The sequence below is a fragment of the Dendrobates tinctorius genome, unplaced genomic scaffold (genome assembly GCF_039654945.1).
Source record: "Dendrobates tinctorius isolate UK_male_01 unplaced genomic scaffold, ASM3965494v1 ptg000162l, whole genome shotgun sequence".
Lineage (NCBI taxonomy): Eukaryota > Metazoa > Chordata > Amphibia > Anura > Dendrobatidae > Dendrobates > Dendrobates tinctorius.
In genome coordinates, this window is record NW_027361829.1 from 29330189 (window position 1) to 29906904 (window position 576716).

Genomic DNA, 576716 nt, shown 5'->3' on the forward strand with positions numbered 1-576716 from the left:
GGAGATTTTGAATTTCTGCAGACACTTGTGGACAGTTTTGGATTGTGTGAGGCCCACTGATATCTGAGCGCTATGTGACAGGCTCAATGGCACAGCTGTGACAAAAGTGACGAGAGGATAAGGGAGATTTTGAATTTCTGCAGACACTTGTGGACAGTTTTGGATTGTGTGAGGCCCACTGATATCTGAGCGCTCTGTCACAGGCTCGATGGCACAGCTGTGACAAAAGTGAGGAGAGGATAAGGGAGATTTTGAATTTCTGCAGACACTTGTGGACAGTTTTGGATTGTGTGAGGCCCACTGATATCTGAGCGCTATGTGACAGGCTCGATGGCACAGCTGTGACAAAAGTGACGAGAGGATAAGGCAGATTTTGAATTTCTGCAGACACTTGTGGACAGTTTTGGATTGTGTGAGGCCCACTGATATCTGAGCGCTATGTCACAGGCTCGATGGCACAGCTGTGACAAAAGGGTCTAGAGGATAAGGGAGATTGGATTGCTTTTAAAAAAGCAGTTTGCGGAGCAGTGGGTAAACAGCAATGCCAGCCTGTCAGGAAGCCTTAAAAGGCAGCCCAACAACCAACACCACTGATACACCACAATATAGCCTCCCCTTGCACTGCACACACAGTGACTGTTGTGTTGTGCAGGACAAATTGCTAGCAGCAGAAGCAGTTTTTTTTCTTCTCAGGACAAAAAAAAAAAATTGGGATTGCTTTTAAAAAAGCAGTTTGCGGAGCAGTGGGTAAACAGCAATGCAGGAATGTCAGGAAGCCTTAGAAGGCAGCCCAACAACCAACACCACTGATACACCACTATATAGCCTCCCCTTGCACTGCACACACAGTGACTGGTGTGTTGTGCAGGCCAAATCGCTAGCAGCAGGATCAGTTTTTTTGTCTTCTTCCCTGCCTAACGCTCTCCCTACAGAATCAGCAGCAACCTCTCCCTATACTGAGATCGGCAGAAGTAAGATGGCGGTCGACGTGCACGCCCTTTTATACCCCCTGTGACGCCCACCAAAGCAAGCCAATCACTTGCATGCCCTTCTGAAAGATGGTGGTGACCCCTGCCTATGTCATCACGTTGCCCACAGTGTCCGTGGATCCTGATTGGCTGAAAAAGAGCGCAAAACAAACTTTTGAAACGCGACTTTGGCGCGTATGTCGCCGACCTCGTGGCCGACCTCATCCTAGGGTCGGGTTTCGTTTCATGAAACCCGACTTTGCCAAAAGTCGGCGACTTTTGAAATTTTTCGACCCGTTTCGCTCAACTCTAGTCGTCATCGTTCATCATTTTGGCAATGCGTGGGTCCCTTTTTAGGATCTGCAAGGCATAATCTGACATGTGGGCCAATGTTCCCGGTGTCAATGATGCACTGCGAGTGCTGGTTGGAGGAGCACTTTCTGGCAAATCCACATCCCTCCAGTCACGCACAAACGCTGTACCAGACCTTGCCACGCCAACATTTTCACTTGCCCCACGAGATGCATCCTCCTCCCCTAAGTAATCATCCCCATCATCCTCCTCCTCCTCCTCTTCTTCCTCCACCTCGTCCAGGAGAGGTCCCTGAGCAGACAATGGCTGAATGTCATCAAGGATTCCCTCCTCCTCTTCCTCCTCATCAACATTGGCTGCAGACGCCTGCTCCTTAAGGTGCGTCAAAGTTTGCATGAGCAGACGCATAAGTGGGATGCTCATGCTTAGGATGGCGTCTTCTGCGCTTACCAGCCGTGTGCATTCCTCAAAACACTGAAGGACTTTACAGAGGTCTTTCAGCTTCGACCACTGCACGCCTGTTAACTCCATGTCTGCTCTCAAAGTGCCTGGCCGTGTATCCTCCCACAAATGCATTATGGCCTGCCTCTGCTCGCACAGCCGCTCCACCATGTGCAGGGCGGAGTTCCACCTTGTTGCAATGTCGATAATGAGGCGGTGGTTGGGAAGGTGGAGCAATCGCTGCAGCTTCTGCATATGAACGGAGTGTACAGGCGACCGGCGGATGTGCGCGCACAGTCTTCGCACCTTCTGGAGCAGGGCTGTTAACTCTGGATAATTTTTGAGGAAGCACTGCACCACCAGGTTCAAGGTGTGAGCCAAGCAAGGTATATGGCTGAGTTTTGAAAGGGCTATGGCTGCCACAAAATTACGGCCGTTATCACTAACTACCTTGCCTGCCTCAAGATGTACACTGCCCAGCCATGACTCAGTTTGTCGCTTCAAGTACTCGGCCAGCACCTCGGCGGTGTGTCTGTCGCCCAAACACATCATCTGCAACACAGCCTGCTGACGCTTTCCACTAGCTGCTCGATAGGGGGACACATCGTGTGCAACAGTGGCAGCTGCAGATGGAGTGCTCGTACGACTGCGCTCTGTGGACGAGCTTTCGCTTCTGGAGGAGGAGGAGGGTCGAACGCCTACAGCCAACTGTTTCCTATACCGTGGGCTAGGCAGCACTGTCCCACCACCGCTGTCCCCTGTGGACCCTGCATCCACCACATTAACCCAGTGCGCAGTGATGGACACGTAACGGCCCTGGCCATGCCGACTGGACCATGCATCAGTTGTGAGGTGCACCTTTCCGCTTACTGACTGCTTGAGTGCATGGACAATGCGGTCTTTCACATGATGGTGGAGGGCTGGGATGGCTTTGCGAGAGAAGAAGTGGGGACTGGGTAGGTCATAGCGTGGTACTGCATAGGACATGAGTTCGCGGAAAGCTGTGCTTTCCACCAACCGAAAGGGCATCATCTCAAACGAGATTAGTTTGGCAATGTGGGCGTTCAAACCCAGTGTACGCGGATGAGAGACTGAGTACTTTCTTGACCTACTCATAGTGTCTGGGAGGGTGAGCTGGACTTGAGAGCTGCATATTGTGGAATTAGCGGTGGACAGGGCGGACTGAGAGAGGGTTGATGATGGTGATGGAGTTGGTGTTCTTTCTGATGGCCTAGAATCAGTCTTTCGTTGATATAACAGTGGGATTCCCTGACTGCTGTGGCCTTGCAACGACACCTCAACATTTGCTGCTGTGCTAACCGGTGGGCTTACAGTGGGGGAAACAATGTAGCGTTGCTGACTACCTTCGTTGTGATCAGTTGCACATGTGGCACTTGAGGTTTGGTGTTGTGTCCACGCTTGCAAGTGCATGCTGGTTAAATGTCTAAGCATGCAACTGGTATTCAAATTTTTCAGATTTTTCCCTCGGCTAAAGGTCTTTGCGCACTTCTTACAGATAACCTTGGCCTGATCATGAGGATTTTGGTCAAAAAAGTGCCACACTGCACTCTTCCTACTTTGGCAGACATTTTGCGGCCTAGCACGCTGTGATCTTTTGACCCTCTGGACAAGCTGTCCAGCAACTCTTTTGATGTTTGGAACCTGTCTTTGGAGTGCTCCGGGCCTGCCAGATAACAGCTGTTGCGATGTCGATGTCTGCTGTGGATGCTGCTCATCTGAGCTATTGGAAGCAGCACCCTCTTCCCCCAATGGATGCCAATCTGGGTCAACAACTGGGTCATCCATCACCTCCTCTTCTATGTCATGTGCACCTTCCTCTGTGTCACCGTGTGTGGTGGTATAGTGTGCGGGAAGGGGCACCTGAGTCTCATCAGGGTCAGAATCTGGCTCTGTACACTGCGAGGACAATGTAGTGCTCTGAGTGAATGTACCAGCAGAATCATCCATCAGCGGCTGTGCATCAGTGCACTCCATGTCAGATTCATCTTGGCCTGGGTAATTCACCATTTCACTTGATAATCAAGGCATGGTATGTGAAAACAGCTCCATGGAGTAATCAGTAGTATGGCCTGCGTCATCCTTCAATCTTGGTTGGGGTGAAGGACACAAGGAAAGGTGTGGTTCATGAACATGAGCCTCCAATGACGACTCAGTGCTTTTACTTTTTACAGCTGAAGAAGAGGAGGCAATAGAGCTGGAGGCTGAGTCAGCAATGTAAGACAAAACTTTTTCCTGATGCTCTGGCTTTAAAAGCGGTTTGCCAACTCCTAGAAAACTAAGCGTTCGAGGCCTTATGCAGCCAGACGATGACGCAGGCTCAACACCTCCTGCATTCGGTCCTATTTTGCTTTTGCCACTACCATCAGATCCACCACCAACACCATCATTACCAGCTGCCAACCCCCGCCCAGTTCCACGGCCTCTTCCACCAGCCTTCCTCATTTTTGGTAGAAATGTAGACAAAATCCAACAAACTATATAGTAATGTAAAACAAGGTACAAGGTGTCTATAGGACAGGGGAGATTTTGAATTTCTGCAGACACTTGTGGACACTGGACACTTTTGGATTGTGTGAGGCCCACTGATATCTGAGCGCTATGTCACAGGCTCGATGGCACAGCTGTGACAAAAGTGACGAGAGGATAAGGGAGATTTTGAATTTCTGCAGACACTTGTGGACACTGGACACTTTTGGATTGTGTGAGGGCCACTGATATCTGAGCGCTATGTCACAGGCTCGATGGCACAGCTGTGACAAAAGTGACGAGAGGATAAGGGAGATTTTTTTAATTTCTGCAGACACTTGTGGACACTGGACACTTTTGGATTGTGTGAGGCCCACTGATATCTGAGCGCTATGTCACAGGCTCGATGGCACAGCTGTGACCAAAGTGACTAGAGGATAAGGGAGATTTTGAATTTCTGCAGACACTTGTGGACACTGGACACTTTTGGATTGTGTGAGGCCCACTGATATCTGAGCGCTATGTGACAGGCTCGATGGCACAGCTGTGACCAAAGTGACTAGAGGATAAGGGAGATTTTCAATTTCTGCACACACTTGTGGACACTGGACACTTTTGGATTGTGTGAGGCCCAATGAATATCTGAGCGCTATGTGACAGGCTCGATGGCACAGCTGTGACCAAAGTGACTAGAGGATAAGGGAGATTTTGAATTTCTGCACACACTTGTGGACACTGGACACTTTTGGATTGTGTGAGGCCCAATGAATATCTGAGCGCTATGTGACAGGCTCGATGGCACAGCTGTGACCAAAGTGACTAGAGGATAAGGGAGATTTTGAATTTCTGCAGACACTTGTGGACAGTTTTGGATTGTGTGAGGCCCACTGATATCTGAGCGCTATGTCACAGGCTCGATGGCACAGCTGTGACAAAAGTGACGAGAGGATAAGGGAGATTTTGAATTTCTGCAGACACTTGTGGACAGTTTTGGATTGTGTGAGGCCCACTGATATCTGAGCGCTATGTGACAGGCTCGATGGCACAGCTGTGACAAAAGTGACGAGAGGATAAGGGAGATTTTGAATTTCTGCAGACACTTGTGGACAGTTTTGGATTGTGTGAGGCCCACTGATATCTGAGCGCTATGTCACAGGCTCGATGGCACAGCTGTGACAAAAGTGACGAGAGGATAAGGGAGATTTTGAATTTCTGCAGACACTTGTGGACAGTTTTGGATTGTGTGAGGCCCACTGATATCTGAGCGCTATGTGACAGGCTCGATGGCACAGCTGTGACAAAAGTGACGAGAGGATAAGGGAGATTTTGAATTTCTGCAGACACTTGTGGACAGTTTTGGATTGTGTGAGGCCCACTGATATCTGAGCGCTATGTGACAGGCTCGATGGCACAGCTGTGACAAAAGTGACGAGAGGATAAGGGAGATTTTGAATTTCTGCAGACACTTGTGGACAGTTTTGGATTGTGTGAGGCCCACTGATATCTGAGCGCTATGTCACAGGCTCGATGGCACAGCTGTGACAAAAGTGACGAGAGGATAAGGGAGATTTTGAATTTCTGCAGACACTTGTGGACAGTTTTGGATTGTGTGAGGCCCACTGATATCTGAGCGCTATGTGACAGGCTCGATGGCACAGCTGTGACAAAAGTGACGAGAGGATAAGGGAGATTTTGAATTTCTGCAGACACTTGTGGACAGTTTTGGATTGTGTGAGGCCCACTGATATCTGAGCGCTATGTCACAGGCTCGATGGCACAGCTGTGACAAAAGTGACGAGAGGATAAGGGAGATTTTGAATTTCTGCAGACACTTGTGGACAGTTTTGGATTGTGTGAGGCCCACTGATATCTGAGCGCTATGTGACAGGCTCGATGGCACAGCTGTGACAAAAGTGACGAGAGGATAAGGGAGATTTTGAATTTCTGCAGACACTAGTGGACAGTTTTGGATTGTGTGAGGCCCACTGATATCTGAGCGCTATGTCACAGGCTCGATGTCACAGCTGTGACAAAAGTGACGAGAGGATAAAGGAGATTTTGAATTTCTGCAGACACTTGTGGACAGTTTTTTATTGTGTGAGGCCCACTGATATCTGAGTGCTATGTGACAGGCTCGATGGCACAGCTGTGACAAAAGTGACGAGAGGATAAGGGAGATTTTGAATTTCTGCAGACACTTGTGGACAGTTTTGGATTGTGTGAGGCCCACTGATATCTGAGCGCTAAGTCACAGGCTCGATGGCACAGCTGTGGCAAAAGTGACGAGAGGATAAGGGAGATTTTGAATTTCTGCAGACACTAGTGGACAGTTTTGTATTGTGTGAGGCCCACTGATATCTGAGCGCTATGTCACAGGCTCGATGGCACAGCTGTGACAAAAGTGACGAGAGGATAAGGGAGATTTTGAATTTCTGCAGACACTTGTGGACAGTTTTGGATTGTGTGAGGCCCACTGATATCTGAGCGCTATGTGACAGGCTCGATGGCACAACTCTGACAAAAGTGACGAGAGGATAAGGGAGATTTTGAATTTCTGCAGACACTTGTGGACAGTTTTGGATTGTGTGAGGCCCACTGATATCTGAGCGCTATGTGACAGGCTCGATGGCACAGCTGTGACAAAAGTGACGAGAGGATAAGGGAGATTTTGAATTTCTGCAGACACTTGTGGACAGTTTTGGATTGTGTGAGGCCACTGATATCTGAGCGCTATGTCACAGGCTCGATGGCACAGCTGTGACAAAAGTGACGAGAGGATAAGGGAGATTTTGAATTTCTGCAGACACTTGTGGACAGTTTTGGATTGTGTGAGGCCCACTGATATCTGAGCGCTATGTGACAGGCTCGATGGCACAGCTGTGACAAAAGTGACGAGAGGATAAGGGAGATTTTGAATTTCTGCAGACACTTGTGGACAGTTTTGGATTGTGTGAGGCCCACTGATATCTGAGCGCTATGTGACAGGCTCAATGGCACAGCTGTGACAAAAGTGACGAGAGGATAAGGGAGATTTTGAATTTCTGCAGACACTTGTGGACAGTTTTGGATTGTGTGAGGCCCACTGATATCTGAGCGCTCTGTCACAGGCTCGATGGCACAGCTGTGACAAAAGTGACGAGAGGATAAGGGAGATTTTGAATTTCTGCAGACACTTGTGGACAGTTTTGGATTGTGTGAGGCCCACTGATATCTGAGCGCTATGTGACAGGCTCGATGGCACAGCTGTGACAAAAGTGATGAGAGGATAAGGGAGATTTTGAATTTCTGCAGACACTTGTGGACAGTTTTGGATTGTGTGAGGCCCACTGATATCTGAGCGCTATGTCACAGGCTCGATGGCACAGCTGTGACAAAAGGGACTAGAGGATAAGGGAGATTGGATTGCTTTTAAAAAAGCAGTTTGCGGAGCAGTGGGTAAACAGCAATGCCAGCCTGTCAGGAAGCCTTAAAAGGCAGCCCAACAACCAACACCACTGATGCACCACAATATAGCCTCCCCTTGCACTGCACACACAGTGACTGTTGTGTTGTGCAGGACAAATTGCTAGCAGCAGAAGCAGTTTTTTTTCTTCTCAGGACAAAAAAAAAAATTGGGATTGCTTTTAAAAAAGCAGTTTGCGGAGCAGTGGGTAAACAGCAATGCAGGAATGTCAGGAAGCCTTAGAAGGCAGCCCAACAACCAACACCACTGATACACCACTATATAGCCTCCCCTTGCACTGCACACACAGTGACTGGTGTGTTGTGCAGGCCAAATCGCTAGCAGCAGGATCAGTTTTTTTGTCTTCTTCCCTGCCTAACGCTCTCCCTACAGAATCAGCAGCAACCTCTCCCTATACTGAGATCGGCAGAAGTAAGATGGCGGTCGACGTGCACGCCCTTTTATACCCCCTGTGACGCCCACCAAAGCAAGCCAATCACTTGCATGCCCTTCTGAAAGATGGTGGTGACCCCTGCCTATGTCATCACGTTGCCCACAGTGTCCGTGGATCCTGATTGGCTGAAAAAGAGCGCAAAACAAACTTTTGAAACGCGACTTTGGCTCGTATGTCGCCGACCTCGTGGCCGACCTCATCCTAGGGTCGGGTTTCGTTTCATGAAACCTGACTTTGCCAAAAGTCGGCGACTTTTGAAATTTTTCGACCCGTTTCGCTCAACTCTAGTCGTCATCGTTCATCATTTTGGCAATGCGTGGGTCCCTTTTTAGGATCTGCAAGGCATAATCTGACATGTGGGCCAATGTTCCCGGTGTCAATGATGCACTGCGAGTGCTGGTTGGAGGAGCACTTTCTGGCAAATCCACATCCCTCCAGTCACGCACAAACGCTGTACCAGAGCTTGCCACGCCAACATTTTCACTTGCCCCACGAGATGCATCCTCCTCCCCTAAGTAATCATCCCCATCATCCTCCTCCTCCTCCTCTTCTTCCTCCACCTCGTCCAGGAGAGGTCCCTGAGCAGACAATGGCTGAATGTCATTAAGGATTCCCTCCTCCTCTTCCTCCTCATCAACATTGGCTGCAGACGCCTGCTCCTTAAGGTGCGTCAAAGTTTGCATGAGCAGACGCATAAGTGGGATGCTCATGCTTAGGATGGCGTCTTCTGCGCTTACCAGCCGTGTGCATTCCTCAAAACACTGAAGGACTTTACAGAGGTCTTTCAGCTTCGACCACTGCACGCCTGTTAACTCCATGTCTGCTCTCAAAGTGCCTGGCCGTGTATCCTCCCACAAATGCATTATGGCCTGCCTCTGCTCGCACAGCCGCTCCACCATGTGCAGGGCGGAGTTCCACCTTGTTGCAATGTCGATAATGAGGCGGTGGTTGGGAAGGTGGAGCAATCGCTGCAGCTTCTGCATACGAACGGAGTGTACAGGCGACCGGCGGATGTGCGCGCACAGTCTTCGCACCTTCTGGAGCAGGGCTGTTAACTCCGGATAATTTTTGAGGAAGCACTGCACCACCAGGTTCAAGGTGTGAGCCAAGCAAGGTATATGGCTGAGTTTTGAAAGGGCTATGGCTGCCACAAAATTACGGCCGTTATCACTAACTACCTTGCCTGCCTCAAGATGTACACTGCCCAGCCATGACTCAGTTTGTCGCTTCAAGTACTCGGCCAGCACCTCGGCGGTGTGTCTGTCGCCCAAACACATCATCTGCAACACAGCCTGCTGACGCTTTCCACTAGCTGCTCGATAGGGGGACACATCGTGTGCAACAGTGGCAGCTGCAGATGGAGTGCTCGTACGACTGCGCTCTGTGGACGAGCTTTCGCTTCTGGAGGAGGAGGAGGGTCGAACGCCTACAGCCAACTGTTTCCTATACCGTGGGCTAGGCAGCACTGTCCCACCACCGCTGTCCCCTGTGGACCCTGCATCCACCACATTAACCCAGTGCGCAGTGATGGACACGTAACGGCCCTGGCCATGCCGACTGGACCATGCATCAGTTGTGAGGTGCACCTTTCCGCTCACTGACTGCTTGAGTGCATGGACAATGCGGTCTTTCACATGATGGTGGAGGGCTGGGATGGCTTTGCGAGAGAAGAAGTGGGGACTGGGTAGGTCATAGCGTGGTACTGCATAGGCCATGAGTTCGCGGAAAGCTGTGCTTTCCACCAACCGAAAGGGCATCATCTCAAACGAGATTAGTTTGGCAATGTGGGCGTTCAAACCCAGTGTACGCGGATGAGAGACTGAGTACTTTCTTGACCTACTCATAGTGTCTGGGAGGGTGAGCTGGACTTGAGAGCTGCATATTGTGGAATTAGCGGTGGACAGGGCGGACTGAGAGAGGGTTGATGATGGTGATGGAGTTGGTGTTCTTTCTGATGGCCTAGAATCAGTCTTTCGTTGATATAACAGTGGGATTCCCTGAGTGCTGTGGCCTTGCAACGACACCTCAACATTTGCTGCTGTGCTAACCGGTGGGCTTACAGTGGGGGAAACAATGTAGCGTTGCTGACTACCTTCGTTGTGATCAGTTGCACATGTGGCACTTGAGGTTTGGTGTTGTGTCCACGCTTGCAAGTGCATGCTGGTTAAATGTCTAAGCATGCAACTGGTATTCAAATTTTTCAGATTTTTCCCTCGGCTAAAGGTCTTTGCACACTTCTTACAGATAACCTTGGCCTGATCATGAGGATTTTGGTCAAAAAAGTGCCACACTGCACTCTTCCTACTTTGGCAGACATTTTGCGGCCTAGCACGCTGTGATCTTTTGACCCTCTGGACAAGCTGTCAGCAACTCTTTTGATGTTTGGAACCTGTCTTTGGAGTGCTCCGGGCCTGCCAGATAACAGCTGTTGCGATGTCGATGTCTGCTGTGGATGCTCCTCATCTGAGCTATTGGAAGCAGCACCCTCTTCCCCCAATGGATGCCAATCTGGGTCAACAACTGGGTCATCCATCACCTCCTCTTCTATGTCATGTGCACCTTCCTCTGTGTCACCGTGTGTGGTGGTATAGTGTGCGGGAAGGGGCACCTGAGTCTCATCAGGGTCAGAATCTGGCTCTGTACACTGCGAGGACAATGTAGTGCTCTGAGTGAATGTACCAGCAGAATCATCCATCAGCGGCTGTGCATCAGTGCACTCCATGTCAGATTCATCTTGGCCTGGGTAATTCACCATTTCACTTGATAATCCAGGCATGGTATGTGAAAACAGCTCCATGGAGTAATCAGTAGTATGGCCTGCGTCATCCTTCAATCTTGGTTGGGGTGAAGGACACAAGGAAAGGTGTGGTTCATGAACATGAGCCTCCAATGACGACTCAGTGCTTTTACTTTTTACAGCTGAAGAAGAGGAGGCAATAGAGCTGGAGGCTGAGTCAGCAATGTAAGACAAAACTTTTTCCTGATGCTCTGGCTTTAAAAGCGGTTTGCCAACTCCTAGAAAACTAAGTGTTCGAGGCCTTATGCAGCCAGACGATGACGCAGGCTCAACACCTCCTGCATTCGGTCCTATTTTGCTTTTGCCACTACCATCAGATCCACCACCAACACCATCATTACCAGCTGCCAACCCCCGCCCAGTTCCACGGCCTCTTCCACCAGCCTTCCTCATTTTTGGTAGAAATGTAGACAAAATCCAACAAACTATATAGTAATGTAAAACAAGGTACAAGGTGTCTATAGGACAGGGGAGATTTTGAATTTCTGCAGACACTTGTGGACACTGGACACTTTTGGATTGTGTGATGCCCACTGATATCTGAGCGCTATGTCACAGGCTCGATGGCACAGCTGTGACAAAAGTGACGAGAGGATAAGGGAGATTTTGAATTTCTGCAGACACTTGTGGACACTGGACACTTTTGGATTGTGTGAGGCCCACTGATATCTGAGCGCTATGTCACAGGCTCGATGGCACAGCTGTGACAAAAGTGACGAGAGGATAAGGGAGATTTTGAATTTCTGCAGACACTTGTGGACACTGGACACTTTTGGATTGTGTGAGGCCCACTGATATCTGAGCGCTATGTCACAGGCTCGATGGCACAGCTGTGACCAAAGTGACTAGAGGATAAGGGAGATTTTGAATTTCTGCAGACACTTGTGGACACTGGACACTTTTGGATTGTGTGAGGCCCACTGATATCTGAGCGCTATGTGACAGGCTCGATGGCACAGCTGTGACCAAAGTGACTAGAGGATAAGGGAGATTTTGAATTTCTGCACACACTTGTGGACACTGGACACTTTTGGATTGTGTGAGGCCCAATGAATATCTGAGCGCTATGTGACAGGCTCGATGGCACAGCTGTGACCAAAGTGACTAGAGGATAAGGGAGATTTTGAATTTCTGCACACACTTGTGGACACTGGACACTTTTGGATTGTGTGAGGCCCAATGAATATCTGAGCGCTATGTGACAGGCTCGATGGCACAGCTGTGACCAAAGTGACTAGAGGATAAGGGAGATTTTGAATTTCTGCAGACACTTGTGGACACTGGACACTTTTGGATTGCGTGAGGCCCACTGATATCTGAGCGCTATGTCACAGGCTCGATGGCACAGCTGTGACAAAAGTGACGAGAGGATAAGGGAGATTTTGAATTTCTGCACACACTTGTGGACACTGGACACTTTTGGATTGTGTGAGACCCAATGAATATCTGAGCGCTATGTGACAGGCTCGATGGCACAGCTGTGACCAAAGTGACTAAAGGATAAGGGAGATTTTGAATTTCTGCACACACTTGTGGACACTGGACACTTTTGGATTGTGTGAGGCCGAATGAATATCTGAGCGCTATGTGACAGGCTCGATGGCACAGCTGTGACCAAAGTGACTAGAGTATAAGGGAGATTTTGAATTTCTGCACACACTTGTGGACACTGGACACTTTTGGATTGTGTGAGGCCCAATGAATATCTGAGCGCCATGTGACAGGCTCGATGGCACAGCTGTGACCAAAGTGACTAGAGGATAAGGGAGATTTTGAATTTCTGCAGACACTTGTGGACACTGGACACTTTTGGATTGTGTGAGGGCCACTGATATCTGAGCGCTATGTCACAGGCTCGATGGCACAGCTGTGACAAAAGTGACGAGAGGATAAGGGAGATTTTGAATTTCTGCAGACACTTGTGGACACTGGACACTTTTGGATTGTGTGAGGCCCACTGATATCTGAGCACTATGTCACAGGCTCGATGGCACAGCTGTGACAAAAGTGACTAGAGGATAAGGGAGATTGGATTGCTTTTAAAAAAGCAGTTTGCAGAGCAGTGGGTAAACAGCAATGCCAGCCTGTCAGGAAGCCTTAAAAGGCAGCCCAACAACCAACACCACTGATGCACCACAATATAGCCTCCCCTTGCACTGCACACACAGTGACTGGTGTGTTGTGCAGGCCAAATCGCTAGCAGCAGAAGCAGTTTTTTTTTCTTCTCAGCAGGACAAAAAAAAAAATTGGGATTGCTTTTAAAAAAGCAGTTTGCGGAGCAGTGGGTAAACAGCAATGCAGGAATGTCAGGAAGCCTTAGAAGGCAGCCCAACAACCAACACCACTGATACACCACTATATAGCCTCCCCTTGCACTGCACACACAGTGACTGGTGTGTTGTACAGGCCAAATCGCTAGCAGCAGAAGCAGTTTTTTTTTCTTCTCAGCAGGACAAAAAAAAAAATTGGGATTGCTTTTAAAAAAGCAGTTTGCGGAGCAGTGGGTAAACAGCAATGCAGGAATGTCAGGAAGCCTTAGAAGGCAGCCCATCAACCAACACCACTGATACACCACTATATAGCCTCCCCTTGCACTGCACACACAGTGACTGGTGTGTTGTGCAGGCCAAATCGCTAGCAGCAGAAGCAGTTTTTTTGTCTTCTTCCCTGCCTAACGCTCTCCCTACAGAATCAGCAGCAACCTCTCCCTATACTGAGATCAGCAGAAGTAAGATGGCGGTCGGCGTGCACGCCCTTTTATACCCCCTGTGACGCCCACCAAAGCAAGCCAATCACTTGCATGCCCTTCTGAAAGATGGTGGTGACCCCTGCCTATGTCATCACGTTGCCCACAGTGTCCGTGGATCCTGATTGGCTGAAAAAGAATGCAAAACAAACTTTTGAAACGCGACTTTGGCGCGTAAGTCGCCGACCTCGTGGCCGACCTCAACCTAGGGTCGGGTTTCGTTTCATGAAACCCGACTTTGCCAAAAGTCGGCGACTTTTGAAATTTTTCGACCCGTTTCGCTCAACTCTAGTTAGTGATAATGTAGTGAAACCTCCACCAGGGGGAGCTGGTGAGGGAAGATAGGTTACACACTAAGAGCAGCAATCCTGAGCAACAGTACAGGTGCCACAAGTAACGAGAGAGAATAGTCAGACGAACCGAGTTAGAAACTAGCAGGAGCAGACGTACCAGAAGGAGCAGCAATACACGTAGTCAAAATACCAAGCCGAGAGTCAGAAAGCCAGAACATGAGCACGGGGTCCAAAACGTGAGACGAAATACGTGGTCGGGGTACATGCCGGGGAGTCAGATGCCAGAGAGGGAATGTAACAGCAGAGATGAATACCAAGATACGGGGTCAGAAATCAGTCCGGGTCATACACGTGAATATCAGTCAAAGGCAGGAGGAACACCAAGGTACAAGGGTCAGAGGCTCTAAACTGGAAGCTTGAGCTATCACTAACACTGGTCAGCAGGCTGTGAGAGACTGAAATAGCCCAGCTAGCTCCAGAACGAGGCTGAGGAGATTAACTCCCGCATGACCAGTCCGGAGTGAAGACAGCAGAAAATAAACTTCGGACTGGACCATGACATGACTGACACACGCTGTCTCTCTCTAGTTTTGAATGTAATCAAACAGCAAATTTACTAAACTGTTTGAAAAACGGACAAAACTATAAGGTGTAGATCTGTAAGAACGGACAAACTCCACGACTTTTCCTTACAGAGTCACACACGTAGATAGCTTCAATTTGGCTGTGATAACAGCCGTTACACGGTACTGAGAGAAGAGCGTGCACGTACACCGCTGTACGGTGTATTTAAAATTGTCAAGCTCCGTGTTTTTGCATACGGACTGACACACGCTGTCTCTCTCTAGTTTTGAATGTAATCAAACAGCAAATATACTAAACTGTTTGAAAAATGGACAAAACTAGAAGGTGTAGGTCTGTAAGAACGGACAAACTCCTCGACTTTTCCTTACAGAGTTACACACGTAGATAGCTTCAATTTGGCCGTGATAACAGCTGTTACACGGTACTGTGTGAGGAGCGTACACCGCTGTACGGTGTGTGAAAAAATGAATGCTCGCTACCTCACCAGGACAAAACAGTACAATTTGGATTGCTTTTAAAAAAGCAGTTTGAACACCAGTGTGCACACAGCAATGCAGCTAGCCTTAAAAGGCAGGCTAATCACCACCAAAGCAAAAAATCAAAAATCTTCACCTTTCACTGCACAGTAACTACAGTGAAAAGCGCTAGCAGCAGAAGCAGTTTTTTTTCTTTTTGCCTTCCTAACGCTCTCCCTACAGAATCAGCAGCTGCAGCAGCTTTCCCTATTCTGAGATCAGCATGAGTAACATGGCGGTCGGCATCCCCGCCCTGTTATACCCCCTGTGACGCCACACAAAGCAAGCCAATCATTTGCATGCCCTTCTCCAAGATGGTGGTGACCGCTGCCTATGTCATCACGTTGCCCACAGTGTCCATTCTTCCTGATTGGCTGAAAAAGGGCGCTAAAGCATCTTTTGAAACGCGACTTTGGCGCTAAAGTTGCCAACCTCGTGGACGACCTCACGCTAAGGTCGGGTTTCGTTTCATGAAACCCGACTTTGGCGAAAGTCGGCGAATTTTGAATTTTTTCAACCCGTTTCAATCAACTCTACTTATCAGGTTATAGGCCCCCCAGAGATCTAACTTGGAGAACCATTGGGCCCCAGCTAACGGGTTACATAAGTCTGGGATGAGGGGAAGCGGGTAAGTGTTCCTAAACGTTATCTTGCTCAGTTCCCGAAAGTCGAGGCACGGCCGCAAACCACCATCTTTCTTCTTCACAAAGAAGAATCCTGCTGCCACAGGTGACACAGAAGGCCTGATATGCTCTTTGCTGAGACTCTGAGCTATGTACTCCTTCATGGCTTGGTGCTCAGGCCCAGGCAAATTGAACAATCGAGCCTTAGGTAACTTGGCTCCGGGTACTATATCAATGGCATGATCGTAGGGTCTATGTGGTGGCAGTGCCTCAGCCTCACTTTCGGAAAAAAAGTCTTCGAAATCCTTCAGGTACTCCGGAATACCTTCCAGACCGACAGACGACACAGATACGGATTTAACAGCGCTAACAAGGTGTCCAGGTTACCACATTTATCCTTTCATCCTCATTGAGTGATCTCCCTGTAACCAAATCAATGGTAGGATTATGGCATTGAAGTCAAGGCATCCCCAGTACCAGTCCTGCAGGCAGGTTATCTAGCACAAGACAACTTAGTTTTTCCACATGAGTGGAACCCACTTTTAGAGAAAAAAGTTCAGACCTGCAACAGATACCGTCCTGGGTAAGAGGGGACGAGTAAATTGCCACAAGTCTAACAGGATCCTGAAGCCTGACTGCCCCTATCTTATTGAGAGTCATAATTTTGGTATCAATCAGGTTCACAGCAGAACCACAGTCAACAAAAGCAGTAGTCTGAACCGGACCATTACCAAGTTCCAGTTCCACCTGCAGCACCATTTTTGCATGTGAGGAAAATTGTACCTGAAGGTCTGGGTAGCCTCCTCGACTACTACCCAGACCTAGTCATTTCCCGCCATCTTGGAGGATGACGGACAGGAGGGGCAGTCCTTCTTCCAGTGTCCAGATTCCCCACAATAGAAGCACATCTGCTTCTCCCGGCAGCGTCTTCTTTCCTTTTCTTCACAGGTGACAACGCTCACCTCCATAGCCACAGGAAGAGTCCAGGTCTCATCTCCACTGAAGAATAATGGTGTTACCCGTTGCATAACGCCTCTAGCCTGTAGTCTGCGATCCATGCGAACCGCTTGGCTCATGGCATCCTTCAGGGAGTCTGGTGGAGGATGGAGTGCCAAGGCATTCTTCAGACATTCACAAAGGCCTCTACGGAACAGCTCCAGAAGGGCAGCATCACTCCAAGAAATCTCGGCTGCCCAACGTCTGAATTCTGTACAGAACCATTCGGCCGAGTGCTCCCCCTGACAGACACTCATCACCTTGTCCTCAGCCAAACACACTCTATCAGGCTCATCATAAAAAAGCCCTAAGGCTTCAAAAAATGCATCCACAGACATTCTCTCCGGGGCAGAAGAGGAAAGCGAAAATGCCCAGGCTTGTGGGGACCCCCTAAGCAAGGACATAACCACCCCCACCCTCTGTCTCTCATCCCCAGAGGAGCGGGGTCTCAAAGAGAAAAAGAGCTTACAGCCCTCCTTAAATGCTCGGAATTCATCTTTGTTACCTGCAAACGTATCAGGCAATTTAACTGGGGATTCGGGTGGGACTAAAATGACATCTCTATTCCCCACCTGCTGAAAGCCTGCGGAAAGCACCCCATGAACTGAGTCCTCAACCCGCCGTTGGGACTGAGCCAGAGCTTGGTGTTCCAAACTAAGCTTCTGCAGCTACTGAGTCAAGCATTTCACCTGCTCAGATAAAGCACACATTGGTTCCATGCTGCAGAAGTGAGGAGAGAAAAAAAATTCAAGGTCAGTTATAATGTCAGGAACACCACACTAAGCTTGCTCACTGAGCCAGTGTGCGTGTCCTGAGTAAAGCAAACTGTGTTCAAAGATACCTGTGGAGCGGGCAGCAGCCGAATAGGTGCATACCTCAGAACAGCAGGACCTGAAGCACGTGACTGCTGGGGCGTGGCCTAAACGCCAGAGAGATATGAGCTGCAAGAGAACTCCTAGCAGGGTAACTGCGAGACAAAGTTACCAAGGGGCATAGACAGGGAGGATAGACAGGACGTAGCCAATGAGTCATACACAGAGATAGCTGCAAGGTACAAGAGGGGCGAGCAGAGAGTAGTCAGATCACAGGCGATGAGTCATACACAGAGAGGGTAGCGCAGTACGGAATCAACAGGCAAACTCACAATGGGGAACAAAACCAGGTCAGAACCATATAAGCAAGCTATAACAACGAACAGGCACAGGCACACAGAGGTCACCACACTCGGTCAAAGGCAAAAGTATAACTGACAGGGATTGGAGCTTCCCAGGGGTTTAAGAAGCTCTCCCAGAACCAAAGAGATGCCACAATCATTAACCCCAGGTGTGCAGGTCAAAACCTGCACTGAGCTCCAGACATTAACCCCTGACGTGCAGCTCAAAAACCTGCACTGGGATCATGACAGTTACATCTGTAATGGCCAGAAATAGTGTCATCTTCATGTACATATATGACTGCTAATTCTGAAATGTCATTTGAAAAGACAATTATATCATGTGAGGTTAGGGGATTTTTCCAATTGTATGACAAACCTGGTCCACTCTGGGCAATGTCAAGGTGATTCACGGTGCATAGTTATAGTGGAGATGACGTTGTAATCTTACAGCCATGGACGTTAAATTAAGCCTTTAATAGCAGTTAAAGATCCTCAGCTTCTGTTTTTTATTCCACGCGCTGACAACTGGACACATTGGAAAATATGCAAAGTTGCCAGCTGACAGTCCGTTCTTTATTTACCTGTTCTGGTTACAATCAGTTTGTCAGCCTATTTTAAACTAAACTCATTTTTCTTTCTACACCTCTAGCATTTTCTGAATTGCGTTCCTGGCTCTGTTGCTTTTGTCTGTCTCATAAATGTAATACCTAATGTTTACCTAGAGAAACTGGTTTGTCTTATGTCCAGTGGGTGGGAATATGAAAATACGCTGTAAGGTTAAGCAAATGGGTTTTATTCTTCTCCCTGTTTCGAGCAAGTCACCAGTGCTGTAGTATGACCTAGGAATATACTATAGCCCTGTGGTCTAAGATAAGAGCTGAATTCAATGAAATGGCTTCTATCAACAGTAAAGATTTGTCACAATGTGCTGCATTTCAACAAGACAGAGTATAACATCATACAGACCAAGGTAAGACAAACTTGTTCTTTTTTCAGAGTGTAGAGTGCAAAAAGATAATTTGTGATGATCAAATTGCAATGATCAATAGTAATCATTAGAAACTATGATATACCTCATAATGTATGATTGTTACTAGTGCGATGCTATACAGACTACTAATTGCTGCCTAACATCTGTTCTGTCACTAGGCACATACTTTAAGTAGTAGCCTATGCCTTAGCGGAAATCCTACATCTTTGCCTTAATTATGATAGACAGCTACTTAGAGGAACATTTAAAGAAACCTATTACTAGTGTTGATTCTGTAATATATGATCAGTACTTATGTGAGAACCTAAATGTTTACACAGCATAATTGTTTGGGATTGCTAGTAGAGATGGGAGAATCAGTTCGCTGAACTCTGGTCCATCATTCAGGTCCGTAATCTGTGACTACTGGACAGAAGGCTTGTGAGTCTTCTTACCTCCCTGCCTTCCTGGATCCTGTTTTGATTAACCAGGTTGGTGCGACATTATGTATGCATGATGCAGCCATGATGACATTGTGACGGCCCTGGTTGGATTGGAGTATTACAAAGCAATTCCTCCATCTCACATTGTTAGGATATCGCAACTGCCCTTGGAGATAATTCTTATTGATTGACATACCTAGGTGATGGAAATACTCATCTTTTTGAAAGATATGGACAATTTTTAGGATCAAATTAACAACATGCACAGTGCAAATACCAGTTAAAGGATTCAAGTTCTATGCGATCTGCTAAGCATCATGTGAGCAAAACCTTTGTGTTTCCCAAAGTAAGACTCCCCAAAGAAGCCATTGTAAATGTAATAGTATGGAATTGCATAATAAGCAACTACTTAAGAATCTTGTGGTGTAGCTATGAGAGAATTTTAATATTATTGTAATGTCGCCTTGTAAAATTAAATCACCCTTAGCTTCCTTGCTAACCTCTCCAAAACTGGCTTGTTGCAGAGCAATTGAGTCTATAGTCTGGCGGAATACAACCTGGTGCTTCGGCTAGAGCACAGTATTTCACATTTATCAATGCTGTATAAAAGTTTCCTAAATAGCACATATGCTATCAATTCATTGGGGAATTTTGTGCAATTTCATAATATATATTTCATGTCTTGTAAACACAGTTCAGTATGATGCCATGTAAAAGGCTTAGAAATTGAACTAATGCGCCCGGCCATATAACGGATCAGTGTTAACTGCTCTAGGCCCTGGCTGTGCCGCTGTAACTCGAATTACAAATCTTTCATGTTCCTTTATTTAGGACTTTACAGGCTCTCTGTGTGCTGATAACAGTGTTGACGGCTTAAGCTTTAACGCTGGGGCTTCACTTTATGATGTTACTCCACCTGAAGAGGAAGTTCAACTTCACTGCTTTCAAAGCAACATTTGGAAGCTGCTAACAAAGAGTAAAACATGGATACAACATGGAACATAAACTTATGTAAATGGATTGTGTTGTGATATCAATGACTTGATAGATCAACATTTGTATTCATTTACAATTTATTGCATGTGTTATTAGCTGTTTCTCTAGATTCTGTCTGTGAATTGTTGAAGTGCTTAAAGAAGCACTCTCACTAACTTCTCATTCATTAAATGTGTGTGGACATGCATGTAATTAAGTGTGGGTGTATTATTATACTCAGTTACCGCTGCTTTCTCCAGTGTTCAGCGCTGTTCTTCACAGCTTCTCTGTGACGTTAATGCTCTGCAGACTGGCCGGTGCGCAATGCGCTCTTTGTGACCCAGAGTTGATTTTACAACAAAAGCCTATATAGCATCAGAACAAGGCTCCATAGGCTTTCATTATAATGGCAACTTCCGGCTTATACAAAGCACATAGAATGAACCAGCTAGTTGAAATATTGCAGTGACATCACAGAGAAGCAGAAAAGAGAAAAGAACAGCGCTGGATGCCGAAGAAAGTAGCAGTAGGTGAGAATATAAAAATACAAACACTACATTACATGCATGTACATACACATTTAAATAGTAAAAATGTTAGTGAGATTGCTTATTTAAAGAGAACTATAAGAAGGACAATAACTTACATTTAGTAAAATCACCAGTCTTGGGCTGCCAATGTATATTTAACAAGAGTGAGCAGTCTCTGACTGGTGATTTTACTAAATGTAAGTTATTCCTCCTCTCTGACCGCTCCTTTACTGTATCTTTTGCTGGTTCCTCCTCCTCTCATCTTCCCCTTACTGTTGGGGTTCCTCAAGGATCAGTCCTAGGCCCCCTCATCTTCTCTCTGTACACTGCCCCTATTGGTCAAACAGTCAGTAGATTTGGTTTCCAGTACCATCTCTATGTTGATGACACCCAATTATACACTTCTTCTCCTGATATCACGCCTGCCTTTTTTGAAAACACCAGCGATTGTCTAAACGCTGTGTCTAACATCATGTCCTCACTATATCTGAAACTGAACCTGTCAAAGACTGAACTCCTTGTGTTTCCTCCTGCTACTAATGTACCTATACCCGACATTGCCATTTCTGTGTGTGGTTCCACTATTACTCCCCAGCAACATGCCCGCTCTCTTGGGGTCATACTTGACTCCGAACTTTCATTGGCCCCGCACATCTGATCACTGGCTCGCTCTTGTTATCTGCACCTCAAAAACATTTCTAGAATTCGACCTTTCTTACTTTTGATTCTGCAAAAACTCTTACTGTTTCTCTTATTCATTCTTGTCTAGACTATTGTAACTCTCTTCTAAGGCTGTGTTCACACACAGCGGTTTTTTTCCGCGTTTTTCCTACGGATTTACGAAAAAATCCACTCAAAAAATGCTTAAAAGAAGCTTCCCATTCATTTTAATGCATTTTGCACTTCTTGTGCATATTGATGCGTTTTTTTCCGCGAAAAAAACGTTTTGCGGTAAAAAAAACGCTCATTAATTTTGTGGAAAATTCTGCATTTCTAGATATTTTCTACGTGTGTGGGGACGCACGGAAAAAATTGCGGCAAAAACGCGCAAAAACCGTGGCAAAAACGCGCGTTTTCTGGGAGGGAGTCCGGTTTTTATGCAGAAATTTTCTGCATACGTGTGCACATAGCCTAATCGGTCTCCCTCTTGCCAAACTCTCCCCCTCCAATCTGTCTTGAATGCTGCAGCCAGGATCATATTCCTCGCCAATCGTTACACTGTTGCCTCTACCTTGTGCCAGTCATTACACTGGCTACCCATCCACTCCAGAATCCAGTCCAGTACAAACTTATTACCCTCACCCACTAAGCTCTCCATGGCTCAGCACCATCCTACATCTCCTCCCTCGTTTCAGTCTACCACCCTACCTGTGCCCTCTATTCTGCTGATGACCTGAGGTTAGTATCCTGAATAATCAGAACCTCCCACTCCCGTCTCCAAGACTATACATGTGCTGCGCCAATTCTTTGGAATGCACTTCCCAGGTCAATACGATTAGTCCCCAATCCCTACAATTTTAAGCGTGCCCTGAAAAAGCATTTATTCAGACTGGCCTACTATCTCAACACATTAACCTAACTATCCCTGTGTTGCACAGTCAAAAGTTTTACCATAACCAGGTTCCCCGCATCATGTTCCTACATGCTTTATGCATCTATTAGCCCTCTCTGTCTGTACTGTTACACACTTAACATTATGGCTGGTCCATACAATCAGAGCAATTGTTACCACCCATCTTTCGTGTCTACCTTTTCTCCTCATAGATTGTAAGCTTGCGAGCAGGGCCCTCATTCCTCTTGGTATCTGTTATGATCTATGTGACTACTGTTATGCTGTAATGTCTATCGTCTGTATAAATCCGCTCTGAAATGTAAAGTGTTGAGGAATATGTCGGCGCTATAGAAATAAAAATTATTATTATTATTATTGTCACTAAGCTGACATATGTGAAAAAGGACCATGGCGCATCTCCCACTCTGCACTCTAGGATCCCACAACTTGAGAGTTTGGGGCCAACTTTTCCTAGAAAGTAGAACCCTTTGTGGGGACACAGAATTGTAGCTAGGGTTTTGATTCTGAAGTAGCGAAATTTCTGAGTTGGGCCCTTAACCAGGTATCCTTCATTACATCTATGGTGTTGCATCCTAATAGTGGATGTAGGAGATCCTCAGTAGATGACCGGGCTGTTACTTAAAATCATCTCTATACACAGTCTAACATTAATATTACTACCATATTGTGCGCATATAGTGGTAAATATCAGTGCTGCAAAATATGTACGAGATTACAGTACAGTTACAGATAGTGACTTACAACTAACGTTCTCTCTGATGGAATTGTTCACTTTTCCATCTGGCCCAGACCGACTCAACAACTTTTCCAGCCAGGATTCAGCTGCAGAGATTACGGCAAAGACACATTTTACTTTTCACATTTCCTGCACAATCTCCTTATCCTGCTGACATACCAATGCTGAACCTCTGCTGCCGTAGGTGTGCCTGTTACTGCACCTGCTGTGTGGTTCTGTGCACCCTATAAATGATAAATCAAACCTCTAGCCCCTATAATAACAAGTGCCCTCTTAACATATAATAATGTCCAGATTCTCCCCAGTGTATAGCTCCCCTCTACACAGTATCATGCTCTCTTATACAGAGTATATTGCACCTCTCATTGTATAGTATCCCCCCACACAGTATACTGACCCCTTAGTAGCCCCCAAACTGTTTGATGGCTCCAACACTTTATGATGGCCCCTAGACCGTTCAAAGGCTCCACATTTGCTCCCACACTGTATGATGACCCCATCATTGTACTCTCCACACTGTATGATGGCCCCCTCATTGTATGGTGGCTCCCTAAATAGCCTCCATATAGTATAATGCACCAGATAGTCCTACAATGCACTCCCCATAGGCAGACTCTATAACTATACAAAACCTACAAGAGATAAAAAATGAGCCAAAACCCTGCTGTAACTAAATAAGTAAAAAAGCAAATGTGCATTTGAATAACACAGGGTTCTTAGTAATACTGTTTTTGATCAAAAATAGCATAAAAGCCATCCCACCGTCGACAAGGTGACCCTGATCGGGATGGCCCTACGTTGTCTAATATTTAAAACCTTACCATGCGTCAGAGTTGACCTCAGTGTGTGAATAAGGGCAGAGAAGAGGACCGGGTCCCGACCTGATGGGACCAGTCAGAGGAAGCCTTTAAATGTAATTACCAGCTCAGTAGAGGGAGGCCACACCCCAGCTTGCACAGAATGCAAAAGTACAAAGAAAAAACACAAAAATTGAGCTTGTTTTAAGTTGGTATACATGCAGCATATAAACACATGTTCACAGTGAACTTTTGCTTTTTACTTAATTAGTTACAGCAGGGATTTTGCTCATTTTTGTCTCTTGTAGGTTTTTATGCATTATAGCCAATGTAATGTGAACATGCATTTATGTGCTGCATATATACCAGCTTAAAACAAGCTCAATTTTTGTGTTTAGACTCTATGTACTGTAGTATAATGCACTAACCATAGGCAGACTCTGTATAGTATAATGCACTTCCCATAAGCAGATTCTATATAGTACAATGCACTCTCCATAGGCCTCTATATTACAATGCACTCCCCATAGGCAGACTCTATACAGTATAGTGCCCTCCCTATAAGCAGACTCTATACAGTTTAGTGCACTCCCCATAGGCAGACTCTATACAGTATAGTGCCCTCCCAATATACAGTATATGTATATATATATATTATATAGTATAATGCACTTCCCATAGGCAGACTCTATATACTATAATGCATCCCCATAGGGCATCCACACAATCTAATGCATCCCCATAAAAAATAAATACAATACTCACTTCTCCTCCTTGTTCCTTGCTGCTCCAATCACCCACACACCTCAGGACGCAGACACTGACAGCAGGAGTGATTATGTCATTACTTGGCACCCGCTGATACAGAAAGGGAATGATGGAAGAGGGAGCGTGTCGCTCCCTTTCTCACCAGTGCTTTCAAGTGTATCAGCATCCAGTGATAACAGATGGGGCCTAGTGCTGGCATCGGGTCCCCTTGGCTCACGGGCCCATAGATGCCTGGTGGCAGTGCATGGATATTGAGTCTCCCTGCTCTGCCCCAGAGTTTAACTGTTTGAGCACGCTGCGAATGCCCATACAGTTAACAGCATTGTAGCGCTCCATGTAGGCCCCTCAGAGTGCGCTATGCTACTATGGGGACATTATGGTTACTCATGAGCACTTTTAACAATAACTTATTTTTGCAAAAATCACCAGTCTGGGGCTATGCATTCTTTTATTAATCAACAAAGTAAGTTCCAGATTAGTGATAGCTCCTCTTTTAAGGACCACTTCAAAAAATTTTTATTTCAACTCTAGAGTGGTGCCACTAACAATGTCCCAGACCCTAGTATCACACAGCACTTACCAGCCACAGTCTTCAGTTGTTCCCGATGCTGTTCCAATCTTGATCAGCCATCTTGTGACCACAGTTTCAGACCAACCAGAAGTTAGAGTTAATGGTCACAAGTTCTCAGTATAAGTCTAAGTGAGCCTTGTTCAAGTCTCATTCTGGCTCTCATAGACTTACATTAAGTTGTGACTTTTGCAAACACTGGAGATATGTGTCAGGTCACAAACTGCTGGAGACCAACCAGAGAGACCCAGATAACAAAAGAAGACAGTGACTGGTCAGTATGAGTCTAAGTGCAGGGATCTGAGATTAGTAGCACCACTCCAGTGCTGCTATTAAAAAAAAGCCTGGAGTGATGTTTTGAGAAAGTCTTTATGTTTTTTTAATACAATACAATACAACCATATTGAATGGTTTGTCCTAATTTAGAACCCTGTCAATGACAGGAGTAAAGGAATGTGCATGTGAACTAATATCACAGTAGTATGTATCTCAGACAATTTCTTTTAAAATAAAAAACCTCTGTTAAAAATTCTCATGAATTGAGCAGGCCGATCTACTGAACCATGTCCAGAAGGTTATATTGATGTACATTACTTCTACTTTGGTGTGGTACTACATAGTGTTTATCATCAAGCTTTTTACTTTTCATTTTTTTCTCATTTCCTTCTGTACAGTATTTGAATCATTTTCATTACCAGTGGCATTACACAGTAGTTTTAGTACGAACTGTGACTGTACCATTCTGTAAATTCTACACGCATGACCGCTAGCACCAAATCTATGGAGTATGTGTTTGGAAGTCCTATGAAAAAAAACACACTTTCAAAATTGGGAACCACAGTACCTATAGAGTCAACCATGGTGTCAACATTCAGTCATAGTGCCTTTTGTCAGTGACAGTCCTCTCAATACCAGCCCTTGAGGCCAAGAGGCAACAAGATATCATATAAAGTTTAACAAGGTGTCTTCAAAGTAAACACTGAAGGTTAAAACATAAATGTTTGAATGGTAGATTTAGTTTAAAACAGCATGAAATCGAAGGACATTAATGGCTGTATTGAGTTAAGGTATGCTTAACACTAAGTAAAAAAGCTCCTATACACATAAAAGTTGGTCAATCTCACCTCTGTCTGCCAGATCGGGCAACCAACAAATGGGTATGGGGGCCTCCCTGGGCATTTATAATTGAACCCCTTCACCTCCGAGCCTGTTTTCACTTTCTTGACCAAGCCAAATTTTACAATTTTGACCAATGCCATTTTATGAGATAATAATTTCTCTAATGTTTCAACATATCCCATTCAACATATCACATCTGAGAATGTTTGTGTCTATGACACATTGTACTTCATGTTTGGGGCAAATTTTGGTTTATATGACTTGCGTTTATTTATGAAATTATTGAAAATTTGAAAAAAAAAGTAAAAATGTTGCAATTTTCATACTTTGAATTTTTATTTTTATAGACACCGGTAATAAGTAACTTTAAACACATATCTACTTTACATCTGTAGACCGCTCCCGAACTTTAACTCCCAACACATTGCGGTCAAGCATGATCGCAGCGTTCCTGGAGCAGGCAGAGGGGCTGTCAGTCGTGACAGCCCCTCTGCCTTTGGATTGTCGTGACGCAGGGTCCCGATCACTGCCATGGAGATCCTATGTCATCATGGCGACAAAAATATTGATTTTGCCGCAATTTTTTTCATTTTCGCAAAGATAACATGATAAAATGAATGATACAATTTGTTGTGTAATTTCTAATGAGTACACCAATACCCAATATTTGGTGAAAAACTACTGTTTGAGAGTTCGGCAGGGCTCGAAAGGGAAGGGCTACCATTTGGCTTTTTGAGTGCAAAATTGGTTGGAATAGATAGCGGATGCCATATTACGTTTGTAGAGCACCTGATGTGCCTAAATAGTGGAGTCCTCCCACAATTGATTACATTTTAAAAACTAAACCTCTCAAGAAATGTATTTAGAGATATGGTGAGCACATTGAACCCACAGTTGCTTCAGAGAATTTTATAACACTGAGCTGTGAAAATCAAAAAATAAGTTTTTCCCACAAAAAATGTTTATTTTGCCCTAAATTATTCACTTTTACAAGGGTAGCAGGAGAAAATTGACAATATATTTATTGTGCAATTCTTCCTGAGTATGCCGATACCCCATATGTGGTGGAAAACTACTTCTTGGGTGCACAGCAGTGCTCAGAAGGGAAGGAGTGTAATTTGAATTTTGCAGCATCATTTTGGCTGAAATACAGTTAGGTCCATATATATTTGGACAGAGACAACATTTTTATAATTTTGGTTCTAGACATTACCACAATGAATTTTAAACAAAACAATTCAGATGTCCATCTGTAGTATGAAACAACAACCAATCAGTTTGGCTGCATTTGGCTGGATCTGAGCATGCAGTATGGCTCTGAATACCTCAGAATTCATTTGGCTGCTTCTGTCCTGTGTCATATCATCAATAAACACTAGTGACCCAGTGCCACTGGCAGCCATTCATACCCAAGCCATCACACTGCCTCTGCCGTGTTTTACAGATGATGTGGTATGCTTTGGATCATGAGCTGTACCACGCCTTCGCCATACTTTTCTCTTTCTATCATTCTGGTAGAGGTTGATCTTGGTTTCAACTGTCCAAAGAAGGTCTTTCCAGAACTGTGCTGGCTTTTATAGATGTTTTTTAGCAAAGTCCAGTCTAGCCTTTTGATTCTTGATGCTTATGAGTGGCTTGCACCATGCAGTGAACCCTCTGTATTTACTTTCATGCAGTCTTCTCTTGATGGTAGATTTGGATATTGATACAACTACCTCCTGGAGAGTGTTGTTCACTTGGTTGGCTGTTGTGAAGGGGTTTCTCTTCACCATGGAGATTATTCTGCGATCATCCACCACTGTTGTCTTCCGTGGGCGCCCAGGTCTTTTTGCATTGATGAGTTCACCAGTGCTTTCTTTCTTTCTCAGGATGTACCAAACTGTAGCTTTTGCCACTCCTAATGTTGTAGCAATTTCTCGGATGGGTTTTTTCTGTTTTTGCAGCTTCACCTGCATGGAGAGCTCCTTTGACTGCAAGTTTCCTTCACAGCAAAACCTTCCAAATGCAAGCACCACACCTCAAATCAACTCCAGGCCTTTTATCTGCTTAATTGAGAATGACATAATGAAGGGATTGCCCACACCTGTCCATGAAGTAGCCTTGGAGTCAATTGTCCAATTACTTTTGGTCCCTTTAAAAACAGGGTGGCACATGTTAAGTAGCTGAAACTCCTAAACCCTTCATCCAATTTTAATGTGGATACCCTCAAATGAAAGCTGAAAGTCTGAACTTCAACTGCATCTGAATTGTTTTGTTTAAAATTCATTGTGGTAATGTCTAGAACAAAATTAGAAAAATGTTGTCTCTGTCCAAATAAATATGGACCTAACTGTAGATAGCAGATGCCATGTCACATTTGAAGAGCCTCTGACATGCCAAAATAGCAGAAACTCCCACTAGTGACCCCATTTTGGAAGCTACACCTGCTGAGGAATTTATTTTGGTGTGTAGGGAGCATTTTTAACCCTCAGGCGATTCACAGACTTGTATAACATTGGGCTGAGTAAATGGAAAATTACCATTTTTTTCCAATAAAATGTTTCTTTGGTCTCAAGGTTTTAATTTTCAAAAAGGGTAATAGGATTGTTCTGTTATTTGTTTCCTATCATGGATCAAACTCCTTTGATATCTCCAGGCTTTTTATTACATGAGACTTGAAACATTCCTCCATTACAAGATGTCTGCTAACAACAACTAACCAACAAGTTCTTAAACTCTATAGTACACACATCAACGTAGTGAGACCCCTGGAGGCCACATCACATATAACATATTGCTACATCCTTTCTCTTTTAACTGGAAGAACAATAAAATTAATAAAACAATGGATACCCTGACCAAATTAGAACTGTAACATAATAAGTTCAGTTACATATAATCATTGAAGTGCGCCGGCTTTCTGATAATTCTGCCAGCTCTAGTAACATAAGATGTGTCACTGTCTACATCTGGTAGTTCTTCTGATCCTGGTAATATGCCTTCTGATATTGCCTGTCTCTGGCCAGAATGCTCACACTGATGGTCAGCTGCCACTGTTGGTACTTGACTTGTACTTGCTGCCTCATTGTCTTGGGTGTCAGGATACTGCTCAAAAGGCCATGAATCATCTCTTTCTTGCGATTTCCTCAGATATCTCGGATTTGTCTTTAGTCTTCTTCCTTCCTCTGTTTCTGGACAACTTTTGCCTTCTGCCAGTGTTTGTCAAACGTGCTGCTTGGCTGCAGCCGAATGTTGTCATTTCTCTGGAGCTCAGGCAGATCCTTTGCAGATTTATTGTAATAGAAAGCTTACCTATCTTGATTCTTCTGTAATTTTTTTTTTTTATCAAATAGATTTTTATTAATCAGAATTCAAAATACAGAATATACAGTAAATCTTCCACAAGCAATAGATTTACAAATTGAACATCCCTGTTCCCCCCCTCCCACCCACCCCATGTAGACAGCATATATAACTCTTTTCTCCATAAGATTTCTCTTACACCGTAATATACCATTAGTCATCCTTTTTACCCATATTGTCAATCAAACCATACAAAACAGAAATGTTCCTATGTCCGGGTATTAATGGTCTATCCACAACACCAGCATTGTAAAATGTAGCATATTCCCATCAGTTAACTGTACCGTATTGTAATCAGGGATTCCACAACCTCTCATAGGTTTTAGAATTGCCTCTTTTAGCATATATCCTTTCTTCCAGCTGGATGATACAAGACACCTGTTTCACAAACTCTCCCAGAAGGTGGTTCTTTCCTGATCCAGTTCCTCGCAATCAGCTTCCTTGCTACATATAGTAGTCTGGCTATAGCAAGCTTTGCACTATTTACTATTTCAATTTCCTCCACATATCCCAGTATGCAGACCAGTGGGTTTTTGGGTATAACACTTCCGTAAGCCCCTTCTATTCTGTTAATGACATTAAACCAGAACGCAGATAGCCTGGGACAAGTCCACATCATATGAAGGATTCCGGCATCAGACCCCCCACATCTTGGACAGTCAGAGTTGTCCCTCAGCCCCATTTTAAACATCAGAAGGGTGGTACGGTACACACGATGCATCACATAAAGATGGGACAACCTAGCTGGTTCACTCATAGTGAGTTTGGGGACATATTCTAGGACGCTGTCCCATACCTCATCAGTCATCACCCCAATCTCTCCCTCCCATTTGGATCTTGCTTTAAGTGGGAACCCCATTAAATGTGTATGCAATATATCTTTGTAGGTGTTAGAAATTACGCCTTTTGTAAGTCCATCACCACCACATATATAGTCCAACACTATGTCAGATTGTATCTGCAGGTTTCTGGAAAGTTTTTGAGCTGTAATGGCATGCCGTACCTAACAGTAGTGGTACCATTCAGAATCCGGCAACTGAAACTCACTCTGTAATTGCACAAATGGTCTCAGCTCCCCGTTATTCATAATTCTTCTGTAATTTAGCTTTGATGTTTCCCAGCAACTTTGGCTTTAACAGATGACTAGCATTTGGTAAGAGTGTCTTTGTACGCCTACTCATGAGCCTCTGTGCTGGGCTGCTGTCTAAGCCTTGGGTGGGTGTGTTTCTATGATCCAGTATAGACAGATATACATCAGTACCTGCTTGGTTTGCTTTCTGCATGAGTCTTTTGGCTGTTTTTACTGCTGACTCTGCTTTCCCATTACTCTGAGGATATCTGGGAGAAGACGTCTGGTGTTCAAATTCCCATTTCTTGCTGAAGGTTTTGAACTCTTCCGAAGTAAACTGCACCGCATTGTCCAAGAAAACGATATCTGGAATGCCATACCTGGCAAAATGAGCCTTGAGTTTTTTAATCACTCTTCCCGCCCTTGTGTCCTGCAACAAATCAACCTCCCAGAAGTTAGAGAAATAGTCCACTGTAATCAAGTAGTCTTTGTCATTCCATGTGAACAAGTCCGCTCCTATTTTTGACCATGGCCTAAGTGGAATTTCATGTGGTTGCACTGTCTCCTTTGGTTGCTTATCACATATTTCACATTGTGCGATATAATTTTTAATGTGATCATTCATACCTGGCCAATAAACAGATTCTCACGCTCGACGTAGACATCCTTGCATGCCTAAGTGAGAAGAGTGCAATGTTTTCAGTATGTCTCTTCTGAGAACTTCTGGTATAACCGCCCTGTCTCCTTTAAAGATGATTCCTTGCTGCACTGACAATTCATCTCTTATGTGGAAGAATGGTGAAACTTCCCTTGGAGCATGTTGCTTGTATTTTGGCCAGCCCTGCAAGATGACAGTCTTTAAACTCTGGAGACTTATATCCTTCTCTGTGAAAGTCTGGATTTGCTTCAGCCTTCCTTTTGACACTGCAAGATAGTTACACATATTGATGGTTTCAATGTCTTTCTCCTCATCATTTGTGATAGGACGGTAAGCTCTGCTTAGCGTATCTGCAATCAGTAAGTCTCTTCCTGGACAGTACCCAATGTCAAAATCATATTCCTGAAGTAGTAACAGCATGTGCTGTAGTCTCTTTGGGGCATTTAGTAGTGGTTTCTTTGTAATGCTCTCCAACGGTTTATTGTCCGACTGTACTCTTACCCGTCGACCATTGGTGTATTGGTGAAACTTCTCCAACCCAAATACCACAGCCAGTAGTTCCTTCTCAATCTGAGCATATCCCTGCTGTGTTGTTGAATGGGCTCTGCTCGCAAATGTGAGTGGCTGTTTGTTCTGCATTAAAGACGGGGGCTGGGGAGGGCACAGACTGAGAGGATCCCCCCCGTGACTGCAATGGGCGGGCAGGTTTTCAAAATTGTTTGGGCTTCGGGTGTCCTGAATGGCTGGGTCTGGGTCAAGGGAGGAGTTCTGGGCGTGGACGCCCTGGGGGTAGTGGGAGAAAGTGCGGGAACAACTGCATTCGGGTCAGAGAAGCAGAGAACTGAAGAACCCACCTGATCACAGAAGAAGTATGGAGACCGTGGATGAGCTTATGTCCAGGCTCCAGAACGTGGCCTGGTCCAGGAGGGGAGGATGGCTCCAGTCTCAGCTGTCCTCTCTCCTCCGGTCTGTGGATACAACCGGAATTAGCCAGCGAGGCAGGAGGACGAGGCCCCCTGAGAGGTTGTCACCAGAGGTGACAGAACACAGCAGCGGAGCCCCTCCAGGGACCCTGCGGGCAGCACGATCTCTGGGGCAGCTTCCCCCCTCAGCGCCCGTCCCGGCAGGAATCTGCCCAGCCAACCTGCGGGTGCAGGAAGAAGGAGAGCGGGAGCCGCGCCGGAACAGCAGGCCGGCCAGGAAGTGAGGATGTCGTCGGCGGGAGCCGAAGTATCGTGGGACGGAGCGGCGCCAGGCAGGTCTCCAGGCACAGGAGCGGTCCGCGTCAGGCCTGCGTTGCAGTGGTGAGCAGGCCAGCGGGCAGAGGCTACGTCAGCGAGGACGGCGTTGGTAGGCCAGGCAGCAGGCACTACAGGGGAGGTCCGCACCGGGGGGCCTGCCGAACAGAGCACCAGACAGAGCGGCCAACGGGCAGGCGGGGGCATTATGAGGACGTCCTGCTGGGCCCCAGCACTGAATACAGGTCGGGGAGAGCGGCGGGCAGCAACGGGCAGCTGTCTGGCAGTCGGCTGGAGTCTGATACGGACCGGACAGGCCGGTCCGGGTCCGTGGATCAACACAGGTCCCGCTCGGGCCGGAGATCCGCGGAGCGCCAGGAGTCATGTGCCCAGGTTTCCCCTGGTGATGAGGAGGCCAGGGGCGCGGGCCGGGAGCAGCACAGAGGGTCCGACGGTACTGGCTCTGGCAGTGAACGGCAGGATCGGGGAGGACGGTGGGATTCTGGACAGTCGGCTGGCGGGGACACAGCGCACGCGCAGCTATGTAAGTATGGCTCTATGTCGTGTCTGTTGCCCGCAGGGGCAGTATTGCAGGACGTTGGGGGTATTTTAGGGGGTAGTAGGGAGCAGAGGGGGTGTAGCGGGCATAGCGGGGCTGAAGTGCCTGGGCTGAGAGATATTTTGAATAATATGTCAAACATTTTAAGGAGACTCGAGGGGGGGTGATTGGGGAGGCAGCCCCATCTCCGGTGGGGGCATGGTTAGTGGGTCGAGGATCCGGCACTCTGACAGAAGGAGAGGCGTTACGCCTGGTCAAGTGCGACGGAAGGGCATCAGCGGGGGTATCGGTTTCGGTGCAAACGGAGATGGACAAGGGTGACAAGATAAAGCTGGACGATAGGGCTAAGGGAGAGGTTTATGTGTGTTTTGAGGGGCCTTTGGGTGCCCATTTAAAGAAGGAAGTGAAGGAAAAGATCTGGCGGGACGAGTATGTCGAGATATTCTCCCTCCTTCCGTTGGAGAAATTTAACTTGGATAAGGGGAAAAAAGATGATAGTAAAAAAGAGGAGGAAGAAAAGAGGAGGTGGCGGTTGATTCCACGACATTTGTAAATTGGATGCAGGCATTCGCTATTTTGGCGAGTGTCATAGGTGAAAAGTTTCCGAAAAATTGCTCTGGCCTATTTTGCTATTTAGATGCTATTGGGGAGGAGCATCGTATTTATGAGGATAGGCGTGGTTATGATACGATGAGCAGTTTAGATAGAGGAAGGTGGTGCGGCCAAAGATAAAATGGGATCAGAAGGATATCGGGTTGTGGCTGAACGTGATGGCTCCAGTAAGGTATGGGCAGTCCTTTCACGTGAGCCGGGGCAGTGGCATCCAGCAGGCAGGACATGGAGGTGGTGGTCAGGCAACCCAGGGAGGAAAGAAGAAGTCTGGAACGTGTTGGCAATTTAATGACGGCCAGTGTAAGTACGGGAACAGCTGTAAGTTCAAGCATGTGTGCTCCCACTGCAATGGTACCTCTCACGGGGTGGTAAAATGTTTCAAAAAGGGGAAGGGTAAGCCAAACGTTGGTACTGGTCAAGGGGGAGAGCCCGGTGAGAATTCAAGCGATGGCCCCCTTTCTAAATAGGTACCCGGCTCGGGTGGAGGCCGATGTTATTTGGAAAGGTTTTGTTGAGGGCTTCAGGATTCCCCCTCCAGGCCATGTGGTTCCTTTCTCGGTTAAAAGTTTGCAGTCGACAACGATGCATGGGGAGGTAGTGGATGCGAAGTTAAAAAAGGAAGTGGAACTGGGCAGGATGGCTGGTCCTTTCCCCACTGCGCCAGTAGCTGGCTTGATTGTTTCCCCTCTGGGGGTAGTGCCAAAAAAGGAACCGAACAAGTTTCGTTTGATCCAGCATTTATCATACCCGAAGGGTTTGTCAGTTAACGATGGGATTGATAAAGAGTTGTGTTCGGTGGAGTATACCTCGTTTGATACGGCTGTGCATTGGGTGCGGCATTATGGTTTTGGGGCTCTATTAGCAAAGACCGACATTGAATCGGCCTTTCATTTATTGCCGGTTCACGAGGAGAGTATCCCGCTGTTGGGTTGCTTTTGGAACGGGGATTTTTACCTTGATAGGTGTTTGCCGATGGGTTGTTCAATTTCTTGTTCACTTTTCGAGATGTTTAGCACTTTTCTGGAGTGGGTGGTAAGGGATGTTGCAGGCGTGCAATCTATCATTCAATATCTGGATGATTTCATTTTTATCGGTCCCCAGGATTCATCGCTGTGTAGGAATGCGTTAGCAGCCATTTTTTGGGTGGCGGAGCGTTTTGGGGTGCCTTTGGCGACGGAAAAGACGGAAGGCCCTAAAACCGTTATAAGTTTTTTGGGCATAGTAATTGATTCGAAAAAGATGGAGTGTCGCTTACCAGCGGACAAATTGTCATTGTTGAAGCATGAGGTAGAGAGGATCGCGAGGTTGCGGAAGGTGACGTTAAAGGAGTTGCAATCTTTATTGGGGAAATTGAACTTCGCTTGTAGGATTATGCCCATGGGTCGCCTTTTTTTCCGTCGTCTGGTTTGCGCAACAGCTGGAACATAGGGAGGATTTGATGGTTTGGCAGCGTTTTTTATGGAATTACAACGGTCGGTCGTTGATGCAGGAGGAGACTTTGAGCAATTTTGACTTTGAGATCTATACGGATGCAGCGGGCAGCTCTGGTTATGGCGCCTACTGTAAGGGGAAGTGGAGTGTGGGGCAGTGGCCGCAGGAATGGAAGTCGTTGGGCCTTACCAAAAACTTGGCGCTGTTGGAAATGTTTCCTATTGTCGTAGCTGTCTCGATTTGGGGTTCTATGTTCGCGAATCGGAGAGTACGATTTCATTGTGACAACGTGAGCGTAGTGGCGGTGATTAACAGTTTGTCGGCCTCATCGCCATCGGTGATTAGGTTGGTTAGGGTTTTGGTTCTACGGTGTCTGGAGTTGAATGCGGGGATTTCTGCAGTACACGTGCCCGGGGTTACAAACTCAATAGTGGATTCTTTGTCTCTTTTTCAGTGGGGGCGTTTTCGAGAGTTGGCGCCAGAAGCGGATGCCTCGGGCGTTGAATGCCCTTCTTATCTGTGGCAAGTGATTAAGGAAGAGCGAGAAGATTGATCCAGGAATCGGTATCGCACCAGACCTGGTCGGCCTATGAATCCTCGTGGTGAATATGGCAGAGTTGGGTGTCCGAATGGGGCGGAGTTAGCGGTGAGGAGGAGAGAATGTTAGCAGTATTGTTTTTAATTGGAAAAGCGGCTGATAGTGGTTGGTCTGCGGCCAAGGTAAACAAATTTGTAGCGGGTCTTGCTTTTGGTTTTAAATTACAGGGTGTGACGGACGTGAAGAAACAATTTTTGGTTAGACAGGCGTTGCGAGGTTTTCGCAGTGGTAATAAAACTCGTGACAAACGGAGGTCTATTTCGTTCAGTACATTGGAAGCCCTGGGCAGGGTCTTGGAGGGTATTTGTACTTCGGGGTTTGAGCTGGCATTGTTTAGGTTAGCTTTTTCTTTGGCCTTTTTCGGGGCAATGCGCATCGGTGAGGTAGTGTCAAGTAGCAGGGTCACAGCCGGAGGTTTGTTGGCAGAAGATGTGGAATTTTGGGCGGGAGGCATTGTTTTTTGGATTAGGCGCTCCAAAACCGATCAACTGGGTAGAGGCAGGAGGGTAGTGTTGGGGCGACTTGACGGGCAGTAATGTGCCCTCAGAAGTGTTTGGAGTTGTATTGGGAAGGGTGGTCAGGTAGGGGGGCCCTTTGCTGTGCCATGCAGATGTTACGTATTTGTCTCATTTTCAGTTTATTGCGGTCTTGAAGAAAGGATTGTTGGAGCTTGGCCTTCCCCTGGATATGTATGGATCCCATTCCTTTAGGATAGGGGCAGCATCCGAGGCTGACAGTCTTGGTCTGGGGGCTGTGGCGATCAGGAGAATTGGCAGGTGGAGGTCGGAACGTTATTTATTGTATGCTCGGCGTTAATTGTTGTTATTGAATGCTGAGGTATTTGTTTTCCATACTTTGTTATATTTTTTCAGGTGGCAACCCCTTTCTGGCCTGGAAATTTGGACACTCGTACGTGTACTGGGGTGCGCTACGAGCTGATGCAAGGCCGGATGGTAGGCAATTGGGCTTTAGGAGGGAGCAAGTGGTGATCCATTGGTTGGGCTTTCGAGGCATGGTGTGGAGCAGGGTGCTCTCTGAAGTAGCCAAGTCCATTCGCCTTGATAGACCTCCCGACGTTCTGGTCATACATGTGGGTGGTAACGATTTAGGGGTTAAGCTGGTGAGGGAATTGATTAGGGACATACGTTCCGATTTTTTGAGATTGTGGATGTCTTTCCCGGATGTCTTGACTGTGTGGTCAGATGTGGTACCAAGGCAGAAGTGGAGGCACGCGAGGTCTTTAAAAGGGATTAATAGGGCTAGGGTAAAATTGAATCGGGCAGTGTCGGGATTTGTATCTAGGAATGGGGGTATTAGTGTTAGGCATTTTGAATTGGAATCGGGTGTCGGTAATTATTGGTTGGCCGACGGGGTTAATTTGAATTCTATTGGGATTGATTTGTGGGCATTGGCAATACGGGAGGGGATAGAGAGAGCCTTGGTGGCTTTGGGGCACTCTCGAGCCTGAGGTGGTAAGGGCTGTTCGTGGTTGGGGGGGGTAGGGTTCTTGGAGTTGACGATGATTGGTCGGGGAAGGATTTGGAAGAAAAATTCCCGGCAGTTTTCAAATGGTATGGGGGATCTGGCTTTTTGGTTATGGGCTCAGGACGGGGTTTTTGCCTCAGGAGCTCTGGTGGTTAGTCTCCCGGAATGGGAGTTACGGTCCCCTCCAGCTGGGGATGGACGGCTGAGGGTAACATGGAGGTTTTAGCCAGATCTTTTAGCTGCAAGAACCCTCCCCTCATATTTTGCATTATGATTGCATATTAATGCTTATTGTTAAATGTTATTGTTTGATAATAAACTTGGCCGCTGTGGCCAAATTATCCAAAGAATTCAAGTATTGGTGTGTGTTATTGTGGGAATGGGGATCTCGGAGGGGGGGCCGGGTAGGTATTGGATAATGGTAAAAGGGGAAAAACTGGACTCGCCATATACTCTCAAGACGGGGGCTGGGGAGGGCACAGCCTGAGAGGAAGCCCCTCCATGACTGCAATGGGCGGGCAGGTTTTCAAAATTGTTTGGGCTTCGGGTGTCCTGAATGGCTGGGTCTGGGTCAAGGGAGGAGTTCTGGGCATGGATGCCCTGGGGTAGTGGGAGAAAGTGCGGGAAAAACTGCATTCGGGTCAGAGAAGCAGAGAGCCGAAGACCCACCCTCCCTCCCAGTTATGCAGTAATACAAGGCAGGAGGTGATAAGGGTTATAAAAAAAAATAAAAAAAAGTGCTGAAGAGATTTATGTGGATCGTTTGTTGTTTTCTGTCGTCACAGTGGCTAGTGGGGGCGGGGGGTAGGGTTCTTGGAGTTGGCGATGATTGGTCGGGGAAGGATTTGGAAGAAAAATTCCCGGCAGTTTTTAAATGGTATGGGGGATCTGGCTTTTTGGTTATGGGCTCTGGACGGGGTTTTTACCTTGGGAGCTCTGGTGGTTAGTCACCCGGAACTGAGGGTAACATGGAGGTTTTAGCCAGATCTTTTAGCTCCAAGAACCCTCCCCTCATATTTTGCATTATGATTGCATATTAATGCTCATTGTTAAATGTTATTGTTTGTTAATAAACTTGGCCGCTGTGGCCAAATTATCCAAAGAATTCAAGTATTGGCATGTGTTATTGTGGGAATGGGGATCTCGGAGGGGGGGCCGGTAGGTATTGGATAATGGTAAAAGGGAAAAACTGGACTCGCCATATGTGGTCATGTAGCTCCAAGGCCTTTTTCTGAAGCATCTCATTGTACCACTACTTATTTATCTGGATCAAAATACTTTAGGGTTGCTGCATCTGCAATAGCTTTCTTTACTGATTGGAAAGCAGTCTCCTGGCTTTCCGTCCATTCCCAGAGCACATCTTTGTGGGTTAGCTGTCTCAGTGGCTCACACATGTCTGACAGATGACTGCAAAATTTGGAGAGATAATTTACCATGCCCAAAAATCATTGTACTCCACAAACATCAGTAGGGGTAGGCAAATCTTGTATTGCTCTCACCTTTTCAGGATCCACTTTTTCACCGTTTGAAGTCAGACGATGTCCAATATAGGCCACTTCTGTCATTTTCAGTTTGAAATTGTCCAAGTTCAACTTTATGTGTTTTGCTCTGCATCTGTCCAAAAATTGTATCATCTTCTGATCGTGATCCTTGATTGCAGATTCCATATCTTCACCTTCTCCCACTACTAGTATATCATCTGCTATTGTCTTCACTCCAGGAAGTCCTTCCAAAGCCTGCATTAATGTCTGCTGGAACACCTCTGGAGCAGGTTTTAGTCCCATAGGCAATTTCAGCCATTTAAAGCGTCCAAATGGTGAAGAAAATGTTGTCAATAAACTTGATTCTTCAGGCAGTGCCACATGCCAAAATCCATTTTTCACATCACATACAGACAATATTTTAGCTTTTGATAGATCTGGTAGAACATCATCTAATGTCGGCATGGGGTAATGATTTCTTTTCAGCGCCTTGTTGAGTGGCTTAGGATCAATGCATATTCTTAACTTGACAGATGGTTTCTGCACTATGACCAAACTGCTGATCCAATCTGTACTCTTATGGACTGGTGCTATCATGCCTCCTCTCTGTAAATCTTGCAGTTCTACTTTCAGTTGTTGCATTAAAGCTACAGGCACTCTCCTTGTAGGTAATCTGGTAGGCTGCACGGTGTTGTCAATTTCTAGCCTATATTTACCTTCAAAGCACCCATGGCCTTCAAATAAATCAGCATACTTCGTTTTTATTTTCTGAATATCCAAGTTGTGCTCTACGTTTAGTTTGGGATTTGGTATATCCCGGGAAAGGTCAACAAACATAATATTCTGAGACTGTACTTTTATTAAGTCCATTGCCTGAACAGCTTTTACTCCCAATAATGGTACATGGTTACCACCACGCAACACGGTAAATTCAAGTCTATAACTCTTTCTGTTACATGGGTTCCGTATTTTGAGCTTACATGTCCCCATCGGTTTCAGAACACTTTTGTTGTACATCACCAGTACCTTGTCAGTTGGCTCAATAGAAACCAGTTTGTTCAGCAGAGCAGATGGAATTACAATGCTGCTTGCTCCACAATCCAGCTGAAATCTAATGGGCTTCTCATCCAACAAGAATGTTGCATAAAGCTGCTTGGCATCCTTGCCTACTGACTGCCTGACTACATTAACTTTCTCTGCTGCAGGCTGCAGTTGTAGCCATGTAATGTCCTCTGCACTGTCAGTGTCTGGTGTCACAGTGTGGAGCTGTCTGTACTGTTTGCCTGTTCCTTGCCTGCAGATAGCTGAGAAATGATTCTTCTTTCCACATGATCTGCAGGTTTCACCATATGCTGAACACTTGGTTTTGTCTCTCTCACGTCTTTTCCCACAATACTTGCAGTGGACAGTGCTTATAGGGGAGCTTGGTCTTGTCTTTCCTTTCTTAGATACTGCATGTACCTTATCATCATCATTATCACTGGTGCCTGCCATCATCTTCAGGCTGTGATTTGTCAGTTCAGCAGCCCTGCGGATTTGCATGCATTTCTCTAAAGTCATGTCTTTCTCTCTCAGTAATCTTTCTTTGAGATGACTGTCTCTTATGCCACACACCATTCTGTCTTTGATTAGACTGTCCCTGATCTCTCCAAAACCACATGTTGTTGCCAGCCTCCTCAGCTCGGTCAGATATCTGTCCACATTTTCACCATCCTCCTGATGTATTGTGAAAACGTTATATCTTTCCACTGTCTTATTCTTCTTTGGGTCACAGTGTTTATCAAATGCCTGCACAATATCTGCTAGAAGGAGGTTGTCTGTGTGTGGGAGTAAGGTGTGGGCAAATTCTCTGCCATTTTCCCCACTAAGGTAATAAAACAGCTTTACTTTTCGTTTGCCATCACTGGGGGCCACTGTGAGATCCACATACAGTCTAAACTCTTCCTTCCAATGTCTCCAAGTCTGGGACAGATTACATGACGTCACATCCAGTCCCTGAGGGGGCTTCAGACCAGTCTCCATTTTGCAGCAATGTCAGAGAATCTGCACTTACAAGTGATGTGATCCTCTGTCCAGTCCCAGCCTCACACAAGCTCTGAGGATTTGCAGGTTCTGTGTCCAGCTGCCACCATGTTCTGTTATTTGTTTCCTGTCATGGATCAAACTACTTTGATATCTCCAGGCTTTTTATTACATGAGACTTGAAGCATTCCTCCATTACAAGATGTCTGCTAACAACAACTAACTAACAAGTTCTTAAACTCTATAGTACACACATCAACTTAGTGAGACATTTAGAGGCCACATCACACATAACATATTGTTACAAGGATAAAATGAATAGTAGAATTTGTCACACAACTTCTCCTGAACACGTCAATACCCCATATGTGTTGAAAAACTACTTTTGAGGCAAAGTGCAAGGCTTAGAACGGAATGAGCGCGATATTGGAAAGAAGATTTTGCTGTTATGGTTTGAGGGTGTCATGTCATATTGTCAGAGTCCCTGACATGCCCGCAAAACAGACCAACCAAAATTGACCGCACTTAACAAATTACATACCTCAATGAACTCATCTAGGAGTGAAGCTAGCATATTGACACAACAAGTGTCTTACAGAAGTTTATACTATTGGGTGGTGAAAAAAAGAATAATTACATTTTTACCACTAATATGTTGCTACAGCCTCATGTTTTTAATTTTTATCCTCAGTGTGCTAATACCTGACATGTAATTGGGAAATACTTCTGAGGCACAGTTTAAGGCTCAGTAGAGAAGGAATGCCATATTGGAGTGCAGATTTTGCTGTTATGGTTTGCAGGTGCTATGTCATATTAGCAGAGCCCCGGATGTGCCAGGTCAGCAGAACCGTGCACAATGGCACATAATTTGCGGCACAATGGCACATACCATATATACTCGTGTATAAGATGAGATTTTCAGCCCATTTTTTTGGGCTTAAAGTCCCCTTCTCGGCTTATAGGCGAGCCATATACCAGGGGGGTGGGCGGGGGTGTCAGAGACCATACTCACCTCTCCTGGCACTTCTCTGCAGCCCCTGCGTCTCCCTCTGTCGTCTGCTTCCTGCATTCAGCGGTCACGTGGTACCACTCATTAAATTCATGAATATGCGCATAGTTAATGAGCGGTACCACGTGACCAGCTGAATGCAGGAAGCAGGCGGCAGAGGGAGAAGCAGGGGCTGCCACTGCAGAGAGGAACCTTGCACTAGGAGGGGTGATTATGACGGGGGCAGAGTGATATTCACCTGTCCCCGTTCCAAGCCGTGCACCGCTGCATCTCCGGGTCCTCCTGCTGTGACGGCAGGGGGCGCGATTATGTAGTCAGTGCGCGCCCTCTGCTGTCAATGCAGAGATCCAGGAGACACAGCAGTGCACGGCTTGGAACGGGGACATGTGAATATCGCCACTGCCAGGGGCTCAGGACACCGGCACCTGGCCCCCAGCGACGGAGAGGTGAGTATGTCATTTTTTTATTGCAGCAGCAGCAAATAAGGGGTATTTATGGAGCATCTTATGGGGCAGCATTAACCCTTGTGGAGCAGCATATGGGGGGTATTTATGGGGCAGCATTAACCCTTGTGCAGCAGCATATAAGGGGTATTTATGGGGCAGTATTAACCCTTGTGCAGCACCATATGAGGGGTATTTATGGGGCAGCATTAACCCTTGTGCAGCAGCATATGGGGGTATTTATGGGGCAGCATTAACCCTTGTGCAGCAGCATATGGGGGGTATTTATGGGGCAGCATTAACCCTTGTGCAGTCGCATATTATGGGGGGGTATTTATGGAGCATCTTATGGGGCAGCATTAACCCTTGTGCAGCATCATATGGGGGTATTTATGGAGCATCTTCTTGGGCCAGCATTAACCCTTATGCAGCAGCATATGGGGGGTTTATCTATGGAGTATCTTCTTGGACCACCATTAACCCTCAGCTTAAAAGCGAGTCAATAAGTTTTCCCAGTTTTCTGTGGCTAAATTAGGGGGGGTCGGCTTATACACGGGTTGGCTTATACACGAGTATATACGGTAATTTGCTGCACAATTTCTGTTGATTGTGGCAATATCCCATATGTGGCTGTACAGTACAACTTAGCCACATGGTGAGACTCGGTAGGGAGGGCGTTAAGGATATTTCGTGTACTCCATACACAGTGCCCCTAAGTGCCAGAAAAGTAGAATCCACCCTCAAGTGACCACATTTTGAAAACTATACCTCTCCAGGAATTTATTCACACGTGTAGTGACAGTTTTGACTCCATGGGTGTTTTCCAGAAACAAGCAGTGGTGGAAGTTGCATAGCGAAAATTGCAAATCTGCCATTGTAGTGCCTGTACATTATAGCTCCCAGTTCATTGTTGTGCCCAGTAGATTGTAGGGCCCATACATTGTACCCAGATAATGCTTCTGTTCGTAAATTAAGCAGGCTCTCATTGCTACAGAAATGCCAAAAATGTGATTTAGGCACATAGTAAAAATCAGAAGGCAGGGGCCATTTTGATTTGGGAGGGCAGATTTTGCTAGATTTATTTTTGGGGGGAGTCATAGCCCTTTTCCAGCCTTTGTTTGATCAGCAATGTGGACTTCCAGATTTCCAGACTGAGTTGAGTTGTGGCTTGTAACATTGTACATAAAATTTTGGATCACATTCAACCTGTCTTCTAAGCTGACCATTTACAGGGGGTTTTCCATCTAAATCTCCAAATGATGTGATTCAGGTGAAATCCTCGTTCGATTCATTCACTCTAATGAGGGAGCAGCTTGGCAGTTTGGCAGCTTACTAGCGACCATGTAGCGACGCACCAGCGATCCTTACCGGGTCGTATCGTTGTCAGGATCTCTGGTGCGTCGCTATGTGAAACGGGACCCTAACAGGCCACTGTAGGTGGCAGACCCAGAGGTCATCATTTGACCTCCGATTGCCATGACTAGCAGTGGCAGCTCGTAATTACCTCATGGAGGTGCCGATCAGGTGGGAGTGAGCCCTCTCTGTCATAGTCTTTTAATTGCTGTGATTTCTTCTTATCACAGCATTTAGAGGGTTAAGCAACCGGAGACGGAGTGGGCACCGCCCCTGCCCTAGCTTTGACAAACCAGGTTCGGATATCACTTAAGCCAGTGATGGGAACCTCAGGCCCCAGGGCCATTTACGGCCTTCGATGACCTTTTATCAGGCCCCCGAGCAGATTCTCAGGGACCACATTCTTGGGCAGGGAGCTGTATTTTGATTGCCACAAGCTCATTAATTTCTTCTTGCTCTGTTAGCACACACACACAGTGTTCACTACTGAACATTTTTCCTCAGATTGTAAGCTTGCGAGCAGGATCCTCATTCCTCTTGGTATCTGTTATGATCTATGTGATTATTGTTATGCTGTAATGTCTATAGTCTGTTCAAGTCCCCTCTGAAATGTAAAGTGCTGCGGAATATGTCGGCACTATAGAAATAAAATTTATTATTATTTTTATTATTATTGAAGGGCATGCAATGAAAGATTAAGTCATGAAACCAGTGCCAGAGTCAGGATGCACTTAGTGGGCGGAGTTTGTACGGCCCCCGAAGGATGGTATAAATATTCAAATGGCCCTTGGCAGAAAAAAGATTCCCCACCCCTGACTTAAGCCATGCTCCCAGCAGCAATCGTGCGGGCACAGCTCTTGTGCCTGAATGATCTCCAGGGCATACTTGTGCATCCATTAGCAGGAATGCATTGCAAAATAGGATGTACCGGTACATCCAATGTCGGGAAGGGGCAAACGTACAATCCATAGATTCCCCTGGAAATATCCTCAGCCAGAAGTATCTCACAGCAGCTTATTTCTAATGTAGGACATGTAAAAACATGGCCAATATGATAAGTTTGTTAGATATAGAGTAACTAGAGATGAACGAACCTGAACGTACAGTTCAGTGTAAGGTGCTAAATGCCGAACACAGATTTCTCCTGGCAGTTCGTTGCAATGTTCGACATTCCAGGGAAAGTCCATGGCAGAGAGAGAGATTTTCCAGTTCAAAAGTTTGGGTCCCCATTGTTTTTAATGTTCAGTTTCTGGTTAAAGTTTGGGTACTGTTCTGGTACTTGAACTGAACTTTGGAATAAAGTTCAGGTCAAGTACCAGAAACCGAACTTCCACGGGTCGGCTCATGCTTAAGTATAACTCTTACAGTTACCTTATATAGACAAATTTCAACTTAACTAGATATTTCTTTTACATTTAAGCTTCTTTTTGTTGATACAATTTTCCTTTTTCACACAAGTCACCCGATTAAACACTTATTTACTGGAACAGTTAACAGTTAAGCAATTACACCATGTTAATTGTAAATTACCTTAAGTGTTTTATCACATTTCATGATATTTCAGATGCACGTATGTGTAGCATTAAATACTGACTTAAGGGGACGTGCTCAAACAAATGTATTCAAACATTTACTTATGTCACTTTTGCCTAATGTGTAATATTTTCTATAGTTTGACTATACAGCAAGTTTTTCTGCTCTGACAAAGATAGAAACAATATTTTCTTATGTTACATTCTTTACATTTTATTTCTTGTTCAGATTGTTTCACGGTTTTAAAAGCAATAAAGTGTTGTAGTCTCAACCATTAAAAAGAAAATTACAGTTGGCAAAAATGAAAACAGTCAAGTGATCTATTGCGATAAATATCTGGCTGAATGCGCAAGTGCTCATTTATAGTAACACTTTTCATTGTACTTTTTAAAAAGAACAAAATGGCAGGACAAAAGGTTGTCAGTGATCTAGCAAGAGTCCCAGCTTTAACTTTTGTTAAAGGGTTCATAGGATTCAAGCTAAAACTCTAAGCATTGATGCAGAAAACGGCAAAAAAATTCTTTTAGGGGAATTTCCAACTCCACATATAGAAATCAGAAAAGTTCTGAAGAGTTCACTGAATCAGTGCCCCATCTCTAAACGGTGGGAGATGGGTACAGTTGGAAAGGTCTATCAGGGCTCAAAATTTTACCCCAAACATACACTCCTAACCCCACTGTCAAATAAATGAAGAAAGTAAGTGCCACTTCCTCTTAGAGTGGGGCAGTGGGTGCCGGCACTGACTGTGCAAAGCCCTGCAGTATAAATTAGTTTTTCATCGGTTGCTGCACTTTGCATAGTCCACGACTGAGATAACAATGCTGTCTGTCAGTAAAATGATTTGAGCTTTATCATCTTGGACACTACCTATGCAAAGAGCAGCAGCAAATGACAAACTCATGTCGACTGCTATGCTCTGCATATGCAGTAACCAAGATGAATGAGGCTAAGCAGATAAAGAATAAACATTACTGAACTAAGTGCACTGCACAAGGGGTACCCCTTTTGAGAAAGCACCTAATGCAAAATGCGCATCAGGGGGTCTGCAGGGAGGCACACAGACACACCACTGACCATGGGTAAGCAGCACTTTCATTGTTACAATTGGGCACGCTAATTTGGATATTGTTATGCATTTGCATATTATTTACTTGCCCCCCTTTGTTGCACATATGTATTGTCCAGCGCTTACCCTCCATTTTCTATGTATGAGATATGTATATTTATTAATCTTGGTCGCAGTGTTTTACTGTGTACTCCTGTATATATCTGCAGTATTTTTATGCCCTTTTCCCTCTACAGGCCTACATTGTTGGCATGTAATTTTTGTGATTATGTGGATTAATAAACTTTATATTGCTTTTTACATTTGATGGTTTTTATCTTGCTCCAATTTTTCATGTTTTGCATATGTTCTATTAGTGGGAGCTTTTCCATCTTTTATTCTATTTGACTGGCATTTGTGCTCTAGTCCTTGGATTGAAGCAACAACTTCGTTACTTATCTTAGACATTCAGTGCTTATTTTGACTTTTGTCTTTACTACCCATAATATCCCACATCATCCCATCGGCCAGAGCCACTGGACAACTACCACTAATATCCCACATCATCCCATCAGCCAGAGCTACCGGACTACTACCCATAATATCCCACATCATCCCGTCAGCCAGAGCTACTGGACTACTACCCATAATATCCCACATCATCCCGTCAGCCAGAGCCACTGGACTACTACTCCTAATATCCCACATCATCCCGTCAGCCTGGAGTCAGAACCAGAGCGCTGAGTGGAATGGTCCTAACTTCCATACTGAGGATCCCTTTAAGAGAGGCCTGGTGTCAGAACCAGAGCGCTGAGTGGATTTGCCCTGACTTCCATACCAATGATCCCTTTAATAGAAGTATGGGGTGAGAATCAGAGCGCTGAGGGATTTACCCTAACTTCCGTACCGGAAATCCCTTTAAGAGAGCCCTGGGGTCAGTACCAAAGCGCACAGTGGATTTTCCCTCACTTCCGTACTGAGGATCCCTTTAAGAGGGGACTTGGGTCAGAACCAGAGCGCTGAGTGGATTTGCCCTAACTTCCATACTGGGGATCTCTTTAAGAGAGCCTGGGATCAGAACCAGAGCGCTGAGTGGATTTGCCCTGACTTGCACACCAATGATCCCTTTAATAGAACCCTGCGGTCAAAATCAGTGTGCCGAGGGATTTGTCCTAACTTCCATAAAGGAGATCCCTTTAAGAGAACCTGGGGTCAGTACCAGAGCATTTGAAGGCAAATGCCCTGACTTCCATACTGGTGATCCCTTTAAGAGAGCCCTGGGGTCAGAATTAAAGCACTGGATGGATTTGCCCTGACTTCCATACCGGAGATCCCTTTAAGAAGGGCCTGGGGTCAGTATCAAAGCACAGAGTGGATTTTCCCTAAATTCCATACCAATGATCGCTTTAAGAGACCCTGGGGTCAGAACCACAGAGCTGAGTGGAACTGTCCTAACTTTCTTATTGGGGATCCCTTTAAGAGAGACCTGGGGTCAAAACCAAAGCGCTGGATGGATTTGCTCTGACTTCCATACCAATGATCCCTTTAAGAGGGAAGATAAGCCAATTGGATGGCGGATGTGTGATGTGTATATAGGCACGAGAGGGGGGATTCATTTCTGTCATGTACTCACTGCTCTTTTCTGGGGGTCAAACAATGGCTGGGAGCTTATGTTCCCAGGGATACTATATTTCTCCCACCATGTCAGTGTCTGCTGAGGTGTTGTCAAGTGGGAAAACTGTTGGTCATAGCAACCAATTACAGCTCAGCTTCTTTTAACCAGCTTTGGTGAAATGAGAGATGCTTAGTGATTGTTTGCAAGGAAAACTGTTGCTCATAGCAACCAATTACAGCTCAGCTTCTTTTGAACAGCTCTGGTGAAATGAAAGATGCTTCGTGATTAGTTGGTGATGCACACACACATTCATTTTTATATATAGAGATGGTGTTACCGTCCTTGTGTAAAGCTGGAAATAACACAATTTATTACCGTGCCGACACAGACTACCCTCTGACACAGACTGCAGGGGGAGCCCAGTATCACACAGCACAGGATTAGATACACATCTAAGCAGACAGTATCACACAAAACAGAATTAGATACACAGCTCAGCAGTTGGTATCACTCAGGATAGGATTAGATACACGGCTCAGCAGACAGTAACACACAGGATAGGATAAGGCTAGTTTCACATTAGCGTTAGCACAGGGCTGCCGCTAAGCTCCGCCCCGGCCACGCCTCCTCTGGTCAGCTCCTCCTCTGGGTGCATGACGCTGCATGCGATCATCGTACCCTATATTTAGCGTTGGGTATGCTGGCCGTGTGCTGATATGTTTTTGCCGGTGCATGTGCCCTGTTTGCGCTGCACTGAGCACACAAAAATGCAACAGAGTGCGTTTGGCGCACGTCGGCGCAGCGCAAAAAGAGCGCATGCCCCGGCAAAACCATACCAGCGCACGGCCAGCATACCCAATGCTAAATATAGGGTACATATGCAGCGTCATGCGCCCAGAGGAGGAACTGACCGGAGGGGGCGCGGCCGGGGCAGAGCTTAGTGGCGGCCCTGCACTGCGCTTGGTAATGCTAGTGTGAAATTATCCTTAGATACATGACTTAGCAGACAGTATCACACAGGATAGGATTAGACACACGGCTCAACACACAGTATCACACAGGATAGGATTAGATACACAGATCAGCAGGCAGTATCACACAGGATAGGATTAGATACACGGCTCAGCAGGCAGTATCACACAGGATAGGATTAGACACACGGCTCAACACACAGTATCACACAGGATAGGATTAGATACACAGATCAGCAGGCAGTATCACACAGGATAGGATTAGATACACAGCTCAGCACACAGTATCACACAGGATAGGATTAGAGACACAGCTCAGCACACAGTATCACACAGGATAGGATTAGATACACAGCTCAGCAGACAGCATCACACAGGATAGGATTAGATACATGATTCAGCAGTCATTATAACAAGGATAGGATTAGATGCATGGCTCAGTAGACTGTATCACACAGGAGAAGATTAGATACACAGCAAGCAGACAGTATCACACATGAGAGGATTAGATACATGGCTCAGCAGACAGTATCACACAGAAGAGGATTAGATACATGGCTCAGCAGACTATCACACAGGATAGGATTAAATACACGGCTCAGCAGACAGTAACACACAGGATAGGCTTAGACACACGGTTCAGCAGATGGTATCACACAGGATAGGATTAAATACACAGCTCAGCAGACAGTATCACACAGGAGAGGAATAGACACATGGCTAAGCAGACAGTATCACACAGAAGAGGATTAGATACATGGCTCAGCAGACTGTATCACACAGGAGAGGATTAGATACATGGCTCAGCAGACTGTATGACACAGGAGAGGATTAGATACACGGTTCAGCAGACAGTATCACACAGGAGAGGATTAGATACACGGCTCATCAGACTGTATCACACAGGATAGTATTAGCTACACGGCTCAGCAGACAGTAACACACAGGATAGGCTTACATACACAGCTCAGCAGATGGTATCACACAAGATAGGATTAGATACACAGCTCAGCAACAGGATGTGCCAAAAGGCAGGACATATTCATACCAAGAATTCCACTCATTCCATCTGATTTGCCTTTTGATTTTAAACACCTCCAGTTTCCACTTTGACTAGCATTTGCAATGTCCATTAACAATGCTAAGGGACAGTCCATAAAAGTAATAGGGAATGATTTGCAATCTCCATGCTTTTCTCATGGTCAACTTTACATGATCTGTTCAAGAGTTGGAACTGCCAAAAATCTGTTCATCTTTGCACCGAAAGGAAAAAACAAAAATGTTGTTTATCAAAAGGCTCTTGAATGAGTTGAAAATAAAATACTATCAATACTTAGGTAATCATTTAGGCAATTTGTGTTGCAAATCTGTAGTGTTGAATATATGATGTGAAATGTTTTTATGTGCAATATAATCATTATAATTTGATATAACTAACCACAGTTAGTTACTATGCCCAGGCAACGCCGGACTCTTCAGTTAGTTTTTAATATAAATAAAGTAGGATTCTTGACTACTGTCCCTTATAAATTATTAGTCAAGTTAATAGTTCTATTATGTATGCATTGAGTCATACACCGCAGAACCACGTAGGAAACTAACCAGCCTATCTCCAGTTTACTGTAGTGTGAGAATCTATAGATCTCTCTATATAGATATTGAAAATATTATGCTGGCCAGTATAGTTATTGGGTGCGTGATGGCTGCTAGGCTTATTAATTGTGTATAGATAATTATAGCTCCACCATCACCACAGTTATTTGGGTACCTTTATAGCCTATATGCATCCAGATTTAAATATGTGCATTATAGAGCTATATAATTGTATCATTTCTCTAGTATCAGGCACACTGCTGTTAATTTACTAGTAAACCTCACCTGAAATGCATATCCAACATTTACCTAGATTCCATTTGTTAGGCTCACCTGGTACTATGGATGCACAAAGCATCTGGTTTAGGTGGACACACAGACCCCGGGAGTTGGTGCATCTGGCTTGAGGACAAGTAGAGCAGTGACAAATTAGTCAATTAGTAATCAGAAAGCCAAAAGTACAGATGAAGTAAAACCCAGTAAGGATGAATACAATATGAAGAAGTTCATCAATAGTTTGTATATTTATTGCAACCATTGGGTTAATTCAAGAGATAGCAGAGTGAGGATTAATTAGCAGAACTGAAGGTATGCAAAATTACAGAGGGTTTGCAACTTGAAGCACAATATGCACATATGATGGAGCAAATGTAACCCAGGACACTAGAGCCTTAATCCTAAAACACATGTGTGTGTCTTGGTGGGCCTTAAGAGACCTAAGGAGATGATGTCATAGAGCTACCCTGGGCAATTTGCAAAACCTGATATTTTGAATAATCTACAATTTAGTTTTCGGGAATTTCATCATATGATGGCCAAGTGGGCTTCCTCAAAATGCCTTCCAGCTATCACATCACATGGATGCAGAATACAGTCAATAAGGATACAGTATCACAGCCTCTATAAAAAACAGAAGCATGGAATGCAAAAGCCACTTTTTCGTGAGTGTTGATAGTGAGAGTACGTCATAGATCATAAGCTGTACAGATGGTGCATGTATATGTGACAGTACAGAAGTGAAGAAAATTAATTTGTCTGGGACAGATTGTTTCCACCGGTTACCATCAGGTTACTCATAGCAAATTATTACCATTGGGGTGATATATGCAAGTATTAGAAGGTTAACAATGGAATGTTCTACAACAAAATATAGCAATGACTATAACAATAACATAATAAAATCAACTAGATATTAAACTTTATGAAAATATTTTTATGCCCAAAATGACAAAAGTATTCAAAGTGATACTTTATTGGCTAACCAGAAAAATTCCTCACTGCTTATTGTGTCTTTCAGTCCGCTGTTGCTGGCCTTGCTCTGCCAGATGTCTCCTTGCTTGCATGGTTCTAATTTTTAATTGTGCAGCTTCTGACGCTGCTACTGCTATGCCAGTCAAGACTCCTGGCTGCACATTGTGTTTTATATTGATAGGCTGCATTGCTGATGCAAAAAAGGGTACACTAAGATCAAGCAGCACACAAAATAGTACGAATATTTTGAAAACCTTGTTGACAACAAATCATTGCTTCTTCACTTTGAAAACAGCCTTCTCCAGCTCCCTGAAAAAGGGGTAATTTTTAAAAGGCTTGATAAAAAAAATCTTTGTAGATGTTCACTTAGGCCTCATACCCATTGGTGATTAAAAAAACAGTCCATTTCGGTATGGAAAAATGGGACGATTGTCTTGTGAGTGTCATGCGATTTCAGTGAGATTTTTCAACACATCATCCGTTTTCCATCAATTTTCCATCAGATTTCCACCAGTTTTCCATCAGTTTCCCATCAGTTTTCCATCATTTTTAAACAGAGCTAGAAGGCAGAATCAAATAGAAATTATTAGGCCCAGCCCTATATAAAGGCATTTAGCAACATATCTGATTGCTTGATGTGATTTTACACATGTTTATTTGTGTATTGCAACCAAGCAAGCATGGCAGCTAATAATCTAAGTCTTGATCCTACTGAGGAGCTCCTCTTTAACTGGGTGTTATCCTGGGAGTATGGTGTAGGATATTCCCCTGTAATAGCTCCGAGGAGGCGGCACCAATTTTGGGTGCATCCGCTAATCACCCAACGCCCCAAAAAAGGACATTTTGCGCGTATCTATGGCGAGCTACGGAGGCATTGTGACAAATTTTTTGCATACACGAGGATGTCACTTGAGACCTTTGTTATTCTCCTTGCCGCTCTTCACCCAGCCATCACTTTCCAAAACACACGTTTGCGCAGGTGCATTCCAGCGGAAGAACGGCTTCTGTTAACATTGAGGTACCTTTTGAGGCAAAATAACAACTTGTACATATCTCTTTATGTAGATGTAGTGTTAATTTGTTAATTCTTGCCCTCTTCAAAAATAGGATGTGATAATTTTTTTCAAAAATGTTTTTGTAAGGTTTGTCATTCCATGACATCATGTGAGGTCATACTAATTTAACTATGGCCCACACAAGACACCAAGACTGTTGTGTATTTGAAAATCATTATTATGAGTGTAAAGTTAAAACACCTTTTCTTTCCAAGATTGTACACACAACAGATTAACGTTAAATAGTGGCATCTGGGTCTCATGCTGATTGTTGTTGGAAGTGGCTCCAGGGGCCTCCTCATCCAACATAGTCAGGGCCCATGTACCCAGAGAGTGTGTTTCCTTTTGCCAGCTAGCGGAACTTTAGTCTACGTACCCATGTTAGCATGTCTGGCAATGTTAACCTATCCTTATATGTTACTTTATTTCTCCTTTTTTTTAGGTTTTTGGCAACGGGACAATCGTTTGCGTCCCTCCATTTAGAGTTTCTTCTTGGTGTAACTACAATCTCAAATATAGTCAAGCACACATGCTCCCAAATATGGATTAGCCTCAAGGCCAAAGTGATGCCGGAGCCCACACCCGAACATTGGGAACGCATCGCCAAAGGGATCTATGAGACTTGCCAGTTTCCCGATTGTGTGGGTGCTCTAGATGGGAAGCACATCCGGGTCATGAAGCCGCCAAACTCAGGGTCCTTATACTACAATTATAAAGGATATTTTTTGCTTGTCTTCTTGGCCTAAGTAGACAGCAAGTACAATTTTATAATTGTAGATATAGGGGCCTATGGAAGAACAGGAGATTCATGAATATTCAATTCTTCCATTATGGGTCGGCGGCTGAAGGCCAATGAATTGGGTGTCCCACCACCAAGGAGTCTTCCTTCTTCTGTTGGCCAACCAATGCCTTATGTAGTATTTGCTGATGAGGCATTTCAACTTACACATTTTGTAATGAGGCCTTATCCTAGACGTGGTCTGGACAGACGTGGCTGCATATTTAATTACCCACTAACTTGAGCCTGTCGGCTTGTTGAATGCGCATTTGGCATTTTGAGTGCTAAATGGAGGGTCTTGCTCAGTGTCCTCCAGTTAAGCAAACAAAATGTAACTTTTGTAATCAAGGCCTGTGTAATTTTGCATAATTTGACCCGCCAACATGATTGCTCTGTGTCTCAGGATGTTGTTGGACAATTACCTAGCAATCCTTCACACATTTCCCATGATTTGCCCAGAGTGATACAGATTTCAGGCCTCAGAGTCCGCAATCTATTGGCAAATTATTTTGTGTCACCTGAGGGAGCAATACCGTTTCAAGAAAATGTGCACACATGATTTTTAAATTTTCACCTGTATTGTTTATTTTTGTGACAACCTTAATAACATTTGTTTAACGTTTCAGCCAAAATAAGGTATTTGTGTGGTCTTGACCAGACAAACATATTTTGATGTAACCCAAAAAATACTTGACAATTAAAATAACATATACAAATTTAAAGAAGCTTCGTTTTGCATTAACAAATAGCTTGCCTACGTTGGCGAGGCTTTTTTGCTTGTAAAAAATGGATAACATTGCAAGGGCAAAAAAAGACGGCTGGGATCCTGAGGGTGAGGATGTGGTTGTGAGGTTTGTCTTTGCGATGGATTGTGGGAAGTTGTAGCCAACGATACATTGTGTGCCTGTGTTGTGATATGATGTGGGTTGTTTGTTTCCTCACTGTGGCTATATGCCTCATGTGGGCCATGTGCCCAACCAGGAGCATTTTCAGACTGGTATGATCCTCTTGTTCTGCGTTGGCCAAAGCGACCTTGCAGCTGTTGTCCTTGCTGAAAATATTCAGCATGTCCATATGCATCATAAAAGCTGCTTTGCGGACCATGGTGGTACCGGTCAATATAATAATGAGATGGACCAGATGCTGGAGGCATTTGTGTGTAGCTATGAGTAGGCCTCAAAGTTTGTTGGCCATGGAGATGCTGCTGGTCCTGGGAATGTTGTGGTTGGACTTTTGTGTTATGACCTGTCTCTATCTGTTGCCCAGTGTTTGCAGTGTGATGTGTATGAGTCTGTTGTTGACTGGCTGGTTGCGGATGGTTTGATGGTGGTGGTAATGGAAGTGTGGAAGAATCAGTGGTGTGGGGAATTTGTGCAAGAATTTGGGTTTGATACATTCTATGAATACATTCAAAGATGGCTTGTGGGTTATTTGGAGGGATTGCGGCAGTTAGAAGCTGGAAGATTGCAGTTTTAGTTGGTAGGCGGAAATGTGTAGGAATTTGGCGTAGGTGCTGGGCCAAACTTCGACCAAAGGTTTCCTCCCCATCATCAGTGATTGTGCGTTGAATATAGTCCAGCACGCGACTATCAACCTGTCTGCGGATAGACTGTGTTGGCTGCTCTCTCCTTCTTCGCAATCTCCGTGGAATAGCAGTTGCTTGGGGTGAGGTATCAAGGGCCAGAGTTGGGCTGATGCTTCGTGCCTGCTCCTCTTGTTCAGTTCCAGTTTGTGCTGGCAAATCAGCTACTTGTTCTTCCTCCGCAGAAGGTCCAGGAGCACACTCCCCTGCGGTTCCTGTTTCTTCATTTTGGGAGTCTGCTTGCTCTGCCTCAGATGGTGGCTCCGGATCTGCTAAGTTTGATTCCGTTCTAGAAAACAGACCCCGAATTATTGAATATTTTGTAAGTCAAATTTATAGAACACAATTAAAAATGAAAAAATTACTTACGGTCTTAAATCTATGATTGGTGCCAAAAAATTAAGGCGGCTACTATACAAATATGGTCTTTTTCTCGATGCTGCCGAGCCACTTTTCTTACGATTCTGCCGTTCCCTCCTGTAGGTATCTCTACAGCTGTGCCATCTACGTTGCACATCTTGCACTTTGAAATTAAAAAGCAAAATCAAAACTTAGGCCAAAAATGTGCAGCACAATTGACCAAAACAAAACCAGGGCTCAAAAATTTTAAAAGAATTATAGTTAATTTTTTTAACCATACCAAAAAAATTTAATGGCCAAATATCAAACGATTTAGAAGGGTATTGTTAAAAAATAGTCCAAACAGCTTTCCTTCAGATGTAATAGTTCTATTTAAAAAAAAAAAAAAAAGGTTAACAAGTACAGACTGATTTAAATCAGACATACTTTTGGACAAGGCAAGGGGCTAATGTTCGTAATTAATGTTTGTGGTTAAACAAGGTTCAAAAAGGGACATTTCCCAAATCAAATGTAAAAAAAAATGAAAATGGCCCTTTAACATATATTTTGGATAACCCCACCACAAACTTATTTTGAAAAAAAAAAAAAACACACTTACTAATTCCCAACTGCACTTCCGGATCACTTGCGGCATAATTTGTAAACAATTGGCGACAGATATATGTCCACGATGCGTCCTTCAAACTACGGTTTTGATAGTTGGTGTCTCTGGGATCCCACAGCTCAGGCCATTCTTGGACAAGTACCAACATAAGCTCCACATTTATGCTTCGGGGCATTGCAAATTTTGCACACAAGCTAAATCCGTGGAGGTGTGTCTCATGCAAGGCTTGCACAAACTCCTTTTACAACCAGCCCTCTCCGCACTTCCCTGTTTGCCACTTCCTGTTATGGGTTTATTTTTTTTTTACAAATCTTTTGTTTTTAATTTGGCACCAAAAACGGACAGAAAGCGTATGGTCCGTTTTTTGTCCGTTTTTTAATCGCACCCATTGACTTCTATTGACCAAAATCGCTGCAAATCGCAGCATGCTGCGATTTTTTTCTCAGACCGATTTTGGCAGAGAAAAAAATCGCAAGTGAGATGTGACCCTTTCACTAACATGGGTCAGATTGCAATCCGATATTCGGATTGCAATCGTCCGATTTAATCGCCAGTGAGTATGAGGCCTTATTGTGAGAATAGCAAATATGTTATGAATCCATAAAAAGGATACTTTTTTCACTGTTAGGGCTCATCCCCATTTGTGAGAAAAAAAAGGTCCGCTTTCTGGATGGAAAAAAAGGACCGACTCTATGCAATTGTCATGCGATTTCAGTGTGATTTTTCCATATGACGTGCGTATGACATCCGTATGCAATGTGATTTTAACATGAGGTTTTACATAGAGCAGTTCTGTAAACTAACACTGTACACATAGTTTTAAAACAAAAGAATCTTTAAAACATATATATATTAGAGATGAGCGACTTTGCCTTTTTTCGGGTCGAGTCGGGTTTCATGAAACCCGACTTTCTCAAAAGTCGGGTCGAACGAAATCGGCCGATTATTGTGAAAAGTCGAAGGCCGACTGAAACACGAAACCCAATGCAAGTCAATGGGGAAGCAAAGTCGGCAGAGAGTGGAGGACATTAAACACACCTACAGTGCCCATTTGAATGGCAAAAACATCAATTTTTGTTACTGAAGCTTGTCAACCTTAATTTACTTCATAATAATAGTTACGCACTGAAAACTGGGGGTTATTTGGCGAAAGTTGTGGAGGGGTAGGGCTGGCTCCAGGTTTTCATATGCCCTGGGCCAAAGAGCGCCCTTTTAACACATACCACAACTCATGATGCTCCGATACGGTAGAAAATAGCGGTATAGTACAATGAAAAATACTTCACTTTTTACATCTCATGACTGATATCGATTTTAAATTCTCCAATAGCTCCAAAAACAGACAGTATATTACTCCATACAGTATTATGGCCACCGCTATACAGAGTAATGAGGCCCATATATTTCTCAATACAGAATCAATGGTCCCATATAATGTTTGAAATAGTATATGATGAGCTCCACATAATGCTACAGTATATGTTGGTCCCCATGGATGAAGCTCCACTGTCTTATGGGCCCAAATAATGCTCCATATATAATGGGCCCCATTTCTAATGCTCCAGTGTATAATGGGCCCTGTAAATGCTGCTCCAGTGTCTGATGTCCACCTTTGGAATGCCCCAGTGTATTGTGGGCCCCATATATCATTCTCCAGAGTATAGTGCTCCCCAAAAATTAGTGTCCCAACATTGAAAACAATTAAATAAGTCTCCTCGCTAGGGAATCCCTGTACAAGTCTGGACTCCTCGTCGTCCCCATCTTCCATCTCACTGCACTTGGCTGTTTAGGTAGAGGGCGTACAGACGTGATGTCATTGTGCTCTCTGATCGGAATATCACTGTCAGGACACTCGGAAGACGTCATGGCGGTGGAGCAGGGAGAGGTAAGTATTTCAACGTTGCAAGTGCTGTGATCCGGAGCAAGCGGGGGAGGCCCACTCGTTGGCGACGGCACTGGCACAGGGCCCCTCATAGTACGGCGGTGTGTCTGACGGCGGGTGTGCACCCCCACCGTCACAGAAACTTGATTGCACTATGAGGGACCCTGTGCTAGTGCCCGCGCCCAAGAGTCAGCCCACCCACCTGTCCAGGGCAACGGCACTCACTCGGTTGGGTGCGCTAGGTGGTGACCCCGGCCATGGGGGGGCAGCCCAGTTAGGGAGGTTTACAAAATGGCATATGTTAATGTTGGACATTCAGCTGCTGCAAAACGCAAAATTGGGCAAGTGCGAGGAAGAGGAGGACCAAAGCAAGTCATTTTTCTGGCAACCTAGGTGTCATCAGGGGAAGGTGGGACAAAATCTTTGGAAACCCATGCATGGTTCATTTTAATGAAGGTTAGATCATCCACATTTTGGGTCGACAGACGGGTCCTTTTTTCTGTCAGGATTGATCCAGCTGCACTGAAGACTCTTTTCAATAGCACACTAGCAGCTGGGCAAGTGAGCTCCTGTAAGGTATATTGTGCCAATTCAGGCCAGGTGTCCAGTTTAGCGGCCCAATAGTCAAATGGGAATGACCTGTGCAGGAGAACATCGATATGGGACGAGAAGTAGTTTGTAACCATAGTTGACAACTGCTGTCTCCTGTCACGTTCAATCGATGCAGTATTGCCAGTCGTGTGAGCGGGACTTCAAAAATCAGTCCACAACATGGTCATGAAACCCCTGTCTCCAACGCCACTTCTGATGTGTGCACCACGAACACCTCTTCCAAGCTACTCCCGGCGCCTACGGCTCGTGTGAGAACCATCACCGCTACTGTGTGCTGGGAATGCCTCAACCAACTGGTTTACCAGAGTTGCTTGTTTGTTAGCCAATATTAGGTCATGGGTCTCCTGTGGCATTATGTTTTGTAATTTGCCTTTATAGCGTGGATCCAGGATGCTGGCCAACCAGTAGTCATCATCGTTCATCATTTTGGCAATGCGGGGGTCCCTTTTTAGGATCTGCAAGGCATAATCTGACATGTGGGCCAATGTTCCCGGTGTCAATGATGCACTGCGAGTGCTGGGTGGAGGAGCACTTTCTGGCAAATCCACATCCCTCCAGTCACGCACAAACCCTGTACCAGACCTTGCCACGCCAACATTTTCTCTTGCCCCACGAGAAGCATCCTCCTCCCCTAAATAATCATCCCCATCATCATCCTCCTCCTCCTCCTCTTCCTCTTCTTCCTCCACCTCGTCCAGGAGAGGTCCCGGAGCAGACAATGGCTGACTGTCATCAAGGCTTCCCTCCTCCTCTTCCTCCTCATCTACCTCGGCTGCAGACGCCTGCTCCTTAATGTGAGTCAAAGTTTGCATGAGCAGACGCATAAGTGGGATGCTCATGCTTATGATGGCATCGTCTGTGCTTACCTGCCGTGTGCATTCCTCAAAACACTGAAGGACTTTACAGAGGTCTTTCAGCTTCGACCACTGCACACCTGTCAACTCCATGTCTGCCCTCAAAGTGCCTGCCCATGTATCCTCCCACAAATGCATTACGGCCTGCCTCTGTTTGCACAGCCGCTCAAACATGTGCAGGGTGGAGTTCCACCTTGTTGCAACGTCGATAATTAGGCGGTGCTTGGGAAGGTGGAGCAATCGCTGCAGCTTCTGCATACGACTGGAGTGTACCGGCGACCGGCGGATGTGCGAGCACAGTCTTCGATCCTTATGGAGCAGGCCTGTTAACTCCAGAAAATTATTGAGGAAGCACTGCACCACCAGGTTCAAGGTGTGAGCCAAGCAAGGTAAGTGTCTGAGTTTTGAAAGGGCTATGGCTGCCACAAAATTCCGGCCGTTATCACTAACTACCTTGCCTGCCTCTAGATGTAGACTGCCCAGCCATGACTCAGTTTGTCGCTGAAAGTAGTCGGCCAGTACCTCCGCGGTGTGTCTGTCGCCCAAACACATCATCTGCAACACAGCCTGCTGACGCTTTCCACCAGCTGATCGATAAGGGGACACCTCGTGTGCAACACTGGCAGCTGCGGATGGAGTGCTCGTGCGACTGCGCTCTGTGGATGAGCTTTCGCTTCTGGAGGAGGAGGAGGAGGGTCGAACACCTGCAGCCAACTGTTTCCTATACCATGGGCTAGGCAGCTCTGTCCCACCACCACTGTCCCCTGTGGACCCTGCATCCACCACATTAACCCAGTGCGCAGTGATGGACACGTAACAGCCCTGGCCATGCCTACTGGACCATGCATCAGTTGTGAGGTGCACCTTTCCACTCACAGATTGCTTGAGTGCATGGACAATGCGGTCTTTCACATGAAGGTGGAGGGCTGGGATGGCTTTGCGAGAAAAGAAGTGGTGACTGGGTAGGTCATAGCGTGGTACTGCATAGGCCATGAGTTCGCGGAAAGCTGCGCTTTCAACCAACCAGTAGGGCATCATCTCTAACGAGATTAGTTTGGCAATGTGGGCGTTCAAACCCAGTGTACGCGGATGAGAGGATGAGTACTTTCTTGTCCTACTCATAGTCTCTGGTAAGGTGAGATGGACTTGAGAGCTGCATATGGTGGAACTAGCGGTGGACATGGTGGACTGAGAGAGGGTTGATGATAGTGATGGAGGTGGTGTTCTTTCTGATGGCCTAGATTCAGTCTTTCGTTGATATACAGTAACATTGTGATTCCCTGACTGCTTGGGCCTTGCGACAACACCTCAACATTTGCTGGTGGTCGTGTGCTAAACGGTGGTGTTGTGAGTTCATTTTCCCCTTCATTACTGAGGCCCGAGGAACTCCCTCTTCTGGTAAAGAAAGGTAGTGAGCCTGATTGTCAAACACCTGAGGCTGATGATTGTGACTGGCTGAGTGGAGTTACGGACTGGATATAATGCTGCCGACGCCCTTCTGCCCTGCGGGTGATTTCTCTGTGGGATCCTTGGAGACCAGTCTGAATTCCTGCTCCTCCAAAGCTAAGTTTGCTGCTCGGCCTTTTGCTTTTGTGCTTTGACTTTGTTTTTGCTTTGTTTTTCTGGATTTCTGCCATTCCCTGCTGGGGTGTGCTGAATTCATTTAGCTCTGTCTTCTGAAAATACCTGAGTGCTGATTCAGTTTTTGAAGCCTAGCTGCTTCAGGGCCTTTTTCATATCAGCTGGTTGGCTTATGTCTTTGATAGGGTTTTGGCAGATTGCAGACAGCAGCCTTCCTGTCCTTTCCTATCTAGGTAGTTTTGGGGCCCCGTCTTTGCTCAGTCTATCTTTCTGTCTGTGTTAGTATTTTCATCTTGCTTCACCGTCATTATATGTTGGGGGCTGCCTATTGCTTTGGGGTCTGCTCTGGGGCAGTTTAGATTTCCCCTTTCTTTCTTTAGGCCTATGTATTTCTCCGGCTGTGATCGAGGGGTCTAGGGCATCGTAGGAACCCCCCACGGCTACTGCTAGTTGTGTTGATAGGTTCAGGGGTCTGCAATCTGATAGTTGCCAACTTCTCTGGTTTTCTGGACTTAGCTTGTATTTCTGCTTTTGCCTCCTACGGTGATTCATTCATAACACGGTGGGCTTACAGTGGGGGAAACAATGTAGTGTTGCTGACTACCTTCTTTGGGAGCAGTTGCACATGTGGTACGTGAGGTTTGGTAGTCCGTCCACGCTTGCAAGTGCATGGTGGTTAAATGTCTAAGCATGCAACTGGTATTCAAATTTCTCTGATTTTTCCCTCGGCTAAAGGTCTCTGCGTACTTCTTACAGATAACCTTTGCCCGATCATTAGGATTTTGTTCAAAAAAGTGCCACACTGCACTCTTCCTACAATGGAAGACATTTTGAGGCCTTGCACGCTGTGCTATTTTGACCGTCTGGCCAAGCTGTCCTGCAACTCTTTTGGTTTTTGTAACCCGTTTTTGGACTGCTCCGGGTCTGCCAGATAACAGCTGTTGCGATGTCGATGCCTGCAGCGGATGCTCCTCCTCCTCTTCTGAACTATTGGCAGCGGCACCCTCTTCCCCCATTGGATGCCAATCTGGGTCAACAACTGGGTCATCCATCACCTCCTCTTCAATGTCATGTGCACCTTCCTCTGTGTCACCGTGTATGGTGGTATAGTATGCGGGAAGGGGCACCTGAGTTTCATCAGGGTCAGATTCTGGCTCAGTACACTGCGAGGACAATGTAGTGTTCTAAGTGAATGTACCAGCATATAAATCTAGCAGTGGCTGTGCATCAGTACACTCCATGTCAAATTCATCTTGGACTGGGGAATTCACGATTTGACTTGATAAACCAGGCATGGTATGAGAAAAGAGCTCCATAGAGTAATCTGTTGTGGGGTCTGCCGCACCCTTCACTTTTGGTAGGGGTGAAGGACACAAGGAAAGGTGTTGTTCCTGACCAGGAGCCTCCACTGACGACGTAGTGCTTTTATTTTTTGAAACTTCAGAAGAGGAGGCGATAGAGCTGGAAGCTCTGTCAGCAATGTAAGCCAAAACTTGTTCCTGAAACTCCGGCTTTAAAAGCGGTGTACCTACTCCCAGAAAAGGGAGCCTATGAGGCCTTGTGGAGCCAGACAATGACGCCGGCTCACCACCTCCTGCCTTAGGTGCTATTGTGCTTTTGACACAACCAACAGAAGCACCACCACCAACACCACCATCAGGGCCAGCTGGCAACCCCCGCCCACTTCCACGGCCTCTTCCACCATACTTCTTCATTTTTTTTAAAAGGTACCCAAAATAACAACAGCTATATGGTACTGTAAAACAAGGTATAGGGTCTATAGAGTATTGGTGAGAATTTGAATCTCACTGTAGATTGGAGGACGCTGAACTATTGTCTCAGGCCCAGTATAGATTACACCGCTATGTGACAGGCAGAAATTGGCTGGTGTATGAGAAGGCCAAAGCTGTGTAGAGTATTGGTGAGAATTTTAATCTCAATGTAGATTGGAGGATGCTGAACTATTGTCTCAGGCCCAGTATAGATTACACCGCTATGTGACAGGCAGAAATTGGCTGGTGTATGAGAAGTCAGAAGCTGTATAGAGTATTGATGAGAATTTTAATCTCACTGTAGAGTGGAGGATGCTGAACTATTGTCTCAGGCCCAGTACAGATTACACCACTGTGTGACAGGCAGAAATTGGCTGTTGTATGAGAAGGCAGAAGCTGTATAAAGTATTGATGATAATTTGAATCTCAATGTAGATTGGAGGATGCTGAACTATTGTCTCAAGCCCAGTATAGATTACACCGCTATGTGACAGGCAGAAATTGTCAGGTGTATGAGAAGGCAAAAGCTGTATAGAGTATTGGTGAGAATTTGAATCTCAATGTAGATTGGAGGACGCTGAACTATTGTCTCAGGCCCAGTATAGATTACACCGCTATGTGACAGGCAGAAATTGGCTGGTGTATGAGAAGTCAGAAGCTGTATAGAGTATTGATGAGAATTTTAATCTCACTGTAGAGTGGAGGCCGCTGAACTATTGTCTCAGGCCCAGTATAGAATACACCGCAATGTGACAGGCAGAAATTGGCTGGTGTAAGAGAAGGCAAAAGCTGTATAGAGTATTGGTGAGAATTTTAATCTCAATGTAGATTGGAGGACGCTGAACTATTGTCTCAGGGCCAGTATAGATTACACCGCAATGTGACAGGCAGAAATTGGCTGGTGTATGAGAAGGGAAAAGCTGTATAGAGTATTGGTGAGAATTTGAATCTCACTGTAGATTGGAGGATGCTAAACTATCGTCTCAGGCCCAGTATAGATTACACCGCTATGTGACAGGCAGAAATTGTCTGGTGTATGAGAAGGCAGAAGCTGTATAGAGTATTGGTGAGAATTTTAATCTCACTGTAGATTGGAGGACGCTGAACTATTGTCTCAGGCCCAGTACAGATTTCACCGCAATGTGACAGGCAGAAATTGGCTGGTGTATGAGAAGGCAGAAGCTGTATAGAGTATTGGTGAGAATTTGAATCTCAATGTAGATTGGAGGACTCTGAACTATTGTCTCAGGCCCAGTATAGATTACACCGCAATGTGACAGGCAGAAATTGGCTGGTGATTGAGAAGGCAAAAGCTGTATAGAGTATTGGTGAGAATTTGAATCTCAATGTAGATTGGAAGACGCTGAACTGTTGTCTCTGGCCCAGGACAGATTACACCGCAATGTGACAGGCAGAAATTGACTAACTACAAGGTGTATATACAATTGGGCAGAATTGGAATCTCCCTAGAGTGTAGGTCTGTAAGAACGGACAAACTCCTCGACTTTTCCTTACAGAGTCACACACATAGATAGCTTCAATTTGGCCGTGATAACAGCCGTTACATGGTACTGAGAGAGGAGCGTGCACGTACACCGCTGTACGATGTATGTAAAATTGTCAAGCTCTGTGTTTTTGTATAGGGACTGACACACGCTGTCTCTCTATAGTTTTGAATGTAATCAAACAGCAAATATACTAAACTGTTTGAAAAACGGACAAAACTATAAGGTGTAGGTCTGTAAAAATGGACATATTAAAGGCGTTTTGGAACAACTTCAAAATGGTGGTGCACAAGTAGGATCCCAATCCATATACTAGTATAGAAGAACTTGGCACACACATGTGAATGATTGCAAGTGAAAAGGGAGTGTTTTAATAAGATACAGTACTGTATGTACTGTATCTTATTAAAACACTCCCTTTTCACTTGCAATCATTCACGTGTGTAAGAATGGACAAACTCCTCGACTTTTCCTTACAGAGTCACACACGTAGATAGTTTCAATTTGGCTGTGATAACAGCCGGTACACGGTACTGTGTGAGGAGCATACACCGCTGTACGGTGTGTGAAAAAATGAACGCTCAGTAACTCACCAGGACAAAACAATAAAATTTGGATTGCTTTGAAAAAAGCAGTTTGCTCAGCAGTGTGAAAACAGCAATGCAGCTATCAGGGAGCCTTAAAAGGCAGCCTAATAACCAACAGAGCTGATGCACCGAAATATAGCCTCCCCTTGCACTGCACAGTAACTGGTGTGTTGTACAGGCTAAATCGCTAGCAGCAGAAGTAGTTTTTGGTATCTTCTTCCCTGCCTAATGCTCTTCCTACAGAATCAGCAGCAGCAGCTCTCCCTATTCTGAGATCAGCATAAGTAACATGGCGGTCGGCGTGTGTGCCCTTTTATACCCCCTGTGACGCCACACAAAGCAAGCCAATCACTTGCATGCCCTTCACAAACATGGTGGTAACTGCTGCCTATGTCATCACATTGCCCACAGTGTCCGTTCTTCCTGATTGGCTGAAAAAGGGCGCTAAAGCATCTTTTGAAACGCGACTTTGGCGCGATGGTCGCCAACCTCGTGGCAGACCTCACGCTAAGGTTGGGTTTCGTTTCATGAAACCTGACTTTGGCGAAAGTCGGCGAATTTTGATTTTTTTCGACCCGTTTCGCTCAATTCTATATATATATATATATATATATATATATATATGTGTAGATAGCTAGATCTATAGATAGATATAGTAAAAGCCGGCATACAGTAGTGAAGAGAAAAGGATAGAATAGGTAGAATAGATATATACACATAGAATAGGTGTATGTATATATATATATATATATATATATATATGTCACACACATATTTATATATATGAGAGTTCTACATAGCAGAATAGCCGGTAATTCATTTGCTGGCTTCTGTAAAATCATTCCAAAACCCGACATGAAATGACACATGGTTTACATACAGTAAACCATTTCATTTCATGTATTTTTTATATATCCCTGACTATTAATTAGATTAGGGTTTGTGTGTAAAATTTTGGTCATCTAGGTGTTAAATTTTACACAAAAACCCGAATCTAATTATTAGTCAAACACATATAAAAAAATACATGATATGAAATGGTTTACTGTATGTAAACCATGTGTCATTTTGTGTCGGGTTTTGGAATGATTTTACAGAAGCCGGCAAATGAATTAACGGCTATTCTGCCATCTATCTCTCTCAAATACATTTTTTTATATGTACATATATACACACAGAGTACATAAATATGTGTGTATATATATATATATATATATATATATACACACATGTCAATGACACACACACACAGATATATATATATATATATATATATAAATATATATATCTTATATAATATATAAATACATAATATATATTATATATGTAACATATAATATATATAAATAGTTACAAACAATATATATATATATTATATATTTAATATATGAATATATTATATATACATATCATACATATAATATAAATATAATAAAAATGCTATATATATATATATATATATATATATATATGTCTCGCTGACATATATATATATATATATATTCACCTATTCTATGTGTATACATGTAGCATATCTTTTGTCCTAGAACATGTCAGTGTGATTTTACTGTCTAGCCGCATATGAATTGCTGGCCTATCTATCTATCTATCTATCTATCTATCTATCTATCTATCTATCTATCTATCTATCTATCTAATATAAATGCATATACACATGTCAGTGACACACACACATACATATATATGTAATTATATTAGATAGATAGATAGATAGATAGATAGATAGATAGATAGATAGATAGATAGATAGATTGATAAACCGGCAATTCATATGCGGCTAGACAGTAAAAATCACACTGACAGCTCAAAAAAGAATAGATAGTATAAATATATACACATAGAATACATATATATAGCCACCTTTTGGTTTGATTACTGCTTTGCACACTCTTGGCATTCTCTTGATGAGCTTCAAGAGGTAGTCACCGGAAATGGTTTTCACTTCATAGGTGTGCCCTGTCAGGTTTAATTAGTGGGATTTCTTGCCTTATAAAAGGGGTTGGGACCAACAGATGTGTTGTGCAGAAGTCTGGTGGATACACAGCTGATAGTCCTACTGAATAGACTGTTAGAATTTGTATTATGGCTAGAAAAAAGCAGCTAAGCAAAGAAAAACGAGCGGCCATCATTACTTTACGAAATGAATGTCAGTCAGTCTGAAAAGCTGGGAAAACTTTGGAAGTGTCCCCAAGTGCAGTGGCAAAAACCATCAAGCGCTACAAAGAAACTGTCTCACATGAGGACCGCCCCAGGAAAGGAAGACCAAGAGTCACCTCTGCTGCGGAGGATAAGTTCATCCTAGTCACCAGCCTCAGATGTCGCAGGTTAACAGCAGCTCAGATTAGAGACCAGGTCAATGCCACACAGAGTTCTAGCAGCAGACACATCTCTACAACAACTGTTAAGAGGAGACTTTGTGCAGCAGGCCTCCATGGTAAAATAGCTGCTAGGAAACCACTGCTAAGGACAGGCCACAAGCAGAAGAGACTTGTTTGGGCTAAAGAACACAAGGAATGGACATTAGACCAGTGGAAATCTGTGCTTTGGTCTGATGAGTCCAAATTTGAGATCTTTGGTTCCAGCAACAGTGTCTTTGTGAGATGCAGAAAAGGTGAACGGATGGACTCTAATTGCCTGGTTCCCACCGTGAAGCATGGAGGAGGAGGTGTGACGGTGCGGGGGTGCTTTGCTGGTGACACTATTGGGGATTTATTCAAAATTGAAAGCATACTGAACCAGCATGGCTACCACAGCATCTTGCAGCGGCATGCTATTCCATCCGGTTTGCGTTTAGTTGGACCATCTTTTAGTTTTCAACAGGAGAATGACCCCAAACACACCTCCAGGCTGTGTAAGGGCTATTTGACCAAGAAGGACAGTGATGGGGTGCTACGCCAGATGACCTGGCCTTCACAGTCACCAGACCTGAACCCAATCGAGATGGTTTGGGGTGAGCTAGACAGCAGAGTGAAGGCAAAAGGGCCAACAAGTGCTAAGCATCTCCTTCAAGACTGTTGGAAGACCATTTCCAGTGACTACCTCTTGAAGCTCATCAAGAGAATGCCAAGAGTGTGCAAAGCAGTAATCAAAGCAAAAGGTGGCTACTTTGAAGAACCTAGAATATAAGACATATTTTCAGTTGTTTCACACTTTTTTGTTAATTATATAATTCCACATGTGTTAATTCGTAGTTTTGATGCCTTCAGAGTGAATCTACAATTTTCATAGTCATGAAAATAAAGAAAACTCTGAATGAGAAAGTGTGTCCAAACTTTTGGTCTGTACTGTATATACATGTCAGTGACACACGCATATATCTGTGTATTCTATGTGTTTATATCTATACTATCTATTCTATTCTAACATGTCAGTGTGATTATGAGATGAATTGTCGGCTTTTTTCAAAGGACAGCGGTGCGTATCAATGGGACAGCATTGCATGGTGAGAGTGCTGTCAGATTTTTTATCGCACCCGTTGACTCCCATTGGCAATTTTCACCTGAAAATCGCAGCAAATCGCAGCATGCTGCAATCTTTTTCTCAGTCCGATTTCAGCTGAGAAAAAATCGCAAATGAGATGTCACACATTGCCTAACATTGGTCAGAGTGCAATCCGATGTTTAATCGGATTGCACTCATCCAATTTTCGCACCAGTGAGTATGAGCCCTTAGTAATAAGAAGCAATTACATCTACACTTTCAGGGTGTGTGCAGACACTGCGGAATCCGCTGCGGATTAATCCGCACGGATTTTGCAAAAACCGCAGATAAAACCGCAGGTCAAAAGACCTGCAGATTATCTGCGGTTTGGCCTGCGGTTTGGTCCTGCGGTTTCACCATCTCCACAATGGTGGAGATAGGAAACCGCTGCGGATTCCGCAGAAAGAATTGACATGTCAATTCTTTCTGCGGTTTCAATACCGCAGGAAAACCGCGCGGATTTATCCGCACCGTCTACACAGCGGTTTTTGGTTACCATTCATTTGAATGGTACTGTACACCGCAGCTAAAACTGCTGCGGGTCCGCAGCGGCCAAAACCGCAGTGTGTGCACATACCCTCAAAAGTGCTTTTCACACCTGTTTTTGCTCTCCAAATTAAAAGACAATTTTTGGACACTTTGTGAAAAAACTATCACTTCTTAATTTAGCAAATTAAAAAAGCTGTTGAAACTCCCCAAACAGGGATAATGTTTGCACCATGCCATATGAATAAGTCATGTCTTCTTTCATTTGTGCTGATTATGTCTAAGCATCAAGAAAAGCAGCCATCTGTCATCAAAAACTGGTGCAGGAAAATTTGAAAGAAAGACATGATGGATAATGCACATTTTGCACTGGATGAACAAGGACCAGTAGAAGCGCAATCCAGCGCGAAACGTGCATTGTCCGTCATGTCTCTTTTGAATTTTCCTGCGCCTGCTGTTACGATGTCAACACTTTTTTGCACGGTTGTTACTCGTACAGCCTTTTTCATGTGACAGGTTCCCGCTAAACAGGTATATGATCCTTTATCAGCTTTGTGTATTGCTTTCCTCAAATTCATGTGGCTTTCCCTGTCTTTAGCAACTTGTATTTTACACCCCACTCAAAAGGCATACTATGGGTATGAGCACGCATTAAGTATTTGATGCATTTTTATTGCATTTTTTATTCACAGTTTTGTCGCAAAAAACATTTGTCACATTACATAGTACCAGGAAAGTGAGTGAGTTTCCTAAAGTACTGTATTATGTACGGGTTCCTTATTTTTTCTTGGAACATCTTAAGTTGTTTCATGGTTGCAGCATGTCAAATCTTTCAGCATTTTTAAGCATTTTTCACCTATTCGAATGTCTGGAAAAAAGCGTATAAAAAATGCATCAAAAACGCACATCGAAACATGTGTTTTTTAATGCAGCACTTTTTTTATACATTTTTGATGCAGAAATGTTGGAAACAAATAGTTAATGTGTGCATATTTCATTCTAAGGCTTTCTTTTATCTGCAGTGGTTTGTAAAAGTATTCACCCCCTTGGTATTATTTGCGTTTTTCTACCTCACAACCTGGAATTTCACTGTTTTTTTTGAGGGCTTGCATCAATTTATGTAAATACATACCTACAACAAAAAAATATTTGATTTTCTTTTTATTTTGAAGCAAACAACAAATAAGAAAAAAATACTGAAAACTTCAGTGTGCATAACTATTCACCCGCCTAACGTCAGTACTACAAGACACTTTGGATAAGTCTTTGCGAGCTTTCTACATCCTGCCCACTGGGATTTTTGCCCATTCCTCAAGGCAAAACTACTCTAGCTCCTTTAAGTTATATAGTTTCTAGTGATGAGCGACCACTAAAATACTCGTGCGCTTGTTACTTGAGTCGAGCACATGAAAATGCTAGGGTGCTCGAGCCAAGAAACGAGTATAATGAAAGTTATTGGGAAACTCGAGAATTTTCCTGTGCCCGTCCTCGAAGGTTTGGAGGGGGTCTAAAAATTGCTGAAAACGATGAAAACAGAGCTGAAATGGCATGGGAACAGCATGGGGAAGACCCCCTTGAAGCATTTCTGATTCCCAGGTCACTACTGGGAACAATGATGTCAGAGTATTACGCCACTTTACGGACTGACAATAAAACATATAAAACTGCAATTAAAAGAAATTTGACTGGAAAAAATGTTAAGAAACATTCATTCCAGGATAAAGCTCCTCCACACCTTGGGCTACATTTTTGCATTGCTTTCAATGGTGAAAAAAACAGTCTACAGGAAATGTAATTTTAGCATCTTAATTAGTGTTGAGCATTCCGATACCGCAAGTATCGGGTATCGGCCGATACTTGCTGTATCGGAATTCCGATACAGACTTCCGATATTTTTTCAATATCGGAAGTCGGCATCGGAATCGGAAGTTCAAAGTTGATTGACAGCCTGACGTTATCATGATGCGCGGTGTGTGCGCATCATGATGCGCCGTCATTTCGGGCCTTCCGGGGGTCTCTGCCGGCCTGCCGGGGGGCTGTGTGGACTGCCCGGGGTCTGTACCGGCCTGCCGGGGGGCTGTGCCGGCCTGCCGGGGGGCTGTGTGGACTGCCCGGGGTCTGTACCGGCCTGCCGGGGGGCTGTGCCGGCCTGCCGGTGGTCTGTGCACCCTGTGGGGGTCTGTACCGGCCTGCCGGGGGGCTGTGCCGGCCTGCCGGGGGGCTGTGCTGATGTCCGGGGGTCTGTGCAAGCATCGTCCGATGGGACTATAAGTCCCATCTGGCGATGCCTGCTACCATGACAGTGATTGACACATTAGCCAATGATGGGACAGTAGTAGTCCCATCATCCGGCTAATGTGTTAAATGTTAAAAAAAAAAAAAAATACTACATACATACTACATACATACTACATGCTACATACATACTACATATATACTACATACATACTGCATGCTACATACATACTACATACATACCACATATATACTACATACATACTACATGCATAATACATGCATGCTACATACATAACATATATACTACATGCATGCTACATACATACTACATGCTACATACATACTACATACATGCTACATACATACTACATATATACTACATACATACTGCATGCTACATACATACTACATACATACCACATATATACTACATACATACTACATACATACTACATGCATGCTACATACATAACATATATACTACATGCATGCTACATACATACTACATGCTACATACATGCTACATACATACTACATACATACTACATATATACTACATGCTACATACATACTACATACATACTACATGCTACATACATACTACATATATACTACATACATACTACATACATACTACATGCATGCTACATACATACTAAATGCATGCTACATACATACTACATACATACTACATATATACTACATGCATGCTACATACATACTGCATGCTACATACATACTACATACATACCACATATATACTACATACATACTACATGCATACTACATACATACTACATGCATGCTACATACATAACACATATACTACATGCATGCTACATACATACTACATGCTACATACATACCACATACATACTACATACATACTACATACATACTACATGCTACATACATACTACATATATACTACATGCATGCTACATACATACTGCATGCTACATGCATGCTACATACATACTACATACATACTACATGCTACATACATACCACATATATACTACATACATACTACATACAATACATTCATACAATACATACATAGACATACAGTACATATAACATAGAGTAACATACTTACCAATACTTGTCACATTGTTCCCCGAAGCCATTGTCTTTTAAAGGAATAAATATTAATATAACAAACCACAAAAATACTCACCCATGATCCGAAGCAGTCCACGAGTGTGTCCCACGACGATCTTGGGTAGAGAACTGCAGCATCAGCTGATGCCGCTGTTCTCTACGGGCTGCAGGAATCCTATGACGGAAGGTAGGTATCCTACCAATGGCATAAAGTGAGACTAGGGACTTTTTTTTTTTTAAGTGGCGGAGGAATACAGTGCGGAAGGATACCTACCTTCCGTCATTGGATTCCTGCAGCCCGTAGAGAACGGCGGCATCAGCTGATGCGGCAGTTCTCTACCCAAGATCGTCGTGGGACACACTCGTGGACTGCTTCGGATCGTGGGTGAGTATTCTTGTGGTTTGTTATGTTAATATTTATTCCTTTAAAAGACAATGGCTTCGGGGAACAATGTGACAAGTATTGGTAAGTATGTTACTCTATGTTATATGTACTGTATGTCTATGTATGTATTGTATGAATGTATTGTATGTAGTATGTATGTAGTATATATGTGGTATGTATGTAGCATGCATGTAGCATGCAGTATGTATGTAGCATGCATGTAGTATATATGTAGTATGTATGTGGTATGTATGTAGCATGTAGTATGTATGTAGCATGCATGTAGTATGTATGTAGTATGTATGTAGCATGCATGTAGTATGTATGTAGCATGTAGTATATATGTAGCATGTAGTATGTATGTAGCATGCATGTAGTATATATGTAGTATGTATGTAGCATGTAGTATGTATGTAGCATGCATGTAGTATGTATGTAGTATGTATGTAGCATGCATGTAGTATGTATGTAGCATGTAGTATATATGTAGCATGTAGTATGTATGTAGCATGCATGTAGTATATATGTAGTATGTATGTAGCATGTAGTATGTATGTAGTATGTATGTAGTATGTATGTGGTATGTATGTAGCATGTAGTATGTATGTAGTATATATGTAGTATGTATGTAGCATGCATGTAGTATATATGTAGTATGTATGTAGCATGCAGTATGTATGTAGCATGCATGTAGTATATATGTAGCATATATGTAGTATGTATGTAGCATGTAGTATATATGTAGTATGCATGTTGCATGCATGTAGTATATATGTAGTATGCATGTTGCATGCATGTAGTATATATGTAGTATGTATGTTGCATGTAGTATATATGTAGTATGAATGTAGCATGTATGTAGTATGAATGTAGCATGTATGTAGCATGTAATTTTTTATTTTTTTTTTACATTCAACACATTAGCCGGATGATGGGACTACTACTGTCCCATCATTGGCTAATGTGTCAATCACTGTCATGGTAGCAGGCATCGCCCGATGGGACTTGTAGTCCCATCGGACGATGCCTGCACAGACCCCCGAAGCCTGCACAGCCCCCCGGCAGGCCGGCACAGCCCCCCGGCAGGCCGGCACAGCCCACCGGAGCCTGCACAGACCACCGGCAGGCCGGCACAGCCCCCCGGCAGGCCGGCACAGCCCACCGGAGCCTGCACAGCCCCCCGGCAGGCCGGCACAGCCCACCGGAGCCTGCACAGCCCCCCCGGCAGGCCGGCACAGCCCCCCGGCAGGCCGGCACAGACCACCGGAGCCTACACAGACCCCCTGGCAGGCCGGCACAGCCCCCCGAAAGGCCCGTACAGACCCCAGAGAGGCTGTACAAGGGAAAAACAGGGTTTTTCTTATTCCGATACCGGAAGTCCCATAGACTTGAATGGGACTTCCGGTATCGGAATCGGCGATACCGATACTTTTTTTTAAGATCGGCCGATCCATTCCGATCCGATACTTTGAAGTATCGGATGGTATCGCTCAACTCTAATCTTAATACCTTATCTGTCCATGTGGTGCATGAGACATGATTAGACACATCCTGTTTAAATTATGAAGGAGGTACTCTGAAAGTCACAATTTTTTTTCAGGGCCATTTGGTGGCCAACATTACTTGTAGAGAGCTATGATGACCAGAGAAGAGTGGCCCTGACTATTGTCAGAGGGCTATCTGGCGGCCCACACTCTTATTTTAAATGGACAGCAGACAGCCCTCAATAAGCATTTTTAGAGGGCCATCAGACGGCTATGCTTTTCATAGCTGTACAGTATACTGCTACTGCAATTTAATTTATCCATCTGAAGTGGGGAAATTTTATTTTTCGTATCAATACTGTAAAGTTTGAAACTTAGAGGGCCAGTAGGCGGCCCTCACAATTTATAGAGGGATATCAGGCGATTCCCCACTATTTTTTGAGGGCCAGCAGGTGTCTTATGGACAGATGAGACCAAGATAGAGTTTTTTTTGTAAAACACAACATTCTACTGCTTACTGTACATAGAATGAAGCCTACAAGTAAAAGAACACCGTAGTTACAGCCAAATACGGTGGATGTTCAAAGAAATTTTAGGGGTTGCTCTGCTGCCTCTGGCTCTGGCTGCCTTGACTGTGTGCAAGGCATAATGATATGTGAAGATTTCCAAGGGATTTTGGATTGCAATATACATCGTCATAAAGCCTATGATCCCATCCACATTACAGAGGATAATAAATTGAAAAAGTTTTCAATATCTGTGATGGTTACTATGATTACCTTGTCCTGACATATGGGCCGGCAGTACTGTTAATGGTTAATCAATTTTACGTGCTGTCCTTGTATATTGTACATATATAGTCAGGGCCGCTATCAGGGCATTACTGCTCTGACTGGCATATGGGGCCCGGTCAGCAGAGGGAGCCCGCATCAGGCAAGGTAACTTTTGCCCATCGGGCCCCACTGCCCAAGCGGCAGGATTCTGCCTATCAAGTAACTGAACCTGCATCCGAGACGCAGGTTCAGCTACTCTATTACCATACAGGCCCGCACAGCCATAGTTAAAGCCAATCGGAGGCCAATAATTAAAGCAAATTGAGGTTGGCAGCTGACATCAGCGTGCACGTCATCAGTGTCTGACATCATTGTCATTCACCGGTGAGTGCGCACTTTCAGCCTGGAGGGAAGATTGCTCACCACAGGAGTGCGGCAAGGTAAGGAGAAAGCTTTTTTATTTTTATTGAATGCAGCAAGCCAACAGGATGGAGACATGGGGGCAGGATTGGAGACACAGGATTGGAGACACAGGGGGCAGGATTGGAGACACAGGGGGCAAGATGGAGACAGAGGGGGCAGGAATATGGGGCATGATGAAGACAGATAGTGCAAGATCATCGGGCAGGATGGAGACAGATCGCACAGGATCATAGGGCAGGATGGAGACAGATGGTGCAGCATCATGGGCCAGGATGGAGACAGATGGTGCAGGATCATGGAGCAGGATGGAGACAGATGGTGCAGGATCATGGGGTAGGATGGAGACAGATGGGGCAGGATTGTGGGACAGATGGGGCATGATGAGGAGATCATATGGGACAGAATGAATACTCATGAGGGCAGGATGGGAGAACATATGGTTGGAGCCAGGTATCAGACACACAGGGGCCAGAATGTCATGAACTCATTTTCTGCTCCACAAGTTGAGAGTTCCCCTTCCGTTCTCCCTCTGGTGGTGACAGGAGGTAGTGCGGTTGGTTTAAGTGGTAGTGATCTGCCACCTGATGAGGAAGATAACGATTGGATCTCTGGAGTAACAGACTGGATATAAGACAGCCGATGCCCTATCTGGGTGCTGGTGATTCAGTCTGCTTCTCAGGTCCTGGACTTCAGCTCTCTTCCAGTCTTCTCAAGTTAAGTTTGTTTTTTGCTAATGTTCACACTTGCGCTTGTTGGTCAATTCAGTTTTTTGTGTAATCAGCCTGCCCCTGCTGGGGCTATGCTGAAATTCCACTCCTATTGATCAGTATTTGCCAATTTGCTTTTTGTCCCTTATTAGATTGGCCTCTTTTTTGCTCTGTCTCAGAATATTTCAGAGTGCTGATATAGGTATAGAAGTCTAGTGACTTCAGGGTTAATTTTGCTATCAGAAGTGTTGGACAATATTTTTGTAGGTTTTTTTTTGGCAGATTGCAGACAGTGTCTTTCCTTTTCTGTCCTTTTTAGTTAGCCGGGCCCCATCGTTTGCTCAGCCTATTTTCCTTCCTTTTTTGTATTTTCATCTCGTTTCACCGTCAATACATGTGGGGGGCTGTCTTTCCTTTGGGGTCTGCTCTGGGGCAGTTAGTTTTCCTCTTTTCCTACTTTAGGCTTATGTAGTTCTCCGGTTGTGTCGAGGCGTCTAGGACCAACGTAGGAACGCTCCACGACTGCTGCTAGTTGTGCGGTTAAGATCAGGGATCTGAAATCTGCATAGTTACCAACTTCTCTGGTTTTCTGAGACTTAGCTTGTTGTCTTTTTTTCCTCCTCGGTTTCCTATTCATAACAGAATCACCAGCCATAACGCAGATTCTACGGTACTCAAAAGCAGGAGAGAATTGTTAGAGAAAGAAAAAAAAAGAAAAAAAAAAGTGTCAGAATTTTTTTTTTATTTTTTATTATGTATTTTTTCCTCTTTTTCTCTGGGGCCGTAGGAGGATTTTTTTCCTAATGGAGATAAAGCAACTGTCTGATCGTGTGGAGCAGCTTGCTGCTGAAGTACAGGGAATTTCCACCTACCTTATTCAGTCACATGCTGCTGAACCAAAGATTCCTACTCCTAATGTGTTTTCTGGGGATCGGTCTAAATTTCTGAATTTTAAGAATAATTGTAAATTATTTCTTGGTTTGAAGCCTAACTCATCGGGAAGCTCTGTGCAGCAGGTTAAAATTGTCATCTCCTTGCTGTGCGGCGATCCCCAAGATTGGGCTTTTTCTCTGACACCTGAAAATCCTATTCTGAATATTGTGGATGCTTTTTTTCAGGCCTTGGGGTTGTTGTATGATGAACCTAATGCGCTTGATCAAGCTGAGAGAACCCTGTTGGCATTAAACCAGGGTCATGATCCTGCAGAGTTGTACTGTCAAAAATTCCGAAGGTGGGCGGTCCTTACTGCATGGTATGATAGTGCATTGGCAGCTCTCTTTCGGAAAGGTTTGTCAGAGACCGTAAAAGATGTCATGGTGGGATTTCCTGTTCCCTCTGGTCTGGATGGCTCTATGTCATTAGCCATTCAAGTTGATCGGCGTTTACGTGAACATAAAACTACACAGGAGGCGCTGCCACCTTTTGAACAAATGTCTGAACCTATGCAATGTGATGGGGTTTTGTCTAGGGCGCAACGTCAGGAGTTTAGAAGGCGTAATAAGCTGTGTTTTTTCTGTGGAGACGCCTCTCATACTATTTCTGTCTGCCCTAAATGAGAGAAACATTTTGCACACACATTTGCCATGGGCAGTGTACAACCTAAGTTCCTTTGGGCAATTACTCTGATCTGCTCCTTGTCCACATTTTCCACTAAGGCTTTTGTGGATTCAGGAGCAGCTCTGAATCTGATGGATTTGGACTTTGCTAAACGTTGTGGTTTGTCCATGACGCCTCTGCAGATGCCCATTCCTTTGAGGGGTATTGATGCCACTCCTTTGGCGGAGAATAAACCTCAGTTTTGGACCCAGGTGATAATGCGAGTTGCCCCAGACCACCAAGAAAATTGTAAATTTTTGGTGCTGCATAATTTGCATGATACTATTGTTCTGGGGTTCCCTTGGTTGCAAACTCATAACCCAGTTTTGGATTGGAAATCTGTGTCTGTGGTGAGATGGGGTTGTCAGTGTGTTCTTAGGGACGCTCCTGTTTTCTCCACCTCTCCTCAGTCTCATCATATTCCTGATTATCTGGCTGATTTCTGTGATGTTTTTAGTGAGAGTAAGTCTGCATCTTTGCCTCCTCATAGGAGTTATGACTGTGCAATTGAGTTGATGCCTGGGTGTAAATTTCCCAAGGGTCGGCTTTTCAACTTATCTGTACCCGAACATGAATGATGCTATGCGATCCTATATTAAGGAGTCGCTGGAGAAGGGTCATATTAGACCATCCGTTAGGCGCTGTTTTTTTTGTGGCCAAGAAAGATGGTTCATTAAGACCGTGTATTGATTATCGTTCCCTTAACAAGATGACGGTTAAATATCAGTACCCGTTACCTCTGATATCTGATTTATTCTCCAGAGTTAAGAGTGCCTGCTGGTTTACTAAGCTTGACCTCAGGGGGGCGTATAATTTTATTCGCATCAAGCACGGGGATGAATGGAAGATGGCATTTAATACTCCGGAGGGACATTTTGAGTACCTGGTGATGCCTTTTGGGCTCTCTAATGCCCCTTCTGTCTTCCAATCCTTTATGAATGATATTTTCCGAGACTTTGTGGATAAGTTTTTGATCATCTATCTGGATGATAATTTGATCTTTTCTAGTGATTGGGATTCCCATGTGGAACATGTCCGGACTGTGTTCCGGATTTTGAGGGAGAATTCCCTGTTTGTTAAGGGATCGAAGTGCCTCTTTGATGTACAGAGGATTTCATTTTTGGGATTTATCTTGTCTCCATCGACTATTGAAATGGACCCGGCCAAGGTACAGGCCATTTATGATTGGGTTCAGCCTACTTCTTTGAAGGCTCTCCAGAAGTTTTTGGGTTTTTCTAATTTCTATTGTAAATTTATAGGTAATTTTTCTAGTATTGTCAAACCACTGACTGATCTGACCAAGAAGGGAGCTGATGTGCTGAATTGGTCTCCTGAGGCTGTCTCAGCATTTCAGGAGCTTAAGCGGAGATTTACTTCAGCTCCAGTTTTATGGCAACCTGATGTCTCACTTCCATTGCAAGTGGAGGTGGACGTTTCTGAGATTGGTGCAGGAGCTGTGTTGTCCCAAAAAGACCCTGTGACTTCTAAGATGAATCCCTGTGCCTTCTTTTCTCAAAAGTTTTCCCCATCTGAATGCAACTATGACTTGGGGAATTGGGAATTGTTGGCCATGAAATGGGTATTTGAGGAGTGGAGACATTGGTTGGAGGGAGTTAGACATCAATTTGTGGTCCTCACCGATCACAAGAATCTGATTTATCTGGAGTCGGCCAAACGCTTGAATCTAGACAGGCTAGATGGGCCTTGTTTTTCACGCGTTTTAATTTTGTGGTCTCTTTTCTTCCGGGCACTAAGAATGTTAAGGCAGACGCCCTTTCTAGGAGTTTCTTTGCTGATTCTCTTAATGTGACCGAGCATACTACTATCCTAGGTGGGGGGTAGTTCTTTCTGCCATTTCGCCCGATTTGAGACGCGCCCTGAAGAAATTTCAGGAGGATAAACCTGAGCGTTGCCCTATGGGAAAATTGTATGTTCCTGACCAGTGGAGTGATGTCTGAAGTCCATTGCTCCGCATTGGCTTGTCATCCGGGTATTTTTGGTACCAGAGATTTGGTGAGTCGGTCGTTTTGGTGGCCTGCCTTATCTCGTGATGTCAGGAATTTTATACAGTCCTGTGGGACTTGTTCTCGGTCTAAACTCTGTTCTCGTTCTAGTGGGTTGCTGATGCCCCTGCCAGTGCCCAAGAGGCCATGGACCCATATGTCAATGGATTTTATTTCTGATCTTCCTGTCTCTCAGAGAATGACTGTTATCTGGGTGATTTGTGATAGATTTTCGAAGATGGTCCATCTTGTACCACTCCCAAAGTTGCCATCTTCCGCTGAGTTGGTGCCCTTTTTTTAACAACAGGTGGTTCGGTTACAAGGGGTTCCGGAGTACATTGTGTCCGATAGAGGGGTCCAGTTTGTTTACAGATTCTGGAAAGTCTTTTGTTCCAATCTGGGAATTCAGTTATCCTTCTCCTCCGCGTTTCATCCCCAGACCAATGGGCAGACTGAGAGAACAAACCAGACCCTTGAGTCTTATTTAAGATGTTTTATATCTGCTGATCAAGATGATTGGGTCTCATTTTTGCCCTTGGCCGAATTTGCGCTGAACAATAGAGCTAGTTCTGCCACTCTGATGTCACCCTTTTTCTGTAATTTTGGGTTTCATCCTCGATTCTCTTCAGGGCAAGTGGAATTTTCGTCCTGCCCAGGTGTGGACACTGTGGTTGTGAGAATGCAGCAGATATGGGACCAAGTGATGGATAAGTTGTCACTCTCTCAGGAAAAGGCCCAGCGTTTTTGCAACCGGCGTAGGACCATTGGTCCCCGGTTTAAAGTGGGTGATATGGTTTGGCTGTCGTCTAAGAATATTCCTATGAAGGTTGCATCTCCAAAATTTAAGCCAAGATTTATTGGACCTTATAAGATTTTGGAGATTCTTAATCCTGTTTCTTTTTGATTGGCTCTTCCAGTTACGTTCAAAATCCATAACGCATTTCACAAGTCACTGTTGAAGAGGTTTGTTGAGCCAGTAGTTCCTGTGGCGGCACCTCCTGATCCTGTATTGTTTAAAGGCAATGTGGAATATGAGGTAGAGAAAATATTGGATTCTCGTTTGGTTAGACGGAGACTCCAGTATTTGGTCAAATGGAAGGGTTATGGCCAGGAGGATAATTCTTGGGTCTCTGCCTCTGATATTCATGCCAATTAACTGGTTTGTGCTTTTCACCGGGCCCATCCTGATCGGCCTGGTGGCATGGATGAGGGTTCAGTGACCCCTCCTCAAGGGGGGGGTACTGTCATGAACTCATTTTCTGCTCCACCAGTTGAGAGTTCCCCTTCCGTTCTCCTTCTGGTGGTGACAGGAGGTAGTGCGGTTGGTTAAAGTGGTAGTGATCTGCCACCTGATGAGGAAGATAACAATTGGATCTCTGGAGTATCAGACTGAATATAAGACAGCCGACGCCCTATCCGGGTGCTGGTGATTCAGTCTGCTTCTCAGGTCCTGGACTTCAGTGCTCTTCCAGTCTTTTCACGTTAAGTTTGTTTTTTGCTAATGTTCACACTTGTGCTTGTTGGTCAATTCAGTTTTTTGTGTAATCAGCCTGCCCCTGCTGGGGCTATGCTGAAATTCCACTCCTACTGATCAGTATTTGCCAATTTGCTTTTTGTCCCTTATTAGATTGGCCTCTTTTTTGCTCTGTCTCAGAATATTTCAGAGTGCTGATATAGGTTTAGAAGTCTAGTGACTTCAGGGTTAATTTTGCTATCAGAAGTGTTGGACAATATTTTTGTAGGTTTTTTTTGGCAGATTGCAGACAGTGTCCTTACTTTTCTGTCCTTTTTAGTTAGCCGGACCCCATCGTTTGCTCAGCCTATTTTCCTTCCTTTTTTGTATTTTCATCTCGTTTTACCGTCAATACATGTGGGAGGCTGTCTTTCCTTTGGGGTCTGCTCTGGGGCAGTTAGTTTTCCTCTTTTCCTGCTTTAGGCTTATGTAGTTCTCCGGTTGTGTCGAGGCGTCTAGGATCAACGTAGGAATGCTCCACGACTGCTGCTAGTTGTGCGGTTAAGATCAGGGATCTGCAAGCTGCATAGTTACCAACTTCTCTGGTTTTCTGAGACTTAGCTTGTTGTCTTTTTTCCTCCTCGGTTTCCCATTCATAATACCAGGATGTGGGATATTATTACCATAGGGGCTAATTGAGGGATATTATTACTGCAGTGATGTATTTATTTTATTTTTTGAGGATACTGTTTTAAATGGGGGCGGTCCTGTTACTGTGCAGAGTTACCTATGTCACACTTTTTCCTTCATGTGGTATAGTGTAGACGTTGGGAAAAAAATAAGTAATGTGTTCTGCAAGTGGTGCTCTAGATAACTGTGTTATTTCCTGCAGAGAGGAGCTTTAGCTGGAAGAAGTTATGGCGGTCTGAGCTGGATGAAGATGAAAGACTTCACCTAGAGACGTCACTGGTGAGTCAGTGTGTTACCTATACACTGACACTATACACTGTATATTATATACAGTGTACAATGTCACCAGTGATTTCTGTATTACCTGTACACAGACACTGCATACTAAATACAGATGTCCTGTGTATAATGGCACTTATGGTGATATTAGTATTGCGTTTCTTTATTATTGATCAGTATTGTAATAATAAGTCACTATGTGGTGGTAATATGTTGTCTGGCCATGGTGTGTCAGTATTTGTTCCTTGTATATGCTATTATTTGGTCACTATGTGGTGTTAATATGTGGTCTGGTCATGGTGTGGTGGTATTATTTCCTTGTATGTGGTTTTGTATTATTGGCCATCATGTGGTGGTAATATGTGATTTGGACATAGTGCAGTGGTATTTGTTCCTTGTATGTGATATTATTTGATCACTGTGGTGGTAATATGTGGTCTGGACATGGTGTGGCTGTATTTGCTCCTTGTATGTGATATTATTTGGTCATTATGTGGTGGTAATATGTGGTCTGGACATGGTGCAGTGGTATTTGTCCTCTGTATGTGATATTATTGGTCATTTTAAAAATTGAAAAATAAATAAAAATATACCTAAATTGTATTGAATATTTTAACCAATGATTAATAGGATAGAGTAGAGTAGGGCCCGGCCAAAAGTGTGTACCTTGTCTTGGTGGCAGCTTAAAAAATCTTTTGGCAAAAACAAAAGCTGTTGGCTGTATGTGCAATCTGGTGATGGAAACTGTTACTGTGTGATTAGTGAGAAGTGTTTTTTCCAAGAGAGCGGTGGGTGTTGTGAACTCCCTTGCTCGGATTTCTGAGCCGAAGCTCCCTCTGCTCCCTCTGGTGGTTACTGAAAGTAGTGGAGCTGGCCAGGTGGATGGAGGTTCTCCACCTGACGAAGATAATTTGGAATCTGGGATTGCTGTCTGGGAGCATATAATGGAGCTGGCTGCTCTTGAAGGTTGCTGGTGATTTTTTCCTCTGTGTGCATTCGGAGCTCTTTTGTCCCCTGCCTGATCTGCATGTTCAGCGAAGTGATTCTTTTGCTAATCCTTTGCATCTTTTCTGGTTGTGTCTTTTTTTTTTGCTTTGCTGCTAGGGTTCAACATGCTCCCTGCTGGGGGCAGCGCTGGGCCCTGCTTCATATGTTGCAGCTTGTTCAGTCCCCTGTTATGTTAGTATCTTTTTTGCTTGCTGCCAGTTTATACCAGAGTGCTGACCTAGCGGGAGGTGAGATCGTGTGATCTCAGGTTTTTTTGTATATCAGAAGTGTTGGACTTTTTCATGGTTTTGTGCGTGATTGCAGGCAGTATCTTTTTCTGTCCTGTCCTGTCTAGACAGCTTGGGCCCCACCGTTTGCTCAGTCTGTTCTCTGCCTGTGTTTGTGTCTCATCTTGTCTCACCGACAATATATGTTTGGGGGCTGTCTATTCCTTTGGGCATCTGCTCCGGGGCAGTTTAGATTTCATCTTTCTGTCTTTAGGCTTAGTTAGTCCTCCGGCTGTGATGAAGCATCCAGGGCATCGTAGGAACGCTCCACGCCTACTGCTAGTTATGCGGATAGGATCAGGGGTCTGCAATCCGCTTAGTTAACAATCTCTCTGGTCTTCTGGTGGCTTACCCTGTTCCTGCCATCCTTCTCGGTGACCCATTCATAACAGAATCACCAGCCTAACCGCAGACACTAGGGTACTCAAAAGAAGGAAAGAATAAAAAAAGTGTCAGAATTTTTTATATATATTTTCTTTGATGGAGACTAAGCAATTATCTGATCATGTTGAGCATCTTGCTGCTGAAGTGCGAGGAATTTCTGCCTATCTCTCTCAATCATCTGCTGTTGAACCAAAAATTCCTACTCATGATGTGTTTTCTGGGGATCGGTCTAAATTTTTGAATTTCAAGAATAACTGTAAACTACTTCTTGCCTTGAAGCCTAATTCATCGGGGAGCTTGGTGCAGCAGGTTAAAATTATCATCTCACTGCTGCGCGGCGATCCCCAGGATTGGGCTTTTTCTCTGACACCTGGAGATCCTATTCTGGCTAATGTGGATGCTTTTTTCAGGCCCTTGGGTTGTTGTATGTTGAATCTAATACTATTGATCAAGCTGAGAAGACCTTATTGGCATTTAACCAGGGTCAGGATGCTGCGGAGTTATACTGCCAGAAGTTCCAAAAGTGGGCGGTCCTTACTAAATGGAATGATGATGCCCTAGCAGCTCTCTTTCGGAAAAGTCTGGTAGAAACCGTAAAAGATGTTATGGTGGGATTTCCTGTCCCCTCTCGTCTTAACGACTCCATGTCATTAGCCATTCAAATTGATCGACATTTACGTGAACGTAAAAGTACGCGAGAGGCAGTGCTGCCTTTTGAACAAACTTCTGAACCCATGCAATGTGATAGGTTTCTGTCTAGGACGCAACGTCAAGACTTTAGAAGGCATAATAAATTATGCTTCTTTTGTGGGGACGCCTCTCATGTTATTTCTGTCTGCCATAAACGAGAAAAACGTTTTGCTCACGCATTTGCGGTGGGCAGTGTACAGTCTAAGTTCCATTTGGTGGTTGCCTTGATATGCTCCTTGTCTACTTTTTCTGCTAAGGCCTTTGAGGATTCAGGAGCAGCTTTGAATCTGATGGATCTTGACTTTGCCAAGCGTTGTGGTTTCCCCATGGTGCCCCGGAGAACCCCTATTCCTTTGAGGGGGATTGATGCTACCCCTTTGGTGGAGAATAAACCCGTTTTGGACCCAGGTGGTAATGCAGGTCACCCCGGACCATCAAGAGAAATGTAAATTTTTGGTGTTGCACAATTTACATGATACTATTTTACTGGGTTTTCCTTGGTTGCAAACCCATAATCCTGTTTTAGATTGGAAATCTCTGTCTGTGGTGAGTTGGGGTTGTCAATGTGTTCTTAGTGATACTCCTGTATTCTCCACCTCTCCCCAGTCTCAAGACGTTCCTGACTATTTGGCTGATTTTTCTGATGTATTTAGTGAGAGTAAGTCCACGTCATAGGAGTTATGACTTCGCAATTGAGTTAATGCCCGGTTGTAAATTTCCCAAGGGTCGGCTTTTCAACTTATCTGTACCTGAACATAATGCTCTGCAATCTTATATCAAGGAATCATTGAAGAAGGGTTATATCAGACCATCCTCTTCGCCTTTGTGTGCTGGTTTTTTCTTTGTGGCCAAAAAAGATGGCTCATTTAGGCCATGTATTGACTATCGTTCCCTTAACAAGATCACAGTTAAATATCAATACTCGTTACCCCTGATTTCTGATTTATTTTCCAGAGTTAAAAGTGCTTGTTGGTTTACCAAACTTTACCTCAGGGGGCGTATAATCTTAGGCTACTTTCACACTTGTGTTTTTTTGCGCTGCGCACCGTGCGCAGTGCAAACGCTCATAAAAAACGAATCATGCGTTTGTGTGCGTTTTTTGCGGGTTTGGGTGCGTTTTTGTAAAAAATGCATGCTTTTTTTGCGCATACGTGCGCATTACCAAGTGCACGTATGCGCACCCATAGACTATAATGGGTGTTTGGCTGTAAAAAAAAATGCATTGCGTGCACATGCGTTTTTGGGGGCAAGTCGGACGCACAAAAAATGCAACAGGATGCATTTTGTGCGCCCAAGCGCACACTACAAAAAAATGCATGCTCATACAAACACGTACAAACGCATGTGTATGCGCACCTATGCGCACCCATGTAAAAGATAGGGAAAAAAACGCATGATTTTTTTGCACTAAAAAACAGCACAAAAAAACGCAAGTGTGAAACCAGCCTTATTCGCATCAAGCACGGGGATGAATGGAAGACAGCGTTTAATACTCCGGAGGGACATTTTGGGTACCTGGTGATGACTTTTGGGATCACTAATGCCCCTTCCGTCTTCCAATCTTTTATGAACGATATTTTCCGGGACCTTGTGGATAAGTTTTTGATCATTTATCTGGATGACATTTTGATTTTTTCCAGTGATTGGGATTCTCATGTGGAACATGTCCGGACTGTGTTCCGGATTTTGAGGGAAAATACTCTGTATGTTAAGAGATTGAAATATCTTTTTGGTGTACAGAGGATTTCGTTTTTGGGATTCATTTTGTCCCTGTCTGCTATTGAAATGGACCCGGCCAAGGTACAGGCCATTTATAATTGGGTTCAGCTCTTCAGAAGTTTTGGGGTTTTGCTAATTTCTATTGTAAATTTATAAGTAATTTTTCTGGCATTGTTAAACTTTTGATGGATTTGACCAAAAAGGGCGCTGATGTGGTAAATTGGTCTCCAGAGGCAGTCTCGGCATTTCAGGAGCTTAAGCAGAGATTCACTTCTGCTCCGGTTCTACGGCAACCTGATGTTTCTCTCCCTTTTCAGGTGGAGATAGATGCTTCTGAGATTGGTGCAGGAGCTGTTTTGTCTCAAAGAAATCCGGTAACCTCTAAGATGAATCCCAGTGCCTTCTTTTCTCGAATATTTTCTCCATCTGAACGTAACTATGACGTGGGGAATCGGAAATTATTGTCCATGAAGTGGGCATTTGACAAGTGATGACATTGGTTGGAGGGAGCTAAACATCAAGCCGTGGTCCTCACCGATCACAATAATTTGATTTATCTTGAATCAGCCAAGCGCTTGAATCCTAGACACGCTAGGTGGGCCTTATTTTTCACATGTTTTAATTTTGTGGTCTCATTTCTTCCGGGCACTAATGTTAAAGCAGATGCCCTTTCTAGGAGTTTTTTTGCGGATTCTCTTGAAGTGACCGAGCCTATGACCATTCTAAATGATGGTGTAGTTCCTTCTGCCATCTCTCCTGATTTGAGACAAGCCCTGGAGGAATTTCAGGAGGATAAACCTGAACGATGCCCTATGGGAAAATTGTATGTCCCTGACCAGTGGAGGAAAAGAGTAATGTCTGAAATTCATTGCTCCATGTTGGCTGGTCATCTAGGTATCTTTGGCACCAGAGATTTGGTGAGCCGGTCTTTTTGGTGGCCTGCCTTATCTCGTGATGTCAGAAATTTTGTGCAGTCCTGTGGGACTTGTTCTCGGTCTAAGCCCTGTTCTCGTGGTAGTGGTTTGTTGATGCCACGGCCGGTGCCCATGAGGCCATGGACCCATATCTAAATGGATTTTAGCTCTGATCTCCCTGTCTCTCAGAGAATGACTGTTATTTTGGTGATCTGTGATAGATTCTCTAAGATGGTCCATCTTGTACCACTCCCAAAGTTGCCATCTTCTTTTGAGTTGGTGCTCTTGTTTTTACAATAAGTGGTTCGTTTGCACGGGATTCCTGAGAACATTGTGTCGGATAGAGGGGTCCAGTTTGTTTCCAGATTTTGGAGGGCTTTTTGTTCCAAATTGGGAATTCAGTTGTTTTTCTCCTCTGCATTTCATCCTCAGTCCAATGGGCAGACCGAGAGAACAAAATAGACGATGGAGTCCTATTTGAGATGTTTCATATCTGCTGATCAGGATGATTGGGTCTCATTTTTGCCCTTGGCCGAATTTGTGCTAAACAATAGGGCTAGCTCTGCCAATTTGATGTCTCCTTTCTTTTGTAACTTTGGGTTTCATCCTCGATTTTCTTCGGGGCAGGTAGAAGCTTCTGCCTGCCCAGGTGTGCATTCTACGGTAGAGAGAATGCAGCAGATTTGGGACCAAGTAGTGGATAAGTTGTCCCACTCTCAGGAAAAGGCCCAACGGTTTTCCAACCAGCATAGGACCATTGGTCCCCGGTTTAAAGTGGGTGATATGGCTTGGTTGTCCTCAAAAAATATTCCCATGAAGGTTGCATCTCCAAAATTCAAGCCAAGGTTTATTGGACCTTATAAGATTTTGGAAATCCTTAACCCCGTGTCTTTTCTTTTGGTTCTTCCAGTTACGTTTAAGATTCATAGCGTCTTTCATAAATCTTTACCCCAATATATGGGACATCAGCATACTCAGGACAAATTGCACACTAACTTTTGGGGTCTACTTTCTCCTGCTAATCTTGGGAAAATAAAAAAAATTTTGGCTAAAAAAATCACTTTTGTGGGAAAAAAAGATTTTTTATTTTCACAGCTCTGTATTGCAAACTTCTGTGAAGCACTTGGGGGTTCAAAGTGCTCACCACTCATCTAGATAAGCTCTTTGGGGGGTCTAGTTTCCAAAATGGGGTCACTTGTTGGGGGTTTCTACTGTTTAGGCACATCAGGGGCTCTGCAAACGCAACATGTTGCCCGCAGAACATTCCATCAAAGTCTGCATTCCAAAGTGGTGCTCTTTCCCTTCCGAGCTCTCCCATGTGCCCAAACAGTGGTTTCCCCCCACATATGGGGTATCAGCGTACTCAGGACAAATTGAACAACAACTTTTTTGGTCCAATTTCTCCTATTACCCTTGTGAAAATAAAAAATAATGGGCTAAAAAATCATTTTTGAGGAAAAAAATGATTTTTTTATTTTCATGGCTCTGTGTGTATAAACTTCTGTGAAGCACTTGGGGGTTCAAAGTGCTCACCACACTTCTAGATAAGCTCCTAGGGGGGTCTAGTTTCCAAAATTGGGTCACTTGTGAGAGGTTTCTACTGTTTAGGCACATCAGGAGCTCTCCAAACACAACATGGCGTAGAATCTCAATTCCAGCAAATTCTGCATTGAAAAAGTCAAACGGTGCTCCTTCCCTTCTGAGCATTGCCGTGCGCCCGAACAGTGGTTTACCCCCTCATATGGGGTATGGGCATACTCAAGACAAATTGCACAACAATTCTGGGGGTCTAATTTCTCCTGTTACCCTTGTAGAAATAAAAATTTGGGGGTGAAAATATCATTTTTGTGGAAAAAACGGATTACTTACCGGTAATACTCTTTTGTAGAGCCATGACAGCACCCACTGAGAGAAAGGATCCGCCCCTAGGAACAGGAAACCTACAGAGAGATAAAAGGGGCAGTCCCCCTCGCTCCCTCAGTTGGATTACAGAGAACAAGAGGAACCGACACACATGCTTTAGTCAATTTGCTCAGTAAGCGATTCTAGCATATATATATATATATATATATATATATATATATATATATATACTTATATTTTTTGCTACATTTCACATATTTATATACAGCTGCTATCCTTCACCCACCAGAGTGAACCACATGTAGATATATCAAGGGAGTGAAGTGAGCGGGTGCTGTCGTGGCTCTACAAAAGAGTATTACAGGTAAGTAATCTGGATTTTTCTCGTCGCCATGACAGCACCCACTGAGAGATTTTCAGAGATAATCACCTGGGAGGGCCCACCATGTTAAGGAGAGATCTACCAAAGGCCAAGTCATAGGAAGAAGACAAATCTAGCCTGTAGTGATTATAAAAGGCAGAAGGAGAAGACCAGGTTGCGGCCTTACATATTAGCTCAATTGGGACATCCGTCCTTTCGGCCAAGGAAAAAGATATGGCTCCTGCAGAATGTGTCCTCACGCCCTGTGGCGGGCCTTCTCCTTTTTTGTCGACTATGCTAATGCGTTTCTGATCCACACTTCTTGTTACCCTGAAAAGAGACAAAAAGAGCCCTGCTCTGCCTCCAGGGCCTAGAGTTATCTATGTAGACTAAGATGGCCCCCTTTACGTCTAGGCCATGCTATCTTTCCTTCTCTGGTGTTGCCGGGCTATCATAAAAAAGAGGGAAGGTAGATTTTTTGGATCTATGGAATTTAGCAGCCTTTCTAGGGAGGTAGGACGGGTCCGTCTTTGACACTATTCTGCCCTGAAATATTGTCAGGAAGGAGGATCTATTGACAGGGCCTGGAGATCATGCATCCTCCTTGCCGATAATAGAGCTACCAATAAGGCGGCTTTCAATGAAACGCACTTTATTGAGGTCAAGTGTATGGGCCCGAATGGTCCCTGTGTGAAAGCATCTAGGACTAAGCTAAGGTCCCCAAGGCGGTCTTTGAAGAATGTGAACCGGGTTTGCTTGCTGGCAAGCAGAGAAAGATCGAGCTACCCCTTCATTGCCCGCACATTATAAATATACTTGGCTTCCAGAGCCGAAACTTGGAATTTTAGGGTGTTACCTGCAAGTCCGAACTCACGCCCTTCCTGCCGGAACTCTAATATGGCAAGGATAAAGACCCTCCCCGGAAAGGTCTGCTGAATGGAAAGTTTAAAGTTTTTCCTGCAAGAGGGTGCCAAATAAGTCATCTGCTTAGCTTCAGTAACTGTCCCTCAAATTACATGCCGTGAGGCGTAGACCTTTGACCTGAGGGTGTAACAGGGTCTTTGTGAGCGCAGGTCCCGATCCAGAGGGAGAACCCATGACATGGCTCTCAGCCATGAAACCTATGGCTTTTTGGCCCCACCGGCTATTAAGATGACTCTCGCTCCTTACTACCTCATCATCCTGGTAACAGCTGGCGACCATAACATCGGAGGGTCTGGTGAACCGTCCAAGGGTTTAGAAGGGCGTCGAGTACATCCGAAGTGTCTTGCCCTGTACAGTGGAGCAAACCTTTCGACCCGTCTATTGTAGAGAACAGATCTATCTCCGGCATGCCACATATAGCCGCTATCATCCTGAAGATGCCCCGGCTGAGCACCCATTCCTCTTGATGCCGGGTAGGGTGGCTGAGGAGGTGTGCACCGGAATTGTCCACTCCTCTGACATGGAGAGCAACCAGGAACAGGCTCTGAAGTTGTTTATTACCCTGGCAAAAACGGGTCAATAGGAACAACAGGTGTGTTTTGGCTCTCTGCATGATTCTCTCTGCGGTAGATATCAGAGTTCTTGACTGTATTCCTCCTCATACTATGAAGGTACCATATCATACCATGAAGCATCCTGAAGTGATATGAGGCCCTATGAAGTACCATGAAGCAATAAGTACCATGAGGTATCATGAAGCACCATGAAGTACCATGAAGTACTCTGAAGCAATATGAAGTACTATGAGGTACCATTTAGTACTCTGAAGCACTTTGAAGTACCATTAAGTACCATGAAGTACTATGAAGTACCATGAAGTACTATGAAGCACTATGAAGTACCATGAAGTACTATGAAGTACCATGAAGTACCATGAAGTACTATGAAGCACTATGAAGTACCCTGAAGTACCAAGAAGTACCATGAAGCACTATGAAGTACCATGAAGTACCATGAAGTACTATTAAGCACTATGAAGTACTATGAAGCACTATGAAGTACCATGAAGTAATATGAAGTACCATGAAGTACCATGAAGCACCATGAAGCACCATGAAGTACCATGAAGCACTATGAAGTACCATGAAGTACCATGAAGTACCATGAAGCACTATGAAGTACCATGATGTACTATGAAGCACTATGAAGTACTGTGATGCAATATGAAGCACTAAGAAGTACTGTGAAGGTACTATAAAATACCATGAAGTAATATGAAGCACTATGAAGTACTATGATGCAATCTGAAGTACTATGGAGCAATACTAAGTATGACGTAGTACTATGAAGTACCCTGAAGCAATATGTATTATGAAACAAAAAAGATGCACGATGCAGCACTATTCAGTACTATTATGCCATCTGAAGTTCTATGATGCAATACTAAATATGATGAAGTACTATGAAGTACCCTGAAGCAATATGAAGTACTATGACTTACTATGATGCAACAAGAAGCACAATGAAGTCCTATGACATACGATGGCGTACTAAAACATATCATGAAGTACTATGGAGTACCATGGTGAACCATGCAGCAATATTATGCGCTATGACATACTATGATGTACTATGGTGCAAAAAGAAGTACCACAAGGTACTATGACATACAATGATGTACTATGACCTCTCATGAAGTACCATGAAGCAATCTGATGAGCTATGGCACACTATGATGCATTATGATGCAACCAGAAGTACTATGATGTACTATAACATATCATGAAGTACCACGAAGCAAATATGATGTACCATGAATTATATCATTGGCTGCATGTGCATCACTATTTGCGCTTTTTCACTCATTTTTTTCTTTTTCGGATTCATCTTTGGCGCATGTTTGCACCGGGCCTTGGTATTTGGTAATTTATACAGTGGTGTCCTTTCACTGCATATCTTTCGTACTATGAAGCACCACAAAGTACCCTGAAGTACTATGAATTACCATGAAGTATTCTATGATGCAGTACGATTCATAGAGGCGCTATGACGTAATACGATACATCCAGACTCTATTAGACCATATGATATACATAGGCCCCATGGGGTACAGATAGACTTATGGCCCCGCTTCAAGGTGCTAAACAAGAGACCAGGCCCACAGTTACACTCAAGGGGGCACGTCTCAGAGTTCCAGATAACCTCCACTCTGAATGGTACATCTCAATTGTCAGAGTGACCTCACCCGAAGGAGCCAATTAACGAGCTGCAGCTGGCAATCTTCACGTAGACAATGCACTGCTGAAGTCCCCCATAAGGCTCTCAGCACATGAAATTGTGTGTGCCTCTAGGACTGCTACCCGTATGCTGTTGTTTACCAGGATCTATGACTGATATTCCATTCTGGTACTTGCCTGGCTTCCAGCTACTTAGCTGCTGCCATCTAACGAGAGCAGTCACACTCGGACAGGAATGGCTGCCGACCCTCGGAGAGCAGGAGGAAGAGTGAGTGAACTCCTGCACACTGCTTCACTGACCCCTGCCGGGTGCTGTAGCCCCCAATTGCAAGCCGAGGGTCTAGCTATACTGAGCTTCCCCTCCAGGGAGCAGGGTGAGGTTAGTGCACTTTTTTTTTTCATCTCCTTGATGATTAACACATGGTACCGGCTGTGGAAACTCAGCCTAAGATGTGGTCTGCTTCACTGTGTACCACCTCTTTCCATGGAACCATTCTGTCTAGAGCGTCCACTCTTCTTTATTGAAAAAATGACTAAGTATGGAATGGACAAGGCAACTGTTAGGTGGATTCATAACTGGCTTAGTGATCGGACCCAAAGAGTGGTCGTAAATGGCTGCACATCCAGTTGGAAGAATGTCTCAAGTGGGGTACCACAGGGCTCTGTCCTGGGCCCTGTATTGTTCAACATCTTTATCAATGATTTAGATGAAGGAATTGAGGGTAAACTGATTAAATTTGCTGATGACACAAAGCTAGGAGGGATAGCTAATACTAGAGAAGAGAGAGAGGATTCAAAAAGATATAAATAAACTGGAGAAGTGGGCAGCAACGAACAGAATGGTTTTTAACAGGGAGAAATGCAAAGTACTACATCTGGGCAATAAAAATGAAAAAAACATATACAGAATGGGAGGAATAGGGCTAAGTGACAGCACATGTGAAAAAGACTTGGGTATACTAATAGATCACAGACTGAATATGAGTCAACAGTGTGATGCAGCAGCAAAAAAGGCAAATGCAATTCTAGGATGTATTAACAGAAGCATACAGTCTAGATCACGTGAAGTCATTATTTCCCTCTACTCCTCTTTGGTCAGACCTCATCTGGAATATTGTGTCCAGTTTTGGGCACCACATTTTAAAAAAGACATCAACAAACTGGAGCAAGTTCAGAAAAGAGCGACCAGAATGGTGACCGGTCTGCAAACCCTGTCTTATGAAGAAAGGTTGCAGGATTTGGAAATGTTTAGTTTGCAAAAGAGAAGACTGAGAGGAGACTTAATAGCTGTCTACAAATATCTAAAGGGCTGTCACATTGTAGAAGGATCAACTTTATTCTCATTTGCACAAGGAAAGACTAGAAGCAATGGGATGAAACTGAATGGGAGGAGACACAGATTAGATATTAGAAAAAACTTTTTGACAGTTAGAGTGATCAATGAGTGGAACAGGCTGCCACGAGAAGTGGTGAGTTCTCCTTCAATGGAAGTCTTCAAACAGAGGCTGGACAGACATCTGACTGGGATGATTTAGCGAATCCTGCTTTGAGCAGGGGGTTGGACCAGATGGCCCAGGAGGTCCCTTCGAACTCTACGATTCTATGATTCTATGATTCTATGATTCCTGCTGCTCTATGGTAGCACCTCCACCACTTCATGTGGGTGTACCTTGCACCGCCATACGAGGCGTTCTGAGACGTGTTTCGCTTTCCTGTCTACCACTTTTATCCGTGGCCATACAAGGCCTTCAACTGCAGATCCTCTGCACAAATGCGCGCCTGCTACATTCCAGCCATATCGTGCTGCATCCGTGAGCGAGAATGGCCTCATCTGGCCCCTGCCTCACGCCGTCATTATCAGCCGAGGGGGGAGTCAATCTGACTCGGCTCTCCTCTGAGACTCAGGCCCATCATGCCAAGCCCCCGGCTGCTGGCCTTCTGCCCCTCTCATGCGCGCCAGGACGGCGTCTCCCGGTCTACGCTGTCGGACCAGAGCCAGTTCTACTCCAGCCATATGCTGCATCAACCATGCCAAGCCCTTGGCTGCTGGCCTTCTGCACCGTGCTGCGCCTCTCATACGTGCCAGGTCGGCCTCTCCCGGTCTACGCTGTCGGGCCAGAGCCAGTTCTACTCCAGCCATATTCTGCATCAACCATGCCAAGCCCCCGGCTGCTGGCCTTCTGCGCCGTGCTGTGCCTCTCATATGCACCAGGTTGGTCTCTCCTCGCCAGGAGTCAGGTATGGAATCAGCGTTCAGCATCTTACCACATTCCGCATCATACCTGGGGATGCCGGTAGCCTTGACGCTGAGTCGTGCTCTTACCTTGAGCTAGGACGCTCTGGTCCGTAATGCTGCGTCCCCCAAGGGGAGTCTCCATAGGTGCCGGCTCCTGCCGCTCTATGCACCGTACGTGAGCCAGTCACATCATTACCAGGCTTCACGCTGCATTAACAGCTGAGCGGGGAGTTGAGTATCAGATCTCCCCCGAACGCTGCTTCCAGCTCTGGGGCCCCTGTAGCTCATATGGATGCTGTACAGGCAGCAACTTCTTTCTCTCTATGGGTTCCTTCTAGGAACAGGAAACCAACTGAGGGAGCAGGGGGACTGCCCCTTTTATCTCTCTGTAGGTTTCCTGTTCCTAGGGGCGGATCCCCTCTCTCAGTGGGTGCTGTCGTGGTGAAGAGAAAAATATGATTTTTTATTTTCTCAGCTCTACGTTATAAATTTCTGTGAAGCACTTGGAGGTTTAAAGTGCTCACCACAGATCTAGATAAGTTCCTTAAGGGGTCTAGTTAACAAAATGGGGTCATTTGTTGGGGGTTTCAACTGTTTAGGCACACCAGGGGCTCTCCAAGCGTAACATGGCTTCCGATCTCAATTCTAGCCAATTCTGCGCTGAAAAAGTCCTTCCCTCGCGTGCTCTGCCGTGCACCCAAAAAGTGGTTTACCCCCACAAATGGTGTACCAGCGTATTCATGAGAAATTGCACACCAAATTTTGAGGTTCATTTTCTCTATTAACACTTGTGAAAATAAGAAAAATTGGTTCTGAAGTATACTTTTTGCAAAAAAAGTTAAATGTTAATTTTTTCCTTCCACATTACTTTTCCTGTGAAGCAGGTAAAGAGTTAATAAACTTCTTGAATGTTGTTTTGAGCACCTTGAGGGGCCAAGTTTTTAGAATGTTGTCAATTTTGGGTATTTTCTGTCATGTACACCCCTCAAAATGACTTTAAATAAGATGTGGTCCCTAAAAAAAAATGGTTTTGTAAATTTTGTTGTAAAAATGAGAAATCGCTGGCCAAATTTTAACTCTTATAACTTCCTAGCAAAAAAATTTTGTTTCCAAAATTGTGGTGATGTAAATTAGACATGTGGGAAATGTTGTTTATTAAGAAATTTATTAAGAAATTTGTGTGAAATATTTCTCTGATTTAAGGGCATATAAATGTAAAATTTGAAAACTGCAAAATTTTCAAAATTTTTGCCATATTTCCGTTTTTTTCATAAATAAACACAAGTCATATAGAAGAAATTTTACCACTAACATGAATTAAATATGTCACGAAAAAAAAAATCTCAGAATCAGCAGGATCCGTTAAAACGTTCCAGAGTTATAACCATAAAGTGACAGTGGTGAGAATTGTAAAAATTGGCCTGGTCTTTAAGCTGCAAAATGGCTCTGTCACTAAGGGGTTAAGCTAACACACAATGAATAGTTAGGTGTTGAGTTACACTTTGCTTAATGGTGATACGTTTGTCATTTTAAGAAAGGCTCCGTCTGCATACTCACTTCATTAGACATATGTTAAGGTTTTAATACTAGAGGTTAGGATCATCTCGAATAGGGTCACCTTGATGTGGTGTGATGTTTTTACATTTTTTATCAAAATTATGTTAACCAAGTGTTAGGGTTGGTGGATTGCGCTATATAAAATCAAATAATAAAGTGCAATCACAACCCAGGGTTCACCATGCAGAGATGTATAACTTCGTTAAAACCACATAGAGCGAACGGGGCGCAGAGTACCAAGCTCAGCTAACCACTGAGCGGCACAGAAAATATAAGTACCAAACTCAGCTAACCACCGAGCAGCACTGAAAAATATATGTACCAAGCTCAGTTAACCACTGAGCGGCAATAGAAATATAAGTACCGAGCTCAGCTAATCCCCGACCGGCACTGAAAAATAAGAAATGTGCAATAACTTGTTAAACCTGCAGGGAATAAGCACATGGGTTGAGCTTGCCCCACAACTGACCCGTGCTAACCGCACACGTGGCCGAGACAGGTGCTAAGTCATGCAGAAAGGCAAAACCTACACTATCTATCTGAAGCTAATCAGTGCTAACCACATAATAGCATACAGACAGAGGAGTAAAGTATCCACCCACACACACCAAAACACAAATTATGCTATCCTACCCATGTGCGGTGCTTGAAGCCTTTTATGCTCTAGGCGCCACCCCCAAACACTCACGCCCAGTCAGATAGGGCATCGCGTGTGGGCCAATATGGAGGTGCTACATCACCAAAGCAGTCAGCGTCCGAGCACCAATGAGAAGACGCCACATCACGGACATGCTCAGTAAGATGATTTCTGGACTTAGACTCCAGAGTGTAGGGCTACTTCTGTATACCACTGGTTAGCATAGACTTAGCTGGAGAGACAGCAGTAACCACATGGATACTGTAAAGCAGTGCAAGATGCTGGGAACTGACATCTGTGCTGAGCAGCACCTGCAGCAGCCGGGGCCGAATGGGAGACCACAGCACCTGACAAGGCTTGCTATCTATCCTGTGCAGCGGAAGAATCCGGGTGCCTAAAGGCCCCTTTACATTTAGCGATGCACCAGCGATCCCGACCATGATACGACCCGGTCAGGATCGCTGGTGCATCGCTAAATGGTCGCTAGTGAGCTGCCACACAGGCAGATCTCACAGCGATGCAGCAGCGATACAGCGGTCGTTACTTACCTTTCAGACGAGGCGATCTTGACGTCCTCCTGTTCGCGTCCACGCGTCGCTCGTCGGCACCAGCAGGACGTGCCCGACGAGAAATGGAGCTGCGCGATCTCGCGCGTTCAGCGACAGACAGCGGGGGAGCCGGTCGGAGGTAAGTATCACACATAGCGATATCGCTAGCGATATCGCTACTGCATCACCAAATCGGTGATGCTTTAGCAATATTGCTAGTGATATCGCTATGTGTAAAACACCCTTAACACCAAGTACCCTACTGTATGTTATTTTCATACACTATTGTCATTTATTTATTGCAAGATATTTACTCACTTTATTTTTATCTTGGGTTTTGTCTGTTGCCAGTGTGAACATGTGTCTACACGCTGTATGCATACCAACTTACTGTATATTCCAGTTATTTTATTTTGGTATCTATATATTTACTGTATGTCTTTCAATTCACAAAACTCATTCAGACTGATCAAATTTAAACACGTACTGTTTCTTTGGTAAAGGAAGTATTGTTCAGAAAGACATCTCATGAATTTTAAGTTTCCTCTGCCAATTCTTTGGTGTAATTGTTTTGCAATGCAAATAGCAGAGTGAAAAGTACCATAACCATGGAAACACTAAAAAAAGAAGTTTCCCTACTTCCTTGGGCAAGTGCAATCCTTTTTCTTTTTCTTTATGGCCATGCCAATTTGTGAAAAAAAACAGTACATAGCTAGTGAGAGTGAATGAAGTATCTGACCCTAGTAATCAGGTCTTCCTCCCTATTTTGCCTCTGTTTATATAGCGTAGAAGTGCTGTGCGCTATTTGACTCTTTTTTTGCTCCTTGTCTTATGACACTCTGCTTGTGCGAATTTCTCATACTGTAATATAAATGACTGCACTAGGATGTGTTAGGTTGCAAGGAGAGCGAAGAGTCACATCCAGTAAGTGAGATCCTCAATCCACGTAAAGAGAAGGACCTTTCTCAAAAGACTTTGTTAAGAGTTCCTGTCCTGCCGTGGATCACTTGCAGATAAGTATGTGTGAAGTGTTTATGATGCCACAATTGTTTTCATGAATTGTGTAATGTGATTTGACTTTCCTGCAAAATAGCTGCAAATAAGATTGGGTTTTCCCAAAAGATCATTTGTGATCGCATTTCAGGAAGTGGTTTTGTGAGCTAAATAGTGCACTGAGTGTGTTGACTTGTTTCCTGTGTAAAGAATAATCTCTCACCATGAGATTGCAAAATACATTGCATTTAGTGTATTTAGTCATTTCTTATTTTTATTCCTTTCTGGGAATTGTGGAAGATAGACAGTAAGGCCACCAATACAGACTGCACTTGCGACTTTTATACAGGCCTACCTGAAATCACTTTCTTGAGCAGTGACGTGTCATTTTACTTTTTTTTCCATGCCAATGATAATATTTATTATGTTTTTAGATAAAAATGGTGCAAATTAGATATCTCGCCTTGCATAGCAGTCAATTCACAATAAATATGGGTGAATCTGAATAAAGAACATAAGTAATTTTTACAATAAATGACTTTCTTACAGAACAATAAAAGATAATAATTTAATAGACAGTCAAATAGAAAAATCACGTTTTATCTCTTTCATGCAGCACTTCACAAAATTCCACAATGCTCTTAAATGTGGTCTTATTTAGAAAGTGTCGAACAACATATATACATACCTACCACTATTATTTGGCCCGGATCCAGTATTGCGGTTGCATTATATGGCACTGCATTATTTTATGTTTACCTTTCTATAAAAAAGAATGTGACCCCCTCCCATATTTTTTGACAAGGACCTCATCTACAATTCGAACCTTCCATCTATAATTCAGATCTCTTCTTATAATTCATCCATGTTTAAATAATATCTAATTGAGTATTTGCATTCTTTGTAAATCTACACCTCTTTTGGAATTACAACTTCTTCACAGAAGAGTTGGTCAAGAAAACTTACTTTTGGCAGCTATGCAATTGGCTTCTACAGGAGCAGAACTTCACATAAAGGCTAAACATGTTTTTACCATTAATAGACTCATTCTTTAAGGGTTTGTGTGATGTTTTGAAGTTATTTGTCATCCACAACTATATGATTGCTTGAGGACTGATTCCTGCTAACCCTCCCGATTCTGAGAATGGGCTCTGAATATTGCTTGACTATCTCCAGAAGTGCAGTAGAGATGAGATTGAGCACAGATTTGCCTGCTTGATCTCAGCTCTATTCAGATGGGGCAATCACCAGTGTCAATGGGGTTGGACCCACAACGATCAAGAAGTTAAACTTCTATACTTGAGACAACCTCTTTAACTAGTAATTCATTTTTATATATTGAGACATATATTGAGTTTGCACAGTAGAAATAATCTAGATTAAAATGTTACTGATCTTATTCTGCATGCCTCTGCAATAAGTGGAGGTCTTGAAACTTTCACCCTCACCAGTAAAAACTTAGGACATTTAACTGACTATTATAAACCAGTAGATGAATTGATGGATACTTTTTGGTAAACAAAGTCATACACATTTTCATGTCTTTGTGTTTTTACCAAAAAACATTTCTAGAAAAATTGTAATGCATAACAAAGTAAATATGACTTCTAGAAACTCTTACTTATAGGAGAGAATATAGATAGGGGCATATTGCATGTAGCGGCATGACACATGGCTGTTATGGGGCCCATGAGCTGGGAGGGCCCAGTACCACACAGCGCCATGTCCCTTCCCCCACCCCGTCATCACCAGAAATTGTCATCATAATTTCAAAAGTATGTACATTCTCAGGACATGGATACTGCTGAATAGAATGGTGGATCAGGGAGCCTGTAAGAATGATGGATCAGCCTGTGCTTTTAAGTCTGAGACTCCGTGCACTGCGAGCCCGATGAAGTCACTACAACGTGCCTGCAGTGCGGAGCATCAATACTACTTACTTTGCACAGACCAGAGAAGCACGCTGGGGGAATGAGGTGAGGTTAGAAGTGTTTATTTTTTAATGCGAATGAATGTGACTATCATTAAATTGAGTGGATTGATGTGGACACCATCATACTGATTGGGGAGCTGACATTCGGAGCCATCATACTGAGAGGCAATCCTATTATGTAGAAGACTGTGGGGACCATAATACTGTGTATGGCTGGGGTAGCCATCATTATGAGCTGGGGCTGTGGAAGCATCATATTGATGGGCCACCATACTGTGTGGGGAAATGTTGGGGCAATGATACTGTGTAGGGGCATCATACTGAGCGGGGGAGGCATCATAAAAAGTGATGGCTGTAGGGGCATCATGCTGATGGGGGAGATCATAGTGAGTGGTGACAGGGGTCTTAAACTCTGTGTTGTTGTGAGTATTTTTGGGAGATCATATTCTCTAATGGCCATGAAAGGGATTTCATGGGTGGTAACACTAAGGGACTTACTTATTAGTTGCATAAATACTATGTATGTGATACACTACATGTTTATCTTCCTTACTATAAAAATTGAGAGATATTACCTCTCCTACGCCACCAAAAATTTAAGTCTTTTTTAAGAGTTGGCACAATTAAAGTTTTTGCTTTGGGGCCCTATGATTTTCTTTTTGTACACCCCAGAATATAGAAGCTTAGGGAAGTGCATGTAGTTATGTGCCATGGCAATGTTGAGCAGTAGAAAACCATAAAAGCCCTTAAATGGAGACAATCAGCTCAAAAGGACTTTTCAAACCAAACATAAGCAATCATGCACTCTTGACATTGCCAAACAGGTCAGCACACCTTCCCACCTACTTATTTTTCATCTACCTCCTCATCTCCTCTGGCTCCTGTTTGTGAATCAAGGAAGATGTAGGTAGGAATGGATGCAAAATAAGAAGGTGGGAACCCCAAAAGTGCACCAAGTACCTGGGCTTGTGTCACGATCCCGCCGCTGACACAGGTATTTCACAGACAGAGCGATGTCACGCACTGCCGACACACGGCTATCACATGCACAGGGGGGCTTATCTTAGTTATCCCACCGCTGTCACAATGTAATAAAAAACGCAAGCTAGTCTTGCCCTAACAATTTATCGCAGAGGAGTTATTTTGGGTGTCCCACCACTGCTAAAAATATTTCACGAACTGCGGGGATTTATGTGTATCCCATTTTTCAGTTCCACTTTGGAACTTGCAGCTCTCCGGCACACCCCCTTACCCTCAGGTCAGTCAGGGAACTTCACCTGGGATAATTGGTCACCGGCCGGCTGCTTCAATGAAGACTGGCCACCTGGCATGCTGCAGTGAGGGAATTATAAAATAATCTGGCCACAGCCACCCAATTAGCTTATAAAATCCCTTCCATCACTCTCAGCAGTGCCCAGGACCCAGAACACACTTTGCTGCCACCAGCTCCAGAGTTTCTCTTTTTTATTTATACTTAATAGAGGAATTTGAAGCCAAGTCAATTCAGTAGCGTAATTATCTTAAAGGCATGTAAATTCGTTTCTAGAGCATGAAGACAGACTAATAATGTTATAATTTATTCCCAAAGGCAGGCAGTGATTACACAGATAAAAGATTTTACAAAGTTGAGACATTAGATATGTACAAAGCAAATATAAAATAAACGGGTTTAAAATAGAGATTAACACTTACATTTGCTTAGATGGACTTAGGCTAACCATGTGGGGAGGCGGGGCCAGACGTCTCCCTGCACCTGGGATCCTAGCAGCATGGGATGTCCAGCAAGAATGACCTCCCAACTGAGTGAGTGTACTCTATAGTACTGGGTCCTGACATCATAAAAGGGGCGGTCGGGTGATGGTCCTCCCCCTGCTCCTGGAGTTAGAATCTGACTACTAAACTTATTATAACTATATTTCGTAGAGGGTACCTTGTATAAACAAGCAAATAGTATCATTTTCTTTAGCCTGTCGAAGCGCATAATTCAAAACCGAACATGCAGTAATTATGTCACACCATAGTAACATAGTAACATAGTTAGTAAGGCCGAAAAAAGACATTAGTCCATCCAGTTCAGCCTGTAAAATTCTGTCAGAATAAATCCCCAGATCTACGTCCTTCTAAAGAGCCTAACAATAACTGTAAGATACAATATTGTTACGCTCCAGGAAGACATCCAGGCCCCTCTTGAACCCTTTGACTGAGTTTGCCATCACCATCTCCTCAGGCAGGGAATTCCAGATTCTCACTGCCCTAACAGTAAAGAATCCTCTTCTATGTTGGTGGAAAAACCTTTTCTCCTCCAGACGCAGAGAATGCCCCCTTGTGACCGTCACCTTCCTTGGTATAAACAGATCCTCGGAGAGATATTTGTATTGTCCCCTTATATACTTATACATGGTTATTAGATCGCCCCTCAGTCGTCTTTTTTCTAGACTAAATAATCCTAATTTTGCTAATCTCTCTGGGTATTGTAGTTCCCCCATCCCCTTTATTAATTTTGTTGCCCTCTTTTGTACCCGCTCTAGTTCCATTATATCCTTCCTGAGCTCTGGTGTCCAAAACTGTATACAGTACTCCATGCGCAGTCTAATCAGAGATTTGTACAGAGGCAGTATAATGCTCTCATCATGTGAATCCAGACCTCTTTTAATGCAGCCAATGATCCTGTTTGCCTTGGCAGCCACTGCCTGACACTGGCTGCTCCAGGTAAGTTTATCATTAACTAGGATCCCCAAGTCCTTCTCCATGTCATATTTACCCAGTGGTTTACCGTTCAGTGTGTAATGGTGATATTGATACCTTCTTCCCATGTGCATAACCTTACATTTATCATTGTTAAACTGCATCTGCCACCTTTCGGCCCAAGTTCCCAACTTATCCAGATCCATCTGTAGGAGAATACTATCTTCTCTTGTATTGACTGCTTTACATAGTTTTGTATCATCTGCAAATATCGATATTTTACTGTGCAAACCTTCTACCAGATTGTTAATAAATACAGTGCCTACAAGTAGTATTCAACCCCCTGCAGATTTAGCAGGTTTACCCATTCGGAATTAACTTGGCATTGTGACATTTGGACTGTAGATCAGCCTGGAAGTGTGAAATGCACTGCAGCAAAAAAGAATGTTATTTCTTTGTTTAATTTTTTTTTAAATTGTGAAAAGTTTATTCAGAGGGTCATTTATTATTCAACCCCTCAAACCACCAGAATTCTGTTTGGTTCCCCTAAAGTATTAAGAAGTATTTCAGGCACAAAGAACAATGAGCTTCACATGTTTGGATTAATTATCTCTTTTTCCAGCCTTTTCTGACTATTTAAGACCCTCCCCAAACTTGTGAACAGCACTCATACATGGTCAACATGGGAAAGACAAAGGAGCATTCCAAGGCCATCAGAGACAAGATCGTGGAGGGTCACAAGGCTGGCAAGGGGTACAAAACCCTTTCCAAGGAGTTGGGCCTACCTGTCTCCACTGTTGGGAGCATCATCCGGAAGTGGAAGGCTTATGGAACTACTGTTAGCCTTCCACGGCCTGGACAGCCTTTGAAAGTTTCCTCACGTGCCGAGGCCAGGCTTGTCCGAAGAGTCAAGGCTAACCCAAGGATAACAAGGAAGGAGCTCCGGGAAGATCTCATGGCAGTGGGGACATTGGTTTCAGTCAATACCATAAGTAACGTACTCCACCGCAATGGTCTCCGTTCCAGACGAGCCCATAAGGTACCTTTACTTTCAAAGCGTCATGTCAAGGCTCGTCTACAGTTTGCTCATGATCACTTGGAGGACTCTGAGACAGACTGGTTCAAGGTTCTCTGGTCTGTTGAGACCAAGATCGAGATCTTTGGTGCCAACCACACACGTGACGTTTGGAGACTGGATGGCACTGCATACGACCCCAAGAATACCATCCCTACAGTCAAGCATGGTGGTGGCAGCATCATGCTGTGGGGCTGTTTCTCAGCCAAGGGGCCTGGCCATCTGGTCCGCATCCATGGGAAGATGGATAGCACGGCCTACCTGGAGATTTTGGCCAAGAACCTCCGCTCCTCCATCAAGGATCTTAAGATGGGTCGTCATTTCATCTTCCAACAAGACAACGACCCAAAGCACACAGCCAACAAAACCAAGGCCTGGTTCAAGAGGCAAAAAATCAAGGTGTTGGAGTGGCCTAGTCAGTCTCCTGACCTTAACCCAATTGAAAACTTGTGGAAGGAGCTCAAGATTAAAGTCCACATGAGACACCCAAAGAACCTAGATAACTTGGAGAAGATCTGCATGGAGGAGTGGGCCAAGATAACTCCAGAGACCTGTGCCGGCCTGATCAGGTCTTATAAAAGACGATTATTAGCTGTAATTGCAAACAAGGGTTATTCCACAAAATATTAAACCTAGGGGTTGAATAATATTTGAACCACACTTGTATGTTTAAAATTTATTAAAATTTAACTGAGCAACATAACTTTTTGGTTTGTAAGATTTATGCATCTGTTAATAAATCCTGCTCTTGTGTGAAGTTTGAAGGCTCTAACTTATTTGCATCTTATCAAACCTGCTAAATCTGCAGGGGGTTGAATACTACTTGTAGGCACTGTATGTTGAAGAGAATAGGTCCCAACTAGAGTTGAGCGACTTTTGGTTTTTTAGGGTCGCGTTTCGTTTCGTGAAACCCGACTTTTCCAAAAGTCGGGTCGAGCAAGATCGTCCGATTATAGGGAAAAGTCGGGGTCGTCCCGAAACACGAAACCCAATGTAAGTCAATGGGGAATAAAAGTCGGCAGTGAGAGGAGGACAGGAAACACACCAACAGTGCCCATTTGAATGCCAAAAGCATCAATTCTTCTTACTTAAGCTTGTCAACCTTAATTAACTTCATAATACAAGTTACGCACTGAAAAATGGGGGTTATTTGGCTACAGACTGTGGGGGGGGAGGGCTGGCTCCAGGTTTTCATGTGCCCTGGGCGAAAGAGCGCCCCTTTAACACATACCACAACTCATCATGCTCTGATACGGCAGAGAAATAGCGGTATAGTACAATGAAAAATACCTCACTTTTTACATCTCATGACGAGGCCCATCTATTTCTCCATACAGAATCATTGGTCCCATATAATGTTTGAAACAGTATATGATGAGCTCCACATAATGCTACAGTATATGTTGGTCCCCATGGATGAAGCTCTACTGTCTTATGGGCCCAAATAATGCTCCAAACATAATGGGCCCCATTTCTAATGCTCTAGTGTATAATGGGCCCTGTAAATGCTGCTCCAGTGTCTGATGTCCACCTTTGGAATGTTCCAGTGTATGGTGGGCCCCATCTATCATTCTCAGACGGTGTTAGGCCCAGTATGGATTGCACGTGATTGCACAAAGGTGAGAAAGGGTACCGTATCCCCAGATAACATGTATGGATAGTGTACACATTCAAAATATATGTCTATACATCAGGAGGCAGGCTCAGACGGTGTTAGGCCCAGTATGGATTGCACGTGATTGCACAAAGGTTAGAAAGGGTACCGTATCCCCAGATAACATGTATGGATAGCGTACACATTCAAAATATATGTCTCAGGAGGCAGGCTCAGACGGTGTTAGGCCCAGTATGGATTGCACGTGATTGCACAAAGGTTAGGAAGGGTACCGTATCCCCAGATAACATGTATGGATAGCGTACACATTCAAAATATATGTCTCAGGAGGCAGGCTCAGACGGTGTTAGGCCCAGTATGGATTGCACGTGATTGCACAAAGGTTTGAAAGGGTACCGTATCCCCGGATAACATGTATGGATAGCGTACACATTCAAAATATATGTCTCAGGAGGCAGGCTCAGACGGTGTTAGGCCCAGTATGGATTGCACGTGATTGCACAAAGGTTAGAAAGGGTACCGTATCCCCGGATAACATGTATGGATAGCGTACACATTCAAAATATATGTCTCAGGAGGCAGGCTCAGACGGTGTTAGGCCCAGTATGGATTGCACGTGATTGCACAAAGGTTAGAAAGGGTACCGTATCCCCAGATAACATGTATGGATAGCGTACACATTCAAAATATATGTCTCAGGAGGCAGGCTCAGACGATGTTAGGCCCAGTATGGATTGCACGTGATTGCACAAAGGTTAGAAAGGGTACCGTATCCCCGGATAACATGTATGGATAGCGTACACATTCAAAATATATGTCTCAGGAGGCAGGCTCAGACGGTGTTAGGCCCAGTATGGATTGCACGTGATTGCACAAAGGTTAGAAAGGGTACCGCATCCCCAGATAACATGTATGGATAGCGTACACATTCAAAATATATGTCTCAGGAGGCAGGCTCAGACGGTGTTAGGCCCAGTATGGATTGCACGTGATTGCACAAAGGTTAGAAAGGGTACCGTATCCCCAGATAACATGTATGGATAGCGTACACATTCAAAATATATGTCTCAGGAGGCAGGCTCAGACGGTGTTAGGCCCAGTATGGATTGCACGTGATTGCACAAAGGTTAGAAAGGGTACCGTATCCCCGGATAACATGTATGGATAGCGTACACATTCAAAATATATGTCTATACATCAGGAGGCAGGCTCAGACGGTGTCAGGCACAGTATGGATTTGACGGCCCAGATTACACAGCGGAGGAGCAGGGAGAGGTAAAGATTGCAAATGCTGAGGCCCTGCCCAAGCAAGGGGGGCCCACTCATGGGTGTCGGTACTGGCACTGGGCCCCTCATAGTACAGCGGTGTGTCTGACGGCGGGTGTGCACCACCACCGTCAGAGACACTTGATTGCACTATGAGGGACCCTGTGCCAGTGCCCGCGCCCAAGAGTCGACCTACCCACCTGTCCAGGGCAACGGCACTCGCACGGTGTCGTGCGCTAGGTGGTGACCCCGGCCATGGGGGGGGAGGCAGCACAGTTAGGGAGTTTTAGAAAGTGGCATATGTTGATGTTGGACATTCAGCTGATGCAAAAGGCGAAATAGGTGAAGTACCAGGAAGAGGTGGACCAAAGCAAGCCATTTTTCTGTCACCCTATGTGTCATCAGGGGAAGGTGGGACAAAATCCTTGGAAACCCATGCGTGGTTCATTTTAATGAAGGTTAGATCATCCACATTTTGGGTTGACAGACGGGTCCTTTTTTCTGTCAGGATTGATCCAGCTGCACTGAAGACTCTTTCCGATAGCACACTTGCAGCTGGGCAAGCGAGCTCCTGTAAGGCATATTGGGCCAATTCAGGCCAGGTGTCCAGTTTAGCGGCCCAATAGTCAAAGGGGAATGACCTGTGTGGGAGAACATCGATATGGGAGGAAAAGTAGTTTGTAACCATAGTTGACAACTGCTGTCTCCTGTCACTTTCCATCGATGCAGTATTACCAGTTGTGTGAGCGGTATTTGAAACATCAGTCCACAACATTGTCATGAAACCCCTGTCTCCAACGCCACTTCTGCTGTGTGCACCACGAACAACTCTGCCAAGCTGCCCCCGGCCCTTACGGCTCGTGTGAGAACCATCACCGCTGCTGTGTGCTGGGAATGCCTCAAGCAACCGATTTACCAGAGTTGCTTGTTTATTAGCCAATAATAGGTCAAGGTTCTCCTGTGGCATGATGTTTTGTAATTTGCCTATATAGCGTGGATCCAGGATGCTGGCCAACCAGTAGTCATCATCGTTCATCATTTTGGCAATGCGGGGGTCCCTTTTTAGGATCCGCAAGGCATAATCTGACATGTGGGCCAATGTTCCCGGTGTCAATGATGCACTGCGAGTGCTGGTTGGAGGAGCACTTTCTGGCAAATCCACATCCCTCCAGTCACGCACAAACCCTGTACCAGACCTTGCCACGCCAGCATTTTCACTTGCCCCACGAGATGCATCCTCCTCCCCTAAGTAATCATCCCCGTCATCCTCCTCCTCCTCCTCTTCTTCCTCCACCTCGTCCAGGAGAGGTCCCTGAGCAGACAATGGCTGAATGTCATCAAGGATTCCCTCCTCCTCTTCCTCCTCATCAACATTGGCTGCAGACGCCTGCTCCTTAAGGTGCGTCAAAGTTTGCATGAGCAGACGCATAAGTGGGATGCTCATGCTTAGGATGGCGTCGTCTGCGCTTACCAGCCGTGTGCATTCCTCAAAACACTGAAGGACTTTACAAAGGTCTTTCAGCTTCGACCACTGCACACCTGTCAACTCCATGTCTGCTCTCAAAGTGCCTGGCCGTGTATCCTCCCACAAATGCATTATGGCCTGCCTCTACTCGCACAGCCGCTCCACCATGTGCAGGGTGGAGTTCCACCTTGTTGCAATGTCGATAATGAGGCGGTGGTTGGGAAGGTGGAGCAATCGCTTCAGCTTCTGCATACGAACGGAGTGTACAGGCGACCGGCGGATGTGCGTGCACAGTCTTCGCACCTTCTGGAGCAGGGCTGTTAACTCCGGATAATTTTTGAGGAAGCACTGCACCACCAGGTTCAAGGTGTGAGCCAAGCAAGGTATGTGGCTGAGTTTTGAAAGGGCTATGGCTGCCACAAAATTACGGCCGTTATCACTAACTACCTTGCCTGCCTCAAGATGTACACTGCCCAGCCATGACTCAGTTTGTCGCTTCAAGTACTCGGCCAGCACCTCGGCGGTGTGTCTGTCGCCCAAACACATCATCTGCAACACAGCCTGCTGACGCTTTCCACTAGCTGCTCGATAGGGGGACACATCGTGTGCAACAGTGGCAGCTGCAGATGGAGTGCTCGTACAACTGCGCTCTGTGGACGAGCTTTCGCTTCTGGAGGAGGAGGAGGAGGAGGGTCGAACACCTACAGCCAACTGTTTCCTATACCGTGGGCTAGGCAGCAATGTCCCACCACCGCTGTCCCCTGTGGACCCTGCATCCACCACATTAACCCAGTGCGCAGTGATGGACACGTAACGGCCCTGGCCATGCCGACTGGACCATGCATCAGTTGTGAGGTGCACCTTTCCGCTCACTGACTGCTTGAGTGCATGGACAATGCGGTCTTTCACATGATGGTGGAGGGCTGGGATGGGTTTGCGAGAGAAGAAGTGGCGACTGGGTAGGTCATAGTGTGGTACTGCATAGGCCATGAGTTCGCGGAAAGCTGTGCTTTCCACCAACCGAAAGGGCATCATCTCAAACGAGATTAGTTTGGCAATGTGGGCGTTCAAACCCAGTGTACGCGGATGAGAGACTGAGTACTTTCTTGACCTACTCATAGTGTCTGGGAGGGTGAGCTGGACTTGAGAGCTGCATATGGTGGAAGTAGCGGTGGACAGGGCGGACTGAGAGAGGGTTGATGATGGTGATGGAGTTGGTGTTCTTTCTGATGGCCTAGAATCAGTCTTTCGTTGATATAACAGTGGGATTCCCTGACTGCTGTGGTCTTGCAACGACACCTCAACATTTGCTGCTGTGCTAACCGGTGGGCTTACAGTGGGGGAAACAATGTAGCGTTGATGACTACCTTCGTTGTGATCAGTTGCACATGTGGCACTTGAGGTTTGGTGTTGTGTCCACGCTTGCAAGTGCATGCTGGTTAAATGTCTAAGCATGCAACTGGTATTCAAATTTTTCAGATTTTTCCCTCGGCTAAAGGTCTTTGCGCACTTCTTACAGATAACCTTGGCCTGATCATGAGGATTTTGGTCAAAAAAGTGCCACACTGCACTCTTCCTACTTTGGCAGACATTTTGCTGCCTAGCACGCTGTGATCTTTTGATCCTCTGGACAAGCTGTCCAGCAACTCTTTTGATGTTTGGAACCTGTCTTTGGAGTGCTCCGGGCCTGCCAGATAACAGCTGTTGCGATGTCGATGTCTGCTGTGGATGCTCCTCATCTGAGCTATTGGAAGCAGCACCCTCTTCCCCCAATGGATGCCAATCTGGGTCAACAACTGGGTCATCCATCACCTCCTCTTCTATGTCATGTGCACCTTCCTCTGTGTCACCGTGTATGGTGGTATAGTGTGCGGGAAGGGGCACCTGAGTCTCATCAGGGTCAGAATCTGGCTCTGTACACTGCGAGGACAATGTAGTGCTCTGAGTGAATGTACCAGCAGAATCATCCATCAGCGGCTGTGCATCAGTGCACTCCATGTCAGATTCATCTTGGCCTGGGTAATTCACCATTTGACTTGATAATCCAGGCATGGTATGTGAAAACAGCTCCATGGAGTAATCAGTAGTATGGCCTGCGTCATCCTTCAATCTTGGTTGGGGTGAAGGACACAAGGAAAGGTGTGGTTCATGAACATGAGCCTCCAATGACGACTCAGTGCTTTTACTTTGTACAACTGAAGAAGAGGAGGCGATAGAGCTGGAGGCTGAGTCAGCAATGTAAGACAAAATTTTTTCCTGATGCTCTGGCTTTAAAAGCGGTTTACCAACTCCTAGAAAACTAAGCGTTCGAGGCCTTATGTAGCCAGACGATGACGCAGGGTCAGCACCTCCTGCATTCGGTCCTATTTTGCTCTTGCCATTACCATCAGATCCACCACCAACACCATCATTACCAGCTGCCAACCCCCGCCCAATTCCACGGCCTCTTCCACCAGCCTTTCTCATTTTTGGTAGAAATGTAGACAAAATCCAACAAACTATATAGTAATGTAAAACAAGGTACAAGGTGTCTATAGGACAGGGGAGATTTTGAATTTCTGCAGACACTTGTGGACACTGGACACTTTTGGATTGTGTGAGGCCCACTGATATCTGAGCGCTATGTGACAGGCTCGATGGCACAGCTGTGACCAAAGTGACTAGAGGATAAGGGAGATTTTGAATCTCTGCACACACTTTTGGACACTGGACACTTTTGGATTGTGTGAGGCCCACTGATATCTGAGCGCTATGTGACAGGCTCGATGGCACAGCTGTGACCAAAGTGACTAGAGGATAAGGGAGATTTTGAATCTCTGCACACACTTTTGGACACTGCATGGACACTTTTGGATTGTGTGAGGCCCACTGATATCTGAGCGCTATGTGACAGGCTCGATGGCACAGCTGTGACCAAAGTGACTAGAGGATAAGGGAGATTTTGAATCTCTGCACACACTTTTGGACACTGGACACTTTTGGATTGTGTGAGGCCCACTGATATCTGAGAGCTATGTGACAGGCTCGATGGCACAGCTGTGACCAAAGTGACTAGAGGATAAGGGAGATTTTGAATCTCTGCACACACTTTTGGACACTGGACACTTTTGGATTGTGTGAGGCCCACTGATATCTGAGCGCTATGTGCCAGGCTCGATGGCACAGCTGTGACCAAAGTGACTAGAGGATAAGGGAGATTTTGAATCTCTGCACACACTTTTGGACACTGGACACTTTTGGATTGTGTGAGGCCCACTGATATCTGAGCGCTATGTGACAGGCTCGATGGCACAGCTGTGACCAAAGTGACTAGAGGATAAGGGAGATTTTGAATCTCTGCACACACTTTTGGACACTGGACACTTTTGGATTGTGTGAGGCCCACTGATATCTGAGCGCTATGTGACAGGCTCGATGGCACAGCTGTGACCAAAGTGACTAGAGGATAAGGGAGATTTTGAATCTCTGCACACACTTTTGGACACTGGACACTTTTGGATTGTGTGAGGCCCACTGATATCTGAGCGCTATGTGCCAGGCTCGATGGCACAGCTGTGACCAAAGTGACTAGAGGATAAGGGAGATTTTGAATCTCTGCACACACTTTTGGACACTGGACACTTTTGGATTGTGTGAGGCCCACTGATATCTGAGCGCTATGTGACAGGCTCGATGGCACAGCTGTGACCAAAGTGACTAGAGGATAAGGGAGATTTTGAATCTCTGCACACACTTTTGGACACTGGACACTTTTGGATTGTGTGAGGCCCACTGATATCTGAGCGCTATGTGACAGGCTCGATGGCACAGCTGTGACCAAAGTGACTAGAGGATAAGGGAGATTTTCAATCTCTGCACACACTTTTGGACACTGGACACTTTTGGATTGTGTGAGGCCCACTGATTTCTGAGCGCTTTGTAACAGGCTAGATGGCACAGCTGTGACCAAAGTGACTAGAGGATAAGGGAGATTTTGAATCTCTGCACACACTTTTGGACACTGGATGGACACTTTTGGATTGTGTGAGGCCCACTGATATCTGAGCGCTATGTGACAGGCTCGATGGCACAGCTGTGACCAAAGTGACTAGAGGATAAGGGAGATTTTGAATCTCTGCACACACTTTTGGACACTGGACACTTTTGGATTGTGTGAGGCCCAATGAATATCTGAGCGCTATGTGACAGGCTCGATGGCACAGCTGTGTCAAAAGTGACTAGAGGATAAGGGAGATTGGATTGCTTTTAAAAAAGCAGTTTGCGGAGCAGTGGGTAAACAGCAATGCAGGAATGTCAGGAAGCCTTAGAAGGCAGCCCAACAACCAACACCACTGATACACCACTATATAGCCTCCCCTTGCACTGCACACACAGTGACTGGTGTGTTGTGCAGGCCAAATTGCTAGCAGCAGAAGCAGTTTTTTTTTCTTCTCAGCAGGACAAAAAAAAAAATTGGGATTGCTTTTAAAGAAGCAGTTTGCGGAGCAGTGGGTAAACAGCAATGCAGGAATGTCAGGAAGCCTTAGAAGGCAGCCCAACAACCAACACCACTGATACACCACTATATAGCCTCCCCTTGCACTGCACACACAGTGACTGGTGTGTTGTGCAGGCCAAATCGCTAGCAGCAGAAGCAGTGTTTTTGTCTTCTTCCCTGCCTAACGCTCTCCCTACAGAATCAGCAGCAACCTCTCCCTATACTAAGATCGGCAGAAGTAAGATGGCGGTCGGCGTGCACGCCCTTTTATACCCCCTGTGACGCCCACCAAAGCAAGCCAATCACTTGCATGCCCTTCTGAAAGATGGTGGTGACCCGTGCCTATGTCATCACGTTGCCCACAGTGTCCGTGGATCCTGATTGGCTGAAAAAGAGCGCAAAACAAACTTTTGAAACGCGACTTTGGCGCGTAAGTCGCCGACCTCGTGGCCGACCTCATCCTAGGGTCGGGTTTCGTTTCATGAAACCCGACTTTGCCAAAAGTCGGCGACTTTTGAATTTTTTTGACCTGTTTCGCTCAACTCTAGTCCCAACACCAACCCCTGCGGTACCCCACTGGTCACAGCGACCCAGTTAGAGAATATACCATTTATAACCTTCCTTTGCTTTCTATCACTAAGCCAGTTACTTACCCATTTACACACACTTTCCCCCAGACCCAGCATTCTCATTTTGTGTACCAACCTCTTGTTTGGCACGGTATCAAACGCTTTGGAAAAATCAAGATATACCACATCCAGTGACTCACCTTGGTCCATTCTATAGCTTAAAGTTGTGGCCAAAAGTATTGACACCCCTGCAATTCTGTCAGATACTACTCAGTTTCTTCCTGAAAATGATTGCAAACACAAATTCTTTGGTATTATTATCTTCATTTAATTTGTCTTAAATGAAAAAAACACAAAAAGTATTGTCCTAAAGCCAAATTGGATATAATTCCACACCAAACATAAAAAAGAGGGTGGACAAAAGTATTGGCACTGTTCGAAAAATCATGTGATGCTTCTCTAATTTGTGTAATTAACAGAACCTGTAACTTACCTGTGGCACCTAACAGGTGTGGGCAATAACTAAATCACACTTGCACCCAGTTGACATGGATTAAAGTTGACTCAACCTCTGTCCTGTGTCCTTATGTGTACCACATTGAGCATGGAGAAAAGAAAGAAGACCAAAGAACTGTCTGAGAACTTGAGAAACCAAATTGTGAGGAAGCATGAGCAATCTCAAGGCTACAAGTCCATCTCCAAAGACCTGAATGTTCCTGTGTCTACCGTGCGCAGTGTCATCAAGTAGTTTAAAGCCCATGGCACTGTGGCTAACCTCCCTAGATGTGGACGGAAAAGAAAAATTGACAAGAGATTTCAACGCAAGATTGTGCGGATGTTGGATAAAGAACCTCGACTAACATCCAAACAAGTTCAAGCTGCCCTGCAGTCTGAGGGTACAACAGTGTCAACCCATACTATCCGTCGGCGTCTGAATGAAAAGGGACTGTATGGTAGGAGACCCTGGAAGACCCCACTTCTTACCCCGAGACATAAAAAAGCCAGGCTGGAGTTTGTCAAACCTTACCTGAGAAAGCCTAAAACGTTTTGGAAGAATGTTCTCTGGTCACATGAGACAAAAGTAGAGCTTTTTGGGCAAAGGCATCAACATAGAGTTTACAGGAGAAAAAAAGAGGCATTCAAAGAAAAGAACACGGTCCCTAAAGTCAAACATGGCGGAGGTTCCCTGATGTTTTGGGGTTGCTTTGCTGCCTCTGGCACTGGACTGCTTGACCGTTTGCATGGCATTATGATGTAAGAAGACTACCAACAAATTTTGCCGCATAATGTAGGGCCCAGTGTGAGAAAGATGGGTCTCCCTCAGAGGTCATGGGTCTTCCAGCAGGACAATGACCCAAAATACACTTCAAAAAGCACTAGAAAATGGTATGAGAGAAAGCACTTGAGACTTCTAAGGTGGCCAGCAATGAGTCCAGACCTGAATCCCATAGAACACCTGTGGAGAGATCTAAAAATCGCAGTTTGGAGAAGGCACCCTTCAAATATCAGGGACCTGGAGCAGTTTGCCAAAGAAGAATGGTCTAAAATTCCAGCAGAGCATTGTAAGAAACTTATTGATGGTTACCGGAAGCGGTTGGTCGCAGTTATTTTGGCTAAAGGTTGTGCAACCAAGTATTAGGCTGACGGTGCCAACACTTTTGTATGGCCTATTTTTGGAGTTTTGTGTGAAATGATCAATGTTTTGCTTTTTGCTTCATTCTCTTTTGTGCTTTTTCATTTAAGACAAATTAAATGAAGATAATAGTACCAAATAATTTGTGTTTGCAATCATTTTCAGGAAGAAACTGAGTATTATCTGACAGAATTGCAGGGGTGTCAATACTTTTGGCCACAACTGTACCTCTTCATAAAAACTGATTAGATTGGTTTGACAGGTGCGATTCCTCATAAACCCATGCTGATATGGCGTTAAACATTTATTCTCATTGAGATAATCCAGTATAACATCCCTCAGAAACCCTTCAAATATTTTACCAACAATAGAGGTTAGACTTACTGACCTATAATTTCCAGGTTCACTTTTAGAGCCCTTTTTGAATATTGGCACCACATTTGCTATGCGCCAGTCCTGTGGAACAGACCCCGTCACTATAGAGTCTCTAAATATAAGAAATAATGGTTTGTCTATTATATTACTTAGTTATCTTAGTACTCGAGGGTGTATGCCTTCCGGACCCGGAGATTTATCTATTTTAATCTTATTTAGCCGGTTTTGCACCTCTTCTTGGGTTAGATTGGTGACCCTTAATATAGGGTTTTCTTTGTCTCTCGGCATTTCACCTAGCATTTCTTTTTCCACCTTGAATACCGTGGAAAAGAACGTGTTTAATATATTAGCTTTTTCCTCATCATCTACAACCATACTTTCCTCACAATTTTTTAATGGGCCTACACTTTTACTTTTGATTCTTTTACTATTGATATAGTTGAAGAACAGCTTGGGATTAGTTTTACTCTCCTTAGCAATGTGCTTCTATGTTTCCTTTTTGGCAGCTTTAATTATTTTTTTAGATAAAGAATTTTTCTCCTTATAGCTTTTTAGAGCTTCAACGGTGCCATCCTGCTTTAGTAGTTTAAATGCTTTCTTTTTACTGTTAATTGCCCCTCTTACTTTTTTGTTTAGCCACATTGGGTTTTTCCTATTTCTTGTCCTTTTATTCCCACAAGGTATAAACCACTTACAGTGCCTATTAAGGATGTTCTTAAACATTTCCCATTTATTTTCTGTATTCTTATTTCTGAGGACATTGTCCCAGTTAACCAGATTAAGGGCATCTCTAAGTTGGTCAAACTTTGCCTTCCTAAAGTTCAGTGTTTTTGTGACTCCCTGACATGTCCCCCTAGCGAAAGACAAGTGAAACTGTACAATATTGTGGTCGCTATTTCCTAGATGCCCAACAACCTGCAGATTTGTTATTCTGTCAGGTCTGTTAGATAGTATTAGGTCTAAAAGTGCTGCTCCTCTGGTTGGATTCTGCACCAATTGTGAAAGATAATTATTCTTGGCTATTAGCAGAAACCTGTTGCCTTTATGGGTTTCGCAGGTCTCTGTTTTACAGTTAATATCCGAGTAAAGTCTCCCATAACAAGGACCTCATTATGGGTTGCAGCTTCATCTATTTGCCTTAGTAGTAAACTTTCCATGATTTCTGTTATATTTGGGGTTTGTAACAGATCCGAAAGAGAATTTTGTTACTATTTTTCCCTCCATGTATTTCGACCCATATGGGCTCGACATCCTCATTCCCTTCGCTAAGGGATATCCTCCCTTAAAGTGGACTTTAGACAAGACTTTACATAAAGACAAATCCCTCCTCCACTCCGATTTTTACGATCCTTTCTAAACAGACTGTAACCCTCTAAGTTAACTGCCCAGTCATAGCTTTCATCTAACCATGTCTCAGTTATTCCCACAATGTCATAGTTACGTGTAGATATTTCTGCTTCTAGTTCTTCCATCTTGTTTGTCAGGCTTCTGGCGTTTGCGAGCATGCATTTTAGAGAATTTTGCTTTGTTCCAATCTCCTCCCTGTTGATTGTTTTAGAAATTTTCTTACCTCCCTTCTGAGTATGTTGTCTTGGATCTTTCGTCACCGTTTAGAAGAAATGAAATGTAAGAGAAAAAAGACCAAGCATAGAATGGCCTGCACACCAATTAAATCTGATAACACATAATAACCGTAGAAAAATGCTTTATTGGAAAACACAACACACGTGTTAAAAACAATTAAAAAGGACAAAATAAGTCCATGTAACACCCCTGCATATAATAATCACATACAGCCATAATAGGTATAGAGCCCTTTTTGTATCATTAAGAGTACAGACAATGAAAAGCCATCACAATACACCATGTGTGCAGAGTTATTTCTGAGACATATGTAGTCTCCAAATTGATTCCTATATACCAGCCCAATGTACAAACTTTCCAGGACCACAATTCAGGAGCCTGCAAACAAATAAGGCTGTTAAAATGTAAGAGAAGTTGTAGCTACATACTCACTGAACCACCTAATGAGCAAAAACCCTGAAAGCCAGCTCAATATTGCCAGATGATGTGCTGGTGGATGGCCAGGCACCCATGAAGTCTGTGGATAGCCAAGGGAATAATGCCCATAGGCATCCAAAATAAAGCTAACACAGGGCTGAAGAAATGGAGCAGGGGAGTTTTCACACACTAGATGACGTTTAAGGTATTATCTACATTCTATTTAAATGCTGAGTTTGGGCCAGCAAGCACACTACCCCTGATGAAGCTGCTTTAAGCAAGCGATACGCGTGGGGTTGCTCCTCACACCCCTGCTCCATGTCTTCAGCCCTGTGTTAGCTTTATTTTGGATGCCTATGGGCATTATTCCCTTGGCTATCCACAGACTTCATGGGTGCCTGGCCATCCACCAGCACATCATCTGGCAATATTGAGCTGGCTTTCAGGGTTTTTGCTCATTAGGTGGTTCAGTGAGTATGTAGCTACAACTTCTCTTACATTTTAACAGCCTTATTTGTTTGCAGGCTCCTGAATTGTGGTCCTGGAAAGTTTGTACATTGGGCTGGTATATAGGAATCAATTTGGAGACTACATATGTCTCAGAAAAAACTGCACACATGGTGTATTGTGATGGCTTTTCATTGTCTGTACTCTTAATGATACAAAAAGGGCTCTATACCTATTATGGCTGTATGTGATTATTATATGCAGGGGTGCTACATGGACTTCTTTTGTCCTTTTTAATTGTTTTTAACACGTGTGTTGTGTTTTCCAATAAAGCATTTTTCTACGGTTATTATGTGTTATCAGATTTAATTGGTGTGCAGGCCATTCTTTGCTTGGTCTTTTTTCTCTACATTTCATGGTTCTCTCCATGCAAGGCTTTTGCACCCTCATATATAGAACCCATTGATTGTTTGGTGCACCACACACCTTTTTATACAACGTTTAGAAGAAATGCTCTGTTTTCAGAATATACCAAAGTGCTGATATAGTGGGCGAAGTCTAGTGACTTCAGTATTTTTTCTATCAGACATGTTGGGCATTTTTTGCAGGTTTTTTTGCGTGATTGCAGACAGTGTCTTTCCTTTCCTGTCCTGTATAGTTAGTTTGGGCCCCATTGTTTGCTCAGCCTATTTTCTTACCTGCGTTTGTGTTTTCATCTTGTCTCACCGACAATATATGTTGGGGGTTATCTATTCCTTTGAGGTCTGCTCTGGGGCAGTTTAGATTTCCCCTTTCTTGCTTTAGGCTTATTTAGTTCTCCGGCTGTGTCGAGGCATCTAGAATCATCGTAGGTACGCTCCATGGCTACTGCTAGTTGTGTGGATAGGATCAGAGGTCTGCAATCCGCTTAGTTACCAACCTCTCTGGTTTTCTGTGGCTTAGCTTGGTCTTGCTTTCCTCCTCGGTGTCCCAATAATAACAGGTAGCCTCTGCTTGGTGAGGTCTGTCAAGGGTTTTGCAAGGGCACTATAGTCCTGTACAAACCGCCTATAGTACCCTGCAGTGCCGAAGAAGGACATCATCTGTTTCTTGGTCCTGGGGGTGGACCAGGACATGATTGTATCAAATTTCTCTGGCTCTGGACTCATGGAACTCCCACCTACCCAGTGCCCCTGGTAGTGGGCATCGCTAATGCCCATTTGGCACTTTCCTGGCTTGATGGTAAAACCCGCCTGGTGAAGATGCTTGAGCACCTCCTGGAGATGCTGAAGGTGTTCCTCCCAGGTGGAACTAAAGATGGCAATGTCATCCAGGTACACCACTGCGTACTCCTCCAGTCCCTGTAGCAGGTGGTTGACCATCCGCTGGAATGTGGCAGGGGCATTTTTCATGCCGAAAGGCATGACCGTGGACTTGTACAGTTCAATGGGGGTGATAAAGGCCTGTCCTGTGCCAGAGGGCTCAGGGGAATCTGCCAGTATCCCCGACTCAAATCCATGATGGATATGTATTTTGCATTTGCCAACCGCTCAAGCAGATCCTCGATGCACGGCATCGGGTATGCATCAGAGGTTGTGATGGCGTTGAGCCCCCTATAGTCCATGCAGAACCAGGTGGTCCGTTCCTTTTTAGGCACGAGGACTACAGGTGAGGCCCACGCGCTCTTGGACCATCGAATCACCCCCAGCTGTAACATCTCATCGATCTCTCGGGCATAACCCACTGTACCTCCTCAGAGATCCGATAAGGCGTTCGCTTTAGTGGGGCGTGATTCCCGGTGTCCACCTCGTGAACCGCTACCTCCATTCTCCCATGTTGGTTGAAGAACATGGCCCGGAAGGGTTCCAGGGTGTCCAACAACTGCGACCGCTGGGTTACAGTTAAGGAGGCACTTACCTCCATGTCCTCAATGGACCCATTGGCCTTGGCTTGGGCCAGCATGTCCAGGAGGGGATCTTCCTCCCCATCCTCAGGCAGGTTGCAGACTGGTAGGACGCAGGCTTCACATTCATGGTGAGCCTTCAGCATGTTGATGTGAAAGGCCTTGCGCCTACCCCGAGCATGGTCAAGCGTCACCACGTAGGTGACCGGGTTGAGCTGTGGGTGGATGACGTATGGGCCATCCCAGGCTGCCTGAAGCTTATCTGTTGGTACGGGGACCAGCACCCACACCTTTTGACCCACCTGGTAGGTCCACTCCCGGGCGTTCTGATCATACCAGTGCTTCTGGTCAGCCTGAGCCTGCATCATGTTGTCATGTACCAACTGCGTCAAGGTCTGCATCTTGTCATGGAAGCGCATGACATAATCCACGATGGACACTTCAGAGGGGTTTGGCTCATCTTCCCAGGATTCTCTTATCAACCCAAGGGGTCCCCGGAGTCACCTGCCATACAGGAGCTCAAAGGTGGAGAATCCCGTCGAGGCCTGCAGAACTTCTCTGTAAGCGAATAGCAGTTGTGGGAGGTACCACTCCCAGTCGCACCCTTGGGTCTCAACCAGCTTGCAGAGCATCTGCTTGAGGGTACCGTTGAAGCGTTCACACAAACCATTGGTCTGTGGGTGATACGCACTCAATACCAGGTGCCTCACCTGCATTTTCTCACAGAGAGCCACCATTAGGCCAGACATGAATTGGGTCCCTTGATCAGTAAGCATCTCTCTGGGAAATCCTACCCTTGAAAAGATGGTCACCAGTGTATCAGCCACCTTATCTGCCCTGGTTGAAGACAGAGCAACTGCCTCTGGGTAGTGGGTAGCATAGTCTACCATGGTGAGGATGTATTGCTTTCCAGAGCTGCTGGGGACAGCCAGCGGGCCCACAATGTCCACTGCGATTCTCTGGAAAGGCTCCTCTATCACTGGCAAAGGGATAAGGGGAGCCTTAAGAGCAGGCCCTGCCTTACCCACTCTTTGACAGGTGGCACAGGAGCAGTAGTTTGTTACATCTGTCCCCATCTTGGGCCAATAGAAGTGTTGAGACAGCCGTGCCTTAGTTTTTCTGACCCCCAAGTGTCCAGCAAGCAGAATCTCATGGGCAATCCACAACAACTCAGTTCTGAACTGATATGGCATGACCACCTGTCTTTCCCTCAACCATTCCTTTTGGGATTCTCCGGATACTGTCTCCCGGTACAACCTTCCTCGTTCCCAGAACACCCTCTCCTTATCAGTCCTGGAGGTGGGCGTCTTGGCGAGGTGTCTCAATTTCCCCAGGCTCGCATCTGAGTGCAGAGCAGCCTGGAACTCCTGGCTGGAGGCAGCCAGAAGTGACGTCAGGGTTCCTTACTCACTGGGTCCCTCTGGAACCTGCTCTGGGTGCACCTTGGGTTCAGTCTTTCCTGTAGTGGAAGAGGATCCAGAAGGCAGGGCGCTACCTGCGATCCGGACATTCTGACTGCGTGTGACAGCGGGTAAGTTTGCTGTCTCCCCGGGGATTTCTACAGACCCACCAGCCGGCGCTACTATGGACTCTACCTCCCCATCCACCCCCAGCACTTCAGGAGCAGTGCTACTTATGGGCCAGTTACCTTCCTCGGTGGCACTGGTCAGTTGCATGGCATCACCTTCCTCACGGTTCCCATGCACCTCCCCATTTCCTTGAGCACCGTTGCCTGCTCCTGCTGGGGGTTCCTCAGCTGTCTCACTCCGCAGAGCGACGGGGCTGAGCACTTCGGTACCTGTAGACACATCTACTGTTTCAAGGAATGGTTAACAGGTTCAGTCGGCACAGATGCATCATCATCATCAGTGTCATTCCTAGGAAAGAATGGTTCAGAGGCATCATTACTCAATAAAGCATTGTCAGCTAACACATTCAGTTTCCCATCATCATCATTTTTAGCATTAGCCTTATGATCAGATTGGGGAGGGGTGTCAGGGACATAGTATGCAACCATCTTCCCCAAATTAATCCCCAATAAAACATCAGTGGGCAGGTTATCGGACTCTCCCACTTCCCTCACCTCGCTCCCAGCACCCCAATCAAGAAAAACCCGGGCCACTGGCAAGGGACAGCGAATGCCTCCAATCCAAGAGACAGTCAGGGTTTGCCCCTCAACAAACACTTCAGGGGCCACCAGTCCAGGACAGATGAGGGTTCGTTCAGCCCCAACCAGGGGAAGAGTACTGAGGAGATCATTTGCATATTCCCAGTGCCTTCTGGGATAAGTGAAGAGTCTCTGTGAGCTCAACGATAACTGGGTTTTGGCTGTTGCAGCTGAAAAGAGGAAATCAGAAAACCAGGGGAAGAGTCCTGAGGAGATCATTTGCATATTCCCAGTGCCTTCTGGGATAAGTGAAGAGTCTCCGTGACCTCAACGATCACTGGGTTTTGGCCGTTGCAGCTGAAAAGAGGAAATCGGAAAACCAGGGGAAGAGTCCTGAGGAGATCATTTGCATATTCCCAGTGCCTTCTGAGATAAGTGAAGAGTCTCCGCGAGCTCAACAATCACTGGGTTTTGGCCGTTGCAGCTGAAAAGAGGAAATCGGAAAACCAGGGGAAATTTGGCTCATCTTTCATTGTTTTTAAGAAATCTCAATATGGAAGAGGCCAGGAGCCATTTGGTGAGATGCATTTCTTGCTACATGTTTACAGACTTACCAGTGGAAAAGCCAAACTTCACATGCCACAAATGCAAGCTTGAGTCCCTGTTGGAGGAAAAGTTGCAAAATCTCGAAGAGAGGTTTGCTACGTTGAAGATCATTAAGGAAGGTGAGTTCTTAGACAGAGCAGAATTATTTCTTCATGTTACAGAAAGAGAAGAAATTCGAAGTGCACCTGAAGAAACAGAGGAATGGAAACATGTGACCCAGAGAAGCAGGAGGATCAGGAAGCACTCAGTGCCCATACTGCTCACGAACCAGTACCAGGCTCTCACGCAGGAAAACAATGAAGAAATACATCAGGATAAGACTTTGCCCACAAACAGCAACCTTGTACGCCTTCAGAGTCCTCCTGGATGGAGAAAGAAAAATGTTGTGAAGAAGAAACGGAGAGTGGTGGTCATGGGGGATTCCCTGTTGAGATGAACAGAGGCCGCTATCTGCAGACCGGATAAAACTTCAAGAGAAATGTGCTGTCTTCCAGGTGCAAAAATTAAAGATGTGTCTGACAGGATATCAGGACTCTTCAGACCTACAGATGACTACCTGTTGTGAGTTAATTTTCCCCTTCACCATTGAGGTCTGATGAACTCCCTCTTCTGGTGAAGGAAGGTAGTGAAGCTGATTACCAAGCACCTGAGCAAGATGATGATGACTGGGTGACTGGAATTGCTGACTGGATATAAGGCAACCGACGCCCTTCTGCCTTGCTGGTGATTTCCCTGAGGGATTCTAGGAGACCAGTCTGATTCCTGCTCCTCTAAAGCTAAGTTTTCTGCACTGCTTTTTGCATTTGTGTTATGGTTTTGTTTTGCCTTGTTTTTCTGGATTTCTGCCATTCCCTGCTTGGGTGAGCTGAATTCCTTTTTGCTCTGTCTTCAGAAAATACCTGAGTACTGATATAGTCTTTTTGAAGCCTAGCGTCTTCAGGGCTTTTTTCCCTATCAGTCTGTTGGCTCTTGTTTTGATAGGGTTTTGGCGGATTGCAGACAGCAGCTTTTCTGTCCTGTCCTATTTAGTTAGCTTGGGCCCCATCATTTGCTCAGCCTATCTTTCTATCTGTGTGAGTGTTTTTTCATCTTGCTTCACCGTCATTATATGTTAGGGGGTGCCTATTGCTTTGGGGTCTGCTCTAGGGCAGTTTAGATTTCCCTTTCTGTCTTTAGGCTATGTAGTTCTCCGGCTGTGATCGAGGGGTCTAGGGCTCCGTAGGACCCCCCCACGGCTACTGCTAGTTGTTGTTGATAGGTTCAGGGGTCTGCAATCCGATAGCTGCCAACTTCTCTGGTTTTCTGGACTTAGCTAGTATTTCTGTTTTTGCCTCCTACGGTGACTCATTCATAACAGAATCACCAGCCATACCGCAGATCCTAGGGTACTCAATAGCAGGAAAGAATTGTTAAAAAAAAAAAAAGTGTGTATATTTTTTCCTCTATATCTCTGAGGCCATAGGGGGAATTTTTTTTTTCTCTCAATGGAGATAAAGCAATTGTCTGATCGTGTGGAGCAGCTCGCTGTGGAAGTGCGGGGAGTTTCCGCCTACCTTGCTCATTCACATGCTGCTGAACCGAAGATCCCTACTCCTGATGTGGTTTTTGGGGATCGGTCTAAATTTTTGAATTTCAAAGATAATTGTAAATTATTTTTTGCCTTGAAGCCTAACTCGTCAAGGAGCTCCACGCAGCAGGTTAAAATTGTCATCTCTTTGCTGCGTGGCGATCCCCAGGATTGGGCATTTTCTTTGAAACCAGATGATCCTATTCTGACTAATGTGAACACATTTTTTCAAGCCTTGGGGTTGTTGTATGACGAACCTAATGCTATTGATCAGGCTGAAAAGACCCTGTTGGCATTGAGCCAGGGTCGAGATTCTGCAGAATTGTACTGTCAAAAATTCCGAAAGTGGGCGGTCCTTACTACCTGGAATGATAATGCCTTGGCAGCTCTCTTTCGGAAGGGTTTGTCAGAAGCCGTAAAAGATACTATGGTGGGATTTCCTGTTCCCTCTGGTCTTGATGATTCTATGTCATTAGCCATTCAGGTTGATCGGCGTTTACGTGAACGCAGGACTGCACGAGAGGTGTTGCCACCTGTTGAACAAGTGTCGGAACCTATGCAATGTGATAGAGTTTTGTCCAGGGAGCAACGTCAGGAGTTCAGAATGCGTAATAAGCTGTGTTTTTTCTGTGGAGATGCCTCGCATATTATTTCTGTCTGTCCTAAACGAGAGAAACGTTTTGCACACACATTTTCTGTGGGTGGTGTTCAACCTAAGTTTCTTCTGGCAATTGCTCTGATCTGCTCCCTGTCCACATTTTCCGCCAAGGCTTTTGTGGATTCGGGAGCAGCCCTGAACCTAATGGACTTGGATTTTGCTAAACGTTGTGGATTTCCGATGACATCTCTGCGGACGCCTATCCCTTTGAGGGGCATTGATGCTACTCCTTTGGCGAAAAATAAACCTCAGTTTTGGACCCAGGTGGTAATGCGGGTTGCCCCAGACCATCAAAAAAATTGCAGATTTTTGGTGTTGCATAATTTGCATGATACCATTGTTCCGGGGTTTCCCTGGTTACAAATTCATACTCCAGTTTTGGATTGGAAATCTGTGTCTGTGGTGAGTTGGGGTTTTCGGTGTGCCCTTAGTGAGGCTCCGTTTTTTTCCACCTCTCCTCAGTCGCATGATGTTCCTGACTATTTGGCGGACTTTTGTGATGTATTTAGTGAGAATGAGTCTGCGTCTTTGCCTCCTCATAGGAGTTATGACTGTGCCATTGAACTGAGCCCGGGGTGTAAATTTCCCAAGGGTTGGCTCTTCAATTTATCTGTACCTGAGCACGAGGCTATGTGATCCTATATTAAGGAGGCGTTGGAGAAGGGACATATTAGACCATCCTCTTCACCCTTAGATGCTGTTTTTTTTTCGTGGCCAAAAAGGATGGTTCATTAAGGCCTTGTATTGATTATCATGCCCTCAACAAAATTAATATTAAATATCAATATCAGTTACCCCTGATTTCAGATCTATTCTCCAGAGTTAAAGGTGCTTGCTGGTTTACCAAGCTTGACCTCAGGGGGGCGTATAATCTTATCCGCATTAAGCATGGGGATGAATGGAAGACGGCGTTTAATACTCCGGAGGGACATTTTGAGTACCTGGTGATGCCTTTTGGGCTCACTAATGCCCCTTCTGTCTTCCAGTGCTTCATGAACGACATTTTTCCGAGACTTGGTGGATAAATTTTTGATTATCTATCTGGATGATATTTTGATCTTCTCCAAGAATTGGGATTCTCATGTGGAACATGTTCAGACTGTGTTCCGGATCTTGAGGGAGAATTCCCTGTATGTCAAAGGATCGAAATGCCTTTTTGGCGTACAGAGGATTTCATTTTTGGGATTTATTTTGTCTCCGACAACTATTGAAATGGACCCGGCCAAGGTACAGGCCATTTATGATTGGGTTCAGCCCACTTCTTTGAAGGCCCTCCAGAAGTTTTTGGGTTTTGCTAATTTTTATCGGAAATTTATAGCAAAATTTTCTAGTATTGCCAAGCCATTGACTGATCTGACTAAGAAGGGTGCTGATGTGCTGAATTGGTCTCCGGAGGCTGTTTCTTCCTTTCAGGAGCTGAAGCGAAGATTCACTTCTGCCCTGGTTTTGCGGCAACCTGATGTCTCACTCCCGTTCCAGGTAGAGGTTGGCGCTTCTGAGATTGGTACAGGAGCTGTTTTGTCCCAAAAGGATCCTGTAACATCTAAAATGAATCCCTGTGCTTTCTTTTCCCGAAAGTTCTCTCCATCTGAACGTAACTATGATGTGGGGAATCGGGAACTGTTAGCCATGAAATGGGCATTTGAGGAGTGGAGACATTGGTTGGAGGGAGCTAAACATCAAGTCGTGGTCCTCACTGACCACAAGAATTTGATTTACCTGGAGTCGGCCAAACGCTTGAACCCTAGACAGGCTAGGTGGGCCTTGTTTTTTACACGTTTTGATTTTGTGGTCTCTTTTCTTCCTAGCACTAAGAATGTCAAGGCTGACGCTCTCTCTAGGAGCTTCTTTGCTGATTCTCCTGTGGTGACCAAGCCTGCTACCATCTTAGGCGAAGGGGTTGTTCTTTCTGCCATCTCGCCCGATTTGAGACGTGCTCTGGAAGAGATCCAGGAGGACAAACCTGAGCGTTGTCCCAGTGGAAAGTTGTATGTTCCTGACCAGTGGAAGAAGAGAGTGATGTCTGAAGTTCATTGCTCTGCATTGGCTGGTCATCCAGGTATTTTTGGTACTAGAGATCTGGTGAGTCGATCTTTTTGGTGGCCCGCCTTGTCTCGTGATGTGAGGAATTTTGTGCAGTCCTGTGGGACTTTCTCCCGGTCTAAACCTTGTTCTCGCTCTAGTGGGTTGTTGATGCCTTTGCCGGTCCCCAGGAGGCCATGGACCCATATTTCAATGGATTTCATCTCTGATATGCCTGTCTCTCAGAGAATGACTGTTATTTGGGTGATTTGTGATAGGTTCTCTAAGATGGTTCATCTTGTACCACTCCCTAAGTTGCCATCTACCTCTGAGTTGGTGCCCCTGTTTTTGCAACAGGTGGTTCGCTTGCACGGCATTCCTGAGAATATTGTATCTGACAGAGGAGTTCAGTTTGTGTCTAGATTTTGGAGGACTTTCTGTTCCAAGCTGGGATTTCAGTTGTCCTTCTCCTCTGCTTTTCACCCTCAGACTAATGGGCAGACGGAGAGAACAAACCAGACCTTGGAGTCGTATTTGAGATGTTTTATTTCCGCTGATCAGGATGATTGGGTTTCATTTTTGCCCTTGGCCGAATTTGCTTTAAATAATAGAGCTAGTTCTGCCACTTTAATGTCACCTTTTTTTTGTAACTTTGGGTTTCATCCTCGATTTTCTTCAGGGCAGGTGGAGCCTTCTACCTGCCCAGGTGTTGACACTGTGGTGGAGAGAATGCACCAGATCTGGGACCAGGTGGTGGATAAGTTATCTCTCTCCCAGGAAAAGGCCCAGCGGTTTTCCAACCGACATAGGACCATTGGTCCCCAGTTAAAGGTTGGTGATATGGTTTGGTTATCATCAAAAAATATCGCTATGAAGGTGGCTTCTCCTAAGTTTAAGCCTAGATTTATTGGACCTTACAAGATTTTGGAGATTATTAATCCGGTCTCTTTTCGTTTGGCTCTTCCTGTCACATTTAAAATCCATAATGTGTTTCATAAGTCCTTGTTGAAGAGGTTTGTTGAACCAGTTGTTCCTGGGGTGGCACCTCCGGACCCTGTATTGGTTGAAGGTAACATGGAATATGAGGTAGAGAAGATACTGGATTCCCGTCTGGCTAGACGGAGACTCCAGTATGTGGTTAAGTGGAAGGGTTATGGTCAGGAGGATAATTCCTGGGTCTCTGCCTCTGATATTCATGCCAAAAGATTGATGCCTGCCTTTCATCGGGCTCACCCTGATTGCCCTGGGGTCGTGGATGAGGGTTCGGTGACCCCTCCTCAAGGGGGAGGTACTGTTGTGAGTTCATTTTCCCCTTCACCATTGAGGTCTGATGAACTCCCTCTTCTGGTGAAGGAAGGTAGTGAGGCTGATTACCAAGCACCTGAGCAAGATGATGATGACTGGGTGACTGGAATTGCTGACTGGATATAAGGCAGCCGACACCCTTCTGCCTTGCTGGTGATTTCCCTGAGGGATTCTAGGAGACCAGTCTGATTCCTGCTCCTCTAAAGCTAAGTTTTCTGCGCTGCTTTTTGCATTTGTGTTTTGGTTTTGTTTTGCCTTGTTTTTCTTGATTTCTGCCATTCCCTGCTGGGGTGAGCTGAATTCCTTTTTGCTCAGTCTTCAGAAAATACCTGAGTACTGATATAGTCTTTTTGAAGCCTAGCGTCTTCAGGCCTTTTTTCCCTATCAGTCTGTTGGCTCTTGTTTTGATAGGGTTTTGGCGGATTGCAGACAGCAGCTTTTCGGTCCTGTCCTATTTAGTCAGCTTGGGCCCCATCATTTGCTCAGCCTATCTTTCTATCTGTGTGAGTGTTTTTTCATCTTGCTTCACCGTTATTATATGTTGGGGCTGCCTATTGCTTTGGGGTCTGCTCTGGGGCAGTTTAGATTTCCCTTTCTGTCTTTAGGCTATTTAGTTCTCCGGCTGTGATCGAGTGGTCTAGGGCTCCGTAGGAACCCCCCATGGCTACTGCTAGTTGTTGTTGATAGGTTCAGGGGTCTGCAATCCGATAGCTGCCAACTTCTCTGGTTTTCTGGACTTAGCTAGTATTTCTGTTTTTGCCTCCTACGGTGACTCCTTCATAACAACTACCCATTCCTGCTACTACATGTGGGGACAAATGACACCGCAAGAAATGACCTGGAAACCATCTGCAGAGACTTTGAAAACTTAAGCAAGAAAATGAAAGAACTGGGAGCACATATGGTCTTCTCTTCCATCCTCCCAGTGGATGGCCATGGAACAAAGAGGTGGAATAAGATTCTGCAGGTGAACAACTGGCTTTGTCGATGGTGCCATCAGCAACGATTTGGATTTCTGGATCACGGAGTGAATTACCTATACGATGGACTACTTGCTAGAGATTGTGTGCACCTTACGAAGACTGGAAAACATGTATTTGGAAGTCGCCTTGCTACACTTATAAGGAGAGCTTTAAACTAGAACCACATGGGAAGGGAAGCAAAAGACCAGAAAAAGCCACACACCTGACAAATGCTATTGAGAACTGCTATTAGAAGTGGAAAGGAAGAACAAAGAAAAAAGAATCTAATTAATACAAATATTGGAGAAAGAGAAGCCAATCACAAACTAAAATGTCTCTATACTAATGCACAAAGCATGGGCAGCAAATAAGGAGAATTGGAACTACTAACACAGGAAAAGAAATATGATGTCATTGGAATCACTGAAACTTGGTGGGACAATACACATGATTGGAATACAAGACTAGAAGGATACAACTTATTTGCAAGAAACAGACTTGATAAACGAGGAGGAGGTGTTGCATTGTATGCTAGAAACACGTATATCAGCACAGAGATTGAAGCTTCAGAGACTCGAAGTTCTGTGGAAATTGTTTGGGTAAGAATACAAGGACAGAACAATGGTGTAGGCATTTACTACAGGCCGCCTGTGCAAGCTGAAGATGTGGATGAATCTTTATGCATCAAATGGCCAAGTTTTCCAAAAAATATGACATAGTTGTCATGGGAGATTTCAACTATCCAGACATTTGTTGGGAATCTCTCTCAGGCAAAGCTAACAGGTCAAGGAAATTCTTATCCTCTCTTGCTGATAACTTTATCTTCCAAAAGGTAGGGGAGAAAACAAGGGGAACTGCTACCTTGGATCTAATCCTTATAAACAGGGAGGAAATGGATGAGGAGGTAAAAGTGGCTGGGACCCTAGGAGGTAGCGACCATGCTATTTTAGAATTTTGGATAACTAGAGGAGGAAGACCTGTGAAGACTCAGACGTCAAGGTTAGATTTCAGAAAGGCAGATTTTAAGGGATTCAAAAAGAGAATTGAAGGGATCCAATGGCTGGATATCCTTAAAGACAAAAATGTCCAGGAAGGATGGGAAATCTTGAAAAATGAAATTCTCAAAGCACAATTGTTAACAATTCCGAAAAGAGGGAAGACTAGAAAGCTTTTAAGGAAACCAGGATGGATGAACACTGAACTTAAGCACATGCTAAAAAGGAAGAAAAAAATGTTTATAAAATGGAAAGAGGGAGGCATATCTAAAGAAGAATATAATGCTGTCTGCAGAACCTGCAGGGCACAAATCAGATTAACTAAAGCTGAAAATGAATTGAGGCTTGCAAGAGATGTCAAAAGCAATAATAAAGGATTTTGGGGATATGTCAAAAGTACAAGAAAAGTCAAAGATGCTATAGGATTTTTACAGGATGAAAATGATGAAATGGTAAGACAGGATGTTGAGAAGGCCGAACTTTTAAATTCCTATTTTGCATCTGTTTTCTCTCAGAAAGGAAATGTAACATCAACTGTTCTTCACTGTCCTATTAAGGGAATAGAAGAATCCAGGATATCTATAAACAGAAAGATAGTGAGGAAACACTTAGCTAACCTAAATGAATTCAAGTCTCCAGGTCCAGATGAATTACACCCCAGAGTACTGAAGGAGATAGCAGAAGAAATGTTTGAACCCCTCTCCATAATCTTTGAAAATTCTTGGAGAACAGGAGAAGTCCCAGAAGACTGGAGAAGAGCAAATGTTGTTCCTATCTTCAAAAAGGGGAAGAAGGTGGACTCAGGCAACTATAGGCCGGTGAGTCTGACTTCTATACCAGGAAAGATCTTTGAACAAATTATTAAACAACATGTATGTCAGTACCTGGATAAGAATGAAGTGATTAAACAGAGTCAGCATGGGTTTGTAACTAATAAGTCATGTCAGACTAACTTAATTTCCTTCTATGATGGAATCACTGATTAGGTGGATCAAAGAAATGCTGTAGATATAGTATATCTTGACTTCAGCAATACAAAAATGGTGGGAGGAACAAGAGGCGCAATAGTGCCCTATCACTAGTGACACTTGAAGTATGAGCGGTATAATACAGTTCCACTCACCTATTCCAGTTGTGTAACCCACAACTGGCTTGAGAGCATATCACAGAATCAGCTGCTGCAGTACCTCCACCAACCACTCGCATGTGGAAAAAACTCCAGAAAGGTGAGGAAGGTGTTAGGAAGGGCGCCAAAATGCGTAGGAGGAAATAAAGGAGTACACTGCTACTACATCTTGCATCCCAGGTGATTTGTGAATCTCGGCAGCGCGGACTGTAATACACCCTGCTTCCCACAACTTTCTTGACTTCAGCAAAGCATTTGACAAAGTATCTCACACAATCCTTATTGAAAAAATGACTAAGTATGGAATGAACAAGGCAACTGTTAGGTGGATTCATAACTGGCTGAGTGATCGGACCCAAAGAGTGGTTGTAAATTGCTGCACATCCAGTTGGAAGAATGTCTCAAGTGGGGTACCACAGGGCTCTGTCCTGGGCCCTGTATTGTTCAACATCTTTATCAGTGATTTAGATGAAGGAATTGAGGGTAAACTGATTAAATTTGCTGATGACACAAAGCTAAGAGGGATAGCTAATGCTAGAGAAGAGAGAGAGAGGATTCAAAAAGATATAAATAAACTGGAGCAGTGGGCAGCAACTAGCAGAATGGTTTTTAACAGGGAAAGATGCAAAGTACTACATCTTGGCAATAAAAATGAAAAAAAGCATATACAGAATGGGAGGAATAGGGCTAAGCAACAGCACATGTGAAAAAGACTTGGGTATACTAATAGATCACAGACTGAATATGAGTCAACAGTGTGATGCAGCAGCAAAAAAGGCAAATGCAATTCTAGGATGTATTAACAGAAGCATACAGTCTAGATCACGTGAAGTCATTATTTTCCTCTACTCCTCTTTGGTCAGATCTCATCTGGAATATTGTGTCCAGTTTTGGGCACCACATTTTAAAAAAGACATCAACAAACTGGAGCAATTTCAGAAATGAGCGACCAGAATGGTGACCGGTCCGCAAACCCTGTCTTATGAGGAAAGGTTGCAGGATTTGGGAATGTTTAGTTTGCAAAAGAGAAGTCTGAGAGGAGACTTAGTAGCTGTCTACAAATATCTCAAGGGCTGTCACATTGTAGAAGGATCATCTTTATTCTCATTTGCACAAGGAATGACTAGAAGCAATGGGATGAAACTGAATGGGAGGAGACAGAGATTAGATACTAGAAAAAACTTTTTGACAGTTAGAGTGATCAATGAGTGGAACAGGCTGCCACGAGAAGTGGTGAGTTCTCCTTCAATGGAAGTCTTCAAATAGAGGCTGGACAGACATCTGACTGGGATGATTTAGCGAATCCTGCTTTGAGCAGGGGGTTGGCCAGATGGCCCAGGAGGTCCCTTCCAACTTTATGATTCTATGATCCTTGAGGCCTGTAGCAAGAAGGGCCCCCACCTGGACATGTTGAACGTTATCCTCAATCCTCCCAACCACACCTTCCACCAAAAGAACAGAGGCATTGGGCCCAGGGGCCTTGGCTAGGGGGTTCTTCTTCCTTTCCTGACAAGTGGCACTGATATGACCAGTACAACTACAGTTGTAACACTTGCGACTGTCAGTAGTAGGCCTGGAGTTGGCAACAGAGACAGGGTCTCCGGAGGGACGGCTGGCATGGGCACTGGGGTTGGTTGCCTGTTTACCCCCTCTCCAGCTGGCGGTGACTGGCCTCCGTGTCTCTGGCTTCCAGTTGGCCTCATAGTTGTCGGCGATCTGCATGGCTTTGTCTGCATTCGTTGGTTCTCGGTCCAGGATGATCTGTCGGACCTCAGCTGGGCAAAGGTGCAGGAACTGGTCTTTGATCATCAGGTCCTTCAGCAGGTCAAAGGTATCAACTGGCAGTCCATGGATCCAATGGATAAAGTGGGTCCTGAGTCCTTGCACCACATCGCTATAACTATTGTGTGGGCCATGTTGGAGGTTCCGGAACTTCTTTTGGTACACCTCAGGTGTCAGCCGGTATTTGGCAATCAGGGCCTGCTTGATGGCATCATAGTCGTCATCTTCTTCTGGCCGGAGAGAAGCAAACACTTCCAGGGCTTTGCCTTTTATCCCCGGGGTTAAATACCTGGCCCATTGGTCCTTATGCAGCCGGTACTGTCTGCAGGCTTTCTCAAAGGCCCACAGAAACGTGTCCAAGTCCCCGTCCTTCTCTGTCACGGGAAAATGCTCTGGCCAGGGTTTTGGACTCTGGGCACTGTGGGGCTCACTGTTCCGTGCTGCGGAGGGAATTTCCCTCCGCTGGGCCAACTGCAGTTCATGGGCTCTCTGAGCCTGGGCCTCTGCTTGCCGCTCAGCTCTCTCTTGCTGGATCAGCTGCAGACATCCAACATTGTTTTCGGCAGGGAGCTGCTGTAGGGCCATCTGCAGATAGCGGTCCATGACTTTCTGGCTGCCGTTCAGGCTGACCTGCACCAGCTGGACCTCCACGGCTGTACCATGTGCACTGATGCTGCCTCCTGCGCCCTGGCTCTCATCCCATTGCACTATAGCCGCGAACAACTGGGCTTTGGTCTGGTCAGTGTCATCAATCTGGTTTGCCGGGCACAGGGCCCTCAGGCCGTCCATATTAAGCTGCTTATAATGGGATTCTCCCCACGTAGCCATGGTTGCCAAATAAAAGATAGAATAGAAAAACAATGAGAAGGGAGGGGATACTCACACGTAGACACAATTGTCTCTGGACTAGTAAACACTGAGACTGTTCTCCAAAACCTATGATGCAGGATCCCCGCAGGAACCATGCAGGTTTTTAGTAAGAGGAATGATTGCTCAAACCAGATCACTAATGCTCTATGATTATCCCACTGCGCTACCACCAATATGTCACGATCCCAACGCTGACACCGGTATGTCACAGACGGAGGGACGCGACGCACTGCCTACACATGGCTATCACATGCATAGGGGGGTTCATCTTGGCTATCCCACAGTTGTCAGAATGTGATAAAAACCGCAAGCTAGTCTTGCCCTAACAATTTATCGCGGGGGGGATTGTTGTGAGTTCATTCTCCCCTCCGTCACTGAGGCCTAATGAAGACGATGGGCTGAGTGGAGTCACTGACTGGATTTAAGGCAGCCTACGCCCTTTCTGCCCTGCGGGTGATTTCTCTGTGGACTCTTGGACACCAGTCTGATTCCTGCTCTCCTAAAGCTAAGTTTTCTGTTTTGCCTTTTTGCATTTAAGATTTGTTTTTGTTTTTCTTGCTTTTTGGATTCTGCCACTCCCTGCTGGAGTGTGCAGTGTTCCGTCAGCTTTGTCTTCTGAAAGTACCTGAGTGCTGATTTAGTTTTTGAAGCTTAGTTGCTTCAGGGCCATTTTTATATCAGCTTGTTGGCTTTGTCTCTGATAGGGTTTTGGCAGATTGCAGACAGCAGCCTTCCTATCCGTTCCTATCTAGGCAGTTTTTGGGCCCCGTCTTTGCTCAGCCTGTCTTTCTGTCTGTGTAAGTGTTTTCATCTTGCTTCACCATCATTATATGTGGGGGGCTGCCTATTGCTTTGGGGTCTGCTCTGGGGCAGTTAGATTTCCCCTTTCCTTCTTTAGGCCTATGTATCTCTCCGGCTGTGATCGAGGGGTCTAGGTCATCGTAGGAACCCCCCACGGCTACTGCTAGTTGTGTTGATAGCTTCAGGGGTCTGCAATCTGATAGTTGTCAACTTCTCTGGTTTTCTGGACTTAGCTAGCATTTCTGTTTTTGCCTCTTTTACGGTGACTCAATCATAACAGAATCACCCGCCAACACCGCAGATCCTGGGGTACTCAATAGCAGGAAAGAATTGTGTTTAAAAAAAAAAAAAAAAGGTGTGTGTATATTCTTTCCTCTATATCTCTGAGGCCGTAGGGGGAATTTTTTTCTCTCAATGGAGATAAGGCAAGTGTCTGATCGTGTGGAGCAGCTCGCTGCTGAAGTGCGAGGAATTTCCGCCTATCTTGCTCGTTCACATGCTGTTGAACCAAAGATCCCCACACCTGATGTATTTTTTGGGGATCGATCTAAATTTTTGAGTTTCAAAAATAATTGTAAATTATTTTTTGCTTTGAAGCCTAACTCGTCAGGGAGCCCCGCGCAGCAGGTTAAAATTGTCATCTCTTTGCTGCGCGGCGATCCCCAGGATTGGGCGTTTTCTTTGAAACCAGATGACCCTATTCTGACTAATGTGAATGCATTTTTTCAAGCCTTGGGGTTGCTGTACGACGAACCTAATGCTATTGATCAGGCTGAAAAGACCCTGTTAGCATTGAACCAGGGTCGAGAATCTGCAGAGTTGTACTGTCAAAAGTTTCGAAAGTGGGCGGTCCTTACTACCTGGAATGATAGTGCCTTGGCTGCTCTCTTTCGGAAGGGTTTGTCAGAAGCCGTAAAAGATACTATGGTGGGATTTCCTGTTCCCTCTGGTCTGGACGATTCTATGTCTTTGGCCATTCAGGTTGATCGGCGTTTACGTGAACGCAGGATTACACGAGAGGTGTTGCCACCGGTTGAACAGACGTCTGAACCTATGCAATGTGATAGAGTTTTGTCTAAGGCGCAACATCAGGAATTCAGAAGGCGCAATAAGCTGTGTTTTTTCTGTGGAGATGCCTCACATATTATTTCTGTTTGTCCTAAACGTGAGAAACGCTTTGCACACACGTTTTCTGTTGGTGGGGTTCAGCCTAAGTTTCTTTTGGCGATTACTCTGATCTGTTCCCTGTCCACATTTTCCGCCAAGGCTTTTGTGGATTCGGGAGCAGCGCTAAACCTAATGGACTTGGATTTTGCTAAACGTTGTGGATTTCCGTTGACACCTCTGCAGACGCCTATCCCTTTGAGGGGGATTGATGCTACCCCTCTGGCTAAAAATAAACCTCAGTTTTGGACCCAGTTGGTCATGCGGGTCGCCCCAGACCATCAAGAAAATTGCAGATTTTTGGTGTTGCATGGTCTGCATGATGCCGTTGTTCTGGGGTTTCCCTGGTTGCAGATTCATAATCCAGTTTTGGATTGGAAGTCTGTGTCTGTGGTGAGTTGGGGTTGCCGGTGTACCTTTAGTGAGGCTCCGTTTTTTTCCACCTCTCCTCAGTCGCATGAGGTTCCTGACTATTTGGCGGACTTCTATGATGTATTTAGTGAGAATGAGTCTGCGTCCTTGCCTCCTCATAGGAGTTATGACTGTGCAATTGAACTAAGCCCAGGGTGTAAATTTCCTAAGGGTCGGCTCTTCAATTTATCTGTACCCGAGCACGAGGCTATGCGGTCCTATATTAAGGAGGCGTTGGAGAAGGGTCATATTAGACCATCCTCTTCACCCTTAGGTGCCGGTTTTTTTTTTGTGGCCAAGAAGGATGGTTCTTTAAGGCCTTGTATTGATTATCGTGCCCTCAATAAAATTACTATTAAATATCAGTATCCGTTACCCCTGATTTCGGATCTATTCTCTAGAGTCAGAGGTGCTTGCTGGTTTACCAAGCTTGACCTCAGGGGGGCGTATAATCTTATCCGCATTAAGCAGGGGGATGAATGGAAGACGGCGTTTAATACTCCGGAGGGACATTTTGAGTACCTGGTAATGCCTTTTTGGAGTACAGAGGATTTCTTTTTTGGGATTTATTTTGTCTCCGTCAACTATTGAAATGGACCCGGCCAAGGTACAGGCCATTTATGATTGGGTTCAGCCCACTTCTTTGAAGGCCCTCCAGAAGTTTTTGAGTTTTGCTAATTTTTATCGGAAATTTATAGCAAAATTTTCTAGTATTGCCAAACTATTGACTGACCTGACCAGGAAGGGTGCGGATGTGTTGAATTGGTCTCCGGAGGCGGTTGCTTCCTTTCAGGAGCTGAAGCGTAGATTTACCTCCGCCCCGGTTCTGCGGCAACCTGATGTCTCACTCCCGTTTCAGGTAGAGGTGGATGCTTCTGAGATTGGTGCAGGAGCAGTGTTGTCCCAAAAGGATCCGGTAACATCTAAAATGAATCCCTGTGCTTTCTTTTCCCGAAAGTTCTCTTCATCTGAACGTAACTATGATGTGGGGAATCGGGAACTGTTGGCCATGAAATGGGCATTTGAGGAGTGGAGACATTGGTTGGAGGGAGCCAAACATCAACTTGTGGTCCTCACTGACCACAAAAATTTGATTTACCTAGAGTCGGCTAAACGCTTGAACCCTAGACAGGCTAGGTGGGCCTTGTTTTTTACACGTTTTGATTTTGTGGTCTCTTTCCTTCCTGGAACTAAGAATGTCAAGGCAGACGCCCTCTATAGGAGTTTCTTTGCTGACTCTCCTGTGGTGACCAAGCCTGCTACCATCTTAGGCGAAGGGGTAGTTCTTTCTGCCATCTCGCCCGATTTGAGACTTGCTCTGCAAGAGTTCCAGGAGGACAAACCTGAGCATTGCCCCAGTGGAAAGTTGTATGTTCCTGACCAGTGGAAGAAGAGAGTGATGTCTGAAGTTCATTGCTCTGCATTGTCTGGTCATCCGGGTATTTTTGGTACTAGAGATCTGGTGAGTCGCTCTTTTTGGTGGCCCACCTTGTCTCATGATGTCAGGAATTTTGTGCAGTCCTGTGGGACTTGCTCCCGGTCTAAATCTTGTTCTCGCTCTAGTGGGTTGTTGATGCCTTTGCCGGTCCCCAGGAGGCCATGGACCCATATTTCAATGGATTTCATCTCTGATATGCCGGTCTCTCAAAGAATGACTGTTATTTGGGTGATTTGTGATAGGTTCTCTAAGATGGTTCATCTTGTACCACTCCCTAAGTTGCCATCTTCCTCTGAGTTGGTGCCCCTGTTTTTGCAACAGGTGGTTCGCTTGCACGGGATTCCTGAGAACATTGTATCTGACAGAGGAGTTCAATTTGTGTCTAAATTTTGGAGGACGTTCTGTTCCAAGTTGGGAATTCAGTTGTCCTTCTCCTCTGCTTTTCACCCTCAGACCAATGGGCAGACAGAGAGAACAAACCAGACCTTGGAGTCGTATTTGAGATGATTTATTTCCGCTGATCAGGATGATTGGGTTTCATTTTTGCCCTTGGCCGAATTTGCTTTAAATAATAGAGCTAGTTCTGCCACTTTGATGTCACCTTTTTATTGTAACTTTGGGTTTCATCCTCGATTTCCTTCAGGGCAGGTGGAGCCCTCTGCCTGCCCAGGTGTTGACACTGTGGTGGAGAGAATGCACCAGATCTGGGACCAAGTGGTGGATAAGTTATCTCTCTCCCAGGAAAAGGCCCAGCGGTTTTCCAATCGACATAGGACCATTGGTCCCCAGTTTAAGATTGGTGATATGGTGTGGTTATCATCAAAAAATATTGCTATGAAGGTGGCTTCTCCTAAGTTTAAGCCTAGATTTATTGGACCTTACAAGATTTTGGAGATTATTAATCTGGTCTCTTTTCGTTTTGCTCTTCCTGTCACATTTAAGATCCATAATGTGTTCCATAAGTCCTTGTTGAAGAGGTTTGTTGAGCCAGTTGTGCCTGAGGTGGCACCTCCGGACCCTGTATTGGTTGAAGGTAACTTGGAATATGAGGTAGAGAAAATTCTGGATTCCCGTCTGGCTAGACGGAGACTCCAGTATTTGGTTAAGTGGAAGGGTTATGGTCAGGAGGATAATTCCTGGGTCTCTGCCTCTGATATTCATGCCAAAAGATTGGTGCGTGCCTTTCATCGGGCTCACCCTGATCGCCCTGGTAGCGTTGTTGAGGGTTCGGTGACCCCTCCTCAAGGAGGGGGTACTGTTGTGAGTTCATTCTCCCCTCCGTCACTGAGGCCTAATGAAGACGATTGGCTGAGTGGAGTCACTGACTGGATTTAAGGCAGCCTACGCCCTTTCTGCCCTGCGGGTGATTTCTCTGTGGACTCTTGGACACCAGTCTGATTCCTGCTCTCCTAAAGCTAAGTTTTCTGTTTTGCCTTTTTGCATTTAAGATTTGTTTTTGTTTTTCTTGCTTTTTGGATTCTGCCACTCCCTGCTGGAGTGTGCAGTGTTCCGTTAGCTTTGTCTTCTGAAAGTACCTGAGTGCTGATTTAGTTTTTGAAGCTTAGTTGCTTCAGGGCCATTTTTATATCAGCTTGTTGGCTTTGTCTCTGATAGGGTTTTGGCAGATTGCAGACAGCAGCCTTCCTATCCGTTCCTATCTAGGTAGTTTTTGGGCCCCGTCTTTGCTCAGCCTGTCTTTCTGTCTGTGTAAGTGTTTTCATCTTGCTTCACCGTCATTATATGTGGGGGGCTGCCTATTGCTTTGGGGTCTGCTCTGGGGCAGTTAGATTTCCCCTTTCCTTCTTTAGGCCTATGTATCTCTCCGGCTGTGATCGAGGGGTCTAGGTCATCGTAGGAACCCCCCACGGCTACTGCTAGTTGTGTTGATAGGTTCAGGGGGTCTGCAATCTGATAGTTGCCAACTTCTCTGGTTTTCTGGACTTAGCTAGCATTTCTGTTTTTGCCTCCTACGGTGACTCAATCATAACAGGGGATATTTTGGGTGTCCCACCACTGCTAAAAATATTTCACGAACTGCGGGGATTTATGTGTATCCCACTTTTCAGTTCCACTTTGGAACACGCAGCTGTCCGGCACCCCCCATACCCTCAGGTCAGTCAGGGAACTACACCTTGGATAATTGTTTGCCGGCCGGCTGCTTCAATGAGGACTGGCCACCTGGCACGCTGCACTGAGGGAATTATAAAATTCTCTGGCCGCAGCTAACCAATTAGCTTATAAAATCTCTTCTGTCACTCTCAGCAGTGCCCAGGACCCAGACCACACTTCGCCGCCACCAGCTCCAGATTTTCTCTTATTAATTTATACTTAATAGAGGAATTCAAAGCCAAACCAATTCAGTAACGTAATTATCTTAAAGGCACGTAAATTCGTTTCTAGAGCATGAAGACAGACTAATAAAGATATAATTTATTCCCAAAGGCAGGCAGTGATTACACAGATAAAGGATTTTACAAAGTTGAGACATTAGATATGTACAATGCAAATATAAAATAAACAGGATTAAAATAGAGATTAACACCTACATTTGCTTAGATGGACTTAGGCTAACCATGTGGGGAGGCGGGGCCAGACGTCTCCCTGCATCTGGGATCCTAGCAGCATGGGATGTCCAGCAAGAATGACCTCCCAACTGAGTGAGTGTACTGTATAGTACTGGGTCCTGACATTATAAAAGGGGCGGTTGGGTGATGGTCCTCCCCCTGCTCCTGGAGTTAGAATCTGACTACTAAACTTATTATAACTATATTTCGCAGAGGGAACCTCGTATAAACGCACAAATAGTATCATTTTCTTTAGCCTGTCGAAGGGCATAATTCAAAACCATACATGCAGTAATTATGTCACACCATTTAGGAGAAATTCATTTCTCGGATTCCGTCAGGGCTAGACCTTAGCAAGAACCACAGTAGTGAAGCCGGATTGGAGCATGTCGCAGAAATGTCCGTTTCATTTTTCTGTCTCGAACGAGGTCCTAGCTATGGCTTCGCTAATGTCTCTCATGCTTGAATTCGCCGCATGGTAGAGAACAAAGAACATTCTTTCCATTTAGCTAATTAATATTCCTTATCTGGGGAGAGGGGAATGTTGGCACAGGAAGTGCCTGATGTCCTGTTACAGATGCAGGCACAGAGCTGCAGTGTGTGTGAGCTGTGGGATAGGAAGGGGGGGTCGCAGCTGTGTGACAGGCAGAAGTCTCATCTGTAGTGTAATGCTCAGGGAACCTTATGTCATATCGTACAGTATCCTTGCTTTGAACAGTCATTTTATGTTTATTAAATAATTGCAATATATGCTATATTAACAAAATTGTCCTACTAAATACATTCATCATCCTTTCACAGGTTAGGTGATAACTGTATGATCACTCGAAATCCAAATACTGGTACTCCCAGCTATACTAAGAATCAGGATTCCAAATTTCTCGTTTGAATGCAGTAGTGCGCATTAGTGATCAATACTCCATTCACTTCCATACAACTAACAGAGACAGGTGTTCCAAAAGCACCACACATGGGGGTATAAACAAACGGGTAAGATTCTTTTTATTTTTAAGCAAGGACAGTTACCCCTTTGCCCCAAAGCCTGTTTTCACCTTCCTGACCAGGTCAATTTTCACAATTCTGACCACTGTCACTTTATGAGGTCATAACTCTAGCATGCTTCAATGGATAACACTACTTCTGAGACTGCTTTCTTGTGACATATTGTACTTCATGATAGTGGTAAAATTTATTTGATAGAATTGTGTTTATTTATGAAAAAGACAAAAAACTTGGAAAATATTTTAAAAGGTTGGCAATTTTCAAACTTTTAATTTTTATGCTCTTAATAGTTAATAAATAACATTTTCCATATGTCTACTTTACATCAACACCATTTTTTAGACATAATTTTTTTGTTATAAGGGTTAAAAGTTGACCAGCATTTATCATTTTTACAACAAAATTTGCAAAAATATTTTTCAAGGGAACACCTAACATTTGAAGTTACTTTGATATGACAGAAAATACCCCAAATAATAGAAAAACTGACTGCACATCTAGAACTAGTCTGAATAGGTGCATACCAAAAGGCAACTTACATATTAAATTAGAAAATGGTAGCACACCAAATATGAAATACGAATAGCAAAATGGCTTTAGTAATACATTTCATAATGGCTTTTTGTAAGGCATATCAAATATGAAATAAGTGAAATATGAATAGCATAATGGCTTTTGTAATCTAGAAAAACATATGAGATACTTAGCACAAAATTTGGCCAAAAGATGTGAGCCCATTCACCAGCGACAAGGTAATCTCAGATTGAATGGGTCCCTATACTGACTGCCTGGTGTGAACTGACCTCAGTCAGTATAGGGACCCATTGAATCTGAGATTACCTTGTCGCTGGTGAATGGGCTCACATCTTTTGGCCAAATTTTGTGCTAAGTATCTCATATGTTTTTCTAGATTACAAAAGCCATTATGCTATTCATATTTCACTTATTTCATATTTGATTTGCCTTACAAAAAGCCATTATGAAATGTATTACTAAAGCCATTTTGCTATTCGTATTTCATATTTGGTGTGCTACCATTTTCTAATTAGGAAATACCCCAAAGTGACATGATTCTAAAAACTGCACCCCTGAAGGTACTCAAAACTACATTCAAAAATAAACATTTACTTTTACTTTTTTCCTTTCGCAAGGGTAACAGGAGAAATTGGACCATACAATATGTTGTACAATTTCTCCTGAGCATGCCGATGCCCCATATGTGGGGGAAATCTACTGTTTGGGCACACGGCAGTGCTTGGAAGAGAAGGAGCACCATTTCAATTTTTGAATGCAAAATTTGCTGTCATAATTAGCGGATGCCATGTCATGTTTGGAGAGCCCTTGATGTGCCTAAACAATGGAGACCCCCAGCAAATGACACCATTTTGGAAACGGGACTCCTTTGGGAACTCATCAAAATGTGTATCGAGCACCTTGAACCCAAAGGTGCTTCACAGACGTTTCTAAGGTTGAGTGACGGAAATATAAAAAAATCACATTTTTCACAGACAATTCTTTTTTAGCTCCAAATTTTGCATTTTCATAAGAATAACAAGAGAAATTGCTCCATATAATTTTTTGTGCAATTTCTCCTGAGAACGCAGATACCAAACATGTGGACAAAAACAACTGTTTGTGTACACGGCAGGGCTTGGAAGGGAGCAGCGCCATTTGACTTTTTGAATGTAAAATTTGCTGGAATAATTAGCGGATGCCATGTGCATTTGGAGAGCCTCTGATGTGCTTAAACAGTGGAAACCCCCCACAAGTGACACCATTTTGGAAACCAGACATCTTAGGGAACTAATCTAGATGTGTGTTGAGCACCTTGAACCCACAGGTGCTTCACAGAAGTTTATAACATAGAGCCATGAAAATAAAAAAAAATCACATTTTTCCCACAAAAATCTTTTTCAGCTCCAAATTTTGTATTTTCACAAGGGTAACAGTAGAAAATGGACCGCAAAATGTGTTATTCAACTTCTCCTGAGTTTACAGATACCCCATTTGTTTTTGAAAATGACTTTTTCACAGTGCCAAGCTCAGAAGGGAAGAAACACTATATTGTAGTGCAGATTTTGCTGCAATTGTTTGAGGGTGCCATGTTACAGAGCCCCTGAGGTGCCAACACAGCAGAACCACCCTTGAGTGATCTCATTTTACAAACTAAACCTCTCAATGAATTCATCTAGGGGTGCAGTGATCATATTGACACCACAGGTGTGTCACAGACTTTTATATCATTGGGCAGTGAAGATAAAATAATTTACATTTATACCATCAAGATTGGGTGTTAGCCACAAATTTTATATTTTCATACTGGGAAATGGGTAAAAATGGTATCATAATTTGTCCCACAATTTCTACTTAACGTGGCACTATCCCATACATGGCTGTACAGTACAGCTTAGCCATACGGAGAGACTCGGAAGGGACAGAAAGCTATTTGCCTCCTGGAGCCCAGATTTATAGTTTGCGGATTCCATATTAAGAGCCCCCAAATAATAGAATAGCAGAATCCCCCCTCAAGTGACCACATTTTGGAAATTATAACTCTTTGGGAATTTATCTATAGATGTAGGGACGATTTTGACTCCATGGGTGTTTTCCAGAAACAAGCAGCAGTGAATGTTGCTGAGTGAAAATTGCAATCTGCCGTTGTAGTGATCAGTACATTATGCCCAGCTCATGCTTTAGGAGACATGCACCTGTAAATTAGGTGGGCTCTCATCACTACAGAAATGTCAAACATGTGGGCTATAAATGTGGTTTAGGCACACTGGGGCTCAGAAAGGAGGGGGGCATTTGAATTTAGCAGCGGAAAATTTGCTGAATTTCTTTTGGGGGTTGAGTAGCCATTTTGCTTTTCCAGAGCCTTTGTGCTACTAGTAACATAGAAGTCCCTTATATTTCCATGAACAGATGGCAGATCTGAGTGAGGGCTTGTCTTTTTTGTGGATTGAGTTGAAGCTTTTATTGGGAACTTATTGCAAAGCAATTATGATCACATTTATCCGGCGCTCTACGCTGAGCACTTACATTAGGGTTTCCATCTAAACCTCCAAGTGACATGACTGATGACACCTCCAATGAATCCATTCACTATTAAGAAGTAGAAGCAGCAGAGTTACTCTGGACTCCATCTGGCCTTTGTTCAGCGGTGTCCTTTTTTTTCAGAAATGCACAAAACTCTGGCTCATGGCACTTTTATGCAATCCTAAAAAGACAGACACCACCGGATCACTGGTCCTATGGAGTCCACAGTGCCTCCATCTGTCTCATTATAGGGCAGAGATTTACAGGGAAACTCCAGTGTAAGCGCTCAGCGTAAAGCACTGGTTAAATGTGCACTGCCCCTTACTGCGATCTTTGGGAGGCAGAATGAAAAAATCAACAGCATGTTAGAAATTGATTTCATTTATTTTTTACGCCATTCTTCATGCGGTATAAGTGATTAGGCGACTTTATTCTTCTAGTCGGTGCGGTTAATGCAATACCAGATTTTTATTATATATTTATAGTAAGGAAATGTAACATCAACTATTCTTCACTGTCCTATTAAGGGAATAGAAGAATCCAGGATAGCTATAAACAGAAATATAGTGAGGAAACACTTAGCTAACCTAAATGAATTCAAGTCTCCAGGTCCAGATGAATTACACCGCAGAGTACTGAAGGAGATAGCAGAAGAAATTTTTGAATCCCTCTCCATAATCTTTGAAAATTCATGGAGAAGAAGTCCCAGAAGACTGGAGAAGAGCAAATGTTGTTCCTATCTTCAAAAAGGGGAAGAAGGTGGACTCAGGCAACTATAGGCCGGTGAGTCTGACTTCTATACCAGGAAAGATCTTTGAACAAATTATTAAACAACATGTATGTCAGTACCTGGATAAGAATGAAGTGATTAAACAGAGTCAGCATGGGTTTGAAACTAATAAGTCATGTCAGACTAACTTAATTTCCTTCTATGACAGAATCACTGATTGGGTAGATCAGGGAAATGCTGTAGATATAGTATATCTTGACTTCAGCAAAGCATTTGACAAAGTATCTCACACAATCCTTATTGAAAAAATTACTAACTATGGAATGGACAAGGCAACTGTTAGGTGGATTCATAACTGGCTTAGTGATCGGACCCAAAGAGTGGTCATAAATGGCTGCACATCCAGTTGGAAGAATGTCTCAAGTGGCGTACCACAGGGCTCTGTCCTGGGCCCTGTATTGTTCAACATCTTTATCAACGATTTAGATGAAGGAATTGAGAGTAAACTGATTAAATTTGCTGATGACACAAAGCTGGGAGGGATAGCTAATGCTAGAGAAGAGAGAGAGGATTCAAAAAGATATAAATAAACTGGAGCAGTGGGCAGCAACTAACAGAATGGTTTTTAACAGGGAAAAATGCAAAGTTCTACAACTGGGCAATAAAAATGAAAAAAGCATATACAGAATGAGAGGAATAGGGCTAAGCAACAGCACATGTGAAAAAGACTTGGTATACTAATAGATCACAGACTGAATATGAGTCAACAGTGTGATGCAGCAGCAAAAAAGGCAAATGCAATTCTAGGATGTATTAACAGAAGCATTCAGTCTAGATCACGTGAAGTTAATATTGCCCTCTACTCATCCTTGGTCAGACCTCATCTAGAATACTGTGTCCAGTTTTGGGCTCCACATTTTAAAAAAGACATCAACAAACTGGAGCAAGTTCAGAAAAGAGTGACCAGAATGGTGACCGGTCTGCAAACCCTGTCTTATGAGGAAAGGTTGCAGGATTTGGGAATGTTTAGCCTGCAAAAGAGAAGACTGAGAGGAGACTTAATAACTGTCTACAAATATCTCAAGGGCTGTCACATTGCAGAAGGATCATCTTTATTCTCATTTACACAAGGAAAGACTAGAAGCAATGAGATGAAACTGAATGGAAGGAGACACAGATTAGATATCAGAAATTTTTTTTTACTGCTAGAGTGATCAATGAGTGGAACAGGCTGCCGCGAGAGGTGGTGAGTTCTCCTTCAATAGAAATCTCCAAACAGAGGCTGGACAGACATCTGTCTGGGATGATTTAGCGAATCCTGCTTTGAGCAGAGGGTTGGACCAGATGGCCCAGGAAGTCCCTTCCAACTCTATGATTCTATGATTCGATAATTCTATGATATCAAGTTTTCATGTTTCACTGCTTTCGCGCACTGAAAGATTATTTTTATTTCGAAAACTAGTTTTTGTATCACCATATTTTGAGAGCTATAATTTTTCCATATTTCAGCTGACACAGTCATTTGAAGGCTTGTATTTTTGCAGGATGAGTGGACATTTTTATCACCATTTTCGGGCACATGAAATTTTTTGATCACTTTCTATTCTGATTTTTTGGGAGACATAATGAACAAAGAACAGCAATTAAGGAATTGTTTTTGGGTTATTTTTATACCATTCCGCTTGTGGTAAAATTGATAAGGCAGTTTAATTCTTCAGGTCAGTACGATTACAGTGATACCAAATTTATATTTTTTAATGTTTGGCGCTTTTACACAATAAAAACTATTTTATAGAAAAAGTAATTATTTTTGCATCACTTTATTCTGAGAACTATAACTTTTAATTTTTCTGCTGATGGAGCTGTATGGCAGCTTGTTTTTTGCAGGACAAGATGATGTTTTCAGCTGTAATATTTTCATACAGTCTTTTTTTCAGTCATGTTTTATCGCACTTTTTGTTCGGCAGTAAGATGATAAAGCATTGTTTTTTGCCTGTTTTTTTATTTTTTCACGGTGTTCACTGAAGGGGTTAAGTTGTGGGACAGTTTTATAGAGCGGGTCGATACAGATGTGAGATACCAAAGACGTGTACTTTTATTGTTTATTTTTTATTTACATAAATAAATGTATTTATTGGAAAAATATTTATTTTTTGTTCTTTATTTGGGGATTAAAAAAAATTATTTTAACACTTTTTAATTTTTTTTAAACTTTTTTTTACATTGTCCCATTCTGGGACATCGCTGTATATTGTCTGATCGCTGATCTGATACTCTGCAATGTTTCTGCACTGCAGAGTATTATATCAGCATCTAACAGGCAGGGAAGGAGACATGTCAGAGCCTGCTCTCCGCAGGAGCTCACAAGCCACTTTCCCTGCAGGACTCCAAAGGACCCCGCTGCCATCTTCTGGCCAGGAGTCTCCATGGAGACCATCAGGATAATGCGATTGGATCATGTTGTCCTGATGGAACCCATTTCCTGCGCAATGCTCCTCTATGTCGCTATTACTACTGACAGTGGCATCAGTGGGGTTAAATCCTGTGATCGGTGCTATTGTAACAAGGGGCAACCAGGGTGATAGTCCTGACCGAGGTCACCCACAAAATACAGTCTGTAGACACCCCGACCCCTTGCACATGAAACACTGGACAGACACAGCTTCTCCCACGGATTTCCTTTTCTCCCTCCAGCCACGGTAGTCCAGATAATTAAGTCCAGGATTGCAACTGTGATCCAACAGGGAAAACAAATTTGAATAGGAACTGAGATGAGAAAAGAAGGTACAGCCCCAGCTTCCTGCTCTTTCCCTGACACTGTCCATGGCTGTACCCACAACGGTCATGGTAGCCGAGATCAAGCAAGCAGTCCACACGCTGGAATCTGTACGCTCACAGTACCTTGAGCAGGGGCCCTTCTGAAGTCCTGGGGTCCGTGTAGTGGTCTTTAAGTCCTTAATCCGGGGCAGCAGATTTCCTCCCCTCCTGGGGTCTGGCAATGCCCCGCGTTAGTGTCCTCTAGCCGGGGCAACAGGGTCTCTCCCCTCCTAGGGTATGGCAATGCCCCGGCTGCTGTTACACAACTGCCCAGGGCCAACGTGCCCGGGCTATTGACTCACCGCAGTGGCTTCCTGCTGCTTTTCTGCTGCTGGCCAAGCTCAATTTTAGCTATTACCTCTCTGCTTTCCCTAACTCTAATACAGCATGTACATTTGGAACACAGATACTTTAAAGGGGCACTTGCAATACATTTCATGAAGTGAATACAACAGCAAACACGTATTAACATACATGATAGCAATAAACAGCACAATACAGTTAATTCAACAAAGTGCATGGGGTCAACACATAGGAAAGAGGAAGGTTCCTGCCACCTCCTTACACTAACACTGATCGTGGGCGTTGCTGCAGGCTGTCAGCTCTCACACAGAGCTGACAAGTGCCTCCGATTTCCTCTGTACTCAGCGTGAGGCTGTGCGATTGTGCTGCCGTACATATACTGCTTTTTGTGGGAATGCAGCTCCTGCAGAGCAGTATATGTACGGCACATGTCGAGAAGGGTTTAAATACCCCATGACTCTCTTATTTGAGTGTAATGTCAGAGGCAGATAGCTCATTATTATTCCTACAGCATTGAAGGCACTTTAAAAAGTATTGTAAGATATTCCTAATGGCTACTTAGCTGCGATTTTATGTAACTATTTGCTGTTGAAGATTAGTTGGAGTGTTTTAACACCGCTCTTCTTTGACAGCAAATGAGCTCATTTTACTAGTGACGTGACCACTCCACCCTGTAGTTCCTTTATTTGAATTAAACAAATGGTCTGAGAGTTAACCCTTTAAGGACATTATTGGTTTCTTCTATTTCACAACAACTCAGACTAACTGCGTTATTATACTGCTTCATGTAAAGAAAAAAACATTTTGACTTTCTTTACACTCCAGCACTAAACAACTTTCAGAAATATTTCTGCTATATCCTGCTTACTTGGTCGGTTTACAGACACTGAACAAGCCATCATCAATGAATCTGGATCCAAGTACAGTATCGTGTTTTAGTTAACCGACTCAAGTTTCATAAAGTGTCTTTAATGGGTTTTCCAATTTATCAAAGAGCTCAAATTAGGTAAAATGAGTCAATGAAATGATACTCATGATCAGCGATTTCCCACAGATCACATTTTGGGGGTAACTTTGCCTCATCCCCACTGATCTGTGCTTCCTGTACAAATTGTAAAGAGAATGGAAATGGACTAATATGCCTGCTGGGCCAACCACTGGCTGAAGAAGGTCACTGTTGTGGCCAGTGAAGACTGAATGGGCATTTTGTTTAACTCCAGTATGGTAAAGACTAGATCAGGAAGCACAGATGGATGCAGACAGAGTAAGTACCAAAACAGGATCTGCAAATGAATAACATTATTAATGTTAATATGTTGGAGCCATTCAGCCAATCATTAGCTTGGAATTACCTTGGCCTCTGATTGCATTTCTGGCCATTTCCAGTCTACTGAGGTAGGACCAGGAAGGGCAGACTAGTAGAGACCTGGTTAGCACCAGAGCAGGACAACCCTTGGATTACTGCAGTTATAATTCATTGTATTTTCTTAACAGGTCTAGCCCTTTAAAGTATAATCAGCTGGAGAACCTTTTCCATAAAATTGGAGGCACAGATCTCCATTTTTTTTCTACTTGTAAAAATTTACAGAACAGTCACAGTGTGACATAATGTCTGCCTATTAGTAAAATTCAAGGGTTGCAATGGAATAAGCTTGGGTTAAATACACTTTGTAATACTGTATATCTTATTAGAGAAAAAATGGTTTCTTTTTTGTCTGTACAGTACTGATCCTTCATTCAAGCTGTTTGAATCTTTTACTGATCTGTCTTTAGTTATGACTCAAATTACACCTGTTGACTACCGAAGTCTATGGAGATGGATGGGAAAAGGAGCTAGATAGAAGCAGAAGCAGAGAGTGTAAAAAAGAAACTGCTAGATAGATCCTATAAATGGGAAACTTCTTAAAGGGAACCTGTCAGCAGGATTGTGCTCAGTAACCTACAGACAGTGTCAGGTGGGCGCCGTTATACTGATTAAAATGATACCTGAGATGATGAAATCCGTCTTGTGGTTGTTGTTTAATCTTTATTTGCAGTTTTCAGTTAATGAGATTCTTGTGCTCCGTGGCGGCCTGTGGGGGGTCTTTATGTGATGCTCTGCTTAGGTATTCACCAGCATGGCTTATGACAGGTCTCTGATCTTTCACTGACCTGCCCCCTATTTTGCATACTGAATATAATATGTTTTGGAAAAAAAAATCGCATTCAGCAGGCAGGCGATGGTGCCTGCGCTGCAGCATGATCACATGTATAATGTGCATGTAATTATTTGATTTTGTAATTTACATGTATTCAGAATAAATAACACTGGTCAACAGCATTTTTGGTGCCAAAGATATTTCATCGAATTTAGGGTATTTTTGGGGTGCTGATTCTGAATATGTCATCAGTTTTGCCAGATTGGCTCAAGTTTTTGAGATTTTTGGTATCTTATTTATAGCACTTGTTGGTAAATGCGACGCATCATCTCATTAATTTCTTTGGATTAGTACTTGAACTGAGCAGTTCTCAATATAGTTTTGTGTTAATTAGTGTTCTAAAAGTTTGTTCATAGCTTGATTTTTGCACTAACTTTATGTTGTTGTCTGTTTTCCAGTGAAAAGCATGAACTCATCAAGAAGAAGTTGTCTTAACGATCCAGACTCATTCTGTTACATTTGTGGTGAATACACACTGCCAAAACATAGAAGAAACATAACAGACTTCGTAAAAAAAGTGTATTTTGCCTATTTTGGGGTTATGCTTGGGGACCAAGACAAGTTTTGGGCACCACACATAGTGTGCAAAGCATGTATCGAATTATTACGAAAATGGAGCAAAGGACAAAGAAAAAGCTTCAAATTTGGTGTTCCAATGGTGTGGAGAGAGCCAAAAAATCATCATGATGACTGTTATTTATGGTAAACACAGGTACAGGCACATCTTCACAATGAGGGACAGGCCTTCTTGCAGATTCCATGTTACTCCCATTTTCGTTTCTTATGCTTATTGAATCCTTGCACTTGCACTGCACAGAAATAACAGTCATCATGATGATTTTTTGGCTCTCTCCACACCATTGGAACACCAAATTTGAAGCTTTTTCTTTGTCCTTTGCTCCATTTTCGTAATAATTCGATACATGCTTTGCACACTATGTGTGGTGCCCAAAACTTGTCTTGGTCCCCAAGCATAACCCCAAAATAGGCAAAATACACTTTTTTTACGAAGTCTGTTATGTTTCTTCTATGTTTTGGCAGTGTATATTCACCACAAATGTAACAGAATGAGTCTGGATCGTTAAGACAACTTCTTCATGATGAGTTCATGCTTTTCACTGGAAAACAGACAACAACATAAAGTTAGTGCAAAAATCAAGCTATGAACAAACTTTTAGAACACTAATTAACACAAAACTATATTGAGAACTGCTCAGTTCAAGTACTAATCCAAAGAAATTAATGAGATGATGCGTCGCATTTACCAACAAGTGCTATAAATAAGATACCAAAAATCTCAAAAACTTGAGCCAATCTGGCAAAACTGATGACATATTCAGAATCAGCACCCCAAAAATACCCCAAATTCATTAAAATATTTTGGACACCAGAAAAAAAAATTTTTTTCGTTGACCTGTGTAATCTCTCTCAGAGATACAGGTATACAGCTGCAATCAAAATGATTCAACTCCCATTGCAAATTAAGTTTATTAACATTTCCCCAAAATTGTGGTAAGTTGATTGGGTTTATTAGGGCCCCGTCACACATAGCGACGCACCAGCGATCCCGACAACGATATGACGTTGTCAGGATAGCTGGTGTGTCGCTACATGATCGCTGGTGAGCTGCCAAACAGGCAGCTTCACCAGCGACAGGAAGGTAACAAGCGACGCACGTCGCTTAGTTACCCACTGTGTACCTTAGTTACCAGCGCGCAGGTGCAGGGAACTGGTAACCAAGGTACACATCGGGTTTCTAAGCAGTGCACGGCACTTAGAAACCCAATGTGTACCTTGGTTACCAGCTCCCTACACCAGCGCGCTGGTAACTAAGGTACACATCGTGTTTCTAAGCGCTGCGTGCCGCTTAGAAACCCAACTTTTACCTTAGTTACCAGCGCGCTGATCGCTGGTCTCCCACCTGTCACAGCGATGCGTGCTGGCCAGCGGGAGACCAGCGATCAAAAAAAGTCCTGGCTATTCCAGGACGATCAGCGATAACTGGCAGGGGGGCCGGTCGCTGGTCAGTGTCACACACAGCGATTTCGCTGGTGAGATCGCTGTTGTGTCACAAAACTTGTGACTCAGCAGCGATCTCGCTAGTGAGATCGCTATGTGTGATGGGGGCTTTAGTCATTGGCCCCTTCATAATTTTTCATCCTTTTCCTTTTGTTTCTTTCGTGTTAACAAAGCCGTATGGGAGCTTGTTTATTGAAGGACAAGTTGCAATTTTGGATGCCACCATTCAATTTATTATGTAGCATTATGGAAAACTGGAAAAAATATCCAAGTGTGGTGAAATAGCAAAAAAAATACAATACTGCTGTTTTTTTTTGTTTTAAATGATTAATTGTATAGTAAAAATGAGCTGGAAACATTATTTCCTAGGTCAGTAAGATTTTGGTGAAATTTAGTGTGTGGAGCCATTTTTCTGTAGATGGATTTGTGTTAGGCCTTGTGAGTAGGAAGCTGATGTTTTAATTGATAACACTTTTGTGGTATGTGTGAAATTCTGATCATTTTCAAAATGCATGGGAGGCACGGTGGCTCAGTGGTTAAGCACTGCAGCCTTGCAGCGCTGGGGTCATGAGTTCATATCCCACCAAGGACATGATCTGCAAGGAGTTTGTATGTTTTCCCCGTGCTTGCGTTGGTTTCCTCCCACATTCCGAAGACATACTGATAGGGAATTTAGATTGTGAGCCCCATCAGTTCCCAGATTTGTTGTACTTATGTGGTTTTTTAATTATTTTTTTGAGTGCTGGCACCTTGCATATAGTGCCAATTTTCTGGCCAAATTTACTTTTAATAAAGGCATTTTTATTTTCAATGTCACTGTCCTTTCCTTCCTAATGTACTGTATTATTAGTTTTTAGATTTTTTACATTTCTTTGTGACACTACATCACTATCCACTATCCAAAATTAATAAATCTTATACTTTGGGACTTAAGATCAATTTCTATATTAAAACAGGTATTGAAAAGAAGCTCCCATTTAAGTGTGAAATTCGAGACATGACATACGTAGATGGAATATCTTGAATACTTTCTGACTTATTTGCTTCCAAACAAGGGGATTTAGATATTTAAAAAAATGGTTAGGAAAAGTCACTCTATGTAATGATGTCCTATAATTGCATTTAAACAACTTGCTTTTTATGTCTGCACGTAGTTTGCTTAATTAAAAAAAAAAACATTTCTGCATAATTGGTGACTGTTTCAGCTCTTAGCAGTACAAATACTAAAGTTGGCTACTTTGAAAATCTTTATATGTAACTGTTTACTACATGCAAAATATTATATTTTTGAATATTGTTTTTGTTTTCTCATTGGTCAATGACCAGCAAATGTTTTTCAATGTTTTTTATGTTTAGTTGCTTTGCATACACGTTATTTTCACTATATGCACAATTTTTCCAGCAATGCAATTAATGTTTGGGGAGTTGAGGGGCTTTTTATTATAAAATAAAATTTAGACTAATTAATCATTTTTCCTTTTGGTATGCTTATTAGTTTGGATTGTTTGTGTTCCTTTTTTTCAACTAAAATTTCATATACCAGAAAAAAAAAATCACATTTTTCCTAAATAAATCTTTTTAGCTCCAAATATTACATTTTCATAAGGGTAACAGGAGAAATTGCTCCATACAAATTGTTGTGCAATTACTTCTGAGTACATGGATACCCAATATATGGAGGAAAACAACTGTTTGGGCGCACGGCAGGGCTTGGAAGAGAAGGAGCACCGTTTGACTTTTTGAATGTAAAATTTGCTGGAATAATTAGCGGATGCCATGTCGCGTTTGGAGATGCCCTGATGTGCCTAAACAGTGGAAATCCCCACAAGTGACGCCATTTTGGAAACTAGACCCCTTATGGAATTTATTTAGTTGTGTATAGAGCACATTGAACCCACAGGTGCTTCACAGAAGTTTATAACGTAAAGCCGTGGAAATAAAAAAAATCAAATTTTTCCCAAATAAATCTTTTTTAGCTCCAAATTTTGCATTTGCATTTTCATAAGAGTAACAGGAGAAATTGCTCTGAGTACGCCAATACCCCATATGTGGAGGAATACTACTACTTGGGTGGACGGCAGGACTTTGAAGGGAAGGAGCGCCACTTGACTTTTTGAATGTAAAATTTACTGGAATAATTAGCGGATGCCATGTCATGTTTGGAAATCCCCTGAAACGCCTAAACAGTGGAAACCCCCTCAATTGACATCATTTTGGAAACTAGACTCCTTTGGGAACTTATGCAGATGTGTATTGAGCACCATGAACCCAAAGATGCTTCACAGAAGTTGAAAATGTTGAGCCGTGAAAATAAAAAAAATCACATTTTTCACGGACAAATCTTTTTTAGCTAGTACTTTTGTATTTTCACAAAGGCAACAGGAGAAAATGGACAACAAAATTTGTTGTGCAATTTCTCCTGAGTTCACGGATACCCAATATGTGGTTGAAAACTACTTTTGAGGCACAGTGCAATTATGCACAGTACATTATGCCCAGCTCATGTTTCTGGAGACATGCTGTTAGCGTTTGCAGATCGCACCAAATATACAGTTAGGTCCATATATATTTGGACAGAGACAACATTTTTCTAATTTTGGTTCTAGGCATTACCACAATGAATTTTAAACAAAACAATTCAGATGCAGTTGAAGTTCAGACTTTCATCTTTCATTTGAGGGTATCCACATTAAAATTGGATGAAGGGTTTAGGAGTTTCAGCTCCTTAACATGTGCCACCCTGTTTTTAAAGGGACCAAAAGTAATGAGACAGATTAAATAATTGTAAATAAAATGATCATTTCTAGTACTTGGTTGAAAACCCTTTGTTGGCAATGACTGCCTGAAGTCTTGAACTCATGGACATCACCAGATGCTGTGTTTCCTCCTTTTTGATGCTCTGCCAGGCCTTCACTGTGGTGGTTTTCAGTTGCTGTTTGTTTCTGGGCCTTTCCATCTGAAGTTTAGTCTTTAACAAGTGAAATGCATGCTCAATTGGGTTGAGATCAGGTGACTGACTTGGCCATTCAAGAATATTCCACTTCTTTGCTTTAACAAACTCCTGGGTTGCTTTGGCATTATGTTTTGGGTCATTGTCCATCTGTAGTATGAAACGACGACCAATCAGTTTGGCTGCATTTGGATGGATCTGAGCACACAGTATGGCTCTGAATACCTCAGAATTCATTCGGCTGCTTCTGTCATGTGTCACATCATCAATAAACGCTAGTGACCCATTGCCACTGGCAGCCATGCATGCCCAAGCCATCACACTGCCTCCGCTGTGATTTACAGATGATGTGGTATGCTTTGGATCATGAGCTGTACCACGCCTTCGCCATACCTTTCTCTTTCCATCATTCTGGTAGAGGTTGATCTTGGGTTCATCTGTCCAAAGAATGTTCTTCCAGAACTGTGCTGGCTTTTTTAGATTTTTTTTAGCAAAGTCCAGTCTAGCTCTTTTATTCTTGATGCTTATGAGTGGCTTGCACCGTGCAGTGAACTCTCTGTATTTACTTTCATGCAGTCTTCTCTTTATGGTAGATTTGGATATTGATATGCCTACCTCCTGGAGAGTGTTGTTCACTTGGTTAGCTGTTGTGAAGGGGTTTATCTCCACCATGGAGACTATTCTGCGATCATCCACCACTGTTGCCTTCCGTGGATGCCCAGGTCTTTTTGCATTGATGAGTTCACCAGTGCTTTCTTTCTTTCTCAGGATGTACCAAACTGTAGATTTTGCCACTCAATTTCTCGGATGTTTTTTTTCTGTTTTTGCAGCTTAAGGATGGCTTGTTTTACCTGCGTGGAGAGCTCCTTTGACCGCATGTTTCCTTCACAGCAAAACCTTCCAATTGCAAGCACCACACCTCAAATCAACTCCAGGCCTTTTATCTGCTTAATTGAGAATGACATAATGAAGGGATTTCCCACACCTGTCCATGAAATAGCCTTGGAGTCAATTGTCCAATTACTTTTGATCCCTTTAAAAACAGGGTGGCATATGTTAAGGAGCTGAAACTCCTAAACCCTTCATCCAATTTTAATGTGGATACCCTCAAATGAAAGCTGAAAGTATGAACTTCAACTGCATCTGAATTGTTTTGTTTAAAATTCATTGTAGTAATGTCTAGAACCAAAATTAGAAAAATGTTGTCTCTGTCCAAATATATATGGACCTAACTGTAAGTTATGAGAAGGTGCGATCGCATCCCGGGGTCCACCGTGCAGTGATGGAGAAACCGCAGCTGGAGAACAATGGCGGAGAGTAGTCACGACTAAGCACCGCAAACACACCGAGTTAAACGTCACTCACCGAGTTAAACGTCACTCAGTGTGAACAGAGTGCAAAAGCGCCTGACTGTTACACCACAGAGCAGTATGAAAACAGAGAGCACTTTAAGCTATGCTCTGTTCATCATCACAGGAGCATAGTGGAATTGATGATAATGGGTTCCCTATAACTCTCCCCTCACTATGCTGGTGATTGAACCTGTTCTGACACACGGTAGCTTTTGAGCACTGCACCTGAGGATGCCCGTTGCAGATGCTAAGTTCAAGTGGAAGTTTCCATCATACACTGCCTACCTAGAAACAGACTTGTAGTGCTATTGACGGCATACGTGCATACAGGGTGGTAACTGTCCCACCTACACCCACACAGCAAAAACGCATGATCTTAGCGCACGGACGGGCGTGCCAAAGATCCTTTTATAGACTGTGCCAATCAGACACGACCTTGCTCGCAGACCAATCTGGAGCCAGCACAGGACCTGAACAGCTGACGACCGACCACCAATGAGAGGTTGCTACCTGACGAGCATGCTCAGTAGAGCGAATCCTGGACTTAGCCTCAGGAACGATTGCTCACCCCTGTCTATTGCAAGTTACTATAGCAGTAATAAATCTCACAACCCGAGTCTGAGCAAGACGCTGAGACTGAGATCTCTGCTGAGCAGCATCCACTGCTGTCGAGACTGAATGGGAGATCGGAGGAGAAGATAAGGCTTGGGATTCATCCAGAGGAAGGATCCCGGCGCCTAACACATGCATTTGCAAATTAGGAGGGCTCTCATCACTACAGAAATGCCAAACATGTGGGTGCTAAATGTGATTTAAGCAAACTGGGACTCAGAACGGAGGGGGAATTTGCTGAATTTCTTTTAGGGAGCGAGAAGCCATTTAGCTTTTTCAGAGCCTTTGTGCTACCAGTAACGTGGAACCCACTATAATTTCATTAACAGATGAGTGAACTGAGTGAAGGCTTGTTTTTTGTGGATTGAGTTGAAGCTTTTAATGGAAACATTATACATAATGTTTGGGATCACACTTATCCAGCACTCTATACTGAACACTTACTTTGTGGTTTCTAAATATCTGAGTGACATGACAGATGAAACCCATGAGGGATCCATTCACTATAGTGAGGCAGCAGAGTTACTGGCCTCTGTTCAGTTTTGTCCTTTTCAGAAGTGCACAAAACTGTGGTATCCTAAAAAGACGGACATCTCCGGATCACAGGTCCTATGGTGTCCACAGTGCCTCCATCTGCCTCATTATAGGGAATCTTCCATCGGGGATTCTGTCTGAATCACATGTTTCAGAAATTTACATGGAAACTCCAGTGTAAGTGCTCAGCGCAGAGCACAGGGTAAATGAACACTGAACATTACTGCAATTTTTTGGAAGGCAGAATGAAAAAATCAACAGCATGTGAAGAATTGGTTTAATTTATTTTTTAAGCCGTTCCTTGTGTGGTGTAAGTGATTATGCAAATATATTCTTAGGGTCAGTGCAATGACTGCAATACCAGATTTATATCTGGATTTTATGTTTGGCAGCTGTCACACACTAAAAGACACTTTTTATTGTGAAAACTAGTTTTTGCATCACAATATTTAGACAGCTATACTTTTTCCATATTTCAGCTGACAGGGTCATGTGATGGCTTGTTTTTTGCTGGACGAGTTGCTGTTTTTATTGGTACCATTTTGAGCACATGACATTTTTTGATCAATTTCTATTCCGATTTTTGGGAGACAGAATGAGCAAAAAACAGCAATTCAGGAATTGCATTTTGTTTTTTATACAGTTCCGCATGTGGTAAAATTGGTAAGACAGCTTTATTCTTTAGGTCAGTATGATTACAGTGATACCCAATTTATATAAATTCTGAAAGCTATACCTTTTTTATTTTTCTGCTGATGGCCCTGTATGGTGGCTTGTTTCTTCCAGGAAAAGATGACATTTTCAGTGGTACCATTTTTATTTACTTTTTTCTTTTTGATCGCATTTTATTGCACTTTTTGTTCATTGGTATTATTATTAAGTATTTATATAGCACCAATGATTCCATGGTGCTGTACATGAGAAGGGGTTACATACAAATAACAGATATCACTTACAGTAAACAAACTAACAATGACAGACTGATACAGAGGGGAGAGAGGACCTGTCCTTTCGGGCTTACATGATACAGGATGGTGGGGAAGGAGACAGTAGGTCGGTGGGTTGCAGCAGTTCCGGTGTTGGTTGAGGTGATATCACCGGTAGTGGTGGGAGAGAAGGAGGTAGCGGGGTCATTGCAGGCTGTAGGCTTTCTTGAAGAGGTGGGTTTTCAGAATCCGTCTGAAGAATCCAAATGTGGTTGATAGTCGGGCTTGTTGGGGCAAAGAATTCCAGAGTATAGGGGCTATTTGGGAGAAGTCTTGGAGGCGGTTGGGTGAGCAGCGAATAAGTGTGGAGGAGAGAAGGAGGTCTTGGGAGGACCAGAGATTACGTGAGGGAAGGTATCGGGAGATGAGTTCAGAGACATATGGGGGAGACAGGTTATAGATGGCCTTGTAGGTCAGTATAAGTAATTTGAACTGGATACGCTGAGGGAATGGGAGCCAGTGAAGAGATTTGCAGAGGGGAGAAGTGGAGGAGTAGTGAGGAGAGAGATGAATTAGTTGGGTGGCAGAGTTAAGGATGGACTGGAGAGGTGCGAGGGTGTTAGCAGGGAGACCACAGAAAAGGATGTTGTAGTAGTCGAGGCGGGAGATGATGAGGGCATGCACAAGCATTTTAGTAGATTGAGGGTTGAGGAAATGACAGATTCTGGAAATATTTTTGAGCTGGAGGCAACAGGAGGTGGAGAGAGCTTGAATGTGCAGTTTGAAGGACAGGGCAGAATCAAAGGTTACTCCGGGGCAGTGGACTTCTGGAGCTGGGGAAAGTGTGATGTCATTAATTTAGCTAGGTCGGGTAAGGAAGATCTGTGAGATGGAGGAAAGATGATGAGTTCAGATTTGTCTACATTGAGTTTGAGGAAGCGAGAGAAGAAGAAGGAGGATATGGCTGATAGACACTATGGGATTCTGTACAGCAGAGAGGTGACGTCTGGGCCAGAGAGGTAGATCTGAGTGTAATCAGCATAAAGGTGGTAGTGGAATCTTATGAGTGGGACTTTATGAGTTGCCCCAGACCAAGTGTATAGATTAAGAAGAGTAGGGGTCCTAAAACAGAGCCTTGGGGAACTCCAACAGCGAGAGGGTGGGATGAGGAGGTGGTGTGGGAGTGGGAGACGCTGAATGTGCGGTTGGAAAGGTATGAGGAGATCCAGGATAGGGCAAGGCCTTTGATGCCGAAGGAGGAGAGGATCTGTAGTAGGAGGCAATGGTCAACTGTGTCAAATGCAGAGGACATGTCTAGAAGCAGGAGTATAGAGTATTGTCCATTTGATTTGGCTGTAAGTAGGTCATTAGTAATTTTGGTCAGGGCTGTCTCAGTGGAGTGATGGGGGCGGAAACCAGATTGTAGATTGTCAAAGAGCAAGTTAGATGATAGGTGGGAGGAAAGTTCAGCGTGGACGTGCTGTTCCAGGAGTTTGGAAGCGAATGGAAGCAATGATATTGGGAGATAGCTGGACATAGCGGTTGGGTCGAGGGTTGTCTTTTTAAGGATAGGCGTGATTGTGGCATGCTTGAAAGCAGAAGGGAAGGTACCAGACGTTAGTGATAGGTTGAAGAGGTGGGTTAGGGATGGGATAAGTGTGGTGGTGAGGTTGGGGAGGAGGTGGGATGGGATGGGGTCAAGTGCACAGGTTGTGAGGTGCGATTTGGAGAAGAGGTGATTAAGCTCCCCTTCACTGATGTTGGAGAGTGAGGTTATGGGGTTTGGGCATTGGTCTGGTATACAAAGGGGTTGTGGTGGTTGAGTGATGAAGACTTGCCTTGTTTGGTCAATCTTGTTTTTGAAGTGTGTGGCAAAGTCCTCGGCAGAGATAAGGGAGGTTAGAGGAGGCAGTGGTGGGCAGAGGAGGGAGTTAAAAGATTTGAAAAACTGTTTTGGGTTGTAAGATAGGGAAGATACGAGGGTTGTGAAGTAGGCCTGTTTAGCAGAGGTGAGGGCAGATTTGAAATCGAGTGTTGCCTGTTTGAATGTGGTGAAGTCATCTTGCGAATTTGTTTTCTTCCAGCGCCGCTCTGTAATCCGGGACACTTGCCGGAGCTTTTTAGTGGTGATATTGTGCCAGGGTTGACTGTTGATATGTCGCATTCTGCCATGAACGAGAGTGGCAACTGCGTCAATAGCTGATGCTAGAGTGGCATTGTAGAAAGCAGTGGCACCGTCTGTGTCATGGAGTGAGGATATGGATGCCAGTGGTAGAATAGAGTCAGAGAGCGCGTGGGTGTCTAGGTGTGCAAGGTTTCTATGGGGGTGTGCGTGTTGCTGGACATGGGTGCCAGGTGAGGAGGACAGGGATGAGAAAGTGAGTAGATGATGGTCAGATAGAGGGAGAGGGGAGTCGGTGAAGTTAAAAAGAGAGCAGAGACGGGTGAAGACCAGGTCTAATGTGTGTCCATCTGTGTGGGTGGCTGAGGAGGACCACTGAGTAAGTCCAAAGGATGAAGTAAGGGACAGGAGTTTGGAGGCTGCTGACTGAAGGGTATCAGTGGGGATGTTGAAGTCACCCATGATGATAGTGGGTGTGTCAGTTGAAAGAAAATGAAGAAGCCAGGTAGAGAATTGGTCAATGAAGGCAGTGGTCGGGCCTGGAGGTCAGTATATGACGGCCACTTGGAGGTTGGAGGGAGAGTAGATGCGGACAGAGTGGACTTCAAAAGAGGGGAGGATTAGGGAGGGAAGAGGTGGGATTGGGTTGAAGGTGCATTTGGAAGAAAGGAGAAGACCCCCTCCTCCACCGTGTTTGTTGTCAGGGCGAGGAGTGTGGGTAAAGTGGAGGCCGCCGTAACACAGCGCAGCAGGGGAGGCGGTGTCAGAGGGTGTCAGCCATGTTTCTGTGAGGCCGAGGAAGCCAAGATTGTGAGAGAGAAAGAGGTCATGAATCACATGGAGCTTATTGCATATGGAGCAAGCATTCCAAAGTGCTCCCGAGAGAGGAAGCAGGGGGTTGGGTGTCAATGGCACAGGTTTTAAGTTGGAAAGATTGTGGTAGTTCTTATTAGATAGGGAGCGGTAGGAAGGGGAAGTAGTGGGGGGTGAGAGCTGTGGGGGTCCAGGATTGGGAGATACCGTATGTCGCCAGCAGTGAGGAGAAGGAGAGCGGGCAGCTTGTTTTATGTTTCATTCGGACAGACTTGAGGTTGAGGAGCAGTTCAGCAGAGGAGGTCAGGTGGGGAGGAAAGAGGGAAGGGGAGATGATTATTTGGTTAGAGGCTGCTGGGGTTTGGGGATAGCGAAGGAGAGTGAGGACTAAAGGAGCAAACACTGTGAGGGCATATGTAAACAGGGTGAAGAAATAAGATAGGTTAAGAAAAGCTAGGTCCAAGTAATAAGAATGGCTTAGTCAGCAGACATACTCAAAAGAGACAGGTAGATAGTGTGGGGTTCTGACTCCTGCCGAGACTAACTGCCGTAGTAATAACTGCATTTTCGCGATACTTACACTGCAGTGATACTTATGCTGCAGGGAGACAGGTGCCTGACCCGCACACATGCCCCCCTAGAAGGCATCTGAATATATAGGACTGAGTAGAGGATCAGGTGAGAGAGATTGTGGGAACTGATTTGGGATAAATTACCAATTGCCTAACACACCAGGGGATGTTAGACAATCAAAGGCACAGGGCCTGGCTACATCCATATGCTAGTAACACCTTACACCTGATAACATCTCTACTGGCCCCAAGATGGCTATACAGCAGTAAGTATTCAGTTCAATGCAACAAATGAATTTAGCTAACAATCAGTAGGCACTGTTATATACCATTAAATGAAAGGTTGCACTAGATGACAGCAAACAGGGATTGCAGCAGTAGCAGGAGCAGAGATTGTACCATTAAATGAAAGGTTGCACTAGATGACAGCAAACAGGGATTGTAGCAGGAGCAGAGACTGTACCATTAATTAAAAGGTTGCACTAGATGACAGCAAACAGGGATTGTAGCAGTAGCAGGAGCAGAGATTGTACCATTAAATGAAAGGTTGCACTAGATGACAGCAAACAGGGATTGAAGCAGTAGCAGGAGTAGAGATTGTACCTGTGTGAAGAGAGGAGAGGAGCTTGATGTTAATTCTCAGCAGTAGTAATAACTGCATTTTTATGATACTTTTGCTGCAGTGATACTTATGCTGCAGGGAGACACGTGCCTGACCCGCGCCGGTATGATGATAAAGCATTATTTTTGCCTCGTTTCTAAATTTATTTTTTTACAGTGTTCACTGAAGGGGTTAACTGGTGGGACAGTTTTATAGAGTGGGTCATGTTGTGAGTTCATTTTCCCCTTTGTCACTGAGGTCTGGTGAACTCCCTATTCTGGTAAAGGAAGGTAATGAGCCTGATTATCAGGCACCTGAGCCTAATGAGGATGACTGGCTGAGTGGAGTCACGGACTGGATATAAGGCTGCCGACGCCCTTCAGCCCTGCGGGTGATTTCTCTGTGGACTTCTAGGACACCAGTCTGATTCCTGCTCCTCTAAAGCTAAGTTTTCTGCTTTGCCTGTTAGCATTTGTGTTTTGTTTTTGTTTTCCTTGCTTTTCTGGATTCTGCCATTCCCTGCTGGGGTGAGCTGAATCTCCTTTTGCCGGTTGCTCTGTCTTCAGAATATTCCTGAGTACTGACATAGCTTTTTTGAAGCCTAGCGTCTTCAGGGCCTTTTTCACTGTCAGTCTGCTGGCTCTTATTTTCATAGGGTTTTTCACAGATTGCAGACAGCAGCCTTCCTGTCCTTTCCTATCTAGTTAGCTTGGGCCCCGTCTTTGCTCAGTCTATCTTTCTGTCTGTGTTAGTGTTTTCATCTTGCTTCACCGTCATTATATGTTGGGGGCTGCCTATTGTTTTGGGGTCTGCTCTGGGGCAGTTTAGATTTCCCCTTTCTTTCTTTAGGCCTATTTAATTCTCCGGCTGTGATCGAGGGGTCTAGGGCATCGTAGGAACCCCCACGGCTACTGTTAGTTGTTGTGGATAGGATCAGGGGTCTGCAGTCCGATAGCTGCCAACCTCTCTGGTTTTCTGGACTTAGCTAGCATTTCTGTTTTTGCCTCCTACGGTGACTCAATCATAACAGAATCACCCGCCATACCGCAGATCCTAGGGTACTCAATAGCAAGAAAGAATTGTGTTTAAAAAAAAAATTTTCTTTTCTCTCTATGGAGATAAAGCAATTGTCTGATCGTGTGGAGCAGCTCGCTGCGGAAGTGCGGGGAATTTCCGCCTACCTTGCTCTTTCGCATGCTGTTGAACCAAAGATCCCTACACCTGATGTATTTTTTGGGGATCGATCTAAATTTTTGAGTTTCAAAAATAATTGTAAATTATTTTTTGCCTTGAAGCCTAATTCGTCAGGGAGCTCCGCGCAGCAGGTTAAAATTGTCATCTCTTTGCTGCGTGGCCATCCCCAGGATTGGGCGTTTTCTTTGAAACCAGATGATCTCATTCTGACTAATGTGAACGCATTCTTTCAAGCTTTGGGGTTGTTGTATGACGAACCTAATGCTATTGATCAGGCTGAAAAGACCCTGTTGGCATTGAACCAGGGTCGAGATTCTGCAGAGTTGTACTGTCAAAAGTTCCGAAAGTGGGCGGTCCTTACTACCTGGAATGATAATGCCTTGGCTGCTCTCTTTCGGAAGGGTTTGTCAGAAGCCGTAAAAGATGCTATGGTGGGATTTCCTGTTCCCTCTGGTCTGGACGATTCTATGTCATTAGCCATTCAGGTTGATCGGCGTTTACGTGAACGCAGGATTGCACGAGAGGTGTTGCCACCGGTTGAACAGATGTCTGAACCTATGCAATGTGATAGAGTTTTGTCTAAGGCGCAACATCAGGAGTTCAGAAGGCGTAATAAGCTGTGTTTTTTCTGTGGAGATGCCTCGCATATTATTTCTGTTTGTCCTAAACGAGAGAAACGCTTTGCACACACGTTTTCTGTTGGTGGTGTTCAACCTAAGTTTCTTCTGGCAATTCCTCTGATCTGCTCCCTGTCCACATTTTCCGCCAAGGCTTTTGTGGATTCGGGAGCAGCGCTAAACCTAATGGACTTGGATTTTGCTAAACGTTGTGGATTTCCGATGACACCACTGCAGACGCCTATCCCTTTGAGGGGGATTGATGCTACTCCTTTGGCTAAAAATAAACCTCAGTTTTGGACCCAGGTGGTCATGCGGGTCGCCCCTGACCATCAAGAAAATTGCAGATTTTTGGTGTTGCATGGTCTGCATGATGCTGTTGTTCTGGGGTTTCCCTGGTTGCAAATTTATAATCCAGTTTTTGATTGAAAATCTGTGCCTGTGGTGAGTTGGGGTTGTCGGTGTGCCTTTAGTGAGGCTCCGGTTTTTTCCACCTCTCCTCAGTCGCATGATGTTCCTGACTATTTGGCGGACTTTTATGATGTATTTAGTGAGAATGAGTCTGCGTCCTTGCCTCCTCATAGGAGTTATGACTGTGCAATTGAACTAAGCCCGGGGTGTAAATTTCCCAAGGGTCGGCTCTTCAATTTATCTGTACCCGAACACGAGGCTATGCGGTCCTATATTAAGGAGGCGTTGGAGAAGGGTCATATTAGACCATCCTCTTCACCCTTAGGTGCCGGTTTTTTTTTTGTGGCCAAAAAGGATGGTTCTTTAAGGTCTTGTATTGATTATCGTGCCCTCAATAAAATTACTATTAAATATCAGTATCCGTTACCCCTGATTTCGGATCTATTCTCTAGAGTTAGAGGTGCTTGCTGGTTTACCAAGCTTGACCTCAGGGGGGCGTATAATCTTATCCGCATTAAGCAGGGGGATGAATGGAAGACGGCGTTTAATACTCCGGAGGGACATTTTGAGTACCTGGTGATGTCTTTTGGGCTCACTAATGCCCCTTCTGTCTTCCAGTGCTTCATGAACGATATTTTCCGAGACTTTGTCGATAAATTTTTGATTATCTATCTGGATGATATTTTGATCTTCTCCAAGGATTGGGATTCTCATGTGGAACATATTCGGACTGTGTTCCGGATCTTGATGGAGAATTCCCTGTATTTCAAAGGATCGAAATGCCATTTTGGAGTACAGAGGATTTCATTTTTGGGATTTATTTTGTCTCCGTCAACTATTGAAATGGACCCGGCCAAGGTACAGGCCACTTATGATTGGGTTCAGCCCACTTCTTTGAAGGCCCTCCAGAAGTTTTTGGGTTTTGCTAATTTTTATCGGAAATTTATAGCAAAATTTTCTAGTATTGCCAAGCCATTGACTGATCTGACTAAGAAGGGTGCTGATGTGTTGAATTGGTCTCCGGAGGCTGTTGCTTCCTTTCAGGAGCTGAAGCGAAGATGTACCTCCGCCCCGGTTTTGCGGCAACCTGATGTCTCACTCCCGTTCCAGGTAGAGGTGGATGCTTCTGAGATTGGTGCAGGAGCTGTTTTGTCCCAAAAGGATCCTGTAACATCTAAAATGAACCCCTGTGCTTTCTTTTCCCGAAAGTTCTCTCCATCTGAACGTAACTATGATGTGGGGAATCGGGAACTGTTGGCCATGAAATGGGCATTTGAGGAGTGGAGACATTGGTTGGAGGGAGCTAAACATCAAGTTGTGGTCCTCACTGACCACAAGAATTTGATTTACCTAGAGTCGGCTAAACGCTTGAACCCTAGACAGGCTAGGTGGGCCTTGTTTTTTACACGTTTTGATTTTGTGGTCTCTTTTCTTCCTGGAACTAAGAATGTCAAGGCTGACGCTCTCTCTAGGAGCTTCTTTGCTGATTCTCCTGTGGTGACCAAGCCTGCTACCATCTTAGGTGAAGGGGTAGTTCTTTCTGCCATCTCGCCCGATTTGAGACTTGCTCTGCAAGAGTTCCAGGAGGACAAACCTGAGCGTTGTCCCAGTGGAAAGTTGTATGTTCCTGACCAGTGGAAGAAGAGAGTGATGTCTGAAGTTCATTGCTCTGCATTGGCTGGTCATCCAGGTATTTTTGGTACTAGAGATCTGGTGAGTCGCTCTTTTTGGTGGCCCACCTTGTCTCATGATGTCAGGAATTTTGTGCAGTCCTGTGGGACTTGCTCCCGGTCTAAATCTTGTTCTCGCTCTAGTGGGTTGTTGATGCCTTTGCCGCTCCCCAGGAGGCCATGGACCCATATTTCAATGGATTTCATCTCTGATATGCCGGTCTCTTAAAGAATGACTGTTATTTGGGTGTTTTGTGATAGGTTCTCTAAGATGGTTCATCTTGTACCACTCCCTAAGTTGCCATCTTCCTCTGAGTTGGTGCCCCTGTTTTTGCAACAGGTGGTTCGCTTACACGGGATTCCTGAGAACATTGTATCTGACAGAGGAGTTCAGTTTGTGTCTAGATTTTGGAGGACCTTCTGTTCCAAGCTGGGAAGTCAGTTGTCCTTCTCCTCTGCTTTTCACCCTCAGACCAATGGGCAGACAGAGAGAACAAACCAGACCTTGGAGTCGTATTTGAGATGTTTTATTTCCGCTGATCAGGATGATTGGGTTTCATTTTTGCCCTTGGCCGAATTTGCTTTAAATAATAGAGCTAGTTCTGCCACTTTGATGTCACTTTTTTTTGTAACTTTGGGTTTCATCCTCGATTTTCTTCAGGGCAGGTGGAGCCCTCTGCCTGCCCAGGTGTTGACACTGTGGTGGAGAGAATGCACCAGATCTGGGACCAAGTGGTGGATAAGTTATCTCTCTCCCAGGAAAAGGCCCAGCGGTTTTCCAATCGACATAGGACCATTGGTCCCCAGTTTAAGATTGGTGATATGGTGTGGTTATCATCAAAAAATATTGCTATGAAGGTGGCTTCTCCTAAGTTTAAGCCTAGATTTATTGGACCTTACAAGATTTTGGAGATTATTAATCCGGTCTCTTTTCGTTTGGCTCTTCCTGTCACATTTAAAATCCATAATGTGTTCCATAAGTCCTTGTTGAAGAGGTTTGTTGAACCAGTTTTTCCTGGGGTGGCACCTCCAGACCCTGTATTGGTTGAAGGTAACATGGAATATGAGGTAGAGAAAATACTGGATTCCCGTCTGGCTAGACGGAGACTCCAGTATTTGGTTAAGTGGAAGGGTTATGGTCAGGAGGATAATTCCTGGGTCTCTGCCTCTGATATTCATGCCAAAAGATTGGTGCGTGCCTTTCATCGGGCTCACCCTGATCGCCCTGGTGGCGTGGTTGAGGGTTCGTTGACCCCTCCTCAAGGGGGAGGTACTGTTGTGAGTTCATTTTCCCCTTTGTCACTGAGGTCTGGTGAACTCCCTATTCTGGTAAAGGAAGGTAATGAGCCTGATTATCAGGCACCTGAGCCTAATGAGGATGACTGGCTGAGTGGAGTCACGGACTGGATATAAGGCTGCCGAAGCCCTTCTGCCCTGCGGGTGATTTCTCTGTGGACTTCTAGGACACCAGTCTGATTACTGCTCCTCTAAAGCTAAGTATTTTGCTTTGCCTGTTAGCATTTGTGTTTTGTTTTTGTTTTCCTTGCTTTTCTGGATTCTGCCATTCCCTGCTGGGGTGAGCTGAATCTCCTTTTGCCGGTTGCTCTGTCTTCAGAATATTCCTGAGTACTGACATAGCTTTTTTGAAGCCTAGCGTCTTCAGGGCCTTTTTCACTGTCAGTCTGTTGGCTCTTATTTTCATAGGGTTTTCACGGATTGCAGACAGCAGCCTTCCTGTCCTTTCCTATCTAGTTAGCTTGGGCCCCGTCTTTGCTCAGTCTATCTTTCTGTCTGTGTTAGTGTTTTCATCTTGCTTCACCATCATTATATGTTGGGGGCTGCCTATTGCTTTGGCGTCTGCTCTGGGGCAGTTTAGATTTCCCCTTTCTTTCTTTAGGCTATGTAGTCCTCCGGCTGTGATCGAGGGGTCTAGGGCATCGTAGGAACCCCCACGGCTACTGTTAGTTGTTGTGGATAGGATCAGGGGTCTGCAATCCGATAGCTGCCAACCTCTCTGGTTTTCTGGACTTAGCTAGCATTTCTGTTTTTGCCTCCTAAGGTGACTCAATCATAACAGGGTCATTTCGGACATGGCAGCAACAAATGTGTACTTTTATTGTTTATTTATTTACATAAATAAATGTATTTATTGGAAAAATATTTGTTTCTTTTTTTGTTCTTTATTTGGGACTATACTACTGACAGCGGCATTAGAGGGGCTAAATTAGATTGGGGCGTTACTGCAGGTTGTCAGCTCTCATATAGAGCTGACACCCGCACTAGATCACCATGGATCACAGTGCGAGGTCACGTGATCGTGGTGCAGTACATATACTGCTGCTTGTGGGAACACACATCCCTCAGGAGTATATGTACGGCGCATGTCGGTAAGTGGTTAAGTATTCAAATTTACTGGTGCAGCCCTTTGTTATTTCTGTTTTTCATTCCATATCAGACATAGAACCATCTGATTATGTGTTATAACCGAGTATGGCCTTTAGTTAAATCTTTGATTTGTATTGGTGGCACTGTGCGGCCTTTGCCTCTAGGGAGAGCTGACTACTTTTTCTCTGTATGAATAATTTGTTAACATGCAAATTTTTTCATCATGTAAAAAATATCATACCAAGAAGGATTATTTCAGAACTTTTTCTGCCTTTACCGTTATCCATAATCTGTACAAATAAATTGAGAAACAAACAAATAATTTTGAGAGGAAAAATAAAGCGAAGAAAACAAAAAAAAAATTTAGTCAGCCACCAGTTGTGCAAGTTCTCCCACAGCTATGAGAGTCAAAAAGAGAAAAGAAATCCAGAAAATCACCTTGTCTGAATTGGTAAGATTTGTTTTGCAAATTATGGTGGAAAATAAGTATTTGGCTCTCGCAGACCTGAAACTTCTTCTTTAGGAGGGTCCTCTGTCCTCCACTCAATGCCTGTAGTACTTGCACCTGTTTGAACTTGTTTTCAGTATAAAAGACATCTGTCAACAACCTCAAACAATCACACTCCAAACTCCACTATGGTGAAGGCCAAAGAGCTATCGAAGGACACCAGAAACAAAATTGTAGCCCTGCATGAGGCTGGGAAGACTGAATCTGCAATATGCAAGCAGCTAGGTGTGATGAAATGAACTGTGGGAGCAATAATAAGAGAAAGGAAGACATACAAGACCACTCATAATCTCCCTCGATCTGAGGCGCCACGCAAGATGTCACTCCGTGGGATCAAAATAATCACAAGAACGGTGAGCAAAAATCTCAGAACCACACGGGGGGGGGAACTAGTGAATGACATGCATAGAGCTGGGACTACCGTAACAAAGGCTACCATGAGTAACACAAAACGCCGCCAGTGATTCAGATACTGCAGTGCCAGACATGTCCCCCTGCTTAAGCCAGTACATGTCTGGGCCTGTCTGTAGTTTGTCAGAGTGCATTTGGATTATCCAGAAGAGTATTGGGAGAATCTCATACGGTCTGATGAAACCAAAGTAGAACTGTTTGGTAGAAACAAAACTTGTCATGTTTGGAGGAGACAGAATGCTGAGCTGTATCCACATAACACCATATCTACTGTAAAGCATGGGGCTATTTCTATGCAAAAGGACCAGAACGACTAATCCGTGTACATGAAAGAATGAATGGGACCATGTTTCATGAGATTTTGATTGCAAACCTCCTTCCATCAGCAAGGGCATTGAAGATGAAACGTGGATAGGTCTTTCAGCATGATAATGATCCCAAGCACACTGCCAGGGCAAAGAAGGAGTGGCCTAGATAGTCTCCAGATCTCAACCCCATAGAAAACCTTTGAAGGGATTTGAAAGTGTTTTCTCATTTTTACTCTCATAGTTGAGGTCTACCTATGATGTCAATTACAGGCCTCTCTCTTCTTGTATAAATGACACCTATCCATCAACTCAATTAATCACACACCAACCTTCCACCATGGCCAAAACCAAACAGCTGTGTAAAGACGCCAGGGACAAAATTGTAGACCTGCACAAGGCTGGGATGGGCTAAAATACAAAAGGCAAGCAACTTGGTGAGAAGGCAGCAACTATTGGCGCAATTATTATAAAATGGAAGAAACACAAGATGACTGTCAATCTTCCTCGTTATGTGGCTCTATGCAAGATCTTGCCTCGTGGGGTAAATATGATTATGAGAAAAGTCAGGAATCAGCCCAGAGCTACATGGAAAGACCTGGCTAATGAACTGAAGAGAGCTGGGACCACAGTCTCAAACATTACCATTAGTAACACACAACGCTATCGTGGATTTAAATCCTGCAGTTCACGCAAAGTCCTTTTGCTCATGCCAGCACATGCCCAGGCCCATTTGAAGTTCGCCAATGAACATTTGGATTATCCAGAGGAGGCATGCAAATAGATCAGGTGGTCAGATGAGACCAAAATTTAACTTTTTGGCATCAACTCCACTCGGAGTGTTTGGATGAAGAAGAATGAGTACAACCCCTAGAACAATGTCCCAACCATGAAGCATGATGGTAGAAACATCATACTTTGATAGTGCTTTTTTGAAAAGGGGACAGGATGACTGCGCCATATTGAAGGAATGATGTATGGGGTCATATATCGCGAGATTTTGGCCAATGACCTCCTTTCCACAGTAAGGGTATGAAATATGAGTCATAACTAGGTTTTTCAGCATGACAGTGACCCAAAACACAGCCAGGGCAACTAAGGAGTGGATCTATAAGAAGCATTTCAAGGTACTGGAGTGGCCTAGCCAGTCTCCAGACCTGAACCCAATTGAAAATCTTTGGAGGGAGCTGAAAACCAATGTTGCCCAGTGACAGACCCAAGACCTGAAAGATCTGATATCTATATGGAGGAGTGGGCCAAAATCCCTGCTGCAGTATGTGCAAACTTGGTCAAGAACTACAACAAAAACGTCTGACCTCTGTAATTGCAAAAAAAAAGTTTTTTGTACCAAATATTAGGTTCTGTTTTTCTATTGTATCATAATTATTTCTTGCAATAAAATGCAAATTAATTATGTAAAAATCATACAATGTCATTTTCTGTTTATTATTTTTAGATTCTGTCTCTTACAGTTAAAGTGTACCTACGATAAAAAATACAAACCTCTCCATTCTTAGTAGGTGGGAAAATTTGCAAAATTGGCAGTGTATCAAATACTTATTTTTCCCATTGTCTGGTTTGCCAAAAGCTTGTGGAAAAATGTGTTATGGTCTAAAGAGACCAAGGTTAGACTTTTCACCCATAATTCTGAAAGGTATGTTTGACACAATGACACAAAGCAATCAGTGCGCATCACCAAAAGAACACCATATTCACAGTGAAGAATGGTGGAGGCAGTAGTATACTTTGGGGATATTTTTCAGCAGCTGGAAAAGGGGCTTCAGTCAAGGTGGTGGGAATTATGAACAGTTGCAAATATAAGTCAGCGACACGGTTGCTCAGCACTGTGACTCAGCGGTTAACGCTGTCGTCTTGAAGCACTGGGGTTCTGGGTTCAAATCCCACTAAACACATCTGGAAAGATTTTATTATGATCTGAGTAAGACTGTTTAGTTGAAACGCATCGATCGTTCTTACTGGTGTGCTCTGTGTTTGCTATGCACATATTTTTTTAAAGCACATATACATTTTAAAGTTGTCCAATAAAATTTTGTAAAGCTGCAGCCACCTTTGTCCTGAGCTGGATCACAGTGCTTTTTCCCTTTTCCAATTTTTTATGGGCTCCCCATTCGTTTCCCCTGGGTACTCCAGTTTCCTCACACACTCTAAAGACATACTGGTAGGGAATCTAGATTGTGAGTCACAATGGGGACATTGCCAAAAATGTCATATTTACGTAGTTGTGTAGGTTGAAAAAAGACCTAGGTCCTTCAATTTCAACTTTTTTCCACCAATTGTACATTTTGTCACTAATTTAGCTATAACCTGCAATGGTACGTGTATCCTGTGGTAGGGCATTTCACAGTCTGACTGCTCTAACTGTAAAGATCCCTTTCCTGTTTAGCTGCCGGAATCACCTTTCTTCCAGTCGTAATGAGTGCCCCCTAGTCTTCACTACAGTCTTTGGAAGTTATAAGTCATGTACCTAGAAATAATCTAGTTGCCCATCGTTGGACTGATTCTGACTTCTGATTATCCTTTTTAAAATGTGGGGCCCCAAACTGGATCCCATATTCTAGATGTGGCCTCATCAGTGTTTTATCAAGGGGTAACAATACGTTGGGATTGCGGGAATTTATCTCTGTTTTTATAAATCCTAAAATCTTGTTTGCTTTTGCAGCTGCTGCCTGACATTGAGTACTCCTGCTCAGCTTACTTTTAATGAGAATACCTGCAGTCCCGAGTAAACTCCCATTTTATGTATATGCAGCAATAGGATTACTCCGTCCTAGGTGCATTACTTTACATTTATCTACATTAAATCTCATTTGCCAAGTGTTTGCCCATTCAGTCATTTTATTCAGATCGTTTTGCAATATTGTAATGTCTGTAAAGCACTGTGGAATTAAGGGCACTGTATGAGTGAGTAAAAATAATAAAATCAATTAGCCAATTTTGCACCAAGACCTTCAGAATGACAAGCACCCTAAACATACCTCCAGATCAGTGAAAGAATGGTTTTACCAGAAGTGGATCAACGTTTTGGAATGGCCCAGCCAGAGTCAAGACTTGACCCCAGTTGAAAATCTGTGGGTTAACCTGAAGAGAGTTGCCTTTGCAATATGATAGATTTGTGGCTCTACTGTAGTGACCCAGTCCAGAGTGTGTCCGTCCCTTTAAGTAATCCTGGATTGTGAGTAGTTTCTGTACACTGCAACTTACTCTCTAACTGCCCCTCTACATTATCCCCTGCATTTGTGAGCTGTAATTCTCCATTTCTAGTCACCTCCATTTTAGATGCAATGCATTTCTCATTTGCTGTGTTCCGTCGCCATCTAATGGTGAAAGTGTACAATGACTCATTATTGTTTTGTAAGGATCTGAGATGTGAATTCGATGTCCTATTGGCCAGCTCTTAGTCACATGGAGGAGCTGTTTTGCAGGCAAGTCTAGAATGTTCTATAATCTGAGGGATGTCTTCAGGGAGAGTGGAACACACATGGAGGCTGTTTTCACTACAAGATCTCCTGCAGGAATAAGAGCCTGGGTTCCCTCTCTAACCTGTACAGACATCATTCTAAAGTCTTTCTGACAGGATTCACCACATCTAAAGTCTTTCTGATTGGATTCAAAAGAGTTTTTACATTCACCTATAAGTACTTGGGCATGTGCCATGACACACTGTGGAGATAACTTCGAGTACAGGTCTGTAACCTCTAGATGACGGCCCACACAAGAGCTAGCAGCTCTAACTTGAATGAGCTGTAATTGTTATCTTTCTCTCGGCACCTGTCAAGATTCAGCTAGCATAGGCAATAACTCTCTCTTTGCCAATCTGGACTTGTGATAATACCGCCCTGCGGACTTGGTGACACCCTGGATGTTACGATTGGAATGTTAGCATCTCCTACATTAAGTTCATTCCATCAGAAGGCAGTGGGTGTTTTAGAGCCTTTGTGAGCGGCTTTCATCGACTTTTGATGAGCGAGTGTCTTGTCATCTAGGATGTCTTCAAGATCAAGACTGTACAGTTGAGCGACTGAATTAAACTTGTATAGCTCAATGAAAAAAGAGAAATTAATCCAGCTCACCGCACTGCCTTGCTGGTAGGATCCCGATCCTGCGCACAGATTTGACTAGGCAGTCAATCAATAATAGGAAAGAAAAAAGAAGTTCCAGCGCCAGGAATGGAAAATTAAAAATCCATTTTATTGTGCCATTACATATTAAGATTCCAGCAGGTACAGCATATCTGTCGGATGACTACAGAACAACGTTGAAACGCGTTGTTCTGTAGTCATCCGACAGATATGCTGTACCTGCTGTACCTGCATTCCCAAACCCTGTCTTATGAGGAAAGGTTGCAGGATTTGGGAATGTTTAGTTTGCAAAAGAGAAGACTGAGAGGAGACTTAATTGCTGTCTACAAATATCTAAAGGGCTGTCACATTGTAGAAGGATCAACTTTATTCTCATTTGCACAAGGAAAGACTAGAAGCAATGGGATGAAACTGAATGGGAGGAGACACAGATTAGATATTAGAAAAAACTTTTTGACAGTTAGAGTGATCAATGAGTGGAACAGGCTGCCACGAGAAGTGGTGAGTTCTCCTTCAATGGAAGTCTTCAAACAGAGGCTGGACAGACATCTGACTGGGATGATTTAGCGAATCCTGCTTTGAGCAGGGGGTTGGACCAGATGGCCCAGGAGGTCCCTTCCAACTCTACGATTCTATGATTCTATGATTCTATATGCTGTACCTGCTGGAATTTTAATATGCAATGGCACAATAAAATGGATTTTTAATTTTCCATTCCTGGCGCTGGAACTTCTTTTTTCTTTCCTGTATAGCTCAATGGGTGCATCACTCAGGTTCATTAGCCATACTGTACTCTACTGTTTGAGACAGAGACGATTCTTCTAGCAGCTTTTACTAGGGGCTGTCATTCAATTGGGATGAAGTCGAGAAGTGCTTCATAGTTTTCGTTGTTAATTCTTGGTCGGGCTCAGCACCAGACTAAAGTCTCGCTGTTGGCCGACGTGGCAACAAGCCGTGCGTCGGTGATACGCTATAGGCAGATCTGACCTTTATAGTTGGCAAACCTCTGCTAGGCACAGAGCACTTTGATGGTCTGTTGTAGAAGGGAGAGAAGAATGCATGGCAGCAAGCAATTCAGGAAACACATGATGCATAACATTCATGCCTAGCACTACTGCTGTTGTATCTCCCTTAGCACCAGTAACAATTACACCTTGAACTGGTAACTTACGATCCCCAATTTTATATGATGGGTTCCTAGTAGCCTAGCTGGGGAACAGATTGACCATTGCTTGCAATCACACATAACTTTGCTTTGACCACTGGATTCAGAATATCATAGTCCCAATTCTTCTCAAAAGTTCTGCAGTCAAGGGTGGTGACTTGTGAACCAGTGTATAATAAAGCTTCAAAGGGTACACTACCAATCCATATGGTTATATACGTGCATTTGGAGATGATCCGGGAGACCCGTTATGATGGTCCCTCTGTGTCTTTGGATTCACCTCCTGAGGGGCGGCCCTTGGCCTCAGTAGTGACTTGTTTAACTTATAGCATTATAGAATCATAGAATCATAGAATCATAGAGTTGGAAGGGACCTCCTGGGCCATCTGGTCCAACCCCCTGCTCAAAGCAGGATTCACTAAATCATCCCAGTCAGATGTCTGTCTAGCCTCTGTTTGAAGACTTCCATTGAAGGAGAACTCACAACTTCTCTTGGCAGCCTGTTCCACTCATTGATCACTCTAACTGTCAAAAAGTTTTTTCTAATATCTAATCTCTGTCTCCTCCCATTCAGTTTCATCCCATTGCTTCTAGTCTTTCCTTGTGCAAATGAGAATAACGATGATCCTTCTATAATGTGACAGCCCTTGAGATATTTGTAGACAGCTATTAAGTCTCCTCTCAGTCTTCTCTTTTGCAAACTAAACGTTCCCAAATCCTGCAACCTTTCCTCATAAGACAGGGTTTGCAGACCGGTCACCATTCTGGTCGCTCTTTTCTGAACTTGCTCCAGTTTGTTGATGTCTTTTTTAAAATGTGGTGCCCAAAACTGGACACAATATTCCAGATGAGGTCTGACCAAAGAGGAGTAGAGGGCAATAATGACTTCACGTGATCTAGACTGTATGCTTCTGTTAATACATCCTAGAATTGCATTTGCTTTTTTTGCTGCTGCATCACACTGTTGACTCATATTCAGTCTGTGATCTATTAGTATACCCAAGTCTTTTTCACATGTGCTGTTGCTTAGTCCTATTCCTCCAATTCTGTATATGCTTTTTTCATTTTTATTGCCCAGATGTAGTACTTTGCATTTTTCCCTGTTAAAAACCATTCTGTTAGTTGCTGCCCACTGGTCCAGTTTATTTATATCTTTTTGAATCCTCTCTCTTCTCTAGTATTAGCTATCCCACCTAGCTTTGTGTCATCAGCAAATTTAATCAGTTTACCCTCAATTCCTTCATCTAAATCGTTGATAAAGATGTTGAATAATACAGGACAGAGCCCTGTGGTACCCCACTTGAGACATTCTTCCAACTGGATGTGCAGCCATTTACGACCACTCTTTGGGTCCGATCACTAAGCCAGTTATGAATCCACCTAACAGTTGCCTTGTCCATTCCATACTTAGTCATTTTTTCAATAAGAATTGTATGAGATACTTTGTCAAATCCTTTGCTGAAGTCAAGATATACTATATCTACAGCATTTCCTTGATCCACCCAATCAGTGATTCCATCATAGAAGGAAATTAAGTTAGTCTGACATGACTTATTAGTTACAAACCCATGCTGACTCTGTTTAATCACTTCATTCTTATCCAGGTACTGACATACATGTTGTTTAATAATTTGTTCAAAGATCTTTCCTGGTATAGAAGTCAGGCTCACCGGCCTATAGTTGCCTGGGTCCACCTTCTTCCCCTTTTTGAAGATAGGAACAACATTTGCTCTTCTCCAGTCTTCTGGGACTTCTCCTGTTCTCCAAGAATTTTCAAAGATTATGGAGAGGGGTGCAAAAATTTCTTCTGCTATCTCCTTCAGTACTCTGGGGTGTAATTCATCTGGACCTGGAGACTTGAATTCATTTAGGTTAGCTAAGTGTTTCCTCACTATCTTTCTGTTTATAGATATCCTGGATTCTTCTATCCGCTTAATAGGACAGTGAAGAACAGCTGAGGTTACATTTCCTTTCTGAGAGAAAACAGATGCAAAATAGGAATTTAAAAGTTCGGCCTTCTCAACATCCTGTCTTACCATTTCATCATTTTCATCCTGTAAAAATCCTATAGCATCTTTGACTTTTCTTTTACTTTTGACATATCCCCAAAATCCTTTATGATTGCTTTTGACATCTCTTGCAAGCCTCAATTCATTGTCAGCTTTAGATAATCTGATTTGTGCCCTGCAGGTTCTGCAGACAGCATTATATTCTTCTTTAGATATGCCTCCCTCTTTCCATTTTATAAACATTTCTTTCTTCCTTTTTAGCATGTGCTTAAGTTCTGTGTTCATCCATCCTGGTTTCCTTAAATGCTTCCTATTCTTCCCTCTTTTCGGAATTGCTAACAATTGTGCTTTGAGAATTTTATTTTTCAAGATTTCCCATCCTTCCTGGACATTTTTGTCTTTCAGGATATCCAGCCATTGGATCCCTCTAATTCTCTTTCTGAATCCCTTAAAATCTGCCTTTCTGAAATCTAACCTTGACGTCTGAGTCTTCACAGGTCTTCCTCCTCTAGTTATCCAAAATTCTAAAATAGCATGGTCGCTACCTCCTAGGGTCCCAGCCACTTTTACCTCCTCAACCATTTCCTCCCTGTTTATAAGGATTAGATCCAAGGTAGCAGTTCCCCTTGTTTTCTCCCCTACCTTTTGGAAGATAAAGTTGTCAGCAAGAGAGGATAAGAATTTCCTTGACCTGTTAGTTTTGCCTGAGAGAGATTCCCAACAAATGTCTGGATAGTTGAAATCTCCCATGACAACTATGTCATATTTTTTGGAGAACTTGGCCATTTGATGCATAAAGAGTTCATCCATATCTTCAGCTTGCACAGGCGGCCTGTAGTAAATGCCTACAATGGTGTCCTTTCCATTGTTCTGTCCTTGTATTCTTACCCAAACAGTTTCCACAGAACTCCCAGTCTCAGAAGCTTCAATCTCTGTGCAGATATACGCATTTCTAACATACAATGCGACACCTCCTCCTCGTTTATCATGTCTGTTTTTTGCAAATAAGTTGTATCCTTCTAGTCTTGTATTCCAATCATGTGTATCGTCCCACCAAGTTTCAGTGATTCCAATGACATCATATTTCTTTTCCTGTGTTAGTAGTTCCAATTCTCCTTGTTTGTTGCCCATGCTTTGTGCATTAGTATAGAAACATTTTAGTTTGTGATTGCTCACTTGACCTGGGTCCGGTGTCAGTTATACTCCTGCCCTCGGCTGAGTTAAGTGACCTCGTGCGTACGTGTGCCTTGTGCCTGATAACTTGCTTGCTTGTTCGGTTGTGATCTGGTTCTGTCCCTGTTACGAGTTCTGCCTGACCCTCTTGTACTGCGCTACCTCTCGTGTATGACTCTCTGCTTGTGACCTGACTTCTCTCTGCTTGTCCCCTTGGTACCACGTCGTCCTCTTGTGTATGACCTTTGGCTTTGTCTGACTACCCGTCTGTTTGTCCCTCCTGTACCTCGTTTGCCCGTACTGCTGTGACCTCTGTTTTGCCTGACTCTGAGTTGTTGTATGGTGTCCTGTCCTATCTGAATACAGGACGCTAAGCCCCGCCCCCTTGCAGTCACATGACCATAGGTCCCGTGCAGACTATTCAGTTTCAGTGTCCGCAGGTCCTATGCCTCTTTACTTTCCAGCGCTGACTGGACCCTGACACTATTAGCCTGAAGCACGCATGGTCACCTCTGCTGCCCTGCTCCACAGGTATCTTTTAGCACTGCTTCTGTACTCAGGACACGCGCACTGGCTCTATGAGCAAGTGCAGTGCGGTGTCTCTGACAGATATGACACAGCTTGACGTCAATGCACTGCTTATGATGATCACATAAGCATGCTCTGCAGCCGTGGACCTCTGATAGGCCTGAGACCATAGAGTAAGTGTAAGGCAGGGAGCCCGCCATATAACATTTTAGGAGGAAGAGGATAGAGCCACTTGGCATGTTAGCAGGAACAGGATGAGAGATTTCTTTTTTTTTTTTTTTAAATAATAGTGTGGGAGCAAAGTTGGTCAGACAACGGCAGCACAAGGAGGGCATTATTTCTACAGGCTGATAGGGGGACAATATTAATTTATGGGAGCTACATAGGAGGATATTGTTATTTCCCCCATGTGTCACCCATACATTAATAAAGTTCCTGTATGTGGCTCCCATATAATAATATTGCCCCTCTATGTGGCTTCATACATTAATAATGCCCTTCCTTATGTAGCCCTCTTAAAGTAATAATGTGGTCCCATACATTTATAATGTCCCTCTATGTCACCCCCATAAAATAATATTGTTCCCCTATGTGGTCCAATACAATATCAATATATGGGGGCTGCATAGGCTACATTATTAATGTATTGGGCTACATAGGTGGACATTATTAATGTATGGGGACATATAGAGGGATAATTATTAATGTATGGTTTGGGGGAATATTACTACTATATTAGGGCCACAAAGAGGGACATTACACTTGTAAAGGGACAAAATATGTGGATAATACTATTGTTGCTGCATTGGGGATATTCTACTATATTTGGGCACAAAGGAGACTTAAGCATTACTACTGTATGAGGAATATGTAGTTAGTTTTGTTTTTGGGATACTGTTATTGAGAGATAAAATGAAGGTACTGTTACTGTAAAACTAGGAGAAAATGTAAGGTTGGTGCTCTAGAAGAGCACAGCCATAAATGGCATTAAAAGCAGGGAGAAGCCATAGCTGTTTGTGCTGGATGAAGAAGAAAAGAAATTACTTCAATAGAATATGTAATAGGCGAGTTACTGGAGATACCTGTACTTTATATACTGACAACATGTTAGGGCAAGTTAGGATAGGATATGGGTTGAACAAGATGGACTTAAAGTCTCCCTTCAACCTTAATAACTATGTTACTATGTTACTATGTTACCTTCCACTATATAGTTATTGAATGGGGTAATATTAGGGTTAGTATAGCGATTTTTATTAATAAGCAGTATAGTGGTAATATTAAGTCACTATTTGGTGGCAATAAACAGTTACTGTGTGGCAGAATTACTTATTAGTATCATTGCTATATTTGTATATTGGTTTTGATATAAAGTTTTTTTTCAGTAATAATATGAGGGATAATATTTGATTTCAAGTAACTACATGACTGTATTATTTAGAAGTATTACTTAGAAATATATATATTTGCCGTTCTTTCCTGCCTTATCTGTATAATAATAATCTTTATTTATATAGCGCCAACATATTCCGCAGTGCTTGACAGTCTAACAGTTTCAAAACACAAGTCATAAGTAACAACTTTAGCAATACAATAATTAAAGCGAAATAAGACGACCCTGCTCGTGAGAGCTTACAATCTACAATGAGGTGGGGGAGATGTAAAGTACAGGTGTATATGTACAATGGTGTAATTACAATGATGGTCCAGCCATTTTGAGGGAGTGAGGGATAGATTGAGATAGTGAATAGGCTACACACGCACACTTATACATAAAATGACTTTGATTAGTGAACGGGATAGGCCGCACTGAACAAATGTGTTTTGAGGGAGCACCTAAAACTATGCAAATTGTGGATTGTCCAAATTTCTTGGGGTAGAGCATTCCAGAGGATTGGCACAATGCGGGAGAAATCTTGGAGTCAGGAGTGGGGGGTACGGATTAGTGCAGAGGTTAGTCGAAAGTCATTTGCAGAGCGCAGCGGTCGGTTAGGCTGATAGACAGAAATGAGGGAGGAGATGTAGGAGGGTGCTGCACTCTGGAGAGCTTTGTGGGTGAGAACAAGTACTGTGAATTGGATCCTATAATGAATGGGCAGCCAATATAAGGACTGGCGAAGAGGTGACGTGTCCCAGTACCGAATAGCCAGATAGATGACCCTGGCTGCTGCATTAAGCATGGACTGGAGAGGGGAAAGTCGTGGGAGGGGCAGGTCAATTAATAGAGCGTTGCAGTAGTCCAGGCAGGAGTGGATCAATGTAACAGTGAGGGTTTTTGTTGTTTCCATGGTGAGAAAAGGACAGATTCCAGAGATGTTCTTTAGGTGTAAGCAACAAGAGCGGGCAAGAGATTGTATATGGGATGTGAAGGAGAGATTGTTGTCAAACATAACACCCAGACAGCACGCCTGCTGCCGGAGTGTTATTATGGTGCCACCCACGGAGAGGGAAATGTCAGATTTAGGGAGGCTAGTAGATGGCAAGAGCAGAAGAAGTTCAGTTTTTGAGAGGTTGAGTTTCAGATAGAGAGCGGACATGTTGTTGGAGACTGCAGACAGATGATAGCGAGAGGAAGAGGAGATGACATGGAGCCAGTGAACAAAACACTGAAGGAGCGGGTAGAAATATAGGAAGAGAACCGAGAGTTCAGTGTCCTTAATGTCTAGTGACTGGAGCCTAGAGCGTATGAGAGTAGAGTATGTTTTGTTTTATTTTTTTTATGGCCAGCTAACACAAACTGTATTAATGCTACTGGCGACAACAAATCCGAGCAACATACTGGTGAGAGGGAGGCCCAGTTCCAAATTATACCATGGGGCCCATAAAGCTCTAGTTATACCACTGACTCAGTCTGACCACAGAAGACTAAGAGAGATAATTTTTGGACTTTCAATTCTAAAAAAAAAATGAAAAGTCTGTGTGCATTGGGTGTTATTTAATGACCTGTTAGTTACTATTGGTTTCCATAAATTTAGATGGTTAATTCAGTTTGATAGTACTAAGGACTCCTTCACATTTTCATTAGTGATGAGCAAGTATACTCGTTGCTCGGGTTTTCCCGAGCATGCTGGGGTGTCCTCCGAGTATTTTGGCGTGCTCGGAGATTTAGTTTTCGTCGTCTCAGTTGCATGATTTGCGGCTGCTAGACAGCTTGAATACATGTGGGGATTCCCTAACAAACAGGTATTCCTCACATGTATTCAGCCTGTCCAGCAGCCAAAAATCATGCAGCTGAGATGACACAAGCTAAATCTCCGAGCATGCCAAAATACTCGGAGGACACCCGAGCATGCGAAAACCCGAGCAACGAGCATACTCGCTCATCACTAATGTTCATGCTTCCAGTACATAGGGTAGCCATTTTTTTTTTCATGGAATCCACACATAGCCATTATAATCTATGGAACTTCTCACATGCCTGTGTTTTTACATGAAGCATGTGTCCGTGAAATCCACACAGAGACATGTCCAATCGCTGAATACATACCGCATGATGATTGCATGGGCTCACACTGAGCATCGCTGCGATCAAATGAGGGTGTCAGCTCTATGTGAGAGCTGACACCCTGCAGCAACGCTAGCATCGATGACGGGCGTCTAACCGCTCTGATGCAGCTGTCAATTGCAATCGCAGTGTGCTGATGGTCTCCATGATGACCCCGGGCTGAAAGATATTTCCCTTTAACCCCTTCCCACAAAACACTGTACATATACCTCTTCATAGTCACGCAGGCTGACGCTTAGCGCCGCCATGATCAAATGAGGGTATCAGCTCTAGATGAGAGCTGACACTCTGCAGCAACATCCATGATCGGTGCTAGCAATAATTGCGCCGTAGGATGGCCACAGGGCCACCCTGGGATGGTGACCTGTAAGCTCCTGCTGAGAGCAGAAACTGAAACGCCTCCTCCCTGCCTGTGAAACAATGAGCTAATGACAAGCAATGCTAAAGTGGTCAGTCACTGTAAAGTTTATGTCCCATCCTGGGACAATCTAAAAAAGTTAATAAAAAATTAATAATAATTGTAAAACTATAAAAAAATCTTAAAATAAAGAACAAAAAAAGAAAATATTAATCCAATTAATACATTTATTTAAGTAAAAGTAAAAATACACATATTTTGGAATTACTGAGTCCGGATCTGCCAGCTCTATAAATTAGTTCCACTAGTTAACCCAGGGAACACCACTAAAAAAAAATAAATTAAAAACAAGGCAAAAAACTATGCTTTGCCATCATACTGCCAAAAACAAAATAAAATGCGATCAAAAAGATGAATGTAAATAAAAATGCTATGTCTGAAAATGTCATCTTGTTCCACAAAAAGCAAACTCCCATACTCCTCTATCAGGGAGAAATAAAGACGTTATAGCTCTCTGAATAAAGTAATGCAAAATAAATTCTCTTTTCTATAAAATAGTTTTTATTGAGTAAAAGTGTCAAAACATAAAAAACTATATAAATGGGCTATCATTGTAATTGTACTGACCCGAAGAATAAAGTTGCCTTATCAATTTTTCTACAGGCGGAGCGGCATAAAAAAAAACAAAAAACAAAAAAAAATTCCTGAATTGCTTTTTTTGTTTATTGTGTCTCCCAAAAATTGGAAGATAAAGTCATTTCATATGCGAGAACATGGTACCAATAAAAACGTCAAGTCGCCCCGCAAAAAATAAGCCCTCAGATGACTCTGTCAGCTGAAATATGGAAAAATTTTAGCTATCTAAAGATGGGAATGCAAAAACTTATTTTTGCAATAAAAACCGTCTTTTAGTGTGTGACAGCAGCTAATCACAAAAACAGATATAAATCTAGTATTGCTGTAATCGCAGTGACCCAGAGGATAAAGTCGTTTAATCACTTATACCGCACGAGGAAAGACATAAAAAATAAATAAAACCAATCATTCACCTGCTGTTAATTTGTTCATTCTGCCTCCCAAAGATTGCTCTAAGGCTTGACTCACATTTATCCTTGGCTCTGCAGTGAGAGCTTGCAACGGGGTTTCCATGTAAACTTCGGAAATACGTGATTCAGATGCAAGACCCAGCAGAAGACTCCCTATATTGAGGCAGATGGAGGCATTGTGGATGGCAGTGTCTGTCTTTTTAGGCATGCATTTCTGTAGTGATGACAGCCTGTCTAATTTACAGGTGCATGTCTCCAGAAGCATAAGCTGGGCACCAGAACGTACTGAGTACTACAAAGTACTGCAATGGTAGTTTGCAATTTTCACTCAGCAAAATCCACTGCTGCTTATTTATTTGACATCAATGGAGTCAAAATTGCCACTACACCTGTAGGTAAACTCCGAAAGGTGTATAATTTCCAAAATCTGGTCACTTGAGGGGGAAATCTGCTCATCTAACACTACAGGGCTCTGTATTTGAAGTCTGCAAACTATTCTAACAAAATCTGTGGTCCAGCCGGCAAATAGCGTTCATCCCTACCGAGTCTCGCCATATGACTAAGTAGTACTATACAACCACATATGGGGTATTTCTACATTCAGCAGAAATAGTTCCATCTTGGTACCATTTTTACCTATTTCGCAGTGTGAAAATGTAAGGCTAATACAAAATTTGGGTATAATTTGTTATAAAATTCTGTGAGACATCTGTGGTATCAATTTGATCACTGCACCCCTGCATTTATTGAGAGGTGTAGTTTTTAAAATGGTGATAATTATGTGGGGTTTTGCTGTTCTGCAACCTTAGAGGCTCTACCAATGTGACACGGCACCCTCAAACCAGTCCATCAAAATCTCAACTCCAATATGACGCTTCTTCCCTTCTGAGCTTTGCACTGTGCCTCAAAAGTAGTTTTCGACCACATATTTAGTATCGGTTTACTCAGGAGAAATAGCATAATTTTTGGGGTTCACTTTCTCCTCTTACTCTTGCAAAAATAAAAATTTAGGGCTAAAAGAATGTTTTTGTGGAAAAAATGTGACTTATTTGTAGAGCTCAACATTATAAACTTCTGTGGATTACCTGGAAGTTCAATGGGCTCAATACACATCTAGATAAATTCCTTGATAGTCTAGTATCTAAAATGGGGTCACTTGTGGGGGGTTTCCATTGTTCAGGCACATCAGGGGCTCACCAAATGCAACATGGCATCAACTAATGATTCCTGCAAATTTTGCATTTTTAACCCCTTACAAATATCGGGCATAATAGTCCGCCGATGTCAGTATACCCCACTTTGATGTGGGCTCCGGCGGTGAGCCCACATCTTTTCCTGGACATGTCAGCTGTTTTGAACAGCTGACATGTGCCTGCAATAGCTGTGGGTGGAATCGCGATCCATTGGGCCAGAAATGTGCTCACTGGTGAATCGCATCATGTGATTACGGGTCATTGGTGAGTGTCGGCATGACAACCCGAGGTGTCCTGGAGCCCTCTATGGTTTTCAGTGCCGAATTGCTATGAATGCTACCCAGTGGTCGGCGCTCATAGGAAGTCAGTAATTTTGCTACATAGAGGCAATCTGCTCATCGCCTCTATGTAGCAGAGTTGATCGAGTTGTGCCAGCTTCTAGTCTCCTAAGGAGACTATTGAAGCATGGCAAAAGTAAAAAAAAAAAGTGTTGAAAAATATAAAAAATAACAAAAATAGAAAAGTTTAAATCACCTCCCTTTTGCCCTATTCAAAATAAAACAATAAAAAAAAATCACACATACACATATTAGGTATCGCCGCATTTAGATTTGCCCAAGCTATCAAATAAAAAAAGGATTAACCTGATTGCTAAACAGTAGGGATGAGCGACTTTGCCTTTTTTCGGGTCGAGTCGGGTTTCATGAAACCCGACTTTCTCAGAAGTCGGGTCGAACGCAATCGGCCGATTATCGTGAAAAGTAGAAGGCCGACTGAAACACGAAACCCAATGCAAGTCAATGGGGAACCAAGGTCGGCAGTGAGTGGAGGACAGGAAACACACCTACAGTGCCCATTTTAATGCCAAAAACATCAATTCTTATTACTTAAGCTTGTCAACCTTAATTTACTTTATAATAATAGTTAGGCATTGAAAACTGGGGGTTATTTGGCTAAAGTTGTGGGGGGGGGGTAGGGCTGGCTCCAGATTTTCGTGGGCCCTGGGCCAAAGAAGAGTGTCACTGGGCACCTTTAACAAATGCCACAATTCATGATCCTCTGATACGGCAGAGAAATAGCAGTATAGTACAATGAAAAATACTTCACTTCTTACATCTCATGAATGATATCCATTTTAAATTCTCCAATAGCTCCAAAAACGGACAGTATATTACTCCATACAGTATTATGGCCACCGCATAGTGCGCTATACAGAGTAATGAGGCCCATATATTTCTCCATACTGAATCACTGGTCCCATATAATGTTCCATATAGTATATGATGAGCTCCACATAATGCTACAGTATATGTTGTTCACCATGGATGAAGGTCCATTGTCTTATGGGCCCAAATAATGCTCCATATATAATGGGCCCCATTTCTAATGCTCCAGTGCATAATGGGCCCTGTAAATGCTGCTCCAGTGTCTGATGTCCACCTTTGGAATGCTCCAGTGTATGGTAGGCCTCATATATCATTTTCCAGAGTATAGTGCTCCCCAAAAATTGCTGTCCCAACATTGAAAACAATTAAATAAGTCTCCTCGCTAGGGAATCTCTGTACTAGTCTGGACTCCTCGTCGTCCCCATCTTCCATCTCACTGCACTTGGACTGTTTAGACAGAGGGCGTACAGACGTGATGTCATTGCGCTCTCTAACCAGAATGTCACTGTCAGGAAACGTGGAAGACGTCACAGCGGTGGAGCAGAGAGAGGTAAGCATTTTAACTTTGCAAGTGCTGTGATCCTGAACAAGCAGGGGGGGGCCCACTCATTGGCGACGGCACTGGCACAGGGCCCCTCATAGTACGGCGGTGTGTCTGACGGCGGGTGGAGGGCCCTCCCACCGGTAGAGACACTTTTGCGTACTATGAGGGTCCCTGTGCCAGTGCCGTCACCCATGAGTATGCCCCCCACACCTGCTCAAGGAACCTGCACTTTCATCTGCACATTCCTCTTTGTCACCGTGTAAGGTGGTATAGTATGCGGGAAGGGGAACCTGAGTTTCATCAGGGTCAGGTTCTGGATGTGTAGAGTGCGAGGGGAATGTAGTGGTCTGGGTCAATGTACCAGCAGAATCATCTAGCAGTGGCTGGGCATCAGTGCACTTGTGGCGCCCCCAGGAGTACAGTCACCACAGTGGCATTACCTTCCTTCTAGGGAGTGTGATGTCATGCTTGGGAGCAAAGAAGGATCTCTGTAGCAGTTAAACCAACACACAACACAGTTCCCACTCCAGGCCAGCAGGGAGACCTCTGAACCTGACTGCTGAGGAGTGTCTCTCTGGGGTCAGGAGGAGGTAAGTTAGGGCAGTCTGTGAAGGGAAGGGGAAGTGTGTGGACATGAGAAGGGGAGCTGGAGGATGAGCAGAGTTACGGCTCACTCCTAGCTGGAGTGCATGGTCCGGATTCCGGTCTCCAAGTTTGCAGGGACACTGACGGTCCTGCAGCAGAAACAGGAGGAAGTAGCAGCTGTAAACGCTCTGTTCCCAACTAAGGCTCGGAGGCCCCAGCAGCGACGTGTGGGAGCCAGAAGGAAAAGGCTATGGCTGCCTGCCATACGAGAAAGTTCCAAAAGAGAGTCATATAAATGTTATTCACCCCTTTGTATGGATGCCCAGGGCCACGGAACGGGTCATCACCACCAAAGTGACACATCCCTCTGAGACAATGGCCCGGTACCGATTAACCCCACTGCCCTGGTTGGCCACCCACACTCCATGTCAGATTCATCTTGGACTGGGGAATTCACGATTTGACTTGATAACCCAGGCATGGTATGATAGAAAGAGCTACATGGACTAATGTGAAGTGTGGCCTGCTGCATCATTCACTTTTGGTGGGGGTGAAGGACACAAGGAAAGGGGTTCTTCCTGACCAGGAGCCAGCACTTGATGACTCGGTGCTTGCATTTTTTGAAACTTCAGAAGAGGAGGGCATATTTGCTGGAGTCTGTTTCGGCAATGTAAGCCAAAACCAGTTCCTGATGCTTCGGCTTTAAAAGTGGTTAACCTACTCCCAGTAAAGCTAGCCTTCCAGGCGTTCCGGAGCCAGACCATGACGCAGGCTCAACACCTCCTGCCTTAGCTGCTATTGTGCTTTTGCCACTACCAGAAGATGTACCACCACCATCAGCACCAGCTGGCCCCCCCACGCCCACGTCCACAGCCTCTTCCACCATACTTCAAAATTTTGGAGAAAATGTACCCAAAATAACATCAGATATATGGTAATGTATCAGAAGCGTACAGCTCTATACAGTCAAAGGATAATTGTCAATCTCCCTATATATTCCATCAGTCACACAGAGACGCTCACAGGCTCAATGTGGATTAGACAAGAATATAAAAAGTAGAAAAAGTGTACAGTATCATCAGATAGCAGGTATATATAGTATAGTTTAAACATTCTAAATCTCCATAGATATTTCAGGAGGCAGACACAGACGCTCTCAGGCTCAGTATGGATTACAACACAATATAAAAAGCTGTAAAATGGTAATGGATCTGAAGAGTACAGCTGTACACAGTGTAGGGGTCATTGTTGTCAATCTCAGTATTGATTTCCACAGTCAGAAAATAACTCTCACTTGGTGAGTTTGGATTAGACCAGAATATTAAAAGCAGGAAATGAGTAATGTATCACAAGCGTAGAGCTATATACACTAGTGTAGGGGTAGTTTTTAAATGTACATCTAAATTGCAGGACTAACCCACAGACTGTCACATGCTCAGGATGGATCACACCACAATATAACAAGAAGATCCGCAAGAAAAAATCACACATGTGGGACAATGTTCCAGGTGTCAATGATACACTTAGAGTGGTGGGTGGAGGAGGACTTCCTGGCAGAAAGGGTACAGTATCACCAGATACCTGGTATATATAGCATATGTTAAATATTAAAAATGTACGTCAATATATCAGGCATTGTGTTGAGCCACCCCGCTAGTGTTCGAGTTCGTTTTGGTTCGTCGAACAGGAGGCATGTTCGTCGAATGTTCGTCGAACGTTCGACGGACACCGTCGAACACCATTGAAAGCAATGGCAGCCAAACACAAACATATACTAACACATAGAAAACAATTACAAAACACCTTAAAAGGTGTCCCAAAGCAGACAAAATGCTCAGAATACAAAAATATCATATGGAAAAGGGCAACTGCATATAGAAAAGAGGTGGAGAAGTAAAAGGAGGAGGAGGAGACACAGATATAGGCATGTCATGCCCTTATGAAGTCATGAAAGGCTGGAATAAAAATGTAAAATACAAAAAAAAATAGAAATCTGAAATCGAAGACGATCATATACCGTCGGACTTCCCACCATAAATTATGCCAACTGCCGATCGGGCGGCGTTATTCCCACGAACCTCCAGACAGCGTCCATGAAGGCAAAGTGTTTGATTTCCGGGGGCAGTATGGTTGCAAAGCTGAACCTTAAAAGAATGTCCAGTAGGGCACCACCAGGAGTGGAGCCTGCGGCTTAATTCGACTCCACCCGGGAAACCTCAACCATGCCAGCTACAGAAAAGATGGACAGATTGCAAGCTTTGTTGATTCAGTGGGTGGTGGAGGATGTCCGTTTTTATTTGTGCTAGCGATTTTTCAGCTTAATTCCTTTAATGAACGAGACTCCGGCATGCCCCCACGGTAGGCATCAAGCTTACTAGAGGGACACGCGAGGCTCTGGCATGCGAGATCGAGCAATAACAGGTCTGTCATGCCCTTACATGTCCGGGGCTGCATGCGCGCTACACTGAAAGGACCAGTGTGTGTCGCTTACAGGTGCGGATAACCCGCTGAACATTGTTAGTGATGGAGATCTGGGATTCCAATTCTTCCCCACGAACGAGGATTTCCCAGTAAGTGCAGGTCAACCGGAATTAGGCCTAACCGGCATTCCAGAAAAAATAGAAAAATTAAGTGTCCAAACCACAGGTGCTGTAGCTTGCTTAACAGCTGGGCTCCTCTGCTGAGTAGCACGCAGTTCTTACATAAACAGGCGGCATAGCTTGGTTCACGGGTGGGCAACTCTGCTGAGTATCAGACAGTGCTTACATAAACAGGCGGCATAGCTAGGTTCACAGGTGGGCTCCTCTGCTGAGCAGTAGACACCGGTACTAGTCCCAAAGTATTCACTGGGCTAAATGGAGTTAAAAAATGGTTCTTACATAAACAGGCTGCACAGCTTGGTTCACGGGTGGGCTCCTCTGATGAGTAGCAGACACAGTTACTAGGCCCAAAGTATTACCTGTGCTAAATGCAGTCAAAAACTGGTTCTTTCATAAACAGGCGGCATAGCTAGGTTTACTGGTGGGCTCCGCTGCTGAGTAGCAGACAGTGCTACAAGGCCCAAAAGGATTTTCTGGACAAGATGCAGTAAAAAATGATTAGAAGCACACACGGTGTAGCTCATTGACAGGTGCACTACACCGCTTGCTACCACACACCGCTACTATGCCATGAAACAGTCTATTGACATTGAAAATGATTATTGATGTGAAAATGAAGCTACGCTTTTGGTGAATGAACCGTTCTCGAACGGAACCTCGAACAGTCGAATTTTAAGCAAAGTGTTCGAGTTCGACGAACGGCTCGAACACCGCCCAAAACAGCTGGAATTGTAACTTGGCAAACAGGTCGACTCGATCACGGCTCATCTCTAATCAGGAGGCAGACTCAGACGTTCTCAGGCCCAGTATGGATTCGACAAGATTGTAGAAAGTTGAGAAAGGGTACAGTATCACCGGATAACAGGTATATATATAGCATAGTTTACACATTAAAAATCTATGTCTATATATCAGGAGGCAGACTCAGACGGTCTCAGGCCCAGTATGGATTCGACAAGATTGTAGAAAGTTGAGAAAGGGTACAGTATCACCGGATAACAGGTATATATATAGCATAGTTTACACATTAAAAATCTATGTCTATATATCAGGAGGCAGACTCAGACGGTCTCAGGCCCAGTATGGATTCGATGTGATTGTAGAAAGTTGAGAAAGGGTACAGTATCACTTTAATAGCAGGTATATATAGCATAGTTTAAACATTAAAAATCTGCGTGTATATTTCCGGAGTCCGACAAAGACACTCACAGCATCAGTATGGATTAGACAAGAATCTAAAAAGTAGAAAAAGGGTTATGTATTCGAAGCGTACACCAGTATACACTGTTGGGGTATTTTTCAATCTTCATATATATTTCAGTCTCAGTAAGACAGTCCAGACTCTCCGCAAGAGGAAACGAGATGGATACAAGCACAGACGGAAAGTTGAGTGATTGCAGAAATTTTGGAATTACTAATCACGGGTAAAACTCCCGGGAGAATTCTCAGAGGCGAAGCTGACCCTCAATTACTTTGTCTGTGGAGACAGCGAAAACAGTTCTTGTGAAGAAATGTTTGCTGTATCGCAGTACCGTGGAACCCATCACCGTTACTCATCTCCATCAAATTGTAATCACAGGGAGAGATGTAGACATTGTCCTCACTGCCTATCATGATCTGTCAGGTAAATTTGGAGTGCAAAAGATAGAAGCCACAGGCCGTAGGCGATTCTGTTGGATTGGCATGAGAGGACACATTTAAAAATGTGTGCAGGAATGTCACACGTCTGTGAGTCGGAAAACCATGAAAGCTGATGATAAACCACCACTGCATCTCATTGTGAGTCGATGTCCATAACAAATGGAAGCCATTGATCATCTGAAGATAGAGCCCAGCAGGACAGGGCATAGCTATGTCTTAACCATCATCCCAGTGAAGTATTTAACAGGCCAGACTACACAGTGGTGGAGCAGGGATAGGTAAGTATTGCAAGTGCTGGTGCCTTGAGCAAGCAGGGGGGGCCCACTTGTGGGCGGCGGTACTGGCACAGGGCCCCCCATAGTACGCCGGTGTGTCTGACGGTTGGTGTGCACCCCCACCGTCAGAGACACTTGATTGTACTATGAGGGACCCTGTGCCAGTGCCGTTGTCCAAGAATGGGACCACCCACCTGTCCAGGGCAACAGCACTCGCACGGGTGCGTGCGCCAGGTGGTGACCCCGGCCTTGTGGGGGGAGGCAGCCTGGTTAGGGAGGTGGAAAAAATGGCATATGTTGATGTTGGACATTCAGCAGCTGCAAATGGAGTAATTGGAGAAGTCCGCGGAAGAGGAGGACAAAAGCGAGCCATTTTTCTGGCAACCTACGTGTCAGCAGGGGACGGTGGGACAAAATCCTTTAAATCCCATGCATGGTTCATTTTAATGAAGGTTAGATCATCAACATTTTGGGTCGATAGACAGGTCCTTTTTTCTGTCAGGATTGATCCAGCAGCACTGAAGACTTTCAGATAACTCACTAGCAGCAGGGCAAGTGAGCATATTGTAAGGCATATTGTGCCAATTCAGGCCAGGTGTCAAGTTTACTGCCCCAATAGTCAAAGGGGAATGACCGGTGAGGGAGAACATCGATATGGGAGGAGAAGTAGTTTGTTACTATAGTTGACAACTGCTGTCTCCTGCCACTTTCAATCGATGCAGTATTAACAGTCGTGTGAGCGGTACTTGAGAAATCAGTCCACAACATGGTCATGAAACCCCTGTGTCCAACGTCACTTCGGCTGTGTGCACCACGAACACCTCTTCCATGTTGCCCCCTACGGTTCGTGGGAGAAACATCACCACCACTGTGTGCTGGGAATGCCTCAAACAAACGGTTTACCAGAGTTGCTTGTTTGTTAGCCAATATTAGCTCTAGGCTCTCTTGCGGCATGATGTTTTGGAATTTGCCTTTATAGCGTGGATCCAGGATGCTGGCCAACCAGTAGTCGTCATCGTTCATCATTCTGGCAATGCAGGGGTCCCTTTTTAGGATCTGCAAGGCATAATCAGACATGTGGACAATGTTCCAGGTGTCAATGATGCACTGCGAGTGCTGGGTGGAGGAGCATTTTCTGGCAAATCAACATCCCTCCAGTCATGCACAAACCCTGTACCTGACCTTGCCATGCCAGCATTTTGTGTTGCCCCCTGAGAAGCATCCTCCTAGCCTAAATAATCATCCCCAACATCCTCCTCCTCCTCTCCTCTTCCTCTTCTTCCTCCATCTCGTCCACGAGACTTCCCTGATCAGACAATGTCTGACTGTCATCAAGGCTTCCCACCTCCTCTTCCTCCTCGGCTGCAGACGCCTGCTCCTTAATGTGCGTCAAAGTTTGCATGAGCTGATGCAAAAGTGGGATGCTCATGCTTATGATGGCGTCATCTGCGCTTAACAGCCGTGTGCATTCCTCAAAACACTGAAGGACTTTACAGAGGTCTTTCAGCTTCGACCACTGCACACCAGACAACTCCATGTCTGCCCGCAAACCGCCTGACCGTTTATCCTCCCACAAATGAATTACAGCCTGCCTCTGTTCGCACAGCCTCTCAACCATGTGCAGAGTGGAGTTCCACCTTGTTGCAACATCGATAATTAGGCGGTGCTTGGGAAGGTGGAGCAATTGCTGCAGCTTCTGCATACGACTGGAGTGTACAGGCGACCGGCGGAGGTGCAAGCACAGTCTTCGCACCTTATGGAGCAGGGCTGTTAACTCCGGATAATTATTGAGGAAGCACTGCACCACCAGGTTCAAGGTGTGAGCCAGGCAAGGTATGTGTCTGAGTTTTGAAAGGGCTATGGCTGCCACAAAATTCCGTCCGTTATCACTAACTACCTTGGCTGCCTCAAGATGTTGACTGCCCAGTCATGACTTAGTTTGTCGCTGCGAGTAGTCGGCCAGTACCTCCGCGGTGTGTCTGCTGTCGCCCAAACAGATCATCTTCAACACAGCCTGCTGATGCTTACCACTAACTGTTCGTTAGTGGGACACCTCGTGTACAACACTGGCAGCTGCGGATGGAGTGCTCGTGCGACTGCGCTCTGTGGACGAGCTTTCGCTTCTGGAGTAGGAGGAGGGTCCAACGCCTACAGCCAACTGTTTCCTATACCGTGGGCTAGGCAGCACTGTCCCACCGCCGCTGTCCCCTGTGGAGCCTGCATCCACCACATTAACCCAGTGCGCAGTGATGGACACGTAACTGCCCTGGCCATGCTTACTGGGCCATGCATCTGTTGTGAGGTGCACCTTTCCACTCACTGATTGCTTAAGTGCATGGACAATGCGGTCTTTCACATGCACGTGGAGGGCTGGGATGGCTTTTCACAAAAAGAAATGCTGACTGAGTAGGTCATAGCGTGGTACTGCATAAGCCATGAGCTCGTGGAAAGCTTTACTTTCAACCAACCGGTAGGGCATCATCTCTAACAAGATTAGATTGGCAATGTGGGCTTTCAAAGCCAATGTACGCGGATGAGAGGATGAGTAATTTCTTGTCCTACTCAGTGTCTCTGGTAGGGTGAGCTGGACTTGAGAGCTGCATATGGTGGAACTAGCGGCAGACATGGCTGACTGAGAGAGGGTTGGTGATGGTGATGGTGTTGGTGGTGTTGCTGATGGCCTAGATTCAGTCTTTCCTAGCAATAGCATTGTGATTCCATGACTTATTTACCCTTGCGACGACACCTCGACATTTGCTGCTGGTGGTGTGCTAACCGGTGGGCTTATAGTGGGGGAAGCGATGTAGCGTTGCTGACTATCTTCATTCGGAGCAGGTGCACATGTGGTACGTGAGGTTTGGTTGTCCGTCCGTGCTTGCAAGTGTATGGTGGTTAAATGTCTAAGCATTAGTGTTGAGCTTTCCGATACCGCAAGTATCGGGTATCGGCCGATATTTGCCGTATAGGAATTCCGATACCGAGTACCGATACTTTTTTCGTATCGGATACCGGAATCGGAAGTCCAAAATGCAATGAGCCACTTTTGTGGCTCTGATTGGCTGCCGAAATGACGTCATCATGATGCGCTGTCTATGCGCATCATGATGCGCCGTCAGTTCGGGCCTTCGGGGGGGCTGTGCCGACTGTCTGGTGGTCTGTACCGGCCTGCCGGTGGTCTGTGCAGGCTCCGGTGGTCTGTGCCGGCCTGCCGGGGGGCTGTGCCGGCCTGCCGGTGGTCTGTGCAGGCTCCGGTGGTCTGTGCCGGCCTGCCGGGGGGCTGTGCCAGCCTGCCGGTGGTCTGTGCAGGCTCCGGGGGGCTGTGCCGGCCTGCCGGGGGGCTGTGCCGGCCTGCCGGTGGTCTGTGCAGGCTCCGGTGGTCTGTGCCGGCCTGCCGGGGGGCTGTGCCAGCCTGCCGGTGGTCTGTGCAGGCTCCGGGGGGCTGTGCCGGCCTGCCGGGGGGCTGTGCCGGCCTGCCGGTGGTCTGTGCAGGCTCCGGTGGTCTGTGCCGGCCTGCCGGGGGGTCTGTGCAGGCTCCGGTAGTCTGTGCAGGCATCGTCCGATGGGACTACAAGTCCCATCGGGCTATGCCTGCTACCATGACAGTGATTGACACATTAGCCAATGATGGGACAGTAGTAGTCCCATCATCCGGCTAATGTGTTGAATGTTAAAAAAAAAAAAAAAAAAAAAAAAATTACATGCTACATACATGCTACATACATGCTACATACATACAACATGCATACTACATATATACTACATGTAACATACATACTACATACATGCTACATACTACATGCATGCTACATACTACATACATGCTACATACATACTACATACAAAATACATATATACTACATGCATGCAACATACATACAACATATATACTACATGCATGCATGAAATTCCCACGCAGCAATGGCATAAAGTGAGACTAGGGACTTTTTTTTTACAGTGGTGGAGGAATACAGTGCGGAAGGATACCTACCTTCCGTCATTGTATTCCTGGAGCTGGTAGAGAACGGTAGCATCAGCTGATGCTGCTGTTCTCCACGCAAGATGGACGTGGGACCCTCGTGGACTTCTGCGGATCGGGGTAAGTATATTGGTGTTTTTTTATTTTGATATTTATTCCTCAGGCGACAATGGCTTCGGGGATCAAAGTGACAAGTGACGGTGAGTATGTACTCTATGTTATATGTACTGTATGTCTATATGTATGTATTGTATGTAGTATAGATGTATGTTGCATGCATGTAGTATATATGCAGTATATATGTAGTATGCATGTTGCATGCATGTGGTATATATGTAGTATGTATGTTGCATGCATGTAGTGTATGTATGTAGTATGTATGTAGCATGTATGTAGTATGTATGTAGCATGTATGTAGTATGTATGTAGTATGCATGTAGTATATATGTAGTATGTATGTTACATGTAGTATATATAGTATATATGTAGTATGCATGTTGCATGCATGTAGTATATATGTTGTATGTATGTTGCATGCATGTAGTATATATGTATTATGCATGTAGTATGTATGTAGCATATATGTAGCATGTATGTAGTATGCATGTTGCATGTAGTATATATGTAGTATGTATGTTACATGTAGTATATATAGTATATATAGTATGCATGTTGCATGCATGTAATATATACGTGTATGTTGTATGTATGTTGCATGCATGTAGTATATATGTATTATGTATGTAGTATGTAGCATGCATGTAGTATGTAGCATGTATGTAGTATGTATGTTACATGTAGTATATATGTAGTATGCATGTTGTATGTATGTAGCATGTATGTAGCATGTAATTTTTTTTTTTTTTATTTTTTTTTTTTACATTCAACACATTAGCCGGATGATGGGACTACTACTGTCCCATCATTGGCTAATGTGTCAATCACTGTCATGGTAGCAGGCATCGCCCGATGGGACTTGTAGTCCCATCGGACGATGCCTGCACAGACTACCGGAGCCTGCACAGACCCCCCAGCAGGCCGGCACAGCCCCCCGGAGCCTGCACAGACCACCGGCAGGCCGGCACAGCCCCCCGGCAGGCCGGCACAGACCACCGGAGCCTGCACAGACCACCGGCAGGCCGGCACAGCCACCCGGCAGGCCGGCACAGACCACCAGAGCCTGCACAGACCCCCCGGCAGGCCGGCACAGCCCCCCGGCAGGCCGGCACAGACCACCGGAGCCTGCACAGACCCCCGGCAGGCCAGCACAGCCCCCCGGCAGGCCGGCACAGACCACCGGAGCCTGCACAGACCCCCCGGCAGGCCGGCACAGCCCCCCGAAAGGCCCGTACAGACCCCAGAGAGGCTGTACAAGGCAAAAATAGGGTTTTTCTTATTCCGATACCGGAAGTCCCATAGACTTGAATGGGACTTCCGGTATCGGAATCGGCGATACCCGATATTTTTTTTAGATCGGCCGATACCATCCGATCCGATACTTTTAAGTATCGGACGGTATCGCTCAACACTACTAAGCATGCAACTGGTATTCAAATATCTCAGATTTTTCCCTCGGCTAAAGGTCTTTGCGCACTTCTTACAGATAACTTTTGCCTAATCATTAGGATTTTGTTCAAAAAATTGCCACACTGCACTCTTCCTACTATGGAAGACATTTTGAGGCCTTGCACTCTGTGCTAATTTGACCGTCTGGCCAAGCTGTCCTGCAACTCTTTTGGTTTTTGTAACCCATTTTTGGACTGCTACGGTCCTGCCAGATAACAGCTGTTGCGATGTCGCAGCCTGTTGCGGATCCTCCTCTTCTGAGCTATTGGCAGCGGCACCCTCTTTCCCCATTGGATGCCAATCTTGGTCAACAACTGGGTCATCCATCACCTCCTCTTCAATTTCATGTGCACCTTCCTCTGTGTCACCGTGTAAGGTGGTATAGTATGCGGGAAGGGGCACCTGAGTTTCATCAGGGTCTGATTCTGCCTCAGTACACTGCGAGGACAATGTAGTGCTCTGAGTGAATGTACCAGCAGAAAAATCTAGCAGTGGCTGTGCATCCGTGCACTCCATGTCAGATTCATTTTGGACTGGGGAATTCACGATTTGACTTGATAACCCAGGCATGGTATGTGAAAACAGCTCCATGGAGTAATCTGTAGTGTGGCCTGCCGCATCCTTCACTTTTGGTAGGGGTGAAGGACACAAGGAAAGGTGTTGTTCCTGACCAGGAGCCTCCACTGATGACTCAGTGCATTTATTTATTGAAAATTCAGAAGAGAAGGCGAGAGAGCTGGATGCTGTGTTAGCAATGTAAGCCAAAACTTGTTCCTGAAGCTCCGGCTTTAAAAGCGGTTTACCTACTCCCAGAAAAGGGAGCCTTCGAGGCCTTGTGGAGCCAGATGATGACGCAGGCTCAACACCTCCTGCCTTAGGTGCTATTGTGCTTTTGCCACTACCAACAGATGCACCACCAACACTACCACCATCAGGACCAGCTGGCAACCCCCGCCCACTTCCATGGCCTCTTCCACCATACTTCCTCATTTTTGTGAAAATGTACCCAATATACCACCAGCTATATGGTACTGTAAAACAAGGTTGAAGGTGTATATAGTATTGGTGAGAATTTGAATCTCACTAGAGATTTGAGGATGCTGAACTATTGTCTCAGGCCCAGTAGAGATTACACCTCAATGTAACAGGCTGAAATTGGATGGTGTTTGACAAGATGGAGGGTGTATGTAGTATTGGTGAGAATTTGAATCTCACTAAAGATTTGAGGATGCTGAACTATTGTCTCAGGCCCTGTAGAGATTACACCTCAATGTAACAGGCTGAAATTGGATGGTGTATGACAAGGTGGAGGGTGTATATAGTATTGATGAGAATTTGGATCTCACTAGAGATTTTAGGAGGCTGACAATGATGCTCTCAGTCCAAATATGGACGCAGGCAGCCTAATAAGCAGGACTGCTGCACACAAAAGGGAGGAAAAATGAATGCTTGGTAACTGTGCAGAAAAGAGGAAGAAAAGTATTTTTGCTTTTAAAAAAGCAGTTTGCACAGCAGTGTGCAAACAGCAATGCAGCTATCAGGGAGCCTTATAAGGCAGCCTAATAACCAACAGAGCTGATGCACAAAAATATAGCCTCCCCTGTCACTGCACACAAACTGTTGTGTTGTACAGTGGAAATCGCTAACAGCAGAACCAGTTTTTTGGTTCTTCTTCCCTGCCTAATGCTCTCCCTTATTCAGAATCAGCAGCAGCAACCACCCCCAATGCTAAGATCGGCAGAAATAAGATGGCGGTCGGCGTGCACGCCATTTTATAGCCCCTGTGACGCAACACAAAGCAAGCTAATCACTTGCATGCCCTTCTCAAAGATGGTGGTGACCGCTGCCCATGTCATCGCGTTGCCCACAGTGTGCGTCCTTCATCATTGGCTGAAAAAGGGCGCTGGAAGCATCATTTGAAACGCGACTTTGGCACTCGGGTCGCCGACCTCGTGGCCGACCTTACGCTATGGTCGGGTTTCGCTTCATGAAACCCGACTTCAGCGAAAGTCGCCGACTTTTGAATTTGACCGACCCGTTTCGCTCAACTCTACTAAACAGCATAGCAAGAAAAATATTCAAAATGCCAGAATTATGGTTTTTTAATCGCCGTGACATTGCATTAAGATGCAATAACAGGCGATCAAAAGAACACATCTGCACCAAATTGGTATCACTAAAAATGTCAGCTTGATGCACAAAACATACACCCTCACCTGACCTGAGATCATGAATAATGGAGACGCTACGGGTCTTGGAAAATGGCACATTTTTTTTTTAGCAATGTTTGGAATTTTTTTTCACCACTTACGAACATAAAAAATAACCTAGACATGTTTGGTGTCTATGAACTCATAATACTGTATGTACTGCACTTATTAAATATTCATTTTCACTTGCATCTCCACGTGTGTGTGCCAAGTTAATTTGTACTTGTATACGGTTTGGGACCCTACTTGTGCACCACCATTTTTTGAGAAGTTGTGCCAACGGTCTTTATATCTATGAACTCGTAATGACCTGGAGAATCATATTGACAGGTCAGTTTTAGCATTTAGTGAACCTAGCAAAAAAGCCAAACAAAAACCAAGTGTAGGATTGAACTTTTTTGCAATTTCACCGCACTTGGAAGTTTTTCCTGTTTTATAGTACACAACATGGTAAAACCAATAGTGTTGTTCAAAACTACAACTTGTCCTGCAAAAAACAAGCCCTCACCTGGCCATATTAACAGAAAAATAAAAAAGTTATGGCTTTGTGAAGAAGGGGAGCAAAAAACTTAAGCGCGAAACTGAAAAAAGCTCCAGTCATGAAGTCAAATGGTGCTCCTACAATTCAGAGCCCCGTCATGAGTCCAAACAGTAGATTTCCTCTACATTTTGGGTAACTGAGTAATCAGGAGAAATTGAACAGCAAATTGTAGGGTGCATTTTCTCATGATGCCTTTGTGATCAAAAAAAAAATTGGGGCTAAAAGAACTTTTTTGAGGGAAAAATATGTCTTTTTTATTTTCACGGCTCAACATTATAAACTTGTGAGAAGCACCTTGGAATTCAAGGTGTTTAACACACATCTATATAAGTTCCCTAAGGGGTCTAGTTTTCAAAATGGTGTCACTTGTGAGTGATTTCTACTGTTTAGGCAAATCAGAGGCTCTACACTTGACATGGCGTCTGCTAATTATTCCAACAAATTTTGCATTCAAAAAGTCAGATGGCGCTCTTTCTCTTCCTAGCTCTGCCGTGTGCCCAAACAGTGGTTTTTCCCAACAAATCAAGGATTGTAATGCTCAGAAGAAAGTGCAAACAAATTTTAGGATCCATTTTTTCCTTTTACCCTTTAGAAAAAAAATGGGTCTAAATTAATATTTTTGTGAAAAAAAGTGAAATGTTCATTTTTTCCTTCCACATTCTATTAATTCCTATGAAGCACCTGAAAGATTAAATAAGCTTCTTTGATATGGTTTTGAACACCTTGAGGGGTGCAGTTTTAAGAATGGTGTCATTTTGGGGTATTTTCTGTCATGTAGGTCCCTCAAAGTCACTTCAAATGTGATGTTGTTTAAAAAAATGGTTTTGTAAATATTATTGGAAAAATTAGAAATCACTTGTCAACTTTTAACTCTTCTAACTTCCTAAGAAGAAAAATTATGTTTCTAAAACTGTATGCGCACCCATAAACTTTAATGGGTGTTTTGCTGTAAAAAAACGCATTGCGTGCGCATGCGTTTTTTGGGGGCAAGTCGGATGCACAAAAGATGCAACAGGATGCATTTTGTGCACCCGAGCGCACACTACAAAAAAACGCATGCGCATACAAACGCGTACAAACGCATGTGTATGCACACATATGCGCACCCATGTTAAAGTGTAGGAAAAAAACGCATGCTTTTTTTGAGCTAAAACACAGCGCAAAAAAAGCAAGTGTGAAACCAGCCTAAGGCGATAAAAAATTAAATTTATGAAAATTGCAAAATGTTCCAAATTTTCATCAAGTTTCCAAGATTTTCACAAATAAAAGCAAGTCATATTTTACCACTATCATGAAGTACAATATGTCACGAGAAAACATTCTCAGAATCGTGGGATTGGTTGACGCTTTCCAGAGTTGTTACCTCATAGATTTACACTGGTCAGAATTGTAAAAGTTGGCCTGGTCAGGAAGGTGAAAACAGACTAGGGGGTGAAGGAGCTAAAGTTTAATTCAAAGTGAAAAGAAATGATAGTTTAACTTGTGCAAGGCCTATACAGCTTTTTTTTGTAAAATTGCTTGATTTTTCTGAACAAGGCAGTTCTAAAGACCTCTGCTGTCCTCTCTTAGATCTTAGCTAAAGCCTAGTCTGACTGAATAATGGAGCAAGCTATTTTTCTTGTTAGGAGATTGCAGAAAAGTGGTTTTGCAAGTGGAAATAAATAAATAAATTGTTTAGTCTTAAGAGGAAATGTAAGGCAAGACTTTGCAAGTTCTTATTACAATGTATAATTCCTTCTAGTAACTCACATGACTTAAATGTCTTGACAGCAAAACACAAATAGATTTAACAAAGGTTCATCTCTTTCAAGTATTCCCTTTCTGTTTATATTTTAAAATCATCAGCCCTGCCAGATGTAACCTCAAATGGGAAGGCATGTCAAACACGCAGGGTTGTGCATTGCACACTAGAATGTGCTTTCTAAACAATCACAGCAATTGTAATAATCTACCTTGAACCACTGCTCGTGTTTGTATGACCACTGGACCACAGAAGAATATTCAGAATTGAGAGTCCTCAGTGGCTGATACCTTTTAATGGCTAACTGAAAAGATGGTAACACATTGCAAGTTTTCGAGACTACGCAGGTCTCTTCATCAGGCACTGACTAATACAACATCTGAAGAATCACATATCTTTATGACACTGGACTACATGATTTTTTGTTTTACAGCTGATGTTTTCTTTAAGGAAAAAGGTATCTTTGAATCTAGAACTGGGACTTTCCCCAGGTTTAATTAACCCTAAATGAAAGTAATATACCAATAGTAATATGTGAAACCTTCAGCTTGTAATCACATTTGTCTTGCACGTAATGCTATCCCACATCACGTACACACTCCTTTGAGAAGCTTTTTTTCTTTAGGCACACATTTTTTCCTCCGGTGCTGTTTCTATTACACTGTTCTACAGTCAAATTGTTACAGTCGAAAAAAGTTGAATTTAACTAATTTTGTAGTAACGAAAAAGAATAGGATATCTGATTTTGAAGATCCAGAGGAGGTTGTAATTACTTATGACACTTTTTTCATGCAGGCTTATAGAAAAATTGTGTCTTTATTATCTCATCATTATTGCAATGCTAGTAGCTAGTCTATGACATTATCTATTTAGTCTATTGAGCCTTCAGAATAAGATCATCTTAGGGTGACCAATAAAAAAATGCCAACTCAATTCTAATGACATTTTTCTAACCACAGTTGCATCAGCAACTTTTATGAATTCTCTCTGTGTAAGGTATACAGTTTTAATATTTCTTAGCTTAGTTTCTTAGCATACTGACATGGTTCAATATGTTTTTTCAGATATGACTCATTCTTGCAATAACAAAGCAGATAGTTTTTTCCACATATGGGAAGAAGTCACTTTTGTGTCATAAAGGCTAAATTTGTCTACTATAATTAAGAAAGCCTAGAAACCTGTATTTTGACTGCAGAATAGGAGATCGGGACAAGAGTTGGGCTCCACACATTTGCTGCAATAGATGTGCATCACATCTTATCTAGTGGTTGCATGGAAAGAAGAAATCTATGTATTTTGCAGTCCCAATGATCTGGAGAGAGCCAACTGATCACACCACCACTTGCTATTTCTGCATGGTCCCCCCATTAGGAAAGGAGTTTCTAGGAAAAAGAAGGTGACTTTAGGGTATGTGCACACGTTGCGGTTCTGCTGTGGATCCGCAGCGGATTTGGTCCCGCGGATCCGCAGCAGATCCAGAGGCATTGTACAGTACAATGCAAAGCAATGGCTTTTCAAAACCGCAGTACACATGCTGCAGATTTTTCCGCGTGGATTTGCAGCGGTTTTAAATCTGCAGCATGTCAAATCTTTCTGAGGATTTTGCAGCGGTGTGACACCTGTTCCATTGTCCAGGTGTCAAACCGCAGGGGTAAACCACAGGCAAATCTGCAGATAAACCACAGGTCACTTTACCTGCGGTCTTACCTGCAAATCCACAAGGAAAAATCCTAAGACCCCTTGTGAGACCATATGCTGGTGCGGTTAGCCCTGGGTTCCTCCTAATGCAGGACAATGCAAGACCTCATGTGGCTGGAGTGTGTCAGCAGTTCCTTCAAGATGAAGGCATTGAAGCTATGGACTGGCCTGACCATTCCCCAGACCTGAATCCGATTGAGCACATCTGGGACAGCATGTCTCGCTCCATCCACCAATGTCACGTTGCACCACAGACTGTCCAGGAGTGGTCGGATGCTTTAGTCCAGGTCTAGGAGAGATCCCTCAGGAGAACATCTGCAACCTCATCAGGAGCATGCCCAGGCATTGTAGGGAGGACATACAGGCACGTGGAGGCCACACACAATACTGAGCATCATTTTGACTTGTTTCCACCTTAATTTTGTCTTGTTTTGATTTTCATTTTGACTTGTTTCCACTTTCATTTTGGGGGTCACTCCAAATCCAGGCCTCCATTGGTTCAAAAATTTGATTTCCATTGATGATTTTTGTGTGATTATGTTGTCAGCACATTCAACTTTGTATAGAACAAAGTATTCAAAGAGAATATTTCATTCATTTATATCTAGGATGTGTTATTTGAGTGTTCCCTTTATTTTTTTGAGCAGTGTATATACCCATACAATATATTTTCATCTTATACATTTTAAAAATTAAAAAAAGGAAAACGCTCTGATCCAAAAGCTTGTAAATGCTTTTTATAGCCAAACAAGAGTCTTTCAATTCTTTTTTGAGAACTTTACATTTGCTGTCAAAACTTTTGCATCCGCCCATTTTCCATTTTGTAATTTTTAAAAATAATAAAAATGACTATATATGCATATATATATATATATATATATATATATATATATATATATATATATGTACTTTTGTTTGCCTAAAATACAAAGAAATGTGTCATCTTTAACTTTAAGCCTTTTAGAAATTATTTCATTTCCAACTTGCTTAACTGGTCACAAAAACAGTAATTTTGACCATGGGTGCTCAAACTTTAACATGCCACTGTATACCCAAGAGTAAAGCTGAACTCTTAGGTTCCACTCTACTGCAATAAAATTTTGTCCCCCGAGTTTTCACGATTGTCCCCCGAGTTGTCCATCGTGAAAAAGATATGTTGCTGTTTTTTCCCATAAAATATGCTGAAATCTGAACAGGGGCTCCAAAGCAAGTGTCAACATAGCCTTACCTTGTCTTGTTCAGTTTATTGCAAATTCTGTTATGTTTTGCAATCCAAAATAATGTCCAACATCATATTAGAAAGCAGAGACAAAGCTATATGGGGGTCAGAGTTGATTGTTAAACCGTGATTAAAGGGAATCTTTCACCAGATTTTTGTGACCTTATCTAAGAGCAGTATAACATAGGAAAAGGGACCCTGAATCCAATGATAGTAACATAGTTATTAAGGTTGAAGGAAGATTTTAAGTCCATCTAGTTCAACCCATATCCTATCCTAACCTGCCCTAACATGTTGATCCAGAGGAAGGCAAAAAAAACCCATGTGGCAATCAGTAAGCTTCACATTGGGGAAACAAATTACTTCTCGACTCCACATACGGCAATCCGACTAGCTGCCTGGATCAACGCAATATCAAGGACACTAGTGTATATAACCTGAAATATTATACTTTTCAAGAAAAGAATCCAGTCCCTTCTTAAATTTTTGTAGGGAATCACTCATTACAACATCATATGGCAAAGAGTTCCATAGTCTCACTGCTCTTATGTGGCACCCCAGAGTCCAGTTGCCACTGTGACAATGCCTCCCTCTAAGGGGTGATGTCATCCCTGAAGGCAGGGGGGTCCCCATGTCAGGTAACACAGAGTACATGTCAATTCCTGCTGCAGGCCAAAAAGGGGAGCTTCCTTATAAATTCTGGCCAGGTGGGGTTAGTGAGTCAGTAAGAAGTCAGCTGAGAGAGTAAACAAGGGAGTTGTCATTGATTCGGGGACAGTTGAAGCTGAGGAAGGGCAGTTGGAGTTGGTCTGTGGAGAAGGAAGGGAGAGGAGCGGAGACAAGCCTCTGGGGAACTAAAATTGCGGATAGTTGACCCCAGAGCGAAGCGCTGATAGAAAAGAACACCAGAGTCCTTGGCTGGGCAGTAGCTGTACACCCTGACAGCCGAATCTGGAGTGTAGGGGACTGCAAGCTCCCTGGCCACACTGAACACCTGAAGGCACGGCAGCAGACTAAGAGCCCGGGGTTGACAGTGAGAAGGACACTGTCTGCCATACAGGTTAGAAATCATCACATGGGAGAGGGTCACAGCTGAGGTACAAGCAGCAGGGACCCAAAAACAGAGCGCAGCAGGAAGGTCCCCAATCGTGGCATCACGATTAAACTCCACATAACTTTTCTCTATTTTTCTTACTGGATGCCCTGGGCCACAGACCAGGTCACTGCCACTGTGACACATCCCCTTTAAAGAACCTGACCGGCCCGGTACCGAGTAACCTAAGGCCCTGTGGGGTGCTCCACTTACAGCAAAGAATCTGTATCTGTGATTATGCTTAAAGCTTCTTTCCTCCAGATGTAGAGGATGCTCCCTTGTCCCTGTCACATGTCTAAGAGTAAAAAGATCATTAATTGACTGTGTGCAGCAGTTGTGACACAATCAGAGTTTCTAGATGTAACATATAGCAGAGCTCAGAAAGCTGCCCCACCCACACCACAGCTCTCTATGTAGATTGTCTATTGACAGTGAGCTGATTATCACAGGAGAGGGTGTGGTTGATCTAGCACATGTGTGAGCTGTAGTCCAGGCAGTGGTAGCTTCTTGGTGATAAACATTCATTGTTTGGATAAAAAAGCACACAACCTAATAAGTGACATATCCCTAAATTCAGAGTTTTAGCCGCTACCTCACACTGTTCTCAGATTACATGGCAATTATCTGCTGACAGATTTATTTTAAGTGATATCTGCATAGTTATGAAAGTCCTTTATTCTTTCATGTATTTCTTTGTTCTTCTTATAAGTAAACTGTAGTTTGTAAGCCAAGTCAGTTAACCTGTATCAGTGGTTATCATGGATTTATTCACAAAATAAATACCTTGTACAAACAATTCATAGGTAAAAGCAGAGCAAATACAAACTAACCCACCACCACCTTTATAAACAGATGACAAATGACATCAGTGAGCAGTCAACATAATTCCTTATTTATTCAGTGTTTACAACATCATACGATAACAAGTAACAGGTACGGGATAAAAAAAGATCACACACATCTGCTATAAAGATGTCACTACAATTTCTTATAATTGTCAATGTACTACTCAGTTTTAATGAACAACACCTCACATGCTAAGACATCAGTAACAGATAAGACCTGTATCTGTTTGTAAACATATCTAAATATTCTTTGTCAGACAGGTATAATTTAATGTCTCACATATATAACAAACATTCTGAATAATTGCAAGGAGAAAATAATTTACATATTTGAAAACAAAACCTAATAAAAATGCATTTGAAACACCCAACCATCTATTGCCTTGGTTAAGGGGTCCCACAGCCACTGTCAATTAGTACATGGAAATGTAGTCCACTGGGTGTTTATGGTAGAACTTGTACCAGCCATGAGACCAATGGCATCCCTTCTGCAAAAAAAGTACCACATAAATGGAGATATACACATATAAGTACAGGGAAAAATAATAATATAACTAATCCTAATCCTAAAGGGCAATTACCAGTGGAGGAATATATATTACGTTTGGGATAATCTGGCAATCATAGGCCGGTTTCACATTTGCGTTTAAGGTCGCAGCGTCGGCCTGCGCATGGCCGATGCTAAGCCCCGCCCCCTGCCGAGCCTCCTCCGTTAGCTCCGCCTCCGGGCGCATGGCGCTGCATGCGTCATGCGTCCCCTATCTTTATCACTGAGGACGCAGGCCGTGCGCAGTATGCGTTTGGCGGCGCCTGCGTTCTTTTGACGGTGCGCCGAGCGCAACCAAATTGCAACAGGTTGTGTTTGGCGCTGGTCGGCTCACCGTCAAAAGGCGCCACCAAAACGCATACTGCGCATGGCCTGCGTCCTCAGTGATAAAGATAGGGGACGCATGACGCATGCAGCATCATGCGCCCAGAGGCGGTGGTACCGGAGGAGGCGTGTTAGGGGCAGGGCTTAGCGGCAGCCGTGCGCAGGCCGACGCTGCAGCCCTAAATGCAAATGTGAAACCGGCCTTAAAAAGCTGCCAATCACATGATGAATGAGAAAAAACTGCACAAGAGATCATCGTTCTCGGCAGCACATCGTCTTGTGTAAATGGGGCCCACGCTGTCGAGAGCAACGGCAAACTATGGGCACTGAAGAATGTATTAAAAACTGTCTGACTGAGTAAACAGATTATTAAAACACTGCCGACTAGCAAAAAAGTTGTAGATCAGCAATCGCTTAGTATAAATGAACCATAAGAAAGTTTGATTTTTCTCATAATGTTATCATATTTTATTATTTCTTATCACAGAGCTATAAAGGGACATGGCTGCAGGGTTTTTTTGTCATAGGATAGACGAACACTCAAGGCACAGCAGTAAATTATTTTTAATATATTGTGAACCACAATGGAAGATTCTGAACTCAGCTGTCCAAATGGAACAACAAGGTAACAGGATCTAAAAAAATGTATTTACTGTTTATACTATTATAAATTATATAATTATTTACTGAAATGTATGCTCAGTAAATGCACTCAATACTTGGTCAGGGCTCCTTTTGCATCAATTACTGCATCAATGCAGCATGGCATAGAGGCGATCAGCCTGTGGCACTGCTGAGGTGTTATGGAAGTCCAGATTGCTTTGATAGCAGCCTTCAGCTCCTCTGCATTGTGGGGTCTGGTGTCTCTTATCTTCCTCTTGACAATACCCCATAGATTCTCTATAGGTTTAAGGTCAGGTGAGTTTGCAGGCCAATCAAACACAGTGATACTGTTGTTTTTAAACCAGGTATTGGTACTTTTGGCAGTGTGGACAGGTGTCAAGTTCTGCTGGAGGATTAAAGTTCCATCTCCAAAAAGCTTTTCTGCAGGGGGAAGCATGAAGTGCTCTAAAATTTCCTGGACGGCTGCGCTGACTTTGGTATTGATAAAACACAGTGGACCTACAACCTACACCAGCAGATGACATGGCTCCCGAAACCATCATTAATTGTGGATACTTCACAACAGCATTTAACAGGTTAATAGCCGCAGTTGGATCGCGATTCCACCGGCAGCTATTCCAGGCACATGTCAGCTGTTTAAAACAGCTGACATGACACGGGAAAGATGTGGGCTCACCGTCGGAGCCCACATCAAAGGGAGGGAGTCTGATGTCGGCTTACTATTACACCTGACGTTGGAAAAGGGTTAAAGAATATGATGATCAGCTTTTGCTACAAAATTCCGGGAACATTTTAGTCTACTCATTGATTACTGACATCAGACATCTCCAAACAGTTTTTCAGACATTCCGATTTTCTAAAATTTTTAATGTGGTATTTTTATCAGGTTTTTCCATCTCCTGACAGCTTTAGATTTATTTTAAATATGATGTGCTCCTCAAAAACATATATCTAATTTTTTTATATTAAACTTTTGTACATTGATCTTTTTATATTTGCAGGCCACCAGGGATGGAGAACACGAAACACGCAGGTAAGATAAAAAGAAGGGAATGGTTGATAATGTGCAAACAGAAGTCTATATCAACCTACAGTCCACAGAAGTATCAATAATATCTGCCTTTGGGAAATGTAGAAATTATAGACACTTGTGCAATTGGAAATATGCTGAATAACTAAATCCTTGCCACCTGTTTCTGGGTATTAGTGTATTTGCTGCAGCCTATGGAAACCAATCAGATAATACTGAAGTTAAATTTAGTACAAGTCAGTTCAACTCTTGTTAAGAAGAAACAGAAAGCAGAGACTGTCTGAGATGCTGTGTCCATGATTGAAGCCATAAGGCCAGTGAGCATAGTCTTTTACAGAATTGATTGATCTCTGTAAAATTTTCTAAAATTCGCAGGTCCATGATAATTTCAACAATTTATAGTTTGATTTGTGAAGATTAAAAAAATGTCCGTCGCCATTTCACACTCTATTGAAGACTGTATTAGCATGAAAGGCTCTTGAAGCACAGAGCAATCTATACTTGCGCAGCCGCCAGTGGCTTCGTCATGAAGACTTCCAAGAGCTCAATCTGTGCAAGCGCCGTCCGCGGAAAGGGCAGTGTTGACGCAAGTTTTTAATTAAAGAGGAAGAAAAGACAATAGCAGCAGCAGAGGTGCCGGGGCAAAACTAAAGACCTTACTCACAGTCTCACCCTAAGGCCCGTCCCGATGCAAGAAGATAAGAATACAAGGAAACTTCAAAAACAGATTAAAGAAAGTTTACAAAACAGATTTTTTTCACCGGAGATCTCATGTTAATCAGGTTGACAGCACCAATCTGGGCCAGTCTGTACTTAGTAAAATGATGCTGACAGGTTCTCTTTAGCATAAAAAGTAGAGACACACTAAATTCTACTAACAAATATGTATAAAACAATTCTAAGAAAACATAAATTTAATGATATGCAATTTTACTGTTTGGTTTTAACAATGACCCTTATTTGCTCTGCACTATAGCTGAAAATGAAATGTATGTAGACATGTTAGAACTTTAAAGGGAACCTCTCAGCTGACACATGCTGCCCAATCCATGGGCAGCATGTGTCAGACACTGACTGCGTTATCTCAGCCAGGTATGTTTAGCTCTGAAATACGGCTTCAGAGAAAACCATACTTTAAACACTGCTGGCTTCTCCCCACCAGCTGCTTTGGAGTGGCAGGTCCTGGTCTATACATACATGTAGGCAGAGACTTGTCAATCCAGGGCAGCAGGAGGGTAGAAACCTCTGCCTGCCTGACTAGTCTACAGCACGGTCTCAGTCCTTGGCAGCGTTTCAGAGTCAAATATACCTGGCTGAGATAGTCGTAATACAGATTGGGATTGAATACGGATTGGGCAGCAAGTATCAGCTGACAGGTTCCCTTTAAATTAAAGGCGTAGTCCCATCTCCAAGATCCTATTCCAATATGTAGCAGGTGTAATAACAATATTATCAAATACCTCCAATTAGAAATGTACTATAATTCTTCTGATTCACTATGTTGATTACCCAATGTGCAGGGCATTGCAGCAGCTTAGGTATTGATGGTGGTCACCACTCATATAGTGACAGTGAGGGTAAGTGCACACGTAGTTTTTTGGTTTTGCGGATTTTGATGAAAAATCCGCAGGTAAATCAGCAGGACAAAAGTCCTGCGGTTTATCTGCGGATTAGCCTGCGGTTTTGCCCAGCGGCTTCACACCTCATAATGATAAGGTGTGAAACCGCAGCGGAAACCGCACAAAGAATTGACATGCTGCGAATTGTAAACCGCAGCAAATCCGCACTGAAAAATCCGCAGCATGTGCACTGTGTTTTTTTTTCCATAGGAAATAAAGGTACTGTACAACGCAGCAGAATCGGCAGCGTGTGCACATACCCTTAGTTAGTTGTTAGTGGTCGTAATCACGGATACCTTAGCTACACCTACTATATATTAGGATAAGACCTAGGAGATGGGAAAACCCCTTTCAGAAAAAAAACTATTAAAAAAAATCCATTTCATTTGAAACTCAGCCAAAATAGTGCATTTTATAACTGCAAATGTAATTTATTGATAGATGTACAGTACAGCATACGCTGTTATCTCATCTTCTGTTAGTTTAGTTGCAGGCATGTAGATCCTTTGTGTACAATAATGTAGTCATAGATAGTGTAGGAAATGAAAGAAACTCAGTCATAGCTATAATTCAGAATAGCCTAGCCATAACAATTCTAATTTACATAATAAAGTCTGGAAAGACAACATTTCCTGGCCTTGGTATTCTTATAATTTGGTGTCGTTCTTCTTGTTACACATTTTTTATCATTATTTTTATTGCTACTGTATATTATTAATTATAATGGATTTTGGTATGTGCTGTAAAGTAGCTTCTGTTCACACTATTTTCCTGGCTTCTGTAACTAACGAAGCCATCACAGCTATGCTGCATCTGTTTTCAATTCCTGGCAGATACTAATACATTTGTTGTATATTGATGTTTTATTAGGTTTTCAATGATTTTCAAAGCAAAAGTTGGGCTACAGAGTCAGAATGTGCTATTTACGCCATAAAGTCACTTTTCTTTTTTTGTCTTCTGGTATTCGGTGAATACCACAAGACAAATTATTTGAAATGGCGGATGCAGGACATAAATTTTGTGCAAAATCAAAAACGTTTTTTATTTTTGTCTTTAAACCTTTTTTTGCGAATTTTCAGTACAAAAAGCAGCATGTTCTGCTGAAATGTTGTCAAATTTGTGCAAACATTTCAGCCACACAAAAAATACTCTGGGGAGGATTGGAGTACAATTAGGCCACAAAATTGCGACTTGTTGAAAAGTTACAATTGATAGTTAAACTAAAACATCTGGAAATCCCAAACCATGCCCACAGACTTTACTAAAGGAGTAAATCGAAAGGAGAATAATGGCACAGATGAAAAACATCAAAAACTACAAAAGAAAAAGATGTAAATGCAATAATAATCAGGCCCATGAATGTTTATCCAAACAGATTATGTGAATTGTGCCATTGACTAGTGTGGGTCTCTTTGTTGTCAGAGTGCAATCTATTGTGGGTTAGGACAGCACATACAATTGGTATGGAAAGTATTCAGACTACTTTAAATTTTTCACTCTTTGTTTCATTGCAGCCATTTTGCAAATTCAAAATTCATTTTTTCTCATTAATGTACACTCTGCACCCCATCTTGACTGAAAAAAAGAAATGTAGAAATTTTTGAAAATGTATTAAAAAAGAAAAACTGAAATATCACATGGTCATAAGTATTCAGACCCTTTGCTCAGTATTGAGTAGAAGCACCCTTTTGAGCTAGGACAGCCATGAATCTTCTTGTGAATGATGCAACAAATTTTTCACACCTGGATTTGGGGATCCTCTACCTTTGTTCCTTGCAGATCCTCTCCAGTTGCGTCAGGTTGGATGGTGAACATTGCTGGACAGTCATTTTCAGGTCTCTCCAATTGAGCATCTCAATTGGGTTTAGGTCAGGGCTCTGGCTGGGCCAGTCAAGAATGGTCACAGAGTTGTTCTGAAGCCACTACTTTGTTATTTTAGCTGTGTGCTTAGGGTCATTGTCTTGTTGGAAGGTGAACCTTCGGCCAAGTCTGAAGTCCAGAGCACTCAGGAAGAGGTTTTCATTCAGGATATCTCTGTACTTGGCTGGATTCATGTTTCATTCAACTGCAACCAGTTGTCCTGTCCCTGCAGCTGAAAAACACCCCCATAGCATAATGCTATGCCATGTTTCACTGTTGGGATTGTATTGGGGAGGTGATGAGCAGTGTGGACTAGAGTTGAGCAAAACGGGTCGAAAAATTTCAAAAGTCGCCGACTTTTGGCAAAGTCGGGTTTCATGAAACGAAACCCGACCCTAGGATGAGGTCGGCCATGAGGTCGGCGACTTACGCGCCAAAGTCACGTTTCAAAAGTTTGTTTTGCGCTCTTTTTCAGCCAATCAGGATCCACGGACACTGTGGGCAATGTGATGACATAGACAGGGGTCACCACCATCTTTCAGAAGGGCATGCAAGTGATTGGCTTGCTTTGGTGGGCGTCACAGGGGTTATAAAAGGGCGTGCACGCCGACCACCATCTTACTTCTGCCGATCTTAGCATAGGGAGAGGTTGCTGATTCTGTAGGGAGAGCATTAGGCAGGGAAGAAGAAAAAAAAACTGCTTCTGCTGCTAGCGATTTTGCCTGTACAACACACCAGTCACTGTGTGTGCAGTGCAAGGGGAGGCTATATTGTGGTGGATCAGCGGTGTTGGTTGTTAGGCTGCCTTCTAAGGCTTCCTGACAGCTGCATTGCTGTTTACCCACTGCTCTGCAAACTGCTTTTTTAAAAGCAATCCCAATTTTTTTTTTGTCCTGCTGAGGTACTGAGCGTGCATTTTTTCACACCATACAGTGTCAGTGGGCCTCACACAATCCAAAAGTGTCCAGTGTCCACTAGTGTCTGCAGAAATTCAAAATCTCCCTTATCTTGTAGTCACTTTTTTCACACCTGTGCCATAGAGCCTGTGACATAGCGCTCTGATATTCAGTGGGCCTCACACAATCCAAAAGTGTCCAGTGTCCACTAGTGTGTGCAGAAATTCAAAATCTCCCTTATCCTGTAGTCACTTTTTTCACACCTGTGCCATCGAGCTTGTGACATAGCGCTCTGATATTCAGTGGGCCTCACACAATCCAAAAGTGTCCAGTGTCCACTAGTGTGTGCAGAAATTCAAAATCTCCCTTATCCTGTAGTCACTTTTTTCACACCTGTGCCATCGAGCTTGTGACATAGCGCTCTGATATTCAGTGGGCCTCACACAATCCAAAAGTGTCCAGTGTCCACTAGTGTGTGCAGAAATTCAAAATCTCCCTTATCCTGTAGTCACTTTTTTCACACCTGTGCCATCGAGCCTGTGACATAGCGCTCTGATATTCAGTGGGCCTCACACAATCCAAAAGTGTCCAGTGTCCACTAGTGTGTGCAGAAATTCAAAATCTCCCTTCTCCTGTAGTCACTTTTTTCACACCTGTGCCATCGAGCCTGTGACATAGCGCTCTGATATTCAGTGGGCCTCACACAAGCCAAAAGTGTCCAGTGTCCACTAGTGTGTGCAGAAATTCAAAATCTCCCTTATCCTGTAGTCACTTTTTTCACACCTGTGCCATCGAGCCTGTGACATAGCGCTCTGATATTCAGTGGGCCTCACACAATCCAAAAGTGTCCAGTGTCCACAAGTGTCTGCAGAAATTCAAAATCTCCCCTGTCCTATAGACACCTTGTACCTTGTTTTACATTACTATATAGTTTGTTGGATTTTGTCTACATTTCTACCAAAAATGAGGAAGGCTGGTGGAAGAGGCCGTGGAATTGGGCGGGGGTTGGCAGCTGGTAATGATGGTGTTGGTGGTGGATCTGATGGTTGTGGCAAAAGCAAAATAGGACCGAATGCAGGAGGTGTTGAGCCTGTGTCATCATCTGGCTCCACAAGGCATCGAAGGCTTAGTTTTCTAGGAGTTGGCAAACCACTTTTAAAGCCAGAGCTTCAGGAAAAAGTTTTGTCTTACATTGCTGACTCAGCCTCCAGCTCTATCGCCTCCTCTTCTGAAGTTGTAAAAAATAAAAGGACTGAGTCGTCATTGGAGGCTCATGTTCATGAACCACACCTTTCCTTGTGTCCTTTACCCCAACCAAGATTGAAGGATGATGCAGGCCATACTACTGATTACTCCATGGAGCTGTTTTCACATACCATGCCTGGATTATCAAGTAAAATGGTGAATTACCCAGGCCAAGATGTATCTGACATGGAGTGCACTGATGCACAGCCGCTGATAGATGATTCTGCTGGTACATTCACTCAGAGCACTACATTGTCCTCGCAGTGTACAGAGCCAGATTCTGACCCTGATGAGAGTCAGGTGCCCCTTCCCGCACACTATACCACCATACACGGTGACACAGAGGAAGGTGCACATGACATTGAAGAGGAGGTGTTGGATGACCCAGTTGTTGACCCAGATTGGCATCCATTGGGGGAAGAGGGTGCTGCTTCCAATAGCTCAGATGAGGAGGAGCATCCACATCAGACATCGACATCGCAACAGCTGTTATCTGGCAGGCCCGGAGCACTCCAAAGACAGGTTCCAAAAATCAAAAGAGTTGCTGGACAGCTTGTCCAGAGGGTCAAAAGATCACAGCGTGCTAGGCCGCAATATGTCTGCAAAAGTAGGAAGAGTGCAGTGTGGCACTTTTTTGAACAAAATCCTCATGATTCAGGCTAAGGTTATCTGTAAGAAGTGCGCAAAGACCTTTAGCCGAGGGAAAAATCTGAAAAATTTGAATACCAGTTGCATGCTTAGACATTTAACCAGCATGCACTTGCAAGCGTGGACACAACACCAAACCTCAAGTGCCACATATACAACTGATCACAAAGAAGGTAGTCAGCAATGCTACATTGTTTCCCCCACTGTAAGCCCACCGGTTAGCACAGCAGCAAATGTTGAGGTGTCGTTGCAAGGCCACAGCAGTCAGGGAATCCCACTGTTATATCAACGAAATACTCAATCTAGGCCATCAGAAAGAACACCAACTCCATCACCATCATCAACCCTCTCTCAGTCCGCCCTGTCCACCGCTACTTCCACCATATGCAGCTCTCAAGTCCAGCTCACCCTCCCAGACACTATGAGTAGGTCAAGAAAGTACTCAGTCTCTGATCCGCGTACACTGGGTTTGAACGCCCACATTGCCAAACTAATCTCGTTTGAGATGATGCCCTATCGGTTGGTGGAAAGCGCAGCTTTCCGCGAACTCATGGCCTATGCAGTACCACGCTATGACCTACCCAGTCGCCACTTCTTCTCTCGCAAAGCCATCCCAGCCCTCCACCATCATGTAAAAGACCGCATTGTCCATGCACTCAAGCAGTCAGTGAGTGGAAAGGTGCACCTCACAACTGATGCATGGTCCAGTCGGCATGGCCAGGGCCGTTACATGTCCATCACTGCGCACTGGGTTAATGTGGTGGATGCAGGGTCCACAGGGGACAGCGGTGGTGGGACAGTGCTGCCTAGCCCACGGTATAGGAAACAGTTGGCTGTAGGCGTTCGACCCTCCTCCTCCTCCTCCAGAAGCGAAAGCTCGTCCACAGAGCGCAGTCGTACGAGCACTCCATCTGCAGCTGCCACTGTTGCACACGAGGTGTCCCCCTATCGAGCAGCTAGTGGAAAGCGTCAGCAGGCTGTGTTGCAGATGATGTGTTTGGGCGACAGACACACCGCCGAGGTGCTGGCCGAGTACTTGAAGCGACAAACTGAGTCATGGCTGGGCAGTGTAAATCTTGAGGCAGGCAAGGTAGTTAGAGATAACGGCCGTAATTTTGTGGCAGCCATAGCCCTTTCAAAACTCAGCCACATACCTTGCTTGGCTCATACCTTGAACCTGGTGGTGCAGTGCTTGCTCAAAAATTATCCGGAGTTAACAGCCCTGCTCCAGAAGGTGCGAAGACTGTGCGCGCACATCCGCCGGTCGCCTGTACACTCCGTTCGTATGCAGAAGCTGCAGCGATTGCTCCACCTTCCCAACCACCGCCTCATTATCGACATTGCAACAAGGTGGAACTCCACCCTGCACATGGAGCGGCTGTGCGAGCAGAGGCAGGCCATAATGCATTTGTGGGAGGATACACGGCCAGGCACTTTGAGAGCAGACATGGAGTTGACAGGTGTGCAGTGGTCGAAGCTGAAAGACCTCTGTAAAGTCCTTCAGTGTTTTGAGGAATGCACTTGGCTGGTAAGCGCAGACGACGCCATCCTAAGCATGAGCATCCCACTTATGCGTCTGCTCATGCAAACTTTGACGCACCTTAAGGAGCAGGCGTCTGCAGCCAATGTTGATGAGGAGGAAGAGGAGGAGGGAATCCTTGATGACATTCAGCCATTGTCTGCTCAGGGACCTCTCCTGGACGAGGTGGAGGAAGAAGAGGAGGAGGAGGATGATGATGGGGATGATTACTTAGGGGAGGAGGATGCATCTCGTGGGGCAAGTGAAAATGTTGGCGTGGCAAGGTCTGGTACAGGGTTTGTGCGTGACTGGAGGGATGTGGATTTGCCAGAAAGTGCTCCTCCACCCTGCACTCGCAGTGCATCATTGACACCGGGAACATTGGCCCACATGTCAGATTATGCCTTGCAGATCCTAAAAAGGGACCCCCGCATTGCCAAAATGATGAACGATGACGACTACTGGTTGGCCAGCATCCTGGATCCACGCTATAAAGGCAAATTACAAAACATCATGCCACAGGAGAACCTTGACCTAATATTGGCTAATAAACAAGCAACTCTGGTAAATCGGTTGCTTGAGGCATTCCCAGCACACAGCAGCGGTGATGGTTCTCACGCGAGCCGTACGGGCCGGGGGCAGCTTGGCAGAGGTGTTCATGGTGCACACAGCAGAAGTGGCGTTGGAGACAGGGGTTTCATGACAATGTTGTGGACTGATTTTTCAAGTACCGCTCACAACTGGTAATACTGCATCGATGGAAAGTGACAGGAGACAGCAGTTGTCAACTATGGTTCCAAACTACTTTTCCTCCCATATCGATGTTCTCCCACACAGGTCATTCCCCTTTGACTATTGGGCCACTAAATTGGACACCTTTCCTGAAATGGCACAATATGCCTTACAGGAGCTCGCTTGCCCAGCTGCAAGTGTGCTATCAGAAAGAGTCTTCAGTGCAGCTGGATCAATCCTGACAGAAAAAAGGACCCGTCTGTCAACCCAAAATGTGGATGATCTAACCTTCATTAAAATGAACCATGCATGGGTTTCCAAGGATTTTGTCCCACCTTCCCCTGATGACACATAGGGTGACAGAAAAATGGCTTGCTTTGGTCCACCTCTTCCTGGGACTTGACCTATTTCGCCTTTTGCATCAGCTGAATGTCCAACATCAACATATGCCACTTTCTAAAACTCCCTAACTGTGCTGCCTCCCCCCCCATGGCCAGGGTCACCACCTAGCGCACGACACCGTGCGAGTTCCGTTGCCCTGGACAGGTGGGTAGGCCGACTCTTGGGCGCGGGCACTGGCACAGGGTCCCTCATAGTGCAATCAAGTGTCTCTGACGGTGGTGGTGCACACCCGTCGTCAGACACACCGCCGTACTATGAGGGGCCCAGTGCCAGTACCGATGCCCACGAGTGGGCCCCCCTTCCTTGGGCAGGGCCCCAGCATTTGCAATCTTTACCTCTCCCTGCTCCTCCGCTGTGTAGTCTGGGCCGTCAAATCCATACTGTGCCTGACACCGTCTGAGCCTGGCTCCTGATGTATAGACATATATTTTGAATGTGTACGCTATCCATACATGTTATCCGGGGATACGGTACCCTTTCTCACCTTTGTGCAATCACGTGCAATCCATACTGGGCCTGACACCGTCTGAGCCTGCCTCCAGATGTATAGACATATATTTTGAATGTGTACGCTATCCATACATGTTATCCGCGGATACGGTACCCTTTCTCACCTTTGTGCAATCACGTGCAAGCCATACTGGGCCTAACACCGTCTGAGCCTGCCTCCTGATGTATAGACATATATTTTGAATGTATACGCTATCCATACATGTTATCCGGGGATACGGTACCCTTTCTCACCTTTGTGCAATCACGTGTAATCCATACTGGGCCTAACACCGTCTGAGCCTGCCTCCTGATGTATAGACATTTATTTTGAATGTGTACGCTATCCATACATGTTATCCAGGGATACGGTACCCTTTCTCACCTTTGGGCAATCACGTGCAATCCATACTGGGCCTAACACCATCTGAGCCTGCCTCCTGATGTATAGATATATATTTTGAATGTGTACGCTATCCATACATGTTATCCGGGGATACGGTACCCTTTCTCACCTTTGTGCAATCACGTGTAATCCATACTGGGCCTAACACCGTCTGAGCCTGCCTCCTGATGTATAGACATATATTTTGAATGTGTACGCTATCCATACATGTTATCCAGGGATACGGTACCCTTTCTCACCTTTGTGCAATCACGTGTAATCCATACTGGGCCTAACACCGTCTGAGCCTGCCTCCTGATGTATAGACATATATTTTGAATGTGTACGCTATCCATACATGTTATCCAGGGATACGGTACCCTTTCTCACCTTTGTGCAATCACGTGCAATCCATACTGGGCCTAACACCATCTGAGCCTGCCTCCTGATGTATAGACATATATTTTGAATGTGTACGCTATCCATACATGTTATCCGGGGATATGGTACCCTTTCTCACCTTTGTGCAATCACGTGTAATCCATACTGGGCGTGAGAACGGCTGGTGAGCTGTTAAGCAAGCTACAGCACCTGTGGTTTGCACACGTAATTTTTTCTTTTTTTCAGGAATGACGGTTAGGCCTAATTCCGGAACTGCGGTTGACCTGCACTTACTGGGAAATCATCGTTCGCGGGTAATAATTGTAATCAGTGATCCCCATCACTAACGTTGTTCAGCGGGTTATCTGCACCTGTAAGCGACAAACGCTGGCCTTTTCAGTGTAGCGCACATGCAGCCACGGACATGTAAGGGCATGACACACCAGTTATTGGCCAATCTCATGTGCCAGAGCCTCACGTGTCCCTCTAGTAAGCCGGACTCGGACCGCGGGGCATGACGGAGTCTCGTTCGTTAACGGAATTAAGCTTGCAATGTGTGCATCTGTTCTGTAGCTGGCATGGTTGAGGTTTCCCAGGTGGAGTCGAATTTAACCGTAGGCTCCACTCCTGGTGGTGCCCTTCTGGACATTCCTTTAAGGTTCAGCTTTGCAACCATACTGCCCACGTAAAACAAACACTTTGCCTTCATGAACGCTGTTTGGAGGGTCATGACTCGTGGGAATAACGCCGCCCAATCAGTTAACCTGCTAGAGAGATCCTTTGTTGCTCCCAAGCATGACATCACACTCCCTAGGAGGAAGTTAATGCCACTGTGGCGACCGTACTCCTGGGGGCGACACAAGTGCACTGATGCCCAGCCACTGCTCGATGAATCTGCTGGTACATTGACCCAGACCACTACATTCCCCTCGCACGCTACACGGCCTGAATCTGACCCTGATGAAACTCAGGTTACCTTTCCCATATACAGTTCCATCTTACACGGTGACAAAGAGGAAGCTGCAGATGAAAGTGCAGGTTCGGCCCACCCGCCATCAGACACACCACCGTACTATCAGGGGCCCTGTGCCAGTGCCGTCGCCAATGAGTGGGCCCTCCCTGCTTGCTCAGGATCACAGCACTTGCAAGGTTGAAATACTGTGCAGTGAGATGGAAGATGGGGACGACGAGGAGTCCAGACTAGTACAGGGATTCCCTAGCGAGGAGACTTATTTGATTGTTTTCAATGTTGGGACAGCAATTTTTGGGGAGCACTATACTCTGGAGAATGATAGATGGGGCCCACCATACACTGGAACATTCCAAAGGTGGACATCAGACACTGGAGCAGCATTTACAGGGCCCATTATACACTAGAGCATTAGAAATGGGGCCCATTATGTTTGGAGCATTATTTGGGCCCATAAGACAGTGGAGCTTCATCCATGGAGACCAACATATACTGTAGCATTATGTGGAGCTCATCATATACTGTTTCAAACATTATATGGGACCAATGATTCTGTATGGAGAAATAGATGGGCCTTGTCATGAGATGTAAAAAGTGAAGTATTTTTCATTGTACTATACCGCTATTTCTCTGCCGTATCGGAGCATGATGAGTTGTGGTATGTGTTAAAGGGGCGCTCTTTGGCCCAGGGCACATGAAAACCTGGAGCCAGCCCTACCCCCCTCAACTTTAGCCAAATAACCCTCATTTTTCAGTGCGTAACTTGTATTATGAAGTTAATTAAGGTTGACAAGTGTTATGATTGAGTCACCGTAGGAGGCAAAAATAGAAATGCTAGCTAAGTCCAGAAAACCAGAGAAGTTGGCAGCTATCGGATTGCAGACCCCTGAACCTATTAACACAACTAGCAGTAGCCGTGGGGGGCTCCTACGATGCCCTAGGCCCCTCGATCACAGCCGGAGGACTACATAGCCTAAAGACAGAAAGGGAAATCTAAACAGCCCCAGAGCAGACCCCAAAGCAAAAGGCAGCCCCCCACATATAATGACGGTGAAGCAAGAAGAAAGAACAAAACACAGACAGAAAGATAGACTGAGCAAAGATGGGGCCCACGCTAGCTTAGATAGGAAAGGACAGGAAGGCTGCTGTCTGCAATCCGTGAAAAACCCTATGAAAATAAGAGCCAACAAACTGACAGTAAAAAAGGCCCTGAAGACGCTAGGCTTCAAAAAAGCTATGTCAGTACTCAGGAATATTCTGAAGACAGAGCAACAGGCAAAGGGAGATTCAGCTCACCCCAGCAGGGAATGGCAGAATCCAGAAAAGCAAGGAAAACAAAACACTAATGCAAAAAGGCAAAGCAGAAATCTTAGCTTTAGATGAGCAGGAATCAGACTGATTTCCTAGAAGTCCACAGAGAAATCACCCGCAGGCCAGAAGGGCGTCGGCAGCTTTATATCCAGTCATTAACTCCACTCAGCCAGTCATCATCATCAGCCCCAGGTGTTTGACAATCAGGCTCACTACCTTTCTTCACCAGAAGAGGGAGTTCCTCGGGCCTCAGTAGTGAAGGGGAAAATTAACTCACAACAGTACCTCCCCCTTGAGGAGGGGTCACCGAACCCTCAACCACGCCACCAGGGCGATCAGGGTGAGCCCGATGAAAGGCACGCACCAATCTTTTGGCATGAATATCAGAGGCAGAGACCCAGGAATTATCCTCCTGAACATAATCCTTCCACTTAACCAAATACTGGAGTCTCCGTCTAGCCAGACGGGAATCCAGTACTTTCTCTACCTCATATTCCATGTTACCTTCAACCAATACAGGGTCTGGAGGTGCAACCCCCGGAACAACAGGTTCAACAAACCTCTTCAACAAAGATTTATGAACACATTATGGATTTTAAATGTGACAGGAAGAGCCAAACGAAAGGAGACCGGATTAATAATCTCCAAAATCTTGTAAGGTCCAATAAATCTAGGCTTAAACTTAGGAGAAGCCACCTTCATAGCAATATTTTTTGATGATAACCACACCATATCACCAACCTTAAATTGGGGACCAATGGTTCTATGTCGGTTGGAAAACCGCTGGGCCTTTTCCTGGGAGAGAGATAACTTATCCACCACTTGGTCCCAGATCTGGTGCATTCTCTCCACCACAGTGTCAACCCCTGGGCAGGCAGAGGGCTCCACCTGCCCTGAAGAAAATCGAGGATGAAACCCAAAGTTACAAAAAAAAGGAGACATCAAAGTGGCAGAACTAGCTCTATTATTTAAAGCAAATTCGGCCAAGGGCAAAAATGAAACCCAATCATCCTGATCAGCAGAAATAAAACATCTCAAATATGACTCCAAGGTCTGGTTTGTTCTCTCTGTCTGCCCATTGGTCTGAGGGTGAAAAGCAGAGGAGAAGGACAACTGAATTCCCAGCTTGGAACAGAAAGTTCTCCAAAATCTAGACACAAACTGGACTCCTCTGTCAGATACAATGTTCTCAGGAATCCCGTGCAAGCGAACCACCTGTTGTAAAAACAGGGGCACCAATTCAGAGGAAGACGGCAACTTAGGGAGTGGTACAAGATGAACCATCTTAGAGAACCTATCACAAATCACCCAAATAACAGTCATCCTTTGAGAGACAGGCATATCAGAGATGAAATCCATTGAAATATGGGTCCAAAAATAGAAATGCTAGCTAAGTCCAGAAAACCAGAGAAGTTGGCAGCTATCGGATTGCAGACCCCTGAACCTATCAACACAACTAGCAGTAGCCGTGGGGGGCTCCTACAATGCCCTAGGCCCCTCGATCACAGCCAGAGGACTACATAGCCTAAAGACAGAAAGGGAAATCTAAACTGCCCCAGAGCAGACCCCAAAGCAAAAGGCAGCCCCCCACATATAATGACGGTGAAGCAAGAAGAAAGAACAAAACACAGACAGAAAGATAGACTAAGCAAAGATGGGGCCCACGCTAGCTTAGATAGGAAAGGACAGGAAGGCTGCTGTCTGCAATCCATGAAAAACCCTATGAAAATAAGAGCCAAAAAACTGACAGTAAAAAAGGCCCTGAAGACACTAGGCTTCAAAAAAGCTATGTCAGTACTCAGGAATATTCTGAAGACAGAGCAACAGGCAAAAGGAGATTCAGCTCACCCCAGCAGGGAATGGCAGAATCCAGAAAAACAAGGAAAACAAAACACTAATGCAAAAAGGCAAAGCAGAAATCTTAGCTTTAGATGAGCAGGAATCAGACTGATTTCCTAGAAGTCCACAGAGAAATCACCCGCAGGCCAGAAGGGCGTCTGCAGCCTTATATCCAGTCATTAACTCCACTCAGCCAGTCATCATCATCAGCCCCAGGTGTTTGACAATCAGGCTCACTACCTTTCTTCACCAGAAGAGGGAGTTCCTTGGGCCTCAGTAGTGAAGGGGAAAATTAACTCACAACAGACAAGCTTAAGTAAGAAGAATTGATGCTTTTGGCATTCAAATGGGCACTGTAGGTGTGTTTCCTGTCCTCCTCTCACTGCCGACTTTTATTCCCCATTGACTTACATTGGGTTTCGTGTTTCGGGACGACCCCGACTTTTCCCTATAATCGGCCGATCTTGCTCGACCCGACTTTTGGAAAAGCTGGGTTTCACGAAACGAAACTCGACCCTAAAAAAACAAAAGTCGCTCAACTCTAGTGTGGACTTCTCCAAACATACCGCTTAGAGTTATCACCAAATAGTTCTATCTTCGTCTCATCAAAACAGAGAATCTTATTTCTCATAGACTGGAAGTCCTTCATGTGGTTTTTAGCAAACTCTATGCAGGCTTTCATATGTCTGCCGCTGTGGAGAGGCTTCCGTCGGGCCACTCTGCCATAAAGGCCAGACTGGTGGAGGGCTGCAGTGATAGTTGACTTTGTGGAACTTTCTCCCATCTCCCTACTGCATCTGTGAAGCTCATTCACAGTGATCTTGGGGTTCTTCTTTACCTCTCTCACTAACGCTCTTCTCCCATGATTGCTCAGTTTCGCTGGGCGGCCAAGTCTAGGAAGATATCTGATGGTCCAAAACGTCTTCCATTTAAGGATTATGGAGGCCATTGTGCTCTCAGGAACCTTGAGTACTGCAGAAATTCTTTTGTAACCTTAGCCAGATCTGTGCCTTGCCACAATTCTGTCTCTGAGCTCCTTGGCCAGTTCCTTTGACCACATGATTCTCATTTGGTCTGAAATGCACTGTGATCTGTGAGGTCTTAAGCTCCCGTCACACACAGCGATCTCACTAGCGAGATCCCTGCTGAGTCACAAGTTTTGTGACGCAACAGCGATCTCACCAGCGAGATCGTTGTGTGTGACACCTATCAGCGACCGGCCCCCCTGCCGGGTATCGCTGATCGTCCTGGAATGGCCAGGACATTTTTTTAGTCGCTGGTCTCCCACTGGCCAGCACGCATCGCTGCGTGTGGCAGGCAGGAGACCAGCGATCAGCGAGCAGGAGCTTGTAACCAAGGTAAACAGCGGGTTTCTAAGCGCTGCACAGCACTTAGAAACCCGCTGTTTACCTTGGTTACCAGCTCCCTGCATCAGCGCGCTGGTAACTAAGGTACACAGCGACGCCAGCGCTCGTCGTCGCTGGTGCTGATCGCTGGTGAATCTGCCTGTTTGGCAGCTCACCAGCGATCATGTGACACACCAGCGATCCTGACAAGTTGATATCGTTGTCGGGATCGCTGGTGAGTCACTATGTGTGACGGGGCTCTTATACAGACAGGTGTGTGCCTTTACAAATCAAGTCCTATCAGTTTAATTAAACACAGCTGGACTCCAATGAAGGAGTAGAAGCATCTCAAGGAGGATCACAAGGAAATGGACAGCATGTGACATAAATATGAGTGTCTGAGCAAAAGGTCTGAATATTTATGACCAAGTGATATTTCAGTTTTTCTTTTTTAAAAAATTTGCAAAAACTTCTACATTTCTGTTTTTTGTCAGTCAAGATGGAGTGCAGAGTGTACATTAATGAGAAAAAAACTAACTTTTTTAATATACCAAATAGCTGCAATGAAACAAAGAGTGAAAAATTTAAACGGGTCTGAATACTTTCCAAACTCACTGTAGCAGATCACCTGAATAAGGCCTTAATCTACAAAGCATGAAGGATGCATTATTTCATCATGCCACAGGCACATTACATCTTATCACAGTAAAAATAAACATGTATAAAATATTGCATGAAATGACAGAAAAAAAGATACAGAGTTAGAAACAAATCTCAGTGAATATGTGTAATTTATCTATCCCAATATTCTATGTGCACAACCAATCTTGATTAATATCTGTTTATTTTCTGGACATCATTACACAGGTTCCATATGCAAAATGGAGATGATTAAGTTATCTGTGAAAGATTATATGAGGTAAGGTATATTAGCACTAACTAACATCATATATAAAGTATGGTAAATAAGTGTGTAATTCATGTACTGTCTGTGATAAATGAATACAGTAGGAAAAGCTTTAATTTTTTTTTTTATATGTAAAAATCACTGATGTTAAAAACTGAAACACTGACCATACACTCATAAAAATCTCATAAAAATAACTGATGTCGCTAAGACCATTTTTTGCGTACATAAAAAATCACAGTGCTCTGAGTAAGACTTTAAAGGGTTGTCCAAAAATAATACTGATTTTCATACTAATCGAGTATTTATTGTACTAATATAATAGCTTTGGGTATTCTTAAACGGAAAGTCATAAAAACGGAAATAGGTACAAAATAAATAACGCAGTTAGATTATCAGAGGGAACTTTAAGAACTTTTTAATTAAAACATGTTAGAAAAGATAATAGATTAGAAAATATTAGATAAGATGTGGAGAATTTGATCTGCCAAAATGTCAATTTTCTCTCTGTTGGTGGTATGCAAAGTTCAGAGTTTGAACCACCTCTAGTTTTCTCTTTATGTAATTTTAATTGGGCACAATTCTCCTCTTCTCTTGCTTACACTAGTATTGTCTGCTTCTACAATCATAAATGGATTGCCCACCAGGGCAGTGGGGTTACTTGGCACTGGGCCGGTGTCTCAGAGGGATGTGTCACGGTGGCGGTGACCCGGTCCGTGGCTCTGGGCGTCTAAGCAAAAGGGGTGAAACATGGCTGAATTTATAGTATAGAGTTTATAGGTGATGTGGATAAAGTTATTGAGATGGATGATTCGTGACGCCACCTGTGGTTTCTGGTCAGTTTGACCAGCTCTGCAGGCTTGCTTCTCTGGGACAGATGTTGTGGTGCAGCAATGATGTTGAAGCTCCCCACAGGTGGAGCTGTAGTCCCAGGGCAGTAGTAGTAGGTGTTGAGGAAGAGGGTGCAGTGTTAGGCACAGAGATGTAGCAGTGCTGGATGAGTGGCGCAGGAATAAGTGGAGGACACAAGGGCTTGTAGTTCCAAAGGCTTTACTCACTGTCTGGTGCACATAGATGCCCGCTTCAGTACTGAGTCCTCCAGGCGAGGGGTCCAGATAACTCCCAGATAGAACGGAATGCACCTTCCCAGCCTTCCCTGTCAGTGTGATCCTTTCCTGGCCATCTCCAAACAATACGCTACTTATACTCCTTCTTCCACTTCAGCGCCTCACAATTAACCCGGGCCAGCAACTGCGACCTGCGAGTCCTGTTCAGGCAACAACTCACTGTTCCCGTTTCCCGTGACTCTATATAGGCACCTTTCCGGTTAGACTGACTGTGGATGGTGGCTGTGGCCCCTAAAGTGACCACAGCTGTCGGCTTTGCTAGTTAAGTCCTTAGTTCCACTCCGCTAGGCTAAGGGGCCAAGTTCCTTCTGCGACCAATCTGGTTCCTTCCTCCACCTGACAGCCGTCAGCGTGGAATAAGACCCACAGGATAGCATTCCAACCGTGTCCCTGGAAGAACCACTCTTCCTACGGAGAATCTGCTGTTTCTGTCCAATCTGTCTGGCACTCCCCATGCAGTTGGGAGCTGCACAGACCATGTCCTTCTCCTTTCCTCCCCCTCAGGGGATCTTTTTAACCTCAGACTAGATTCTCCCTCCTTGCTACGCTCCGCCCACCTACCAGCACACTTCGTGTTCCTAGCAGGGAGCCATGAAGGGTGCTCTGCTACACTATTATGGGTGAAATGTGGGATGTTGAAGTCTGGTCAGGTGCATCCACCCTACCTGGTCGTGGGGTACCACACCTGTGGTTGAGGTCCAGTACCTCTGTGGCGTCTGGACCCACAGGGGCGCCACATATCCTCTCCATATAAATATTGCATTTCTAACCTACTCTGCATGGCACACGAAATCACATGTAGTGGTTCACTGTAGTTATTTTTGCAGATAGTGCTTGCTAAATCTGTAGCTCAAAGAAAGGTTTTACAAACTTTGTTACTTTTGTTTCATCTTCATCATCATCATCATCATCATCATCATCTTCTTTACCTAAGCCTGATGCCTTTATCTATTTCTGCAATAGCACCATACTTCGTTGACATGAGAACAGTTCTCTTGACTCAAATATTTTGTTATTCCTTTGCTCCTCCCAGAGGCGTAGCTAGGGGTTCAACTCAGGGCCAGCATTAGGGGCAGGCAGCCCAGGCAGCTGCCTAGGGCCCCCACTCCCCCAGGGGCTCCCAACTAGTGGCACATCAAGCAGCTGCTATAGGGCCCCTGTGATGCAGGGGGGCCCAACTGCCACCAGTGCCAACTTCCCCCGCAGCCGCATTGAACTGTACCGGCATCATAGACACCATTACAGTTCAAAGCAATGATGGAGGAGAGAGCGTCAGCTGAAACTTCCTCTCCCATCATTCCCCACTCTGCTTCTGAAACAGCGGATGCGTGATGATGTCATATCATCGTACACTCACTGTGTGCCTGGCAGAGCTGGAGACAGGAGCCGGGAGCAGTGCGGGCACGAGGAGAAGGTGAGAAGTGTTTTTTTTTTAATGTAACAGTACAGGACTGTGGGGCCACTCTCAGGAGGGATTGTATACCATGTGGGGCTGTAAACCATGTGGGGCTGTGTACTGTGGACCTGTGCTGTATACCATGTGGGGCTGTGCTGTATACCATGGGCCTGTGCTGTATACCATGTGGGGCTATATACCATGTGGGGCTGTGCTGTGCTGTATACCATGTGGAGCTGTATACCATGTGGGGCTGTATACCATGTAGGGCTGTGCTGTATACCTTGGGCCTGTGCTGTATACCATGTGGGGCTCTATGCCATGTGGGGCTCTATGCCATGTGGGGCTGTATACCATGTGGGCCTGTGCTGTATACCATGGGCCTGTGCTGTATACCATATGGACCTGTGCTGCATACCATGTGGGGCTGTGCTGTATACCATGTGGTGCTGTGCTGTATACCATGTGGGGCTGTGCTGTATGACATGTGTGGATGTGCTGTATACTATGTGGGCTGTGTTATATACCATGGGGGTACATTATACATTATATTCTATGGAGGAGGCTGTTATATGATATGGGGGGCTACATTATATTCCTTGGGGAGGTGGGCTGTATTCTATTCTATTCAGGGTTACATTTTATTCTATGGGGGGCTGTATTATATTCTATGGGGGGTGATCGCATCATACTCTATGAGGAGGCTACATTATACTATATGAGGAGGCTACATTGTATTCTATGGGGGGGCTGAATTATATTCTATGGGGGGATAGATTATATTGCATGGGGGCTTCATTATACTTTATGAGGGGGCTACATTATATTCTATTGGGGCTGCATTATACTATATGAGGAGGGCTGCATTGTATTCTATGGAGGGGCTACATTGTGCTATATAAGTGGCTGCATTATATTCTATGGGTGCTGCATTATACTCTGGGGGGCTGCCATATATTCTATGGAGGGGCTGCATTATATTATATGAGGGAGCTGCATTATATTCTATGGGGGGTTACATTATATTCTGTGGGGTAGCTGCATTATGCTCTAAGGGGTGGATGCATTATACTATAAGAGGGGGGTTACATTAAATTTTATGGGGGTTACATTATATTGTATGGCGGGGCTGCATTATACTTTGCTGGGTGGCTGCATTATGCTCTATGGGGTGGCTGCATTATACTATATGTGGGCTGCAATATACTGTATTGAGGACTATGGGGAATATATTATAATATATGAAGAATTATGGGGTGCATTATACTATGGGAAGTGATTTGTACTACATGGATGACTGGCGGTGTATTATACTATATGGAGCTCTTTGAGGAGTGTATTATACTATATGGAGGGCTATAAGGAGTGTACTATACTATATGGAGGACTATGGGGAGCGTATTATACTACAGTCATATGTTAAAGTTTGGGCACCCCTATTAATGTTAACCTTTTTTCTTTATAACAATTTTGGTTTTTGCAACAGCTATTTCAGTTTCATATATTGAATCTAATAACTGATGGACTCAGTTATATTTCTGGATTCAAATGAGGTTTATTGTACTAACAGAAAATGTGTAATCTGCATTTAAACAAAATTTGACCAGTGCAAAAGTATGGGCACCTCAACATAAAAGTGACATTAATATTTCATAGATCCTCCTTTTGCAAAAAATAACAGCCTCTAGTCACTTCCTGTAGCTATTAATGAGTTCCTGGATCCTGGATGAAGGTATTTGTGACCATTCCTGGTTACAAAACAATTCCAGTTCAGTTAAGCTTGATGGTCGCCAAGCATGGACAGCCCGCTTCAAATCATCCCACAGATGTTCAATGATATTCAGGTCTGGGGACTGGGATGGCCATTTCAGAACATTGCAATTGTTCCTCTGCATGAATGCCTGAGTAGATTTGGAGCGGTGTTTGCCAGAGCCATCAGACTACTACTACTAATAACCCACATCATCCCGTCAGAGCCACCGGACTACTACCCCTAATATCCAACATCATCCCATCAGCCAGAGCCACCGGACTTCTACACCTAATATCCCACATCCTAACTTCCATACCGGGTATTCATTTAAGAGGGAAGATGTGCCTATGGGATGGAGGATGTGTGATGGGGATATGGGCAGGGAGGGGGTGATTCATTTCTGTCATGTGCTCTCTGCTCCTTTCTGGGAGCAGACAATGGCTGGGAGCTTATGTTCCCGGGGATATTAGATTTCTCCCACCATGGCAGTGTCTGCTGAGGTGTTGTCGTAGAGTGAGAAAACTATTGCTCATAGCAACCAATCACAGCTCAGCTTCTTTCCTTAGTGATTGGTTGCAAGGAAAACTGTTGCTCATAGTAACCAATCACAGCTCAGCTTCTTTTAAACAGCTCTGGTGAAATGAAAGATGCTTCATGATTGGTTGGTGATACACACACACATACATACATACATTCACATATATATAATGATATATATATGCCAAGGAAAAATGAACTTTGCAAATTGGTAAGTCTTACCCCTCAAATTAGTTCCTTTTGGCATAAGGATTCACCATGTAAAATATGTTGACATTAAACTCATTAAACTAAGATTTACCAGTTGCTCAAGTATATATATATATATATATATATATATATATATATATATATATATAAAAAAATAATAAAATAGGCAGCACTTCAAATTAAATGTGAAAAAGTGGATACTTTACTGATCCTCAGGTGGTGACAATTCAACGGTGACCCGTCTTTATCAAGCTTCTATTAACTCGGCTGTTTGGACGCTGCTGAATAGGTTTTGCACCAATTGTATAATTTTGGTAGTGCTGCCCTTTTTTGAGATATATATATATATATATATATATATATATATATATATATATATATATTCAAACAATGTAAAAAACATATAGCCAGCTCACCATAAAGGAGTTCCTCTTAATGCAATAGTCGGTGTTCACCTTATATTCTGCACGGATCCAGGCAGGGAGTGTGCCCCAACAAATAGGAATATAAGAGAATTGGGATCCAGCAAAAAGATGAAAGTTCACCAGAATTATAAAATCTTCTTCTTTATTTATCCATCAATTCATATTGCTGGAATGTTACCAATTGTTTGGAGTTCCTCATCTAATTTTTATATGAATTGATGGATAAATAAAGAAGAAGATTTTATAATTCTGGTGAACTTTCATCTTTTTGCTGGATCCCAATTCTCTTATATTCCTATATATACACTTTCATCTTTTTGCTGGATCCCAATTCTCTTATATTCCTATATATACAGTATATACTATCTGAAGAGCCCGGCGCTGCCCGGGCATAGTAACTAACTGTGGTTAGTTAGAGCAAATTATAATTATCCTCCATCCCATAGTCCCGTGCCCATATACCCATCATACATATCCACGATCCCATAGGCCCATGCCCATATATCCATCATACATATCCTCCATCCCATAGTAGAGTGCTCATATACCAATCACACATCCTCAATCCCATAGTCCCATGCCCATATATGCCCATATACCCATCACACATCCTCCATCCCATAATCCCATGCCCATATACCCATCATACATATTCACCATCCCATAGTCGAGTGCCCATGTACCCATCACACATCCTTCATCTCATAGTCCCATGCCCATATACCCATCATACATATCCTCCATCCCATAGTCCCGTGCCCATATACCCATCACACATATCTGCCATCCCATAGTCCCGTGCCCATATACCCATCATACATATCCTTCATCCCATAGTCCCGTGCCCATATACCCATCACACATATCTGCCATCCCATAGTCCCATGCCCATATACCCGTCATACATATCCTCCATCCCATAGTCCAGTGCCCATATACCCATCACACATCCTCCATCCCATAGTCCTGTTCCCATATACCCATCATACATATCCTCCATACCATAGTCCAGTGCCCATATACCCACCACACATTCTCCATCGCATAGTCAACCATTATGACATCATAATGAGCAGCGGGGCTTGCAACCTATGATGACATCAGTGTCGCCATGGCAACCATTATGAAATCATAATGAGGGGCGGGGCTTGACTCACACTTTTTCCCCATTATGTAGATAGGGGCAAAATTGTTTGGTGAATTGAAATGCGTGGGGTTAAAATTTCACCTCACAACATAGCCTAGGACACTCTCGGGGTCCAGATGTGTGTCTGTGCCAAATTTTGTGGCTGTAGCTACAACGGTGTGGATGCCAATCCTGGACATACACACACACATACATACATACATACATACACACATTGAGCTTTATATATTAGATATATAAATATATATATATTATATTATATATATATATATATATATATATATATATATATTTATACAGTGCCTTGCGAAAGTATTCGGCCCCCTGGAACTTTTCAACCTTTTCCCACATATCATGCTTCAAACATAAAGATACCAAATGTAAATTTTTGGTGAAGAATCAACAAGTGGGACATGATTGTTAAGATGAATGAAATTTATTGGTTATTTTTAAATTTTTATTTTAAATTTTTGGGGAAATTCAAAAACTGAAAAGTGGGGCTTGAAATATTATTTGTCCCCTTTACTTTCAGTGCAGCAAATTCACTCCAGAAGTTCATTGTGGTTCTCTGAATGATCCAATGTTGTCCTAAATGACTAATGATGATAAATATAATCCACCTGTGTGTAATCAAGTCTCCGTATTAATGCACATGCTCTGTGATAGTCTCACGGTTTTGTTTGAAGCACAGAGAGCATCATGAAGACCAAGGAACACAACAAGCAGGTCCGTGATACTGTTGTGGTGAAGTTTAAAGCCGGATTTGGATACAAAATCATTTCCAAAACTTTAAACATCCCATGGAGCACTGTGCAGGTGATCATCTTGAAATGGAAGGAGTTTCAAACCACTGCAAATCTACCAAGACCCGGCCGTCCCTCTAAACTTTCATCTCAAATAAGGAGAAAACTGATCAGAGATGCAGCCAAGCGGCCCATGATCACTCTGGACAAACTGCAGAGATCTACAGTTGAGGTGGGACAGTCTGTCCACAGGACAACAATCAGTCGTACACTGCACAAATCTGGCCTTTATGCAAGAGTGGCTAGAAGAAAGTCATTTCTCAAAGATATCCATAAAAAGTGTCATTTAAAGTTTGCAACAGGCCACCTGGGAGACACACCAAACATGTGGAAGAAGGTGCTCTGGTCAAAGGAAATCAAAATCGAACTTTTTGGTAACAATGCCAAACGATATGTTTGGCGTAAAGGCAACACAGCTCATCACTCTGAACACACCAACCCCACTGTCAAACATGGTGGTGGCAGCATCATGGATTGGGCCTGCTTTTCCTCAGCAGGGACAGGGAAGATTATTAAAATTGATGGGAAGATGGATGGAGCCAAATACAGGACCATTCTTGAAGAAAACCAGTTGGAGTCTGCAAAAGACCTGAGACTGGGACGGAGATTTGTCTTCCAACAAGACAATGATCCCAAACATAAAGCAAAATCTACAACGGAATGGTTCACAATTAAATTTATCCAGGTGTTAGAATGGCCAAGTCAAAGTCCAGACCTGAATCTAATCGAGAATCTTTGGAAAGAGCTGAAAACTGCTGTTCACAAACGATCTCCATCAAACCTCACTGAGCTTGAGCTGTTTGCCAAGGAAGAATGGGTAAGAATTTCATTTTCTCGATGTACAAAACTGATAGAGACATACCCCAAGCCACTTGCAGCTGTAATCGTAACAAAAGGTGGCGCACAAAGTATTAAGTTAAAGGGGCTGAATAATATTGCACGCCCCACTTTTCAGTTTTTGAATTTCCACAAAAATGTAAAATAACCAATAAATTTCGTTCAACTTCAAAATTGTGTCCCACTTGTTGATTCTTCACCAAAAATTAACATTTGGTATCTTTATGTTTGAAGCTTGTATGTGGGAAAAGGTTGAAAAGTTCCATGGGGCTGAATACTTTCGCAAGGCACTGTATATGTATATATATATATATATAAATATATATATATTGTGGTGCAGTGACCACTGTGTCCGCTAGGGGGCGCTGTATGGGTGTCCCAGGACAGCCGTATAAGCATTTCCATTGTCCTGATAGGTGTAGGATACTGAAAGATCATAATCATCAGCAGAGGTACTGCTGAGCAGTATGTTCCATTACAATGTGTCAGGGAAGCCTGTGGGTGGCTGTATGCAATAGGACCTTGGGTGAGGTCATAGCCATGTGATCACCTGTGGGTGTAGTTATGGACCATATAAGGTACCTGAGGTCTGGTCACAGGTGGTGAATGCAGAGACTCGATTGGTCCGTTTGGAAGGTCTCATGTGGCTTCCTGCTTGACAGCACATCTGGACGCTGTGACTAATGGCGAAGTGTGCCTGACAGTTCCCAGGGAGAGGGAATGAACATTAGCAGTGTAAAGCAGCATGCAAGGTAACCCGGAGACGGGACTACAACTGAGAGACTGTATAGCCGGTTGGCTAGAAGAAGCACAGCCTGTGTGACTAGGAGGGCTAAAGGGGAGCAGAGCTCCAGTGTGAAGATACCCTGCTATAATACTGTTGCATATCGTGATTGGTTTATGATAATGAATAAACCTCATGGACTGTGATATTGCTTTATGGAAACCTGTGTCGGACGTGATTATTCGCTGCCATGCGAGTGTCCCCCAACCTTGAATGACAGCGCTACCTCACAAATGGTGGAGAATTGCTAAGGGCAATATAGTAGCCTTGTTGCTGGGGGCAATGGAAATGGACTGCCAAAAAAAAAACTTTGTTGCTAAGGGCTGCGGTTCCAACAGCACATGTTGCAGTGCTGGCAACGCTGAGCCAGGAGAGCTGACTGTTGTGAAAGCCATATACTGAGAGCAGCTCAGTGAAAGAGACTGGTGATTGCTAGGGTGCCTCTGCGGATAAGAGGTACCCGAGGACCTGTGTGGCCGACACAGGTAACGGACAGGTGTTCGTTGTTGCACTGACCTGGGTCAGTGAGCAAGGTCCTGGAAGGTCAGTGTTGGGAGGTTCTGGGAGAGGAATCGGATCCCTGGAACATGTGATATGACCTTGGACCTGGTGAGGCCGGTGTATTGGGAGACCCTGGGAGGAGGGTCGGCTCCCTGAATAGCACCCGGTGTGCCCTGTGTGTTGGACGGTCTCAGGCGGAGACGGTACGTCCTGAATAGCGCACAGACAGGATACGTGAGTTTTTTGGAGTTTTTTCGTGCATGTGTTTTTTTCTTTTTCCTCTGCAAAACCTGAAGGTGCTTGCTGTGGCTCAGTAGGGTCACGAAGGTCTCGCAGCACAGGGGGGGAGTCCCAAAAGGGGGGCGGTGACCCAAATCGGGGTGGTAGCCCAAAAGGGGGTGGAGTCCCAAAGGGGGCGGTGACCCAAAGTGGGAAGGTTCAGGAAGTAGCAGCACTGGTTGCCTCAGTGGGTATGTCTGGGGAACCGCAGTGTGAGTGCATGTCTTGGGAGGAGTGCGGTGTGTCTTTTCCTGATAACGACGAGCCACAGGTGTGTACCGTGATGCTGCACCGGGAAGGAGTCCCTGGTAGGCTGGACTCATAGAGTCAGGTGACTTTGACAGGAACTCCACTCGTTTTAGCTCTGACCGAGAAAAACGTCAGAGTTCGCTGCGTCCACGGGGTCATTGTGAATTATAAAGTGGACAGAGTCCTGATTGAGATGACAAAGGGGGAGTGCCATGGTGGTAGTATGCCACCAAACTTAGTGCATACCTTTGAGAGGCGCCAGGACTTTGTCATATTTAAAGATGTGGGGCAGGACGATAGAGACGTTTCTACGGTAGCGCTAGCAGACACTGAGATGCTGACGCCTCCTAACGTGGACAGGCCAGACGTAAGGGCGACCGAAGAAAGAATTGTGTCAGACAAATTTACTGACCTGACGTCACCTGAAGGTTACATCAGTGTGAATGAGAAGAGTGTGGTAAACAAAAAGAGCGGAGCTGACACATGGATAGAGAGTGCCTTGGGGGTTCACCGTACAATGTGGTGTGACTGTGACATGTTGTTGCCAGTAGCCACCACTAGGACAGAATCTAATGCTGTGCTGACTGAAACTCGTGACAGGACTGGTGGTAGCCTGATCGAGAAGATAACGGGAATAGAAACACTGTCAGAGGGTAACCGGGGGGTTCACTCGACTGATAGGACTGACTCAGTGGTACCCTTTGACGATATAATTAAAGAATTAGTGGTGCTACACATGCTGGCGAAAAGAGAACAAGATCAGGAGATACAGTTAATAAAAGAAACAGTGGAAGAACATGTCAAACAAGAAAGAATCTTGAGAGAGTTGGCCGAGCACAAGGCGGAGGTCTCGAGAAAGAAGTCTTGGAGCTCAGAGGTCACCGGTCCACGTGGCAAAGTGTGAACAAAAGCCTTAAGGAAGAGATGGAAGAACTCCGAGGAGTAGTAAAAGGTCTTCTGCGGGAGAAGTTGGACGAAGATTTACAGTGGCCGGGCCCGACTGATGATAAAATGGAACTGCCAGTACCCATCTTGACAAAGGGTCAAGAAGAGATAAAATCTCGTGAAGTTGGTGAGCAAGGAGCCGAAGACGACAGTCACCCGGTCGGGTCAACTGTAGTGAGGGAAGTGTCTGTGGTCAAACCAGAGTCTTCTGTCCAGGAAGAGAGCAAGACCATGATCTTCAAATCTATGATTGAGGTACCCGAAGACATGCAAGAAGCCTGTGCGGAGGAAGGTGTATAAGAAGGCTTTCAAAGAGGCGGTCAAGGCGTGTGAGGTGCACTCGGCACCTGAGACTCGGCAGTTAGTGATAATATCTGCCAGAGAAGATACAGCAAACCGGGTAGCTGTCCTGAAAGAGATGCATTTACAATGTCTCCACCCCAAACAGCTGGTCAGGGGGAGTAATATGAGGACTGTTTGACGCCTAGAGTTAGCGAAGGAGCCTATGGATCGGCTGGGTTTGCAGAAAGATGTGGTTCCGGTACCCAAAGCTCTGATTGGAAGAATCATTGGAAGATCCGGGAAGGTCATGCAAGACCTGGTGAATATCTCCGGTGTGGTGAGGGTGAGGATCCCTCCTGATGATGAAGACCAGGTATCCAGGGAAGTGGATAGGATTTCCATCATCGTGGTTGGCTCCGTGGAAAACCTGAAAGACTTTCGGATGCTCGTGGAGTATCGAGTGGAGTACCTGCAAGAAATTGAGCAGTTGAGGCTGGACCGTCGGCAAATTAATAAAGAAATACGGAATACCAGGTGGCGGCCGCCTCCAACCCAAGATGTAAGGACCCGAATGGTTCCTCCAAGAAGTGACATGGCAGATGGCCGAAGAGTGTCAGCAAGGGGTAGTTCGACTGGCAGGATGACGTTGAAAGACCATAGTTCCTGTAAGACGCTGACTGAGTCAGACTCAGACCAGACAGCAGGCTCTACTAAGACTTATGACCGCACCAACCGAGAGAGACGGTCAGTGAGAGAAAGATCAGGTGACGAAGCGCACTGCAGACAGGTGGAGACTAGAGAGTGTCTGATAACGCAGAAAAACCGTGACTGGAGGGTCAAAGACAATGACCGGTATTATGACCGCTGGGAGCAGGGGAGGCCTAACGTTGAGATGAGGCCATATGACAAATGGAGACGGTTCCCTCGACCTGGGGGGCAAGGTGTAGTGAGTGCCCAGTATCGAGAGCCGGGGGTTATGCTGTGTGTTCAACCCCACAGGTTTGAACATAGGGGGAGGTATGTGGTGCAGTGACCGCTGGGTCCACTAGGGGGCGCTGTATGGGTGTCCCAGGACAGCCGTATAAGCATTTCCATTGTCCTGATAGATGTAGGATACTGAAAGACCATAATGATCAGCAGAGGTACTGCTGAGTAGTACGTTCCGATACAATGTGCCAGGGAAGCCTGTGGGTGGCTGTGTGCAATAGGACCTTGGGTGAGGTCATAGCCATGTGATCACCTGTGGGTGTAGTTATGGACCATATAAGGTACCTGAGGTCTGGTCACAGGTGGTGAATGCAGAGACCCGATTGGTCCGTTTGGAAGGTCTCCTGTGGCTTCCTGCTTGACAGCACGTCTGGACGCTGTGACTAATGGCGAAGTGTGCCTGACAGTTCCCAGGGAGAGGGAATGAACATTAGCAGTGTAATGCAGCATGCAAGGTAACCCGGAGACGGGACTACAACTGAGAGACTGTATAGCCGGTTGGCTAGAAGAAGCACAGCCTGTGTGACTAGGAGGGCTAAAGGGGAGCAGAACTCCAGTGTGAAGATACCCTGCTATAAGACTGTTGCATATCGTGATTGGTTTATGATAATGAATAAACCTCATGGACTGTGATATTGCTTTATGGAAACCTGTGTCGGACGTGATTATTCGCTGCCATGCGAGTGTCCCCCAACCTTGAAAGACAGCGCTACCTCACAATATATATACACACATTTGGTATCGCCGCGTTCAGAAATGCCCGATCTATCAAAATATAAAATCAATTACTCTGATCAGTAAACAGCATAACATACCATACATAACGCGGGATATGCATGATGAATACTAAACAAACATTTAAAATTGCAAGATGATGTGCCATTGAGCAACCAGTAAATAATAACTAATCTTAAAAAAAGAAAATTGAAAAATATCTATGACCAAATAGGAGCAAAATTAGGAGGTAAGACCTTCAAAAACTTGCTACTTATTTTTTACCATGCATTTCCTTGGCACCCATATACAGTACAGACCAAAAGTTTGGACACACCTTCTCATTCAAAGAGTTTTCTTTATTTTCATGACTATAAAAATTGTAGATTCACTCTGAAGGCATCAAAACTATGAATTAACACATGTGTAATTATATAATTAACAAAAAAGTGTGTAACAACTGAAAATATGTCTTATATTCTAGGTTCTTCAAAGTAGCCACCTTTTGCTTTGATTACTGCTTTGCACACTCTTGGCATTCTCTTGAATGTCAAGGCAAAAAAATATATATAGGCAAAAAGTTTGGATGGCACTAAATGAAATCATTTTTCACCAAAAATTGTGCTAGCCATAGAAACCAATAGCGCTACATGCATATAAAAGCCAACCCACAAAATACTGCCGATAAAAGTACAGAAGAGTCATGTAAAATCACAGCTTCTTAGCGCTTACCCATATAGTATGGTGCCTGGTTGCTCTGGAGCCACGTGTCACCCTTGACGCGCGTTTCGCCCTTAGCTTTATCAAAAGGGATACGCTGTTTACACATTTATCCGGTTTTTTATAGTGAGCAAGATGGGGTGGAACATCCATACTGTGCATGCGTCCTGACATCATCGCCAGAAGGACGCCCACCAACACCCAGCATTCACCAAGAGCGCACGTCATGGGGAAATCCCCTTTTGACGTCATTCTGACATTTTTTCACTTTATTAATTTTATACACATATTGTATATTTTTGCACATCTATATTATTTGTATATTTTCTTGTGGTTGTTTTTAGTGCCATATGGCACGTTATTATATTTCTTTTTTTTTTTCACATTATTTCACTTATACACTGTATTCATACCGGTATAATATATATATATATATATATATATATATATATAATTTCTTTTATATAATTAATTTTTTATGATATATAAATAATTGGAGGTAATCAGCCGCTGATATATACATCACTTTATATAAATCTATTCTTGGTATGTGGTCATGTGGTGTTTATCGGTTATTATATGGAGTTTTCTTTAATCATGAATCTCCTTTGTGATGTGTCTAGAAACGCCGCATGACTTATACTCTCCTGTCTGTGGGATGGTGTGGTTCTCCGATGCACGCGCCCTGAGCTCTTCAGGGAAACACCACCCCCGGCTTCATAATACTTAGCGCGCATGTCAGAATGACGTCAAAAGGGGATTTCCCCATGACGTGCGCTCTTGGTGAATGCCGGGTGATGGTGGGCGTCCTTCTGGCGATGATGTCAGGACGCATGCACAGTATGGATGTTCCACCCCATCTTGCTCACTATAAAAAACCGGATAAATGTGTAAACAGCGTATCCCTTTTGATAAAGCTAAGGGCGAAACGCGCGTCAAGGGTGACACGTGGCTCCAGAGCAACCAGGCACCATACTATATGGGTAAGCGCTAAGAAGCTGTGATTTTACATGACTCTTCTGTACTTTTATCGGCAGTATTTTGTGGGTTGGCTTTTATATGCATGTAGCGCTATTGGTTTCTATGGCTAGCACAATTTTTGGTGAAAAATGATTTCATTTAGTGCCATCCAAACTTTTTGCCTATATATATGTAATAGTACTGCCTTTTTATGGTCATTATAACACTTTTGTGTGAAATAATTTTGTTATGTGCCATTAAAGAGTCTTGCTGCATTGGTTTGCACTGGGTACATATACTAATTAGGGTTGTATGATATACTTAATTTTAACACATATAAAAAACCTTTTGTACACACTTATTTGTAATTAATTAATAAATATTATTTTTATTTTATCATATTGTCGTGTACTTCATTGTACTTTTTTGCATGTATTGCACTCCTTTTCTTCTTTTGGCATATAATTGAGGGTAGTGTAGTGTAGCTCCAGGTGAGCAAATATGAACGGTGGACCTGGGGCGACCGCACCCTCTGCCCCCTGGTAGCTACGCTACTGACTCCTCCCATTACCATCAGGATTGTTAGCCCTTATGGACACAGAGTTTTATACTATTAGTAGAATCTGGGTAGTAGAATTAGTAGAAGATTAGTTAATCTAGAGATACTTTTGGAATACTTGTTGTTTTACATGTTCCGTACTTTTTTTCTTTCCCTCTATGTAGGCTATGAAAATCTTCCAAAGGCTAGGGTCTCATAACCGTTTTCTCCACAGTCAAGAAAATCAGACCAATTATTCTGATCAGACTTTGATTAGAGTGGCACCAGCTTTTCTGAGATGTGAAATGGAAAAAAAAAGTTCCACACCTTCTTAATTCTGTCAATCCATGAAAATCAGTAAATCATTTAGATGTCATCCATTTTCACAGAAAAATAGACTTGCATTGTGGTTTTGGTTTTGATTTGACAGTCAGAACAAAATCGAACATATCAACAAATTATTCAACGACCACTCATTACTAAGAAAAATTGGATTTGTATTCAGCCCATTATCATAGTTATGAGTGCTATCTGTGAAAAGCACGGATAACGCTTGTCCAAGAAAATCAGTCATGTGTGCAAGCCCAAATGTAGAATTCTTCAAAGTAGTCAATAGCATACATACAGTCATTGCAAAAAATGTTGGCACCTTTGAAATTGTTCCAGAAAATGAAGTATTTCTTCTGGAAAATTATTGTAATTACACATGACTGTATTGTAATTACACATGTTTTGCTATATACATGTTTATATCCTTTGTGTGTATTGGAAGAACAGTAAAATAGAGAGAAAAAAGAAGAGTGAACATACCGTAATTTCATACAAAACCCCAAAATTGCTGGCATCCTCAAAGTAATATTTGTACAACTCCTCTTATGCAAACTGCTCCAGGTCTTCCATATTTGAAGGGTGAGGTCTCCCAAAAGAAATTTTGTTCATTGAGATTTAGATCAGGACTCAATGGTAGCCACTTCAGAACTTTCCAGCACTTTGTTTTCATCCATTTCGGGGTGCTTTTTGATGTTTGAGGCCTAGGAAGCAAACCTAGCTTTCCAACAATGGGCACTATATTGCGACCCAAACTCTTTTGGTAATCTTCAGATGTCATGATGCCTTGCACACAGTGAAGGCACCCAGTGCCAGAGGCAGCATAACAACCCTAAAACATGTATGAACCTCCATTTTATTTGACTGCAGGTAATTTGTTGTTTTCTTTGTAGGCCTCATTCCATTTTCGGTAAAAAATAAAATTATTTGTTTTAACAAAAAGCATTATCTTTTTCTCATCTGTCCATGAGATGCTTTCCCAGACTGATTTTTGCTTAGTTAAGTCGATGTAAACACTTATGTCCCAATAAAAGGAGAAAAGTATTAAAGGAGTGATACCTTTATTGGCTAACCAGAGAGATTATATTTGCAAGCTTTCAGAGCTCAGAAGGCCCATTCATCAGACTGTATATAGCAATATGCCATCAACTGGTGTTTTAGCAATACACCTTAATTGCTGTTTATGTCCAGCAAAATTGGATGCAAATTATATGTAAAGCATTTTGAAATATTTTTAAAACGTGCGTCTCATCCTTAGTTCTCTGGAGCACGCAAAATGTCTCAACTTTCTGCTTACTGGGGGGTGGGCGATACTGCTTGATTGACATGCTCAGACCAGCGGTATTGTTGGACCACTGGCCAAAACTATATGCTCTCTGATGCTGCTATAAGAGGCAGCTTAAGGAAATTTTGCTAAACTGCAGTCTAGCTTTTTTATGTCTTTGTGTTAGTAGTGGGGTCCTCCTGGGTCTTCATGCAGACACTGATGCAACCTGAGCCTGCAGGACAGCTTGAATTTCTTTGGAACTTGATTAAAGCTGCTTATCCACATACAGATTATCCTGTGTTGCAACTTGTCATCAATTTTTCTCTGCTTTCCACGCCCAGGGAGATTAGCTATAGTGCCATGAGTTATAGACTTCTTGATTATGTTGCACACTGTGGACACAGAAACATCAAGATCTATGGAGATGGACCTTTAACCTTGAGATTGTTGATGTTTGTCAACAGTTTGGGTTCTCATGTCCTCAGACAGTTCTCTTCTCCACTATCTGTTCTCCATGCTTAGTGCATCACATACTGACACACAATGAAAAGATTGAGTCAACTTCTCCCCTTTTTATCTGGTTTCATGTATGATTTTTATATTGCCCATACCTGTTACTTGTAACAGGTAAGTTTGAATGAGCATCATATGCTTAAAACAAAGCTGTTTACCCACACTTTTTGAAAAGTGCCAACAAATTTGTCCTGCCCATTTTTGTGGTTGAGTGTGAAATTATGTCCAATTTGCCTTTATTTCTCTGTTTTTTGTGCTGTTTCAATACATTCAAAGCAAGTGAACATGTGTATAATAAAACATGTGTAATTGCATTAATTTTCATGGAGAAATATCTCATTTTTCAGAGCAATTTTAAGGGTGCCAACACTTTTGGCCATGACTGCATGTGACTGCATGGGTAAATGTTTGTCAATACCATTTGTAATGGTCACGCCATGTATAAACTCCAAATTTAGTGTGCATATGCCTAATACTAGTAAGTTTTCACACTATGTAAAGCAACTTTTTAACCAATAACTTCTCTATTTAGAGTTTATAATGACATTACTATTACAGAAATAATCACCAGCTCATTCATTTACTCAGAGAATGCACTTTAAGAATAATCATTGTAAATCAGTGCTTTATAGAAAGCTCTTAAAAGTCATTCTGAAATATTGCCCACTAAACTAAATGCTGTTTGTTATTACAGTATCACAGCATTGCAAGGCCAAGGACTCGGCCTTAATAGTGTACTGTGCTGTCCATAAAGACACAACATTCCCCTATTAGGATATTTTTCAGAAGGGATAGCTGTGGAAACTGACAGTCACAAGTCACATCTACGTAATGGCCTTGTATTTACATTTTGCACAGACTAGCGGGCCAGGAGATTTCGTTTTTCAAGTGTCTAATTTTTCTTCGCATTTGTACAAAGTACAAACATTTATCACTTAATTATGTTCCTACCATTCCCTTAACTCATGCATCATTGACATAAACGAAGCCATAAAAAGCCTAAAGAATATTTCCTACTTACATGGTGAGACAATTCCAGAGCAGGTGACCGCTACAGTACGCAAAATGTTGAACCAGAGCATATACTGTAAGATGTCGGCTTATATAATAGCATTTCTACTGCGTTTCTGTGCACCTGGACAATGTATTCTCATTTTACATTTATACCTCTGATATTAAATCTGATTTTGTGTGTGGATCTTCTCACCCTATACTAACACACCCATATATATATATATATATATATATATATATATATATATATATACACTTTGTATCAGCAGCTATAAACGTAGAATATGTGAGGTACAAAGTTACCATTTTTTAATCAAAACATGTAGAAGATGTCTAACCAGGACAAGGTGTACTTCATATAGAGGCTCAGTAGCTACAGTGAAATTTGCATAGCCGGGTCTCAAAAGAACAAATAAAGCCTGTCTGTGAAAGCTGGGTGGACAACTGTGCACAGCCCAAAAGGGCACCAGACCCCTCAAATGCACAATAGAGAAGAAAAATCAAAACTTGGGCCTGCACACATTAATATTAACCCCTTTACCCCCGAGGGTGGTTTGCACGTTATTGACCGGGCCAATTTTTACAATTCTGACTACTGTCCCTTTATGAGGTAATAACTCTGGAGCGCTTGGCGATTCTGAGAACGATTATTCATGACATATTGTACTTCATGGTATTGGTAAAATTTCCTTGCGTTTATGTGTGTAAAAAATGGAAATTTGTCAAAAATTTGGAAAGTTTTGCAATTTTCAAAACTTTTAATTTTTATGCCCTTAAAACAGAGAAATATTTCAAACAAAGTAGTTAATAAATAACATTAAATAACATTTCCCACATGTCTACTTTACATCAGCACAATTTTGGAAACAATTTTTTTTTGTTAGGAAGTTATAAGGGTTAAAAGTTTCTCATTTTTACAACAAAATTTACAAAACCATTTTTTTAGGGACCACCTCACATTTGAAGTCGCTTGGAGGGGTCTATATGGCAGAAAATACCCAAAAGTGACACCATTCTAAAAACTGGACCCCTCAAGATGATCAAACCCACATTTAAGAAGTTTATTAAACCTTCAGGTGTTTCACAGGAGCAGAAGCAATGTGGAAGGAAAAAATGAACATTTAACTTTTTAGTCACAAAAATGATCTTAAGTAACAATTGTTTTTGTTTTCCCAAGGGTAACAGGAGTTGTTGTCCAATTTGTTGTCCAATTTGACCTGAGTACGCTGATACCCCATATGCCATATGTGGGGGGAACCACTGTTTGGGCGCACGGCAGAGCTCGGAAGGGAAGGAGCGCTGTTTGACTTTTTTAAACTAAAATTGGCTGGAATTGAGATTGGACGCCATGTCACGTTTGGTGAGCTCCTGATGTGCCTAAACAGTGGAAACCCCCAACAAGTGACCCCATTTTTGAAACTAGACCCCTAAGGAACTTTTCTAGATGTGTTTGGTGAAGACTTTGAACCCCCAAGTATTTCACTAAAGTTTACAATGCCCGGGCAAGAAAATAAAAAATCATATTTTTCCATAAACATGATCGTTTAGTCCCCAATTTTTTATTTTACCAAGGGTAACAGGAGAAATTGGACCCAAAACATTGTTGTCCAATTTGTCCTGAGTACACTGATTCCCTATATGTGAGGGTAACAACTGTTTGGGTGCACGGCAGGGCTCAGAAGGGAAGGAGCACTGTTTGATTTTTTCTATCTAAAATCGGCTGGAATTGAGATCAGATGCCATGTTGCGTTTGGAGAGCCCATGATGTGACTAAACAGTGGAAACCCCCCACAAGTGACCCCATTTTTGAAACTAGACCCCTAAGCAACTTTTCGTTATTGTGGTGAGCACTTTGAACCCCCAAGTGTTTCACTAAACAATAAACGCCCAGGCGTGAAAATAAAAATGTAACGAATGGAAGCGGAGGCAGAGATGTTGAAGTTTACAGTACATTCGTTTTTTACTTTTAAAGTGGAACCTCGGGACCACAGTCCGGGGGGCTCCGAAGGGGGCGTAACTAGTGAGCCCCGGGTACCCATAGTAAAGCCCCTCAGACAAGACCAGAATGGAATACCCGGAGGACATAGGTGTGACCTCCAGTTAGACCCCGGACACGAGGCAGCTGTCCCAGCGGGACCAAAAGGGATAGCAGAAATGACAGCAGAGTTCGTAATGACATGGGTCCTAGATCCGGGTAGATGGTGTGTAGCTGGCTCCGGTAACCTTGACTCAGTTCTTGGACTCGGATGGCTGTTGGCGGAACGGGATGGCTTTCGCCCAGATGATTGGAGGTATAACCAGGGTTATCAGGATTCAGATATTTCTGTGGAGACAGACAGCATAAGAAAATGCACAGAGACTGCTACGCAGCGCAGCCAGGTTAGCAACATAACCGGATGTAGCAATGATTGATACTAATTGCTCCGGCACTTTCCCTATGGAGGAGAGGCCAGAAATAGCAGCCAGTACGCTGACATTGGATAATTGCCTATTTTGAAAAATGCACGCTGTCCCTTTAAGAAGCCAGGGGGGCGTGCTTGCCCTAATAGCTCTGGCTGAAGACCTGCTGACATGACGCCAGGAGGTGGGGGAAGGGGAGAGAACTGAATGCTGAGAAGCAGGATAGGACACACACTGAGCCGGCTGCTGCACAGGCACAGCGTGCAAGGCACGAGGTGAGTGCCCTGAACTGGGAGCAGCAGCGGACCGAGGCGCAGAGCCAGGACAGGGACCGAGTGTAACAAAAAAAATCATTTTTTCCATAAACATGATCATTTAGTCCCCAACTTTTTATTTTCTCAAGGGTAACAGGAGAAATTGGACCCCAAAAGTTATTGCACCATTTGTCCTGAGTACGCTGATACCTCATATGTGGGGGGGGACCACTGTTGGGGTGCACGGCAGGGCTCGGAAGGGAAGGAGCACCGTTTGACTTTTTCAAACTAAAATTCTAAACCCTGAGGTACTCTCATAGTTTGTGGAGTTTAATTCCATAACTGGCCCTCTTGCTGGGCAGGTGCTGATGGAATCCGAGCCTTCCCTTAAAATGAACTAAGGACTCATCCATGCAGATGTTCCATTGGGGCATGTACAATTCAGCAAACTTTTTGTTGAAGTGTTCAATGACCGGCCCAACTTTGAACAGACAGTCAAAGTTGGGGTCATCTCGTGGGGTACATTGTGCATTATTGGTATAATGCAGGAATTTGTGGATGGCCTCAAAATGCGTCTGGGCCATGACCATTTGGAACACTGGAGTGTTGTATAAAATATCAACACTCCAATATTGCCAAAGTTCTGGCTTCTTCAGAATCCTAATGTGAAGGGCCAGGTCCCAAAACTGGATCATTTCAACTGCATCTACAGGAGAGCAGTTAGAATATGATGAACCGGGGTTTTGTTCCAAAAATTGATGAGCATGTAAATTAGTTTGCTCCAACATGAGGTTAACAAAATCCTCAGAGAAAAAGACTTTGAAAAAGTCTATTTCTGTGAGATCGGTGGTGTCAAACTTGATTAGTGATTCTGCCACAAAATCAGGAATCGGTGGCTCGTAAATTTCAGGGGGCAAGGTCCATATGGGTCTGCAGTGGGATGCTCTGGTTTAGCTTCATCTTCGGGAATGGTGGGCGCTGCCTCATCTTCTGTCCTGGGGCGTTTGTGTGGCAGTTCCACAGCACCCGAGGAGGAAGATGAGGAGAAGGACGAGGAAGAGGATGAAGAATCCAAAAAGTAAAGAAATGTGGAATCTTCTCCCTCGCTATCAGTGTCGGAGGCAAGCAAAGCATATGCCTCCTCCAATGAACAGCGCTATTGGGACGAACGTGGCGAGCGGAACTTTTTTGTGAATATGTTGCTTTGTGTGTACTTTATTTATAACTGTTTGTGTATGTGTGGGAGGATAGTTATTGGTGTAAACTTTTATCTGAAAAGAAAAAGCTAAAATAAAAAAGCAAATAGGGAGAAAAAAAATGCCTGTGAAAAGAAAAGTGCAAAACAGCAGGCACCTGCTCTGGTAAGTGAACTGCGTCACTTATCAAAGTTCAGTGGCTGCTGGATGTGTGCACGGAGGTGGTGAAAATAAATGTATCTAAAACAGCAGGCATGAGCTCTGATGAGTGAACTGTTTCTTTTATCGAAGTTCGGCAGCTGCTGGATGTGCGCACAGAAGTGGCGCAAAGGAGGGTGAGAGAAAAGCGAGCACAAGTGTTGATCAGTGAAATGCGTCACCAATCAATGCTCAACGGCTGCTTAATGTTGCAGAGGTGGCACAAAGGGGGGGTGGAGGGAGGTAAAAAGAGGGGGAAAGGGAAGGGGGATGAGGGGATTGGGTTAGATGAAGAGAGATCGGGCAAGGATCAGGGATCAACACTAACTGTTGTAGTCTCTCTTCTTTCTTCTGCCTTCTGTCTTCTTTCTTTTGTCTTCAGCAGGGATTGTGATGTTACAGTCTTCTGCAGTACCACAAGGCTCAGCACAGGAGGAGATCAAACAGTGTGACTGCTCTGCAGGAATCCTCAGCTGGTGTGAGAACCTGCAGAGCAGTCACAGACAGGTCAGAGACAGGTGAGAGACAGGTCACAGAGTGGTCATACCTGGCATTGGTGGGATTGATGATCGCATCGATCCCACCAATCAGAGCTTTCCCTGGTGAACCTGGCAACAGCCTAGGATGGGAGCTTACAGCTTTGATCCTAGGCAGGTCTCCCGCAGGTCACCAGCAGGGCACAGCGTGGTAACGATTACATTGATTGCGCCAATCAGCAGCTGCAGGCCTTTCCCTAGGCACTGGCCTATGATCGGTGCTCTTACAGCCTCACTACACTGTTACAGTCACAAAATGGGTCCGAAGCCACATGTCTGCATTTTATATGGAGAGAAATACATGACTTTGGCAGCCAATGACACAAGACGTTGTGGATGGTTTCTGGTCCCTGATTTCCTGCCTGAATCTCCACACATAAAGTTGAGGAAAAAAAAAGAATAACAATGCACTGCTCTTTTAACCTCTCCCCACTCCCTCCCCTCCTCGAAAACATTCCTCCCCCCCGCTCATCATACAGCATCACTAGCCTAGCCAAAGTAGTAACAACAGCATGAGTGGAAACTCGATAATTTACTGAACTTTGAAAGGATTTTGCAGATTTTGTGGAAAATGTTCAGTCATCCGAACACGAATCCGAATGTGCATCTTTCATGCCGAATTTGAGATTGGCAAGCGATTCGCTCATCTCTAGTAACAAGTTACTACCAACATGAAAATGACAATGATAGCTAGGACAGTAGATCATCCAAACTATATTTGAGGATCTGAAGTTGTGGGTTGTAATAATCACCTAGACAGGTTAGGTTAACAATGCATTAAGTTTCCCTGGCCTATGCTCTACATGGAAGTTAAAATCCTAAAGTGCTAGGAATCACCTAGCACTTTATATGTGAGGCGGCTTTCCAAGCTTTGAAAGCAGCCCTGTGCAACTCTCCAGTGTTGAGGGCAGTCGACAGCAGTCGCCCGTTTCTGGTACAGACCGACGCCAGCGAGTTTGGCCTCGGTGCTGTGCTTAGCCAGGTCGACTCGGGGGACCAAGAGCACCCCGTGTTGTACCTGAGCCGGAAACTTTTGCCGAGGGAAGTGGCATACTCGACCATCGAGAAGGAGTGTCTGGCCATGGTGTGGGCACTGCAGCGTTTGCAGCCCTACCTGTATGGGCGCGCCTTCACGGTGGTAACCGACCACAACCCTCTGAGCTGGTTGCACACAGTGTCCGGAACCAATGGAAGATTGCTCCGCTGGAGCCTTGCCCTTCAACAGTACGATTTTACTGTAAAACACAGGAAGGGCAGTGAAAACGGCAATGCCGATGGGTTGTCCCGCCGGGGCGAACCCGCTGAGGTGCGCATGGCAGATTACCGAGAGGTAATGCCTCCTTAGCGCCCTCTTAAGGGGGGAGGTGTGATGTACAATGTCGGCAAGATATGTTTTCTGTTGCAATGTGCTAACAAATCCTCCATCCTAGGACATTGTAAACTGTCAGTAATAGGAATTCCTTCCCCCCAGGTTTTATCAACCCTGCCACTTCCTCTGGAAGAGCAGGAATGTTAATTAGCTAGACCATCTTCCTCACACCATTTGGCTTCTCTCAGCTGAAAGAGAAAAAAAAGTGCGGGAACTAAACTCTTTGTTTGAAACCAGGAGTTTGAATAAAACAATAAGGGATTGTCCCGCGAAAACCATACCCAGCAGAAATATAAAAATCATATTTCATTGAAATCATTGATAGTTATCATTGATATTTCTGCTTCACGTCACTTGTCTTATCTATTGCATTTTTTCTAGGCTGTATTGTGCATAAATATGTGACTTCAGATTTTGTATTAGTCTAGCCTGATGAAGAGACCTGAGTAGTCTCGAAAGCTTGCAATGTATTACCATCTTTTCAGTTAGCCATTAAAAGGTATCAACTACTGAGGACTCTCAATCCTGAATATTTTTTTAGGAATCACCTGGTCACTCGGGCATTGCTCCTCCTTTTTATCCCTCATCCACTTCAGTAGGGCATGGTCTAACACTAAGAGCAAAAAAGGACTACTTAAAAAGAAGAAACACTCTGTGAATAATTACAACTGCTTTGTTACTAAATATATTCAATTTTACGCAATTACATATAGACACCAACAAAAATAAGACAATTTATAAAGACATAACATTTAAAAAAATATCATAAAACCCAGGAGAAGCAGGTCAACACACACAGCAGGGGATATAAAGGGTTACAATCCCAAAAGTATAAAGTATCAGGGATGCAGGGAAGCAGAACACAAACAATAATTAAATTCAATTTAAAGTGCAGTGCAAATGTGCATACAGTGTTGGACTGGAATGCCAAGGGCCCACCAGTAACATTGACTTTGGGGGTCCATTTTCACCTGCATACAAATATTACATGACCTTGGTTCACAAATTTACCAATATATCTCTATATAATAATAAACTTGGTAGTAATGAATGAGATACTGCTATTTTCTGTACAGAGGGAATCAAGTAAATTATGCTAAGTACTACCCATACAGTGGGGCTAGGGGACCACATCTGCACAGGGGCCCATCGGGGGATTTCCCTGTCCCCCTATGGGCCAGTTCGAGCCTGTATGCATAATATTTATTTTAGATCTGCTTTACCCATTATTTCACAGACTAGTACAAAAGTGTAATCCATCACAAAAAATCAAAGTAAAAAATTATAATTAGTAAAGAAATGCAAAGTATGCAGTGTAAATTACGTATTTTAAATAACTTAACCATCAAAGTGGAAACTGCAGTGAGCTACCAACCTGAATTCATGCTGTGTATGCTGACACCGCTACCCCACACTCCAATGCTCGTTTCACACGTTTCTTCTTCAGGGAGTGATAAGGTAGGCAGGCTCAGTGCTACTTTATATAGTAACGATAATGGGGCATAAATGATGTAATTCGGCGCATCGCAAACTGTTGCGGTCATGGCGCTCCCGCCGCAGGTGTCCCAGCAACGTCACAGGCGAGGCCTCCGACTGAGCATGCGCCAGCAGCAGAAGCAAGCAATGCTCACAACACCAGCGCGGCCATAATTAGAGTGGGCAAACTTCAGGGCAAACCGCCACATAAGCACGTAGGATCAAGTCACATATATCCATAGGGTAAAGTGTCATATATCATTAATACTGTTAAACTCTCTATAAGGAGTACAATCATGCTATGCAAGTGAAAACCAATAATAAATATAGATGAGTGATAATATAATTTAGTAAAAAATAAAATATCATATTTATATTCATATCAAAGTGATTAATATTACATAAGAATAATTAATAAATATAAAGTGCAAATGTGCAAAATATATATCATGCAAAACAGTTATATATATATATATATATATATATATATTGTGGCAGGGCTAAGGGTCGTGTAATTGATGGGAGATATGTGTCTCATAAATGGCTTATCTCCATAATGTAAGGCAGAAGTAAAGCATACCAGATATTGTTATTGTTTTTGTTTGAAGGACCTGTGGTGAGGTCACAGTCATGTGACCAGTCAGCTGCTGGGAACGTGGGTGTGGCTACAGCCTTATAATGTGACCTGCTCCTGAACCAGGGAGCTGTATGTGGGGAGGACTACACCTCCCAGCATGTGCTGAGACTCGCGGTCTGAGTCTGCAACCACGAAGGTTTATGTTTTGTTTGCCTAAGCTAGAGGCTATTTTTGGTGATACGCTGTTTTATGGTTTATGACAGAAATAAACCTCATGAACTTTGGAAGAACAGGTCTCCTGATTGTCTCCCGCTGCACCTGAGCGAGTCACATCCCCACAATATATATATATATATGAACAACGACAGAGCAAAGTCCAGCAATAACGTGAGCAGTCCAGGATGCTGTTAAAAAATTATTTTCTCTTTCTTTTTATTGATAAATCCATTAAAATACAATGGTCCATCCAGAGGTTTATTGTTTCCTCAATTCAATTTCTTTTAAGCCACAACTATTTTATGTTTGATGAGAGATATTTCCTCCAGACAGAGGGTGTGAGCATGGGCGCTAAGTTTTCACCTTCTCTAGCTAACCTGGTTATGTCTGTGTGGGAAGAAAATTATATCTTTAGTATTGATAACCCATACAAGGATAATATTGTTTGGCTGGGGAGATTTATTGATGATCTGATATTTGTCTGGAGGGGTAGTCTCTCGTCTGCAAAAAGTTTTTTCTCCTATTTGGATTTGAATGATTTCAACTTAAAATTTACGAGTAGTGGTCATGAGGTATCAATTAACTTCTTGGATTTGAAACTGACCGCAGATCTGGACAATGATGGGGTTCTGATATCTCCCTATAAAAAATCTATTGCATGCAATAGTATCTTAATGGCTTCCTCTAATCATCCTAAACATGTCATTCAGAATATTCCTGTGGGGGAGCTTATTAGACTTAAAAGGAATACTACATCTGGGAACAAATTGGAGGAAGGAATTGAAATGACCTGTAATAATTTAAAAAAAAGGGGTATCCTAATTGGTCCTTGGAGAGAGCCAAGAAAATGGTAGCAGGCATGGATAGGGTTAAGCTGTTGGAATCTACTGAGAAAAAAAGACAGTTTGACTCTAAAAAATCTAGGGTGGTTTTCAGTACCAATTATAGTCCTCAGTTTAATTCTATTGTTAAAATCATCAAAAAATATCCTCCTTTGTTGTCTCAGAACGATGTTTTGAAAAATATTGTGGAAAATAATGATATTGCCTTTGTAGCAAGAAGAGCCCCGACTTTAGCTACACTATTATCACCCAGCATGTTTAAAGATCCGGATAAAATTTCCCCTAGCAATTGGTTAAAAACAACAGGATTTTTTAAATGCGGTGCCAATATCTGTAAGTGCTGCGGTTTTGCTAATAAATCTAAAACATTTACATCTATCTCCAATAAAAAACAGTTTAATGTTTGTTCTTTTATAAACTGTAATACGGAGAATGTAGTGTATCTAATTAATTGCAATATATGCCGTATGCAATATGTAGGTTGTACGATGAATCCCCTTAAAACTAGAATCCGCAAACACCTGTCAGACGCTAGTAATTTGCCTATGGTTGGTGCATCAGTAGTATCCCGACATTTTTCAAAAAAACATAATGGAGATTTACGTGGTTTCTCCTTTATGGGCATTGAGCATGTAAAAAAACCATTGAGGGGTGGAGATTTTCACAAAAAAGTGCTTGCAAGAGAAAGTAGGTGGATATTTGAGTTGGGGACACGTATGCCACAGGGCTTTAATAACAGCCTGGATATCATTATGCACTATTGATATATTTGTACTATACAATACTGGTTAGTACTATTGTTATATGTTTTTGTACCACTTAAATCTTATGGTCAGGTTATGGGACACACCTAATGTATTTTTCTCCAATATGCTGAATCCTTTCTTTATAATTTTTATGCATGTTGTATACTGATCAATATGTGGATAGTTTATATGTTTGATCTGCTTTTACAACACATGTTTTTTTAGTCTCTCACATATGTTTATAATTACCCTAATGGGAGTGGGATGTATATAAGGTTCCATGTTTGGAAAGCAGATCAGATTCTGGACCGTGAAGAAGGCGGGTTTTACCGCTGAAACTCGTAGTCCTATCTGCACTACTTTCCTGCGTTACTGCTGTTTTGAACTGCTTGGATAATTGTATTTTACTGGATTTATCAATAAAAAGAAAGAGAAAATAATTTTTTAACAGCATCCTGGATTGCTCACGTTATTGCTGGACTTTGCTCTGTCGTTGTTCACATTTGTATGGATGGACTCCTACATCCAGATCCGGGCATAACGGAGTTAACCAGGTCAGCTGAGGTTCCAGGTGGTTCACAGGAGTGAGCTGTTCTACATTGTTGGATATATATATGTATATATATACATATTGCAATACATACTTGTGTATAATCATAAAAAACTAAAAAGCAATAATAAATAATACAAGAAAAATAACAGAACAAAATAATATATAAAAAGTGAAAAAAATAAAAAAAAATATATGAAAAAGGTGAAAAAATGTCATCACTTTGTATTTTCCATCTTCCTCCTCACAGAGATAGTTTTCCGTTCAAATCCTGATAATGGTTATCTTCACATCAGAGAATAACAAGATAAAAGATGATTATTCCTCCTAATGGAAGGTTTTTCTCCCCACAAAAACATAGAACCGTACCAATGGAATAAGATACTATATAATAGAGTAAAAAAACATTATAAATATATCATGTTAAATTAATATTACTCTATATCAAAAAAGTTGCTCTCCATAATCTCCAAAGTTTGCAGGCCCACAACTAAAAATTAAAGACACATAAATAAAAACAAATAAAATATAAATTAAAAGAATATCAAAATTATAAATCTATAACAAAGGACAATAATAATATAAATACTGATAATAAATATAATACATAAGCAGCCACTCTAAGATCCCCATATTCAAAAATTCAAATAGACATATTCAATATTACAGAAAACTAGAGAACCCTCATTGGTCATTCAAACCATGTGGTTTCATTGTTCTAAGGGTCGTAATCCAAAGACATTCTTTTTGGGCTAGTCTATTCATAAGGTGTCCCCCACGAATACCCAGATGTACCATGTCAATACCTCTAACTTTGAGGTCAATGGTCCCAGAAGGATGGAATTCTCTATAATGAGCTGGTACTTTCAATTTGACCACATCCTCTTTCTGTGATTCATCTGAGCTAATAAGTCTTGCCGATTTTATATCTTTGATGTGTTCCAAAATGCGTACATGAAGTTGCCTCGGTGTAAGGCCTATGTGAATAAGTCCACAGGGACATGTAAGATAGTATATGACTGATGTAGTTTTGCAATTAATTGTGTGAGTAATCTTAAAGTCCCGTGTTTTCGATGAATTGCAAAAAGTCTCAGTTTTAATAATTTATTTGCATGCTCTGCAATCACTAGAGTTGAGCGATACCGTCCGATACTTCAAAATATCGGATCGGAATGGATCGGCCGATCTTTAAAAAAAGTATCGGTATCGCCGATGCCGATACCGGAAATCCCATTCAAGTCTATGAGACTTCCGGTATCGGAATTGGAAAAACCCTTTCCTGCCCTTGTACAGCCTCTCGGGGGTCTGTACGGGCCTTCCGGGGTCTCTGCCGGCCTGCCGGGGGGCTGTGCCGGCCTGCCGGTGGGCTGTGCGGACTGCCCGGGGTCTGTACCGGCTTGCCGGTGGTCTGTGCAGGCTCCGGGGGGCTGTGCCGGCCTGCCGGGGGGTTTGTGCAGGCTCCGGTAGTCTGTGCAGGCATCGTCCGATGGGACTACAAGTCCCATAGGGCGATGCCTGCTACCATGACAGTGATTGACACATTAGCCAATGATGGGACAGTAGTAGTCCCATCATCCGGCTAATGTGTTAAATGTAAAAAAAAAAAAAAAAAAATACTACATACATACTACATACATACTACATATATAATACATGCATGCTACATACATACTACATACATACTACATGAATGCTACATATATACTACATACATACTACATGCATGCTACATACATACTACATACATACTACATGCATGCTACATACATACTACATGCTACATATATACTACATACATACTACATACATACTACATGCATGCTACATACATACTACATGCTACATACATACTACATGCATGCTACATACTACATACATACTACATATATACTACATGCATGCTACATACATACTACATATATACTACATGCATGCTACATACATACTACATGCTACATACATACTACATACATACTACATGCTACATACATACTACATACATGCTACATACATACTACATACATACTACATGCATGCTACATACAATACATTCATACAATACATACATAGACATACAGTACATATAACATAGAGTAACATACTTACCAATACTTGTCACATTGTTCCCCGAAGCCATTGTCTTTTACGGAATAAATATTAACATAACAAACCACAAAAATACTCACCCATGATCCGAAGCAGTCCACGAGTGTGTCCCACGACGATCTTGGGTAGAGAACTGCAGCATCAGCTGATGCTGCCGCTCTCTACGGGCTGCAGGAATCCAATGACGGAAGGTAGGTATCCTTCCGCACTGTATTCCTCCGCCACTTAAAAAAAAAAAAGTCCCTAGTCTCACTTTATGGTAAAAGCTGTGTGGGAAATTTCGGCTGTCAATCAACTTTGAACTTCCGATTCTGATGCCCGATATTGAAAAAATATCGGATGTCGGTATCGGAATTCCGATACAGCAAGTATCGGCCAATACCCGATACTTGCGGTGTCGGAATGCTCAACTCTAGCAATCACCACATGATCGAGATCCCCATTTGGGGCATTTTGAGTTAAAAATAAAATTTGACTTGGGGGCGATATAGTGACTATGTGTGATGGTTTCCCCTCTGGTTTTTCTCCTTCGTGCTACAATTTGTGGTTTGTCTTCAATATATTTAGTAAGTCCAGGATCTTGTTTTAATATAGGCCAAAATCGATTGAAAATATCTGCCATATCCTTCCATCTACCATGATAGCTGGTAATGATATGTAAATGTGAATCTTCCTTTCAAACTGCCTGTAACTGAAAAAAGTTGAATATATTTAGTAACAAAGCAATTGTAATTATTCAAAGAGTTTTTCTTTTTTTTTAAGTAATCCTTTTTTGGTCATAAATATACATAATTTAGAGTATTTATTTTCTCATTTCTTTTGGAATAAATGGTCTGACACTAGCCTGAACTTCCTGCCTGAGGTAGTACCTTAGAGTGTCCAACACCCATTTGATGGCCAAACTATCAAGCTCCTACTCAGATACATTATGGAGTGCTCTTCCCCATTCACCTCTTGTGATAAGACAGTGCCCAGCCTGACATCTGATGCATCCATCTGGACCACAAACTCCTTGGAGAAATCCGGTGCCACAAGCATCGGCTATTTACACAGCACTTGCTTCAGTTCATGGAAGGCAGTCTCACTGTTACGCCGCTTGTCACGTTGCTCTCACCTGGGGGCATGACCTCAGGCCCGACATCACCTCTTCTGGTATCGAGACCGCTCTGGTGGTCCCCTCGGGTGCGCAAGCGCACTTCTCATACTTAGTTCCATGTCTGCACAAGGTTCTTTGTGCGCATGCGCGCTCTTCTCTGCTCTGCCTCCGATCATGTCCTCTCTATGGTATTGGAGGACCTGACCCGGAAGTCCTAGTGCTCATGTGCTATATCAGGCTACTTCTTCATATGGAAGGTACCTGCACTGTGTTCAGTCGTGCAACTCGGCACACACTCTGCTCTATGCTCTGTTGTGCCTCCTGGCACATGCTCTGTTCCTGTATTCTGCCTTGTGCTCTGTCATACCTCCTGGCACATGCTCTGTTCCTGTACTCGGCCTAGTGTTTTGCTCCTGCAGTGTGTTCAGTCATACCTCTCAGCACACGCTCTGCTCTATGCTCTCTTGTGCCTCCTGGCCTTGCACTCTGGTGTGCTTCTCTGAGCACGCTCTGTCTAACTCTGTACTCTGACGTGCTTCTTTGCACACGTCCTGCTTTGCTCACACCCGGGCGTGCTTGTTTGTGCACCCCATCCGTATTCTCGTGTACCCACCTTGCACTATCCTGAATCTACATCACGAAACAATCACTGACCTCAGGGAGACCAGTCAAAGAAAACACTGCGGCAGCCGGCAAAGGCGCTCAATCAGTGAAATCCTAGATGCAATGCTCCCTGGGAAATACGAATATGCAAATAAAGTCCTGGAGGAAGATCTGGCTAGTCCCATGTTTGAGACTCTTAAATGAGGCTCCACAGACTTTATTTGCATATTCGTATTTCTCAGGGAGCATTGCACCTAGGATTTCACTGATTGAACGCCTTTGCCGGCTACCGCAGTGTTTTCTTTGACTGGTCTCCCTGAGGTCAGTGATTGTTTCGTGCTGTTGGTCTACTAGGCATTGCTCCCACCTAGCCAGAATCCTACTCCCCACTGATGAGGGGCAACACCCTGAAACAGCTGCCTGTGGATGGATACCTGGCCTTGGTATTTCCCTTGTCATATTTGTAAACTCGTAAAGAGCTGGATATTGACTTAAAGGGCCACTTAATATGGTGGTAATGGTGGTTTCCAAAAGGAGCCACCCCTTGGCTGGGTCCTTCCCTGGAGGAAGATCTGGCTAGTCCCGTGTTTGAGACTCTTAAATGAGGCTCCATGGACTTTATTTGCTATCCTGAATCTAGAGCACTCCCATGTACACGCCTTGTATTGTCCAGTACTCTCCGTGCCTCCATACACTCGCCCTGTACTGTCCTGTACCCTGTTTGTCCCTGTATCCACGCTTTGCACATTCCTGCAGACACACTCACTCGTGTCTCCTGTGAGCCGGCCACCGGGTGCCAGCACTCATGGTACCTTACCTCCTTGGGCTTGCCCCTGACACTCCCTGTATAGGGGGTGGTCCTCACTAGCTCAGTTCGCCCTGGGAGGGTTGGTGCCACGACCCAGAGGGTCCAATCCAGGAGTTGTCACACTCACCTTCTGGAGACCACGAAGCCATAGTCGACTTTGTCCCTTTAAGGAGGTCCATCAGAGAGGCAGCTATCATGGCAAAGTTAGGGATAAACCAGCAGTAATAGCCCACTATGCCCAGGAACACTCTGACCTGCTTCTTTGAAAGGGGTTGTGACTAACTCTGGATCGCCTCAACTTTATTTGTTTGGGGCTTTATGTTGCACTTGCCTACAACATAGCCCAAATAATTAGCTTCCTCCACTCCCATGGCACATTTCTTCGGGTTTATAGAAAACCCCGACTTCCGTAGAGCATCTAGTATTGCCTGGACTTTGGTCAGATGGCTTCACCAATCCTGGCTGAAGATCAAAGTGTAATGCAGGTAGGCTGCGTACCTCTTGTGGGGAGTTAGGATTCGGTCCATGAATTTTTGGAAGGTAACCCAAATGGCATCCTTGTGTACTGGATGCATCCGTCTAGCATTGAGAAGGCAGTCTTGGGACATGATAATTTGTCAATACCCTTTTGTGAGGTCAAGGATGGTAATATATCTTGCCGGCCTTAGCCTCTCAATCAATTCATCAACATGGGGCATTGGGTACCCACTGAACTTAGAGACCTCATTAACCTTCCTATAGTCATTGCAAATCCACCTTTCTCCATCAGCTTTCGGTACTAAGATTATGAGACCGGACCAGCCACTCTTGGACTCGTCAATGACTCCCAGGCCCAGCATCCGCTTCACCCCTTTTGAGAACACCTCTCGTCGGGCTTTGGGAATTAGATATGGATTCAAGATTAACCGGAAATGAAGCTCCGTCAGAACCTCATGCTTTATGATCTTTGTTTAACCTGGTAGTTCTGAAAATAGGCCTCTGTTTCGATGTAGCAACTCTCAGGACTGTTGCTTTTGAGCACCTGAGAGTGCCTCTGCCACCTTAACCTCTTCCATGTCAGCTTCAGGCTTAGCCACCAAACACAGAGCTTTCACAGGCTCCTTATCTTGCAATGGCTTTATCAGGTTGACGTGGCACACCTGGTAGGGCTTCCTTCTCCCTAGCTGACATCTCAAACCTTTTCAACTATTTTATAGGGGTTCTGTCACTTGACCTGGAATTTGCTCTCCACTGTAGGTACCAGCACCAGTACTCGATCCTCAGGGTTAAAGTGTCTCACTGTCTTCAATCTACTGTACACCCTTGAGATCGCCTCTTGTGCTTTGAGGAGGTGTTCTCTCATAATGGGCATCACCATGGCAATCCTCTCTTGCATCTGGGCCACATGCTCGATTACATTCCAGTAGGGTATAGACTCAGCCTCCAATGTCTCCTTTGATATGTCCAGGGGCCTATGAGGGGCAGTGGCCATACAGTAGCTCAAAAGGAGAGAATCCAGTAGAGTCCTGTGGGACTTCTCTGATGGTGAATAGAAGGTACAGCAGTAGACAGTCCCAGTCTTGGCTGTCCTTCTTTGTAACCTTCTTTAACATGGCCTTCAAGGTTTTATTAAACCTTTCCACTAAGCCATCTGTCTGTGGATGGTAGACTAAGGTCTGGAGTTGTATGATTTGAAGGGTTTTGCACAACTCACTAATTACCTTTGACATAAATGGGGTGCCCTGGTCCATTAGGATCTCCTTTGGCAACCCCATTCTAGAAAAGATATGGACCAACTCCTGGGCTATACAGTTGACGGAAGAGTGTCATAGTGGTACGGCCTCCGGTTACTGTGTAGCATAGTCCAGGACCACTAAGATATGTTGGTGCCCTCTGGCAGACTTGACCAGGTGTCCCACTAGGTCCATGGCTATGCGATCAAATGGAACTTCAATGATGGGCAACGGCACTAAAGGGCTATGGAAGTTATCCACCCGGGATGTCAGCTAGCAGGTGAGACAGGACCTACAAAAATTCACAATGTATTGGTGACAACCAGGCCAGTAGAACCTCTGGAGGATCCGTTCCTGAGTTTATTCTACTGCTAGATGACAACCTAACACATGAGTATGAGTCATATTTAGCACCTTGCATCTGTAAAGCTTTGGAACTAGTAACTGCTCTATTACCTCCCCTCTCAGCTTGTTGACCAGATATATTAGTTCCCCATTCAAGGCAAAATAAGGGTATTGAGTGTTAGCCCCCAGCTCTTGAGCAACACCATTAAGTACTGTCACATTATCAAATGCGCCTTTTAGAGTAATATCCTTGAGTTGGGTGTTTCCAAAGTTTCCCCCAGACTAGAGTTGAGCGAAACGGGTCTTTGGACAAATTCAGAATTCGCCCACTTTTGCTAAAGTAGGGTTTTGCCGATCGAAACCCGACCATAGCGTGAGGCCGGCCATGAGGTCGCCGACTTGAGTGCCAAAGTCGCATTTCCTACAATGCTTCCTGCGCCTTTTCTCAGCCAATCATCAAGGATGCACACAGTGGGCAACGCGATTACATAGGCAGCGGCCCCCACCATCTTAGGGAAGGGCAAGTGATTGGCTGGCTATGTGTGGCCTCACAGTGGCTATAAAAGGCCGTGACCGCCGACCGCCATCTTACTTCTGCTGATCTTAGCATAGCGAGAGGTTGCTGCTCATTCTCAATAGGGAGAGTGTTTAGGCAGGAAAAAAAAAATTGCTTCTGCTGATAGCGATTTTCACTGTACAACACAACTGTATAGTGTGCAGTGACAGGGGAGGCTATATTTGTGTGCAGCAGCTCTGTTGGTGAATAGGCTGCCTTATAAGGCTCCCTGATAGCTGCATTGCTGTTTGCACAGTGCTGTGCAGAGTGCTTTTTTAAAAGCAAGCAAACTTTTATTCCTTTTCTCTGCACAGTTACCAAGCGTTCATTTTTTCACACTTTTGTGTGCAGCAGCTCTGTTAGTGATTAGGCTGCCTTATAAGGCTACCTGATAGCTGCATTGCTGTTTGCACACTGCCGTGCAGAGAGCTTTTTTAAAAGCGAAAAAACTTTTATTCCTTTACTCTGCACAGTAATTACTGAGCGTAAATTTTTGCAGACACCGTATATAGGTGTACGCTTCTCACACACTACCATGTACCAGCTGGTATCATGGACAAATACATGCTATATGTGTGTGACTCCGTAAAAAAATCCACAGAGATTAACATTTTTCCATACATACACCGTATAGAGGTGTCCGATTCTCAAACAGTATCGGATATCTGCTGTTCTTATTACGGTCACATCTACACAGAGTCAGCGTGTGTGTGTTTGACATTCCGTAAATACATATACGGACATTTCCATTTCTCCATATACCGTATTGAGCTTTCCGATTCTCAGACAGTATCAGATATCTGCTGTTCTTATCCTGGTCACATCTACACAGAGTCAGCGTGTGTCTGTGACACTCTGTAAATACATATATGGACATTTCCATTTCTCCATACACCGTGTTGAGCTGTCCGATTCTCAAACAGTATTGTACAGTGGGGCAAAAAAGTATTTAGTCAGTCAGCAATAGTGCAAGTTCCACCACTTAAAAAGATGAGAGGCGTCTGTAATTTACAGCATAGGTAGACCTCAACTATGGGAGACAAACTGAGAAAAAAAAATCCAGAAAATCACATTGTCTGTTTTTTTTTCATTTTATTTGCATATTATGGTGGAAAATAAGTATTTGGTCAGAAACAAGCAATCAAGATTTCTGGCTCTCACAGACCTGTAACTTCTTCTTTAAGAGTCTCCTCTTTCCTCCACTCATTACCTGTAGTAATGGCACCTGTTTAAACTTGTTATCAGTATAAAAAGACACCTGTGCACACCCTCAAACAGTCTGACTCCAAACTCCACTATGGTGAAGACCAAAGAGCTGTCAAAGGACACCAGAAACAAAATTGTAGCCCTGCACCAGGCTGGGAAGACTGAATCTGCAATAGCCAACCAGCTTGGAGTGAAGAAATCAACTGTGGGAGCAATAATTAGAAAATGGAAGACATACAAGACCACTGATAATCTCCCTCGATCTGGTGCTCCACGCAAAATCCCACCCCGTGGGGTTAGAATGATCACAAGAACGGTGAGCAAAAATCCCAGAACCACGTGGGGGGACCTAGTGAATGAACTGCAGAGAGCTGGGACCAATGTTACAAGGCCTACCATAAGTAACACACTACGCCACCATGGACTCAGATCCTGCAGTGCCAGACGTGTCCCACTGCTTAAGCCTGTACATGTCCGAGCCCGTCTGAAGTTTGCTAGAGAGCATTTGGATGATCCAGAGGAGTTTTGGGAGAATGTCCTATGGTCTGATGAAACCAAACTGGAACTGTTTGGTAGAAACACAACTTGTCATGTTTGGAGGAAAAAGAATACTGAGTTGCATCCATCAAACACCATACCTACTGTAAAGCATGGTGGTGGAAACATCATGCTTTGGGGCTGTTTCTCTGCAAAGGGGCCAGGACGACTGATCCGGGTACATGAAAGAATGAATGGGGCCATGTATCGTGAGATTTTGAGTGCAAACCTCCTTCCATCAGCAAGGGCATTGAAGATGAAACATGGCTGGGTCTTTCAACATGACAATGATCCAAAGCACACCGCCAGGGCAACGAAGGAGTGGCTTCGTAAGAAGCATTTCAAGGTCCTGGAGTGGCCTAGCCAGTCTCCAGATCTCAACCCTATAGAAAACCTTTGGAGGGAGTTGAAAGTCCGTGTTGCCAAGCGAAAAGCCAAAAACATCACTGCTCTAGAGGAGATCTGCATGGAGGAATGGGCCAACATACCAACAACAGTGTGTGGCAACCTTGTGAAGACTTACAGAAAACGTTTGACCTCTGTCATTGCCAACAAAGGATATATCACAAAGTATTGAGATGAAATTTTGTTTCTGACCAAATACTTATTTTCCACCATAATATGCAAATAAAATGAAAAAAAAACAGACAATGTGATTTTCTGGATTTTTTTTTCTCAGTTTGTCTCCCATAGTTGAGGTCTACCTATGATGTAAATTACAGACGCCTCTCATCTTTTTAAGTGGTGGAACTTGCACTATTGCTGACTGACTAAATACTTTTTTGCCCCACTGTATATATGCTGTTCTTATTGTGGTCACATCTATACAGAGTCAGCATGTGTGTGTGACACTCCGTAAATACATATACAGAGATTGACAATTTCACCAACAACGTTCATAGCTGTACACTTCTGATACAGTACCGTATATCTGCTTGTTGGATTACGGTGAAATACATACTGTGTGAGCGTCTGTGACTCACAAAATATATACGAAGATTTCACTTTTTACATACACCTTACACAGCTGTACGCTACTCATACAGTACCATTTCTCTGCTGGTATTTTTGGTACATTTTCCCACACATGAGGAAGTATGGTGGAAGAGGCCATGGACGTGGTCGAGGGAGTGCAGCTGGTACTGATGGTGGTGGTGCATCGGCTGTTTCTTGCAAAAGCACAATAGCATATAAGGCAGGAAGTGTTGAGCCTGCATCATCGTCTGGCACAAGAAGGCCTTTAAGGTTCCCTTTTCTGGGAGTAGGTAAACCACTTTTAAAGCCGGAGCATCAGGAACAGGTTTTTGCTTACATTGTCGAAACAGCCTCCAGCTCTAATGCCTTCTCTTCTGAAGTTACAAAAACTGCAAGCACAGAGTCGTCAGTGCAGGCTTCTGGTCAGGAACAACACCTTTCCTTGTGTCCTTCACCCACACCAAAAGTGAAGGATGCTGCAGCACACACTTCAGATTACTCCATGGAGCTCTTTTCACATACCATTCCTGGGTTATCAAGTCAAATCCTGAATTCCCCAGTCCAAAATGAATCTGACATGGAGTGCACTGATGCACAGCCACTGCTAGATGATTCTGCTGGTACATTCACTCACAGCACTCCATTGCCCTCGCAGTCTACTGAGCCTGAATCAGACCCTGATGAAACTCAGGTGCCCCTTCCCGCATACTATACCACCTTACACTGTGACACAGAGGAAGGTACAGAGGAAGGTGCAGATGACATTGAAGACAGGTCATGGATGACCCAGTTGTTGACCCGGATTGGCATCCATTGGGGGAAGAGGCATCGTCATTGCAGCAGCAGTTACCCGGCAGACCCATAGCTGTCAAAAAGCTTGCTAAGAAAACTAAAAGAGTTGTAGGACAGCTTGGCCAGATGGTCAAATTAGCACAGCGTGCAAGCCCTGAAAATTAGTACCATAGTAAGAAGAGTGCAGTGTTGCACTTTTTTGAACAAAATCCTACTAATGACGCAAAGGTTGTCTGTAAGAAGTGCCGAAGGACCTTTAGCAGAGGGAAAAATCTAAGAAATTTGAATACCAGTTGCATGCTTAGACATTTAACCAACATGCACTTGAAAGCGTGGATGGACTACAAAACCTCAGGTAGCACATGTGCACCTGCTCCGACTGAAGTTAGCCGGCAACGCTCCATCGCTTTCCCCACTGTAAGGCCACCGCTAAGCACACCACCAACAAGAAATGTTGAGGTGCCGTCGCTATGCCAAAGCAGTCAGGCAATCATAATATTTTCGTGAGGAAACACTGAATCTAGGCCATCAACACCCTCACCAGCACCAACCCCTTCTCAGTCCGTCATGTCCAATGCTAGTTCCCCCAGATGCAGCTCTCAAGTCCAGCTCACCCTACCAGACACTTTGAGTAGGACAAGAAAGTACTCATCCTCTCATCCGCGTACACTGGCTTTGAATGCCTACATTGCCAAACTGAGCATCACTGTCAGCCTCCTAACATCTCTAGGGAGCTTCCAATTCTCCCCAATACTATATACACACCTTGAACCTGTTCATACACCTGCCTATTTCAGCCTGTTAAATTGAGGTGTAATCTATAGTGGGCCTGAGATAATAGTTCAGCCTTCTAAAATCTCTAGGGAGCTTCCAATTCTCCCCAATAATATATATAACTTGTACCTTGTTTTACAGTACCATATAGCTGGTGGTATTTTGGGTACATTTTTCCAAAAATGAGGAAGTATGGTGGAAGAGGCCACGGAAGTGGGCTGGGGTTGCCAGCTGGTACTGATGGTGGTGGTGGCGGTGCAGCTGCTGGTAGTGGCAAAAGCACAATAGCACCTAAGGCAGGAGGTGTTGAGCCTGCGTCATTGTCTGGCTCCACAAGGCCTCGAAGGCTCCCTTTTCTGGGAGTAGGGAAACCGCTTTTAAAGCCGGAGCTTCAGGAACAAGTTTTGGCTTACATTGCTGATACAGCCTCCAGCTCTATCGCCTCCTCTTCTGAAGTTTCAAAAAATAAAAGCACTGAGTCATCAGTGGAGGCTCCTGGTCAGGAACAACACCTTTCCTTGTGTCCTTCACCCACACCAAAAGTGAAGGATGAGGCGGGCCACACTACAGATTACTCCATGGAACTCTTTTCACATACCATGCCTGAGTTATCAAGTCAAATCGTGAATTTACCAGTCCAAAATGAATCTGACATGGAGTGCACTGATGCACAGCCACTGCTAGATTTTTCTGCTGGTACATTCACTCAGAGCACTACATTGTCCTCGCAGTGTATTGAGCCAGAATCTGACCCTGATGAAACTCAGGTGCCCCTTCCCGCATACTATACCACCTTACACGGTGACACAGAGGAAGGTGCACATGAAATTGAAGAGGAGGTGATGGATGACCCAGTTGTTGACCCAGATTGGCATCCAATGGGGGAAGAGGGTGCCGCTGCCAATAGCTCAGAAGAGGAGGAGGAGGATCCGTAGCAAGCATCAACATCGCAACAGCTGTTATCTGTCAGGCCTGTAGCAGTCCAAAAATGGTTTACAAAAACCAAAAGAGTTGCAGGACAGCTTGGCCAGACGGTCAAATTAGCACAGCGTGCAAGGCCTCAAAATGTCTTCCATAGTAGGAAGAGTGCAGTGTAGCACTTTTTTGAACAAAATCCTAATGATCAGGCAAAGGTTATCTGTAAGAAGTGCGCAAAGACCTTTAGGCGAGGGAAAAATCTGAGAACTTTGAATACCAGTTGCATGCTTAGACATTTTACCACCATGCACTTGCAAGCGTGGACGGACTACCAAACCTCACGTACCACATGTGCACCTGCTCCGAATGAAGGTAGTCAGCAACGCTACATCACTTCCCCCACTGAAAACCCATAGGTTAGCACACCACCAGCAGCAAATGTTGAGGTGTCGTCGCAAGGCCAAAGCAGTGAGGGAAACACAATGTTATTGCTACGAAAGACTGCATCTAGGCTATCAGCAAGACCACAAACACCATCACCATCACCAACCCTCTCTCAGTCCACCATGTCCACCGCTAGTTCCGCCATATGCAGCTCTCAAGTCCAGCTTACCCTACCAGAGACTCTCAGTAGGACAAGAAAGTACTCATCCTCTCTTCCGCATACACTGTATTTGAATGCCCACATTGCCAAACTAATCTCGTTAGAGATGATGCCCTACCAGTTGGTTGAAAGCGAAGCTTTCCGCGAGCTCATGGCCTATGCAGTACCACGCTATGACCTACCCAGTCGGCACTTCTTTTCTCGAAAAGCCATCCCAGCCATCCACCTTCATGTGAAAGACCGCATTGTCCATGCACTCAAGCAATCAGCGAGTGGAAAGGTGCCCCCCTCAACAGATGCATGGTCCAGTAGGCATGGCCAGGGCCATTACATGTACATCACTGCGCACTGGGTTAATGTGGTGGATGCAGGGTCCACAGGGGACAGTGGCGGTGGGACAGTGCTGCCTTGCCCAAGGTATAGGAAACAGTTGGCTGTAGACGTTCAACTCCTCCAGAAGCGAAAGCTCGTCCACAGAGCGCAGTCGCACGAGCACTCCATCCGCAGCTGCCAGAGTTGCACATGAGGTGTCCCACTATCGAACAGCTAGTGGTAAGCGTCAGCAGGCTGTGTTGAAGATGATGTGTTTGGGAGACAACAGACACACCGTGAAGGTACTGGCCGACAACTTTCAGCGACAAACTGAGTCATAGCTGGACAGTCTACATCTTGAGGCAGGCAAGGTAGTTAGTGATAACGGCCCGAATTTTGTGACAGCCATAGCCCTTTCAAAACTCAGACACATACCTTGCCTGTCTCACATCTTGAACCTAGTGGTGCAGTGCTTCCTCAATAATTATCCGGATTTAACAGCCCTGCTCCATAAGGTGCGAACACTGTGCTCGCACAACCGCCGGTCGCCCGTACACTCTGGTCATCTGCAGAAGCTGCAGCGATTGGTCCACCTTCCCAATCACCACCTAATTATCGACGTTGCAACAAGGTGGAACTCCACCCTGCATATGGTTCTGAGGCTATTTGAACAGAGGCAGGCTGTAATGCATTTGTGGGAGGATACACGGGCAGGAAGTTTGAGGTCAGACATGGAGTTGTCTGGTGTGCAGTGGTCGAAGCTAAAAGACCTCTGTAAAGTCCTTCAGTGTTTTGAGGAATGCACACGGCTGGTAAGCACAGACAATGCCATCATAAGCATGAGTATCCCACTTATGCATCTGCTCATGCAAACTTTGACGCACATTTAGGAGCAGGCATCTGCAGTCGAGGAGGAAGAGGAGGGAAGCCTTGATGACAGTCAGCCATTGTCTGGTCAGGGAACTGGCATGGACGAGGTGGAGGAAGAAGAGGAAGATGAGGAGGATGAGGGGGATGATTATTTTGGGGAGGAAGATGCTTCTCAGGGGGAAAGAGAAAATGTGGGCATGCCAAGGTCAGGTACAGGGTTTGTGCGTGACTTGAGCGATGTCGATTTGCCAGAAAATGCTCCTCCACCCAGCATTCGCAGTGCATCATTGACACCTGGAACATTGGCCCATATGTGTGATTATGCCTTGCAGATCCTAAAAAGGGACCCCCGCAATGCCAAAATGATGAACGATGACGACTACTGGTTGGCCAGCATCTTGGATCCACGCTATAAAAGCAAATTTTAAAACATCATGCCACAGGAGAACCTAGAGCTTATATTGGCTAACAAACAAGCAACTCTGGTAAACCGTTTGTTTGAGGCATTCCCAGCATACAGCGGCGGTGATGGTTCTCCCACGAGCCGTAGGGGGCAACATGGAAGAGGTGTTCATGGTGCACCCAGCCGAACTGGTGTTGGAGACAGGGGTTTCATGACCATGTTGTGGAGTGATTTTTTAAGTACTGCTCACATGACTGGTAATACTGCATCGATTGAAAGTGACAGGTGACAGCAGTTGTCAACTATGGTTACAAACTACTTCTCGCCCCATATCGATGTTCTCCCTCACAGGTCATTCCCCTTTGATTATAGGGCCTCAAAACTGGACACATGTCCTGAATTGGCACAATATGCCTTACAGGAGCTCGCTTGCCCTGCTGGTAGTGTACTATCTGAAAGAGTCTTCAGTGCTGCTGGATCAAACCTGACAGAAAAATGGACCCGTCTGTCGACCCAAAATGTTGATGATCTAACCTTCATTAAAATGAACCATGCATGGGTTTCAAAGGATTTTGTCCCTCCTTCCCCTGCTGACATGTAGGTTGCCAGAAAAATGGCTCGCTTTTGTCCTCCTCTTTCTCATACTTCTCCAATTCCTCTATTTGCAGCAGCTGAAAGTCCAGCCTACACATAAACCTCCCTAAATGGGCTGCCCCCCCACCCCAGGACAAGGGTCACTACCTGCCACACCCGGGCAAGTGCTGTTGCCCTGAACAGGTGTGTGGCCCCACCCTTGGGCGACGGCACTGGCACCGGGCCTCTCATAGTATAATAAAGTGTCTCTGACGGTGGGGGGGCCCACTCACCGTCATACACACTGGCATACTATGAGGGGCCCTGTGCCAGTACCGGCGCACATGAGTTGGTACCCCCTGCTTGCTCAGGGACACAGCACTTGCAATACTTACCTCTCCCTGCTCCACCGCTGTGTTGTCTGGCCAGATAAATCCTTTACTGGGACGGCCACTACAAATTTTATGTACTGATTAGTGTTGAGCATTCCGATACCGCAAGTATCGGGTATCGGCCGATACTTGCTGTATCGGAATTCCGATACCGACTTCCGATATTTTTTCAATATCGGAATTCGGCATCGGAATCGGAAGTTCAGTTGATTGACGGCCTGACGTCATCATGATGCGCGGTGTGTGCGCATCATGATGCGCCGTCATTTCGGGCCTTCCGGGGGTCTCTGCCGGCCTGCCGGGGGGCTGTGCCGGCCTGCCGGGGGGCTGTGTGGACTGCCCGGGGTCTGTACCGGCCTGCCGGGGGGCTGTGCCGGCCTGCCGGTGGTCTGTGCACCCTGTGGGGGTCTGTACCGGCCTGCCGGGGGGCTGTGCCGGCCTGCCGGGGGGCTGTGCTGATGTCCGGGGGTCTGTGCAAGCATCGTCCGATGGGACTACAAGTCCCATCGGGCGATGCCTGCTACCATGACAGTGATTGACACATTAGCCAATGATGGGACAGTAGTAGTCCCATCATCCGGCTAATGTGTTAAATGTTAAAAAAAAAAAAAAAATACTACATACATACTACATGCATGCTACATACATACTACATGCATGCTACATACATACTACATGCATGCTACATACATACTACATATATACTACATACATACTACATACATACTGCATGCTACATACATACTACATACATACTACATGCATGCTACATACATACTACATATATACTACATACATACTACATACATGCTACATACATACTGCATGCTACATATATACTACATACATACTACATGCATGCTACATACATACTACATATATACTACATACATACTACATACATGCTACATACATACTGCATGCTACATACATACTACATGCATGCTACATACATACTACATATATACTACATGCATGCTACATACATACTACATGCTACATACATACTACATATATACTACATACATACTACATACATGCTACATACATACTACATACATACTACATGCATGCTACATACATACTACATGCATGCTACATACATACTACATGCATGCTACATACATACTACATGCATGCTACATACATACTACATGCATGCTACATACTACATGCATGCTACATGCATGCTACATACATACTACATGCTACATACATACCACATATATACTACATACATACAATACATTCATACAATACATACATAGACATACAGTACATATAACATAGAGTAACATACTTACCAATACTTGTCACATTGTTCCCCGAAGCCATTGTCTTTTCCGGGATAAATATTAACATAACAAACCACAAAAATACTCACCCACGATCCGAAGCAGTCCACGAGTGTGTCCCACGACGATCTTGGGTAGAGAACTGCAGCATCAGATGATGCTGCCGTTCTCTACGGGCTGCAGGAATCCAATGACGGAAGGTAGGTATCCTTCCGCACTGTATTCCTCCGCCACTTAAAAAAAAAAAGTCCCTAGTCTCACTTTATGCCATTGCTGTGTGGGAAATTCCCACACAGCAATGGCATAAAGTGAGACTAGGGACTTTTTTTTTTTAAGTGGCGGAGGAATACAGTGCGGAAGGATACCTACCTTCCGTCATTGGATTCTTGCAGCCCGTAGAGAACGGCAGCATCATCTGATGCTGCAGTTCTCTACCCAAGATCGTCGTGGGACACACTCGTGGACTGCTTCAGATCGTGGGTGAGTATTTTTGTGGTTTGTTATGTTAATATTTATCCCGGAAAAGACAATGGCTTCGGGGAACAATGTGACAAGTATTGGTAAGTATGTTACTCTATGTTATATGTACTGTATGTCTATGTATGTATTGTATGAATGTATTGTATGTATGTAGTATATATGTGGTATGTATGTAGCATGTAGTATGTATGTAGCATGCATGTAGTATGTATGTAGCATGCATGTAGTATATATGTAGTATGTATGTAGCATGTAGTATGTATGTAGCATGCATGTAGTATGTATGTAGCATGCATGTAGTATGTATGTAGCATGCATGTAGCATGCATGTAGTATGTATGTAGTATGTATGTAGTATGTAGCATGTATGTAGTATGTATGTGGTATGTATGTAGCATGTAGTATGTATGTAGTATGTATGTGGTATGTATGTAGCATGTAGTATGTATGTAGCATGTATGTAGCATGCATGTAGCATGCATGTAGTATGTATGTAGCATGTATGTAGTATGTATGTAGTATATATGTAGTATGTATGTAGCATGTAGTATGTATGTAGCATGCATGTAGTATGTATGTAGTATTTTTTTTTTTTTACATTTAACACATTAGCCGGATGATGGGACTACTACTGTCCCATCATTGGCTAATGTGTCAATCACTGTCATGGTAGCAGGCATCGCCCGATGGGACTTGTAGTCCCATCGGACGATGCCTGCACAGACCCCCGGAGCCTGCACAGACCACCGGCAGGCCGGCACAGCCCCCCGGCAGGCCGGCACAGCCCCCCGGCAGGCCGGCACAGCCCCCCGGAGCCTGCACAGACCACCGGCAGGCCGGCACAGACCACCGGAGCCTGCACAGACCCCCTGGCAGGCCGGCACAGCCCCCCGAAAGGCCCGTACAGACCCCAGAGAGGCTGTACAAGGGCAGGAAAGGGTTTTTCTTATTCCGATACCAGAAGTCCCATAGACTTGAATGGGACTTCCGGTATCGGAATCGGCGATACCGATACTTTTTTTAAAGATCGGCCGATACCATCCGATACGATACTTTGAAGTATCGGACGGTATCGCTCAACTCTAGTACTGATCGATGATGGTTAAGATGTAGCTATGTCCTGTCCTGCTGGCCTCTACCTTCAGATTACTAATGGCTACCATTTGTAATGGACATCAACTCCCAATCGGATGCAGTGGTGCTTTATGATCACCTTTCACATTTTTCATAGTCACAGAGGTGTGACATTCCTGCCTCCATTTTTCAATGTCTCCTCTCATGGCAATCCAATAGAATCCTCCTAAGCCTGTGGCTTCTGTGTTTTGCACTCCAAAGTGACCAGACAGATCATGATAGGCAGTGAGGTCCATGTCTACAGCTCTCCCTGTGATCACAATTTGATGGAGACGAGTTACGGTGATGGGATCGACACTACTGCGATACAGCAACCCTTTCTTCACTAATTTGTGTTTTAGCTGTATCCACAGTTAAAGTTATTGAGGGTCAGCATCGCCTCTGCGAATTCTCCCGGCAGGTTTTCCCGTGATTAGTAATTCCAACACTTCTGAAATCACTTGACTTTACGTCTGTACTTTTATCCATCTACCTTCCTCTAGCAGAGAGTCTGGACTAGCTGACTGACACTGAAATATAAAACGAAGATTTCAAAGTACTACAACACTGTATACTGGTGTACGTTTCGAATACATTTCCCTTTTTCTCATTTTTATATTCTGGTGTAATCCATACTCAGCCTGTGAGAGTTTGTGTCTTACTCTGGTAAAATATAAGGAGATTTAAAATGACACCAACACTGTATGCAGCTGAATGCTTGTAAAACATTACCCTTTTTCAAGTTTTTATATTCTTGTGTAATCCATACTGAGCCTGTGATTGTCTTTGTCTGAAGCCTGAAGTATAGATGGAGATTTACAATTACCCCTAGACTGGAAACACCTGGGATCTGCTGATACAGTACCTTTATCCAACATTTTGTATTACGGTTAAATCCATACTGACTGAGAGATCAACCAAGTAATAGAAGACAGAGATGCCCTTATGAAAGGTTCTGCAGCCCTGAGACCACCTTCCAAAGCCCGCCTGAACTCAAAGAAACCCGCTTCTTCCCCTTCCGGGGACAATTACCGAAAGCGCTACCACTTCGAACGAGATCAAGAATCAGCAATGGAATTCCTAATACCTGCCACCTGAGAAGCCATCACATGAGCATGAAGCGTTAAACAAATCAAAATTAAGTGCCGCGGTACTCGAATCACTGGAGGAGAGGACGCCTTCAAGCTGTTAATAGAACACACAACTCCCATGTTGTCACAATTAAAATGGATCCTTCTGTGCCAAAACTTTTCCTTCCATAGGTTCACAGCCACCAGTATAGGCAAAATATCCAACCAAGCAATATTCCTAACTAGGCCAAGCTGAAACCACTCCTCAGGCCACGCAGCCGGCCGCGCACCACAGGCCCCTAAAATATGACCCAAAACAAACTCCATCACACGCATCTGTGAACATCTCCAAGTCATCATTTACAACTGCCTACTCCATGAGCCAAAAACGTCCATTGTATTGCTCCAAAAAATAGTCCCACAATTCCAAATCAGCCTTATGTTCACTGTAAAGCCAAACAAAATGATGCAGAGCCTGCACTCCCGCCGTATCGCTCGCCAACTGACGAGAAAAGACTCGACCCATTGTAATAATGCGACAACCAAAAGTCACAAGTAGTGACTGCACCTATGTCAACGACAATTTCTTCAACCGTCTTGCCCGAGACACCTCAACCCGCAACGCCTTTACCTTATCCTCCGTCAAACGAAACTCACATTTTAACGAATCAATCACGATTCACAAAAAAGATAGGTACGTACAAGGCCCCTCTGTTTTACTGGGAGCAAGCGGTACAACAAAACGCTCTGCCACCCATTACGCCGCTCTAAGTAACCTCTCCCAACAACCAGAATTAGCCCAACCAATACACAAACAATCATCCAGGTAATGAATCAAGGAATCAAAAGCCGATACTTCACGGTCAACCCATTCGAGAAAATAACTGAATGCCTCAAAAACGCACAAGACACCAATCAACCCATTGTCAAACACCTATCAACCCAAAAAACACCACCCCAGTAACACACCAACTTAACACTCTGAACAGGGACCAACATAAACGCAGACTCAATATCCGTTTTAGGCAAAAGTGCCCCCTTCCAACATTTCCGGACAAACTTTGCTGCCTCCTCAAATGAATTATAAAACAAAGAGCACAGTTCCGGGTCAATTCCATCAGTCACCGACCTACCACGAGGGAAAGACAGATGATGAATGAGCCTGAACTTATGCTGCTGTTTCTTAGGCACTATACCCAGGGGCGAGACTACCAAATCCTCAAAAGGCACAGACATCCTTCCGAACTTAACCTCCTTCCCCAAATGTTACGACACCACCTCATCATATTGATCAGCTGACCTCAGATTGCTAATCACTCATGGTATCTCAAAAGGAGGGGCTGGAATTTTAAACCCGTCACTGAAAATGGACAACAATTCCAACTTAACCCCATCAGGAAACCTAGTTACATAAGGGACCGTCGCGGCCAGGTTCAATGGCGTCTACCCCTTTTGAATTAGCACTCTCACTCGGCTTCTCCTTTCTGCTTCCTAAAGTATCTTGAAGCACCATGCGAGGTTCCTTTGCAATGGGATCAAAGGTACTTGAATTTGCAGCAATGTAGCCTGTTATGAATGAGTCACCGTAGGAGGCAAAAACAGAAATACAAGCTAAGTAAAGAAAACCAGAGAAGTTGGCAACTATCAGATTGCAGACCCCTGAACCTATCAACACAACTAGCAGTAGCCGTGGGGGGTTCCTACAATGCCCTAGACCCCTCGATCACAGCCGGAGAATTAAATAGGCCTAGAGAAGGAAAGGGGAAATCTAAACTGCCCCAGAGCAGACCCCAAAGCAATAGGCAGCCCCCAACATATAATGGCGGTGAAGCAAGATGAAAACACTAACACAGACAGAAAGACAGACTGAGCAAAGACGGGGCCCAAAACTACCTAGATAGGAAAGGACAGGAAGGCTGCTGTCTGCAATCTGCCAAAACCCTATCAAAGACATAAGCCAACAAGCTGATATGAAAAAGGCCCTGAAGCAGCTAGGCTTCAAAAACTAAATCAGCACTCAGGTATTTTCAGAAGACAGAGCTAAAGGAATTCAGCACACCCCAGCAGGGAATGGCAGAAATCCAGAAAAACAAAGCAAAACAAAGTCAAAGCACCAATGCAAAAAGCCGAGCAGCAAACTTAGCTTTAGAGGAGCAGGAATTCAGACTGGTCTCCAAGGATCCCACAGAGAAATCACCCGCAGGGCAGAAGGGCGTCGGCTGCCTTATATCCAGTCAGTAACTCCACTCAGCCAGTCATCATCATCAGCCTCAGGTGTTTGATAATCAGGCTCACTACCTTTCTTTACCAGAAGAGGGAGTTCCTCGGGCCTCAGTAGTGAAGGGGAAAATGAACTCACAACAGTAGCCCCAAATTTACACTGGCCATCATTCAATTGCCAGCAGAGACCCTGCTTCTGGCTGACCGAATGCCCTGACTGACCCCCTTGCCCCTTGTCCATTGCTTTGTGCATTTCATGAGCCGGCACCCCCGGCACCTCCAGGAAAGGAATGGCCGAACTTAGTCGGCGTCATAACCTTCAACCACAGATGTATGACTTTCTTTTCCCACCGAATTGCTGAACGAAGCGCCTTCCTATGCCTAAACTATTTGTCGTAACGGAGCCAAGCCTGAACCCCCTACACCCGATAAGCCTCCCCAATCGAATCCAAAAAACAAAAAAGAGGAGAACAATTCTCAGGCGCCTTCTCTCCAAACACGCTAGCCAAAATATCGAATGCCTGTAGCCAATTAGATAATCTGTGCGGAATCAATCGCCATCTCCGTTTTTCCTCCTCTTTTTGGCTATTATCCTTCTTCCCTTTGTCCAAGTTCAACTTTTCCAAAGGAAGCAGGGACAAAATCGCAACATATTCGTCCTTCTATATCTTTTCCCGCACCTCCTTCTTACAATGAGCGCCCAGTGGGCCCTCAAAGCATACATATACCTCCCCATGCGCCCTGTCATCTACATTGATCCGACATTCCTTTTCCTTCTCAGTCTGAACCGAAACAGACACAGGGTCAGCTCGGCCAACTGACACCCTGGTAACCGCTCCTGACAAACTGGTCCCTCGCTCCCGCAACCCCACCCAAGCGGCTAAATGCACCGGGTGAGCTCCAAATCCCTCCATCCACGACAACAAATCCCGCATGGAAGTCAACATCTCCCCCAGCCCCACAATCCATGAAGGAACTTGGTCCACAACTCCCTGACCTAACGCCACCGTCCGGCCTCCCAACCCACTCCCAACCACAGGGGACCTCACTAGAGATGAGGACAAACAAGACATGGAGCAATACTCTCTGGGCTGCGATGACGCTGTGACTCCTCCAGCCGCCAATCCCGTATCCCACTGGGCGTCGACTACGGAGCTTCCCCTCAGACCCTCTGTCCCCAGACGTCCGCCACCTTGTGAAATAGGCTTTCTCGATGACGCCACCCTCATGGGGAATTCCGTTCAGGGCTGTTTGCTTCTCCGGCCCCAACTGAGGCAAGCGGGCTGCACAACCACGGGGGCTTCCGCCTGCGAACACCCAATCCCCGCAACCCCCACCGACTGTCTGACGCACCATTCATGCTGATCCACTGCCGTTGTTCTGGTCAGGGTGCCCAAGGTACTGGGCATAGCTGACAGCCTCGGGCGATGGGGGCTGCTGCCCAACAAACCCCCCTCCAGGTAACTCCCACCACCGCCCCAAGAAGAGTAGGCAGACCGCTCGGCTCCATGACGGCCTGCCATGACGTCATTGTTCATCGACGACCCGGTGAGTGCAGGCCCCGCCTCCCGCTCTGCTTGGGGAGAAGGACTTGCAACCGCCACTGGACCCAGCCCGGCTCGTGGTTTCCTCCCAGCCCGGGGCCTGGCCGCACACTTACCAGCAGGCACCGGAAGGGGCTCCGTCGGCAGCGCTGGGTCCTGTCATCTGCATCAGGGGATAAACGCTCCGTGGCCCGTGACCGCCACCTCACACAGGAAGAGACACCAGCGGCTGACCTGCTGCTTCCACCGATGATCCCCACGACCTGCTCCTTGATCCACGCCAGCAGGCTGCAACTACGTTGCAGTGCGCAGCCTCTCCAGTCCAGCTGATATGGACTCCATGCCGTCTGGGCGTAGGACAGTCTCTGCGGCTGTGTAGCGGGAACTGAGGTAACTGCCCCATAAGCCAACTTCAAATACCCCCCTTATTTCCATACTCCACTCCCAGGGACAGTTAACCCCCTCCCTCCAACCCACTGTCATGTGGGCCTCCACTTACACCTCTGGGGAGGAAGGGGGGTTTTGGATCGCTCTGGCCCCTGTCTTTAGGGAGACACTTAGGCCTGTAAACATAAGTTCTAATGTGCTTGTGCTGAACGCAATTGTTGGGTAGAGTTAGGGTGCAGTCACAGGGGAGGATTTTCTTGTGTGCAGCAGCGCCGATTAATAGCCTGCACTATGCTGTGTATACACTGCTGTGCAGACAGCTTTTTACACACCACTAATACTTTTATTCTTTTTTTCTGCACAGTGAACAAACGTTCATTATTTCCCACACCGTATACAGCTGTACGCTCCTCATACAGTACCGTGTCCCGGCTGGTATCACGGAGAAATGCATGCTGACTATCTGTATGTGACTCTGGAAATATATAGGGTGATTTTCATTTTCACTTATATGATATACACCTGGTATCTGATGATACAGTACCTTTGTTCTAAATTTTTTAGTACGGTATAATCCATAGTGAGTGAGTGTGTGTGGTTTAGTCATTCAATATATACGTACTATATACACCTCCTATCTTGTCATACAGTACCTTTGATCGACATTGTGTATTACGGTCAAATCCATAGTGAGCGTCTGAGGGTGACTACGGAAATAGATCCCAAGATGTAAAATTTGCCCAACACTGGAAAAAGCTTTGTGCTAATGATACAGTACCCTTTTTTGCTATGTAGATTCTGGTGTAATTCATACTGAGCCGGTGAACGTCTGTCTGTAACTCCAGAAATATATTTGTAGATTTAAGATTACTCCAGCACTGTATACCGCTGTATGCTTGTGATACCTTAACCATTTACTGCTTTTTATATAGTGGTCTAATCCATACTGAGCCAGTGAGAGTCTGTTTCTGACTCTGGAAATATATGCTGAGATTTACAATGACCCCAGCTGTACGCTTCTGATCCATTACCCTTTTACTGCTTTTTTTATTGTGTAATCCATACTGACCCTGAGAGCGTCTGTGTCTGCCTCCTTAAAAAAATAAGGAGATTTATAATGTTTAAACAATACTATATGTACCTTGTATCTGGTGATACAGTAACCTTTTTATACTTTTTATATTCTTGGCTAATGCATGCTGGGACTGAGAGCGTCTGTGTCTGCCTCATGTAATGTCTACGGAGATTTAGAATGTTTAAACTATACTATATATACCTTGTATCTGGTGATACTGTACCCTTTTTCAACTTTTTACATTATTGTCAAATCCATACTGAGCCTGTGAGCATATGTGTCTGCCGCCTGAAATACATACAGAGATTTTTTGTATTTTAAGTATACTATATATACCTTGTATCTGTTGATCCAGTACCCTTTGTGCCCGAAATTCATCCTCCACCCACCACTCAAAGTGCATCATTGACACCTGGAACATTGGCCCACATGTGTCATTATTTCTTGTGGATCTTCTTTTTATATTATGGTGTGATCCATACTGAGCCTGTGAGAGGCTGTGTGTTACTCTTGAAATATATATGTAGATCGCCAAATGACCCCAACACTGTATACAGCAGTACGCTTGGGATCCATTCCCCTTTTACTGCTTTTTATATTGCTGTGTAATCCAATTTGGGCCTCATAGCGTCTATGTCTGCCTCCTGAAATAAATACGGAGATTTTGAATGTTGAAACTACACTATATATACCTTGTATCTGGTGATACTGTATCCTTTTTCTACTTTTTAGATTGTTGTCGAATCCATACTGGCCATGACAACGTCTGTGTCTGCCTCCTCAAATATATACGTAGATTTATAATGTTGAAACTATACAATATATCCCTGTTATCTGGTGTTAAAATGAAACGCCACGCAGGGCTGGGGGTTACTCAGTAATAGGCCTTTCAGGCTCTTTTAAGGGGGAAGTATGTCACGGTGGTGATTGGGACCCGGTCCGTGGCCCTGGGTGTCCAATAAAGAAGATGACAGTTCAGATGAGGGGGAAGATGGTATGATAATTAATTTGGAAAAGGGGGATTGTGACGCCTCCCGTGGTACTCGGTTAGGGTAGTCGACGCTGCAATGCCGATCCTCTGGGCTGGTGTTAAAGCAGCCAAGATGATGAAGCTCTCCATGGGCAGAGCTGTATCCCAGGGCAGTTGAGATGGTGTTTGTGAGCCATTGACAGTGATGGTGAGTGTAGCGTGTGTAGCAGGCGAGTTGCAAAAGACACCAAGGACACAGTTGGGTGCAGTTTCTGAGTTTTTCCTCAAAAGTTTTGTGCACAAGATGACCCGATTGGTACTGTTTCATCTGAGGGAGGGGTCTGGCAAACTCCAAGGTAGATCAGGAACACCTGTTCAAGACTCCTCCTTGTGTATCCTTTCTAGGCCGTGTCTCTCCGCTGATATCTCCATTCCTTCCTAGTGTGCGCCTTCGGAAACAGTGTCCCAAGCCGGCAGCCACGGATCACACTGGGCAAAGTGGGTCAGGCTCCGGGGTCCTTTATTCCAACTGCTGCCTTTTTGAGTATTGATTGCGGCTGCGACTGAGGCACTTAAAGTTACCTCAGCCTCCGTCTTTCTAGCTGAGCCCTGTATTTCTCCACTACCTTCAGGAGCCACCTTCCCCAACGAGGCCTGGTCCTTCCTTCTCCAGAAACGGGCTTCACAGGTGGCTTATTGCACTTCCTGTGCCCCAAGGACCCCTTCCTCCCTGTCTAGGAGCTTGGACAAGATTTTTCTCTATTCTCTGACCCTCAGCCCTCTAACAGCAATCCTGCTCTTACTCTGTCCTGTCACTGACTGACAACTCTCTAGAAAGATCCATTTACCTCAGACTAGCTCCACCCACCAACTGTCAACTTGCTCTCTGATTGGATGCCCACAATCACTCCACAACCTAAGCTCCTCACACTATACCTACCTTCCACACTAACCCCCAACACCCTTTCCTAGTCAGTCTGGGATGAGGCCATCCTCCCACCGAGTAAACCCAGAAAGCACTGACTAACTAGTGTGTGTGTTGAGTGCAGGGTTAGGAGTCCTGAGTCGTGATCCCTCCTTACCTGAGGGTGGGATTCCACACCTTTGGATGAGGTGCAGTACCTCTGTGGTGACTGTACCCTCAGGGGTGCCATAGTACCCTTTCTCAACTTTCTATTTTGTTGTCGGATCCATACTGGGCCTGAGAGTGTCTGTGTTTGCCTCCTGAAATGTATATGGAGATTCAGTATGTTTAAACTATACTATATATACCTTGTATCTAGTGATATGGCACCCTTTTGAAAATTTTTATATTACTGTCTAATCCATACTGAGCCTGTGACCATCTGTGTCTGACTCATGAAATATATACGGAGATTTACAATTATCCCTAGACTGTATAGAGCTGTCCGTTTCTGAAACAGTACCATATATCTGCTGGTATTTTGAGTCCATTTTCACAAAAATTATTAAGTATGGTGGAAGAGGCCGCGGACGTGGGTGTGGGGGGGCCAACTGGTACTGATGGTGGTGGTGCATCTGCTGGTAGTGCCAAAAGCACAATAGCAGCTAAGGCAGGAGGTATTGAGCCTGCGTCATCGTCTGGCACAAGAAGGCCTTTAAAGCTCCCTTTTCTGGGAGTAGGTAAACTGCTTTTAAAGCAGGAGCATCAGGAACTGGTTTTGCCTTACATTGCCGAAAAAGCCTCCAGCTCTATCGCCTCCTCTTCTGAAGTTTAAAAAAATGCAAGCACTGAGTCGTCAGTGCAGGCTTCTGGTCAGGAACCACCCCTTTCCTTGTCTCCTTCACCCCCACTAAAAGTGAAGGATGTGGCAGCCCACACTTCAGATTACTCCATGGAGCTCTTTTCACATGCCATGCCTGTGTTATCAAGTGAAATTCTGAATTCCCCAGTCCAACATGAATCGGAGATGGAGTGCACTGATGCATAGCCACTGCTAGATGATTCTGCTGGTACATTGACCACAGCACTACATACCCCTTGCACTCTACAGAGCCAGAATGTGACACTGTTGGAGCTCAGATGCCCCTTCCCGCATACTATACCACCTTACACAGTGACACAGAGGAAGGAGCAGATGAAAGTGCCGGTTCCCTGAGAAGGTGGGGGGTCCTACTCATGGGCGACGGCAGTGGCACAGGGCCCCTCATAGTACGCAAAAGTGTCTCTGCCGGTGGGAAGGCCCACTCGCCGTCAGACATACTGTCATACTATGAGGGGCCCTGTGCCATTGCCGTCGCCCACAAGTGGGCCCCCCATGCTTGCTCAGGGCCACAGCACTTGCAATACTTACCTCTCCCTACTCCACCGCCGTGACGTCTTCCGCCTTTCCTGACAGTGGCATTCAGGTTACAGAGCGTGATGACATCACGTCTGTATGCCCTCTACCAAAACAGTTCAAGTGCAGAGAGCTTGAAGATGGCAATGCTGAGGAGTCCAGACTAGAGCAGTGCCCAGCAAGGAGAGGTATTTAATTTTTTTAAATGTTGGGAGCATTTTTTGGGGGAGCAATATACACTGGAGAATGATATATGGGGCCCATCATACACTGGAGCATCATCCATTTGGCCCATCATATACTGGGGCATTCCAAATGGGGGACATCACACACTGGAGCAGCATTTACGGGGCCCATTATACACTGGAGCATTAGAAATGGGGCCCATTATATATGGAGCAGAATTTGAGCCCATCATTCACTGGAGCATCATCCATGAGGCCCATCATATACTGGATCATTCTAAATGGGGCAGATCAGACACTGGAGCAGCATCTTTGGGACCCATTATACACTGGAGCATTAGAAATGGGGCCCATTATATATGAAGCATTATTTGGGCCCATAAGACACTGGAGCATCATCCATGGAGAACATCATATACTGTAGCATTAAGTGGAGCTCATCATATACTGTATGGAACATTATATGGGACCAATTATTCTGTATGGAGAAATATATGGGGCTCATTATTCTGTATGGTGCACTTGGTGGTGGCCATAATACTGTATGGAGTAATATACTGTCCGTTTTTTGAGCTATTGTAGAATTTAAAATAGATAACAGTCATGACATGTAAGCAGTGAAGTATTTTTCATTGTACTATTCCTATATTTCTGTGCCGTATCGGAGCATTATGAATTGTGGTATGTGTTAAAAGGGCGCACTGACACTATTTGGCCCAGGGCACACGAAAATCTGGCACCAGCCCTACCCCCCCACAACTTTAGCCAAATAACCCCCAGTTTTCAATGCGTAACTATTATTATAAAGTAAATTAAGGTTGACAAGCTTAAGCAATAAGAATTGATGTCATTGGCATTGAAATGGCCACTGTAGGTTTGTTTACTGTCCTCCACTCCCTGCCGACTTTGCTTCCCCATTGACTTGCATTGGGTTTTGTGTTTCAGTCGGACCTCGACTTTTCCCTATAGTCGGCCGATTTCATCCGACCCGACTTTTAAGAAAGTCGGGTTCATGAAACCCGACTCGACCCGAAAAAAAGGCAAAGTCGCTCATCTCCAGTTCAGGGATGTTGGCCTCTGGGGATGCTACCTCATCCTCATCGCCAACAAGCACACAAAATGGAAACCTGTCAGTTGTGGCCTGCAACGAGGTTTCTTTAGTAGCGACCTGGCTATTGTCTGGGCAACTAGATTTCCTCCCATTTCCCGACAAGTCCAAAATAATGCAAAATCCCACCCTGTTATAATAAGGTGCAATAGGTCCTTATCTATGTCCACCTCATGGAAATCTGTGCCACAGTTTGTGTTTATGACCACTCAGGCCACAGGGTAGTTTTTAGCGTTGCCATGGATACAGCGGATGCCCAGCATCTTCCCAGGAATCAGCCAGTGAACAATTGTGTCCCCTACTAGGCTTACCAAACTGCCCGAGTCCAACAGGCCAGTCATTAGCACTCCGTTCACTGATATGAGTCATGCCTGCGGTCCCTTGTCAAGTTGAGAAACAACACTGCAGGTAGGATATGCAAAATACGAGTAGCACCACCCTATGCTGCATTCGATTGGCTTGGTGTTTATGGGGCAATCGGAGGCTATGTGTCCTGGGGTATGACACCTCCAACAAATTACGCATTTATATGGGGCTTTTGACAACAACTCAAACGCCTTCTGGGCTCTTGGACGCCCCCAGATATGGCTCTATTTTCCCTCTTTTGGGTGTCAGTCCCGCTTTGGGAACTCAGTATGGGGATGCTGAAACCTCTTGCTTCATCTTTTGTAAGGCTCTCCTTATCATCTTCATGTGTGAGTCATCACCTGGATTTGAGGCGGTCTCTCTGCTGCGAACGTCTCTCCACCTTTGCTGCTGTTGAATCTGTTGCATCAGGAGTTTATTTGTCTCCTGCTGTATCTGCTGCTGCTCACAGTACTGATTCTCTTGGCACTGCTGCTGTTGCTCTTGAGGCTGCTGCTGCTCTTGATGCTGCTGGTGTTGCAGCAGTTGGCTCAGGATCAGTTGCTTGATCAGCTCCTCCATTTTGTCTGACTGTTGTTCCATCCCTGTAGCCACCTCCACCCACTACATGTGGTATCTCACTTAGCTGCGGTTGAGGTAAGCACAGGAAACGGTTTTGTTATAATGTCCAGGCAGGTTTATTCAAACTTCATAAAAACTGCTTAAGCATAAGCGAAGACAATATAGCCTTTTCCTGCACAAAGTGAAAACACAAAGTAAAAGTCAATACAATATTGTGGGTTCTCCCTCTCAGGATAGTGTCTGGTTCTTAAGGACTTAGGACAGACAAACACACAGGAGATCCACACATCTACAGACCCAGACACCGAACGAGACACTCCATTTTATCTGCCAAACCACGCCCCTGAGGTGGGGATATGTGAACAGTCATTCCTACCCAACTCTTTTGACTGCTCAAAAAACCGAGCCCTGGCATGGCCTAATAACTCTCTCAGCACTATATTTGCTGGAGCATGCTTTCGGAGCTCACATCACCGAAACTACCAACCGCGATGATATATACCTCCCATCAAGGACCTGTTCAACGACCATCATAAAATGAGTACAGTGCAATGCCTCTAGTTCACAAGTAGAGTTGAATGAACTTGTTCGTAAAATGTTCGCCACTCTCAAATCTGGCACAAATGTAGCACATTCGGATTCGTGTTTGGATTCACGAGCATTTTTCCTCAAAGTTACAATAATTTGGTCACAATTCAGTAAATCAATGCGTTTCCATTAATGCTTTGTTATTACTTTGGCTAGGATAGTGATGCTGTATGATGAGTGAGGAGGATGGTGGGGACATTTTTGATGAGGGGAGGGGGTGTGGAGAGGTTAAAGGAGCAGTGTATTCTTTTTTTTCCCTTTAACTTTATGTGTGTTGATTCCGGCAGCCAATCAGGGTTCAGAAAACATCCATAACATCATGACACAAGGTCTTCTGTGATTGGCTGCCGAAGTCACATGTCCCTGCCCATATAAAAAGCAGACATCTTGTTTTTCTGGTGTAATTTTTTCAGTGTCACAGTGCAGCGAAGCAGCTCCTGATAGTACTGCAAGTGAACTTGTCAGTTAGGTAGATAGAATCCTGTCCTATGTGATATTGATATTCTGGGTTCTAACTAGATTGTGAAAAAATGTGTTGCAGTCTCAGAAGGCCCTATTTGCTAATCCAAATCATTTGTAATAAAACTGTGCTTCAGTGGCAAAATAAAAGGACAGATTTCCACTTAAAAATCGTTAGGTCTAATATTGGGGAGCAGCCAGGAGGCACAATTAGTTAATCCAAATTGTTTGCGATAAATCTGTATTGCAGTGAGAAATCAGAAGGCCACATTTCCTTTTAAAATCGTTAGGTATAACAGTGTTGTTCAGGCACACTATCTAAGAGACTAAATAGTGATTGTTCATTTAGGTGACTGACAGCTGTGGGCCTAAGGTTGTGAAACAGCAGGTTACAAGAGGGAAAGGGTACATACAACATGACCGTGAAAAAGCGAGGTCATGGTGGAAGTGGGAATAGGCTTGATGATGGGTTATGTGTTAATGAAAGTTCAACTGAACAAACACCATCTTGTCCTATCCTAAGAGCACTGACACCATCTGTTACTGGATGGGCTACTCCATGCCCTTTCTTTAGCAGCCACACAGCAGTACACCTTGCAAAAATACTGCAATAATGCATACTTAAATATCACGCATAAGTGTGCTGAGTTACCCATGGAAATGAACGTGGTACCGACTTAACAGTGTTACAGGAAAAAGAAGGAGAAACAAAGTCGAGAAATGCCAAAAATATTTCAATTTTATTCATTACAAAAAAGGACACATAGTGGAACAAGACATATTAAAAGTAGTCACATGATAAATAGATTTGATGAGGAAAAGAAATGATCTGTAAGAGGAGGTTATCCACACAGGTGCTGTGTGGATAACCTCCTCTTACAAATCAACTTTGATTATTTACTTTCTTTTCTTGGAAGGCTCCCTGCAGCACGATATATATAATATTCTTTCCCTTTGTGGGACTAGTGCCATTTTTTTGGGGGTGTTTTGCATAGCAATAATTAATCGGGTTCTTTTCTCAATATATATGGGTCGCCCTCCCAGGGCCGTGGGGTACATGGTACCGGGCCGGTATCAGTGGGACGTGTCACAGCAGCGGTGACCCGGACCGTGGCCCTCGGCGCCCAAGTAATAGAAAGACGTGAATGGTGGAATGTAGTTAGATGAATAGTTCATGACGCCACCTGTCGTGCTCGGCAAGGAAGGTGTTAAGCCGACGCTGCATGCAGATCTGCTGGGACTGATGGTGTGGTGCAGCAATGATGTTATAGCCCTCCACAGGCAGGGCCGTTGTCCCGGGGCAGGATAGGTGAAGAGACACTTAGATGGTGTAGTGTTTGGCGCAGGGGATATAGCAGTGCCAGGCAGACGGACGCAGGAAGGAATGGAGGACACCAGAGCATGTAGTTCCAAAGCTTTACTCACAGTCTGTAGTGCCCGCTTCTGTGCCGTGTCCTCCGAGACAGGGACTCAGTCAACCTCCAAGCAAGATGGAATGCTCCCTTCCACACTCTGCCAATTTATGTGCCTTTTCTGAATGTCTCCTCTATAGCGCCTTTAAGTATGAAGATCTCCTAGTACTGAGTTACACTGGAGTTCCTCCTGACAGATGTTCCCAAGAACTCTACTTGTACGGCAGACAGCTGTAGCCTGCTTCAGGGACTCCTCTCTCCTGAGTCCCGGCTCTCTATCCGTGTTGCTGTTGTGTCCCCAAGTCTTAGATGGGAGTAGTGCATTTACAGCCCACTACTCCACCGGTGTCTGCTGCAGAACCATTAGTTTCCATACAACCTCGGGGACCGGGCCCTGGCCTTGCTCTTAGAACTTCTAGGCAGGGTTCTTCCTCTAACCCACGCCTCTGTGTTCCCTTTTACTCCTATGTTCCGTACTCGTCATTCTCTCCTATGGAAGCTCAGGCTTCAGCTCAATGTCTTTCTCCTTCTTTCATTTCCCATGCCAGCTGGCTCAAATCACTGAGGCAGCTGCAGCACTCCTTCCTCCATCCCTCTTCCAGGGATCCCCACTCCTCTCCAAGTGGCTTCCTCTCTCAGACTCTCCGTCTGACTGACCTACTGACTGACCTGTAATCCTAAACCATCCCGCTCTTTTATGTATTCTCAACTCCACCCACCTCCCAGCACGTCTAGTGTTCCAAGCAGAGAACCACCAAAGGTGCTCTGCTTCTCTCTAAGCAAGGAGCCGCAATGTGGTTTTGCTGAACTACTCTATTGTGTGGGGTGCAAGTGTTGGAGCGTGGTCAGGAGCCTCCAACTTACCTGGATGGTGGGGCACCACACCTTAGGAGAAGGTGCAGTACCTCTGTGGCGACTGAGCCTCAGGGGTGCCACATACCCCCCTGTTAAACACAGCACGTCCGCGGGCTGCAAGGTAAACAAAGTTGACAATACAGGAACTTACACATTTTTGCAATGCTGAATAAACATTTCTTATATTAAATTTCCCAATGTGAGAGGCACTCATTCTTGAACGTTGCAAGCAATTCTTAATTAACTAAAATCTTAAGTCAAAAGTGCAATTTTCAAAACAATACTTAATTCAAAAATTCAAAGTGCTATTGTCTGTTACTCACTACCACTTCAGTATTCTTCATCTTTCCATCTCTAGTGCACATTTTCTACTTTCTTTCAACTCTGAGCGACAACCGTGGTGCCTAGTTCATCATCTACATTTTCAATTCTTTATTCAACTCTCTCACCTCTTTATTAAAACATTCTTAATTCTATATATAAAAGCCATTTACTCTCATAAGACACATCATTATCAAATACTTCACATTAAACTTTCAATAATTCTTGTAAGTGCTAGACACTGCTCCCAGCCGGGATCTCTTGCAGTGTCCTATGATTGGAGTCATGCTCCAAATGAGGTAGACGTTATCTTCGCAAAGTGTCCTATGTAAAACCAAGAGAGGGCACCTAAAGAGGTGCAACTACTTACAACTGCAGTTCTGGACCATTTAGAGTTCATGATCTCCTTAGTTCAATTGGAAGGCTTCCAACAAAATAGTGCAACACTGGAAAAATAAAACTAAAACATAATGGAAAAACAAAGCACAACTGTGCAAATACCCTCCTGGGTAACGAGAGTTATGTTTACTGCAGGTTACTAGTGGTGGTCCCCTCCTTGGTTTCTGGAAGCTGATGACTGGGAACTGCTACCAGATGGGATACTTTGGGTGTGTTCATCCTGTTGCTGGTTGCTTGCTAGTTTCGGTGCTCTGGTGCGTGGTCTAGCACCGAGGGATGCCGCAGCTTGTTGGCGCTGATAGGCGACTACATGGGGACTTGGCAGCCAAGGGATCCCAAGGTCACTATCCCAAAGCGACCTAGACTCCTGCAATCCCCCGAAGATGCCGAATCATGCGTGCCTGTTCCAGCGGTACCCTTCTCAGTAGGGACCTCTTCCACCTCCCCATTTCCGACAGTCTAGTGCCCCCAGCTGACTCTTCCAACTGCCCCATTTCGAGTTCCCGCAAGCCAGCCTCTGACAGCGTGAATTGGGGGGGCAACCCATTAGGAGGGCCGGGGTATATACCTGTTGCCTCGCGGCAGTGCGGTCTCTGCTCCGGTGCAGGCGTAGTGGCAGTGGGTGCTGCCCGGTGGGACACCGGGGATGGCGGTAGAGCCAACGGCGGCTCCGGGTCCGCGGGGGTCTCTGTAGGGACCTGCGCAGCTGCATCAGGTCCGGACGGGGGATCCTCTTCCTCCGCTTCAGCTCCCTGTGCTGTGTACAACTCCTCCGGTAGTAGCGGCAGGGAGGGAACAAGGTATGCTGCCGTTGGCATGGCAGCGATTTCAGGCTCCACAGGGTCTGCCTGGCAGAGGTCCGGTGCAGCAGCGGCGGGTACAGGTGTCGCGGGTACCGCAGGTGTAGGCCCCTCCTGGGCGCGCTGCAGATTCAATGTCCATAGCACTTCCTGCCTCAGTTGCAGGTGGCGCGTCAGCTGGGCAATTTCGTTCTCCAGCTGCTGGCGGTTCATCTCAGATACTGGGTCGGAGCCTTCAGCCATGGTGCCAGGGAGATGCAGCATAACCTCCTTGCGCTCGGCAGGCCTCCTCCTGTCTCTCTCCAAGATGGTGTTCTGGCGTTCGTCTCCATCCTTTCTCGGCCCCTTTCACGCCACTGGCTTCTGCCCCTCCTTCTTGGGGCGGCGTCTTCTTCCAGCGCCTCCATACCAAGCCAGTATACGAACCCCTTGGGGGGTGGGCCATGTTGCTGTCACATAGTAAGTCAGGCAGGGGGAGGCCCAAGATTGTTCGCGGTCTTTTCCTAGGACCTCCAATCTCGTCACGCCATTCTTCTCCACGCCAATGGCCATTTTTGATGTTCATTTTACAGTCTATTAAATTGGGTCTTCTGCACATTCTCAAAAGTTTTAAGTCCACCAAATCTTAGGCGCACAGAACGCGATGGCATCAGGTCTCGTCATCCTGTTCGTGACGCCAAGTTGGGTTGCCCTCCCAGGGCTGTGGGGTACATGGTACTGGGCCGGTATCAGTGGGACGTGTCACAGCAGCGGTGACCCGGACCGTGGCCCTCGGCGCCCAAGTAATAGAAAGACGTGAATGGTGGAATGTAGTTAGATGAATAGTTCATGACGCCACCTGTCGTGCTCGGCAAGGGAGGTGATAAGCCAACGCTGCATGCAGATCCGCTGGGACTCATGGTTTGGTGCAGCAATGATGTTATAGCCCTCCACAGGTATTGCCGTTGTCCCAGGGCAGGCTAGGTGAAGAGACACTTAGATGGTGTAGTGCTTGGCGCAGGGGATATAGCAGTGCCAGGCGGACGGACGCAGAAAGGAATGGAGGACACCAGGACATGTAGTTCCAAAGCTTTACTCACAGTCTGTAGTGCCCGCTTCTGTGCCGTGTCCTCCAGGTCAGGGACTCAGTCAACCTCCAAGCAAGAAGGAATGCTCCCTTCCACACTCTGCCAACTTATGTGCCTTTTCTGAACGTCTCCTCTATAGCGCCTTTAAGTGTGAAGATCTCCTAGTACTGAGTTACACTGGAGTTCCTCCTGACAGATGTTCCCAAGAACTCTACTTGTACAGCAGACAGCTGTAGCCTGCTTCAGGGACTCCTCTCTCCTGAGTCCCGGCTCTCTATCCGTGTTGCTGTTGTGCCCCCAAGTCTTAGATGGGAGTAGTGCATTTACAGCCCACTACTCCACCGGTGTCTGCTGCAGAACCATTAGTTTCCATACAACCTCGGGGACCGGGCCCTGGCCTTGCTCTTAGAACTTCTAGGCAGGGTTCTTCCTCTAACCCACGCCTCTGTGTTCCCTTTTACTCCTATGTTCCGTACTCGTCATTCTCTCCTATGGAAGCTCAGGCTTCAGCTCAATGTCTTTCTCCTTCTTTCCTTTCCCATGCCAGCTGGCTCAGATCACTGAGGCAGCTGCAGCACTCCTTCCTCCATCCCTCTTCCAGGGATCCCCACTCCTCTCCAAGTGGCTTCCTCTCTCAGACTCTCCGTCTGACTGACCTACTGACTGACCTGTAATCCTAAACCATCCCGCTGTTTTATGTATTCTCAACTCCACCCACCTCCCAGCACGTCTAGTGTTCCAAGCAGAGAACCACCAAAGGTGCTCTGCTTCTCTCTAAGCAAGGAGCCGCAATGTGGTTTTGCTGAACTACTCTATTGTGTGGGGTGCAAGTGTTGGCGCGTGGTCAGGAGCCTCCAACTTACCTGGATGGTGGGGCACCACACCTTAGGAGAAGGTGCAGTACCTCTGTGGCGACTGAGCCTCAGGGGCGCCACATACCCCCCTGTTAAACACAGCACGTCCGCGGGCTGCAAGGTAAACAAAGTTGAAAATACAGGAACTTACACATTTTTGCAATGCTGAATAAACATTTCTTATATTAAATTTCCCAATGTGAGAGGCACTCATTCTTGAACGTTGCAAACAATTCTTAATTAACTAAAATCTTAAGTCAAAAGTGCAATTTTCAAAACAATACTTAATTTAAAAATTCAAAGTGCTATTGTCTGTTACTCACTACCACTTCAGTATTCTTCATCTTTCCATCTCTAGTGCACATTTTCTACTTTCTTTCAACTCTGAGCGACAACCGTGGTGCCTAGTTCATCATCTACATTTTCAATTCTTTATTCAACTCTCTCACCTCTTTATTAAAACATTCTTAATTCTATATATAAAAGCCATTTACTCTCATAAGACACATTATCAAATACTTCACATTAAACTTTCAATAATTCTTGTAAGTGCTAGACACTGCTCCCAGCCGGGATCTCTTGCAGTGTCCTTTGATTGGAGTCATGCTCCAAATGAGGTAGACGTTATCTTCGCAAAGTGTCCTATGTAAAACCAAGAGAGGGCACCTAAAGAGGTGCAACTACTTACAACTGCAGTTCTGGACCATTTAGCGTTCGTGATCTCCTTAGTTCAATTGGAAGGCTGCCAACAAAATAGTGCAACACTGGAAAAATAAAACTAAAACATAATGGAAAAACAAAGCACAACTGTGCAAATACCCTCCTGGGTAACGAGAGTTATGTTTACTGCAGGTTACTAGTGGTGGTCCCCTCCTTGGTTTCTGGAAGCTGATGACTGGGAACTGCTATCAGATGGGATACTTTGGGTGTCTTCATCCTGTTGCTGGTTGCTTGCTAGTTTCGGTGCTCTGGTGCGTGGTCTAGCACCGAGGGATGCCGCAGCTTGTTGGCGCTGATAGGCGACTACATGGGGACTTGGCAGTCAAGGGATCCCAAGGTCACTATCCCAAAGCGACCTAGACTCCTGCAATCCCCTGAAGATGCCGAATCATGCATGCCTGTTCCAGCGGTACCCTTCTCAGTAGGGACCTCTTCCACCTCCCCATTTCCGACAGTCTAGTGCCCCCAGCTGACTCTTCCAACTGCCCCATTTCGAGTTCCCGCAAGCCAGCCTCTGACAGCGTGAATTGGGGGGGCAACCCATTAGGAGGGCCGGGGTATATACCTGTTGCCTCGCGGCAGTGCGGTCTCTGCTCCGGTGCAGGCGTAGTGGCAGTGGGTGCTGCCCGGTGGGACACCGGGGACGGCGGTAGAGCCAACGGCGGCTCCGGGTCCGCGGGGGTCTCTGTAGGGACCTGCGCAGCTGCATCAGGTCCGGACGGGGGATCCTCTTCCTCCGCTTCAGCTCCCTGTGCTGTGTACAACTCCTCCGGTAGTAGCGGCAGGGAGGGAACAAGGTATGCTGCCGTTGGCATGGCAGCGATTTCAGGCTCCACAGGGTCTGCCTGGCAGAGGTCCGGTGCAGCAGCAGCGGGTACCGGTGTCGCGGGTACCGCAGGTGTAGGCCTCTCCTGGGCGCGCTGCAGATTCAATGTCCATAGCGCTTCCTGCCTCAGTTGCAGGCGGCGGGTCAGCTGGGCAATTTCGTTCTCCAGCTGCTGGCGGTTCATCTCAGATACTGGGTCGGAGCCTTCAGCCATGGCGCCAGGGAGATGCAGCATAACCTCCTTGCGCTCGGCAGGCCTCCTCCTGTCTCTCTCCAAGATGGTGTTCTGGCGTTCGTCTCCATCCTTTCTCGGCCCCTTTCACGCCACTGGCTTCTGCCCCTCCTTATTGGGGCGGCGTCTTCTTCCAGCGCCTCCATACCAAACCAGTATACGAACCCCTTGGGGGGTGGGCCATGTTGCTGTCACATAGTAATTCAGGCAGGGGGAGGCCCAAGATTGTTCGCGGTCTTTTCCTAGGACCTCCAATCTCGTCACGCCATTCTTCTCCACGCCAATGGCCATTTTTGATGTTCATTTTACAGTCTATTAAATTGGGTCTTCTGCACATTCTCAAAAGTTTTAAGTCCAGCAAATCTTAGGCGCACAGAACGCGATGGCATCAGGTCTCGTCATCCTGTTCGTGACGCCAAGTTGGGTTGCCCTCCCAGGGCTGTGGGGTACTCGGTACCGGGCTGGTATCAGTGGGACGTGTCACAGCAGCGGTGACCCAGACCGTGGCCCTGGGCACCCAAGTAATAGAAAGATGTGAATGGTGGAATGTAGGTAGATGAATAGTTTGTGACGCCACCTGTGGTGCTCGGCAAGGGAGGTGTTAAGCCAACGCTGCATGCAGATCCGCTGGGACTCATGGTTTGGTGCAGCAATGATGTTATAGCCCTCCACAGGTATTGCCGTTGTCCCAGGGCAGGCTAGGTGAAGAGACACTTAGATGGTGTAGTGCTTGGCGCAGGGGATATAGCAGTGCCAGGCGGACGGACGCAGGAAGGAATGGAGGACACCAGGACATATAGTTCCAAAGCTTTACTCACAGTCTGTAGTGCCCGCTTTTGTGCCGTGTCCTCCAGGACAGGGACTCAGTCAACCTCCAAGCAAGATGGAATGCTCCCTTCCACACTCCGCCAACTTATGTGCCTTTTCTGAACGTCTCCTCTATAGCGCCTTTAAGTGTGAAGATCTCCTAGTACTGAGTTACACTGGAGTTCCTCCTGACAGATGTTCCCAAGAACTCTACTTGTACGGCAGACAGCTGTAGCCTGCTTCAGGGACTCCTCTCTCCTGAGTCCCGGCTCTCTATCCGTGTTGCTGTTGTGCCCCCAAGTCTTAGATGGGAGTAGTGCATTTACAGCCCACTACTCTACCGGTGTCTGCTGCAGAACCATTAGTTTCTATACAACCTCGGGGACCGGGCTCCGGCCTTGCGCTTAGAACTTCTAGGCAGGGTTCTTCCTCTAACCCATGTCCTCTGTGTTCCCTTTTACTCCTACGTTTCATACTAGTCTTTCTCTCCTATGGAAGCTCAGGCCTCAGTTCAATGTCTTTCTCCTTCTTTCCTTTCCCGTGCCAGCTGGCTCAGATCACTGAGGCAGCTGCAGCACTCCTTCCTCCATCCCTCTTCCAGGGATCCCCACTCCTCTCCGAGTGGCTTCCTCTCTCAGACTCTCCGTCTGACTGACCTACTGACTGACCTGTAATCCTAAACCATCCCGCTCTTTTATGTATTCTCAACTCCACTCACCTCCCAGCATGTCTAGTGTTCCAAGCAGAGAACCACCAAAGGTGCTCTGCTTCTCTCTAAGCAAGGAGCCACAATGTGGTTTTGCTGAACTACTCTATTGTGTGGGGTGTGAGTGTTGGAGGGTGGTCACGAGCCTCCAATTTACCTGGATGGTGTGGCACCACACCTTAGGAGAAGGTGCAGTACCTCTGTGGTGACTGAGCCTCAGGGGCGCCACATATACAAATTCTCATAGTGGATTAATTTTGGCAATAACCCTAACCCGTGCTTGTCTTATACTGTTTTACCCTGCTCATAACCTATATCAGTAGAGCATCGTTCTTTTTTCATCTCTTGGCAATGGTCATTTCTTTTCCCCATCAATTCTATTTATCATGTGACTACTTTTAATATGTCTTGTTCCACTATGTGTCCCTTGTAATTAATAAAATTGAAATATTTTTGGTATTTCTCGACAGCAATACACCTTGTAGATGAGGGCCAGAAAGATCACTTCACAAATTTACAAACACCCAACTGACTGTGGTTAACCTCAGATGTGTCATTCTGCAGACACATTCTATTCCATGGGCATCAGAGATCTTCTCTGAAGATTTACAGAATCCAGAGGAGGAAAAGCATCTGCAGCGATGTCCCAAATTTTTTCATGTTAGTTCCGGGGCCAGACGAAGTAGGGTCCGAGCAGAATGCAGACCCTCCCAGGCCCTCATCAACAGACATTAACCATCGGGGGGTCGAGGTGATCCTGATGAGACTCAGATACTAGAGGCGCATGCAGACTGTACTGATTTGTCAGGGCAGAAAGAGGAGGAGGGTGACTCTCAGGGTGACATGGGTGAGAACAGAGAGGATGATGATGAGGTTGGAGATCCCACTTGGTGTGAACCCAGAGGTATACAGATGAGTAGCTCAGCAGGTGAGGATGAGGAGGAAGATCATGAGGAGGTTACTTTGTGGCTTCCCACACAGACACAAAGTTATGCAACCATGACAAGCACTGCATCCTCAGCCACAACTCTGGTTGTTGCCAGCACCAGTCGCGAGTGTGCAGTTCGCAGGGGTGGCAAGGGATGCCTAACCTGCACCTTTTTTGAAACCACAAAGGTTGACCCAACTTACGTTTTCTGACAAATTTGCAAAACAAAAACTCAGCAGAGGCAAAAATTGCAATAATTTGACAACTACATCCATGAACTGGCACATGTGCAATCAACATGCCTTAGTGTGGGGCTCTCACAGACTATGCAGACTAGCAGGCCTCGCCAATGACCGTCCGTCTCATCAACCACATCTGTTGCTTCTTCCTCCTCCATCATCATTCCAAGTCTTCTCACACAGGTATCCAACCACAGAAACTACAATTGTTTACCCAACACAGTCGGGGTGAGTGAGAACCTGTCAGCTGTTATGGAAATGGAAATGCCTGCTGTTTTTCTGTCACCTAGCACAACACATCTTTCTCAATCCACCATAACATCTATGCCTGCACTTCACTGACAGTCCATCAGTTTGTCCTGTTCTCCATACTTCACTCTCTCAGCACAGCAGCCAGACCTAAGTCCTGCAGTTGTAGTCACGTGAAACAATGTTTCCTCCTACACATGCCACAGCCAAGAGCTTGAACTCCACCAACTCCAATCTGTTGGCCACACAAATGCTACCTTTCTGCATGGTGGATGCAGACAGTTTCAGAAACTTGATGGCTGTCGCAGTCCCTTAGCACCAGTTGCCCAGTTGACATTACTTCTCTAAGAACCATGTGCCTACGCTACACCAGCATGTTGTAGACAACATCACCTGTTCACTGAAAAAAATCTATATCTGCCAGGGTGTATTTCACCACTGACACCTAAACGAGCAAACATGGGCAGAGGCATTACATTTCACTGACGGGGCACTGAGTGACTCTGGTGGCTGTGGTGGCAAGTGGTCAAGGGGCTGTTCCACAAGTCTTTGAGTCTCCAAGACTTGTTGCACAAACCTCTGTATCTAACAGTTCCTCCACTGCTTCTAGGTACTCCAGGGCCTCTACCTTTGCCCTCAACCTCTTCCTTAATAAGACACATGTTCCAACAGTGCAGATAGATTCCCCCCAGCTTCGTACTGTGCAGCCATGGCTCATCGCAATCAAGGAGTGTAAAAATTCATATGTCTTGAAGATCGCAGTCACACAGCTCAAAAGTTGTGGACAGCAATCCTGGCTGAGTTAGAGCAATGGCTGTCTCCACTGAACCTGGAGCCAGGGAAGGCCATGCGTGATAACGGTGCAAATCTCGTGGTGGCCCTATGCCACGGCAACCTCACACACATGCCTGGCATGGTGCACATCCTCAACCTGGTGGTACAGCAATTTCTCTACCACTATCCCGGCCTGGAAGTACTGCTGCAGAGAGTGTGTGCTCACTTCCGATGATCGCACTCTGCAAGACATCAACTTGCATCGCTACAGAGGTCTTGCGGCCTACTGGTAAACCGTTTGATTTGCAATGTTCTGACACAGTGGAATTCCACTTTGCACATGTTGCAGTGACTGAGGTAGCAGTAACGAGCCCTGGTGCAGAATATCCTTTTGCATAGCCTGGTCCAACTAGGTATGGACATGGTTCAAATCACAATAGCGGAGTGGGCACAGATAAAGGACCTCTGCACCCTTCTACACAGTATTGCTTTGGCTACCAAGATGATTAGCGCTGACAATGCCATCATCAGCATCACTATTTCGGTTATCTACACTATAGAGTACACTTTGAATAGTCTGCTTGAGGAGGTGGTGGTCCCAGAGGAAGAGGTGGAAGTGGAGGAGAATGCAATATAAGGGATACCAATATTTTAAATTTCCAGACTGTTATCGCACAGGCGGGTCCACAGGAGGGTGGCTTACAGCGATCAAGGGAGGCTAATGGTACCAGTGTGGGGAGGGTGACCTGACGGACGGACTTGTCAGCAAGAAGAAAGGATGGTTTGTGTACTGTAGGTGTATGTTTGTAATTACACTAGGAAAACAGCTGTGCAAAGTGTAGATTGAGTGCAGTATCTTGGGTTGACCACAAGATGGCAGGGGAGAGTGTGAGTTCAGGACTTGACAGCAGCTTATGGCTAGAGAAACCGTTGGTCTCTGAGGAGAGGAGTCAGTGAAGGAGTACATGCTGTGAAGGGAGCTCAACTAGGGGACTGAGGAGAAAGGAAGTCAGGGGGGTGGCTCTGACATGAAGATCCGCAGAACAGACGAGGCCCCGGGGGAAACATACCAAATTGCCGACGACCTTTGATCAGTAAAGTGCTGTTGGTGAACAGGCATAAGGCGGCCACAGTGACCGAGCTGGCAGGAACGTCACTAACCTAAAAGTACGTTGAATGTACCCGGGCCTGGAAACGGAAGGCTGTGGAAGAATTACGGTGTATTGCTGAGGTCGTCAGGCGGACGACTAAATAAGCTTGGACCGGTTGTACCCGAAATCTGCCTCCTTCTTGTGCCTGTGACGTCTGTGCGCGGTAAACGAAGGACCACCGCCCAGTCCGGCCCACCCTACTACACCAGACAAAGTGTTAGTGAAGGTGCAAGAGCTGAGGAACAAATGGAGGAGGAAGAGGTAATGGACACACAACAGTCAGGAGATGAAGGGGATAATGATTCTATCTTTGTTGTCCTTATTTGGCAGCAGGATATGGAGTAAGCAACTTTGAATGTTACCTCGCCACCAACACACCACGGACTTGGATGTCATGGAAGCGTTCGACTCATTAACATCTTCTTGCTGCACTATCTTCAACATTATGCCCGTATTCTTATTAGATCCACAGTAGAAGAGTAAATTTAGCCAGATGCTTCCCCCATGGAAAGGGATGCGCGTATTCTGGAGTATCGAAACACACTTGTAGGCAATCTTAAAGCTGGTTTTCCCCAAGACAGCAGAGAGGCACATAGTGTGCATCCCATCAAGGCATCATCGCAAAAACATTAGAAGCAGCAGTGTAAGTAGCACAAGCAATTTCTGTTAGTTATTTCACACATTTCTTAGACAAGCCCGTGAACCAGCAGAACAGAGTACCAGTTTGACACATTGTGAACGACTAGAAAAGATGCTGTAGGAGTGTCTGTAGCTCAATATCAATGCCATCAGGGGGGTTTGGACCCTTTTGCATTTTGGTCTTCAATAATGGAAAAGCTGTAATTGCTGGCCTAGACCCTGCTACCACATTCATGGCCCACGGCTGACTGCTGCTGCGCTATTTGCACATTTCTACTGTGGGTGAATTGATGTAACTTTTCTTGGTGTCTGCCCCTAATTTTAGGTGTTTGGGAAGCTTTTTATCACTTATTGAATCACCGTACATCAAATGATAGGTACCAAAGAAAAGCAAATTCACCGAATGACACCAAATTATAAATACCACTTATAAAACATAACTTTCAATATGCAAATAAAATATGCATGATAACAACACAAAAATTTCACCCCAAAGCCAAAACAGGCTGTATTAAATAATATGAGTGAAAGAACCAGGAGAGAGCAATCCCTATTGTGTACCTATTGTCTCCCTACCTGTCAGCGGAGGTTGGCACCCTCAATCCTGTGCAGTGGCGCCCCCACTTGTCGGCAGCTGTTCCTCCCTCTCCATAAATGCCCCTATAAAAATAAATAGGTTGCAAAGGTTTTCAGTAAAGTAACATATGTAATTAGATCAACGTGAAACCCTACTTCTCATATACCATATAGTACGTGAAATATATCAGAAAGAGGTTAAGCCAGTAAAAACAGACTGTTTAGAAAAGAGATCCAAGGGTACAGGCAGATATTGCACATAATCCCAGATATCTAGGGGAGGGTTTTTCGGATCAACAAAAATGTAGGTAATTCCACAATCTTCTAAATCCAGTGAAAAAAGGGGGAAGAGGGTATACCTTTAAGTAAATACAAGTATTTGCACGCATCCCTAGATCTCAAAATCTCCCCTATAATAAACTCGACAGGGGCTATTTTGAGGCTTTAAATCCAGATAATAGATAACGCAAAGGGCGCTTTCCTGCATTCAAGGGGTTACTTTTCAAACAGTGGCTAAATTCCTCACCTATATTGCGCATAATATCCCCACTGAGGATCATAAACAAAGTGTCATGATCCAGGACAGGGTTTCGCTTTGGCCCGTCCTGGTCTGATTGGGGGTTAATTATTCTGCCTCTCCCTGGCAGAGGGCGGCTATTTAATGCTCACTGGACCTAGGTCCGGTGTCAGTTATACTCCTGCCCTCGGCTGAGTTAGTTGACCTTGTGCGTATGTGTGCCTTGTGCCTGATATCTTGCTTGCTTGTTTGGTTTTGATTCGGTTCTGTCCCTGTTATGAGTTCTGCCTGTCCCTCTTGTACTGCGCTACCTCTCGTGTATGACTCTCTGCTTGTGACCCGACTTCTCTCTGCTCGTCCCCTTGGTACCGCGTCGCCCTCTTGTGTATGACCTTTGGCTTTGTCTGACCTCCCGTCTGTTTACCCCTTCTGTACCTCGCTGTCCATACTGTGAATGACCTCCGTTTTACCTGACTCTGAGTTTGCTGTCTTCTCTGAAAGCAGGATGCTAAGCCCCGCCCCCTTGCAGTCACATGACCGTAGGTCCCATGCCGGCTTGCTAAACTTCATCACTAAGGTCCTGTGCACCTATACTTTCTGGCTATTCTGGTCCACAGGGGTGCCTACTGTGCGGGTGAGGCCCTGCTCAGCAGAGGCTGTACGCCGGCGCTGTCAGGATCCTGATACAATGCTTCAAATGCATGCACCATTAAAGGGATTATTTTTCAATAGTGCCCAATTCTCATTTGTGATCAGATTTCTATTGCACATATCCCCAAAAGAAACTAAAAACCCTCTGTATTTTAGGATTCATATGCCCCATGCATATGAAGTGAGGTCTTGTATAGACAGGTGTGTGCCTTTACAAATCAAGTCCTATCAGTTTAATGAAACACAGCTTGACTCCAATGAAGGAGTAGAATCATCTCAAGGAGGATAACAAGGAAATGGACAGCATGTGACTTAAATATGAGTGTCTGAGCAAAGGATCTGAATACTTATGACAATGTGATATTTCAGTTTTTCTTTTTTAATACATTTTCAAAAATTTCTACATTTCTGTTTATTTTCAGTCAAGATGGGGTGCAGAGTGTATATTAATGAGAAAAAAATGAAGTTTTTTGAATTTACCAAATGACTGCAATGAAACAAAGAGTGAAAAATGTACAGGGGTCAGAATACTTTTCGTACTCACTGTACATACATATATCGCCAGGTGACCTGAGTGTCTCAACCTGGGTTGTCTAAACGTCTTTGTGGGTTCAGTTATGGGCTTTGGAGCAGATCTGTATTCCACCAGATAGAGCCATGGATCCCTTGGACTGCACCTAAAAGTGACAACCAAGCAAATCTGAATAAACACAACGAAAAGATCACCGAAACTGGTACTTCATGCTGGAAAAAGTCTGCATCCCTTAGAACTGTGGACTCTATTTTATGTCAATTGGTCCAATAGTCCTTGGTCTGTGGCCATCTCCTCACACGATACACAAGAGTTCATGATTAGTTAAATCAGTAAGCAACGGTTTGTCTCACCATTGAAAATTACAGTGGTAGAAATACATGGTATTTAATTGAGGATATAGGAAAATGAATTCGTAGGAACAATTTTGAAATGCAAACACTTAGCATAGGGGTGGAACATGTTTGTAAAAGCTTATTTAATGACTACAACAGGTGCACTGTTTACATTGCAATCCCTGGTTTTGTAGTTGTCTAATAACCAGAAACTTTACATAGCTCTTTAAAAGCATACAGGTTACATTTTTATTTTTTTAACATTCTGAAGACAGTGTCAAGAAAATTATTTTTCCAACTTTTTTTCTTGACTACATTTCATTATCAGCTGATGGAAACTAAAAAGTGTCTTCATCAATAAAGTATTCTTCGATCTCATTTTTTTTGTAAATATCTCTAAAAAGAGCCCAATATTTCACAAATAATATATTTTGAAAGTCATGGCTAGAGAAGCTGTGTTCCCTGAAGGTTAGCAGCTGATGCACCATCTGTCATAAAGCAGAATACCTTCTGTCTCATTTACAGTATAATTAGCATTTGCTAGCACCTAACACCTTTATTCTCACACCTACAATATGCTACCATATTTTGTTTTCCAAAGTAAGATGCTGAGGCTTGAATTAGACACATATTATATTTTATTCGCATTCTTTTCTATTTTTTCCTCTTATTACAGTTAATTTACGCGTAAGTTTTTCAAAAGAAAATATGAAAATGCTCAGGAGAATCATTGTGATGTGTGCTGAAAATGAATTTATTTCTACATATTTGTCTTTTCTAGCTCTCTACATAATTATATAGAAACATTTCCAACACCAAAGAGCGATGGATCCATTCAAACCGCTCCAAGTGTTCCTACAAGGTTGGTTCCTTCATAGTTTTAGGTTTATAATAGGAAATTACTGCTAGTTATGACAGCCATGACTTTTTACTTAAGCTACATACTGGTATGCTCAATAATGAATGCTGCTGTATGTGTATTTACAACCATCAGCCTCAATATTAAAATCACTCCTGGTGCCACCAAAACAGCTTTGACCCTCAATCTCTGAAAATGTCACGTGCTATCTGGAACCAATACACCTCCACCAGATCAGAGATGTAGCTAAAGATTCAGCAAGGGAGGCATGGGTGGCAAAACATCTGAGTTGGCCCCTAACCAGGTAACCCTAATTACAATGGTGGCGGATAATAGTTATAGGGGAACCTCAGCCAATGATCCGCTGCTATGGAAAGTAAATGACTATACAAAGACCAACACTGATATTACTGCTATATGGTGACCATATAGTGGTAGATACCAGTGCTGCAGAACATGCAAGAAATTACAGTACAGATAAAAATAGGGACTCACAGCTGATGTTCTTTCTGATGGAGTTGTTCACTTTTAGGCTGGGGTCACATTTGCGAGTGCAATGCGAGAAACTCTTGCGAGTCTCTCGCCTCAATAACCAGCACTGCCGGCGGCGGTTCGGATCGGAGTGTTCAGCTGCATAGAAAGACATGCAGCCGCACACTCCGGTCCCGAATGCCGATTGTCGTGCCGGGTATTGAGGCAAGAGAATCGTGCAAGTTTCTCACATTGCACTCGCAAGTGTGACCCTGACCTTACTGTCTTTTCCATCTGGCCCAGACCAACATGACTTCTTCTCCAGCCATGACTTATCTGCAGACATTACAACAAGACACATATGACTTCTCACATTTCCAGCACTGTCCCCATCTATTCTAAAATGCTCAAACTCCTTGTCCTACTGATACCTGAATACTGAGCCGCTGCTTCCATATGTGTCTCTATTACTGCACTAACCTGTGTATGGCAATAATTTATTGAACCACAATATCGTGTGCATATAGAACAGTCCCAGCAAATACCTAAGATAGTGCAAATTACAGAGTCTCACCCTTCCGCTGACACGTCAGGATTAGAGCTGCTTCAAGTGCCAAATACCCCCACCAGTAGCTCCCTGACTTTGACAGGCCCCCACAGTGAGGAGGTAGCAACAAGCTTAGGAAGCAAACCGAGAGCAGTGAGGTATGTGACCAGGTGACTTGATTGTCCCAACCTGGATTCTCTAAATGTCTTTGAGAGTTCAGTGACAGTCAGTGAGGCAGCTCTGTATTTCTTCAGTTGGAGTGATGATCCCATGACTTCTGTAATGTAGATTCCCTGAGTCACAGGGAGATCCTTCTTTTTATAAGTCACAACTTCTCATTCAGTCATTCTACCACAGGCTTGGGGGAACGTGGAAGGAGGCCATCCCATACTGCTGGAGTGTTCAAACAACATGCATAGATTGTCCTTCATAATGCAGAGCACCAATGTATGAACATATTAACAAGCATTAAAACATTGTGCCTTTGCTTCCCAAAGACAGTAGAACAATATGGACCGCAATACTAGGACAGATACAATGGCTTATCAGCACCCAGCTAACAAATGCAGCCAGTGAACATTAACTAAATGACAATAAGGGCCAACAGTCATTCTCACATGAACTGTAACTCATGTCTCTGGGCCTACTGAAATAATATGTCTGGATAATTCAGATTAAATACGATGTTGCCAAAGATGGCCTCCACATTAGTCCTCACAGTATATTGGCCCTCTTAGTAGCCACCATTGTGATAGCCCCACTAGAAGCCCCCACTCTGTAGAAGGGCCCCCTTAGAAACCCCAACACTGTATCATGGCCCCCTTAGTAGCCATTACCCCCATAAGAGGACTCCTAAGTAATCACAACACTGTATCATGGCCCCTTTAGTAGTCCCCACGCTGTAGGATGGTCCCCTTTAGTAGTTCACACACTGTATAATGGCCCCCTGAGTAACCTACGCTACATGTGAGAGCCCATTTAGTAGCCCCTATGTTATATGATGGCTCCATTAGTAGTCCCTTTGCTATTATGATAGACCCCTTTAATAGCCCCCACTCTATTATTATGGCCCCCTTTAGTAGCCCCTATGTTACATGATGGCCCATTAGTAGCCCCAATCTTATAAGATGGCCCCATAAGTAGCTCCCACACTATCATGACCCATTATTATTAGTTTATACACTCTTAGTAGTAGCTCCCACAGTAGTAGCCACCACACTATTATGTCCCCAAAATTAGAAGTCCAAGCTCTATTATTAGCTTCAGCAGAGCCTGTTGCCACTTCATTGAGGCAGTGCTGCAGAGCTTACAGCTGATATGTTTTCTGAGATAGCATGTAGGAGATAGAAGATGACAAAGAGCAGGCGGGGATGAAGAAAACCTTGATAGAAGTAGGGTCAGCAATTAATGACGTCGGTAGCATATGTTCAGTGGTAGCGTGTGACTCGACCCTGACCTCCAAAATGTTCACCCTGTGTACTGTCAGTGAATTGTAGCGTCCCTAGCCACAAGCACGCATCCACGTGTATGTGATTAAGTGGACAATCCCTGTAACCATGTCAGTAAGGGTACAGGTGATGTTCCTGTAAACGTGCTTATACAAGACAGGGATGCCACATCGGGAGAAATAGTGGCGGCTGGGGACCGATTACCGAGGGACAAAATTTGTACACCTGTAGCAGGCCAAATTTAGTCTTTATTCCAAACAAGTGAAATTTCACACAAATCAGATTCTACAGTATATTTCACAATAGTCAATTTTTTAAATAAAAATGTAAACCTAACGTAATTTCACACAACGCACATTTAACTGTATGGATGAATAATTTAAAACAAACATTTTTGGAAAGGGTTTTTTGAGTTTTACATACCACTGAAAAGTAACAAGAGCCACGTTAAACTGTATGGATGACTAATTGAATCCATAAAAATTTTGAGAAAGGTTTTTGCAGTTTTATATACCACTGGAATGTATAAAATACCACATTTAACTTTTTGGATAACTAATTGTATCCATAAAAAATTTTCAAAAATTTTTTGTAGTGTTATATTGCACCGAAATTTGACACAAAGCACACCATATTGTATCAATGAGTAATTGAATCCAAATAAATTTTTCAATGCTTTTTTGGAGTGTTATATACCACCCTAATATCATAGAAGCACCTAATTCTCTATGGATGACTAACTGAATACGGACAAATATTTCAATGCTTTTTTGGAGTGTTATATACCACCAAAATTTAGCAGAAAGCATCTAATAATATACAGACAAATAATTGAATACAGACTCATTTTTCAGCACTTTTTTGGAGTGTTGTATACCACCTTAATGTACCACAAAGTACATAATACTGCAAAGTAGAGTAATTGAATCTAGAAAAATATTTTGAACGTATATATTTTGAAAGTTTATTTGATGTACTCGTACACTCATAAAGGTTTTGCAGAAAGTGCAAAGTCAGGAATAAATTATAAGGAAAGTCATCCAGTCATTCATAGACCCCAGAAAGGAAACACCTGGCGGGCCTCATTCAAATATTTTTAAAGTGTAGTTGCTGTACTCCTACACTCATAAAGGCTTCACACAAAGTGCACAGCCAGGAAATAATTATAAGGAGGCTCATCCATACACCCCTGAAGAAAACAGCTGGAGTGCCTTATTCAAATATTGAACATTAAAAACACTTTATGTGCTGCTGTCCTTAAACATCATTTACACATCCTCTGCTATATGAAAATACAGTCCCAGTGCAATGATACATGAGAAAGGTACTTTATAACATCTACATTTTTTTTACAGTATATCAGACATGTTGAAACGCTGTGAAGCAGATCCAGTGGATCTTCTCATTGAGCTTGGATTTGGTATTGATGAACCTGATATCTGTAATAAAATTCCTTCCCGTTTCATCATGACACCTTCTGAGGCTAGAGGGATTAATACTCGAGTGTTTTTAGAGGCACAGAAAAGGCGTATGGAAATTGAGAATCCTAATTTGTGTGGTAAGTATATAGTGAAAGAGTTACTTTGTTATATAACAAGTTCCAAAGAAAGGCTAGGTGAACACCAGGAGCGGACATAGACATTAGAGGTCCCCTGTGCAGAAACAATATAGGGACTCTTTTATGTCCAATAATGTGACTCTGAGAGATATTATATTGGAGGTGAAATTGGACTCCGTTTCTTCTTGGGACCACATGCAGCTGTACAGGTTGCACCAATGATATGTCCACCCGTGGTGCACACATTATCTATGCACTTAGCCTAGAGTATATTTGAGGAGCTTTTCCCGATGACTACTTCAGCATTGCCATATGCTCAAATTCATCAAGCCAAAAATGTGAGGAAGGAAAGTTTCACTGCTATACTGGGAAGATTTATCAAATTCAGTGAGATTTTTGTTTTCCTTTTACCCATGGGCTTGGAAGTATGATAGCTGTAAATTGGCTGCTGCTAGGAGCAATGTCTGCTCTTTTTTGTTGATATATTTTGTGCAAACGGCATGACTCAATTGGATTGGAGGTGGAGAAATGGTGCGTGGCTATATTTGCTTGGCACATCTTGGGCCGCTTAATATCGGGGAATGGATATTTGGACAGTGGGCATACCTATGCACTGTGCCCAAGCAAATTTATATCTTAAAGGCTGTTTCACAATGATTTTCTGTGGTTCTCAAGGCCAGAGGAGGTACAATCTGCTTTTAGAAGGGAGCCTAAAAGAGGCTATTTCGTATAAACTGTAAGAAACATTATTATACAGTTCATAAAAGATTTTTTGTGAGGGCTTCTAGAATGGCATAATGAGGAAACATTTCTCATTTTGAGTGAAGATGCCCTCATATACAGTATAGGCCATTAGTGTAAATAAACCAAAATTACATTACAAAGTAATTACAATGATTTATCAGTGTATGCTGCATTTATCAAAATGGTACATAGAGTTAAAAAAAAGCTGAAACAACTCATTTTAAGTTACTTTTTTCTCCTTCCTTGTTGCCACACATTCTGTATTTGAAAGAAAGTTGTTTAACTCTTATCCACCCTGCTGTGTTAACCACCTAACTTTTTCTAGACATGTTTCAAGGTAGACGAAGCACATTAAGACTGAAAAGATTGAGCAGTATGGTAAATAAAAAATCTGTACAGTAAAGAGCTAGTCAATACAATGGTATAAAGAGTTTTGTATGGTTACTAGATTTACTTACTGTCATATGATTCACATGCACACACATGGTTACCTTCCCTCACTTACCATCCCTAAAAGTAGATAACTTTTCTAGTTCTCATTTATATACTGTGAAATACTATCAGATTACTAAACTGCTCAAAGTTTAATGATTTTATTGAATTCTATTGAAAACTTTTAATTATTTATGACTTAACTAGTTGCTAACACTGGGTCACTATTTAAATTTGCTTATAGCTCTTTTAGAGACAAGTCCAGCAATGCCTTTTCATGGCCAGTCCTTTCCTCCATTGCTGAGAAATTAGCATTTGAATTGATATGCAATGAGGCTTAACTACTATGGTAGATCTGAAGCCTCTGTCATTCCAGTTTTATTCCCCACCCGCCTTTAACTTCTTCTCATCATGGCCAATTTGTTTTTTTGTTTTAATTTTTTCCCTTTCTTCAGAGGCCCATAATTTTATTTTTTTGTCCACATAATAGTAGGAGGGCAAAAAAGCCCTCCTACTATTATGTGGACAAAAGAAAAAAAATTCCCAGATGAGTTGTAATTTTGAATAACACCATTCATTTCATCATGTGATACAGTGGAAAGTGGCAAAAAATTAAATGTGTGTTGAAATTGCAACGAAAATGCAATTCAGTTATTGTTTTGGGGGGTTTTATGTACCATGTTCACTATACGGTAAAACTGACAATATGTTTCTCCAGAACAGTACAGTTATGCAGATACCAAACATGTATAGTTTTTTATTTAAATTGTGAAAAAAATTCAGAAATTTGTAAAAAAAAGTAATAATAGTAATCATTTTCAGTATATGAGGCTGTGTGAGGGTGTTGAAATGTGTTTGGTGCAATATCTCCATTCCTCTCTATGAGTGTTTAGTTGCTAGATTTTTATGCAGTTTATAAAGTCAGAACAAAAAAAAAACTGCCAGAGGCTCACACAGGGAAAGCATGTGCCTGTATTTCCTGTTTTTCTGATTCTGTGTATGAAAGAAGCAGCCTGCTGTAGATGCTGCACAGATAGAGACACACAAATAATTTATTCCTGATCTATTAAGCTTAACATATATTGTTCCTGTTTGTTCCTGAATAAAGAAGCTCTGTTGTCACATGCTTCCAGAGTATCCTGAAAATTCCGCTGCCAACACGTTATGGGCACAGAGTGACACAGAACCCCAGAGTAACACAGCAGCAAAAGCTCAGAGCAAAAGCAGCACAGAGCAACAGAGATGTCCACTAGCAGCAATCCTGTCAAGTTGTCAGTGCCAAGCATCACTAACCAGAACTACCAGTCCTGGAAATTCAAGGTGAAGGTGCTCCTCATAAGAGATGGTATGTGGAAATATACTCAGGCACAAGTGCCTCATCCATTACCAGATAATTGGTTAGAGAAGGATCAGAAAGCACGATCTCCCTCAGCGTAGATGATAATCAGATTGTGCATATATGCAAGTGAGCAACTGCAAAGGAGATGTGGGATGAGTTACAGAAAGTGCATGAAAGATCAAATCTCAGCAATAAGCTTTATCTCATGAGAAAGCTGTATCAGTCTAAGCTAAGTGATGGACAGAATATGCAGGACTATATAACACCCTAGAGATTGTGGAGTGTCTTAGTGGTATTGCAGAAGAAATTAAAGATTTTCATGTTGCTGCACTTCTATTAAGTGGTCTTCCAGAGAGTTATGACACAATCGTGATTGCACTGGATGCACGGCCAGATGATGAGCGTATGTTAAAGGCAAACTTGTGGATGAATTCAAGAGAAAAGCGCAGCATGAAAGCAGAAGTAATGAATCCAGAGCAGAAACAGCATTAAAGACACATGACTTCCTAAAAATATAAGAGCAATCTAAGAGAAATTTGTGAATGTTTTGTCTGTAAAAAGCCTGGCTACCTTAAAGCAGATTGCAGAATTTGGAAAGCAAGAATGCACAGCTTAAAAAGCAGAACAGTCATCAAAGGGTTAAAACAGCTGTAAAGGAAGATTCTGCATGTGTTGAAACTGGACTTAATGCCAGCACTGGCCCATCTGCAAAGCATATATGGAGAATAGATTCTGGGGCAAGCAGCCATATGACAAATAACATGGATTTCTTCACTGACCTTATTAATGAAAGCAAGTCAGAAAAGGTCATCTTAAGTAATGGTCTCTATATGACTTCAGGAGTAGGAGATTGCTTCCTCCACTGTCCCGTTTCCTCAGCACAAAGTAGAAAGATCCCAATAAAGGATGTTCTCTATGTTTCCAGCCTTGAAAGCAATCTTCTGTCAGTAAAGAAGCTCATGCAAAAGGGGAATGTAGTTACTTTTAAAGATAACAGCTGCATCATTCCAAAGTAGGGTCACACTCTTGCAGAAGGAAAAATCCAAGATGAACTTTATCTGCTAAAATGCAAAGAAAGCGTGCACAGTGCTAGACAAGATCCACATAAGAAATGTGTCCATGTATGGCACAGTAAGGAAGCTAGCTCAACTTTAAAATGGTATTGAAATCAACCAGTGTAGTCAAATGATGAAGTGCATTAGCTGTCTTAAAGGGAAAATGTCTAGAAAATCCTCTAAAATAAGCACCACTGGATCTGCACAGCTTCTGGATCCGATACATACAAATGTATGTGCTCCAATGAGTGTTCAAACTCCTAGCAAGAAGAGATATTTTCTCATACAGTTAGGTCCATATATATTTGGACAGAGGCAACATTTTTCTCATTTTGGTTCTAGACATTACCACAATGAATTTTAAACAAAACAATTCAGATGCAGTTGAAGTTCAGACTTTCAGCTTTCATTTGAGGGTATCCACATTAAAATTGGATGAAGGGTTTAGGAGTTTCAGCTCCTTAACATGTGCCGCCCTGTTTTTAAAGGGACCAAAAGTAATTGGACAGATTAAATAACTGTAAATAAAATGTTCATTTCTAGTACTTGGTTGAAAACCCTTTGTTGGCAATGACTGCCTGAAGTCTTGAACTCATGGACATCACCAGATGCTGTGTTTCCTCCTTTTTGATGCTCTGTCAGGCCTTCACTGCGGTGGTTTTCAGTTGCTGTTTGTTTGTGGGCCTTTCTGTCTGAAGTTTAGTCTTTAACAAGTGAAATGCATGCTCAATTGGGTTGAGATCAGGTGACTGGTGACAGGTGAATCACTTCTTTGCTTTAATAAACTCCTGGGTTGCTTTGGCTTTATGTTTTGGGTCATTGTCCATCTGTAGCATGAAACAACGACCAATCAGTTTGGCTGCATTTGGCTGGGTCTGAGCACACAGTATGGCTCTGAATACCTCAGAATTCATTCAGCTGCTTCTGAACTGTGTCACATCATCAATAAACACTAGTGACCCAGTGCCACTGGCAGCCATGCATGCCCAAGTCATCACATTGCCTCCACCATGTTTTACAGATGACGATGTACATCGGTGGAAGCCCTTATTCTCTCCTTTGACACTTTAATTGCATCCTGCGTGCGGTCCCAGATGTCACGAGCCTCCATTGCCCAGTCCACCACCCTCGGGTCGGAAGACGAGATGGGCATGGGCACAGGGACACGTGGATACTGACCATAGTTTAGGAGAAAGGGCGTCTGCCCCGTGGAATCTTAGATGGCATTGTTTAAAGAAAACAGAACCCGTTGAAGCGCAGTTGGCGTGAAACGGCCGTTGTCCACAGTTCACACATCTCTCCCAAGTCTATGCTTTTTATCTGAAAATAAATTCACTTCTTCAGAACGGTGAGTGCTTTTGCTCTTTTTCATACAAAGTGCCTAGGCTAATAGTGCAGGTAGGAGGCAGAGTCAGGGCCTAGCTTCAGCACCAAGTAGTGGCTTTGCCTGTACACCACTGTGCACTTGGTCTGCACTCCACAGTAGCCAGCGTCTATTAGTGGCATTTGCAGTTGCAACGCTGTGTGCCTAGTCAGTCTTGAGAGGCTCTTATCCTGAGTCCTTGGAGCAGAGTCTTGTGACCATAAACTAGCCCTGACTCAGCTGTGCCCTGTGACAGTTAACAGGGTACGGCATCTGTGTTATGCGATATCGTGGCTCTGTGAAGCAACAGAGCCCGTCGCTACTACATACTGGGTGGCGTTTAACCCACATGTGTCCAGTGCGATACCGTCATTTAGTGTCCGCCATTACCAAGCAGCAGTTAACATCTCTGTACAATGGACCCTGGGCTGCGTACGCACTTTATTACAATCTTTTTATTATTTGGTGCATTCCGCCAGCCGTAACACCATGAAAGAGCTCTGGGTTAATGCAAAGAGTCTGAGTGCATCATCATGAGTAACCCGAGGTCCCAAAAAGACCTGTTTCAGAGCATCCACAAAATGAGAGGCACTCTGGACCACCAGATCGTTTCTCTCCCATAACGGCGTAGCCCACTTCAACACCCTGTCATATAAAAAGGACACCACAAGTCCCACCTTGGACCGCTCAAGGAAGTCACAGGGAAGTTAGCACATGGATTGAGCTAGCTCTGCAATTAAACTATGCTAGACGCACACACGAATGAAGCAGATGCTGAGCCGAAAGAAAGAACTCTTATGATGTTTGGTACAATACCCTGTTGCCTTCATAGAGAAGTATAGCATAAGGGTTGAGCTTGCTCTGTAACTGAACTGTGCTAACTGCACACACGAACGAAACAGATGCTAAGCCAAGCGGCAAGTTACCCCAGTCCTGATACTACTGAACCTGTGCTTGACCTGTACCTTAAGCATGTATCAGACTAAGACTCAGGCGCTGAGCCATGGGTACAAGGCCGCATAAGTGTGCAGCCTGTCTGCCAACATGTACGCTCACAAAGCATAACCAGACACATGCAAACGTGCAGGCAGAGTGGTAGAGTATCCACCCACACACACCAATCATAAATCACACTAGCATGCCTGCTTGCGCTGCTGAGAGCCTTTTATACGCTAGGCACCACCTCAAACACTCATGCCCATTCGGTCAAGGCATCGTACGTGGGCCAAACTGGAACTGCCACATCACCAGAGCAGCTAATGTCCGACCACCAATAAGACAGCCCCACATCACGGACATGCTCATTAAGGGGATCTCTGGACTTGGACTCCAGAGCGCAAGGCTGCACCTGTATATCACTGGTTAGCATAGACTTGGCTGGAGAGCCAACAGTAACCAAGTGTATACCATGAGCTTGAGCAAGACGCTGGGACCAATGTTTGTGCTGAGCAGCTATCGCAACGGCCGGATTTGAATGGGAGACCATAGTACCAGATAATGCTTGGTATCTATCCCACGCAGTGGTAAAATCCCAACGCCTAACAGAGATCTGCTACCAAGCAGTGGGTGGTGCTTTTGTACATAGCAGCCACAACTCATTCAGATATCACAGCCACAGTTGGAATTCTCTGCTGACGTGTAAGCAAGCCACACCAAAGAGACTGGAATGCAATTTAAGGGAATCTCTCACTGGAAATTTGCCGACTATGTAAATGCCCTGTGTCCGGTCCAATGGGCGGTGTTTCTTCTTCTTTTCTCCACCCCATCCGTGGCCGACATCCGCAATATTTTCAGGAATTAGAGTAGTTCTTCATATTTTGCGCGTGCGCAAAGCAATCTTGCCTCGCACACGCACAGTATGCTTTGCCCAACTGCAGGCAAAGCCGAAAATCATTACTGCGCATGCGCCAGTACACTATGTCCCGGAAGTATTTCGCTTTGTTCCGGGATATAGTGCACCGACGCATGTGCAGTAATGATTTTCGGCGTTGCCCGCAGTTGGGCAAAGCATACTGCACGTGCACGAGGCAAGATTGCTTTGCGCACGCACAAAATGCGGAGGAAAACTACTCTAATTCCTGAAAATATCGCAGACATTGGCCACGGATGGGGTGGAGAAAAGAAGAAGAAACACTGCCCATCGTACTGGACACAGGGCATTTACATAGCCCGCAAATTTCCGGTGACAGATTCCCTTTAAGAGAATTCTTCATTATCTTAGAAAAACTCAAAGGCTAAAGATATGTGCATCAGGAGATCTCACTCTCAGTGGTTATGTGGATGCAGATTGGGCTAGGGGAAAATTCAATGTCTTGGTCCAGCAGAAAACAAGTGTCTGTCTCAATTATATTCTACAGAAGCAGAATATATGTCTTCTGCTTATTCAAGTCAAAAAGTAATTTGGTTGAAAAAACTTTTGGAAGATTTCAGCAAGCCACTAGCTCAACCAACAGTTATCTATGATGACAACCAAGGACGCATTAAACTTGCCAGCAGTGCGAAGATTAGCACAAGGACTAAGCACATTGATGTAAAAAATCACCACTTACATGACTTAGTGGAACGTGGTGTACTCGAGCTTGTTTATTGCGAGTCTGACAAGATGATAGATGATGGTATGGCAAAGCCATTTTCAAGAGCCAAGCTTGTGGACTTCAGAACCGCAATGGGACTAACAGGATAAGTAGTTGTTGAGTGGGGGTGTTGAAATATGTTTGGTGCAACAACTCCATTCCTGTCTGAGTGTTTAGTTACTAGATTTGTATGCTGCTTATAAAGTTAGAACAAAAAAAAAATCACAGAGGCTCACATAGGGAGAGCATATGGATGAAATGTACATCATATGTAGTGAAGGGGATAATGTTGGCTCCTTTGTATGAAATCAAACAGCCATCAATCAAGCTGGAGGAGGCAGCACTATGCGGAGAATGCAGCTGGAGTAAAAGCGACTTAGATCTACCATATCCCTTTACCCTCAAATCCAGATTTCTCAGACTGACCATGTAAAGGCATTGCTTGACTTGTCTACATGAACATATACATTTTTTAGGGGGACTGAAATCCTGCTGACATATTGCCTTTAAGACATGATTTACTTTTTTATGTGCAGAACAATAAGAGGTGGGAAAAGATTCTCTTATACACTCTGCATAAAAAACTACTATGTACAGAGGGGAAAATACCGTAAGTATTTGATACACTACCGATTTTGCAAGTTTTCCCACCTACAAAGAATAGAGAGGTGTATAATTTTATCGTAGGTACACTGCAACTCTGAGAGACAGAATCTAAAAATAAAAAACAGAAAATTACATTGTATGATTTTTACATAATCAATTTGCATTTTGTTGCATGAAATAAGTATTTGATCACCTACCAGCCAGCCAGAATTCTGGCTCTCACAGGCCTGTTCATTTTCTTTTTAGATTCTGTCTCTCACAGTTGAAGTGTACCTAAGATAAAAATGACAGACCTCTCCATTCTTTGTTGGTGGGAAAGCTTGCAAAATCAGCAGTGTATCAAATACTTATTTTCCCCACTGTATTTTACAACCAGGAGATACATTTCAAAGGAGAGGCAAAATGTTGGATGATCATAAATAATAGAACCGATGACCAGCACAGTGAATCTTTGTCACAGGACCATACATGCTTTTCAATAGTGTTCTACAGAAAAGGAGAAAATTTAGCTTATTGATGATGATAGAGCATCTAGATTCAGCAGCCATCTAAATATACTAAGCAAAAATCATGATCAGAAAGTGAGGAAAACAAGAGTCATGATGATGAGGCTACTTATTGCATAGTTTGCAGATGTTATCCTTTTTTCTATAGACAATATGGTCAGTTTATGATGCAATGCCACATTTGTTTTCTAGTTCCACTCCATCAAAACAGTTTGCAGTGTATTCCCAAGGTTTCACAGAACTGAAAGTACGATTACACGTGAAGTGAATTTCCTGCTGAAAATGATCACAGAAAATTATCATTAAATCCACATTGGCAAATCTACAGTGCTGTGCTAATTAATTGGGACAAAGCATTAATTAAGTAAAATCGTAAGTTGGTTACCAGTCAGTGATTCCAACCAGTTTTAACTGCTTTGAACAGGTGTTAGTGCCTGTTCAAAGCAGTTAAAACTGGTTTGAATCACTCTCTGGTAACCAACTTGTACTTAAAAAAATGCTTTGTCCCAATTAATTTGCACAGCACTGTACATCAAATAATTCGAATCTTGCCTCTGAATTCCCTGTGGAAAACAGAAAAGAATGTAATATAAAAAACACTACTCTTACCTCCTGACCTTCTTGTGTGACCACTGCAGCTAATCATAGACTTTAGAGATTGTAGTTTCCAAGAGAAAAAGGTCGCACTCTGCGGGATAATGATGAACGTTTATTGACACTGAATTACATGTCACGTCTAAGCTATATGTGGTATTTTCCTGAGGAAGGGGTGGTATTCACCCTGAGACGCGTCGATGAAACCACTTCTTAACTGTTACTACGTCTTGGAAATCTATTATTTGGGCAGTGCGGACTGGAATCCACATCTCCTCTGCAGTGTATTGTAAGGTTTTGGATGGCAATTCTTCGGAAGCTTTGTTCTATGGAGTGTATACCTATTAGCCAGTCTATTGGTAATTCTATTTTGAGAATCATGTCTTATTGTCTCCTTTAGGCCGCTTCCGGCAGCTGGAAGTCTTAGAACAGGTAACAAGTGCATTTTCCTCATTGTTGAATAACCTTCACACTACTCAAAATAATGGTGGTCAGAAAACTAATTCTGAGAGAAAATCTACCCTTACTCCTGAGAAGAGAAGAAGAATACGACAGCTTCTTTGGAAATTTTCCAAACAGATGAAAATAGCTGATGAAAACGTAAGCTCAACTATCACTAAATCAGAACTGGAATTACCTAGACAAGACCAAACGCATCCAGGGCCTTTGAAGGATTTTAGCAACTTAAAGGTCTTCAGAAAGCGAAAACATTGTGCTGACGAGACAAGTTTGGTGACCTTATCCAATGGTGACAATGGGAATGCGCTATCCAATGAGCAAGAATCCGAAGCATGTTCACATTCTACATCTATGACACAAAGCATTAATCTCAACATGGCGGGCAAAATTCGAACACTCAAAGGCTCCAAAGTGCTTTCCAAAACAATCAAAAAAACTGCTCAACAAAGACTCCAGGCAAAAGATCCAGAGTCATTTGAAATGGAAGAGGTAAGCACTGAGGTATATTTATTTTTTTACATCAAATTCATGTAATGTCTCCTCAGTCCCAACCATCTGTGCGTCGCACATAGACATAGATATTCCCTTCTTATCCATAAGTAGTACAAGTAACCCCTCATAAATTTTGGGCAATAAAATTGTGCATCATAACGAATAAGAGCTAAAGTTTGCTAGAATGGAAGCCTATGGGCGCCGGATCCATCACTGTCCGTCAAATGCATGCTCCAATTATTATTACCAGGTAGGGCAGTCAGATCCGACGAAAAAATGGATCCGTCGCATCAGTTTTTCACAATCTGCGATGGATCCGTTTTTTTCTAAAACTGCCGGGTTGCGACTGATGCCAAAAAACTGATGTGTGAAAGAGGCCTAACACACATGACATAAGACTAACCATGGGGACAAGTGCAGGAGCTGTCTGCTATTTACATGCACTAGTCTGGTCCATAAATCAGGCTAAGGCCGGTGTCACACTAACCTGCGCAAAATACGGTCCGTAGTTTACTTGCGTAATACGGATGAATGACCACTAAATAGTGCTCCGTAGGTCATCCGTAAGCAAGGTGAGGTCGCATATTTGCACATGTGTGCATCCGTATGTAATCCGTGTGGCATCCGTATGCAATCCGTATGGCGAGATTTTCTCACAACCTTGCAAAATGGACATTTAACGGTTTTGAGGCCTGCAAACAATTTAAATCATTAGCCTGCACCCTATTTAGACACTCAGAAACAGGTGGATGCCTACATTCTGTACATTTGTCACCTTGTTTTCACGAGGTGGGTTGGTGTTCTTTGTGCAGCATGGCAGAGGGTCTGCGATTCAATACAACTGAGCAGGTTCTCTTTACCTGGCTTTTGTCACGGCGCTTTGGGCAACCATATCCTGTGATAGTGGATCCGCGGAGGAGGAGACGCATGTGGGTCCATCCACTTTTGAGGCAACGACTCACAAGATTACATTTTCACCGCCTCTATTCTTCTCTGCGGGAGCATCCGGAGAAATTTTACCAATACTGTCGCATGAGCATTTCCACATTTGATCGACTCTTGGAGACAGTGCGCCCTGGGATAACCTTTCAGGACACAAGGATGCGCAAAGCCATATCTGCAGAGGAGCGACTTCTACTCACAATACGGTATGTACTACACAACCACATTCTCTATGTTCAAAATGTGTGTGCAAATTTATGTTTTTTGGCCTTCTTGGACAAAGTTTAATGCCCTCATCTTACTCCAAATATGTTTCACCGGACACAGCAGAATGTTAGATCTAATATGTCCTGCATATCACTTAGTCATTGTGCCACCAAATATGTGTGTGTTCTTCTCTCTCATTTCCTGGTTTGGTCGGCATGTAACTGATTTTTTTACTTTAGACATTCTAAACTTTACTATTTCTGTTGTTCTACAGCTTCCTGTCCACTGGCCTGTCTTATGCCGCCCTCCACCATGAGTTTCTCATTGGAAAGTCAACCATTTCAGGCATAGTGAGGTCTAGATGTGCACAAATCTGGACAAGACTCCATCAAGAGGTCATGCCCGAGCCCAGGATGGAAGACTGGTTAAGGATATCAAGGGACTTTGAGGAGGACTGCCAGTTTCCAAATTGTATTGGGGCCCTGGATGGCAAACATATCAGGGTGCGTAAGCCGCCGAACTCAGGCTTCCAATTCTTCAATTATAAACAATACTTTTCTGTTGTATTGTTGGCTCTGGTAGACCCTCAATACAAGTTTATAATTGTTGACATTGGGGCCTATGGAAGGACGGGAGACTCTAGAGTCTTCAATACTTCCATAATGGCTCGGCGGCTATGCATCAGCCAGTTGGATCTACCACCACCACGCCAGCTACCAGGCTCCCCCGAACAATCAGTCCCTTATGTCCTTGTGGCAGATGAGGCCTTTCAGTTATCGCTAGTGTTGAGCATTCCGATACCGCAAGTATCGGGTATCGGCCGATACTTGCTGTATCGGAATTCCGATACCGAGTTCCGATATTTTTTCAATATCGGAAGTCGGCATCGGAATCGGAAGTTCAAAGTTGATTGACAGTCGAAATGACGTCATCATGATGCGCGGTGTGTGCGCATCATTATGCGCCATCATTTTGGGCCTACCGAGGGTCTCTGCCGGCCTGCCGGGGGTCTCTGCCGGCCTGCCGGGGGGCTGTGTGGACTGCCCGCGGTCTGTACCGGCCTGCCGGGGGGCTGTGCCGGCCTGCCGGTGGTCTGTGCACCCTGTGGGGGTCTGTACCGGCCTGCCGGGGGGCTGTGCCGGCCTGCCGGGGGGCTGTGCACCCTGTGGGGGTCTGTACCGGCCTGCCGGGGGGCTGTGCTGATGTCCGGGGGTCTGTGCAAGCATCGTCCGATGGGACTACAAGTCCCATCTGGCGATGCCTGCTACCATGACAGTGATTGACACATTAGCCAATGATGGGACAGTAGTAGTCCCATCATCCGGCTAATGTGTTAAATGTAAAAAAAAAAAATATATATATATATACTACATACATACTACATACATACTACATGCATGCTACATACATACTACATGCTACATACATACCACATATATACTACATGCATGCTACATACATACTACATGCTACATACATACTACATATATACTACATGCATGCTACATACATACTACATGCTACATACATACTACATATATACTACATGCATGCTACATACATACTACATACTACATATATACTACATGCATGCTACATACATACTTCATGCTACATACATACTACATGCATGCTACATACATACTACATGCATGCTACATACATACTACATGCATGCTACATACATAATACATGCATGCTACATACATACTACATGCTACATACATACTACATGTATACTACATGCATGCTACATACATACTGCATGCTACATACATACTACATACATACTACATACAAACTACATGCATGCTACATACATACTACATACATACTACATGCTACATACATACCACATATATATACTACATACTACATGCATGCTACATACATACTACATGCTACATACATACCACATATATACTACATACATACTACATGCATGCTACATACAATACATACATAGACATACAGTACATATAACATAGAGTAACATACTTACCAATACTTGTCACATTGTTCCCCGAAGCCATTGTCTTTTACGGAATAAATATTAACATAACAAACCACAAAAATACTCACCCATGATCCGAAGCAGTCCACGAGTGTGTCCCACGACGATCTTGGGTAGAGAACTGCAGCATCAGCTGATGCTGCCGTTCTCTACGGGCTGCAGGAATCCAATGACGGAAGGTAGGTATCCTTCCGCACTGTATTCCTCCGCCACTTAAAAAAAAAAGTCACTAGTCTCACTTTATGCCATTGCTGCGTGGGAATTTCCCCCCCGCCCCCAGCCCAGTAAGCCGCTCTGCATCAGGGCCGGCGCCGCCCTCAGTCCTCTCTGCTCCTGGCTCATCGCACCCGCTGTGTGTCTGGCAGAGGGGGCAGCTCCTGACACTGAAGCCGGGATCAGCGTGGGAGCGAGGAGGAGAGGTGAGTATTGTGTTTTGTTTTTTTTTTTTATATCTCTCGCTCTCTCTATCTGTCTCTCTCTATCTATCTATCTCTATTTCTCTATATATCTCTCTCTCTATCTCTCATATCTATCTATCTTTCTATCTATTATCTATATCTATCTATCTCTATATCTATCTCTATCTATTATCTATATCTATCTATCTCTATATCTATCTCTATCTATTATCTATATCTATCTATTTCTATATCTATCTCTATCGCTCTATCTTTATATCTATCTTTCTATCTCTATATCTATCTATCTATCTCTATATCTTTCTATATATATATCTCTATATCTATCTATTATGTCTATCTATCTCTATATCTATCTATCTTACTCTATCTATCTCTATATCTATTATCTCTATATTTATTATCTATCTAGCTACCATCTATATCTATCTATCTTTATCTATATATATCTCTATCTAATATATCTATCTATCTATCTATCTCTATACCTATCTATCTGTTATCTATCTCTATATCTTTTCTCTGTATCTATCTATCTCTATATCTATATCTCTCGCTATCTATCGCTCTATCTCTATATCTATATCTATCTTTATATCTATATCTATATATCTATCTCTATCTATCTCTATATCTATCTCTATTTCTCTCTATATCTATCTCTATATCTCTATAGCTATCTATCTATATATCTCTATCTATCTCTATATCTATCTCTCTGTATATCTATCGCTCTATCTCTATATCTATCTTTCTATCTCTATATCTATATATCTATCTATCTTTATCTATTTATCTCTATATCTTTTCTCTGTATCTATCTCTCTATATCTATATCTATATATATATATATTATCTCTATATCTATATCTATTTCTCTCTATCTCTATATCTATCTCTCTGTATATCTATCTTTCTATCTCTATATCTATCTATCTTTCTCTATCTATCTATCTATTTATCTCTATCTATTGTCTATATCTATCTCTATCTATCGCTCTATCTCTATATCTATCTTTCTATCTCTACATCTATCTCTATATCTATCTTTCTATCTATATCTATCTATCTATATCTATCTATTATGTCTATCTATCTAGCTATCTCTATTATCTATATCTACCTATCTCTATATCTTTCTATCTTACTCTATCTCTATATCTATCTGTTATCTCTATATTTATTATCTATCTTTATCTATCTCTATCTATTATCTATATCTATATCTATCTCTCTATCTATTTATCGATCTCTGTATCTATCTATCTCTATATCTATCTCTCTCTCTATCTACCGCTCTCTCTATCTCTATCTATCTTTATATCTATATCTATATATCTCTATATCTATTATCTCTATATCTATCTACCTATCCATCTCTATATCTATCTCTATATCTATATCTGTTTCTCTCTATATCTATCTCTATATCTCTCTATAGCTATCTATATATTATCTCTATATCTATCTATATATTTTCTCTATATCTATCTATCTATCTCTATATCTATCTATCTCTATCTCTATATCTATCTATCTATCACTATATCTGTTATCTCTATATCCATATCTATCTCTATATCTATCTATCTCTATATCTATCTTTCTATCTAACACTATATCTATCTCTATATCTATCAATCTATATCTCTATCTCTCTATCTCTTTATCTATCTATCTATTGATCTATCCATCTATCTCTATATCTATCTCTATATCTATCTATTATATCTATCTATTATCTCTATTATCTATATCTATCTATCCATCTATCTATCTAGCTATCTCTATATCTCTCTTTCTAACTCTATATCTATCTATCTCTATGCATATCTCTATATCTAGCTATTATCTCTATATCTATCTCTATATCTATCTTTCTATATCTATCTGTCTCTATATCTATCTCTATATCTATCTATCTCTATCTATTATCTCTATATCTATCTATCTCTATATATCTCTATATCTATTTTTATTTATAGCCATCTATCTATATATATTATCTCTATATCTATCTATATATGTCTATATTATTATTATTATTATTATTATTATTATTATTATTATATCTGTTATCTATCTCTATCTATTATCTATCTCTATCTATTATCTATCTCTATATCTTTCTATCTATAGCTATCTATCTCTATATCTATCTATAGCTATCTATCTCTATCTATCCATTAACTATTTTCTATCTATCTCTATATCTATCTACCTATCGATCTATCTATCTATCTATATTTCTTTCTATATCTATCTTTATATCTATCTCTATCTATCTCTATCTATCTCTATGAATCTTTCTATCTATATCTATCCATTATCTACTTTCTATCCATTATCTACTATCTATCTCTATATCTATCTATTTCTACATCTATCTTTCTATCTATATCTATCTAACTCTATATCTATATATCTATATAGCATTATACCCTATGAGGGGGTGCATTATTCCCTATGAGGGGGGCAGCATTATACCTTATGAGGGGGCAGCATTATACCCTATGAGGAGGCAGAATTATACCCTATGAGGAGGGCAGCATTATTCCCTATGAGGGGGTGCATTATACCCTATGAGGGGGTGCATTATTCCCTATGAGGGGGGCAGTATTATACCCTATGAGGGGGGCAGTATTATACCCTATGAGGGGGGCAGTATTATACCCTATGAGGGGGCAGCATTATAACCTATGAGGGGGTGCATTATACCCTATGAGGGGGTGCATTATTATACCCTATGAGGGGGCAGCATTATACCCTATGAGGGGGCAGCATTATACCCTATGAGGGGGTGCATTATACCCTATGAGGGGGTGCATTATTCCCTATGAGGGGGGAAGTATTATACCCTATGAGGGGGTGCATTATTCCCTATGAGGGGGGCAGTATTATACCCTATGAGGGGGGCAGTATTATACCCTATGAGGGGGCAGCATTATACCCTATGAGGGGGTGCATTATTATACCCTATGAGGGGGCAGCATTATACCCTATGAGGGGTGCATTATACCCTATGAGGGGGTGCATTATTCCCTATGAGGGGGGAAGTATTATACCCTATGAGGGGGTGCATTATTCCCTATGAGGGGGGCAGTATTATACCCTATGAGGGGGGCAGTATTATACCCTATGAGGGGGCAGCATTATACCCTATGAGGGGGTGCATTATTCCCTATGAGGGGGTGCATTATTCTCTATGAGGGGGGCAGTATTCCCTATGAGGGGGGCAGTATTATACCCTATGAGGGGGGCAGTATTATACCCTATGAGGGGGTGCATTATACCCTATGAGGGGGTGCATTATACCCTATGAGGGGGGCAGTATTATACCCTATGAGGGGGGCAGTATTATACCCTATGAGGGGGGCAGTATTATACCCTATGAGGGGGCAGCATTATACCCTATGAGGGGGTGCATTATTCCCTATGAGGGGGGCAGTATTATACCCTATGAGGGGGCAGCATTATACCCTATGAGGGGGTGCATTATACCCTATGAGGGGGTGCATTATTCCCTATGAGGGGGGCAGTATTATACCCTATGAGGGGGTGCATTATTCCCTATGAGGGGGGCAGTATTATACCCTATGAGGGGGGCAGTATTATACCCTATGAGGGGGGCAGTATTATACCCTATGAGGGGGGCAGTATTATACCCTATGAGGGGGCAGCATTATACCCTATGAGAGGGCAGCATTATTCCCTATGAGGGGGTGCATTACACCCTATGAGGGGGGCAGTATTATACCCTATGAGGGGGGCAGTATTATACCCTATGAGGGGGTGCATTATACCCTATGAGGGGGTGCATTATACCCTATGAGGGGGTGCATTATTCCCTATGAGGGGGGCAGTATTATACCCTATGAGGGGGGCAGTATTATATTCTATGAGATGGCTGCATTATATTCTATGAGATGGCTGCATTATACTATGTGAGGGGGCTGCTTTATATTCTATGAGGGGGCTACCCCAACTCCTGCTACATAATTAAGACATGTACAACCTTATATTATACCCGGATATTAGCGTGTTTTACCGCATAATTGGTGGTCTGGTATTTAACTCTATGCAGCTACATAGTGGGCCCCAAGAATGATTTTCTCTGGTGGGCCCAAGGTGTTCCAGTCCGACGCTGCATGTAGTATATATGTAGTATGAATGTAGCATGTATGTAGTATGCATGTTGCATGTAGTATATATGTAGTATGTATGTTACATGTAGTATGCATGTTGTATGTATGTAGCATGTATGTAGCATGTAATTTTTTTTTTTTTTTTTTTTTTACATTCAACACATTAGCCGGATGATGGGACTACTACTGTCCCATCATTGGCTAATGTGTCAATCACTGTCATGGTAGCAGGCATCGCCCGATGGGACTTGTAGTCCCATCGGACGATGCCTGCACAGACCACCGGAGCCTGCACAGACCCCCTGGCAGGCCGGCACAGCCCCCCGAAAGGCCCGTACAGACCCCAGAGAGGCTGTACAAGGCAAAAACAGGGTTTTTCTTATTACGATACCGGAAGTCCCATAGACTTGAATGGGACTTCCGGTATCGGAATCGGCGATACCGATACTTTTTTTTAAGATCGGCCGATCCATTCCGATCCGATACTTTGAAGTATCGGACGGTATCGCTCAACTCTAGTTATCGCGCAATGTCATGAGGCCATATCCCCGGCGCAACCTTGACCACAGGCGCAGAATTTTTAACTTGCGCCTATCACGTGCTAGGCGACTGGTGGAGGGTTCCTTTGGGATTCTTTGTGCCAAATGGCGGATACTCCAGTCTGCCATTCAGTTGAGTGAGCAAAATGTGAATGAAGTTGTGAAAGCCTGTGTTGTTCTGCATAACTTCACCAGGATACATGATTGTTCCTCCTCTGATGGTGTTGTGCGTAGGCCGGACAATGTGCGCAGGGTGAGACCACCTATGAACCCTCAACGTAGACCACTCTCTGGCCTAAAAGTGCGTGATATTTTCACTAATTACTGTAATGATGTATAGTAGGTTTCTATGAAGACAGTGGCTAGATGATAGAGTCACAGACACAGGTATACGTGAAAGTAGTTTGTATTAAACAAGCAGCACAGAACAGCACAGGTGCTGGCGGAGCCAGACAATGACAGCAGTGGTAACAGCAGCAGAACTCAGTCCAGTAGATAGCAAGTTGCACACCAGCACAATGTAGATGTAAGCAGACACAGTCCTAAGAATGCAGGCAAGGACAGTCACTTAGCCCTCTCCCTTGCGGGAGGGGAATCTTCGAGCACAGTGCAGTGGCAGAGAAAGTCACTAGGTAATTGATACTGAATGTGTAAAGGTAGCAGGGATAAGTCTCTCAGGTGAAACGCACACAGCAGTCAAGATCTTCAGCGCATACCGTGAGTGCTGTAGGAGCGGTGAGCGGTGGAGGCAGGGCTGGAAGGAGCCTTCAGGCAGACACCGTCAGAAGGTCCAGGCGGCGGCGGTTAGGCAGCAGGTAATCCAGGTGGATTCAGAAGGAAGGAAGGAGGTAGCACAGCGTGCAACTCCCAGCTAGCAGATCAGGTACAGGACGAGATATACAAGCAAGGTAGTCACGTCCAGGAAAGCTATTTAAACCCGGCGGGCGGGACCAACAGGCGGTGATGTCACAGGAACCAGTATGGCCGAATGAAGCCAGGCTTAAGGGCAACAGTAAGGGCAAAGTCCGGAACACAGCAGAATAGGAACGATGCTTACATTTACTTTATCTCACCTGAGGGGGCAACTTCTTGGCAAGAGCATGCTGTGTCTATGTTATAATTTGTTGCTTTAATAAGTGTGTCTAAATATATATTACTCAAGACTTTATGATTCTATGAGTGTTTCATTGCATTGGTTGGTGTCTGTTAGTATGTTGTGAGGGATTGTGAAAAATCACACAGAGACGTTAACTAGAGTAGACAAATTTTTAGTTTTGCCATTTTTTGTTTTTTTTCGCTTAAAGGCAAACATAATTTTGCCATAAGACATATTTGGCAATGGCCAAAATGACCCTTTGTGCCTTCTTTAACTTGTTGTAAAATGAACATTACATAACAAAACAGCCACAAACATTAGGCAAAAACAACATTGCTGCATGACTAGATTAACCTAGATTTGCCAACAAAAGGTGAGCTCCATCACCAACATAAAGGCAACAAGATAACACTCACATTTCCTCATAATGTTATCCAATCATAGATTCCACCATGACAGGCAAGGCTACCTCACATCTTTCACACAGATATTATCTGTCTGTAGAACAGACAATATTTAAGCATGCTATACTGGAAAGGATGAAAATACAAAACTCACTTGTTAAGACATAGAGAGAGCATGATATTCTGAATGCTGGTCTCCTAGAATTTTTGTACTAGAGATTGCTAACAAAAAAGGTGACTACTTAACTAAGGCGAGCACGCCTTTCCTAGGCATTAGCAAGTGAGTAGTGTATTTTCATCCTTTCATTTTACAGCATAGCGCATTTAAATATTCTCTTTTCTACACACATGTTATATCTGTCTGAAAGGCGGGAGGTAGCGTTGCCTGTCATGATGGATTGTTTCATATGTTTGGAAAACATAGTTTAAAAATGTGAATGTTAAATTATGTTCTAAATGTTGGTGAAGGAGAACACCTGTTTTTTCATTTATATTAGGAGCACCAGTTACATCTCACTGGACATCTCCACCTATCAGAATCATAAATCCTCATAGGTTGGGTAAGGGGAACGTGGAAGAACAGCCTGTGGGTGCTGCTGGACATTGTGGCCAACATCGCCCTGTGTGGGGCCATACTGTTGCCCATGATGCTGGAATTGTCCAGCCTCCTGGGACTGTTGGGGATACTGGCCAGAGTAATGATGATGGTGAGGGGCTTCTTGTTGGCTCTGGTAGGCCAGTGGCTCATACCCACCAAGATAGCCAGATCGTCCCCAACCAGGTTGGGACCAGCCTCCAACACTGGGTGGGTACAAGTGGCCATATTGGTGGGGTTGGCTTGAGGATGACATTTGGGGCTGCGGAATAGAAGGCTGGGTAGGGGGAGGAAGGGGTTGAGGTGTTGGCCCATGTATTAAGGGCTGTTCAGACCCTGCTTGAGCAAGCATCTGTGTGGATGGTCTCATGCTCATTAAATTTCGTGGTGAGAGCTGCCACCTCTCCAGAAATTCAAAAACCTCATATGGGGTATTGGGGGGGTGCTTGCATCAAGCAGGATCTGAATACATCCCCTAATACGGAGCCTGACCTCACGGGTAAGAGCACGGTAAAGGGTGAGGCCACGTGCATAGGCCTCCTCACCATCATCTGTAGTTACTCTGGACAAATAATTGAGCACCCCTGTGTCCACATTGGTCCTGCTCTCTTGAATAGTGACCTGGCGCCTTCTTCTTGTTCGCCGTGATGCTAGAGCAGCCTGTGGGGAGGACCTGATCTGGGCAGTTGGGCTGCTGCTCAAGTTGCCCGGCTCTTCCAGGATGGGTGAGGTGGCAGCAGCAGACCGTCCTGGTGGTGTGTTGTGTAGGCCAGCCATTGTGTGGTCTTGTGATGCCTCATCTTCAGCCATCCTTCTTGTAGGGGGAGAAGATGGGCCAGCCACCTCATCCCCTACAGGATCTATAATGGGCTCTGCCTCTGAGGCCGTTCCTCAATCCGTAAGGTTGGATTGAGTTCTGTTATGAAATAGAACAGAGGCAAAAATACATCAATATTTTTGTCCCTGTAAAGTATTTGTGTAATGTATTTGTGTAATGTGTAGTGTTGAGCGATACCGTCCGATACTTAAAAGTATCGTATCGGATCGTATCGGCCGATCTAAAAAAAATATTGGGTATCGCCGATTCCGATACCGGAAGTCCCATTCAAGTCTATGGGACTTCCGGTATCGGAATAAGAAAAACCCTATTTTTGCCTTGTACAGCCTCTCTGGGGTCTGTACGGGCCTTTCGGGGGGCTGTGCCGGCCTGCCGGGGGGTCTGTGCAGGCTCCGGTGGTCTGTGCAGGCTCCGGTGGTCTGTGCCGGCCTGCCGGGGAGCTGTGCCGGCCTGCCGGGGGGCTGTGCCGGCCTGCCGGTGGGCTGTGCAGGCTCCGGTGGTCTGTGCCGGCCTGCCGGGGGGCTGTGGTAGTCCCATCATCCGGCTAATGTGTTGAATGTAAAAAAAAAAAAAAAAATTTACATGCTACATACATACAACATGCATACTACATATATACTACATGTAACATACATACTACATATATACTACATGCAACATGCATGCTACATACATGCTACATACTACATGCATGCTACATACATGCTACATACTACATACATACTACATACATAATACATATATACTACATGCATGCAACATACATACAACATATATACTACATGCATGCAACATGCATACTACATATATATTATATATACTACATGTAACATACATACTACATATATACTACATGCTACATACATGCTACATACTACATACATGCTACATACTACATACATACTACATATATACTACATGCTACATACATGCTACATACTACATGCATGCTACATACATGCTACATACTACATACATACTACATACATAATACATATATACTACATGCATGCAACATACATACAACATATATACTACATGCATGCAACATGCATACTACATATATATTATATATACTACATGTAACATACATACTACATATATACTACATGCTACATACATGCTACATACTACATACATGCTACATACTACATACATAATACATATATACTACATGATGCAACATACATACAACATATATACTACATGCATGCAACATGCATACTACATATATACTATATATACTACATGTAACATACATACTACATATATACTACATGCTACATGCATGCTACATACTACATACATGCTACATACTACATACATGCTACATACTACATACATAATACATATATACTACATGCATGCAACATACATACAACATATATACTACATGCATGCAACATGCATACTACATATATACTACATGTAACATACTTACTACATATATACTAGATGCTACATACATGCAACATACATACTATATACATGCTACATACATACTACATACATAATACATATATACTACATGCATGCAACATACATACAACATATATACTACATGCATGCAACATGCATACTACATATATACTACATGTAACATACATACTACATATATACTACATGCTACATACATGCAACATACATACTACATACATGCTACATACATACTACATACATAATACATATATACTACATGCATGCAACATACATACAATATATATACTACATGCATGCAACATGCATACTACATATACACTATATATACTACATGTAACATACATACTACATATATACTACATGCTACATACATGCAACATACACACTACATGCTACATACATGCAACATACATACTACATACATGCTACATACATACACACTACATGCTACATACATGCAACATACATACTACATACATGCTACATACTACATACATGCTACATACATACTACATATATACCACATCCATGCAACATGCATACTACATATATACTGCATATATACTACATGCATGCAACATACATATATACTACATGCAATACATACATATAGACATACAGTACATACAGTATAACATAGAGTACATACTCACCGTCACTTGTCACTTTGATCCCCGAAGCCATTGTCCCCTTGAGGAATAAATATCAAAATAAAAAAACACCAATATACTTACCCCGATCCGCAGAAGTCCACAAGGGTCCCACGTCCATCTTGCGTGGAGAACAGCAGCATCAGCTGATGCTACCGTTCTCTACCAGCTCCAGGAATACAATGACGGAAGGTAGGTATCCTTCCGCACTGTATTCCTCCACCACTTTAAAAAAAGTCCCTAGTCTCACTTTATGCCATTGCTGCGTGGGAAATTCCCACGCAGTATGTATGTTGCATGCATGTAGCATGTAGTGTGTATGTATGTAGCATGTACTGTATGTAGTATGTATGTTGCATGTATGTAGCATGTAGTATATATGTAGTATGTATGTTACATGTAGTATATATAGTATATATGTAGTATGCATGTTGCATGCATGTAGTATATATGTTGTATGTTTGTTGCATGCATGTAGTATATATGTATTATGTATGTAGTATGTATGTAGCATGTATGTAGCATGTAGTATATATGTAGTATGTATGTTACATGTAGTATATATAGTATATATGTAGTATGCATGTAGTATATATGTTGTATGTATGTTGCATGCATGTAGTATATATGTATTATGTATGTAGTATGTAGCATGTATGTAGTATGTAGTATATATGTAGTATGTATGTTACATGTAGAATATATAGTATATATGTAGTATGCATGCTGCATGCATGTTGTATGTATGTTGCATGCATGTAGTATATATGTATTATGTATGTAGTATGTAGCATGTATGTAGCATGCATGTAGTATGTAGCATGTATGTAGTATGCATGTTGCATGTAGTATGTATGTTACATGTAGTATATATGTAGTATGCATGTTGTATGTATGTAGCAAGTATGTAGCATGTATGTAGCATGTAATTTTTTTTTTTTTTTTTTACATTCAACACATTAGCCGGATGATGGGACTACTACTGTCCCATCATTGGCTAATGTGTCAATCACTGTCATGGTAGCAGGCATCGCCCGATGGGACTTGTAGTCCCATCGGACGATGCCTGCACAGACCCCCGGAGCCTGCACAGACCACCGGCAGGCCGGCACAGCCCCCCGGAGCCTGCACAGACCACCGGCAGGCCGGCACAGCCCCCCGGCAGGCCGGCACAGACCACCGGAGCCTGCACAGACCACCGGCAGGCCGGCACAGCCCCCGGCAGGCCGGCACAGCCCCCCGGAGCCTGCACAGACCACCGGCAGGCCGGCACAGCCCCCCGGCAGGCCGGCACAGACCCCAGGAGCCTGCACAGACCACCGGCAGGCCAGCACAGCCCCCCGGCAGGCCGGCACAGACCCCCGGAGCTTGCACAGACCACCGGCAGGCCGGCACAGACCCCCGGACAGTCGGCACAGCCACCCCGAAGGCCCGAATTGACGGCGCATCATGATGCGCACAGACAGCCCATCATGATGACATCATTTCGGCAGCCAATCAGAGCCACAAAAGTGGCTCATTGCATTTTGGACTTCCAATTCCGGTATCCGATACGAAAAAAGTATCGGTACTCGGTATCGGAATTCCGATACGGCAAATATCGGCCGATACCCGATACTTGCGGTATCGGAAAGTTCAACACTAGTAATGTGGTGTGAGCTATGTACTTACGGTCTCAGATCCAGAATTGGGGCGAGGAAGGACAGCCGGTCATAGTATATATATTTTCTTTTCACATGTCCAGCATCCCCACTCCTGGACCGCTGCTGGCGTTCCCGGCGGAACTTGTCCCGGATGCTTCGCCAGCGTTTCATCACATCTTCCACTGCAATATGACAGGAAAGATTGTCAAAATCACAAATTTGAGAGGTCACATTTTCTAACAGTAGTCTAGGCATGGGGCCTTCTGGGGTGTGCTTTCTACCCATGGTGGCATATGTAATTGGGCCGATACACAGGGTCTCATTAGCTACACTTAAACTAATTTTATTGGCTAGGAGTATGAGGAGCTTGTGGCCTAACCCCTAATTATGGCTGTGTGAAGCCACGTGTCACATCCAAATTTAACGGCCTCATGAGGCTAATAAAATTACATGCACAGGAAGGGGGATGCTGATTGTAGAATCATTTTTTAGCGTGCGCCAAGGTTAATGATGTTTTTATGGTTGCACTTACGAATTTTATGCTGCTCATCACGTGGTCTGTCACCAAAGTCATGGTACATCTGACGACAGATGCGCCTCCATGACGCCTCCTTTCGTGTCCGGTTCGCATAATTTGCATCGCGTGGGTCCCATATTTCGGGACGCTCCTGCACCAGCACAATTAGCATCTCAACATTAATGTATGTGGATGCCATGCTGCTGCTGTACTCCGTGGAGGCGTACTTCCTGGATGTCTGGAGCGGTTTTTGAGCTCTTTTGCATGTCTAGGCTTCCTGATGATGGATTGGCCCATTTCCTGTCACCAGTCAAAAGACCTGCGTATTGCTCGCAGGTCACACGTGTGTTCCGTGTGTAATCCGTATTTTTTGCGCACCCATTGACTTGCATTGGCGTACTACGGGCGTAGTACGCTGACAATCGCAGCATGCTGCGATTGGCACAAAGCATAGGATACGGATGAGAAATATACGCCTGGCGCGAGTGACCCCATAGAAAATCATTTGTCCGTGTCTAATGCGTGCTTTTTGCGACTCTCACTCGCCCGTATTCCTCGCCAGTGTGACTCCGGCCTAAGAGCTCATACTCACATGCGAGAAACTCGGATGAGTCTTGCATGTCAATACCAGGCACAGCCGCTGGCACTCAGATCGGAGCGTTTAACTGCATAGAAATACATGCAGCTGAACGCTCCTATCCGAGTGCCAGCGGCAGTGCCGGGTATTGACATGCAAGACCCGTCCGAGTTTCTTGCATGTGAGTATTAGCCCTAAAGTTGTGCATGCTGCAATTTTTATTCTGCGCAGTCCATGATCCGTATGAAAGTTAGTGTGCAAAATGAGCCATGTGCATGTGCTCTTCCTATGCGGTCTCTGGTTGACACGAACAGCACACATCCATGACATACGCTCATCTTAACAAATCCTATTGGAAAGGCAGTAAACATCCAAAAGAATTGGATTTGTGGATTGCAGAGCCTCAGATTTATCTGTCTTAAAGAATCAATATAAAAAACATTTTTTCAACAATTTACATTTTTTTATCTGTTTATTTATGATCTATTTGTTTTAAAAATGGGTTATATAAATCAATGTATAAGTAACTGCTGAAATCATGTACAGGTCAGTCAAATGATAAAAAAATGCTGAAAATTAACAAAATTGTGTACACAAAAATAAGGCTGAACTATGCATTCGATGTTTGTCATTTGTTTAAGCTGAGCAAGTTTGTCAGCTGCAAGTAATGCAATTATAAAGCCACTAGGTCATCTTATTTCACTTGGCTATATAAGCACATAGCTGCAAGCACTTGCTGACACCTTGGGTTTAAAAAAAAGTGAGAGCTATAGATGGAAAGTACAAGCTACATGAACAAATGTAGAAACTGAACAAAAAAGAGCACATAACATTCTAAAAAAACAACTTGAGGTTGTTTTAAAAGATTTGCAGTAATAGAAGGATGGACTGTAGTTTACAAATTACTTTCATATTAAAGTCATATAAATCTCACTCCGTCTGTTCACAGCTTTCATGTATTTTTTATTGTAATCTACAATTAATGTAAAGAATCAAGTCATAAAAGCAAAACATTTAATATAAAAGTCTAAAGAATGAGCATTAAAGGGAGTGTGTATATTTACAAGATAAATATGGCAAGCTTTTTTTCCGACACAGCGCCACTCACGTATTTGGCATGTGTCTGGTATTGCAGCTCAGCCACATTTACGGGTTTACCAGAGACAATCCAAAGACACAGGTCAAAAACTTCACCTGTGGCTATGTGCTAATTAATATACTGGTATTTTACATGTATAGGTTGTGGAAATTTATATGTGAATTGCGCGATTGCTTAGTACAATCCCTTTTTTTTCCAGAATCAGACTTTCTTATAGCATATGATGATGATGATATAAAAAAAAAAAAATCAAGCAATTTTCACCCAGAAATATTTTAATATGTATTGTGATCCTTATGGCATTCATTTTTATACATCAATAGTGAGTACAATTTACAAGACCAAAAACATTTTTCCTACATAAAAAATGATTCTGTCAGCAGGTGTTTGATATTTAATCAGAGAGCAGCATGATGTAGGGGCAGGGACCCTGATTCCAGTTATGTGTTAACTACTGGTCTGCTTGTTGTCATGTGCACGTGATATATCAAACTATATTATGGTTATAAATGTCTGAATCACAGTGTACACTTGAGCTACTGCCAATTCACGAAAGGTTAGCTATCCAAACTCCAATATTGGAAGGTATCAGTGTAATACCATGGCCGCCGGGGGTAGCTTCTGCGGTCATTCAGTACTCACTGTGCTGGAGGCTGTTTCATCACCCGTATGCTGTGTACTTTGGGGACCCAATTGACTGCAGACAAAGTCTGGAAGCAACTTTAACAACTTAGCTTTATTCTCTTCAGAACACAGCATATCCACAACAGCTACAGGACTCTTTACCCGGTAACAGCACTACATCTTCATCTACAGCAGCACGTCACTTCTTCCTTCACTTCACACATATGAACCACTCAGACAAGCTGACACGTCACACGGAGCACGATGAACACGGAATACTTCCCTTCTTCCAGAGCCCGACTTCAGCCCACGAAGGTACCTGACTTATCTGTTACAGCTCACCCCTTTACGGCACTGTTGCTACTGTTCGTGTCCTCGGTTTGCAGCTTACTAGACTCTCCACAGAGCTCCTGTACTCCAGCTGCTACTTCCACAGGCGGCTCTCCCACTGACCTCCATGGCTTGCACTACTCCAGACATGGGCTGGATTCAATAGACTGGCTTGGGATGTCACTTCAGCTCTTCCTTGCTAGTTGACTTGACCACTGAGACTCCTTCTTCCATCTCCTTAGTCCTACACTTCCCAGTTCCCTTGACCTCCTTTCACTCCCCCTTCCTGTAATCTTTGCCGTCCCCGGCAATGCAGATGTTTACCAAAACAAATCACACATTTTAAACTATACAACACAGTTGCGCTGCACAAATTACAGCTACCCAAAATTCTCAGTGCGTCTCATAAAAACAATGCTGTAAAGACCTTAAAGTGGAAACATTATTATTTTTTTTAATTTGAGGTAGTACCAATATAAGAGCACACAAGGAATAGGAAAAAAACAAACAAGTCCTCTCCCTCCCTTCCTGTGAGGGGAGAACTTCTGTATTTAAACTTCATCAACAGGGACAAGCTTTCCCTGTGGCCGCAGTTCCAGAGAAGGGGGCTCAACAAGCACCCCAAAAAAATAAGCAAGATGAGGGAAAAAAACAGTTCCTCTAACAAGTCCCTAGAGCGTAAACAGCTCTCCGTGAGAGCATAGCAGGATTTCCATACCCTGCAGGGACACAGAACAGTCCCGGTGAATGCAACAGGCACAAACGAGACATATGGTCAGGGTGTTCAGCTGCGCGGATCAGGAGCAGACGCAGTTCCGGAGGCTCCTGAGCGTAGTTCCATAACATTCCCAGAGGTCTCATCCTCCCCCGGGCACAAAATCACAGCCACGGTTTAATAGCCGCGGGGTCAGTACTCCTTATAAAAGGAGACTCAGTCCCCAATTTTGAGGGCTCACCCGTGCTTCACAGAGGCGGGATTAACATAGATCTTCTTGCGGGTGCCCTCCTTCTCTATGAAGCCGTATCTCCGCTCCACATTTGTATATACCAGCTGCCCGTAGGTACGTGGGACAGGCATGGCACTCTCTCTGCCCTGATGTAAGAGATCCCAGATCTCCTTCTCCTTCGCCTTCTTCCTGGTGATGTTGTCCGTGATCCTCACGGACGGGGACGCAGATGGCGGGGGGCCGTTACCTCCAGGGGAGGGCTGGCCAAAAAGTGGAGGGTCCGGGGTCTCAGGAGGCACCTGGTGGGAGTGCGGGTGCTCAGCAGGACGGATATTAAGCCGTGTGTCCCCGCGGTGGGACAACACCGGGGCCGTATGATCCGCTGATGGCAGAGGCTGAACAGCACTTACCTCCATCTGTACCGCAGTTCCACTCAGGCCAGGTCGCAGCTGCTCCTTAAACTTCTGCCAGAGAGAAGCCAGGGTCTCCTCTAGCTCTGCACTTTCTTCCTCTGCAGCGTCACCGCCCGGCTGATCCTATGCAGTATGCTGGGGTCCTTCTTCCTCCTGCTGTCCTGTAGAAACAGCGTCCGCATCCTCAGGCTCCTCGGGGTGAGAAGCGGGCTCCGCTTCTCACGAGGTTTCCGGTGTCACGGCCTGTGGTGAGTGCGAGCGTCTCTCCGGTGCAGCGAGGGCCAGGTGTCGGTTCACTCCATGGGCTGCAGGACACCGGTCCGGGTAAGCATGTGGCACTCCTGTAGTTGCTCCCAGCTCCAGGTGACACATCTGGACTCTTCCTCCTGTCGCCAGCGCCACTCCGTGTGCCCAATGCCACTGCAGCTGCATTGATACATCGCAGACGTTGTCTCATGTCTCACTGATGTCAGGCCACCGCACTCAGCACATTTTGCAGTACCACTCCCGTTCCAGGGTGGGACTCTCGCCAGCCTCTTCCCCCATTCCTCAGCATTCAGTGGGAAGGGACGGGTGTCCATCTGAACGTACCACTCCTTCCAGGGGCGGACCCGGAAATACTGACAGTCCTCATTTGGTGCCATCCAGACGCTGTCACGCCCACGAAGTGCTCCTTGTTGATAAGGACAGTCCGGTTTGGCACCAGAATTCTCCATCTTGTTGGCAGCCATTTTAGGTTTCACAGGAGCACTTTGCAGATCTTCTCCTTTGGTCACAATCGGTCTGTTGGTCTCATTTTCCATTCACAATTGGTATTTTAGTCATCTTCACTTGCCCATCACTGCTCTCTTCAATTTGCATCTTACAGGGCGCTGCAGTCACTTTCAGACTGTCTTCTTCCTCCGCTGTGGTCTTGCCACCATTTTGGGCACCGAGATCCTGCTGACTACGCCAAATGTAATACCATGGCCGCCGGGGGGTAGCTTCTGCGGTCGTTCCAGTACTCACTGTGCTGAAGGCTGTTTCATCACCCATATGCTGTGTACTTTGGGGACCCAATTGACTGCAGAAAAAGGCTGGAAGCAACTTTAACAACTCAGCTTGCACTACTCCAGACACGGGCTGGATTCCATTCAATAGACTTGCTTGGGTTGTCACTTCTGCTCTTCCTTGCTAGCTGACTTGACAACTGAGACTCCTTCTTCCGTCTCCTTAGTCCTACAGTTCCCAGTCTCTAGCTGCAGGACCTCCAGTACCATGACGTACTGGCTACTACTGTAGGCATTCGCTGTTCTTCACTTCTATCCAGTATGGCTACCCTCGGCTCAACTCACTCATGAGGGAAAAACATCTCCTTTTTGTCTCTCACTGGCCACTCCTCTCTTGTTCCCTCTTCTCACTGGTTGAGCTCAGTGCCCCCATCTAGTGGCCCTTTTCTAGTACTACAACTAGCTAACTAGCTAATGTGTGGACGCAAACACACACAACATACATACAACACACAGATAATACCCAATAATGTTACTATCTACAGGGCGAGGCCCTTGACCTCCTTACATCCGTTCAACATCAGCAAAACCAAAGTAAATTGAACTACAATGAGTGACAGTAAAAAGAGTGATTCAGGTTAGATATTAAAGGGGTGTTCCATTTTAAATGTTTTCCATATGTTTGCAGCCTTATAAGACCACAAACAAAGCTATCCAGTCCAGAGCAGCATGTTTACTGCTGCTCATGTCTTTCTTAAGCCCATCAGCAACCTCATGACAGAATCATGGCTTGCTGATGGATTGCCATGACTGCCAGTAGGGAATAATAGGCAGGGCATAATAGATCGTCAAGGTAAGGCCGAGGTCACGTGAGCGTAGATTCTCTCATGCAGGCCAGTAATGTAAATGACACTCTGATAAAACTGTGATCAGCTTAGTGTGATCTAATTCTCTGGGATGAGAGAATCGCAGCACAGGTAAGGAGAAGAGGGAAAACAAGATTTCTCCATGTTCTCCATTGTGTGAGTTTGCAGAAATTGAGCTGCACTTGGATGTCACCCAAGCACATTCCAATGTTTTCCACGGACCAACACACTTGAAAAGGTGAGTGCCATTCGATTTCCACAATCGACATGCTGCAACTTTTTTCCGATGCTGAATCTGCATGAGAAAAAGCGGTGATCAGCAGTGCCCCATTGTATCACATTGGCCCGAGTGCTATCCTATAAAATATCAGATAGCACTTGTCCGATTTATACACTCGTGTGAATGAGCCTTTATATTGATTGGTATAATTATGTATGCCATATGATGAACACCTTAAAAAGTTAATCAACAAAGTTCTATGTAACCCATAATAGTTAAAATGTAAACAAAGATAATAATTCTGCAAAATATTGCGTATAAAGATATTGAGGGGTTCTGTCATCAGTTTTCTCCATTTAAATTGTATGCATTGTCATATACACGTGCTTCTCACAAAATTACAATATCATCAAAAAGTTACTTTATTTCAGTTCTTCAATGCAAAAAGTGAAACTCCTATATTATATAGAGTCATTACAAACACAGTGATCTATTTCAAGTGTTTATTTCTCTTAATGATTATGATTATGGCTTACAGCCAATGAAAACCCAAAAGTCATTATCTCATTAAATTAGAATAATTAACAAAAAACACCTGCAAAGGCTTTCTATGTGTTTAAAAAGGTCCCTTAGTCTGTTTTAGTAGGCTCCACAATCGTGGGGAAGACTGCTGACTTGACAGATGTCCAGAAGGCAGTCACTGACACACTCCACAAGGAGGAAGAGCAACTAAAGCTCATGGCTAAATAAACTGGCTGTTCACAGAGTCCTGTATCCAAGCATATTAATAGAAAGTTGAGAGGAAGAAAAAAATGTGGTAGGAAAAGGTGCACAAGCAACCGGGATAACCGCAGCCTTGAAAGCATTGTTAAGAAAAGGCCATTCAAAGGCCATTCAAAAATTTGGGGGAGATTCACAAGGAGTGGATTGCTGCTGGAGCCATTGCTTCAAGAGCCACCACACAGACATATCCAGGACATGGGCTACAAGTGTCGCATTCCTTGTGTCAAGGCACTCATGACCAAAAGATAGCTCCAGAAGCGTCTTACCTGGGCCAAGGAGAAAAAGATCTGGACTATTGCTCAGTGGTCCAAGGTTTTGTTTTCAGATGAAAGTAAATTTTGCATTTCATTTGGAAATCAAGGTCCCAGAGTCTGGAGGAAGAGTGAAGTGGGACACAATCCAAGCTGCTTGAGGACTAGTGTGAAGTTTCCACAATCGGTGATGGTTTGGGGAGCCATGTAATCTGCTGGTGTAGGTGCACTGTGTTTTATCAAGACCAAAGTCAGCGCAGCCGTCTACCAGGAAATTTTAGAGCACGTCATGCTTTCCCTCTGCCGACAAGCTTTTTGGAGATGGAAATTTCATTCTCCAGCAGGACTTGGTACCTGTCCACACTGCCAAAAGTACCAATACCTGGTCTAAAAGCAACAGTATCACTGTGGTTGATTGGCCAGAAAACTCGCCTGACCTTAACCCCATAGAGAATATATGGGATATTGTCAAGAGGAAGATGAGTCACCAGACCCAACAATACAGATGAGCTGAAGGCTGCTATCAAAGCAACCTGTGCTTCCATAACCCCTCAGCAGTGCCACAGGCTAATCGCCTCTATGGCACGTCGCATTGATGCAGTAATTGATGCAAAAAGAGCCCTGACCAAGTAGTGAGTTCATTTACTGAACATACATTTCAGTAGGACAACATTTTGGATTTTAAAATAATTTTTCAAGCTGGTATTATAAAGTATTCTAATTTACTGAGATAATGACTTTTGGGTTTTCATTGGCTGTAAGCCATAATCATCAACATTAACAGAAATAAACACTTGAAATAGATCACTCTGTAATGACTCTATATAATATGTGAGTTTCAGATTTTGCATTGAAGAACTGAAATGAATGAACTTTTTGATGATATTTTAATTTTGGGAGAAGCACCTGTAGGTATTTAAATATATCGAAACGGAACATTTTGATAAAGCAACCTTAGATTTATATTTTTATCATACATGTTAGATAATAGTATATACAGTAAATACATTTTCGAAAACTCCGTATCAGAATGGCTGTATAATACTTCTTGATTGTTTCCCTTCCTTGTACACTGATTTTTAATTTGATCAGTATTCTGCCATTTGACATGGATTTTCAAAGTAACTACACCAGTCCTGTCAGGTTTAAGAGATTTTGTTTAATAATATATGCAGATTCTATTATAAAATCTGGTGACATCCATTTTAATTGTTCAAATTACGTAAAACATGAAAAAATATTTTCCCACAATAATGTAACAATTTACAGCATGAAGTTATCATGTTATTAATGGGACACAATGAACACAGTAAAACTGAGTGATTCGATACATTATATGTAAACAGTCTCATTACAAAGTTTTTCTCAGAACACAAATAAAAAAGGAAAATTGAGATAAGATATATATATATATGATTAATACTGATCTTGGAGCTTTTCTTAAATGGCAATAGAATGGAAATCAAGAGTTAATAAAGATTTTATAACATTGCACATCAAAATATCTTCATAATTTTATAAGTTTCTATCAGGTCATAAACATGCACCAACAATTATCAGAAATGATGATCCAAATTCTTTATAAAGAGCAGTACATGTACTGAATATTTAAGAGAGACAGAAGATTCGGCACTGCTCCTTAACCCCAAAGCAGTTCCATGACTGCTATTCAAATCAAAAGTCACACATCTGGACCGATCGCCAAAATACCGTCAGAACGGGTGCTGTTATGATTGAGTCACCGAGGAGGAAAAAACAAAACACAAGCTCAGCCCAGAAAATCAGAGAGGTTGGAAACTAGCGGATTGCAGACCCCTAATCCTATCACACAACTAGCAGTAGCCATGGTGTGTTCCTACGGTGATCCTAGACACCTCGTCACAGTCGGAGATCTAAACAAGCCTAAAAAGAGAAAAGGGAAAAACTGAATGCCCCAGAGCAGACCCTAAAGCAAAAGGCAGCCCCCAACATATAATGACGGTGAAACGAGATGAAAACACTAACACAGATAGAAAGATAGGTTGAGCAAATGATGGGGCCCAAGCTAACTAAAAAGGACAGGACAGAAAAGCTGCTGTCTCCAATCCGAGAAAACCCTGCTAAAAATATTACCAACACAACTGATAAGCAAAAGGACCCTGAAGTCACTAGACTTCAAACCCTATATCAGCACTCAGAATATTCTGAAAGTAGAGCAAAAGAGATCACTGATCAAGGAATAAGAATTCAGCACATCCCTGGCCGGGGATGGCTGAACTCAAAAAACAAGGTAAACAAAACCAAAACTAATAAGTTCAATAGCAGAGCAAAAACGTATCTTTGGGAAGCAGGAATCAGACTGGTCTCCAAGAATCCAGCAGAGAAATCACCAGCCACTCAGAAGGGCGTCGGCTGCCTTATATCCAATCTGAAGTTCCTGTTACCCAGTCACAATCCACCTGATCAGGTGTTTGGTTTCTTTCATCCAAATCAGCCTGACTACCTTCCTTCACCAGAAGAGGGAGATCCTTGGACACAAAAGGTGAATGTAGAGATGAGCTCACAACAGATATCATTGGCCTGGTGGATCTCCACGAAATAGCACCCCAGATCATCACAGAACCTCTGCCATGTTTTACGGTTGGGAGAAGGCAGTCTGGATGGAATGCTTCTTTCGGCTGTCTCCAAACGTACACTGGGCCGGAGGTTGGAAATCGGGTAAATGATGATACTTCTGAGAATATCACGTTTCCACTGCTCGAGGGACCAATCTTGGAGGTTTCTACACCACTCTAAATGCTTGGAAACATTTGTCATTGAATGCAGTGGTTTTCGAATTGCAGCTCTTCCGTGGAATCCAGATTTGTGCAGCTACCGACGAACAGTTTTCGTGGAAACTGGGTTCTGTAGGTGTTCATTGAGCTCAGCAGTGATTTTCGGAGCCATGGTCTTGCGATTCTCTCTCACAATTTGCTTTAGAGTCCGACGAACTCTCTCAATCAATTTCGAATTTCGGCCAGACCTGTGCTTTGCTGCGGACGTTTTTCCTTCTCTTTCAAACACAGTCATTACTTTGGAGCCAGTACCTCTTGACACGCCAAGCATTAGGGCACTTTCTGTTACACTAGCGCCTGCCATATGAGCACCAACAATTTGGCCTCTTTGAAAATCAGAGTGGTCTGCCATTGGTATCAGGTTTTCATCAATGTTCTAACAATTCTGCAAAACCAACAGTTAATTTACATATGCATATCACATAACACAAATAATCAACTACAAAACATTACCATATGACACGGTTTGCATTTTTATAACATGTTCGAAGATTATGATGCCAAATCGTTAGGTGTTTCCATTATTTTGTCCAACCCCTGTATATATACACACACATATATACAGTGCCTTGCAAAAGTATTCAGCTCCCTGGAACTTTTCAACCTTTTTCCACATATCATGCTTCAAGCATAAAGATTCCAAATGTTAATGTTTGGTGAAGAATCAACAACAAATGGGACACAATTGTGAAGTTGAACGAAATTTATTAGTTATTTTAAATTTTTGTGGAAATACAAAAACTGAAAAGTGGGGAGTGCAGTAAAGTAAAAAAAATAAAAAAACAACAATATACCTCACATGTACCACGCCGTAATCCATGTCTGGGGATAAACAGCTTATAACCTGGACAGTGCCAAGATGTGACCATCCAGGTTGAGAACCATTGGGGAATGAGCTGCTGCAAGTGCAGCATCAGTGACCAGCGGTGACACAGGGCAAGTGAGAAGAGCCAGGCAAAGGCCAGAATTGGCACATCTAAAAGATGCGCCTTTTCTGGGGTGGCTGTGGGCTGCTTTTTTAGGCTGGTTGGGTCAATATCTATGGCACCTTACCAGCCTGAGAATACCATCCCCCAGTTGTCAGCTTTAGCTTGGCTGGTTGTTAGAAATGAGAGGGGACGGATGCTGGTTTATTTATATAAGTAATTAAAAAATACAACATGGGCAACCCTCTAGTCTTGATAGCCAGCATTCCTGAAGCTGTCATCTGAGGGTTGCAGCCTGCAGCTGTCAGTTTTGCCTGGCTGGTTATCAAAGATACGGGGAACCCCAAATAATTTTTTAATTAATTTATTTACTTATAGTGCAGGTGCTGGCTGATAAATACTCCCATCAGCTTCCTCCTTCTCTCGCTGTTATTAGTGGCAGCAGGGGTAGGCTGATGGGAGCATGATCTCACTGTTATCAGATGAGTACAACTTTCAACATTCTCTCTTGCTAGCGCTGATAGCAGGTTGAGCAGGGGAGAACAATGAGAGCTGTCTTCAGCACCCGACGCCAGGGAACAGCGCAAACTGTACTGCTGCTACCCAGGCACCAGTACGTGTCACACTAATGATATACGGATGTAATTCATGTGTCATCAGTGTGTGTGGGATGCCTATGCTGCTTTTAAAAAAATTGACATGTCAGGGTGTATTGCTCATGAACACAATGTCTGTATTTTGTCGACGGAAACACAATGACATTGTAAGTGGATGTGTGTAAGTGTCCCCCATACGTGTGAAAACTGACACCACATGTGCCGGACACATTGATGTCTGAAAGATCCCTTAGGCTGAGGAAATAATATGATTTGATAATGATGTATATTTTAGAAAAGTCTTATAATTTCATCTATTGTCATCTCTCATTTCTGCTAATTTTAGGTGCTGAGTTTTGAAGAAGATTGTCCTAGAATAGTGCAGCAGGACAGCATATCAGGTGAGCACAATATGTGTTATGCCATAATGGATTTGGTGTAACCTTATATATCCAATTTTTTTATGTGGTGACAAAACCAACAAGAACAAATCATTGCAATATAGCATGACATAATAATTAATATGAAACACCAGCATTCTACATGTGGAATGCTGGCTTGGAAATTATCATAAATTATCCTATTAGGTCGTATAGCACATGTTTCCCTCTGTTTTGTTTTATATTAAGGAGCCGATTCATCAAGAATAGGGATATTCTCACCGCTCTTAACGATGGAGCGAGTTGGAGTCAGATGCTACTGATTCAATAAGAGACGCACACCTCTTAATAAATCAAAGTATCTGATAAGTATCTGATAAGTGGTGTGTACTTCTTTGAGCTAAGTCAGAAATCTTAGTCTAGTCTCTAGCTGGAGTAATATTTCTGACGTAGGGAACACCACTGTTCATTCTGAGTTAGACGAGTGTCATGCCCCATGTCATGTCGTGCAGAATTGTGGTAAAATTGCTTTGACAAATCAGGGCCTTATAAAAGCATGTTTACCAAAAAATATACTCAAAGGTTTTTACAGCTTTTTTATGGCTTTTTTTAATATGTATTTAAAGGGTTTTCAAGGCATAAGGTATATAATGTCTGCAAAAAAAGTAAGCAGTGCCTCTATTGGGCAGCTCATTTCTGCAAGTCCAGGTTCAAAACAGGTTGTGACAAAAGAACTTACACAAATAATTCAGACATGTCATGGAAAATTTTCCACTGACGTGTTATATTTGGGTTCATGCACCCCTTCTGTAATTGATGGGAATATTTCAAGTTTCAATGGAGTTCTGTGAGATTACTATACACAAGGTAAGTTCTGCTATTTTTACTGTGGGGGTTTGCTATTTTAATTTTTATTACACACTATCTGCTGAGGAACTGAAATTCTGATGAAAATTTCATCAAAATTACTGATGAAATTTGGATCATTTTTTGCATACGTGAAAAAACTCTGACATGTGAATGAGCCCTGAGATGAAATTGTTGTTTACCAGTGATCATTGTAGGTGTGCAGAATCTGAGCTGTGTTATGCTATTTAGCTGTCTCCTAGGGCATATAACTATATAATGCACACTGCAGTATCTGAACTGTTTATTTTGTCCCTCTTTACTAGGGCACATACAGTATAATACACATCGAGGCGTCTGTGCAGGGCTATAGGATACACAACGGGATCTCATCAGAAAACCTATTTTCCTAAAACAAAAAGAGCACTCTATGTGGGTTAGTCTGTGGTTATCTTAGCAGAGGGAAGTTCCTATAAAAATGATATATGAGAGACCAAGGGCTTATGTAGAACTCTATGAAGCTGTCATGAACCTTTCGGGAGATGTACAGCTGGTCATGCATTGAGGTCTGTAATCAGACCAAGATCACATCTGTATAAGAATGGTGGACTGGACTACTGTATTCCTTTCCCCTTTCCCCTGAATTCCCCAATGCATATAGTATTATGCATCTTTTGTATATCTTGTGTAAAGGTTGGTGATGTGATAATGTATACTACATGAGTAATGTTGAAATAGTACATAATTCTAACAGGTATACTGTGAATATGTGAATAGACTGTGATATAGTAGTGTAAGACATAGGGTAAGATATAGATTAGGATCTAGGTCATAAGATAAAGGCTATAAGCTTAGTACATACTGGTATAATATCATAACTATAGGTAGCTGGAGACATAGGATAAGGTTCTGTTAATGTTTGGGACTAGCCCAAATTTTAGTGGGTCGCCCTGCCAGGGCTGTGGGGTACTCAGTACCGGGCCGATCTCAGAGGGGATTGTCACAGCAGCGGTGACCCGATCCGTGGCCCTGGGCTCCCACGTAAAAGGGGTTGAGTTGGGAATAAAGTTTATAAGTGATTCATGACGCGACCTGTGGTGTTCGGCAAGGGAGGTGTTAAGCCGACGCTGCAGACTGATCCTCTGGGACAGATGGTGTGGTGCAGCAATGATGTTGTAGCCCTCCACAGGTAGGGCTGTTGGTCCCAGGGCAGTGTAGCGGAATGTTTAGGAAGAGGGTCCAGTGTTTGGCACAGAGATGTAGCAGTGCTGAGGATGTTGCAGGAAGGAGGCAAGGACACAACAGGGTGCAGTTTCTTTACCTTTACTTGGCAAACGCAGTCCAGGGTCCTGATTACAGATGGCACAGGAGCAGGCTAGCCTGGAAGCAACTCAGGGATCTCTCTATCAGATGGGTTGTGTAGTCTCCTTCCTAGCGCTGGCTTGAGGTACGTGCAGTACAGTGTTACACTGAAGTTCCACCTTCTTATCTTCTCTTTGAACTCCCTCGTATGGCAGACAGCTGTAGCCCTCTATCTCTCTTGGCTCACCCGTCGCTGTTGTGCCTCCGAGTCTTAGTTGGGAATAGAGCATTTATAGCTTCCTATTCCTCTGGTTTCTGTTGCAGGATCTTCACTATCCATACAACCGTGGAGACCAGGCTGCAGATCATGTGCTATCATTGGGAGGGAGCTCTCTTTCCTCAGCTCAACCTCCAGCTTCTTTCCACACATCTACACTCGTTGCCCTCCTCACACTAACTGACTATTTCCCCTCCTGGCCCTCAGAGCGCACTCCTCCCCCAATCCTGGTTCAGAGCTCCCTCTGCTTGCCTCGAGTGGGAACTGTGTTGCAGGACATGGTTAACTGCTAGAGAGACCCTTCATTGCTTCCAAGCATGACATCACCCTCCCTGGAGGAAGGCAATGCCATTGTGGCGACCATACTCCTGGGGGCGCCACATTAGTATAATGCAGACTAGTAATGCTCGAATAAAGCAGACTACTTCCTGATTGTTAGTCACATAGGAAAGGGCAGTAACTAGTGTTGAGCGATACCATCTGATACCCTAAAATATCGGATCGGATGGTATTGGCCCGATACGAAAAAAGTATCGGGTATCGCCGATTCCGATACCGGAAGTCCCATTCAAGTCTATGGGACTTCCGGTATCGGAATAAGAAAAACCCTTTTCTCTCCTAATACAGCCTCTCGGGGGTGTGTATGCACCTTCCGGTGGTCTGTGCCGGCCTGCCGGTGATCTGTACCGACTGCCTGGATGTCTGTACAGGTTGCGGGGGGCTGTGCCGGCCTGCCGGTGGTCTGTACCGACTGCCCGGGTGTCTGTACAGGCTGCAGGGGGGCTGTGCCGGCCTGCCGGTGGTATGTACCGACTGCCCGGGGGTCTGTGCGGACTGCCGGGGGGCTGTGCCGGCCTGCCGGTGGTCTGTACCGACTGCCCGGGGGTCTGAGCAGACTGCGGGGGTCTGTGCAGGATCGTCCGATGGGACTACAAGTCCCATCGGGCGATGCCTGCTACCATGACGGTGATTGACACATTAGCCAATGATCGGACAGTAGTAGTCCCATCATCCGGCTAATGTGTTGAATGTAAAAAAAAAAAAAAAAAAATACATACTACATACATACTACATGCTACATACATACTACATACATGCTACATACATGCAACATATATACTACATGCATGCAACATACATACATACTGCATATATACCACATGCATGCAACATGCATTCTACATATATACCACATATATACTACATGCATGCAAAATACATATATACTACATGCATACAGCATACATACATACTGCATATATACTACATGCATGCAACATGCATACTACATACACTCACTGGCCACTTTATTAGGTACACCATGCTAGTAACGGGTTGGACCCCCTTTTGCCTTCAGAACTGCCTCAATTCTTCGTGGCAGAGATTCAACAAGGTGCTGGAAGCATTCCTCAGAGATTTTGGACCATATTGACATGATGGCATCACACAGTTGGCGCAGATTTGTCGGCTGCACATCCCTGATGCGAATCTCCCGTTCCACCACATCCCAAAGATGCTCTATTGGATTGAGATCTGGTGACTGAGGAGGCCATTTGAGTACAGTGAACTCATTGTCATGTTCAAGAAACCAATCTGAGATGATTCGAGCTTTATGACATGGCGCATTATCCTGCTGAAAGTAGCCATCAGATGCCTGTTCTTAGCTGAGAGGAGTGGTACCCAGTGTGGTCTTCTGCTGCTGTAGCCCATCTGCCTCAAAGTTCGACGCACTGTGCGTTCAGAGATGCTCTTCTGCCTACCTTGGTTGTAACGGGTGGCAATTTGAGTCACTGTTGCCTTTCTATCAGCTCGAACCAGTATGCCCATTCTCCTCTGACCTCTGGCATCAACAAGGCATTTCCGGCCACAGAACTGCCGCTCACTGGATTTTTTTTCTTTTTCGGACCATTCTCTGTAAACCCTAGAGATGGTTGTGCGTGAAAATCCCAGTAGATCAGCAGTTTCTGAAATACTCAGACCAGCCCTTCTGGCACCAACAATCATGCCACGTTCAATGGCACTCAAATCACCTTTCTTCCCCATACTGATGCTCGGTTTGAACTGCAGGAGATTGTCTTGACCATGTCTACATGCCTAAATGCACTGAGTTGCCGCCATGTGATTGGCTGATTAGAAATTAAGTCTTAACACACAGTTGGACAGGTGTACCTAATAAAGTGGCCAGTGAGTGTATATACCACATATATACTACATGCATGCAACATACATATATACTACATGCAAAATGCATACTACATATATACTACATGCATGCAACATACATATATACTACATGCATGCAACATGCATACTACATATATACCACATATATACTACATGCATGCAACATACATACAACATATATACTACATGCATGCAACATGCATACTACATATATACCACATATATACTACATGCATGCAACATACATATATACTACATGCAAAATGCATACTACATATATACTACATGCATGCAACATACATACTACATATATACCACATGCATGCAACATGCATACTATATATATACCAAATATATACTACATGCATGCAACATACATATATACTACATATATACTACATGCATGCAACATATATATAATACATATATACTACATGCAACATACATACTACATATATACCACATGCATGCAACATGCATACTATATATATACCACATATGTACTACATGCATGCAACATATATATAATACATATATACTACATGCAACATACATACTACATATATACCACATGCATGCAACATGCATATTACATATATACTACATATATACCACATGCATGCAACATAAATATATACAACATATATACTACATGCATGCAGCATGCATACTACATATATACCACATATATACTACATGCATGCAACGTACATATATACTACATGCAACATGCATACTACATATATACTACATGCATGCAACATACATATATACTACATACAATACATTCATACAATACATACATATCGACATACAGTACATATAACATAGAGTACATACTCACCATCACTTGTCACTTTGATCTCCGAAGCCATTGTCATTTTTGGAATAAATATTAAAATAACAAACAAACAATATACTCCCTGATCCGCAGAAATCCACAAGAGTCCCACGACGATCTTGCGTGGAGAACTGCAGCATGAGCTGATGCTACCGTTCTCTACGGGGCCCAGGAAACCAGTGTCGGAGGTAGGTATCCTTCCGCCCTGTATTCCTCCGCCAGTGTAAAAAAAAAAAAAAAGTCCCTAGCCTCACTTTATGGCAAAAGCTGCATGAGAAATTTTTCACACAGCAATGCCATAAAATCAGGCTAGGGACTTTTTTTTTCTTTACAGTGGCAGAGGAATACAGGGCGGAAGGATACCTACCTCCCGACACTGGTTTCCTGGAGCCCGTAGAGAACGGTAGCATCAGCTGATGCTGCTGTTCTCCACGCAAGACGTTGTGGGACACCTGTGGACTTCTGTGGATCAGGGGTGAGTATATTCGTGCTTTGTTATTTTAATATTTATTCCATAGATGACAATGGCTTCGGGAATCAAAGTGACAAGTGATGGTGAGTATGTACTCTATGTTATATGTACTGTATGTCTATATGTATGTATTGTATGAATGTATTGTATGTAGTATATATGTATGTTGCATGCATGTAGTATATATGTAGTATGCATGTTGCATCTAGTATATATGTATGTTGCATGCATGTAGTATATATGTAGTATTTATGTTGCATGTAGTATATACTGTATGTAGTATATTTGTATGTTGCATGCATGTAGTATATATGTGGTATATATGTATTATGCATGTTGCATGCATGTGGTATATATGTAGTATGCATGTTGCATGCATGTGGTATATATGTAGCATGTATGTATGTTGCATGCATGTAGTATGTATGTAGCATGTATGTAGTATGTATGTAGCATGTAGTATGTATGTAGTATGTATTTTTTTTTACATTCAACACATAGGCCGGATGATGGGACTACTACTGTCCCATCATTGGCTAATGTGTCAATCACCGTCATGGTAGCAGGCATCGCCCGATGGGACTTGTAGTCCCATCGGACGATGCCTGCACAGACCCCCACAACCTGCACAGACCCCCGGACAGTCAGTACAGCCCCCCGGCAGGCCGGTACAGACCACCGGCAGGCCGGTACAGACTCCCGGCAGGCCGCTCAGACCCCCGGACAGTCAGTACAGACCCACGGCAGTCCGCACAGACCCCCGGGCAGTCGGCACAGACCACCGGCAGGCCGGTACAGACCCCCGGCAGTCCGCTCAGACCCCCGGACAGTCGATACAGACCACCGGCAGGCCGGCAAAGCCCCCCGGCAGGCCGGTACAGACCCCCGTCAGTCCGCTCAGACCCCCGGACAGTCGGTACAGACCACCGGCAGGCCGCACAGCCCCCCGGCAGGCCGGTACAGACCCCCCGCAGCCTGCACAGACCCCCGGACAGTCGGTACAGACCACCGGAAGGCCGGCACAGCCCCCCGGCAGGCCGGTACAGACCCCCGGGCAGTCGGCATAGACCCCCGGACAGTCGGCACAGCCCCCCAGGTATATGTGGTATATATGTAGTATGCATGTTGCATGCATGTAGTATATATGTGGTATATCTGTAGTATGCATGTTGCATGCATGTGGTATATATGCAGTATGTATGTATGTTGCATGTATGTAGCATGTAGTATGTATGTAGTATGTATTTTTTTTTTTTTTTTTTTACATTCAACACATAGGACGGATGATGGGACTACTACTGTCCCATCATTGGCTAATGTGTCAATCACCGTCATGGTAGCAGGCATCGCCCGATGGGACTTGTAGTCCCATCGGACGATCCTGCAAAGACCCCCGCAGCCTGCACAGACCCCCGGACAGTCGGACAGCCCCCCGGCAGGCCGGTACAGACCCCCGCAGCCTGCACAGACCCCCGGGCAGTCGGTACAGACCCCCGGGCAGTCGGCACAGACCACCGGGAGACCGGTACGGACCCCCGGGCAGTCGGCACAGACCCCCGGCAGGCCGGTACAGAACCCCGGGCAGTCGGCATAGACCCCCCCGGAAGGCCCGAACTGACGGCGCATCATGATGCGCACAGACTGCGCATCATGATGATGTCATTTCGGCAGCCAATCAGAGCCACTGCAGTGGCTCTTTGCATTATGGGAACTTCCGATTCCGATATCCGATATTGAAAAAATATCGGTACTCGGTATTGGAATTCCGATACAGCGAATATCGGCCGATACCCGATATTTGCAGTATCGGAATGCTCAACACTAGCAGTAACCAAAGTTAAGTTCAAGTGCAGTAGGCTGTTGTTGACAGCGAGGAACTATAGTCCTTGGCAGTGTGAGGCCTTAGTAGAATCCCTTGTGGACATTATTGCAATGTCCAAAGCTCGGAGCTGAGTTCAGGCGCTAGAAAGAGTGCATTATCCTTTGGTGTACAGGAGATGATGAATGTGGAAGCACGAGAAGGGAAGGTAAGAGATCTCAGGTGCACTGCGGGATTGGACTGGAAATCCCTGTGGCAGACGGGAATAGCCAACGTAGGGATAGTCCAGGAGGAACAAATATTAATGCTGGAAACAGACAGTGGTAAGGAAACAAGGAACCAGAAGTGTTGTGCCCGATACTGCGTGTTGCAATCTGATGAACTTGAGCTGTTTAATAAACTGTTGTTGGTTAATACGAGCTGTGTGTCCCATGAGTCATGTGCGGTGGCTACAGAAGATGAAAGCCTGGAAACAGAGAAGGCCTGTGGCCTACACCTGCGTGTGATACATCTCAAACTGGGCAACATTGGGCACTGGGCAACATTGGGACTAGGACACAATTTTCCTGTAAAGTGCCGTGGAGTTGGGAAGCAGCTCGGTCACACACGTGTGTGTGTGCACATGTGCAGGACATTTTGCTGTCTGTGATGATGGCAAAAAATGGACATGTCAGTGTGTTTGCCCACGGTCTGTGGAAACACACTGACATGTGCACAGACCCATTCATTTGAATGGGTCTACGTGTGTATGTGTCTCCGGTACGTGTGAAAACTGTCACCACACGTACCGGAGATACGGACGTGTGAAAGGGGCCTAAGGAAGCTGGTGAACTGTGCAGTTTGGGTTCTTTTTTTCTCTAGAGCCTTCATTGCGAACTATGTGAAACCAAAAAAATGCATGTAAAATCTGCAGTTACTTTTTTTAAGTGCAGAATCAAAGCTTTTATTTACTATAAAAACACATTAAGAATGCTATTAACATGTGCATCAAATAATGGGGAAAAGACTTAAAAAATTCAAGAATCACTACTCCCTTTGACATCATCTCCTGAAAAGGTAGAAATAAATGGTACATGGGTGTGGGTAGAGATCAAAATTTGCCGCAGCATGCCACAATGTTTGTCCCTCTTTCTGTCTATAAAAGTTGTGAGGTAGGGATAAGTCATCAATTTCACATTGGAAGTATTTGTCTCCTGGCAACCTCAACAATCAGCTAGATATAAAAAGTATATAACACTGGAGAGTACAGCTTGGTACACTGTTTAGAGGCTGCTCCTGGGCACTGCAGATAAACTTCTATTCATTTCAGATGTATAAATAACATATATAGTATAAATGACTGATATCATTGAAGTTGATTTATTGACATAAAATTTTATACGAAAAAAAGCAAAAAAAATAAAAAACAGGAAACTATTGCAATAATTATACATGTTGCACAGAAATGCCTATCAGCCATTTTTTTTAATACATTTTCAAAGCACTGTCCTTACATGAGTAAAAATAGTCTTTCAGATCTTCTGTCAAAATGAAAAGTTATAGATCTGTGCTAACAACTTTGTCAAGTAGAATGTAACTAGTTGTTCCTGAGGTTTACAATGTAGTTCATAGGATGCAATAGCAAAACTCTGAATTGACACCATTTTAGGAGCAAAGTTCTGTGCTGATAAATCGAACATATTTGTACTGGGGAGCTCAGCTTTCTGACATGATAAACATTATTAGGGCTCACTCACACAACTGTATAAATTGGAGATAAAGTGCATTGCGAGATAAAAAAGGATCGCCCTCGGACGAATGTTATTCAGTCAGCCAGTGCAGATCTATGTATTTTTTCTTGGCTTTATGTGGCATAAGAAAAAAAGCACAACATGCTGCTATTTCACTCCAAAATCTGATGGATGTGAGAAAAAAATTGGATGCCATATGGACTATCAGTGTGGCATCCGATTTGCATGGATACATTACAATTCTACAGTTCTGTAAGTTGGGAAACTTTAAATGGTCCTGTAAAAGATTAATAGCTGCTGAGTAAAAAGCAGAGAGCACATGGACAGCACACGGATGACAAGTGAGAAACAATCGTCCCACTCTCCTGGATAAGAATGGGACCAATTTTTTATAAGCGAGCATGGGCAGCTTGAGAATAGAGAGGACCCTGGGCAGTTTAGAAGGCATTGCCCCCCCCACAGGTAACTGATGTATCACGTGGCATGTCACATGATCTCCCAATGAATCATGTGATAGGTCACGTGAGTAACACACAAGTGCTCTGGGGCACAGCCGCACACGGAAAATGACAGAGATAGACGCACGTGTAGCACGCCAGGCAAAGTTTTCCCTTAAGTATGGCATTATAAATAACATAGAGCTTGGATAGGAGATTATTGTTCCCAAGGGGCCACATGACAGAACATGACTATTGTGGAGGCCGAACAAATAAGCTGAAATTAATTCTGCTCAATATTAATATGATATAAAGAATAATTATTAATAATGGCATGACTTAATATGGAGTAGAATTATGCATGCCGACATCCTCTATATACAGTATGACCCACCACATAGCTCCTTTTATTCAACGTGAGCCCCCACATTGCCCCCTCTATCAACAACCAAAGCTAACAACCTATGGGTCCGTTACACATGTAAACCATAACAAAAAAAAACTTCTCAGTCTTTATTTAGTTAGTTTAAAAACCCCATTTATAAAAACATAAATGCACACACATTTGCGCAGAAAACCAGTGATTTAAAAGAAAAGAGCATAAATGAGGGGAGATAGGGATAAGTTTTCCCCTTCACAATTCCCTTTCTGACAATGAAGATTGGCACCCTAAGTTGAAAAGGTATGGCACCCCGGCTCCTCGTTGACTGCCCCTATGTAGCCGTACCACTACTCTATTGACCAGAAATCCTTTATAGGTGATCAGATAACATTAGTAATTATAACAACCATAATGTTACAAAATAAATAAATAAAGCTGAAAATTTATTACAAATCTAATATGACAAAAGAGTCCAGAAGTCAAATTCTTACTACAATGCAAGATATTTTGTGTTCCACAAATCCCATTTTATATGATGTTTATGGAGAAAATTGTTGTTCAAAGCGAACCTTTTTTCAATGGAGCTGTGGAGTTGAATTCTATTAATAATATCCGAAAATTTTGTTGTTTGGGATTTTTTTCCACCACAATGCAATTGAATTTTTAATCACCCGGAAGATATGAATAATTATATATTTAATTGAAAGGTCAAAACTCTCGAGTCCTATCGAGAGAGCTCCATTTGTGGCGTAACTATGAGTTTGATATGTGTAAGAGAATTGATATGTAGTTTAATGTCTTCCCAGAGTTTCTTTATTTTTGGACATGTTCAGAAAATGTGATATAAGTTAGCAGGTGATCCACATCCTCTCCAACAAAGAGGGGATTTATCTCTATTGATGTGTGAAAGTCGTATCAGTGTGAAATACCACCTCGTAATCAGTTTGTAAAAGAGCTCACGGAGGGGAATGGAAATATTTGACCCATAAGTGTGCTTGATAGCATTTTCCCATGTTTCCGTAGAAAAACTCTATTTAAGTCAGATAGACCTTTTCGGTGATAATTCTAAGTGGTATTTGTGGAGAAAACAAGGCATTGCTCATCACCTGCTCAATAGAATCCCAACAGTGAAACATGGTGGTGGCAGCATAATGCTATAGGGATGTTTTTCAGCTGCAGGGACAGGACGACTGGTTGCAGCTGAAGGAAACATGAATGCATCAAAGTACAGAGCTATCCTGGATGAAAACCTCTTCCAGAGTGCTCTGGACCTCAGACTTGACCGAAGGTTCACCTTCCAACAAGACAATGACCCTAAGCACACAGATAAGATAACTAAGGAATGGCTTCAGAACAACTCTGTGACCATTCTTGACTGGCGCAGCCAGAGTCCTGACCTAAAACCAATTGAGCATCTCTGGAGAGGCCTGAAAATGGCTGTCCACCAACGTTCACCATCCAACCTGACGGAACTGGAGAGGATCTGAAAGGAAGAATGGCAGAGGATACCCAAATCCACATGTGAAAAACTTGTTGCATCAGTCCCAAGAAGAATCATGGCTGTACTAACTCAAAAGGGTGCTTCTACTTAATACTGAGCAAAGGGTCTGAATACTTATGACCATGTGATATTTCAGTTTTTCTTTTTTGTAAATTTGCAAAAATTTCTATATTTCTGTTTTTTTTCAGTCAAGATGGGGAGCAGAGTGTACATTAATGAGAAAAAATGAACTTTTTTGAATTTACCAAATTGCTGCAATGAAACAAAGAGTGAAAAATGCAAAGGGGTCTGAATACTTTCCATACCCACTGTATATACAGTTGTGCTCAAAAGTTTACATACCCTGGCAGAATTTTTGTTTTCTTGGCCTTTTTTCAGAGAATATGAATGATAGCACCAAAACTTTTTCTCCACTAATGGTTAGTGGTTGGGTGAAGCCATTTATTGTCGAACTATTGTGTTTTTCATTTTTAAATCATCAACCCAAAACATCCGAATGACCCTGATCAAAAATTTGCATACCCCATTTCTTAATACCATGTATTGCCCCCTCTAACATCAATGACAGCTTGAAGTCTTTTTTGGTAGTTGCGGATGAGGTCCTTATTTTCTCAGATGGTAATGTTGCACACTCTTCTTGGCAAAAATCCTCCAGTTCCTGTAAATTCCTGGGCAGCCCCCTACATACAGTATGAGCCCCCATATAGCTCTCTATATATAATATGAGCACCGACATATCTCCCTATATACAGTATAATACCCACATAGCTCCATGTACATAGCATGAGCCCTCATATTGCCTCATAATGGTGCTCCTTGCCTTCCTAGCCCTGCCATGCATCAAAACAGTAGTTTTTCCGCACATTTGGAATATTGGCGTACTCCGGACAACATATTTGGCGGTCCAATTTCTCCTGTTACTCTTGCAAAAATAAAAAATTGAGGGTTAAAGTAACATTTTTTTAAAAAAATTAATTAATTCCTGTTAAGCACTTGAAGGGTCAATAAACTTCTTGAATGAGGTTTTGAGAACTTTGAGGGTTGCAGTTTTTAGAATGATCTCACTTTTGGGTATTTTCTGTCATATAAGCCCGAATGTCACTTCAAATATGATGTGGTCTCTAATGGTTTTGTAAGTTTTTTTGTCAACATGAGAAATTGCTGATCAAATATTTACCCTTCTAATTTCCTAAGGAGAAAAAATGTTCAAAAAATTAATTATCTATATTCAAATTTACCAATGGTTCCTAAAAAAAACCAACAAAAATGGGACATTATTAATGATGATCGAATAGTGAAAAATCATCATGAATAATCTATAATAATAAATGCCCTAACCAGCTTCCGGTTGTAACAACTTCCGTCCAGTTGTAACCGGTGACGTCACCACACACACACGCACATGTTAACCCTCAACACACCACACCGCCTCAATACACACTCCTCTCACCTTTCACCTCCACTCATGTCCACTCACTCTTTCACTCCACATACGTTCCTTTCTCTCACTCCGTTTCTCATACTCACACCGTCATCGTCGCTGCCCCGACATCTTCCTCCTCCGCCGCGATCCAGGATCCAGACGTTCTCCAGGCCGCCGACATGTTCTTGCGGGACGACATCGTGGACGACATCGGGATCCAAAAAGATGGCGTCGGCGAAATCTCGCGAGATTACGCCGACGCCATTTTGGATCCCGATGTCGCCCATGCCAGCGACATGTTGTTGCGGCGACGCCAACTTGAATATCGCGGGACTTCACGACATCCAAGATGGCGTCCCGCAAGAATATGTCGCTGGCGTGGGCGACATCGGGATCCAAAATGGCGTCGGCGTAATCTCGCGAGATTTCGCCGACGCCATCTTTTTGGATCCCGATGTCGCCCACGCCAGCGACATGTTGTTGCGGCGACGCTATCTTGAATATCGCGGGATTTCACGAAATCCAAGATGGCGTCCCGCAAGAACATGTCGGCGGCCTGGAGAACGTCTGGATCCTGGATCGCGGCGGCGGAGGAAGATGTCGGGGCAGCGACGATGACGGTGTGAGTATGAGAAACGGAGTGAGAGAAAGGAACGTATGTGGAGTGAAAGAGTGAGTGGACATGAGTGGAGGTGAAAGGTGAGAGGAGTGTCTGTTGAGGCGGTGTGGTGAGGGTTAACATGGCAAGAGGTGTGAGGCTGTGTGCACACGCTGCGGATTTTGCTGCGGTGTACAGTACCATGATTCCCTATGGGAATCAAAAACCGCAGTGCAGATGGTGCGGAATTTTCCGCGCGGATTATCTGCGGTTTTCAATCCGCAGAAAGAATTGACATGTCAATTCTTTCAGCGGATTCTCCTGCGGTTTGCCAACTCCTCTATTGAGGAGATGAAAAACCGCAGGGCAAAACCGCAGAGCAATCCGCAGGTAAAACCGCAGGTCTTTTGACCTGCGGTTTCACCTGCGGATTTTACAAAATCCGCGCGGATGAATCCGCACCTAATCCGCAGCGTGTGCACACAGCCTTAACGACGTCGGTGAAATCTCGCGAGATTTCACCGACGCCATCTTGCATTCGTGAAATTGCGTCATTTACCTCACGCCGACTTGCTGTGCGGACGCTTGGCATTGCCTGTACCACCATAACTACTGCTGCCTTGGTCCTATGCCTGTTTACTGCCGGTGTCTAATTACAGGGCCAATTTGCCTATACTGCCATAACTACTGCTACCTTGCTACTCTGCCGGTGTCTAATTACAGGGCTAATTTGCCTCTACCGCCATAACTACTGCTGCCTTGCTCCTCTGCCGGTGTCTAATTACAGGGCTAATTTGCCTCTACCGCCATAACTACTGCTGCCTTGCTCCTCTGCCGGTGTCTAATTACAGGGCTAATTTGCCTATACCGCCATAACTACTGCTGCCTTGCTCCTCTGCCGGTGTCTAATTACAGGGCCAATTTGCCTCTACCGCCATAACTACTGCTGCCTTGCTCCTCTGCCGGTGTCTAATTACAGGGCTAATTTGCCTCTACCGCCATAACTACTGCTGCCTTGCTCCTCTGCTGGTGTCTAATTACAGGGCCAATTTGCCAATACCACCATAACTACTGCTGCCTTGCTCCTCTGCCGGTGTCTAATTACAGGGCTAATTTGCCTCTACCGCCATAACTACTGCTGCATTGCTCCTCTGCCGGTGTCTAATTACAGGGCCAATTTGCCTATACCGCCATAACTACTGCTGCCTTGCTCCTCTGCTGGTGTCTAATTACAGGGCCAATTTGCCAATACTGCCATAACTACTGCTGCCTTGCTCCTCTGCCGGTGTCTAATTACAGGGCTAATTTGCCTCTACCGCCATAACTACTGCTGCATTGCTCCTCTGCCGGTGTCTAATTACAGGGCCAATTTGCCTATACCGCCATAACTACTGCTGCATTGCTCCTCTGCTGGTGTCTAATTATAGGGCCAATTTGCCAATACCGCCATAACTACTGCTGCCTTGCTCCTCTGCCGGTGTCTAATTACAGGGCTAATTTGCCTCTACCGCCATAACTACTGCTGCATTGCTCCTCTGCCGGTGTCTAATTACAGGGCCAATTTGCCTATACCGCCATAACTACTGCTGCCTTGCTCCTCTGCCGGTGTCTAATTACAGGGCTAATTTGCCTCTACCGCCATAACCACTGCTGCATTGCTCCTCTGCCGGTGTCTAATTACAGGATCAATTTGCCTCTACCGCCATAACTACTGCTGCCTTGCTCCTCTGCCGGTGTCTAATTACAGGGCCAATTTGCCTCTACCGCCATAACTACTGCTGCCTTGCTCCTCTGCCAGTGTCTAATTACAGGATCAATTTGCCTCTACCGCCATAACTACTGCTGCATTGCTCCTCTGCTGGTGTCTAATTACAGGGCCAATTTGCCAATACCGCCATAACTACTGCTGCCTTGCTCCTCTGCCGGTGTCTAATTACAGGGCTAATTTGCCTCTACCGCCATAACTACTGCTGCCTTGCTCCTCTGCCGGTGTCTAATTACAGGGCTATTTTGCCTCTACCGCCATAACTACTGCTGCATTGCTCCTCTGCCGGTTTCTAATTACAGGATCAATTTGCCTCTACCGCCATAACTACTGCTGCCTTGCTCCTCTGCCGGTGTCTAATTACAGGGCTAATTTGCCTCTACCGCCATAACTACTGCTGCCTTGCTCCTCTGCCGGTGTCTAATTACAGGATCAATTTGCCTCTACCGCCATAACTACTGCTGCATTGCTCCTCTGCTGGTGTCTAAATACAGGGCCAATTTGCCAATACCGCCATAACTACTGCTGCCTTGCTCCTCTGCTGGTGTCTAATTACAGGATCAATTTGCCTCTACCGCCATAACTACTGCTGCCTTGCTCCTCTGCCGGTGTCTAATTACAGGATCAATTTGCCTCTACTGCCATAACTACTGCTGCATTGCTCCTCTGCTGGTGTCTAATTACAGGGCCAATTTGCCTATACCGCCATAACTACTGCTGCCTTGCTCCTCTGCCGGTGTCTAATTACAGGGCCAATTTGCCTCTACCGCACCGCCATAAGTACTGCTGCCTTGCTCCTCTGACTGTTCACTGCCTGTGTCTAATTACAGGGCCAATTTGCCTCTACCGCCATAACTACTGCTGCCTTGCTCCTCTGCCGGTGTCTAATTACAGGGCCAATTTGCCTCTACCGCCATAACTACTGCTGCCTTGCTCCTCTGCCGGTGTCTAATTACAGGGCCAATTTGCCTCTACCGCCATAACTACTGCTGCCTTGCTCCTCTGCCGATGTCTAACTACAGGGCCAATTTGCCACTACCACTTCATAACTACTGCTGGGCAATTACAGGGTCAATTAGTATCTGTTTACTCTACAATACTCCAGGACGCCTTCTTCACTGCCAGATAACTGCCAAATAGACTCCTTTACCTGTGCCAACATGAGTCATAACAAAAAGTATGCCAATGCCAGTGAAAGGAAAGCAGCTTTAGCACTATGACAAAAACAACGCCGTGCTAATGAGACTCCTGAGGAAAAACACCATCGCCTTGAGAAGATTAAGGCTTATAAACGCCGTCGCCTCACACACGAATCCCCTAACTCTAAATCCATAAGATTGGCTGAAGAAGCCTCTGCACGCCGTCACCGCCGACAACAGACGGCCTCTTCCTCATCATTATTATTAGACTCACAACAGGATGCTTCCACATCAGCATGTGGAACAATTTACTGCTACACTTCATCCCATATGCCGTTCACTGACATAACTAATCAGCAATCTGTTTCTGCCCTATCAATACCACCATTCAATACTGATGCACAGTATGCCAATGCCAGTGAAAGGAAAGCAGCTTTAGCACTACGACAAAAACAACGCCGTGCTAATGAGACTCCTGAGGAAAAACAGCATCGACTTGACAAGATTAAGGCTTATAAACGCCGTCGTCTCACACACGAATCCCCTAACTCTAAATCTATTACATTGGCTGAAGAAGCCTCTACACGCCATCACCGCCAACAACAGACGGCTTCTTCCTCATCATCTATAATAATAAATGCCCTAAGCAGCTTCCGGTTGTAACAACTTCCGTCCAGTTGTAACCGGTGACGTCACCACACACACGCACATGTTAACCCTCAGCACACCACACCGCCTCAACACACACTCCTCTCACCTTTCACCTCCACTCACGTCCACTCACTCTTTCACTCCACATACGTTCCTTTCTCTCACTCCGTTTCTCATACTCACACCGTCATCGTCGCTGCCCCGACATCTTCCTCCGCCGCCGCGATCCTGGTTCCAGACGTTCTCCAGGCCGCCGACATGTTCTTGCGGTGACGCCATCTTGGATTTCGTGAAATCCCGCGAGATTCAAGATGGCGTCGCCGCAAGAACATGTCGCTGGCGTGGACGACTCGAGATCCAAAAAGATGGCGTCGGCGAAATCTCGCGAGATTACGCCGACGCCATTTTGGATCCCGATGTCGTCCACGCCGGCGACATGTTCTTGCGGCGACGCCATTTTGGATCGGCGAAATCCCGCGATAGTCAAGATGGCGTCGCCACAAGAACATGTCGCCGGCGAGGACGACGTCGGGATCCAAAATGGCGTCGGCGAAAACTCGCGAGATTTCGCCGATGCCATCTTTTTGGATCCCGACGTCGTCCACGCCGGCGACATGTTCTTCCGGCGACGCTATCTTGACTATCGCGGGATTTCACGATACTCAAGATGGCGTCGCCGCAAGAACATGTCGCCGGCGTGGACAACGTCTGGATCCAGGATGGCGCCGGCGGAAGAAGATGTCGGGGATCGTGGAGCAGCGGCGATGACAGCGTGAGTATGAGAGATGGAGTGAGAGAAGGGGTCGTATGTAGAGTTGAGCGATACCGTCCGATACTTCAAAGTATCGGATCGGAATGGATCGGCCGATCTTTAAAAAAAGTATCGGTATCGCCGATTCCGATACCGGAAGTCCCATTCAAGTCTATGGGACTTCCGGTATCGGAATAAGAAAAACCCTGTTTTTGCCTTGTACAGTCTCTCTGGGGTCTGTACGGGCCTTTCGGGGGGCTGTGCCGGCCTGCCAGGGGGTCTGTGCAGGCTCCGGTGGTCTGTGCCGGCCTGCCGGGGGGCTGTGCCGGCCTGCCGGGGGTCTGTGCAGGCTCCGGTGGTCTATGCCGGCCTGCCGGTGGTCTGTGCAGGCTCCGGTGGGCTGTGCCGGCCTGCCGGGGGGCTGTGCAGGCTCCGGGGGGCTGTGCCGGCCTGCCGGGGGGCTGTGCCGGCCTGCCGGTGGTCTGTGCAGGCTCCGGGGGGCTGTGCCGGCCTGCCGGTGGTCTGTGCAGGCTTCGGGGGTCTGTGCAGGCATCGTCCGATGGGACTACAAGTCCCATCGGGCGATGCCTGCTACCATGACAGTGATTGACACATTAGCCAATGATGGGACAGTAGTAGTCCCATCATCCGGCTAATGTGTTGAATGTAAAAAAAAAAAAAAAAAATTACATGCTACATACATGCTACATACATACAACATGCATACTACATACATGCTACATTCATACTACATACTACATACTGTACATGCTACATTCATACTACATAAATACTACATGCAACATACATACTACATATATACTACATACATACTACATGCATGCTACATACATACTGCATGCTACATACATACTACATACATACTACATACATGCTACATACATACTACATGCTACATACATACTACATATATACTACATGCATGCTACATACATACTACATACATACTACATGCATGCTACATACATACTACATGCTACATACATACCACATACATACTACATATATACTACATGCATGCTACATACATACTGCATGCTACATGCATGCTACATACATACTACATATATACTACATGCTACATACATACCACATATATACTACATACATACAATACATTCATACAATACATACATAGACATACAGTACATATAACATAGAGTAACATACTTACCAATACTTGTCACATTGTTCCCCGAAGCCATTGTCTTTTCCGGAATAAATATTAACATAACAAACCACAAAAATACTCACCCACGATCCGAAGCAGTCCACGAGTGTGTCCCACGACGATCTTGGGTAGAGAACTGCAGCATCAGATGATGCTGCCGTTCTCTACGGGCTGCAGGAATCCAATGACGGAAGGTAGGTATCCTTCCGCACTGTATTCCTCCGCCACTTAAAAAAAAAAAAAAGTCCCTAGTCTCACTTTATGCCATTGCTGTGTGGGAATTGTGGGAAAGTGAGACTAGGGACTTTTTTTTTTTTTAAGTGGCGGAGGAATACAGTGCGGAAGGATACCTACCTTCCGTCATTGGATTCCTGCAGCCCGTAGAGAACGGCAGCATCATCTGATGCTGCAGTTCTCTACCCAAGATCGTCGTGGGACACACTCGTGGACTGCTTCGGATCATGGGTGAGTATTTTTGTGGTTTGTTATGTTAATATTTATTCCGGAAAAGACAATGGCTTCGGGGAACAATGTGACAAGTATTGGTAAGTATGTTACTCTATGTTATATGTACTGTATGTCTATGTATGTATTGTATGAATGTATTGTATGTATGTAGTATATATGTGGTATGTATGTAGCATGTATGTAGCATGCATGTAGCATGCAGTATGTATGTAGCATGCATGTAGTATATATGTAGTATGTATGTAGCATGCATGTAGTATATATGTAGTATGTATGTAGCATGTATGTAGTACAGTCATATGTAAAAGTTTGGGCACCCCTATTAATGTTAACCTTTTTTCTTTATAACAATTTTGGTTTTTGCAACAGCTATTTCAGTTTCATATATCTAATAACTGATGGACTCAGTTATATTTCTGGATTCAAATGAGGTTTATTGTACTAACAGAAAATGTGCAATCTGCATTTAAACAAAATTTGACCGGTGCAAAAGTATGGGCACCCTTATCATTTTCTTGATTTGAACACTCCTAACTACTTTTTACTGACTTCCTGAAGCACTAAATTGGTTTTGTAACCTCATTGAGCTTTGAACTTCATAGCCAGGTGTATCAAATCATGAGAAAAGGTATTTAAAGTGGCCACTTGCAAGTAGTTCTCCTATTTGATTCTCCTATGAAGAGTGGCATCATGGGCTCCTCAAAACAACTCTCAAATGATCTGAAAACAAAGATTATTCAACATAGCTTTTCAGGGGAAGGATACAAAAAGTTGTCTCAGAGATTTAACCAGTCTGTTTCCACTGTGAGGAACATAGTAAGGAAATGGAAGAACACAGGTACAGTTCTTGTTAAGCCCAGAAGTGGCAGGCCAAGAAAAATATCAGAAAGGCAGAGAAGAAGAATGGTGAGAACAGTCAAGGACAATCCACAGACCACCTCCAAAGACCTGCAGCATCATCTTGCTGCAGATGGTGTCACTGTGCATCGGTCAACAATACAGCGCATGCATAATGCCTTTTTGTATGACCAAACAACTCAATCTTTGTTTCATCAGTCCACAGGACCTTCTTCCAAAATGTAACTGGCTTGTCCAAATGTGCTTTTGCATACCTCAGGCGACTCTGTTTGTGGCGTGCTTGCAGAAACGGCTTATTTCGCATCATTCTCGCATACAGCTTCTCCTTGTGCAAAGTGCGCTGTATTGTTGACCGATGCACAGTGACACCATCTGCAGCAAGTTGATGCTGCTGGTCTTTGGAGGTGGTCTGTGGATTGTCCTTGACTGTTCTGACCATTCTTCTTCTCTGCCTTTCTGATATTTTTCTTGGCCTGCCACTTCTGGGCTTAACAAGAACTGTACCTGTGTTCTTCCATTTCCTTACTATGTTCCTCACAGTGGAAACTGACTGGTTAAATCTCTGAGACAACTTTTTGTATCCTTCCCCTGAAAAGCTATGTTGAATAATCTTTGTTTTCAGATCATTTGAGAGTTGTTTTGAGGAGCCCATGATGCCACTCTTCATAGGAGAATCAAATAGGAGAACTACTTGCAAGTGGCCACTTTAAATACCTTTTCTCATGATTTGATACACCTGGCTATGAAGTTCAAAGCTCAATGAGGTTACAAAACCAATTTAGTGCTTCAGGAAGTCAGTAAAAAGTAGTTAGGAGTGTTCAAATCAAGAAAATGATAAGGGTGCCCATACTTTTGCACCTGTCAAATTTTGTTTAAATGCAGATTGCACATTTTCTTTTAGTACAATAAACCTCATTTGAATCCAGAAATATAACTGAGTCCATCAGTTATTAGATATATGAAACTGAAATACCTGTTGCAAAAACCAAAATTGTTATAAAGAAAAAAGGTTAACATTAATAGGGGTGCCCAAACTTTTACATATGACTGTATGTATGTAGTATGCATGTAGTATGTATGTGGCATGTATGTAGCATGTAGTATGTATGTAGCATGTAGTATGTATGTAGTATGCATGTAGCATGTATGTAGTATATATGTGGTATGTATGTAGCATGTAGTATGTATGTAGTATGTATGTAGTATGCATGTAGCATGCTGTATGTATGTAGCATGCATGTAGTATATATGTAGTATGTATGTAGCATGCATGTAGTATATATGTAGTATGTATGTAGTATATATGTAGTATGTATGTAGCATGTAGTATGTATGTAGCATGTAGTATGTATGTAGTATGTATGTAGCATGCATGTAGTATATATGTAGTATGTATGTAGCATGTAGTATGTATGTAGCATGCATGTAGTATATATGTAGTATGTATGTAGCATGTAGTATGTATGTAGCATGCATGTAGTATATATGTAGTATGTATGTAGCATGTAGTATGTATGTAGCATGCATGTAGTATGTATGTAGTATGTATGTAGTATTTTTTTTTTTTTTTTAACATTTAACACATTAGCCGGATGATGGGACTACTACTGTCCCATCATTGGCTAATGTGTCAATCACTGTCATGGTAGCAGGCATCGCCAGATGGGACTTGTAGTCCCATCGGACGATGCTTGCACAGACCCCCGGACATCAGCACAGCCCCCCGGCAGGCCGGCACAGCCCCCCGGCAGGCCGGTACCGACCCCCACCGGGTGCACAGACCACCGGCAGGCCGGCACAGCCCCCCGGCAGGCCGGTACAGACCCCCAAAGGGTGCACAGACCACCGGCAGGCCGGCACAGCCCCCCGGCAGGCCGGTACAGACCCCCACAGGGTGCACAGACCACCGGCAGGCCGGCACAGCCCCCCGGCAGGCCGGTACAGACCCCGGGCAGTCCACACAGCCCCCGGCAGGCCGGCAGAGACCCCCGGAAGGCCCGAAATGACGGCGCATCATGATGCGCACACACCGCGCATCATGATGACGTCAGGCTGTCAATCAACTTTGAACTTCCGATTCCGATGCCGAATTCTGATATTGAAAAAATATCGGAAGTCGGTATCAGAATTCCGATACAGCAAGTATCGGCCGATACCCGATACTTGCGGTATCGGAATGCTCAACACTAGTCGTATGTGGAGTGAAAGAGTGAGTGGAGATGGTGAAAGGTGAGAGGAGTGTGTGTTGAGGAGTGTGTGTGTTGAGGGTTAACATGGCAAGAGGTGTGATGCTATCGCATCCTCCTGATGCGATAGCATCGGGCCATAATCTAGTTTCTAATATCCATGTATTCGTACCAAATAACTAATTAAATACAAGTCAATGGGAAAGCCGAATATTTTTCAGTTAGACCAAACAAACAGGTATGGGGGCATGGGAGAAAAGCTAAAATGGATGGGAAAAAGCTAAAACTAAATGAGAACCGTATGGAGAAGGTGCTTGCATGCCTTCTGACTCACATATGGTATCTGGGAATAATGTTGTCAGACTATTGCGCTGGTTTTATGGATTTTTAAAAAGACCTAGCAAACCAAAACCAAACTTTTTTTAAGAGAAAATGCTAAGAAACATTGTTTCTTTCATAATTACATGCATATAATGAAAAAAAAGAAAACATTATTCCTCCCCTTTAGCATATGTTCACACGGAGCGTTTTGGCTTTATTTTTTGTGAGGTCTCTCACTCCTACATTTGGGAGGACCCTTCCTCATGCCACATAGTTAGCAAGATAGTGGAATACATATTCCACATCCAATTTTAATGCCAGCTAAAACATGCCCATTTGAATTTTGGTCATCGCCCGCCACCACCACCATGTCCACCGCCATGTCATTATATGGCCCTTGCAGAGTGCCACCAGGTGCTGTGAAACCTGCGTTTTGTAAGGTCAACAGTTCATTTTTGCCACCGGATCCCAATGGAACCACTGCCATAGCAGGTGAAGCTGCTGTAAGGTGCATATAATACAGGAGTTTGGGGAGCTGTATGATTAATGTCAGTAAATTGGATTCTACCAAACCAAAATCAATAGAATTAAATTCGGAATACAGTGTATGCAAGCGAGGGCCTGTATTGTGGTCAGTCTGTCAGACCTGAAACCCATTCAGCAACATTTACAAGCCTCATTTTACTTGGAAGCCGCTTCCTCAAGGGAAAGAGACAGGAGTACCATTGACCAATCTGCACAAGCCTACGCACTTCTGGAAACTACACAACCAGGCAGAATGCAACTTTTGCATGGTTTAAAAGAAATAATGGTCTGTGAAGTGTATTACTCAGGTGACAGGTAGTGCTAAAGAGCTCAGATAAAGGCCTTAGCGTGGCAATGACCATGTTTCAATATGTGTAAGGCTGCGGCCTGAGTAGGTCTGTAGAGCATATTAACCCAGTCTATTAGACATGCTTAAAATGTACATAAACTGGTCAATACCCCATGACCATTTTTTGTAAGTACCCAAAGGTAGAAAATGTAAGGGAAGTGACAGATTAATAGAGACACAAGTGTCATTTAGGAGCTTGGAAAAGCCAACAATGGTCTTTGTCCAGCACCGGACAATGTAAATTGCTAACAAATACGTATGTCCTATCCAACAAATTGTGAACAGACACATACAGTATGTTGACAAGGGACAACTGAATGCTGTGCTGGGGCAACAAACTGGACATGGTTGCTGACTGTTGTGTCTGTGCAATTGCTGGTTGTGGACTGGAGGCTTCAGCGCCTCCTTCATGGACAGCAGAGTGGGAATAACGTAACACAGGGGGAATAGCCAGTGGTTTCACTGTCAGATTTTGTACGTAGGCATTCCGGCCACCTACTGGAGTGCTGCATTTATGAGCAGGATATGGTGTATGCTAACAGAGGTATTATGTCAAATTTCCCTTTATAAAGGCATGTGTGGGTAATATTTTCAAACTTTCAGCATATATAGAGAGAGCATTTTTCATTACTAATATTATTATTCTGTGTAAGACTGAAACATGAAGAATTGTGTGGAGCATATTAATGCATTTATGTTCCAAAACATCCAGGTGCAGACCCAAAAAAATCAGGCTACCAGATAGACACTTATAGAGACCGTGTGAAGGGCAATAAAAGAAAAAAAATATAATAATAGAATATATAGAGATTAGGAGTAGAAATCTGACCATTGCACAATGTACATAGGTTTGCAAAAATTACACAAGGGGCCTATATCATACATGCTGAAAGATGCCATCATGGGGACATCACAATACACTTTTCATTTATTACAAGAGGTAGAGATAGAGAGTACAAATTTCACCATTGCACAATGTGCAAAGGTTTCCAAAAATTAGCCAAGGGGTCTCTCTCAGACCAGCTGAGAGATGCCGTGATGGTGACATTACAATACACTTAGCAGTTATTACATGAGGTAGAGATATAGAGTACAAGTTTCACCATTGCACAATGTGCTAAGGTTTCTAAAAGTACAAAACAATAACCACATGGGGTATACATAGATATCCACTAAATACTTGTTGCAGAATCAGGAGGAGGAGGAGGTAATTTCCTGAACAAAATAGTTTTTTATGGTAAGGGATGGATGTTAAGACAACTTCCAAAAAAAAAATATTTGGCCTGCATTTACATAACGTTGCTGTCATTCATAGGGCTTACAAAGTCGGAGGAAATCCAACCCTTGTTCAATTTTAAAAGATTCAGCTTGTCTGCATTTTCCGTTGACAGGCGTGTGCGCATATGTATTATGATTGCACCAGCCGAACTAAAAACCCGCTCAGACAACACACTCACGGCAGGGCATAGCAGCACCTCCAAGGCAGACAAGGCGATGTCGGGCCAAGTGTGCTGCTTAGACAACCAATAGTTAAAGGGCACTGAAGAATCAGGAAGAACTCTGGTAGGGTCAATTAAGTAGTCCTTCACAATCTTGGTCAACTTCTCCCTCCTTGTCATAGTTGCACAACACAAATAGCCCTTGCTGATGTGATGATCTCATGGAAATGGCCCAGCTGATGGACATTTCCCCCCCTCTCAGAGTTGCACCTGTGTTTGTGGCTCTCCCTTGTAATCCTTTTGGTTGAAAAGAGCGGGTACCTCTGCCTTCAGCATTGTCTGAGGGTAATCTTTTGAGCAAGTCTTCCACTATGGCCCTTTGGCATGCATGCACTGAAAATGACACGTCTGCCTCTGACTTTAGAGAAGCAAATTTCTCCTTGTACATTGGATCAAGAAAGGTGCAGAGTCAGTATTTCATGGTGGACAAAATGTCTTTCACGTGTGGTTCTTGGGAAAGGCATCTGGACATGAACTCTACCATGTGTAGCAGACTACAAAGAGTCAGACGTTCAGTGTCCTCACCAGGAACAACACTAACCATCCTCTCCTTGTCACAACCCATAGCCTCCTGCTCTTCAGGCCATGCATGCTAATATTGTATTCTGTTTGTAGTAACTGATGAAGGTCTGATGTAAGACCGAAACATTTTGTTTACTACGATTGTGGACAACATCAAATTATCCTTTGATCACTAAAGTTGATTGCCGAGTTTCTTGATATATGCTAACGGTGTGGGAACTTCCTCTGGCACCTACAATAGCTGTGCACACATTTATCTATTCATCCATGCTGGACAGGCATGAAGCTGGGATTGGGAGTCCCCTCTGTAGCACAGAGAAAAAATTCTGTTCTTCCTCCTCATCCTCCTCCTCCTGTTCCTCTTCATCACCCAATGTGGTCTGAAAATACTGTGTGAGGCTGGGCTGTGTGGTATCAGCCACTGTACAATCTTGCTCAATAGCCAACTGCTTGACATTCAAAGCTTCCTCTTTCAGGTTCTGCAGCGAATATTTTAGTAGACAGAGAAGCGGGATGGTTATGCTCATAATTGCATCATCAACGCTCATCATCTTGGTGCAGTAATCAAAGTTTTGAAGAGCCTCACATAGGTCAGCGATCCACATCCACTCAGTAGTTGTTATGTGTGGGGGATGATGGGCATTGAGAAGCTGGAATTCAGGCATTGCCCTCTGCTGCTCACTAAGCCTTGCCAATATATGGAAGTTCATATTCCAGTGTGTGGGCAGGTCACAAATCAGTCAGTGACGAGGCAAATTATAGCGCTGCTGTAGCGAAGTTAGACTGGCGAAAGCCTGAGATGAGTTTTGGAAAAGTGCGCTGACACGACATACATTGGCATGTAGGTACATCAGCAAGTAAGCAAGTCAGGATATGTTTTTAAAAACCGCTGTACAATCTAGTTCAGCATGTGAGCCATGCATGGAATGAGTACCAGCTTGCCGAGCTTTAAAGCCACCACCAAGTTATGCCCATTATCGCATACAACCATACCTGGTTGGAGCCACTGATTGGTCTGTTCTTTTATCCCTTTCAACAGCCTGGCTGCGTTGTGGGCTTTATCACCTAAACAGATGAGCTTCAGCAGATCGTGCTGCCACTTTGCCAAGGCAGTGCTGCAGATTTCCCAGCTGGGGAATGAGGGGGAGGCTGAATTTCCCCATGGTGGGACGATTAAAGGATTATCTTAACGGAAAGACTTATTTCCCACAAGTTTAAATGGCAACATTTCCGGAGCTAGCAATCTGGCAATGTGAGTGTTAAGCATTTAGACCTGTGGTTGAGTGGCTTGATGTTTCTGCTTTCTAGTAAGTGTCTGGAGCAAGGTCAACTGCATGCTGTGCTGGGGCAATGAAGTGGACGTGGTTACTGTGTGCAACCACTGGTTGTGGGCAAGAAGCATCAGCGCCTGCTTCTTTGTCTGCAGATTAGGAAGACCGTAACACAGGGGAAGGGGCAGTGGTTTCACCTTTAGACACAGATTTGGTACCGAGGCATTACGCCCACCTACTAGGGTGCTTGGCTGCCATGTGGTTTTGCATGCTGGTGGTGCTCAGGTTGGCAGTGTTCTTGCCTCTTCTTAGCTTGGTTTGGTAGATGCTGGAAATTACAATTGTTTTATCTGAAGGACTTTCACAAAAAACTGTCATACAGGGGAGCAGCGCACACCTGGTGTCATGATCCAGGTTGTGGATATGACAGAGAAAATGCACAAGTAACCTTTTTTTTCTGTGAGCTGTTTGCTCAGGGTTGGTTTTGCCCCGGTGGCCATTAAGGGTTATTACACAGTGGTGTCTTTTTCTTAGTTTTCCCCCGGTGGCCATTAGGGTCATTGCACTTTGGTTACTTTAGTTTTGTGAACGTAATTATAAAACAGGTGTGATTGCCCTGTAAAAGAGTGTCAGGTGTGGTAATCATGGTTGGTGCTAGTCCTCAGTTAAAAGCAAGCCTGGGTGAAGGATGGAGCTGAAGGAGAGTCTCGGGCAGCTCAGTGAGAGTCCTGGAGTGGCAGCTATGGTGTCTGCGAGGAGAGCTGGCATGGCTTGGTGGAGTTGCACCTATGGTGTCAGCAAGGAGTTCTTGCATGGCTTGGTGGAGAGGCAGCTATGGTGTAGAGCTGCACTCATGATGCTGGACTCGGTTGCTGGAAAGCTGGACTCAAGATGCTGGACTCTTTTGCTGGAAAGCTGGACTCATATGCTGGACTCTGTTTCTGGACAGCTGCATGCAGGTGGTGGACTCTGTTTGCTCCAAGGCTGCACTATTGTGTTGGATCCGGTCGGAGGAAAAGATGCACGCAGGTGGTGGGCTCTGTTGCTGGGAGCGCAAGCAACAGAGCAAAGCTAAGTGGTGTTTCCCTGTTTTGTCTCTTTTCCTTATGTGTGTTTTAGTGCAGTGGTGGGATTCGTTTCCGCACGGGCCATTACACTAGAAAGGGGTAGGTGGAGGGCGAGCTAGGGTTAAAAGGTATCCTGAGCGGCACCCGGGGCGGAACCGGCCTAGGGAACGTTAGGAGTGTAGAGACACTGACACAGGGGAGTGCAGGAGGACTCCACTTCCCCGTTCGCTATCGCAGGGCCACCATTGTTATTGTTTCCCAGGTTTTCCCTTTTATTGTTTAAATTCGCCTTACTGGAGGCGGGGTTTCCAGACATACGTGTATTTCCAAAATTCGCCTGTTGGAGGCAGCGTATCCAGCTGCACGTTTTATTATTTAAATTCACCCAACTGGAGGCGGTGTATCCAGGGTCACGCGTGTCATCTAAATCCGCCCTGCTGTAGCCGCTGTGTCCAGCCACGCGTGACCATGACATTATCACGAACCCTACATTTTTTTTCTGGTGAGCCTTTGGCCATGTTCAGACCTGTGAGCAATTGCTGCTGGGCCTCACTGAGGTGAGTGAGGAGCTGCATGGTGTGTAAGCAGTTCCAGCAGCAGTAATCAGGGTCTGGGGCCTTCCCTCTGACTCAAGCGGAAAATCAAATAGCGGCTGGCAATGAAGCCCCCTAGAGTCACTGCTGGGGAGCGGGACTTGCTCATACTGGCGGACGCACCCAGACAGGTGGGTGGAGTTGGTGTCCCCATGGTGATGTTTGGGGTTCCCCGAGGTGAAGGGGTATGCCCCGGTAGTGAGCAAACTGGTGTTATAGTCCGTGGGGCTCACGCCAAATCTTCCATATCACCGAAGAAGCCGCCCCCTCCTAGTTGTGTGGAGGAAGGCGACTAGGGAGTGTATTTTTCCTCCACATCCCAGGCCTCTTCCTCTCCAGTGTGAGCAGAAGGTGCGGTGCGAGGGAGTAGGGGCAAATCTCAACCCTCACCATTAGCCAACCCTGGGTGGCGCAGACCTCGTGGTGTAAAGGGTTGGAGGGCGGTTTTCCCTTGGTGAAAAGCGGGGGTGTGAGTGTGGTGACACAGGGGGACACCTCTGTTGTCGATCCCAGAATGAGTTCACTGAATTATGACAAACGAATGTGTGGCAATAAACGTTCAGGTCCGGACCTGTGTGTGAACAAGCAAGTATGGGTGGCCACCAAAAAACATCCTGTGGAAATGTGTTGCGGAGTCTTACCAGCTCATACCGAATAAACACATACATTACTCTTTCCCCAGGTCGGCGCTTTGGAGATGTGTGGTGCCTCCAGAACATACATTGCCTATACCAGCGGTGCGTTTGTCATTAACCTGAAGTGAAGTGTCAGGTAGTGGTTGGGGTGAACTCTGGATCTGGGCGTCCCCGCTGTAGGTGGTTCCCTAATGAGGAGCAGTCTTGAGGGTCCAGAGGCCCCTCATTAAGGGGAGGGTACTGTCATGATCCAGGTTGGATATGACAGAGAAAATGCACAAGTAACCTTTTTTTTTCTGTGAGCTGTTTGCTCAGGGTTGGTTTTGCCCACGGTGGCCATTAAAGGTTATTACACAGTGGTGTCTTTTTCTTAGTTTCCCCCCGGTGGCCATTAGGGTCATTGCACTTTGGTTACTTTAGTTTTGTGAACGTAATTATAAAACAGGTGTGATTGCGCTATAAAAGAGTGTCAGGTGTGGTAATCACGGTTGGTGATAGTCCTCAGTTACAAGCAAGCCTGGGTGAAGGATGGAGCTGAAGGAGAGTCTCGGGCAGCTCAGTGAGAGTCCTGAAGTGTCAGCTATGGTGTCTGCGAGGAGGGCTGGCATGGCTTGGTGGAGTTGCACCTATGGTGTCAGCAAGGAGTTCTTGCATGGCTTGGTTTAGTGGCAGCTATGATGTAGAGCTGCACTCATGATGCTGGACTCGGTTGCTGGAAAGCTGGACTCAAGATCATGGACTCTTGCTGGAAAGCTGGACTCATATGCTGGACTCTGTTTCTGGACAGCTGCATGCAGGTGGTGGACTCTGTTTGCTCCAAGGCTGCACTATGGTGTTGGATCAGGTCGGAGGAAAAGATGCACACAGGTGGTGGGCTCTGTTGCTGGGAGCGTAAGCAACAGAGCAAAGCTAAGTGGTGTTTCCCTGTTTTGTCTCTTTTCGCTATGTGTGTTTTAGTGCAGTGGTGGGATTAGATTCTGCACCGGCCATTACACTAGAAAGGGGTAGGTGGAGGGCGAGCTAGGGTTAAAAGGTATCCTGAGTGGCGCCCGGTGCGGAACCAACCTAGGGAACGTTAGGAGTGTAGAGACACTGACTCGGGGGAGTGCAGGAGGTCTCCACTTCCCCCTTTCCCTTTTATTGTTTAAATTCGCCTTACTGGAGGCGGGGTTTCCAGACACACGTGTATTTCCGAAATTCGCCTGTTGGAGGTGCCGTATCCCACTGCACGTTTTATTATTTAAATTCACCCAACTGGAGGCGGTGTATCCAGGGTCACGCGTGTCATCTAAATCCGCCCTGCTGGAGGCGCTGTGTCCAGCCACGCGTGACCATGACACTTGGCCTGTTATCTAGCCTAGTGGGTGGGCTCTGTGGAACAGCTGATCAAGCTCTACCTCTGGGCCAACCACTACCCCTTCTTGCTTGTTTTCTTGCTACAGATCCATCCCTCTCTGCACTGCTGTGCTCGTTAGGCATGCCACTGTGCCAGATTGGATCAGTGACCTCATCATCGACCACGTCATCTTCCAATTCCAATTCAATCTGATCCTCCTTCTGAGCTGCGATTTGAGGGTGACCTGAAGGAAACTGTGCCTCATGATTATCCTCCAACCCTTCAGACATTAATTGACCTTCCTCAACATGGCTTTCTCTTGGCCGTGGGTGCTCAAATGTTTGGGCATCACTGCACTCCTCTTCCTCATGACCCTCTTTAATGGTGCACGTTGAGAGGCCTGACAAATTACAAGGGAATGTAAACAGTTCCTCAAAGTGGCTAGCGTTTGGGTCATGTCTCCTGGGACTCTTGATGGTGGGAGGAAGAATGATCAGGTTGAGGATTCAGAGGCCTAGCTTCTTGGCTCCTGAGACTTTACCGTGTGGAAGACTTTGTGGTGTTGCTTGTTAACACATTGGAGTCTTTTTTTGCCATCCAACCCACAACATCCTCACACTTGTCTGGGCTCGTTAGTGGTGTAGCGCGCTGACTAAATTTTGACAGGACGCTAGAATGAGATACAGTCGCATTTCAATCTGTCACATGGCCTTGGCGGGCACCACCACATCCACGTCCCTCAACGTCACCCTTTCGCATCTTGAATGCGTTATTCGTTAAGTACCCTTACAAATGTCTTATGTACAAATTCACTGTATCTGTATCAAATTGACTGCAATGTGTGGCTTTTTTTTAGATTGTCTTGCTGACACACTCCAAATGTGGAGTAATGAAGATTATTGCCCCTGCTAAATTGTCACGTACGATTATCTCTACCAATATTGCGCCAGTCACACAACAGGTAGATAAAGATACGCTATTTTTTAGAACAATTGAAAATTAAGATTTTTTTTCAATCGGCTTGCTATAACACTGCCGATGCGGAGTAATGAAGATTATTGTCCCTGCTAAATTGTCACATATGATAATCTGGACCTGTAGTTCACCAGTCACACAACTGGTAGCTAAAGATATGCTATTTTTTAGAACAATATAAAACTAATATTTTTTTTTCAATCGGCTTGCTATAATAATAATAATCTTTATTTAGCGCTAACATATTCTGCAGCGCTTTACAATTTGCAAACATCATCATCACTGTCCCCGATGGGGCTCACAATCTAATCTCCCTATCAGTATGTCTTTTTGGAATGTGGGAAGAAACCGGAGTACCCGGAGGAAACCCACGCAAACACGGGAAGAACATACAAACTCCTTGCAGATGTTCTCCTTGGTGGGATTTGAACCCAGGACTCCAGCGCTGCAATGCTAACCCCTGAGCCACCATGCTGCCCCACTATAACACTGCAAATGCGGAGTAAGGCTGGAGTCACACACAACCATTAAAAAATCGGTCCCATTTTAACGGTACGAAATCGCACAAAGAATTGTTGGCCAGATATCCGTCTGTCATCCCATTTTCTGGCAAGGAACCAATTTTAATCGCATCAAATTGACATCCAATGCCAATGCCTGATGCCCTATCCTGTAGACCTGGAGAAGTTGTGCGATTTAATCGCAAGTCACACGTTTGGTGCGTTTTCCATGCGTTTTTTTATTGCATCCATAGACTTGCATTGGGGAATCCGATCCGAAAATCGGTGACAATCGCAGCATGCTACGATTGTCTTGGTCCGAGGATCGGATGCGATAAAAAATCGCATGATGTGAGCTGCCCCATAGAATAACATGGGTTCGAATGCAATGCGATTTTTTATCGCATTGCATTCGACCGTTTTAATCGCTAGTGTGACCCCGGCCTAATGAAGATTATTGCCCCTGCTAAATTGTCATGTACAATTATCTCTACCCGATTTGCGCAATTCGCACAGCTGCTAAATAAATATTAGGTATTTTAAGAGGAAAATAGCAGAGAGCTGCAGCATGTCATTGCAATGATCAGAACACCCAGGTGCCTGCCTTTCACCCACCCTCCCTCCTTGCTTTTAAATCTCTCACTACTGAATCCCAACCTAACAAGCAAAAAAAGTAATCTTGACAGTCTTTAGCTCTTCAAAGAGCTTTTTGGAATGAATAATCACTGAGTATAAACTCCTATCACTCTCCTTACACTACTTTCACTTTCCCTAGGCTTAAACTATGCTCTCCCTACCCTGTTTCCGACTGTAATGTGCGTAAGATGGCACTGGCAGGCTTTAAATTGTCCCTATGACACTCGAAGGCCAACCAATCACAGTAAAGCCACACCAAAGATGGCATCGGCATTACTGTGATTGGCAAGCCAGCCCAGCATGTTCATTGGCTGGAAATAAAGTGACAAACATGCTGGGCGGGTCACTTGAATATACCAAGGCAAATACCAAATTACTTGCCGAGTAACGAATAGTGTGAATACCGTACTATTCATGCGAGTAACGAATAGTGCTGAATGTATTCGCTCATCACTAGACATTATGAGTAGAAGCATGGCCAGAATGGTACTATTTTCCACATTCCTCTAATGGAGATTGTATAAAAGTAAGGCTTAGAAAAAAAATAAAGAAGGATCTATTTTGGGGAATTTTGTGATACCCAAAAGTCCACTCCTTAAATCCAGTATTCTTCATAAGTTGATGGACATATTTAATAATAATAATAATAATAATAATAAATAAGAATCTTTATTTTTATATAGCGTTAACAAATTCCTCAGCGCTTTACAGTTTGCACACATTATTATTTAACGTTTTGTTCCTACGAATAGTTTATATGGCCGTAGATATATATTTATACTATTATAGTGTTTTACTAGCCAATTTGACTTGGATCTGCACAGCATTATGGTGAATCTATACCAAGAAGAAGCTTGATTCATTGCTCTCTGTAGAATATTCCCATACACTAATAAGTTGGCTGTAATTTTTCTCTCAATAGTTAATTTCCTTTGCTCGCTAAGAATGTCAGGATTCAGACTGCTTTGTGTATTTTTATGCTTGGCCATCATGCTGCTCCTGGCTGATTCTTTATTACAGGCATTATGATGATGGGGTTTTCTTGGGAACTGGAGAAATAGCTGAACACAAAACTTGATTATGAAGATACCTCAATGTACACATTGCTCTGGTTAATTAGCAATAGAGCCAGGGTGTTTTCTTGCTCTGCATAGGATGTATGACCATATTATTCTCAGTCATTTGTACCATTGTTATAAATAAGTAATTGAGTTGGGGAGAAGGGATAATCTGTATTTAATTAAATTCATCTATACTCCCAGGTTGGCAGCAACAAGACATATGTGAGACTAATACCCTCAGTCTGCCTGCATGCATGTGCAATTAAAAATTCACTCTACAGTTGCACTGGCAGTTTAGTGTTGCTTTTGGCATTTACAAATTCTTTTATTTTGTGACTTTTTTCACCAAACACATATGCTGGAGCAGATGTTGCTTATTTGTTGTTTATTCAGTTCTGTAGGCACTGGCAGCCAACATCATTGTTCTGCTATGACGCTCTATTCACAGCCTTGCTTTAGGACCCGGCAACTGTGAAGAAGCCTGATTTGGCAGTGTAGATGCTAGTGCTATACCTTATAACCGGCTGTTTGTATCACAGACATCGTACTCTCAATACAAAAACCGACACGAAATTTTAACCTCTTAGACCCCTTTCTCAAGTCCTGATGATACCAGTATTGGTAAAAACAGTATCAGTGTTGCTTGTCCGTGTGACATACTCGCGTATGTGTGCGTCATCTGTGTAGCGTTCGTGTGCTGTCTGTGTGACATATACCAGAGTAAAATGCCTTGAAGAAAATAATGATTTTTATGTGTTAAAGGTTTACAAACTTTGCAGAGACTCTTTATAGATTTATAGACACAGTTGTGGTCAAAAGTATTGACACCCCTGCAATTCTGTCAGATAATACTCAGTTTCTTCCTGAAAATGATTGCAAACACAAATTCTTTGTTATTATTATCTTCATTTAATTTGTCTTAAATAAAAAACACAAAAAGAATTGTCCTAAAGCCAAATTGGATATAATTCCACACCAAACATAACAAAGAGGGTGGACAAAAGTATTGGCACTGTTTGAAAAATTATGTGATGCTTCTCTAATTTGTGTAATTAACAGCACCTGTAACTTACCTGTGGCACCTAGCAGGTGTTGGCTATAACTAAATCACACTTGCAGCCAGTTGACATGGATTAAAGTTGACTCAACCTCTGTCCTGTGTCCTTGTGTGTACCACATTGAGCATGGAGAAAAGAAAGAAGACCAAAGAACTGTCTGAGGACTTGAGAAACCAAATTGTGAGGAAGCATGAGCAATCTCAAGGCTACAAGTCCCTCTCCAAAGACTTGAATGTTCCTGTGTCTACCGAGCGCAGTGTCATCAAGAAGTTTAAAGCCCATGGCACTGTGGCTAACCTCCCTAGATGTGGACGGAAAAGAAAAATTGACAAGAGATTTCAATGCAAGATTGTGCGGATGTTGGATAAAGAACCTTGACTAACATCCAGACAAGTTCAAGCTGCCCTGCAGTCTGAGGGTACAACAGTGTCAACCCGTACTATCCGTCGGCGTCTGAATGAAAAGGGACTGTATGGTAGGAGACCCAGGAAGACCCCACTTCTTACCCCGAGACATAAAAAAGTCAGGCTGGAGTTTGCCAAAACTTACCTGAAAAAGCCTAAAACGTTTTGGAAGAATGTTCTCTGGTCAGATGAGACAAACGTAGAGCTTTTTTGGGCAAAGGCATCAACATGGAGTTTACAGGAGTAAAAAAGAGGCATTCAAAGAAAAGAACACGGTCCTTACAGTCAAACATGGCGGAGGTTCCCTGATGTTTTGGGGTTGCTTTGCTGCCTCTGGCACTGGACTGCTTGACCGTGTGCATAGCATTATGAAGTCTGAAGACTACCAACAAATTTTGCAGCATAATGTAGGGCCCAGTGTGAGAAAGCTAGGTCTCCCTCAGAGGTCATGGGTCTTCCAGCAGGACAATGACCCAAAACACACTTCAAAAAGCATTAGAAAATGGTTTGAGAGAAAGCACTGGAGACTTCTAAGGTGGCCAGAAATGAGTCCAGACCTGAATCCCATAGAACACTTGTGGAGAGATCTAAAAATGGCAGTTTGGAGAAGGCACCCTTCAAATATCAGGGACCTGGAGCAGTTTGCCAAAGAAGAATGGTCTAAAATTCCAGCAGAGCATTGTAAGAAACTCATTGATGGTTACTGGAAGCGGTTGGTCGCAGTTATTTTGGCTAAAGGTTGTGCAACCAAGTATTAGGCTGAGGGTGCCAATACTTTTGTCTGGCCCATTTTTGGAGTTTTGTGTGAAATGATCAATGTTTTGCTTTTTGCTTCTTGCTTCATTCTCTTTTGTGTTCTTTAATTTAAGACAAATTAAATGAAGATGATAATACCAAAGAATTTGTGTTTGCAATCATTTTCAGGAAGAAACTGAGTATTATCTGACAGAATTGCAGGGATGTCAATACTTTTGGCCACAACTGTAGATACAGTTGAAATGCTGGACATTCAGGAATAGTACCGATGACCAGCTCAGTGAATCTTTGTCACAGGACCAGGCTCGGACTGGCCCGTAGAGTAACAGGGGAATCCCCCGGTGGGCCCCTGTGCAGATATAGGGCCCCAACCCCACTATATGGGCAATACTTAGTATACTTCAATTGATTCACTCTGTAAAGAAAAAAGCAGCATCTCATCATTCATTAACCAAACTACCTAGTTTATTATTATATAGAGATATAGCTGAATTTGTGAACGAGGGTAGTGTTTTATTTGACTGCAGGTGAAAAGGGGGCCCCCAATGTCAATGTTACTGGTGGGCCCTTAGCACCCCAGACACTGCACACGACCATACACGCTTTTCAATAGTGCACTATAGAAAAGTAGATACTATAGTGTACTATAGAAAAGGAGAAAAGTTAGCTCACTGATGATGACAGAACATCTACATTCAGCAGACACCTATAATTGAAACCAGACGTTTACATACACTATATAAAACGACACATATTCATGTTTTTCTTAATATCTGAAGTGAAATCAGAATAATTCTTTCCCATTTTAAGTTGTTGTAGCTGTTTTCATTCTGACCCAAAGTCAGATATGCCGGATTACCAGTGAGGCCGAATTAAGAGATTAGGCCCCCAAATAACAAGCGCTCAGAGAAACGAATGCACACTCGTTGTGAGAAAGTCACATTTCTAGTTTATTCACACAAGAAGTAGTATATTATACTATTTACAGCAATGTAACTCATGTAGCCCCCTTTGTTACCCAAGTCATGATGACCTTTATTTACCATGTACCCAAAACATGTTTTTGCAGATTCTTGAAAACATTGCAAATGAGATAAGAAGTATAAAATCCTTGATTCGAAGACTATAAGGCTACAATAAAAAAGCAAATTCTAGCAAAAGAATGAAAAACCTTAACCCTTCTATATCAACTTCCCCATTTTGTAAATGGTATAACATTTTGTCACAGGGTCAGTTGGTGTCCACAAAGGAGCTACTGTCTCATTGGTCTAGTACCCATAAGGGGACTTCCTGCCACTTTTACGGCTACATAGAGCAATAAACAAAACAATAAAATATGCATGCAAGTCTGTACAATACCAGAAATCCATTCTGCTAGGCCACTAAACCAGTTGGCTGGATTTAAAAAAGAGAATTTGTTACCCCACCATGAGTCTCTGTTTGCACTGTGTTGCTTTAACCATTGGTCTCTAAGTTCACCTATTTTGTCTATTCTGGCCCTAAGGTGGAGATTGCCAGCGAGGTCAATATAATTGCAATAGGTGGGACCAATTGTTTGACACATTCCTCCTTCTTTTGTTGTCAGGTAATCTAATACTATAGTATGTTGGTTAGTAACTATGACTCATTGCCTCTGTAATGTATTAGTCTCTGGAATCCCTGGAACCAGGGATTAGCGGCCCTTCCGATTACAGCCAATGAGGCAGATATATCACTGGGCACATCTTTTCCTCGAAACTTAGATTGAGTCCAGGTCTCATTGTGTGTGCAATGTGGTGTTAATACCTTCCATGGCTCCAGAGGTAAGGCTAAGTATGGCATAGTCCTTGCAGATACTGGTCTGTGTGTACAGATCCAACAGTCCTTTGTTTTTTGTCTGTCGATGTCCTATATAAGAGCATGATAATAAGTTTGTTGTCCCAGTCAATATTTAAAAGTTTATCCAGTGTCTCTGTAGGGGGCAATAATCCTGCTACTCCCAGAAAGGTGATTAGTGGAACAGTCATTCTGCCCATGAAGTGACCTTTTTGCAGTGACTGGTGTGGATCCAGTTGGACTTTCCCTCAAGTTTCACTGAGGTGGATGTGGTCAGCTGGACTTGGAACAGGCCATCAAACCGTGGATCTAGGCTCCTTCTCACATGTCTGTGTATGACCACTCAATCACCTGGATTCAGCTGATGCACATCTGCATTGGCATTAGGATCTGGAATGGATGAGAACACATGTTTATGCACCACATTAAGTCTTTTCTTCAAGCCTGGACATAGGTTGTCATAGAACCATGTTGCATTTGTGGCAACTGTGGGAAGTACAGACCAGTCTTTGGGGCATTATCAAGTAGGACTTCAACAGGAGATAAGCCTGTCTTTCTATTTGATGTGTGTCTGACTGAAAAGAGTACAAGAGACAAGCACTCTATCCAATTCTTTCCTGTCTCTGTCATGGCCTTTTGAATTTTAAGTTTAAGTGCCGTTTTAGCATTAGCACATTTTACCGAATACAATTCCGGCCAACTAGAGAAGAGATTTACACATAGGATATATTCATACACTCCTACCTTGGGTAGCTGTATGATGTCAATCTGCAGTCTCTGAAATGGGTAGTGAGGCCTTGGTGTCGCATTCGTATGGACTTTTACTGTTTTACCTGGGTTGTGCTGCGCACTAGGGTGACCGCAAAAAATCGATGTCGGAATTTTGTCCATCTGGACCCCACAAAACGATTCCCCTTTCCAGATATTGAGATAGCCAAAATTTGAGCTCGATCAAACGACGTTAACCCGTGCCGCTCGTCGCTCAAAGTTTGAAAAAATCCAAATTGAGGTATTTTAAGATTTCGGTATTTTGCATAGTCTGTTAGACTATAAAGAATGTGACAACAACATTGCAGAAATAGCCCTGACCAAATTTTCGAACCATTTGTGGTATTTGAATGCAGAGTTGGTGGGATTATCGTTTTTTGATCCCACCATTACAGACAATGAAAAGTTGTTAATTGCTAATAAATTGCTCTCTCTGGCTTCCCTCTGGTGATTACTGAAGATAGTGGAGCTGGTCAGATTGAGAGTTCTCTTTCTGGGCTCCCTCTGGTGGTTACTGGAGGTAGTGGAGCTGATCTGATTGACAGAGGCTTGCCACCTGAGGATGAGGAAGACGATTGGAGATCTGGGGTTTCTGATTGGGATTTAAGACAGCTGACTCCCTCTATCCCTGCTGGTGATTTTCTTCCAGTGCCTCCTGAGGTTTGATGTCTCCTGCTCTTTCCCTGCATGTCAGCTAAGTGGTTCATTTGCTATTCTGTTTGCATTTGATCTGGTTGTTGTTTATCTCTGCTTTGTGCGGGTAAGCAAGCGCCGGCTGGGGCTGTGCTGAATCACCGCCCATATGTTAGTGCATGTGCCAGTTTGATTTTGCCCTTTTATATTGGTCTCTTTTTGCTTTGCTTTCAGAATATACGAGAGTGCTGTTACAGTGGGGGGCTAAGTCGTGTGACTTCATTGTTTTTGTGCATCAGACGTGTTTGACTTTTTGTAGGGTTTTTTGCGTGATTGCAGACAGTATCTTTCCTTTCCTGTCCTGACTAGTCAGTGTGGGCCCCATCGTTTGCTCAGTCTATTTTTCTGCCTGCATTTTTGTTTTCATTTTGTCTCACCGACAATATATGTTTGGGGGCTATCTATTCCTTTGGGGTTTGCTCTGGGGCATTTTAGATTTCCCCTTTCTTGCTGTAGGCTTAGTTAGCTCTCCGGCTGTGCCGAGGCGTCTAGGATCATCATAGGTACGCTCCACGGCTACTGCTAGTTGTGTGGACAGGATCAGGGGTCTGCATCCGCTTAGTTACCAACCTCTCTGGTTTTCTGTGGCTTAGCCTGGGCCTGCTATCCTCTCGGTGACCCATTCATAACACAGGCCCAGACAAGCACTCTCTCGCTCCTATACAAAGTGTCACAGAGCTGTGAAATGGTGTCAGTGTGACTAGTTGGGGTTGGCGCTTGTTCTTTTATAATCCCTGATGATATCAGACCGCTAGCCAATCACAGTAATGCCACAATCAAGATTACTACATCAATCCTGCATGCTTATTTGCTGCATAACAAGGGCCAGAGATGCAGAGCGGTTTTACATCAAGCACCACCCATTGCTCGCCAAGTAACAAGAACATCTCAGCACCGTGATATTCAAGTGATAACTGAGTATCACCAAGCACATTTGCTCATCTCTATTATTCACTCAATATACACTACCGTTCAAAAGTTTGGGATCACCAGGATAATTTTGTGTTTTCCATGAAAAATACTTTTATTAATCAAATGAGTTGCCAAATGAATTTAAAATCTAGTCCAGACATTATCAAGGTTTGAAAAAAAGATTTTTATTTGAAATAATAATTTTCTCCTTCAAATTTTGCTTTTGTCAAAGAATGCTCCCTTTGCAGCAATTACAGCATTGCAGACCTTTGGCATTCTAGCAGTTAATTTGCTGATGTAATCTGGAGAAATTTCACCCCATGCTACCAGAAGCCCCTCCCACAAATTGCTTTGGATTAATGGGCACTTTTTGCATACCATACAGTCAAGCTGTTCCCACAACAGCTCAATGGGGTGGAGATTTGGTGACTGCACTGGCCACTTCATTACAGATAGAATACCAGCTGCCTGCTTCTTCCCTAAATAGTTCTTCCATAATTTGGAGGTGTGCTTTGGGTCATTGTCCTGTTGTAGGATGAAATGGGCTCCAATCAAGTGCTGTCCACAGGGTATGGCATGGCGTTGCAAAATGGAGTGATAGCCTTCCTTATTCAAAATCCCTTTTACCTTGTACAAATCTCCCATGATACCGGCACTAAAGCAACCCCAGACCATCACATTACCTCCACCATGCTTGACAGATGGCGTCAGCATCTTTTCAGTTGTTCTGCATCTCACAAATGTTCTTCTGTGTGATTCAAACACCTAAAAATTGGATTTGTCTGTTCATATCACTTTTTTCCAATCTTCCTCTATCCAATGTCTGTGATCTTTTGCCCATATTAATCTTTTCCTTTTATTAGCCAGTCACACATATGGCTTTTTCTTTGCCACTCTGCCCTGAAGGCCAGCATCCCGGAGTCGCCTCTTCATTGTAGACGTTGACACTGGCGTTTTGCGTGTACTATTTAATGAAGCTGCCAGCTGAGGACCTTTGAGGCGTCAATTTCTCAAACTACAGACTCTAATATTCTTGTCTTGTTGTTCAGTTGTCAGCAGGGCCTCCCACTTCTCTTTGTACTTTAGTTAGAGCCGGTTTGTGCTCTCCTCTGAAGGGAGTAGTACACACCATTGTAGTAAATCTTCAGTTTCTTGGCAACTTCTCGCATGGAATAACCTTCATTTCTAAGAACAAAAATAGACTGTCGAGTTTCACATGAAAGTTCTTTTTTCTGGCCATTTTGAGAGTTTATTGGAACCAACAAATGTAATGCTCAAGATTCTCACCTAGCTCAAAGGAAGGTCAGGTTTATAGCTTCTCTAATCAGCCAAACTGTTTTCAGCTGTGCTAACATACACAACACAAGGGTTTTTAAGGGTATTCTAACCATCCATTAGCCTTCTTACACAGTTAGCAATCACAAACTACCATAAGAACACTGGAGTGATGGTTGTTTGAAATATGCCTCTTTATACCTATGAAGATATTGCATTACAAACCAGACGTTTGCAGCTAGAATAGTCATTTACCACATTAACAATGTATAGAGTGTATTTCTGAATCATTTAATGTTAGTTTCATTGGAAATAACTGTGCTTTTCTTTCAAAAATAAGGAAATTTCTAAGTGACCCTAAACTTTTGAACGGTAGTGTAAATGCATACAGAAAGGGCTGAACATTTCTCTCAGACCTGTACAAAGGCCAAAACCAGTCTGGCTGCTTATGGTGTCAAAATATTCAGCAGCTCATTATAAACATAACATTCCTTCTTTTCCCTAATATTTTCTGTCAGCTTTATAAAATGTTATCCTGCATTTACTATTATTACATTTCATTTATGATAACATTGGGAAAACATTAACCTACTGTATATTTACTGAAGGTGTTGTTTTATAACATAGACGAAGCTTCGCATTACCTGGGCTAAGCAGCAGGTGCGTCAGAAAGAAAAAGTGCCAGGAGCCCAAGGGAAAAATAAATATGAAAACTACAGATTTTACTTACTATTATAAACAGGCAGCATCATGTCTGTTTTCTTTAATAATACTTGTGTAAAGTGAAGCCCATACTGTACACCAAAGGGCTAAAAGATGGGGCCAAAGTCTAGGATGGATGCTGGAACCATATAATTTGGTAGGGGTATGAAGGAATCATGTCTAGGTGTTTTAAGATGGCATCTGTGGAGAAAGCAGGTGTGGTAACTCAATAGGGGGACGTAACGAGTACTGGGCATAGGGTCAATATATACAGCTCTGGCAAAAACTAAGAGACCACCACATCAAAACCCTGTCATGGGCAGACCTGAACCCCATTGAAAACCCCTGGAATGTAATCAAGAGGATGCTGGATAGTCACAAGCCATCAAAAAAAAACAGCTTAAAATTTTGCATCAGATGCAGTGTGAAAGACTGGTGGCAAGCATGCCATGACGCATGAAAGCTGTTTTTAAAAATCATGGTTATTTAAAAAAATATTGATTTCTTAACTCTTTCTGAGTTAAAACATTAGTGTTGTTGTTTCTAAATGATTATGAACTTGTTTTCTTAGCATTATTTGAGGTCTGCTTCGAAATTCGGAGACACGTTGTCAGAAGTTTGTAGACTACAATAACAATTTACATTTTACTAAAAAATATACCTATAAAGAGAAAAATCAGACAAACTGAACATTTGGAAGTGGTGTCTTAATTTTTTCCAGAGCTGTATTTGTCCAGATGTAGAAGGATATACAGAGACTTGCAGGGGAACAAGGAAGTGCAGAAATGGAATCATCTGGTTGTGTGTCCCTTTTTTGTTTATTATTTGACACCATTGTAAACCTGGAAGCAGAATCTTTTGTCATGTTAAACCAGTTAAGACAGTGCACTCTGTGAGTGAAGATCTCCCTTGTAGGCATTTTACAAATCTTAGTGGGACATTATTTGACACATTATTCAGCAGGAGAGCACTCGAATCGGTAAAGTGCAGTTTGGGGTAAAGAGGAGAAGCTGATGGTGTGTGTCTTTATGTTCTGGGCCTCCAAAGACCCTTTCCTTTCATTCATGATAGTCTTTTGCTTATGATGGTACGTTGTTATTACTATGGTGTTATTTAAAGGGGTTTGCAACCTTTGAGGACAATTTTTTTTTTTTTTAACTTCGATACTTTTACTTTGGGCCAAAAATAATTTTTGCAATTGGGTTTCATTACAAATTTTACACACTTTTGCTTTTGCTCGTTTCCCAGCACAGTCAACTGTAATATAGTCTGTGGTCATAAATCAACTGCGGAAATAAAAACAGTAACACATTTTGTTAGACCGTCAGGCCAAGCTCAAAGAAGGATTTTCAGGTAAAGAAATTAGCCACTTACTGCAGCTTTCCTCTCAATGTGACTAACTTTTCTGTCCACAGAACCAATCCATCAGCCATCTTCAGTAGAGATGAGCGACTTAGCCTCCGGGAGAGTCGAGTCGGGTTTCGGACCATCCGAATATACCAAAAGTCGAGTTGAACAAAATCGGCCGACTATCGTCAAAAGTCGGAGTTCCGACCGAAACCCGACCCCAATGCAAGTCAATGGGGAATAAAAATCGGCAGTGAGTGGAGGACAGTAAACAGACCTACAGTGCCCATTTCAATGGCAACGACATCAATTCTTATTACTTAAGCTTGTCAACCTTAATTTACTTTATAATAATAGTAACGCATTGAAAACTGGGGGGATATTTGGCTAAAGTTGAGGGGGGGTACAGCCCAGTTAGGGAGGTGGAAAAACTGGCATACTGTATGTTGAGATGTAGGCTGGACATTCAGCAGCTGCAAATGGAGGAATTGGAGAAGTCGGAGGAAGAGGAGGACAAAGCGAGCCATTTTGCTGGCAACCTATGTGTCATCAGGGGAAGGTGGTACAAAATCCTTTGAAACCCAGGCATGGTTCATTTTAATGAAGGTGAGATCACCTACATTTTGGGTCAACAGCCGGGGCCTTCTTTCTGTCAGGATTGATCCAGCAGCAATAAAGACTTTCTGATAGCACACTACCAGCAGGGAAAGCGAGCTCCTGTAAGGCATATTGTGCCAATTCAGGCCAGGAGTCCAGTTTACAGGTCCAGTAGTCAAAGGGGAATGAAATGTGAGGGAGAACATCGATAGTGGAAGAGAGGTAATTTTGAACCATAGTTGACAACTGCTGTCTCCTGTCTGTTGCAATCGATTCAGTATTACCAGTCGCGTGAGCGGTACTCGAGAAATTAGTCCACAACATGGTCATGAAACCTCTGTCTCCAACGCCACTTCGGCTGTGGGCAACACGAACACCTCTTCCATGTTGCCCAGTACGGCTCATGGTAGAACCTGCAGTGCTGCTGTGTGCTGGGATTGCCTCTAACAAACGGTTTACCAGAGTTGCTTGTTTGTTCGCCAATAGGTTCTCCTGTGGCATAATGTTCTGTAACTTGCCTTTATAGCATGGATTGAGGATGCTGGCCAATCAGTAGTCGTCATCCTTCATAATTTTGGCAATTCCGTGGGTCCCTTTTTAGGATCCGCAAGAGATAATCACACATGTGGGCCAATGTTCCAGGTGTCAATGATGCACTGCCAGTGGTGGGTGGGGGAGCACTTTCAGCCAAATCCACATCCCTCCAGTCACGCACAAACCCTGTACCTGACCTTGGCAAGCCAACATTTTCTCTTGCCCCCTGAGAAGCATCCTCCTCCCCAAAATAATCATCCCCCTCATCATCTTCCTCCTCTTCCTCTTCTTCCTCCACCTCGTCCAGGACAGTTCCCTGAGCTGACAATGCCTGACTGTCATTAAGGATTCACTCCTCCTCCTCCGCTGCAGATGCCTGATCCTTAATGTGCGTCAAAGTTTGCATGAGCAGACGCATAAGTGGGAGCTCATGCTTATGATGGCGTCATCTGCGCTTACCAGCCGTGTGCATTCCTCAAAACACTGAAGGACTTTACAGAGGTCTTTCAGCTTTGACCACTGCACACCTGACAACTCCATGTCTGCCCTCAAACTGCCTGCCCGTGTATCCTCCCACAAATGCATTACAGCCTGCCTCTGTTCGCACAGCCTCTCAACCATATGCATGGTGGCGTTCCACCTTGTTTCAACGTCTATGATTAGGCGGTGCTTGGGGAGGTGGAGTGATCGCTGCAGCCTCTGCATACGACTGGAGTTTATGGGCGAGTGACAGATGTGCGAGCAAAGTCTTCGCTCCTTATGGAGCAGGGCTGGTAACTCCGGATAATTATTTATGAAGCACTGCACCAAGTCAGGCAAGGTATGTGTCTGAGTTTTGCCCGGGCTATGGCCGCCACAAAATTACGTCCATTATCACTGACTACCTAGCCTGGCTCAAGATGTAGACTGCCCAGTCATGACTCAGTTTCTTGCTGCAAGTAGTCGGCCAGTACCTCCGCAGTGTGTCTGTTGTCGCCCAAAGACATCATCTTTAAAACAGCCTGCTGACACTTACCACTAGCTGTTTGACAGTGGGACACCTCATGTGCAACACTGGCAGCTGTAGATGGAGTGCTCGTGTGACTGCGCTCTGTCAACAATCTTTCGCTTCTGGAGGAGGAGGAGGGTCGAACGCCTACAGCCAACTGTTGCCTATGCTGCGGGCTAGGCAGGACTGTCCCACCGCCGCTGTCCCCTGTGGAGCCTGCATCCACTACATTCACCCAGTGCACAGTGATGGACACGTAATGGCCCTGGCCATGCCTACTGGCCCATGCATCTGTTGTGAGGTGCACCTTTCCACTCACTGATTGTTTGAGTGCATGGACAATGTGGTCTTTCACATGCAGGTGGAGGGCAGGGATGGCTTTTCTAGAAAAGAATTGCCGGCTGGATAGGTCATAGCGTGGGACAGCGTAGGCAATGAGCTCTCGGAACGCTGCGCTTTCAACCAAATGGAAGGGCATCATCTCTAATGAGATCAGTTTGGCAATGTAGGCGTTCAAAGCCAGTGTACGCGGATGAGTACTTTCTTGTCCTACTCAGAGTCTCTGCTAGGGTGAGCTGGACTTGAGAGCTGGATATGTTGGAACTAGTGGTGGACATGGCGGACTGAGAGGGGGTTGGTGATAGTGATGGTGGTGGTGCTGGTGGTGATGGCCTAGATCAGTGTTTCTCAACTCCAGTCCTCAAGACCCACTAACAAATCATGTTTTCAGGATTTCCCTAGTATTGCACAGGTGATGCTGTTAATGCTTGAGCAGGTGATGAAATTATCACCTGTGCAATACTAAGGAAATCCTGAAAACTTGACCTATTGTCTTGACCTAGTGTCTTGAGGATATTGTGATTCCCTGACTGCTTTGGCCTTGCGACTACACCTCAACATTTCTTGCTGCTGGTGTGCTAACCGGTGGGCTTACAGTGGGGGAAGCAATGAAGCATTGCTGGCTACCTTCAGTCGGAGCAGGTGCATGTGTGCTACCTGAGGTTTTGTAGTCCATCCACGCTTGCAAGTGCATGGTGTTTACATGTCTAAGCATGCAATTGGTATTCAAATTAAAGAGATTTTTTCCTCGGCTAAAGGTCCTTCTGCACTTTTTACAGATAACCTTTGCCTCATCAATAGGATTTTGGTCAAAAAAGTGCCACACTGCACTGTTCCTACTATGGGAAAAATTTTCAGGGCTTGCACTCTGTGCTAATTTGACCGTCTTGCCAAGCTGTCCTGCAACTCTTTTTGTTTTTTTAACATGTTTTTGGACTGCTAAGGGCCTGCCAGATAACCGCAGCTGTGATGTCGATGCCTGCTGCGGATCCTCCTTCTCTTCTGAGCTATTGCCAGTGGCACCCTCTTCCCCCAATGGATGCTAATCCGGGTCAACAACTGGGTCATCCATCACCTCCTCTTCAATTTCATCTGCACCTTCCTCTGTGTCACCGTGTAAGGTGGTATAGTATGCGAGAAGGGGCACCTGAGTTTCATCAGGGTCAGAATCTGGCTCAGTAGACTGCGAGGGCAATGCAGTGCTCTGGTGAATGTACCAGTAGAATCATATAGCACTGGCTGTGCATCAGTGCACTCCATGTCATATTCATCTTGGACTGGGAAATTCAGGATTTCACTTGATAACTTAGGCATGGTATGTGAAAAGAGCTCCAGGGAGTAATCTGAAGTGTGGCCTGCCGCATCCTTCACTTTTGGTGGGGGTGAAGGACACAAGGGAAGGTGTTGTTCCTGACCAGGAGCCTGCACTGATGACTCAGTGCTTGCAGTTTTTGAAACTCAAGAAGAGGAGGAAATAGAGCTGGAGGCTGTTTCGGCAATGTAAGCCAAAAGCTGTTCCTGATGTTCCGGCTTTAAAAGCGGTTTACCTACTCTCAGAAAAGGGAGCCTTCCAGGCTTTCTGGAGCCAGACGATGACACAGGCTCAACACCTCCTGCCTTAGTTGCTATTGTGCTATTGTGAAATTTAATTCTCCGTATTTATTTCCGGAGTCACACACAGACGCTCTCTCAGTATAGATTTCAACGTAATACAAACAGCAGACATACGGTACTGTATGAGGAGCGTACAGCTGTATAAGGTGTAGGAGAAAATTTAAATCTCTGTATTTATTTCCGGAGTCACACACAGATAGTCACCATATATTTGTCCGTGATACCAGCCCCGGTACACGGTAGTGTGTGAGGAGCGTACAGCTCTATACGGTGTGGGAAAAAATGATCGGTTGGTAACTGTGCAGAAAAAAAGAATAAAAGTATTAGTGTTGTGTAAAAAGCAGTCTGCACAGCAGTGTACACAGCAATACAGCTATCAGGCAGCTTAATAACCAGCACTGCTGCACACAAGAAAATCCTCCCCTGTCACTGCAAACTAACTGTACAGCACAATTGCTATCAGCACAAGCACATAAGAACTTCTTACATCTTTACAGCCCTAACTCTCTCCCTACTGATAAACAGCAACCTCTCCCTACTGTTAAGATCGGCAGAAGTAAAATGGAGGTCGGCGGTCAGGGCTTTTTTAGACACTATGACGCCCCCCCAAAGCCAGCCAATCACTGCAATGCTCTTCTCTACGATGGTGGTGGACGCTGCACATGTCATCTCGCTGCCCACAGTGTACGTCCTTGCTCATTGGCTGAAAAAAAGGCTCCTGCAAGCACTCTGGGAAATCTGACTTTGGCGCTCGTTTTGCCGACCGCATGGCTGACTTCACGCTATGGTCGGGTTTTGGTCTGCGAAACCCGACTTTGGCATAAGTCGGCGACTTATGAATCTGGCCGACCTGTTTTGCTCAACTCTAATCTCCAGTAATAAAACACCTCACATGGGAAAGCTGTTTTTCTATTGAAAGTTGCTAATGGACAGGTCTGGTCACATGCTCCTTCATGACCAGCCATTTTATGGACAGAAGTGCTGTTCAGTGAATATATGGGTGTTATATCTCATTGTATGCCTCTACATCACAGCTTTCTATAAGTGGTATCTGTCTAATATCCTCCTGATTTATACCTGTGATGTAAAGCCTAAACATGATGTGAGCAAAGCCTAAACATGATGTGCATAAAACCTAAAAAAACCTAAGCATATGGAAAAGATGCACCTAAAATTAAAGCTGCTCAGAAAACCCCTTCTTAATTACTGAGTTAGGCCCATCTTGGACATCCTGATATTTCCAGTATTGTAAAAACCAGTACCGGTGCTATACATGCCCATGTAAAAATGTGCTATTCGAGTATCTGTGTGTACCATACGTGTGACCCGTACTGAAATAGAATGCAGAATAGAAATGACCGATGTTTAGGTGTTAGATGTGGAAAGTTAGAGAATATATAGATAGGTTTGTGCAGGACACCGGTACCCTTACCCAAACACGGACTTTTAACAGGATGTCCGGTTTACTGTTTGGGTTCGGATGCCTAATAAAGTTTGTTTAAATGCTGCAGCTCAGGCAATCAACAAGCTTTTAGGCTTTGAGTAGTTCCGGAGACATCCCAGACATGCCAAGTATTGGCATGGCTGTGATTGGCCAGAGTATCACGTGACCTGACCTGTATAAATGCCGGATCACGAGTGCCACACCATTCTGCTCTGATTAATGTAGGGACAGGATGCTGATGGAGTGAGGGACAGAATTATAATGCGCATTCTGCACATGTCTCAGTGGGCATACTGTGCCAAAAAGCTGCTGTATGTACTCTGCACCCATGTTTGTGAGAGTACTGTGCCAAAAAGTTGCTGTATGTGTAAGCAGGTGCATGAATGCAGTGACGGAGGGATTGCAGAGCAATGCAGTATAACAATATTGTTTCTTTTCAAAAAGAAGAATAAAAGTAATCTCACAGGATGTTAATAAACAATGAATAAGTATCAAGGGAGGAAAGGATTAACGCGAAAGTCTTAGATTTAAGCGGCACTTATCGTGATCTTCTCAGGTCCTCATCCAGATCCAGTCTGATGGGGGTGGTACTACCAACAATGGTCACGTGTAGTCCTCAGATGCCATTAAGAAAGCACAGTTCAACTTCTGGCGGCAACAGGCTGTCACCGGTTCTGCCCACTGACCACCTAGTCCACAAGTCTGTGCAGCCAAAGTGAAGAGAGCTGCAGAGATCCCAGTATCAAACGTGGACTTATGCTAGCTGTCCAGCAGAGGGGACCGCAACTTAATGTCATGTAGCCGACTCACATTCCCCTGCACAAGCGCGGTCTTACCCTTATCCGAGAAAATGGCGCTTTCCACCCTCAAAGCCCCACTGGATTTCCCAGGAGATCTCGGCTGCAATACGTTGCAGTGCTGCTGCGCTGGGTGCGGAGCGTGCTGCTCACCCTGCTGCATTCTCCCTGATAGCGGGAAACTGCCTGCTTTCAGCTCTGTTTCCTGTATAAACACGCCCCCCTATTCCTGGGTCATGGGGCCTGTCCGGTCCCCTATTCCTTCTCCCGGGCAACATGGGATGCAGTCTCAACTGTTCCGGACCTGGCTCAATACAGGTACCCACAGCCCGGTCTTTCTCCTTACACTCCCCCTCACTTTTAGGTCGCCATACCACGGGTGAGAGTTCCTTCAGCAGATGTTGACACTCATCCATTTATCGAACAATTCACTGCCAAATAAACTGGTCTTGTTCATAACTAGTGGGAGGTATACCAGATGTTGTCTGCACAGTATGGCGTAGTTCTGGTTCAGTGGTAGAAGACGGGAGCACGCCTGGGTGAAATGGAGCAGCCATCTTTGCAGTTTCAGGCTGACATACTTCTCTTGGACTGATGGGCAGCGGACTATCCAAATCTGAGAACGAGGCCAGTGGTTCTTCCTCATCACAGTCGAAAATCGTGGGACTGATTGTTTCGGTGGTGCCTGGCACTCTCTCCTCTTCCTCAGGATCCTGTGACAGGCAAGGATGCAACATGCTACAGTGAACTACTCAGGTAGGCGCCCCCTCTTCTCTCTTGGGTTGAACTTCATACACGGGCCCATTGGATCTAACTTGATGTTTCACTCGATACGGAGCCTTTTCCTATCAATATTCTAATTTGCCCCGAGTTCGCTTGTCTCGAACTAACGCTCAATCTCCAGCCTTAAGAGCTGTCCCTCGCATGGGTGCCGCTTCATGATGTCGAGTTCCTGGAACTTACTGTAGTTTGAAGAGTCTGCAGCCAATGTCGATGTTCGCGGACCCAGGAAGACACCCCTGTCCATGGGCAGTCTTCTTCTGGATCCAATTCCAGCTCTGTAATCTTCTGTCCTTTTCGCCCAAACAGTAGGGTATTTGGAGTGTATCCAGTTGTACTGTGCACTCGATTGTTGTGCACCCAGACCAATTCAGCCACCTACTCAGGCCATCGTACTTTCTGATCTTCTAATGTTTTCAACCTCTGAAGTAGTGTCTGGTTGAAGCATTCACAGGCTCCATTCCCTTGAGGATGTAGGGTGTCATCCTGGACTTCTCAATCTGGTACAGCCGATGTAACTTCTCCATCACTCAACCTTGAAAATAAGTGACTTGGTCGGAATGAATTCTCTTTGGGCAACTATACATCCAGATGAAGTCTCGGCAGAAAGCCTGAGCGGCTGACTCAGCAGTCTGATCCCGAGTTGGAGTTACCACAGCGAACTTGATAAGGTGGTCAGTCATCCCCAGACAATGTTCATACCTGAGATGAGCTGGACCCACTTTCAAATAGTCGATCATCAATAACTCCAAGGGGGCAGAAGTCACAAAGGTCTGGGTGGGGGCTTTCTGCTCCAGAGGTTTAGCCAGTTTATAGCCCCGACATTGCTGACAGGCCTCTTCAACTGCAGTCTTCAATCGGGGGTGATATACCAACTTCTGTAACCACTGGAACATCTTCTCCAGGCCAAAGTGAGCTCTTCTCTCATGAGCCTCCGTAGCCACTGCATGGATCAACTTCTCTGGAAGCACCACTTGCCAGGTGATCCCCAACTCTCGTACCAACTGCACTTTTCTATACAGCAAGACATCCTCTAATTGGAGCCTCTCCCACTGCCTGAGGATCTGCAGAGTCCCCGGGGACAGAGCATCTCTTTCACTCCAGCTGGGGAGTCGCTTCAAGGCCATCCAGTGTCTCAGTTGGGCAAGTTACCAATCTTCCTGTTGGAAGCACCCAGTCATCCCAAGGTCGTCCCAGCACTTGCTCTCCAAACTCCTCTCAGATCTGTCGCTACATCGCCGCCAATGACCTGGCAAGGTCCTGAAATCCAGGATTCTCTTCTGCCTTCAACTCTTCATCTTGGTTGCGTCCAAGTCATTTATGGGTCACTCTTGCCAGAGCATCAGCATGCATGCTCTCAGCTCGTGCCCGATATGCGATCTTGTATTGATACTTCGCCATGCAGGCCATCCATCTTTGCTCCAAGTCCCCCAGTTTCACATTTTCCTGGATTAAATGGGCCTGACCAATCACTCATATATGGAGACATATGGACACATACTCTTCTACTATGTTTTTGATACTGCCATACTCATGGATTTGATCCTTTGAGCTTATGTTTTGTGGTCAGCTTCTCTTGCTACTGAGCTACAGAAGACACACCTTTTCTCTGGGTGTTTGTGCTCTGTTTTCTGGCTGCAGTCTATCTAGCTTAATAGGTGTTTTCAATTGTCCACCTATACCTTTTTTATTGTGTAACCTTTTAATAAGGAGTGCAACCTATTATTAAAGCTGCCTCCTGCTAATACGGGCCATATCAGATTGTGGTGCTGGATGTTACAACATGATGAGTAAGGTTTTATAGATTTCTATCATGCTAACCCTCCCTTTCGAGGTGGTGCCGGTGCCCCGGCTGCATTGGCGACTCCATCCTTCTTTGCCTTGTGCTTCCACTGAATCCCGCAGTCAGGTGAAGATTTTTTAAGTAGTGTTTCTACCAGTGTGTGCTTGTTTTCGAATCATGCTTTAGTGATGGAAGTAAAGCTGGCACATTGTATTTGTGGTGCCCCTGAGGGTTCAGTCGCCAGAGAGGTACTGCACCTCAACCAGAGGTGTGGTATCCCACTTTCCAGGTAAGGTGGGGGCACCTAACATTACTCTAACACTTGCACCCAACACACACCTTAAAGCAGCAGGGCACCCTGGATGGACCCCAAGGGAGGAGGATCCCAACCCTGACAGGTAGTAAAGGATGTTGGGAGGTGGGTGGAGCTAGAGGGTTCAGAGCGGGAGAATACAGTGAGAATTAGGGCAATCTTCCTGTAGGGGAAGAAGTGGAAAGATGTGTGTAGACAGTCTTCCCAAAGGGGAAGAAGGGAACAGACATGTGTGGAGCAGCTCCAGGTCTGGAGGAGCTGCTGGAAGGGACAGAGACAGAAGGAAGCTCCCTGCAGTGGGAAAGGATCCTAGAGGCACAGAGCAGTGACCATACTGCCCATGGGGCTTGATCCATGCTGACGGACATCAGGTGGAGGGATCTGGTCGGAGAGGGGTATCGGTCCCCTAGCCTATTGGAGTGAACAACGGACTCAGCTATAAAGCCAAAGGTTGAGGCACCTTTAGGGACCTTAGCTACAAACCACAGTTATGTTCTCCAGAAAGGCAGCCATAAGGGAGCAAGGAAACACAGAGAGTATGCTATCTGACAAGGTCCGCGGCTGCTGGCCTGGGACACTGACTGTGAGGTGTTGGGAAGGAAGAGGAGTAGAAAAGCCAGCACAGTGAGACGGCCAGGAAAGGCACATACTGAAGGGAGTGCTGGAAACGTGCTCTCCATCCGCTTGGGAATTGACTGAGCCCCTCACCTGAAGGACGCAGCACCAAGCGGGCATCTGTGTGCACCAGAACTGTGAGTAAAGCTTTGGAACAGCACCGAGCTGTGTCCTCTGAATTCTTTCTGCAGCACCCATTCAGCTCTGCTACATCTACTACCATCATCAAACACAACATCTCTAATTCCAAACATTGCCCTGGGACAACAGTTCTGCCTGTGGAGAACTATTCCAACTCTGCTGCATCACACCATCCATCCCAGAGGATCTGAACTGCAGCTCCGGTCACCACTGACCAGAAACAACAGGTGGCATCTTGAACACGTGTTACAAACTCTTTATTTATCCCCTGTAAATAATTCCCCTTTTACTGGACGCCCAGGCCACGGACCGTGTCACCGCTGCTGTGACACTGCCCTTTTAAGAAGTGTCCGGAACCGAGCAACCCCACGGCCCTGGCAAGGCGCTCCATATTTGTAGCGGTTATGCAGCAAGGTGGACACACAGTAATTAGCACCTGTAATAATCTTTGCAACTCGGCAGACATTATTCAGGCACAGCAGCATGTATGGTTAATGTGTGCCAGGTTGCCCAGAGGCAATGACAACCTGTCCTCAGTGAGAGGTGTATCATCTGTATCATCTGTATCATCTGCATCCTTTGTATCCCCATCCACAATTCAGTGATGCCTGTGAGATGCTTTGAGCTGTTCCTCATCTTACACCTCTTCCTTATCCTCAAATCTGTCCCCTGGCTGGACATTTGTGCACCTGGCCACTGTTGGTACACGTAAGAGCAGGTTGCAGGATGCAGTGATGGACAAGAGACAGAGCAAGGGTTAACAATTTTACTTAACACAGGGATATTCAAAGCAGGGAGGTAACCATTTAAATGGGGGAAATAAGCATTTTAGAAGTAAAGGATATACAATGGATACAAGAGAACCAATCATTTGGTTAGGATTACCTTTTCCAGTCAGTCGGGTCTCAGGTTGTGGGGTTGCAAGACAAGCGCTGGCATCAACAACGCCTGACGCGGGGTTGGTCTGGTGGGGTCCTGCAGATAATGTTGATCCGTCTTCCGGCCGGCAGCGGTTAGTTTCTGATATCTTCAGCTGAGCTCCTAGTCCATATACGGGAGTGGTGGAGAGGATACGGGTTGCAGCACTGCTTGTTGGGCCTAACGTGGCTTAATCCACCTCTACCTGTTCTGCCATCACAATTCTTCCAGCGGTACTTGGGCCTATGAAATTACACAGACCATCATGTTTCCTGCTTGACCAGAGGAAGGTGTTTCATTTGGGCACGTAGTAGGCACAGATCGACCACGGCCTCTCTCTCCCTGCAGCAGCTATACCAGCAGGAGGGCCATGTCCTCTATTTGATGCTCTCTCATTGTTTTAACCAAGGAAAGTGCAGGGTGTTACACAGCCTATATACAGAGAAAAAGTGGCCAGGAGATACAGTGGGGGAAATAAGTATTTGATCCCTTGCTGAATTTGTAAGTTTGCTCACTGTTAAAACACGAACAGTACATAGAACTTGTTAATAATCTCAAGGCAGCTGGGACCACACTCACCAAGAAAACCATTTGTAACACATTACGCCGTAAAAGTTTAAATTCTTGCAGTGCCCACAAAGTCTCACTGCTCAAGAAGGCACATGTTCAGGCTCATCTGAAGTTTGCCAATGAACACCTAGATGATTCTGAGAGTGATTGGGAGAAGGTGTTGTGGTCAGATGAGACAAACATTGAGCTCTTTGACATTAACTCAACATGCTGTGTTTGGAGCAAGAGAAATGCTACCTATGACCCAAAGAACATCATCCCCACTGTCAAGCATGGAAGTGAAAACATGTTTTGGAGGTGTTTCTCTGCTAAGGGCAAAATACTGCTTCACCGCACCAATGGGAAAATGGATGTAGCCATGTACCGTAAAATCCTGAGGAACAACCTCCTTCCTTTCCCCAGGACATTAAAAATGGGCCGTGGCTGGGTCTTCCAGCAAGACAATGACCCAATACATACAGCCAAGGAAACAAAGGAGTGGCTTAAAAAGAAGCACATTTAGTCATGGAGTGGCCTAGCCAGTCTCCAGATGTTAATCCCATAGAAAACTTATGGAGGGAGTTGAAGCTCCGAGTTGCCAAGCAATAACCTCAAAATCTTAATGATTTAGAGATGATCTGCAAATAGGAGAGGACCAAAATTCCTCCTGACATGTGCGCTAACCTTATCATCAGCTACAAAAAACGTCTGACTGCTGTGCTTGCCAAGAAGGGTTTTGCCACCAAGTAATAAGACTTGTTTGCCAGAGGGATCAAATACTTTTTTCTCACTGCAAAATGCAAATAAATTTATTCAATTTATACAATGTGATTTTCTAAATTTTATTTTTGATATTTTATCTCTCAATGTTAAAATTAACCAGCGATTAAAATTACAGATTGTTCATGTCTTTGTCAGTGGGCAAACTTACAAAATCAGCAAGGGATCAAATAATTATTTCCCTCACTGTAATTACGCTGCCTGTTTTCATAGTACCCCCCAAAAAAATCAATAAAAAAACAGTGTTGGCTATCTCCTCCTCCTACGCTTCTTACACCAACACCATAACCTTTTCCTCAACCTCCTTTTCCATTTTGACCTCCGCCTTCTGGTTTAAGTTTATAATTTTTTTTATTTTTGTCATTTTAATTCATTTCCCTATCTGTATTTGTTTGTAGGGCAATTGTCCTACTTTTACCCCCATTTAGCTTTGTTTCGCAGCCCTCTATCCCTGACTATGACCATTTTAAAGCAATGATGATCAGGTCCCTATTGACTTCTACTGGGTTCAGGTTCATGGTCAAGATACCAAACCAAACTTTCCCCTCTGTTTCGGACAAACACGGCAAACCCGAACATCACAGGTTTTCTCATTTCTAAAAGAAACATGTCAGTGAGATATATAATCAAGGCTTTCTGTGCGGTTTTCTGTAATTGTATTTAGCAAAGAATAAATAAATTAAAAAAATTAAAAAAATGATGTGGGGTCCTCCTTATTTGTAATAACCAGCTAAGTGAAAACAGACAGCTGTGGGCTGGTCTTATTAGTGTGGGAAGGGGCCAATGTCCATACACTTTCCCAGCCTATTAATGTCAGCTCACAGCTGCCTGCTTATCCTTAATTTTGGTTATTACAAAGGGGGGAACCCAAGTCATTTTTTTTTAGGGTCCCCCTATTTTTAACAACCAGCAAAGTCTAAGCAGGCAGCTTCGAGCTGATATTAACAGGCTGGGAAAGGCCATGAATATTTGCCCCTTCCTAGTCTAATATCTTCTCATTTGCCCTGGTGTGGTGGCAATCAGGGTAATGGTTTTGGGGTTGATGCTAGCTGTGGAATTTTTGCTGACATCAAGCCCAGAGGTTATTAATGGAGGTGTCTACTAAACACCACCATTACTAACCATGCAGTCAATAGAAATAAAAACACACACAGAGAAAAGTCCTTTAATTGTAATATCACTCCCTGACAAATTCCCTCTGAGAAAGTTCTTACACTGTGAGCAGTGACGTTAGTAAGGTTACCACAACTCATATCTGTCGGATCACACAGAGGTTACCATGAGAACCACTGGCTGTGACCTGCAGTAATCTTTATGATATCACTGCTGTTCACTTCCACTGGTTCTCACGCTTTTCTCAGTCTGTTCAGGTGGCCACGGTGAGTGGTCACATTACTGATGTAGCAGAGTCAGAGATTGTCATGGGATATGGATCTAGATTACAAAAAATCTGGGGGGTTGTTTTTTGGGAATAAATGGGTAAAAGGGTTGTCTGGATTTTTTATTTAAAATAAAGGTCTTTTCAGTGTGTGTATTTTATCTTTTTTACCTACTGGATTTGTAATGGGGGTGTCTGACTGACATTTCTCCATTACTAACCACAGGGCTTGATGGCAGCTGTGATTTTTGACAAATCACAGCTGTCATCAAACCCATATATTACCCCAACTGCCACCACACTAGGACAATAGGGATGAGCCAGGTAAAGTGATGATGGTGTAGTCAGCACTCGGTGCCAGGGAAAAGTGCTAACTGTACTGCGTTTCCAAGCTGCCAGAGCTTTTTATTCGAGTACGTGTCACACAAATGTCACCCCCATGTCATCTGTTCATCATGAGTGAGTGTGCCATGCCTTTCCTCCATGCTGCTGTAATAATGTGCAGGAGAGATATATGTCACCACGGAGCAGGTGGACCAATAGTAAAAGGGCAGGTTTATTTACAGGGAATTATACTGGTAAAACAGACAGTATATAAGTGAATATGATGGGAACAGGTTATATCAACAATAGAGAGGCATATACGGTATGCAAAAAGTCTAAAAGTTATTTTCCTATAAGACAAACTTATCAGTCCTCAGGCATCTTGATTGCAGGGATCACTCTTGTCCAATGTTGGCACAGAGGCACCAGCAGAGCTTGCTGTCCTCTGTCTCCTGGGCCCTTAATGTAGTCCAGCTGGGGTATGAGGGGTTAATGCAGGAGCCAAAGGGACCTGAGACTGATGATATTCCCCTTTTTTTCTGTCTTTTTTTTTCTGTGTCTTTGTTTCGTCCTTCTCTCTGCTTTGGCAGCGGTATTCTCCCACCGAGGTCAGGGGCTCTGCCTTAACATAACAGTCACCGCCACCCTGTACGTAACACAGTCTCTCTGTACAGGTCACTGTCCCGTTACTGAATGCCCCTTGGTCACAGGGGAGCATCTCAGCAGTTAACCCGGTCTCTCTGCGGGGAAACGTCTGGTCGAGGTACACCGTCTCTCTGTGGGGCGGCGTCTTATCAAGGAGGGGAGTCAGCACCCTTCCTGACAGTGCAGTACCAGGCTTCACGTACTCACTGACCATCGCCTGTGCCCGCGGTCTCTCTGACTCCAGCGGCTGTACCCGTGTACTCTCCCCTCCTGCGTCAGCATCCTCTCCTCTCAGGTCTCTGCGCGATGCTCTGAGGAAAGCGTGTGCAGCTTTCCCGCTCCCAGTCCTCCCCTCTTCCTGTTCCTGGCTTCAGTGCCATCTCCTAAAGTTCCCTCTGGGGAACCTAACGCCCTGCTCAATGGTTCCGGGCACGGAGCTGGGAAGGCAACTCCCCCTCGACTCCTTCAGTGCTTCACCCCCTTACAAAAAAAGGACTTGCATAACAATCAGCAGTTGCTATTCAGCTGCTTCACTCATGCTTTCTTTGGACAAACCTCAGACATCTGTAAGGATAGGGTTACATGGCTGTCTTCTCTCCATCCTTGAAAAATAGTCTGATTATGATAATTGGACTCTGATCAGAGTTTGATCAGAGTGTCATCAGAGTGGAATCCGATATTCTCTGAGGAGGAGAGGAAACAAAAGTTCCTCCACCTTCTCCATTATGTCAGTCCATGAAAAAAATCAAAGCACACTTGGATGACATTGAATGATAATTTTTTTCAAAGACCTATAGACTTGAATGGGCAAGAGTGCATTCTTGGAAGCAAATTGTGCACTCTGCAATTTTTTTTTCCTTGCTCAAAGGAAAAACTTGAATATGTGCACAGCCCCATATAATGATATGGGATTTGAGTGCTGTCCGTCAAAACCACGGAGAGCACTCATCCGATTTAAAGGGAAACTGTCACCTATTTTATGGCATATAAGATGCTGCCACCGCCATCTGGGGCATATCTACAGCATTCTGTAATGTAACCTGAAAGAGAAGAAAAACGAGGTATATTATACTAACCAAGGGGCAGTTTTGGTCCGGTCTGGGTCCGATGGGTGTCGCAGTCCGCTCCAGTGCTTCCCATCTTCTAGTGATGACGTCCTCTTCTTTGCTTCCCTTCGTGGCTCAGGCGCACTGCTCTGTTGAGGGCAGAGCAGAGTACTGCAGTGTGTAGGCACTGGGAAAGGTCAGAGAGGTCCGGCGCCTGCAGACTGCAGTACTCTGCTCTGCCCTCAACAGGGCACAGCAGTGCGCCTGCACTGGAGCCGCAATGGGAAGCAAAGATGAGGACGTCATCGCTAGAAGATGGGAGGACCTGGACGGCAACACCCATCGGACCTGGACCGGACTCGGACCGCCCCTGGGTTAGTATAATATAACTCGTTTTTCTTCTCTTTCAGGTTACATCAGGGGCTTATCTACAGCATTACAGAATGCTGTAGATAAGCCCCTGATGGCAGTGGCTGCATCTTATATACAAAAAATAGGTGACAGATTCTCTTTAAATGGTCATCTGCATGAGGCCTAAAGGTGGGAATCCTACAGTCCATTAGCAACTGCTCATTGGTTGCAGAGCTCACTTTCATAGCAATGTCACACAAACCAAGGGGGACTCGGCACCAATATCCTGGAACGCTACCAGTATGGGAGATGGAGTATCTGTTTTTTTCTTTCCACTTGGGAATATATGTGTTATCCAGGTAACATCCCCTTTAAGATATATTGACATTGTTATTCTTAGTATGTTGTACTGGCATAAAGTAGCTAAGGCAGTTCAACCATGATTTTGATTTCCCATTTGGAAGAATACAGACTTCAAACGATAACATTGTAAAGATTTGCCTGAAAGCTGTTATATGCAAGGCCTCATTCAGACTTCAGTGACTTCTTTCATCCAAAGTCATGCACCACTTTTTTATCAGTGTGTCAGTTTTCACAAACAGTGATTTTTTCATGTGCCTGAAAACAAAAAGTTTCTTATACTTTACAATGGACATCACGCGCAGACTCCACAGTGATGGATAATTTTGATCCATGACTGAGATCACAAAGAGTCTCCATAAACTTTTTTGTGTACACACTGTTGGCTAAAAACGTGGACATGTAAATACTTCCATAGACTATACTGTAATGGGTATGCAATCTGTCTATCTATTGAAAACCACAGACAGAACACACATGAAAGGAACATTTAAGTGAGACCTAAACGTACAATCACACAGGATTTTGATATTACATCTTTAGGAACAGACAAATAGAATCAATGTAAAAAATGGATTCATTATATAACTGATGCAAAGAGCAGCACAGATGCCCATTTAAAATGGTTTAGAAAGGTTCTGCATAATCTTCTGTTCTAAAATCAGACACATATAATGAAACCCTGACAGACCCCATAATAATTAAAATGAAAAAAAAAGACAGTCTAAAACAAACCTACGCATAATATAAATGTCATATATAATCAGTCGGACTGGGATGCCAAGGGCCCACCAGTAACAATGACTTTGGAGGTCCATTTGCATACAGATATTACGCAACCCTCATTCACATATTTACCTATATATAATAAACTGGGTAGTTTGATTAATGAATAATGAGATGCTACTTTTTTCTGTGCAGAATCAATTGAATTATGCCAAGTACTGCTCTTACAGTGGGGTTGGGGACCCAGATCTGCACAGGGGCCCCACCGGGGGATTCCCCTGTTACCCTATGGGCCAGTCTGAGCCTGTATATAATTGTACCATTGATAATGTACAGCAGTAATAATGTCAAGGAGTACTGACTCAGTAGATATCAGAAATAAAAAAAAAAATTGGTATTATACTGCCACCAAGTGGACATTGTGTAGTATGACAGAAATAGCTTAGCTGTTAGCTAAACAAAGTTAAATCATATGTAATAAAAAGCTAATGACTAATTAGTTATTCTAATGATGTCTATGATCGCATAATACAAGTTTAAATTTCTTATAATATTCTTTCATATTGAAAATAATGCCCTTTTTGCCCAGTTATCTAATCATTCACACAGCTATCTTAGTCTTACTATATAACTCTATATTTGTAAGAAATGCAATGTTTGTCTTATATTTTACAGTAATGACTAGAGCAAACAGCTGCCAATCCGACAGTAGTGGATTTCAAGAAGAACCTTCGGAGCCTTTACCTTTACAGGTAAATTCATGAAAATCAGGATTGGTATTTGCAAAGCCTAAAGATAGTCTTCTTGCCCAAACTTCTTTCATAACTTGTAAGGGCATAGCCATATTTTGATTGCAAACCAGCTAGCCATCAGATGATTGCTGCAGGCCACCGATATCCCCTATAAATCTGCTGCTATCCCCTGGGCAGGCTGCCAATAGCCATACATTTGTGGAAATAGTATGGTTCCCATTCAAAAGCATAGGTGACCTTATAACTGTTGATCCATTGAGTACTGCAGAAGAACAAGTACTGTGATGGTTCTCAACTAAGCCTCATAGACTGAGATCATGAATGTTCACCTTCTCCCTCAGTAAAACATCCACATCTCCTAATAGCAAATACAGCAAGCTGTTTTACAATCCAGTTGTGCCACCAAGGCTGCATTCACACATCCCTGTCTATTTTTACATAAATTTAGTGCTGCATCCATTTAAAAAAATGAAGGAGGCAAACTATCTGAACTTTCTGTAGCCAATGATTCAAAAAAGTGGAGCAGTTAAAGGATGAAACACGGATAGAACGTTGAAGAAAGATGTGTGTCTTCCATTTTTTATCTGTTTTCTACGGATCCTCAAACTTTAATGGCAAATTCTAATTTGCAAAAGGAAAAAAAGATTTTCCTACTGTTGAAAAAAATGCCAGTTTCTTCTAAAGAATAGGACAAGCTATGGATTTCATGGACCAGGCACACAGATCTGTTTTTAAAAGTGTGTATGGATCAAAGAAACTCTTAAAAACGGACAGCATGCAGACGTGTACAACGGATGTCCAAATTTAGCCTAAAATTTGATTTACTTACTTGCTGAACATGGACATTAAAATGAGCACAAATTGAAAGTGCTCTCAGCTGTTATACATTTTTTACTTTTGAGAAAACGTTACATACATTTATTCCTATCCCAATTTCCAAAACAGAAACATGGAAACAGACTCGACTGAGAAGTTGGGTGACAAGTCACTGACCAAAAGCCTCACTCCTGATAGGGCCCATATGGTCCCTTTCTATCTACAGCAGATAGTAGAGTTTATTCCATACTGGTTGGACTCAGAGCGTTAATGGGAACCTGCCAGCTTTTGAGTGTTGCCGAAACCACAGACAGTATGAATCAGTTCTATTATTGCAGTCATGTACGTGTATTTAAAAATCTTTCAGTGTTTCAGAGAAAACTAACTTCAATGAGAAGACTAATCACTGGGGCGAGTCTTCCCATGTATAAGGAAGGAGACCTCTATCAATCAAGCAGAGACAGCTTCAGGATCTAGTCTTCTCATTCATCTCATTCCTTGCTCCCTGTTTAAATTTTTTATTTTACTGAAATGCTTGATTGGTTCCCTTTATAAAAGTTTTTCCACCTCAGTATACTGCATTCTCACAAAAAGATGATTATTGTGTCATAAATCATAAAGAGCTCATAAGATGCATGTCGGACCTAAGGGTTTTCAAACATCTTGGACAATTTTTCAACTGGCTAATTGTCATGTCTGCTGTATAATTTAGAATAAACTAGCTTCTTAGAAATCACTGCTTGGAAATGTCACTTACAGTACAAGATAGTTAGTTTGCATATTTTACAACTAGTCTGCTTAAAGAGTAACTTTTTAATGCTGCTTTGGCATTGTAATGATTACAGACAAGAAATAATGCCATTCTTCATTCTATATTCACTTAAATAGTATATGACTGATCATACACATCAGATATACCAGTCGACTGAAATATTAACTTATCCCACAGAAGTCCTATGCCCATGTACCCTCGGCTCAGTCCATCATAGATATGTTCTCTGAAGAAAGAGGGGAGTAAGTCACTGCCAGATACTTCTACTATAGTCCACAAATGCAAAAAGAATGAAATTTTACTGCCTAATCCACATCTTCCCCAACATTTGCCATTAGGGGAGAGTTGGGAAGCAATATATACAGTGTTGGACTGGGTGCTAAGGGCCCACCAGTAACATTGACTTTGGGGGCCCCACTTTTCCCCTGCATACAAATATTACAATACCCTCGTTCACAAATTTATCCATATCTCTATATAATAATAAACTGGGTCACTTGGTTAATGAATAAGATGCAGTTTTTTTTCTATAGAGAGTAAATCATGTGAATTATGCCAAGTACTGCCCATATAGTGGGGTTGGGGGCCCAGATCTGCACAGAAGCCCAACAGGGGATTCCCCTGTTACCCTATGGGACAGTCCGAGCCTGAATGTATATATACAGTCATGGCCAAAAGTGTTGCGACCTTTGAAATTGTTTCAGAAAATGAAGAATTTCTTCCTGAAAATAATTGCAATTACACATGTTTGTTATACACAAGTTAATTTCCTTTGTGTGTACTGGAACAACAAAAAAAACCCTGAAAAATAATGCAAATTGGAATTGCGCACAAAAACCCAAAAATACCAGGACAAAATTGTTGGCAACCTCAGCTTAATATTTGGTTGCACACTAGAGATGAACGAGCACTAAAATCCTCAGATGATAGATACAATCTTTTTTCCCATTTTTAAGGATTGGGACTTCTAGTCTTAAAGCCTATGCACTAAGTGCAAGGGTTGCCAAAATTTAGAAGGAGGGACGCCAGTGCATCCTGTAAGACACATAGAGTAGGGCCTCAGAATTTTTCTTTTCCCATTTTCATTTAGTGAACTGGTAAAAAGGTAGAGGTAGGTCTCATACACATCCTGTAAAAGTTATGAAGGAGGGCATCATACACACCCTTGAAAAAATAAGAGTGGAGGCCACCTGATGGCCCTCTAATAATAGTTTTTATTTTTATATAGTGCTAACATATTTCACAGCGTTTTACAATTTGCACACATTAGTATCGCTGTCCCCAATGATGCTCACAACCCAAATTCCCTTCTAGTATGTCTTTGGAATGTGGGAGGATGCCCATGCAAACACAGGGATAACATACAAACTACTTGTAGATGTTGTCCTCCTTGGTGGGATTTGAACCCAGGACTCCAGCGCTGCAAGGCTGCAGTGCTAACCACTGAGCCACTGTGCCCTACAAAGATTTTGAGTAGAGATAAGCAAGTACTAAAATGCTTGTGTAGAGAAACGGAGTCAGTGGGTGCTCTCGTCTGCTGGCCCAGCTGCCTTTAGCAAGACTGCATGGACTAGGGCTCATACCACTCAACACCCGCTCTATCTCCGGGTGGGCAATACACTACACAGGCAACACAGGGTTAGGTAAAAGGTAAAACAGTGTGGCAATACTTTATTGAACCACAACACCCAATAGCAAACAGAACAACCCCAGCAATTACCCCAAGATAATGCACATCACAGGGTCTCACCCTTCCGCTGTCTCAACGGGATAATGGTAGATGTTATGTCAGAGCTCCCATGGTTGCTATTCCACTTGTGATATCCACACAGAGAAGAGATATCGATAAGTGTAGAGAGATGACAGAGAACAGTCAATAGAGTCCTTACAATGTCCAAAGCCTGTTGACACAAGAGTCACCACCTGGCTTGTCCGACCAGCTGCATGGAACCTGGTGACCGGCGGGTCCCAAAACCAGGCTTTCTTCAGACATATCCATGGTTAAGAAATGGTCACTGTTTCAGATCTGTGTCCTTCCCACTGGAGCCGACAATCCCTAAGTTTATTCCTATAGAATCATAGATCCGTGTCCCTCGTGATGGTGCCATGATGATTTGTCTGCATTCTTCTCATCTGTTGAGTGTTTTGCAGAATATCCAACTGGTAGATCTGCTTTCCCTGTCTCTTGAGTCATTTTATACCCGAGGCATTTGATCTTTTTTATATTTACCCAGTGTCCTTCAGTCCACCCTCACAGCCTTTCCCTATCTACCTTCGAAGTCAACAATCTGGTTATAGAATACAATACACAATTAGCATATGAGCACACAATAAACAAACATAAACACAGACTATGTACAAGTCACTATTACAGACTTACACAGTATGTTAAATGGTATGTAAGTCTGTCTTCTTGACCCACCAGACATAAACACTTAAATCCACAAGCCAATATACAAATAAAAAGTCAATTCTTCTTGGTTTGCAAAAACATAGTCATCTGGGTAATTAAGATATACTCTGGTGTCTTCACAGCTTGGATGCTTGTTACTCCAACCTAGCAATTCCTAATGCTCCGGTGCTTGTTTTGAGTAACTAGTATAATGGGAGTAAATGGGAAAAGCAAGAATTTTTCCAGCAGACCCTACAAGAAGGTGAGGGGGCAGAGAAAATGTTGAAATGAATCGAAGAAGAACAGCATAGGTAAGATGCCTGGAAGCATCTCTGACTCCCGTATCACTGCTGAGAGCAATGGTATCACATTTTTAGTCTACTTTTACCCCAAGCATGGTTTACATGTTAATGACCAGGCCAATTTTTACAATTCTGACCACTGTCCATTTATGAGGTAATAACTCTGGAATGCTTCAATGGATCCCAGTGATTGTGACAATGTTTTCTCGAGACATGCTGTACTTCATGATAGCAGTAACATTTATTTGATATGATGGGTTTATTTGTGAAAAAAATGGAAATTTAGAGAAAATTTTGACAATTTTGCAATTTTCCAACTTTGAATTTTCATGCCCTTAAATCACAGAGATATGTCATAAAATACTTAATAAGTAACATATCCCACATGTTTACTTTAAATCAGCAAAATTTTAGAACCAAATTTTTTTAGGAAGTATAAGGGTTAAAAGTTAATCAGCGATTTTTCCTTTTTCAACACCTTTTTTTTAGGGACCACATCACATTTGAAGTCACTTTGAGGGGTCTTTATGATAGAATACCCAAAAGTAACATCATTCTAAAAACTACACCCCTGAGGGTGCTCAAAACCACATTCAAGAAGTTTATTAACCCTTCAGGTGCTTTGCAGGAATTTTTGGAATATTTAAAAAAATGAACATTTAGCTTTTTTCACAAAAAATTTACTTCAGATCCAATTTTTTTTATTTTACAAAGGGTAACAGGAGAAATTGGACCCCAAATGTTGTTGTGCAATTTGTTCTGAGTACGCTGATACCCCAAATATGCAGGTAAACCATTGTTTGGGTGCATGGCAGAGCTTGGAAGGGAAGGAGCGCCATTTTTCTTTTCAATGCAGAACTGGCTGGAATTGAGATTAGACGCCATGTTGCATTTGGAGAGCCCCTGATGTGCCTAAACAGTGGAATCCACCCAAGTGACACCATTTTGGAAACTAGACCCCCTAAGAAACTTATCTAGATGTGTGGTGAGCACAAGTGCTTCACAGAAGTTTATAACGTAAAGCTGTACAAATTAAAAATCATATTTTTTTCCACAAAAATGATTTTTTGCCCCCAATTTTTTATTTTCCCAAGAGTATCAGAAGAAATTAAACCCCAAAAGTTGAATTGTCCTGAGTATGTAGATACCCCATATGTGGGGGTAATCCACTGTTTGGGCGCATGGCAGCGCTCAGAAGGCAATGAGCGCTAGATTTTACTGTTATGGTTTGCAGGTGTCATGACCCTACTGGGAGAGCCCATGAGGTGCCAAAACAGCAGAACCTCCCATAAGTGACCCCATTTTATGAACTACACCTCTCAATGAATTCATTTAGGGGTGCAGTGATCATATTGATACCACGGGTGTGTCACAGAATTTTATACCATTGGGCAGTGAAGACAAAATAACTACATTTTTACCACCAAAAGGTTGTTTTAGCCAAACATTTTACATTTTCACACAAGAAGTGGGTAAAAATGGCAAAAAAATTTGTCCCACAATTTCTACTGAATGTGGCAATACCCCATATGTGACTGTACAGTGCTACTTAGCCATATGGAGAGACTATTTGCCTATTCAAGTGAATGGGTCTGTGCACGTCAGTGTGTTTCCACGGACCTTGTGTCTGTGGGCAAAACATGATGACATGTCAAGATAATAATGAATTTTACACGTAATATCTCCTCTGTAGCTAAACATTTTATCCAGCAGCATGTCTGTAATATTTCTTCCTTACAACTTTGTGGATTGGAGAAGGTGAATAAATCTTTGTGTGGTGGAGATGTCAGACGCCGACTGCTAACCTGTGAAGCATACTGAATTTATTATCTTGGCACTAGATTTCCTAATGGACTGAACAGACGTAATGAAATCATGTTTCATTATCAATAAAAATGTCTATTTTATGTCCTTTTTTGTATTTTTTGTTTTTAATCATAATATCATGATACTGATATACTGATGCAGTACACGCATGCCACACGTGTGCTGCAAGTATTACACACACGGACACTGACATCTCCAGTACCGGAAACATCAGGACGTGTGAAAGAGGCCTTATAGCGGGTTTTTATGTTTGGCTGCTGTCACACGCTCAGGCTAAGGCTACTTTCACACGTCCGTCGGTGGCATTCCGGCTCCGTGCGGCAAAAAGATGGAGTGCCGGATCCAGCCGTGAATGGAGGGAACGGAAGTATATGCGGCGCATCTTACGGCGCCTGACACAGCTATGTTGCGGAGTCGCCGGGGAAGAAAAGGATCCACGAGCCAGTGAACAGGGTATGAAAAAGAGAGAACGGGGTATGAAAGAGAGAGAGAGAGAACGGGGTATGAAAGAGAGAGAGAACGGGGTATGAAAGAGAGAGAGAGAGAACGGGGTATGAAAGAGAGAGAGAGAGAACGGGGTATGAAAGAGAGAGAGAGAGAACGGGGTATGAAAGAGAGAGAGAGATATCCGGGCATGCGCACAGGGTAAAACCGTGCATGCGGTGGCCGGATCAGGTAGAAGCCTGATCCGGCGGCCGGAATGTGCCATAGCGTAACATTGTCCCGCAGAGCCGGGAGGGCCGCATCCGGCCATGTCCGGCTTTTTTCGCCGGACAAAAAAACGCTGCAGCACCCGTCCTGTCCGGCCGCCGGACAGAGGAATTCAGCCGGATCCGGTAAAAACCGGAACAAACGGAAGCACATGCAGCGCGATCCGGCGCATGTGCTTCTCAATGACAAAAAAACGCATCCGGCGGTAAAAAAAACCGGATCCGTTTTTTTACACACATGCCGGATTGTGCCTGACGGAACAAACCGGATGTGTGAAAGAGGCCTAAGTTCACGCTTTCCGTGGGAAAATCGCATTTTAAATTCCGGCAATTTTCCGGTTGCAAAAATAGCGTTTTGCAAGCGTAATTAGCTTGCAGAATGCTAGCGCTTTCCAAGCAATCTGTAGCATCGCTTGGAGAACTGATTGACAGGTTGGTCACACTCGTCAAACATAGTGTTTGACGAGTGTGACCAACTTTTTACTAGTGAGGCTGCCTATGCAGCATCAGTAGTAAAAAGATCTAATGTTAAAAATAATAGAAAAAATAAAAAATCGGGTTATATTCACCTTCCGACGTCCCGCGCAGCGTCCCCAGGCTTCAGCGATACACGCGGCAGGTCCCGTTCCCAGTGATGCATTGCGGCAATGACCTTTGATTATGTTGCAGTCTTGCGAGACCGCTACAGTATCGCGAGACGCGACATCAGCAAAGTTCATCACAATGCATTACTGGGAACGGGAGCTGCCGCGTGTATCGCTGAAGCCTGGGGACGCTGCGCGGGACGTCGGAAGGAGAATATAACCCGATTTTTTTATTTTAATTCTATTTTTTACAGGGTTATGGTACCCACAGCCCGGAGGACAGTCTCCTCTCCTCCAGACCGTGGGTACCATCCGCAAATGTTCTGCTTACTTTTCGCATGGTGGGCACAGCCACATGCGTAAAGTAAGCAGAACAATGCATTCCTGTGTGGGCGGAATCACCGCGATTTCGCAAATTAATGAGCATGCTGCAGATTTTTCCGCGATGCGATTCCGCCATGGGAAAATCCGCAGCATTAGCACAGCATTATGGAATCCCATAGGATTGCATGGGATGCTTTTTTTTGCATTTTTGCAGCAAAATCGCATGGTAAAAAACGCCGCGAAAAAACCTGAACGTGTGAACATAGCCTGAAAGACGCTTTTTATTTAAAAAAAAACAGTTTTTGCATCGCCACATTTTGAGAGCTATCATTTTTCCATATTTTGGCCCACAGAGTCATGTGAGGTCTTGTTTTTTGTGGGACAAGCTGACGTTTTTATTGGTACCATTTTCGGGCACATGACTTTTTTGATGGCTTTCAATTCCGATTTTTGGGAGACAGAATAAGCAAAAACCAGCAATTCATGAATTTCATTTTGCGTGGGTGTTTATACTATTCTGTGTGTGGTAACATTGATAAGGCAGTTTTATTCTTTGGGTCAGTACGATTACAGGGATAGCTCATTTATATTTTTTTAATGTTTTGGTGCTTTTATATAATAAAAACTATTTTATTGAAAAAATAATTATTTTTGAATCGCTTTATTCAGGGAGCTATAACTTTTTTGTTTTTCCTCTGATGGACCTGTATGGCAGCTCGTTTTTTGCGGGGCAAGATGACGTTTTCAGTGGTACCATGATTAGTTATAATTATCTTTTTTATCGTGTGTCATTTTACTTTATGTTAGGCGGTATGATGATAAAGCATTGTTATTTGCCTTCTTTTTTTAATGGTATTCACGAAAGGGGTTAACTAGTGGGACAGCTTTATAGGTCAGGTATTTACAGATGCAATAATACCAAATATGTGTACTTTTATTGTTTAGATTTTTTTTCATTCAAATATTTATTTAGTGATAGAATATATTTTGATATTTTAATATTATTTTTGATTTTTTTAAAAATATTTTTACAATTATTTTTTTTTCTTTTTCCAAACTTTTACACTTTGTTCCACTATGAGACAAACAATTTTTTGCAGGCTGATCGCTTCTATAGCATGCAGATGAAGCAGCATCTGCATACCACAGAAGCTGTCAGCGCTGCATTGACACAGGGAGACTTGCTGATCAAGTACTACGCATGATCAACAAGTTTCCAAGCTCTGGTGAGCCGGATAATGTCATGACAACATTTGCTCACAATGGCAACGATCGGGACCCGCATCATGCCACGGAGTCTCCTATCCAAAATCAGAAGGGCTGCCAGCTCTGCCCTGGCTCCCGGAATCCTGCGATCTTGTTAGATCGCAGTATTTGGAGGGTTAAAGTGCCGGGAACGGAACATGACTAGTCCTGGCACCTAGTGTCAGGTATCAGCTGTGAGAATCATCTGACACCTGGCCGTAATCAGCCACGCACCCCCGTGACGGCGGACGATCGCGATGACGTACAATTCTGTCCATGGTCAAATTGTGCCAGATCACATGGACGAAATAGTATGTTGGATGTCAGAAAGGAATTAAAGAGTGACAATTAGAGTTGAGCGAAACGGGTCGAAAAAATTCAAAAGTCGCCGACTTTTGGCAAAGTCGAGTTTCATGAAATGAAACCCGACCCTAGGATGAGGTCGGCCACGAGGTCGGCGACTTACGCGCCAAAGTCACGTTTCAAAAGTTTGTTTTGCGCTCTTTTTCAGCCAATCAGGATCCACGGACACTGTGGGCAACGTGATGACCTAGGCACGGGTCACCACCATCTTTCAGAAGGGCATGCAAGTGATTGGCTTGCTTTGGTGGGCGTCACAGGGGGTATAAAAGGGCGTGCACGCCGACCGCCATCTTACTTCTGCCGATCTTAGTATAGGGAGAGGTTGCTGCTGATTCTGTAGGGAGAGCGTTAGGCAGGGAAGAAGACAAAAAAACTGCTTCTGCTGCTAGCGATTTGGCCTGCACAACACACAAGTCACTGTGTGTGCAGTGCAAGGGGAGGCTATATAGTGGTGTATCAGTGGTGTTGGTTGTTGGGCTGCCTTTTAAGGCTTCCTGACACGCTGGCATTGCTGTTTACCCACTGCTCCGCAAACTGCTTTTTTAAAAGCAATCCAATCTCCCTTATCCTCTAGTCACTTTTGTCACAGCTGTGCCATCGAGCGTGTCACATAGCGCTCAGATATCAGTGGGCCTCACACAATCCACAAGTGTCCAGTGTCCAAAAGTGTGCGCAGAGATTCAAAATCTCCATTATCCTCTCGTCACTTTGGTCACAGGCAGCTGTGCCATCGAGCGTGTCACATAGCGCTCAGATATCAGTGGGCCTCACACAATCCACAAGTGTCCAGTGTCCAAAAGTGCGCAGAGATTCAAAATCTCCATTATCCTCTCATCACTTTGGTCACAGGCAGCTGTGCCATCGAGCGTGTCACATAGCGCTCAGATATCAGTGGGCCTCACACAATCCACAAGTGTCCAGTGTCCAAAAGTGTGCGCAGAGATTCAAAATCTCCATTATCCTCTCGTCACTTTGGTCACAGGCAGCTGTGCCATCGAGCGTGTCACATAGCGCTCAGATATCAGTGGGCCTCACACAATCCACAAGTGTCCAGTGTCCAAAAGTGCGCGCAGAGATTCAAAATCTCCATTATCCTCTCGTCACTTTGGTCACAGGCAGCTGTGCCATCGAGCGTGTCACATAGCGCTCAGATATCAGTGGGCCTCACACAATCCACAAGTGTCCAGTGTCCAAAAGTTTGCGCAGAGATTCAAAATCTCCATTATCCTCTCGTCACTTTGGTCACAGGCAGCTGTGCCATCGAGCGTGTCACATAGCGCTCAGATATCAGTGGGCCTCACACAATCCACAAGTGTCCAGTGTCCAAAAGTGTGCGCAGAGATTCAAAATCTCCATTATCCTCTCGTCACTTTGGTCACAGGCAGCTGTGCCATCGAGCGTGTCACATAGCGCTCAGATATCAGTGGGCCTCACACAATCCACAAGTGTCCAGTGTCCAAAAGTTTGCGCAGAGATTCAAAATCTCCATTATCCTCTTGTCACTTTGGTCACAGGCAGCTGTGCCATCGAGCGTGTCACATAGCGCTCAGATATCAGTGGGCCTCACACAATCCAAAAGTGTCCACTGTCCACAAGTGTGTGCAGAAATTCTAAATCTCCCCTGTCCTATAGACACCTTGTACCTTGTTTTACATTACTATATAGTTTGTTGGATTTTGTCTACATTTCTACCAAAAATGAGGAAGGCTGGTGGAAGAGGCCGTGGAATTGGGCGGGGGTTGGCAGCTGGTAATGATGGTGTTGGTGGTGGATCTGATGGTAGTGGCAAGAGCAAAATAGGACCGAATGCAGGAGGTGCTGACCCTGCGTCATCGTCTGTCTACATAAGGCCTCGAACGCTTAGTTTTCTAGGAGTTGGCAAACCGCTTTTAAAGGCAGAGCATCAGGAAAAAGTTTTGTCTTACATTGCTGACTCAGCCTCCAGCTCTATCGCCTCCTCTTCTTCAGTTGTAAAAAGTAAAAGCACTGAGTCGTCATTGGAGGCTCATGTTCATGAACCACACCTTTCCTTGTGTCCTTCACCCCAACCAAGATTGAAGGATGACGCAGGCCATACTACTGATTACTCCATGGAGCTGTTTTCACATACCATGCCTGGATTATCAAGTGAAATGGTGAATTACCCAGGCCAAGATGAATCTCACATGGAGTGCACTGATGCACAGCCACTGATGGATGATTCTGCTGGTACATTCACTCAGAGCACTACATTGTCCTCGCAGTGTACAGAGCCAGATTTTGACCCTGATGAGACTCAGGTGCCCCTTCCCGCACACTATACCACCATACACGGTGACACAGAGAAAGGTGCACATGACATAGAAGAGGAGGTGATGGATGACCCAGTTGTTGACCTAGATTGGCATCCATTGGGGGAAGAGGGTGCTGCTTCCAATAGCTCAGATGAGGAGCATCCACAGCAGACATCGACATCGCAACAGCTGTTATCTGGCAGGCCCGGAGCACTCCAAAGACAGGTTCCAAACATCAAAAGAGTTGCTGGACAGCTTGTCCAGAGGGTCAAAAGATCACAGCGTGCTAGGCCGCAAAATGTCTGCCAAAGTAGGAAGAGTGCAGTGTGGCACTTTTTTGAACAAAATCCTCATGATCAGGCCAAGGTTATCTGTAAGAAGTGCGCAAAGACCTTTAGCCGAGGGAAAAATCTGAAAAATTTGAATACCAGTTGCATGCTTAGACATTTAACCAGCATGCACTTGCAAGCGTGGACACAACACCAAACCTCAAGTGCCACATGTGCAACTGATCACAACGAAGGTAGTCAGCAACGCTACATTGTTTCCCCCACTGTAAGCCCACCGGTTAGCACAGCAGCAAATGTTGAGGTGTCGTTGCAAGGCCACAGCAGTCAGGGAATCCCACTGTTATATCAACGAAAGACTGATTCTAGGCCATCAGAAAGAACACCAACTCCATCACCATCATCAACCCTCTCTCAATCCGCCCTGTCAACCGCTACTTCCACCATATGCAGCTCTCAAGTCCAGCTCACCCTCCCAGACACTATGAGTAGGTCAAGAAAGTACTCAGTCTCTCATCCGCGTACACTGGGTTTGAACGCCCACATTGCCAAACTAATCTCGTTTGAGATGATGCCCTTTCGGTTGGTGGAAAGCACAGCTTTCCGCGAACTCATGGCCTATGCAGTACCACGCTATGACCTACCCAGTCGCCACTTCTTCTCTCGCAAAGCCATCCCAGCCCACCACCATCATGTGAAAGACCGCATTGTCCATGCACTCAAGCAGTCAGTGAGCGGAAAGGTGCACCTCACAACTGATGCATGGTCCAGTCGGCATGGCCAGGGCCGTTACGTGTCCATCACTGCGCACTGGGTTAATGTGGTGGATGCAGGGTCCACATGGGACAGCGGTGGTGGGACAGTGCTGCCTAGCCCACGGTATAGGAAACAGTTGGCTGTAGGCGTTCGACCCTCCTCCTCCTCCTCCTCCAGAAGCGAAAGCTCGTCCACAGAGCGCAGTCGTACGAGCACTCCATCTGCAGCTGCCACTGTTGCACACGATGTGTCCCCCTATCGAGCAGCTAGTGGAAAGCGTCAGCAGGCTGTGTTGCAGATGATGTGTTTGGGCGACAGACACACCGCCGAGGTGCTGGCCGAGTACTTGAAGCGACAAACTGAGTCATGGCTGGGCAGTGTACATCTTGAGGCAGGCAAGGTAGTTAGTGATAACGGGCGTAATTTTGTGGCAGCCATAGCCCTTTCAAAACTCAGCCACATACCTTGCTTGGCTCACACCTTGAACCTGGTGGTGCAGTGCTTCCTCAAAAATTATCCGGAGTTAACAGCCCTGCTCCAGAAGGTGCGAAGACTGTGCGCGCACATCCGCCGGTCGCCTGTACACTCCGTTCGTATGCAGAAGCTGCAGCGATTGCTCCACCTTCCCAACCACCGCCTCATTATCGACATTGCAACAAGGTGGAACTCCACCCTGCACATGGTGGAGCGGCTGTGCGAGCAGAGGCAGGCCATAATGCATTTGTGGGAGGATACATGGCCAGGCACTTTGAGAGCAGACATGGAGTTGACAGGCGTGCAGTGGTCGAAGCTGAAAGACCTTTGTAAAGTCCTTCAGTGTTTTGAGGAATGCACACGGCTGGTAAGCGCAGACGACGCCATCCTAAGCATGAGCATCCCACTTATGCGTCTGCTCATGCAAACTTTGACGCACCTTAAGGAGCAGGCGTCTGCAGCCAATGTTGATGAGGAGGAAGAGGAGGAGGGAATCCTTGATGACATTCAGCCATTGTCTGCTCAGGGACCTCTCCTGGACGAGGTGGAGGAAGAAGAGGAGGAGGAGGAGGAGGATGATGGGGATGATTACTTAGGGGAGGAGGATGCATCTCGTGGGGCAAATGAAAATGTTGGTGTGGCAAGGTCTGGTACAGGGTTTGTGCGTGACTGGAGGGATGTGGATTTGCCAGAAAGTTCTCCTCCACCCAGCACTCGCAGTGCATCATTGACACCGGGAACATTGGCCCACATGTCAGATTATGCCTTGCGGATCCTAAAAAGGGACCCCCGCATTGCCAAAATGATGAACGATGACGACTACTGGTTGGCCAGCATCCTGGATCCACGCTATAAAGGCAAATTACAAAACATCATGCCACAGGAGAACCTTGACCTAATATTGGCTAATAAACAAGCAACTCTGGTAAATCGGTTGCTTGAGGCATTCCCAGCACACAGCAGCAGTGATGGTTCTCACACGAGCCGTACGGGCCTGGGGCAGCTTGGCAGAGGTGTTCGTGGTGCACACAGCAGAAGTGGCGTTGGAGACAGGGGTTTCATGACAATGTTGTGGACTGATTTTTCAAATACCGCTCACACAACTGGTAATACTGCATCGATGGAAAGTGACAGGAGACAGCAGTTGTCAACTATGGTTACAAACTACTTTTCCTCCCATATCGATGTTCTCCCACACAGGTCATTCCCCTTTGACTATTGGGCCGCTAAACTGGACACCTGGCCTGAATTGGCCCAATATGCCTTACAGGAGCTCGCTTGCCCAGCTGCAAGTGTGCTGTCGGAAAGAGTCTTCAGTGCAGCTGGATCAATCCTGAAAGAAAAAAGGACCCGTCTGTCAACCCAAAATGTGGATGATCTAACATTCATTAAAATGAACCACGCATGGGTTTCCAAGGATTTTGTCCCACCTTCCCCTGATGACACATAGGGTGACAGAAAAATGGCTTGCTTTGGTCCACCTCTTCCTGGTACTTCACCTATTTCGCCTTTTGCATCAGCTGAATGTCCAACATCAACATATGCCACTTTCTAAAACTCCCTAACTGTGCTGCCTCCCCCCCCATGGCCGGGGTCACCACCTAGCGCACGACACCGTGCGAGTGCCGTTGCCCTGGACAGGTGGGTAGGCCGACTCTTGGGCGCGGGCACTGGCACAGGGTCCCTCATAGTGCAATCAAGTGTCTCTGACGGTGGTGGTGCACACCCGCCGTCAGACACACCGCTGTACTATGAGCGGCCCAGTGCCAGTACCGACGCCCACGAGTGGGCCCCCCTTGCTTGGCCAGGGCCCCAGCATTTGCAATCTTTACCTCTCCCTGCTCCTCCGCTGTGTAATCTGGGCCGTCAAATCCATACTGTGCCTGACACCGTCTGAGCCTGCCTCCTGAGACATATATTTTGAATGTGTACGCTATCCATACATGTTATCCGGGGATACGGTACCCTTTCTAACCTTTGTGCAATCACGTGCAATCCATACTGGGCCTAACACCGTCTGAGCCTGCCTCCTGAGACATATATTTTGAATGTGTACGCTATCCATACATGTTATCCAGGGATACGGTACCCTTTCTAACCTTTGTGCAATCACGTGCAATCCATACTGTGCCTGACACCGTCTGAGCCTGCCTCCTGAGACATATATTTTGAATGTGTACGCTATCTATACATGTTATCCGGGGATATGGTACCCTTTCTAACCTTTGTGCAATCACGTGCAATCCATACTGGGCCTAACACCATCTGAGCCTGCCTCCTGAGACATATATTTTGAATGTGTACGCTATCCATACATGTTATCCGGGGATACGGTACCCTTTCTAACCTTTGTGCAATCACGTGCAATCCATACTGGGAGTGAGAACGGCTGGCGAGCTGTTAAGCAAGCTACAGCACCTGTCCAGACAAGTACAGGGATTCCCTAGCGAGGAGACTTATTTGATTGTTTTCAATGTTGGGACAGCAATTTTTGGGGAGCACTATACTCTGGAGAATGATAGATGGGGCCCACCATACACTGGAACATTCCAAAGGTGGACATCAGACACTGGAGCAGCATTTACAGGGCCCATTATACACTAGAGCATTAGAAATGGGGCCCATTATGTTTGGAGCATTATTTGGGCCCATAAGACAGTGGAGCTTCATCCATGGGGACCAACATATACTGTAGCATTATGTGGAGCTCATCATATACTGTTTCAAACATTATATGGGACCAATGATTCTGTATGGAGAAATAGATGGGCCTCGTCATGAGATGTAAAAAGTGAGGTATTTTTCATTGTACTATACCGCTATTTATCTGCCGTATCGGAGCATGATGAGTTGTGGTATGTGTTAAAGGGGCGCTCTTTCGCCCAGGGCACATGAAAACCTGCAGCCAGCCCTCCCCCCCCCACAACTTTAGCCAAATAACCCCCATTTTTCAGTGCGTAACTTATATTATGAAGTTAATTAAGGTTGACAAGCTTAAGTAAGAAGAATTGATGCTTTTGGCATTCAAATGGGCACTGTAGGTGTGTTTCCTGTCCTCCTCTCACTGCCGACTTTTATTCTCCATTGACTTACATTGGGTTTTCGTGTTTCGGGACGACCCCGACTTTTCCCTATAATCGGACGATCTTGCTCGACCCGACTTTTGGAAAAGTCGGGTTTCACGAAACGAAACGCGACCCTAAAAAACCAAAAGTCGCTCAACTCTAGTGACAATAAAGCAATTCATTTCTCATCGATTTTGAATGTTTACAGGAAAAAAAAGTTAAGAAACATTCTTTCCTGTATAATGACTTGTATAAAAAGCAAAATTTTAAAAGGATTTATAAAAAAAATGATTTAAGTAAATCAAAATTGCAATTTCAGTGTAATTTATGAAGGAAGCAAGAACTGAAAAAAATATAAAGGAAGAGGAACTCAGATACACTCTGTATTAGACATAAAGGAGGGCCTTGTCCATATTTTGTTAAAATTGTCATGTAGTATTAGTCCTAGGCACATAAAGGCTATGCACTAAGTGAAAAGCCTGCCAAAAATTACAAGGGTCATCTATACACCCTTAAAGGCACCAACTGTAGTACCTCACTCAAATATTGTTAACAAAGTATAGTTTTGGTCCTCTTAAACTCCTAAAAGTTCTGCACAGTGCAAAGCCTGCCCAAAATTACAAGCAGGGTCATCAATACAACCTTCAAGTCATCAACTGCTGTACCTCATTCAAATATTGTGCACAAAGTGTCGACGAAATACACCTATAAAGGATCTGCACACAGTGCAAAGCCCGGAAAATATTATATTCATACTCATCCATAAATGCTTGAAGGCAACAACTATAGGGCCATGTTAAACTGTATGGATGAATAATTGAATCCATAAAAATTTTGTTAATTTTTTTTAGAGTTTTGTATACTGCCGAAATTAACACAAAGCACGTAATGCTATGTGGATTAGTAACTGAATCCAGACTAATATTTAACAATAAATAATAATAATTTTATTTCTATAGCGCCAACATATTCCACAGCACTTTACATTATAGAGGGGACTTCTACAGACAATAGACATTACAGCATACGAATAAGCACATAGGTCAAAACAGATACCTAGAGGAGTAAGGGCCCTGCTTGCAAGCTTACAATCTATAAAATGTTTCAATGCTTTTGTGGAGTGCTATATATCACCTTAATGTCACAGAAAGCATCTAATACTCTATAGATGACAAATTGAATACAGACAAATTTTTCAATGCTTTTTTAGAGTCTTATATACTCTCGACATGTAACAGAAAGCACCTAATACTCTATGAATGACTAATCAAATCCAGAGACATTTTTCAAAGCTTTTTTGGAGTGTTATATACTACCCAAATGTGACAGAAAGCATCTACTGTATTTTTCGCTTTATAAGATGCTCCGGATTATAAGACGCACCACAAATTTTGAGGAGAAAAATTAAAAAATATATATTTTTTAATAAAATGGTGGTGCTTCTTATAATCCTTGTATCTTATTGCTTACCAGGGTTGGTGGCTGTGGTGTAGTGGGATCCCAGGCTCGCTGCTGGAGGAGGCAGGAGTGGAGTGATACTGCAGGCCACATTCAGGGATGAGGGGGGCTCCGATGTGTGCCGTTGCTGTGGGGGTCTTGTGCTGCTGCAGGGTCTTGTGGTGCTGCTGCCAAGTTTCTCCAGTGTCCGGCAGTTGCTGGCCAGTGCTGCGGATACCTCCAGTGCCCAGCAGTGCTGCGTGTGTGCCCGGCACTGCCCGGGGCTCTGCCGACATTGTGCGACAGGCCAGAACCCCGGCATTTTCATGATTCCCCTGTGTGTGTGGTGGTTCCGATAAAAAATGGCCACCGGCACTTGTGCAGATGGGATCTCAGGACTCATCTCTGCGCAAGCACCGGCGGCTATTTTTTACCAGAACCACCGCACACACAGGGGAACTGAGGAAATGCCGGGGCTCTGGCCTGTCGTACAATGTCGACAGAGCCCCAGGCAGTGCCGGGCACACAAGCAGCACCGCTGGGTACCGGAGGCACCTGCAGCACCGGCCAGCAACCGCCGGACACCCGGACACCCCCTGATCACGGCCTATGGTAAGTCATGTCCGCTTTGTAAGACGCACCCCCATTTCCCCCCCCCCTAATTTTGGGGGAAAAAATGCGTCTTACAAAGTGAAAAATATGGTAATACTCTAAGGATGACTTACTCATCCTATCAAAAAATGGAGAACTCTATTTAAAAGGACAATACAAAAATCTTTATTACATACAATAGCAATTTCTTTAAAAAACATAAGGGTTGTAAGGTAGTACATGATAAGACCACACATGCTACACTTGTAAGGAGGTGGACCAGACTGTGGGTACCTGCATGCCTGGTCTGAAACTGAAGGATCTGCATCCTCTGTTTCTGGGGGGAAGCCTGAGGGAGGCGGACTTTCTCCTACTGCAGGAGGGAAGGAGAGGAGAGATGGAGTTTCTTGCTGACAAGAGGGGGTAGGTAGAGCCCATAGAGAGCACGCTGACCAAGGGTTATAAGAAGGAAAAGCGCTCGCTGCAGCAGGAGTTGGCACCAAGTAAGTGCAGTGCACAGAGCAGAGAAGAACACGCCCTGATTTTCCCTGAGAGTGCTGGCCCTGTGACAGGACGTGCAGCTGCTGTCCAGTATAGGAGCCATGGTGCTGGGAGAAATAGCCATGTCAGCAGAGCAGAGAGTGCAGAGCTGTGCCAGCAGAGCGGAGATAAGCCAGGTGCTGTACACTAGGAGACAGTGAGTACCAAACCCACTCTGCCCAAGAGTGACAGCATACTCAAAAGAGCCCTCTTGCTGAGGACTGAGACAGACTAACAGTATGCGGTGAGCGCCCTCTGTGTAAACGTGGACTTGCCAGCCTCCGTGACTGGAGGAGACTCCCTTGACAAGCCTGAGACATTTGCTAGTGCATGCAGACCCGGCATGTGCAGTGACAGATCTGAGCCCCTTAGAGTAGTAGCTGACTGACCGAGGAGCGTGGCACTGTCCCTGCGGTGACACGTTCTGAGTATGGACTTGTGACTAAGAGTGGTGTGAGCCAAATCCCCTCTCACCGCCCTGTTGTTTTCCCTGGAGGCTGTTTCTTTATCGTGGACAGAGACTTGTGAGACTGCATGTGCAGCTGTTGTCGGTGCCACCATTGGATTCCCACCTGTCAGACACTGCGATGAGGCAACCCGCGCCGCTGTTGCCGGTGCCACCGTTGGAACCCGGTGTTCCCTCACAATAGAAGACTACTGTCAGATAAGTTTAACCTCTTTATTATTGAACTCTCGTTCGTCCTTCACCTACCCTGCCAACCTCCCAGTTCTTCCCCATTCCTCGTCGTCACCTTGCAATCCCTCATTCCCTGCGTGGAGCATATCTCCCTGTAAATAAACCTGTTTAACCCTTGCTCTGCCTCCACGTGCGTAACTGCATCCCGCATTTCCTGCAGGCTATTACAAGTGGAGTAGTCGGCAGGATGCAGTCTCTGTATGCAGGGGTGGCAGACCAAGCGGTTGGGGAGCTCCAAGGGCCTGTATGCTGCTTAGGGACAATGTTGAACAATCTCCCTAAGTTCACTGGGAATAATACTACACTGTGGTGTTGGACTGAATATATAAGGGGGTGATGAAGATGTATTCCATGATGATGGCCCTGGAAGCAGTGGTGGCTATGATGGCTTTAGATGGGGAGGCCAGGGACTCTGTCATGTTGCGACCCCCCCCAGACTAGAGACACTGTGGGAAAAGTGTTGTTAATACTTGAGGAGACGTATGGGGACCCTAAGGACGTAGGAGAATTACGTATGCATCTGTTCAGGTGTATTCAAAGAGAAGAGGAGACCGTGACCCAGTTTATGAATGCGCTGCAGGAACTCCATACTGCCATTGCTCACAAAGACGGCGTAGGCGTAAAGTCCATTGACGTAGTCCTGCGAGACCAGCTAGTGACAGGCCTACGTGACGTGCAGCTGAAGCAGGCTCTGAGGGAGCGCTTGCGAGTAAAACCCAGTATGGATTTCTCTGAGATAGGGGCAGAAGCGTGCATAGGCGAGCAGGGAATTGCAGCCTTGACAGGGATGGTCCGACATTGCGGAGTACCCAGGCCGAATGAAGAAGAACCGACGTGGACCCGTGATTTACGGCTTGAAATGAGAAGAATTTGGGAAAGAGTCTGGGGGAAACCCTTACTGCTGTCATGGGGTCCAGCGTAATAACCTGGAATAACGCATGGAAGCAGGTGAAGGAAGTTAGAGGAGAAGTGCAGAGCATGAAGAAGGCTTCAGTGGCGGCTCCAGAGTGTAACCCCGTATCCTGGAGTGAAGAGCAACCGCTGTTGAGAGATGCTTCCCACAGAGGTTGATGATCCAGACCAAAGCGCCCACCAGGCAGATGCAGACGTGGGTGCTGGGCGTGCGGAAAAGTGGGACACCTGTCCAGAAATTGCCCTACCCGAGAAAAGCAATGGCAAAGATCCGCTCGCTCCTACGAAGGTCCTGTTAATTGGAGGGAACATCGCCCATGGAGGGAATGGTACAGTGGGAGAAGAAGATCCCCACTCAGAGCAAGACAGTGTTGCGACATCAGACGCCGAGAAGAGATAGAGAGGGTGTTGACTGTCCACAGTCAAATGTCTGCGCTGTTCCGACACGTGGAGTCGAGTCTAGCAGAACTTCAACCTGGGTCTAGAGGTCCCGATGGTGAGATTTGACCTGAAGATCAGGAAGGGACGACTGCCCGAGTGGTCCATCGTAGTAAGTCACCACCAGGCTCGCCACAAGCTACCAGCAATGAGAAGAGGTGACAAGAGTTCCCGAGACGCACTCTCCTTCGGTTCTTGTCAATGAGAAGGAAGAGCCGCTAGTGTCGTCCCCTGAGGCAGAAAGTTTGCCAGCCATCAGCTCACAAGACCCTGACCAGATGTAGGACATGAAGCTTCTGTGTGAGACGGGGAGTGTGGCTGAGAAGCCATGGGAAGTGCCGCCCGCAAAGCCTGGCGCTGATGACAAAAGGTCCGGCCTGCAGGGTCTTAATCCATCTGATTCTAGTTTTGATGAGAATGCTCCTGTCAAAGGGGGGGAGCTATGGAAAGGAATTACATGTACTAAGCCCCCAGACTGAGGAACCCGAGCAAGGAGTCCCTAAAGTTTCCGATAATGACAAAGAAAAGGACGAGCCGTCTACTCAGACATCTGCTAGCGGCAAAGCTAAAAAGAAGAAGAAAAAGAAGAAGACAAAGCCAAGTTTGTCCAAAGTATTTTCCTCTGCAGCTGTTGAAGATGAAGATGAGGTTTGGAGTATCTTCGACCAGCCTTACTGGAAGAAATTCGAGCCAGCGAGACAGGAGGAGTTGTGAAAGTTGTGCGCAGCTGTAGATCCTCAGGTGAGCACCGTGGAGTACGACGAACCATCGTCCGTGGAATGGCGAGCTTTATGAAGGGGAATGTAAGGAGGTGGACCAGACTGTGGGTACCTGCATGCCTGGTCCAGAACTGAAGGAGCTGCAACCTCTGATTCTGGGGGGAAGACTGAGGGAAGTGGACCTTCCCCTGCTGCAGGAGGGAAGGAGAGGAGAGATGGAGTTTCCTGCTGAAAAGAAGGGGCGGGGAGAGCCCAGAGAGGGCACGCTGACCCAGGGCTATAAGAAGGAAAAGTGCTCGCTGCAGCAGGAGTTGGTGCCAAGTAAGTGCTGTCCAGAATAGGAGCTGTGGTGCTGGGGGAAATAGCCATGTCAGCAGAGCGGAGAATGAGGAGCTAAGCCAGGTGCCGCATACTAGGAAACAGTGAGTACTGCACCTGCTCTGCCTAAGTGTGACCTCATACTCAAAAGAGCACTCTTGCTGAGGACTGATACAGACCGACAGTACGCGGTGAGCACCCTATGTGTAAACGTGGACCTGCCAGCCTCCGTGACTGGAGGAGACTCCCTTCACAAGCCTGAGACAGTCGATAGTGCGTGAAGACCCGGCATGTGCAGTGACAGATTTGAGCCCCTGAGAGTAGCAGCTGGACTGACTGAGGAGCATGGCACTGTCCCTGCAGTGACTCATTCTGAGTGTGGACTTGTGACTAAGAGTAGTGAGAGCAGGACCCCCTCTCACTGCCCAGCATCCTGTTATTTTCCCCGGAGGCTGTTTCTTTATCGTGGACAGAGACTTGTGAGACTGCATGTGCGGCTGTTGTCAGTGCCACCGTTGGATTCCCGCCTGTCAGAGACTGCAATGAGATGACTCGCGCCGCTGTTGCTGGTGCCACCGTTGGAACCCGGTATTCCCTCACAACAGAAGACTACAGTCCGATAAGTTTAACCTCTTTATTACTAAACTCTCATTCGTCCCTCAACTACCCTGCCAACCTCCCAGTTCTGCCTGATTCCTCGCTGTCACCCTACAATCCCTCACTCCCTGCGTGGAGCACATCCCCCTGTAAATAAACCTGTTTAACCCTTGCTCTGCCTTCACGTGCATGACTGCATCCCATGTTTCCTGCAGGTTATTACACACTCTAGTAAAGAAGTGGTATAAATTCATTCAATAAAGAAAATTATTTTATTGAGTTACATAAAAAGTGAATTTTCTTTATAAGTCACACATTATGTCTTCAGATGAATTAAATCATACATATGGAAATTCAGGAAATATTCTTAAGGAAAAAATATAACAAAATTTCACAAAAGAATTTTTTTATATAAGATCATAGAGCTGCTTGTGCAGAATTTTAAAAGGCTCTTTAGTAGGAAAAAAGGGGGGAAGTTTATACAGTGGTTACAGAAAGTATTCAGACTCTTTTAAATTATTCACTCTTTGTTTCATTGCAGTCATTTGGTAAATTGAAAAAAGTTCATTTTTTTTCATTAGTGTACACTCTGCACCCCATCTTGAGTGAAAAAAAGAAATGTAGAAATTTTTGCAAAATTATTAAAAAAGAAAAACTGAAATATCACATGGTCATAAGTATTCAGACCCTTTGCTCAGTATTGAGTGGAAGCACCCATTTGCGATAGTACAGCCATGAGTCTGCTTGGGAATGATGCAACAAGTTTTTCACACCTGGATTTGGGGAGGGACACTCTGCCATTCTTTGTTGCAGATCCTTTCCTGTTCCATCAGGTTGGATGGTGAACGTTGGTGGACAGCCATTTTCTGGTCTCTCCAGAGATGCTCAAATGGGTTTAGGTCAGGGCTCTGGCTGGGCCAGTCAAGAATGGTCACAGAGTTGTTCTGAAGCTACTTCTTTGTTATTTTAGCTGTGTGCTTAGAGTCATTGTCTTGTTGGAAGATGAACCTTCGGCCAAGCCTGAGGTCCAGAGCACTCTGGAAGAGGTTTTCATCCAGGATATCTCTGTACTTGGCCGTATTCATGTTTCCTTCAATGGCAAAGAGTCATCCTGTCCCTGCAGCTGAAAGATACCCCATAGCATGATGCTGCCACCACCATGTTTCACTGTTGGGATTGTATTGGGCAGGTGATGAGCAGTGCCTGGTTTTCTCCACATATACCACTTAGAATTATCACCAAAAAGGTCTATCTTCATCTCATCAGACCAGAGAATCTTATTTCTCATAGTCTGGGAGTCTTTCATGTGTTTTTTATCAAAATCTATGCAGGCTTTCATATGTCTTGCACTGAGGAGAGGCTTCTGTCAGGTCACTCTGCCATAAAGGCCCAACTGGTGAAGGGGTGCAGTGATAGTTGACTTTGTGGAACTTTCTCCCATCTCCCAACTGCATCTGCGGAGCTCAGCCACAGTGATCTTGGGGTTCTTCTTTACCTCTCTCACAAAGTTTCTTTTCCCACGAATGTTAAGTTTGGCTGGACGGCCAGGTCAAGGGAGGACTTCTTCCATTTAAGGATTATGGAGGCCACTGTGCTCTTAGGAACCTTGAATACTGCAGAAATTATTTTGTAACCTTGGCCAGACCTGTGCATTTCCACAATTCTGTCTCTGAGCTCCTTGGACAGTTCCTTTGACCTCATGATTCTCATTTAGTCTGACATGCACTGTGTGCTGTGAGGTCTTATATAGACAGGTGTGCCTATAGAAATCAAGTCCTGTCAGTTTAATTAAACACAGCTGGACTCCAATAAAGGAGTAGAACCATCTCAAGGATGATCACAAGGAAATGCACAGCATGTGACTTAAATATGATCAAAGGGTCTGAATACTTATGACCATGTGATATTTTGTTTTTTCTTTTTTAATAAATTTGCAATAATTTCTACATTTCTGGGGGTTTTTTAAGTCAAGATGGGGTGCAGAGTGTACATCAATGAGAAAAAAATGAACTTTTTTGAATTTACCAAATGGCTGCAGTGAAACAAAGAGTGAAAAATGTAAAGGGGTCTGAATACCCACTGTATATCCCAAATTGTCGAGCCCATGTGTATAAGTCAGTTTTGCTCCAATATACTCTTGGTATTAAGGTATAACATTTAAACCGCCATATAGTGGCAAATATTGGAACGGTATCTAAATTTAACTATAATTGATCAATTCCCACCTAATCCTTTGAAAAATAACTTCCCTGTATGTGTGTTTTGTATGGTGACAGGCACTACTAAATACATATCAGATTAAGTAAATATACCTATTGACAGGATTATTAAGGTGCATCAAAGAAACATTCCAAGTGCAATATGAAGATGCACTAATAGTGCAGGGCAACCATCACTTCAAAGCACATAAATGCTTAGGCAGGCATAATATTTACCACTAAATCAGTTGACCACGTGCAGAGATCCCTTAACCCTTGTTTCACATTAGCTTCCTCCAAAGCAGTGTCTATGGATCTATGGATGACTAATTGAATCCAGACAAATCTTTCAGTGCTTTTTTTGGAGTGTTATATACTGTACCACTGAAATGTCACAGAAAGCATCTAATACTTTACGGATGACTAATTGAATTCAGACAAATTTTTCAATGCTTTTTCTGAGTGTTACGTACTACCGAAATTGAGCACAAAGCATGCATTGGTGAGTGATTGAATCCAGAAATAAAATTTCAACGCTATTTTGGAGTGTTTTGTACCACCTTAATGTCACAGAAAGCACCTAATACAATATGAATGACTAACTAAATCCAGACAAATTTTTCAGTGCTTTTTAATTGAGTGTAATTTACCACAAAAATGTACGACAAAGCACATATTACGCTATGGATAAAAATATAGGAATTTTTTTTCACAGAAAATGTGGTCACATGCAGCAGATCTATATTTAGCAATGGACGTCTAACCCTAAGCCTTACCTAGAGACTGTATCAGCTACATTCTGCATTTAGCCTAGGGAGGGGCAGTTGCAGGAGCAGGGAGATTGGCAGATTACAAACAGTAAAGCACAGATTTAGCCCGTACAAGGGCTGTTAGTATGATCATTATTCAGAATCAGCATCAGTATCACCCCTAGAGGACTCTGATTCGTTCAACTGTGCACACACAGCCGTAGACATGCACTTTCTCTCTCTAATATGTACTGTCCCTGAGCTATGCAATGGTGTCAGTGAGCTGAACGAGGCAGCCCCTGTTCTTTTATAACCTCTGATGATGTCATACGGACAGCCATTTTCAGTAATGCCCCAAGCAAGATGGTGATCAAACAGTCAAGTAGAACAACGGTAATTAACGGGTATTCTTGCAATTTATCAGTTTGATGGAATCTTGATTGGAGGGTCGTCTTCTCCATCGTAGGCACCGTCAACAGTGGCACTTGTAGCCTCTGTCATCTCTGTAAGCTCTGTAGTCTCTATTAGCGGGTAACGTGGGCCTCAAGGTTAAAGTGGGAGGCAGGGGGACACTGGGCAAACTGGGTCTCCCCTGCTCCTAGTCTCTGCCTTAAAACTAACAGTCTCTCCACAGGAGCGACGCTCCATCCTCTGTAAAGTCTCTCAGCCAGAATCAGGGGCTCTGACCTGCCATCGCGGGCATCGGGGCTGCGCACACTGGTCAGCGTCTCTGTATGGTCAGGAGGATGTACTCCTCTAGTCAATGGGGACTCCTCATCCACGTACTCACAGACAGCAGTATTTATGTCACATTCTCCTGTCTTAACCCTCTGACCGTGAGTTCTCTTTCTTCTGGTGCGCGCGGCTGTGACCTGCTCTCTCTGGTGCACACGCTGCTCTGACTCCCATGCACTCTGCTTTCACGCACTCAGCCTGCACTGCTTCCTGTCCAGTGCCCCTTCACCTTCCCCACAGCTTCTGACAGACACATGATGCAGTCGCTCCAGGCCTAAAAGTCTTCACCCCGGCAACCCTGCTGCCCAGCTATGTGGTTCCAGACACGGAGCAGAGAAGGTAAACCCCTTCTGATTCTACTTATGCTTCACCCCTTACAGCATTATGACTCATTGACAATACCCGCATTCTTACATGAGGGACTGGGGTTTGAGTTTCATATTCGAGCATCGGCTAATACTTTCCAAGTACCAAGCACCCAGATACTTGAGGGATATCAGAGTTTCAACTAGGATATTCGCTTATCCGTATTGCACACCATTTTGAATAACTGACTGCAATCAATCACTTCTTATAACCGTCAACAAGCTTCTAACACCTCTCAACTGGAATTTTGGACCACTCTTCTTTTGCAAACTGCTCCAGGCCCCTCATATTCGAAAGATGCCTTCTCCCAACAGTAATTTTAAGATCTATCAACAAATGGTCAATCGGATTTAGATCCAGACTTATTGCTGGTCGCTTCAGAACTTTCCAGCTCTTTGTTTCCATCCTTTCTTGAGTGCTTCTTGAAGTTTGAAGTCAGTGTCCTGCTGGAAGACCAATGACTTAAGGGGGCTTCACACATAGCGATATCGCTAGCAATATCGCTAAAGCGTCACCGATTTTGTGACGCAGCAGCGATATTGCTAGCGATATCGCTATGTGTGATAATTACCTCCAACCGGCTCCCCCGCTGGTTATCGCTGATTGCGCGAGAACGTCCTGGGCCGTTTCTCGTCGGCAGCTTCCCGCTCGGCTTCCTGCTGGCGCCTATGAGCGATGTGTTGACGCGGGCGGAAGAAGGCATCATCGCCGCGTCTGACAGGTAAGTAACGACCGCTGCTGCGTCGCTGCATCGCTAGTGATATCTGCCTGTTTGGCAGCTCACTAGCGACCATTTAGCGATGCACCAGCGATCCTGACCGGGTCATATCGTGGTCGGGATCGCTGGTGCATCGCTAAATGTAACGGGACCCTTAGGATACAAACCCAGCTTTCTAAAAACAATGGAATAGCTGGAGAGACAAAAAGTGCACATAGGGTCTTATCTGATAGCCAAGTGGTATAAGATATTATAGGTATGCTCACCTGATAAAGCTGTGGCAGTAACAACAACTATAGAAGCATTTAAAATGCTGCAGCAAGGATCACCAAGGAGGCACAATGTAATAAATGAGGAATACAGTGATTTAAAATCCGTGCTACATAAGGTTCCAAAAATGCAATCACACACGGAGGTGAAGCATGAATGCGGTTTATCAACGTGTTTCAAGGTTTCCAAACCTCTTCATCAGGATGAAACCACAATGGTTTCATCCTGATGAAGAGGTTTGGAAACCTTGAAACGAATTGACAAATAAACCGCATTCAAGCTTCACCTCCATGTGTAATCGCATTTTTGGAACCTTGGGCAGCGCAGATTTTAAACCATCGTATTCCTCCTCCTTAACATTAAACCCAGCTTTCTGCCAACAATTTTGTCCGGCCCATATTGTTTTTTTTTTGTAACATAATATCCAATTTGTCTTTTTTCTCTTTTTGCTTATGTTGTTCCAATGCAAATGAAGGAATTTAAATATGTGTATAACTAATTATGTGTAACTGTAACAATATCAAGGGTGCCAATACCTTTGGCCTTGACTGTAGATAATCATCCAGTCCCACTGATAATGATAAACATTAAAGTATTGGTAAAAAGACATTTCATTGTGGGACCGCAGCTAGCACAAACATTTTAGTGACTCAAACAATAGTTTAAAAACATTATCTAATTAAGGATTGTCTGCCATTTTCTTTCTGCAGAATTTACATGAAAGCTCAGACAGTAATGACAGCCAGACTACTCTCAGGGAGAAAGCCGATGTCTCAATCTTTAACAATGAAAGTGAAGAATTTAATGACATCTGTGACTTCACTGAACATCTGGATACATATGAAGATACTGTGATAAGTGAACGTAAAACATTGAAAGAAACATTGAAGTCATTATCAATGGACACTGAAAAGAGTGATGTGTTTCAGAGTTTCGATAGTCAAACTGATAATGTTGATAAAGACAATATGCAAGAAATAAAAAGTCAAGAGCCATCATCTGGAGCTACCAGAAATGAAGATTATGTAGATACTGACAGCTGTCTACTACAAACTGATCTAATTGGTTCCAACAGTCAAGATCAAGCACAATCCCCAGAGGTTCCTTCAGAAGTTGACTTCCCAACTTATGTCCCACATTACATAAGTGATTTTATTCCTGAATCTAGTGGTGAGATAAATGATAGTCTAATGCAAGACTTCTCTGAAGAATGTGTAAGTGATCTCCAAAAGAGTGACAGTGAGAAAGATTCATTTGCAGATGATGAGTGTTCAGTAGAGTTGTCCCACCTAAAATGGACACCATCTCCCACCAGTGATTTACATAGCTTTGGCTTCCATGTCCATATCCCAGAAGGCTCTGTAGATTACTCAGATGAAGAACTAAATTCTAGCTCCAAAGACAAAAAGAGTACATATCAAACAGAAATAAACACGAATATTTACAAGTCAGTGACCATTCAGATGTCTTCAACCTGGTTGCAGGACGCAAATGATGGATTGAATAGACCTAATACTGTTATTAACACAAACACTAACAGAAGTGAATTGCATGCTTTGCTAAAACGCAGTATAAAGCGAAAAGAAGCCTTTAGTCAGACTGATATGGGGTGGTGGAATGAATGCTATACTAACAATCACTGTTCACATCCACGGAGCTGTTACCTCACAGAGTCACTGTCATTTGATACTGCACTTGGGGGTGCAAATCATTTTCTACATTCACCCCTGAGCAGACATTGTTGTTATTGCTGTCACTGCCATCACTGCTGTGCTCCAAGAAGGCACAGGCGCAATGCATCCATGAGGCCTTCTGCTCACATCAACCTAGAGAAAGAGTTATCAGATACTCTGAAGTTATTGAGAGAGTCATTAGTCATCATATCACTGGTATGTATAGTGTGCACCTCATATTCATTACTACCTGTCATCTGTGAATAACTAGCTACAACTTAGTGTCATTTAATGTCATCATTTTATGAGAAAGTTGTATGACATTCACTATTGGAAGTTTCTCATTTGAGATAACTGTAAAAAAGCCTCTATTTAAGAATCAGACAGAGTACTGCTGCAGTAATTAGGATTTATAATCTGACCACTTATGTAGGGAAGCTTAAAGGGGTTGTCCTCTACACGGACAACCCCTTCTCAATCACTATGTTCCCCACACCTATACTCACGTCATGTGTGGGTGCCGTTCCAGCGATGTCACAACTAGCTCTCCTGTGCCTCATGAGACATTATGTCACAGAAGCCTTGGGAGAGCCAGTGGCTACACCACTGAAAAGGCGCTGGCACCTGAGGTGAGTATAGGTGTTATTGATTTATAAGGATGGAATATAGAGATTGAGAAAGGGTTGTCTAGTAGAGGACAACCCCTTTTGCTATTATTTATCTTTAAGAAAAGAAAAACAAAAACATATTTCGCAGATCCAGATCCATCCTGTCTTAAAAAGTAACTATTGTTTTATTTCATTATAATAAAATACATTTGTGCACGTGAAAATAAAAAACTTTGTATAACATCTAGTGATGAGCGAGTATACTCATTGCTCGGGTTTTCCCGAGCATGCTCGGGTGTCCTCTGAGTATTTTGGCGTGCTCGAGATTTACTTTTTGTTGACGCAGCTGCATGATTTGCGGCTGCTAGACAGACTGAATACATGTGGGAATTCCCTAACAAACAGGCAACTCCCACAGTATTCAGGCTGTCCAGCAGCCGCAAATCATGCAGCTACATTGACACAAACTAAATCTCCGAGCATGCCAAAATACTCAGAGGACACCTGAGCATGCTCAGGAAAACCTGAGCAGCGAGTATACTCGCTCATCACTAATAACATCTTATTAGAGAAATTAGCTTTTTTCTCCTGAATTGATGAACCATTCTCAAAATTCTCAATTTATGCGTAAAATCTGTCTTCAGTAAAGATAGGCGGAACCCTGGATGTTCAGGTCTGGCCGAACAGGTTAAAAAATAGTTCAAATGACAGCATGAGCCCACAGTTGTGATCAGAGGTAAAATGTTTACCTCTGGTCACTGGTGTCGGCTGATGGGACTACTAGTCCCATCAGTCTATGGCTGCTGCAGTTAACAGCGAGAGCAGGCGACTGATGGGAGTATTTATCAGCTGGTGCCTGACCTCTAAATAAATAATTTAAAAGAAAAAACTTGGCTTGGGTTCACCTGTATTTTGTATAACCAGCCAGGCAAAACTGATAGCTGTGGGCTGCAACCCTCAGCTGTCAGTTTTTTTTAAATAATTAAATTATTTAAAAAAAAGATGTGGGGTTTCCCCCACATTTTTGACAGCTATCCAAGCTAAAGCAGACAGCTGGGGGCTGGTATTCTCAGACTGGTAAGAGGCTATGGATATTGGGTCCTCCCCAGCCTAAATACAGCAGCCTGCAGCTGGTCAGAAAAGGCACATCTATTACATGCATCAATTCTGGCACTTTTCATGTTCTTCCAACTTGCCCTGTGGTGGTGGCAAGTGGGATTCATATTTGTGGGGTTGATGTAATCTTTTTATTGTCTAGTGACATCAACCCCACGGCTTACTAACGGAGAGGCATCTATAAGGCACCCATCCATTTATATTCCTATAGTTATAGCATAATATAAATAAAGACATCAACAAAATAAAGTCTTTTATTTAAAATAAAAAACACTTTTCCTTTTTTATTTAAAAATAACAAACACAGGTATCCTCACCTGATGCCCATTCGTTTGAAGCCCTTGTCTCCTGTAATAAAGCAAAAATAAAAAAACAACCATATCCCTCACCTGTCCGTCATTCTGTCCCATGCCATAAACCAGAGGTCTCAACCTGCATTCCTCAAGGGCCACAAACAGGTCATGTTTTCAGGATTTCCTTGTATTGCACAGGTGATAATTTAATCACCTGCAGAGATAATGATTCCAGTACCTTGTGCAATGGTAAGGAAATCTCAAAAACACGAATGGTTTGCGACCCCTGGTTTTCAGTTTGAGACCCCTGCCATAATCAATGTTTGGGATAAGCAGTTTTTAACCTGGACAGTGCCAAGACGCGACCGTCCAGGCTGAGGACCACTGAGAAATAAGCTGCTGTGAGGGGTGCCAGGGCCATAGTCGTGGCCCATAATGATCGCTGCTCAGGTACACCCTGGCCACCCACCATATACATATAATGTCCCCTTTTCAGCGTACCTTCTTTAACACCTTCTGTACCATTAGGGTCTCCCTTGCCCTCTGATCTGCTGTGGGTTCACTCCTATTGGTTTCATACAAAGAGAGACAGTCCAGTTTCAACTTGTAACAAACAACTTTAATCCTTTCGCAGTATGTCCAGCTCAGTTACAGCAACTTCACAGGGAACATCATAGTACACATCCTTGTCTATTCTTGTGCTTTTCTCCTGGGAGGTAGCGATTCGTCCGGTACTGCAGCATTCTTTCTGTCCAGCTTGACTACCTTTAGGAGATCCCTGTTCATTTTGCCCCAGACATAAAGACGTCTGCCCACGTGGTAAGCTGCCACATCTTAGTGCTGCCCTTGCATTCCTTTGCTGCTGTGACCTTCAGTTCCCAAGCCCTGAATGACTGGGCCCCTAGCATGAAATGTTATGGGGTCCACTGCATTGCCCGTGCTCTAAGGCCCTACAGGACTGTCTAGGCTCCTTGACCCTTCAACCATTCAGGAAATGCTCCTGTCTTACACACAGTTGGCCCCTCCTAATTTAACTATTTGTTATTCTATTATTATTTGTTATTCTAATTTCTTATTCCTATCCTACTATGCCCCCCTCTAGTGGCTAATTCTATAGCTTCACTTTCCCTATCTACACAACATATATATATATATATATATATATATATATATCACTAATAATATTAGTGTGCGCTTGGAACACTCAAACAAGAGGGAAATCTAAATTGGGTGGTTATAGAAAAAAAAAAAAACCTCTTATAAGTGCTCTTTATGTAGCTGGATAATAGCGAGAAAATAGCGCTTTTTGCTCCAGCACTTGGAAAAGGAGGGGGGGGTTTGTACACTGGGGTATAGACGTGTTGACTCACATCACGAAGGTCCTGTATACCTGGAGCAGCTCACAGACGCCGGGAGCACGAGAGGCCGCTCACGTCTGCTCCACAGCTGGAGGTACACTGACAGGAGGCTGCCAACGGTCGGGGCAGCCCCTGTAACTCGTCTATACCCCAGTGTACAAACCCCCCCCCTCCTTTTCCAAGCGCTGGAGCAAAAAGCGCTATTTTAACCTGCACCGCTTACTGGAGTGAGGACTTCGCATCGCATTATCTTTACAGGTACCGCTCTCTGACTTGTGCATTTACTATTGCGGCTACTCTGCACAGCCGTTCACAGGCTGCAATTTGACTTTGACTTTTTTTTTTTTTTTTTTAAGCTACTATCAGGAAGAAGTACCCTGCAGTATATAACCTGTTCAGTGATTTCAGGCTTTTACCCTCACTCATGGCTTTTTAGTTTGTGATTGTTCAGGTTGGAACTAAGATTGCCACCAGCATCTATATATATTTTTCCCTTAAGCACTTCTTCTGAGGTCTTACAATTGACTATTACTAATTGCTATTTTCTCACTATTATCCAGCTACATAAAGAGCACTTATAAGAGGTTTTTTTTTTTTCTATAACCACCCAATTTAGATTTCCCTCTTCTTTGAGTGTTCCAAGCGCACACTAATATTATTAGTGATTTTACCTTATTTCTTTGACAGGTGTCTTAGTGTTTGCTGCTGGAATTACACTCATACACAAGCGCCACTGAATCTCCATTTATATATATATATATATATATATATATACATAGCAGCACTTAGTACATAATATTATTTACAAAGTAAAACATTCAGAATCAGGACGGGGCTAAGGGATTAAACAGATTCTGTGACCCCTTACACAGCATCTGTGACCAGCGGTGGCATCATCAAGGTTACCACCACTGCATTCCCAGGCGAGCCATTGAAGTGTGGTGACCTTGGTGAGATCACCGATAGCACAGTGAGAAAAAGTCTCAAGTTGAAGAGGTGAGTTCACCGCAGTTGAGTTAGATGTGCCTTTTCTAGGCAGCTGCGGACTGCTATTTTAGGCTGAAGGGCAATATCCATGGCCCCTTATCAGCCTGAGAATACCAGCCCTCAGTTGTCTGCTTTAGCTTGGCTGGTGGTCAAAAATGGGGGAAACCTACGTCGTTTATTTTAATTATTTATGTAAAAAATTTTAAAAAAGGTGTGAGGACCTCTCTGTTCTTGATAAAGACTAGCCCGCAGCTGTCAGTTTTGTTTGGCTGGTTATTAAAATACAGGGGAACCGAAACCATCTTTTTTCTTTTGAATTTTTAAGAGTGATGGTGACCGGAGGTAAACTTTACACCTCCGATCACAGCTGCGGGCTCATGGGTGGGAACTGCAGCTGTCTGACCGGTGGTAATGAATTTGCTCACGACTAGAGGCAGTGTTTTGCGCGCTGTTATGCACATGACAGTGCAAGAAACACCTGGCTTTCGGGATGCCAAACTCAAACAGTAACACAAACTTTCTGGTGAAGTCCATGTTCAGAGTCCTTAATTGAACAGTAGGTATTCAGTATGGACCCCGAACTTTACTGTTAAGGTTTCCCCATCTCGAGTCTTCAGTGAAATCAAATTTTGCCATTATTGAGAAAGGTGTCCATAGTTGGTGCTCATAAAATTCCATGGGGCACTAAAACAAGTGTTTCAGCAGAACTTTCTGCGTCTAGCTAATACTCATCCCCTCTCCATACAATTTTAAAAGAACAATTTCTATGATGACATATATAACAGAGTTTCTAACTTTCATTAGTCCTTTGATTTATTAAAAAAAATTAAAACAATGATTACTCTTTGACAGGGTTTTCCACTTTCCAAAACACTGTAAGCTAAAGTATTCTCAGTCTAAACTTAGCCTAATTGACACCTCTTCAATATATAGTCTCCCTGCTCCCACTGAAATCTCACACTACTCAGCAAAAGCTCCAGTCAGCCTTGGTGAATACACTTGCAGGACCTTTTTATATAAAGGAAAATATTAGGATTTTCAAAGTAAGTAGCCCAGCTTCATCTGGTCTAAGATCTTTTTAATAATACCTGCAGTATGTAGTATGAAATCTGGTGACGTGATTCTCTTAGAAGAACCCAACTTGATAATACATTATTCAGATTATTTCAATAATTTGTATATCCTGAACAGAAAACTGACCAGGATGTGGAAAACATGAAAAAAGCGTGCCAGAAATATCGGGAAAAGCTAATAGATATTGAACAATGTCTGACTGAACAACAAGCTGGATGCTATAATATTTTTACAAGTGAGGAAAGGTAAAATCCGAATTCACAGTATTATTAAAATTTATACAGTTTTTTCATAAGTGACAAGCTGGCAACACTGGGATCCATAGACAATATGGAAAGGAGTCTGCTACTAACTGAGCAGCAGCTCACTGGGATAGATGAGGGGAAGGATGGTGGTATGGAGCTACAGGACAATGAAGCAGCTAGCTGGGTGACAGTTAGAAGGCGGGGTAGAGGGAAGAGCACCAGGGAGGCTAGTCCTGATCTGGCACACCTCAATAAGATTGCTAAGTTGGCAGATGAGGGGAGTGTTAGTGCAGGAGTAGCACTGCTGCAGCAAGGCATGTCCTCTGAAAGCCGGTGGAGAGTCTGCTACAGTAAAGGGGGAAACAGGAGTGCACGGCAGGCCAGACATGTGCTGGTAGTCGAGGACTCAATTATTAGGGGAACAGATAGGGCAATCTGTCACAAAGACAGGGATCGTCGAACGGTGTGCTGCCTACCTGGCGCTTAAGTCTGACACATCGCTGATTGAGATGACAGATTACTGGGAGGGGCTGGAGAGGACCCATTGGTCATGGTGCCAATTGGCACAAATGACAAAGTTAGATGTAGAAGGTCCTTCAAGATGATTTCAGGGAATTAGGCTGTAAGTTTAAAGCAAGGACCTCCAAGGTGGTATTTTCGGAAATACTTCCTGTACCACGTGCCACTCCAGAGAGGCAACGGGGGATTAGAGATATAAATAAGTGGCTCAGAAATTGGTGTAGGAAGAAGGGGTTTGGGTTCTTGGAGAACTGGGCCAAATTCTCATTGTGCTAGAGGTTCAACGCTAGGGACAGGCTGCACCTCAATGGGGAGAGTACAGCTGTGCTGAGGGAGAAAATGGCTAGAATGTTGGAGGAGTGTTTAAACTAGGCATTGGGGGAGGGTATTCATTTTATTGGAGGGGAAGATAGGGAAGATAGTGACTTGGGCACAAATAAAGAAATTGGGGGTGGCATGGGGGTGTGGGGTTAGAACAGTAAGAATATTTTAAGAAAGAATAGAGGTACAGAGAGATACATAAAGTGAATGTATACTAATGCCAGAAGTCTCACCAACAAAATAAAGGAATTAGAATTAACTTTGTTGGAATATAATTATGACATGGTGGGGATATCTGAGACATGGCTGGACGAGAGATATGACTGGGCTGTTAATTTACAGGGCTATAGTCTGTTCAGAAATGACCGAACAAATAAGCGAGGGGGAGGCGTGTGTTTGTATGTAAAATAATCCTTAAATCCCATTCTGCGTGAAAATATATATGAACGAAAATGTAGAGTCGCTGTGGGTGGACATAAGGGGAGGGGGGAAAAATAATAAACTTTTGATGGGGGGTTGTCATAAGTCTCCAAAAATAATGAATGCAACGGAGAATATCCTCATAAAGCAAATATATGAAGCAGCGACTCAAGGAGAAGTCATTATTATGGGGGACTTCAACTACCCTGAAATACATTGGGGAGCCGAAACCTGCAGTTCCAGCAAAGGTAATGGGTTTTTGACAACTATGAGAGACAATTACCTTTCACAACTGGTTCAGGACCCAACAAGAGGGGGGCACTGCTAGACCTAATATTAACCAACAGGCCAGATCGCATATCAAATATAAGGGTTGAGGGTCACTTGGGTAATAGTGATCACAAAATAATAAGTTTTCAGGTGTCCTTTAATAAAATGTATAGAAGAGGGTTTACAAGGAAACTAAACTTCAGGAAGGCAAATTTCCAATGGATGAGAGATGATCTCGGTGCAATTAACTGGGACGATATCCTGAGACATAAAAATACACAAAGAAAATGGGAGACGTTTATTAGCATCCTGAATAGGACCCCTGCACAATATATACCGTATGGAAATAAGCATGCGAGAAATAGGAGGAAACCACTATGGTTAACTAGAGCTGTAAGGGGAGCAATAAGTGACAAAAATAAAGCATTTAGAGAATTAAAGCAAGTAGGTAGTGATGAGGCATTAACTAAATACAGAAAATTAAATACATTCTGTGAAAAGCACATCACAACAGCAACAATTGAGACAGAGAGACTCATTGCCAGAGAAAGTAAAAATAATCCCAAAATATTCTTTAACTACATAAATAGTAAGAAACTAAAAAATGATAGTATTGGTCCCCTTAAAAATAGTCTGGGTGAAATGGTGGATGAGGATGAAGAAAAAGCCAATATGCTAAATGACTTTTTTTCAACAGTTTTTACACAAGAAAATCCCATGACGGACAAAATGATCAGTGATAAAAAAAATTCTCCATTATATGTCACCTGCTTAACCAAGCAGGAAGTACGGCGGCATCTAAAAATCACTAAAGTTGACAAATCCCCAGGCCCAGACTGGATACACCCCCCGAGTACTGCAGGAATTAAGTGCAGTCATAGGTAGACCATTGTATTTAATCTTTAAAGATTCCATAATAACAGGGTCTGTACCACAGGACTGGCGTATAGCAAATGTGGTGCCAACATTCAAAAAGGGGACAAAAACTGAACTTGGAAATTATAGGCCAGTGAGCTTAACCTCAACTGTGGGTAAAATCCTGGAGGGTTTCCTAAGAGATAATATACTGGAGTATCTGAAGATGAATAACCTCATGACTCAATATCAACATGGGTTTATAAGGGACTGTTCTTGTCAGACTATTCTGATGAGTTTCTATGAAGAGGTAAGTTCCAAACTGCACCAAGGGAACACAGTGGACGTGGTGTGTATGGACTTTTCGAAAGTTTTTGATATGGTGTCACACAAAAGGTTGATATATAAAATGAGAGCAATGGGGATAGGGGAAAAATATGTATAAGTGGGTTATTTAATATTCAAATTGCTTCTTCAGAAAGAAAGAGGACTTGAACTCTATAGTGCCACCTGTTGGTAGTAGCGATCCTACAAGTCACAATCAACCCTTTAACGAGACTTGTAATATGACTGTTAGGCGTTGGGTTCCTGCCTCTGCACAGGAGGGAACTTGAGCCTTGTCTTCTGCGGTCTCCCATTCCTCTCAGGCTGGAGAGGAGGCTGCGCAGCAGAGACGTCGGTTCTAGCACCTTGCCCAGGCTAAAGCTAGGCGTCTGGTTGCTCCTTCTGGCTCTACTATTGTATCATGCGTGAGTCAGCAGCAAGCAGACGCTCCTGGGACTAAGTTCTGCTTTTCCCCTACTGAGCATTCCCGTGGGACGATCTCTCATTGGAGGTCAGAGGTCACGTGCTCAGGTCCTGTTGCTGCTCCGATTGGACCACCACAAAGGTCCCGAAGCTGCAGCTATAAAAGGTTTGCATGGCCGCCCGGCCATGCGCTAATATAGAGTCTTGTTGCTAAAGTGGTGTGTTTGATGATGGATGTCTGAGACTGGTGAATGACTTATTATATTTCCCCTCCCTTTGATATGCATGTTTGTAGGGTTTAGGATTTTGAGTCACCAAGTACTGGCACTACCTAGCACTGCAGTGCTCTCAGCTCCATTTACATATTAGCACCTGAGGGCGCTATTTCGCACACGGCACCTCGGTACCACATTTCTGCAGCATCCGTCAGAGCGGCACCATGCTCAGATAGTGCGCTTTCCAGCTCTAAGCTGAGGCTGGTTATTGGCATCCGCCAGTGTGGCACTGTACACACTCTGTGCGGGAAGCAACTGTCTGCTGCACCCTGTGACAGTTAACAGGGCACAGTGTGTACCTTAAGGGTATACCCCTGGCACCGCAGTAGCGGTTCCATGCGTGAGTGGGTCTAGAGGGGCGTTGACCCCGGTTCTTGGGGCAGCATCCTGAGACTTCACACTAGCGCTCTCCTAGCCGTAGACTGCAAGGCTGAACAGGTTACGGTCCCTACGCTGTTTAGGGCACTCTCTGTGAAGTAACAGAGTTTGCCTCAGTACACACTGGGTGACTTTAACACGCGTGAGTTCGGCTATTCTTTACCATACACTGTCCGTTATTGTCTAGCAGCAGTTAACACCTCTGCACGGTGGAACCCGGACTGAGAACGCACCTAGTCCCTACGTTTATTTAAATAGGTGCACTCCGCCAGTCCCTAACAATGACTTAGGATTAAAGCCAAATCAGAATCTCAGTTTGCACTGTAAGTGGGTTAAGAACTGGCTCAGAGTTAGGAAACATAGGGTGGTTATTAGTGGAGCACACTCGGACTGGGTCACGGTTAGCAGTGGGGTACCGCAGGGGTCAGTATTGGGCCCGCTTCTTTTTAACATATTTATTAATGATCTTGTAGGGGGCATACAGAGTAGAATTTCAATATTTGTAGATGACACTAAACTCTGCAGGGTAATCAATACAGAGGAGGGCAATTTAATATTACAGGAGGATTTATGCAAGCTAGAAGCTTGGGCTGATAAATGGCAAATGACCTTTAATAGGGATAAATGTAAGGTCATGCACTTGGGTAGAACAAACAAGATGTATAATTATGTGCTTAATTGTAAAACACTGGGCAAAACTGTCACTGAAAAAGACCTGGGTGTATGGGTGGACGATAAACTCACATTTAGTGGCCAGTGTCAGGCAGCTGCTGCAAAGACAAATAAAATAATGGGATGCATTAAAAGAGGCATAGATGCTCATGAGGAGAACATAATTTTACCTCTATATAAGTCACTAGTGCGACCACACTTAGAATACTGTGTACAGTTCTGGTCTCCGGTGTATAAGAAAGACATAGCTGAACTGGAGCTGGTGCAGAGAAGAGCGATCAAGGTTATTAGGGAACTCAGGGGTCTGCAATACCAAGACAGGTTATTACACTTGGGGTTATTTAGTTTGCAAAATCGAAGGCTTAGGGGTGATCTTATTACAATGTATAAATATATGCAGGGACAGTACAAAGACCTTTCTAATGATCTTTTTACTCTTAGACCTGTGACCAGGACAAGGGGGCATCCTCTACATCTGGAGGAAAGAAGGTTTAAGCATAATCACAGACGCAGAATCTTTACTGTAAGAGCAGTGAGACTTTGGAACTCTCTGCCATATGATGTTGTAATGAGTGATTCCCTACTAAAATTTAAGAAGGGACTGGATGCCTTTCTTGAAAAGCATAATATTACAGGTTATATAAACTAGTTTCCTTGATAGGGCGTTGATCCAGGGAACTAGCCTGATTGCTGTATGTGGAGTCAGGAAGGAATTTTTTTCCACAATGTGGAGCTTAGTGTTTGCCACGTGAGTTTTTTTGCCTTCCTCTGGATCAACATGTTAGGATATGGGTTGAACTAGATGGACTTAAAGTTTCCCTTCAACCTTAAAAAACTATGAGAAGTGATCTAAAATTTTACGCTGAGTCCCTGGCTCCTTTGTTTTTTGTGCTGATATATGTTACTATTTTGCTTTTCTTTTCTATTCTATTGCAGTAAGCTTATTACAACTTAAAAAAATATTTTTTGCTTTTAAGAGAAAATATGAGACGACTGCACTTACTACGTCAAAATGTTCTCAAAGAAGCTTTAGAATTGGAATACAATTTGGATGCACGAGCACGTCAGGTGAAAGAGACCATTTCAATGGTATGTAAGCAAATTTCAAGATTCTCATATCAGACCTTCTTTCTTTTAAGTAAAATTTGACATGTTGCCATTTACATTGTGTAATTAAAAACACGTTTTTAAGGCATTGGTGCTTTTGTTTCCTAACCCTATCAAGCTCACTCAATATTTGTGTGTAACTAGATACTAAATTAAAGGGGGAATTCACCTTTAAAATAATATTTTATTATTCCAGTGACCTAAAATGCTAAAATGTAACATCTTTGTAAGTAGCCTTACATATCACTCATGAGATTGTCTCTACAACTTCTCTGGAGATCCATGGTAACAGACTACAGACTAAAACCTTTGCAAGTTTGGTCCTACGGTCGTACGACTGCCTATTTTAAGGTTTAAACCATTTCGTAATGTTGTTTAGACCCTGATTACACTGCTTTTATGTAGTGTTTGCTTACCAGAGTTGTTTTGGAATCTTTGAAAAATGGGAATTGGACTGAACCCCCAACAAAGCCGGAGAATGCAACAATACAACTAGAGTTTTTCCTGTCTTGTTTATCTTTTCAGACATCACCAAAAATGTAGTAGACTACATTAATGTGTGTCAGAGAAACGAACAGAGCTTGGAAAAACAGTGTAAAAGCAGTGTAAACTGGGCCCTACAACATACAAGTGAAAACAAAGGATGATGTGAGACAAAAAGGAGACCTGCTGATATGTGGTTCATAATGAGGATTCAAATTCAACAACTTTTTTAAGCTGGTGTGGTAGTGACCAGTGCTGAAGGAAACTGCATTACTTAAAAGTCATTAATGGGAATCTGTCAACAGAATTTTGCTATGTAATCTGAGAGCAGCGTCATGTAGGGGCCAAGACTCTGGTTTCAACAATGTGTCACTTCTTAGGCAGTGTTTTCCTAATTTAATACAATCATAGTTTTATCAGCAAAATATTATCACTACATGACAAGCTGCCCTCATATAGAATCATAGAATCATAGAATCATAGAATCGTAGAGTTGGAAGGGACCTCCTGGGCCATCTGGTCCAACCCCCTGCTCAAAGCAGGATTCGCTAAATCATCCCAGTCAGATGTCTGTCCAGCCTCTGTTTGAAGACTTCCATTGAAGGAGAACTCACCACTTCTCGTGGCAGCCTGTTCCACTCATTGATCACTCTAACTGTCAAAAAGTTTTTTCTAATATCTAATCTATGTCTCCTCCCATTCAGTTTCATCCCATTGCTTCTAGTCTTTCCTTGTGCAAATGAGAATAAAGTTGATCCTTCTACAATGTGACAGCCCTTTAGATATTTGTAGACAGCAATTAAGTCTCCTCTCAGTCTTCTCTTTTGCAAACTAAACATTCCCAAATCCTGCAACCTTTCCTCATAAGACAGGGTTTGCAGACCGGTCACCATTCTGGTCGCTCTTTTCTGAACTTGCTCCAGTTTGTTGATGTCTTTTTTAAAATGTGGTGCCCAAAACTGGACACAATATTCCAGATGAGGTCTGACCAAAGAGGAGTAGAGGGAAATAATGACTTCACGTGATCTAGACTGTATGCTTCTGTTAATACATCCTAGAACTGCATTTGCCTTTTTTGCTGCTGCATCACACTGTTGACTCATATTCAGTCTGTGATCTATTAGTATACCCAAGTCTTTTTCACATGTGCTGTCACTTAGCCCTATTCCTCCCATTCTATATATGCTTTTTTCATTTTTATTGCCCAGATGTAGTACTTTGCATTTCTCCCTGTTAAAAACCATTCTGTTAGTTACTGCCCACTTCTCCAGTTTATTTAAATCTTTTTGAATCCTCTCTCTCTCTTCTCTAGTATTAGCTATCCCTCCTAGCTTAGTGTCATCAGCAAATTTAATCAGTTTACCCTCAATTCCTTCATCTAAATCGTTGATAAAGATGTTGAACAATACAGGGCCCAGGACAGAGCCCTGTGGTACCCCACTTGAGACATTCTTCCAACTGGATGTGCAGCCATTTACGACCACTCTTTGGGTCCGATCACTAAGCCAGCTATGAATCCACCTAACAGTTGCCTTGTCCATTCCATACTTAGTCATTTTTTCAATAAGGATTGTATGAGAGACTTTGTCAAATGCTTTGCTGAAGTCAAGATATACTATATCTACAGCATTTCCTTGATCCACCCAATCAGTGATACCGTCATAGAAGGAAATTAAGTTAGTCTGACATGACTTATTAGTTACAAACCCATGCTGACTCTGTTTGATCACTTCATTCTTATCCAGGTATTGACTTACATGTTGTTTAATAATTTGTTCAAAGATCTTTCCTGGTATAGAAGTCAGACTCACCGGCCTATAGTTGCCTGGGTCCACCTTCTTCCCCTTTTTGAAGATAGGAACAACATTTGCTCTTCTCCAGTCTTCTGGCACTTCTCCTGTTCTCCAAGAATTTTCAAAGATTATGGAGAGTGGTTCAGAAATTTCTTCTGCTATCTCCTTCAGTACTCTGGGGTGTAATTCATCTGGACCTGGAGACTTGAATTCATTTAGGTTAGCTAAGTGTTTCCTCACTATCTTTCTGTTTATAGATATCCTGGATTCTTCTATTCCCTTAATAGGACAGTGAATAACAGTTGGTGTTACATTTCCTTTCTGAGAGAAAACAGATGCAAAATAGGAATTTAAAAGTTCAGCCTTCTCAACATCCTGTCTTACCATTTCATCATTTTCATCCTGTAAAAATCCTATAGCATCTTTGACTTTTCTTTTACTTTTGACATATCCCCAAAATCCTTTATTATTGCTTTTGACATCTCTTGCAAGCCTCAATTCATTTTCAGCTTTAGCTAATCTGATTTGTGCCCTGCAGATTCTGCAGACAGCATTATATTCTTCTTTAGATATGCCTCCCTCTTTCCATTTTATAAACATTTTTTTCTTCCTTTTTAGCATGTGCTTAAGTTCTGTGTTCACCCATCCTGGTTTCCTTAAATGCTTCCTATTCTTCCCTCTTTTCGGAATTGTTAACAACTGTGCTTTGAGAATTTCATTTTTCAAGATTTCCCATCCTTCCTGGACATTTTTGTCTTTAAGGATATCCAGCCATTGGATCCCTCCAATTCTCTTTCTGAATCCCTTAAAATCTGCCTTTCTGAAATCTAACCTTGACGTCTGAGTCTTCACAGGTCTTCCGCCTCTAGTTATCCAAAATTCTAAAATAGCATGGTCGCTACCTCCTAGGGTTCCAGCCACTTTTACCTCCTCAACCATTTCCTCCCTGTTTATAAGGATTAGATCCAAGGTAGCAGTTCCCCTTGTTTTCTCCCCTACCTTTTGGAAGATAAAGTTGTCAGCAAGAGAGGATAAGAATTTCCTTGACCTATTAGTTTTGCCTGAGAGAGATTCCCAACAAATGTCTGGATAGTTGAAATCTCCCATGACAACTATGTCATATTTTTTGGAGAACTTGGCCATTTGATGCATAAAGAGTTCATCCATATCTTCAGCTTGCACAGGCGGCCTGTAGTAAATGCCTACAATGGTGTCCTTTCCATTGTTCTGTTCTTGTATTCTTACCCAAACAGTTTCCACAGAACTCCCAGTCTCTGAAGCTTCAATCTCTGTGCAGATATATGCGTTTCTAACATACAATGCAACACCCCCTCCTCGTTTATCAAGTCTGTTTCTTGCAAATAAGTTGTATCCTTCTAGTCTTGTATTCCAATCATGTGTATCGTCCCACCAAGTTTCAGTGATTCCAATGACATCATATTTCTTTTCCTGTGTTAGTAGTTCCAATTCTCCTTGTTTGTTGCCCATGCTTTGTGCATTAGTATAGAAACATTTTAGTTTGTGATTGGTTTCTCTTTCTCCAATATTTTTATTAATTAGATTCTTTCGTCTTTGTTCTTCCTTTCCACTTCTATTAGCAGAGTTCTCAATAGCATTTGTCAGGTGTATGGCTTTTTCTGGTCTTTTGCTTCCCTTCCCATGTTGTTCTAGTTTAAAGCTCTCCTTACAAGTGTAGCAAGGCGACTTCCAAATACATGCTTTCCAGTCTTCGAAAGGTGCACCCCATCTCTAGCAAGTAGTCCATCGTATAAGTAGTTCACTCCATGATCCAGAAATCCAAATCGTTGCTGACGGCACCATCGACGTAGCCAGTTGTTCACCTGCAGAATCTTATTCCACCTTCTTGTTCCATGGCCATCCACTGGGAGGATGGAAGAGAAGACCACCTGCGCTCCCAGTTCTTTCACTTTCTTGCCTAAGTCTTCAAAGTCTCTGCAGATGGTTTCCAGGTCGTTTCTTGCGGTGTCATTTGTCCCCACATGTAGTAGCAGGAATGGGTAGTCATCTGTAGGTCTGAAGAGTCCTGATATCCTGTCAGTCTTGTGGTCCAACCACGCCCCACCACTGATTTGCATCTTTCTGTCAATATACAAAGTACACATAGAGCTGTCTATCAGTTGTGTGGGCAGGGTTGTACACAGCTCAACATTTCAGCTCTGCTACAGTATATTTGCAACAGAGAAAATTGGGATTCTATCACAACTGTTGCATCCATTCAAATATGCTATACATACAGTGTAAAAGTTTGAGCGCCCCTGGTCAAAATTACTAAGCTAAGCAAGTTGAAGATTAAATGATCTGCAAAAAGGCTAAGGCTAAAGATAAAACATTTCCTTAGAATTTTAGGAAAAAAATTGTAATTTTTTACATTTTAAAAATTACAAAAAGGAAAATGGGCCAATGCAAAAGTTTGGGTACCCTAGGAAATATGTTCTCAGATAACTTTGACAAACGTTTCAGATCTTAATTAGCCTGCTAGGTTTATGGCTTGTTCACTATCATCAATAGGAAGGGCCAGGTGATGCAAATTTCCCAGCTTTATAAAAACCCAGCTTCCGCTAAAAAAATAGTAGCCATGAGTTCTTTTACTCTGCTACTTAGCAATCTGAAAGTGAAAATGGTGGAAACCCACAAAGCAAGCTAATCTTATAAGAACATAGCAAAGCATTTTCAAGTTGACCTTTCTCAGTTCAAAATATAATTAAGAAATGGCAGTTAACAGGAACAGTGGAGGTCTAGATAAGGTTTGGAAGACCAAGCAAAACTGCAAAGAGAGCTGCCCGTAGGATTACCAGAGATGCAAATCTGAACCCCACTTTACTGCAAAAGATCTTCAGAAAGATTAGCAGACTCTGGAGCTGTGGTACATTGTTCTACTGTTCAGAGACAGTTGCACAAATATGGCCTTCATTGAAAAGTCATCAGAAGAAAACATCTCCTGCATCCTTGTAAGGGGTGTACTGGGACTGACTTATGCCCCACTCCCTTTGCCTAGTCCCTGTTGTTATGTGTTATGTCATGTATGTTTTGTAATGCTGTTACTGTGTAATGTAATGTGTAAATATATACGTTGTAGGGAAAGTGCAGTACTTAAGTTAGCCCACTAGATGAGGACACTTTAGCACACTTAGAATAAGATAACGTGGTGCCCCAGGAGTACGGTTGCCACAATTGCCTTACCTCCCTCCAAGGGAGAGTGATGTCATGCCTTGGTGCAAGGAAGGGATTTCTCTGTCAGGTAGTTCCGGCATAAAACACAGATCCCGCTCCAGGCCAGCAGAGGGAGCCCTAAACCCGACTTGAGGGGGGAGTTAGGAGTTAGAGTGTGGACAGGGAAGAGAGAGGACGTGGGAAAAGGAGCTGGAGATTGGAGGTACAGCAGAGCTCATCTCAAAGCTTAAGTGCCAGAAACTGGACCCCGGAGTCCGAGGCTGTGATGATGCTAAAGGTCACAAGAGGCTGCAGATCCTCTGTTCCCAACTGAGACTCGATGACACAGCAGCAATGTGTGAGCCTGAGACGCTATTAGGAGCAGTTCATGAAAGAGGCTACAGCTACCTGTCATGCGAGTGGAGTTCTACATAAGTAACAGCACGGTGGCTGAGTGGATAGCCTTGCAGCGCTGGAGTCCTGGGTTCGAATCCCACCAGGACAACATCTGCAAGGAGTTTGTATGTTCTCCCCGTGTTTGCGTGGGTTTCCTCCGGGTACTCTGGCTTCCTCGCACATTCCAAAGACATACTGATAGGGAATTTAGATTGTGAGCCCCATCAGGGACAGTGATGATAATGTGTGCAAACTGTAAAGTGCTGCGGAATATGTTAGCACTATATAAAAATAAAGATTATTATTATTATTATTATTAAAGGTATATGTGGAGAAAAAATGACACAGAATTTCAGGAAAAGAACATCTCCCCAACAATTAACGATGGGGTGGATCAATCATGCTTTATGGTTGTGTTTCTGCCAATGGAATGTGGAACATTTCAAGGGTAGAGGGAAGAATGGATTCAATGAAATTTCAACAAATTCTTGATGCAAACATAGCATCATCTGTAAAAAAAAAGCTGGAATCTCACAGAGCTGGAAGAATTTTGCAAGGAAGAATGGATAAAAATCCATCAAACATGAACTGAAAGACTCTGTCTGACTAGAAAAAGCATTTACGTACAACCTGTGATACTTTCAAAGGGGGTGCTCCTAGGTACTAACCATGCAGGGTTCCCAAACTTCCAAACTTTTGCATTTGCCCATTTTCCTTTTTGCTATTTTTAAAATGTAAATAAGACAATATTTTTTTAAATTAAAATACAAAGGAAATGTGTCTTTAACTTTAGCCCTTTTAGAGATAATTTCATCTTCAACTTGCTTAACTGTTCATAATAACACTAAGTTTGATCAGGGGTGCCCAAACTTTTACATGCCACAGTAGGTGTTTGCCCCTACATTAATTTGCTGTCAAATTAAGTTGCAAAATCCTGCTGACACACTGCCTTTTAAAATGTAATGAAAAACAAGAACATTTACAATGAATTTTCAACAGGCTCCTCTTACAGCCTGATTATGAACCATCCAGATTTTTTTATAAAGAGTTTTACTAGTTGTTAAATAGTTATTACATCACAAATTCTCTCTCTTTTTTGATGAACAATATCCTTAGATCATCACTCAATGATACTTGCGCACCAGATAAATAAACTATTAACCCTACCATGCATAACTATGGTAATCTGTACAATTTACTAGTTATAGAATCCAAATCTCCCTGTAGTGTAAGATGAGAACCAATTACTCAGTTCAGTATATTTTTTACACTTGTCAAAGCAAGTATAAAGTAAATGAATTTTACTATGTAATATGTATATTTATTTCACATACATTCATTTTTGTTTTCAGCAACTTGAAGAGGTTTTAGAAGAACAATCAAGGCTTTATTCAGAGCTTGAGTTTTATAACTGGGAACAAGATAAGAATCCTGTGGAACACAATGAAAGTTTATATAGAACCAATAGTTTACCATCTACTTCTTCTTGTGCAGTTCACAAAGAAGATCAAGGTACTCAAGTAAACCAGGGAGTAAGCATAGCTCAGTCACAGAAGATTGACTTTAGCACTATTATACAAAATGTAAGTAAAAAAAAATGATATATCATATACATACACAATAAAGCTTTGTATTTTTATTATTTGGCATAACGCTTCTTTTGTCTTTTGGATGTATTGTTGAATATTGAAGCTGCCTCAAGGCATTTTTTTGGGGATCACTTATAAAGTACACACAAAGCATCATATTCACAAAAAAATGTTCCGCTCATCACGTTCTTTCCAACAGCGCTATTCGTTGGAGGAGGTATATTCTTTCCTTGCCTCTGACACTGATAGCGAGGAAGAGGATCCCACATTTCTTTAATTTTCGGATTCTTCATCCTCCTCCTCTTCTACTTTGTCCTCCTCGGGTCCTGCGGAACCTCCACGCAGATTTCCCAGGACAGAAGATGAGGCAGCACCCACCATTTCAGAAGATGAACCAGAACACCCCATTGCGGACCCCATATGGACCTCGCTCCCCAAAAATTACGAGCCACTGATTCCTGATTTTGTGTCAGAATTAGAAATCAAGTTTGACCCCACCGGCCTCACAGAAATAGACTTTTTCAAGGTCTTTTTCTCTGAGAATTTTATTAACCTCATGGTGGACCAAACTAATTAATATGCTCGTCAATTTTTGGCACAAAACCCTGGTTCATCATTTTCTAACTGGTCTACTGTAGATAAAGTTGAAATGATGCAGTTTTGGGGCCTGGTCCTTCACATGGGGATAATGAAGAAGCCAGAAATTCGGCAATATTGGTGTGTTGATATTTTATTCAACACTCCAGTGTTACGAATGGTCATGGACCGGATGCATTTTGAGGCAATTCACAAATTCCTGCATTATACCGATAATGCACAGTGTCCCCCACGAGATGACCCCAACTTTGACCGTCTGTTCAAAGTTCGGCCGGTCATCAAACACTTCAACAAAAAGTTTGCTGAAGTGTACGTGCCCCAAAGGGACATCTGCATGGATGAGTCCATAGTTCATTTTAAGGGAAGGCTCATATTTGATCAGTACCTGCCCAGCAAGAGGGCCAGGTACGGAATTAAACTGTACAAACTATGTGAGAGTACCTCAGGGTACTCCCACAGGTTTAGAGTTTACGAAGGAAAGGACATTAGGATTGAACCCCCTGAGTGCTCCCCTGTCCTGGGAGTGAGTGGGAAAATTGCATGGGATTTGGTGCACCCACTGCTGGATAAAGGTTATCACCTCTACATTGATAATTTTTATACCAGCATCCCACTCTTCAAATCCCTCTCTGCATGAGGTACCGCAGCCTGCGATACTGTCCCCAAAAATCAGAGGCCTCCCAAAAATGCTACTTGGGCAGATGCTCAGAAGTGGTGACAGCAGAGCCCAATGTAGCGAATACCTGGTGGTGGTCAAGTACAAGGGCAAGAGGGATGTCCTTCTCTTGACCACCATACACGGTGATGGCAGTGCCCTCAGCACTGTACGAGGTACCTCTACACAGGTTTGCAAACCGGACTGTGTACTGAGGTACAACAAAAACATGGGGGGCATTGATCTCTCTGATCAACTCCTACAACCGTACAGTGCTTTGAGAAAGGTCAAGATGTGGTGCAAAAAGCTGGTCGTGTACATCATACAAATGGCAATGCTCAACCCTTTCCTTCTGTCACGATGTGCACGCCACACAGATACATCATACCTTTAGTTCCAGGAGGTAGTGGTTAAGGCCCTGATATTTGGCACTCAGAAAGGAGCAGGCCCCAGTACTTACGGAACTGAAGATGCTTGTGTTGTAGCAGGCCAGCATTTCCTGGGGGTGGTCCCACCAAATGAAAGAAAAGGTAAGCTGCAAAAAAGGTGCCGAGTGTGTTACAAAGGGGAATACGCAAGGACATCATTTATTAATGTGACACCTGCCCCGAACAACCTGGCCTGTGTATGAAAGATTGCTTCGAATTGTATCACACCTCCATGCACTAATAATTTACTTAGATTTACAGGAAACAATAAATTAGTTCCAAAAAGGGGGCACATTTAGATAAGTTACTTGGAGGTCTAGCTTCCAAAATCATGTCACTTGTGTTTTTTTACTGTTTAGGCATCAGGGGCTCTGTAAACGGTACATGATGCCCGCAGACCATTCCATCAAAGTCTGCATTCCAAAACGTCACTCACTACTTTCCTTTCAAGCCCCGATGTGTGCCCAAACAGTTTTTTCCACATATGGGGTACCAGCGTACTCAGGATAAATTGTACAACAACTTTTGGGGTCCAATTTCTCCTGTTACCCTTGGGAAAATAAAAAAGCAGGGACTAAAAGATCATTTTTGTGGGCAAAAAATAGGATTATTTATTTTCACGCCCGGGCATTATAAACTTTAGTGAAACACTTGAGAGTTCAAAGTTCTCACCACACATTTAGATAAGTTCCTTAGGGGGTTTAATTTCCAAAATGGGTTCATGTGTTGAGGTTTTCTACTGTTTAGGCACATCAGGGACTCTGCAAATGGAACATGACGCCCTCAGACCATTCCGTCAAAGTCTGCATTCCAAAACGTCACAACTTCCCTTCCGAGCCCAGACGTGTGCCCAAACAGTAGTTTTCTCCCACAAATGGGGTACCAGCATACTCAGGACAAATTGAACAACAACTTTGGGGTCCAATTTCTCCTGTTACCCTTGGGAAAATAAAAAATGGGGACTAAAAGATCATTTTTGTTTGCAAAAAATAGGATTTTTTTTTCACACCAGGGCATTATAAACTTTGGTGAAACGCTTGGGGGTTCAAAATTCTCACCACACATCTAGAAAAATTCCTAAGTGGGTCTAGTTTCCAAAATGGGGTAACTTTTTTGGAAGTTTCTACTGTTTTGACACATTCGGGGCTCTGCAAACGGAACATGACACCCGCAGACCATTCCATCAAAGTCCGCATTCCAAAACGTCACTACTTCCCTTCCGAGCCCCGATGTGTGCCCAAACAGTAGTTTTCTCTTACATATGGGGTACCAGCATACTCAGGACAAATTGAAAAACAGCTTTTGGGGTCCAATTTCTCCTGTTACCCTTGGAAAAATATAAAATTGGGGACTAAAAGATCATTTTTGTGGGCAAAAAAATAGGATTTTTTATTTTCACGCCCGGGCATTATAAACTTTAGCGAAACACTTGGGGTTTCAACTTTCTCACCACACATCTATATAAGTTCCTTAGGGGGTCTAGTTTCCAAAATCGGGTCACTTGTGGGGGGTTTCCACTGTTTAGGCCCATCAGGGGCTCGCCAAACGTGATATGGTGTCCGCTCTCAATTCCAGCCAATTTCAGTTTGAAACAGTTGAGGCGCTCCTTCCCTTCTGAACCCTGCCGTGCGCCCAAACAGTGGTTTTCCCCCACATAGGGGGTATCGGCGTTCTCAGGAGAAATTGCACAACAGCTTTATCTGTTCATTTTCTCCTTTTACCCTTGTGAAAATAAAAATTAAAATTGTTGCTAAATGATCATTTTTATGACTAAAAAGTTAAATGTTCATTTTTTCCTTCCACATTGCTTCTGCTCCTATGAAACACCTGAAAGGTTAATAAACTTCTTCAAAGTGGTTTTGATCAGTTTGAGGGGTGAAGTTTTTAGAATTGTGTCACTTTAGGAATTTTCTGCCATATAGACCCCTCAAAGTGACTTCAAATATGAGGTGGTCCCTAAAAAAATGGTTTTGTAAATTTTATTGTAAAAATGAGAAATCGCTGGTCAACTTTTAACCCTTATAACTTCCTAACAAAAAATAGTTTCCAAAATTGTGCTGATGTAAAGTAGACATGTGGGAAATGTTATTATTAACTATTTTGTGTGGCATATTTCTCTGTTTTAAGGGCATAGAAATTGCAAAATTTTCAAAATTTTTGCCATATTTTGTTTTTTTCATAAATAAATGGAAGTCATAGCGAAGAAATTTTACCACTAATGTGAAGTAAAATATGCCCGAAAAAACATTCTCAGAATCACCAAGATCCATTGAAGCATTCAAGAGTTATTACCTAATAAAGGGACAGTGGTCAGAATTGTAAAAATTGGCCCGTTCAAGAGTGCCTCCTCAAGACATGATTCATGGGGCATAATCCGGTGACTCAGGTGAAACAATTTCAACCTGGGAATGAAATGCGGTTATTGGTGCTCAACGTGGGGAACAAATTCCTAGCCAAGTGGCAAGGACCCTACGAATTGTTGTAAAGGGTCAGTGAGGGCTATTATAAAGCAAATAGTACCAATATATGGGTGCACATCATTAGAAATGATTAGATGAGATGTGCAAAACTAGTCAAGATTGACTCGTCTTTATCACATAGCAAGGTAGGATCACAAAGTTTAGATGGTCACCTTGCACAATAAGCATAACTCTACGTATAAGACCACTTTTTTTGGCATGCTCCAATGCCACCTTCCCCTTAGCTGTTAATGACTTCCAATATTAGTGGTCACACGCTGTATATATATATGGCACAATATCCATGTGCATTGTTAATGGCAGTCTGCGCATTTCCTACACAGTCTCATGGGTTACAAACCCCATCACTACCTATCTTTGTATAAGTAAATAGTTCTGTAAACAATAACGTTAGCTATGATGACTTCTAAGTAAATCATGACTGCTTTGCTCTATTGTCATGGCCAGCTAAGGGCCCCCGTCACACATAGCGACTCACCAGTGATCCCGACAACGATATCAACATGTCTGGATCGCTGGTGAGTCGCTACATGATCGCTGGTGAGCTGTTAAACAGACAGCTTCACCAGCGATCAGCACCAGCGATGCCAAGCGCACGGCGTTGCTGTGTACATTAGTTACCAGCTCACTGCCTCAGCGCGCTGGTAACTAAGGTACACATCGGGTATCTAAGGGACCCGATGTGTACCTTAGTTACAAGCTGATCGCTGGTCTCCCGCCTATCACACGCAGCAATGCGGGCTGGCCAGCAGGAGACCAGCGATCAAAGAAACGTCCATGGCTTTCCTACAGCGATCAGCGATACTGGCAGGGGGGCCGGTCGCTGATCGCTGTCACACACAGCGATCTCGCTGGTGAGATCGCTGTTGTGTCACAAAACTTGTGACTCAGCAGTGATCTCGCTAGCGAGATCGCTATGTGTGACGGGGCCCTAAGGCTATAGCAGTGGCCTAAGCGCTACTGGATAATAGAGGATCTTCATAATGGCTTCAGTCAAGCCAATCAAAGTGGGATCAATTACAGAGTTCTATAAGTTTAGGTAAAAATCATGATTTTAAGTTTTAATGATTCTTTAACTTCAGTCAGAAGCCAATTTTGAAGCCCAACTAGTTTGATCAACAAGTTGAATATTTTACTGATGGAGAATGTTGTATGTCTTTGTGCATCTCTTATAAAAAAATTTGTTTTACTCTTTTTATAGATCAAGAAAACCCTTCAAAGTTTTAAGAACTCCTAAACATGAAGGAAAATCTGAAAGCTTGCCTTACATGTCTTCTAAACTCTATTCATCAATTCACAAGATTTGTAGAATGCCTACAAGGGAAATCTTCACTCACAGCGTGCACTGTCTTAACTGGTTTAGCATGACACAATTTTCTGTTTCCAGGTTTAGAATGGTGTAAAATAATAAACAAAAAAGGGACACACAACCAGATGATTCCATTTCTGCACTTCCTTGTTCCCCTGCAAGTCTCTGTATATCTTTCTCCATCTGGACAAATACAGTATGTGACTCAATTTAAGTATAAGATTTACTTTACTGCTTTGATGTACCCCCAGCGCTTCCATATGGTGGAATTCTAAAACATCACAATGAAGATGTTTATGATGTAAGTTTTGTTGGTGTGTTGAGCCCTAGTCATTAGCATCTTATATACTGAGATAAATATGTATGCAATCATAAACAAGGAATATGCAGTCCTTGTTAGTAAAATCTAGTAAGAACTATTAAAGCTCAGTCAGCGAATTTAAGATTGCAAATAATGTTTAGGAATGCGCATACATGCTAGGCATAAAGGCGCTAAAGCACAGCTCAAACTAATTCTATCCAGTCATACTTTTGATGTGTGAAATTATGCTGGGCCTCCCTCTCTACATTTACAGCAATTGTAACAAACAAGTGATGGAAACCAGTTGAATAATCACACCGCCATTCTCTCCTACATATGGTAGGGGAGAAGTGGAGAAAAAACACAGCTAGCTGACCTGAGATATGGAATACAATGTTACAAACAATCTAGCCCATGCACATCAGTATGCAGAGAGTTAGAAATATAATGAAAAAATCATGATTCATTGGCTTTGTACTATATTAACCTATTCTATTATTTCTGTTTTCGGTGATTCCTTTGTATCCCCGATCATATTGCACCCACACACACGAATGATACACCATTTTAAAGGTAAACTTGCCCCCTTCAGCAAGAAAATAGCTAAACAAACCACACATCCATGATTTGATCACAAAACACAGTTTAAACATTAATTTTCATAAACCTGCAGTAAGGAAAAATGACCTGCAGGTAGCACCACAGTACCCCAAAGAACACTTCCAACATGTTTGTAAACATGCACTGCTTTTTCACTGATTACTTTGCCCCCACACACAAATGATACACCATTTGAAAGGTAAACTTGTCTTCTTCAGCAAGAAAATAGCCAAACAAACCACACATTCATGATTTTATCACTAAATACAGTTTAAACATTCATTTTCATAAACCTGCAGAAAGACACAATGACCTGCAGGTGGCACCTCAATCGGAAAACATTTTTTTGCCTCTACTTATCAAAACAATTTATTGTATTACCAATCTACATATATAAATACCTGTCTGTATTCATCAGGTCATGAAATACATTTACATTTGACCAGCTCGCTTTTTCTGAAATTGTCTGTACCCCCAACGACCAATGTGTGAAAATTTCGCAAGGGCCAAGCTAGTCTTTAACATACTAAAATATTTGAACTGTGCAATATTGCCATAAGGGGATACAGTTTTTTTTGATACCTTTACAAGATGGCAGACTAAAGAGAAAATAAATATTAACGAGGATTTGTTAGCATGTCAAAAGTGGCCAGGATTTGCTTTTGGTTTTTACCAAGGATGCATTGCTCTTGGGTTAATAATGAGAAGTCTAAAGGAACACCTAAGAGAATTATGAGTCATGCTCCCTTAGTAAGCATTAGAAATATTAACACTAAATAAAAATGCTAATTTCCTTGGAACCATGTGGCTGGTAAAAATGAAATACTCAAGGGAACTAGTGGAATATAGTGAGAGCTAAAAGTGTCCATTTTTTACTTAGTGACTAGTGACAGATCCTCTTTAAAGATGAAAAATGAGAGAGTTCACACCACTCATAAAAGAAAATAGCTCTTCCTGGATGCTGGGTTATAATTTACTATGAGATGAGCTATCTCAAATTTTGTAATTTTTTTCTCAAATATGTTAATATATAACAAGAAATAGTAGGAGGAAGTCCTGGTAGTACTATTAAGACGGTATTGCAAAATGGTATTTACATTTCTCTTTAAAGTCACTTTTCCCTATCTGCAGACACAAAGTAGGATAGTAGATTATGAGACCTCTCTATGAGGAGATAAAGATTTTACAATTGTGCATGACTTGAGGGTAATTTGATATATGACAGCCCTCTATGGTGCTAGACTTTCTGTCCAAACTGCATGCTCCTTAATAGTGATTAGTCGTGGTACTGGAATTAAGGCCATTTGCACATGATGCAGTTTTACTGCGTTGTTTGTAGCTAAACCATGGATTGGACAAAGAAAGGTTGCCTTCTTTATACTCTCTTCGGGATCCATTACTGTTTATTGACCACAAAACATTGCACCAAGTACCGACCAGTGTGAATCTGCCACATACGTGACTTATTTCATCGTTACAAAGGACACTATATTGGACATGCTAGTTTATGTTTGATTGTCTTTCTATTATGCAGACGAATGAAGTGAAGAGTAAGATCACACTTACTTATGTGGTTATATGCTGAGCACTACGGCAGGGTTTCTGTCAAAAATCTTTTCCAATGGAAACACTGACAGAGCCATTCTAATGAATGAATGAGAGTCAGTGATAAGCGGTCATAGAGGAGCGCTTAGGAAGCAACCCAGGGGCAGACAAAAATGTCAGGTCTCCACCGCAGCTCCAGCCGAAAACCTCCAATGGAGGATAGGAGCAATGAGAAAATGGAAATGGTCTTAGGAGCGCAGGAAAGAGACTCAGACAAGAGATGGGGTTAAACCACAACGCGTTTCGACGGAGAATTCGTCTTCCACCTGATGAAGACAGATTCTCCGTCGAAACGCGTTGTGGTTTAACCCCATCTCTTGTCTGAGTCTCTTTCCTGCGCTCCTAAGACCATTTCCATTTTCTCATTCTAATGAATGAAGTCAACTTCATTCAAGTTTTCATTTTAGGGAATATTGACACAAAGCCCAACAGCGAAGAGCACTGTATAGGTTTTCACTTATCCCTAGAGGGTTAGTTTTTAAGATGGGTCGTCGACACCAAATGTTTGATGGAGCAACACCTGGAAAATTCACAGATTAGGAAAATGACAGCTCCGTTTATTGTATAGTGGCTCCAGCAGGATATTGTAGATCTAGTAATATTCCTTTGAATAAGGGCATAAGTACATTACCCAGCCATGGCCACTATGTAGTTGATGAAGCTGTGCTGTGCATCACTGCAACTGATCACATCTGATCCCTGGAATGCTATGTGTCGCACCCCCACCTATCCTATCATAAGGATATGATATCAATATTAAAGTACCAGACAACCCCTTTCCTGAACTTGTCTATTTCACTGTGTTTTTATTTTTCTTTGCTGTTTATTCAGTCTCACTAGAAGTAACATTTTCTGCTTTGTTCATTAATGTAACAATACTTAAGTAATGGATAAATTACTGCAGCAAAATTACAGTATATTGTTAATGTGTGTAAATGTGCTATTTAATAAATCAATATATAACACTACGGAATAATGTCCTTATTATGTGGTTTTTTGTATAAAGCAATGTTGCAGCTCAAATCTTGATTCCAAACTGAGAATTTCATTAATGTGGGCACTTGGTTCAAGCAGATTGCTAGAACCACTGCAGAACTAAAAGAGGGATGACTTTGGGAATTGACTCCATAACCTATGTAGTAGACATTGTTTATATTTAATTTTATTGGATTAGGCTGGGGTCATTCTTATTTTGGATGTTTGCGTTTGTGTGAAAAGTGCTTTACTAGGGTGGACTTTAGGAATACAGTAGATATAACTTACTAACTGTTCCTTCTTCTCTCAACTTACCATGTATTCTGATATTTGTGTATGCTGCAAATACAATTTTTAATATTAAGCTACATTTTAATATTAGACAAACAGAAGGGCAATCTTTTACTGATGATTCACTAAAAGTTTCCTCCACAGGTTTTTTTTTTCAGGGGTATATCTCTTTGTGAATGAGGATTTTATGCCTTTTTATAGATGTTGGTCTAACTTTACTTTTACATTTTGCATGGAAGGCTTTCAGATACTGTAAGTTTGAAAATATAAAGTTGAATTATTTGAAATCCATTTGGGTCTGTTACATATACAGGGTGGGTCATTTAATGGATACACCTAAATAAAATGGGAATGGTTGGTGACCCGGATCGACTCCCTGAATTTTCAGAATGAGCAAAACAAAAATTGGAACTGGACGCTCAGTTTACCCAGAACATTATGTTCAGTGATGAGGCAAACTTTTTTGGGTGGGCCATTTATATGGATACACCTAAATAAAATGGGAATGGTGACAGTTTTCTTGCGTAGGGTATCTTGCATTGAAATCTGCTGCAATGACCTGGGTACTACTTTCATCAGACATCAACACAATTTCTATCCGCTCTTCACGTGTTAACCTCTGCGGCATGTCAATGGCTGTAAACAAAGATAAACTTGTAAATAACTCAAGAAAGAATAAAGTTACATTAAAACAAAGGGCATCATTGTTTTTCTTGTGAAATTCTCAATAAGTTTGATGTGTCACATGACTCTCTTCCCATTTAAAAAAAAAAGTTGGTGTCATGATCCAAGGTGGATCTGACAAGTAAATGGACAAAGTGAACTTTTTTTCCTTTGGCTTGGTGCCAAAGTGGGTTGATTGCCCCCGGTGGCCATTAGAATTATTACACGTGGTGTTGTTTGTACTAAGTTGCCCCGGTGGTGATGAGTGGTATTACACTTTAGTTTTAATGTGCACGGATTATAAAACAGGTGTGAGGCTCTATAAGAGTGTCAGGTGTGTTCAATCACGGTGGGTGATAGGTCTTCAGTTTGTCTTTCACAAGTAAGTCTGGGTGAAAGATGGAGCTGAACGTGAGTCCTGGGCAGCCCAGCCAGAGGGGACAAGTGGCAGCTATGGAATCTGCAGGGAGTGCTGGCATGGATTGGTGGAGTCCAACAATGTGGTCTGCAAGAAGGGCTGGCATGGCATGGTGGAGTCGCAGTTTATGGTGTCAGCAGGAAGTGCTTGCATGGCTTGGTGGAGTGGCGACTATGGTGAGAGTTGCACTCAGCATGCTGGACATGGTTGCTGAAAGCTGGACTCAAGCATGCTGGACTTTTTGGCAGAAGCTGGACTCATCTTTGGGACTCTGTTTACTGGGCAGCTGCAACTGGTGGTGGACTCTGCTCCAAGGCTGCCTATGGTGGTGGATCCGGTTATGGTGATGGATCCGGTTGAAGGAGAAGATGCACGAAGGTGGTGGGCTCTGTTGCGGGGAGCATAAGCAACAGAGCAAAGCTAAGTGGTGTCCCCCTGTGTTGTCATTTTCCCTTATGTGTGTTTAGTGCAGTGGTGGGATTAGTTTCAGCACCGACCAATTCCCTAGTGAGGGTTTAGGTGCAGGGCGAGTCAGGGTTTTGAGGTTCCTGTGCGTCGCCCGGTGCGGAACCGACATAGGGAACGATAGGAGTGTAGAGACACTGACTCAGGGGAGTGCAGGAGGTCTCCACTTCCCCGTTTCCCTATCGCAGGGCCCTCCGTTGTTATTGTTACCCAGGTTTTCCCTTTATTATTTAAATTTGCCTTACTGGAGGTGGGGTTTCCAGACTTACGTGTATTACCTAAATTCGCCTGTTGGAGGCGGCGTATCCAGCTGCACGTGTTATTATTTAAATTCGCCCAACTGGAGGCGGTGTATCCAGGGTCACATGTGTCATATGGGTTCGCCTTGCGGTACTCGCTGCGTCCAGACACACGTGACCGTGACAGTTGGCTCCAAAATGGCAGACTTCAAAATGGCCACCATGGTCACCACCCATCTTGAAAAGTTTTCCCCTCCCATATACCAATGTGCCACAAGCAGGAAGTTGATATCACCAACCATTCCCATTTTATTTAGATATATCCATATAAATGGCCCACCCTGTGTAATGTTTTGGTTAGGAAGTCAGGTGTGAATTGTATGGATTTGATTGTTGTCATACTGGTCAAAGTATTGCAGACATTTCAGGATTTCATGGTATCTGTGAATCATAATGTATAAGTGCCTAATATTTAACATTACAACTTTTATTCTTATTGTCTGCTTGAGGTCTAATGTGAAGCTTCCACAATCAATGATGGTTTTGGGAGCCACGTCGTCTGCTGATGTAGGTCCACTGTGTTTTATCAGGACCAAAGTCAGCACAGCCGTCTAACAGGAAATTTTAGAGCACTTCATGCTTCCCTTTGCCGTCAAGATTTTTAGAGATGGAAATTTCATTCTCCAGCAGGACTTGACACCTGTCCACACAGCAAAAAGTACCAATACCTGGTCTAAAAACAACAGTATCACTGTGCTTGATTGGGCAGCAAACTCGCCTGACCTTAACCTCTATGGGGAAGGTCCTCTTGGAGGAAGATGAGAGACACCAGAACCAACAATTTCAGAGGAGCTGAAGGCTGCTATCAAAGCAATTTGGGCTTCCATAACCTCAGCAGTACCACAGGCTGATCGCCTCCATGCCATGCCGCATTGATGCAGTAATTGATGCAAAAGGAGCCCCATCCAAGTATTGAGTGCATTTACTGAACATACATTTCAGTAGGCCAACATTTTGAATTTTAAAATCATTTTTTCAAGCTGATGTTATAAAGTATTCTAATTTACTGAGATAATTACTTTTGCGTTTTCATTGGCTGTAAGCGATAATCATCATCATTAACAGAAATGAACACTTGAATTAGATCACTCTGTTTGTAATGACTCTATATAATATATGAGTTTCACTTTTTCTATTGAAGAACTGAAATAAACTTTTTGATAATATTCTAATTTTATGAAATGCACCTCTATGCATGGCTCCCTCATCCCTATCCTGGTATGCATGGCCCCCTCATCCCTGTCCTGGTATACATCATCTTCTCATCACCATCCTGGTATGCATGGCCCCCTCATCTCTATCCTGGCATGACCCCCGCCTCATCACCATCCTGGTATGCATGGCACCTTCATCCCTACTCTGGTATACATGGTCCCCTCATACCTACCATGGTATAAATGGTCCTCTCATACCTTATCCTGGTATACATGGTCCCCTCATCCCAATCCTAGTATGCATGGCCCCCTCATCCTCATATGCATGGCCCCCTCATCACCATCCTGGTCAGCATGGCCCCCTCATCACTATCTTTTTATACATGGCCCTTTCATTCCTTATCCTGGTATGCATGGCCCCCATCAGAAAAACATAAAAAAAACCATAAACCATTCTACTTACCTTCGCTCCGCTCAGGTGTGAGTGCCTGTTCAAAGCAGTTAAAACTGGTTTGAATCACTGACAGGTAACCAACTTACGATTTTACTTAAAAAAATGCTTTCTCCCAATTAATTTGCACAGCACTGTAATTTCTACAAATTTAGCCAATCAAAAATATTCAAAATTAACGACGTAATGTATGTGATGTGGCAATTCATTAGATGTCGCACAGAATATGTAATACATGTGATTTTTTGCTCCTTTAGATATGTGTTCAAGAGATTTTAGCAGCTTGCTAGATTTAAATAAACATAAGAAGACACACCTCCCTTCACAAAACATAAAAGAGAAGAACAAAGAGGAGAGGCAACAAGCAAAAAAATTGATGGGATTGAGGATATACCTTATATACAGTACCTATACCACAAAATTGAAGCAATGGCTATAGGCTTCTCCTACAATATAAGGAGATATGGATGTTTAAGACAGACACACAATTGCCGAGTTCAAATGAGAAAAATAAATACTCAGTTCAAACCTGTTCTCCCCAGTTAGCTTATCTGTTTTTCAGCAGAGCACAGAGGCTCATGAAAGAGAATGGGTTACAAGTAGTGTTGAGCATTCCGATACCGCAAGTATCGGGTATCGGCCGATATTCGCGATATCGGAATTCCGATACTGAGTTCCGATTCTTTTTGCATATCGAATACCGGAAACGGAAGTTCCCATAATGCTATCAGCCAGTTTGATTTGATTCAGCCAATGAGGAATCCTCAGAAGTGTGGGCACATCCTGTTAGGCATGTAGGCATGTTAACTAATGGCATGGCTGTGATTGGCTGCTGAAATGATGTCATGATGCACTATAAAAGCCGCTGCTGCCGCCATTTAGGGTTCACTCTGCTGTGAATTCAGTTAGGGACAGGCTGCTGTTCAAGACTCTGAGGGACAGTTAGAGATAGCGATTTTCCAAATTATATTGTGCTTTACCCAGGCTACATTATCAATCAGTGTAGCTTTCTTTTGCCTTGCAGCGCTGTTCACAGCTGTCTGCAAGGTCTGTGTGAGTGCAGCTCACACTGTGTAGTGTGTCCTGCAGCCACCTCTGGTTGTAGGCCGCTCAGCGTGCGTCACTGCCTCATACATATTTTTATTTTATTGCTGCTAATTTTTCATTAATTCTCCTATTAGTGTGCATCCATCCGTATCCATATACATTGGTTGCAAAAACTAAAGGAGTAGACAACGGAGCCTTCCTGCAGTCTTTCAGTGCTAGTGCCCAGTTATCTGCACTGTTCATGGCTGTCTGAGAGGTGTCTGTGTGTGAGTGCAGCTCACGTTGTAGTGTGTCCTGCAGCCACCTCTGGTTGTAGGCCACTCAGCGTGCGTCACTGCCTCATACATAGTCCTTTTTTTGTTTTATTGCAGCTCATTTTTCCTGATTTTTTGCTCCTATTACTGTGCTTCCATCCGTATCCACCTACATTGGTTGGTTGCAAATGCTATATAGGAGTAGATGGAGGAGCCTTTTTTCTGGCTTGTGCCCTGCAGCCGCAGCCAGATTAGTATTAGCCTATTTTTTGGAGCCTCATCTATTGCATTGTAGGTTACTTTCCTGCATTGTAATAGCTCCAAAAAGTTTGTGATACTATCGCTTTCACATCTTTGGTCACATCCTTTTTGTTTTTTGAAAAAAAACACGTAAATAAAGTTCACCAAACACTCCACTTGACAGTTGTGTAGGCCACATTAGCTCATATTAAAGTGTAGTCCACACACTTTGTAAAATTAGTGTTTCTTATACCTGTTAGCAGCTGTTCAGGAATAAGCACACTAAGCCCCCCTCTGTACTTTTCTGCCTATCTTTATCAGTCTACCAAGATGAAGAAGGCAGGGAGTAAGGCACGTGGTCGTGGGCGTGGAGTTGCAGCAGGGAGAGGACGTGGGGATTCAGCAGGGAGAGGATGTGGGGATTCTGCGCCTGCTGCGGGCACCAGTGACTCAGCATCCCCCAGTTTTACCAGGCAACAGTCCTTTATGCGCAGCTTTGTAGGACCTCGCCGTACCCCACTGCTACGGGACGAACAAATTGAAGCCGTTGTTGGATGGATGGCAGCTAATGCATCGACTTCAATGACTTCCACATCCTCTCAGGGCCAGAGCACTGAAGAGCAACCATCTGTCTCTTCACCACCTGCCAAATTGCCCAGGCAGTCAGAGAGCCCTGTACAGGAGCCATCTCATTCTCTACTTCTGTTCTCTGAATCTGTTGGCTTGGAAAGAGGGGGCCAGCCAAGCAGCATTCTAGAATGTGAAGAAGAGGGAGTATGCAGTGACGTGCAACTGCTTTGTCCCTCTGAATCTGAAGAGGCAGTTGGGCCAGTGCCTATGGTCAGCACACCTCAGTACGCATCAGATGATGAGACTCAGGTGCCACTTTCTGGTGCGTACAGTGCTGCCAAGACTACCCAGGAGAAGCAGGTGTTTGAAGAGGGGAGTATAGACGATGAGGTCCTTGACCCATCATGGCTTGAGGAACAGGAAGGTGGTGGGAGCAGCTCTGTGGAAGAGATTCTCCGAACGGCCAAAACAGGAGGGAGAGGGAGGGGGCAGACTTGGTTGCCTGTAGCCTCCGCTTCGGCACCCGTTAGGAGCATTCCCCTTCCAAAACCCAAAATGGGGGCTACCAGGACTTGCAGTGCGTGGTCCTTTTTTGACACAGTTGCAGATGACATTTGCTTTGTCAAATGCAAGCTGTGTCATCAGAAAGTCAAAAGAGGGAAAAGTGCCAGCAACCTCAATACCACAAATATGTGGAAACATGTGCGGATCAAGCACATGGTGGAGTTACAAAGACACACTGAAGACGTAGGCCAACCTACAGCACCACCTACCACCTCTTCAGCTTGTGTTGTAACCTCTTCCTCCAGCTCACACACAGCTGGCTCGGCTTCCTCACAGGATCGCCATGGAAGAACTTCTGGCACTGTTGTCAAGAGACCCAGTGACATTCCATCCACAGCACCACGTTCCCGTTCATCCTCACACTCCCAGGCCACTCTACAGCCATCGGTAGCACAGGCATTGGAGAAAAGGTGGGCATACTCGGCAAACCATCCCCGAGCACAGGCTCTGAATGCTGGCATTGCCAAACTACTGACCCTTGAAATGCTCTCATTCAGGCTGGTGGAGACTGACACCTTCCGTAAATTCATGGCATTGGCAGTCCTACAATACACCGTGCCCAACCGCTTTTATTTCAGCAGGCAAGCCGTCCCTGCCCTGCAAAAGCATGTGGAGGGAAAAATTAAACATGAGGTACTAAACGCCGTCAGTAGCAAGGTCTACCTGACCACCGATGCGTGGACCAGTAACCATGGACAGGGACGATACCTTTCCCTCACTGCCCATTGGGTCAATGTTGTGGAGCCGGGTACAGATCTTGAGAGTGGCGCTGTACGTGTTCTGCCAACTCCAAGGATTGCAGGAATCCAGTCTGTACACATTGACTCCTCCTCCCTCTCCAGTTCCTCAGAATCAGCGCTGCAGGAGCCTGTTACGACCGATATGAGCACAGCTGTGGCCAAACGTCAACAGGCCGTACTGAAATTAATTTCTTTGGGGAATTGAAGCCACACAGCGCAGGAGCTCTTGAATGTCATCAAGCAGGAGAGCGGCGTGTGGTTTGTGCCAACGAATCTCCAGCCAGGCTTGGTAGTGTGTGACAATGGCCGAAATCTGGTGGCAGATCTGGGCCTAGGCAACCTCACTCACATCCCATGTCTGGCACATGTGCTGAACTTGGTCATGCAGAGCTTTCAGAGGGACTATCCGGATCTTGATGCACTGCTGCACAAGGTCCGCATAGAGTGCGCTCACTTGCGGCGTTCCAGCATGGCAAGATCGCGCTTTGCAGCTCTGCAGCGCCGATTCCGCCATCCGGAACATCGCATCATATGTGACCTACCCACCAGGCGGAATTCAACGTTACATATGTTGGAGCGGTTGTGTGAGCAGCAGGCAGCAATAATGGAGTACCAGCTGCATCAGGCTCAAATAAGTCGCACTGTGCGCCGGTCACACTTCAGCACCACTGAGTGGGCCTCTATGAAGGACATATGCCTTGTTCTTGTTTTGCGTGCCTTCGATGATTCCACGTGGATGGCGAGTGCAGATGATGCACTAGTCAGCATGACTGTCCCCCTTATCTGCCTGCTTCAATAACACTGCAAGCACTAAGGGAGGATGTTTTGGAAGAGGTGGAGGATGAGGAGTCACAAATGCCATCTGCTTCTGGATAGTCTGCACAACATGGTTCCTGACAAAGGCCTAGGCAGGGGACACTTTGTGAGGAGGATGAGGGGAGTCAATGGAGAAGGAAGACATCTCTCCAGAGGAGGGAGGTACACAATGCTCTAGTAGTCAGTATGTACAGTGAGGGTGGGGTGATTCAGAGCAGGCAGAGATGACGTCTCAAGAAGGGGACAGCGTTTCTTGGCCATTTGGCCATCTGCAGCACATGGTTGATTTCAGGCTGCAGTGCCTGAGAAACGACCATCACATCGCCCACATTCTCAACATGGCTGATTATTTGGTGTACACCCTCCTAGATCCTCACTACTGGGACAACTTACAAAGCCTCATAACACTGTTGAACCGGGAGCGTAAAATGCGGGAGTACCAAGACACACTGGTGCATTCCATCATGTTCTCCATTCCACCCGAGAGCAGTGCTGCTAGTGCTTTACAAAGCAACTCTGTGCGTCGAGGCAGTGGAGGAAGCTCTGCACAAAGAGGGAGCAGAGGCAGCACCTCGGCACAAGGCAAGACAAGTATGGCCCAATTGTGGCAAAGTTTTGTGTGCCCGCCACAAATGTCTACACCATCACAGCCTGCTCCAGTCAGCAAGAGGCAACGTTTCCGTCAGATGGTGACAGCCTACATGTCTTGCCCTGTCAGTGTACTCCCAGACGGCTCTTCCCCCTTCAAGTTTTGGGTCTCTAAGCTGGATACATGGCCAGAGCTCAGCCAGTATGCATTGGAGGTGCTAGCTTGCCCTGCTGCCAGTGTATTATCGGAACGCGTCTTTAGTGCCGCAGGTGGTGTACTAACAAACCGTCGCACGCAACTATCCTCTGATAATGTTGACGGGCTTACTTTTCTGAAAATGAACAAGGCTGGGATCTCGCCGGAATTTGCCAGTCCTGTTCCAGAATAAATAATTGGTTGACAACAGTATCCAGGTCTCCTGTTGTGTTCATGTTTCTACCACCTGAACTGTAATCCCTGGGCTCCAACACCGCCAGTTGTTGCTCAGAAGTGCCGTCTGCACAGAAAAAAACACTAGCTCCTGTGTCAGTGGGGTTCAGTAACGTCAGCTGCTCCCCTGCTGTGTGTCCGGCAATATCTCCTGCTCCCTCCAAAAACACACTACATCAGATTTTAAACTTGCTCCAAGCAGGCCTCAGCCTACAACATGATTGATCCTGGGCTCCGGCACCGCCAGTTGTTGCTCAGAAGTGTCGTCTGCACAGAAAAAAACACTAGCTCCTGTATCAGTGGGGTTCAGTACCGTCAGCTGCTCCCCTGCTGTGTGTCCGGCAATATCCCCTGCTCCCTCCAAAATCCCACTACATCAGATTTTAAACTTGCTCCAAGTAGGCCTCAGCCTACACCATGATTGATCCTGGGCTCCAACACCACCAGTTGTTGCTTAGAAGTGCTGTCTGCACAGAAAAAAACACTAGCTCCTGTGTCAGTGGGGTTCAGTAACGTCAGCTGCTCCCCTGTTGTGTGTCCGGCAATATCTCCTGCTCCCTCCAAAATCACACTACATCAGATTTTAAACTTACTCCAAGTAGGCCTCAGCCTACACCATGATTGATCCTGGGCTCCAACACCGCCAGTTGTTGCTCAGAAGTGCCGTCTGCACAGAGAAAAACACATGCTCCAGTGTTATTGGGGTTCAGTAATGCCAGCTGCTCCCCTGCTGTGTGTCCGGTAAAGTCTCCTGCTGCCTCCACATTCAAACTACATCACATACAAAACTTGCTGCAATTAGACCTCAGCCTGCTCCATGATTGACCCTGGGCTCCAACATTGCCAGTTGTTGCTCGGAAGTGCCGTCTGCACAGAGAAAAACACATGCTCCAGTGTTAGTGATGTTCAGTAATGCCAGCTGCTCCCCTGCTGTGTGTACGGCAGTATCTCCTGCTGCCTCTACATTCACACTACTACTGATTTCAAACGTGCTCCAATTATTCCTCTGGCTCCACTCTGTCTCTAGTATTTACCCTGGCCTCCAACACCACCAGTTGCTGCTTAGAAGTAGTGGGAATGTGGACAGAGCAGGAGACATTGCCGGACACACAGGGGATCAGCTGACATTATTGAACCTCAGTAACACAGGAACAAGTGTTGATTGTACAGACGGCACTTCTGAGCAGCAACTGGCGGTGTTGGAGGCCAGGGTAAATACTAGAGACAGAGTGGAGCCAGAGGCCTAATTGGAGCACATTTAAATCAGTAGTAGTCTACAACAGATATAAAACTTGATGAAATTAGGCCTCAGCCTACACCCAGATTGACCCTGGGCTCCAACATCACCAGTTGCTGCTCAGAAGGGTCTTTGGCACTGGTACTCCCTCCTGCCCAGCCTGGGTCCATCACGCCTGCTGTTTCCAGGTAGTGTCAACGTCACTTTGCCACCAATACGTTGTCCTGTCATGTTGAGGTCGGGTTAGCCGAGTCTATGGTGCCTGCAGTTTCTGTGCTTGCTATGTGGGCTGTGGGTTCTGGTAATAAAGGCTGGTTCTGCATTGCCAATAAGACAAACACCCCCTGTAAGGACTGTGGGTTTCGGTAACTGCGGCCTTGCAACTTTGTTTTTCATGGGTTCCTTCAGTACCGTCAGCTGGTTCTCAGTAGTGCCTTTGGCTTAGGTGCCTCCTTCTCGCTATACGAGTTCCAGCAACGTCTGCTGGTCCTTGGTAGTGCTTTCTAGCACAGGTACCTCCTGCTTAGTAACTGTGTTCCAGCACCGTCAGCTGGTCCACGGTTGTGCCATGGGCTCTTGTTCCTTCTGCTACCCATCCGGGTTCCAGTACCGCCAGCTGGTTCTCGGCAGTTCCTCAGCCTTCTTGTACCTTCTGCTACTTTTCCAAGTTCAAGCTTTTGGAAATGGTTTTTGGTTATCACTCTGGATCTCCCTGACGACGACCCTGAAGACGACAACCCTGAAGACCACCCCGAAGAAGACGACGACCACGAAAACGATGACCCTGAAGATGATGACCCGGAAGACCACCCCGAAGAAGACCAAAAGATGACCCTGAAGAAGATGACCAAGAGGACAAAGAACATGAAGACAACCACCAAGATACAGAACAACAAGAGACAGAAGACCAAGAAGCAGAAGAACAAAAACCAGAAGAACCAAAAGCAGAAGAACATTAAGCATAAGACTAAAAATCAGAGCAAAAGATATGATCTAAATTATAAGCAGAAGAAGACTAAGCAGTGCATGGGGGTGATTCCGTTCCTCCTCGTGGTGCCCCTGGAAAATGCCTGCTGCTGCAGGCCAAACTTAACGTGGACAAAAACTGTTGTAAATCTTTTGTGACAGGCAGAACGGGAGGTGTAATCTTCAAACTTTTATAGATAACAACTACAGGAATGCCTGTCACACATAAGAATATGATGAAGAAGAAGAAGATGAAGAAGTAGAATATGAAGAAGAATAATAGTTGAATAAGAAGAATATGAAGAATGTAAAAAAAGAATAATAGGAAGAAGGTGAAGAAGAAGAAGATGAATAAGGTGTAGAAGAAGTTGATTAAAAAGATGCTGCTGCTGAGGATCATGAAGGAGAAAGTGTGGGAGAAGTAAAAAAGAAGGTGAAGAGCATGGAAGTAGTGAAACATACATATCTGACAAAATATAAAAAAGGTTAACATTGTCAATATCTTTGTAACTCCGAACGTCTTTAAAAAAAATTCCTGCTATTCCATTTGATTGGGCTAAACCTCTAGGCCTTTAATGTCTCCTCCACCTCCCCCAATACATTCTACATTATTCTTAGTTGTTTTTCTTCATGTAGAATTAACCTACAAGGAAAGAAAGGGGTTTTTTTAATTCCGATATTTCTGTCCCATTGACTTGCATTGGTTTCCGGTATCGGAATTGGCGATACCCGATACGTTTTGGGTATCGGTCCGATCCAATCCGATCCGATATTTCACGATATCGGATGGTATCGCTCAACACTAGTTACAAGGGATCACAGAGGAGAACTGAAGAGAAAAAAGGCTGGCGAAAAAAAGCCTATTCTGCTCAGTCAGTGGAGGAGAGTTTTAATTTCTCCTGGTTTAGCCAAACAAGGAGCAGATGATGCTGTTTCTTCTGTTTTTTTTCTGTTTTTTCACATAAGTGCTATCTGTTTTTTTTTTTCCCAAGGATTACATTTGTACTTATGAGTCTACTCACATTTTGATGATTTTTTATGGATTGAGTGGGCACATCCCCGGGTGGGTGAAGAATGTGCCCTATGGCCAATACTGGAGAAAAAGGAAAAATTGCACTTCTGACCAAGACTTCCAAACTGAATCTAGAATACTTAGGAAGAGGTTTGTAGAGAAAGGATACCCAAAAAATCTTTTAAAAGATGCTTATATAAGAAGACATGCAATTTCCCACAAGATTTGTGTTTAAAAAAAATGGAGAATAAAAATAGGACACCTGGGGTGAATTTGGTGAGGAATAAATGGAGTTTGATAATTACCTTTTGTCATTTGAGATCAATTGTATGTAAATTGCTGGAGAAACATTGGTTCATCCTACAAGGAGATCTTCTTTTGGCCCCAAAGATTCCCGATAAACCAAATATTATTTATAGAAAAAATAGAAGTTTAAAGAACTTGGTAGCACCAAGCAACATAACGCGGAAATATAAAACGTCATATGAACATGATAATAGCATCTGGGGCTGTTTTGCATGTAAAATACCCAAATGCTTGTATTGTGGTGTGATTCAGGATAATGCAAGGGATTTTCATTCTAATACTACCAATGAGACATTCCAGATCAAGCACAAGGTTGCTTGTCAGTCCACCTATATAATCTATTTATTGGAATGCCCTTGTTGGCTTCAATATGTGGGAAGGACTATTCAAACAGCACATGCAAGATTGAATAAGCATAGACAGAACATCCGCTCGGGTTGCCAATTACACACAGTGTGTCCCGATATTTTGCAGGGAGTCACAATAAGGATCCAGGAAAGGTAAGATTGACCATTATTGACCATATCATGGAGCTTGGTGATGGGAGGCTGAGTAACCTTATTAGAAGAGAAAGCTACTGGATGTTTTAGTTGGGTACGTTATATCCAGAGGGACTGAATCTCACTATAGAGAAAGTTTCCAGGTAGGGTTAATACTTTAAGTGATTATGATTGATTTCTCTTTTTATGTGCATCATGTAGTTTTTAAAGAAAAAAAAAAAAAAATTAAATGTTTTAAAAAAATTTTTTTTAATTTTTTGGAAAGGTTTTTTCCTTTTGCTGGGGTTTTTTTATTACTTGGACAGGGTTTATTATCAGTTTTTTTATGGAATATTGATGAGGTTGAATGTCGTAACATGCAAAATGTATAATGATTGCTTAGCAAATGTTTTTTCACAATGTTTTTATTGGGGAAGTAAGGGTTAACGCGTAACATCAAGGGGAGGTTGCATAGGATTGTGGGTTGTTCCAACTAGGGCTACCTATAAAGGCTGTAATAATTGATGCTTCCTTCATCCACCTGAGGAAGACGGCTGTGACCGTAGAAACGCGCTGTGAGTATTGGAGGAAGAATAAATGCTGAGGCTTTTACCCTTTTTCTGGTTTCTGCCTCTCCTTTAGACGTCCTGGGGGGAGATTTTGTTGCGGCTGTGATCGTCTGGTATCGTCCTGAGCCCCACTGTTTGAGCGCCAACTGTTGATTCTGCCGCACTAGGGTGTGGCCCGTCTTAATTGTCTGTGGCCAAATTGGATCTTTGGTAGAGATTTTACGTGCACGGAGAAAAGAATACACAAGACAAGGTGTATCATGTCAGTATGATTCTTCTCTGTCTTTAATCCAAAAAATGAACAGCTTTTATACAGAGTATGTGTTATTACATCATGGGTACATTTCTAAGTTATTATATACCGTTCCCATGCCGCTACATATCACTATGTACGTTTCTGAGTTACTGTTTACTGTTCTCATATGCTACATAATCACTGTGTACATAAGTATTGTTCTTTAGCCCGATCCACCCTTATCCACCCAGTATTGCGGTATTACATGAAGCCTAGGTGGGTCCTACACAGAAATAATTCAGCAGAAAATCAGAAATATCTTAAAGCAACATGATCCCAAAAGCGTCTATATAGTGGTACAGTTTTGATTCTTGTATATATTCATGTGCCATATATTCTCCCCTTAACACTCCTATAGACCAATTTTTTTTGTTGCTTCACATTGAATTTTCCTCTCTGAGGATCAGCGGCAGGAGTAGCTTGGAGGGCAGTTGTTTGTGGGAGAACCTGCATTTGCTGGGCGGTGCTGGGAAGCTCCGGGATCCTTGGTGTTCACTTACGGCTGGGATCGGTCTCAACTTCACATCTGGAAGCCGGTGAGAGATGGACTGACCAGGAGAGCGGAGGTTGCTAACAGCCACGTACAGTGCCCTTCTGGGTTGCGAGGACACGCTACCCAACTACCATTCACGTTCACACCGTGGTTGTGCAAGGGTGGCACAACCCTGTAAGGTGAGCACCCTGTCGATTCAGTTAGGGAATTAATTTAAGCACAGGTACACTCATTGCACCTCTCTTTGCATTTTATTTTTCACTTACAGAGAGATTGTCATACCCTGTTGTTTTAATCGGAGTAGATGGCAGACCCAATAAACATACTCTTACAAAACCAATCCCTGTGGGACCCTTCCCTGAGGTTACTGCTCAGTTTGTGATCTCTCCCACATGTCCAGTAAATTTACTAGGGGCAGATTTCTTATCACAGTTCCGCTCCAGAATACAATTTTAAAATAATGGTCAGATGGTTCTTGTGTTACATAATCCCTATGCAGATGAAGACAGTGAGGAAATCTGTATTTTGCAAGCCCTTCCCACGGTTATGATGGCTCTGATAGGCCCAGATCCACCCCAATATTGCCTGAGGATCAACGACTCACCCCATACCTCTCAGAGATACCGTCTAAACTTTAGTCAAAAGGGCCAAATGATATAGGGAAAATGCCTGTAGAACCAGTAAAAGTGTTTCTCAAACCTGGTGCCCCTTTTCCCAAAGTCCATCAATATCCTTTGAAACATGATCAGGAGCGGGGCCTTCAGGGACAAATACAAATGTTACTTGATAATCCTGCTCTGGCACCCTGTGTTTCTCCATGTAATACGCCCTTGTTTCCCGTTAAGAAAAAAACCCCGCCTGGCCAGCCTCCTGTGTACCGGCTGGTACAAGATCTACGGGCAGTTAATGCAGTTACTGTTCTGGAAACTCCAGTGGTGCCTAATCCACATACTCTTTTGTCCCAAATACCCCAGGATGCTGCTTGGTTTACAGTCATCGACCTTGCCAATGCCTTCTTTAGCATTCCGTTACAACCAGATTGCCAGTTTCTGTTTGCATTCACTTATCAGGGACGACAGTTAACATGGACAGTTATGCCACAAGGGGCCCAAAACAGTCCAAATCAGTTTGCAAAAAACATGAGTGAGTGTCTTTTGCCCTGGCAGTTAGATCACCCCCAGGTCACGCTGCTTCAGTATGTGGATGATCTTTTGTTGTGTGCACGAGCGGAGCAGGAAGCCTTTGCTGCCACTGTTAGCCTCCTCAAGTATCTGGCAGATCTGAACTGTCGGGTTTCGGCCTCGAGACTTCAGTTCTGCCTTGGTCAAGTGATATTCTTGGGTCACTGTCTCCTTCAGGGTGCCAGACACCTCACAGAAGAAAGAAAAATAGCTGTCAGCTCCCTTCCTTTCCCAAAAGATGAAACTGAACTCCAGCGTTTTCTTGGACAATGTACTTATTGTTGTCAGTGGATAATGGATGCATCCCGCATAATGCAACAACTTTACAACGCCTTGAAAGACGGCATAATGAGCTACAAGGAAAGATCACCGGTTTGTATGGAAAGTCTCCATCGCGCTTTCTCTGAGTTAAAGCGGCTCATTGCTTCCGCTCCTGCTTTGGGCATCCCGGACTATACTCGACCGTTTGTATGTGTCTGAGAATGAAGGACACGCAGCAGGGGTACTTACACAATCACATGGCAATAGGCAACGACCAGTGGGCTATTATTCGGCCCGCCTCGACCCCGTGGCCCGAGCATCACCAAGTTGTATGAGGGCAGTTCACGCCACTCACTCGTTGCTTCACAAAACTGCAGACATAATTCTTGGACACGAAACGCACATTTTTGCCCCGCATGACATTCCAGCAATACTGACACTTAAGCAACCAAGACATTTAACTGTACAACGACACTTACGGCTGCAGTGATCACTCCTTTTGCCTGACTATGTCAAGTTACATCGCTGTACTACAATCAACCCCGCTACTTTACTGCCGGTCCCCAAGAAAGATGGCAGTGATGAGGATTACCTCCAACATGACTGTTCCCAACTTCTGACTGAAGAAACAGCTACTCCATCAAATGTCAGTGAAAATCCACTCCCAGATCCTGATCTGGTGTTATACACGGAGGGTTCAAGATATGCTGATGAGTTTGGTAGATTCCACACGGGAAACGCTGCTACCACAGAGGACACTAGTGCACGCAGCTGCACTCCCGCCCTCACAGTCAGCACAAGAAGCAGAACTTCAGGCTCTGTCTACTGCATGTATTTTGGCCAAGAACAGACGGGCTAATATATACACGGACTCACGGTATGCATTTGGTATTGCTCACGATTTTGGGTCTCTATTGGTCAATCAAGGGTTTATTACTACTACCGGAACCCCAGTGAAAAATGCTGAAGCTGTTAAAACCCTCATGGATTCAATCAAATTACCTACTCAGGTGGCCATTATCAAAGTTAAGGCACACAGTCCAAGGAACAGTCCTTAGACTGTTGGCAATGCATTTGCGGATCTGCAAGCAAAAGCCGCCACTCTTTTACCCGTTGAACCAACCATACTAGCTATGGTTACCATACACTCTCAGCGTAAACAGTTACAAGAAGCATTGACCCTATAAGATCCTGATGATCTACAACAGACTGAAGTTTTCTGTCAGACCCCACGAGATCACTTAATGATGATGCAGAGAATGTCTCCAAAGGAAGAGGTGAAGCAATGGAAGACAGATGGGGCACGTATGGATAATGGTCTCTGGAAAAAGGACCAACTCGTGTGTCTCCCTAAGCGGTTGTACTCTGCTATTGCCACATGGGCACATGGGCCTACATATTGAGAAAAGAATCAAGCCCTCGCACTGATGCAAAAATTCTACTGGGCCCCGGGAATTTCCACAGTTATAACAGCGATCAACCGTGCCTGTAATATCTGTCAGACCTGTAATCCCGGTCAACTTCAACGTGTACCCCCGAAGCATCTTGCTAAGCCCGACTATCCTTTACAAAGGCTCCAGGTGGACCATATTATGTTACCTAAGTCTGGAAGGTATTAATACTGTTTGGTTGTTCTTGACATGTTCTCCAGTTGGCCGGAAGCATTCCCTGTTACCAACATGACTGCAAAAACCACAGCGAAGAAACTGGTAATGGAAGTCATATGCAGATATGGGGTTCCAGAAGCTGTTGAAAGTGATCAAGGTCCGGCCTTTTCTTCTCATGTGTACCAAGAAATTCTGACAATGCTTGGATCCACTGTAGCCCTCCATACTCCGTACTATCCACAATCCAGTGGGAAAGTTGAGAGGCTGAACGGCACACTGAAGGGACAATTGTCCAAAATGATGCAGCGGCTCCATGGCCAGAACTCCTACCCATTGTACTATACCACATTCATACTACCCCTATTGTAAAACATGGCCTGCCCCATATGAGATATTGTTTGGTGCTAGGCCCCTAGTTGCAAATTTCCAGCCTCAGCAGTTATCAGAAGAAACTGACCGTGCTGTTCAATATGTTATTCAGCTTAGTAAAAATCTTGCTAATATCTGTGCTCTAGTTTTCTCTTCTCTTCCAGATTCAGCAGAAACCGACACCTGTCATAACCTGAAGCCTGGAGATTTTGTAGTCGTGAAAAGGCCGGTTAGAAAGCACGGACTAGAACCCTTGTATGATGGTCCCTATCAAGTCCTCCTCATCACCCAACAAGCCAATAGCAAATAAGGGGGCAAAATGTTTTGGTTTTTCGCTTTTTCCACATTATTATTGGTAGAAGTTAAAGTTAGAAGACATTCAAAGACTCAGAGATCAATATGATAAAGACAATGATCATAATATGGACAGTTGGTGGTCAGACACCTTCTCCTTTCTCAATCCAGCCAATTGGTTTAAGGGAATTGGGGGCAGGATAGCTGGGATATTACAAAGCTTGCTGCATATTGCTTCCTGTATCCTTGTTGTATATGGGATACTAAAACTTGTTCTTTGGTGTATTCCTGTATGTATTAGGAAATTCTGCACTGCGACAGCTAATGATGATACCAAAGGGGTCGTTGCCCCTGCTCTTCTCTACACCGATCTCAAAAGGTTACTTGATGAAGATGTTGAAGCCAAGTGCATGGTTATCTTCAGAAGATCTCCACCACTGTCATCAAAAATTGTTATTCGGAAATTGTAGCATACAGGGGGATGGGTGCGCTGCAACAGCCAAGACTGATAACACGGCATCAGCCATGTGAAGACCAGTACCCCTCAAGTTTATGGCTTGGGATAGCACCTCTGATGCTGCATATCAGTTAACAAAATTTATCTAGGGGGGTTGTGAAGTACAGTATTCAGATGTACAGGACATCTTGTTCTCAAAGACTCCATTTTTGTGCTTGCGCAGCCATTTTGTTGTTTACAGATAAATTTTGTAAGTAGGGGAAAGTTCACGGTTGTTATGAAACCAGACTGTTCCAGCTTGCACAAGATATAAGATATGAGACGCTGATGAATGTGCTATTGTTCTATTCTCTATGCCACGTAACTAGGGACATATTCCGATTTCCTTGCAATACTATTGGCTTATAAAGTAAATGTGTTACGACGATGCTATCGGTAGCTGGGGTACTTTGCATAATTAAGCAAAATACTATAAAAAAGGTGACATAATAAACAGGGTTAGCGATCTGCCTTGATCCTCCCATACAGAGACACATGTCTCTGTCTGGTCATTCTCAGTTGCTAGCAACGCCATGTGGATTAATTTGGAAATCACTTGGTCAACCGTGAAGGGTCACTTGATCCTCCCTCAATAGCTCCCTTGACAAACCTTCTAGCGAGACTCTGAAGCAGTGGAGCACACATACACCCCAAAAGAGGGTATTCCAACAGTCAATTTGTGTAGCTCAAGCTCAAGAGTCCTTCAGTGGTGGAAGGGCACTAGGAAAAGTGAAAAGTGATAGTCCCTTCATCTTCCAAATTCACTCTGCCCATCTGAACTCGCACCCCATTAGAAGGGATAGAGGTCCAAATTGAGCCTTCTGTTTTAGTGCGGCTTCCTGTGGGACTTCTGGTGGCGCGAACATTAGCCATTGTGCGTGATGGAAAAGTTCCTGTGCGTTGTGTCAACTTAGAAGATCAAGACATCACAGTATCTCCCAAAAGTGAAATAGCTCTGTTTATGGGAATGCCTGAAGAAGTAATACCACCTCAGGCTCTGCAGCTGAGAGTACAGCAAGGAGACCCCTGGATCGTAACGGTAAACTCCTCTTCAACGCCAGAGCCCCAGCATATCTAGAAAGGATGGTATATTTTGGAGCAGATGCGGGCTGAGATGACCGAACTCACTCAGGCGCAGATGCTGCAGGTAGAAGCTCTGCTGGGATGCTATGCCGATGTATTTGCCCACCATGAGGATAATTTCGCCTGCTCTACGGCCATCACACACAAAATACCGACTGAAAATACATCACTCATAAGAGAGCATTATCGGCAAATTCCCCCACAGTTGTACCAAGAAGTGAAGAGTATGCTAAATCAGATGTTACAGAAAGACGTTATTAGAGAGAGTCAGAGTCCGTCGGCAGCCCCTATAGTCCTAGTGCAAAAGAAGGACGGCACTCTGCATTTTTGTGTGGACTATCGTAAACTCAATGCTTGTACAGTGAGAGATTCCTACCCATTGCTCAGAATTGAAGAATCCTTGTCTGCACTAGGAAACGCTAAATTTTTCTCCACTTTAGGCCTCGCCAGTGGCTATTGGCAAGTACCAATGTTGGAACAGGACCGAGCAAAGACCACCTTTATACTACCCATAGGCTTGTTTGAATTCAATCAAATGCTGTTTGGTCTAGCCAATGCTTCTGGAACTTTTCAGCGTTTTATGAAAAAATGTTTAGATGATTTGAGCTTTGAAGCTACGCTCATTTATTGAGATGATATCATAGTCTGTGCTGCTTCATTCGAGGATCATCTCCAAAGACTTGAGCTCACCAACCGCATGAGGTCAGCAAGGGGGGAGTCCCTTGGTTTTGGGCAAAGGTATAAAGCTCAGATACTCAATCAGGAGTGTGTTCAGACCTGGGGTAGACAGCTATCTACCATCCATACTGTGGACTGAATCTTTGTCCTTGGGATCTCGTCTTCCCCCATCAACATATCATACCAGTGACTGAGATGTAGTAAGTTCTTATTTTAATCCTCTTTTATTTGTAACTGTTGTATATATCATATTTTGTCTCCTTTTGTAATATCTTCTGTATGTTTGTAAACACTGCCCTTATTTTCTGGAGTAAATCTATAAAATGTACTAGTTTTGTTTTCCTTGCTCTATGAACGAACCACCATGTCCTCCGCTCTAAACTAAGCTATCTTGTGGGTGGGCTACTGACCTGATATTGGTTTTAATGTCAAAAGAGCAGCTTATGGCAGCAAAGTGTTCTGGGGGATTTGGGAGACCCTGGGAGTGACGTAACAGAGGTTTATGTGTGTATTTTCGGCCTGAGACGGGGGATATACATACTGCCTTCACTGCAGAGTACCCAATAGCCAGTATATGGAAAAGCAGCTTTTCTGGCGACTACTTATCCTAGGTGTAGTTCCCTGACTGACCTGAGGATAAGGGGGGTGCCAGAGATCTGCAAGTTCCAAACCAGAACAGAGAGTGGGATAGACAAGTAAATTCCAGACAGAAAACATCACATGTAAGTCACTGAAGATATACAGTACATGTTTCTTCTGACGTTGACTGCAGCCGATTACCATTTTATCTAGTTTGCAGTGTGTATTCTGCAGACTAGATATTTGAAATCTGACAAATATATTCTCAGTATACAGTCCCAGTATGATGTTAATTTCTGTATTGATGTACTGCTTTTCTGTTCAGCAACAATATGGTTTTACTAGACATCCAGTTATGGTGGAATTATCCAGTAATGGTATCAGGGTGTTATCAAGTCATGGCACGGTGGTGTGAACCTGGCATCGTATGAGGGTGTTATTTTGATATAGTATAATGGTAGTATTAAGACATGGGGCATGGTGGTCTTATTGTGTCAAGGTACTTGTATTTTGTTACCTATTCTCTGTATTTATTATTATTATTAGGGTTATTTCGATCCCGGCATTTTGTTTAAAGGCTTAGATGGGAATAAGCTGTTATGGGCACAGATAATATACACAGGTGCTGCTCACAAAATTAGAATAAATTTAAAAAAAAATATTCCCTAATAAATTCATTTTTTGGAAATAAAAAAAAAAACAATAAAAGTACACATATTTAGTATCACCACATCCGTAATGACCCGCCCTATAAAACTGTCCCATTAGTTAACCCCTTTAGCGAACCCCTTAAAAAATAAAAATAAAAACAAAGCAAAAAATAATGCTTTATTATCATATCGCCGAACAAAAAGTGCAATAACGCGCGATCAAAAAGATAGATATAAATAACCATGGTACCGCTGAAAACGTCATCTTGTCCTGCAAAAAACGAGTCACCAAAAAGCATCATCAGCGAAAAAATAAAAAGTTATAGCTCACAGAATAAAGCGATGCAAAAATAATTAATTTTTATATAAAATTGTTTTCATTGCATAAAACCGCCAAAACATAAAAAAAAGACATAACTGAGGTATCGCAGTAACCATACTGACCCAAAGAATAAAACCACTTGATCAATTTTACCAGACGTGGAACGGTGTAAACGCACCGCCCAAAAGAAATTCATGTAATGCTGGTTTTTGTTCATTCTGTGTCCCAAAAATCGGAATAAAAAGTGATCAAAAAAGTCAAGTGCCCGAAAATGGTACCAATAAAAACATCAACTTGTCCCACAAAAAATAAGACTTCACATGACTTGGTGGGTCAAAATATGGAAAAATTATAGCTCTCAAAATGTGGTGATGCAAAAGCTTTTTACAATAAAAAGCGTTTTTTAGCGTATGAAAGCTGCCAAACGTAAAAACCCACCATATATAGTAAATCAAATCGCCCTTTATCACCCCCTTAGTTAAGGACATATAATAAAATTAAAACTTTTTTTTATTTATTTTCATTTTCCCATTAGGGCTAGGGTTAGGGTTAGGGCTAGGGTTAGGGCTAGGGTTAGGGTTAGTGCTGAGATTAGGTTTAGGGGTGTGTTGGGGTTAAGGTTGGAGTTAGAATTTGGGGGATTCCACTGTTTAGGCACATCAGGTGCTCTCCAAACGCAACAAGGCATCTGATCTCAATTCCAGCCAATTCTGCGTTGAAAAAGTCAAATGGTGCTTCTTCCCTTCCAAGCTCTGCCATGCACCCAAACATTGTTTTACCCCCACATATGGGGTATCAGCCTACTCAGAACAAATTGCAAAACAACGTTTCGGGTCCAATTTCTCCTGTTACCCTTAGAAAAATAAAAAATTGGGGGTAAAAATATCATTTTTGTGGAAAAAAAATATGATTTTTTTATTTTCACACCCGGGCGTTGTAAACTTCTATGAAGCACTTGGGGGTTCAAATTGCACACCACACATCTAGATAAGTTCCTTAGGGGGTCTAGTTTCCAAAATGGGGTCACTTGTGGGGGGTTTCCACTGTTTAGGTACATCATGGGCTCTCCAAAGGCAACATGACACCCGCAGACCATTCCATCAAAGTCTGCATTCCAAAACGTCACTACTTACCTTCCAAGCCCCATCGTGTGCCCAAACAGTAGTATTCTCCCACATATGGGGTATCAGCATACTCAGAACAAATGGGAAAACAACTTTTGGTGTCCAATTTCTCCTCTTACCCTTGGGAAAATAAAAAAATTGGGGACTACAGAACATGTTTGTGAAAAAGATATGATTTTTTTTTTATTTTCATGCCCAGGCATTATAAACTTCTGTGAAGCCCTCGGAGGTGCAAAGTTCTCACCACACATCTAGATAAGTTCCTTTGGGGGTCTAGTTTCCAAAATGGTGTCATTTGTGGGGGGTTTCCACTGTTTTGGCATATCAGGGGCTTTCCAGACACGACATGGCGTCCGATCTCAATTCCAGCCATAAAAGTCAAATTGTGCCGCTTCCCTTCCGAGCTCTGCCTTGCGCCCAAATAGTGGTTTACCCCCACATATGGGGTATCAGCGTACTCAGGACAAATTGCCCAATAACTTTTGGGGTCCTTTTATCCTTGGAAAAATAAAAATTGAGGGTGAAAAGAACATTTTTGTGGAAAAAATATGATTTTTTTAATTGTACGGCTGTACGTTATAAACTTCTGTGAAGCCCTTGGGGTTTCAAAGTTCTCACCACATATCTAGATAAGTTCTGTTTGGGGTCTAGTTTCCAAAATGGTGTCATTTGTGGGGGGTTTCCACTGTTTTGGCACATCAGGGGCTTTCCAAACACGACATGGCGTCCGATCTCAATTCCTGCCATAAAAGTCAAATGGTGCTGCTTCCCTTCCGAGCTCTGCCATGCGCCCAAATAGTGGTTTACACCCACACATGGGGTATTAGCGTACTCAGGACAAATTGCACAATAACTTTTGGGGTCCTGTTACCCTTGGGAAAATAAAAATTGAGGGTGGAAAGATCATTTTTGTGGAAAAAATATGATTTTTTAATTGTACGGCTGTACGTTAGAAACTTCTGTGAAGCCCTTGTGGGTTCATAGTTCTCACCACATATCTAGATATGTTCCTTGGGGGGTCTAGTTTCCAAAATGGGGTCATTTGTGGGGGATTTCCACTGTTTAGGCACATCAGGGGCTCTCCAAACGTGACATGGCGTCCGATCTGAATTCCAGCCAATTTTGCATTGAAAAAGTCAAACGGCGCTCCTTCCCTTCTGGGCTCTGCCATGCGCAGAAGCAGTGGTTCCCCCACATATTAGGTATCAGCATACTCAGGACAAATTGAACAATAACTTTTGAAGTCCAATTTCTCCTGTTACCCTTGGTAAAATAAAAAAAATTGGACCTGAAGTACTTTTTTTGTGAAAAAAAGTTAAATGTTCATTTTTTTTTTAAACATTCAAAAAATTCCTGTGAAGCACCTGAAGGGTTAATAAACTTCTTGTATGTGGTTTTGAGCATCTTGAGGGGTGCAGTTTTTAGAATGGTGTCACTTTTGGGTATTTTTTATCATATAGACCCCTCAAAATGACTTCAAATGTGATGTGGTCCCTAAAAATAAAATGGTGTTGCAAAAATGAGAAATCACTGGTCAACTTTTAACCCTTATAACTTCCTAACAAAAAAAAGTTTGGTTCCAAAATTGTACTGATGTAAAGTAAACATGTGGGAAATGTTACTTATTAAGTTTTTTGTGTGCCATATCTCTGAGATTTAAGGGCATAAAAATTCAAAGTTGGAAAATTACAGAATTTTCAAAATTTTCATCAAATTTCCATTTTTTTCCATAAATTTCAAGTTATATCAATGAAATTTTACCACTATCATGAAGTACAATGTGTCACGAGAAAACAGTGTCAGAATCACTGGAATCCATGGAAGCGTTTCAGAGTTATTACCTCATAAAGGGACAGTGGTCAGAATTGTAAAAATTGGCCCGGTCATGAACGTGCAAACCACCCTTGGGGTAAAGGGGTTAATAAAGTTGGTTTTATATCCCAAAAATACTTAAAAATGCTTCAAAAACAGTTATTGCATATTTTTGCCCTTTCTCATAACTTTCTATGGGTGAAAAAGTGAAGAAGACTGAAATAACTGACATGCTGCAGACTAAAAAACGTTGCCATTCTCAAACTCCGTCAGGAAAAAAAACCAAGCCTGTGCATGAAATTTCTGAAACCTTATCGCTTTGTCTCATACGGTAAAATCCCACTATATATGAACATAGCTCAACACTGATTATATCAGTCAGTTTATAAGAAGGAGTAAGTTATATGTTTTTAATTTTCTTCCAAGACCCATAGTAACTTGTATTAGCTGTTAATTAAAGGGGTTTTCCAATTTCAGAAAACCCTTCTCATCAGCTGCAGTTATATAGAAAAAGAGTTTTTTCCTCCCCCTCCCGGGACCAGCGTTGAGTCTCTGTGACAGTTTCTGGCGCCTGTTATTGTCTGAAGTGCTCAGATCATGTCTGCAGCGCTGCAGTCAGTCGGTGAGCTCATTGGCTGTGGGCGACACATGGCGTCAACGCACGTGAAGCTGCTGAGCTCAGTTACTGGATCCAGAAGTGTCGACATGATGTCTGTTCTGCAGATAATAACAGGCACTTGAATCAGCGTCTGAACCTGGGAAGGTGAGCAAGAGCCATTCCATTCAGGGAACAGTGGGTTTTCTGAATCTGGAGTGCCACTTTAAGAAAAAAAATGAGAGCATTTGAAAATTTCATTTCTCACCACTCATATGTGGGGAGGAGGTGACAGGCAAAGGGTAAGAAGTCTTCCTTTCAGTCCATGGAGTGGAAAAGAGACACGTGCACATGTGGCGCCCCTGAGGCTTCAGTCGCCACAGAGGTACTGCACCTTCTCCTAAGGTGTAGTGCCCCACCATCCAGGTAGACTGGGAAGTCCGTTCCGCATTCCAACACCTGCACCCCACACACAGGATAGTTCAGCAGGGACCCATCCATGCTTTATGCTGGAAAGATCATAGGGTGCCTTTTGTGGTCCCTGGCTTCGTAACACGAGAGGTGCTGGGGAGGCGGGTGGAGTTAGATATAAAAGAGAGGGAAGGTGTAGGTTTTCAGGTCAGTCTGACGGAAGGTCAGTCTGGGGTGAGTCCCAGAGAGAGAGCAGGCTGACAGCAGGTCAGCCTGAGAGGAGCTCAAGGCGGAGGAAGGCAGTCAGTCAGGAGAGGCTGAGGACTGGTCTTAGTGGAACGAGCTCCTCAGGGAAGGAAGAGAAGGAGAAGGAGACGTAGACTGAAGACTACAGATTCCATAAGAGAGATAGAACAGATCGGAACGAAGGAGAATAGAAGGACGGTGGGAAGCAGGTTGAGAAAGAGAGAGAACCCTTCCAGTCCAGAGAGCGCAAAGGCCGGGGCCCGGTCCCCGAGGTTGATTGGAACTTTATGTCCGGCAACAGACACCGGAGGAGTAGTGAGCCGCTAGCGCCTTGCTCCCATCATAGACTTGGGGCACAACAGCAACTGAATAGAGAGCCGGGATGCAGAGTGGAGTCCCCACAGCAGGCTACAGCTGTCTGTCATACAAGTAAAGACTAGGAACACCTAGAGAGAGGCAGTCCAGTGTAACTAAGTACTGGAGTGCTTCGCACCTAAAGGCGCATTGGAGGAGTCGTTCAGGAAGGTACATGTTGGCGGAGTGTGGAAGGGAGAATCCTATCCTGCCTGGAGGTTGGCTGGAGCCCTGACCTGGAGAACACAGTACGGAGGCAGGCGATTGTGTGAACTGCAAACAGTGAGTAAAGCTTTGGAACCGCATACTCTGGTGTCCTCCAGTTATTCCAGCACCACTACACCTGGGCACCAGCCTCCATACCATTCTGCGCCTCTCCTCATCCATTGCACCTACACTGCCCTGGGACTACAGCTCCACCTGTGGGGAGCTATACCATCTCTGCTGCACCACACCATCAGTCCCAGCAGATCTGTATTCAGCGTTGGCTTACCATCTTACTTGCCAAACACCAGGGGTGGCATCACAAACTATTCATATAAACTTTAACACCATTAACATGACCGCCATTGATATTTGGGCACCCAGGGCCACAGACCGGGTCACCGCTGCTGTGACACTTTCCCGCCTCGACAACGGCCCGGTACCGAGTACCCCCACTGCCCTGGGTGAAGCCTGCGCGGGCGACCCACACACGCGCGCACAGAAGCACACAGAGACACACACGCACACAGACATGCATACACGCACACACAGACACGTGCACACATAGACACACATGCACACAGGCCAGCCACCAGAGTACATGGGGCACACACACAGACATGCATGGAAAGACACACATGCACACAGACCAGCCACCAGAGTACATGGGGCACACACACAGACATGCACGCAGACATGCACTCACAGACCAGCCACCAGAGTACATGGGGCACACAAACAGAGATGCACAGACACACACATACAAACAGACCAGCCACCAGAGTACATGAGGCACACACACAGACATGCACGCAGACATGCACTCACAGACCAGCCACCAGAGTACATGGGGCACACACACAGACATGCACAGACACGCATGCACAGACCAGCCACCAGAGTACATGGGGCACACACACAGACATGCACGCAGACATGCATGCACAGACCGGCCACCAGAGTACATGGGGAACACACACAGACATGCACGCAGACATGCACGCACAGACCAGCCACCAGAGTACATGAGGCACACAAAAAGAAGAGAAGTTTGGGAGCATATTTGACTAATGGAGCATAGAGTGAGGGGGTGCACACAGAATGTGAGATTTCCAGGCTGTATGTAGTGAGGCTGAGGGTGCACTTCACTATTGGACATTGTATACTTGGCCACAGTGTTTTATTTCCTATCAGCCTGATCCCTGAACTGCTAGAAGTTGCCAGGGAGGGAAGGAAGCTTGCAGAAGATAATAATTAGCTGCTCTCCCTCCAGTTTCATTTCAAGCTGTAATCCAGCAGTTGTGGTGTTAAAAGGACACAGCCCTGCCTGTCTTTATTTACACAGCACAGACCCAGCACAACTGCCTCCTAGTTCTAATCTCAAACATCCCCCTCCTCCCTTACAAGGAGACTGATTATCAGGTATGTGCAGAAGCTGCTGGACACCACAGTGACTTCTCAGGGATGCTACAACAGAAGCTGGAGCAGCATCGCTACCTCCGCCAGAAGCCGCTCCACCAGTAATAAGACAGCGGGGTGGGGCTAATGTAGCGCCCCAAGGAGTATGGTCGCCACAGTGGCATTACCTTCCTCCAGGGAGGGTGATGTCAGGCTTGGAAGCGATCAAGGGTCTCTCTAACAGTTAACCATGTCATGCAACACAGTTCCCACTCCAGGTCAGCAGAGGGATCTCTGAACCCAGAACTGAGGGGAGGAGCTGTCTCTGAGGGCCAGGAAGGGAAAGTCAGTTAGTGTGAGGAGGGCAACGAGTGTAGACATGTGGAGAGAAGCTGGAGGTTGAGCTGAGGATAGAGAGCTCCCTCACAGTGAAAGCGCATGATCTGGAGCCTGGTCTCCACGGTTGTATGCATACTGAAGGTCCTGCAACAGAAACCAAGGGAATAGGGAGCTGTAAATGCTCTATTCCCAACTAAGACTCGGAGGCACAACAGCGACGGGTGAGCCAAGAGAGATAGAGGGCTGTTGTGAGTTCATTTTCCCCTTCATCGTTGATGTCTGATGAACTCCCTCTTCTGGTGAAGGAAGGTAGTGAGGCTGATTACCAAACACCTGATCTGGTAGATGATGACTGGGCAACAGGAAATTCTGACTGGATATAAGGCAGCCGATGCCCTTCTGAGTTGCTGGTGATTTCTCTGCTGGATTCTTGGAGACCAGTCTGATTCCTGCTTCCCAAAGATAAGTTTTTGCTCTGCTATTGAACTTATTAGTTTTGTTTTGTTTACCTTGTTTTTTGGAGTTCAGCCATCCCTGGTCAGGGGTGTGCTGAGTTCCATTTTTGTCTCTGATCAGTTTGTCTCTTTGCTCTGTCTTCAGAATTTACCTGAGTGCTGATAAAGTCTTTTTGAAGTCATAGCGACTTCAGGGCCTGTTTTTCCTATCAGACGGTTGGGACATATTTTGGTAGGGTTTTTTATGGATTGCAGACAGCAGCTTTTCTATCTTGTCCTTTTTAGTTAGCTTGGGCCCCATCGTTTGCTCAACCTATCTTTCTATCTGTGTTAATGTTTTCATCTTGCTTCACCGTCCTTATATGTTGGGGGCTGCCTATTGCTTTGGGGTCTGCTCTGGGGCAGTTTAGATTTCCCCTTTCTTTCTTTAGGCCGATTTAGTTCTCCGGCTGTGTTCGAGGGGTCTAGGGCATTGTAGGAACCCCCCACGGCTACTGTTAGTTGTTGTGGATAGAATCAGGGGTCTGCAATCCGATAGCTACCAACGTCTCCGGTTTTCTGGACTTAGCTTGTATTTTTATTTTTTCCTCCTCGGTGACTCATTCATAACAGAGGGCTACAGCTGTCTGCCATACGAGGTAGTTCTAAGAGAAGACAAGAAGGAGGAACTTCAGTGCAACAAAGTACTGCATGTACCTCAAGCCAGCACTAGGAAGGAAACTACACAACCCATCTGTCGGGCAGCTATAGGCCTCAGAGGAAAAGATTACCAGGCAATGGTAGAACCAGTGTACTCTGATAGCAGGCCCACTGTCCTGACAGCCATAGGGGTAGTTAATGTACTTAAAGGGTACCTGTATGCCTTTTGAATTGTGGGGAGGAGGAGGCCACAATACCTCGGTATGCCACAGTTGCTAAGCTGCTCACTGTCAGTAATAATGCAAAGCAGGCAGCAGAGCCCTTGGTCTCATCAGACCAGGTGGAGGACAATGGCTCTGTAAAGCAGCTGGAGGAGTGGTGCCAGCAACTGCAGGTGGGGACTGAGTACACCTTCATACCAAAAGAATGGGGTTTACAGAGTGACCCAAGAGTATGAGTGGGTATTCAGCAAACACCCTCTAGATTTTGGGAAAGCAAAAGGGGTTCAACATCATATCCCCACAGGAGATCATCCACCCATAAAAGAGAGGTTCCGGCCTATACCCCCAACACAATACCAATGTGCTAAAGGTATGTTGAGAGAGATGAAGGAAGCAGGGGTCATCAGAGACAGTTGTAGCCCCTGGGCAGCTCCAATAGTTTTTGCAAAGAAAAAGGATGGTACCATGAGAATGTGTGTTGATTACAGGAAAATTAACAGCATTACACATAAGGATGCCTACCCATTACCCAAAAATGAGGAATCATTGCTACACTTAAAACTGCTATCTATTTTTCCACCTTAGATCTCACTAGTGGGTATTGGCAGGTTCCCTTGGCAGAAGCAGACAAGGAGAAAACAGCATTTACACCCCAATGGGTCTCTGTGAGTTCAACTATAAACCATTCGGGCTCTGCACTGCCCCAGGAACATTTCAATGGCTGATGGAGTGCTGTCTGGGACACATGAACTTTGAGACAGTCCTGTTGTACCTTGATGATGTCTGTTGTGAGTTAATTCTCTGGTTCACCAGTTGTGATTTCTCATTCCAGACTCCCTCTGGTGGTAACAGGAGGTAGAGAGGCAGATTTGATCGGTGGAGATCTCCCACCTGAGAATGAGGATGACGATTGGATCTCAGGAGTCTCAGATTGGATTTAAGACAGCCGACGCCTTATTCAGTTGCTGGTGATTCCTTCTGGCTTGTCAGCTCTTGGTTTTCAGCTCTGTTCCAGTCATCTAAAGCTAAGTTTTTCTGCTAATGTTCACACTCGATTTTGTTGGTCTATTCAGTTTTTTGGTGTGGTCAGTCTGCCCCTGCTGGGGGCTGTGATGAATTTCCACTCTTATTTATCAGTATTTTGCCAATTAGCTTTTTGTCCCTTACTAGTTCGGTCTCTTTTTACTCTGTCTCAGAATATTTCAGAGTGCTGATATAGTGGGAGAAGTCTAGTGACTTCAGGGTTAATTTTGCTATCAGAAGTGTTGGACATTATTTTTGTAGGCTTTTTTGCAGGTTGCAGACAGTGTCTTCTCTTTCTTTTCCTGTCTAGTTAGTTTGGGCCCCATCATTTGCTCAGCCTATTTTCCTGCCTGTGTTTGTGCCTTCATCTTGTTTCACAGTCAATACATGTGTGGGGGCTATCTATTCCTTTGGGGTCTGCTCTGAGGCAGTTAGTTTTCCCTTTTCTTGCTTTAGGCTTATGTAGTCCTCCGGCTGTGACGAGGCGTCTAGGTTCATCGTAGGCACGCTCCACGGCTACTGCTAGTTGTGTGGTAAGATCAGGGATCTGCAATCTGCATAGTTACCAACCACGCTGGTTTTCTGTGGCTTAGCTTGTTTTGCTTTTTCCTCCTCGGTGACCCATTCATAACAGAATCACCAGCCATACCACAGATTCTAGGGTACTCAAAAGTAGGAAAGAATTGTAAAAAGAAAAAAAAAAAAAAAAGGGTCAGAATTTTTTTTTTATATGTATATTTTTTCCTCTTTTTCTCTGGGGCCGTAGGAGGATTTTTTTTTTCTTTTTCCTAATGGAGATTAAGCAATTGTCTGATCGTATGGAGCAGCTGGCTGCTGAAGTGTAGGGAATTTCCACCTACCTCATTCAGTCACATGCTGCTGAACCTAAGATCTCTACTCTTGATGTGTTTTCTGGGGATCGGTCTAAATTTCTGAATTTTAAGAATAATTGTAAATTATTTCTGGCCTTGAAGCCTAGCTCATTGGGGAGCTCTGTGCAGCAGGTTAAAATTGTCATCTCCTTGCTGCGCGGCGATCCCCAGGATTGGGCTTTTTCTCTGACACCTGAAAATCCTATTCTGACAAGTGTGGATGCATTTTTTCAAGCCTTGGGGTTGTTGTATGATGAACCTAATGCTGTTGATCAAGCTGAGAGGACCCTGTTGGCATTAAACCAGGGTCAGGATTTTGCAGAGTTATACTGTCAAAAATTCTGAAAGTGGGCGGTCCTTACTACATGGAATGATAGTGCATTGGCAGCTCTCCTTTGGAAGGGTTTATCAGAGACCGTAAAAGATGTTATGGTGGGATTTCCTGTTCCCTCTGGTCTGGATGATTCTATGTCATTAGCCATTCAAGTTGATCGGCGTTTACGTGAACGTAAAACTACACGGGAGGCGCTGCCACCTTTTGAACAAACGTCTGAACCTATGCAATGTGATGGGGTTTTGTCTAGGGCGCAACGTCAGGAGTTTAGAAGGCGTAATAAGCTGTGTTTTTTCTGTGGAGACACCTCTCATATTATTTCTGTCTGCCCAAAATGAGAGAAATGTTTTGCACACACATTTGCTGTGGGAAGTATACAACCTAAGTTTCTTTTGTCAATTACTCTCATCTGCTCCTTATCCAAGTTTTCCACGAAGGCTTTTGTGGATTCAGGAGCAGCGTTGAATCTGATGGATTTGGACTTTGCTAAACGTTGTGGTTTTTCCATGACACCTGCGGACGCCTATTCCTTTGAGGGGTATTGATGCTACTCCTTTGGCGGAGAATAAACCTCAGTTTTGGACCCAGGTGACAATGTGAGTTGCCCCAGACCACCAAGAAAATTGTAAATTTTTGGTGCTGCATAATCTGCATGATACTATTGTTCTGGGTTTTCCTTGGTTGCAAACTCATAATCCAGTTTCGGATTGGAAATCTGGGTCTGTGATGAGTTGGGGTTGTCAGTGTGTTCTTAGGGACGCTCCTGTTTTCTCCACTTCTCCCCAGTCTCATGATGTTCCTGATTATCTGGCCGATTTTTCTGATGTATTTAGTGAGAGCAAGTCTGCGTCTTTGCCTCCTCATAGGAGTTATGACTGTGCAATTGAGTTGAGGCCTGGGTGTAAATTTCCCAAGGGTCGGCTTTTCAACTTATCAGTACCTGAACATGAAGCTATGCGATCCTATATTAAGGAGTCATTGGAGAAGGGTCATATTAGACCATCCTCGTCACCTTTAGGTGCTGGGTTTTTTTTTGTGGCCAAGAAAGATGGTTCATTAAGACCGTGTATTGATTATTGTTGACTTAACAAGATGACGGTTAAATATCAGTACCCGTTACCTCTGATGTCTGATTTATTCTCCAGAGTTAAGAGTGCCTGCTAGTTTACTAAGCTTGACCACAGGGGGGCGTATAATCTTATTCGCATCAAGCACGGGGATGAATGGAAGACGGCATTTAATACTCCGGAGGGACATTTTGAGTACCTGGTGATGCCTTTTGGGCTCACTAATGCCCCTTCTGTCTTCCAGTCCTTTATGAATGATATTTTCCATGACCTTGTGGATAAGTTTTTGATCATCTATCTGGATGATATTTTAATCTTTTCTAGTGATTGGGATTCTCATGTGGAACACGTCCGGACTGTGTTCCGGATTTTGAGGGAGAATTCCCTGTTTGTTTAGGGATCGAAATGCGTCTTTGGTGTACAGAGGATTTCATTTTTGGGATTTATCTTGTCTTCATTGACTATTGAAATGGACCTGGCCAAGGTACAGGCCATTTATGATTGGGTTCAGCCTACTTCTTTGAAGGCCCTCCTGAAGTTTTTGGGTTTTGCTAATTTCTATCGTAAATTTATAGGTAATTTTTCTGGTATTGTCAAACCACTGACTGATCTGACCAAGAAGGGTGCTGATGTGCTGAATTGGTCTCCTGAGGCTATCTCAGCATTTCAGGAGCTTAAGCAGAGATTTACTTCAGCTCCAGTTTTACGGCAACCTGATGTCTCACTTCCATTTCAGGTGGAGGTAGATGCTTCTGAGATTGGTGCAGGAGCTGTTTTGTCCCAAAAAGACCCTGTGACTTCTAAGATGAATCCCTGTGCCTTCTTTTCTCAAAAGTTCTCCCCATCTGAACGCAACTATGACGTGGGGAATCGGGAATTGTTGGCCATGAAGTGGACATTTGAGGAATGGAGACATTGGTTGGAGAGAGCTAGACATCAAGTTGTGGTCCTCACCGATCACAAGAATTTGATTTATCTGGAGTCGGCCAAACGCTTGAATCCTAGACAGGCTAGATGGGCCTTGTTTTTCACGCGTTTTAATTTTGTGGTCTCTTTTCTTCCGGGCACTAAGAATGCTAAGGCAGATGCCCTTTCTAGGAGTTTCTTTGTCAATTCTCTTAGTGTGACCGAGCCTACTACCATCCTAGGTGAGGGGGTAGTTTTTTCTGCCATTTCGCCCGATTTGAGACGCGCCCTGGAGAAATTTCAGGAGGATAAACCTGAGCGTTGCCCTATGGGAAAATAGTATGTTCCTGACCAGTGGAGAAAGAGAGTGATGTCTGAAATTCATTGCTCCGCATTGGCTGGTCATCCAGGTATTTTTGGTACCAGAGATTTGGTGAGTCGGTCGTTTTGGTGGCCTGCCTTATCTCGTGATGTCAGGAATTTTGTACAGTCCTGTGGAACTTGTTCTCGGTCTAAACCCTGTTCTCGTTCTAGTGGGTTGCTGATGCCCTTGCCGGTGCCCAAGAGGCCATGGACCCATATCTCAATGGATTTTATTTCTGATCTTCCTGTCTCTCAGAGAATGACTGTTATCTGGGTGATTTGTGATAGATTTTCGAAGATGGTCCATCTTGTACCACTGCCAAAGTTGCCATCTTCAGCTGAGTTGGTGTCCTTGTTTTTACAACAGGTGGTTCGGTTACATGGGATTCCTGAGAATATTGTGTCCGACAGAGGAGTCCAGTTTGTTTCCAAATTCTGGAAAGCCTTTTGTTCCAATCTGGGAATTCAGTTATCCTTCTCCTCCGCGTTTCATCCCCAGACCAATGGACAGACTGAGAGAACAAACCAGACCTTGGAGTCTTATTTGAGATGTTTTATATCTGCTGATCAGGATGATTAGGTCTCATTTTTGTCCTTGGCCGAATTCGCACTGAACAATAGAGCTAGTTCTGCCACTTTGATGTCACCCTTTTTCTGTAATTTTGGGTTTCATCCTCGATTCTCTTCAGGGCAAGTGGAATCTTCGTCCTGCCCAGGTGTGGACACTGTGGTTAAGAGAATGCAGCAGATATGGGACCAAGTAGTGGATAAGTTGTCACTGTCTCAGGAAAAGGCCCAGCGATATTCCAACCGGCATAGGACCATTGGTCCCCGGTTTAAAGTGGGTGATATGGTTTGGTTGTCGTCTAAGAATATTCCTATGAAGGTTGCTTCTCCTAAATTTAAGCCAAGATTTATTGGTCCTTATAAGATTTTGGAAATTCTTAATCCTGTTTCGTTTTGATTGGCTCTTCCAGTTACGTTCAAGATCCATAACGTATTTCACAAATCTCTGTTGAAGAGGTTTGTTGAGCCAGTGGTTCCTATGGCAGCATCTCCTGACCCTGTGTTGGTTGAAGGCAATGTGGAATATGAGGTAGAGAAAATATTGGATTCTCGTTTGGTTAGACGCAGACTCCAGTATTTGGTCAAATGGAAGGGTTATGGTCAGGAGGATAATTTTTGGGTCTCTGCCTCCGATATTCATGTCAATAGATTGGTTCGTGCTTTTCACCGGGCCCATCCTGATCAGCCTGGTGGCGTGGATGAGGGTTCGGTGACCCCTCCTCAAGGGGGGGTACTGTTGTGAGTTCAATCTCTGGTTCACCAGTTGTGAGTTCTCATTCCAGACTCCCTCTGGTGGTAACAGGAGGTAGAGAGGCTGATTTGATCGGTGGAGATATGCCACCTGAGAATGAGGATGACGATTGGATCTCAGGAGTCTCAGATTGGATTTAAGACAGCCGACGCCCTATTCAGTTGCTGGTGATTCCTTCTGGCTTGTCAGCTCTTGGTTTTCAGCTCTGTTCCAGTCATCTAAAGCTAAGTTTTTCTGCTAATGTTCACACTTGATTTTGTTGGTCTATTCAGTTTTTTGGTGTGGTCAGCCTGCCCCTGCTGGGGCTGTGCTGAATTTCCACTCTTATTTATCAGTATTTTGCCAATTGGCTTTTTGTCCCTTACTAGTTTGGTCTCTTTTTGCTCTCTCCCAGAATATTTCAGAGTGCTGATATAGTGGGAGAAGTCTAGTGACTTCAGGGTTAATTTTGCTATCAGAAGTGTTGGACATTATTTTTGTAGGGTTTTTTGCAGGTTGCAGACAGTGTCTTCTCTTTCCTTTCCTGTCTAGTTAGTTTGGGCCCCATCATTTGCTCAGCCTATTTTCCTGCCTGTGTTTGTGCCTTCATCTTGTTTCACCATCAATACATGTGTGGGGGCTATCTATTCCTTTGGGGTGTGCTCTGGGGCAGTTAGTTTTCCCTTTTCTTGCTTTAGGCTTATGTAGTTCTCCGGCCGTGACGAGGCGTCTAGGTTCATCGTAGGCACGCTCCTCGGCTACTGCTAGTTGTGTGGTAAGATCAGGGATCTGCAATCTGCATAGTTACCAACCACGCTGGTTTTCTGTGGCTTAGCTTGTTTTGCTTTTTACTCCTCGGTGACCCATTCATAACAGATGTCATTGTTTTCTCCAAGACTTATGAAGACCATCTGGAGCACCTGGCTGAGGTGTTTGAAGCCTTGTCCAACTTTGACCTGAAGGTGAAGCCTTCCAAATGCCACCTCCTGAAGCGCAAGGTACAGTACCTCGGTCATGAAGTGAGTGCAGAAGGTGGGGCACCAGATCCTGACAAAGTCACAGTCATCCTGGACTGGCCAAAGCCCAGCAACCTCCATGAAGTACGCCAATTCCTCGGGTTGGTAGGCTACTACCCAAGGTTCATCAAGGGTTTCACTGAAATAGCCACTCCTATTCAAAATCTCCTGGTGGGACAGTCCAAGAAAGCCAAACAGGAGAATTCCACATTTGAATGGACTTAGGAGTTGGAGAGATCCTTCACCAGACTGAAGATGGCTCTCACAGGAGATGAAGTTCTGGCCTACCCAGATTATGACCAGCCCTTTGTGTTGTATACTGATGCCAGCAACGTGGGACTTGGAGCAGTACTGTCACAGGTACAGAATGGCAAAGAAAGGGTGATCTCCTACGCCAACAGGAAGCTTCGTCCCATTGAAAGGAACCCTGACAACTACAGTTCCTTCAAGCTGGAGTTCCTCGCCATAGTCTGGACTGTGACTGAAAGATTCAAGCATTACCTAGCTTCAGCCAAGTTTACCATCTTCACGGACAACAACACATTGACTCACTTGGAAAACTGCCAAACTAGGTGCACTGGAGCAGCGATGGATGGCTCGGCTGTCTAACTATGAGTTTACCATCAAGTACCGAGCAGGGCACAAGAATGCCAATGCTGATGCGCTGTCCAGAATGCCTAATCTACCAGATGCAGGAGAAGACCCTGAGGCTCTTGAAGAAATAGAGTTACCTCCCTTCCACCAGCCAATTGCAGCCCAACGTGCTCAAGGAGTGAGAAACAGACGGTCTGGCTTGAAAGAGGTCACCCTAAATCCATTGCCCCATCACGATTGGGGCAGAAATGCAGGATAGTGACCCCGCAGTCTGCCTGGTGAAGGAGCTCACTGTCACAAGCTGACTCACGCCCAGAGTCGAATGCTCCTGAAGAAACCCAGCAGTTGTGGAAGGAAAGAGGTCGGCTGTTCATTTATGAAGGAAAGCTGTGTCAGAGGAGTATCAATGCCCGCACTCATGAGTTGGTTTGGCAGGTGATAGTCCCAAAGAGAGAGGCATCAATGGTTTTGGAAGCATACCACAATGGAGCTGGACACTTCGGATGGAAGAAGATGAAAGCATTGCTCCGGAAGAGATTCTACTGGGCTGGTATGAGGAAAGCCATTGAAAGGTGGTGCTGGGAGTGTGCAACCTGCGCAGAAAGGACCGAAACAGCCAGAGAGCTCCTCTACAGCCAATAATAACCAAACAGCCACTTGAGTTGGTCACCCTGGACCATGTGAAGTTGCTCCCAAGCCAGTCAGGCTACATCTATGCTCTTCGTGGACCACTACTCAAGATTCCTGGTAGTTCTGCCTGTCAAAGATCAAACAGCCAGGACAGCAGCCAGAGCCTTTCAACAGCACTTCTGTAGGCCACACGGTTACCCTGAGAGAGTGCTTACAGATCAAGGTCCTGCTTTTGAGGCAGAAGTGTTCCAGGAATTCTGTAACTTGTATGGTTGTAAGAAAATCCAGACATCACCATACCATCCACAGACCAATGGCATGTGTGAAAAGATGAACCAGGTAGTGATTGACCTACTGAAGACCTTGCCTTTGGAGGAGAGGAATCTGTGGCCAGAAAAGTTGCCAGATCTGGTAGACCTCTACAACCATATTCCTGTGAATTCCACCAACTGCACTCCAGCCTACCTAATGAGAGCAAGGCCTTGTAAGCTGCCTATTGATTTGGACATGGGAGTCCTGACACCTGAAGTAACATCACCAGATGCTGACTGGGATACAGAGAGGCAGCAACAGTACAGAAGAGTACAAGAATGTGTGGAAAAGAGTCTAGCTCAGGCAAGACAAAAACAAGAGAGGAACTACAATCAGCATGCACCTGCAGTTCCCTTGTCACCAGGAGAACAAGTCCTCAAGAGGAAAAGGAGGATGCGTAAATTGGATGACCAATGGGAAGCTGAACCCTATACCATTCTACCCTCAAACTTTGACAATACCAAGTTGTGCCTTATTAGTAAAGATGGAGGAGAAACCTCAGCAGCAGTATCAAGGGATCATTTGAAATTATACCCTGACCAGTTAAGAGAAATAATTGAAGAACAAAATAACATCCAATCCATAGAAGAAGAAAAGGTCAACACTAGTGTTGAGCATTCCGTAACCGCAAATATCGGGTATCGGCCGATATTCGCGGTATCGGAATTCCGATAATGAGTTCCGATACTTTTAGCATATCGAATACCGGAATCGGAAGTTCCCATAATTCTATGAGCCAGTTTGATTTGATTCAGCCAATAACAACCCTCAGAAGTGTGGGCACATCCTGTTAGGCATGTAGGCATGTTAAGTAATGGCATGGCTGTGATTGGCTGCTGAAATGATGTCATGATGCACTATAAAAGCCACCGACGCCATTTCGGGTTGACTCTGCTGTGAATTCAGTTAGAGACAGGCTGCTGTTCAAGACTGTGAGGGACAGTTAGAGATAGCGATTTTCCAAATCATATTGTGCTTTACCCAGACTACATAATCAACCACTGTAGCTTTCTTTTGCCTTGCAGCAGTGTTCACAGCTGTCTGCAAGGTCTGTGTGAGTGCAGCTCACGCTGTGTAGTGTGTCCTGCAGCCATGTCTGGTTGTAGGCCGCTCAGCGTGCGTCACTGCCTCATACATATTTTTCTTTTATTGCTGCTCATTTTTCATTCTCCTTTTAGTGTGCATCCATCCGTATCCATATACGTTGGTTGCAAACACTATAAGAGTAGACAGCGGAGCCTCTCTGCAGCCTTTCAGTGCTAATTCCCAGTTAACAGCACTGTTCACGGCTGTCGGAGAGGTCTCTGTGTGTGAGTGCAGCTCACGCTGTAGTGTGTCCTGCAGCAACGTCTGGTTGTTGGCCGCTCAGCATGCCTCTCTGCCTCATACATATTTTTCTTTTACTGCAGCTCATTTTTCATTCTCCTTTTAGTGTTCATCCATCCGTATCCATACACGTTGGTTGCAAACACTATAGGAGTAGACAGCGGAGCCTTTCTGCAGCCTTTCAGTGCTAGTGTCCAGTTCTCTGCACTGTTCACGGCTGTCTGAGAGGTCTCTGTGTGTGAGTGCAGCTCATGCTGTAGTGTGTCCTGCAGCTACGTCTGGTTGTAGGCCGCTCAGCATGCGTCACTGCCTCATACATATTTTTCTTTTATTGCAGCTCATTTTTCATTCTCCTATTAGTGTGCATCCATCCGTATCCATCTACATTGGTTGGTTGCAAACACTATATAGGAGTAGATAGAGGAGCCTTTTTTCTGGCTTGTGCCCTTCATCCGCAGCCAGATTAGTATTACCCTATTTTTTGGAGCCTCATCTTTTGCATTGTAGGTTACCTTCCTGCATTGTAATAGCTCCAAAAAGTTTGTAACACTATTGCTTTCAAATCTTTGGTTACATCCTTTTTGTTTTTTTGAAAAAACAAAACAAAATAAAGCTCACCAAACACTCCATTTGACAGTTGTGTAGGCCACATTAGCTGATATTAAAGTGTAGTCAACACACTTTTTAAAATTAGTGTTTCTTACACCTGTTAGCAGCTGTTCAGGAATAAGCACACTAAGCACCCCCCTTTGTACTTTTCTGCCTATCTTTATCAGTCTACCAAGATGAAGAAGGCAGGGAGTAAGGCACGTGGGCGTGGGCGTGGAGTTTCAGCAGGTAGAGGATGTGGGGATTCTGTAGGGAGAGGACGTGGGGATTCTGTGCCTGCTGCGTGCACCAGTGACTCAGCATCCCCCAGTTTTACCAGGCAACAGTCCTTTATGTGCAGCTTTGTAGGACCTCGCCATACCCCACTCCTGCGGGAGGAACAAATTGAAGTCATTGTCGGATGGATGGCAGCTAATGCATCGACTTCAATGACTTTCACGTCCTCTCAGGGCCAGAGCACTGAAGAGCAACCATCTGTCTCTTCACCACCTGCCAAATTGCCCAGGCAGTCAGAGAGCCCTGTACAGGAGCCATCACAGTCTCTACTTCTGTTCTCTGAATCTGTTTTCTTGGAAAGAGGGGGCCAGCCAAGCAGCATTCAAGAATGTGAAGAAGAGGGAGTATGCAGTGATGAGCAACTACTTTGTCCATCTGAATCTGAAGAGGCGGGTGGGCCAGTGCCTATGGTCAGCACACCTCAGTACGCATCAGATGATGACGTGACTCAGGTGCCACTTTCTGGTGCGTACGGTGCTGGCGAGACTACCCAGGAGAAGCAGGTGTTTGAAGAGGGGAGTGTAGATGATGAGATCCTTGACCCATCATGGCGTGAGGAACAGGAAGGTGGTGGGAGCAGCTCTGAGGAAGAGATTCCCCGAACGGCCAAAACAGGAGGGAGAGGGAGGGGGCAGACTTGGTTGCCTGTAGCTTCCACTTCGGCACCCGTTAGGAGCATTCCTCTTCCAAAAGCCAAAACGGGAGCTCCCAAGACTTGCAGTGTGTGGTCTTTTTTGACACAGTTGCAGATGACATTTGCTTTGTCAAATGCAAGCTGTGTCATCAGAAAGTCAAATGAGGGAAAAGTGTCAGCAAACTCAATACCACAAATATGTGGAAACATGTGCGGACCAAGCACGTGGTGGAGTTACAAAGACACACTGAAGATGTAGGCCAACCTACAGCACCACCTACCACCTCTTCAGCTTGTGTTGTAGCTTCTTCCTCCAGCTCACACACAGCTGTTTCGGCTTCCTCACAGGATCGCCATGGAAGAACCTCTGGCACTGTTGTCCAGAGACCCAGTGACATTCCACCCACAGCACCACGTTCCCGTTCATCCTCACACTTCCAGGCCACTCTACAGCCATCGGTAGCACATGCATGGGAGAAAAGGCGGCCATACTTGGCAAATCATCCCCGAGTACAGGCTCTGAATGCTGGCAATGCCAAATTACTGGCCCTTGAAATGCTCTCATTCAGGCTGGTGGAGACTGACACCTTCCGAAACTTCATGGCATTGGCAGCCCCACTATACACCGTTCCCAACCACTTTTATTTCAGCAGGCAAGCCGTCCCTGCCCTGCAAAAGCATGTGGAGGGAAAAATAAAACATGCGGTACTAAACGCCGTCAGTAGCAAGGTCCACCTGACCACCAATGCGTGGACCAGTAACCATGGATAGGGACGATACCTTTCCCTCACTGCCCATTGGGTCAATGTTGTGGAGCCGGGTACAGATCTTGAGAGTGGCGCTGTACGTGTTCTGCCAACTCCAAGAATTGCAGGAATCCAGTCTGTACACATTGATTCCTTCTCATACTCCAGTTCCTCAGAATCAGCGCTGCAGGAGCCTGTTACGACCGATATGAGCACAGCCGTGGACGTACTCAAATTAATTTCTTTGGGGAATCGAAGCCACACAGCGCAGGAGCTCTGGAATGCCATCAAGCAGGAGAGCGACGTGTGGTTTGTGCCAGCAAATCTCCAGCCGGGCTTGGTAGTGTGTGACAATGGCCGAAATCTGGTGTGTTGTGAGCTCATTTTCTGGTTTGCATCTGTCTTCTGGTGAGGGTTATGGAGCTGGCTGTGCTGACAGAGGAGTAGTAAGTTCTCTATCTGGACTCCCTCTGTTGGTGAAGGGCGGTAATGAAGCTGATCTAAATGGCAGAGACTGGCCACCTGAGGAAGAGGACTGCGATTGGACATCAGGAGTTTCTGATTGGATTTAAGGCAGCCGACTCCCTAGTTTCTTGCTGGTGATTTTTCCTGACTGTGGCTTCTGGTTTCCAGTTTGGTTCCTGCCTTCCTAAAGCTTTCTCTGCTATTGTTCATATGAGTTTTTGTCTGTTTTACTTAGTTTTTGTGCTCAGCCAGCCCTGGCTGGGACTGGGCTGAATCCCCATTTTGTCTCTGATCAGTTGATCTCTATTGCTCTGTCTTCAGAATATACCTGAGTGCTGATATAGGGAATTGAAGTCTAGCGACTTCAGGGCCTTTTTCTATCAGACGTGTTGGACATTTTTTGGCAGGGTTTTTTGCGTGATTGCAGACAGCAACTTTTCTTTCCTTTCCTTTCTAGTTAGTGAGGGCCCCATCATTTGCTCAGCCTATCTTTCTATCTGTGTTTGTGTTTTCATCTTGTTTCACAGACAATACATGTTGGGGGCTGTCTATTGCTTTGGGGGTCTGCTCTGGGGCAGTTTAGATTTTCCCTTTCTTTCTTTAGGCTTATTTAGTTCTCCGGCCGTGATGAGGCATCTAGGACCACCGTAGGCACACTCCACAGCTACTGCTAGTTGTTGTGGATAGGATCAGGGGTCTGCAATCCGCTAGTTACCAACCTCTCCGGTTTTCTGGGCTTAGCTTGCTTTTTGCTTTTTCCTCCTCGGTGACTCATTCATAACACTGGTGGCAGCTCTGGGCCTAGGCAACCTCACTCACATCCCATGTCTGGCACATGTGCTGAACTTGGTCATGCAGAGCTTTCTGAGGGACTATCCGAATCTTGATGCACTGCTGCACAAGGTCCGCATAGAGTGCGCTCACTTGTGGCGTTCCAGCATAGCAAAATCGCACCTTGCTGCTCTGCAGCGCCGATTACGCCTTCCGGAATATCGCATCATATGTGACCTACCCACCAGGTGGAATTCAACATTACATATGTTGGAGCAGTTGTGTGAGCAGCAGGCAGCAGTCATGGAGTACCAGCTGCATCAGGCGCAAACAAGTCGCACTGTGCGCCGGTCACCCTTCAGCACCACTGAGTAGGCCTCTATGAACGACATCTGCCTCGTTTTGCGTGCCTTTGATGATTCCACATGGATAGCGAGTGCAGATGATGCACTAGTCAGCATGACTGTCCCCCTTATCTGCCTGCTTCAAAAAACACTGCAAGCACTAAGGGAGGAGGTTTTGGAAGAGGTGGAGGATGAGGAGTCACAAATGCCATCTGCTTCTGGACAGTCTGCACTATGAGGTTCCTCACAAAAGCCTAGGCAGGGGACACTTTGTGAGGAGGATGAGGAGGAGTCAATGGAGGAGGAAGACATCTCTCCATAGGAGGGAGGTACACAATGCTCTAGTCAGTATGTACAGTGAGGGTGGGGTGATGCAGAGCAGGCAGGGATGACGACTGAAGCAGGGGACAGCATTTCTTTGGCAGTTGGGAGTCTGCAGCACATGGTTGATTTCATGCTGTAGTGCCTGAGAAACGACCGCCGCATCGCCCACATTCTCAACACGACTGATTATTGGGTGTACACCCTCCTAGATCCTCGCTACTGGGACAACTTACAAAGCCTCATACCACCGTTGAACCGGGAGCTTAAATTGCGGGAGTACCAAGACACACTGATGCAGTCCATCATGTTCTCCATTCCACCCGACAGCAGTGCTGCTAGTGCTTTACAAAGCAGCTCTGTGCGTTGAGGCAGTGGAGGACGCTCGGCACAAAGAGGGAGCAGAGGCTTCGCCTCAGCACAAGGCAAGACCACTATGGCCCAAATGTGGCAAAGTTTTATGTGTCCACCACAAATGTCTACACCATCACAGACGGCTCCAGTCAGCAGGAGGCAACGTTTCTGTCAGATTGTGACAGACTACATGTCTTGCCCTGTCAGTGTACTCCCAGATGGCTCTTTCCCCTTCAAGTTTTGGGTCTCAAAGTTGGATACATGGCCAGAGCTTAGCCAGTATGCATTGGAGATGCTGGCTTTCCCTGCTGCCAGTGTATTATCGGAATGCGTCTTTAGTGCCGCAGGTGATGTACTAACAGACCGTCGCACGCGACTATCCCCCTATAACGTTGACAGGCTTACTTTTCTGAAAATGAACAAGGCCTGGATCTCGCCAGAATTTGCCAGTCCTCTACCAGAATAAATAATTGGTTGGCAACAGTATCCAGGTCTCCTGTTGTGTTCATGTTTCTACCACCTGAACTGTAATCCCTGGGCTTCATCACAGCCAGTTGTCGCTAAGAAGTGCCGTCTGCACAGAGAAAAATGCTAGCTCCTGTGTTAGTGGGGCTCAGTCACGTCAGTTGATCCCCTGATGATCCATTAGCTCCTGCAGCTTCTGCTACCCATCCGGGTTCCAGCACCGTCAGCTGGTTCACGGCAGTGCCTTTGGCTGAGGTGCCTCCTTCTCGGAATCCGAGTTCCAGCAATGTCTTCTGGTCCTTGGTAGTGCTTTCTAGCACAGGTACCTCCTGCTTAGTAACCGTGTTCCAGCACCGTCAGCTGGTCCACGGTTGTGCCTTTGGCTCTTGTTCCTTCTGCTACCCATCCGGGTTCCAGCACCAATAGCTGGTTCTCCGCAGTTCCTCAGCCTTCTTGTACCTTCTGCTACTTTTCCAAGTTCAAGCTTTTGGAAATGGTTTTTGGTTATCACTCTGGATCTCCCTGACGACGACCCTGAAGACAACAACCCTGAAGACCACCCCGAAGAAGACGACGACCATGAAAACGATGACCTTGAAGACGTCGACCCAGAAGACCACCCCGAAGAAGACCAAAAAGATGACCCTGAAGAAGATGACCAAAAGGACAAAGAACATGAAGATAACCACCAAGATACAGAACAACAAGAGACAGAAGACCAAGAAGCAGAAGAACAAAAAGCAGAAGAACCAAAAGCAGAAGAACATTAAGCATAAGACTAAAAATCAGAGCAAAAGATATTATTTAACTTATAAGCAGAAGAAGACTAAGCAGTGTATGGGGGTGAGTCCGTTCCTCCTCGTGGTGCCCCTGGAAAATGCCTGCTACTGCAGGCCAAACTGAACGCGGACAAAAACTGTTGTAAATCTTTTGTGACAGGCGTAATCTTCAAACTTTTATAGATAACAACTACAGGAATGCCTGTCACAAATAAGAATATGATGAAGAAGAAGAATAGGAAGAAGATGAAGAAGTAGAATATGAAGAAGAATAATAGTTGAATAAGAAGAATATGAAGAATGTAAAAAAAGAATAATAGAAATAAGGTGAAGAAGATGAATAAGGTGAAGAAGAAGTTGATAAAAAAGATGCTGCTGCTGCTGCTGAGGATCATGAAGGAGAAAGTGTGGGAGAAGTAAAAAAGAAGGCGAAGAGCATGGAAGTAGTGAAACAGTGAAACATACATATCTGACAAAATATAGAAAAGGTTAACATAGTCAATATCTTTGTAACTCCAAACGTATTTAAAAAAAAAAAATATTCCTGCTATTCCATTTGATTGGGCTAAACCTCTATGCCTTTAATGTCTCCTCCACCTCCCCCAATACATTCTACATTATTCTTAGTTGTTTTTCTTCATGTAGAATTAACCTACAAGGAAAGAAAGGGTTTTTTTTTAATTCCGATATTTCTGTCCCATTGGTTTCTGGTATCGGAATCGGCGATACCCGATACTTTTTGGGTATCGGTCCGATCCAATCCGATCCGATATTTCATGATATCGGATGATATTGCTCAACACTAGTAATGACCCTAATGGCCACCTGGTGTAAAACTAACTTTAAGCAAACAGCTTAAAGGAAAAAAAAAAAAGGTTACTTGTGCAAAATCTGTCATAATCCAACCTGGATTATGACAGTACCCTCCCTCAACGAGGGGCCTCTGGACCTTCAAGACCACTCTTCACCAAGCAAAAAAAAACACCTACAGTGGGAGCGCCCAGATCCAGAGTTCACTCCAACAACTACCTGAAATTCAGGTTTATGACAAGTGAGCACCGCTGGTAATGGCAATGTATGTTCCAGAGGCACCACCCTTCTCCAAAGCGCCGATCTGGGGAACGAGTGGTGTATGGGCAAGTTTGTGGGTAGCTCCAGCTGGTAAGTCTCCGGGCCGATGATGGCCGACACCAGATATGGCCCGATCACCTGAGAATTCCAGACCTTCCGCAACACACTTCCACTGGATGTTTTTGGTGGCCACCCATACATGCTCGTTCACACACAGGTCCTGACCTGAACGTTTATTGCCACATATTCGTTTGTCAGAATACGGTGAACTCTTTCTGGAACTGACAACAGAGGCGTCCCCCTGTGTCACCACACTCACACCCCCGCAATTCACCAAGGGAAACACCACCCTCCAACCCCTCCTACTACGAGGTCTGCGCCTCTCAGGGTTGGCTAATGGCGAGGGTTGAGCCTTGCCCCTACTCTCCGGCACCACCTCCGCTGCTCTCATTGGAGAAGAAGGGGACGATTGTAGAGAGACGGCAGAGACAGTAGCCCCCTGGCAGCAGCCCTCACATGATTGCTCCCAGCTGACTACTTCCCTAGTCCGCCAATCTAAGACCGGGTTGTGTTTTTTAGACCAAAGGGGGCCCACAACGATAGGTGCTGGATATCCCTCCAAGACGTAGTATGACAGGGACTCATCATGATGTCCACTATGCAGCACAATGTCTTCTATGACTTGGTTTAACCCCCCTGGCTCAGTGGGACAGAGTCAATGGCTTGGACGCTTATGGGTTTGTCCGGCGTCTCACACCTCAGACCATGAGTCTGGACAAACTGAGCATCTGGCAGACTGCCTTCTGCTCCACTGTCAACAAGCACTGGTATGCCCTCAGGTACCTCGCCAACCATCACCTCTGCTGACATAGTATCTTCTGAGGGCGAGGAGGAAATATACACTCCCAGGTTGCCTTCCTCCACACCACCAGGGGGACATGGCTTCTCTGATAGTACAGAAGTTTCGACGTGCGCGCCAAGTACTAAATCATTAGTCTGCTCATTAGAGGGAAGTACCCCTTCACCTTGGGGAACACCAGGCAGCACCATGGGGACACCAACTCCTCCCACCTGCCTGGGTACATCCGCCTGTATAAGCAAGTCATGCTCCCCAGCAGAGACTCCGAGGCGCATCTTCGCCAAAGCCGCAAATGGACCCTCTAGTTGAGGCAGAGGGTAGGCCTCAGAACCATAACTCTGCTGCAGGTGCTGCTTAAACACATCATTTAGCTCCTCAGTGAGGACCAGCAGCAACTGCTCACCGGTCTGAACTTGGCCCATGGCTCACCAGAGAAAAATGTTAGGGTTTGGTGATAATGTAATGACATGTTTGACACCGCCTCCAGTAGGGCGAATTTCTATAACACCCATGAACCTGGATACACCGCCTTCAGCAGGGCGAATTTAAACAGAGTTAAGGAAAACACAGAGGAAACCGTTACAATGGAGGGCCCTGCAATAGGGAACGGGGACGTGGAGACCTCCTGCACTCCCCTTAGTCAGTGTCCCTACACTCCTGATTAGAGTTGAGCGACTTTTGGTTTTTATGGTCGAGTTTCGTTTCGTGAAACCCGACTTTTCCAAAAGTCGGGTCGAGCAAGATCGGCCGATTATAGTGAAAAGTCGGGGTCGTCCCGAAACACGAAACCCAATGTAAGTCAATGGGGAATAAAAGTCGGCAGTGAGAGGAGGACAGGAAACACACCTACAGTGCTCATTTGAATCCCAAAAGCATCAATTCTTCTTACTTAAGCTGGTCAACCTTAATTAACTTCATAATACAAGTTACGCACTGAAAAATGGGGGTTATTTGGCTAAAGTTGTGGGGGGGTAGGGCTGGCTCCAGGTTTTCATGTGCCCTGGGCGAAAGAGCGCCCCTTTAACACATACCACAACTCATCATGCTCCGATACGGCAGAGAAATAGCGGTATAGTACAATGAAAAATACTTCACTTTTTACATCTCATGACGAGGCCCATCTATTTCTCCATACAGAATCATTGGTCCCATATAATGTTTGAAACAGTATATGATGCGCTCCACATAATGCTACAGTATATGTTGGTCCCCATGGATGAAGCTCCACTGTCTTATGGGCCCAAATAATGCTCCAAACATAATGGGCCCCATTTCTAATGCTCTAGTGTATAATGGGCCCTGTAAATGCTGCTCCAGTGTCTGATGTCCACCTTTGGAATATTCCAGTGTATGGTGGGCCCCATCTATCATTCTCCAGAGTATAGTGCTCCCCAAAAATTGCTGTCCCAACATTGAAAACAATCAAATAAGTCTCCTCGCTAGGGAATCCCTGTACTAGTCTGGACTCCTCGTCGTCCCCATCTTCCATCTCACTGCACAGTATTTCAACCTTGCAAGTGCTGTGATCCTGAGCAAGCAGGGGGGGCCCACTCATTGGCGACGGCACTGGCACAGGGCCCCTGATAGTACGGTGGTGTGTCTGATGGCGGGTGGGCCGAACCTGCACTTTCATCTGCAGCTTCCTCTTTGTCACCGTGTAAGATGGAACTGTATATGGGAAGGGTAACCTGAGTTTCATCAGGGTCAGATTCAGGCCGTGTAGCGTGCGAGGGGAATGTAGTGGTCTGGGTCAATGTACCAGCAGATTCATCGAGCAGTGGCTGGGCATCAGTGCACTTGTGTCGCCCCCAGGAGTACGGTCGCCACAGTGGCATTACCTTCCTCCTAGGGAGTGTGATGTCATGCTTGGGAGCAACGAAGGATCTCTCTAGCAGGTTAACTGATTGGGCGGCGTTATTTACACGAGTCATGACCCTCCAAACAGCGTTCATGAAGGCAAAGTGTTTGTTTTACGTGGGCAGTATGGTTGCAAAGCTGAACCTTAAAGGAATGTCCAGAAGGGCACCACCAGGAGTGGAGCCTACGGTATAATTTGACTCAACACGGGCAACCTCAACCATGCCAGCTACAGAACAGATGCACACATTGCAAGCTTAATTCCGTTAACGAACGAGACTCCGTGATGCCCCGCGGTCCGAGTCCGGCTTACTAGAGGGACACGTGAGGCTTTGGCACATGAGATTGGCCAATAACTGGTGTCTCATGCCCTTACATGTCCGTGGCTGCATGTGCGCTACACTGAAAAGGCCAGCGTTTGTCGCTTACAGGTGCAGATAACCCGCTGAACAACGTTAGTGATAGGGATCACTGATTACAATTATTACTCGCGAACGATGATTTCCCAGTAAGTGCAGGTCAACCGCAGTTCCTGAATTAGGCCTAACCGTCATTCCTGAAAAAATGAAAAACTTACGTGTGCAAACCACAGGTGCTGTAGCTTGCTTAACAGCTCGCCAGCCGTTCTCACGCCCAGTATGGATTACACGCGATTGCACAAAGGTGAGAAAGGGTACCGTATCCCCGGATAACATATATGGATAGCGTACACATTCAAAAGATATGTCTATACATCAGGAGGCAGGCTCAGACGGTGTTAGGCCCAGTATGGCTTGCAAGTGATTGCACAAAGGTGAGAAAGGGTACCGTATCCCCGGATAACATGTATGGATAGCGTACACATTCAAAATATATGTCTATACATCAGGAGGCAGGCTCAGACGGTGTTAGGCCCAGTATGGCTTGCAAGTGATTGCACAAAGGTGAGAAAGGGTACCGTATCCCCGGATAACATGTATGGATAGCGTACACATTCAAAAGATATGTCTATACATCAGGAGGCAGGCTCAGACGGTGTCAGGCACAGTATGGATTTGACGGCCCAGACTACACAGCGGAGGAGCAGGGAGAGGTAAAGATTGCAAATGCTGGGGCCCTGCCCAAGCAAGGGGGGCCCACTCGTGGGTGTCGGTACTGGCACTGGGCCCCTCATAGTACGGCGGTGTGTTTGACGGCGGGTGTGCACCACCACCATCAGAGACACTTGATTGCACTATGAGGGACCCTGTGCCAGTGCCCGCGCCCAAGAGTCGGCCTACCCACCTGTCCAGGGCAATGGCACTCGCACGGTGTCGTGCGCTAGGTGGTGACCCCGGCCATGGGGGGGGGAGGCAGCACAGTTAGGGAGTTTTAGAAAGTGGCATATGTTGATGTTGGACATTCAGCTGATGAAAAAGGCGAAATAGGTCAAGTCCCAGGAAGAGGTGGACCAAAGCAAGCCATTTTTCTGTCACCCTATGTGTCATCAGGGGAAGGTGGGACAAAATCTTTGGAAACCCATGCATGGTTCATTTTAATGAAGGTTAGATCATCCACATTTTGGGTTGACAGACGGGTCCTTTTTTCTGTCAGGATTGATCCAGCTGCACTGAAGACTCTTTCCGATAGCACACTTGCAGCTGGGCAAGCGAGCTCCTGTAAGGCATATTGTGCCAATTCAGGCCCGGTGTCCAGTTTAGCGGCCCAATAGTCAAAGGGGAATGACCTGTGTGGGAGAACATCAATATGGGAGGAAAAGTAGTTTGTAACCATAGTTGACAACTGCTGTCTCCTGTCACTTTCCATCGATGCTGTATTACCAGTTGTGTGAGCGGTACTTGAAAAATCAGTCCACAACATTGTCATGAAACCCCTGTCTCCAACGCCACTTCTGCTGTGTGCACCATGAACACCTCTGCCAAGCTGCCCCCGGCCCGTACGGCTCGTGTGAGAACCATCACCACTGCTGTGTGCTGGGAATGCCTCAAGCAACCGATTTACCAGAGTTGCTTGTTTATTAGCCAATATTAGGTCAAGGTTCTCCTGTGGCATGATGTTTTATAATTTGCCTTTATAGCGTGAATCCAGGATGCTGGCCAACCAGTAGTCGTCATCGTTCATCATTTTGGCAATGCGGGGGTCCCTTTTTAGGATCCGCAAGGCATAATCTGACATGTGGGCCAATGTTCCCGGTGTCAATGATGCACTGCGAGTGCTGGTTGGAGGAGCACTTTCTGGCAAATCCACATCCCACCAGTCACGCACAAACCCTGTACCAGACCTTGCCACGCCAACATTTTCACTTGCCCCAAGAGATGCATCTTCCTCCCCTAAGTAATCATCCCCATCATCATCTTCCTCCTTCTCTTCTCCCACCAACTCGTCCAGGAGAGGTCCCTGAGCAGACAATGGCTGAATGTCATCAAGGATTCCCTCCACCTCTTCCTCCTCGTCAACATTGGCTGCAGACGCCTGCTCCTTAAGGTGCGTCAAAGTTTGCATGAGCAGACGCATAAGTGGGATGCTCATGCTTAGGATGGCGTCGTCTGCGCTTACCAGCCGTGTGCATTCCTCAAAACACTAAAGGACTTTACAGAGGTCTTTCAGCTTTGACCACTGCACACCTGTCAACTCCATGTCTGCTCTCAAATTGCCTGGCCGTGTATCCTCCCACAAATGCATTATGGCCTGCCTCTGCTCGCACAGCCGCTCCACCATGTGCAGGGTGGAGTTCCATCTTGTTGCAATGTCGATAATGAGGCGGTGGTTGGGAAGGTGGAGCAATCGCTGCAGCTTCTGCATACGAACGGAGTGTACAGGCGACCGGCGGATGTGCGCGCACAGTCTTCGCAGCTTATGGAGCAGGGCTGTTAACTCCGGATAATTTTTGAGGATGCACTGCACCACCAGGTTCAAGGTGTGAGCCAAGCAAGGTATGTGGCTGAGTTTTGAAAGGGCTATGGCTGCCACAATATTACGGCCGTTATCACTAACTACCTTGCCTGCCTCAAGATGTACACTGCCCAGCCATGACTCAGTTTGTCGCTTCAAGTACTCGGCCAGCACCTCGGCGGTGTGTCTGTCGCCCAAACACATCATCTGCAACACAGCCTGCTGACACTTTCCACTAGCTGCTCGATAGGGGGACACCTCGTGTGCAACAGTGGCAGCTGCAGATGGTGTGCTCGTACGACTGCGCTCTGTGGACGAGCTTTCGCTTCTGGAGGAGGAGGAGGAGGAGGAGGGTGGAACGCCTACAGCCAACTGTTTCCTATACCGTGGGCTAGGCAGCACTGTCCCACCACCGCTATCCCCTGTGGACCCTGCATCCACCACATTAACCCAGTGCGCAGTGATGGACACGTAACGGCCCTGGCCATGCCGACTGGACCATGCATCAGTTGTGAGGTGCACCTTTCCACTCACTGACTGCTTGAGTGCATGGACAATGCGGTCTTTCACATGATGGTGGAGGGCTGGGATGGCTTTGCGAGAGAAGAAGTAGCGACTGGGTAGGTCATAGCGTGGTACTGCATAGGCCATGAGTTCGCGGAAAGCTGCGCTTTCCACCAACCGATAGGGCATCATCTCAAACGAGAATAGTTTGGCAATGTGGGCGTTCAAACCCAGTGTACGCGGATGAGAGACTGAGTACTTTCTTGACCTACTCATAGTGTCTGGGAGGGTGAGCTGGACTTGAGAGCTGCATATGGTGGAAGTAGCGGTGGACAGGGCGGACTGAGAGAGGGTTGATGATGGTGATGGAGTTGGTGTTCTTTCTGATGGCCTAGATTCAGTATTTCGTTGATATAACAGTGGGATTCCCTGACTGCTGTGGAATTGCAACGACACCTCAACATTTGCTGCTGTGCTAACCGGTGGGCTTACAGTGGGGGAAACAATGTAGCGTTGCTGACTACCTTCTTTGTGATCAGTTGCACATGTGGCACTTGAGGTTTGGTGTTGTGTCCACGCTTGCAAGTGCATGCTGGTTAAATGTCTAAGCATGCAACTGGTATTCAAATTTTTCAGATTTTTCCCTCGGCTAAAGGTCTTTGCGCACTTCTTACAGATAACCTTGGCCTGATCATGAGGATTTTGTTCAAAAAAGTGCCACACTGCACTCTTCCTACTTTGAAAAAACACAAAAATTGAGCTTGGCTTAAGATGATACACATGCAGCGTATAAATGCATGTTGACATTGGCCATAAAACATAAAACCTGCAAAAGACAAAGTGAGCAAAAACCCTGCTGTAACTAAATAAGTAAAAGCAAAAGTGCATCTAAATAATACAGAGTTTTTAGTAATACTGTTTTTGATCAAAAGTAGCATGAAAGCCATCCCACCACGACAAGGTAACTCTGTTCGGGATAGTCCTACACTGTCTAATATTAAAAACCTTGTTTTGTGTCAAAGTTGACCTCAATGTGTGAACAAGGGCAGACAAAAGGACTGGGTCCCAAACAGTAGACACCAGTCTGGGGAAGCCTTATATACAGTTTCCAGCTCAGGAGAGGGAGGCCACACCCCAGCTTGCACAGAATGCAAAAAATACAAAGAAAAAACACAAAAATTGAGCTTGATTTAAGATGATACACATGCACCGTATAAATGCATGTTGACATTGGCCATAAAACATAAAACCTGCAAAAGACAAAGTGAGCAAAAACCCTGCTGTAACTAAATAAGTAAAAGCAAAAGTGCATCTAAATAATACAGAGTTTTTAGTAATACTGTTTTTGATCAAAAGTAGCATGAAAGCCATCCCACCATGACAAGGTAACTCTGTTCGGGATAGTCCTACACTGTCTAATACTGAAAACCTTGTTTTGTGTCAAAGTTGACCTCAATGTGTGAACAAGGGCAGACAAAAGGACTGGGTCCCAAACAGTAGATACCAGTCTGGGGAAGCCTTATATACAGTTTCCAGCTCAGGAGAGGGAGGCCACACCCCAGCTTGCACAGAATGCAAAAAATATAAAGAAAAAACACAAAAATTGAGCTTGGTTTAAGATGATACACATGCAGCGTATAAATGCATGGGTATGCTCACTTTGTCTTTTGCAGGTTTTATGTTTTATGGCCAATGTCAACATGCATTTATACGCTGCATGTGTATCATCTTAAACCAAGCTCAATTTTTGTGTGTTTTCTTTGTATTTTTTGCATTCTGTGCAAGCTGTGGTGTGGCCTCCCTCTCCTGAGCTGGAAACTTTATATAAGCAGGCCCGGATTGGCAATATAACCAACCGGGCATTTTCCCGCTGGGCCGCTGTCACGTGGGCCGCGGGCGGCAGCGCCCAATCATCTGGCCGCTTGCCAGCTGCTGCGGCCACTGTTTCTCCTGCCGCCGGCCCTCTGCGGGCATGGCGGTGATAGTTTCCAAGCTCCTCCCGCACTGCAGGGAGATAAGCCGCCACGCCCCCTCCCCCATCCTCGCCCTAGCATTAGACCCCCTCCCCCCCAGCCACTCACAGCGTCGCAATCGCTTGCCTGCTGGCTCTGTTCGCAGGACCTGTGATGAGGTCACAGGAGGGGAGGAGTCAGGGGGTCACATGATCAGGAGCCTTTGTCCAGACCCCCGAACATGTCACCCCTGACTCCGCCCCTCCTGTGACCTCATCACAGGTCCTGTGCGCTCAGCCTTGCCTCTACCGTCTGCAAGACTCTGCTTTGCTGTTGTCATGGTGCTGGTTGAGGTAAGTATGTGTGGGGTCAGGATTTACAGTGTGGATGTAGCAGAGCTGTGTGTATGAGGTGTACGGAGCGGAGCCGTGTGTGTACTAGGTGTACGGAGCGGAGCCGTGGGTGTACGAGGTGTACGGAGCAGAGCCTAGTGTGTACGAGGTGTACGGAGCAGAGCCGTGTGTGTACGAGGTGTACGGAGCAGAGCCGTGTGTGTACGAGGTGTACGGAGCGGAGCCGTGTGTGTACGAGGTGTACGGAGCAGAGCCGAAGAGCCGTGTGTGTACGAGGTGTACGGAGCGGAGCCGTGTGTACGAGGTGTACGGAGCGGAGCCGTGTGTGTACGAAGTGTACGGAGCGGAGCCGTGTGTGTACGAAGTGTACGGAGAGGAGCCGCGCGTGTACGAGGTGTACGGAGAGGAGCCGCGCGTTTACGAGGTGTACGGAGAGGAGCCGCGCGTGTACGAGGTGTACGGAGAGGAGCCGCGCGTGTACGAGGTGTACGGAGAGGAGCCGTGCGTGTACGAGGTGTACGGAGAGGAGCCGCGCGTGTGCGAGGTGTACGGAGAGGAGCCGCGCGTGTGCGAGGTGTACGGAGGGGAGCCGCCCGTGTGCGAGGTGTACGGAGAGGAGCCGCGCGTGTGCGAGGTGTACGGAGAGGAGCCGCGCGTGTGCGAGGTGTACGGAGAGGAGCCGCGCGTGTGCGAGGTGTACGGAGCGGAGCCGCGGGTGTACGAGGTGTACGGAGCGGAGCCGCGTGTGTACGAGGTGTACGGAGCGGAGCCGCGTGTGTGCGAGGTGTACGGAGCAGAGCCTAGTGTGTACGAGGTGTACGGAGCAGAGCCGTGTGTGTACGAGGTGTACGGAGAGGAGCCGTGTGTGTACGAGGTGTACGGAGCAGAGCCGTGTGTGTACGAGGTGTACAGAGAGGAGCCGCGCGTGTGCGAGGTGTACGGAGAGGAGCCGCGCGTGTGCGAGGTGTACGGAGCGGAGCCGCGGGTGTACGAGGTGTACGGAGCGGAGCCGTGTGTGTGCGAGGTGTACGGAGCGGAGCCGTGTGTGTGCGAGGTGTACGGAGCAGAGCCTAGTGTGTACGAGGTGTACGGAGCAGAGCCGTGTGTGTATGAGGTGTACGGAGAGGAGCCGTGTGTGTACGAGGTGTACGGAGCAGAGCCGTGTGTGTACGAGGTGTACGGAGCAGAGCCGTAGAGCCGTGTGTGTACGAGGTGTACGGAGCGGAGCCATGTGTACGAGGTGTACGGAGCGGAGCCGTGTGTGTACGAGGTGTACGGAGCGGAGCCGTGTGTACGAGGTGTACGGAGCGGATCCGTGTGTGTACGAAGTGTACGGAGCGGAGCCGTGTGTGTACGAAGTGTACGGAGCGGAGCCGTGTGTGTACGAAGTGTACGGAGAGGAGCTGCGCGTGTACGAGGTGTACGGAGAGGAGCCGCGCGTGTGCGAGGTGTACGGAGAGGAGCCGCGCGTGTGCGAGGTGTACGGAGAGGAGCCGCGCGTGTGCGAGGTGTACGGAGAGGAGCCGCGCGTGTGCGAGGTGTACGGAGAGGAGCCGCGCGTGTGCGAGGTGTACGGAGAGGAGCCGCGCGTGTGCGAGGTGTACGGAGAGGAGCCGCGCGTGTGCGAGGTGTACGGAGAGGAGCCGCGCGTGTGCGAGGTGTACGGAGCGGAGCCGCGGGTGTACGAGGTGTACGGAGCGGAGCCGCGTGTGTATGAGGTGTACGGAGCGGAGCCGCGTGTGTGCGAGGTGTACGGAGCAGAGCCTAGTGTGTACGAGGTGTACGGAGCAGAGCCGTGTGTGTACGAGGAGTACGGAGAGGAGCAGTGTGTGTACGAGGTGTACGGAGCAGAGCCGTGTGTGTACGAGGTGTACAGAGAGGAGCCGCGCGTGTGCGAGGTGTACGGAGAGGAGCCGCGCGTGTGCGAGGTGTACGGAGCGGAGCCGCGGGTGTACGAGGTGTACGGAGCGGAGCCGCGTGTGTATGAGGTGTACGGAGCGGAGCCGTGTGTGTGCGAGGTGTACGGAGCAGAGCCTAGTGTGTACGAGGTGTACGGAGCAGAGCCGTGTGTGTATGAGGTGTACGGAGAGGAGCCGTGTGTGTACGAGGTGTACGGAGCAGAGCCGTGTGTGTACGAGGTGTACGGAGCAGAGCCGTAGAGCCGTGTGTGTACGAGGTGTACGGAGCTGAGCCATGTGTACGAGGTGTACGGAGCGGAGCCGTGTGTGTACGAGGTGTACGGAGCGGAGCCGTGTGTACGAGGTGTACGGAGCGGAGCCGTGTGTGTACGAAGTGTACGGAGCGGAGCCGCGCGTGTGCGAGGTGTACGGAGGGGAGCCGCCCGTGTGCGAGGTGTACGGAGAGGAGCCGCGCGTGTGCGAGGTGTACGGAGAGGAGCCGCGCGTGTGCGAGGTGTACGGAGAGGAGCCGCGCGTGTGCGAGGTGTACGGAGAGGAGCCGCGCGTGTGCGAGGTGTACGGAGCGGAGCCGCGGGTGTACGAGGTGTACGGAGCGGAGCCGCGTGTGTACGAGGTGTACGGAGCGGAGCCGCGTGTGTGCGAGGTGTACGGAGCAGAGCCTAGTGTGTACGAGGTGTACGGAGCAGAGCCGTGTGTGTACGAGGTGTACGGAGCAGAGCCGTGTGTGTACGAGGTGTACAGAGAGGAGCCGCGCGTGTGCGAGGTGTACGGAGAGGAGCCGCGCGTGTGCGAGGTGTACGGAGCGGAGCCGCGGGTGTACGAGGTGTACGGAGCGGAGCCGCGTGTGTATGAGGTGTACGGAGCGGAGCCGTGTGTGTGCGAGGTGTACGGAGCGGAGCCGTTTGTGTGCGAGGTGTACGGAGCAGAGCCTAGTGTGTACGAGGTGTACGGAGCAGAGCCGTGTGTGTATGAGGTGTACGGAGAGGAGCCGTGTGTGTACGAGGTGTACGGAGCAGAGCCGTGTGTGTACGAGGTGTACGGAGCAGAGCCGTAGAGCCGTGTGTGTACGAGGTGTACGGAGCGGAGCCATGTGTACGAGGTGTACGGAGCGGAGCCGTGTGTGTACGAGGTGTACGGAGCGGAGCCGTGTGTACGAGGTGTACGGAGCGGATCCGTGTGTGTACGAAGTGTACGGAGCGGAGCCGTGTGTGTACGAAGTGTAAGGAGCGGAGCCGTGTGTGTACGAAGTGTACGGAGAGGAGCTGCGCGTGTACGAGGTGTACGGAGAGGAGCCGCGCGTGTACGAGGTGTACGGAGAGGAGCCGCGCGTGTGCGAGGTGTACGGAGAGGAGCCGCGCGTGTGCGAGGTGTACGGAGAGGAGCCGCGCGTGTGCGAGGTGTACGGAGAGGAGCCGCGCGTGTGCGAGGTGTACGGAGAGGAGCCGCGCGTGTGCGAGGTGTACGGAGAGGAGCCGCGCGTGTGCGAGGTGTACGGAGCGGAGCCGCGGGTGTACGAGGTGTACGGAGCGGAGCCGCGTGTGTATGAGGTGTACGGAGCGGAGCCGCGTGTGTGCGAGGTGTACGGAGCAGAGCCTAGTGTGTACGAGGTGTACGGAGCAGAGCCGTGTGTGTACGAGGAGTACGGAGAGGAGCCGTGTGTGTACGAGGTGTACGGAGCAGAGCCGTGTGTGTACGAGGTGTACAGAGAGGAGCCGCGCGTGTGCGAGGTGTACGGAGAGGAGCCGCGCGTGTGCGAGGTGTACGGAGCGGAGCCGCGGGTGTACGAGGTGTACGGAGCGGAGCCGCGTGTGTATGAGGTGTACGGAGCGGAGCCGTGTGTGTGCGAGGTGTACGGAGCAGAGCCTAGTGTGTACGAGGTGTACGGAGCAGAGCCGTGTGTGTATGAGGTGTACGGAGAGGAGCCGTGTGTGTACGAGGTGTACGGAGCAGAGCCGTGTGTGTACGAGGTGTACGGAGCAGAGCCGTAGAGCCGTGTGTGTACGAGGTGTACGGAGCTGAGCCATGTGTACGAGGTGTACGGAGCGGAGCCGTGTGTGTACGAGGTGTACGGAGCGGAGCCGTGTGTACGAGGTGTACGGAGCGGAGCCGTGTGTGTACGAAGTGTACGGAGCGGAGCCGTGTGTGTACGAAGTGTACGGAGAGGAGCTGCGCGTGTACGAGGTGTACGGAGAGGAGCCGCGCGTGTGCGAGGTGTACGGAGAGGAGCCGCGCGTGTGCGAGGTGTACGGAGAGGAGCCGCGCGTGTGCGAGGTGTACGGAGAGGAGCCGCGCGTGTGCGAGGTGTACGGAGAGGAGCCGCGCGTGTGCGAGGTGTACGGAGAGGAGCCGCGCGTTTGCGAGGTGTACGGAGAGGAGCCGCGCGTGTACGAGGTGTACGGAGAGGAGCCGTGTGTACGAGGTGTACGGAGAGGAGCCACGTGTGTACGAGGTGGACAGAGTGGAGCCGTGTGTGTATGGAGTGGAGCCATATGTGTACGGGATGTACGGAGCGGAGCCAAGTGTGTACAAAGCATACAAAGCGTGCTTTTCCCACGGACACAGGAGTACACGGCGGAGCCCCGAGGAGCATTTTAAAAGACACACATGACGTTCCACCTGAAGTGATGTGCTGGAAGCTGACCGGAAATGAGATAATTTCTTGAGGAGATTGTGACGGAACTAGGAATGCTTCAGATCCATCACCGTGTCCTCCTCCGACAGCGCAGACAGCAGGATCGCCTTGGAATCGGGGATGCCGGCCATGTGAGCGGATCATGATAGGTCCTGCACCGGGAGGCTCAGGTGGGCACTACAATGGGAGCCGGGCTGCTATAGTATCTTTGTAGAATCTTTCTTTATTTCTTTCTCTCTTTTTCTTTCTCTCTCTGTTCTTTCTTTCTCTCTGTTCTTTCTTCCCCTCTTTCTTTCTTTTTCTTTCCTCTCTTTCTCTCTGTTCTTTCTTTCTTTTCTTTACTTCTTTCTTTCTCTCTCTGTTCTTTCTCTGTCTCTCTCTGTTCTTTCTTTCTTTCCCCTCTTTCTTTCTCTCTCTGTTCTTTCTCTGTCTCTCTCTGTTCTTTCTTTGTCTCTCACTGTTCTTTCTTTCTTTCCCCTTTCTTTCTCGCTCTCTCTGTTTTCTTTTTTCTCTCTCTCTGTTTTCTCTCTTCCTTAGTGCCAGTCAGTGTGCCCATAATGCCAGCCACTGTGCCCTCAGTACCAGTCAGTGTGATCAGCAGTGCTAAATGGGTGCGATTAGGTGTGCACATGGGTGTGACTAGTTGTGAAATGGGTGTGGCTGGGCGTGGCCAAAATTTGCAGCGGCGCGCGCAGCGCGCCGCAATCTTTGTCCGTCTTTCCCTTCTTCAAAAGTTGGGAGGTATGATAGGGGCGGCTATGACCAGGGGGTCTGGTTGCCCAATAGAGAGCAGTTCTGCCAGGAATTCTGTAATGATGCATACAAAAGGGGACAGAGATTTGGGAGGAGTACTGTACCTAAAAGCAATAAATAGGACTGAGCTGAAATACTGGGCACAGCTATGACTACATGTTATATAGTCGTGTTAATCTCCTCTCACTTCTTGTAAACTACAAGTGTACAAAGATATTATATAGTCACCATGTGACTAGTGGGCCTGTGTAACTTCAAATGCCAGGGCTGAATTTTAGTCCCAGTCCGGCCCTGTATATAAGGCTTCCCCAGACTGGTGTCTACTGTTTGGGACCCAGTCCTTTTGTCTGCCCTTGTTCACACATTGAGGTCAACTTTGACACAAAACAAGGTTTTTAATATTAGACAGTGTAGGACTATCCCGAACAGAGTTACCTTGTCGTGGTGGGATGGCTTTCATGCTACTTTTGATCAAAAACAGTATTACTAAAAACTCTGTATTATTTAGATGCACTTTTGCTTTTACTTATTTAGTTACAGCAGGGTTTTTGCTCACTTTGTCTTTTGCAGGTTTTACTCTTCCTACTTTGGCAGACATTTTGCGGCCTAGCACGCTGTGATGTTTTGACCCTCTGGACAAGCTGTCCAGCAACTCTTTTGATTTTTGGAACCTGTCTTTGGAGTGCTCCGGGCCTGCCAGATAACAGCTGTTGCGATGTCGATGTCTGCTGTGGATGCTCCTCATCTGAGCTATTGGAAGCAGCACCCTCTTCCCCCAATGGATGCCAATCTGGGTCAACAACTGGGTCATCCATCACCTCCTCTTCAATGTCATGTGCACCTTCCTCTGTGTCACCGTGTATGGTGGTATAGTGTGCGGGAAGGGGCACCTGAGTCTCATCAGGGTCAGAATCTGGCTCTGTACACTGCGAGGACAATGTAGTGCTCTGAGTGAATGTACCAGCAGAATCATCTATCAGCGGCTGTGCATCAGTGCACTCCATGTCAGATTCATCTTGGCCTGGGTAATTCACCATTTCACTTGATAATCCAGGCATGGTATGTGAAAACAGCTCCATGGAGTAATCAGTAGTATGGCCTGCGTCATCCTTCAATCTTGGTTGGGGTGAAGGACACAAGGAAAGGTGTGGTTCATGAACATGAGCCTCCAATGACGACTCAGTGCTTTTACTTTTTACAACTTCAGAAGAGGAGGCGATAGAGCTGGAGGCTGAGTCAGCAATGTAAGACAAAACTTTTTCCTGATGCTCTGGCGTTAAAAGCGGTTTGCCAACTCCTAAAAAACTAAGCCTTCGAAGCCTTATGGAGCCAGACGATGACGCAGGCTCAACACCTCCTGCATTCGGTTCTATTTTGCTTTTGCCACTACCATCAGATCCACCACCAACACCATCATTACCAGCTGCCAACCCCCGCCCAATTCCACGGCCTCTTCCACCAGCCTTCCTCATTTTTGGTAGAAATGTAGACAAAATCCTACAAACTATATAGTAATGTAAAACAAGGTACAAGGTGTTTATAGGACAGGGGAGATTTAGATTTTCTGCAGACACTTGTGGACACTGGACAATTGGATTGTGTGAGGCCCACTGAATATCAGAGCGCTATGTCACAGGCTCGATGGCACAGGTGTGAAAAAAGTGACTACAGGATAAGGGAGATTTTGAAATTCTGCAGACACTTGTGGACACTGGACACTTGGATTGTGTGAGGCCCACTGAATATCACAGCGCTATGTCACAGGCTCGATGGCACAGGTGTGAAAAAAGTGACTACAGGATAAGGGAGATTTTGAATTTCTGCAGACACTTGTGGACACTGGACACTTGGATTGTGTGAGGCCCACTTAATATCAGAGCGCTATGTCACAGGCTCGATGCAGCAGGTGTGAAAAAAGTGACTACAGAATAAGGGAGATTTTGAATTTCTGCAGACACTTGTGGACACTGGACACTTGGATTGTGTGAGGCCCACTGAATATCACAGCGCTATGTCACAGGCTCGATGGCACAGGTGTGAAAAAAGTGACTACAGGATAAGGGAGATTTTGAATTTCTGCAGACACTTGTGGACACTGGATACTTGGATTGTGTGAGGCCCACTGAATATCAGAGCGCTATGTCACAGGCTCGATGCAGCAGGTGTGAAAAAAGTGACTACAGAATAAGGGAGATTTTGAATTTCTGCAGACACTTGTGGACACTGGACACTTGGATTGTGTGAGGCCCACTGAATATCACAGCGCTATGTCACAGGCTCGATGGCACAGGTGTGAAAAAAGTGACTACAGGATAAGGGAGATTTTGAATTTCTGCAGACACTTGTGGACACTGGACACTTGGACTGTGTGAGGCCCACTGAATATCAGAGCGCTATGTCACAGGCTCGATGCAGCAGGTGTGAAAAACGTGACTACAGGATAAGGGAGATTTTGAATTTCTGCAGACACTTGTGGACACTGGACACTTGGATTGTGTGAGGCCCACTGAATATCACAGCGCTATGTCACAGGCTCGATGGCACAGGTGTGAAAAAAGTGACTACAGGATAAGGGAGATTTTGAATTTCTGCAGACACTTGTGGACACTGGACACTTGGATTGTGTGAGGCCCACTGAATATCACAGCGCTATGTCACAGGCTCGATGGCACAGGTGTGAAAAAAGTGACTACAGGATAAGGGAGATTTTGAATTTCTGCAGACACTTGTGGACACTGGACACTTGGATTGTGTGAGGCCCACTGAATATCACAGCGCTATGTCACAGGCTCAATGGCACAGGTGTGAAAAAAGTGACTACAGGATAAGGGAGATTTTGAATTTCTGCAGACACTTGTGGACACTGGACACTTGGATTGTGTGAGGCCCACTGAATATCACAGCGCTATGTCACAGGCTCAATGGCACAGGTGTGAAAAAAGTGACTACAGGATAAGGGAGATTTTGAATTTCTGCAGACACTTGTGGACACTGGACACTTGGATTGTGTGAGGCCCACTGAATATCACAGCGCTATGTCACAGGCTCGATGGCACAGGTGTGAAAAAAGTGACTACAGGATAAGGGAGATTTTGAATTTCTGGAGACACTTGTGGACACTGGACACTTGGATTGTGTGAGGCCCACTGAATATCAGAGCGCTATGTCACAGACTCGATGCAGCAGGTGTGAAAAAAGTGACTACAGGATAAGGGAGATTTTGAATTTCTGCAGACACTTGTGGACACTGGACCTTGGATTGTGTGAGGCCCACTGAATATCACAGCGCTATGTCACAGGCTCGATGGCACAGGTGTGAAAAAAGTGACTACAGGATAAGGGAGATTTTGAATTTCTGCAGACACTTGTGGACACTGGACACTTGGACTGTGTGAGGCCCACTGAATATCAGAGCGCTATGTCACAGGCTCGATGCAGCAGGTGTGAAAAACGTGACTACAGGATAAGGGAGATTTTGAATTTCTGCAGACACTTGTGGACACTGGACACTTGGATTGTGTGAGGCCCACTGAATATCACAGCGCTATGTCACAGGCTCGATGCCACAGGTGTGAAAAAAGTGACTACAGGATAAGGGAGATTTTGAATTTCTGGAGACACTTGTGGACACTGGACACTTGGATTGTGTGAGGCCCACTGAATATCAGAGCGCTATGTCACAGACTCGATGCAGCAGGTGTGAAAAAAGTGACTACAGGATAAGGGAGATTTTGAATTTCTGCAGACACTTGTGGACACTGGACCTTGGATTGTGTGAGGCCCACTGAATATCACAGCGCTATGTCACAGGCTCGATGGCACAGGTGTGAAAAAAGTGACTACAGGATAAGGGAGATTTTGAATTTCTGCAGACACTTGTGGACACTGGACACTTGGACTGTGTGAGGCCCACTGAATATCAGAGCGCTATGTCACAGGCTCGATGCAGCAGGTGTGAAAAACGTGACTACAGGATAAGGGAGATTTTGAATTTCTGCAGACACTTGTGGACGCTGGACACTTGGATTGTGTGAGGCCCACTGAATATCACAGCGCTATGTCACAGGCTCGATGGCACAGGTGTGAAAAAAGTGACTACAGGATAAGGGAGATTTTGAATTTCTGGAGACACTTGTGGACACTGGACACTTGGATTGTGTGAGGCCCACTGAATATCAGAGCGCTATGTCACAGGCTCGATGCAGCAGGTGTGAAAAAAGTGACTACAGGATAAGGGAGATTTTGAATTTCTGCAGACACTTGTGGACACTGGACCTTGGATTGTGTGAGGCCCACTGAATATCACAGCGCTATGTCACAGGCTCGATGGCACAGGTGTGAAAAAAGTGACTACAGGATAAGGGAGATTTTGAATTTCTGCAGACACTTGTGGACACTGGACACTTTTGGATTGTGTGAGGCCCACTGAATATCAGAGCGCTATGTCACAGGCACGATGGCACAGGTGTGAAAAAAGTGAATTGTAGAATTGGGCAGAATAGGAATCTCCCTAGAGTGTAGGTCTGTAAGAACGGAACAAGTCCTCCACTTATCCTTCCACAGTGACACACAGATAGCTTCACTGCGGCTGTGATAACAGCCGTTACACGGTACTGTGTGAGGAGCGTACACCGCTGTATGGTGTGAATAAATGCACGCTCAGTACCTTAGCAGGACAAAAAAAAAATTGGGATTGCTTTTAAAAAAGCAGTTTGCAGAGCAGTGGGGAAACAGCAATGCAGCTGTCAGGAAGCCTTAGAAGGCAGCCTAACAACCAACACCGCTGATCCACCACAATATAGCCTCCCCTTGCATTGCACACACAGTGACTGGTGTGTTGCACAGGCAAAATCGCTAGCAGCAGAAGCAGTTTTTTTGTCTTCTTCCCTGCCTAACGCTCTCCCTACAGAATCAGCAACCTCTCCCTATGCTAAGATCGGCAGAAGTAAGATGGCGGTCAGCGTGCACGCCCTTTTATAACCCCTGTGACGCCCACCAAAGCAAGCCAATCACTTGCATGCCCTTCTGAAAGATGGTGATGACCCCTGCCTATGTCATCACGTTGCCCACAGTGTCCGTGGATCCTGATTGGCTGAAAAAGAGCGCTAAACAAACTTTTGAAACGCGACTTTGGCGCGTAAGTTGCCAACCTCGTGGCCGACCTCATCCTAGGGTCGGGTTTCGTTTCATGAAACCCGACTTTGCCAAAAGTCGGCAACTTTTGAAATTGTTCGACCCGTTTCGCTCAACTCTACTCCTGATGATCCCTAGGCAGGTTCCGCACCTGGCGACAAGCTGTATACCTCAAATCCCTAGCTCGCCCTGCACCTATCCCTTCTAGTGAACTGTACAGTGGAGAAACTAATCCCACCACTGCACTAATACACACACAAGGAAAGTAACAAACAGGGAAAAACACCACTTAGCTTAGCTCTATTACTATTGCTCCCAGCAACAGAGTACGAAACCAAAGTTCAGCTTCACCCCTGAAGCTCGACGCCTGAAATCAGCTTCCGCCTGAAGCTATAACACCAGAGCTCCCCTGAGCTGCCAGGATCTACTCTCTGTAGTTCCTTCCTTCACCAGACTTGGCTGGAAATGAGCAATATCACCCACAGTGAGAGAGACCACCTGCAACTCATTTATAGGTAGGAGCCAGGGAATCACACCTGCTTCATAAGCACGTGCAATAACACTAGCCGCCACCGGGGGCAACTAAAGTAACCAGAGTGCAATGGCCCTAACGGCCACCGGGGGCAAAACTAGAAATAACACAACCACAGTGTAATGACCCTAATGGCCACCGGGGGGCAAAACTAACTTTAAGCAAACAGCTTAAAGGAAAAAAAAAAAGGTTACTTGTGCAAAATCTGTCATAATCCAACCTGGATCATGACACTTACATCTATCTAGTGAACTACAGTAGAAATAAGTGAATAAGAATTTACCATAATGACGACCGACAGAAAGCGTCCGATCGTCTCCGTGGTAACCTCTGGGTAAAAGCAAGCATTTAAAGTTGTGGGCGTGCAACACCAGAAGTGACGCATGCGTGTCAGCGCTGGTGGCATGCGCTTCAACAACCGTAAGTTGCGCTTCAACCCAGGCGTGCGTTCCATTCACAGGAAGTGAGACATATGCTTCTTCTGAGGCGCGCTCTCTCAATTGGAAGCAGAACAATGCAGCACCCCAGCAGCCCTGTGCAGATATGCCTGGATATGGCTCCCCTGATAAGTCTTAATTGACGAAATGCATCGGGAGGGAGGCTATAGTTGGGATCTCCATCGGATGATGAAAAGGGAGCAATGTGGGAAGGATTAAACCCCCTTTATACCCGGTGAGAGCGTTCCATTTATTGCTATTTTGACTTTGCTATTTATGGGTCAATGCACTCATTCTGAAATTGCTGCAAACTTTGCAATAGGCATACAAGGTCAATTATTGTCTGGATCCCCATATTTGGTATAAAAGTGGTTCTCTGGCTAAATGAAAAGTATAGCACATGAATGTGTGGTTATTATTTTTTCAGCTTGGTGATGCAAACCTGATATTGCAGCTGTTTATAGCATGAGCAATTAATATAGGCCTGTTAACCTCTTTATGGAAACCACAAGTAATTATACTATTCCAAATGGGCATATAGAGTGGTAATATCATTGGTACTTATTCATCTGAAAACAAGAGTAAAAGTCCAATAGAGTAAGTCAACTTTCACAACCTTTTTTGGCAGAAATATTTTTGTCTATTTTTATGCATGTATCATGAGCACATGAGCACTTTGTTATGAGGGTCATTAGTAACCCTTTTTATTTTTGATAATTAAATAAAGGTTATATTTTACCTCTTTGCTCATCTATAAGGTGGGTCAGAGGCCTATTATACTGTTTCTACTCTGTGAAAATTGATGCCGCTATAGTGGTATGTGACAATTGTTTTTTTTAAACTCCAAGACTAGACTCCAAGTTTGGTCACCATCTGATGGTTTGCCTGTCTAAGTAGGACTCCAAGACAGGCAAGCCTGCACTTACTTTCAGTCAACTACCTACTGTCATGATCCATCCTTGGATCTGTGGCAGATCTGCATTCTCACATATAAACCTTTTTCCTTTCAGGCCATCGGGGGTTAATATCAGTTTTTCCCACTGGTGGCCGCTGGTGTAAATATATTGCTAGTGTGTTTGCTGATGCAGGTGGTGACCACTCCCACCTTCCTTTAAAAGGTCACCTGATGCATCAGCTGACTGTTGGTTATACAGGTCCTTTTGGATACCAACCATGCTGAAGACAGGAGGTTGCTGGTGCTGTGGTGCTTCAGCTGAATGCTGTTATCTGGTGCCTTACTCTGCTGTGCGGTGCATTGCAGCAGAGAAAGCTAAGTGTGTTTTTTGTTATTTGTTACCCTGTTCCTTTTTGCTGTCTGTCTATCCTTACCTTGTGTTGTATTAGTGCAGTGGTGGGACCAGTGTCCGCACTTGGCAATTCCCTGCTTAGGGATAGGTGCATGGAAAGCGAGGGCTAAGGTATCCTGCTCAGCGACGGTTTGAAAGAAGCCATATAGGGACATCAGGATAGACCAGGGCACATCCCCATTAGAGTGCAGGAGGTGTCCATTTCCCCATTCCCTATCGCAGGGCCCACCATTGTAATTGTGTCCCCGGTGTTCCCTTGTTTGTTTTACCATTTAGTGACTGACCGATTGTTGGGTCGTGTCACACAGAGCCAGTCACTTTGTGGCATTATAACCAACCCTCCCATATTTTTCTGGTGAGCCATGGATCAAATGCAGGTTTTTGCCCAACTGCTTCTGACCCTCACTGATGAGCTTAGGGTGCTGCGTGGTGAGGTGATGCAGCAGCTACAGCAATTGGTGGGGTTCTGGGCTTCAGCCCAGGTACAGCCTCAACCAGAACTCAAGATATCTCTCCTTGACAGATTTTCTGGTGGGAGAGATACATTTTTGGTATTTAAGGAGGCCTGCAAGTTGTACTTCAGGCTCATCCCTCGTTCAGAAGGGAGTGAGGAATAATGGGTGGGAATCATCATTTCCCTTCTTAAGGGTGATCCCCAATCCTGGGCCTTCTCCTTGCCGGCCGATTCACCATCTTTACGGTCAGTGGACGAGTTTTTTGCAGCTTTGGCGTTGATGTATAGAGATCCTGATGGCGTCTTCCAGGTGGAGTCCCGACTCTGTAAGATCAAGCAGGAGGGACGGCTGGTTGAGAAGTACTGCTCAAAGATCAGGAGGTGGGCCATTGACACGCGGTGGAATGAACCTGCCCTTAGGAGTCATTTTGTGCAGGGTCTGTCCTCAAAGTTGCCGGATACTCTGGTGCAGTACGCCGCCCCCAGGTCATTGGAGGCCACCATGTCCCTTGCCATCCGGGTGGATAGATGCTTGAGGGAGAGATGTGGCACCCCTGAGGGTTCAGTCGCAACAGAGGTACTGCACATCCTCCTGAGGTGTGGTACCCCACTATCCAGGTAAGGTGGAGACACCTGATCACACTCCAACACCTGCATACCACACAACATAGTAGTGTAGCAAAGCACCTTTGGTGGCTCCCTGCTTGGAAAACGAAGAGTACTGGGAGGTGGGTGGAGCTTAGACTGCACAAGAGAGCGGCAGAATATTAAGAAAAAGTCAGTCTATGAGAGAAGATCCCCTGAGAGGGATGGAGTGAAGGAAGTGCTGCAGCAGACTCCTGTGACCTGGAGCTGCTGGCACAGGAAAGAGCCATAGAAAGCCTGATTCTTCAGAAGGAAGATAGTTTAGTACGGAACGTAAGGAGAAGACAACTAAGGACTAGGGTCAGAGCAGAGCCCATCCTCAAGTTTGAAGCACATGGCCGGGGTCCGGTCCCCGAGGTTGTATGGATACTGATGTTCCTGTAGCAGACACCGGAGGAATAGAAGTTGTCACAACTTTATTCCCACCTAAGACTTGGGGGCACAACAGCAACGTGAGTGAGCCGGGACTTGATAGCAAAGAGTCCCCGAAGCAGGCTACAGCTGTCTGCCGTACAAGAAGAGTTATAAGTAACATCAAGAAGGAGGAATTTGAGTTTAATACGCAACTACAAGTACTTCAGATTAGGCGCTAGTGTGGAGACGTTCAGAGAAGGCACATGTTGGAGGAGTGCTGGAAAGGTGTACTTTACCTTGCCTGGGAGTTGGCTGAGCCCCTGACCTGGAGGACACGGCACCGAAGTGGGCACCTGTATGCACAACAGACTGTGAGTAAAGCTTTGGAACTACATGCCCTTGTGTCCACCACTTATTCCTGCGCCTTGCACTCGGCTCTGCTACATCTACGTCTCTACACCATCTCCCCATTTACCAACCTCATCTACTCAGCCCTGGGTCTACAGCTACACCTGTAGGGAGCTTCAACATCATTGCTGCACCACACCATCTGTCCTAGAGAAGCAACCCTGCAGCACTGGTCAAACTGACCAGACACCACAGGTGGCGTCATGAATCACCTCAACAACTTTATCCCCATCACTCTACCCCTTTTACATTGACCGTCTGAGGCCACGGACTGGGTCACTGCCACTGCGACATCTCCCATTGTAATCAACGGGCCTGGCACCGAGTACCCCACGGCCTCTGGGGGCGAGTCAGAGGCATACACCAAATATCCCCCTGTAGTCTTTTCTAGGGAGGAGGACACAGCGGTGTAGTTGGACAAGCCCATGCAGGTGGGAGGAGTTTGTTCCCAAACGGTGTTGTCTGCGGTTCATCATGGTATGATGGCAAGTTTTTACTGTGGGCAGACTGGGCATTTTATCGGGGTCTGCCGAGCGTGCGCCAAAATATCTGTACCAGCTAAGAAGCTGCGTCCCCCTGGTCGTGTGGATGGAGGCGACCAGGGAGTGTTTAGTTCCTCCCTTTCCCCTTAGTGTACCTTGTCTGCCGAAGTGCTGGTTGGCGGGATAACTAAGGGTATACCGGTACTTGTGGGCAGTGGAGCAGGTATCAATCTGGTGGATTCTCATTTTGTCCGGAAGCATGACCTAAGGAGTAAGATGCTAGCGAGACCCCTAAGCGTCCAGGCCATTGACTCTGTCCCACTCAGCCAGGGGAAGGTGACCCGGGTCATTGATAATATACACCTACAGTACATATAGGGGCTTGACATGAAGAGTCCCTGTCGTGCTATGTCTTGGAGGGTATGCCAACACCCATGGTCTTGGGTCTTCCTTGGTTGAAAAACCACAACCTGGTCATAGATTGGCGGTCAAGGAAAATAGTCAGCTGGGGTCAGTCGTGTAAGGACTGCTGACCGGGAGTTTCTATCACTGCATTCTTTCTACAAACTGCCCCTTCTTCTCTGGTGGGGGCAGCAGAGGTGCTGCCAGGGAGTAGGGGCAAGTTTCAAGTCTCACCACAAGCTAACCCTGTGTGTCGGAGTCCTTGTACGAGGAGGGGTCAGAGGAGAGTCGTGGTTCCCTCTGTGCATAGTGGGGGTGTGAGTGTGATGACACCGGGGGACGCCTCTGTTGTCAGTTCTGTAATGAGTTCACCATCTTGTGGCAGATGCATACATGGAAATAAACATTCAGGTCCGAATACGGCTCGATCACCTGAGAATTCCAGACCCCCGCAACACACTTCTACTGGATCTTTTTGGTGGCCACCCATACATGCTCGTTCACACACAGGTCCGGACCTGAACGTTTATTGCCACACATTCGTTTCTCACAATACGGTGAACTCTTTCTGGAACTGACAACAGAGGCGTCCCACTGTGTCACCACACTCACACCCCCGCAATTCACCAAGGGAAACACCACCCTCCAACCCCTCCTACTACGAGGTCTGCGCCTCTCAGGGTTGGCTAATGGCGAGGGTTGAGAGAGACGGCAGAGACAGTAGCCCCTAGGCAGCAGCCCTCACATGACTGCTCCCAGCTGACTACTTCCCTAGTCCGCCAATCTAAGATCGGGTTGTGTTTTTTAGACCAAAGGGGGCCCACAACGATAGGTGCTGGATTTCCCTCTAAGACGTAGTATGACTGGGACTCATCATGATGTTCACTATGCAGCACAATGTCTTCTATGACTTGGTTTAACCCCCCTGGCTCAGTGGGACAGAGTCAATGGTTGGACGCTTATGGGTTTGTCCGGCGTCTCACACCTCAGATCATGAGTTTGTACAAACTGAGCATCCGGCAGACTGCCTTCTGCTCCACTGTTAACAAGCACCGGTATGCCCTCAGGTACCTCGCCAACCATCACCTCTGCTGACATAGTACCTTCTGAGGGCGAGGAGGAAATATACACTCCCAGGTTGTCTTCCTCCACACCACCAGGGGAACATGGCTTCTCTGATAGTACAGAAGTTTCGACGTGAGCGCCAAGGACTAAATCATTAGTCTGCTCACTAGAGGGACGTACCCCTTCACCTTGGGGAACACCAGGCAGCACCATGGGGACACCAACTCCTCCCACCTGCCTGGGTACATCCGCCTGTATAAGCAAGTCATGCTCCCCAGCAGGGACTCCGAGGCGCATCTTCACCAAAGCCGCAAATGTACCCTCTAGTTGAGGCAGAGGGTAGGCCTCAGACCCATAATTCCGCTGCAGGTGCTGCTTAAACACATCATTCAGCTCCTCACTCATCTCGGTGAGGACCAGCAGCAACTGCTCACCGGTCTGAACTTGGCCCATGGCTCACCAGAGAAAAATGTTAGGGTTTGGTGATAATGTAATGTCACGTGTGACACCGCCTCCAGCAGGGCGGATTTTTATAACACCCGTGAACCTGGATACACCGCCTTCAGCAGGGCGAATTTAAACAGAGTTAAGGAAAACACAGAGGAAACCGTTACAATGGAGGGCCCTGCAATAGGGAACGGGGACGTGGAGACCTTCTGCACTCCCCTGTGTCAGTGTCCCTACACTCCTGACGAACCCTAGGCAGGTTCCGCACCTGGCGACGAGCTGTATACCTCAAATCCCTAGCTCGCCCTGCACCTATCCCTTCTAGTGAACTGTACGGTGGAGAAACTAATCCCACCACTGCACTAATACACACACAAGGAAAGTAACAAACAGGGAAAAACACCACTTAGCTTAGCTCTGTTACTATTGCTCCCAGCAACAGAGTACGAAACCAAAGTTCAGCTTCACCCCTGAAGCTCGCCACCTGAAATCAGCTTCCGCCTGAAGCTATAACACCAGAGCTCCACTGAGCTGCTAGGATCTCCTCTCTGTAGTTCCTTCACCAGAATTGGTTGGAAGTGAGCAATATCACCAACAGTGAGTGAGACCACCTGCAACTCCTTTATAGGTAGGAGCCAGGGAATCACACCTGCTTCATAATCACGTGCAATAACACTAGCCGCCACCGGGGGCAACTAAAGTAACCAGAGTGAAATGACCCTAACGGCCACCGGGGGCAAAACTAGAAATAACACAACCACAGTGTAATGACCCTAATGGCCACCGGGGGCAAAACTAACTTTAAGCAAACAGCTTAAAGGAAAAAAAAAAGGTTACTTGTGCAAAATCTGTCATAATCCAACCTGGATCATGACACTTACATCTATCTAGTGAACTACAGTAGAAATAAGTGAATAAGAATTTACCATAATGACGACCGACAGAAAGCGTCCGATCGTCTCCGTGGTAACCTCTTGGTAAAAGCAAGCATTTAAAGTTGTGGGCATGCAACACCAGAAGTGACGCATGCGTGTCAGCGCTGGTGGCATGCGCTTCAACAACCGTAAGTTGCGCTTCAACCCAGGCGTGCGTTCCATTCACAGGAAGTGAGACATATGCTTCTTCTGAGACACGCACTTTCAATTGGAAGCAGAACAATGCAGCACCCAAGCAGCCCTGCACAGATATGCCTTGATATGGCTCCCCTGATGAGTCTTAATTGACGAAATGCATCGGGAGGGAGGCTATAGTTGGGATCTCCATCCGATAATGAATGGAGAGCAATGTGGGAAGGATTAAACCCCTTTTATACCCGGTGAGAGCGTTCCATTTATTGCTATTTTGACTTTGCTATTTATGGTCAATGCACTCATTCTGAAATTGCTGCAAACTTTGCAATAGGCATACAAGGTCAATTATTGTCTGGATCCCCATATTTGGTATAAAAGTGGTTCTCTGGCTAAATGAAAAGTATAGCACATGAATGTGTGGTCATTATTTTTTCAGCTTGGTGATGCATACCTGATATTGCAGCATTTTATAGCATGAGCAATTAATATAGGCCTGTTAACCTCTTTATGGAAACCACTAGTAATTATACCATTCCAAATGGGCATATAGAGTGGTAATATCATTGGTACTTATTCATCTGAAAAGTAAAAGTCCAATAGAGTAAGTCAACTTTCACAACCTTTTTTGGCAGAAATATTTTTGTCTATTTTTATGCATGTATCATGAGCACATGAGCACTTTGTTATGAAGGTCATTAGTAACCCTTTTTATTTTTGATAATTAAATAGAGGTTATATTTTACCTCTTTGCTAATCTATAAGGTGGGTCAGAGGCCTATTATACTGTTTCTACTCTGTGAAAATTGATGCCGCCTTTGGTATGTGACAATTGTTTTTTTTAAATATGGAGACTCCAAGTTTGGTCACCATCTGATGGTTTGCCTGTCTAAGTAGGGCTCCAAGACAGGCAAGCCTGCACTTACTTTCAGTCAACTACCTACTGTCATGACCCATCCTTGGATCTGTGGCAGATCTGTGTTGTGAGTTCATTTTCCCCTTCACCGTTGATGTCTGATGAACTCCCTCTGCTGGTGAAGAGAGGTAGTGAAATTGATTGGGTTGGGAAGAACCTGTCATCTGAACAGGTGGAGCCTGATTGGACACCCGGAATCACTGAGTGGATATAAGGCAGCCGACGCCCCACAGGGGTGCTGGTGATCCTTTCTGCTCTGAGCTCTTGCAAACCAGTTCAGTACCTGTCTTCTGAAAGCTAAATATTTGCTCTCTTATTTTTCCATGAGATATTGTCTGTTTACTTAGTGTTTGTGTTCTGCCTGCCCTTGTTGGTACAGGCTGAGCTCCATTTTTGTCTCTGGTCAAGTTGATCTTTTGCTCAGTCTTCAGAATGTACCTGAGTGCTGATATAGTGTTTTTGAAGTCTAGTGACTTCAGGGCCTTTTTTCTATCAGACGTGTTGGACATTATTTTGGCAGTATTTTTGCAGATTGCAGCCAGCATCTTTTCTGTCCTTTCCTATTTAGTTAGTTGGGCCCCATCGTTTGCTCAACCTGTCTTTCTGTCTGTGTTTGTGTTTTCATCTGCTTTTCACCGACAATACATGTTGGGGGCTGTCTATTGCTTTGGGGTCTGCTCTGGGGCAGTTTAGATTTCCCCTGTTGTGAGTTCATTTTCCCCTTCATTACTGAGACCCGAGGAACTCCCTCTTCTGGTTAAGAAAGGTAGTGAGCCTGATTGTCAAACACCTGAGGCTGATGATGAGGACTGGCTGAGTGGAGTTACGGACTGGATATAAGGTTGCCGACGCCCTTCTGCCCTGCGGGTGATTTCTCTGTGGGATCCTTGGAGACCAGTCTGAATTCCTGCTCCTCCAAAGCTAAGTTTGCTGCTCGGCCTTTTGCTTTTGTGCTTTGACTTTGTTTTTGCTTTGTTTTTCTGGATTTCTGCCATTCCCTGCTGGGGTGTGCTGAATTCATTTAGCTCTGTCTTCTGAAAATACCTGAGTGCTGATTCAGTTTTTGAAGCCTAGCTGCTTCAGGTCCTTTTTCTTATCAGCTGGTTGGCTTATGTCTTTGATAGGGTTTTGGCAGATTGCAGACAGCAGCCTTCCTGTCCTTTCCTATCTAGGTAGTTTTGGGGCCCCGTCTTTGCTCAGTCTATCTTTCTGTCTGTGTTTGTATTTTCATCTTGCTTCACCGTCATTATATGTTGGGGGCTGCCTATTGCTTTGGGGTCTGCTCTGGGGCAGTTTAGATTTCCCCTTTCTTTCTTTAGGCCTATGTATTTCTCTGGCTGTGATCGAGGGGTCTAGGGCATCGTAGGAACCCCCCACGGCTACTGCTAGTTGTGTTGATAGGTTCAGGGGTCTGCAATATGATAGTTGCCAACTTCTCTGGTTTTCTGGACTTAGCATGTATTTCTGCTTTTGCCTCCTACGGTGACTCATTCATAACATTCCCCTTTCTTTCTTTAGGCTTATTTAGTTCTCCGGCTGTGAACGAGGGGACTAGGGCACCGTAGGAACCCCCCACGGCTACTGTTAGTTGTGTGAATAGGATCAGGGGTTTGCAATACGATAGCTACCAACCTCTCCGGTTTTCTGGACTTAGCTTGTATTTTTGTTTTTTCCTCCTTCGGTGACTCATTCATAACAGATCTGCATTCTCACATACAGACCTTTTTCCTTTCAGGCCATTGGGGGTTAATATCAGTTTTTCCCACTTGTGGCCGCTGGTGTAAATACATTGCTATTGTGTTTGCTGATGCAGGTGGTGACCACTCCCACCTTCCTTTAAAAGGTAACCTGATGCATCAGCTGACTGTTGGTTATACAGGTCCTTTTGGATACCAACCATGCTGAAGACAGAAGGTTGCTGGTGCTGTGGTGCTTCAGCTGAATGCTGTTATCTGGTGCCTTACTCTGCTGTGCGGTGCATTGCAGCAGAGAAAGCTAAGTGTGTTTTTTGTTATTTGTTACCCTGTTCCTTTTTGCTGTCTGTCTATCCTTACCTTGTGTTGTATTAGTGCAGCGGTGGGACCAGTGTCCGCACTTGCCAATTCCCTGCTTAGGGATAGGTGCATGGAAAGCGAGGGCTAAGGTATCCTGCTCAGCGACGGTTTGAAAGAAGCCATATAGGGACATCAGGATAGACCAGGGCACATTGCCAGGAGAGTGCAGGAGGTGTCCATTTCCCCATACCCTATCGCAGGGCCCACCATTGTAATTTTGTCCCCGGTGTTCCCTTGTTTGTTTTATCTTTACGGTCAGTGGACGAGTTTTTTGCAGCTTTGGCGTTGATGTATGGAGATCCTGATGGCATCTTCCAGGTGGAGTCCCGACTCTGTAAGATCAAGCAGGAGGGACAGCTGGTTGAGAAGTACTGCTCAAAGATCAGGAGGTGGGCCACTGACACGCGGAGGAATGAACCTGCCCTTAGGAGTCATTTTGTGCAGGGTCTGTCCTCAAAGTTGCAGGATATTCTGGTGCAGTACACCGCCCCCAGGTCATTGGAGGCCACCATGTCCCTTGCCATCCGGGTGGATAGATGCTTGAGGGAGAGATGTGGTACCCCTGAGGGTTCAGTCGCAACAGAGGTACTGCACCTCCTCCTGAGGTGTGGTACCCCACTCTCCAGGTAAGGTGGAGACACCTGACCACAGAGAAGGCACATGTTGGAGGAGGGCTGGAAAGGTGTACTTTACCTTGCCCGGGAGTTTGGCTGAGCCCCTGACCTGGAGGACATGGCACTGAAGTGGGCACCTGTATGCGCAACAGACTGTGAGTAAAGCTTTGGAACTACATGTCCTTGTGTCCTCCACTTATTCCTGCGCCTTGCACTCGGCTCTGCTACATCTACGTCTCTACACCATCTCCCCATTTACCAACCTCATCTACTCAGCTCTGGGTCTACAGCTCCACCTGTAGGGAGCTTCAACATCATTGCTGCACCACACCATCTGTCCTAGAGAAGCAACCCTGCAGCACTGGTCAAACTGACCAGAAACCACAGGTGGCGTCATGAATCACCTCAACAACTTTATCCCCATCACTCTACCCCTTTTACATTGACCACCTGAGGCCATGGACTGGGTCACTGCCACTGTGATATCTCCCATTGTAATCAATGGGCCCGGCACCGAGTACCCCACGGCCTCTGGGGGCGAGTCAGAGGCATACACCAAATATGCCCCCTGTAGTCTTTGCTAGGGAGGAGGACACAGTGGTGTAGTTGGACAAGCCCATGCAGGTTGGAGGAGTTTGTTCCCAAACGGTGTTGTCTGCGGTTCATCGTGGTGTGACGGCAAGTTTTTACTGTGGGCAGACTGGGCATTTTATCAGGGTCTGCCCAGCGCGCTCCAAAATATCTGTACCAGCTAAGAAGCTGCGTCCCCCTGGTCGTGTGGATGGAGGCGACCAGGGAGTGTATATTTCCTCCCTTTCCCCTTAGTGTACCTTGTCTGCCGAAGTGCTGGTTGGCGGGATAACTAAGGGTATACCGGTACTTGTGGACAGTGGAGCAGGTATCAAGCGGGCGGATTCTCATTTTGTCTGGAAGCATGACCTAAGGAGTAAGATGCTAGCGAGACCCCTAAGCGTCCAGGCCATTGACTCTGTCCCACTCAGCCAGGGGAAGGTAACCTGGGTCATTGATAATATACACCTTCAGTACATATAGGAGCTTGACATGAAGAGTCCCTGTTGTGCTATGTCTTGGAGGGTATGCCAACACCCATGGTCTTGGGTCTCCCTTGGTTGAAAAACCACAACCCGGTCATAGATTGGCGGTCAAGGAAAATAGTCAGCTGGGGTCAGTCGTGTAAGGACTGCTGACCGGGAGTTTCTATCTCTGCAGTCTTTCTACAAACTACCACTTCTTCTCTGGTGGGGGCAGCAGAGGTGCTGCCAGGGAGTAGGGGCAATTCTCAACTCTCACCACAAGCTAACCCTGTGTGTCGGAGTCCTCGTACGAGGAGGGGTCAGAGGAGAGTGGTGGTTCCCTCTGTGCATAGTGGGGGTGTGAGTGTGATGACACCGGGGGACGCCTCTGTTGTCAGTTCTGTAATGAGTTCACCATCTTGTGGCAGATGCATACATGGAAATAAACATTCAGGTCCGGACCTGTGTGTGAAAGAGTACGTGTGGGTGTCCACCAAAAGCATCTGGAGGAAGTGTGCCGCTGGAGTCTGCAGTTCTCAGGTGATCAGGCTGTATCAGGTGTCGGCCATTCTCGGCCCAAAGACTTACCAGCTGGAGTTTCCCCCAGTAATGCACGTACACAAATCATTCCACAGGTTAGCGCTCGGGAGATTTGTGGCGCCTCCGGAGCCTACGCGGTGGTCGTCTCCATCGTATTACATTCACCATAAACCTGAGGGTCAAGTGACTGCCTAGGTGAACTATGGAGGATCGAGGCATCCTCGTCATAGGTTGTTTACTGGTATGGTCCAGTCCTGAGGGTCCAGAGGCCCCTCATTAAAGGGGAGGTACTGTCATGATCCATCTTTGGATCTGTGGCAGATCTGCATTCTCACATATAAACCTTTTTCCTTTCAGGGCATCGGGGGTTAATATCAGTTTTCCCCCCGGTGGCCGCTGGTGTAATTACATTGCTAGTAAGTTTGCTGATGCAGGTGGTGACCACTCCCACCTTCCTTTAAAAGGTCACCTGATGCATCAGCTGACTGTTGATTATACAGGTCCTTTTGGATACCAACCGTGTTGAAGACAGGAGGTTGCTAGTGCAGTGGTGCTTCAGCTGAATGCTGTTATCTGGGCCCACTGTTGTAATTGTGTCCCCGGTGTTCCCATGTTTGTTTTACCATTTAGTGACTGACCAATTGTTGGGTCGTGTCACACAGGGCCATGTCCATGAGGAGCGCCGAGGATATGGCTGCTCTGGCATGAGGCTCCTGAGTTTTTTTAGTTTTTTACCCCGTTTAATTGTTAATTCTCCCTTTGGAGCACTCACCATTGCGTAGCTACAGGATTCGGCAGAGCTGGGAGTAGTGTGGAGACTGCGATCAGCTGGGACTGGTGTCTTCCTGTCCTCGTGAAGCTCTGTGCCTGGATTCAGCTGGGAGAGAGTGAAGCTGCTGGCTGCCTGCCAACTTTCCTACAACTTGTAACCAATTCCAGAATGCAGATGATCCCGGGATAGGAAAGCTGGTGGAGTGTGCGGTGCTGGAGTTGTTCTGGAGATCTTGTGGTCCACGTGGAGCTGTAGGGCTACAGGATTCGGCAGAGCTGGGAGTAGTGTGGAGACTGCGACCAGCTGGGACCGGTGTCTTTCTGTCCTCGTGGAGCTCCGTGCCTGGTTTCAGCTGGGGGAGAGTGAAGCTGCTTGCTGCCTGCCAACTTTCCTACAACTTGTACCCATTTCCAGAATGCAGATGATCCCGGGATAGGAAAGCTGGTGGAGTGTGCGGTGCTGGAGATGTTCTGGAGATCTTGTGGTCCAGGTGGAGCTGAAGGGGTGAGCTGGGCAGGTTTGGACTGACTGTTGGCATGTCCCCTGATGTCCCTGTCTTGTTGCACCCATGCAGTCCCCCCCAGCAGTGCTGGGAGCACCCTTTATGGAAAGTTGTACATTTAACTTTGCTAAGCTGTGACTGTTCAGTCTTTATAGCTACAAGCTGAGTGTAGTCATGGCCACTCCACTCTGTAAACCTACTCTTATGATTTCAAGGGACGATTTATTATTCTGGAATCATCCGCAATTTCTCATGGACTCCCCTTCTTGGAGCATGATTGCTAATTCAACAATTGAGTACATAAAATCCATTACTTCTGTGAAACCTGTGGAGGTGTACTGCAAGAGAGGTAGGAGAGGAGGCGTCCTGGCACGCCTTCGGAGGAGAGGGTTCAGAACAGCTCTTCCTTTACTCCACTTGGCTAATGTCCGTTCCTTATCTAACAAAATGGAGGAACTAAACTTACTTTGTAACATGAGATCTGATATGGCCAATTCAGCTGCTCTTTGTTTTATTGAGACCTGGTTGAATGAGACCATCCCTGATTGTAGTCTGGATCTACCTGGTTTTGTTATTTACAGAGCTGACCGTGATTGTGTAGCTTCAGGTAAACAAAGGGGGGGTGGGGTATGTCTCTACATCAACACTAGCTGGTGCTGTGATGTTAACATACTGGGAAAAGGCTGCTCTCCAGATCTAGAGTACCTTGCACTCAATTGTAGACCATTTTACTCTCCAAGAGAGTTTTCATCTATGGTTCTGGTTGCAGTATATATTCCCCCCCAAGCATCTGTTAAAGCTGCTATTGGTGAATTAGCATGCAAAATATCAGAATGGGAGAAAGGATCTCCAGAAGCATTTGTGATCGTAATGGGGGACTTTAACCAAGGAAAACTCAACCTGGATCTCCCCAAATTTACTCAACATATAAACTGCTTCACGAGAGAGAACAATACGCTTGATCACTGCTATACAGTCATAAAAGGGGCCTACAGGGCAGTGAGGAGAGCAGCAGTGGGCTTTTCAGATCATTGTCTAATTCATTTAATTCCAGCCTACAGGCAAAGGTTGAAAACATCCAAACCTACAGTTTATACAAAGAAGACATGGTCTGAGGAGGCAAAATTGCAACTACAAGCATGCTTTGAATGCACGGACTGGGAGGTATTCCAGGAAACATGCTCGGGTCTGGATGAATGGGTTGATGCAGTGTCCTCATATATCCGTTTTTGTGAAGACACGTTTATTCCATCCAAATCTGTCCTCTTTCGGGGAAACAACAAGCCGTGGTTTACAAATAAAGTCAGGTTGATCCGTAAGAGAAAAGAGGAGGCTTATAAAGCAGGCGATATTACTGAATTCAAGAAACTTAGGAACTCGCTATCTAAAGAGATCAAGTTAGCCAAACACGAGTATGCAAAGATTCTGGAGGAAAGGTTCTCATCAAAAGATAATAGATCTGCATGGAGAGGATTAAGAGAGGTCACCAATTATAAAAGCCACCCCACTATAGTGAACCCCAGCAGAAGTCTGGCAGCAGAGTTAAATGAATTCTACTGCAGATTTGAGGCAAGCTCTACACACAGTGGCTATTCATCTCTAAGCTCCTCAGTCTGTTCATATAAAGATCATTCATTGTGCAACACCCAAGTAGTGATCTCCGAGGCAGAGGTGATACGCATCCTGAAGGGACTTAAGGTCAAAAAGGCACCTGGCCCTGATGGTGTACCTCCAATGTGTCTGAAAGTATGTGCTACCCAGCTTGCCCCTATACTGACAAATATATACAATGTGTCACTGAAAGAGTGCGTTGTACCTCAGTGTTGGAAAAATTCCACAATTATCCCTGTCCCCAAGAAAGTGGGATCCTCTGAGTTGAACGACTATAGACCAGTAGCACTCACATCTGTAGCTATGAAAGTCTTCGAAAGAATTATGATGTCCCACCTGATAAAATTCACGCAGAAGCTATGGGACCCGCTTCAGTTTGCCTATAAGGAGAATCGTTCGGCAAACGACACTGTCAATCTGGCACTGAAGTACATTTTGGATCATACAGATGAACTGCACTCATATGTCCGGATTCTTTTCATGGACTTTAGCTCAGCGTTCAATACCATTGATCCGAATTTACTTCATAAGAAAATGGTAGCTCTTGGAGTCCCTCTTAACTTATGCTTGTGGATTTATAACTTCCTGACAGCCAGGATACAGAGTGTAAAAGTTGGACCATTCACTTCGGAGACCTTGGTCACAAACATCGGGGCACCTCAGGGGTGTGTTTTGTCCCCGTTACTGTTTTCTCTCTATACGAATGATTGCATCTCTTCAGCAGACTCAGTAAAAATCTTGAAATTTGCCGATGATATGACACTGATTGGTCTCATCAGGGGAAATGCTGAAGACTTGTATCGGAGTGAGGTGGAAAGAATATGTGACTGGTGTAAAGCCAATAATCTTGTACTCAACACTAAAAAAACTGCTGAGATGGTTGTGGATTTTAGGAAAGATCAACATGAGATACTTCCAATCTACATCCATGACGAAGTGGTTCTTAGGGTCACAGAGACCAAATTCCTTGGTGTTATCATCTCTCATGATCTTAAATGGGGGAAAAACGTGGATGCTGTTATAAGAAAAGCACAACAGAGGATGTTCTTCCTGCGTCAGCTGAAAAGATATGGTTTGTCTAAGAATCTGCTGATCTTATTCTTTAATGCTGTCATCAGATCTGTGATTTGTTCCTCTCTGATAGTCTGGTATGGGGGAGCCACTGCGCATGACAAACTCCGCTTACAAAGGACTTTCAGAACAGCAGAGAGAATTATAGGTTCCCCCCTGCCTAAAATCCAGGATCTTTATGATAAGAGTATTCGATCCCACGCATTGAAAATTTCATCCGATCCCTCTCACCCGGGACACTCCTCATTCCAACTACTCCCTTCAGGACGTCGCTTCAGAGTCCCCAAATGCAGCACCAACCGCCATATGAACAGCTTCTATCCACTCTCTGTTCAACAATTAAATCGTCATGTGTAGACTATATACTGTATCTGTCTTGTTAGATGTTACTTGTTGTATCTGTTGTTATATATTATGTTGCCTCTTTGCCACAAAGAATTCCTTGTATATATGTAATATGTACTTGGCGATAATAAATTTGATTTGATTGATTGATGTCACTTCGTGACACTTATGATACATTTCTTACATTTTTGTACCAGTAGTACTGTATGAAACTGATGTTTGTGCTGCCTGAGTGTAGCTGGAAAAAAAAAAGTGTGGCATGAGGTATTAGGGCTCCCAGATTAGAAGGCTTATACCACTCCCCTAGCCACTAGTTCTTAGTTGAAACGTCAATTCCAAGATCTAAATGCTGGCCCAGACCCTTATACTTCAATGATCAATTATGGCACATGGCTGACTTCTGATGTGCCATTATCAAATGTCTACTGTAGGTAAATTGATGCTATGTTTCCTGTTGTTTGCCCTTAATTTGGGGAAGTATTTGTACTTCAAGTTGGGTCTCCTTCATGTGTGGTGCCTGTTGCAGCATGGCTCCCAGACTTGCAGGCCTGCACTTACTTTTAGTCAAATACTGTACCAGTATTAGTATCCTTACATTTTTCTACTAATAGTACTGAATGAAACTGATGTTTGTGCCATCTGAGTGTGGCTGGAATAAAAAAAACAAGTTGGAGGCATTGCATGATGTAACAGCTCTCCCAGCTAAGAAGACTTACACCGCTCCCTTAACCACCAGAGCCTCATTGAAATTTCAATTCCAACCCTGTAAATGCTGGGCCAGACCCTGATACCTCATGCATGGCACAAGCCTGACTGCTGCCCCATTATAAAATTTCTACTGTGGGTCAATTGATGCCACTTTTCCTGGTGTCTGTCCCTAGTTTAGGCTTTTTGGGCAGCTTTTTGCCCCATCGAAGGTGTTGTCCATTCATTTGATTTTTGCCTCCCATTGAATTCAATGAGTTTTAGAAATGTTGGACAAACTGTTTAGCGGAACATCAGTCGTTTTCTGAATCTGAACCGAACCTTGAAAAGCTCAGTCTTCTCTAGTCATGTCACTCATAGCAATTATTTGAATTTAGTTTGTAACTCTTACCAGAGCATGTTCCAGTTTAGTGTCTCTGCCACATGAGCTGTAAATATTGTCCTCTCCTGTAAATATGCAAACAATATTATTTAAAAAAAATATGATAGCCATTTCATTAGATAAGGCAAATGTTTCCTACGTCTATGTACAGAGCAGAGTAGCAGAAGCTGCTACAGACTTCATTTGTCCCTTAAGAGGTTCATGTAATGTAAAATCTGACCAGATGCTCTGGTTAATTGTATAACATCTGTTTTTATAATGTGATTTGCTACAAAGTTTCCAAGGAGAGAGATAACATTGTTTTTAGGCAGAGGCGATGGACACAGAGAGCCAAATATAATGTCCCATTGTGTGATTGTGCCCAATGTGACAGACGGCTGGTCACAGTTCACTGAATCTTGCTGTCAATTGGAATTTTGTTGGATGTCAATAAAAGCAAAAATCATTATCCAGGACAATTTCTGGATACACTCAGTATGACGTTTCACTGATATCTTTACAAATAACTTGAAAATGTTTAATCATATTTATACAAGAAAGATGTATATCTTTGTACCTTGTAAGCCAGTGGATAGAACAATAATCAGGAATGAATGTGTTGCATGGATTTATGTCTTTTTACATCAGTTAAGGAATTTGCTCTTAAGACCTTGTAGAGGCATCATAACACAGAACCAAACCCCAATCAGAGAAAAATAAAACATTCATACTCCTTATCTATGAACTGTTCCAATATTTGTGGCCAAAACTGTCTATCACTCTCCCATAATGATAGTTCTGCTTCACGTCACTCACTTGTCTTATCTATTGCATTATTCAGGGGTGGACACTGACAGCTTTGGCCTCCTGTGCAAGAAATGTGTCTGGACCCCCTTCTTTTTATGGCGACAAAGATATATATATATATATATATATATATATACATATATATCTCGCTGTAACTCGGCGGGGGTACGAAGATTGCTGTGGATCGGCGGGTCCACGAAGATGGTGCAGCAGGAGTGTGCACGAACTTGTGGCAGCTGCAGTTGCAAGTTGCAGAAAGAGGTTCTGCAGCAGCAGGAGCTGCAGTGACAGTCGCAGTGGCTTGTGAGCGGCATCCGGAGGTGCCGGTAATTTGTGGCTACAGCAGGAGCTGTGGCACTTCCAGCAGGAGCTGGTGTGGTGTAGTACGAGGTCATCAGAGCATTCAACCTCTTAAAGGGCCAGTACAAGCCCAAAAGACATAAACTGGACGGTGTGAACTCGGTCGTGAAAGTGCCGTGGAGGAGTCCACGGAGTGTACCCCAGAGAGGGGTGGTGTCCCTAAATGGAGTGGTGTCTCAAAAAAGGGGTGGTAACCCAAAACAGTGATGGGTGCCAAAAAAGGGGTGAAGTCCCAAAGGGGGTGGTATCCCAAAAGGGAGTAGTTGCCCAAAAAGGGTGGAGTCCCAAAAGGGGGTGGTATCCCAAAAGGGAGTAGTTGCCCAAAAAGGGGTGGAGTCCCAAAAGGGGGCGGTATACCAAAAGGCAATGGTAACCCAAAAGGGGCGGAGCATCCCAACATAAAAGGGGATGGGTCAGATGTAAGAGTGGCCAGAGGAAAGGGTGCATCTCCCCAACTTATGCACCTGATGTCTCTTGACATGTACCACAGAATGACTGACAGTGATGTGGCAGATAAAACGTCTGGAACGGACACCCAGTTAGAGGGTAACTGGAGGGTTCATTCTACTGTGGGGTGTGACTCAGACTCTGGGGGTGACTGTGACTCTAAGATAGAAAGGGAGTACATTGAGGAAGGTACAAGAAGTTGAGAGGTACCTGAGGGTGACCGGGCAGAGCCTCAAGAAAGTTTGAAGGAGTCTGAATTCTTGGCAGTCAAGGCCCGGCTTGGAGAGAAGGACATGCAGGCGTTCCAAGACCTCGCCAAAAAGTAGGCTCGAGAGAAGCACAAGGTGGGAGATTTAAAGGCCGTATTAAAGATAAGGACAGAGCTTGTAAAACAACAAACAAGCTGGAGAAAGAAGTCTCAGAGCTAAGAAGTCACCTGGTAATGTGTCAAACAGAGAACAATGCCATATTGGGAGATATGGAGGTGCTCCGGGAAGCATTAGGAGGTCTAATGCAAGAGAAGAAGTTGGAGGTTGCAGAACTACATGAAAACACATAAAGAGAAAAAGTATATGCACACAAATAGGGATCACCACAAGGATATGATAATCAAAAAGTATCAATTTTATTAATGGACACAACAAACAGACACTTTGTTTAAAAACAATTAAAAAGTCTGAACAACCAGACACTGATAACAAAACAAAGACAATGGGTCATTTTGATAAATAGTTAAATACTCTGGGTCCCAAGGCCAACCATTCAGTATAATGCCAGGTATCTGCTAGTTACCATAACCTAGGGTCTATCAAATCAATTGTAATGACAATCATGACCTTGGATCAAAAATACCATATCATCAATAACTACTATGGTTACATAGAGATTCTACATATGCCATAAATAGAAAATTGAATACTTATCATGTTGCCAACACAAATAAACATACATTAACAAGTCCCTTTCCCTAGCATGATATCACCTGGTTTCTGAAGATGAACAAGCTACCGGGTAGGTTACATGGGACCCCCAAACCCACGCGTATCAACACAGTGATGTGTCTTTCTCAAGGTCAGTGTAATGTTCTGTTGAGATCCTTTATATATACCTATCCAATTAGTAATCACTCTTACCAGCTGAGTTTCAAGTGGGGAAAAAAAAAAAAAAAAAGAAAAAATATCCTCAAACAGCGTGCGAGCGCCCAGGAAGGATCCTTCCCCTCAAGGAGATCTCAGGCCGATGAAAAATGCGACTTTATCTGTGCACTCAATATCACGGCGCCCATATTTAATAGCACAATCGTCCTTGCTAAAAGCACCATAGGGATATAGGGAAGATCATATATCACATCAGTACATTCAAGCACAGGTACCAAAGCTTAATGCGCTAAAAGCGCTACAATAAGATGACGCATAGTGTGAATACAGCCACAATTTAATGTGTCAAAAAGTGGTCTAGGCACTGGCACAACATGACAGTAATAATAAACTTTATCTGTGCACTCAATATCACGGCGCCCAGATTTAATAGCACAATAGTCCTTGCTAGAAGCTCCATAGGAATATAGGGAAGATCATATACCACATCAGTACATCCAAGTGCAGGCACCAAAGCTTAATGCGCTAAAAGCGCTACCATAAGAAGACGCATAGTGTGAATACAGCCACAATTTAATGTGTCAAAATGTGTCAAAAAGTGGTCTAGGCTCTGGCACAACATGACAGTAAAACTATATCTGTTCACTCAATATAACGACGCCCAGATTTAATAGCCCTTGCTAGAAGCTCCATAGAAATATAGGGAAAATCATATATCCCATCAGTACATTCAAGCGCAGGCACCACGGCTTAATGCACTAAAAGTGCTACCATAAGATGACGCATAGTGTGAATACAGCCACAATTTATTGTATAAAAAAAAAAAAAAAAAAAGTGGTCTATACGCTAGCACAACATTACAGCAATAATAAATTTTATCTGTTCACTCAATATAACGACGCCCAGATTTGATAGCACAATCGTCTTTGTTAGAAGCATCATAGTGATAAAGGAAAAATCATATATCTCATCAGTACATTCAAGCAGGCACCAAAGCTTAATGCTCCCTCTGATCCCACAGAGATTTTCAAATCTCATCTAGATAGATTACTCTGTAGGGCATATCAATATGGGATAATAGATAAAAAAGAGAAGGACTTTCTAACAGTAAAACATCCAGTAGTACCAACATTTTACATGGTGCCCAAAGTTCACAAATCCCTGGAAAAACCACCTGGGAGACCGATTGTGTCGGGTATAGGAGGATTATACGAAAGGTCATGTGTATATGTTGACTTTTTTTTGCAGCCTATAGTACAGGGACTGGACTCATATATCCGTGACTCGGCACATCTTATCCAGTGCCTGGAACCCTTGGAACTTCCGGACCACATCCTTCTGGCAACTTTAGATGTCGAGGCACTATATACGAGCATAAAGCATGACACAGGTATTTCGGCGGTAGAGTATTTTTTGGATTTGTTCTCAACAGGGCACAGGGGACATGATACCTTTGTTTTGGATCTTTTGAGGGAAGTACTTGAAAAAAACTATTTCATTTTTGATAGTTTTTTATAGGCAAGTTTCGGGTACCGCCATGGGTGCCAGATGTGCACTTTCGTATGCGAACCTGTACATGGGATGGTGGGAAGATACTCAAGTGCGGACAAAATCAGCCTTCCAGTGCCATGTGCATGGATGGTACCGCTTTATTGACGATATCCTCATCCTATGGACAGGCTCGAGGGTAGAATTTGATTCTTTTGTTGAGGAACTTAATAACAACAGCTGGAATATACGCTTAACCTCCTGTGTTTCCAACAGCTCGGTGAATTTCCTTGACTTGAAAGTCATGATTCAAGATAATAAGATAAGCACGACACTCCATCGGAAGAGTACAGCGACGAATAATTTTCTTCACTACAAGAGTTTTCACCCAGCCCACTTGCGTAATGGGATCCCGAAGGGGCAGTTCTTACGATTAAGGAGGAACTGTAGTTGGCTGGAGGACTTCCAAAAAGAATCTCGTGCTCTAACGGAGCGTTTCCTGGAAAGTGGTTATCCACGAAATACGGTGTCCAGAGCGTATGAATATTCAAGGAACTGTACGAGAGAAGACACCCTGAGGCCTAGGGTAAGAACTAATCTAGGCACAATAAATTTAATAACTAAATTTAATAATCAATGGGGTGATATTTATAGAATTTTGAACAACAATTGGGATATTCTTTGTAGTGAGAATAAACTAAAGAATTTTATCTCTGAGAGGCCTAGGATGATAGCAAGGAGAGCAACAAACCTTGAGGACTACCTTACGAATAGCCACTTTAGACGTTCCAAAACTAAAATCAGATGTGGTAATTCCAACAAGGGATCATTCCCTTGTGGTAATTGTACAGTATGCCCACTGATGACTGCGACTAGGGGGCTCTCAATACCAGGTATACCTATACAGGTCAAGTCTAGGGCATATTTCAATTGTCGTTCGCGCAATTTGGTCTATGCACTGGTTTGTGGTTGTAATAAGGTATATGTGGGTCAAACCACACAAGAGTTGCGCAGGAGAGTCCAACAACATCTCTCTAATATAGCCACGGCTAGAGTTGATAAAACCAAAGAAAAACAGATCACGTCTGTAGCAGCTCACTTTTTTGAATATCATGGTGGTAGTCCAAAGTCCCTTCGAGTCATGGGGCTGGAAGGAGTTCAGACAAACATCAGGGGAGGTAAAATTACAAATGAGCTATTGAGGCGTGAAGCCAGATGGATCTTTGAACTCAAAAGCTTGGCTCCAGGGGGTTTAAATGAAGAGCTGCTGTATACAGGGTTTTACAAAGAGAGTTAATTTACTATCCTTTTATCTCCTTTGATGACCAGTTTACAGTGGATCTAGAAACACTGATTCCTCTCGTGAACCCCCAGCCCCATGATGTTTTCTTTTCTTTTGTTTTGTCCGTAGGGCTCTAGGATTGGGATCCAAATCTGGGGGAATATCTCCTGAAAGATACGTGATGATGAAGCTGATTTGGACAGAACAACTACCAATTCGTTACATCTTGGATTGTTAAGGGTTAATACTAAAATCAGAGTTGAAGTTTCACTTCTCCATTTCTCTGTAAGGTTTCGTTTCTCTGTTTTTGTAGCTGCAAGATAAATTTTTATAATTGGCATGGGCTGTCATGAAACCAGATTGTTCTCATCAGGTGCAAAGATAAGGGAGGTGGGAATGTTAAACTCTGAAGAATATGCCATTATACTACTTTCTACGCTATCTAGGTATGGACATATATGTAGTTTCCAGTTTTCTTGCAATATTATTGGCTTATAAAGTGAAATGATGCTATTGGTACTTGAGAACCTTGCATAATTAACCCCTTCACCCCCAAGGGTGGTTTGCACGTTCATGACCGGGCCAATTTTTACAATTCTGACCACTGTACCATTATGAGGTCATAACTCTGGAACGCTTCCATGGATCCCGGTGATTCTGACACTGTTTTCTCGTGACATATTGTACTTCATGTTAGTGGTAAAATTTCATTCAAATAACTTGCGTTTATTTGTGAGAAAAACGGAAATTTGGCGAAAATTTTGAAAATTTCGCAATTTTCCAACTTTGAATTTTTTTGCCCTTAAATCACAGAGATACGGCACACAAAAAACTTGACAACTAACATTTCCCACATGTTTACTTTACATCAGCACAATTTTGGAACCAAAATTTTTTTTTGTTAGGAAGTTATAAGGGTTAAAAGTTGACCAGCGATTTCTCATTTTTACAACACCATTTTATTTTTAGGACCACATCACATTTGAAGCCACTTTGAGGGGTCTATATGATAGAAAATACCCAAAAGTGACACCATTCTAAAAACTGCACCCCTTAAGGTGCTCAAAACCACATTCAAGAAGTTTATTAACCCTTTAGGTGCGTCACAGGAATTTTTTTGAATATTTAAAAAAAAATGAACATCTAACTTTTTTTCATAAAAAAAATACTTCAGGTTCAATTTTTTTATTTTACCAAGGGTAACAGGAGAAATTGAACTGCAAAAGTTATTGTGCAATTTGTCCTGAGTACGCAGATACCTGATATGTGGGGGGGAACGACTGTTTCGGCGCATGGCAGAGCTCAGAATGGAAGGAGCGCCGTTTGACTTTTTCAATGCAAAATTGGCTGGAATTCAGATTGGACGCCATGTCACGTTTGGAGAGTCCCTGATGTACCTAAACAGTGGAAACCCCCCACAAATGACACCATTTTGGAAACTAGACCCCCTAAGGAACTTATCTAGATGTGTGGTGAGAACTTTGAACCCCCCATGGGCTTCACAGAAGTTTATAACATAAAGCCATACAATTAAAAAATCATATTTTTTCCACAAAAATGATCTTTTCACCATCAATTCTTATTTTTCCAAGGGTAACAGGACCCTAAAAGTTATTGTGCAATTTGTCCTGAGTACGCTGATACCCCACATGTGGGGGTAAACCACTATTTGGGTGCATGGCAGAGCTCGGAAGGGAAGCAGCGCCATTTGACGTTTTTGGCTGGAATTGAGATCGGACACCATGTCGCGTTTGGAAAACTCCTGATGTACCAAAACAGTGGAACCCCCCCACAAATGACACCATTTTGGAAACTAGACCCCCTAAGGAACTTATCTAGATGTGTGGTGAGCACTTTGACCCCCCCAGTGCTTCACAGAAGTTTACAACGCCCGGGCGTGAAAATAAAAAATTCGTATTTTTTCCACAAACATGATCTTTTAGTCACCATTTTTTTATTTTCCCAAGGGTACCAGGAGAAATTGGACCCCAAAAGTTGTTGTCCAATTTGTCCTGAGTATGCTGATACCCCATACGTGGGAGAAAACTACTGTATGGGCACACGTCGGGGCTCGGAAGGGAAGTAGTGACGTTTTGGAATGCAGACTTTGATGGAATGGTCTGCGGGTGTCATGTTGCCTTTGGAGAGCCCCTAATGTACCTAAACAGTGGAAACCCCCCACAAATGACACCATTTTGTAAACTATACCCCCCAAGGAACTTATCTAGATGTGTGGTAAGCACTTTGAACCCCCCCAGTGCTTCACAGAAGTTTACAACGCCCGGGCGTGAAAATAAAAAATTCGCATTTTTTCCACAAACATGATCTTTTAGTCACCATTTTTTTATTTTCCCAAGGGTACCAGGAGAAATTGGATGCCAAAAGTCGTTGTCCAATTTGTCCTGAGTATGCTGATACCCCATATGTGGGAGAAAACTACTGTATGGGCACACGTCGGGGCTCGGAAGGGAAGTAGTGACGTTTTGGAATGCAGACTTTGATGGAATGGTCTGCGGGTGTCATGTTGCCTTTGGAGAGCCCCTAATGTACCTAAACAGTGGAAACCCCCCACAAATGACACCATTTTGTAAACTAGACCCCCCAAGGAACTTATCTAGATGTGTGGTGAGCACTTTGAACCCCCAAGGGCTTCACAGAAGTTTATAATGCCAGGGCATGAAAAGAAAAAAATCGTATTTTTTCCACAAACATGATCAATTAGACCCCAATTTTTTTATTTTCCCAAGGGTAACAGGAGAAATTGAACCCCAAAAGTTGTTGTCCAATTTGTCCTGAGTACGCTGACACCCCATATGTGGGATAAAACTACTGTATGGACACACGTCAGGGCTCGGAAGGGAAGTAGTGACGTTTTGGAATGCAGACTTTGATGGAATGGTCTGAGGGTCTCATGTTGCCTTTGGAGAGCCCCTAATGTACCTAAACAGTGGAAACCCCCACAAGTGACCCCATTTTGGAAACGAGACCCCCTAAGGAACTTATCTAGATGTATGGTGAGCGCTTTGAACCCAAAAGGGCTTCACAGAAGTTTATAATGCCTGGGAATGAAAATAAAAAAATCGTATTTTTTTCCACAAACATGATCAATTAGTCCCCAATTTTTTCATTTTCCCAAGGGTAACAGGAGAAATTGGACCCCCAAAAGTTGTTGTCCAATTTGTCCTGAGTACGCTGACACCCCATATGTGGGAGAAAACTACTGTATGGACACACGTCGGGGCTCGGAAGGGAAGCAGTGACGTTTTGGAATGCAGACTTTGATGGAATGGTCTGCGGGTGTCATGTGCGTTTGGAGAGCCCCTGATGTACCTAAACTATTGAAACTCCCCACAAGTGACCCCATTTTGGACACTAGACCCCCCACGGAACTTATCTAGATGTGTGGTGAGCACTTTGAACCCCCAAGTGCTTCACAGAAGTTTATAACACTCGGACGTGAAAATTAAAAAAATCATTTTTTTCCACAAAAATGATATTTTTGCCCCCAATTTTTTATTTTCCTAAGGGTAACAGGAGAAATTGGACCCCAAAAATTGTTTTGCAATTTGTCCTGAGTAGGCTGATACCCTACATGTGGGGGTAAAACACTGTTTGGGCGCATAGCAGAGCTTGGAAGGGAAGGAGCACCATTTGACTTTTTCAACTCAGAATTGGCTGGAATTGAGATCAGACGCCATGTTGCATTTGGAGAGCCCCTGATGTGCCCAAACAGTGGAAACCCCCAATTCTAACTCCAACCCGAACCCTAACACGCCCCTAACCCTAACCCTAGCCCTAACCCTAGCCCTAACCCTTATCCTAGCCCTAACCCTACCCTAACCCTAACCCTAGCCCTAACCCTACCCCAACACACCCCTAGCCCTAACCCTAACCCTAACCCTAATGGAAAAATGGAAATAAATACATTTTTTTTATTTTATTATTTTTCCTTAACTAAGGGGGTGATAACGGGGGGGTTTGATTTACTATTTATGGCGGTTTTTATGTTTGGCGGCTGTCGCACGCTAAAAGACGCTTTTTAATGTAAAAATAGTTTTTGCATCACCACATATTGAGAGCTATAATTTTTCCGTATTTTGACCCACCGAGTCATGTGAGGTCTTATTTTTTGCGGGACGAGTTGACGTTTTTATTGGTACCATTTTCGGGCACGTGGAATTTTTTGATCGCTTTTTATTCCGATTTTTGGGACGCAGAATGAACAAAAACCACGTTTCATGAATTTCTTTTGGGGGGGTGCGTTTACACTGTTCCGCGTGCGGTAAAATTGATAAAGCGGTTTTATTCTTCGGGTCAGTACGGTTACAGCGATACCTCATTTAGGTCGTTTTTTTATGTTTTTGTCGGTTTTATGCAATGAAAACTATTTTATATAAAAAATAATTATTTTTGCATCGCTTTATTCAGCGAGCTATAACTTTTTTATTTTTTCGCTGATGATGCTGTGTGGTGGCTCGTTTTTTGCGGGACAAGATGACGTTTTCAGCGGTACCATGGATATTTATATGCGTCTTTTTGATCGCGCGTTATTACACTTTTTGTTTGGCGGTATGATAATAAATCATTTTTTTTGCTTCGTTTTTTATTTTTATTTTTTAAGGGGTTCGCTAAAGGGGTTAACTAATGGGACAGTTTTATAGGGCGGGTCGTTATGGACGCGGCGATACCTAATATGTGTACTTTTATTGTTTTCTTTTTTATTATTTCCAAAAAATGGATTTATTGGGGGAATATTTTTTTTTTTCTAATATATTTGGCGATTTTTTTTAATTATTTTTACACTTTTTTTTATTTTTTTTTTACTTTATTAAATAGTCCCAGGTGGGACATCACTGTCCTGTGACAGATCGCTGATCTGTCACATCACAGATCACTGTGACAGATCAGCGATCTGACACAGGCACTGCAGAAGGCTTCCTCATGCCTGCGCTTTGCAGGCACTGAGGAAGCCAGCTTCCTGCAGGCCCCCGAAGGCCCCCGTCGCCATCTTGGATTCGGGGGCCTGGAGGAAAGGAGCCCCCCGCAGCAGCGCTGCACATTGCGCTGCCGTGGGGGGCTCAGGGAAGCACGGAGGGAGCCCCCTCCCTGCCGATGCTTCCCTTTAACCCCCGGTACACCGCGATCGTGTTTGATCGCGGTGTGCAAGGGGTTAACGTGTCAGGGGCGGTCCGTGACCGCCCCTGACACATTGTGTCGGGTGTCAGCTGTGATAATCAGCTGACACCCGGCCGCGATCAGCGGCGCTCACCACGTGGGCGCCGCTGATCGCGGTAGACGTACTATCCCGTCCACGGTCATACGGGCCCAGGTACCGTGGACGGGATAGTACGTCGGATGTCAGGAAGGGGTTAAGCAAAAGATTATAAAAGATGTGACTAAAATAAAGGGGCTTAGCGATCTGCCTCGATCCTCCCGTACAGAGACCCCAGTCTCCGTGTGGTCATTTGAGTTGCTAGCAACACTGGAATAATTTGGAAATCACTGGCTCAACCGTGAAGGGTTAATTTAGCCCTCCCAAAATAGCTACCTCGACAGTGGCGCAACGTGGGGCCCCTGAATAGGGATGCCTTTGCCCCCGGAGGACAACAAGACAAAGGACCCTCGGAGCGGACACGGGTGCTGAAAAATTGGGACTGATCACCCCCCCCACAACCACGGTAAGTTGGCAGTAATACTGTTCAGACTGACCGTTGGTGTGGTTTTCCTGTGCTTGTTGCTGCAAAGAGGATCTGAGGTTTGTCCCCTGGTGGGGTGATTCATGGGTGGAATCATATAGAGGTGTAGTCCAATTGGGGGCCCAGTGCTCGAACCGTACCTCATAAGGGACGGACACCCCGGATTGACCAGTGATTGTGACTCTCTTTATAGTCAAAATATCCTGAATTCCTGATCATTATTAGTATTGGGCGAGGTCATGTGATCGAAGACTGGGTAGGATACGTAACTCAGGTATATATAGAAAGATATATATAACCAGAGGTGTCCGGAGGGATAGTCTGAGACGCCCTCCTCCTTTCACTGAGTACCGCGAATTTTGGGTTTCCCAGAGGGGGTTGACCCTGTGGAACAAACGGAGACGGCTGCTCCAGTATTGTGCACAACTTGTCAGGATATTTAGCTCTAAAGGAGAGAATTATGTTCCAGGTGAAGAAAAAAGAAAAGTTTGGAATTGTGTGAAGGATCAGATACTGTTAGTCTTACGATTCAAAGACGAGGAAAGAAATGTGTCAGGAATGCAGGAAAAATATTTTCGATTCTGGGATTTCCTAAGGGCGGGAGGTTGCAGCCTACGCTATGGGATGAAGGAGTTAAAAGGTTGACTGATGATGTATTACTTAAAGGCGCTGAGGAATTCCGTGGCTTGGCACATGAATTGTATAATGAAGGTTATGTGGAAATTGAACAGCAAGTGAATTCTGATTGTTTCTGTTACTGCTATGTTGAAGAAGGAAAAATTGTCTATTATGGCAAAGACGGAATGTTTTATGGTTCAAGAAAGTGACTGTGGTATGAGAATGTGATTGATTAAAGAAGGAACTAAGATTGATATTAATGTGTCAGGGAAATAGTTAAAAGTGATGATTTGAAAGAAGAGGTCTCCCTGCTAGATGACAATTGTACAAGGAGACCGAGAGTCGCAGCCCCCACCGCAGCTGCGAGCACACAGTGTGCCCTTCAGCCCACACCATATCCCCCTTCGCCCCCACCGCAGCTGCGAGTACACAGCCAGTCTCTTATCAGTATCACTGGAGCACACACCAAACTCTGGCCCCCCCTCAGCTACTGGGAACCCTGCTCCTCAGCCCCTCCCTGCTAATTCTCATTACTGCTCAGTTCGTGATCTCTCTCATATGTCCTGTAAATTTACTAGGGGTAGATTTATTATCACAGTACCGCTCCAGAATACAATTCCAAGATGATGGTCAGATGTTTTTTTTTGTTATATAATCCCTATGTAGATGAAGACAGTGAAGATAAATCTGTATTTTGCATGCCCTTCCTACAGTTATGATGGCCCTGATAGGCCCAGGTCCACCCCCAATATTGCCTGAGGATCAATGACTCACCCCATACCTCTCAGAGATACTATCTAAAATCTGGTCAAAAGGGCCAAATGATATAGGGAAAATGCCTGTAGAACCAGTAAAAGTGTTTCTCAAACCTGGTGCCTAATCCACATACTCTTTTGTCCCAAATACCCCATAATGCTGCTTGGTTTACAGTTATTGATCTTACCAATGCCTTCTTTAGCATTCCGTTACACAATGACTGCCAGTTTCTATTTGCATTCACTTAGCAGGGACGACAGTTAACATGGACAGTTATGTCACAATGGGCCCAAAACAGTCCAAACCAGGTTGCAAAAAATATCAGCAGGTGTCTTTTGCCATTGCTGCCACTGTTAGCCTCCTTAAAGCATCTGGCAGCACTGAACTGTCGGGTTTCGGCCTTGAGACTTCAGTTCTGTCTTGGTCAAGTGATATTCTTGGGTCACTGTCTCCTTCAGGGTGCCAGACACCTCGCAGAAGAAAGAAAAATAGCTGTCAGCTCCCTTCCTTTCCCAAAAGATGAAACTGAACTCCAGCGTTTTCCTATGCACTTATTGTTGTCAGTGGATACCGGATGCATCCCGCATAATGCAACCCCTTTACAGCGCCTTGAAAGACGGTATAATGAACTATAAGGAAAGATGGCAGTGATGAGGATTACCTCCAACATGATTGTTCCAAACTTCTGACTGAAGAATCAGCTACTCCACCAAATGTCTGTGAGAATCCACTCCCAAATCCCGATCTGGTGTTATACACGGATGGTCCAAGATATGCTGACGAGTTTGGTAGATTCCACTCGGGATATGCTGTTACCACAGAGGACACTGTAGTGCACGCAGCTGCGCTCCCGCCCTCACAGTCAGCACAAGAAGCAGAACTCCAGGCTCTGTCTACTGCATGTACTTTGGCCAAGAACAGACGGGCTAATATATACACAGACTCACGGTATGCATTTGATATTGCTCACGATTTTGGGGCTCTATGGGCCAATCGAGGGTTTATTACTACTGCCGGAACCCCAGTGAAAAATGCTGAAGATGTTAAAACCCTCATGGACTCAATCAAATTACCTACTCAGGTGACCATTATCAAAGTTAAGGCTCACGGTCCTAGGAACAGTACAAGACTGTTGGCAACATATTTGCGGATATGCAAGCAAAAGCCGCCGCTCTCTTACCCGTTGAACCAACCATACCAACTATGGTGACCACACGCTCTCAGCGTAAACAGTTACAAGAAGCATTGACCTTACAAGAACCTGATGATCTACAACAGACTGAAGTTTTCTGTCGGACCCCGCGAGACCACTTAATGACAATGCAGAGAATGTCTCCAAAGGAAGAGATGAAGCAATGGAAGACTGATGGGGCACAAATGGATAATGGTCTCTGGAAAAAGGACCAACTCGTGTGTCTCCCTAAGTGGATGTACCCTGCTATTGCCACATAGGCACATGGGCCTACACATCGAGGAAAAAATCAGGCCCTCGCACTGGTGCAAAAATTCTACTGGGCCCCGGTTCTCCATTTGGCCGGAAGCATTCCCTGTTACCAACATGACTGTAAAGACCACATCGAAGAAACTGGTGATGGAAGTTATATGCAGATATGGGGTTCTAGAAGTTGTTGAAAATGAACAAGGTCCGGCCTTTTCTTCTCATGTGTACTAAGAACTTCTGACAATGCTTGGATCCACTGTAGCCCTACATACTCCATACCACCCACAAACCAGTGGGGAAGTTGAGAGATTGAATGGCACACTGAGGGGACAATTGACCAAAATGATGCAGGAGACTACGGCTCCATGGCCAGAGCTCCTACCCATTGTACTATACCATATTCGTACTACCCCTATTGCAAAATATGGCCTGTCCCCATATGAGATATTGTTTGGTACTAGGCCCCCAGTTGTAAATTTCCAGCCTCAGCAGTTATCAGAAGAGACTGACAGTGCTGTTCAATGTGTTATTCAGCTTAGTAAAAATCTTGCTAACACCTATGTTCTAGTTTTCTCTTCTTTTCCAGATTCAGCAGAAACCGACACCTGTCATAACCTGAAGCCTGGTGATTTGGTAGTCGTGAAGAAGCGTGTCAGGAAGCACGGACTAGAACCCTTGTATGACGGTCCCTATCAAGTTCTCCTCATCACCCAACAAGCCAATAGCAAATGAAGGGACATAATGTTTTGGTTTTCCGCATTTTTCATATTATTATTATTATTGGTAGAAGATAAAAGTTAAAGTTAGAAGATATTCAATGACTCAGAGATTAATACGATAAAGACAATGATCGTACTAAGGACAGTTGGTGGTCAGACACCTTCTCCTTTCTCAATCCAGCCAATTGATTTAAGGGAATTGGGGGCTGGATAGCTGGGATCTTACAGAGCTTGTTACACATTGCTGCCTGTATCCTTGTTGTATATGTGATACTAAAACTTGTTCTTTGATGTATTTCTGTATGTATTAGGAAATTCTGCACTAAGACAGCTAATGATGATACCAAAGGTGTCGTTGCCCCTGCTCTTCTCTGCACCGATCTCAAAAGGCTATTTGATGAAGATGTTGAAGCCAAGCACATGGCTACCTACAAAAGATCTCCACCACCATCATCAAAAATTGTTATTCGTGAACTGCAGTATACAGGGAGGACGGGTGCGCCGCGACAGCCATGACTGGTAACACGGCATCAGTCATGTGAAGACCTGTACCCCTCAAGCTGTTAGCTTGGGATAGCACCTCTGATGCTGCATATGTGTTAAAAAAATTTATCTAGGGGGGAATGTTAAGGGTTAATACTAAAATCAGAGTTGAAGTTTCACTTCTCCATTTCTCTGTAAGGTTTCGTTTCTCTGTTTTTGTAGCTGCAAGATAAATTTTTATAATTGGCATGGGCTGTCATGAAACCAGATTGTTCTCATCAGGTGCAAAGATAAGGGAGGTGGGAATGTTATACTCTGAAGAATATGCCATTATACTACTTTCTACGCTATCTAGGTAAGGACATATATGTAGTTTCCGGTTTTCTTGCAATATTATTGGCTTATAAAGTGAAATGATGCTATTGGTACTTGAGAACCTTGCATAATTAAGCAAAAGATTATAAAAGATGTGACTAAAATAAAGGGGCTTAGTGATCTGCCTCGATCCTCCCGTACAGAGACCCCAGTCTCCGTGTGGTCATTTGAGTTTCTAGCAACACTGGAATAATTTGGAAATCACTGGCTCAACCGTGAAGGGTTAATTTAGCCCTCCCAAAATAGCTACCTCAACAGGATAATGTTTGGACATTTAAGACTAATTATCTTGTGATGATTTTGTTTCTTATTGATGGTACACAAGTTGTGGTCTAGTCCTTGTATTATATCGGAACTTCATATGGATGTACCTTTGGTACTAAAATAACGCATGTTTATGTCTGACTCACATGCTCTGTGTCTCAATATGTCGGTCATCAATATCTACAGGAGAATTTCGTGTAGATGGATAGCTTTTTTAAGATTAGCTAAGTAACCCTGTTAGTATATTTTTGAGAAATTATTCTGTATCTATATGGGGTGATATCAGAGCCTGGTTTCTGAGTGATTCAAAGTATAGGAGGGTGCTTGATTTCATCAAGATAAATTATGAACATATAAATACATAGATTTCACAATTATATCTGATTTGAATAACCTGGTGACTACTCAAATAAGGTCTTTATGGGCATAGTGAACATTATTTGCGACTGAAATATTTGGGGGTACCCCTGTTAGTTTGCATTATTATGACGCCCTGAGTAGGAAAATTGTGCTATCACTATCACATTTAAGTGCTGTATTCACACTATGCGTCATCTTATGGTAGCGCTTTTAGCGCATTAAGCTTTGGTGCCTGCACTTGAATGTACTGATGAGATATATGATTTTTCCTTTATCACTATGATGCTTCTAACAAAGACGATTGTGCTATCAAATCTGGGCGTCGTTATATTGAGTGAACAAAAAAAAAAATTATTATTACTGTCATGTTGTGCTAGCGTCTAGACCACTTTTTTTTTTTTTTTTACAATAAATTGTGGCTGTATTCACACTATTTAGTGCATTAAGCCGTGGTGCCTGCGCTTGAATGTACTTATGGGATATATGATTTTCCCTATATTTCTATGGAGCTTCTAGCAAGGGCTATTAAATCTGGGCGCCGTGATATTGAGTGCACAGATAAAGTTTATTATTACTGTCATGTTGTGCCAGTGCCTAGACCACTTTTTGACACATTAAATTGTGGCTGTATTCACACTATGCGTCATCTTATGGTAGCGCTTTTAGCGCATTAAGCTTTGGTACCTGTGCTTGAATGTACTGATGTGATATATGATCTTCCCTATATCCCTATGGTGCTTTTAGCAAGGACGATTGTGCTATTAAATATGGGCGCCGTGATATTGAGTGCACAGATAAAGTCGCATTTTTCATCGGCCTGAGATCTCCTTGAGGGGAAGGATCCTTCCTGGGCGCTCGCACGCTGTTTGAGGATATTTTTTTTTTTTTTTTCCCCACTTGAAACTCAGCTGGTAAGAGTGATTACTAATTGGATAGGTATATATAAAGGATCTCAACAGAACATTACACTGACCTTGAGAAAGACACATCACTGTGTTGATACGCGTGGGTTTGGGGGTCCCATGTAACCTACCCGGTAGCTTGCTCATCTTCAGAAACCAGGTGATATCATGCTAGGGAAAGGGACTTGTTAATGTATGTTTATTTGTGTTGGCAACATGATAAGTATTCAATTTTCTATTTATGGCATATGTAGAATCTCTATGTAACCATAGTAGTTATTGATGATATGGTATTTTTGATCCAAGGTCATGATTGTCATTACAATTGATTTGATAGACCCTAGGTTATGGTAACTAGCAGATACCTGGCATTATACTGAATGGTTGGCCTTGGGACCCATAGTATTTAACTATTTATCAAAATGACCCATTGTCTTTGTTTTGTTATCAGTGTCTGGTTGTTCAGACTTTTTAATTGTTTTTAAGGTGCTGTCACACTTAGCGATGTACCAGCGATCCCGACCAGCGATATGACGCGGTCAGGATCGCTGGTACATCGCTAAGTGGTCGCTAGTGAGCTGCCACATAGGCAGATCTCACTAGCGACATCGCTGGGGACGGGGATCGCTACTTACCTGTCACACCAGGCGATCCTGCGTCCTCCCGCCCGGCTCCACGCGTCGCTCGTCCTCACAGCAGGAAGCGCCACAGGAAGCTGACGACGAGAAACAGTCCTGAACGTTCTCGCGCGATCAGCGATAACCAGCGGGGGAGCGGTCGGAGGTAAGTATCAGACATAGCAATATCGCTAGCAATATCGCTATAACATCACTAGTTATAGCGATATTGCTAGCGATATCTCTTAGTGTGACATGCCCTTTAAACAAAGTGTCTGTTTGTTGTGTCCATTAATAAAATTGATACTTTTTGATTATCATATCCTTGTGGTGATCCCTATTTGTGTGCATATACTTTTTCTCTTTATGTGTTTTCATGTCAATCCATTTATATGCACTAGGTGATCCCACCTAAATTGACATTGTGGATGGTGCCCGTTTATTCTATATCTTGTCAGACATAGGTTGCAGAACTACAGCGGCAGTGCCAGAGTGATAAGGAGGCAGAACAAGACAATCAACCAGTCATGGCAGATGTCTTGATGGAAAGCTCTATAACAAACTGGGAGCCATCTGTCCATGAAGAGAATGAGACCTCGCTCTTCAAGTGCGTGATAGAGGTACCTGAAGACCTGAGAGAAGCATGTACCAGGGAGTCTATGCATGAAGATTTCAAGAAGGCTGTGGGGGCATGTAAGGTGTATTGGACTCCGGAAGATAAACAGTTAGTGGTACTGTCTACATCTAGTGTCACAGCAAAAAGAGTAGCTGTCCTGAGTGACCAGCACTGGAGATGTGTGTGGACGAAGTTGTTGATCCAGTTGGAGAATGAAGAAGCTGCTGAGTGGCTGGAGCATGTGAGGAAAGCTCGGAGGCTTCTGGAAGATGTAATACACGTACCTATTCCTATGGTGAGGAAAGTCATTGGGGAAAATGGTCGAGCTATGCCAGAGATGGTGAGTGACAAAGTCTGGAGTGGTGAAGCTAAGTATTCCAGGTGACCATGAAGATCAGATACCAAGGGAAAATGGTAGTGTACCATTCTTCGTCTTAGGTACGGTGGAGAGTCTTGGAAATATACGGACTCTGCTGGAGTATCGTATGGCATATCTAAAGGAGGTGGAACAGTTAAGGCTGGAGAGACAACGACTTAAGGGACTGCTAGCCCAAATCGGTGAAAGAAGATGGTGACCGCTTCCGGTCCAAGATAATGAGAAGTGAGAGACTTCTATAGAGACTGGCAGTACGCTGTCTGAAGCACAGAGGGGTACAAATAGTGACTCCACTGTTAACTCAAAGCTGAGTAGCAAAGACTGGAGACCCGGTAGAGGACGTGGTAACAGAGGATCAGACTCAGATCAGCCAGTTGGACTGATGGGACGTAGGGTTCATGACCGCAACAACCATGGGAGGTGGCCATGGAGAGAGAGGTCACATGAAGGGACACTTTTGGGAAATGTGGTGACTAAAAAGGATCTGGTGACACAGACAGAAAGTGACTGAAGTGCTGAAGTCCAAGGCCAACATACTAACCGCTGGGGGCGGGGGAGGTCTGACAAAGGGGTGATGTTGAATGACATCAAAAAACGACTGAGATGGTTCTCTCGACGAATGGGGCTAGGTAACTTGCATGACCAGTTTCGAGGTCCTGGGTATATGACAAGTGTTCAACCCCACAAGTTGGAACAGAGGGGGGAATATTTGGTGTGACTGGTGGGCACGTGGTTAATGGAAGGTATGTGTCACTGGGATGGCAGCTCCCTGTGATGTAGCCCGGAGTGTTTTCTTAAGTAGTTGTTGTTCACATTTGGGTCCAGGCTACGGGTAGCTTTGAGAGTTGGAAGGGTTGGGCTACCCATGTACCACACTCTGTGATGAGGGGGCTCTCTGTACCCTGTTTTGGCTGAAGATATGTGTGTGGTTGTGAATCTGTCAGTGTGGACAGAGCTCCCACGTTCCCGGCTCGGACGTCGCATAGCCTGGGGAAGCCGTGCTGATGAGTCCGAGCCAAAAGGAGTGGACGGTCTTGAAAACCGTGTGATACTGCCCGGGATCAGAGAAAAATGTGTAGAGGATGTCTCTGTGGTAAGAGGGATCCTGGAACCTGCATGGCCAACAGGTAATGGTCTTGTAAACTGTGTGATACGCACAGGGGTCAGAAAGAGACTGTGTGTGAACTGGTATCTATCGGATGAATCTGAGGATAAGAAGAATCCGAGAACCTGTGTGGCGATCCAACAGGTAACGGTCTTGACAACCGTGTGTTATACTGGCAGGGGTCAGTGGAAGACTGTGTGAGAAGTGGCTATAGGGTTCCTCTGTGGAGAAGAGGTACCTGGGAGCCTGTATGGCCGACACCAGCAGGTAGCGGACAGTAGTGTTGAGGGACTTTTGGTTTTTTAGGGTCGAGGAGGACAGGAAACACACCAACAGTGCCCATTTGAATGCCAAAAGCATAAATTCTTGTTACTGAAGCTTGTCAACCTTAATTAACTTCATAATACTAGTTACGCACTGAAAAATGGGGGTTATTTGGCTACAGTTGTGGGGGGGGAGGGCTGGCTCCAGGTTTTCGTGGGCGCAGGGCCAAAGAGCGCCACTTTAACACATACCACAACTCATGATGCTCCGATACGGCAGAGAAATAGCAGTATAGTACAATGAAAAATACTTCACTTCTTACATCTCATGACTGATATCCATTTTAAATTCTCCAATACCTCCAAAAACGGACAGTATATAACTCCATACAGTATTATGGCCAGTGCTTAACGCGCTATACAGAGTAATGAGGCCCATATATTTCTCCATACGGAATCATTATTCCCATATAATGTTTCAAACCGTATATGATGAGCTCCACATAATGCTACAGTGTATGTTTGTCCCAATGGATGAAGCTCCACTGTCTTATGGGCCCAAATAATGCTCCAAACATAATGGGCCCCATTTCTAATGCTCTAGTGTATAATGGGCCCTGTAAATGCTGCTCCAGTGTCTGATGTCCACCTTTGGAATGTTCCAGTGTATGGTGGGCCCCATCTATCATTCTCCAGAGTATAGTGCTCCCCAAAAATTGCTGTCCCAACATTGAAAACAATCAAATAAGTCTCCTCGCTAGGGAATCCCTGTACTAGTCTGGACTCCTCGTCGTCCCCATCTTCCATCTCACTGCACTTGGCTGTTTAGGCCCTCCCACCGGCAGAGACACTTTTGCGTACTATGCGGTGCCCTGTGCCAGTGCCATCGCCCATGAATATGCCCCCTCACCTGCTCAAGGAACCTGCACTTTCATCTGCACCTTCCTCTTTGTCACCGTGTAAGGTGGTATAGTATGCGGGAAGGGGAACCTGAGTTTCCTCTGGGTCAAATTCTGGCTGTGTAGAGTGCGAGGGGAATGTAGTGGTCTGGGTCAATGTACCAGCAGCATCATCCAGCAGTGGCTGGGCCTCAGTGCACTTGTGGCGTCCCCAAGAGTACGGTCGCCACTGTGGCATTGCCTTCCTCCTAGGGAGTGTGTTGTTAAGCTTGGGAGCAACGAAGGATCTCTCTAGCAGTGAAACCAACACACAACACATTTCCCACTCTAGGCCAGCAGGGAGACCTCTGAACCTGACTGCTGAGGAGCTGCTCTCTGTGGTCGGGAGGAGGTAAGTTAGGGCACTCTGTGCAGGGAAGGGGAAGTGTGTGGACGTGAGAAGGGGAGCTGGAGGATGAGCAGAGTTAAGGCTCACTCCTAGCTGGAGCGCATGGTCCGGATTCCGGTCTCCAAGTTTGTAGGGACACTGACGTTCCTGCAGCAGAAACCGGGGGAAGTAGCAGCTAAAAATGCTCTGTACCCAACTAAGGCTCGGAGGCCCCAGCATCGACGTGTGCAAGGCAGAAGGAAAAGGTTACAGCTGTCTGCCATACAAGTAAAGTCTGAGGAACATCTGTTAGACAGGAGGCGTTTCAGTGAACCACGGTCCTGTGAGTGCTTCCCCCACAAGCGCTAGAAAGGAGACGTTCAGGAAGGTACATGTTGGCGGAGTGTTGGAAGGGAGCTTTCCATTCTGGTCCCGGAGGTTGGAAGAGGTCCTGACCCGGAGGACACAGCACGGAGGCAGGCATCTGTGTAACCTGCAGACTGTGAGTAAAGCTTTGGAACTGCACGCTCTGGTGTCCTACAGTTATTCCAGCATCGCTACATCTGGGTACCAGCACCTACACCGCCTGTGCCTTTCCCCCATCACTACATCAACACTTCCCTGGGACTCCAGTTCCACCTGTGGGGAGCTTCACCATCTTTGCTGCACAACACCATCAGTCCCAGAGGATCTGCATGCAGCGTCGGCCTAACATCTATGTTGCCGAACACCACAGGTGGCGTCAAACTATCTATATAAACTCTTTACCATTATACCACGCCATTTACATGGGCGCCCAGGGCCACCGTCCGGGTCACCGCTGCTGTGACACATCCCACTGACACTGGCCCGGTACCGAGTACCCCACAGCCCTGGGAGGGCGACCCATATGCCGACTGCTGATCGGGTGGCGTTATTCCCACAAACCTCCAAACAGTGTCCCTGAAGGCAAAGTTTTTGGTTTCCGGGGGCAGTATGATTGCAAAGCTGAACCTTAAAGGAATGTCCTAAAGGGCACCACCAGGAGTGGAGCCTGTGGCTTAATTGGACTGCACCCGGGAAACCACTACCATACAAGCTACAGAAAAGATGGACAGATTGCAAGCTTTGTCAATTCTGTGTGTGGTGTGGTATGTCCATTTGTAGTTGTGCTAGTGATTTCTCAGCTTTATTCCGTTAACGACCGAGACTCCGGCATGGCCCCGCGGTACGCGTCAAGCTTACTAGAGGGATACGCGAAGCTGTGGCACGTGAGATCGAGAAATAACAGGTCTAGCATTCCAGTACATGTCCGGGGCTGCATGCATGCTACACTGAAAGGACCAACTTTTGTCGCTTACAGGTGCAGATAACCTGCTGAACTCCGTTAGTGATGGGGATCTGGGATTCAGATTATTCCCCGCGAACGATGATTTCCCAGTAAGTTCAGGACAACCGCAATTCCAGAGTTAGGCCTAACCGTCATTCCTGAAAAAATTACGTGTCCAAACCACAGGTGCTGTAGCTTGCTTAACAGCTCGGCAGCCATTCTCAGGCCCAGTATGGATTCAACAACATTGTAGAAAGTTGATAAAGGGTACAGTTTCACCGGATAACACGTATATATGTAGCCTAGTTTACACATTAAAAATATATGTCTATAGATCAGGAGGCAGACTCAGATGTTCTCAGGCCCAGTATGGATTTGACCAGATTGTACAAAGTTGAGAAAGTGTACTTTATCACTGGATAGCAGGTATATATAGCATAGTTTAAACATGTAAAATCTCCGTGTTCTCAGTATGGATTACACAGCAATCTAAAAAGTGGAAAAAAGGAAATGCATTTGAGGCGTACACAACTATATACTTTTGGTGTTATTTTTAAATCTTCATATATATTTCTGTCTCAGTAATACAGTCCAGCCTCTCCGCAATAGGAAATGAGATGCATACAATTAGTGACATAAAGGCTATTGATTGCAGAAATCTAGGAATTATTATTCACGGGAAAAACTTTCGTCTCAATTCTCATAGGCGATGCTGACCCTCAATTAATTTGTGTGTTGAGAAAGTGAAAACATTTTTTTGTGAATAAAGTCTTGCTGTATCGCACTTCCGTTGATTCCATCACTGTTACTCATCTCAATCCAATTTTTATCACAGGGAGCGATGTAAACATGGTGCTCACTGGCTATCATCATCTGTCACGTAACTTTGGAGTGCAAAAGACAGAAGCCACAGGCCATAGGTGATTCTATTTGATTGGCATGAGAAGGCACATTTTGAAATGTGCGCCGGAATGTCACACGTTTGTGAGTAGGAAATCTGTGAAAGCTTATGATAAACCACCACTGCATGTAATTGTGAGTCGACGTCCATAAGAAATGGAAGCCACTGATCATCTGGAGCTAGAGCCGGGCCAGCAGGACAGGGCATAGCTACATCATAACCATCATCTTTCAGTTTAATCAATTTGTAGTGGCAGTCCCAGTGAAGGATTTGACAGCCCAGACTACACAGCGGAGGAGCAGGGAAAGGTAAACATTGCAAATGCTGGGGCCCTGCCCAAGCAAGGGGGGCACACTCGTGGGCGTCGGTACTGGCACTGGGCCCCTCATAGTACGGCGGTGTGTCTGACGGCGGGTGTGCACCACCACTGTCAGAGACACTTGATTGCACTATGAGGGACCCTATGTCAGTGCCCGCGCCCAAGAGTCGGCCTAACCACCTGTCCGGGGCAACGGCACTCGCACTGTTTTGTGCGCTAGGTGGTGACCCCGGCCATGGGGGGGGGCACCCACTTAGGGAGGTTTACAAAGTGGCATATGTAGATGTGGGTCATTCAGCTGCTGCAAAAGGCGAAATAGGTCAAGTTTGCAGAATAACAGGAGGACCAAAGCAAGCCATTTTTCTGGCAACCTATGTGTCATCAAGGGAAAGTGGGACAAAATCCTTGGAAACCCATGCATGGTTCATTTTAATGAAGGTTAGATCATCCACATTTTGGGTTGACAGATGGGTCCTTTTTTCTGTCAGGATTGATCCAGCTGCACTGAAGACTCTTTCCGATAGCACACTTGCAGCTGGGCAAGCGAGCTCCTGTAAGGCATATTGGGCCAATTCAGGCCAGGTGTCCAGTTTAGCAGCCCAATAGTCAAAGGGGAATGACCTGTGCGGGAGAACATCGATATGGGAGGAAAAGTAGTTGTTAACCATAGTTGACAACTGCTGTCTCCTGTCACTTTCCATTGATGCAGTATTACCAGTTGTGTGAGCGGTCCGTGAAAAATCAGTCCACAACATTGTCATGAAACTCCTGTCTCCAATGTCACTTCTGCTGTGTGCACCACGAACACCGCTGCCAAGCTGCCCCCGCCCCGTACGGCTCGTGTGAGAACCATCACCGCTGCTGTGTGCTGGGAATGCCTCAACCAACCGGTTAACCATAGTTGCTTGTTTAGTAGCCAATATTAGGTCAAGGTTCTCCTGTGGCATGATGTTTTGTAATTTGCCTTTATAGCGTGGATCCAGGATGCTGGCCAACCAGTAGTCGTCATTGTTCATCATTTTGGCAATGCGTGGGTCCCTTTTTAGGATCTGCAAGGCATAATCTGACATGTGGGCCAATGTTCCCGGTGTCAATGAGGCACTGCGAGTGCTGGGTGGAGGAGCACTTTCTGGCAAATCCACATCCTTCCAGTCACGCACAAACCCTGTACCAGACCTTCCACGCCAACAATTTCACTTGACCCACGAGATGCATCCTCCTCCCCTAAGTAATCATCCCCATCATCATCCTCCTCCTCCTCTTCTTCCTCCACCTCATCCAGGAGAGGTCCCTGAACAGACAATGGCTGAATGTCATCAAGGATTCCCTCCACCTCTTCCTCCTCGTCAACATTGGCTGCAGACGCCAGCTCCTTAAGGTGCGTCAAAGTTTGCATGAGCAGACGCATAAGTGGGATGCTCATGCTTAGGATGGCATCGTCTGCGCTTACCAGCCATGTGCATTCCTCAAAACACTGAAGGACTTTACAGAGGTCTTTCAGCTTCGACCACTGCACACCTGTCAACTCCATGTCTGCTCTCAAAGTGCCTGGCCGTGTATCCTCCCACAAATGCATTATGGCCTGCCTCTGCTCGCACAGCCGCTCAACCATGTGCAGGGTGGAGTTCCACCTTGTTGCAATGTCGATAATGAGGAGGTGGTTGGGAAGGTGGAGCAATCGCTGCAGCTTCTGCATACGAATGGAGTGTACAGGCGACCGGCGGATGTGCGCGCACAGTCTTTGCACTTTTCTGGAGCAGGGCTGTTAACTCCTGATAATTATTGAGGAAGCACTGCACCACCACGTTCAAGGTGTGAGCCAAGCAAGGTATGTGGCTGAGTTTTGAAAGGGCTATGGCTGCCACAAAATTACGGCCGTTATCACTAACTACCTTGCCTGCCTCAAGATGTACACTGCCCAGCCATGACTCAGTTTGTCGCTGAAAGTATTCGGCCAGCACCTCAGCGGTGTGTCTGTCGCCCAAACACATCATCTGCAACACTGCCTGCTGACGCTTTCCACTAGCTGCTCGATAGGGGGACACCTCGTGTGCAACAGTGGCAGCTGCAGATGGAGTGCTCGTACGACTGCGCTCTGTGGACGAGCTTTCGCTTCTGGAGGAGGAGGAGGGTCGAACGCCTACAGCCAACTGTTTCCTATACCGTGGGCTAGGCAGCACTGTCCCACCACCGCTGTCCCCTGTGGACCCTGCATCCACCACATTAACCCAGTGTGCAGTGATGGATACGTAACGACCCTGGCCATGCCGACTGGACCATGCATCAGTTGTGAGGTGCACCTTTCCACTCACTGACTGCTTGAGTGCATGGACAATGCGGTCTTTCACATGATGGTGGAGGGCTGGGTTGGCTTTGCGAGAGAAGAAGTGGCGACTGGGTAGGTCATAGCGTGGTACTGCATAGGCCATGAGTTCGCTTAAAGCTGCGCTTTCCACCAACCGATAGGGCATCATCTCTAACGAGGTTAGTTTGGCAATGTGGGCGTTCAAACCCAGTGTACGCGGATGAGAGACTGAGTACTTTCTTGACCTATTCATAGTGTCTGGGAGGGTGAGCTGGACTTGAGAGCTGCATATGGTGGAAGTAGCGGTGGACAGGGCGGACTGAGAGAGGGTTGATGATGGTGATGGAGTTGGTGTTCTTTCTGATGGCCTAGATTCAGTCTTTCATTGATATAACAGTGGGATTCCCTGACTGCTGTGGCCTTGCAACGACACCTCAACATTTGCTGCTGTGCTAACCGGTGGGCTTACAGTGGGGGAAACAATGTAGCGTTGCTGACTACCTTCTTTGTGATCAGTTGCACATGTGGTACTTGAGGTTTGGTATTGTGTCCACGCTTGCAAGTGCATGCTGGTTAAATGTCTAAGCATGCAACTGGTATTCAAATTTTTCAGATTTTTCCCTCGGCTAAAGGTCTTTGCGCACTTCTTACAGATAACCTTGGACTGATCATGAGGATTTTGTTCAAAAAAAGTGCCACACTGCACTCTTCCTACTTTGGCAGACATTTTGCGGCCTAGCACGCTGTGATATTTTGACCCTCTGGACAAGCTGTCCAGCAACTCTTTTGATTTTTGGAACCTGTCTTTGGAGTGCTCCGGGCCTGCCAGATAACAGCTGTTGCGATATCGATGTCTGCTGTGGATGCTCCTCCTCCTCATCTGAGCTATTGGAAGCAGCACCCTCTTCCCCCAATGGATGCCAATCTGGGTCAACAACTGGGTCATCCATCACCTCCTCTTCAATGTCATGTGCACCTTCCTCTGTGTCACCGTGTATGGTGGTATAGTGTGCGGGAAGGGGCACCTGAGTCTCATCAGGGTCAGAATCTGGCTCATTACACTGCGAGGACAATGTAGTGCTCTGAGTGAATGTACCAACAGAATCATCTATCAGCGGCTGTGCATCAGTGCACTCCATGTCAGATTCATCTTGGCCTGGGTAATTCACCATTTCACTTGATAATCCAGGCATGGTATGTGAAAACAGCTCCATGGAGTAATCAGTAGTATGACCTGCGTCATCCTTCAATCTTGGTTGGGGTGAAGGACACAAGGAAAGGTGTGGTTCATGAACATGAGCCTCCAATGTCGACTCAGTGCTTTTATTTTTTACAACTTCAGAAGATGAAGCGATAGAGCTGGAGGCTGAGTCAGCAATGTAAGACAAAACTTTTTCCTGAAGCTCTGGCTTTAAAAGCGGTTTGCGAACTCTTAGAAAACTAAGCCTTCGAGGCCTTGTGGAGCCAGACGATGACGCAGGCTCAACACCTCCTGCATTCGGTCCTATTTTGCTTTTGCCACTACCATCAGATCCACCACCAACACCATCATTACCAGCTGCCAACCCCCGCCCAATTCCACGGCCTCTTCCACCAGCCTTCCTCAATTTTGGTAGAAATGTAGACAAAATCCAACAAATTATATAGTAATGTAAAACAAGGTACAAGGTGTCTATAGGACAGGGGAGATTTTGAATTTCTGCACACACTTGTGGACACTGGACACTTTTGGATTGTGTGAGGCCCACTGAATATCACAGCGCTATGTCACAGGCTCGATGTCGCAGGTGTGAAAAATGTCACTAGAAGATAACGGAGATTTTGAATTTCTGCACACACTTGTGGACACTGGACACTTTTGGATTGTGTGAGGCCCACTGAATATCACAGCGCTATGTCACAGGCTCGATGTCGCAGGTGTGAAAAATGTCACTAGAGGATAATGGAGATTTTGAATTTCTGCACACACGTGTGGCACTGGACACTTTTGGATTGTGTGAGACCCACTGAATATCACAGCGCTATGTCACAGGCTCGATGCCGCAGGTGTGAAAAATGTCACTAGAGGATAACGGAGATTTTGAATTTCTGCACACTTGTGGACACTGGACACTTTTGGATTGTGTGAGGCCCACTGAATATCACAGCGCTATGTCACAGGCTTAATGTCGCAGGTGTGAAAAATGTCACTAGAAGATAACGGAGATTTTGAATTTCAGCACACACTTGTGGACACTGGACACTTTTGGATTGTGTGAGGCCCAGTGAATATCACAGCGCTATGTCACAGGCAGAAATTGGCTAGTTTATGACAAACTACAAGGTGTATATAGAATTGGGCAGAATAGGAATCTCCCTAGAGTGTAGGTCTGTAAGAACGGAACAAGTCCTCGACTTATCCTTACAGAGCGACAGATAGCTTCACTGTGGCCGTGATAACAGCCGTTACACGGTACTGAGAGAAGAGCGTGCACGTACACGGCTGTCTGGTGTAAGTAAAATTGTCAAGCTTCGTGTTTTTTAAGTATATGGACTGACACACGCTGTCTCTCTATAGTTTTGAATGTGATCAAACAGCAAATATATTTAACTGTTTGAAAGATAGAAAAAACTAGAAGGTGCAGGTCTGTAAGAACGGAACATGTTCTTGACTTATCCTTACAGAGTGACACACAGATAGCTTCACTGTGGCTGTGATAACAGCCGTTACACGGTACTGTGTGAGGAGTGTGCACCGCTGTATGGTGTGAAAAAATGCACACTCAGTAACTCACCAGGACAAAAAAAAAAAAAATTGGGATTGCTTTTAAAAAAGCAGTTTGCAGAGCAGTGGGTAAACAGCAATGCAGCCGTCAGGAAGCCTTAGAAGGCAGCCTAACAACCAACACCGCTGATCCAGGACAATATAGCCTCCACTTGCACTGCACACACAGTGACTGGTGTGTTGTACAGGCAAAATCGCTAGCAGCAGAAGCAGTTTTTGGTGTCTTCTTCCCTGCCTAACGCTCTCCCTACAAAATCATCAGCAGCAGCAGCTCTCCCTATTCTGAGATCAGCATGAGTAACATGGCGGTCGGCGTGCACGCCCTTTTATACCCCCTGTGACGCCCACCAAAGCAAGCCAATCACTTGCATGCCCTTCTGAAAGATGGTGGTGACCCCTGCCTATGTCATCACGTTGCCCACAGTGTCCGTGGATCCTGATTGGCTGAAAAAGAGCGCAAAACAAACTTTTGAAACGCGACTTTGGCGCTTAAGTCGCCGACCTCGTGGCCGACCTCATCCTAGGGTCGGGTTTCGTTTCATGAAACCCGACTTTGCCAAAAGTCAGCGACTTTTGAAAATTTTCGACCCGTTTCGCTCAACTCTACCGGACAGGTGTCCATGTTACACTGACCGGGGTCAGTGAGAAGTATTTTCAGTGAGAGACTGTATCTGTATTCATGTGCTAAAGCTGAATGTTTAACAGACAGTGCAAATGGCTGCTGGGACTGTCTTAGTAATAAACTGAATGGCTTCATTTTAAACCCTGAGCGTGCCAGTGTGTTTACCTCAAAGACCTGCCAAGTGAGTAATCTCCGTCCACTCACATTGTGGAACATTATAATAGCCACACACACATACATGTGTATATATATATATTACATAGTCTCCTTTATTATGTACATTGCCGTCCCCTATTATACAGTGCCCTCTCTTGTTATGTACAGTACCGTCCCTTACACATTGGATTATAGAGAGCCCTGTTTTTTATTACATAATGTCCTGTCTTGTTAGATATATAATATAATGATGGCTGATGGAGCATGGGAACGCTTCTTATCTGCTGGAGGAGCTGATTGACTGGTCGTCTGATCACCGGCTCCTCCATAAGCAGTCATTTTATATCTAAAAAGAGAGGGGACTATGTAATAAAAGAGGGCACTGTGTGTAACAAAATTAAAAAGAATACACCATGTAAGAGACAGCACTTTACATAACAGCAGAGGAAGCTATATTATAAGGGACATCACCATATACAACTAGAGAGGATGGTACATAATAAGGGAAGGTGTTAGACAAAAGAGGAAACTATGTAACTAAGGATGGTGTTATACAGAATTAGTAAGCACACTGTATACTAAGGAACTGTGTTATTCATAATAAGTGAGTACACTATATACTGAGGGACTGTGTTAGACATAATAAGCAATAATAATGTCTTTCCCCACCTCCCCCCCTGTTCCTAAGTCCATTATAAGTCCCCCTTCCTCCCATCCCAATCCCCCACACCCCTCATTGTCCTCCCTCCTGCATCCCATTATTGTCATTTTCCCACCCCATCATTGCCCTTTTCACCACCTCATCATTGTGTTCTCCTCCACCACTTTCATTGCTTTCTCCCCTGCCACCCCATCATTGCCCATTCAACCACCTTCATCATTTCCTCCTCCCCCACCACCCCCATCATTGTCTCTCCCCCCACCACTCCCATCATTGCCCATTCCACCACCTCCATCATTTCCTCCTCCCCACCACCCCCATTATTTCCCTTTCCACCACACCATCATTGCATTCTCCCCACCACATCCATCATCATTGCTTTTTCCCCCACCACCCCAGCATTGCCCTTTCCACCACCTCAATCATTGCCCTTACCACCACTTCCATCATTGCCTTCTCCTCCACCACCCCATCATTGCCTTCTCCCCATCATCCCCCTCATTGCCTTCTCCCCATCAACCCCATCATTGCCTTCTCCCCATCACCTTCATCATTTCCCTCTCTATCACGCCCATCATTGCCCTCTCCATCACCCCCATCATTGCCCTCTCCATCACCCCCATCATGGCCTTCTCCCCATCACCCCCATCATGGCCTTCTCCTCATCACCCTCATCACTTTCCTAACTGTTTTCCCTTTTGTCATAACTGACATCCTGCCTGACAAGTGCAAACCCTTTTGAAACCTGACCAGTCAGTCCATCCGTCAGGTCACCTTCCCTACAAACGCACACTCACACACACCACCACTCATCTCTACACCTACACACACACAAACACATACAGGCAGCACCTGTCACCTGTCCGCACCGCAGACACTCCAGCAGCATCACCGGTGCCCGC

At 44.6% G+C, this 576716-nt stretch overlaps 1 protein-coding gene across 3 annotated transcripts; it reads left to right on the forward strand.

Moving 5' to 3' along the window:
- Nucleotides 1-18629: 18629 nt before the first annotated feature.
- On the forward strand, nt 18630-459565 carry ITPRID1 (ITPR interacting domain containing 1). Of its 3 annotated transcripts, none has more exons than XM_073549929.1 (14): nt 18630-18785; nt 208258-208395; nt 209396-209427; nt 225934-225985; nt 302323-302403; nt 306222-306424; nt 316037-316596; nt 343817-343871; nt 405390-405466; nt 433652-434830; nt 440168-440295; nt 445730-445841; nt 453055-453285; nt 458653-459565. In XM_073549929.1, the coding sequence occupies exons 2-14, from the start codon at nt 208355-208357 to the stop codon at nt 458686-458688; spliced, it is 2787 nt and encodes a 928-aa protein (XP_073406030.1). In that variant the 5' UTR covers nt 18630-18785; nt 208258-208354; the 3' UTR covers nt 458689-459565. The 3 variants fall into 3 exon arrangements, with proteins under 3 accessions (XP_073406030.1, XP_073406029.1, XP_073406031.1); XM_073549928.1 differs by lacking the exon at nt 18630-18785 and adding an exon at nt 97962-98257; XM_073549930.1 differs by lacking the exon at nt 18630-18785 and adding an exon at nt 97962-98257 and having other exon boundaries at nt 316037-316584.
- Nucleotides 459566-576716: the final 117151 nt, after the last annotated feature.

Coding starts and splice junctions, on each gene's coding strand:
- ITPRID1 (XM_073549929.1), top strand. CDS start 208,355: ATGGAAGATTCTGAACTCAGCTGTCCAAATGGAACAACAAG. Junction 405,467..433,651: donor CGGAGCCTTTACCTTTACAG/GTAAATTCATGA, acceptor TTCTTTCTGCAG/AATTTACATGAAAGCTCAGA. Junction 434,831..440,167: donor CATTAGTCATCATATCACTG/GTATGTATAGTG, acceptor TATCCTGAACAG/AAAACTGACCAGGATGTGGA.